Source organism: Puma concolor, chromosome E1 (assembly GCF_028749965.1).
Source record: "Puma concolor isolate L17-30 chromosome E1, mPumCon1.1.hap2, whole genome shotgun sequence".
In the NCBI taxonomy this organism is placed as follows: Eukaryota; Metazoa; Chordata; class Mammalia; order Carnivora; family Felidae; genus Puma; species Puma concolor.
Genome location: NC_141680.1, coordinates 41,074,399 through 41,651,114, shown reverse-complemented (window position 1 = coordinate 41,651,114; position 576,716 = coordinate 41,074,399). Strand labels below are relative to the sequence as shown.

The following is a 576,716-nucleotide window of genomic DNA, read 5'->3' as shown; positions in this document are numbered from 1 at the left end:
CACGCACAGCTGAAAGTCAGGCTGCCTGAGCATGCCACACGGAGAAAATACACTCAACTCTTGCTTCTGGACGGTTGGTTTATTGAAGACTCCAGGTCCCTCGTGGCTGAAATAAGCAGATCTCAACGTCTGTGTGTGTTTGTGTGTGCGTGTGCATGTGTTTGCGTGCTGTATTGTTTCAGAGATACCTTTCAGGTTAAAGCTTTTATTGGAACCTATGATGCTGTCCTCAAAGTGTTTCTCCCCTGCGAAACTTCCCTACACCCTGACCAGTGTGATACGATCTCCCCAGCGAATCCACATTGCTGGACTCTTTACTTAAGAGGAGCTTCTGCAAAACCAAACTCTGACATTCCTTTACCCCACTCAGTCTCAATTTCCTCACCTCTACAATGGGAACCTTAATACCTACTTTGCAAATCCCTCCAAGAATTAAAGGGAATGCTCAGGAAGGATTTAGTCAACCTCCAGCAAATATTCGGAAACATGGGTCGTGTCAGGTTTTCATCTCATTTTGCCAACATGGCGCTCTTGAGAACCAGCAGCGGTAGGCACGTTTGGCCTTGGCAGTCTCTCCAGAGCATCCTGGGCACCTAGTCTCCAATGGTGGCAGGTGTCCTGCATAGGGGCCTTCGAAGCTCATCAGAGGTCCCTCCACTGCTCCCACGAAGTGACCCGGGGCCCTGTCTCCTATTCCTCTCACAGCCTGAGTCGGCCTCACAGCCCTGAGTGCTGAGGCGGCACCAGTGGCTCTGGACCAGGAGCACCAGCCTTCGTCCTTGACTCCTAGGAATGCACACGTTGTTGTCTCTTTTTTCCTCCTCACGTTCTCCTCACACCCACGGAGCAGGCATCGTTTTCTCCCCCCTCGGTTGCTCACACTTCCTCCACAATATACCAGAGCTTATTCTGTTTCCTTAGATGGTTCAGAGCTCATGGATTACTCAAAGTCCTACATGCCCATTGCACGATCTCTCTGGCCCTGACACCATGCTTCATCAACTCTCTGGGCAACATTTTGATCACGATGACAAACTGCCTTACGGGAGGGGAGATACACGGGTTTGGCAGAAAATCACATGATGCCATTTTACTCTACCATTAGGTCCTGGGGACGAGGAGGCCAAACAAGAATGTGATGTGCACGACCCAAACACAAGCGTGTTCAGCTGCCTCTGTTGCTCACGAGGACACCGCAGGCTCACCTGTATGTGAGGCAGAAGAGTGCTGAGGGGCTGGATGCCACCCAAGGCAACAGGAGCATCCTGTGTTCCCCAGGGCTCTAAAGGGCAGGTCCCGCTGTCCTCACATATGGCTGCTGTGGCTGAGTTGTAGGACACTGATGTCTACAACGTAGTGCCAGTGATGGCCCGCCTGTACAGGAGAGTAACACTTCTGCGGTCAAAGAAGCCCTCGGACGGACATCTTGCTGGTGCTGAGACTAAGGGTGTCTGCTACCACGTCTGGAGATCTGAACGTAAGTGCGCTTCAGCAAGCGCCCGAACCACAGTCTTGGATCCGAGTGTGTCCATGTCAGCTGTGGGACATTCCACCGTGAAATCTCCTCAGCTGAAAATGCGCATAATGACTTGTGGAGGACTGTGTATGGCTCCACACGGACACTGCATGTGATGTAAAATGTACGTACAAAACCTCGCATTGGAAACAGGGTACAAAAACACAAAGACAATACGGGATTCCAAATGGTTAGGATTTATTAAGAGATACGGGTGAGACTCCCTGCGTCTAGGGAGGCATTGAAAGGGAACGTGACAGGCAGCAAGAGGCGTACAAGCTTCATGAGTACACCGAGAAAGGAAACATACCCGTGTGGGCTTTCAGCAGTTTCCACGAGGTATAAGTCATTCCTGAGGAGTTGTTTCGCTGACGTATTTAGAGGGACAGGATAAAGTTCTTGACCATGGAGACCAAACAGAGATCCTCACTCTGTATCAGGATGGGTGAGGCTGGCACATGACCCAGAGGAAGGAAAGAAGAAGCGAATCAGGGAGAAGCGGTCCACAACTGCATCAGGCCGATTCACAAGATGGTAGACAGGCAGGCGACTAACCGAGATGTTGGGGATTGCGGGCTGGCTTCCCGCAACGCTTGGCGGTGACCAACTCCCAAGTGGCAAGTCAGATGGTGGTTCTTGGCGAGGCAATCAGCAGCAGGAAGGCTGGCAGCAGGATCCAGAGCCCTGGGCTAGGCACCCAGGCAGGCAGCAGCAGGTGGGGTGGTAGCAGGTTCTCGTGCAGTACACGGGGGTACAGCAAACTGGCTGGCAGCAGTGGGACCCACAGCAGTTTTGTCCACAGCCGCTGGACCCACAGCCGCTGGACCCACAACAACTGGGCTGGCAGCAGGTGGTCCGGCAGCAGGTGGTGTGACAGCAAGTTGGGCGGCAGCAAGGCTGGCAGCAGCTCGACCCACAGCCGCTAGACCCACCGCAGTTGTGTCCACAGCCGCTACACCCACAGCAGCTGGGCTGGCAGCAGGTGGTCCTACAGCAAGTGGTCCTGCAGCAGGTGGTGTGACAGCAAGTTGGGCGGCAGCAAGGCTGGCAGCAGCTCGACCCACAGCCGCTAGACCCACCGCAGTTGTGTCCACAGCCGCTGGACCCACAGCAGCAGGGCTGGCAACAGGTGGTCCGGCAGCAGGTGGTCGTGCAGCACGTAGGCTGGCAGCAAGAGGAGCAGCACGAGTGGGTCATGGTGTCAGGGGTGGAGGGTGGGCAGGTCCTGTCCGGAGGTGAGGTTGTCAGATTCTGGTGCCTCCTCCGGATCTGGGGCTTTTATGCGCTGGACCCCCGAAGTTTAGACCAATGGGCAGGACTTTCCTTGTTGGTGTTTACATCGTTTTCCATAGTCACTGGGGAATCATAAATGAGGAAGTTGTTTCCTAGATGTTAGGAATCGTTAGAAATATGTGTTTAATGGTTTCCTATTTGAGAATAACTCACAGAAACATTTTCCAACGAGAGGAAGGTGGGCACATCAGCAGCATCGTTCTTGTTTCAGTGATCATGGCATCCATCGTGTGATCACAGTTCTGCTGGGGTGGCTAGGGTCACAGCAGTTTTCCCTCCCCAGTCTTTGCCCTTAGATTGTATGTAGATTGCGAGTATCTCCGAGGTGAGGGGCATGATGCTGATATGTCCACTGGGACAAATGTGGTAGATCCCAGAGCCCAGGTAGGTTTCCGGACAGAACTCGGATTCAAGACCCCCATAGGCATATCGGTCGCCTGTAGCACCCAACTCCACCTGCGTATCTCAGTTCAATCAAAGACCCTTGCGAAGCCGATGTCTGGTGTTTTCTCTCCCACATGGCCAGGCAGAAGCAAAGCAGGTGGGGGATTGACCGGTATCCCCGATTTACCTAGGATGGAATGCTTTCACAGGATGTGGGGCTTTCAGGGGCAGAAAGGGGGGGCATTATGGGCAAAACCAGGTGAGTTGGGGACTCTAGTCCTAACCTTGTTAGGTAGCCTCGTCTGTGTCCTCAAGTAGCTCATTACATCTTTATTTATGGGTGCTGTTTCTTTTTTTCTGTCAGGCTGTCTTTCTTTGTCTGCCTTTCTCCCTTCCTCCCTGCATGCCTGTCCATTCCTTCCTCCTACCGTCCCTTCTTTCCTTCCTTCCTTCCTTCCTTCTTTCCCTTCATTCTTTATTTTCTTTCTTTCTTCTCTTCCCTTTCTCCGTCTCCTCATCGTTCCCCCCTTCCTTCTATGCTTCCTTTCTTCCTCCCCCCTTCTCCTTTTCTCCCTACTCCTCCTCATCCCCCCTTCACATTCCACCATCTTCTTCTGTTCCTTGCAATTATTTTGTCCATCCGCCCGGCAAATAATTAAGAACATAGTGCAATCAGTGGCGAAAACCATAGTCTGCCAAAGACGTCTGAAACCACCAAACCTATCTCTTGCGTATTAGTGTGTTTGGGACAACTTCTGCCTACCAGCTCTGCACCTCAATGCGTACGTGCTCTTTTCACGCACAGCTGAAAGTCAGGCTGCCTGAGCATGCCACACGGAGAAAATACACTCAACTCTTGCTTCTGGACGGTTGGTTTATTGAAGACTCCAGGTCCCTCGTGGCTGAAATAAGCAGATCTCAACGTCTGTGTGTGTTTGTGTGTGCGTGTGCATGTGTTTGCGTGCTGTATTGTTTCAGAGATACCTTTCAGGTTAAAGCTTTTATTGGAACCTATGATGCTGTCCTCAAAGTGTTTCTCCCCTGCGAAACTTCCCTACACCCTGACCAGTGTGATACGATCTCCCCAGCGAATCCACATTGCTGGACTCTTTACTTAAGAGGAGCTTCTGCAAAACCAAACTCTGACATTCCTTTACCCCACTCAGTCTCAATTTCCTCACCTCTACAATGGGAACCTTAATACCTACTTTGCAAATCCCTCCAAGAATTAAAGGGAATGCTCAGGAAGGATTTAGTCAACCTCCAGCAAATATTCGGAAACATGGGTCGTGTCAGGTTTTCATCTCATTTTGCCAACATGGCGCTCTTGAGAACCAGCAGCGGTAGGCACGTTTGGCCTTGGCAGTCTCTCCAGAGCATCCTGGGCACCTAGTCTCCAATGGTGGCAGGTGTCCTGCATAGGGGCCTTCGAAGCTCATCAGAGGTCCCTCCACTGCTCCCACGAAGTGACCCGGGGCCCTGTCTCCTATTCCTCTCACAGCCTGAGTCGGCCTCACAGCCCTGAGTGCTGAGGCGGCACCAGTGGCTCTGGACCAGGAGCACCAGCCTTCGTCCTTGACTCCTAGGAATGCACACGTTGTTGTCTCTTTTTTCCTCCTCACGTTCTCCTCACACCCACGGAGCAGGCATCGTTTTCTCCCCCCTCGGTTGCTCACACTTCCTCCACAATATACCAGAGCTTATTCTGTTTCCTTAGATGGTTCAGAGCTCATGGATTACTCAAAGTCCTACATGCCCATTGCACGATCTCTCTGGCCCTGACACCATGCTTCATCAACTCTCTGGGCAACATTTTGATCACGATGACAAACTGCCTTACGGGAGGGGAGATACACGGGTTTGGCAGAAAATCACATGATGCCATTTTACTCTACCATTAGGTCCTGGGGACGAGGAGGCCAAACAAGAATGTGATGTGCACGACCCAAACACAAGCGTGTTCAGCTGCCTCTGTTGCTCACGAGGACACCGCAGGCTCACCTGTATGTGAGGCAGAAGAGTGCTGAGGGGCTGGATGCCACCCAAGGCAACAGGAGCATCCTGTGTTCCCCAGGGCTCTAAAGGGCAGGTCCCGCTGTCCTCACATATGGCTGCTGTGGCTGAGTTGTAGGACACTGATGTCTACAACGTAGTGCCAGTGATGGCCCGCCTGTACAGGAGAGTAACACTTCTGCGGTCAAAGAAGCCCTCGGACGGACATCTTGCTGGTGCTGAGACTAAGGGTGTCTGCTACCACGTCTGGAGATCTGAACGTAAGTGCGCTTCAGCAAGCGCCCGAACCACAGTCTTGGATCCGAGTGTGTCCATGTCAGCTGTGGGACATTCCACCGTGAAATCTCCTCAGCTGAAAATGCGCATAATGACTTGTGGAGGACTGTGTATGGCTCCACACGGACACTGCATGTGATGTAAAATGTACGTACAAAACCTCGCATTGGAAACAGGGTACAAAAACACAAAGACAATACGGGATTCCAAATGGTTAGGATTTATTAAGAGATACGGGTGAGACTCCCTGCGTCTAGGGAGGCATTGAAAGGGAACGTGACAGGCAGCAAGAGGCGTACAAGCTTCATGAGTACACCGAGAAAGGAAACATACCCGTGTGGGCTTTCAGCAGTTTCCACGAGGTATAAGTCATTCCTGAGGAGTTGTTTCGCTGACGTATTTAGAGGGACAGGATAAAGTTCTTGACCATGGAGTCCAAACAGTGATCCTCACACTGTATCAGGATGGGTGAGGCTGGCACATGACCCAGAGGAAGGAAAGAAGAAGCGAATCAGGGAGAAGCGGTCCACAACTGCATCAGGCCGATTCACAAGATGGTAGACAGGCAGGCGACTAACCGAGATGTTGGGGATTGCGGGCTGGCTTCCCGCAACGCTTGGCGGTGACCAACTCCCAAGTGGCAAGTCAGATGGTGGTTCTTGGCGGGGCAATCAGCAGCAGGAAGGCTGGCAGCAGGATCCAGAGCCCTGGGCTAGGCACCCAGGCAGGCAGCAGCAGGTGGGGTGGTAGCAGGTTCTCGTGCAGTACACGGGGGTACAGCAAACTGGCTGGCAGCAGTGGGACCCACAGCAGTTTTGTCCACAGCCGCTGGACCCACAGCCGCTGGACCCACAACAACTGGGCTGGCAGCAGGTGGTCTGGCAGCAGGTGGTGTGACAGCAAGTTGGGCGGCAGCAAGGCTGGCAGCAGCTCGACCCACAGCCGCTAGACCCACCGCAGTTGTGTCCACAGCCGCTACACCCACAGCAGCTGGGCTGGCAGCAGGTGGTCCTACAGCAAGTGGTCCTGCAGCAGGTGGTGTGACAGCAAGTTGGGCGGCAGCAAGGCTGGCAGCAGCTCGACCCACAGCCGCTAGACCCACCGCAGTTGTGTCCACAGCCGCTGGACCCACAGCAGCAGGGCTGGCAACAGGTGGTCCGGCAGCAGGTGGTCGTGCAGCACGTAGGCTGGCAGCAAGAGGAGCAGCACGAGTGGGTCATGGTGTCAGGGGTGGAGGGTGGGCAGGTCCTGTCCGGAGGTGAGGTTGTCAGATTCTGGTGCCTCCTCCGGATCTGGGGCTTTTATGCGCTGGACCCCCGAAGTTTAGACCAATGGGCAGGACTTTCCTTGTTGGTGTTTACATCGTTTTCCATAGTCACTGGGGAATCATAAATGAGGAAGTTGTTTCCTAGATGTTAGGAATCGTTAGAAATATGTGTTTAATGGTTTCCTATTTGAGAATAACTCACAGAAACATTTTCCAACGAGAGGAAGGTGGGCACATCAGCAGCATCGTTCTTGTTTCAGTGATCATGGCATCCATCGTGTGATCACAGTTCTGCTGGGGTGGCTAGGGTCACAGCAGTTTTCCCTCCCCAGTCTTTGCCCTTAGATTGTATGTAGATTGCGAGTATCTCCGAGGTGAGGGGCATGATGCTGATATGTCCACTGGGACAAATGTGGTAGATCCCAGAGCCCAGGTAGGTTTCCGGACAGAACTCGGATTCAAGACCCCCATAGGCATATCGGTCGCCTGTAGCACCCAACTCCACCTGCGTATCTCAGTTCAATCAAAGACCCTTGCGAAGCCGATGTCTGGTGTTTTCTCTCCTACATGGCCAGGCAGAAGCAAAGCAGGTGGGGGATTGACCAGTACCCCCGATTTACCTAGGATGGAATGCTTTCACAGGATGTGGGGCTTTCAGGGGCAGAAAGGGGGGGCATTATGGGCAAAATCAGGTGAGTTGGGGACTCTAGTCCTAACCTTGTTAGGTAGCCTCGTCTGTGTCCTCAAGTAGCTCATTACATCTTTATTTATGGGTGCTGTTTCTTTTTTTCTGTCAGGCTGTCTTTCTTTGTCTGCCTTTCTCCCTTCCTCCCTGCATGCCTGTCCATTCCTTCCTCCTACCGTCCCTTCTTTCCTTCCTTCCTTCTTTCCCTTCATTCTTTATTTTCTTTCTTTCTTCTCTTCCCTTTCTTCGTCTCCTCATCATTCCTCCCTTCCTTCTATGCTTCCTTTCTTCCTCCCCCCTTCTCCTTTTCTCCCTACTTCCTGTCATTCCCCCATTCATATTCCACCATCTTCTTCTGTTTCTTCCAATTACTTTGTCTATCCACCAAGCCAGTTTATAAAATATTGGGTTGAACGTTAATAACCATGGATTGTCAATGATGTCTTGAAAATGCCAGCCCTAGGTACACCGTGACTCCTAATCCTTGCCTAAGGGCTCTTCATGCACAGCAGAATGTCAGGCTGCCTGAGTATGCCACTCAGAGAAAGAACACTCCATCTGTGCTTCTGGAGACCTGGTTTATAAAGATTCCAGCTCTCTCATTGCTGATAAAGGAGAATCTCAGTATCTGTGTCTGTGTCTGTGTCTGTACATGTGTGAGACATCATTTCTGATATATCTTTCAGGTTAAAGCTTTAGTTGCAACCTGTGATTCTGGCTTCAAAGTGCCTTTTCCCTTGACACTTACGTACACTCAGACCAGTGCAATATGACCTCCCTGCAAAACCACATTGCTAGACATTTTTCTTCCAAGTAGCTTCTGGAAGAAAGAAAACTCTGACCTTCCTTTATCCCACTCAGTCTCAATTTCCTCACTTCCACAATAGGAACTTTAATACCTACTTTGTAAGTTCCTCAAAGAATTAAATTGAATGCTTATGAAGCATTTAGTCCACATCCAGCAAATATTCGGAAACATGGGTCATGTCAGGTTTTCATCTCACTTTGCCAACATGGCGCTCTTGAGAACCAGCAGCGGTAGGCACGTTTGGCCTTGGCAGTCTCTCCAGAGCATCCTGGGTTCCTAGTCTCCAATGGTGGCATGTGTCATGGATAGGGGCCTTCGAAGCTCATCAGAGGTCCCTCCACTGCTCCCAGGAAGTGACCCGGGGCCCTGTCTCCTATTCCTCTCAGAGCCTGAATCGGCCTCATAGCCCTGAATGCTGAGTTGGCACCAGTAGTTCAGGACCAGAAGCAGCAGACTTCGTTCTTGACTCCTAGGAATGCCCACGTTTTTGTCTCTTTTTTCTTCCTCACATTCTCCTCACCCCCACAGAGCAGGCATCATTTTTCCCCCTCTGTTATTCACAGTTCCTTCACAAAATCCGGAGGGAGTTCCTTTGCCTTTGATGGTTCAGAAGTTATGAATCACTCAAAGTCATACATGAGCATTGCATGAGCTCTCAGTCCCTGACATCATTCTTCTTTAATTGCTTTGGTAACACTTTGATCATGATGACAAACCACCTTACAGTTGGGGAGATAAACAGGTTTGGCAAAACTACCTGATTCTTTTTTACTCTGCTAATATGCCCTGAGGACCAGGAAGCCAAGCAAGAATGTGATTCCCAAGAACCAAATACAATGTGGTCAGCTCCATGTGTTTCTTGTGGGAACACTGCATGCTCGCCTGTGTCTGATGCAGAGGAGTGCTGAGGAACTAGGAGTCTAAACAACAAAACTCCTACGTTCACAAGAGCTTCAAAGGGCAGGTCCTGCTGCTCCCACATGTGGCTACTGTCAGCTGAATTGTTGGACGTTGATATCCACAAGTTATTCCCAGATGTCACTTGCATACACAAGAGAATATTACTTCCTTTGCCAAAGAAGACACTCAAATGATCATCTTGCTACTCTTGAGACTCAGGGTGCTTTCTAACTCATCTGGAGAGTATGAGCATATGTGCGCTTCATCAAGGGCAGGAGACACAGTCTGGGTTCTGAGTCTGTGCATATCAGCTTAAGACAGGCCACTGGAAGTTTATTCGTATGAAAATGAAGATAATAATTTGTGAGACACTGTATGAGGCTCCAAATGGGTACTGCATTTGGTATGTATCCTGTGTACAAATACCTACATTGCGAACACTGTACAAAGAAATGAACATCATATGGGACGCGAATGGTACAGCCTTTATTGAGAAATAAAGGTGAGACTCCCTGTGTCTAAGGAGACATTTACATGGATCACGAGAAGAAGAAAGAAGGATATAAGAACCATGAGTACACTGAAAAAGGAAACATGATTTGAAGACTTTGAGTAGTTGTAGACACCTATGTGTGAGTCACTAGAATTTCTTTCTCTATGTTATTGAAAGGGAGAGGGTGACAATCTTGACTGTGGAGTCAAGGCAGAGGTCATGACTCCATATCAGTATGCATGAAGCTGGCACATGATCCAAAGATGAAGGAAGATGAGACTCAGCTAGAAATGGTCCACACTTTCTCAAGGTGATTCACAAGCCTGTAATGTTGTTGACTGTGCGCAGGCTTTCAGCAATACTGGCAGTGACTTTGTTTCCCAAATGACAAATTGGTGTTTTATGCAGATGGTGCCTCTTGGCAAAGCAATTAGCAGCAGGAAGGCTGGCAGTAGGTTTGGACACACAGCATATGTGACAGCAGGAGGTCCTATAGAAGGTGGTGTTGCAGCAGATTGGGTGGCAACAAGGCTGGCAGCAGCTGGCTCCATAGCAGCTGGCCCCACTGTGGGTTTGTCCACTGCAGCTGGCCCTGCAACAGTTTGTCTGCAGCCGCTGGTCCAACAGAAGGTGGTCCTGTAGCACAAAGGCTGGCAGCAGGAGCTGCAGCCAGAGTAGATCATGGTCTCAGATGGGCAGAGTTGGGTTTCTGAGCAGAGATAAATTTTTAAGCCACTGAAATTATCTTCTCCACTAGGCCTTTCATACACTGGTTCCAAATTTGGAACCAATGATCAGAATTTTCCTGGTATTATTTATAATATATTTTTCTAGATACATGGAGAAATACCCAAGGAGAAAGAGTCCCTTAAAGATTATGAACTTCTGAATGTAAATGGTAGGACTGTTCCCCTAGTTAATTGATAACCCTTAGGAACCTATTTTCAGAAGTGGAAGAGGCAGTAGGCAATAACAGCATCATTTAATTATGAATCACTATTTTTTAAGACAGAATACATCCTCTGGTCACCTGACAATTCAAGCTAATGTGGAGAAGTCAGAACCACTGTCACCACCTACTTTTTTTCCTTTGGCACTAACTATTTAGGGATATACTTCTGATAATAGATGAAACAAAAGTGATGATTTCAAAACATACTTTAACACATTTTTAACTAAAGCCATATTTTCACAAGATGTACATCTGTGTCACAAAATTCAGTAATTGATAAATGTATTAGTAGCAAGCAACTTCATTAGGTATCTTGTTTCCTGCATCAGGGGACTGATTTGAGTATAACTGACAGTCTTTTACATGCTGAGCTCCAAATCTGTTGACAGAGCTGATAAAAACCTTTCTCTGCAGATAGTATATTTACATTTAATGGTAAAGAGAAAGGTTTCAAAGAAGTTTGACAACTATAATATTTGCTTTGAAGTGCAGTTTAAAAGAACACATGCCAATAAATATTTTTCCAAGAAGACATACAAATGGCCAATGGACACAAGAAAAGATGCTCAACATCACTAATCATCAGAGAAATGGAAATCAAAACCACAATGAGATATCACCTTACACCTATCAGAATGGCTAGAACCAAAAAGAAAATATATAACAAGTGATGGTGAGGATGTGGAGAAAAAGAACCCTCATGCACTACTGGTGGGAATGCAAATTGGTGCAACCCCCGTGGAAAACAGTATGGAGGCTCATCAAAAAAATTAAAAATAGAATTACCATATGATCTAGTAATTCCACTACTGAGTATTTACCCAGAGAATATGAAAACACTAACTTGAGAAGATATATGCACCTTTATACTTATCGCACCATTATTTACAACAGCCAAAATATGGAGGCATCCCAAGTGTCCATCAATAGATGAATGAATAAGGAAGATGTGGTATGTTTAAAACATGGAATATTACTCAGCCAGAAAAAAGAACAAGATCTTGCCATCTTCAACGACATGGATGGATTTAGAGGATATAATGGTAAATGAAGTAAATCAGAGAAAGACAAAAACCATATGATTTCACTGACACATGGAATAAAAGATACAAACAAATGAACAAAGGAAAAAAGAGACAAATGAAAAAACAGACCCTTAAATACAGAGAACAAAGTGGCACTTTCCAGAGGGGAAGTGGATGGGGATGTGGGTGAAATAGATAAAGTGGATTAAGAGTAAATTTACCGTGGGGTGCATGGGTGGCTCAGTTGGGTTGAGCATCCAACTCAACTTCAGCTCAGGTCATGATCCCAGGGTCATGTTGGGCTCTGCGCTGAGGGTGGAGCCTGCTTAAGATTCTCTCTCTCCCATTGCCCCTCTCCCCAGCTTGCACTCTAAAAACAAAAAATAATAAAAATTTTTTAAACATTAAAAAGAGTACATTTACCGTGATTAGCACTGAATAATGTATAGAATTGTTGAAACATCATATTGTACACTTGAGACTAATATAACAATGTATGTTAATCATACTTCAATAAAAAATTAAAATAAACATAAAATGTATTCATGCAGGAACAAAAGGGACAATTACTCCAGCCTGTGTATAAATGGAGCAAAGCAGAGTAAGCGCACAATATTTTGGACACTTCGCAATTTCTACACTTGTAACCTTTTAAAGAAAAGAGCCTTTTCCTTTCAGTGGCAACAATGTGGCTCTTGATGCAGCTTCATTTGCTCTGACTTAACCAAGGCTAGTATTTTGGATGCATCTGCAGGTGCCTCTGTTGCTGGCATATGTTGCTGAAGCAGATAAAGGTGGATAAATGTGGATGAAGGTGTATAAACCTCCTGTTTGCAGACCCAGCATATGGGTAATGGCCTTACCAATCCACCCTGTCAAATAATCTGCTGTTGTTCAGCAAGTCAGAATGGAGTCCTAGTGGCAAAAGGATGGGGTGGATATTATTTGCTTCTGTGTCAATGTCCTGAGAATGGCTCCAGCATAGAGAGCATCAATACACGATCATTTGAAGAAAGGAGAACTCCAGTAACTTTATTAGCTTGAAAACTTGGACCAAAAATAAGTAATTTGTAATAAGACTGGATAATTGGGGTGTTGGTTTAGAAAAAGTGAGAGAATGACCAATTCAATTTTGAATGAGATAAACTTGAAGCCACATGCCTTAAACCCAGTTGTATTTCTTAGCTTCTTCACTAAGTTACAGGTGTGCTGGGCTGGTTTTACCACCAGCCATGGTGCTACAGTGGAGTGGGGTCTCATTTTCTTTTTCTTTTTCCTTTTTTTTTTTTTTTTTGTGCAATAGCATATCCATGTTTGTGTCTGTTTTAAGTGTTGTCCTGATAGGAGGAAATGTGGTTCTGTGTCTCTTTTGGATATAAGAGGTTAAATGATTGGAAGGCCAAAGAGTGACTCCAAGTATGCTCAGAATATCCAATGATACATATTAAAAGGATAAGACAAACAGATGAGACGATGCTGAAACAGAAAAGAAAGGCAAGTGATGCTTTTAGGGATAAATTACGTGAAAACTGTGTAAGCATCCATTCTACGTTTTAAAATTTATTATTATTGTTTTTAAGAGAGTAGGCAGGGAAGAGGGACAGAGGAAGAGAGAGAATCTTAAGCAGGCTCCACTCTCAGTGTGGAGCCCAATGCAGGGCTTGATCCCACAACCCTGGGATCATGACCTGAGCTGAAATCAAGAGTCAGTCGTTCAACTGACTGAGCCACCTAAGCTCCCCATAAGCATCCATTTTAAATGCAAAGTGACCTCTGCATGAGAGTCATGCCACAATCACAATGTCTGATAAGTTCTTTTTAAACATGGTAAACAAGGGGTACCTGGGTGGCTCAGTCAGGTAAGCATCTGACTCCAGCTCAGGTCATGATCTCATGGTGCATGGGTTCGAGCCCAGCATCAGGCTCTCAGCTGACCACAGCTCAAAGCCTTAAACCTGTTTCAGATTCTCTCTCTCTCTCTCTCTCTCTCTCTTCTCTCTCTCCCTCCCTCCCTCTCTCTCTCTCTCTCCCTCCCTTCCTCTCTCTCTCTCTCTCTCTCTCCCTGCTCCTCCCATGCTTGTGCTCTCTCTCTCTCTCAAAAATAAATAAACATAAAAAATAAACATGATAAACAATAGCAAGAAAATAACCCTGGATGTGATGATGACAGCTCTTCAGTAGAGTTTGGGAGAAGATTTCCCCTTGAGAATCTCATTGTCCTGGAGATCCACACAGAACATCCACCGTTTCATACCAGGGTCAGCTCCTGTTGTAGCTCTGTCTGCTCTGACAAGGGCTTTGGCCATGGCCTCTACCAGGAGACCTGCTGCTGACCCAGCTGCTATGTGTCCAGCTGCTGCCACCTTTCCTGCTATGACTCTAGCTGCTTCCACTCAGCAGGCTGTCAGACTCCCTGGGGCCCCCTGGGGCCATATGACCTGCTGTTGCCCTGTTTGCTGTGGATCCTCTTATTGTTGACTTTGCTCCTCACCACCAGCCCTGAGTTGAGCACCATCATGCCAATGTACTCGTCTTATTCTCATTTCTTTTGTCCACAGCATCTGGCCATGTTCTGATCTGTCACTGCATTTATTTATCTTATTGGTCATGCCACCAAGCAACTAAATACCATGCAAACCCTCCAAGTTCTATGCCTATTACCTTGACATTCAGTCAAATATCTACCTTACTTCATGGGGACAGGTTCCTAATCTTATGATTGTTGTGCATGCTTGGCCTTTGCAACGAATTATGTGAGATAGAATAATTATGTCTCAATAAATGCTTACTCTGTGTCAGAAACATTTGTGGTCCTTAATTATTTTTTAATGTTGATTATGAACTGAAGATAAGTTTGGTTTTCTGCCCTACAAAGAAAACTGATTTTGCACATATCAATCAAATCCTACATTAGAGAAAATGCAAATAATTAAATTTTCCCCAAACCGGACTGTCCACCTCTCTCCCATCAAGTTCATCAAGAGAAAACAAGAATGTCTTTTTTACTATAATTGAATTTTAGGCCACCTAGAAAGGTCCTTGTGCTATTGGGTTCTGGGAAGTACACATGTGGGATGAGACCCAGTTCTCACCCCTCATGGAACTCACAATGGAATCTTGAATTTAATAGGAAGATACGTCGGGGCGCCTGGGTGGCACAGTCGGTTAAGCGTCCGACTTCAGCCAGGTCACGATCTCGCGGTCTGTGAGTTCGAGCCCCGCGTCGGGCTCTGGGCTGATGGCTCGGAACCTGGAGCCTGTTTCCGATTCTGTGTCTCCCTCTCTCTCTGCCCCTCCCCCGTTCATGCTCTGTCTCTCTCTGTCCCAAAAATAAATAAACGTTGAAAAAAAAAAATTAAAAAAAATAAAATAAAATAAAATAAAAAAATAGGAAGATACGTGCCAGTAGAGTGTGTTGGTAATACCGGAGAAGAACAATAAATAAGGATTGATTCCTAGAAATAAAATGTGTCAAGTTTGAAAACTCAGGAGAAGGCATACAGCTCACAAACACGTAAGACAAGACAAAGTGAAGGAGAGAACTGGGTAAGGGCAGAGTGTTTGTATTCTTATGAAGGCAATCTTTAAAAGTATCAGGAAAACAGTAAAACCAGTTAAGGAGTAGAAGTATATCAATATTAATTCATGGATTGGGACAATGAGAAGACAAATGCCATAGGAAATAAGTTAGTATGGTGGGTGAAATGTATTTATGGGAAAGAGAGTAAGGAAAGTTAGGTTGGAGATTCTGGTTGAGTTTTATTTTTGAGGAGCAGCATCTCAGCTGAGTACAAAGAGGACACTGTGGAAGGAGATAACCAAACTCAGGAACTCACTCATCTGGAAACCTACCCAGAACCTCCACCATCTGACACCACGGTCAGCTCCTATTCTGGTTCCATCTGCTCTGACCGGGGCTGTGGCACAGCCTCTGCCAGGGGACCTCTTGGTGCCCCAGCTACTGCCACCCTAAATGTGATATGTCCAGTCGCTACCACCCTAGCTGCTGGATACCCAGATGCCACCAGATCACTTGTTTCCATACCACCTGCTGCTGCCCTCGCTGCTATGGATCCTCTTGTTGCTGAATGCCCTATCCCACACTTGCACCTTCCCCATCAACATCATTACAGAATCAAAAGCTTCTTTTATGCAAGGCACCAGGACACAGAGTCTTGGGTGATGTTACTCAAATTAGTTGCGATGTCTGTGTGTCTAGTTTCTGATTTCTCTCCCACATTTTCCCTAAGACCATCACTCTGCATGAGGCACTCTGTAAGTGACTACCAGGCATTCAACACTATCTCCCATCACTCAGTAAGAAAGACGTTATTGGCCAAGGTTATATGACTCTGAGTAGATCATCTTAATTCTCAGTTTTTATTGATGACATTTTCTTAGATTTTTCTCTTCTATTGATTACCCCATTTTTTAAATTCTATATTCACTTTTCTCATCACAGATATAAAACAGACTTACTTCTCCTGTGTTTATAACTAGCTCCTGAATAACTGATTTTGTATACAGATACAGACAAGAATTTAGACCTGGATCACTACGTAACAGAATTTCTAAACTTATTGTAACAACAAAAAAGCATCAGATAACACAAAGAAAACTCATCTCTTTGAGTCTTTAATGAACCAGCAATGCTTCATTTTTTTCTACTCACCCTAGCTTCAAGAGAATGGCCACTGGGTGAAGAAAATTTTTGGCAAGAGTTATTCGCCATTCATACACCATATGCAGATTTCATTCATGCTTCAGTTTCTTACCCTTACATGATTCAAGCTAAAGAGAAAAATCTATGTCTCCTGCCCCAACAGTGTTGCTCTGTGACATTCCAACATCCCCCAAAGTATACATCACGTCCTAAGGTTATTTTAATGTTTTTTTAAATTTTTTAAAAATGTTTATTTATTTTTGAGAGAGAGAGAGAGAGAGAGAGAGAGAGTGGGGAAGGGGCAGAGAGAAAGGGAGACACAGAATCTGAAGCAGGTTCCAGGCCCCGAGCTGTCAGCACAAAGCCCGACATGGGGCTTGAACCCATGGACCACAAGATCATGACCTGAGCCAAAGTCAGCTCCCCACATCCTAAGGTTATTTTAAAGTACAGGAATGCTAGAGTACCTCTGTAACTCTAGCTCTCCAAAATCACTTCCCACTCCATGAACACACCATGCTCTCCCATGTCTCTGCGCCTTTGTACATGTCAGCATTTCTGTCTCAAATTCATTCTCCATCTGTCCCCTTTTGCTCTTTGAGGTCTAAATCTAATGTCCCTTTTCTGCATCACTTTTAGACAGTTATTTCTCCTATCCTGAGACAGTCTACAGGAGCACTTGGTTCTCCATAAAGAATTTTTCTTTGGGGGCGCCTGGGTGGCGCAGTCGGTTAAGCGTCCGACTTCAGCCAGGTCACGATCTTGCGGTCCGTGAGTTCGAGCCCCGCGTCAGGCTCTGAGCTGATGGCTCAGAGCCTGGAGCCTGTTTCCGATTCTGTGTCTCCCTCTCTCTCTGCCCCTCCCCCGTTCATGTTCTGTCTCTCTCTGTCCCAAAAATAAATAAACGTTTAAAAAAAAAAAAAAAAAAAAAGAATTTTTCTTTGGACTAGAACTGTCTCTTTATTCATCTCTTTCTCTGTCCACACTGAGTTTCTCAAAGGTGGAGACTATATGATTTATTTAACAAACGTGTATATGGAACTAGCTCTTGGCCATGCTGCAAGCTAGGCATGGGGGCTAAAAGATACCTCCAGGGGTGCCTGGCGCAGTCAGTTAAGTGTCTGACTTCGGCTCAGGTCATGATCTCACAGTTCTCAGGTTTGAGCCCCACATCAGGCTCTGTGCTGAATGCTTGCTCAGAACCTGGAGGCTGCTTCAGATTCTGTGTCTCTTCTCTCTGCCCCCCCCCCCACCCTGCGCTCATGCTCTGTCTCATTCTGTCTCTCAAAAATAAGTAAGTGTAAATTTTTTTTAAAGATACCTCCAGGATATTAGAAGAGGGAAAGGCAATTTGAGTGGAGAGTATCAAGCAGAGTTTGTTGGATGAGGTAATGACACTTGAGTCTTAAAGAACAAGTAGTACGGACATTCATGCCTAGTGCCTGGAACAGAATAGGGAAGCTTTCAACTGCTGTTTGCTACATACATCAGTGAGTGACAATCTACAGCTCTACAAGACTCTAGTTTTATGATTCTACCAAACCCAACAAAGACCTTTCCAGAAGAACATTTTTTTTAGTTTTATTTATTTATTTGTTTTGAGAGAGAGAGAGAGACAGAGCAAGCAAGGGAGGGGCAGAGAGAGAGAGAGAGAGAGAGAGAGAGAGAGAGAATTCCAAGCAGACTCGTCACCGGCAGAGTACAGTCCAATGCAGGGCTTGAACCCACAAACTGTGAGATTGTGACCTGAGCCAAAACCAAGAGTTGGATGCTTAACCAGCTGAGCCACCCAGGCACCCCAAGGAGAACATTTCTAACCAACATGTAGCTTGTCTGCAAACATGGGCCTGCTCTTGTGATTTGAACTGTGAGTCACTTGGGGCTTTGTAGGCCCCAACACAATCCCTACATGATCCTGTGCACATCCTAAACATTAAAGACTATGGGACCAGTGATTCGCTTTCACTCTCAGGAAAGTAATTCTATTCTAAGGACATTATACATTCCTGGGAGTGTCATGTATTGGGGCAATTATCCATTATGTGGCTGACACATTACCAGAACCATGAGAAAAGGATTAGAACAATGTCCTAAATGTCTCCTACACCCTTTAAATCTCTTGCTATGACATTCACACAATAAAATATCACTAATTTGGACACATTCCATCAGTGACATGTGCAGGCTAATTTTTCCTGGCCTGCGCCCACCTGAAACTTGGCATCTTCCGTAAAATGATTGTTTGTAAGGCAAACTGAGACAGTGAATTTAATTACAGAAGATATATTTAACACAGTGTGGACTTACTTAATGCTAACTGCAAGTGAATCATATCATTCTGTACCTATGCCTTGATCCTATCACTTAGAAGCATTCTTTAGCTATGATTCTTAATTACACTTTAAATGTATTGGAAAGAAGCTAAAAGGTAGTATTTTTTTAAGTTTGTTTGTTTGTTTATTTGTTTGTTTGTTTGTTTATTTATTTATTTATTTATTTATTTATTTATTTTGAGAGAGAGATAGAGTGTGAGTGGAGGAGGGACAGAGAGAGAGAGACAGAGAATCCACACTGTCAGTGCAGAGCCCAGTGCAGGGCTCGATCTTACGAACCATGAGATCATGACCTGAGCTGAAATCAAGAATCAGACACTTAACCAACTAAATCCCTAAAGATGCCACCTAAAAGTGCCCCTAAAGGCAATATTTTAAAAAGTTCTAGCCAGCTAAATTAGGCCAGTCTGCTCTCTTATTTTTCAATTAGTGAAATTTCATTATATTGTTTCTATGCAGACATTTTATAACTTAGTATCATAATACAACTTAAAAGATCTTTAAAGTTATTTTAATGTTTTCTCAAGCTCCAAAACCTTTTATTGGGAATATACTATGAGCCAAGGACTTTGCTAGATGTGGAGGATTCAAACAAGAACAACATGGTTGCAGCTCTGTAGCCAAGATGAATTGAACTCTATGGGAATATCAAAGAAATAACACCAAATAACTGTTTGAAGGAGTAAGAGAAGCTATCAGAGAGTGGCATTTGAGCTATGTTCTTGTGAGGTAGAAAATAAGGAATAGGTTTTCTAGGGCCTTGGACAGAATTGCAAAGGGTTGAATCTGAAAAGTGTGGACTAGAGCTTAGGGCAATGAGGAAGATGAGAGAGTGACTGTAGATGGGGTTGGAAAGTAGGTGTGTGAAGGGTGTTGAGAAGTTTGGAATACATCCTAAGGGCACCAGAGAGTCAATAGCCTGTTATCATGAGGCCTTGCCCCATGCCTGGTAGGGTCACACAAAATCTGGAAGAGGTTATAACAAGAATCCATAGTTCATGAGATGTGTTTCTTGGCTAAGCCAAATCTCCTGTTTGTTTTAAAAAACTTGATTTTATTTGAAAACACTGAAAAGAAGGCAAAAGTATTTCTAATAACCCAACATGAAGAAAATTTATAAAGTATAAAGTAAAAGTCTCCCTAATGACTTTCTTCCCATCCCTAGATTGATAGATATCATTCCTGACCTTTTCCCGTGTTTATATAAATATTTCTGTTTAAATATGTATACACACACGCCATGACCCTGCCCAATGGAATCATGTGCTATATTTATTCATTCATTCAGCAAATACTTACTGAATGCTTACTATATATCAGAGCAATATTCAAGCTACTGAGAATGTAATACCAAGAGTTGATATTCTAGAGGGCAACACATGACAATAAGCACATGATTGTGCTTTCAAATAAAGGTAAGTTCTAGGAAGACAAGTGAAACACAAAGAGTACAATATGATGAGAGGGACTGAGAAATCCTTGCAATTGTGAGGTCAGAGGTGGATTCTCTTGTGAAGGGGATGATTTGAGCTGAGACCTGGAGGATATTGAGAAGTATACGTGCTGAGGGCAGACTGCCCCCAAAGGGGCCACTTTGGCATGAACCTTGAGTTAAAACCAATCAAAACCCAGCAGATTCAGGAAACACTCTTTACCTCCCCTCAACTGCCTGCTTTTATCAGGAAGAGAATTATTAATGAAGATAGCTAAGAAGCTTATCAACATAATAGGGCAACTTTGCTTTGTAAACATCTCTCACCTTCCGGATAATGGTCTTTTCCCCATTTGTATCCTCAGATTCCCACCCTTCTCCTTAGCTCATAGAAGCATCATGCTGCCTCATGATCTTTGGAATTTCAGTGTCCCCAGATGTATGCTGTTAAAATTGATTTTCTCCTGTTAATCTGTTTCATGTCAACTTGTTTCTTTTCAAACAATTTTTTTTTAATTTTTATTTTGAGAGAGACAGAGACAACACAAGTGGGGGAGGGGCAGAGAGAGAGGGATACTGAATCTCAAGTAGGCTCTGCACTGCCAGTGCAGAGCCCAACATAGGGCTCGAACACATGAAAGTGTAAGATCATGACCTGAGCTGAAACCAAGAGTGAGAAGCTTAACCGAATGAGCCACCCAGGTGCCTCTGTCAACTTGTTTCTTAGTCCAGCTAGAAGGACCTTTAGGGGAAAAGGAAATTCTTCCTCCCTGACAGCATCATCCTGATCTGGTATCTTCCAACCCCCAGTCCTAGAGGGTCACATTAGAGAGCTCTAAATAGTGGTGTAATTGCACGACAAGGTTTTCTTTTTCTTTTTTTCTTTTCTTTCTTTCTTTCTTTCTTTCTTTCTTTCTTTCTTTCTTTCTTTCTTTTTCTTTCTTTTTTCCTTCTTTCTTCTTTTCTTTCTTTCTTCTTTTCTTCCTTCCTTCTTTTCTTTTTTTCCTTTTCTTTTCTTTTCTTTTCTTTACAAAAGAAAAGTCATCAAAGTAGAAGATAAAAGTGTTAAGGAGAAAATTAACAGTTTCCGTAAGTCCACCAACCAGAAATATTGTTAATATCATTTTTAATTTCTGTAATTAAATGTTAATAAAATTAATATTTGTAATAATTTCAATATTTCTCTATGTTTTTACATAATTGGGGCTATACTGTATATTCTATTTTGTATATAAATATAAATTTTTTTGCATATATTAGGTTCTATTATCAATTCTAGTGGTGGTGATTCCTGAAGGGCTATATGTCCATTCCAGATACATATTTGTTCTTTAAAAACAGCAAGTCCGGGAAATGGGATTAGAACACAGTCTGAGTATCTTGAGAATTCTGCATGTGCCCACAACTGTTTTTGCTAACTGACCACACTGATGGATTTAACTTTGACTTCTCAGGTTAAGATTCCATTCTTCTGAGATTTTCTTATATCTGGATTTAACCTATGACTAAATCTTTTTTCCATAAGAAATGCTGCAAAAATTGCAGGCATGATAAGACCCACAGATGAGGAAGAGTGAAACCTGGACTACTCCATGTCAAGGTTCACCATGACAACTGCTCTCTGGAAGAAGCTTCTCTATCTGTAAACATAGATGGTGCCTACAAGGACAGAATTACCAGGGATGATTCAGGAGGAAAGAGCAGATGGAGAGAGAGTCAACATATTCAGCTTAGAATCTGAGCCAAGATGATTCATACAAAGGAAGACAGCCAAGATGTGACAGGGGAGGAGATAATGGGATAAATCCTAATCAGGCAAAGGACACAATGTTTTCCATCCAACTTGGAAAATGTAATTACCTAATTAAACGATTGCTTACTTGTTAGGGTAAACAGTAACATGGAAAGAGGTCCCTCAGCAGGGTGTAAAAGGGGGCCTGGAGCAAGAAGTCTTCTAGATTCAAGGAATACACTCTTCTGGAAACCCAACCAGAGCCTCTGCCCTCTGACACCATGGTCAACTCCTGTTGTGGCTCCATCTGCTCTGACCAGAGCTGTGGCCACGGCCTCTGCCAGGAGACTTGTTGCTGCCCCAGCTGCTGTCAGACCACACACTGCAGGACCACCTACTGTTGCCTCAGCTGCTGTGTGTCCAGCTGTTGCCACCCCTCTTGCTGCCAGACCACCTGCACCTGCTGCCGCCCCAGCTGCTATGGCAGTTCTTGCTGCTGAACATCCTGCTCTGGACTGGAACCTCCTTGCCCCCATCCTTCAGTCCAGGAAGAAAGCATCTAATTTAACAAAACACATGGCACTTCCTGATGTCATGAACTTACAAACAGACCCATGGACTGATCTGGAAACCTCTGGTCTCTATGTCACTTATTCTCTTATGTAGAAATACCTTATTGCCAAATGAATCAGAATTTATGGTCAGATTATGCAGCTGATTTTTCAGAATTTCTAATTCTGATTCTAAATATAAAAGTCTTTAAATGTTCCTCTTCTAGGTTTTTTTTCTTTCCGATGTTTCTCAATGGAATCTATGTTCATGTGGAATTTCTTGAGGCTCCCAAATAAAACTTTTTAGTATTGGAAGGCACTGATATTGCTCATCTCTCATTATTTCTTATTAATGAAATGTTCAATGCATATTGCTCTTTTTCATGTGACATAGGAGCACATATTCTCAGGGGACCCTACAACAGAAAAATTAAACTGGTACTCACCAATGAGATTTTTTTTTTAATTTTTTTTCAACGTTTTTATTTATTTTTGGGACAGAGAGAGAGCATGAACGGGGGAGGGGCAGAGAGAGAGGGAGACACAGAATCAGAAACAGGCTCCAGGCTCCGAGCCATCAGCCCAGAGCCTGACGCGGGGCTCGAACTCACGGACCGCAAGATCGTGACCTGGCTGAAGTCGGACGCTCAACCGACTGCGCCACCCAGGCGCCCCACCAATGAGATTTTTATCCAGGTCACAATTAAGTGTTAGCTCTGCTAACAAGAAAAGGTTTAAAGGGAGGCATCTTTGAACCTAATACATATAACATGAGAGCTATGGATTACAACTGCCAACAAAAAAGAGTCCTTAGAAAACTATAATCCATGAATTGATTTAAACCAATTTAAACAGAGGCAGCTCAGTGTAGATAGCCCACGGACTTGGGAATTAGACTTAGGTCTGAATTTTGACTGTACCACATACTAACTGTGGCCTTGGACATGTTACTTAAACTCTCAAATTAGGATTGCTTTTCTCCAAAGAAAGGATGATGATACACACCTATAAAATTGTCACACACCATTAATCATCAGGGAAATGCAAATCAAAATCACAATGAGATATCACCTGATACCTATTAGGATGGCTATTATTAAAAAAAAAAAGACAAGTGTTGATAGGGATGTTGAGAAAAGGGAATTCTGGTACACTGTAGGTGAAAATGTTAAGTTGGTACAGCTATAATGGAAAACAATATGGAGGTTCCTCAAAAATTAAAAAACAGGGGCTCCTAGGTGGCTCAGTTGGTTAGGCATCTGACTTCATCTCAGGTCATGATCTTGTGGTTTGTGAGTTCGAGCCCCTCATTGGTCTCTGTGCTGACAGCTAAGAGTCTAGAGCCTGCTTCAGATTCTGTGTCTCCCTCTTTCTTTGCCCCTCCTCTGCTCTCTCTCTCTCTCAAAAATAAATAAACATTAAAAAATTAAAAAATTAAAAAACAGAACTACCATACAATCCAGCAATCCCATTTCTGAGTATGTATCCAAAGTAATTGAAGTCAGAACCTCAGAGGAATACCTGTACTCCAATGTTTATGGCAATAATATTCACAATAGCCAAGATATGGAAACAACCTAAGCATTCATCTATAGATGAACAGATAAAAAAATAGTGTATATATAGAATGGAGTATTATTCAGCTTTAAAAGGAGGAAATCCTGCCATTTGCAACATGGGTGGACTTGGAGGACATTATGCTAAATGAAATAAGTCAAATACAGAAAGACAAATACTGCATGATCTTACATGCATAAAATAATCAAACTCAATAATCAAATAGAAGCAGGGAGCAGAATGGTGATGCCAGGGGCTGAGGAAAGGAATAAATGGGAAGATGCTGGTCAGAGTACAAAGTTTCAGTTATGCAAGATAAGTAACTTCTGGATATCTACTATATAGCATAGTGCTGACAGCTGACAATACTGTTTTATATACTTAAAATTTTCTAAGAAGGTATATCTTAAGTGTTCTTACACTTAAGATACACTTAAGTGTTCTTACACTTGTTTTAAAATTTTTTAAAACATTTTTTAAAACTCTATGTGTCTGACTTCAAGGCGGCAAACTAGAATTTTCAAATTTTATCTCATACCTACAAGAATCTCTTCATTTCTCAAATATATATTTTATTGATTGAAGGAAAAAAGACAGTTGTGACAAAGATTTAATGAGATAAAGGTACATGGTAGACAAATAAAAGTATGCTCCCTTTTACCTCCGCTGAGCTTTATTTTACATTTTATTTTGAAATAACTATAGGTTCACAATAAGTTGAAAAACAGTACAGCAAAATTCTGGGTACTCTCTATCCAATTTCCCCCAATGCTCACTTCTTATAGAATTATAGTACACACCAAAACTCAGAAACTAACATTAGCACAATCTACAGAACTTGTTCAGATTTTACCAGTTTTAGGTGCACTTGTATGTGTGAGCCTGGGTTTTTAGCTTGGTTGTGTCAACTTGGAAATTAGGGCCAGGGCATAATGGCCATGAAAAAAAAAAAAAAAAAGAAGCACCGTAAAGAATTTGATTGATTAGACTTATAGGTCCCTTATGGTAGAAAGGAATCCTCAAAGTCATTTCACCCAATCTCCTCCATCTGGTTCACGAGTCTTCCTCTGCAACACCAGCTTACACTTAAGTCCCCCTGCTATGTATGGAGGAAGCCATTCCATAAAACTTTATGGTGAGTATAATTTTTTTTTTTCTCTATGAGCCACCCACTTATCCTGTGTCAGCCCATGACATCCATTTGGGGCAAGTCCAATCTCTCACATACAGCTCCTCCATGCTGCACAGCCATGCCTTTGCTCCAGTTTTCTTTTCTTTAGGCTAATTTTCCCAAGTTTTTTCACCTGCTCTTCATTGATCACGATGTCACCATCTTAGCAATTTTGCTTTTAATATACCGCAATTTATCTCTATTATTCTAAATGTAGGCAAGAACTGAACACATTTTCAGATGTGTTCTGAATGCTCAGAAAGGAGTAGAACTGTGTCTTCTTCCTTTTAAAATACCACACTTGCGTTAATGTATTAATGTCTGCATTCAGCATTTAATGGCACTAAATGTGGACTTGTACTGAGGTTACAATATCATGTAAACACCTATGTCTTTTTCATTACAAACTGCTTCAATCTATGCTTATAGATGTCCAGTGCTTATCTGAAGAGCAGCAATTCTGAATCTCTTTTGCTACCCAATACCACTAGTAACATGGCTCATTCTGGTAATATTATACCCAAGGAAGAGCTGCTAAGGGTACATACAACCTTAGGATATGTAGGCAGTTCAAATAAATTCTCCCAAGAAGTTTAGATATATTTACTCCTCCTCGATCCCATGTGCCATGTTGCATTGGTAACTACTCTTTTAGATCTAAGAAAGGCTCTGAGATTTCCTTGTGCTAGATTTTGCCTTTTATGCTAGGACGTCCAAGTCACTTGGAATCATGATTCTGGCATTCAATATATTCAATCTTTCCCAACTTCATGATTTGATAAACATATTTTATGGAAAGACTCAACAAAGTTGAGATGTCCATGGTTCCATTTTCAGAAAGACCAGTCCAAGAATGGAATGACTACTCAAAAACCATCCTAAAGTTGAAAATGACATATATTTGGAAGAACGTAATTCAAAGACAAGGTTTTCCAGTGTTCTCCTCATTCTCTGGGTTCCCTTGTTCTCCACGGGGAAAATGTATTTGAAGAGCCAGCTGATGAACTGGCAGTGCCCCTATTTTTTTGAAACACTAGTCTGCTAGTCATTTGGTTGGGAATTTTGTAACCTTTAAGCTTTTACTCCATCCCACTATGAATCAATAGGTTGGTGTTGTCTAACCTGGATATTCATTTTATGTCTCCTTTCTTGGAAATAAAGACCTAGAAAGTGAAATCTGATCAACAATTTAAGTAATGAAGCAGAAAAATATAAGGTATCTTCAGAGCCCAGCAATTTAAAGAGACAGCAAGATGGTAAGATATGAATTACAGTAAAAGGCAAGGACACTGGGCAATCTAACTTGTATTGACAAGTAAATCTTGGAGACAGAGATAAGTCAACATGCCCTGACAAAGACAGAAAAACAAGAAGTCAAAGTCAGAAGAAAAGTCAGCCCAACAAAGCAGAAGTTAAGGTACTTGAAACTTATGATACAGGTAGATAGAGGGCTTCTATCTCTGCAGCTGACTTCCCCTAAGAAGCCCTAAAGCTGAGTTCTGGAGGTTTGTTTGTGGAGAAAAATGAAATACCACCTCACATCTGTAACACCCCACCAAAGATAGCAAGTATTGGTGAGGATGTGGAGAAATTAGAACCCTTTTACGCTGTTGGGATGTAAAATGGCATAGCCACTATGGGAAACAGTATAGAGGTTCCTAAAAAATGAAAAATAGAACTATTGTATAAATCAGCAACCCTACTTTTGGGTATATATCTGAAAGAGGTGAAATCAGGATCTGGAGGAGGTATCTGCACTCCCATGTTTATTACAGCATTATTCACAATAGTGAAGATATAGAAATAACCCATATGTCCACTGACAGACAAATGGATTTAAAAAATATGAAATAGCCACATAATGGAATATCATCACCCTTATAAAAATAAGGAAATCCCATTATTTGCAGCAATATGGATGGACCTAGAAGACATTAGGCTAAGTGAAGTAAGTCACAGAAGGACAAGTAAATACTGCATGATTACACATAAAATCATCAAGTCCATAGGAGCACAGAGTACAATGGTGGTTTCCAGGGAGGAAGAGGAAATGGGTAGTTGTTTAATGAATATAAAATTATACTTATACAGGATGAGTAAGCTTTAGAGATTTACAGAACAACAATGTACATATAGCTCACAATACAACAGGGTGCACTGACAAACTTGTTAAGAGGGTAGATCTCATGCTAAGTGTTCTTACCACACATAACATGCAGAGCAAGAGGACAAATAAATCTTTGGGCGATGACAGATAATATTTATTACCTCAATTGTGGTGTTGATATTATGGGTCTAGGCATATATCCAAACTCAACAAAATGGAAACATTGACCATGTGGAATTTTTTGTATTTTAAGTATGCCTTGATAGACCTGAGGGAAAACAAGATATATCAAAATTTGTGACCTAGTTTTACTTCTAGAAAAGTTATTTCTTTCCAAGCAGGAAGTCTAGATAATGGGGCATGATCACAATGGGGAGGAGGTGTGTCCTAAGATTCTTATCCTCATGACAGTGATCCCCTAATCCACACTCAAAAGTTCCCGGCATAAATGACCCACTATGAATGGGCCATCAGACCGAAATGCACCCTGATATTCCCAGGTCACCAAAACAAATGTGGGCGTCTAAAAACCATTATCTCCCAAGAGTACATATGATTTGCTAAGCACAATTAGATAAACACATATACCTCTAGACAGAAATCAGGTGACAGCTTTCTTTTAGGTAGCTAAAGCAAGACAAACACATTAAAGATGATTCAGGAAAAGCAGATGGGATGAGTCATGTATCAGGAAAATGAAATCATGTTATCCATCTATCTTGAAAACCTTAACCTGAAAATGAAAACTGGCTAATTTGATAATTGGCTACTATTAGGACAAACAATGAAAAGAAAAGAGTGTTGCATGTGAGACACTGGCCAACAAGGAAGGTATAAAAGGTGACCTTGGGGAAGCAGACGTTCAAAACTTCCAAACCACCTTCCTGGAAACCCACCCAAAACCTCCCTCTGACACCATGGTCAACTCCTGTTGTGGCTCCGTCTGCTCTGACCAGGGCTGTGGCCAGGAGACTTGTTGCCGCCCCAGCTGCTGCCAGACCACCTGCTGCAGGACCACCTGCTGTCGCCCCAGCTGCTGTGGCTCCAGCTGCTGCCGCCCCTGCTGTGGGGGTTCCAGCTGCTGTGGCTCCAGCTGCTGCCAGCCTTGCTGCCGCCCCACATGCTGCCAGACCACCTGCTGCAGGACCACTTGCTGCCGCCCCAGCTGCTGTGGTTCCAGCTGCTGCCGCCCCAGCTGCTGCATCTCTAGCTGCTGCCGGCCCTGCTGTGGGGGTTCCAGCTGCTGTGGCTCCAGCTGCTGCCAGCCTTGCTGCCGCCCCACCTGCTGCCAGACCACCTGCTGCCGGACCACCTGCTGCCGCCCCTGCTGTGGGGGTTCCAGCGGCTGTGGCTCGAATTGCTGTGGCTCCAGCTGCTGCCAGCCTTGCTGCCGCCCCACCTGCTGCCAGACCACCTGCTGCCGGACCACCTGCTGCCGCCCCACCTGCTGTGTGTCCAGCTGCTGCCGCCCCAGCTGTTGCTAGACCCCCTGCCACCACCCAACCTGCTCTAGTGGCTCTTGCTGCTGCTGAGTGCCCTGACCTGCACCCTGCTGTTTTCATCAGCCAATCTCCTTCATGTCGTCCAACTGGGAGCTGAATCATGTGAGGCCAACTGTAAAACCTCAGTTCCCAGTGATTTTTCAACTGGTTGGTCTTGGAATATACCTCCCTACCGCCCACTCCCTCCTCACCGCCTTGTTACTAACTCCACCCCAAATCACTACAAAGACTGTATTATCTGATATATGTTAACATGCCATTCTGATTGATGTATCAGCTACTGCCAGATTTTCTAGTATGGAGATGTTTCTGTATGTCAAATAAATCTTGATTTTCCAGGCATAAATATAAGAAATAGTGTCTCATTCTTTTTCCTTCTTCAATGGTCACCCTTAGCTGTCAGGTCTTCTACTATTCTCTGCACAACGAGCAGATCATACCAGGCGATTTCAGGATTTTCACTTCTATCACCTTGGCGCTTCCCACGCTAACTGTGTAGGATGGTGGCTTGCAGCAAGCACCTGGAACTCTGCGGAGGGCTCAGTCTACGTGAAGAAACGTAAATCACAGGACAGAGCAGTAAAGGCAAGTGCCTGGGAGAAGCGTTCGAAAGGTGGCCAGTAGTTGGTGGATAAGTGCTCTAGCCTCTTTCCCCTTGAGTGGGCGTGTGAGACCAGAGGGCCTCAGTAGCACTGAACGAACCCCCGATGCCCACAGGACTCACCTGCTCTTGAAATCAACCTGGATTGGTTTCCACCCTTCCCTGGATCACTTCACAGTATCCCTAGAGCACTACTTGGGACCACCTCCCAGACAATCTACTTGGTCTCAAGCCTCTGTTTTGAGCTCTGACCCTGAGGTCGACCTGACACCAGTGTTCCAAGTCTCAGTAACAGTGCCTTCAAACATTTCCCTATGATATGAACGGTCACTGGGTGACACCGTGGGCTCTCGACCTTATTCTCCGCTGAACCACTGAATCTTTTCATAGGATGTTGTTTCTTCTCACAGTTGGTGCACACTTGGTTTTAGACTTCCTGTGTCCAATTCTTGGAAGATCATATATCCCAAAGGACCGCCGACACTCCCACGAATAAAACAGCTCACCATGTTAGGAAGTGTCTCTCTCAAGGAGGCTATGCTTAAGGCAGACCGCACCAAACTGCGATTCTCACGTTGCATTCAAAACACCAGAGCCTACAACGGGTATTCCTGCATAAGTACTGCATAAGGAAGGAGGTGCTCTCAGGAGACCCAGTGCAAAGCGGAGTCAGCACAGGGTAGTAAAAGAAGCTAAGACAAAGGGTGCTTTCAGTTCAACTCCGCCCCCGTATTCTGACCCACACATGAGGGGTGTGTACTGGGCCACAGACTTGCTCATCTTAGTGGAAAAAGCGGCTGGGCCTTTGTGCTCCTACGTCAACATCCTTTGGTGAGTGGAAAGGATGGAGAGCAAGAACTCCAGGTGTCCCCCACCCCAGAGCCTGAGACAGTTACCCGCAGATAGTGCGTGATCAGTGTGAACCACGCGTAGCCCACACTCAACTACCTTGTGGATGAGGGCATGTATGGCAAAGAGAATCAGAATGGGATATCGTATACCTACTCCTGGTTCTGCCCATATCTATGCATTTCTCTCAGTAACCTTGCTCCAGGTCGTTTGCCACAGTTTCTATAAAAACCTAGAAGATGAGAGTTAATGGGCAGCTTCTGCGCTCTTTTAGCTGACTTGCCTGGTATAGTGACCATGGTCTCCATTCCTGAGAGTTCTGAACCCATGGTTCCTGTGTCCTCTTCAGACTACAACTACTTGTCCATCTGCAGTGAATGTCAGGAATAGGAATACCACGAATGTCCCTGTAGATCGCCTAAACATGTAATATGCTAAACATATTCCTTGTGGCTCCCATAGCTCCTATGTCTAGGCACTAGAAGTCCAAAAGGATAAGGTGGCAGCCGGAGGTTAATTCCACATAGAACTTTACCATGTCCCTTCCAGGTAGCTTTCCTGTCTTAGAGCCGAGACCTCTAGATGTTCACAGGCTACGATTATGGTAGAAGGTGGCACAAATTCTCCCCAGTGGATCACTGGGGTGAAGGTAGTGAGGAACCTTCTCCTTTAACTCTGACCTTAGATCAAGGTGTTTAAATAGGAACCATGAATGATTGTACGTATCCCGTAGTGAGCTCAGCTCAGATCTCATCCGACAGCCTGCAAACACATGAGTATTCCTGTTTCTGCTGAACCAATGGCCATAGATTCCTTGAGTAAGGATGAAAGAAATTCTATGATATATACTTGTGCAGCCCTTCATCCTAGACGACTGGCCTCTTCATTTCTAGGTTAATGGTTTCTAGGTCTACTTAATACCCTGACTCTGCAAACTCTGCCAGGGATCATGACTTTCCATTGGTTCATGGTCTCTCAGCCTTTGTTCTTTTATTCTTGTTCCTTTAAGTGCATGCACACACCTATACACACACACACGCACACACCTATACACACACACACACACTCTCTCTCTCTCTCTCTCTCTTCTATAAAGGTGTATCTGAGTTGGCTGCCTATATCCTATATGAGGGACATCATGCTTTATTATCCATATTGATAGATCCCTGACGGTCACATATCATTCTGCCCCCTTTGTCATTCCAACCTTGTTGGCAATCACATAATTATACCCACATTACTTCCTACAATTAAGTCCTGCACATGACTCAGTCATTCAGAGCTATGACCATCCCCATTCTTCCTAGGGAGCACAGTTTGGTCACAGTATTCCCTACCACAACCTCTAACTTTAGACAATAGGCACTCCTCTCCCAAGATGCTGCTGACACCGGTACTTGATGAGTCCCTAATAGCGTGGTAAAGAGAGTGCCCCAGACCCTCCTAGGGAATGGCTACGTGGGCTTTGTGACCTTATGGCTATATCCATTTTAGCATTTCTATTTCTTGGCACCTTTCGATGCCTCCCTTCTCACCTGTGTGTGCCGTGGTCCTAGATAAATCTATACTGGTTACCTACTGTTATGTAACATTACCCCCAAATTTAGCAGCTTATAGTGACATTTATTTTCTCTACTTCTGCGGATCCAAATCCAGGTATGGCCCACCCAGACTCTCCATTTCATAGGGTTTCACATGGCTGCACTCAAGGTGCTGGCTAGCACTGGGGTCTCATCTGAGGTCTCGCCTGGGGAAGACTCTCCTTCCAACTACATTTATGCGGCAGGATTCAGATCCTTTAGGGCCACAGGTGGGAGGCCCTCGCTTCCTTGCTGGTTGTTGAATGGAGACTATGCTCAGTTCTTTGCTGCAAGGATCTCTCACATAGGACCTGGCTTCATCAAAGCCAGTGAGAGACAGAAAGAGTTCGCATTAAGATGAAAGTCACAATCTTTTGTAACTCAATCACTTGATGTGGTCATATCCTGTTGATACGCAGTTTACTTGAGGGGTGGGAATTACATGAGACCATGAACTCCAAGAGGTGGAAAACGTTGGACCTTCTTGGAAGCTACCTACCCAAACTCTTCCATAATATTGAGTAAAAAAGTTACACTTACAGTGAGATTTCATTCATATAAAAATTCAGAAAGATGCGAAATAAAACTGTATCATATAGGGATGCCTACATAGGTAATGAAACTGCAAGAAAAATAAATGAAAAGATTACTTGAAAAATCAGCATAATAATCATCTGGAGGGTGGAAAAATGTTCGTGGTCAAGAAAAGGCATAGAAGAGCCTTCGTAGTAGTACCAAGGTTCTAGTTCTTGACTCCAGGTTTTGATATGTGGATGTTTGCTCTATAACTATTTTTTTAATGTTTGCTTATTTTTGAGGGAGCGAGAGAGAGACAGGCCACGAGCGGGGGAGGGGCAGGAGAGGGAGACACAGAATCGGATGCAGGCTCCAGGCTCTGAGCTGTCAGCACAGAGGCCGACATGGGGCTCGAACCCACAGAAAGCGAGATCATGACCTGAGCTGAAGCTGGACGCTCAACCAACTGAGCCACCCAGGCGCCCCTATAACTATTTTTTATCACGTACGTGTACTTTGTATGCTTTACACCATATGTGCATTTTTTTTCATTGTACAAATGCAATATTAGGGTGTTGTTAGTCAAATGAATGCTTCCATGGCGTCTTCGCAAGAAAAAGAATTCATATGTTAATATGTGAGCTGGCTCCTCCGTGGGAAAATACAATATATAACAGTTGTTTTTTCTAATAGGATGGGAGAAGTGGTAAGCTTTCTTCTATTTCTCATTTTTCATGGTAAGATCCACTGACATTTACCAGTGGGTAAGAGATTTAGAAAGGTTTAGAAAGAGATTGCATTTGCCAGTGGGTCACACATGGGCTCTTTTTTAAAAGACAATTTTTATTTATTTTTTTTTATTTACATCCAGGTTAGTTAGCAGATAGTGTAACAGTGATTTCAGGAGTAGATTCCTTAATGTCCCTTACCCATTTAGCCCATCCCCCCTCCCTCAACCCCTCCAGTAACCCTCTCTGTGTTCTCCATATCTATGAGTCTCTTATGTTTTTGTCCCCCTCCCTGTTTTTATATTTTTCTTCCCTTCCCTTATGTTCATCTGTGTTGTATCTTAAAAGTCCTCATATGAGTGAAGTCATGTAATATTTGTCTTTCTCTGACTTGCTAGTTCTGCTTAGCATAATATCCTCTAGTTCCATCCACATAGTTGCAAATGGCAAGATTCCATTCTTTTTGATTGCCGAGTAATACTCCATTGTGGATGTGTGTGTGTGTGTGTGTGTGTGTGTGTGTGTGTGTATGTACACACACACACACACATATACATATATATAAACTTCAGGGTGCATATGTCCCTTCGAAACAGGCCACCTGTATCCCTTGGGTAAATACCTAGTAGTGCAATTGCTGGGTCGTGGGGTAGTTCTACTTTCAATTTCTTGAGGAACCTCCATACTGGTTTCCAGAGTGGCTGCACCAGTTTGCATTCCCACCAGCAGTGCAAAAGAGATCCTCTTTCTCCACATCCTCGCCAACATCTGTTTATACCTGAGTCGTTAATGTTAGCCGTTCTGATAGGTGTGAGGTGGTATCTCATGGCGGTTTTGATTTGTATTTCCCAGATGTCTTCTTTGGAGAAGTGTCTGTTCACGCCTTTTGCCCATTTCTTCACTGGATTATTTGTTTTGGGGGTGTGGAGTTTGATAAGTTCTTTAGAGATTTTGGATACTAACCCTTTATCTGATATGTCGTTTGCAAATATCTTCTCCCATTCCGTGCGTTGCCTGTTAGTTTTGCTGATTGTTTTCTTTGCTGTGCAGAAACTTTTATTTTGATGAGGTCCCAGTAGTTCATTTTTGCTTTTGTCTCCCTTGCCTCCAGAGACATGCTGAGTAAGAAGCTGCTGTGGCCAAGGTCAAAGAGGTTTTTGCCTGCTTTCTCTTTGAGGATTTTGATGGCTTCCTGTCTTACATTTAGGCCTTTCATCCATTTTGAGTTTATTGCTGTGGATGGTGTAAGAAAGTGGTCCAGGTTCATTTTTCTGCATGTCGCTGCCCAGTTTTCTCAGCACCACTTGCTGAAGAGACTGTCTTTATTCCATTGGATATTCTTTCCTGCTTTGTCAAAGATTAGTTGGCCATAAGTTTGTGGATCCCTTTCTGGGTTCTCTATTGTGCTCCACTGACCTGAGTGTCTGTTTTTGTGCCATACTGTCTTGATGATTACAGCTTTGTAATACAGCTTGATGTCCAGAATTGTGATGTCTCCTGCATTGGGTTTCTTCTTCAAGAATGCTTTGGCTATTCGGGGTCTTTTCTGGTTCTACACAAATTTTAGGATTGTTTGTTCTACCTCTGTGAAGAATGCTGGTGTTATTTTGATAGGGATTGCATTGAATATGTAGGTTGCTTTGGGTAGTCTTGACCTTTTAACAATATTTGTTCTTCCTATCCAGGAGCATGGAATATTTTTCCTTTTTGGGGTTTGTCTTCTCCAATTTCTTTCATAAGCTTTCTATAGTTTTCAGTGTATAGATTTTTCACTTCTTTGGTGAGATTTATTCCTGGGTATCTTATGGTTTTGGGTGCAGTTGTAAACAGGATCGATTCATTGACTTCTCCTTCTGTTGCTTCATTGTTGGTGTGTAGGAATGCAACCGATTTCTGTGCATTGATTTTATATACTGCAACTTTGCTGAATTCATGAATCAGTTCCAGCAGTTTTTTGGTGGAATCTTTTGGGTTTTCCATATAGAGTATCATGTCATCTGCGAAGAGTGAAAGTTTGACTCCCTCCTGGCCCATTTGGATGTCTTTTATTTCTTTGTGTTGTCTGACTGCTGAGGCTAAGACTTCCAATACCATGTTGAATAACAGTAGTGAGAGTGGACATCCCTGTCGTGTTCCTGACCTTAGGGGGAGAGCTCTCAGTTTTTCCCCATTAAGGATCATATTAGTGTTGGGTTGTTCATATATGGCTTTTATGACCTCGAGGTATGATCCTTCTGCCGCTACTTTCTTGAGGGTTTTTATCAAGAAAGGACGTTGTATCTTGTCAAATGCTTTCTCTGCATCTATTGAGAGGATCATAGGGTTCTTAAACTTTCTTCCATTGATGTGATGAATCACGTTAATTGTTTTGCAGATACTGAACCAGCCCTGCATCCCAGGTATAAATCCCACTTGGGCGAGGTGAATAATTTTTTTTTTTAAGTATTGTTGGATCCAGTTGGCTAATATCTTGAGGATTTTGCATCCATGTTCATCAGGGAAATTGGTCTATAGTTCCCCTTTTTAATGGTGTTGGTTTTGGAATCAACGTAATGCTGGCTTCATAGAAAGGGTATGAAAGTTTTCCTTTCATTTCTATTTTTTGGAACAGCTTCAAGAGAATAGGTATGAACTCTTCCTTAAATGTTTGGTAGAAGTCCCCTGGAAAGCCATCTGGCTCTGGACTCTTGTGTTTTGGGACATTTTTGACTACTAATTCGATTTCTTTACTGGTTATGGGTCTGTTCAAATTTTCTATTTCTTGATGGGCTCTTCAATGTCTATGCTTTCCTTCTAACTCTAGCTCAGTACCAAGGGACAGATCCTCGTACAACTATTGGACGTATTCTCTGCTCTTCAGATGATGTGGTATGGCCTGAATTTTTTCACAACAAATCTGCCAAAATGTAAAGTAAAAATACCACCTACTCTTACGTAAACACATGGGAATATATTGCTCTTAAGCTAAAATAATGCCTTTTATAATGGGTTCATTCTGTTTGCCATGCGCAGATGAATTCCCAGTACTTACTTGGCCATGTCTTGGCCTCCTCAAGCACTTCCTCTTACATGGCCAGGAACCCAGCTTTCAGAGTGCAGCCAGAAATGGAAATCAAGGCTGGTTGTCTACAAAGTAGTGACATGTAGACCTATATTTTGACATCAGGGATCATACTGGTTTTTTGTTTCTTTTCCCTCTGTAGATGAATTGTATAGTTTCTATAGATCTAGGATCTGCAATGGAAACAGCGAAGGGCCACCCACTCATTGCCGAGTCTCAGATTTCCCCCTTCCTTCCTTCCTTCCTTCCTTCCTTCCTTCCTTCCTTCCTTCCTTCCTTCCTTCTTTCTCTCTCCCTTTCTTTTCTTTCTTTCTCTTTCTTTCTTTTCCTTCCTTCCTTCCTTCCTTCCTTCCTTCCTTCCTTCCTTTCTTTCCTTTCCTTTCCTTTCCTTTCCTTTCCTTTCCTTTCCTTTCTTTTCTTTCATCCAAGTTAGTGAACATACAGGGTAGTAATGGTTTCAGCAATAGAATTTAGTTATTCCTCACTTACATACAACACCCAGTGCCCATCCGAACAAGTGCCCTCCCAATGCCATCACCCACTTAGCCCATCCCCCCACTCAAGCCCCTCCAGGGATCCTTAGTTAGTTCTTTGCACTTAACAGCCTCTGTCTCTAGAGAGGGAGGCAAAGCCCAAGAGAGTCCTAAATACAGAGAACAAACCGAGGGTCAGTGGGGTGGGGAAAATGGGTGATGGGCACAGAGGAGGCACCCAATGGGACAAGCACCAAGTGCTGCATGCAAGTGACAAACCAAGGGAATCAACTCCCAAAGCCAAGACCATGCTGCACACACTGCATATGTGCATTTTAAATAATATGAAAGACTTTTTTAAAAATTTAGGGTGAACTGAAATGCATCTCTATTTAAGATTAAAAATGAAAGATGGGCTTAAGGAATGCCTGGTTACCCTACCATGACATACATTGGAAACAGTTAGGATAAGTCTTGATACTTCTCTCATATAGCACAAAATGAACCACTAATATATGCACCAATGTTAGTGATTCGCATAGGCATAGGCATGTTAATGGTGCCAAACAGAGGAGAAATAACATATTCTCTAGAAACAGTATATATGCTAGAGGTATATACTACATATCATCTATTCAAAGGTCTAGATCAAAACTATTCTACACTGAAAAATACATGAAAACAGTGATTGCCTCTATGGTAGTTCAGACTTTAGTAAGGGACAAGTGGGGACTTTCTGCCATAATGGAAATGTTCTACTGAGAGACGGGGGGATTACATGGACCTGCTTCTGTGTATCATAACTCATCACTATGGATGAGTACACTTAGGATAAATACATTCAACTGTGTGTAAATTCCTTCTACGTTGCGAAATAAATCACAAAATGTAAACAAGAAACAGTGACTAAGTAATTTATTTACGAGTAACTCTATGGTTTTACCAAACTGTCTTCTTGGCTGATTTGCCTCAAACACAATTCTTCTAGTTAAATCATACTACTGCGAACTCCTTTGACGGTTCTTTCAATACTACATTGCAGTTATCTGTAAGTGTGTTCACGGTGGGGCTTCTCAGTAGCTTGTGCATTTCCGGGGAGGAGACCCTAAACGGTACATAGAACATCAACAACTGGCAATGTGTGTATCTCGGGTTAGCCATTCAACAAGTCGGCTTTAAAAGCACGCAGGAACTACACAGAGGCACCTCCTCAGAGCTTAAAGGACCAGGACAAAGGAACAGGCCTCTAAGTGTCATCCTGGGGCCTTCAGCATCATCTGGGTACTTGGCAGAAATGCCAAATTTCAGCCCACACCCCTAGCGCCATATTCAGAACTTCTGAGATTTGTCGCACCATATCTTATGAGCCCTTCAGATACTTGCTGCATGCTCAAGTTGGACTATTAGTAAATGGGGAATAAGTATAAAGACCAACTATGTAACTTGACTACACTAAAATCCATGCACATTTTAAATGGATCCAAACAAACGTGCACTCTAGAATTCCCAGCTATGGAGATAAGATCAGAGGAGAGTGCATTCTGATTATTCAACTTTTTTTTTCTCCATTGAAGAATATTCTTTATTAACAATGAGATAAGAATTTGTAAAGGCGGTGTCTTCCACAATCTAAAGACCTTCCAGAGAAATGTAATGCAAAAATACATGATGGCAATGATAACACTCAATGAACTACAAATCGTGGCAGTGATGGGAACCATGCACCCAATTGTCTGCCGTGGCTTTGGGGTAGAGAACGTGATCCAAAGGTAGAAACATTAAAGTTAGAAACAAGAAAACCCACTCCAGTGGCAGAGGTTACCAACATCACGTGTTCATAGACACTGACTCCCTTCCTCATTAAAACTGACCCATAAAATAGGACCTTTTCCTCTTGTCCCATGCCACCTCCACACTATGCAGATGGGGTTCCCTCCCACTGACCATTGGAAGAAATGCACAATCCAAAACAGGTTTGCCTTAACCCCTTGCTGCTAGGGGTGTAGGAGAGGAAAACAAGAAATGTAATTGCAAATGCCACCTACCACATGACAGCCTGCTGTGGAGGAAGAAGAGGAGAGTGGTCCAGAGGATGCCAGTGGGTGTAGGTCAGGAGGAAAAGCAGACCACACAGAGTTTCTCACATCCAACAAGAAAACCTCTTTGCCATCAGTTTCAACCAGTACATAGACACACATTATTCTGTAATCTGACAATTACTTAAGTATTAGGTAAACAAACACAAGGAAGATGTGTTGACAAATCACCCGGTACAAGCAGTATATAAGAGGCCAGGGCACAAGGAGACTTCCAAAGTCCAGCCCCTCGCTCTCCTGGAAACCAGCCCAGAACCTCCACCCTCTGATACCATGGTCAACTCCTGTTGTGGCTCCAGCTGCTGTGGCTCCAGCTGCTGCCAGCCTTGCTGCCGCCCCACCTGCTGCCAGACCACCTGCTGCAGGACCACCTGCTGCCGGCCCACCTGCTGTGTGTCCAGCTGCTGCCGCCCCTCCTGCTGTGGCTCCAGCTGCTGTGGCTCTAATTGCTGTGGCTCCAGCTGCTGCAGGCCCAGCTGCTGCATCTCTAGCTGCTGCCGCCCCACCTGCTGCCAGACCACCTGCTGCAGAACCACCTGCTGCCGCCCCAGCTGCTGTGGCTCCAGCTGCTGCCGCCCCTGCTGTGGGGGTTCCAGCTGCTGTGGCTCCAGCTGCTGCCAGACCACCTGCTGCAGGACCACCTGCTGCCGCCCCACCTGCTGTGTGTCCAGCTGCTGCCGCCCCTGCTGTGGGGGTTCCAGCGGCTGTGGCTCGAATTGCTGTGGCTCCAGCTGCTGCCAGCCTTGCTGCCGCCCCACCTGCTGCCAGACCACCTGCTGCCGGACCACCTGCTGCCGCCCCACCTGCTGTGTGTCCAGCTGCTGCCGCCCCAGCTGTTGCTAGACCCCCTGCCACCAACCCAACCTGCTCTAGTGGCTCTTGCTGCTGCTGAGTGCCCTGACCTGCACCCTGCTGTTTTCATCAGCCAATCTCCTTCATGTCGTCCAACTGGGAGCTGAATCATGTGAGGCCAACTGTAAAACCTCAGTTCCCAATGATTTTTCAACTGGTTGGCCTTGGAATATACCACCCCACCGCACAATTCCCTCCCACCTCTTTCTTATGATGTCCATCCCAATTCAGTACAAAGGTTGTATTTTCCCTGATATACGATAACATATCATCCTACCTGATGTATCTGTTACTGCCAAATGTTCTATATGGAGATGTTTCTATATACCAAATAAATCTTAACTTTCCAGGCATTAAATATAAAGAATCGTGTCTCATTCTTTTTTCCTTCGTGAGTGGTCACCCTGAGCTGCCAGGTCTTCTATTCTCTGCACAACGAGGAGATCATAGCAGGCGATTTCAGGATTTTCACTTCTATCACCTCAGTCCTTCCCATGCTAACAGTGTAGGATGGTGGCTTGCAGCAAGCACCTGGAACTCTCTGTGGAGGGCTCAGTCTACATGAAGGAGCAGGTCGCAAAGGACGCAATAGGGAAGGCACGTGCCTGGGAGGACCGTTCGAAAGGTGGCCAGTAGTTGGTGGATAAGTGCTCTAGCCTCTATCCCCTCTAGTGGGACACGTGAGACCAGAGGGCCTCAGTAGCACTGAACGAACCCCTGATGCCCACAAGACTCACCTGCTCTTGAAATCAACCTGGATTGGTTTCCACCCTTCCCTGGATCACTTCACAGTATCCCTAGAGCACTACTTGGGACCACCTCCCAGACAATCTACTTGGTCTCAAGCCTGTTTTGAGCTCCAACCCTGAGGTCGACCTGACACCAGTGTTCCAAGTCTCAGTAACAGTGCCTTCAAACATTTCCCTATGATATGAACGGTCACTGAGGGACACCGTGGGCTCTCGACCTTATTCTCCGCTGAACCACTGAATCTTTTCATAGGATGCTGTTGCTTCTCACAGCTTGTACACACTTGGTTTTAGACTTCCTGTGTCCAATTCCTGAAAGATCATGTATCCCGAGGGACAGGAGACACTCCCACGAATAAAACAGCTCACCATGTTAGGAAGTGTCTCTCCCAAGGAGGCTATGCTTGAGGCGGACCGCACCAAACTGCGATTCTCACGTTGCATTCAAAACACCAGAGCCTACAACGGGTATTCCTGCGTAAGTACTGCATAAGGAAGGAGGTGCTCTCAGGAGACCCAGTGCAAAGCGGAGTCAGCACAGGGTAGTAAAAGAAGCTAAGACAAAGGGTGCTTTCAGTTCAGCTCCACCCCCGTATTCTGACCCACAGATGAAGGGTGTGTACTGGGCCATGGACTTGCTCGTCACAGGGGCGAAGGGGTTAGGCCATTGTACTCCTACATCACTTTCACTACGTTTTGACATCCTCTGATGGGTGGAAAGGATGGAGAGGAAGAACTCCAGGTGTCCCCCACCCCAGAGGCTGAGACCCTTACCTACAGTGTGTGATCAGTGTGAGCCGCTCATAGTCCATACTCACACTATCTTGTGGATGAGGGCACATATGGCACAGAGCATCAGGATGGGATATTGTATACCTACCCCTGGTTCTGCTCATGTCTGTGGATTTCTCTCATTAACCTTGCTCCGTGTGGTTTGTCACAGATTCTGTAAAAACCTACAACATGAGGGTTAGAGGGCAGTTCCTCTCTTCCTTTAGCTTCCTTGCCTGGTGTTGTGACCAAGGTCCCCATCCCTGAGAGTTCTGAACCCATGGGTCCTATGTCCTCTTCAGGCTACACTACTTGCCCATCTGCAGTGAACGCCGGGAATAGGAATGCCACAAATGTCCCTGCAGATCACCTGAATGCTAAAAATATTCCCTGTGGCCCCTGTAGCTCCTAACGTTGACTGCTGCCTTCCTGGCACTAGAAACCCAAAGGGATGAGGTGGCAGCCAGAATTTTACTTCCAATCAGAACTACCCACGTGCCTTCCAATGAGCTTTCCTGTCTTAGACCTGAGACCTCTAGAGGCACACAGCCTACAATTATCGTAGAAGGAGGCACAAATTCCCCCTAGTGGATCATTCAGATGAAGGTAATGGGGAAAGTTCTCCTTTAACTCTCACATCTAGATCAAGGTATTTAAAAATAGGGGACATAAAGGATCGTGGGTATCCAGCAATGAGTTCAACTGAGATCCCATGTCCAACAGCCTGCAAACCCATGAGTCTTCTAGCTTCCGCTGAACCAATGGCCATAGACTTCTGGAAGAAGGATGAAAGAATTTCTATGATATGTACTCGTGCAGCCCTTCAACCTAGAGGACTGGCCTCTCCATTTGTAGGTTAATGGTTTCTAGGTCTGCTAATAGCCTGACTCTGCCAACTGTGTCAGGGAACATGACTTTCCATTGGATCAATGACCTCAGCCTTTGTTCTTTATTCTTATGTTCTTTTAATTCCACACACACACACACACACACACACACACACACACACACACACACCTATATAAGGAATAAGGAATATAAGGAATGAAGACCTTGGTCACTGTGCCAGGCAAGTCAGCTAAGGAGCAGAGAAGCTGACCATTAACTCTCTACTTGTAGGTTTTTATAGAAACTGTGACAAACCACCTGGAGCAAGGTTAATGACAGAAATGCACAGACATGGGCAGAACCAGGGGTAGGTGTATATGTCTGTGTGTTTGTGTGTGTGTGTGTGTTTGTGTGCGTGTGCGTGCGCGTGCGCACGTGCGTGTAGGCTTTTGCGTATATGAGGGTGAAACTGAGTTCACTGCCTATATCCTATTATGAGGGAAACCATGCTCTATTATCCATATTGATAGATCCCTGAGGGTCACATATCATTCTGCCCCCTTTGTCATTCCAACCTTGTTGGCAATCACATAATTATACCCACATTACTTCCTACAATTAAGTCCTGCACATGACTCAGTCATTCAGAGCTATGACCATCCCCATTCTTCCTAGGGAGCACAGTTTGGTCACAGTATTCCCTACCACAACCTCCAACTTTAGACAATAGGCACTCCTCTCCCAAGATGCTGCTGACACCGGTACTTGATGAGTCCCTAATAGCGTGGTAAAGAGAGTGCCCCAGACCCTCCTAGGGAATGGCTACGTGGGCTTTGTGACCTTATGACTACACCCATTTTAGCATTTCTATTTCTCTCTGCACCTTCTGATCCCTCCCTTCTCAACTGTGTGGGCCGTGGCCCTAGATAAATCTGTACTGGTTACCTACTGTTATGTAACATTACCTAAAAATTTAGTAGCTCAGAGTGACACTCAAATTTATTTTCTCTCTTTCTGTGGACCCAAAATCCAGGTACGGCCCACCCACACTCTCCATTTCATAGGGTTTCACAAGTCTGCACTCAAAGTGCTGGCTGGCACCAGGGTTTCACCTAGGTATGCTCTGGGGAAGAACCCACTTCCAAGTTCACTTATGTGGTCATTGGCAGGATTCAATTCCTCGCAGTCCACAGGAGGGAGGTCCTCACTTCCTTGCTGGTCGCCGAATGAGACTGCGCTCAGTTCTTTGCTGCAAGGGTCTCTCCCACATAGCGCCTGGCTTCATCAAAGCCAGTGAGAGAGGGAGAAAGAGTTGGCATTAAAATGAAAATCACAATCATTTGTAACTCAGTCACTCGATGTTGTCCTATCCTGTGGGTAGAAGCAAGTTACTCAAGGGGAGGACATTACATGAGACTCTGAACACCAAGAGGCTGAAATTATTGGGCCACCTTGGAGGCTTCCTACTAGAACCATTACATAATTGAGTGAAAGAATCCAAACACATATATAGTAAGATTTCCTTATATAAAATGTGAAAACATTTAAAAGCAAACTCTACTGTTTCGGGGTCATACCTAGGTTATAAAACTATAAAGAAAATAGATGAAATAGTTACTTGAGAAATCAGCATAGTAGCCATCTATAAGATAGAAGGAGAATTATGACCAAGAAAAGACATAGGAAGAGCCATCTTGAGAGCAGTGTTCTATTTCTCGACTCAAGTGTTGTGTATAGAGACGATTTGCTCCATAATGATTTTTGTATTTATATGTTTTACACGTTTTAGTATATGTATGTTTTCCACAATATGAAATTTTTTTGAAAACCAGGAGGAACTCAATTTATTACTCTGTTTATGTTATTAAAAATGATGAGCTTAAATGAAAGTTGGTTACCGTACCATGAAAGTAATTGGTAATAGCTATCATAAACCTTGGTACTTTGTTAGGACAGGTCTGATCTAGTGATACCTGCATCAACATTAGCATGTGCCAAGTTAAGTGGAGGACAGAACAGAAATTATACTATATTATCATTTGTTTGGAGTTCTAGATCAAAACAATGTGACGGTGAGAAATGTATTGAGACGGCAATTGCCTCTGGTACCAGGCAGTTTACTAAATGACAAGTGGGGACTTTTTGGTCTAAGGGCATGTTCTTCTTCTTGATAAATGTGGGGATTACATGGATGTGCATCAGTTTTTGAAAACGTATCACACTGGATGAATACAGTTAGGATTTGTGCATTCCAGTGTGTGTAAATTTCACCTAAAATTTATAATAAATCGTAAAAGTAAGTGAGAAATGGTGACTACAATTATTTATGAATAAAATCTATGTCTTTACTAAACTGTCATCTTGGCTAATTTGCCTAAAACACAACTCTTTACTTAAATTACACTACTATTCCCACCTTTGATGTAACTGTTTCATATTTTATTACAGTTGTGTGTGTGTGTGTGTGTGTGTGTGTGTGTGTGTGTGTGTGTGTGTAATCTTTTCAGTTAACTGTAAATACCTGGGTAGGAGACTCCACATCACATCTGTAATGCCAGTAACTGTCAATGTGTGTATCTCAACAAATCCACTCAACATACATGCTTTAAAACCTGGCAGTAATTTGAGAGAGGCACTTCCCCAATGCTAAAACGAACAGAACAAAGTAGTAGGTCTCTAAGTGTGGTCTTCCCGGATGTGTCTCAACCATATGTAATAAGTCTTTCAAACGATTTGCTGTGTGCTATGTTGGACTATCACAAACTGGAGAAGAAGCAGAAACAGTAACTAAAAGAACCCGAATTGACTACAATCCATTCACATTTGAAATAGATCCAAAACTGTTTGCTGTAGATTTGCCAGCAAAAGGTAAATCCTCAGGAGAGGAACTTGCTGAATATTCAAACTTGTCTTTTTTTCCCCACAATTGATGCAGAACAATTTTATTAAGAATAAGATAAGAAACAGGGAGAAGATGGAGGCGTAGGAGTACGCTGGGCTCACCTCGTCCTGCTGATCACTTAGATTCCACCCACACCTGCCTAAATAACCCAGAAAACCACCAGAAGACTAGCAGAATGGACTCTCTGGAGCCAAGCATAGACAAGAGGCCCACGGAAGAGGGTAGGAAGGGCGGAGAGGCGGGGCGGGCTACACGGACTGGCGAGAGGTAGCCGGGGCGGCGGAGAGGAAGCCCGCCCGGCAAGGCAGAGCCCCCGAGTCTGGCTTGCAAAAGTGGAGGGGCCGGACTGCGTGAGTTCTGACAGCCAGAGGGACTGAACATCCGGCATGTTATAAGTCAACAGCTCTGCTCGGAGAGAGGGAGGGCGAGAGGACACCGGGAGGGAGAGGTGTTGAGCCCTGGAAGACAAGAGCTCAGCTCCGCGGGGAACAAAGGCGCTGGCCAGGGCCATCTCCCTCTCCCATCCCCCAGCCAAAACCCCAAAGGGAACCAGTTCACCGAACTTGCTTGCACGGCGCAAACACCCAGCGCTGTGCTTCTGTGGATCCATCCCTCGGACGGGTCGGCCTCCCTCCCTGGTGCTGCAGGGCCCCTCCCTCAGGGGACCACCGACAGCAAAGCGAGCGGAGCCCGCCCCTCCCGCCCCTGTGCACCTTGCGGATCCACCCCGGTTAATACGCCAGATCCCATGAAAGCAGCACCACAAGCCTGGCAGTGTGCAAGTAGCCCACACAGGGGCCACTCCACTCCACAGTGAGTCCTGCCCCTGGGCGAGGGGAAGATAAGGTACACACCAGTCTGACTGTGGCCCCAGCGGTGGGCTGGGGACAGACATCTGGTCTGACTGCGGCCCCGCCCACCAACACAAGTTACTCCAGACAGCACAGGGGAAGTGCCCTGCAGTTCCGCACCACCCCAGGGACTATCCAAAATGACGAAACGGAAGAATTCTCCTCCAAAGAAACTCCAGGAAGTAGCGACAGCTAACCAATTGATCAAAAACGATTTAAGCAATATAGCGGAAAAAGAATTTAGAATAATAGTCCTAAAATTCATCGCTGGGCTTGAAAAAAGTGTAGAGGACAGCAGAGAATCTATTGCTACAGAGATCAAGGGACTAAGAAATAGTCAGGAGGAGCTAAAAAAAAAAATGCTATAAATGAGGTGCAAAATAAAAGAGAGGCGACCACAGCTCGGATTGAATAGGCAGAGGAGAGAACAGGTGAATTAGAAGATAAAATTATGGAAAAAGAGGAAGCTGAGAAAAAGAGATAAAAAAAATCCAGGAGTATGAGGGGAGAATTAGAGAACTAAGTGATGCAATAAAACGCAACAATATCCGTATACTAGGAATTCCAGAAGAGGAAGACAGAGAGAAAGGGGCTGAAGGTGTATTTGAAGAAATCATAGCTGAGAACTTCCCTGATCTGGGGAAGGAAAAAGGCACTGAAATCCAAGAGGCACAGAGAACTCACTTCAGACGTAACTTGAATCGATCTTCTGCACGACATATCATAGTGAAACTGGCAAAACACAAGGAGAAAGAGAAAATTCTGAAAGCAGCTAGGGATAAACACGCTCTAACATATAAAGGGAGACCGATAAGACTAGTGACAGACCTGCCTACTGAAACTTGGCAGGCCAGAAAGGAATGGCAGGAAATCTTCAATGTGATGAACGGAAAAAATATGCAGCCGAGAATCCTTTATCCGGCAAGTCTGTCATTCAGAATAGAAGGAGAAATAAACGTCTTCCCAAACAAACAAAAACTCAAGGAATTCATCACCACTAAACCAGCCCTACAAGAGATCCTAAGGGGGATTCTGTGAGTGAAATGTTCAAGGACCACAAAGTACCAGAGATATCGCTACAAGCATGAAACCTACAGACATCACGATGACTCTAAACCCATATCTTTCTACAATAACACTAAATGTCAATGGACTAAATGCTCCAACCAAAAGACATAGGGTATCAGAATGGATAAAAACAACAAAACAAAACAAAACAAAACAAAACAAAACAAAACAAAACAAGACCCATCTATTTGCTGTCTACAAGAGACTCACTTTAGACCTGAGGAGATCTTCAGATTGAAAGTGAGGGGATGGAGAACTATCTATCATGCTACTGGAAGTCAAAAGAAAGCTGGAGTAGCCATACTTACATCAGACAAACTAGACTTTAAATTAAAGGCCGTAACAAGAGACGAAGAAGGGCATTATATAATAATTTCAGGGTCTATCCATCAGGAAGAGCTAACAATTATAAATGTCTATGCACTGAATATGGGAGCCCCCAAATATATAAAACAATTAATCACAAACATAAGCAACCTTATTGAGAAGAATGTGGTCATTGCAGGGGACTTTAACACTCCACTTACAGTAATGGATAGATCATCTAGACACAGGATCAATAAAGAAACAAGGGTCCTGAATGATACAGTGGATCAGATGGACTTAACAGATATATTTAGAACTCTGCATCCCAAAGCAACAGAATATACGTTCTTCTCGAATGCACATGGAACATTCTCCAAGATAGATCACATACTGGCTCACAAAACAGCCCTTCATAAGTATAAAAGAATTGAGATCATACCATGCACACTTTCAGACCTCAATGCTATGAAGCTGGAAATCAACCACAGGAAAAAGTCTGGAAAACCTCCAAAAGCATGGGGGTTAAGGAACACCCTACTAAAGAATGAATGGGTCAACCAGGCAATCAGAGAAGAAATTAAAAACTATATGGAAACCAACGAAAATGAAAATACAACAATCCAAACGCTTTGGGATGCAGCGAAGGCAGTCCTGAGAGGAAAATACATCGCAATCCAGGCCTATCTCAAGAAACAAGAAAAATCCCAAATACAAAATCTAACAGCACACCTAAAGGAAATAGGAGCAGAACAGCAAAGACACCCCAAACCCAGCAGAAGAAGAGAAATAATAAAGATCAGAGCGGAAATAAACAATATAGAATCTAAAAAGACTGCACAGCAGATCAATGAAACCAAGAGTTGGTTTTTTGAAAAAATAAACAAAATTGATAAACCTCCAGCCAGGCTTCTCAAAAAGAAAAGGGAGATAATCCAAATAGACAAAATCGTGAATGAAAATGGAATTATTACAACCAATCCCTCAGAAATACAAGCAATTATCAGGGAATACTATGAAAAATTACCTGCCAACACACTGGACAACCTGGAGGAAATGGACAAATTCCTAAGCACCCACACACTTCCCAAACTCAAACAGGAAGAAATAGAAAACTTGAACAGACCCATAACCAGCAAAGAAATTGAATCAGCTATCAAAAATCTCCCAACAAATACGAGTCCAGGACCAGATGCCTACCCAGGGGAATTCTACCAGACATTCAAAGCAGAGATAATACCTGTCCTTCTCAACCTATTCCAAAAAATAGAAAGGGAAGGGAAACTTCCATCCAGCATTACTTTGATTCCTAAACCAGACAGAGACCCAGCAAAAAAAGAAAACTACAGGCCAATAACCCTGATGAATATGGATGCAAAAATTGCCAATAAGATACTAGCAAATCGAATTCAACAGCACATAAAAAGAATTATTCACCATGAACCATGATCAAGTGGGATTCATTCCTGGGCTGCAGGGCTGATTTAACATTTGCAAATCAATCAATGTGATACATCCCATTAATAAAAGAAAAGATAAGAACCATATGATCCTGTGCATCGATGCAGAAAAAGGATTTGACAAAATTCAGCATCCTTTCTTAATTAAAAACCCTCGAGAAAGTCGGGATAGAAGGAACATACCTAAACATCATAAAAGCCATCTATGAAAAGCCCACAGCTAATATCATCCTCAATGGGGAAACACTGAGAGCTTTCCCCCTGTGATCAGGAACACGACAGGGATGTCCACTCTCACCACTGTTGTTTAACATAGTGCTGGAAGTGCTAGCATCAGCAATCAGACAACAAAAGGAAACATCAAACATCAAAATTGGCAAAGATGAAGTCAAGCCTTCACTTTTTGCAGATGACACGATATTATACATGGAAAACACGAAAGACTCCACCAAAAGTCTGCTAGAACTGATACATGAATTCACCAAAGTCGCAGGATACAAACTCAATGTACAGAAATCAGTTGCATTCTTATACACTAATAATGAAGCAACAGAAAGACAAATAAAGAAACTGATCCCATTCACAATTGCACCAAGAAGCATAAAATACCTAGGAATAAACCTACACAAAGATGTAAAAGATCTGTATGCTGAAAACTATAGAAAGCTTACGAAGGAAATTGAAGAAGATATCAAGAAATGGAAAAAACATTCCTTGCTCATGGATTGAAAGAATAAATATTGTTAAAATGTCAATACTACCCAAAGCTATGTACACATTCAATGGAATCCCAATCAAAATTGCACCAGCATTCTTCTCAAAGCTAGAACAAGCAATCCTAAAATGTGTATGGAACCACAAAAGACCCCGAATAGCCAAAGTAATCTTGAAGAAGAAGACCAAAGCGGGAGGCATCACAATGCCAGACTTTAGCCTCTACTACAAAGCTATAATCATCAAGACAGCACGGTATTGGCACAAAAACAGACACATAGACCAACGGAATAGAATAGAAACCCCAGAATTAGACCCACAAAAGTATGGCCAACTAATCTTTGACAAAGCAGGAAAGAATATCCAACGGAAAAAAGACAGTCTCTTTAACAAATGGTGCTGGGAGAACTCGACAGCAACATGCAGAAGGATGAAACTAGACCCCTTTCTTACACCATTCACAAAAATAAACTCAAAATGGATGAAGGACCAGAATGTGAGACAGGAAACCATCAAAACCCTAGAGGAGAGAGCAGGAGAACACCTCTCTGACCTCAGCCGCAGAAATTTCTTACTTGACACATCCCCAAAGGCAAGGGAATTAAAAGCAAAAATGAACTGTTGGGACCTCATGAAGATAAAAAGCTTCTGCACTGCAAAGGAAACAATCAACAAAACTAAAAGGCAACCAACGGAATGGGAAAAGATATTTGCAAATGACATATCGGACACAGGGCTAGTATCCAAAATCTATAAAGAGCTCACCAAACTCCACACCCGAAAAGCAAATAATGCAGTGAAGAAATGGGCAGAAAACATGAATAGACACTTCTCTAAAGAAGACACCCAGATGGCCAACAGACACACGAAAAGATGCTCAACGTCGCTCCTCATGAGGGAAACACAATCAAAACCGCACTGAGATACTACCTCACGCCAGTCAGAGTGGCAAAAAGGAACAAATCGGGAAACTACAGATGCTGGCGAGGATGTGGAGAAACGGGAACCCTCTTGCACTGTTGGTGGGAACGCAAACTGGTGCAGCCTCTCTGGAAAACAGTGTGGAGGTTCCTCAGAAAATTAAAAATAGATCTAGCCTATGACCCAGCAATAGCACTGCTAGGAATTTACCCAAGGGATACAGGAGTGCTGATGATGCACAGGGGCACTTGTACCCCAATGTTTATAGCAGCACTCTCAACAACAGCCAAATTATGGAAAGAGCCTTTAAATGTCCATCAACTCATGAAAGGATAAAGAATTTATGGTTTATATACACAATGGAATACTACGTGGCAACGAGAAAGAATGAAACATGCCCTTTTGTGGCAACATGGATGGAACTGGAGAGTATTATGCTAAGTGAAAAGAGTGTTATGCTAAGTGAAATAAGTCATACAAAGACAGATACCATACGTTTTCACTCTTATGTGGATCCTGAGAAACTTACCGGAAGACCATGGGGGAGGGGAAGGGGGAAAAAAAAGGTTAGAGAGGGAGGGAGCCAAAAGATAAGAGACTCTTAAAAACTGAGAAGAAACTGAGGGTTGATGGGGGGGGGGGGGGGTGGGAGGGAGGGGTGGGTTCGTGATATGTATTGAGGAGGGCACCTGTTGGGATGAGCACTGGGTGTTGTATGGAAACCAATTTGACAATAAATTTCATACTAAAAAAAGAATAAGAAACAAAAATAAAGCAATGTCTTCCACAAGATAAGAGCATCTGGAGAAATAAAACCAAACATACATGACACCAAGGTTAACACTTCATGAACTATGAAGCATGGCAGTGATGGGAACCATACAGATAATTGTCTGCCACGGTTGTAGGGTAGAGGACGTGATCCAAGGTAGAAACATCCAACAAAATCCAGTCCAGTGGCTAGAAATCAGCAACGTCATATAAATATACAGCTGTCCCCTTTGCTCAAAACTGCCCCACAAAAGAGGGCCTTTTCTTCTTGTCACATGCAGATCATTACTCATGCCACTGACCATTGGAAGAAATGCACCACCAAAAATAGGACGGCCCTTATCCTACCTGCTAGGGGATACAGGAGGGAGAGTACGAAATGTAATTGCAAATGCCACCTATCACGTGACAGCCCACGGAGGAGGAAGATGAGGAGAAAGTGGTCAGGAAGATGCCAGTGGGTGTGAATCAGGAGGAAACACAGACCAGATAGAATTCATCACATCGAGAAAAGAAATTTTGTTTCCCACAAGTTTAAACCATTACATGCACAAACATTATTGTGTAATCTGATAATTAGTTAATATTAGGTAAACAAACACAAGGAAGATGTGTTGACAACTCACCATGGACGGGCAGTATATAAGAGGCCATGGCACGAGGAGACGTCAGACTCAAGCCCCTCACTCTCCTGGAAAGCATCCCAGAACCCTCCACCCTCTGACACCATGGTCAACTCCTGTTGTGGCTCCGTCTGCTCTGACCAGGGCTGTGGCCAGGAGACTTGTTGCCGCCCCAGCTGCTGCCAGACCACCTGCTGCAGGACCACCTGCTGTCGCCCCAGCTGCTGTGGCTCCAGCTGCTGCCGCCCCTGCTGTGGGGGTTCCAGCTGCTGCCAGCCTTGCTGCCGCCCCACATGCTGCCAGACCACCTGCTGCAGGACCACTTGCTGCCGCCCCAGCTGCTGTGGTTCCAGCTGCTGCCGCCCCAGCTGCTGCATCTCTAGCTGCTGCCGGCCCTGCTGTGGGGGTTCCAGCTGCTGTGGCTCCAGCTGCTGCCAGCCTTGCTGCCGCCCCACCTGCTGCCAGACCACCTGCTGCCGGACCACCTGCTGCCGCCCCTGCTGTGGGGGTTCCAGCGGCTGTGGCTCGAATTGCTGTGGCTCCAGCTGCTGCCAGCCTTGCTGCCGCCCCACCTGCTGCCAGACCACCTGCTGCCGGACCACCTGCTGCCGCCCCACCTGCTGTGTGTCCAGCTGCTGCCGCCCCAGCTGTTGCTAGACCCCCTGCCACCACCCAACCTGCTCTAGTGGCTCTTGCTGCTGCTGAGTGCCCTGACCTGCACCCTGCTGTTTTCATCAGCCAATCTCCTTCATGTCGTCCAACTGGGAGCTGAATCATGTGAGGCCAACTGTAAAACCTCAGTTCCCAGTGATTTTTCAACTGGTTGGTCTTGGAATATACCTCCCTACCGCCCACTCCCTCCTCACCGCCTTGTTACTAACTCCACCCCAAATCACTACAAAGACTGTATTATCTGATATATGTTAACATGCCATTCTGATTGATGTATCAGCTACTGCCAGATTTTCTAGTATGGAGATGTTTCTGTATGTCAAATAAATCTTGATTTTCCAGGCATAAATATAAGAAATAGTGTCTCATTCTTTTTCCTTCTTCAATGGTCACCCTTAGCTGTCAGGTCTTCTACTATTCTCTGCACAACGAGCAGATCATACCAGGCGATTTCAGGATTTTCACTTCTATCACCTTGGCGCTTCCCACGCTAACTGTGTAGGATGGTGGCTTGCAGCAAGCACCTGGAACTCTGCGGAGGGCTCAGTCTACGTGAAGAAACGTAAATCACAGGACAGAGCAGTAAAGGCAAGTGCCTGGGAGAAGCGTTCGAAAGGTGGCCAGTAGTTGGTGGATAAGTGCTCTAGCCTCTTTCCCCTTGAGTGGGCGTGTGAGACCAGAGGGCCTCAGTAGCACTGAACGAACCCCCGATGCCCACAGGACTCACCTGCTCTTGAAATCAACCTGGATTGGTTTCCACCCTTCCCTGGATCACTTCACAGTATCCCTAGAGCACTACTTGGGACCACCTCCCAGACAATCTACTTGGTCTCAAGCCTCTGTTTTGAGCTCTGACCCTGAGGTCGACCTGACACCAGTGTTCCAAGTCTCAGTAACAGTGCCTTCAAACATTTCCCTATGATATGAACGGTCACTGGGTGACACCGTGGGCTCTCGACCTTATTCTCCGCTGAACCACTGAATCTTTTCATAGGATGTTGTTTCTTCTCACAGTTGGTGCACACTTGGTTTTAGACTTCCTGTGTCCAATTCTTGGAAGATCATATATCCCAAAGGACCGCCGACACTCCCACGAATAAAACAGCTCACCATGTTAGGAAGTGTCTCTCTCAAGGAGGCTATGCTTAAGGCAGACCGCACCAAACTGCGATTCTCACGTTGCATTCAAAACACCAGAGCCTACAACGGGTATTCCTGCATAAGTACTGCATAAGGAAGGAGGTGCTCTCAGGAGACCCAGTGCAAAGCGGAGTCAGCACAGGGTAGTAAAAGAAGCTAAGACAAAGGGTGCTTTCAGTTCAACTCCGCCCCCGTATTCTGACCCACACATGAGGGGTGTGTACTGGGCCACAGACTTGCTCATCTTAGTGGAAAAAGCGGCTGGGCCTTTGTGCTCCTACGTCAACATCCTTTGGTGAGTGGAAAGGATGGAGAGCAAGAACTCCAGGTGTCCCCCACCCCAGAGCCTGAGACAGTTACCCGCAGATAGTGCGTGATCAGTGTGAACCACGCGTAGCCCACACTCAACTACCTTGTGGATGAGGGCATGTATGGCAAAGAGAATCAGAATGGGATATCGTATACCTACTCCTGGTTCTGCCCATATCTATGCATTTCTCTCAGTAACCTTGCTCCAGGTCGTTTGCCACAGTTTCTATAAAAACCTAGAAGATGAGAGTTAATGGGCAGCTTCTGCGCTCTTTTAGCTGACTTGCCTGGTATAGTGACCATGGTCTCCATTCCTGAGAGTTCTGAACCCATGGTTCCTGTGTCCTCTTCAGACTACAACTACTTGTCCATCTGCAGTGAATGTCAGGAATAGGAATACCACGAATGTCCCTGTAGATCGCCTAAACATGTAATATGCTAAACATATTCCTTGTGGCTCCCATAGCTCCTATGTCTAGGCACTAGAAGTCCAAAAGGATAAGGTGGCAGCCGGAGGTTAATTCCACATAGAACTTTACCATGTCCCTTCCAGGTAGCTTTCCTGTCTTAGAGCCGAGACCTCTAGATGTTCACAGGCTACGATTATGGTAGAAGGTGGCACAAATTCTCCCCAGTGGATCACTGGGGTGAAGGTAGTGAGGAACCTTCTCCTTTAACTCTGACCTTAGATCAAGGTGTTTAAATAGGAACCATGAATGATTGTACGTATCCCGTAGTGAGCTCAGCTCAGATCTCATCCGACAGCCTGCAAACACATGAGTATTCCTGTTTCTGCTGAACCAATGGCCATAGATTCCTTGAGTAAGGATGAAAGAAATTCTATGATATATACTTGTGCAGCCCTTCATCCTAGACGACTGGCCTCTTCATTTCTAGGTTAATGGTTTCTAGGTCTACTTAATACCCTGACTCTGCAAACTCTGCCAGGGATCATGACTTTCCATTGGTTCATGGTCTCTCAGCCTTTGTTCTTTTATTCTTGTTCCTTTAAGTGCATGCACACACCTATACACACACACACGCACACACCTATACACACACACACACACTCTCTCTCTCTCTCTCTCTCTTCTATAAAGGTGTATCTGAGTTGGCTGCCTATATCCTATATGAGGGACATCATGCTTTATTATCCATATTGATAGATCCCTGACGGTCACATATCATTCTGCCCCCTTTGTCATTCCAACCTTGTTGGCAATCACATAATTATACCCACATTACTTCCTACAATTAAGTCCTGCACATGACTCAGTCATTCAGAGCTATGACCATCCCCATTCTTCCTAGGGAGCACAGTTTGGTCACAGTATTCCCTACCACAACCTCTAACTTTAGACAATAGGCACTCCTCTCCCAAGATGCTGCTGACACCGGTACTTGATGAGTCCCTAATAGCGTGGTAAAGAGAGTGCCCCAGACCCTCCTAGGGAATGGCTACGTGGGCTTTGTGACCTTATGGCTATATCCATTTTAGCATTTCTATTTCTTGGCACCTTTCGATGCCTCCCTTCTCACCTGTGTGTGCCGTGGTCCTAGATAAATCTATACTGGTTACCTACTGTTATGTAACATTACCCCCAAATTTAGCAGCTTATAGTGACATTTATTTTCTCTACTTCTGCGGATCCAAATCCAGGTATGGCCCACCCAGACTCTCCATTTCATAGGGTTTCACATGGCTGCACTCAAGGTGCTGGCTAGCACTGGGGTCTCATCTGAGGTCTCGCCTGGGGAAGACTCTCCTTCCAACTACATTTATGCGGCAGGATTCAGATCCTTTAGGGCCACAGGTGGGAGGCCCTCGCTTCCTTGCTGGTTGTTGAATGGAGACTATGCTCAGTTCTTTGCTGCAAGGATCTCTCACATAGGACCTGGCTTCATCAAAGCCAGTGAGAGACAGAAAGAGTTCGCATTAAGATGAAAGTCACAATCTTTTGTAACTCAATCACTTGATGTGGTCATATCCTGTTGATACGCAGTTTACTTGAGGGGTGGGAATTACATGAGACCATGAACTCCAAGAGGTGGAAAACGTTGGACCTTCTTGGAAGCTACCTACCCAAACTCTTCCATAATATTGAGTAAAAAAGTTACACTTACAGTGAGATTTCATTCATATAAAAATTCAGAAAGATGCGAAATAAAACTGTATCATATAGGGATGCCTACATAGGTAATGAAACTGCAAGAAAAATAAATGAAAAGATTACTTGAAAAATCAGCATAATAATCATCTGGAGGGTGGAAAAATGTTCGTGGTCAAGAAAAGGCATAGAAGAGCCTTCGTAGTAGTACCAAGGTTCTAGTTCTTGACTCCAGGTTTTGATATGTGGATGTTTGCTCTATAACTATTTTTTTAATGTTTGCTTATTTTTGAGGGAGCGAGAGAGAGACAGGCCACGAGCGGGGGAGGGGCAGGAGAGGGAGACACAGAATCGGATGCAGGCTCCAGGCTCTGAGCTGTCAGCACAGAGGCCGACATGGGGCTCGAACCCACAGAAAGCGAGATCATGACCTGAGCTGAAGCTGGACGCTCAACCAACTGAGCCACCCAGGCGCCCCTATAACTATTTTTTATCACGTACGTGTACTTTGTATGCTTTACACCATATGTGCATTTTTTTTCATTGTACAAATGCAATATTAGGGTGTTGTTAGTCAAATGAATGCTTCCATGGCGTCTTCGCAAGAAAAAGAATTCATATGTTAATATGTGAGCTGGCTCCTCCGTGGGAAAATACAATATATAACAGTTGTTTTTTCTAATAGGATGGGAGAAGTGGTAAGCTTTCTTCTATTTCTCATTTTTCATGGTAAGATCCACTGACATTTACCAGTGGGTAAGAGATTTAGAAAGGTTTAGAAAGAGATTGCATTTGCCAGTGGGTCACACATGGGCTCTTTTTTAAAAGACAATTTTTATTTATTTTTTTTTATTTACATCCAGGTTAGTTAGCAGATAGTGTAACAGTGATTTCAGGAGTAGATTCCTTAATGTCCCTTACCCATTTAGCCCATCCCCCCTCCCTCAACCCCTCCAGTAACCCTCTCTGTGTTCTCCATATCTATGAGTCTCTTATGTTTTTGTCCCCCTCCCTGTTTTTATATTTTTCTTCCCTTCCCTTATGTTCATCTGTGTTGTATCTTAAAAGTCCTCATATGAGTGAAGTCATGTAATATTTGTCTTTCTCTGACTTGCTAGTTCTGCTTAGCATAATATCCTCTAGTTCCATCCACATAGTTGCAAATGGCAAGATTCCATTCTTTTTGATTGCCGAGTAATACTCCATTGTGGATGTGTGTGTGTGTGTGTGTGTGTGTGTGTGTGTGTGTGTATGTACACACACACACACACATATACATATATATAAACTTCAGGGTGCATATGTCCCTTCGAAACAGGCCACCTGTATCCCTTGGGTAAATACCTAGTAGTGCAATTGCTGGGTCGTGGGGTAGTTCTACTTTCAATTTCTTGAGGAACCTCCATACTGGTTTCCAGAGTGGCTGCACCAGTTTGCATTCCCACCAGCAGTGCAAAAGAGATCCTCTTTCTCCACATCCTCGCCAACATCTGTTTATACCTGAGTCGTTAATGTTAGCCGTTCTGATAGGTGTGAGGTGGTATCTCATGGCGGTTTTGATTTGTATTTCCCAGATGTCTTCTTTGGAGAAGTGTCTGTTCACGCCTTTTGCCCATTTCTTCACTGGATTATTTGTTTTGGGGGTGTGGAGTTTGATAAGTTCTTTAGAGATTTTGGATACTAACCCTTTATCTGATATGTCGTTTGCAAATATCTTCTCCCATTCCGTGCGTTGCCTGTTAGTTTTGCTGATTGTTTTCTTTGCTGTGCAGAAACTTTTATTTTGATGAGGTCCCAGTAGTTCATTTTTGCTTTTGTCTCCCTTGCCTCCAGAGACATGCTGAGTAAGAAGCTGCTGTGGCCAAGGTCAAAGAGGTTTTTGCCTGCTTTCTCTTTGAGGATTTTGATGGCTTCCTGTCTTACATTTAGGCCTTTCATCCATTTTGAGTTTATTGCTGTGGATGGTGTAAGAAAGTGGTCCAGGTTCATTTTTCTGCATGTCGCTGCCCAGTTTTCTCAGCACCACTTGCTGAAGAGACTGTCTTTATTCCATTGGATATTCTTTCCTGCTTTGTCAAAGATTAGTTGGCCATAAGTTTGTGGATCCCTTTCTGGGTTCTCTATTGTGCTCCACTGACCTGAGTGTCTGTTTTTGTGCCATACTGTCTTGATGATTACAGCTTTGTAATACAGCTTGATGTCCAGAATTGTGATGTCTCCTGCATTGGGTTTCTTCTTCAAGAATGCTTTGGCTATTCGGGGTCTTTTCTGGTTCTACACAAATTTTAGGATTGTTTGTTCTACCTCTGTGAAGAATGCTGGTGTTATTTTGATAGGGATTGCATTGAATATGTAGGTTGCTTTGGGTAGTCTTGACCTTTTAACAATATTTGTTCTTCCTATCCAGGAGCATGGAATATTTTTCCTTTTTGGGGTTTGTCTTCTCCAATTTCTTTCATAAGCTTTCTATAGTTTTCAGTGTATAGATTTTTCACTTCTTTGGTGAGATTTATTCCTGGGTATCTTATGGTTTTGGGTGCAGTTGTAAACAGGATCGATTCATTGACTTCTCCTTCTGTTGCTTCATTGTTGGTGTGTAGGAATGCAACCGATTTCTGTGCATTGATTTTATATACTGCAACTTTGCTGAATTCATGAATCAGTTCCAGCAGTTTTTTGGTGGAATCTTTTGGGTTTTCCATATAGAGTATCATGTCATCTGCGAAGAGTGAAAGTTTGACTCCCTCCTGGCCCATTTGGATGTCTTTTATTTCTTTGTGTTGTCTGACTGCTGAGGCTAAGACTTCCAATACCATGTTGAATAACAGTAGTGAGAGTGGACATCCCTGTCGTGTTCCTGACCTTAGGGGGAGAGCTCTCAGTTTTTCCCCATTAAGGATCATATTAGTGTTGGGTTGTTCATATATGGCTTTTATGACCTCGAGGTATGATCCTTCTGCCGCTACTTTCTTGAGGGTTTTTATCAAGAAAGGACGTTGTATCTTGTCAAATGCTTTCTCTGCATCTATTGAGAGGATCATAGGGTTCTTAAACTTTCTTCCATTGATGTGATGAATCACGTTAATTGTTTTGCAGATACTGAACCAGCCCTGCATCCCAGGTATAAATCCCACTTGGGCGAGGTGAATAATTTTTTTTTTTAAGTATTGTTGGATCCAGTTGGCTAATATCTTGAGGATTTTGCATCCATGTTCATCAGGGAAATTGGTCTATAGTTCCCCTTTTTAATGGTGTTGGTTTTGGAATCAACGTAATGCTGGCTTCATAGAAAGGGTATGAAAGTTTTCCTTTCATTTCTATTTTTTGGAACAGCTTCAAGAGAATAGGTATGAACTCTTCCTTAAATGTTTGGTAGAAGTCCCCTGGAAAGCCATCTGGCTCTGGACTCTTGTGTTTTGGGACATTTTTGACTACTAATTCGATTTCTTTACTGGTTATGGGTCTGTTCAAATTTTCTATTTCTTGATGGGCTCTTCAATGTCTATGCTTTCCTTCTAACTCTAGCTCAGTACCAAGGGACAGATCCTCGTACAACTATTGGACGTATTCTCTGCTCTTCAGATGATGTGGTATGGCCTGAATTTTTTCACAACAAATCTGCCAAAATGTAAAGTAAAAATACCACCTACTCTTACGTAAACACATGGGAATATATTGCTCTTAAGCTAAAATAATGCCTTTTATAATGGGTTCATTCTGTTTGCCATGCGCAGATGAATTCCCAGTACTTACTTGGCCATGTCTTGGCCTCCTCAAGCACTTCCTCTTACATGGCCAGGAACCCAGCTTTCAGAGTGCAGCCAGAAATGGAAATCAAGGCTGGTTGTCTACAAAGTAGTGACATGTAGACCTATATTTTGACATCAGGGATCATACTGGTTTTTTGTTTCTTTTCCCTCTGTAGATGAATTGTATAGTTTCTATAGATCTAGGATCTGCAATGGAAACAGCGAAGGGCCACCCACTCATTGCCGAGTCTCAGATTTCCCCCTTCCTTCCTTCCTTCCTTCCTTCCTTCCTTCCTTCCTTCCTTCCTTCTTTCTCTCTCCCTTTCTTTTCTTTCTTTCTCTTTCTTTCTTCTTCCTTCCTTCCTTCCTTCCTTCCTTCCTTCCTTCCTTCCTTCCTTCCTTCCTTTCTTTCCTTTCCTTTCCTTTCCTTTCCTTTCCTTTCCTTTCCTTTCTTTTCTTTCATCCAAGTTAGTGAACATACAGGGTAGTAATGGTTTCAGCAATAGAATTTAGTTATTCCTCACTTACATACAACACCCAGTGCCCATCCGAACAAGTGCCCTCCCAATGCCATCACCCACTTAGCCCATCCCCCCACTCAAGCCCCTCCAGGGATCCTTAGTTAGTTCTTTGCACTTAACAGCCTCTGTCTCTAGAGAGGGAGGCAAAGCCCAAGAGAGTCCTAAATACAGAGAACAAACCGAGGGTCAGTGGGGTGGGGAAAATGGGTGATGGGCACAGAGGAGGCACCCAATGGGACAAGCACCAAGTGCTGCATGCAAGTGACAAACCAAGGGAATCAACTCCCAAAGCCAAGACCATGCTGCACACACTGCATATGTGCATTTTAAATAATATGAAAGACTTTTTTAAAAATTTAGGGTGAACTGAAATGCATCTCTATTTAAGATTAAAAATGAAAGATGGGCTTAAGGAATGCCTGGTTACCCTACCATGACATACATTGGAAACAGTTAGGATAAGTCTTGATACTTCTCTCATATAGCACAAAATGAACCACTAATATATGCACCAATGTTAGTGATTCGCATAGGCATAGGCATGTTAATGGTGCCAAACAGAGGAGAAATAACATATTCTCTAGAAACAGTATATATGCTAGAGGTATATACTACATATCATCTATTCAAAGGTCTAGATCAAAACTATTCTACACTGAAAAATACATGAAAACAGTGATTGCCTCTATGGTAGTTCAGACTTTAGTAAGGGACAAGTGGGGACTTTCTGCCATAATGGAAATGTTCTACTGAGAGACGGGGGGATTACATGGACCTGCTTCTGTGTATCATAACTCATCACTATGGATGAGTACACTTAGGATAAATACATTCAACTGTGTGTAAATTCCTTCTACGTTGCGAAATAAATCACAAAATGTAAACAAGAAACAGTGACTAAGTAATTTATTTACGAGTAACTCTATGGTTTTACCAAACTGTCTTCTTGGCTGATTTGCCTCAAACACAATTCTTCTAGTTAAATCATACTACTGCGAACTCCTTTGACGGTTCTTTCAATACTACATTGCAGTTATCTGTAAGTGTGTTCACGGTGGGGCTTCTCAGTAGCTTGTGCATTTCCGGGGAGGAGACCCTAAACGGTACATAGAACATCAACAACTGGCAATGTGTGTATCTCGGGTTAGCCATTCAACAAGTCGGCTTTAAAAGCACGCAGGAACTACACAGAGGCACCTCCTCAGAGCTTAAAGGACCAGGACAAAGGAACAGGCCTCTAAGTGTCATCCTGGGGCCTTCAGCATCATCTGGGTACTTGGCAGAAATGCCAAATTTCAGCCCACACCCCTAGCGCCATATTCAGAACTTCTGAGATTTGTCGCACCATATCTTATGAGCCCTTCAGATACTTGCTGCATGCTCAAGTTGGACTATTAGTAAATGGGGAATAAGTATAAAGACCAACTATGTAACTTGACTACACTAAAATCCATGCACATTTTAAATGGATCCAAACAAACGTGCACTCTAGAATTCCCAGCTATGGAGATAAGATCAGAGGAGAGTGCATTCTGATTATTCAACTTTTTTTTTCTCCATTGAAGAATATTCTTTATTAACAATGAGATAAGAATTTGTAAAGGCGGTGTCTTCCACAATCTAAAGACCTTCCAGAGAAATGTAATGCAAAAATACATGATGGCAATGATAACACTCAATGAACTACAAATCGTGGCAGTGATGGGAACCATGCACCCAATTGTCTGCCGTGGCTTTGGGGTAGAGAACGTGATCCAAAGGTAGAAACATTAAAGTTAGAAACAAGAAAACCCACTCCAGTGGCAGAGGTTACCAACATCACGTGTTCATAGACACTGACTCCCTTCCTCATTAAAACTGACCCATAAAATAGGACCTTTTCCTCTTGTCCCATGCCACCTCCACACTATGCAGATGGGGTTCCCTCCCACTGACCATTGGAAGAAATGCACAATCCAAAACAGGTTTGCCTTAACCCCTTGCTGCTAGGGGTGTAGGAGAGGAAAACAAGAAATGTAATTGCAAATGCCACCTACCACATGACAGCCTGCTGTGGAGGAAGAAGAGGAGAGTGGTCCAGAGGATGCCAGTGGGTGTAGGTCAGGAGGAAAAGCAGACCACACAGAGTTTCTCACATCCAACAAGAAAACCTCTTTGCCATCAGTTTCAACCAGTACATAGACACACATTATTCTGTAATCTGACAATTACTTAAGTATTAGGTAAACAAACACAAGGAAGATGTGTTGACAAATCACCCGGTACAAGCAGTATATAAGAGGCCAGGGCACAAGGAGACTTCCAAAGTCCAGCCCCTCGCTCTCCTGGAAACCAGCCCAGAACCTCCACCCTCTGATACCATGGTCAACTCCTGTTGTGGCTCCAGCTGCTGTGGCTCCAGCTGCTGCCAGCCTTGCTGCCGCCCCACCTGCTGCCAGACCACCTGCTGCAGGACCACCTGCTGCCGGCCCACCTGCTGTGTGTCCAGCTGCTGCCGCCCCTCCTGCTGTGGCTCCAGCTGCTGTGGCTCTAATTGCTGTGGCTCCAGCTGCTGCAGGCCCAGCTGCTGCATCTCTAGCTGCTGCCGCCCCACCTGCTGCCAGACCACCTGCTGCAGAACCACCTGCTGCCGCCCCAGCTGCTGTGGCTCCAGCTGCTGCCGCCCCTGCTGTGGGGGTTCCAGCTGCTGTGGCTCCAGCTGCTGCCAGACCACCTGCTGCAGGACCACCTGCTGCCGCCCCACCTGCTGTGTGTCCAGCTGCTGCCGCCCCTGCTGTGGGGGTTCCAGCGGCTGTGGCTCGAATTGCTGTGGCTCCAGCTGCTGCCAGCCTTGCTGCCGCCCCACCTGCTGCCAGACCACCTGCTGCCGGACCACCTGCTGCCGCCCCACCTGCTGTGTGTCCAGCTGCTGCCGCCCCAGCTGTTGCTAGACCCCCTGCCACCAACCCAACCTGCTCTAGTGGCTCTTGCTGCTGCTGAGTGCCCTGACCTGCACCCTGCTGTTTTCATCAGCCAATCTCCTTCATGTCGTCCAACTGGGAGCTGAATCATGTGAGGCCAACTGTAAAACCTCAGTTCCCAATGATTTTTCAACTGGTTGGCCTTGGAATATACCACCCCACCGCACAATTCCCTCCCACCTCTTTCTTATGATGTCCATCCCAATTCAGTACAAAGGTTGTATTTTCCCTGATATACGATAACATATCATCCTACCTGATGTATCTGTTACTGCCAAATGTTCTATATGGAGATGTTTCTATATACCAAATAAATCTTAACTTTCCAGGCATTAAATATAAAGAATCGTGTCTCATTCTTTTTTCCTTCGTGAGTGGTCACCCTGAGCTGCCAGGTCTTCTATTCTCTGCACAACGAGGAGATCATAGCAGGCGATTTCAGGATTTTCACTTCTATCACCTCAGTCCTTCCCATGCTAACAGTGTAGGATGGTGGCTTGCAGCAAGCACCTGGAACTCTCTGTGGAGGGCTCAGTCTACATGAAGGAGCAGGTCGCAAAGGACGCAATAGGGAAGGCACGTGCCTGGGAGGACCGTTCGAAAGGTGGCCAGTAGTTGGTGGATAAGTGCTCTAGCCTCTATCCCCTCTAGTGGGACACGTGAGACCAGAGGGCCTCAGTAGCACTGAACGAACCCCTGATGCCCACAAGACTCACCTGCTCTTGAAATCAACCTGGATTGGTTTCCACCCTTCCCTGGATCACTTCACAGTATCCCTAGAGCACTACTTGGGACCACCTCCCAGACAATCTACTTGGTCTCAAGCCTGTTTTGAGCTCCAACCCTGAGGTCGACCTGACACCAGTGTTCCAAGTCTCAGTAACAGTGCCTTCAAACATTTCCCTATGATATGAACGGTCACTGAGGGACACCGTGGGCTCTCGACCTTATTCTCCGCTGAACCACTGAATCTTTTCATAGGATGCTGTTGCTTCTCACAGCTTGTACACACTTGGTTTTAGACTTCCTGTGTCCAATTCCTGAAAGATCATGTATCCCGAGGGACAGGAGACACTCCCACGAATAAAACAGCTCACCATGTTAGGAAGTGTCTCTCCCAAGGAGGCTATGCTTGAGGCGGACCGCACCAAACTGCGATTCTCACGTTGCATTCAAAACACCAGAGCCTACAACGGGTATTCCTGCGTAAGTACTGCATAAGGAAGGAGGTGCTCTCAGGAGACCCAGTGCAAAGCGGAGTCAGCACAGGGTAGTAAAAGAAGCTAAGACAAAGGGTGCTTTCAGTTCAGCTCCACCCCCGTATTCTGACCCACAGATGAAGGGTGTGTACTGGGCCATGGACTTGCTCGTCACAGGGGCGAAGGGGTTAGGCCATTGTACTCCTACATCACTTTCACTACGTTTTGACATCCTCTGATGGGTGGAAAGGATGGAGAGGAAGAACTCCAGGTGTCCCCCACCCCAGAGGCTGAGACCCTTACCTACAGTGTGTGATCAGTGTGAGCCGCTCATAGTCCATACTCACACTATCTTGTGGATGAGGGCACATATGGCACAGAGCATCAGGATGGGATATTGTATACCTACCCCTGGTTCTGCTCATGTCTGTGGATTTCTCTCATTAACCTTGCTCCGTGTGGTTTGTCACAGATTCTGTAAAAACCTACAACATGAGGGTTAGAGGGCAGTTCCTCTCTTCCTTTAGCTTCCTTGCCTGGTGTTGTGACCAAGGTCCCCATCCCTGAGAGTTCTGAACCCATGGGTCCTATGTCCTCTTCAGGCTACACTACTTGCCCATCTGCAGTGAACGCCGGGAATAGGAATGCCACAAATGTCCCTGCAGATCACCTGAATGCTAAAAATATTCCCTGTGGCCCCTGTAGCTCCTAACGTTGACTGCTGCCTTCCTGGCACTAGAAACCCAAAGGGATGAGGTGGCAGCCAGAATTTTACTTCCAATCAGAACTACCCACGTGCCTTCCAATGAGCTTTCCTGTCTTAGACCTGAGACCTCTAGAGGCACACAGCCTACAATTATCGTAGAAGGAGGCACAAATTCCCCCTAGTGGATCATTCAGATGAAGGTAATGGGGAAAGTTCTCCTTTAACTCTCACATCTAGATCAAGGTATTTAAAAATAGGGGACATAAAGGATCGTGGGTATCCAGCAATGAGTTCAACTGAGATCCCATGTCCAACAGCCTGCAAACCCATGAGTCTTCTAGCTTCCGCTGAACCAATGGCCATAGACTTCTGGAAGAAGGATGAAAGAATTTCTATGATATGTACTCGTGCAGCCCTTCAACCTAGAGGACTGGCCTCTCCATTTGTAGGTTAATGGTTTCTAGGTCTGCTAATAGCCTGACTCTGCCAACTGTGTCAGGGAACATGACTTTCCATTGGATCAATGACCTCAGCCTTTGTTCTTTATTCTTATGTTCTTTTAATTCCACACACACACACACACACACACACACACACACACACACACACACACCTATATAAGGAATAAGGAATATAAGGAATGAAGACCTTGGTCACTGTGCCAGGCAAGTCAGCTAAGGAGCAGAGAAGCTGACCATTAACTCTCTACTTGTAGGTTTTTATAGAAACTGTGACAAACCACCTGGAGCAAGGTTAATGACAGAAATGCACAGACATGGGCAGAACCAGGGGTAGGTGTATATGTCTGTGTGTTTGTGTGTGTGTGTGTGTTTGTGTGCGTGTGCGTGCGCGTGCGCACGTGCGTGTAGGCTTTTGCGTATATGAGGGTGAAACTGAGTTCACTGCCTATATCCTATTATGAGGGAAACCATGCTCTATTATCCATATTGATAGATCCCTGAGGGTCACATATCATTCTGCCCCCTTTGTCATTCCAACCTTGTTGGCAATCACATAATTATACCCACATTACTTCCTACAATTAAGTCCTGCACATGACTCAGTCATTCAGAGCTATGACCATCCCCATTCTTCCTAGGGAGCACAGTTTGGTCACAGTATTCCCTACCACAACCTCCAACTTTAGACAATAGGCACTCCTCTCCCAAGATGCTGCTGACACCGGTACTTGATGAGTCCCTAATAGCGTGGTAAAGAGAGTGCCCCAGACCCTCCTAGGGAATGGCTACGTGGGCTTTGTGACCTTATGACTACACCCATTTTAGCATTTCTATTTCTCTCTGCACCTTCTGATCCCTCCCTTCTCAACTGTGTGGGCCGTGGCCCTAGATAAATCTGTACTGGTTACCTACTGTTATGTAACATTACCTAAAAATTTAGTAGCTCAGAGTGACACTCAAATTTATTTTCTCTCTTTCTGTGGACCCAAAATCCAGGTACGGCCCACCCACACTCTCCATTTCATAGGGTTTCACAAGTCTGCACTCAAAGTGCTGGCTGGCACCAGGGTTTCACCTAGGTATGCTCTGGGGAAGAACCCACTTCCAAGTTCACTTATGTGGTCATTGGCAGGATTCAATTCCTCGCAGTCCACAGGAGGGAGGTCCTCACTTCCTTGCTGGTCGCCGAATGAGACTGCGCTCAGTTCTTTGCTGCAAGGGTCTCTCCCACATAGCGCCTGGCTTCATCAAAGCCAGTGAGAGAGGGAGAAAGAGTTGGCATTAAAATGAAAATCACAATCATTTGTAACTCAGTCACTCGATGTTGTCCTATCCTGTGGGTAGAAGCAAGTTACTCAAGGGGAGGACATTACATGAGACTCTGAACACCAAGAGGCTGAAATTATTGGGCCACCTTGGAGGCTTCCTACTAGAACCATTACATAATTGAGTGAAAGAATCCAAACACATATATAGTAAGATTTCCTTATATAAAATGTGAAAACATTTAAAAGCAAACTCTACTGTTTCGGGGTCATACCTAGGTTATAAAACTATAAAGAAAATAGATGAAATAGTTACTTGAGAAATCAGCATAGTAGCCATCTATAAGATAGAAGGAGAATTATGACCAAGAAAAGACATAGGAAGAGCCATCTTGAGAGCAGTGTTCTATTTCTCGACTCAAGTGTTGTGTATAGAGACGATTTGCTCCATAATGATTTTTGTATTTATATGTTTTACACGTTTTAGTATATGTATGTTTTCCACAATATGAAATTTTTTTGAAAACCAGGAGGAACTCAATTTATTACTCTGTTTATGTTATTAAAAATGATGAGCTTAAATGAAAGTTGGTTACCGTACCATGAAAGTAATTGGTAATAGCTATCATAAACCTTGGTACTTTGTTAGGACAGGTCTGATCTAGTGATACCTGCATCAACATTAGCATGTGCCAAGTTAAGTGGAGGACAGAACAGAAATTATACTATATTATCATTTGTTTGGAGTTCTAGATCAAAACAATGTGACGGTGAGAAATGTATTGAGACGGCAATTGCCTCTGGTACCAGGCAGTTTACTAAATGACAAGTGGGGACTTTTTGGTCTAAGGGCATGTTCTTCTTCTTGATAAATGTGGGGATTACATGGATGTGCATCAGTTTTTGAAAACGTATCACACTGGATGAATACAGTTAGGATTTGTGCATTCCAGTGTGTGTAAATTTCACCTAAAATTTATAATAAATCGTAAAAGTAAGTGAGAAATGGTGACTACAATTATTTATGAATAAAATCTATGTCTTTACTAAACTGTCATCTTGGCTAATTTGCCTAAAACACAACTCTTTACTTAAATTACACTACTATTCCCACCTTTGATGTAACTGTTTCATATTTTATTACAGTTGTGTGTGTGTGTGTGTGTGTGTGTGTGTGTGTGTGTGTGTGTGTGTAATCTTTTCAGTTAACTGTAAATACCTGGGTAGGAGACTCCACATCACATCTGTAATGCCAGTAACTGTCAATGTGTGTATCTCAACAAATCCACTCAACATACATGCTTTAAAACCTGGCAGTAATTTGAGAGAGGCACTTCCCCAATGCTAAAACGAACAGAACAAAGTAGTAGGTCTCTAAGTGTGGTCTTCCCGGATGTGTCTCAACCATATGTAATAAGTCTTTCAAACGATTTGCTGTGTGCTATGTTGGACTATCACAAACTGGAGAAGAAGCAGAAACAGTAACTAAAAGAACCCGAATTGACTACAATCCATTCACATTTGAAATAGATCCAAAACTGTTTGCTGTAGATTTGCCAGCAAAAGGTAAATCCTCAGGAGAGGAACTTGCTGAATATTCAAACTTGTCTTTTTTTCCCCACAATTGATGCAGAACAATTTTATTAAGAATAAGATAAGAAACAGGGAGAAGATGGAGGCGTAGGAGTACGCTGGGCTCACCTCGTCCTGCTGATCACTTAGATTCCACCCACACCTGCCTAAATAACCCAGAAAACCACCAGAAGACTAGCAGAATGGACTCTCTGGAGCCAAGCATAGACAAGAGGCCCACGGAAGAGGGTAGGAAGGGCGGAGAGGCGGGGCGGGCTACACGGACTGGCGAGAGGTAGCCGGGGCGGCGGAGAGGAAGCCCGCCCGGCAAGGCAGAGCCCCCGAGTCTGGCTTGCAAAAGTGGAGGGGCCGGACTGCGTGAGTTCTGACAGCCAGAGGGACTGAACATCCGGCATGTTATAAGTCAACAGCTCTGCTCGGAGAGAGGGAGGGCGAGAGGACACCGGGAGGGAGAGGTGTTGAGCCCTGGAAGACAAGAGCTCAGCTCCGCGGGGAACAAAGGCGCTGGCCAGGGCCATCTCCCTCTCCCATCCCCCAGCCAAAACCCCAAAGGGAACCAGTTCACCGAACTTGCTTGCACGGCGCAAACACCCAGCGCTGTGCTTCTGTGGATCCATCCCTCGGACGGGTCGGCCTCCCTCCCTGGTGCTGCAGGGCCCCTCCCTCAGGGGACCACCGACAGCAAAGCGAGCGGAGCCCGCCCCTCCCGCCCCTGTGCACCTTGCGGATCCACCCCGGTTAATACGCCAGATCCCATGAAAGCAGCACCACAAGCCTGGCAGTGTGCAAGTAGCCCACACAGGGGCCACTCCACTCCACAGTGAGTCCTGCCCCTGGGCGAGGGGAAGATAAGGTACACACCAGTCTGACTGTGGCCCCAGCGGTGGGCTGGGGACAGACATCTGGTCTGACTGCGGCCCCGCCCACCAACACAAGTTACTCCAGACAGCACAGGGGAAGTGCCCTGCAGTTCCGCACCACCCCAGGGACTATCCAAAATGACGAAACGGAAGAATTCTCCTCCAAAGAAACTCCAGGAAGTAGCGACAGCTAACCAATTGATCAAAAACGATTTAAGCAATATAGCGGAAAAAGAATTTAGAATAATAGTCCTAAAATTCATCGCTGGGCTTGAAAAAAGTGTAGAGGACAGCAGAGAATCTATTGCTACAGAGATCAAGGGACTAAGAAATAGTCAGGAGGAGCTAAAAAAAAAAATGCTATAAATGAGGTGCAAAATAAAAGAGAGGCGACCACAGCTCGGATTGAATAGGCAGAGGAGAGAACAGGTGAATTAGAAGATAAAATTATGGAAAAAGAGGAAGCTGAGAAAAAGAGATAAAAAAAATCCAGGAGTATGAGGGGAGAATTAGAGAACTAAGTGATGCAATAAAACGCAACAATATCCGTATACTAGGAATTCCAGAAGAGGAAGACAGAGAGAAAGGGGCTGAAGGTGTATTTGAAGAAATCATAGCTGAGAACTTCCCTGATCTGGGGAAGGAAAAAGGCACTGAAATCCAAGAGGCACAGAGAACTCACTTCAGACGTAACTTGAATCGATCTTCTGCACGACATATCATAGTGAAACTGGCAAAACACAAGGAGAAAGAGAAAATTCTGAAAGCAGCTAGGGATAAACACGCTCTAACATATAAAGGGAGACCGATAAGACTAGTGACAGACCTGCCTACTGAAACTTGGCAGGCCAGAAAGGAATGGCAGGAAATCTTCAATGTGATGAACGGAAAAAATATGCAGCCGAGAATCCTTTATCCGGCAAGTCTGTCATTCAGAATAGAAGGAGAAATAAACGTCTTCCCAAACAAACAAAAACTCAAGGAATTCATCACCACTAAACCAGCCCTACAAGAGATCCTAAGGGGGATTCTGTGAGTGAAATGTTCAAGGACCACAAAGTACCAGAGATATCGCTACAAGCATGAAACCTACAGACATCACGATGACTCTAAACCCATATCTTTCTACAATAACACTAAATGTCAATGGACTAAATGCTCCAACCAAAAGACATAGGGTATCAGAATGGATAAAAACAACAAAACAAAACAAAACAAAACAAAACAAAACAAAACAAAACAAGACCCATCTATTTGCTGTCTACAAGAGACTCACTTTAGACCTGAGGAGATCTTCAGATTGAAAGTGAGGGGATGGAGAACTATCTATCATGCTACTGGAAGTCAAAAGAAAGCTGGAGTAGCCATACTTACATCAGACAAACTAGACTTTAAATTAAAGGCCGTAACAAGAGACGAAGAAGGGCATTATATAATAATTTCAGGGTCTATCCATCAGGAAGAGCTAACAATTATAAATGTCTATGCACTGAATATGGGAGCCCCCAAATATATAAAACAATTAATCACAAACATAAGCAACCTTATTGAGAAGAATGTGGTCATTGCAGGGGACTTTAACACTCCACTTACAGTAATGGATAGATCATCTAGACACAGGATCAATAAAGAAACAAGGGTCCTGAATGATACAGTGGATCAGATGGACTTAACAGATATATTTAGAACTCTGCATCCCAAAGCAACAGAATATACGTTCTTCTCGAATGCACATGGAACATTCTCCAAGATAGATCACATACTGGCTCACAAAACAGCCCTTCATAAGTATAAAAGAATTGAGATCATACCATGCACACTTTCAGACCTCAATGCTATGAAGCTGGAAATCAACCACAGGAAAAAGTCTGGAAAACCTCCAAAAGCATGGGGGTTAAGGAACACCCTACTAAAGAATGAATGGGTCAACCAGGCAATCAGAGAAGAAATTAAAAACTATATGGAAACCAACGAAAATGAAAATACAACAATCCAAACGCTTTGGGATGCAGCGAAGGCAGTCCTGAGAGGAAAATACATCGCAATCCAGGCCTATCTCAAGAAACAAGAAAAATCCCAAATACAAAATCTAACAGCACACCTAAAGGAAATAGGAGCAGAACAGCAAAGACACCCCAAACCCAGCAGAAGAAGAGAAATAATAAAGATCAGAGCGGAAATAAACAATATAGAATCTAAAAAGACTGCACAGCAGATCAATGAAACCAAGAGTTGGTTTTTTGAAAAAATAAACAAAATTGATAAACCTCCAGCCAGGCTTCTCAAAAAGAAAAGGGAGATAATCCAAATAGACAAAATCGTGAATGAAAATGGAATTATTACAACCAATCCCTCAGAAATACAAGCAATTATCAGGGAATACTATGAAAAATTACCTGCCAACACACTGGACAACCTGGAGGAAATGGACAAATTCCTAAGCACCCACACACTTCCCAAACTCAAACAGGAAGAAATAGAAAACTTGAACAGACCCATAACCAGCAAAGAAATTGAATCAGCTATCAAAAATCTCCCAACAAATACGAGTCCAGGACCAGATGCCTACCCAGGGGAATTCTACCAGACATTCAAAGCAGAGATAATACCTGTCCTTCTCAACCTATTCCAAAAAATAGAAAGGGAAGGGAAACTTCCATCCAGCATTACTTTGATTCCTAAACCAGACAGAGACCCAGCAAAAAAAGAAAACTACAGGCCAATAACCCTGATGAATATGGATGCAAAAATTGCCAATAAGATACTAGCAAATCGAATTCAACAGCACATAAAAAGAATTATTCACCATGAACCATGATCAAGTGGGATTCATTCCTGGGCTGCAGGGCTGATTTAACATTTGCAAATCAATCAATGTGATACATCCCATTAATAAAAGAAAAGATAAGAACCATATGATCCTGTGCATCGATGCAGAAAAAGGATTTGACAAAATTCAGCATCCTTTCTTAATTAAAAACCCTCGAGAAAGTCGGGATAGAAGGAACATACCTAAACATCATAAAAGCCATCTATGAAAAGCCCACAGCTAATATCATCCTCAATGGGGAAACACTGAGAGCTTTCCCCCTGTGATCAGGAACACGACAGGGATGTCCACTCTCACCACTGTTGTTTAACATAGTGCTGGAAGTGCTAGCATCAGCAATCAGACAACAAAAGGAAACATCAAACATCAAAATTGGCAAAGATGAAGTCAAGCCTTCACTTTTTGCAGATGACACGATATTATACATGGAAAACACGAAAGACTCCACCAAAAGTCTGCTAGAACTGATACATGAATTCACCAAAGTCGCAGGATACAAACTCAATGTACAGAAATCAGTTGCATTCTTATACACTAATAATGAAGCAACAGAAAGACAAATAAAGAAACTGATCCCATTCACAATTGCACCAAGAAGCATAAAATACCTAGGAATAAACCTACACAAAGATGTAAAAGATCTGTATGCTGAAAACTATAGAAAGCTTACGAAGGAAATTGAAGAAGATATCAAGAAATGGAAAAAACATTCCTTGCTCATGGATTGAAAGAATAAATATTGTTAAAATGTCAATACTACCCAAAGCTATGTACACATTCAATGGAATCCCAATCAAAATTGCACCAGCATTCTTCTCAAAGCTAGAACAAGCAATCCTAAAATGTGTATGGAACCACAAAAGACCCCGAATAGCCAAAGTAATCTTGAAGAAGAAGACCAAAGCGGGAGGCATCACAATGCCAGACTTTAGCCTCTACTACAAAGCTATAATCATCAAGACAGCACGGTATTGGCACAAAAACAGACACATAGACCAACGGAATAGAATAGAAACCCCAGAATTAGACCCACAAAAGTATGGCCAACTAATCTTTGACAAAGCAGGAAAGAATATCCAACGGAAAAAAGACAGTCTCTTTAACAAATGGTGCTGGGAGAACTCGACAGCAACATGCAGAAGGATGAAACTAGACCCCTTTCTTACACCATTCACAAAAATAAACTCAAAATGGATGAAGGACCAGAATGTGAGACAGGAAACCATCAAAACCCTAGAGGAGAGAGCAGGAGAACACCTCTCTGACCTCAGCCGCAGAAATTTCTTACTTGACACATCCCCAAAGGCAAGGGAATTAAAAGCAAAAATGAACTGTTGGGACCTCATGAAGATAAAAAGCTTCTGCACTGCAAAGGAAACAATCAACAAAACTAAAAGGCAACCAACGGAATGGGAAAAGATATTTGCAAATGACATATCGGACACAGGGCTAGTATCCAAAATCTATAAAGAGCTCACCAAACTCCACACCCGAAAAGCAAATAATGCAGTGAAGAAATGGGCAGAAAACATGAATAGACACTTCTCTAAAGAAGACACCCAGATGGCCAACAGACACACGAAAAGATGCTCAACGTCGCTCCTCATGAGGGAAACACAATCAAAACCGCACTGAGATACTACCTCACGCCAGTCAGAGTGGCAAAAAGGAACAAATCGGGAAACTACAGATGCTGGCGAGGATGTGGAGAAACGGGAACCCTCTTGCACTGTTGGTGGGAACGCAAACTGGTGCAGCCTCTCTGGAAAACAGTGTGGAGGTTCCTCAGAAAATTAAAAATAGATCTAGCCTATGACCCAGCAATAGCACTGCTAGGAATTTACCCAAGGGATACAGGAGTGCTGATGATGCACAGGGGCACTTGTACCCCAATGTTTATAGCAGCACTCTCAACAACAGCCAAATTATGGAAAGAGCCTTTAAATGTCCATCAACTCATGAAAGGATAAAGAATTTATGGTTTATATACACAATGGAATACTACGTGGCAACGAGAAAGAATGAAACATGCCCTTTTGTGGCAACATGGATGGAACTGGAGAGTATTATGCTAAGTGAAAAGAGTGTTATGCTAAGTGAAATAAGTCATACAAAGACAGATACCATACGTTTTCACTCTTATGTGGATCCTGAGAAACTTACCGGAAGACCATGGGGGAGGGGAAGGGGGAAAAAAAAGGTTAGAGAGGGAGGGAGCCAAAAGATAAGAGACTCTTAAAAACTGAGAAGAAACTGAGGGTTGATGGGGGGGGGGGGGTGGGAGGGAGGGGTGGGTTCGTGATATGTATTGAGGAGGGCACCTGTTGGGATGAGCACTGGGTGTTGTATGGAAACCAATTTGACAATAAATTTCATACTAAAAAAAGAATAAGAAACAAAAATAAAGCAATGTCTTCCACAAGATAAGAGCATCTGGAGAAATAAAACCAAACATACATGACACCAAGGTTAACACTTCATGAACTATGAAGCATGGCAGTGATGGGAACCATACAGATAATTGTCTGCCACGGTTGTAGGGTAGAGGACGTGATCCAAGGTAGAAACATCCAACAAAATCCAGTCCAGTGGCTAGAAATCAGCAACGTCATATAAATATACAGCTGTCCCCTTTGCTCAAAACTGCCCCACAAAAGAGGGCCTTTTCTTCTTGTCACATGCAGATCATTACTCATGCCACTGACCATTGGAAGAAATGCACCACCAAAAATAGGACGGCCCTTATCCTACCTGCTAGGGGATACAGGAGGGAGAGTACGAAATGTAATTGCAAATGCCACCTATCACGTGACAGCCCACGGAGGAGGAAGATGAGGAGAAAGTGGTCAGGAAGATGCCAGTGGGTGTGAATCAGGAGGAAACACAGACCAGATAGAATTCATCACATCGAGAAAAGAAATTTTGTTTCCCACAAGTTTAAACCATTACATGCACAAACATTATTGTGTAATCTGATAATTAGTTAATATTAGGTAAACAAACACAAGGAAGATGTGTTGACAACTCACCATGGACGGGCAGTATATAAGAGGCCATGGCACGAGGAGACGTCAGACTCAAGCCCCTCACTCTCCTGGAAAGCATCCCAGAACCCTCCACCCTCTGACACCATGGTCAACTCCTGTTGTGGCTCCGTCTGCTCTGACCAGGGCTGTGGCCAGGAGACTTGTTGCCGCCCCAGCTGCTGCCAGACCACCTGCTGCAGGACCACCTGCTGTCGCCCCAGCTGCTGTGGCTCCAGCTGCTGCCGCCCCTGCTGTGGGGGTTCCAGCTGCTGTGGCTCCAGCTGCTGCCAGCCTTGCTGCCGCCCCACATGCTGCCAGACCACCTGCTGCAGGACCACTTGCTGCCGCCCCAGCTGCTGTGGTTCCAGCTGCTGCCGCCCCAGCTGCTGCATCTCTAGCTGCTGCCGGCCCTGCTGTGGGGGTTCCAGCTGCTGTGGCTCCAGCTGCTGCCAGCCTTGCTGCCGCCCCACCTGCTGCCAGACCACCTGCTGCCGGACCACCTGCTGCCGCCCCTGCTGTGGGGGTTCCAGCGGCTGTGGCTCGAATTGCTGTGGCTCCAGCTGCTGCCAGCCTTGCTGCCGCCCCACCTGCTGCCAGACCACCTGCTGCCGGACCACCTGCTGCCGCCCCACCTGCTGTGTGTCCAGCTGCTGCCGCCCCAGCTGTTGCTAGACCCCCTGCCACCACCCAACCTGCTCTAGTGGCTCTTGCTGCTGCTGAGTGCCCTGACCTGCACCCTGCTGTTTTCATCAGCCAATCTCCTTCATGTCGTCCAACTGGGAGCTGAATCATGTGAGGCCAACTGTAAAACCTCAGTTCCCAGTGATTTTTCAACTGGTTGGTCTTGGAATATACCTCCCTACCGCCCACTCCCTCCTCACCGCCTTGTTACTAACTCCACCCCAAATCACTACAAAGACTGTATTATCTGATATATGTTAACATGCCATTCTGATTGATGTATCAGCTACTGCCAGATTTTCTAGTATGGAGATGTTTCTGTATGTCAAATAAATCTTGATTTTCCAGGCATAAATATAAGAAATAGTGTCTCATTCTTTTTCCTTCTTCAATGGTCACCCTTAGCTGTCAGGTCTTCTACTATTCTCTGCACAACGAGCAGATCATACCAGGCGATTTCAGGATTTTCACTTCTATCACCTTGGCGCTTCCCACGCTAACTGTGTAGGATGGTGGCTTGCAGCAAGCACCTGGAACTCTGCGGAGGGCTCAGTCTACGTGAAGAAACGTAAATCACAGGACAGAGCAGTAAAGGCAAGTGCCTGGGAGAAGCGTTCGAAAGGTGGCCAGTAGTTGGTGGATAAGTGCTCTAGCCTCTTTCCCCTTGAGTGGGCGTGTGAGACCAGAGGGCCTCAGTAGCACTGAACGAACCCCCGATGCCCACAGGACTCACCTGCTCTTGAAATCAACCTGGATTGGTTTCCACCCTTCCCTGGATCACTTCACAGTATCCCTAGAGCACTACTTGGGACCACCTCCCAGACAATCTACTTGGTCTCAAGCCTCTGTTTTGAGCTCTGACCCTGAGGTCGACCTGACACCAGTGTTCCAAGTCTCAGTAACAGTGCCTTCAAACATTTCCCTATGATATGAACGGTCACTGGGTGACACCGTGGGCTCTCGACCTTATTCTCCGCTGAACCACTGAATCTTTTCATAGGATGTTGTTTCTTCTCACAGTTGGTGCACACTTGGTTTTAGACTTCCTGTGTCCAATTCTTGGAAGATCATATATCCCAAAGGACCGCCGACACTCCCACGAATAAAACAGCTCACCATGTTAGGAAGTGTCTCTCTCAAGGAGGCTATGCTTAAGGCAGACCGCACCAAACTGCGATTCTCACGTTGCATTCAAAACACCAGAGCCTACAACGGGTATTCCTGCATAAGTACTGCATAAGGAAGGAGGTGCTCTCAGGAGACCCAGTGCAAAGCGGAGTCAGCACAGGGTAGTAAAAGAAGCTAAGACAAAGGGTGCTTTCAGTTCAACTCCGCCCCCGTATTCTGACCCACACATGAGGGGTGTGTACTGGGCCACAGACTTGCTCATCTTAGTGGAAAAAGCGGCTGGGCCTTTGTGCTCCTACGTCAACATCCTTTGGTGAGTGGAAAGGATGGAGAGCAAGAACTCCAGGTGTCCCCCACCCCAGAGCCTGAGACAGTTACCCGCAGATAGTGCGTGATCAGTGTGAACCACGCGTAGCCCACACTCAACTACCTTGTGGATGAGGGCATGTATGGCAAAGAGAATCAGAATGGGATATCGTATACCTACTCCTGGTTCTGCCCATATCTATGCATTTCTCTCAGTAACCTTGCTCCAGGTCGTTTGCCACAGTTTCTATAAAAACCTAGAAGATGAGAGTTAATGGGCAGCTTCTGCGCTCTTTTAGCTGACTTGCCTGGTATAGTGACCATGGTCTCCATTCCTGAGAGTTCTGAACCCATGGTTCCTGTGTCCTCTTCAGACTACAACTACTTGTCCATCTGCAGTGAATGTCAGGAATAGGAATACCACGAATGTCCCTGTAGATCGCCTAAACATGTAATATGCTAAACATATTCCTTGTGGCTCCCATAGCTCCTATGTCTAGGCACTAGAAGTCCAAAAGGATAAGGTGGCAGCCGGAGGTTAATTCCACATAGAACTTTACCATGTCCCTTCCAGGTAGCTTTCCTGTCTTAGAGCCGAGACCTCTAGATGTTCACAGGCTACGATTATGGTAGAAGGTGGCACAAATTCTCCCCAGTGGATCACTGGGGTGAAGGTAGTGAGGAACCTTCTCCTTTAACTCTGACCTTAGATCAAGGTGTTTAAATAGGAACCATGAATGATTGTACGTATCCCGTAGTGAGCTCAGCTCAGATCTCATCCGACAGCCTGCAAACACATGAGTATTCCTGTTTCTGCTGAACCAATGGCCATAGATTCCTTGAGTAAGGATGAAAGAAATTCTATGATATATACTTGTGCAGCCCTTCATCCTAGACGACTGGCCTCTTCATTTCTAGGTTAATGGTTTCTAGGTCTACTTAATACCCTGACTCTGCAAACTCTGCCAGGGATCATGACTTTCCATTGGTTCATGGTCTCTCAGCCTTTGTTCTTTTATTCTTGTTCCTTTAAGTGCATGCACACACCTATACACACACACACATGCACACACCTATACACACACACACACACACACACACACACACACACACTCTCTCTCTCTCTCTCTTCTATAAAGGTGTATCTGAGTTGGCTGCCTATATCCTATATGAGGGACATCATGCTTTATTATCCATATTGATAGATCCCTGACGGTCACATATCATTCTGCCCCCTTTGTCACTCCAACCTTGTTGACAATCACATAATTATACCCACATTACTTCCTACAATTAAGTCCTGCACATGACTCAGTCATTCAGAGCTATGACCATCCCCATTCTTCCTAGGGAGCACAGTTTGGTCACAGTATTCCCTACCACAACCTCTAACTTTAGACAATAGGCACTCCTCTCCCAAGATGCTGCTGACACCGGTACTTGATGAGTCCCTAATAGCGTGGTAAAGAGAGTGCCCCAGACCCTCCTAGGGAATGGCTACGTGGGCTTTGTGACCTTATGGCTATATCCATTTTAGCATTTCTATTTCTTGGCACCTTTCGATGCCTCCCTTCTCACCTGTGTGTGCCGTGGTCCTAGATAAATCTATACTGGTTACCTACTGTTATGTAACATTACCCCCAAATTTAGCAGCTTATAGTGACATTTATTTTCTCTACTTCTGCGGATCCAAATCCAGGTATGGCCCACCCAGACTCTCCATTTCATAGGGTTTCACATGGCTGCACTCAAGGTGCTGGCTAGCACTGGGGTCTCATCTGAGGTCTCGCCTGGGGAAGACTCTCCTTCCAACTACATTTATGCGGCAGGATTCAGATCCTTTAGGGCCACAGGTGGGAGGCCCTCGCTTCCTTGCTGGTTGTTGAATGGAGACTATGCTCAGTTCTTTGCTGCAAGGATCTCTCACATAGGACCTGGCTTCATCAAAGCCAGTGAGAGACAGAAAGAGTTCGCATTAAGATGAAAGTCACAATCTTTTGTAACTCAATCACTTGATGTGGTCATATCCTGTTGATACGCAGTTTACTTGAGGGGTGGGAATTACATGAGACCATGAACTCCAAGAGGTGGAAAACGTTGGACCTTCTTGGAAGCTACCTACCCAAACTCTTCCATAATATTGAGTAAAAAAGTTACACTTACAGTGAGATTTCATTCATATAAAAATTCAGAAAGATGCGAAATAAAACTGTATCATATAGGGATGCCTACATAGGTAATGAAACTGCAAGAAAAATAAATGAAAAGATTACTTGAAAAATCAGCATAATAATCATCTGGAGGGTGGAAAAATGTTCGTGGTCAAGAAAAGGCATAGAAGAGCCTTCGTAGTAGTACCAAGGTTCTAGTTCTTGACTCCAGGTTTTGATATGTGGATGTTTGCTCTATAACTATTTTTTTAATGTTTGCTTATTTTTGAGGGAGCGAGAGAGAGACAGGCCACGAGCGGGGGAGGGGCAGGAGAGGGAGACACAGAATCGGATGCAGGCTCCAGGCTCTGAGCTGTCAGCACAGAGGCCGACATGGGGCTCGAACCCACAGAAAGCGAGATCATGACCTGAGCTGAAGCTGGACGCTCAACCAACTGAGCCACCCAGGCGCCCCTATAACTATTTTTTATCACGTACGTGTACTTTGTATGCTTTACACCATATGTGCATTTTTTTTCATTGTACAAATGCAATATTAGGGTGTTGTTAGTCAAATGAATGCTTCCATGGCGTCTTCGCAAGAAAAAGAATTCATATGTTAATATGTGAGCTGGCTCCTCCGTGGGAAAATACAATATATAACAGTTGTTTTTTCTAATAGGATGGGAGAAGTGGTAAGCTTTCTTCTATTTCTCATTTTTCATGGTAAGATCCACTGACATTTACCAGTGGGTAAGAGATTTAGAAAGGTTTAGAAAGAGATTGCATTTGCCAGTGGGTCACACATGGGCTCTTTTTTAAAAGACAATTTTTATTTATTTTTTTTTATTTACATCCAGGTTAGTTAGCAGATAGTGTAACAGTGATTTCAGGAGTAGATTCCTTAATGTCCCTTACCCATTTAGCCCATCCCCCCTCCCTCAACCCCTCCAGTAACCCTCTCTGTGTTCTCCATATCTATGAGTCTCTTATGTTTTTGTCCCCCTCCCTGTTTTTATATTTTTCTTCCCTTCCCTTATGTTCATCTGTGTTGTATCTTAAAAGTCCTCATATGAGTGAAGTCATGTAATATTTGTCTTTCTCTGACTTGCTAGTTCTGCTTAGCATAATATCCTCTAGTTCCATCCACATAGTTGCAAATGGCAAGATTCCATTCTTTTTGATTGCCGAGTAATACTCCATTGTGGATGTGTGTGTGTGTGTGTGTGTGTGTGTGTGTGTGTGTGTATGTACACACACACACACACATATACATATATATAAACTTCAGGGTGCATATGTCCCTTCGAAACAGGCCACCTGTATCCCTTGGGTAAATACCTAGTAGTGCAATTGCTGGGTCGTGGGGTAGTTCTACTTTCAATTTCTTGAGGAACCTCCATACTGGTTTCCAGAGTGGCTGCACCAGTTTGCATTCCCACCAGCAGTGCAAAAGAGATCCTCTTTCTCCACATCCTCGCCAACATCTGTTTATACCTGAGTCGTTAATGTTAGCCGTTCTGATAGGTGTGAGGTGGTATCTCATGGCGGTTTTGATTTGTATTTCCCAGATGTCTTCTTTGGAGAAGTGTCTGTTCACGCCTTTTGCCCATTTCTTCACTGGATTATTTGTTTTGGGGGTGTGGAGTTTGATAAGTTCTTTAGAGATTTTGGATACTAACCCTTTATCTGATATGTCGTTTGCAAATATCTTCTCCCATTCCGTGCGTTGCCTGTTAGTTTTGCTGATTGTTTTCTTTGCTGTGCAGAAACTTTTATTTTGATGAGGTCCCAGTAGTTCATTTTTGCTTTTGTCTCCCTTGCCTCCAGAGACATGCTGAGTAAGAAGCTGCTGTGGCCAAGGTCAAAGAGGTTTTTGCCTGCTTTCTCTTTGAGGATTTTGATGGCTTCCTGTCTTACATTTAGGCCTTTCATCCATTTTGAGTTTATTGCTGTGGATGGTGTAAGAAAGTGGTCCAGGTTCATTTTTCTGCATGTCGCTGCCCAGTTTTCTCAGCACCACTTGCTGAAGAGACTGTCTTTATTCCATTGGATATTCTTTCCTGCTTTGTCAAAGATTAGTTGGCCATAAGTTTGTGGATCCCTTTCTGGGTTCTCTATTGTGCTCCACTGACCTGAGTGTCTGTTTTTGTGCCATACTGTCTTGATGATTACAGCTTTGTAATACAGCTTGATGTCCAGAATTGTGATGTCTCCTGCATTGGGTTTCTTCTTCAAGAATGCTTTGGCTATTCGGGGTCTTTTCTGGTTCTACACAAATTTTAGGATTGTTTGTTCTACCTCTGTGAAGAATGCTGGTGTTATTTTGATAGGGATTGCATTGAATATGTAGGTTGCTTTGGGTAGTCTTGACCTTTTAACAATATTTGTTCTTCCTATCCAGGAGCATGGAATATTTTTCCTTTTTGGGGTTTGTCTTCTCCAATTTCTTTCATAAGCTTTCTATAGTTTTCAGTGTATAGATTTTTCACTTCTTTGGTGAGATTTATTCCTGGGTATCTTATGGTTTTGGGTGCAGTTGTAAACAGGATCGATTCATTGACTTCTCCTTCTGTTGCTTCATTGTTGGTGTGTAGGAATGCAACCGATTTCTGTGCATTGATTTTATATACTGCAACTTTGCTGAATTCATGAATCAGTTCCAGCAGTTTTTTGGTGGAATCTTTTGGGTTTTCCATATAGAGTATCATGTCATCTGCGAAGAGTGAAAGTTTGACTCCCTCCTGGCCCATTTGGATGTCTTTTATTTCTTTGTGTTGTCTGACTGCTGAGGCTAAGACTTCCAATACCATGTTGAATAACAGTAGTGAGAGTGGACATCCCTGTCGTGTTCCTGACCTTAGGGGGAGAGCTCTCAGTTTTTCCCCATTAAGGATCATATTAGTGTTGGGTTGTTCATATATGGCTTTTATGACCTCGAGGTATGATCCTTCTGCCCCTACTTTCTTGAGGGTTTTTATCAAGAAAGGACGTTGTATCTTGTCAAATGCTTTCTCTGCATCTATTGAGAGGATCATAGGGTTCTTAAACTTTCTTCCATTGATGTGATGAATCACGTTAATTGTTTTGCAGATACTGAACCAGCCCTGCATCCCAGGTATAAATCCCACTTGGGCGAGGTGAATAATTTTTTTTTTTTAAGTATTGTTGGATCCAGTTGGCTAATATCTTGAGGATTTTGCATCCATGTTCATCAGGGAAATTGGTCTATAGTTCCCCTTTTTAATGGTGTTGGTTTTGGAATCAACGTAATGCTGGCTTCATAGAAAGGGTATGAAAGTTTTCCTTTCATTTCTATTTTTTGGAACAGCTTCAAGAGAATAGGTATGAACTCTTCCTTAAATGTTTGGTAGAAGTCCCCTGGAAAGCCATCTGGCTCTGGACTCTTGTGTTTTGGGACATTTTTGACTACTAATTCGATTTCTTTACTGGTTATGGGTCTGTTCAAATTTTCTATTTCTTGATGGGCTCTTCAATGTCTATGCTTTCCTTCTAACTCTAGCTCAGTACCAAGGGACAGATCCTCGTACAACTATTGGACGTATTCTCTGCTCTTCAGATGATGTGGTATGGCCTGAATTTTTTCACAACAAATCTGCCAAAATGTAAAGTAAAAATACCACCTACTCTTACGTAAACACATGGGAATATATTGCTCTTAAGCTAAAATAATGCCTTTTATAATGGGTTCATTCTGTTTGCCATGCGCAGATGAATTCCCAGTACTTACTTGGCCATGTCTTGGCCTCCTCAAGCACTTCCTCTTACATGGCCAGGAACCCAGCTTTCAGAGTGCAGCCAGAAATGGAAATCAAGGCTGGTTGTCTACAAAGTAGTGACATGTAGACCTATATTTTGACATCAGGGATCATACTGGTTTTTTGTTTCTTTTCCCTCTGTAGATGAATTGTATAGTTTCTATAGATCTAGGATCTGCAATGGAAACAGCGAAGGGCCACCCACTCATTGCCGAGTCTCAGATTTCCCCCTTCCTTCCTTCCTTCCTTCCTTCCTTCCTTCCTTCCTTCCTTCCTTCCTTCCTTCCTTCCTTCTTTCTCTCTCCCTTTCTTTTCTTTCTTTCTCTTTCTTTCTTTTCCTTCCTTCCTTCCTTCCTTCCTTCCTTCCTTCCTTCCTTTCCTTTCCTTTCCTTTCCTTTCCTTTCCTTTCCTTTCTTTTCTTTCATCCAAGTTAGTGAACATACAGGGTAGTAATGGTTTCAGCAATAGAATTTAGTTATTCCTCACTTACATACAACACCCAGTGCCCATCCGAACAAGTGCCCTCCCAATGCCATCACCCACTTAGCCCATCCCCCCACTCAAGCCCCTCCAGGGATCCTTAGTTAGTTCTTTGCACTTAACAGCCTCTGTCTCTAGAGAGGGAGGCAAAGCCCAAGAGAGTCCTAAATACAGAGAACAAACCGAGGGTCAGTGGGGTGGGGAAAATGGGTGATGGGCACAGAGGAGGCACCCAATGGGACAAGCACCAAGTGCTGCATGCAAGTGACAAACCAAGGGAATCAACTCCCAAAGCCAAGACCATGCTGCACACACTGCATATGTGCATTTTAAATAATATGAAAGACTTTTTTAAAAATTTAGGGTGAACTGAAATGCATCTCTATTTAAGATTAAAAATGAAAGATGGGCTTAAGGAATGCCTGGTTACCCTACCATGACATACATTGGAAACAGTTAGGATAAGTCTTGATACTTCTCTCATATAGCACAAAATGAACCACTAATATATGCACCAATGTTAGTGATTCGCATAGGCATAGGCATGTTAATGGTGCCAAACAGAGGAGAAATAACATATTCTCTAGAAACAGTATATATGCTAGAGGTATATACTACATATCATCTATTCAAAGGTCTAGATCAAAACTATTCTACACTGAAAAATACATGAAAACAGTGATTGCCTCTATGGTAGTTCAGACTTTAGTAAGGGACAAGTGGGGACTTTCTGCCATAATGGAAATGTTCTACTGAGAGACGGGGGGATTACATGGACCTGCTTCTGTGTATCATAACTCATCACTATGGATGAGTACACTTAGGATAAATACATTCAACTGTGTGTAAATTCCTTCTACGTTGCGAAATAAATCACAAAATGTAAACAAGAAACAGTGACTAAGTAATTTATTTACGAGTAACTCTATGGTTTTACCAAACTGTCTTCTTGGCTGATTTGCCTCAAACACAATTCTTCTAGTTAAATCATACTACTGCGAACTCCTTTGACGGTTCTTTCAATACTACATTGCAGTTATCTGTAAGTGTGTTCACGGTGGGGCTTCTCAGTAGCTTGTGCATTTCCGGGGAGGAGACCCTAAACGGTACATAGAACATCAACAACTGGCAATGTGTGTATCTCGGGTTAGCCATTCAACAAGTCGGCTTTAAAAGCACGCAGGAACTACACAGAGGCACCTCCTCAGAGCTTAAAGGACCAGGACAAAGGAACAGGCCTCTAAGTGTCATCCTGGGGCCTTCAGCATCATCTGGGTACTTGGCAGAAATGCCAAATTTCAGCCCACACCCCTAGCGCCATATTCAGAACTTCTGAGATTTGTCGCACCATATCTTATGAGCCCTTCAGATACTTGCTGCATGCTCAAGTTGGACTATTAGTAAATGGGGAATAAGTATAAAGACCAACTATGTAACTTGACTACACTAAAATCCATGCACATTTTAAATGGATCCAAACAAACGTGCACTCTAGAATTCCCAGCTATGGAGATAAGATCAGAGGAGAGTGCATTCTGATTATTCAACTTTTTTTTTTCTCCATTGAAGAATATTCTTTATTAACAATGAGATAAGAATTTGTAAAGGCGGTGTCTTCCACAATCTAAAGACCTTCCAGAGAAATGTAATGCAAAAATACATGATGGCAATGATAACACTCAATGAACTACAAATCGTGGCAGTGATGGGAACCATGCACCCAATTGTCTGCCGTGGCTTTGGGGTAGAGAACGTGATCCAAAGGTAGAAACATTAAAGTTAGAAACAAGAAAACCCACTCCAGTGGCAGAGGTTACCAACATCACGTGTTCATAGACACTGACTCCCTTCCTCATTAAAACTGACCCATAAAATAGGACCTTTTCCTCTTGTCCCATGCCACCTCCACACTATGCAGATGGGGTTCCCTCCCACTGACCATTGGAAGAAATGCACAATCCAAAACAGGTTTGCCTTAACCCCTTGCTGCTAGGGGTGTAGGAGAGGAAAACAAGAAATGTAATTGCAAATGCCACCTACCACATGACAGCCTGCTGTGGAGGAAGAAGAGGAGAGTGGTCCAGAGGATGCCAGTGGGTGTAGGTCAGGAGGAAAAGCAGACCACACAGAGTTTCTCACATCCAACAAGAAAACCTCTTTGCCATCAGTTTCAACCAGTACATAGACACACATTATTCTGTAATCTGACAATTACTTAAGTATTAGGTAAACAAACACAAGGAAGATGTGTTGACAAATCACCCGGTACAAGCAGTATATAAGAGGCCAGGGCACAAGGAGACTTCCAAAGTCCAGCCCCTCGCTCTCCTGGAAACCAGCCCAGAACCTCCACCCTCTGATACCATGGTCAACTCCTGTTGTGGCTCCAGCTGCTGTGGCTCCAGCTGCTGCCAGCCTTGCTGCCGCCCCACCTGCTGCCAGACCACCTGCTGCAGGACCACCTGCTGCCGGCCCACCTGCTGTGTGTCCAGCTGCTGCCGCCCCTCCTGCTGTGGCTCCAGCTGCTGTGGCTCTAATTGCTGTGGCTCCAGCTGCTGCAGGCCCAGCTGCTGCATCTCTAGCTGCTGCCGCCCCACCTGCTGCCAGACCACCTGCTGCAGAACCACCTGCTGCCGCCCCAGCTGCTGTGGCTCCAGCTGCTGCCACCCCTGCTGTGGGGGTTCCAGCTGCTGTGGCTCCAGCTGCTGCCAGACCACCTGCTGCAGGACCACCTGCTGCCGCCCCACCTGCTGTGTGTCCAGCTGCTGCCGCCCCTGCTGTGGGGGTTCCAGCGGCTGTGGCTCGAATTGCTGTGGCTCCAGCTGCTGCCAGCCTTGCTGCCGCCCCACCTGCTGCCAGACCACCTGCTGCCGGACCACCTGCTGCCGCCCCACCTGCTGTGTGTCCAGCTGCTGCCGCCCCAGCTGTTGCTAGACCCCCTGCCACCAACCCAACCTGCTCTAGTGGCTCTTGCTGCTGCTGAGTGCCCTGACCTGCACCCTGCTGTTTTCATCAGCCAATCTCCTTCATGTCGTCCAACTGGGAGCTGAATCATGTGAGGCCAACTGTAAAACCTCAGTTCCCAATGATTTTTCAACTGGTTGGCCTTGGAATATACCACCCCACCGCACAATTCCCTCCCACCTCTTTCTTATGATGTCCATCCCAATTCAGTACAAAGGTTGTATTTTCCCTGATATACGATAACATATCATCCTACCTGATGTATCTGTTACTGCCAAATGTTCTATATGGAGATGTTTCTATATACCAAATAAATCTTAACATTCCAGGCATTAAATATAAAGAATCGTGTCTCATTCTTTTTTCCTTCGTGAGTGGTCACCCTGAGCTGCCAGGTCTTCTATTCTCTGCACAACGAGGAGATCATAGCAGGCGATTTCAGGATTTTCACTTCTATCACCTCAGTCCTTCCCATGCTAACAGTGTAGGATGGTGGCTTGCAGCAAGCACCTGGAACTCTCTGTGGAGGGCTCAGTCTACATGAAGGAGCAGGTCGCAAAGGACGCAATAGGGAAGGCACGTGCCTGGGAGGACCGTTCGAAAGGTGGCCAGTAGTTGGTGGATAAGTGCTCTAGCCTCTATCCCCTCTAGTGGGACACGTGAGACCAGAGGGCCTCAGTAGCACTGAACGAACCCCTGATGCCCACAAGACTCACCTGCTCTTGAAATCAACCTGGATTGGTTTCCACCCTTCCCTGGATCACTTCACAGTATCCCTAGAGCACTACTTGGGACCACCTCCCAGACAATCTACTTGGTCTCAAGCCTGTTTTGAGCTCCAACCCTGAGGTCGACCTGACACCAGTGTTCCAAGTCTCAGTAACAGTGCCTTCAAACATTTCCCTATGATATGAACGGTCACTGAGGGACACCGTGGGCTCTCGACCTTATTCTCCGCTGAACCACTGAATCTTTTCATAGGATGCTGTTGCTTCTCACAGCTTGTACACACTTGGTTTTAGACTTCCTGTGTCCAATTCCTGAAAGATCATGTATCCCGAGGGACAGGAGACACTCCCACGAATAAAACAGCTCACCATGTTAGGAAGTGTCTCTCCCAAGGAGGCTATGCTTGAGGCGGACCGCACCAAACTGCGATTCTCACGTTGCATTCAAAACACCAGAGCCTACAACGGGTATTCCTGCGTAAGTACTGCATAAGGAAGGAGGTGCTCTCAGGAGACCCAGTGCAAAGCGGAGTCAGCACAGGGTAGTAAAAGAAGCTAAGACAAAGGGTGCTTTCAGTTCAGCTCCACCCCCGTATTCTGACCCACAGATGAAGGGTGTGTACTGGGCCATGGACTTGCTCGTCACAGGGGCGAAGGGGTTAGGCCATTGTACTCCTACATCACTTTCACTACGTTTTGACATCCTCTGATGGGTGGAAAGGATGGAGAGGAAGAACTCCAGGTGTCCCCCACCCCAGAGGCTGAGACCCTTACCTACAGTGTGTGATCAGTGTGAGCCGCTCATAGTCCATACTCACACTATCTTGTGGATGAAGGCACATATGGCACAGAGCATCAGGATGGGATATTGTATACCTACCCCTGGTTCTGCTCATGTCTGTGGATTTCTCTCATTAACCTTGCTCCGTGTGGTTTGTCACAGATTCTGTAAAAACCTACAACATGAGGGTTAGAGGGCAGTTCCTCTCTTCCTTTAGCTTCCTTGCCTGGTGTTGTGACCAAGGTCCCCATCCCTGAGAGTTCTGAACCCATGGGTCCTATGTCCTCTTCAGGCTACACTACTTGCCCATCTGCAGTGAACGCCGGGAATAGGAATGCCACAAATGTCCCTGCAGATCACCTGAATGCTAAAAATATTCCCTGTGGCCCCTGTAGCTCCTAACGTTGACTGCTGCCTTCCTGGCACTAGAAACCCAAAGGGATGAGGTGGCAGCCAGAATTTTACTTCCAATCAGAACTACCCACGTGCCTTCCAATGAGCTTTCCTGTCTTAGACCTGAGACCTCTAGAGGCACACAGCCTACAATTATCGTAGAAGGAGGCACAAATTCCCCCTAGTGGATCATTCAGATGAAGGTAATGGGGAAAGTTCTCCTTTAACTCTCACATCTAGATCAAGGTATTTAAAAATAGGGGACATAAAGGATCGTGGGTATCCAGCAATGAGTTCAACTGAGATCCCATGTCCAACAGCCTGCAAACCCATGAGTCTTCTAGCTTCCGCTGAACCAATGGCCATAGACTTCTGGAAGAAGGATGAAAGAATTTCTATGATATGTACTCGTGCAGCCCTTCAACCTAGAGGACTGGCCTCTCCATTTGTAGGTTAATGGTTTCTAGGTCTGCTAATAGCCTGACTCTGCCAACTGTGTCAGGGAACATGACTTTCCATTGGATCAATGACCTCAGCCTTTGTTCTTTATTCTTATGTTCTTTTAATTCCACACACACACACACACACACACACACACACACCTATATAAGGAATAAGGAATATAAGGAATGAAGACCTTGGTCACTGTGCCAGGCAAGTCAGCTAAGGAGCAGAGAAGCTGACCATTAACTCTCTACTTGTAGGTTTTTATAGAAACTGTGACAAACCACCTGGAGCAAGGTTAATGACAGAAATGCACAGACATGGGCAGAACCAGGGGTAGGTGTATATGTCTGTGTGTTTGTGTGTGTGTGTGTGTTTGTGTGCGTGTGCGTGCGCGTGCGCACGTGCGTGTAGGCTTTTGCGTATATGAGGGTGAAACTGAGTTCACTGCCTATATCCTATTATGAGGGAAACCATGCTCTATTATCCATATTGATAGATCCCTGAGGGTCACATATCATTCTGCCCCCTTTGTCATTCCAACCTTGTTGGCAATCACATAATTATACCCACATTACTTCCTACAATTAAGTCCTGCACATGACTCAGTCATTCAGAGCTATGACCATCCCCATTCTTCCTAGGGAGCACAGTTTGGTCACAGTATTCCCTACCACAACCTCCAACTTTAGACAATAGGCACTCCTCTCCCAAGATGCTGCTGACACCGGTACTTGATGAGTCCCTAATAGCGTGGTAAAGAGAGTGCCCCAGACCCTCCTAGGGAATGGCTACGTGGGCTTTGTGACCTTATGACTATACCCATTTTAGCATTTCTATTTCTCTCTGCACCTTCTGATCCCTCCCTTCTCAACTGTGTGGGCCGTGGCCCTAGATAAATCTGTACTGGTTACCTACTGTTATGTAACATTACCTAAAAATTTAGTAGCTCAGAGTGACACTCAAATTTATTTTCTCTCTTTCTGTGGACCCAAAATCCAGGTACGGCCCACCCACACTCTCCATTTCATAGGGTTTCACAAGTCTGCACTCAAAGTGCTGGCTGGCACCAGGGTTTCACCTAGGTATGCTCTGGGGAAGAACCCACTTCCAAGTTCACTTATGTGGTCATTGGCAGGATTCAATTCCTCGCAGTCCACAGGAGGGAGGTCCTCACTTCCTTGCTGGTCGCCGAATGAGACTGCGCTCAGTTCTTTGCTGCAAGGGTCTCTCCCACATAGCGCCTGGCTTCATCAAAGCCAGTGAGAGAGGGAGAAAGAGTTGGCATTAAAATGAAAATCACAATCATTTGTAACTCAGTCACTCGATGTTGTCCTATCCTGTGGGTAGAAGCAAGTTACTCAAGGGGAGGACATTACATGAGACTCTGAACACCAAGAGGCTGAAATTATTGGGCCACCTTGGAGGCTTCCTACTAGAACCATTACATAATTGAGTGAAAGAATCCAAACACATATATAGTAAGATTTCCTTATATAAAATGTGAAAACATTTAAAAGCAAACTCTACTGTTTCGGGGTCATACCTAGGTTATAAAACTATAAAGAAAATAGATGAAATAGTTACTTGAGAAATCAGCATAGTAGCCATCTATAAGATAGAAGGAGAATTATGACCAAGAAAAGACATAGGAAGAGCCATCTTGAGAGCAGTGTTCTATTTCTCGACTCAAGTGTTGTGTATAGAGACGATTTGCTCCATAATGATTTTTGTATTTATATGTTTTACACGTTTTAGTATATGTATGTTTTCCACAATATGAAATTTTTTTGAAAACCAGGAGGAACTCAATTTATTACTCTGTTTATGTTATTAAAAATGATGAGCTTAAATGAAAGTTGGTTACCGTACCATGAAAGTAATTGGTAATAGCTATCATAAACCTTGGTACTTTGTTAGGACAGGTCTGATCTAGTGATACCTGCATCAACATTAGCATGTGCCAAGCTAAGTGGAGGACAGAACAGAAATTATACTATATTATCATTTGTTTGGAGTTCTAGATCAAAACAATGTGACGGTGAGAAATGTATTGAGACGGCAATTGCCTCTGGTACCAGGCAGTTTACTAAATGACAAGTGGGGACTTTTTGGTCTAAGGGCATGTTCTTCTTCTTGATAAATGTGGGGATTACATGGATGTGCATCAGTTTTTGAAAACGTATCACACTGGATGAATACAGTTAGGATTTGTGCATTCCAGTGTGTGTAAATTTCACCTAAAATTTATAATAAATCGTAAAAGTAAGTGAGAAATGGTGACTACAATTATTTATGAATAAAATCTATGTCTTTACTAAACTGTCATCTTGGCTAATTTGCCTAAAACACAACTCTTTACTTAAATTACACTACTATTCCCACCTTTGATGTAACTGTTTCATATTTTATTACAGTTGTGTGTGTGTGTGTGTGTGTGTGTGTGTGTGTGTGTAATCTTTTCAGTTAACTGTAAATACCTGGGTAGGAGACTCCACATCACATCTGTAATGCCAGTAACTGTCAATGTGTGTATCTCAACAAATCCACTCAACATACATGCTTTAAAACCTGGCAGTAATTTGAGAGAGGCACTTCCCCAATGCTAAAACGAACAGAACAAAGTAGTAGGTCTCTAAGTGTGGTCTTCCCGGATGTGTCTCAACCATATGTAATAAGTCTTTCAAACGATTTGCTGTGTGCTATGTTGGTCTATCACAAACTGGAGAAGAAGCAGAAACAGTAACTAAAAGAACCCGAATTGACTACAATCCATTCACATTTGAAATAGATCCAAAACTGTTTGCTGTAGATTTGCCAGCAAAAGGTAAATCCTCAGGAGAGGAACTTGCTGAATATTCAAACTTGTCTTTTTTTCCCCACAATTGATGCAGAACAATTTTATTAAGAATAAGATAAGAAACAGGGAGAAGATGGAGGCGTAGGAGTACGCTGGGCTCACCTCGTCCTGCTGATCACTTAGATTCCACCCACACCTGCCTAAATAACCCAGAAAACCACCAGAAGACTAGCAGAATGGACTCTCTGGAGCCAAGCATAGACAAGAGGCCCACGGAAGAGGGTAGGAAGGGCGGAGAGGCGGGGCGGGCTACACGGACTGGCGAGAGGTAGCCGGGGCGGCGGAGAGGAAGCCCGCCCGGCAAGGCAGAGCCCCCGAGTCTGGCTTGCAAAAGTGGAGGGGCCGGACTGCGTGAGTTCTGACAGCCAGAGGGACTGAACATCCGGCATGTTATAAGTCAACAGCTCTGCTCGGAGAGAGGGAGGGCGAGAGGACACCGGGAGGGAGAGGTGTTGAGCCCTGGAAGACAAGAGCTCAGCTCCGCGGGGAACAAAGGCGCTGGCCAGGGCCATCTCCCTCTCCCATCCCCCAGCCAAAACCCCAAAGGGAACCAGTTCACCGAACTTGCTTGCACGGCGCAAACACCCAGCGCTGTGCTTCTGTGGATCCATCCCTCGGACGGGTCGGCCTCCCTCCCTGGTGCTGCAGGGCCCCTCCCTCAGGGGACCACCGACAGCAAAGCGAGCGGAGCCCGCCCCTCCCGCCCCTGTGCACCTTGCGGATCCACCCCGGTTAATACGCCAGATCCCATGAAAGCAGCACCACAAGCCTGGCAGTGTGCAAGTAGCCCACACAGGGGCCACTCCACTCCACAGTGAGTCCTGCCCCTGGGCGAGGGGAAGATAAGGTACACACCAGTCTGACTGTGGCCCCAGCGGTGGGCTGGGGACAGACATCTGGTCTGACTGCGGCCCCGCCCACCAACACAAGTTACTCCAGACAGCACAGGGGAAGTGCCCTGCAGTTCCGCACCACCCCAGGGACTATCCAAAATGACGAAACGGAAGAATTCTCCTCCAAAGAAACTCCAGGAAGTAGCGACAGCTAACCAATTGATCAAAAACGATTTAAGCAATATAGCGGAAAAAGAATTTAGAATAATAGTCCTAAAATTCATCGCTGGGCTTGAAAAAAGTGTAGAGGACAGCAGAGAATCTATTGCTACAGAGATCAAGGGACTAAGAAATAGTCAGGAGGAGCTAAAAAAAAAAATGCTATAAATGAGGTGCAAAATAAAAGAGAGGCGACCACAGCTCGGATTGAATAGGCAGAGGAGAGAACAGGTGAATTAGAAGATAAAATTATGGAAAAAGAGGAAGCTGAGAAAAAGAGATAAAAAAAATCCAGGAGTATGAGGGGAGAATTAGAGAACTAAGTGATGCAATAAAACGCAACAATATCCGTATACTAGGAATTCCAGAAGAGGAAGACAGAGAGAAAGGGGCTGAAGGTGTATTTGAAGAAATCATAGCTGAGAACTTCCCTGATCTGGGGAAGGAAAAAGGCACTGAAATCCAAGAGGCACAGAGAACTCACTTCAGACGTAACTTGAATCGATCTTCTGCACGACATATCATAGTGAAACTGGCAAAACACAAGGAGAAAGAGAAAATTCTGAAAGCAGCTAGGGATAAACACGCTCTAACATATAAAGGGAGACCGATAAGACTAGTGACAGACCTGCCTACTGAAACTTGGCAGGCCAGAAAGGAATGGCAGGAAATCTTCAATGTGATGAACGGAAAAAATATGCAGCCGAGAATCCTTTATCCGGCAAGTCTGTCATTCAGAATAGAAGGAGAAATAAACGTCTTCCCAAACAAACAAAAACTCAAGGAATTCATCACCACTAAACCAGCCCTACAAGAGATCCTAAGGGGGATTCTGTGAGTGAAATGTTCAAGGACCACAAAGTACCAGAGATATCGCTACAAGCATGAAACCTACAGACATCACGATGACTCTAAACCCATATCTTTCTACAATAACACTAAATGTCAATGGACTAAATGCTCCAACCAAAAGACATAGGGTATCAGAATGGATAAAAACAACAAAACAAAACAAAACAAAACAAAACAAAACAAAACAAAACAAGACCCATCTATTTGCTGTCTACAAGAGACTCACTTTAGACCTGAGGAGATCTTCAGATTGAAAGTGAGGGGATGGAGAACTATCTATCATGCTACTGGAAGTCAAAAGAAAGCTGGAGTAGCCATACTTACATCAGACAAACTAGACTTTAAATTAAAGGCCGTAACAAGAGACGAAGAAGGGCATTATATAATAATTTCAGGGTCTATCCATCAGGAAGAGCTAACAATTATAAATGTCTATGCACTGAATATGGGAGCCCCCAAATATATAAAACAATTAATCACAAACATAAGCAACCTTATTGAGAAGAATGTGGTCATTGCAGGGGACTTTAACACTCCACTTACAGTAATGGATAGATCATCTAGACACAGGATCAATAAAGAAACAAGGGTCCTGAATGATACAGTGGATCAGATGGACTTAACAGATATATTTAGAACTCTGCATCCCAAAGCAACAGAATATACGTTCTTCTCGAATGCACATGGAACATTCTCCAAGATAGATCACATACTGGCTCACAAAACAGCCCTTCATAAGTATAAAAGAATTGAGATCATACCATGCACACTTTCAGACCTCAATGCTATGAAGCTGGAAATCAACCACAGGAAAAAGTCTGGAAAACCTCCAAAAGCATGGGGGTTAAGGAACACCCTACTAAAGAATGAATGGGTCAACCAGGCAATCAGAGAAGAAATTAAAAACTATATGGAAACCAACGAAAATGAAAATACAACAATCCAAACGCTTTGGGATGCAGCGAAGGCAGTCCTGAGAGGAAAATACATCGCAATCCAGGCCTATCTCAAGAAACAAGAAAAATCCCAAATACAAAATCTAACAGCACACCTAAAGGAAATAGGAGCAGAACAGCAAAGACACCCCAAACCCAGCAGAAGAAGAGAAATAATAAAGATCAGAGCAGAAATAAACAATATAGAATCTAAAAAGACTGCACAGCAGATCAATGAAACCAAGAGTTGGTTTTTTGAAAAAATAAACAAAATTGATAAACCTCCAGCCAGGCTTCTCAAAAAGAAAAGGGAGATAATCCAAATAGACAAAATCGTGAATGAAAATGGAATTATTACAACCAATCCCTCAGAAATACAAGCAATTATCAGGGAATACTATGAAAAATTACCTGCCAACACACTGGACAACCTGGAGGAAATGGACAAATTCCTAAGCACCCACACACTTCCCAAACTCAAACAGGAAGAAATAGAAAACTTGAACAGACCCATAACCAGCAAAGAAATTGAATCAGCTATCAAAAATCTCCCAACAAATACGAGTCCAGGACCAGATGCCTACCCAGGGGAATTCTACCAGACATTCAAAGCAGAGATAATACCTGTCCTTCTCAACCTATTCCAAAAAATAGAAAGGGAAGGGAAACTTCCATCCAGCATTACTTTGATTCCTAAACCAGACAGAGACCCAGCAAAAAAAGAAAACTACAGGCCAATAACCCTGATGAATATGGATGCAAAAATTGCCAATAAGATACTAGCAAATCGAATTCAACAGCACATAAAAAGAATTATTCACCATGAACCATGATCAAGTGGGATTCATTCCTGGGCTGCAGGGCTGATTTAACATTTGCAAATCAATCAATGTGATACATCCCATTAATAAAAGAAAAGATAAGAACCATATGATCCTGTGCATCGATGCAGAAAAAGGATTTGACAAAATTCAGCATCCTTTCTTAATTAAAAACCCTCGAGAAAGTCGGGATAGAAGGAACATACCTAAACATCATAAAAGCCATCTATGAAAAGCCCACAGCTAATATCATCCTCAATGGGGAAACACTGAGAGCTTTCCCCCTGTGATCAGGAACACGACAGGGATGTCCACTCTCACCACTGTTGTTTAACATAGTGTTGGAAGTGCTAGCATCAGCAATCAGACAACAAAAGGAAACATCAAACATCAAAATTGGCAAAGATGAAGTCAAGCCTTCACTTTTTGCAGATGACACGATATTATACATGGAAAACATGAAAGACTCCACCAAAAGTCTGCTAGAACTGATACATGAATTCACCAAAGTCGCAGGATACAAACTCAATGTACAGAAATCAGTTGCATTCTTATACACTAATAATGAAGCAACAGAAAGACAAATAAAGAAACTGATCCCATTCACAATTGCACCAAGAAGCATAAAATACCTAGGAATAAACCTACACAAAGATGTAAAAGATCTGTATGCTGAAAACTATAGAAAGCTTACGAAGGAAATTGAAGAAGATATCAAGAAATGGAAAAAACATTCCTTGCTCATGGATTGAAAGAATAAATATTGTTAAAATGTCAATACTACCCAAAGCTATGTACACATTCAATGGAATCCCAATCAAAATTGCACCAGCATTCTTCTCAAAGCTAGAACAAGCAATCCTAAAATGTGTATGGAACCACAAAAGACCCCGAATAGCCAAAGTAATCTTGAAGAAGAAGACCAAAGCGGGAGGCATCACAATGCCAGACTTTAGCCTCTACTACAAAGCTATAATCATCAAGACAGCACGGTATTGGCACAAAAACAGACACATAGACCAACGGAATAGAATAGAAACCCCAGAATTAGACCCACAAAAGTATGGCCAACTAATCTTTGACAAAGCAGGAAAGAATATCCAACGGAAAAAAGACAGTCTCTTTAACAAATGGTGCTGGGAGAACTCGACAGCAACATGCAGAAGGATGAAACTAGACCCCTTTCTTACACCATTCACAAAAATAAACTCAAAATGGATGAAGGACCAGAATGTGAGACAGGAAACCATCAAAACCCTAGAGGAGAGAGCAGGAGAACACCTCTCTGACCTCAGCCGCAGAAATTTCTTACTTGACACATCCCCAAAGGCAAGGGAATTAAAAGCAAAAATGAACTGTTGGGACCTCATGAAGATAAAAAGCTTCTGCACTGCAAAGGAAACAATCAACAAAACTAAAAGGCAACCAACGGAATGGGAAAAGATATTTGCAAATGACATATCGGACACAGGGCTAGTATCCAAAATCTATAAAGAGCTCACCAAACTCCACACCCGAAAAGCAAATAATGCAGTGAAGAAATGGGCAGAAAACATGAATAGACACTTCTCTAAAGAAGACACCCAGATGGCCAACAGACACACGAAAAGATGCTCAACGTCGCTCCTCATGAGGGAAACACAATCAAAACCGCACTGAGATACTACCTCACGCCAGTCAGAGTGGCAAAAAGGAACAAATCGGGAAACTACAGATGCTGGCGAGGATGTGGAGAAACGGGAACCCTCTTGCACTGTTGGTGGGAACGCAAACTGGTGCAGCCTCTCTGGAAAACAGTGTGGAGGTTCCTCAGAAAATTAAAAATAGATCTAGCCTATGACCCAGCAATAGCACTGCTAGGAATTTACCCAAGGGATACAGGAGTGCTGATGATGCACAGGGGCACTTGTACCCCAATGTTTATAGCAGCACTCTCAACAACAGCCAAATTATGGAAAGAGCCTTTAAATGTCCATCAACTCATGAAAGGATAAAGAATTTATGGTTTATATACACAATGGAATACTACGTGGCAACGAGAAAGAATGAAACATGCCCTTTTGTGGCAACATGGATGGAACTGGAGAGTATTATGCTAAGTGAAAAGAGTGTTATGCTAAGTGAAATAAGTCATACAAAGACAGATACCATACGTTTTCACTCTTATGTGGATCCTGAGAAACTTACCGGAAGACCATGGGGGAGGGGAAGGGGGAAAAAAAAGGTTAGAGAGGGAGGGAGCCAAAAGATAAGAGACTCTTAAAAACTGAGAAGAAACTGAGGGTTGATGGGGGGGGGGGGTGGGAGGGAGGGGTGGGTTCGTGATATGTATTGAGGAGGGCACCTGTTGGGATGAGCACTGGGTGTTGTATGGAAACCAATTTGACAATAAATTTCATACTAAAAAAAGAATAAGAAACAAAAATAAAGCAATGTCTTCCACAAGATAAGAGCATCTGGAGAAATAAAACCAAACATACATGACACCAAGGTTAACACTTCATGAACTATGAAGCATGGCAGTGATGGGAACCATACAGATAATTGTCTGCCACGGTTGTAGGGTAGAGGACGTGATCCAAGGTAGAAACATCCAACAAAATCCAGTCCAGTGGCTAGAAATCAGCAACGTCATATAAATATACAGCTGTCCCCTTTGCTCAAAACTGCCCCACAAAAGAGGGCCTTTTCTTCTTGTCACATGCAGATCATTACTCATGCCACTGACCATTGGAAGAAATGCACCACCAAAAATAGGACGGCCCTTATCCTACCTGCTAGGGGATACAGGAGGGAGAGTACGAAATGTAATTGCAAATGCCACCTATCACGTGACAGCCCACGGAGGAGGAAGATGAGGAGAAAGTGGTCAGGAAGATGCCAGTGGGTGTGAATCAGGAGGAAACACAGACCAGATAGAATTCATCACATCGAGAAAAGAAATTTTGTTTCCCACAAGTTTAAACCATTACATGCACAAACATTATTGTGTAATCTGATAATTAGTTAATATTAGGTAAACAAACACAAGGAAGATGTGTTGACAACTCACCATGGACGGGCAGTATATAAGAGGCCATGGCACGAGGAGACGTCAGACTCAAGCCCCTCACTCTCCTGGAAAGCATCCCAGAACCCTCCACCCTCTGACACCATGGTCAACTCCTGTTGTGGCTCCGTCTGCTCTGACCAGGGCTGTGGCCAGGAGACTTGTTGCCGCCCCAGCTGCTGCCAGACCACCTGCTGCAGGACCACCTGCTGTCGCCCCAGCTGCTGTGGCTCCAGCTGCTGCCGCCCCTGCTGTGGGGGTTCCAGCTGCTGTGGCTCCAGCTGCTGCCAGCCTTGCTGCCGCCCCACATGCTGCCAGACCACCTGCTGCAGGACCACTTGCTGCCGCCCCAGCTGCTGTGGTTCCAGCTGCTGCCGCCCCAGCTGCTGCATCTCTAGCTGCTGCCGGCCCTGCTGTGGGGGTTCCAGCTGCTGTGGCTCCAGCTGCTGCCAGCCTTGCTGCCGCCCCACCTGCTGCCAGACCACCTGCTGCCGGACCACCTGCTGCCGCCCCTGCTGTGGGGGTTCCAGCGGCTGTGGCTCGAATTGCTGTGGCTCCAGCTGCTGCCAGCCTTGCTGCCGCCCCACCTGCTGCCAGACCACCTGCTGCCGGACCACCTGCTGCCGCCCCACCTGCTGTGTGTCCAGCTGCTGCCGCCCCAGCTGTTGCTAGACCCCCTGCCACCACCCAACCTGCTCTAGTGGCTCTTGCTGCTGCTGAGTGCCCTGACCTGCACCCTGCTGTTTTCATCAGCCAATCTCCTTCATGTCGTCCAACTGGGAGCTGAATCATGTGAGGCCAACTGTAAAACCTCAGTTCCCAGTGATTTTTCAACTGGTTGGTCTTGGAATATACCTCCCTACCGCCCACTCCCTCCTCACCGCCTTGTTACTAACTCCACCCCAAATCACTACAAAGACTGTATTATCTGATATATGTTAACATGCCATTCTGATTGATGTATCAGCTACTGCCAGATTTTCTAGTATGGAGATGTTTCTGTATGTCAAATAAATCTTGATTTTCCAGGCATAAATATAAGAAATAGTGTCTCATTCTTTTTCCTTCTTCAATGGTCACCCTTAGCTGTCAGGTCTTCTACTATTCTCTGCACAACGAGCAGATCATACCAGGCGATTTCAGGATTTTCACTTCTATCACCTTGGCGCTTCCCACGCTAACTGTGTAGGATGGTGGCTTGCAGCAAGCACCTGGAACTCTGCGGAGGGCTCAGTCTACGTGAAGAAACGTAAATCACAGGACAGAGCAGTAAAGGCAAGTGCCTGGGAGAAGCGTTCGAAAGGTGGCCAGTAGTTGGTGGATAAGTGCTCTAGCCTCTTTCCCCTTGAGTGGGCGTGTGAGACCAGAAGGCCTCAGTAGCACTGAACGAACCCCCGATGCCCACAGGACTCACCTGCTCTTGAAATCAACCTGGATTGGTTTCCACCCTTCCCTGGATCACTTCACAGTATCCCTAGAGCACTACTTGGGACCACCTCCCAGACAATCTACTTGGTCTCAAGCCTCTGTTTTGAGCTCTGACCCTGAGGTCGACCTGACACCAGTGTTCCAAGTCTCAGTAACAGTGCCTTCAAACATTTCCCTATGATATGAACGGTCACTGGGTGACACCGTGGGCTCTCGACCTTATTCTCCGCTGAACCACTGAATCTTTTCATAGGATGTTGTTTCTTCTCACAGTTGGTGCACACTTGGTTTTAGACTTCCTGTGTCCAATTCTTGGAAGATCATATATCCCAAAGGACCGCCGACACTCCCACGAATAAAACAGCTCACCATGTTAGGAAGTGTCTCTCTCAAGGAGGCTATGCTTAAGGCAGACCGCACCAAACTGCGATTCTCACGTTGCATTCAAAACACCAGAGCCTACAACGGGTATTCCTGCATAAGTACTGCATAAGGAAGGAGGTGCTCTCAGGAGACCCAGTGCAAAGCGGAGTCAGCACAGGGTAGTAAAAGAAGCTAAGACAAAGGGTGCTTTCAGTTCAACTCCGCCCCCGTATTCTGACCCACACATGAGGGGTGTGTACTGGGCCACAGACTTGCTCATCTTAGTGGAAAAAGCGGCTGGGCCTTTGTGCTCCTACGTCAACATCCTTTGGTGAGTGGAAAGGATGGAGAGCAAGAACTCCAGGTGTCCCCCACCCCAGAGCCTGAGACAGTTACCCGCAGATAGTGCGTGATCAGTGTGAACCACGCGTAGCCCACACTCAACTACCTTGTGGATGAGGGCATGTATGGCAAAGAGAATCAGAATGGGATATCGTATACCTACTCCTGGTTCTGCCCATATCTATGCATTTCTCTCAGTAACCTTGCTCCAGGTCGTTTGCCACAGTTTCTATAAAAACCTAGAAGATGAGAGTTAATGGGCAGCTTCTGCGCTCTTTTAGCTGACTTGCCTGGTATAGTGACCATGGTCTCCATTCCTGAGAGTTCTGAACCCATGGTTCCTGTGTCCTCTTCAGACTACAACTACTTGTCCATCTGCAGTGAATGTCAGGAATAGGAATACCACGAATGTCCCTGTAGATCGCCTAAACATGTAATATGCTAAACATATTCCTTGTGGCTCCCATAGCTCCTATGTCTAGGCACTAGAAGTCCAAAAGGATAAGGTGGCAGCCGGAGGTTAATTCCACATAGAACTTTACCATGTCCCTTCCAGGTAGCTTTCCTGTCTTAGAGCCGAGACCTCTAGATGTTCACAGGCTACGATTATGGTAGAAGGTGGCACAAATTCTCCCCAGTGGATCACTGGGGTGAAGGTAGTGAGGAACCTTCTCCTTTAACTCTGACCTTAGATCAAGGTGTTTAAATAGGAACCATGAATGATTGTACGTATCCCGTAGTGAGTTCAGCTCAGATCTCATCCGACAGCCTGCAAACACATGAGTATTCCTGTTTCTGCTGAACCAATGGCCATAGATTCCTTGAGTAAGGATGAAAGAAATTCTATGATATATACTTGTGCAGCCCTTCATCCTAGACGACTGGCCTCTTCATTTCTAGGTTAATGGTTTCTAGGTCTACTTAATACCCTGACTCTGCAAACTCTGCCAGGGATCATGACTTTCCATTGGTTCATGGTCTCTCAGCCTTTGTTCTTTTATTCTTGTTCCTTTAAGTGCATGCACACACCTATACACACACACACATGCACACACCTATACACACACACACACACACACACACACACACACACTCTCTCTCTCTCTCTTCTATAAAGGTGTATCTGAGTTGGCTGCCTATATCCTATATGAGGGACATCATGCTTTATTATCCATATTGATAGATCCCTGACGGTCACATATCATTCTGCCCCCTTTGTCACTCCAACCTTGTTGGCAATCACATAATTATACCCACATTACTTCCTACAATTAAGTCCTGCACATGACTCAGTCATTCAGAGCTATGACCATCCCCATTCTTCCTAGGGAGCACAGTTTGGTCACAGTATTCCCTACCACAACCTCTAACTTTAGACAATAGGCACTCCTCTCCCAAGATGCTGCTGACACCGGTACTTGATGAGTCCCTAATAGCGTGGTAAAGAGAGTGCCCCAGACCCTCCTAGGGAATGGCTACGTGGGCTTTGTGACCTTATGGCTATATCCATTTTAGCATTTCTATTTCTTGGCACCTTTCGATGCCTCCCTTCTCACCTGTGTGTGCCGTGGTCCTAGATAAATCTATACTGGTTACCTACTGTTATGTAACATTACCCCCAAATTTAGCAGCTTATAGTGACATTTATTTTCTCTACTTCTGCGGATCCAAATCCAGGTATGGCCCACCCAGACTCTCCATTTCATAGGGTTTCACATGGCTGCACTCAAGGTGCTGGCTAGCACTGGGGTCTCATCTGAGGTCTCGCCTGGGGAAGACTCTCCTTCCAACTACATTTATGCGGCAGGATTCAGATCCTTTAGGGCCACAGGTGGGAGGCCCTCGCTTCCTTGCTGGTTGTTGAATGGAGACTATGCTCAGTTCTTTGCTGCAAGGATCTCTCACATAGGACCTGGCTTCATCAAAGCCAGTGAGAGACAGAAAGAGTTCGCATTAAGATGAAAGTCACAATCTTTTGTAACTCAATCACTTGATGTGGTCATATCCTGTTGATACGCAGTTTACTTGAGGGGTGGGAATTACATGAGACCATGAACTCCAAGAGGTGGAAAACGTTGGACCTTCTTGGAAGCTACCTACCCAAACTCTTCCATAATATTGAGTAAAAAAGTTACACTTACAGTGAGATTTCATTCATATAAAAATTCAGAAAGATGCGAAATAAAACTGTATCATATAGGGATGCCTACATAGGTAATGAAACTGCAAGAAAAATAAATGAAAAGATTACTTGAAAAATCAGCATAATAATCATCTGGAGGGTGGAAAAATGTTCGTGGTCAAGAAAAGGCATAGAAGAGCCTTCGTAGTAGTACCAAGGTTCTAGTTCTTGACTCCAGGTTTTGATATGTGGATGTTTGCTCTATAACTATTTTTTTAATGTTTGCTTATTTTTGAGGGAGCGAGAGAGAGACAGGCCACGAGCGGGGGAGGGGCAGGAGAGGGAGACACAGAATCGGATGCAGGCTCCAGGCTCTGAGCTGTCAGCACAGAGGCCGACATGGGGCTCGAACCCACAGAAAGCGAGATCATGACCTGAGCTGAAGCTGGACGCTCAACCAACTGAGCCACCCAGGCGCCCCTATAACTATTTTTTATCACGTACGTGTACTTTGTATGCTTTACACCATATGTGCATTTTTTTTCATTGTACAAATGCAATATTAGGGTGTTGTTAGTCAAATGAATGCTTCCATGGCGTCTTCGCAAGAAAAAGAATTCATATGTTAATATGTGAGCTGGCTCCTCCGTGGGAAAATACAATATATAACAGTTGTTTTTTCTAATAGGATGGGAGAAGTGGTAAGCTTTCTTCTATTTCTCATTTTTCATGGTAAGATCCACTGACATTTACCAGTGGGTAAGAGATTTAGAAAGGTTTAGAAAGAGATTGCATTTGCCAGTGGGTCACACATGGGCTCTTTTTTAAAAGACAATTTTTATTTATTTTTTTTTATTTACATCCAGGTTAGTTAGCAGATAGTGTAACAGTGATTTCAGGAGTAGATTCCTTAATGTCCCTTACCCATTTAGCCCATCCCCCCTCCCTCAACCCCTCCAGTAACCCTCTCTGTGTTCTCCATATCTATGAGTCTCTTATGTTTTTGTCCCCCTCCCTGTTTTTATATTTTTCTTCCCTTCCCTTATGTTCATCTGTGTTGTATCTTAAAAGTCCTCATATGAGTGAAGTCATGTAATATTTGTCTTTCTCTGACTTGCTAGTTCTGCTTAGCATAATATCCTCTAGTTCCATCCACATAGTTGCAAATGGCAAGATTCCATTCTTTTTGATTGCCGAGTAATACTCCATTGTGGATGTGTGTGTGTGTGTGTGTGTGTGTGTGTGTGTGTGTGTGTGTATGTACACACACACACACACATATACATATATATAAACTTCAGGGTGCATATGTCCCTTCGAAACAGGCCACCTGTATCCCTTGGGTAAATACCTAGTAGTGCAATTGCTGGGTCGTGGGGTAGTTCTACTTTCAATTTCTTGAGGAACCTCCATACTGGTTTCCAGAGTGGCTGCACCAGTTTGCATTCCCACCAGCAGTGCAAAAGAGATCCTCTTTCTCCACATCCTCGCCAACATCTGTTTATACCTGAGTCGTTAATGTTAGCCGTTCTGATAGGTGTGAGGTGGTATCTCATGGCGGTTTTGATTTGTATTTCCCAGATGTCTTCTTTGGAGAAGTGTCTGTTCACGCCTTTTGCCCATTTCTTCACTGGATTATTTGTTTTGGGGGTGTGGAGTTTGATAAGTTCTTTAGAGATTTTGGATACTAACCCTTTATCTGATATGTCGTTTGCAAATATCTTCTCCCATTCCGTGCGTTGCCTGTTAGTTTTGCTGATTGTTTTCTTTGCTGTGCAGAAACTTTTATTTTGATGAGGTCCCAGTAGTTCATTTTTGCTTTTGTCTCCCTTGCCTCCAGAGACATGCTGAGTAAGAAGCTGCTGTGGCCAAGGTCAAAGAGGTTTTTGCCTGCTTTCTCTTTGAGGATTTTGATGGCTTCCTGTCTTACATTTAGGCCTTTCATCCATTTTGAGTTTATTGCTGTGGATGGTGTAAGAAAGTGGTCCAGGTTCATTTTTCTGCATGTCGCTGCCCAGTTTTCTCAGCACCACTTGCTGAAGAGACTGTCTTTATTCCATTGGATATTCTTTCCTGCTTTGTCAAAGATTAGTTGGCCATAAGTTTGTGGATCCCTTTCTGGGTTCTCTATTGTGCTCCACTGACCTGAGTGTCTGTTTTTGTGCCATACTGTCTTGATGATTACAGCTTTGTAATACAGCTTGATGTCCAGAATTGTGATGTCTCCTGCATTGGGTTTCTTCTTCAAGAATGCTTTGGCTATTCGGGGTCTTTTCTGGTTCTACACAAATTTTAGGATTGTTTGTTCTACCTCTGTGAAGAATGCTGGTGTTATTTTGATAGGGATTGCATTGAATATGTAGGTTGCTTTGGGTAGTCTTGACCTTTTAACAATATTTGTTCTTCCTATCCAGGAGCATGGAATATTTTTCCTTTTTGGGGTTTGTCTTCTCCAATTTCTTTCATAAGCTTTCTATAGTTTTCAGTGTATAGATTTTTCACTTCTTTGGTGAGATTTATTCCTGGGTATCTTATGGTTTTGGGTGCAGTTGTAAACAGGATCGATTCATTGACTTCTCCTTCTGTTGCTTCATTGTTGGTGTGTAGGAATGCAACCGATTTCTGTGCATTGATTTTATATACTGCAACTTTGCTGAATTCATGAATCAGTTCCAGCAGTTTTTTGGTGGAATCTTTTGGGTTTTCCATATAGAGTATCATGTCATCTGCGAAGAGTGAAAGTTTGACTCCCTCCTGGCCCATTTGGATGTCTTTTATTTCTTTGTGTTGTCTGACTGCTGAGGCTAAGACTTCCAATACCATGTTGAATAACAGTAGTGAGAGTGGACATCCCTGTCGTGTTCCTGACCTTAGGGGGAGAGCTCTCAGTTTTTCCCCATTAAGGATCATATTAGTGTTGGGTTGTTCATATATGGCTTTTATGACCTCGAGGTATGATCCTTCTGCCGCTACTTTCTTGAGGGTTTTTATCAAGAAAGGACGTTGTATCTTGTCAAATGCTTTCTCTGCATCTATTGAGAGGATCATAGGGTTCTTAAACTTTCTTCCATTGATGTGATGAATCACGTTAATTGTTTTGCAGATACTGAACCAGCCCTGCATCCCAGGTATAAATCCCACTTGGGCGAGGTGAATAATTTTTTTTTTTTAAGTATTGTTGGATCCAGTTGGCTAATATCTTGAGGATTTTGCATCCATGTTCATCAGGGAAATTGGTCTATAGTTCCCCTTTTTAATGGTGTTGGTTTTGGAATCAACGTAATGCTGGCTTCATAGAAAGGGTATGAAAGTTTTCCTTTCATTTCTATTTTTTGGAACAGCTTCAAGAGAATAGGTATGAACTCTTCCTTAAATGTTTGGTAGAAGTCCCCTGGAAAGCCATCTGGCTCTGGACTCTTGTGTTTTGGGACATTTTTGACTACTAATTCGATTTCTTTACTGGTTATGGGTCTGTTCAAATTTTCTATTTCTTGATGGGCTCTTCAATGTCTATGCTTTCCTTCTAACTCTAGCTCAGTACCAAGGGACAGATCCTCGTACAACTATTGGACGTATTCTCTGCTCTTCAGATGATGTGGTATGGCCTGAATTTTTTCACAACAAATCTGCCAAAATGTAAAGTAAAAATACCACCTACTCTTACGTAAACACATGGGAATATATTGCTCTTAAGCTAAAATAATGCCTTTTATAATGGGTTCATTCTGTTTGCCATGCGCAGATGAATTCCCAGTACTTACTTGGCCATGTCTTGGCCTCCTCAAGCACTTCCTCTTACATGGCCAGGAACCCAGCTTTCAGAGTGCAGCCAGAAATGGAAATCAAGGCTGGTTGTCTACAAAGTAGTGACATGTAGACCTATATTTTGACATCAGGGATCATACTGGTTTTTTGTTTCTTTTCCCTCTGTAGATGAATTGTATAGTTTCTATAGATCTAGGATCTGCAATGGAAACAGCGAAGGGCCACCCACTCATTGCCGAGTCTCAGATTTCCCCCTTCCTTCCTTCCTTCCTTCCTTCCTTCCTTCCTTCCTTCCTTCTCTCTCCCTTTCTTTTCTTTCTTTCTCTTTCTTTCTTTTCCTTCCTTCCTTCCTTCCCTTTCCTTTCCTTTCCTTTCCTTTCCTTTCCTTTCCTTTCCTTTCCTTTCCTTTCTTTTCTTTCATCCAAGTTAGTGAACATACAGGGTAGTAATGGTTTCAGCAATAGAATTTAGTTATTCCTCACTTACATACAACACCCAGTGCCCATCCGAACAAGTGCCCTCCCCAATGCCATCACCCACTTAGCCCATCCCCCCACTCAAGCCCCTCCAGGGATCCTTAGTTAGTTCTTTGCACTTAACAGCCTCTGTCTCTAGAGAGGGAGGCAAAGCCCAAGAGAGTCCTAAATACAGAGAACAAACCGAGGGTCAGTGGGGTGGGGAAAATGGGTGATGGGCACAGAGGAGGCACCCAATGGGACAAGCACCAAGTGCTGCATGCAAGTGACAAACCAAGGGAATCAACTCCCAAAGCCAAGACCATGCTGCACACACTGCATATGTGCATTTTAAATAATATGAAAGACTTTTTTAAAAATTTAGGGTGAACTGAAATGCATCTCTATTTAAGATTAAAAATGAAAGATGGGCTTAAGGAATGCCTGGTTACCCTACCATGACATACATTGGAAACAGTTAGGATAAGTCTTGATACTTCTCTCATATAGCACAAAATGAACCACTAATATATGCACCAATGTTAGTGATTCGCATAGGCATAGGCATGTTAATGGTGCCAAACAGAGGAGAAATAACATATTCTCTAGAAACAGTATATATGCTAGAGGTATATACTACATATCATCTATTCAAAGGTCTAGATCAAAACTATTCTACACTGAAAAATACATGAAAACAGTGATTGCCTCTATGGTAGTTCAGACTTTAGTAAGGGACAAGTGGGGACTTTCTGCCATAATGGAAATGTTCTACTGAGAGACGGGGGGATTACATGGACCTGCTTCTGTGTATCATAACTCATCACTATGGATGAGTACACTTAGGATAAATACATTCAACTGTGTGTAAATTCCTTCTACGTTGCGAAATAAATCACAAAATGTAAACAAGAAACAGTGACTAAGTAATTTATTTACGAGTAACTCTATGGTTTTACCAAACTGTCTTCTTGGCTGATTTGCCTCAAACACAATTCTTCTAGTTAAATCATACTACTGCGAACTCCTTTGACGGTTCTTTCAATACTACATTGCAGTTATCTGTAAGTGTGTTCACGGTGGGGCTTCTCAGTAGCTTGTGCATTTCCGGGGAGGAGACCCTAAACGGTACATAGAACATCAACAACTGGCAATGTGTGTATCTCGGGTTAGCCATTCAACAAGTCGGCTTTAAAAGCACGCAGGAACTACACAGAGGCACCTCCTCAGAGCTTAAAGGACCAGGACAAAGGAACAGGCCTCTAAGTGTCATCCTGGGGCCTTCAGCATCATCTGGGTACTTGGCAGAAATGCCAAATTTCAGCCCACACCCCTAGCGCCATATTCAGAACTTCTGAGATTTGTCGCACCATATCTTATGAGCCCTTCAGATACTTGCTGCATGCTCAAGTTGGACTATTAGTAAATGGGGAATAAGTATAAAGACCAACTATGTAACTTGACTACACTAAAATCCATGCACATTTTAAATGGATCCAAACAAACGTGCACTCTAGAATTCCCAGCTATGGAGATAAGATCAGAGGAGAGTGCATTCTGATTATTCAACTTTTTTTTTCTCCATTGAAGAATATTCTTTATTAACAATGAGATAAGAATTTGTAAAGGCGGTGTCTTCCACAATCTAAAGACCTTCCAGAGAAATGTAATGCAAAAATACATGATGGTAATGATAACACTCAATGAACTACAAATCGTGGCAGTGATGGGAACCATGCACCCAATTGTCTGCCGTGGCTTTGGGGTAGAGAACGTGATCCAAAGGTAGAAACATTAAAGTTAGAAACAAGAAAACCCACTCCAGTGGCAGAGGTTACCAACATCACGTGTTCATAGACACTGACTCCCTTCCTCATTAAAACTGACCCATAAAATAGGACCTTTTCCTCTTGTCCCATGCCACCTCCACACTATGCAGATGGGGTTCCCTCCCACTGACCATTGGAAGAAATGCACAATCCAAAACAGGTTTGCCTTAACCCCTTGCTGCTAGGGGTGTAGGAGAGGAAAACAAGAAATGTAATTGCAAATGCCACCTACCACATGACAGCCTGCTGTGGAGGAAGAAGAGGAGAGTGGTCCAGAGGATGCCAGTGGGTGTAGGTCAGGAGGAAAAGCAGACCACACAGAGTTTCTCACATCCAACAAGAAAACCTCTTTGCCATCAGTTTCAACCAGTACATAGACACACATTATTCTGTAATCTGACAATTACTTAAGTATTAGGTAAACAAACACAAGGAAGATGTGTTGACAAATCACCCGGTACAAGCAGTATATAAGAGGCCAGGGCACAAGGAGACTTCCAAAGTCCAGCCCCTCGCTCTCCTGGAAACCAGCCCAGAACCTCCACCCTCTGATACCATGGTCAACTCCTGTTGTGGCTCCAGCTGCTGTGGCTCCAGCTGCTGCCAGCCTTGCTGCCGCCCCACCTGCTGCCAGACCACCTGCTGCAGGACCACCTGCTGCCGGCCCACCTGCTGTGTGTCCAGCTGCTGCCGCCCCTCCTGCTGTGGCTCCAGCTGCTGTGGCTCTAATTGCTGTGGCTCCAGCTGCTGCAGGCCCAGCTGCTGCATCTCTAGCTGCTGCCACCCCACCTGCTGCCAGACCACCTGCTGCAGAACCACCTGCTGCCGCCCCAGCTGCTGTGGCTCCAGCTGCTGCCGCCCCTGCTGTGGGGGTTCCAGCTGCTGTGGCTCCAGCTGCTGCCAGACCACCTGCTGCAGGACCACCTGCTGCCGCCCCACCTGCTGTGTGTCCAGCTGCTGCCGCCCCTGCTGTGGGGGTTCCAGCGGCTGTGGCTCGAATTGCTGTGGCTCCAGCTGCTGCCAGCCTTGCTGCCGCCCCACCTGCTGCCAGACCACCTGCTGCCGGACCACCTGCTGCCGCCCCACCTGCTGTGTGTCCAGCTGCTGCCGCCCCAGCTGTTGCTAGACCCCCTGCCACCAACCCAACCTGCTCTAGTGGCTCTTGCTGCTGCTGAGTGCCCTGACCTGCACCCTGCTGTTTTCATCAGCCAATCTCCTTCATGTCGTCCAACTGGGAGCTGAATCATGTGAGGCCAACTGTAAAACCTCAGTTCCCAATGATTTTTCAACTGGTTGGCCTTGGAATATACCACCCCACCGCACAATTCCCTCCCACCTCTTTCTTATGATGTCCATCCCAATTCAGTACAAAGGTTGTATTTTCCCTGATATACGATAACATATCATCCTACCTGATGTATCTGTTACTGCCAAATGTTCTATATGGAGATGTTTCTATATACCAAATAAATCTTAACTTTCCAGGCATTAAATATAAAGAATCGTGTCTCATTCTTTTTTCCTTCGTGAGTGGTCACCCTGAGCTGCCAGGTCTTCTATTCTCTGCACAACGAGGAGATCATAGCAGGCGATTTCAGGATTTTCACTTCTATCACCTCAGTCCTTCCCATGCTAACAGTGTAGGATGGTGGCTTGCAGCAAGCACCTGGAACTCTCTGTGGAGGGCTCAGTCTACATGAAGGAGCAGGTCGCAAAGGACGCAATAGGGAAGGCACGTGCCTGGGAGGACCGTTCGAAAGGTGGCCAGTAGTTGGTGGATAAGTGCTCTAGCCTCTATCCCCTCTAGTGGGACACGTGAGACCAGAGGGCCTCAGTAGCACTGAACGAACCCCTGATGCCCACAAGACTCACCTGCTCTTGAAATCAACCTGGATTGGTTTCCACCCTTCCCTGGATCACTTCACAGTATCCCTAGAGCACTACTTGGGACCACCTCCCAGACAATCTACTTGGTCTCAAGCCTGTTTTGAGCTCCAACCCTGAGGTCGACCTGACACCAGTGTTCCAAGTCTCAGTAACAGTGCCTTCAAACATTTCCCTATGATATGAACGGTCACTGAGGGACACCGTGGGCTCTCGACCTTATTCTCCGCTGAACCACTGAATCTTTTCATAGGATGCTGTTGCTTCTCACAGCTTGTACACACTTGGTTTTAGACTTCCTGTGTCCAATTCCTGAAAGATCATGTATCCCGAGGGACAGGAGACACTCCCACGAATAAAACAGCTCACCATGTTAGGAAGTGTCTCTCCCAAGGAGGCTATGCTTGAGGCGGACCGCACCAAACTGCGATTCTCACGTTGCATTCAAAACACCAGAGCCTACAACGGGTATTCCTGCGTAAGTACTGCATAAGGAAGGAGGTGCTCTCAGGAGACCCAGTGCAAAGCGGAGTCAGCACAGGGTAGTAAAAGAAGCTAAGACAAAGGGTGCTTTCAGTTCAGCTCCACCCCCGTATTCTGACCCACAGATGAAGGGTGTGTACTGGGCCATGGACTTGCTCGTCACAGGGGCGAAGGGGTTAGGCCATTGTACTCCTACATCACTTTCACTACGTTTTGACATCCTCTGATGGGTGGAAAGGATGGAGAGGAAGAACTCCAGGTGTCCCCCACCCCAGAGGCTGAGACCCTTACCTACAGTGTGTGATCAGTGTGAGCCGCTCATAGTCCATACTCACACTATCTTGTGGATGAGGGCACATATGGCACAGAGCATCAGGATGGGATATTGTATACCTACCCCTGGTTCTGCTCATGTCTGTGGATTTCTCTCATTAACCTTGCTCCGTGTGGTTTGTCACAGATTCTGTAAAAACCTACAACATGAGGGTTAGAGGGCAGTTCCTCTCTTCCTTTAGCTTCCTTGCCTGGTGTTGTGACCAAGGTCCCCATCCCTGAGAGTTCTGAACCCATGGGTCCTATGTCCTCTTCAGGCTACACTACTTGCCCATCTGCAGTGAACGCCGGGAATAGGAATGCCACAAATGTCCCTGCAGATCACCTGAATGCTAAAAATATTCCCTGTGGCCCCTGTAGCTCCTAACGTTGACTGCTGCCTTCCTGGCACTAGAAACCCAAAGGGATGAGGTGGCAGCCAGAATTTTACTTCCAATCAGAACTACCCACGTGCCTTCCAATGAGCTTTCCTGTCTTAGACCTGAGACCTCTAGAGGCACACAGCCTACAATTATCGTAGAAGGAGGCACAAATTCCCCCTAGTGGATCATTCAGATGAAGGTAATGGGGAAAGTTCTCCTTTAACTCTCACATCTAGATCAAGGTATTTAAAAATAGGGGACATAAAGGATCGTGGGTATCCAGCAATGAGTTCAACTGAGATCCCATGTCCAACAGCCTGCAAACCCATGAGTCTTCTAGCTTCCGCTGAACCAATGGCCATAGACTTCTGGAAGAAGGATGAAAGAATTTCTATGATATGTACTCGTGCAGCCCTTCAACCTAGAGGACTGGCCTCTCCATTTGTAGGTTAATGGTTTCTAGGTCTGCTAATAGCCTGACTCTGCCAACTGTGTCAGGGAACATGACTTTCCATTGGATCAATGACCTCAGCCTTTGTTCTTTATTCTTATGTTCTTTTAATTCCACACACACACACACACACACACACACACACACACACACACCTATATAAGGAATAAGGAATATAAGGAATGAAGACCTTGGTCACTGTGCCAGGCAAGTCAGCTAAGGAGCAGAGAAGCTGACCATTAACTCTCTACTTGTAGGTTTTTATAGAAACTGTGACAAACCACCTGGAGCAAGGTTAATGACAGAAATGCACAGACATGGGCAGAACCAGGGGTAGGTGTATATGTCTGTGTGTTTGTGTGTGTGTGTGTGTTTGTGTGCGTGTGCGTGCGCGTGCGCACGTGCGTGTAGGCTTTTGCGTATATGAGGGTGAAACTGAGTTCACTGCCTATATCCTATTATGAGGGAAACCATGCTCTATTATCCATATTGATAGATCCCTGAGGGTCACATATCATTCTGCCCCCTTTGTCATTCCAACCTTGTTGGCAATCACATAATTATACCCACATTACTTCCTACAATTAAGTCCTGCACATGACTCAGTCATTCAGAGCTATGACCATCCCCATTCTTCCTAGGGAGCACAGTTTGGTCACAGTATTCCCTACCACAACCTCCAACTTTAGACAATAGGCACTCCTCTCCCAAGATGCTGCTGACACCGGTACTTGATGAGTCCCTAATAGCGTGGTAAAGAGAGTGCCCCAGACCCTCCTAGGGAATGGCTACGTGGGCTTTGTGACCTTATGACTACACCCATTTTAGCATTTCTATTTCTCTCTGCACCTTCTGATCCCTCCCTTCTCAACTGTGTGGGCCGTGGCCCTAGATAAATCTGTACTGGTTACCTACTGTTATGTAACATTACCTAAAAATTTAGTAGCTCAGAGTGACACTCAAATTTATTTTCTCTCTTTCTGTGGACCCAAAATCCAGGTACGGCCCACCCACACTCTCCATTTCATAGGGTTTCACAAGTCTGCACTCAAAGTGCTGGCTGGCACCAGGGTTTCACCTAGGTATGCTCTGGGGAAGAACCCACTTCCAAGTTCACTTATGTGGTCATTGGCAGGATTCAATTCCTCGCAGTCCACAGGAGGGAGGTCCTCACTTCCTTGCTGGTCGCCGAATGAGACTGCGCTCAGTTCTTTGCTGCAAGGGTCTCTCCCACATAGCGCCTGGCTTCATCAAAGCCAGTGAGAGAGGGAGAAAGAGTTGGCATTAAAATGAAAATCACAATCATTTGTAACTCAGTCACTCGATGTTGTCCTATCCTGTGGGTAGAAGCAAGTTACTCAAGGGGAGGACATTACATGAGACTCTGAACACCAAGAGGCTGAAATTATTGGGCCACCTTGGAGGCTTCCTACTAGAACCATTACATAATTGAGTGAAAGAATCCAAACACATATATAGTAAGATTTCCTTATATAAAATGTGAAAACATTTAAAAGCAAACTCTACTGTTTCGGGGTCATACCTAGGTTATAAAACTATAAAGAAAATAGATGAAATAGTTACTTGAGAAATCAGCATAGTAGCCATCTATAAGATAGAAGGAGAATTATGACCAAGAAAAGACATAGGAAGAGCCATCTTGAGAGCAGTGTTCTATTTCTCGACTCAAGTGTTGTGTATAGAGACGATTTGCTCCATAATGATTTTTGTATTTATATGTTTTACACGTTTTAGTATATGTATGTTTTCCACAATATGAAATTTTTTTGAAAACCAGGAGGAACTCAATTTATTACTCTGTTTATGTTATTAAAAATGATGAGCTTAAATGAAAGTTGGTTACCGTACCATGAAAGTAATTGGTAATAGCTATCATAAACCTTGGTACTTTGTTAGGACAGGTCTGATCTAGTGATACCTGCATCAACATTAGCATGTGCCAAGCTAAGTGGAGGACAGAACAGAAATTATACTATATTATCATTTGTTTGGAGTTCTAGATCAAAACAATGTGACGGTGAGAAATGTATTGAGACGGCAATTGCCTCTGGTACCAGGCAGTTTACTAAATGACAAGTGGGGACTTTTTGGTCTAAGGGCATGTTCTTCTTCTTGATAAATGTGGGGATTACATGGATGTGCATCAGTTTTTGAAAACGTATCACACTGGATGAATACAGTTAGGATTTGTGCATTCCAGTGTGTGTAAATTTCGCCTAAAATTTATAATAAATCGTAAAAGTAAGTGAGAAATGGTGACTACAATTATTTATGAATAAAATCTATGTCTTTACTAAACTGTCATCTTGGCTAATTTGCCTAAAACACAACTCTTTACTTAAATTACACTACTATTCCCACCTTTGATGTAACTGTTTCATATTTTATTACAGTTGTGTGTGTGTGTGTGTGTGTGTGTGTGTAATCTTTTCAGTTAACTGTAAATACCTGGGTAGGAGACTCCACATCACATCTGTAATGCCAGTAACTGTCAATGTGTGTATCTCAACAAATCCACTCAACATACATGCTTTAAAACCTGGCAGTAATTTGAGAGAGGCACTTCCCCAATGCTAAAACGAACAGAACAAAGTAGTAGGTCTCTAAGTGTGGTCTTCCCGGATGTGTCTCAACCATATGTAATAAGTCTTTCAAACGATTTGCTGTGTGCTATGTTGGACTATCACAAAATGGAGAAGAAGCAGAAACAGTAACTAAAAGAACCCGAATTGACTACAATCCATTCACATTTGAAATAGATCCAAAAACTGTTTGCTGTAGATTTGCCAGCAAAAGGTAAATCCTCAGGAGAGGAACTTGCTGAATATTCAAACTTGTCTTTTTTTCCCCACAATTGATGCAGAACAATTTTATTAAGAATAAGATAAGAAACAGGGAGAAGATGGAGGCGTAGGAGTACGCTGGGCTCACCTCGTCCTGCTGATCACTTAGATTCCACCCACACCTGCCTAAATAACCCAGAAAACCACCAGAAGACTAGCAGAATGGACTCTCTGGAGCCAAGCATAGACAAGAGGCCCACGGAAGAGGGTAGGAAGGGCGGAGAGGCGGGGCGGGCTACACGGACTGGCGAGAGGTAGCCGGGGCGGCGGAGAGGAAGCCCGCCTGGCAAGGCAGAGCCCCCGAGTCTGGCTTGCAAAAGTGGAGGGGCCGGACTGCGTGAGTTCTGACAGCCAGCGGGACTGAACATCCGGCATGTTATAAGTCAACAGCTCTGCTCGGAGAGAGGGAGGGCGAGAGGACACCGGGAGGGAGAGGTGTTGAGCCCTGGAAGACAAGAGCTCAGCTCCGCGGGGAACAAAGGCGCTGGCCAGGGCCATCTCCCTCTCCCATCCCCCAGCCAAAACCCCAAAGGGAACCAGTTCACCGAACTTGCTTGCACCGCGCAAACACCCAGCGCTGTGCTTCTGTGGATCCATCCCTCGGACGGGTCGGCCTCCCTCCCTGGTGCTGCAGGGCCCCTCCCTCAGGGGACCACCGACAGCAAAGCGAGCGGAGCCCGCCCCTCCCGCCCCTGTGCACCTTGCGGATCCACCCCGGTTAATACGCCAGATCCCATGAAAGCAGCACCACAAGCCTGGCAGTGTGCAAGTAGCCCACACAGGGGCCACTCCACTCCACAGTGAGTCCTGCCCCTGGGCGAGGGGAAGATAAGGTACACACCAGTCTGACTGTGGCCCCAGCGGTGGGCTGGGGACAGACATCTGGTCTGACTGCGGCCCCGCCCACCAACACAAGTTACTCCAGACAGCACAGGGGAAGTGCCCTGCAGTTCCGCACCACCCCAGGGACTATCCAAAATGACGAAACGGAAGAATTCTCCTCCAAAGAAACTCCAGGAAGTAGCGACAGCTAACGAATTGATCAAAAACGATTTAAGCAATATAGCGGAAAAAGAATTTAGAATAATAGTCCTAAAATTCATCGCTGGGCTTGAAAAAAGTGTAGAGGACAGCAGAGAATCTATTGCTACAGAGATCAAGGGACTAAGAAATAGTCAGGAGGAGCTAAAAAAAAAAATGCTATAAATGAGGTGCAAAATAAAAGAGAGGCGACCACAGCTCGGATTGAATAGGCAGAGGAGAGAACAGGTGAATTAGAAGATAAAATTATGGAAAAAGAGGAAGCTGAGAAAAAGAGATAAAAAAAATCCAGGAGTATGAGGGGAGAATTAGAGAACTAAGTGATGCAATAAAACGCAACAATATCCGTATACTAGGAATTCCAGAAGAGGAAGACAGAGAGAAAGGGGCTGAAGGTGTATTTGAAGAAATCATAGCTGAGAACTTCCCTGATCTGGGGAAGGAAAAAGGCACTGAAATCCAAGAGGCACAGAGAACTCACTTCAGACGTAACTTGAATCGATCTTCTGCACGACATATCATAGTGAAACTGGCAAAACACAAGGAGAAAGAGAAAATTCTGAAAGCAGCTAGGGATAAACACGCTCTAACATATAAAGGGAGACCGATAAGACTAGTGACAGACCTGCCTACTGAAACTTGGCAGGCCAGAAAGGAATGGCAGGAAATCTTCAATGTGATGAACGGAAAAAATATGCAGCCGAGAATCCTTTATCCGGCAAGTCTGTCATTCAGAATAGAAGGAGAAATAAACGTCTTCCCAAACAAACAAAAACTCAAGGAATTCATCACCACTAAACCAGCCCTACAAGAGATCCTAAGGGGGATTCTGTGAGTGAAATGTTCAAGGACCACAAAGTACCAGAGATATCGCTACAAGCATGAAACCTACAGACATCACGATGACTCTAAACCCATATCTTTCTACAATAACACTAAATGTCAATGGACTAAATGCTCCAACCAAAAGACATAGGGTATCAGAATGGATAAAAACAACAAAACAAAACAAAACAAAACAAAACAAAACAAAACAAGACCCATCTATTTGCTGTCTACAAGAGACTCACTTTAGACCTGAGGAGATCTTCAGATTGAAAGTGAGGGGATGGAGAACTATCTATCATGCTACTGGAAGTCAAAAGAAAGCTGGAGTAGCCATACTTACATCAGACAAACTAGACTTTAAATTAAAGGCCGTAACAAGAGACGAAGAAGGGCATTATATAATAATTTCAGGGTCTATCCATCAGGAAGAGCTAACAATTATAAATGTCTATGCACTGAATATGGGAGCCCCCAAATATATAAAACAATTAATCACAAACATAAGCAACCTTATTGAGAAGAATGTGGTCATTGCAGGGGACTTTAACACTCCACTTACAGTAATGGATAGATCATCTAGACACAGGATCAATAAAGAAACAAGGGTCCTGAATGATACAGTGGATCAGATGGACTTAACAGATATATTTAGAACTCTGCATCCCAAAGCAACAGAATATACGTTCTTCTCGAATGCACATGGAACATTCTCCAAGATAGATCACATACTGGCTCACAAAACAGCCCTTCATAAGTATAAAAGAATTGAGATCATACCATGCACACTTTCAGACCTCAATGCTATGAAGCTGGAAATCAACCACAGGAAAAAGTCTGGAAAACCTCCAAAAGCATGGGGGTTAAGGAACACCCTACTAAAGAATGAATGGGTCAACCAGGCAATCAGAGAAGAAATTAAAAACTATATGGAAACCAACGAAAATGAAAATACAACAATCCAAACGCTTTGGGATGCAGCGAAGGCAGTCCTGAGAGGAAAATACATCGCAATCCAGGCCTATCTCAAGAAACAAGAAAAATCCCAAATACAAAATCTAACAGCACACCTAAAGGAAATAGGAGCAGAACAGCAAAGACACCCCAAACCCAGCAGAAGAAGAGAAATAATAAAGATCAGAGCGGAAATAAACAATATAGAATCTAAAAAGACTGCACAGCAGATCAATGAAACCAAGAGTTGGTTTTTTGAAAAAATAAACAAAATTGATAAACCTCCAGCCAGGCTTCTCAAAAAGAAAAGGGAGATAATCCAAATAGACAAAATCGTGAATGAAAATGGAATTATTACAACCAATCCCTCAGAAATACAAGCAATTATCAGGGAATACTATGAAAAATTACCTGCCAACACACTGGACAACCTGGAGGAAATGGACAAATTCCTAAGCACCCACACACTTCCCAAACTCAAACAGGAAGAAATAGAAAACTTGAACAGACCCATAACCAGCAAAGAAATTGAATCAGCTATCAAAAATCTCCCAACAAATACGAGTCCAGGACCAGATGCCTACCCAGGGGAATTCTACCAGACATTCAAAGCAGAGATAATACCTGTCCTTCTCAACCTATTCCAAAAAATAGAAAGGGAAGGGAAACTTCCATCCAGCATTACTTTGATTCCTAAACCAGACAGAGACCCAGCAAAAAAAGAAAACTACAGGCCAATAACCCTGATGAATATGGATGCAAAAATTGCCAATAAGATACTAGCAAATCGAATTCAACAGCACATAAAAAGAATTATTCACCATGAACCATGATCAAGTGGGATTCATTCCTGGGCTGCAGGGCTGATTTAACATTTGCAAATCAATCAATGTGATACATCCCATTAATAAAAGAAAAGATAAGAACCATATGATCCTGTGCATCGATGCAGAAAAAGGATTTGACAAAATTCAGCATCCTTTCTTAATTAAAAACCCTCGAGAAAGTCGGGATAGAAGGAACATACCTAAACATCATAAAAGCCATCTATGAAAAGCCCACAGCTAATATCATCCTCAATGGGGAAACACTGAGAGCTTTCCCCCTGTGATCAGGAACACGACAGGGATGTCCACTCTCACCACTGTTGTTTAACATAGTGTTGGAAGTGCTAGCATCAGCAATCAGACAACAAAAGGAAACATCAAACATCAAAATTGGCAAAGATGAAGTCAAGCCTTCACTTTTTGCAGATGACACGATATTATACATGGAAAACATGAAAGACTCCACCAAAAGTCTGCTAGAACTGATACATGAATTCACCAAAGTCGCAGGATACAAACTCAATGTACAGAAATCAGTTGCATTCTTATACACTAATAATGAAGCAACAGAAAGACAAATAAAGAAACTGATCCCATTCACAATTGCACCAAGAAGCATAAAATACCTAGGAATAAACCTACACAAAGATGTAAAAGATCTGTATGCTGAAAACTATAGAAAGCTTACGAAGGAAATTGAAGAAGATATCAAGAAATGGAAAAAACATTCCTTGCTCATGGATTGAAAGAATAAATATTGTTAAAATGTCAATACTACCCAAAGCTATGTACACATTCAATGGAATCCCAATCAAAATTGCACCAGCATTCTTCTCAAAGCTAGAACAAGCAATCCTAAAATGTGTATGGAACCACAAAAGACCCCGAATAGCCAAAGTAATCTTGAAGAAGAAGACCAAAGCGGGAGGCATCACAATGCCAGACTTTAGCCTCTACTACAAAGCTATAATCATCAAGACAGCACGGTATTGGCACAAAAACAGACACATAGACCAACGGAATAGAATAGAAACCCCAGAATTAGACCCACAAAAGTATGGCCAACTAATCTTTGACAAAGCAGGAAAGAATATCCAACGGAAAAAAGACAGTCTCTTTAACAAATGGTGCTGGGAGAACTCGACAGCAACATGCAGAAGGATGAAACTAGACCCCTTTCTTACACCATTCACAAAAATAAACTCAAAATGGATGAAGGACCAGAATGTGAGACAGGAAACCATCAAAACCCTAGAGGAGAGAGCAGGAGAACACCTCTCTGACCTCAGCCGCAGAAATTTCTTACTTGACACATCCCCAAAGGCAAGGGAATTAAAAGCAAAAATGAACTGTTGGGACCTCATGAAGATAAAAAGCTTCTGCACTGCAAAGGAAACAATCAACAAAACTAAAAGGCAACCAACGGAATGGGAAAAGATATTTGCAAATGACATATCGGACACAGGGCTAGTATCCAAAATCTATAAAGAGCTCACCAAACTCCACACCCGAAAAGCAAATAATGCAGTGAAGAAATGGGCAGAAAACATGAATAGACACTTCTCTAAAGAAGACACCCAGATGGCCAACAGACACACGAAAAGATGCTCAACGTCGCTCCTCATGAGGGAAACACAATCAAAACCGCACTGAGATACTACCTCACGCCAGTCAGAGTGGCAAAAAGGAACAAATCGGGAAACTACAGATGCTGGCGAGGATGTGGAGAAACGGGAACCCTCTTGCACTGTTGGTGGGAACGCAAACTGGTGCAGCCTCTCTGGAAAACAGTGTGGAGGTTCCTCAGAAAATTAAAAATAGATCTAGCCTATGACCCAGCAATAGCACTGCTAGGAATTTACCCAAGGGATACAGGAGTGCTGATGATGCACAGGGGCACTTGTACCCCAATGTTTATAGCAGCACTCTCAACAACAGCCAAATTATGGAAAGAGCCTTTAAATGTCCATCAACTCATGAAAGGATAAAGAATTTATGGTTTATATACACAATGGAATACTACGTGGCAACGAGAAAGAATGAAACATGCCCTTTTGTGGCAACATGGATGGAACTGGAGAGTATTATGCTAAGTGAAAAGAGTGTTATGCTAAGTGAAATAAGTCATACAAAGACAGATACCATACGTTTTCACTCTTATGTGGATCCTGAGAAACTTACCGGAAGACCATGGGGGAGGGGAAGGGGGAAAAAAAAGGTTAGAGAGGGAGGGAGCCAAAAGATAAGAGACTCTTAAAAACTGAGAAGAAACTGAGGGTTGATGGGGGGGGGGGGGGTGGGAGGGAGGGGTGGGTTCGTGATATGTATTGAGGAGGGCACCTGTTGGGATGAGCACTGGGTGTTGTATGGAAACCAATTTGACAATAAATTTCATACTAAAAAAAGAATAAGAAACAAAAATAAAGCAATGTCTTCCACAAGATAAGAGCATCTGGAGAAATAAAACCAAACATACATGACACCAAGGTTAACACTTCATGAACTATGAAGCATGGCAGTGATGGGAACCATACAGATAATTGTCTGCCACGGTTGTAGGGTAGAGGACGTGATCCAAGGTAGAAACATCCAACAAAATCCAGTCCAGTGGCTAGAAATCAGCAACGTCATATAAATATACAGCTGTCCCCTTTGCTCAAAACTGCCCCACAAAAGAGGGCCTTTTCTTCTTGTCACATGCAGATCATTACTCATGCCACTGACCATTGGAAGAAATGCACCACCAAAAATAGGACGGCCCTTATCCTACCTGCTAGGGGATACAGGAGGGAGAGTACGAAATGTAATTGCAAATGCCACCTATCACGTGACAGCCCACGGAGGAGGAAGATGAGGAGAAAGTGGTCAGGAAGATGCCAGTGGGTGTGAATCAGGAGGAAACACAGACCAGATAGAATTCATCACATCGAGAAAAGAAATTTTGTTTCCCACAAGTTTAAACCATTACATGCACAAACATTATTGTGTAATCTGATAATTAGTTAATATTAGGTAAACAAACACAAGGAAGATGTGTTGACAACTCACCATGGACGGGCAGTATATAAGAGGCCATGGCACGAGGAGACGTCAGACTCAAGCCCCTCACTCTCCTGGAAAGCATCCCAGAACCCTCCACCCTCTGACACCATGGTCAACTCCTGTTGTGGCTCCGTCTGCTCTGACCAGGGCTGTGGCCAGGAGACTTGTTGCCGCCCCAGCTGCTGCCAGACCACCTGCTGCAGGACCACCTGCTGTCGCCCCAGCTGCTGTGGCTCCAGCTGCTGCCGCCCCTGCTGTGGGGGTTCCAGCTGCTGTGGCTCCAGCTGCTGCCAGCCTTGCTGCCGCCCCACATGCTGCCAGACCACCTGCTGCAGGACCACTTGCTGCCGCCCCAGCTGCTGTGGTTCCAGCTGCTGCCGCCCCAGCTGCTGCATCTCTAGCTGCTGCCGGCCCTGCTGTGGGGGTTCCAGCTGCTGTGGCTCCAGCTGCTGCCAGCCTTGCTGCCGCCCCACCTGCTGCCAGACCACCTGCTGCCGGACCACCTGCTGCCGCCCCTGCTGTGGGGGTTCCAGCGGCTGTGGCTCGAATTGCTGTGGCTCCAGCTGCTGCCAGCCTTGCTGCCGCCCCACCTGCTGCCAGACCACCTGCTGCCGGACCACCTGCTGCCGCCCCACCTGCTGTGTGTCCAGCTGCTGCCGCCCCAGCTGTTGCTAGACCCCCTGCCACCACCCAACCTGCTCTAGTGGCTCTTGCTGCTGCTGAGTGCCCTGACCTGCACCCTGCTGTTTTCATCAGCCAATCTCCTTCATGTCGTCCAACTGGGAGCTGAATCATGTGAGGCCAACTGTAAAACCTCAGTTCCCAGTGATTTTTCAACTGGTTGGTCTTGGAATATACCTCCCTACCGCCCACTCCCTCCTCACCGCCTTGTTACTAACTCCACCCCAAATCACTACAAAGACTGTATTATCTGATATATGTTAACATGCCATTCTGATTGATGTATCAGCTACTGCCAGATTTTCTAGTATGGAGATGTTTCTGTATGTCAAATAAATCTTGATTTTCCAGGCATAAATATAAGAAATAGTGTCTCATTCTTTTTCCTTCTTCAATGGTCACCCTTAGCTGTCAGGTCTTCTACTATTCTCTGCACAACGAGCAGATCATACCAGGCGATTTCAGGATTTTCACTTCTATCACCTTGGCGCTTCCCACGCTAACTGTGTAGGATGGTGGCTTGCAGCAAGCACCTGGAACTCTGCGGAGGGCTCAGTCTACGTGAAGAAACGTAAATCACAGGACAGAGCAGTAAAGGCAAGTGCCTGGGAGAAGCGTTCGAAAGGTGGCCAGTAGTTGGTGGATAAGTGCTCTAGCCTCTTTCCCCTTGAGTGGGCGTGTGAGACCAGAGGGCCTCAGTAGCACTGAACGAACCCCCGATGCCCACAGGACTCACCTGCTCTTGAAATCAACCTGGATTGGTTTCCACCCTTCCCTGGATCACTTCACAGTATCCCTAGAGCACTACTTGGGACCACCTCCCAGACAATCTACTTGGTCTCAAGCCTCTGTTTTGAGCTCTGACCCTGAGGTCGACCTGACACCAGTGTTCCAAGTCTCAGTAACAGTGCCTTCAAACATTTCCCTATGATATGAACGGTCACTGGGTGACACCGTGGGCTCTCGACCTTATTCTCCGCTGAACCACTGAATCTTTTCATAGGATGTTGTTTCTTCTCACAGTTGGTGCACACTTGGTTTTAGACTTCCTGTGTCCAATTCTTGGAAGATCATATATCCCAAAGGACCGCCGACACTCCCACGAATAAAACAGCTCACCATGTTAGGAAGTGTCTCTCTCAAGGAGGCTATGCTTAAGGCAGACCGCACCAAACTGCGATTCTCACGTTGCATTCAAAACACCAGAGCCTACAACGGGTATTCCTGCATAAGTACTGCATAAGGAAGGAGGTGCTCTCAGGAGACCCAGTGCAAAGCGGAGTCAGCACAGGGTAGTAAAAGAAGCTAAGACAAAGGGTGCTTTCAGTTCAACTCCGCCCCCGTATTCTGACCCACACATGAGGGGTGTGTACTGGGCCACAGACTTGCTCATCTTAGTGGAAAAAGCGGCTGGGCCTTTGTGCTCCTACGTCAACATCCTTTGGTGAGTGGAAAGGATGGAGAGCAAGAACTCCAGGTGTCCCCCACCCCAGAGCCTGAGACAGTTACCCGCAGATAGTGCGTGATCAGTGTGAACCACGCGTAGCCCACACTCAACTACCTTGTGGATGAGGGCATGTATGGCAAAGAGAATCAGAATGGGATATCGTATACCTACTCCTGGTTCTGCCCATATCTATGCATTTCTCTCAGTAACCTTGCTCCAGGTCGTTTGCCACAGTTTCTATAAAAACCTAGAAGATGAGAGTTAATGGGCAGCTTCTGCGCTCTTTTAGCTGACTTGCCTGGTATAGTGACCATGGTCTCCATTCCTGAGAGTTCTGAACCCATGGTTCCTGTGTCCTCTTCAGACTACAACTACTTGTCCATCTGCAGTGAATGTCAGGAATAGGAATACCACGAATGTCCCTGTAGATCGCCTAAACATGTAATATGCTAAACATATTCCTTGTGGCTCCCATAGCTCCTATGTCTAGGCACTAGAAGTCCAAAAGGATAAGGTGGCAGCCGGAGGTTAATTCCACATAGAACTTTACCATGTCCCTTCCAGGTAGCTTTCCTGTCTTAGAGCCGAGACCTCTAGATGTTCACAGGCTACGATTATGGTAGAAGGTGGCACAAATTCTCCCCAGTGGATCACTGGGGTGAAGGTAGTGAGGAACCTTCTCCTTTAACTCTGACCTTAGATCAAGGTGTTTAAATAGGAACCATGAATGATTGTACGTATCCCGTAGTGAGCTCAGCTCAGATCTCATCCGACAGCCTGCAAACACATGAGTATTCCTGTTTCTGCTGAACCAATGGCCATAGATTCCTTGAGTAAGGATGAAAGAAATTCTATGATATATACTTGTGCAGCCCTTCATCCTAGACGACTGGCCTCTTCATTTCTAGGTTAATGGTTTCTAGGTCTACTTAATACCCTGACTCTGCAAACTCTGCCAGGGATCATGACTTTCCATTGGTTCATGGTCTCTCAGCCTTTGTTCTTTTATTCTTGTTCCTTTAAGTGCATGCACACACCTATACACACACACACACACACACACACACACACACACACACACACTCTCTCTCTCTCTCTCTCTTCTATAAAGGTGTATCTGAGTTGGCTGCCTATATCCTATATGAGGGACATCATGCTTTATTATCCATATTGATAGATCCCTGACGGTCACATATCATTCTGCCCCCTTTGTCATTCCAACCTTGTTGGCAATCACATAATTATACCCACATTACTTCCTACAATTAAGTCCTGCACATGACTCAGTCATTCAGAGCTATGACCATCCCCATTCTTCCTAGGGAGCACAGTTTGGTCACAGTATTCCCTACCACAACCTCTAACTTTAGACAATAGGCACTCCTCTCCCAAGATGCTGCTGACACCGGTACTTGATGAGTCCCTAATAGCGTGGTAAAGAGAGTGCCCCAGACCCTCCTAGGGAATGGCTACGTGGGCTTTGTGACCTTATGGCTATATCCATTTTAGCATTTCTATTTCTTGGCACCTTTCGATGCCTCCCTTCTCACCTGTGTGTGCCGTGGTCCTAGATAAATCTATACTGGTTACCTACTGTTATGTAACATTACCCCCAAATTTAGCAGCTTATAGTGACATTTATTTTCTCTACTTCTGCGGATCCAAATCCAGGTATGGCCCACCCAGACTCTCCATTTCATAGGGTTTCACATGGCTGCACTCAAGGTGCTGGCTAGCACTGGGGTCTCATCTGAGGTCTCGCCTGGGGAAGACTCTCCTTCCAACTACATTTATGCGGCAGGATTCAGATCCTTTAGGGCCACAGGTGGGAGGCCCTCGCTTCCTTGCTGGTTGTTGAATGGAGACTATGCTCAGTTCTTTGCTGCAAGGATCTCTCACATAGGACCTGGCTTCATCAAAGCCAGTGAGAGACAGAAAGAGTTCGCATTAAGATGAAAGTCACAATCTTTTGTAACTCAATCACTTGATGTGGTCATATCCTGTTGATACGCAGTTTACTTGAGGGGTGGGAATTACATGAGACCATGAACTCCAAGAGGTGGAAAACGTTGGACCTTCTTGGAAGCTACCTACCCAAACTCTTCCATAATATTGAGTAAAAAAGTTACACTTACAGTGAGATTTCATTCATATAAAAATTCAGAAAGATGCGAAATAAAACTGTATCATATAGGGATGCCTACATAGGTAATGAAACTGCAAGAAAAATAAATGAAAAGATTACTTGAAAAATCAGCATAATAATCATCTGGAGGGTGGAAAAATGTTCGTGGTCAAGAAAAGGCATAGAAGAGCCTTCGTAGTAGTACCAAGGTTCTAGTTCTTGACTCCAGGTTTTGATATGTGGATGTTTGCTCTATAACTATTTTTTTAATGTTTGCTTATTTTTGAGGGAGCGAGAGAGAGACAGGCCACGAGCGGGGGAGGGGCAGGAGAGGGAGACACAGAATCGGATGCAGGCTCCAGGCTCTGAGCTGTCAGCACAGAGGCCGACATGGGGCTCGAACCCACAGAAAGCGAGATCATGACCTGAGCTGAAGCTGGACGCTCAACCAACTGAGCCACCCAGGCGCCCCTATAACTATTTTTTATCACGTACGTGTACTTTGTATGCTTTACACCATATGTGCATTTTTTTTCATTGTACAAATGCAATATTAGGGTGTTGTTAGTCAAATGAATGCTTCCATGGCGTCTTCGCAAGAAAAAGAATTCATATGTTAATATGTGAGCTGGCTCCTCCGTGGGAAAATACAATATATAACAGTTGTTTTTTCTAATAGGATGGGAGAAGTGGTAAGCTTTCTTCTATTTCTCATTTTTCATGGTAAGATCCACTGACATTTACCAGTGGGTAAGAGATTTAGAAAGGTTTAGAAAGAGATTGCATTTGCCAGTGGGTCACACATGGGCTCTTTTTTAAAAGACAATTTTTATTTATTTTTTTTTATTTACATCCAGGTTAGTTAGCAGATAGTGTAACAGTGATTTCAGGAGTAGATTCCTTAATGTCCCTTACCCATTTAGCCCATCCCCCCTCCCTCAACCCCTCCAGTAACCCTCTCTGTGTTCTCCATATCTATGAGTCTCTTATGTTTTTGTCCCCCTCCCTGTTTTTATATTTTTCTTCCCTTCCCTTATGTTCATCTGTGTTGTATCTTAAAAGTCCTCATATGAGTGAAGTCATGTAATATTTGTCTTTCTCTGACTTGCTAGTTCTGCTTAGCATAATATCCTCTAGTTCCATCCACATAGTTGCAAATGGCAAGATTCCATTCTTTTTGATTGCCGAGTAATACTCCATTGTGGATGTGTGTGTGTGTGTGTGTGTGTGTGTGTGTGTGTGTGTGTGTGTATGTACACACACACACACACATATACATATATATAAACTTCAGGGTGCATATGTCCCTTCGAAACAGGCCACCTGTATCCCTTGGGTAAATACCTAGTAGTGCAATTGCTGGGTCGTGGGGTAGTTCTACTTTCAATTTCTTGAGGAACCTCCATACTGGTTTCCAGAGTGGCTGCACCAGTTTGCATTCCCACCAGCAGTGCAAAAGAGATCCTCTTTCTCCACATCCTCGCCAACATCTGTTTATACCTGAGTCGTTAATGTTAGCCGTTCTGATAGGTGTGAGGTGGTATCTCATGGCGGTTTTGATTTGTATTTCCCAGATGTCTTCTTTGGAGAAGTGTCTGTTCACGCCTTTTGCCCATTTCTTCACTGGATTATTTGTTTTGGGGGTGTGGAGTTTGATAAGTTCTTTAGAGATTTTGGATACTAACCCTTTATCTGATATGTCGTTTGCAAATATCTTCTCCCATTCCGTGCGTTGCCTGTTAGTTTTGCTGATTGTTTTCTTTGCTGTGCAGAAACTTTTATTTTGATGAGGTCCCAGTAGTTCATTTTTGCTTTTGTCTCCCTTGCCTCCAGAGACATGCTGAGTAAGAAGCTGCTGTGGCCAAGGTCAAAGAGGTTTTTGCCTGCTTTCTCTTTGAGGATTTTGATGGCTTCCTGTCTTACATTTAGGCCTTTCATCCATTTTGAGTTTATTGCTGTGGATGGTGTAAGAAAGTGGTCCAGGTTCATTTTTCTGCATGTCGCTGCCCAGTTTTCTCAGCACCACTTGCTGAAGAGACTGTCTTTATTCCATTGGATATTCTTTCCTGCTTTGTCAAAGATTAGTTGGCCATAAGTTTGTGGATCCCTTTCTGGGTTCTCTATTGTGCTCCACTGACCTGAGTGTCTGTTTTTGTGCCATACTGTCTTGATGATTACAGCTTTGTAATACAGCTTGATGTCCAGAATTGTGATGTCTCCTGCATTGGGTTTCTTCTTCAAGAATGCTTTGGCTATTCGGGGTCTTTTCTGGTTCTACACAAATTTTAGGATTGTTTGTTCTACCTCTGTGAAGAATGCTGGTGTTATTTTGATAGGGATTGCATTGAATATGTAGGTTGCTTTGGGTAGTCTTGACCTTTTAACAATATTTGTTCTTCCTATCCAGGAGCATGGAATATTTTTCCTTTTTGGGGTTTGTCTTCTCCAATTTCTTTCATAAGCTTTCTATAGTTTTCAGTGTATAGATTTTTCACTTCTTTGGTGAGATTTATTCCTGGGTATCTTATGGTTTTGGGTGCAGTTGTAAACAGGATCGATTCATTGACTTCTCCTTCTGTTGCTTCATTGTTGGTGTGTAGGAATGCAACCGATTTCTGTGCATTGATTTTATATACTGCAACTTTGCTGAATTCATGAATCAGTTCCAGCAGTTTTTTGGTGGAATCTTTTGGGTTTTCCATATAGAGTATCATGTCATCTGCGAAGAGTGAAAGTTTGACTCCCTCCTGGCCCATTTGGATGTCTTTTATTTCTTTGTGTTGTCTGACTGCTGAGGCTAAGACTTCCAATACCATGTTGAATAACAGTAGTGAGAGTGGACATCCCTGTCGTGTTCCTGACCTTAGGGGGAGAGCTCTCAGTTTTTCCCCATTAAGGATCATATTAGTGTTGGGTTGTTCATATATGGCTTTTATGACCTCGAGGTATGATCCTTCTGCCGCTACTTTCTTGAGGGTTTTTATCAAGAAAGGACGTTGTATCTTGTCAAATGCTTTCTCTGCATCTATTGAGAGGATCATAGGGTTCTTAAACTTTCTTCCATTGATGTGATGAATCACGTTAATTGTTTTGCAGATACTGAACCAGCCCTGCATCCCAGGTATAAATCCCACTTGGGCGAGGTGAATAATTTTTTTTTTTTAAGTATTGTTGGATCCAGTTGGCTAATATCTTGAGGATTTTGCATCCATGTTCATCAGGGAAATTGGTCTATAGTTCCCCTTTTTAATGGTGTTGGTTTTGGAATCAACGTAATGCTGGCTTCATAGAAAGGGTATGAAAGTTTTCCTTTCATTTCTATTTTTTGGAACAGCTTCAAGAGAATAGGTATGAACTCTTCCTTAAATGTTTGGTAGAAGTCCCCTGGAAAGCCATCTGGCTCTGGACTCTTGTGTTTTGGGACATTTTTGACTACTAATTCGATTTCTTTACTGGTTATGGGTCTGTTCAAATTTTCTATTTCTTGATGGGCTCTTCAATGTCTATGCTTTCCTTCTAACTCTAGCTCAGTACCAAGGGACAGATCCTCGTACAACTATTGGACGTATTCTCTGCTCTTCAGATGATGTGGTATGGCCTGAATTTTTTCACAACAAATCTGCCAAAATGTAAAGTAAAAATACCACCTACTCTTACGTAAACACATGGGAATATATTGCTCTTAAGCTAAAATAATGCCTTTTATAATGGGTTCATTCTGTTTGCCATGCGCAGATGAATTCCCAGTACTTACTTGGCCATGTCTTGGCCTCCTCAAGCACTTCCTCTTACATGGCCAGGAACCCAGCTTTCAGAGTGCAGCCAGAAATGGAAATCAAGGCTGGTTGTCTACAAAGTAGTGACATGTAGACCTATATTTTGACATCAGGGATCATACTGGTTTTTTGTTTCTTTTCCCTCTGTAGATGAATTGTATAGTTTCTATAGATCTAGGATCTGCAATGGAAACAGCGAAGGGCCACCCACTCATTGCCGAGTCTCAGATTTCCCCCTTCCTTCCTTCCTTCCTTCCTTCCTTCCTTCCTTCCTTCTCTCTCCCTTTCTTTTCTTTCTTTCTCTTTCTTTCTTTTCCTTCCTTCCTTCCTTCCCTTTCCTTTCCTTTCCTTTCCTTTCCTTTCCTTTCCTTTCCTTTCCTTTCCTTTCCTTTCCTTTCTTTTCTTTCATCCAAGTTAGTGAACATACAGGGTAGTAATGGTTTCAGCAATAGAATTTAGTTATTCCTCACTTACATACAACACCCAGTGCCCATCCGAACAAGTGCCCTCCCCAATGCCATCACCCACTTAGCCCATCCCCCCACTCAAGCCCCTCCAGGGATCCTTAGTTAGTTCTTTGCACTTAACAGCCTCTGTCTCTAGAGAGGGAGGCAAAGCCCAAGAGAGTCCTAAATACAGAGAACAAACCGAGGGTCAGTGGGGTGGGGAAAATGGGTGATGGGCACAGAGGAGGCACCCAATGGGACAAGCACCAAGTGCTGCATGCAAGTGACAAACCAAGGGAATCAACTCCCAAAGCCAAGACCATGCTGCACACACTGCATATGTGCATTTTAAATAATATGAAAGACTTTTTTAAAAATTTAGGGTGAACTGAAATGCATCTCTATTTAAGATTAAAAATGAAAGATGGGCTTAAGGAATGCCTGGTTACCCTACCATGACATACATTGGAAACAGTTAGGATAAGTCTTGATACTTCTCTCATATAGCACAAAATGAACCACTAATATATGCACCAATGTTAGTGATTCGCATAGGCATAGGCATGTTAATGGTGCCAAACAGAGGAGAAATAACATATTCTCTAGAAACAGTATATATGCTAGAGGTATATACTACATATCATCTATTCAAAGGTCTAGATCAAAACTATTCTACACTGAAAAATACATGAAAACAGTGATTGCCTCTATGGTAGTTCAGACTTTAGTAAGGGACAAGTGGGGACTTTCTGCCATAATGGAAATGTTCTACTGAGAGACGGGGGGATTACATGGACCTGCTTCTGTGTATCATAACTCATCACTATGGATGAGTACACTTAGGATAAATACATTCAACTGTGTGTAAATTCCTTCTACGTTGCGAAATAAATCACAAAATGTAAACAAGAAACAGTGACTAAGTAATTTATTTACGAGTAACTCTATGGTTTTACCAAACTGTCTTCTTGGCTGATTTGCCTCAAACACAATTCTTCTAGTTAAATCATACTACTGCGAACTCCTTTGACGGTTCTTTCAATACTACATTGCAGTTATCTGTAAGTGTGTTCACGGTGGGGCTTCTCAGTAGCTTGTGCATTTCCGGGGAGGAGACCCTAAACGGTACATAGAACATCAACAACTGGCAATGTGTGTATCTCGGGTTAGCCATTCAACAAGTCGGCTTTAAAAGCACGCAGGAACTACACAGAGGCACCTCCTCAGAGCTTAAAGGACCAGGACAAAGGAACAGGCCTCTAAGTGTCATCCTGGGGCCTTCAGCATCATCTGGGTACTTGGCAGAAATGCCAAATTTCAGCCCACACCCCTAGCGCCATATTCAGAACTTCTGAGATTTGTCGCACCATATCTTATGAGCCCTTCAGATACTTGCTGCATGCTCAAGTTGGACTATTAGTAAATGGGGAATAAGTATAAAGACCAACTATGTAACTTGACTACACTAAAATCCATGCACATTTTAAATGGATCCAAACAAACGTGCACTCTAGAATTCCCAGCTATGGAGATAAGATCAGAGGAGAGTGCATTCTGATTATTCAACTTTTTTTTTCTCCATTGAAGAATATTCTTTATTAACAATGAGATAAGAATTTGTAAAGGCGGTGTCTTCCACAATCTAAAGACCTTCCAGAGAAATGTAATGCAAAAATACATGATGGTAATGATAACACTCAATGAACTACAAATCGTGGCAGTGATGGGAACCATGCACCCAATTGTCTGCCGTGGCTTTGGGGTAGAGAACGTGATCCAAAGGTAGAAACATTAAAGTTAGAAACAAGAAAACCCACTCCAGTGGCAGAGGTTACCAACATCACGTGTTCATAGACACTGACTCCCTTCCTCATTAAAACTGACCCATAAAATAGGACCTTTTCCTCTTGTCCCATGCCACCTCCACACTATGCAGATGGGGTTCCCTCCCACTGACCATTGGAAGAAATGCACAATCCAAAACAGGTTTGCCTTAACCCCTTGCTGCTAGGGGTGTAGGAGAGGAAAACAAGAAATGTAATTGCAAATGCCACCTACCACATGACAGCCTGCTGTGGAGGAAGAAGAGGAGAGTGGTCCAGAGGATGCCAGTGGGTGTAGGTCAGGAGGAAAAGCAGACCACACAGAGTTTCTCACATCCAACAAGAAAACCTCTTTGCCATCAGTTTCAACCAGTACATAGACACACATTATTCTGTAATCTGACAATTACTTAAGTATTAGGTAAACAAACACAAGGAAGATGTGTTGACAAATCACCCGGTACAAGCAGTATATAAGAGGCCAGGGCACAAGGAGACTTCCAAAGTCCAGCCCCTCGCTCTCCTGGAAACCAGCCCAGAACCTCCACCCTCTGATACCATGGTCAACTCCTGTTGTGGCTCCAGCTGCTGTGGCTCCAGCTGCTGCCAGCCTTGCTGCCGCCCCACCTGCTGCCAGACCACCTGCTGCAGGACCACCTGCTGCCGGCCCACCTGCTGTGTGTCCAGCTGCTGCCGCCCCTCCTGCTGTGGCTCCAGCTGCTGTGGCTCTAATTGCTGTGGCTCCAGCTGCTGCAGGCCCAGCTGCTGCATCTCTAGCTGCTGCCAGCCCTGCTGTGGGGGTTCCAGCTGCTGTGGCTCCAGCTGCTGCCAGCCTTGCTGCCGCCCCACCTGCTGCCAGACCACCTGCTGCCGGACCACCTGCTGCCGCCCCACCTGCTGTGTGTCCAGCTGCTGCCGCCCCTGCTGTGGGGGTTCCAGCGGCTGTGGCTCGAATTGCTGTGGCTCCAGCTGCTGCCAGCCTTGCTGCCGCCCCACCTGCTGCCAGACCACCTGCTGCCGGACCACCTGCTGCCGCCCCACCTGCTGTGTGTCCAGCTGCTGCCGCCCCAGCTGTTGCTAGACCCCCTGCCACCAACCCAACCTGCTCTAGTGGCTCTTGCTGCTGCTGAGTGCCCTGACCTGCACCCTGCTGTTTTCATCAGCCAATCTCCTTCATGTCGTCCAACTGGGAGCTGAATCATGTGAGGCCAACTGTAAAACCTCAGTTCCCAATGATTTTTCAACTGGTTGGCCTTGGAATATACCACCCCACCGCACAATTCCCTCCCACCTCTTTCTTATGATGTCCATCCCAATTCAGTACAAAGGTTGTATTTTCCCTGATATACGATAACATATCATCCTACCTGATGTATCTGTTACTGCCAAATGTTCTATATGGAGATGTTTCTATATACCAAATAAATCTTAACTTTCCAGGCATTAAATATAAAGAATCGTGTCTCATTCTTTTTTCCTTCGTGAGTGGTCACCCTGAGCTGCCAGGTCTTCTATTCTCTGCACAACGAGGAGATCATAGCAGGCGATTTCAGGATTTTCACTTCTATCACCTCAGTCCTTCCCATGCTAACAGTGTAGGATGGTGGCTTGCAGCAAGCACCTGGAACTCTCTGTGGAGGGCTCAGTCTACATGAAGGAGCAGGTCGCAAAGGACGCAATAGGGAAGGCACGTGCCTGGGAGGACCGTTCGAAAGGTGGCCAGTAGTTGGTGGATAAGTGCTCTAGCCTCTATCCCCTCTAGTGGGACACGTGAGACCAGAGGGCCTCAGTAGCACTGAACGAACCCCTGATGCCCACAAGACTCACCTGCTCTTGAAATCAACCTGGATTGGTTTCCACCCTTCCCTGGATCACTTCACAGTATCCCTAGAGCACTACTTGGGACCACCTCCCAGACAATCTACTTGGTCTCAAGCCTGTTTTGAGCTCCAACCCTGAGGTCGACCTGACACCAGTGTTCCAAGTCTCAGTAACAGTGCCTTCAAACATTTCCCTATGATATGAACGGTCACTGAGGGACACCGTGGGCTCTCGACCTTATTCTCCGCTGAACCACTGAATCTTTTCATAGGATGCTGTTGCTTCTCACAGCTTGTACACACTTGGTTTTAGACTTCCTGTGTCCAATTCCTGAAAGATCATGTATCCCGAGGGACAGGAGACACTCCCACGAATAAAACAGCTCACCATGTTAGGAAGTGTCTCTCCCAAGGAGGCTATGCTTGAGGCGGACCGCACCAAACTGCGATTCTCACGTTGCATTCAAAACACCAGAGCCTACAACGGGTATTCCTGCGTAAGTACTGCATAAGGAAGGAGGTGCTCTCAGGAGACCCAGTGCAAAGCGGAGTCAGCACAGGGTAGTAAAAGAAGCTAAGACAAAGGGTGCTTTCAGTTCAGCTCCACCCCCGTATTCTGACCCACAGATGAAGGGTGTGTACTGGGCCATGGACTTGCTCGTCACAGGGGCGAAGGGGTTAGGCCATTGTACTCCTACATCACTTTCACTACGTTTTGACATCCTCTGATGGGTGGAAAGGATGGAGAGGAAGAACTCCAGGTGTCCCCCACCCCAGAGGCTGAGACCCTTACCTACAGTGTGTGATCAGTGTGAGCCGCTCATAGTCCATACTCACACTATCTTGTGGATGAGGGCACATATGGCACAGAGCATCAGGATGGGATATTGTATACCTACCCCTGGTTCTGCTCATGTCTGTGGATTTCTCTCATTAACCTTGCTCCGTGTGGTTTGTCACAGATTCTGTAAAAACCTACAACATGAGGGTTAGAGGGCAGTTCCTCTCTTCCTTTAGCTTCCTTGCCTGGTGTTGTGACCAAGGTCCCCATCCCTGAGAGTTCTGAACCCATGGGTCCTATGTCCTCTTCAGGCTACACTACTTGCCCATCTGCAGTGAACGCCGGGAATAGGAATGCCACAAATGTCCCTGCAGATCACCTGAATGCTAAAAATATTCCCTGTGGCCCCTGTAGCTCCTAACGTTGACTGCTGCCTTCCTGGCACTAGAAACCCAAAGGGATGAGGTGGCAGCCAGAATTTTACTTCCAATCAGAACTACCCACGTGCCTTCCAATGAGCTTTCCTGTCTTAGACCTGAGACCTCTAGAGGCACACAGCCTACAATTATCGTAGAAGGAGGCACAAATTCCCCCTAGTGGATCATTCAGATGAAGGTAATGGGGAAAGTTCTCCTTTAACTCTCACATCTAGATCAAGGTATTTAAAAATAGGGGACATAAAGGATCGTGGGTATCCAGCAATGAGTTCAACTGAGATCCCATGTCCAACAGCCTGCAAACCCATGAGTCTTCTAGCTTCCGCTGAACCAATGGCCATAGACTTCTGGAAGAAGGATGAAAGAATTTCTATGATATGTACTCGTGCAGCCCTTCAACCTAGAGGACTGGCCTCTCCATTTGTAGGTTAATGGTTTCTAGGTCTGCTAATAGCCTGACTCTGCCAACTGTGTCAGGGAACATGACTTTCCATTGGATCAATGACCTCAGCCTTTGTTCTTTATTCTTATGTTCTTTTAATTCCACACACACACACACACACACACACACACACACACACACACACACCTATATAAGGAATAAGGAATATAAGGAATGAAGACCTTGGTCACTGTGCCAGGCAAGTCAGCTAAGGAGCAGAGAAGCTGACCATTAACTCTCTACTTGTAGGTTTTTATAGAAACTGTGACAAACCACCTGGAGCAAGGTTAATGACAGAAATGCACAGACATGGGCAGAACCAGGGGTAGGTGTATATGTCTGTGTGTTTGTGTGTGTGTGTGTGTTTGTGTGCGTGTGCGTGCGCGTGCGCACGTGCGTGTAGGCTTTTGCGTATATGAGGGTGAAACTGAGTTCACTGCCTATATCCTATTATGAGGGAAACCATGCTCTATTATCCATATTGATAGATCCCTGAGGGTCACATATCATTCTGCCCCCTTTGTCATTCCAACCTTGTTGGCAATCACATAATTATACCCACATTACTTCCTACAATTAAGTCCTGCACATGACTCAGTCATTCAGAGCTATGATCATCCCCATTCTTCCTAGGGAGCACAGTTTGGTCACAGTATTCCCTACCACAACCTCCAACTTTAGACAATAGGCACTCCTCTCCCAAGATGCTGCTGACACCGGTACTTGATGAGTCCCTAATAGCGTGGTAAAGAGAGTGCCCCAGACCCTCCTAGGGAATGGCTACGTGGGCTTTGTGACCTTATGACTATACCCATTTTAGCATTTCTATTTCTCTCTGCACCTTCTGATCCCTCCCTTCTCAACTGTGTGGGCCGTGGCCCTAGATAAATCTGTACTGGTTACCTACTGTTATGTAACATTACCTAAAAATTTAGTAGCTCAGAGTGACACTCAAATTTATTTTCTCTCTTTCTGTGGACCCAAAATCCAGGTACGGCCCACCCACACTCTCCATTTCATAGGGTTTCACAAGTCTGCACTCAAAGTGCTGGCTGGCACCAGGGTTTCACCTAGGTATGCTCTGGGGAAGAACCCACTTCCAAGTTCACTTATGTGGTCATTGGCAGGATTCAATTCCTCGCAGTCCACAGGAGGGAGGTCCTCACTTCCTTGCTGGTCGCCGAATGAGACTGCGCTCAGTTCTTTGCTGCAAGGGTCTCTCCCACATAGCGCCTGGCTTCATCAAAGCCAGTGAGAGAGGGAGAAAGAGTTGGCATTAAAATGAAAATCACAATCATTTGTAACTCAGTCACTCGATGTTGTCCTATCCTGTGGGTAGAAGCAAGTTACTCAAGGGGAGGACATTACATGAGACTCTGAACACCAAGAGGCTGAAATTATTGGGCCACCTTGGAGGCTTCCTACTAGAACCATTACATAATTGAGTGAAAGAATCCAAACACATATATAGTAAGATTTCCTTATATAAAATGTGAAAACATTTAAAAGCAAACTCTACTGTTTCGGGGTCATACCTAGGTTATAAAACTATAAAGAAAATAGATGAAATAGTTACTTGAGAAATCAGCATAGTAGCCATCTATAAGATAGAAGGAGAATTATGACCAAGAAAAGACATAGGAAGAGCCATCTTGAGAGCAGTGTTCTATTTCTCGACTCAAGTGTTGTGTATAGAGACGATTTGCTCCATAATGATTTTTGTATTTATATGTTTTACACGTTTTAGTATATGTATGTTTTCCACAATATGAAATTTTTTTGAAAACCAGGAGGAACTCAATTTATTACTCTGTTTATGTTATTAAAAATGATGAGCTTAAATGAAAGTTGGTTACCGTACCATGAAAGTAATTGGTAATAGCTATCATAAACCTTGGTACTTTGTTAGGACAGGTCTGATCTAGTGATACCTGCATCAACATTAGCATGTGCCAAGCTAAGTGGAGGACAGAACAGAAATTATACTATATTATCATTTGTTTGGAGTTCTAGATCAAAACAATGTGACGGTGAGAAATGTATTGAGACGGCAATTGCCTCTGGTACCAGGCAGTTTACTAAATGACAAGTGGGGACTTTTTGGTCTAAGGGCATGTTCTTCTTCTTGATAAATGTGGGGATTACATGGATGTGCATCAGTTTTTGAAAACGTATCACACTGGATGAATACAGTTAGGATTTGTGCATTCCAGTGTGTGTAAATTTCACCTAAAATTTATAATAAATCGTAAAAGTAAGTGAGAAATGGTGACTACAATTATTTATGAATAAAATCTATGTCTTTACTAAACTGTCATCTTGGCTAATTTGCCTAAAACACAACTCTTTACTTAAATTACACTACTATTCCCACCTTTGATGTAACTGTTTCATATTTTATTACAGTTGTGTGTGTGTGTGTGTGTGTGTGTGTGTGTGTGTGTGTGTGTGTAATCTTTTCAGTTAACTGTAAATACCTGGGTAGGAGACTCCACATCACATCTGTAATGCCAGTAACTGTCAATGTGTGTATCTCAACAAATCCACTCAACATACATGCTTTAAAACCTGGCAGTAATTTGAGAGAGGCACTTCCCCAATGCTAAAACGAACAGAACAAAGTAGTAGGTCTCTAAGTGTGGTCTTCCCGGATGTGTCTCAACCATATGTAATAAGTCTTTCAAACGATTTGCTGTGTGCTATGTTGGACTATCACAAAATGGAGAAGAAGCAGAAACAGTAACTAAAAGAACCCGAATTGACTACAATCCATTCACATTTGAAATAGATCCAAAAACTGTTTGCTGTAGATTTGCCAGCAAAAGGTAAATCCTCAGGAGAGGAACTTGCTGAATATTCAAACTTGTCTTTTTTTCCCCACAATTGATGCAGAACAATTTTATTAAGAATAAGATAAGAAACAGGGAGAAGATGGAGGCGTAGGAGTACGCTGGGCTCACCTCGTCCTGCTGATCACTTAGATTCCACCCACACCTGCCTAAATAACCCAGAAAACCACCAGAAGACTAGCAGAATGGACTCTCTGGAGCCAAGCATAGACAAGAGGCCCACGGAAGAGGGTAGGAAGGGCGGAGAGGCGGGGCGGGCTACACGGACTGGCGAGAGGTAGCCGGGGCGGCGGAGAGGAAGCCCGCCTGGCAAGGCAGAGCCCCCGAGTCTGGCTTGCAAAAGTGGAGGGGCCGGACTGCGTGAGTTCTGACAGCCAGCGGGACTGAACATCCGGCATGTTATAAGTCAACAGCTCTGCTCGGAGAGAGGGAGGGCGAGAGGACACCGGGAGGGAGAGGTGTTGAGCCCTGGAAGACAAGAGCTCAGCTCCGCGGGGAACAAAGGCGCTGGCCAGGGCCATCTCCCTCTCCCATCCCCCAGCCAAAACCCCAAAGGGAACCAGTTCACCGAACTTGCTTGCACCGCGCAAACACCCAGCGCTGTGCTTCTGTGGATCCATCCCTCGGACGGGTCGGCCTCCCTCCCTGGTGCTGCAGGGCCCCTCCCTCAGGGGACCACCGACAGCAAAGCGAGCGGAGCCCGCCCCTCCCGCCCCTGTGCACCTTGCGGATCCACCCCGGTTAATACGCCAGATCCCATGAAAGCAGCACCACAAGCCTGGCAGTGTGCAAGTAGCCCACACAGGGGCCACTCCACTCCACAGTGAGTCCTGCCCCTGGGCGAGGGGAAGATAAGGTACACACCAGTCTGACTGTGGCCCCAGCGGTGGGCTGGGGACAGACATCTGGTCTGACTGCGGCCCCGCCCACCAACACAAGTTACTCCAGACAGCACAGGGGAAGTGCCCTGCAGTTCCGCACCACCCCAGGGACTATCCAAAATGACGAAACGGAAGAATTCTCCTCCAAAGAAACTCCAGGAAGTAGCGACAGCTAACCAATTGATCAAAAACGATTTAAGCAATATAGCGGAAAAAGAATTTAGAATAATAGTCCTAAAATTCATCGCTGGGCTTGAAAAAAGTGTAGAGGACAGCAGAGAATCTATTGCTACAGAGATCAAGGGACTAAGAAATAGTCAGGAGGAGCTAAAAAAAAAAATGCTATAAATGAGGTGCAAAATAAAAGAGAGGCGACCACAGCTCGGATTGAATAGGCAGAGGAGAGAACAGGTGAATTAGAAGATAAAATTATGGAAAAAGAGGAAGCTGAGAAAAAGAGATAAAAAAAATCCAGGAGTATGAGGGGAGAATTAGAGAACTAAGTGATGCAATAAAACGCAACAATATCCGTATACTAGGAATTCCAGAAGAGGAAGACAGAGAGAAAGGGGCTGAAGGTGTATTTGAAGAAATCATAGCTGAGAACTTCCCTGATCTGGGGAAGGAAAAAGGCACTGAAATCCAAGAGGCACAGAGAACTCACTTCAGACGTAACTTGAATCGATCTTCTGCACGACATATCATAGTGAAACTGGCAAAACACAAGGAGAAAGAGAAAATTCTGAAAGCAGCTAGGGATAAACACGCTCTAACATATAAAGGGAGACCGATAAGACTAGTGACAGACCTGCCTACTGAAACTTGGCAGGCCAGAAAGGAATGGCAGGAAATCTTCAATGTGATGAACGGAAAAAATATGCAGCCGAGAATCCTTTATCCGGCAAGTCTGTCATTCAGAATAGAAGGAGAAATAAACGTCTTCCCAAACAAACAAAAACTCAAGGAATTCATCACCACTAAACCAGCCCTACAAGAGATCCTAAGGGGGATTCTGTGAGTGAAATGTTCAAGGACCACAAAGTACCAGAGATATCGCTACAAGCATGAAACCTACAGACATCACGATGACTCTAAACCCATATCTTTCTACAATAACACTAAATGTCAATGGACTAAATGCTCCAACCAAAAGACATAGGGTATCAGAATGGATAAAAACAACAAAACAAAACAAAACAAAACAAAACAAAACAAAACAAGACCCATCTATTTGCTGTCTACAAGAGACTCACTTTAGACCTGAGGAGATCTTCAGATTGAAAGTGAGGGGATGGAGAACTATCTATCATGCTACTGGAAGTCAAAAGAAAGCTGGAGTAGCCATACTTACATCAGACAAACTAGACTTTAAATTAAAGGCCGTAACAAGAGACGAAGAAGGGCATTATATAATAATTTCAGGGTCTATCCATCAGGAAGAGCTAACAATTATAAATGTCTATGCACTGAATATGGGAGCCCCCAAATATATAAAACAATTAATCACAAACATAAGCAACCTTATTGAGAAGAATGTGGTCATTGCAGGGGACTTTAACACTCCACTTACAGTAATGGATAGATCATCTAGACACAGGATCAATAAAGAAACAAGGGTCCTGAATGATACAGTGGATCAGATGGACTTAACAGATATATTTAGAACTCTGCATCCCAAAGCAACAGAATATACGTTCTTCTCGAATGCACATGGAACATTCTCCAAGATAGATCACATACTGGCTCACAAAACAGCCCTTCATAAGTATAAAAGAATTGAGATCATACCATGCACACTTTCAGACCTCAATGCTATGAAGCTGGAAATCAACCACAGGAAAAAGTCTGGAAAACCTCCAAAAGCATGGGGGTTAAGGAACACCCTACTAAAGAATGAATGGGTCAACCAGGCAATCAGAGAAGAAATTAAAAACTATATGGAAACCAACGAAAATGAAAATACAACAATCCAAACGCTTTGGGATGCAGCGAAGGCAGTCCTGAGAGGAAAATACATCGCAATCCAGGCCTATCTCAAGAAACAAGAAAAATCCCAAATACAAAATCTAACAGCACACCTAAAGGAAATAGGAGCAGAACAGCAAAGACACCCCAAACCCAGCAGAAGAAGAGAAATAATAAAGATCAGAGCAGAAATAAACAATATAGAATCTAAAAAGACTGCACAGCAGATCAATGAAACCAAGAGTTGGTTTTTTGAAAAAATAAACAAAATTGATAAACCTCCAGCCAGGCTTCTCAAAAAGAAAAGGGAGATAATCCAAATAGACAAAATCGTGAATGAAAATGGAATTATTACAACCAATCCCTCAGAAATACAAGCAATTATCAGGGAATACTATGAAAAATTACCTGCCAACACACTGGACAACCTGGAGGAAATGGACAAATTCCTAAGCACCCACACACTTCCCAAACTCAAACAGGAAGAAATAGAAAACTTGAACAGACCCATAACCAGCAAAGAAATTGAATCAGCTATCAAAAATCTCCCAACAAATACGAGTCCAGGACCAGATGCCTACCCAGGGGAATTCTACCAGACATTCAAAGCAGAGATAATACCTGTCCTTCTCAACCTATTCCAAAAAATAGAAAGGGAAGGGAAACTTCCATCCAGCATTACTTTGATTCCTAAACCAGACAGAGACCCAGCAAAAAAAGAAAACTACAGGCCAATAACCCTGATGAATATGGATGCAAAAATTGCCAATAAGATACTAGCAAATCGAATTCAACAGCACATAAAAAGAATTATTCACCATGAACCATGATCAAGTGGGATTCATTCCTGGGCTGCAGGGCTGATTTAACATTTGCAAATCAATCAATGTGATACATCCCATTAATAAAAGAAAAGATAAGAACCATATGATCCTGTGCATCGATGCAGAAAAAGGATTTGACAAAATTCAGCATCCTTTCTTAATTAAAAACCCTCGAGAAAGTCGGGATAGAAGGAACATACCTAAACATCATAAAAGCCATCTATGAAAAGGCCACAGCTAATATCATCCTCAATGGGGAAACACTGAGAGCTTTCCCCCTGTGATCAGGAACACGACAGGGATGTCCACTCTCACCACTGTTGTTTAACATAGTGCTGGAAGTGCTAGCATCAGCAATCAGACAACAAAAGGAAACATCAAACATCAAAATTGGCAAAGATGAAGTCAAGCCTTCACTTTTTGCAGATGACACGATATTATACATGGAAAACACGAAAGACTCCACCAAAAGTCTGCTAGAACTGATACATGAATTCACCAAAGTCGCAGGATACAAACTCAATGTACAGAAATCAGTTGCATTCTTATACACTAATAATGAAGCAACAGAAAGACAAATAAAGAAACTGATCCCATTCACAATTGCACCAAGAAGCATAAAATACCTAGGAATAAACCTACACAAAGATGTAAAAGATCTGTATGCTGAAAACTATAGAAAGCTTACGAAGGAAATTGAAGAAGATATCAAGAAATGGAAAAAACATTCCTTGCTCATGGATTGAAAGAATAAATATTGTTAAAATGTCAATACTACCCAAAGCTATGTACACATTCAATGGAATCCCAATCAAAATTGCACCAGCATTCTTCTCAAAGCTAGAACAAGCAATCCTAAAATGTGTATGGAACCACAAAAGACCCCGAATAGCCAAAGTAATCTTGAAGAAGAAGACCAAAGCGGGAGGCATCACAATGCCAGACTTTAGCCTCTACTACAAAGCTATAATCATCAAGACAGCACGGTATTGGCACAAAAACAGACACATAGACCAACGGAATAGAATAGAAACCCCAGAATTAGACCCACAAAAGTATGGCCAACTAATCTTTGACAAAGCAGGAAAGAATATCCAACGGAAAAAAGACAGTCTCTTTAACAAATGGTGCTGGGAGAACTCGACAGCAACATGCAGAAGGATGAAACTAGACCCCTTTCTTACACCATTCACAAAAATAAACTCAAAATGGATGAAGGACCAGAATGTGAGACAGGAAACCATCAAAACCCTAGAGGAGAGAGCAGGAGAACACCTCTCTGACCTCAGCCGCAGAAATTTCTTACTTGACACATCCCCAAAGGCAAGGGAATTAAAAGCAAAAATGAACTGTTGGGACCTCATGAAGATAAAAAGCTTCTGCACTGCAAAGGAAACAATCAACAAAACTAAAAGGCAACCAACGGAATGGGAAAAGATATTTGCAAATGACATATCGGACACAGGGCTAGTATCCAAAATCTATAAAGAGCTCACCAAACTCCACACCCGAAAAGCAAATAATGCAGTGAAGAAATGGGCAGAAAACATGAATAGACACTTCTCTAAAGAAGACACCCAGATGGCCAACAGACACACGAAAAGATGCTCAACGTCGCTCCTCATGAGGGAAACACAATCAAAACCGCACTGAGATACTACCTCACGCCAGTCAGAGTGGCAAAAAGGAACAAATCGGGAAACTACAGATGCTGGCGAGGATGTGGAGAAACGGGAACCCTCTTGCACTGTTGGTGGGAACGCAAACTGGTGCAGCCTCTCTGGAAAACAGTGTGGAGGTTCCTCAGAAAATTAAAAATAGATCTAGCCTATGACCCAGCAATAGCACTGCTAGGAATTTACCCAAGGGATACAGGAGTGCTGATGATGCACAGGGGCACTTGTACCCCAATGTTTATAGCAGCACTCTCAACAACAGCCAAATTATGGAAAGAGCCTTTAAATGTCCATCAACTCATGAAAGGATAAAGAATTTATGGTTTATATACACAATGGAATACTACGTGGCAACGAGAAAGAATGAAACATGCCCTTTTGTGGCAACATGGATGGAACTGGAGAGTATTATGCTAAGTGAAAAGAGTGTTATGCTAAGTGAAATAAGTCATACAAAGACAGATACCATACGTTTTCACTCTTATGTGGATCCTGAGAAACTTACCGGAAGACCATGGGGGAGGGGAAGGGGGAAAAAAAAGGTTAGAGAGGGAGGGAGCCAAAAGATAAGAGACTCTTAAAAACTGAGAAGAAACTGAGGGTTGATGGGGGGGGGGGGTGGGAGGGAGGGGTGGGTTCGTGATATGTATTGAGGAGGGCACCTGTTGGGATGAGCACTGGGTGTTGTATGGAAACCAATTTGACAATAAATTTCATACTAAAAAAAGAATAAGAAACAAAAATAAAGCAATGTCTTCCACAAGATAAGAGCATCTGGAGAAATAAAACCAAACATACATGACACCAAGGTTAACACTTCATGAACTATGAAGCATGGCAGTGATGGGAACCATACAGATAATTGTCTGCCACGGTTGTAGGGTAGAGGACGTGATCCAAGGTAGAAACATCCAACAAAATCCAGTCCAGTGGCTAGAAATCAGCAACGTCATATAAATATACAGCTGTCCCCTTTGCTCAAAACTGCCCCACAAAAGAGGGCCTTTTCTTCTTGTCACATGCAGATCATTACTCATGCCACTGACCATTGGAAGAAATGCACCACCAAAAATAGGACGGCCCTTATCCTACCTGCTAGGGGATACAGGAGGGAGAGTACGAAATGTAATTGCAAATGCCACCTATCACGTGACAGCCCACGGAGGAGGAAGATGAGGAGAAAGTGGTCAGGAAGATGCCAGTGGGTGTGAATCAGGAGGAAACACAGACCAGATAGAATTCATCACATCGAGAAAAGAAATTTTGTTTCCCACAAGTTTAAACCATTACATGCACAAACATTATTGTGTAATCTGATAATTAGTTAATATTAGGTAAACAAACACAAGGAAGATGTGTTGACAACTCACCATGGACGGGCAGTATATAAGAGGCCATGGCACGAGGAGACGTCAGACTCAAGCCCCTCACTCTCCTGGAAAGCATCCCAGAACCCTCCACCCTCTGACACCATGGTCAACTCCTGTTGTGGCTCCATCTGCTCTGACCAGGGCTGTGGCCAGGAGACTTGTTGCCGCCCCAGCTGCTGCCAGACCACCTGCTGCAGGACCACCTGCTGTCGCCCCAGCTGCTGTGGCTCCAGCTGCTGCCGCCCCTGCTGTGGGGGTTCCAGCTGCTGTGGTTCCAGCTGCTGCCAGCCTTGCTGCCGCCCCACATGCTGCCAGACCACCTGCTGCAGGACCACTTGCTGCCGCCCCAGCTGCTGTGGTTCCAGCTGCTGCCGCCCCAGCTGCTGCATCTCTAGCTGCTGCCGGCCCTGCTGTGGGGGTTCCAGCTGCTGTGGCTCCAGCTGCTGCCAGCCTTGCTGCCGCCCCACCTGCTGCCAGACCACCTGCTGCCGGACCACCTGCTGCCGCCCCTGCTGTGGGGGTTCCAGCGGCTGTGGCTCGAATTGCTGTGGCTCCAGCTGCTGCCAGCCTTGCTGCCGCCCCACCTGCTGCCAGACCACCTGCTGCCGGACCACCTGCTGCCGCCCCACCTGCTGTGTGTCCAGCTGCTGCCGCCCCAGCTGTTGCTAGACCCCCTGCCACCACCCAACCTGCTCTAGTGGCTCTTGCTGCTGCTGAGTGCCCTGACCTGCACCCTGCTGTTTTCATCAGCCAACCTCCTTCATGTCGTCCAACTGGGAGCTGAATCATGTGAGGCCAACTGTAAAACCTCAGTTCCCAGTGATTTTTCAACTGGTTGGTCTTGGAATGTACCTCCCTACCGCCCACTCCCTCCTCACCGCCTTGTTACTAACTCCACCCCAAATCACTACAAAGACTGTATTATCTGATATATGTTAACATGCCATTCTGATTGATGTATCAGCTACTGCCAGATTTTCTAGTATGGAGATGTTTCTGTATGTCAAATAAATCTTGATTTTCCAGGCATAAATATAAGAAATAGTGTCTCATTCTTTTTCCTTCTTCAATGGTCACCCTTAGCTGTCAGGTCTTCTACTATTCTCTGCACAACGAGCAGATCATACCAGGCGATTTCAGGATTTTCACTTCTATCACCTCGGCGCTTCCCACGCTAACAGTGTAGGATGGTGGCTTGCAGCAAGCACCTGGAACTCTGCGGAGGGCTCAGTCTACGTGAAGAAACGTAAATCACAGGACAGAGCAGTAAAGGCAAGTGCCTGGGAGAAGCGTTCGAAAGGTGGCCAGTAGTTGGTGGATAAGTGCTCTAGCCTCTTTCCCCTTGAGTGGGCGTGTGAGACCAGAGGGCCTCAGTAGCACTGAACGAACCCCCGATGCCCACAGGACTCACCTGCTCTTGAAATCAACCTGGATTGGTTTCCACCCTTCCCTGGATCACTTCACAGTATCCCTAGAGCACTACTTGGGACCACCTCCCAGACAATCTACTTGGTCTCAAGCCTCTGTTTTGAGCTCTGACCCTGAGGTCGACCTGACACCAGTGTTCCAAGTCTCAGTAACAGTGCCTTCAAACATTTCCCTATGATATGAACGGTCACTGGGTGACACCGTGGGCTCTCGACCTTATTCTCCGCTGAACCACTGAATCTTTTCATAGGATGTTGTTTCTTCTCACAGTTGGTGCACACTTGGTTTTAGACTTCCTGTGTCCAATTCTTGGAAGATCATATATCCCAAAGGACCGCCGACACTCCCACGAATAAAACAGCTCACCATGTTAGGAAGTGTCTCTCTCAAGGAGGCTATGCTTAAGGCAGACCGCACCAAACTGCGATTCTCACGTTGCATTCAAAACACCAGAGCCTACAACGGGTATTCCTGCATAAGTACTGCATAAGGAAGGAGGTGCTCTCAGGAGACCCAGTGCAAAGCGGAGTCAGCACAGGGTAGTAAAAGAAGCTAAGACAAAGGGTGCTTTCAGTTCAACTCCACCCCCGTATTCTGACCCACACATGAGGGGTGTGTACTGGGCCACAGACTTGCTCATCTTAGTGGAAAAAGCGGCTGGGCCTTTGTGCTCCTACGTCAACATCCTTTGGTGAGTGGAAAGGATGGAGAGCAAGAACTCCAGGTGTCCCCCACCCCAGAGCCTGAGACAGTTACCCGCAGATAGTGCGTGATCAGTGTGAACCACGCGTAGCCCACACTCAACTACCTTGTGGATGAGGGCATATATGGCAAAGAGAATCAGAATGGGATATCGTATACCTACTCCTGGTTCTGCCCATATCTATGCATTTCTCTCAGTAACCTTGCTCCAGGTCGTTTGCCACAGTTTCTATAAAAACCTAGAAGATGAGAGTTAATGGGCAGCTTCTGCGCTCTTTTAGCTGACTTGCCTGGTATAGTGACCATGGTCTCCATTCCTGAGAGTTCTGAACCCATGGTTCCTGTGTCCTCTTCAGACTACAACTACTTGTCCATCTGCAGTGAATGTCAGGAATAGGAATACCACGAATGTCCCTGTAGATCGCCTAAACATGTAATATGCTAAACATATTCCTTGTGGCTCCCATAGCTCCTATGTCTAGGCACTAGAAGTCCAAAAGGATAAGGTGGCAGCCGGAGGTTAATTCCACATAGAACTTTACCATGTCCCTTCCAGGTAGCTTTCCTGTCTTAGAGCCGAGACCTCTAGATGTTCACAGGCTACGATTATGGTAGAAGGTGGCACAAATTCTCCCCAGTGGATCACTGGGGTGAAGGTAGTGAGGAACCTTCTCCTTTAACTCTGACCTTAGATCAAGGTGTTTAAATAGGAACCATGAATGATTGTACGTATCCCGTAGTGAGTTCAGCTCAGATCTCATCCGACAGCCTGCAAACACATGAGTATTCCTGTTTCTGCTGAACCAATGGCCATAGATTCCTTGAGTAAGGATGAAAGAAATTCTATGATATATACTTGTGCAGCCCTTCATCCTAGACGACTGGCCTCTTCATTTCTAGGTTAATGGTTTCTAGGTCTACTTAATACCCTGACTCTGCAAACTCTGCCAGGGATCATGACTTTCCATTGGTTCATGGTCTCTCAGCCTTTGTTCTTTTATTCTTGTTCCTTTAAGTGCATGCACACACCTATACACACACACACACACACACACACACACACACACACACACTCTCTCTCTCTCTCTCTCTTCTATAAAGGTGTATCTGAGTTGGCTGCCTATATCCTATATGAGGGACATCATGCTTTATTATCCATATTGATAGATCCCTGACGGTCACATATCATTCTGCCCCCTTTGTCATTCCAACCTTGTTGGCAATCACATAATTATACCCACATTACTTCCTACAATTAAGTCCTGCACATGACTCAGTCATTCAGAGCTATGACCATCCCCATTCTTCCTAGGGAGCACAGTTTGGTCACAGTATTCCCTACCACAACCTCTAACTTTAGACAATAGGCACTCCTCTCCCAAGATGCTGCTGACACCGGTACTTGATGAGTCCCTAATAGCGTGGTAAAGAGAGTGCCCCAGACCCTCCTAGGGAATGGCTACGTGGGCTTTGTGACCTTATGGCTATATCCATTTTAGCATTTCTATTTCTTGGCACCTTTCGATGCCTCCCTTCTCACCTGTGTGTGCCGTGGTCCTAGATAAATCTATACTGGTTACCTACTGTTATGTAACATTACCCCCAAATTTAGCAGCTTATAGTGACATTTATTTTCTCTACTTCTGCGGATCCAAATCCAGGTATGGCCCACCCAGACTCTCCATTTCATAGGGTTTCACATGGCTGCACTCAAGGTGCTGGCTAGCACTGGGGTCTCATCTGAGGTCTCGCCTGGGGAAGACTCTCCTTCCAACTACATTTATGCGGCAGGATTCAGATCCTTTAGGGCCACAGGTGGGAGGCCCTCGCTTCCTTGCTGGTTGTTGAATGGAGACTATGCTCAGTTCTTTGCTGCAAGGATCTCTCACATAGGACCTGGCTTCATCAAAGCCAGTGAGAGACAGAAAGAGTTCGCATTAAGATGAAAGTCACAATCTTTTGTAACTCAATCACTTGATGTGGTCATATCCTGTTGATACGCAGTTTACTTGAGGGGTGGGAATTACATGAGACCATGAACTCCAAGAGGTGGAAAACGTTGGACCTTCTTGGAAGCTACCTACCCAAACTCTTCCATAATATTGAGTAAAAAAGTTACACTTACAGTGAGATTTCATTCATATAAAAATTCAGAAAGATGCGAAATAAAACTGTATCATATAGGGATGCCTACATAGGTAATGAAACTGCAAGAAAAATAAATGAAAAGATTACTTGAAAAATCAGCATAATAATCATCTGGAGGGTGGAAAAATGTTCGTGGTCAAGAAAAGGCATAGAAGAGCCTTCGTAGTAGTACCAAGGTTCTAGTTCTTGACTCCAGGTTTTGATATGTGGATGTTTGCTCTATAACTATTTTTTTAATGTTTGCTTATTTTTGAGGGAGCGAGAGAGAGACAGGCCACGAGCGGGGGAGGGGCAGGAGAGGGAGACACAGAATCGGATGCAGGCTCCAGGCTCTGAGCTGTCAGCACAGAGGCCGACATGGGGCTCGAACCCACAGAAAGCGAGATCATGACCTGAGCTGAAGCTGGACGCTCAACCAACTGAGCCACCCAGGCGCCCCTATAACTATTTTTTATCACGTACGTGTACTTTGTATGCTTTACACCATATGTGCATTTTTTTTCATTGTACAAATGCAATATTAGGGTGTTGTTAGTCAAATGAATGCTTCCATGGCGTCTTCGCAAGAAAAAGAATTCATATGTTAATATGTGAGCTGGCTCCTCCGTGGGAAAATACAATATATAACAGTTGTTTTTTCTAATAGGATTGGAGAAGTGGTAAGCTTTCTTCTATTTCTCATTTTTCATGGTAAGATCCACTGACATTTACCAGTGGGTAAGAGATTTAGAAAGGTTTAGAAAGAGATTGCATTTGCCAGTGGGTCACACATGGGCTCTTTTTTAAAAAACAATTTTTATTTATTTTTTTTTATTTACATCCAGGTTAGTTAGCAGATAGTGTAACAGTGATTTCAGGAGTAGATTCCTTAATGTCCCTTACCCATTTAGCCCATCCCCCCTCCCTCAACCCCTCCAGTAACCCTCTCTGTGTTCTCCATATCTATGAGTCTCTTATGTTTTTGTCCCCCTCCCTGTTTTTATATTTTTCTTCCCTTCCCTTATGTTCATCTGTGTTGTATCTTAAAAGTCCTCATATGAGTGAAGTCATGTAATATTTGTCTTTCTCTGACTTGCTAGTTCTGCTTATCATAATATCCTCTAGTTCCATCCACATAGTTGCAAATGGCAAGATTCCATTCTTTTTGATTGCCGAGTAATACTCCATTGTGGATGTGTGTGTGTGTGTGTGTGTGTGTGTGTGTGTGTGTGTGTGTGTATGTACACACACACACACACATATACATATATATAAACTTCAGGGTGCATATGTCCCTTCGAAACAGGCCACCTGTATCCCTTGGGTAAATACCTAGTAGTGCAATTGCTGGGTCGTGGGGTAGTTCTACTTTCAATTTCTTGAGGAACCTCCATACTGGTTTCCAGAGTGGCTGCACCAGTTTGCATTCCCACCAGCAGTGCAAAAGAGATCCTCTTTCTCCACATCCTCGCCAACATCTGTTTATACCTGAGTCGTTAATGTTAGCCGTTCTGATAGGTGTGAGGTGGTATCTCATGGCGGTTTTGATTTGTATTTCCCAGATGTCTTCTTTGGAGAAGTGTCTGTTCACGCCTTTTGCCCATTTCTTCACTGGATTATTTGTTTTGGGGGTGTGGAGTTTGATAAGTTCTTTAGAGATTTTGGATACTAACCCTTTATCTGATATGTCGTTTGCAAATATCTTCTCCCATTCCGTGCGTTGCCTGTTAGTTTTGCTGATTGTTTTCTTTGCTGTGCAGAAACTTTTATTTTGATGAGGTCCCAGTAGTTCATTTTTGCTTTTGTCTCCCTTGCCTCCAGAGACATGCTGAGTAAGAAGCTGCTGTGGCCAAGGTCAAAGAGGTTTTTGCCTGCTTTCTCTTTGAGGATTTTGATGGCTTCCTGTCTTACATTTAGGCCTTTCATCCATTTTGAGTTTATTGCTGTGGATGGTGTAAGAAAGTGGTCCAGGTTCATTTTTCTGCATGTCGCTGCCCAGTTTTCTCAGCACCACTTGCTGAAGAGACTGTCTTTATTCCATTGGATATTCTTTCCTGCTTTGTCAAAGATTAGTTGGCCATAAGTTTGTGGATCCCTTTCTGGGTTCTCTATTGTGCTCCACTGACCTGAGTGTCTGTTTTTGTGCCATACTGTCTTGATGATTACAGCTTTGTAATACAGCTTGATGTCCAGAATTGTGATGTCTCCTGCATTGGGTTTCTTCTTCAAGAATGCTTTGGCTATTCGGGGTCTTTTCTGGTTCTACACAAATTTTAGGATTGTTTGTTCTACCTCTGTGAAGAATGCTGGTGTTATTTTGATAGGGATTGCATTGAATATGTAGGTTGCTTTGGGTAGTCTTGACCTTTTAACAATATTTGTTCTTCCTATCCAGGAGCATGGAATATTTTTCCTTTTTGGGGTTTGTCTTCTCCAATTTCTTTCATAAGCTTTCTATAGTTTTCAGTGTATAGATTTTTCACTTCTTTGGTGAGATTTATTCCTGGGTATCTTATGGTTTTGGGTGCAGTTGTAAACAGGATCGATTCATTGACTTCTCCTTCTGTTGCTTCATTGTTGGTGTGTAGGAATGCAACCGATTTCTGTGCATTGATTTTATATACTGCAACTTTGCTGAATTCATGAATCAGTTCCAGCAGTTTTTTGGTGGAATCTTTTGGGTTTTCCATATAGAGTATCATGTCATCTGCGAAGAGTGAAAGTTTGACTCCCTCCTGGCCCATTTGGATGTCTTTTATTTCTTTGTGTTGTCTGACTGCTGAGGCTAAGACTTCCAATACCATGTTGAATAACAGTAGTGAGAGTGGACATCCCTGTCGTGTTCCTGACCTTAGGGGGAGAGCTCTCAGTTTTTCCCCATTAAGGATCATATTAGTGTTGGGTTGTTCATATATGGCTTTTATGACCTCGAGGTATGATCCTTCTGCCCCTACTTTCTTGAGGGTTTTTATCAAGAAAGGACGTTGTATCTTGTCAAATGCTTTCTCTGCATCTATTGAGAGGATCATAGGGTTCTTAAACTTTCTTCCATTGATGTGATGAATCACGTTAATTGTTTTGCAGATACTGAACCAGCCCTGCATCCCAGGTATAAATCCCACTTGGGCGAGGTGAATAATTTTTTTTTTTTAAGTATTGTTGGATCCAGTTGGCTAATATCTTGAGGATTTTGCATCCATTTCATCAGGGAAATTGGTCTATAGTTCCCCTTTTTAATGGTGTTGGTTTTGGAATCAACGTAATGCTGGCTTCATAGAAAGGGTATGAAAGTTTTCCTTTCATTTCTATTTTTTGGAACAGCTTCAAGAGAATAGGTATGAACTCTTCCTTAAATGTTTGGTAGAAGTCCCCTGGAAAACCATCTGGCTCTGGACTCTTGTGTTTTGGGACATTTTTGACTACTAATTCGATTTCTTTACTGGTTATGGGTCTGTTCAAATTTTCTATTTCTTGATGGGCTCTTCAATGTCTATGCTTTCCTTCTAACTCTAGCTCAGTACCAAGGGACAGATCCTCGTACAACTATTGGACGTATTCTCTGCTCTTCAGATGATGTGGTATGGCCTGAATTTTTTCACAACAAATCTGCCAAAATGTAAAGTAAAAATACCACCTACTCTTACGTAAACACATGGGAATATATTGCTCTTAAGCTAAAATAATGCCTTTTATAATGGGTTCATTCTGTTTGCCATGCGCAGATGAATTCCCAGTACTTACTTGGCCATGTCTTGGCCTCCTCAAGCACTTCCTCTTACATGGCCAGGAACCCAGCTTTCAGAGTGCAGCCAGAAATGGAAATCAAGGCTGGTTGTCTACAAAGTAGTGACATGTAGACCTATATTTTGACATCAGGGATCATACTGGTTTTTTGTTTCTTTTCCCTCTGTAGATGAATTGTATAGTTTCTATAGATCTAGGATCTGCAATGGAAACAGCGAAGGGCCACCCACTCATTGCCGAGTCTCAGATTTCCCCCTTCCTTCCTTCCTTCCTTCCTTCCTTCCTTCCTTCTCTCTCCCTTTCTTTTCTTTCTTTCTCTTTCTTTCTTTTCCTTCCTTCCTTCCTTCCCTTTCCTTTCCTTTCCTTTCCTTTCCTTTCCTTTCCTTTCTTTTCTTTCATCCAAGTTAGTGAACATACAGGGTAGTAATGGTTTCAGCAATAGAATTTAGTTATTCCTCACTTACATACAACACCCAGTGCCCATCCGAACAAGTGCCCTCCCAATGCCATCACCCACTTAGCCCATCCCCCCACTCAAGCCCCTCCAGGGATCCTTAGTTAGTTCTTTGCACTTAACAGCCTCTGTCTCTAGAGAGGGAGGCAAAGCCCAAGAGAGTCCTAAATACAGAGAACAAACCGAGGGTCAGTGGGGTGGGGAAAATGGGTGATGGGCACAGAGGAGGCACCCAATGGGACAAGCACCAAGTGCTGCATGCAAGTGACAAACCAAGGGAATCAACTCCCAAAGCCAAGACCATGCTGCACACACTGCATATGTGCATTTTAAATAATATGAAAGACTTTTTTAAAAATTTAGGGTGAACTGAAATGCATCTCTATTTAAGATTAAAAATGAAAGATGGGCTTAAGGAATGCCTGGTTACCCTACCATGACATACATTGGAAACAGTTAGGATAAGTCTTGATACTTCTCTCATATAGCACAAAATGAACCACTAATATATGCACCAATGTTAGTGATTCGCATAGGCATAGGCATGTTAATGGTGCCAAACAGAGGAGAAATAACATATTCTCTAGAAACAGTATATATGCTAGAGGTATATACTACATATCATCTATTCAAAGGTCTAGATCAAAACTATTCTACACTGAAAAATACATGAAAACAGTGATTGCCTCTATGGTAGTTCAGACTTTAGTAAGGGACAAGTGGGGACTTTCTGCCATAATGGAAATGTTCTACTGAGAGATGGGGGGATTACATGGACCTGCTTCTGTGTATCATAACTCATCACTATGGATGAGTACACTTAGGATAAATACATTCAACTGTGTGTAAATTCCTTCTACGTTGCGAAATAAATCACAAAATGTAAACAAGAAACAGTGACTAAGTAATTTATTTACGAGTAACTCTATGGTTTTACCAAACTGTCTTCTTGGCTGATTTGCCTCAAACACAATTCTTCTAGTTAAATCATACTACTGCGAACTCCTTTGACGGTTCTTTCAATACTACATTGCAGTTATCTGTAAGTGTGTTCACGGTGGGGCTTCTCAGTAGCTTGTGCATTTCCGGGGAGGAGACCCTAAACGGTACATAGAACATCAACAACTGGCAATGTGTGTATCTCGGGTTAGCCATTCAACAAGTCGGCTTTAAAAGCACGCAGGAACTACACAGAGGCACCTCCTCAGAGCTTAAAGGACCAGGACAAAGGAACAGGCCTCTAAGTGTCATCCTGGGGCCTTCAGCATCATCTGGGTACTTGGCAGAAATGCCAAATTTCAGCCCACACCCCTAGCGCCATATTCAGAACTTCTGAGATTTGTCGCACCATATCTTATGAGCCCTTCAGATACTTGCTGCATGCTCAAGTTGGACTATTAGTAAATGGGGAATAAGTATAAAGACCAACTATGTAACTTGACTACACTAAAATCCATGCACATTTTAAATGGATCCAAACAAACGTGCACTCTAGAATTCCCAGCTATGGAGATAAGATCAGAGGAGAGTGCATTCTGATTATTCAACTTTTTTTTTTCTCCATTGAAGAATATTCTTTATTAACAATGAGATAAGAATTTGTAAAGGCGGTGTCTTCCACAATCTAAAGACCTTCCAGAGAAATGTAATGCAAAAATACATGATGGCAATGATAACACTCAATGAACTACAAATCGTGGCAGTGATGGGAACCATGCACCCAATTGTCTGCCGTGGCTTTGGGGTAGAGAACGTGATCCAAAGGTAGAAACATTAAAGTTAGAAACAAGAAAACCCACTCCAGTGGCAGAGGTTACCAACATCACGTGTTCATAGACACTGACTCCCTTCCTCATTAAAACTGACCCATAAAATAGGACCTTTTCCTCTTGTCCCATGCCACCTCCACACTATGCAGATGGGGTTCCCTCCCACTGACCATTGGAAGAAATGCACAATCCAAAACAGGTTTGCCTTAACCCCTTGCTGCTAGGGGTGTAGGAGAGGAAAACAAGAAATGTAATTGCAAATGCCACCTACCACATGACAGCCTGCTGTGGAGGAAGAAGAGGAGAGTGGTCCAGAGGATGCCAGTGGGTGTAGGTCAGGAGGAAAAGCAGACCACACAGAGTTTCTCACATCCAACAAGAAAACCTCTTTGCCATCAGTTTCAACCAGTACATAGACACACATTATTCTGTAATCTGACAATTACTTAAGTATTAGGTAAACAAACACAAGGAAGATGTGTTGACAAATCACCCGGTACAAGCAGTATATAAGAGGCCAGGGCACAAGGAGACTTCCAAAGTCCAGCCCCTCGCTCTCCTGGAAACCAGCCCAGAACCTCCACCCTCTGATACCATGGTCAACTCCTGTTGTGGCTCCAGCTGCTGTGGCTCCAGCTGCTGCCAGCCTTGCTGCCGCCCCACCTGCTGCCAGACCACCTGCTGCAGGACCACCTGCTGCCGGCCCACCTGCTGTGTGTCCAGCTGCTGCCGCCCCTCCTGCTGTGGCTCCAGCTGCTGTGGCTCTAATTGCTGTGGCTCCAGCTGCTGCAGGCCCAGCTGCTGCATCTCTAGCTGCTGCCACCCCACCTGCTGCCAGACCACCTGCTGCAGAACCACCTGCTGCCGCCCCAGCTGCTGTGGCTCCAGCTGCTGCCGCCCCTGCTGTGGGGGTTCCAGCTGCTGTGGCTCCAGCTGCTGCCAGACCACCTGCTGCAGGACCACCTGCTGCCGCCCCACCTGCTGTGTGTCCAGCTGCTGCCGCCCCTGCTGTGGGGGTTCCAGCGGCTGTGGCTCGAATTGCTGTGGCTCCAGCTGCTGCCAGCCTTGCTGCCGCCCCACCTGCTGCCAGACCACCTGCTGCCGGACCACCTGCTGCCGCCCCACCTGCTGTGTGTCCAGCTGCTGCCGCCCCAGCTGTTGCTAGACCCCCTCTAGTGGCTCTTGCTGCTGCTGAGTGCCCTGACCTGCACCCTGCTGTTTTCATCAGCCAATCTCCTTCATGTCGTCCAACTGGGAGCTGAATCATGTGAGGCCAACTGTAAAACCTCAGTTCCCAATGATTTTTCAACTGGTTGGCCTTGGAATATACCACCCCACCGCACAATTCCCTCCCACCTCTTTCTTATGATGTCCATCCCAATTCAGTACAAAGGTTGTATTTTCCCTGATATACGATAACATATCATCCTACCTGATGTATCTGTTACTGCCAAATGTTCTATATGGAGATGTTTCTATATACCAAATAAATCTTAACTTTCCAGGCATTAAATATAAAGAATCGTGTCTCATTCTTTTTTCCTTCGTGAGTGGTCACCCTGAGCTGCCAGGTCTTCCATTCTCTGCACAACGAGGAGATCATAGCAGGCGATTTCAGGATTTTCACTTCTATCACCTCAGTCCTTCCCATGCTAACAGTGTAGGATGGTGGCTTGCAGCAAGCACCTGGAACTCTCTGTGGAGGGCTCAGTCTACATGAAGGAGCAGGTCGCAAAGGACGCAATAGGGAAGGCACGTGCCTGGGAGGACCGTTCGAAAGGTGGCCAGTAGTTGGTGGATAAGTGCTCTAGCCTCTATCCCCTCTAGTGGGACACGTGAGACCAGAGGGCCTCAGTAGCACTGAACGAACCCCTGATGCCCACAAGACTCACCTGCTCTTGAAATCAACCTGGATTGGTTTCCACCCTTCCCTGGATCACTTCACAGTATCCCTAGAGCACTACTTGGGACCACCTCCCAGACAATCTACTTGGTCTCAAGCCTGTTTTGAGCTCCAACCCTGAGGTCGACCTGACACCAGTGTTCCAAGTCTCAGTAACAGTGCCTTCAAACATTTCCCTATGATATGAACGGTCACTGAGGGACACCGTGGGCTCTCGACCTTATTCTCCGCTGAACCACTGAATCTTTTCATAGGATGCTGTTGCTTCTCACAGCTTGTACACACTTGGTTTTAGACTTCCTGTGTCCAATTCCTGAAAGATCATGTATCCCGAGGGACAGGAGACACTCCCACGAATAAAACAGCTCACCATGTTAGGAAGTGTCTCTCCCAAGGAGGCTATGCTTGAGGCGGACCGCACCAAACTGCGATTCTCACGTTGCATTCAAAACACCAGAGCCTACAACGGGTATTCCTGCGTAAGTACTGCATAAGGAAGGAGGTGCTCTCAGGAGACCCAGTGCAAAGCGGAGTCAGCACAGGGTAGTAAAAGAAGCTAAGACAAAGGGTGCTTTCAGTTCAGCTCCACCCCCGTATTCTGACCCACAGATGAAGGGTGTGTACTGGGCCATGGACTTGCTCGTCACAGGGGCGAAGGGGTTAGGCCATTGTACTCCTACATCACTTTCACTACGTTTTGACATCCTCTGATGGGTGGAAAGGATGGAGAGGAAGAACTCCAGGTGTCCCCCACCCCAGAGGCTGAGACCCTTACCTACAGTGTGTGATCAGTGTGAGCCGCTCATAGTCCATACTCACACTATCTTGTGGATGAGGGCACATATGGCACAGAGCATCAGGATGGGATATTGTATACCTACCCCTGGTTCTGCTCATGTCTGTGGATTTCTCTCATTAACCTTGCTCCGTGTGGTTTGTCACAGATTCTGTAAAAACCTACAACATGAGGGTTAGAGGGCAGTTCCTCTCTTCCTTTAGCTTCCTTGCCTGGTGTTGTGACCAAGGTCCCCATCCCTGAGAGTTCTGAACCCATGGGTCCTATGTCCTCTTCAGGCTACACTACTTGCCCATCTGCAGTGAACGCCGGGAATAGGAATGCCACAAATGTCCCTGCAGATCACCTGAATGCTAAAAATATTCCCTGTGGCCCCTGTAGCTCCTAACGTTGACTGCTGCCTTCCTGGCACTAGAAACCCAAAGGGATGAGGTGGCAGCCAGAATTTTACTTCCAATCAGAACTACCCACGTGCCTTCCAATGAGCTTTCCTGTCTTAGACCTGAGACCTCTAGAGGCACACAGCCTACAATTATCGTAGAAGGAGGCACAAATTCCCCCTAGTGGATCATTCAGATGAAGGTAATGGGGAAAGTTCTCCTTTAACTCTCACATCTAGATCAAGGTATTTAAAAATAGGGGACATAAAGGATCGTGGGTATCCAGCAATGAGTTCAACTGAGATCCCATGTCCAACAGCCTGCAAACCCATGAGTCTTCTAGCTTCCGCTGAACCAATGGCCATAGACTTCTGGAAGAAGGATGAAAGAATTTCTATGATATGTACTCGTGCAGCCCTTCAACCTAGAGGACTGGCCTCTCCATTTGTAGGTTAATGGTTTCTAGGTCTGCTAATAGCCTGACTCTGCCAACTGTGTCAGGGAACATGACTTTCCATTGGATCAATGACCTCAGCCTTTGTTCTTTATTCTTATGTTCTTTTAATTCCACACACACACACACACACACACACACACACACACACACACCTATATAAGGAATAAGGAATATAAGGAATGAAGACCTTGGTCACTGTGCCAGGCAAGTCAGCTAAGGAGCAGAGAAGCTGACCATTAACTCTCTACTTGTAGGTTTTTATAGAAACTGTGACAAACCACCTGGAGCAAGGTTAATGACAGAAATGCACAGACATGGGCAGAACCAGGGGTAGGTGTATATGTCTGTGTGTTTGTGTGTGTGTGTGTGTTTGTGTGCGTGTGCGTGCGCGTGCGCACGTGCGTGTAGGCTTTTGCGTATATGAGGGTGAAACTGAGTTCACTGCCTATATCCTATTATGAGGGAAACCATGCTCTATTATCCATATTGATAGATCCCTGAGGGTCACATATCATTCTGCCCCCTTTGTCATTCCAACCTTGTTGGCAATCACATAATTATACCCACATTACTTCCTACAATTAAGTCCTGCACATGACTCAGTCATTCAGAGCTATGACCATCCCCATTCTTCCTAGGGAGCACAGTTTGGTCACAGTATTCCCTACCACAACCTCCAACTTTAGACAATAGGCACTCCTCTCCCAAGATGCTGCTGACACCGGTACTTGATGAGTCCCTAATAGCGTGGTAAAGAGAGTGCCCCAGACCCTCCTAGGGAATGGCTACGTGGGCTTTGTGACCTTATGACTATACCCATTTTAGCATTTCTATTTCTCTCTGCACCTTCTGATCCCTCCCTTCTCAACTGTGTGGGCCGTGGCCCTAGATAAATCTGTACTGGTTACCTACTGTTATGTAACATTACCTAAAAATTTAGTAGCTCAGAGTGACACTCAAATTTATTTTCTCTCTTTCTGTGGACCCAAAATCCAGGTACGGCCCACCCACACTCTCCATTTCATAGGGTTTCACAAGTCTGCACTCAAAGTGCTGGCTGGCACCAGGGTTTCACCTAGGTATGCTCTGGGGAAGAACCCACTTCCAAGTTCACTTATGTGGTCATTGGCAGGATTCAATTCCTCGCAGTCCACAGGAGGGAGGTCCTCACTTCCTTGCTGGTCGCCGAATGAGACTGCGCTCAGTTCTTTGCTGCAAGGGTCTCTCCCACATAGCGCCTGGCTTCATCAAAGCCAGTGAGAGAGGGAGAAAGAGTTGGCATTAAAATGAAAATCACAATCATTTGTAACTCAGTCACTCGATGTTGTCCTATCCTGTGGGTAGAAGCAAGTTACTCAAGGGGAGGACATTACATGAGACTCTGAACACCAAGAGGCTGAAATTATTGGGCCACCTTGGAGGCTTCCTACTAGAACCATTACATAATTGAGTGAAAGAATCCAAACACATATATAGTAAGATTTCCTTATATAAAATGTGAAAACATTTAAAAGCAAACTCTACTGTTTCGGGGTCATACCTAGGTTATAAAACTATAAAGAAAATAGATGAAATAGTTACTTGAGAAATCAGCATAGTAGCCATCTATAAGATAGAAGGAGAATTATGACCAAGAAAAGACATAGGAAGAGCCATCTTGAGAGCAGTGTTCTATTTCTCGACTCAAGTGTTGTGTATAGAGACGATTTGCTCCATAATGATTTTTGTATTTATATGTTTTACACGTTTTAGTATATGTATGTTTTCCACAATATGAAATTTTTTTGAAAACCAGGAGGAACTCAATTTATTACTCTGTTTATGTTATTAAAAATGATGAGCTTAAATGAAAGTTGGTTACCGTACCATGAAAGTAATTGGTAATAGCTATCATAAACCTTGGTACTTTGTTAGGACAGGTCTGATCTAGTGATACCTGCATCAACATTAGCATGTGCCAAGCTAAGTGGAGGACAGAACAGAAATTATACTATATTATCATTTGTTTGGAGTTCTAGATCAAAACAATGTGACGGTGAGAAATGTATTGAGATGGCAATTGCCTCTGGTACCAGGCAGTTTACTAAATGACAAGTGGGGACTTTTTGGTCTAAGGGCATGTTCTTCTTCTTGATAAATGTGGGGATTACATGGATGTGCATCAGTTTTTGAAAACGTATCACACTGGATGAATACAGTTAGGATTTGTGCATTCCAGTGTGTGTAAATTTCGCCTAAAATTTATAATAAATCGTAAAAGTAAGTGAGAAATGGTGACTACAATTATTTATGAATAAAATCTATGTCTTTACTAAACTGTCATCTTGGCTAATTTGCCTAAAACACAACTCTTTACTTAAATTACACTACTATTCCCACCTTTGATGTAACTGTTTCATATTTTATTACAGTTGTGTGTGTGTGTGTGTGTGTGTGTGTGTGTGTAATCTTTTCAGTTAACTGTAAATACCTGGGTAGGAGACTCCACATCACATCTGTAATGCCAGTAACTGTCAATGTGTGTATCTCAACAAATCCACTCAACATACATGCTTTAAAACCTGGCAGTAATTTGAGAGAGGCACTTCCCCAATGCTAAAACGAACAGAACAAAGTAGTAGGTCTCTAAGTGTGGTCTTCCCGGATGTGTCTCAACCATATGTAATAAGTCTTTCAAACGATTTGCTGTGTGCTATGTTGGACTATCACAAAATGGAGAAGAAGCAGAAACAGTAACTAAAAGAACCCGAATTGACTACAATCCATTCACATTTGAAATAGATCCAAAAACTGTTTGCTGTAGATTTGCCAGCAAAAGGTAAATCCTCAGGAGAGGAACTTGCTGAATATTCAAACTTGTCTTTTTTTCCCCACAATTGATGCAGAACAATTTTATTAAGAATAAGATAAGAAACAGGGAGAAGATGGAGGCGTAGGAGTACGCTGGGCTCACCTCGTCCTGCTGATCACTTAGATTCCACCCACACCTGCCTAAATAACCCAGAAAACCACCAGAAGACTAGCAGAATGGACTCTCTGGAGCCAAGCATAGACAAGAGGCCCACAGAAGAGGGTAGGAAGGGCGGAGAGGCGGGGCGGGCTACACGGACTGGCGAGAGGTAGCCGGGGCGGCGGAGAGGAAGCCTGCCCGGCAAGGCAGAGCCCCCGAGTCTGGCTTGCAAAAGTGGAGGGGCCGGACTGCGTGAGTTCTGACAGCCAGCGGGACTGAACATCCGGCATGTTATAAGTCAACAGCTCTGCTCGGAGAGAGGGAGGGCGAGAGGACACCGGGAGGGAGAGGTGTTGAGCCCTGGAAGACAAGAGCTCAGCTCCGCGGGGAACAAAGGCGCTGGCCAGGGCCATCTCCCTCTCCCATCCCCCAGCCAAAACCCCAAAGGGAACCAGTTCACCGAACTTGCTTGCACCGCGCAAACACCCAGCGCTGTGCTTCTGTGGATCCATCCCTCGGACGGGTCGGCCTCCCTCCCTGGTGCTGCAGGGCCCCTCCCTCAGGGGACCACCGACAGCAAAGCGAGCGGAGCCCGCCCCTCCCGCCCCTGTGCACCTTGCGGATCCACCCCGGTTAATACGCCAGATCCCATGAAAGCAGCACCACAAGCCTGGCAGTGTGCAAGTAGCCCACACAGGGGCCACTCCACTCCACAGTGAGTCCTGCCCCTGGGCGAGGGGAAGATAAGGTACACACCAGTCTGACTGTGGCCCCAGCGGTGGGCTGGGGACAGACATCTGGTCTGACTGCGGCCCCGCCCACCAACACAAGTTACTCCAGACAGCACAGGGGAAGTGCCCTGCAGTTCCGCACCACCCCAGGGACTATCCAAAATGACGAAACGGAAGAATTCTCCTCCAAAGAAACTCCAGGAAGTAGCGACAGCTAACGAATTGATCAAAAACGATTTAAGCAATATAGCGGAAAAAGAATTTAGAATAATAGTCCTAAAATTCATCGCTGGGCTTGAAAAAAGTGTAGAGGACAGCAGAGAATCTATTGCTACAGAGATCAAGGGACTAAGAAATAGTCAGGAGGAGCTAAAAAAAAAATGCTATAAATGAGGTGCAAAATAAAAGAGAGGCGACCACAGCTCGGATTGAATAGGCAGAGGAGAGAACAGGTGAATTAGAAGATAAAATTATGGAAAAAGAGGAAGCTGAGAAAAAGAGATAAAAAAAATCCAGGAGTATGAGGGGAGAATTAGAGAACTAAGTGATGCAATAAAACGCAACAATATCCGTATACTAGGAATTCCAGAAGAGGAAGACAGAGAGAAAGGGGCTGAAGGTGTATTTGAAGAAATCATAGCTGAGAACTTCCCTGATCTGGGGAAGGAAAAAGGCACTGAAATCCAAGAGGCACAGAGAACTCACTTCAGACGTAACTTGAATCGATCTTCTGCACGACATATCATAGTGAAACTGGCAAAACACAAGGAGAAAGAGAAAATTCTGAAAGCAGCTAGGGATAAACACGCTCTAACATATAAAGGGAGACCGATAAGACTAGTGACAGACCTGCCTACTGAAACTTGGCAGGCCAGAAAGGAATGGCAGGAAATCTTCAATGTGATGAACGGAAAAAATATGCAGCCGAGAATCCTTTATCCGGCAAGTCTGTCATTCAGAATAGAAGGAGAAATAAACGTCTTCCCAAACAAACAAAAACTCAAGGAATTCATCACCACTAAACCAGCCCTACAAGAGATCCTAAGGGGGATTCTGTGAGTGAAATGTTCAAGGACCACAAAGTACCAGAGATATCGCTACAAGCATGAAACCTACAGACATCACGATGACTCTAAACCCATATCTTTCTACAATAACACTAAATGTCAATGGACTAAATGCTCCAACCAAAAGACATAGGGTATCAGAATGGATAAAAACAACAAAACAAAACAAAACAAAACAAAACAAAACAAAACAAGACCCATCTATTTGCTGTCTACAAGAGACTCACTTTAGACCTGAGGAGATCTTCAGATTGAAAGTGAGGGGATGGAGAACTATCTATCATGCTACTGGAAGTCAAAAGAAAGCTGGAGTAGCCATACTTACATCAGACAAACTAGACTTTAAATTAAAGGCCGTAACAAGAGACGAAGAAGGGCATTATATAATAATTTCAGGGTCTATCCATCAGGAAGAGCTAACAATTATAAATGTCTATGCACTGAATATGGGAGCCCCCAAATATATAAAACAATTAATCACAAACATAAGCAACCTTATTGAGAAGAATGTGGTCATTGCAGGGGACTTTAACACTCCACTTACAGTAATGGATAGATCATCTAGACACAGGATCAATAAAGAAACAAGGGTCCTGAATGATACAGTGGATCAGATGGACTTAACAGATATATTTAGAACTCTGCATCCCAAAGCAACAGAATATACGTTCTTCTCGAATGCACATGGAACATTCTCCAAGATAGATCACATACTGGCTCACAAAACAGCCCTTCATAAGTATAAAAGAATTGAGATCATACCATGCACACTTTCAGACCTCAATGCTATGAAGCTGGAAATCAACCACAGGAAAAAGTCTGGAAAACCTCCAAAAGCATGGGGGTTAAGGAACACCCTACTAAAGAATGAATGGGTCAACCAGGCAATCAGAGAAGAAATTAAAAACTATATGGAAACCAACGAAAATGAAAATACAACAATCCAAACGCTTTGGGATGCAGCGAAGGCAGTCCTGAGAGGAAAATACATCGCAATCCAGGCCTATCTCAAGAAACAAGAAAAATCCCAAATACAAAATCTAACAGCACACCTAAAGGAAATAGGAGCAGAACAGCAAAGACACCCCAAACCCAGCAGAAGAAGAGAAATAATAAAGATCAGAGCGGAAATAAACAATATAGAATCTAAAAAGACTGCACAGCAGATCAATGAAACCAAGAGTTGGTTTTTTGAAAAAATAAACAAAATTGATAAACCTCCAGCCAGGCTTCTCAAAAAGAAAAGGGAGATAATCCAAATAGACAAAATCGTGAATGAAAATGGAATTATTACAACCAATCCCTCAGAAATACAAGCAATTATCAGGGAATACTATGAAAAATTACCTGCCAACACACTGGACAACCTGGAGGAAATGGACAAATTCCTAAGCACCCACACACTTCCCAAACTCAAACAGGAAGAAATAGAAAACTTGAACAGACCCATAACCAGCAAAGAAATTGAATCAGCTATCAAAAATCTCCCAACAAATACGAGTCCAGGACCAGATGCCTACCCAGGGGAATTCTACCAGACATTCAAAGCAGAGATAATACCTGTCCTTCTCAACCTATTCCAAAAAATAGAAAGGGAAGGGAAACTTCCATCCAGCATTACTTTGATTCCTAAACCAGACAGAGACCCAGCAAAAAAAGAAAACTACAGGCCAATAACCCTGATGAATATGGATGCAAAAATTGCCAATAAGATACTAGCAAATCGAATTCAACAGCACATAAAAAGAATTATTCACCATGAACCATGATCAAGTGGGATTCATTCCTGGGCTGCAGGGCTGATTTAACATTTGCAAATCAATCAATGTGATACATCCCATTAATAAAAGAAAAGATAAGAACCATATGATCCTGTGCATCGATGCAGAAAAAGGATTTGACAAAATTCAGCATCCTTTCTTAATTAAAAACTCTCGAGAAAGTCGGGATAGAAGGAACATACCTAAACATCATAAAAGCCATCTATGAAAAGCCCACAGCTAATATCATCCTCAATGGGGAAACACTGAGAGCTTTCCCCCTGTGATCAGGAACACGACAGGGATGTCCACTCTCACCACTGTTGTTTAACATAGTGTTGGAAGTGCTAGCATCAGCAATCAGACAACAAAAGGAAACATCAAACATCAAAATTGGCAAAGATGAAGTCAAGCCTTCACTTTTTGCAGATGACACGATATTATACATGGAAAACACGAAAGACTCCACCAAAAGTCTGCTAGAACTGATACATGAATTCACCAAAGTCGCAGGATACAAACTCAATGTACAGAAATCAGTTGCATTCTTATACACTAATAATGAAGCAACAGAAAGACAAATAAAGAAACTGATCCCATTCACAATTGCACCAAGAAGCATAAAATACCTAGGAATAAACCTACACAAAGATGTAAAAGATCTGTATGCTGAAAACTATAGAAAGCTTACGAAGGAAATTGAAGAAGATATCAAGAAATGGAAAAAACATTCCTTGCTCATGGATTGAAAGAATAAATATTGTTAAAATGTCAATACTACCCAAAGCTATGTACACATTCAATGGAATCCCAATCAAAATTGCACCAGCATTCTTCTCAAAGCTAGAACAAGCAATCCTAAAATGTGTATGGAACCACAAAAGACCCCGAATAGCCAAAGTAATCTTGAAGAAGAAGACCAAAGCGGGAGGCATCACAATGCCAGACTTTAGCCTCTACTACAAAGCTATAATCATCAAGACAGCACGGTATTGGCACAAAAACAGACACATAGACCAACGGAATAGAATAGAAACCCCAGAATTAGACCCACAAAAGTATGGCCAACTAATCTTTGACAAAGCAGGAAAGAATATCCAACGGAAAAAAGACAGTCTCTTTAACAAATGGTGCTGGGAGAACTCGACAGCAACATGCAGAAGGATGAAACTAGACCCCTTTCTTACACCATTCACAAAAATAAACTCAAAATGGATGAAGGACCAGAATGTGAGACAGGAAACCATCAAAACCCTAGAGGAGAGAGCAGGAGAACACCTCTCTGACCTCAGCCGCAGAAATTTCTTACTTGACACATCCCCAAAGGCAAGGGAATTAAAAGCAAAAATGAACTGTTGGGACCTCATGAAGATAAAAAGCTTCTGCACTGCAAAGGAAACAATCAACAAAACTAAAAGGCAACCAACGGAATGGGAAAAGATATTTGCAAATGACATATCGGACACAGGGCTAGTATCCAAAATCTATAAAGAGCTCACCAAACTCCACACCCGAAAAGCAAATAATGCAGTGAAGAAATGGGCAGAAAACATGAATAGACACTTCTCTAAAGAAGACACCCAGATGGCCAACAGACACACGAAAAGATGCTCAACGTCGCTCCTCATGAGGGAAACACAATCAAAACCGCACTGAGATACTACCTCACGCCAGTCAGAGTGGCAAAAAGGAACAAATCGGGAAACTACAGATGCTGGCGAGGATGTGGAGAAACGGGAACCCTCTTGCACTGTTGGTGGGAACGCAAACTGGTGCAGCCTCTCTGGAAAACAGTGTGGAGGTTCCTCAGAAAATTAAAAATAGATCTAGCCTATGACCCAGCAATAGCACTGCTAGGAATTTACCCAAGGGATACAGGAGTGCTGATGATGCACAGGGGCACTTGTACCCCAATGTTTATAGCAGCACTCTCAACAACAGCCAAATTATGGAAAGAGCCTTTAAATGTCCATCAACTCATGAAAGGATAAAGAATTTATGGTTTATATACACAATGGAATACTACGTGGCAACGAGAAAGAATGAAACATGCCCTTTTGTGGCAACATGGATGGAACTGGAGAGTATTATGCTAAGTGAAAAGAGTGTTATGCTAAGTGAAATAAGTCATACAAAGACAGATACCATACGTTTTCACTCTTATGTGGATCCTGAGAAACTTACCGGAAGACCATGGGGGAGGGGAAGGGGGAAAAAAAAGGTTAGAGAGGGAGGGAGCCAAAAGATAAGAGACTCTTAAAAACTGAGAAGAAACTGAGGGTTGATGGGGGGGGGGGGGGGTGGGAGGGAGGGGTGGGTTCGTGATATGTATTGAGGAGGGCACCTGTTGGGATGAGCACTGGGTGTTGTATGGAAACCAATTTGACAATAAATTTCATACTAAAAAAAGAATAAGAAACAAAAATAAAGCAATGTCTTCCACAAGATAAGAGCATCTGGAGAAATAAAACCAAACATACATGACACCAAGGTTAACACTTCATGAACTATGAAGCATGGCAGTGATGGGAACCATACAGATAATTGTCTGCCACGGTTGTAGGGTAGAGGACGTGATCCAAGGTAGAAACATCCAACAAAATCCAGTCCAGTGGCTAGAAATCAGCAACGTCATATAAATATACAGCTGTCCCCTTTGCTCAAAACTGCCCCACAAAAGAGGGCCTTTTCTTCTTGTCACATGCAGATCATTACTCATGCCACTGACCATTGGAAGAAATGCACCACCAAAAATAGGACGGCCCTTATCCTACCTGCTAGGGGATACAGGAGGGAGAGTACGAAATGTAATTGCAAATGCCACCTATCACGTGACAGCCCACGGAGGAGGAAGATGAGGAGAAAGTGGTCAGGAAGATGCCAGTGGGTGTGAATCAGGAGGAAACACAGACCAGATAGAATTCATCACATCGAGAAAAGAAATTTTGTTTCCCACAAGTTTAAACCATTACATGCACAAACATTATTGTGTAATCTGATAATTAGTTAATATTAGGTAAACAAACACAAGGAAGATGTGTTGACAACTCACCATGGACGGGCAGTATATAAGAGGCCATGGCACGAGGAGACGTCAGACTCAAGCCCCTCACTCTCCTGGAAAGCATCCCAGAACCCTCCACCCTCTGACACCATGGTCAACTCCTGTTGTGGCTCCGTCTGCTCTGACCAGGGCTGTGGCCAGGAGACTTGTTGCCGCCCCAGCTGCTGCCAGACCACCTGCTGCAGGACCACCTGCTGTCGCCCCAGCTGCTGTGGCTCCAGCTGCTGCCGCCCCTGCTGTGGGGGTTCCAGCTGCTGTGGCTCCAGCTGCTGCCAGCCTTGCTGCCGCCCCACATGCTGCCAGACCACCTGCTGCAGGACCACTTGCTGCCGCCCCAGCTGCTGTGGTTCCAGCTGCTGCCGCCCCAGCTGCTGCATCTCTAGCTGCTGCCGGCCCTGCTGTGGGGGTTCCAGCTGCTGTGGCTCCAGCTGCTGCCAGCCTTGCTGCCGCCCCACCTGCTGCCAGACCACCTGCTGCCGGACCACCTGCTGCCGCCCCTGCTGTGGGGGTTCCAGCGGCTGTGGCTCGAATTGCTGTGGCTCCAGCTGCTGCCAGCCTTGCTGCCGCCCCACCTGCTGCCAGACCACCTGCTGCCGGACCACCTGCTGCCGCCCCACCTGCTGTGTGTCCAGCTGCTGCCGCCCCAGCTGTTGCTAGACCCCCTGCCACCACCCAACCTGCTCTAGTGGCTCTTGCTGCTGCTGAGTGCCCTGACCTGCACCCTGCTGTTTTCATCAGCCAATCTCCTTCATGTCGTCCAACTGGGAGCTGAATCATGTGAGGCCAACTGTAAAACCTCAGTTCCCAGTGATTTTTCAACTGGTTGGTCTTGGAATATACCTCCCTACCGCCCACTCCCTCCTCACCGCCTTGTTACTAACTCCACCCCAAATCACTACAAAGACTGTATTATCTGATATATGTTAACATGCCATTCTGATTGATGTATCAGCTACTGCCAGATTTTCTAGTATGGAGATGTTTCTGTATGTCAAATAAATCTTGATTTTCCAGGCATAAATATAAGAAATAGTGTCTCATTCTTTTTCCTTCTTCAATGGTCACCCTTAGCTGTCAGGTCTTCTACTATTCTCTGCACAACGAGCAGATCATACCAGGCGATTTCAGGATTTTCACTTCTATCACCTCGGCGCTTCCCACGCTAACAGTGTAGGATGGTGGCTTGCAGCAAGCACCTGGAACTCTGCGGAGGGCTCAGTCTACGTGAAGAAACGTAAATCACAGGACAGAGCAGTAAAGGCAAGTGCCTGGGAGAAGCGTTCGAAAGGTGGCCAGTAGTTGGTGGATAAGTGCTCTAGCCTCTTTCCCCTTGAGTGGGCGTGTGAGACCAGAGGGCCTCAGTAGCACTGAACGAACCCCCGATGCCCACAGGACTCACCTGCTCTTGAAATCAACCTGGATTGGTTTCCACCCTTCCCTGGATCACTTCACAGTATCCCTAGAGCACTACTTGGGACCACCTCCCAGACAATCTACTTGGTCTCAAGCCTCTGTTTTGAGCTCTGACCCTGAGGTCGACCTGACACCAGTGTTCCAAGTCTCAGTAACAGTGCCTTCAAACATTTCCCTATGATATGAACGGTCACTGGGTGACACCGTGGGCTCTCGACCTTATTCTCCGCTGAACCACTGAATCTTTTCATAGGATGTTGTTTCTTCTCACAGTTGGTGCACACTTGGTTTTAGACTTCCTGTGTCCAATTCTTGGAAGATCATATATCCCAAAGGACCGCCGACACTCCCACGAATAAAACAGCTCACCATGTTAGGAAGTGTCTCTCTCAAGGAGGCTATGCTTAAGGCAGACCGCACCAAACTGCGATTCTCACGTTGCATTCAAAACACCAGAGCCTACAACGGGTATTCCTGCATAAGTACTGCATAAGGAAGGAGGTGCTCTCAGGAGACCCAGTGCAAAGCGGAGTCAGCACAGGGTAGTAAAAGAAGCTAAGACAAAGGGTGCTTTCAGTTCAGCTCCACCCCCGTATTCTGACCCACACATGAGGGGTGTGTACTGGGCCACAGACTTGCTCATCTTAGTGGAAAAAGCGGCTGGGCCTTTGTGCTCCTACGTCAACATCCTTTGGTGAGTGGAAAGGATGGAGAGCAAGAACTCCAGGTGTCCCCCACCCCAGAGCCTGAGACAGTTACCCGCAGATAGTGCGTGATCAGTGTGAACCACGCGTAGCCCACACTCAACTACCTTGTGGATGAGGGCATGTATGGCAAAGAGAATCAGAATGGGATATCGTATACCTACTCCTGGTTCTGCCCATATCTATGCATTTCTCTCAGTAACCTTGCTCCAGGTCGTTTGCCACAGTTTCTATAAAAACCTAGAAGATGAGAGTTAATGGGCAGCTTCTGCGCTCTTTTAGCTGACTTGCCTGGTATAGTGACCATGGTCTCCATTCCTGAGAGTTCTGAACCCATGGTTCCTGTGTCCTCTTCAGACTACAACTACTTGTCCATCTGCAGTGAATGTCAGGAATAGGAATACCACAAATGTCCCTGTAGATATCCTGAATCCTAAAAATATTCCCTCTGGCCCCTGTAGCTCCTAACGTTGACTACTGCCCTCATGGCACTAGAAGTCCATGGAATAAGGTGGCAGCCAGGGGTTTAATTCCAATCAGAACTTTACCATGTCCCTTCCATTTAGTTTTCCTGCCTTAGAGCCGTGATCTCTAGTTGAACACAGCCTACAATTCTGGTAGAAGGAGGCACAAATTCCCCCCAAGGGATCATTGGGATGAAGGTAGTCGGGAAACGTCTCCTTTAACTCTCACATCTAATCAGTATATTCAAAAACAGACCATGAAGGATTGTGGGTATCCAGCAAGGAGTTCAACTCAGATCCCATGTCCAACAGTCTGCAAACATATGAGTATTTCAGCGTGCTCTGAGACAATGGCTGTAGATTCCTCAGGCAAGGATTAGAGAAATTCTATGATATGCACTTGCCGTTGTCCTTCACATCCGATGGCTAACAGACACAAGGAAAGATGTTCGACATCACTCCTCATCAGGGAAATACAAATCAAAACCACAATGAGATACCACCTCACACCTGTCAGAATGGCAAAAATTAACAACTCAGGAAACAACAGATGATGGAGAGGATGTGGAGAAGGGGAACACTTTTGCGCTGCTGGTGGGACTGCAAACTGGTACAGCCACTCTGGGAAACAGTATGGAGGTTCCTCAGAAAATTAAAAACAGAGATTTCCAAATTATGGAAAGAGTCCAAATGTCCATTTGGTCCTAACCATCCTATTGATGGGTTAATGGTCTGAAAACAGCATAGTCTGCAAACTGTCATCGATCATGGCTTTCCATTTGATCCATAATCTCAGCCTTTGTTCTTTTATTTTTTTGTAAAAAAAAAAATTTATTGATTGATTTTAAGAGACAGAAAGTGATAGAGAGTGAGCACACAAATGGGGGAGGGGCAGAAAGTGAGAGGGAGAAAGAATCCTAAGCAGACTCTGCACGGTCAGTGTAGAAGCAAACACAGGTCTTAGTCTCACAAACTGTGAGACAATGACTTAAGCCAGCCAAAATCAAGAGTCAGATACCTAACCAACTGAGCCACTGAGGCTCCCCTGTTCTTTTATTCTTAAGCTCTTTTAAATTCATGTACACACACACACACACACACACACACACACACACACACACACACATATAATTGTACCTTAGTTGTCTGCCCCATTACCTACTATGTGGGACATCATGCTCTCTTATCCATACTGCTAGGTCCCTGAGGGTGACACATCATTCTGCCCCCTTTGTCATTCCAACCTTGCTGGCAATCACATAATTATATCCACAGAACTTTCTAAAGTTACATGTCCACCTGGATTCTGCCATTCAGGGATAATATCATCCCTGTTTTTCCTAGGGAGCATAGTTTAGCCACTTCTATCTGATTTTAGAGAATAATCACTACTATCTCAGTACCTAGCTGACAGTGATACTTGATGATTCCATAATATCTTAGTAAAGAGAGTACCTCCTGATCTCTCCAAGGGAACATAGCCAGTTAGGCTTTGTGACTTTATAACCTTATTTGAGCATTTCTACTTCTCTGCACTTTCAATCCCTCCCTTCTCACCCGAGTGTGCTGTGGCCATAGATAAATCTATACTGGTTACCTACTGTTATGTAACATTACCTCAAAATTTAGCAGCTTAAAATGACTCTCATTTGTTATCTCATTTCCATGGATCAAAAACCAGGCAGAGCCCACCTAGACTCTCCAATTCATAGAGGTTCACTAGGTTGCACTCAAGGTGCTGGCTGGCACTGGGGTGTCATTTGAGGATGCGACTGGGGAAGAATCCACTTCCAAACTCACTTATATGGTCATTGGCAGGATTCAATTCCTTGCACTCCACAGGAGGGAGGACCTCACTTCCTTGCTGGTTGTTGAATGAGACTGTGCTCAGTTCTTTGCTGCAAGGATCTCTCCCACATAGGACCTGGCTTCATCAAAGCCAGTGAGAGAGAGAGAAAGAGTTGGCATTAAAATGAAAATCACAGGACTCCTGGGTGGCTCAGTAGTTAGGCGTCTGACTTTGGCTTGGGTCATGATTTCACTACTCATGAGTTCGAGCCCCATGTTGGGCTCTGTGCTGATGGCTCAGAGCCTGGAGCCTGCTTCAGATTCTATGGTCTCCCTCTATCTCTGCCCCCCACCCCCACTTGTGTGTACTCTCTCTCTCTCTCTCAATAATAAATAAAAACATTAAAAAATGAAAATCACAACCTTTTGTAACTTAATCACTTGATGTTGTCATATCCTGTGATTTAGAAGCAAGTTACTCAAGGAGAAGGAATTACATGAGACCATGAACACCAAGAGGTGTAAATCTTTGGGCCTTCTTGGAAGCTGCCTACCAAAACTCTTATATAATATTGAGTGAAAGAATCAAAACACATTTACACTAAGAATTTCTTCATATAAAAATTCAGGGGGGGGGGCGCCTGGGTGGCGCAGTCGGTTAAGCGTCCGACTTCAGCCAGGTCACGATCTCGCGGTCTGTGAGTTCGAGCCCCGCGTCAGGCTCTGGGCTGATGGCTCAGAGCCTGGAGCCTGTTTCCGATTCTGTGTCTCCCCCTCTTTCTGCCCCTCCCCCGTTCATGCTCTGTCTCTCTCTGTCCCAAAAATAAATAAACGTTAAAAAAAAAAAAAATTAAAAAAAAAAATTCAGGGGGGCATCTGGGTGCTCAGTGAGTTAAGCGTCTGAATTCAGCTCAGGTAATGATCTCACAGTTCGTGGGTTCAAGCCCCTCATCATGCTCTGTGCTGACAGCCCAGAGCCTGGAGCCTGCTTCAGATTCTGTGCCCCTCTCTCTCTCTCCCCCTCCCCTACTCACACTCTGTCTCTCTCTCTCTGTCTCTCAAAAAAATAAATAAATAAATGTTAAAAAATTTTTTTAAATTCAGCAACATGTAAAATGAAACTATATTTTTAGATGTGAATACCCAGGTAATAAAACTGTGAAAAAATACATTAAAGGTTACTTGAAAAGTGAGTACAGTAATCATCTGTAGGGTGGGAAAAGGATTGTGTACAAGAAGAGACATATCAAGAGCTTTCTTAGGAGTAACAATGTTCTATTCCTTGACTCAAGTTTTGGGTATATAGATGTTTACTTCATAACTATTTTTTAAATCATGCATGCATAGTTCATCTGCTTTTCAGCATATGTGCATTTTATATAATATGAAAGAGATTTAAAATTTTGGGGTGGACTGAAATGCACATTCTGTTTAAGATTTAAAATGAAATATGAACTTACCCTTTTCTTACATCATACACAAAAATAAACTCAAAAAGGATGAAAGACCTAAAAGTAAGACAGGAAACCAACAAAATCCTAGAGGAGAAAACAAGCAACACCTCTTTGACCTTGGCCACAGCAACTTCTTACTGGACGTGTCTCCGCATGCAAGGGAAACAAAAGCAAAAGTGAACTATTGGGACCTCATCAAGATAAAAAGCTTCTGCACCGCAAAAGAAACAATCGACAAAACTAAACGGCAACTGACAGAATGGGAGAAGATATCTGCAAATGACCTATGGGATAAGGGGTTAGTATCCAAAATCTATAAAGAACTTATCAAAATCAACACCTAAAAAAAACAAGTAATCCAGGGAAGAAACAGGCAACAGACATGAACAGACACTTCCTGATGGCTAACAGACACAAGGAAAGATGCTCGACATCACTCATCATCAGGGAAATACAAATCAAAACCACAATGAGATATCATCTCACACCTGTCAGAATGGCAAAAATTAACAACTCAGGAAACAACAGATGATGGAGAGGATGTGGAGAAGGGGAACACTTTTGCACTAGCTGGTGGGACTGCAAACTGGTACAGCCACTCTGGGAAACAGTATGGAGGTTCCTCAGAAAATTAAAAACAGAGATTTCCAAATTATGGAAAGAGTCCAAATGTCCACTGACTGACGAATGGATAAAGAAGATAAGGTATATATATACAATGGATTATTACTCGGCGATCAAAAAAATGAAATCTTGCCATTTGCAACAATGTGGATGAGACTATAGAGTGTTTTGTGCTAAGCAAAATAAGTCAGTGAGAGAAAGATAAATACCGTATGATTTCATTCATATGTGGAATTTAAGAAACAAAACAGAAAAACATGGAAAAGGGAAGGGAAAAGAAGATAAAAACAGAGGGGGAGGCAAACGTGAGAGACACTTAAATACAGAGAACAAACTGAGGGTTGCTGGAGGGGTGTTGGGTAAGGGGATGGGTTAGATGGGTGATGGTTATTAAGGAAAGCACTTGTTGGGATGAACACTGGGTGTTATATGTAAGTGATGAATCATTAAATTCTACTCCCAAAACCATTATTACACTATATGCTAACTTAGATTTAAATAAAAATTTTAAAATGTTATAAAATAAAATACTAGAGTTAAAAAAAAAGAAAGATGATTTTAAGGAATGCCTGGTTACCCTATCATGAAATTAATTGGTAATAGTTAAGATAAATCTTGGTACTTGTCTAGTAGAGCACAGAAAAAAGTAGAGATATATGTATCAACGTTAAGTGATTCTCACAGACATAAGACAAGTCAACAGTGCCAAAGAGAAGAGTATTATATATACTATAGTAATTATATATGTACTACATATTATCTTATGGTCTAGATCAAAACAAATCCATGGTGCAAAACATATTAAAACAGTGATTGCCTCCATGGTAGTGGGGACTTCACTAAAGGACTTTCTGGTAAAATGGAAATGTTCATTTGATAGATGTGGGAATTACACGGACCTGCTACTGTGTATCAAAACTCATCACTATGGATGACTAAGGATTTATGAATTTCAATTGTGTAAATTCCACCTAAATTATGAAATAAAACATTAAAGGTAAACAAGACTAAATTAATTATATGAATAAGTCTATGTCTTTACAAACTCAGCTGATTTGCTTAAATACAGTATCTTTCACTTAGATTACAGTACTGTGAACTCCTTCGATGTTTCTTTCCATATTATATTACAGTTATTTGTATTTGTGTGGGTGGGTGAGGGTTTTTCAGTAGTCTGTAGGTTTCTGGGGAGGAGACCCTAACTCATGCTTACAACGCCAATACTGGCAACGTGTGTATCTCGGATTATCCACTCAAACCAATCTCCTTTATAAAAGGCAGGGACTTGATAGAGGTTCCTCAAAGCTTGAATGAACAGAAAAAAGAGGTAGGTCTCCAAGTGTCATCCTTGGGCCTTTAGCATCAACATCACTTGGATTGGTTAGAAATGCTAAACCTCAGAATCCCCCTGTATTCAGAACCTCTGGAATTTGTCCCAACCATTTCTAATAAGCCCTTCAGATGACTTGGTGCATCATCTGAATGCACTGGACTCTCACTAAATGGACAATAATTCAAAATAGTAGCAAAATGAATTTGATTTGACTAATCACATTTCACATGGATCCAACAAATGTGCACTAGGATTACCTATGAGGTAAGTTCTGAGGAGAAGCACATTCTCAATTCTTTTTGTCCCATTGAAGAATATTTTTAGTTAAGAATGAGGCAAGAATAAAGAAGAGGCTATGTCTTCCAGAATCCAAAGACCATACAGAAAAATGCAACACAAAAAGATATGATGAAAATGTAAACACTCAATGAACTACAAATCATGGCAGTGACTGGAACCATACAAGTAGTTGTCTACATGATTTTAGAGTAGAGAATATGATCCAAAGTTAGAAACATCCAAGAAAACCCATTCCAGTGGCAGAGGTCAGCAACATCACATGCTCATTGGCAGCTGCTCCCTTCCTCATTGATCAACAATGACCCATAAAATTGGAACTTATCCCCTTGTCCCATGCCACCTCCATCCTCTGCAGATGTGATTACTGGCAGAAATGCACAACCAAAACCAGGATTGTCTTCATCCCATCCTGCTAGGGGATGTAGCAGGGGACAGAAACATGTAATTGCAGGTGCCACCTATCACATGAAGCCCTCTGGGAGAAAGATGAGGAAAGAGTGGTCCAGAAGATGCCAGTGGGTATAAGTCAAAAGGAAAAGCAGACCAGACAGAATTTATCACATTTAGAAAAGAAAATTTTGTTCCCCTCAAGTTTAAACCATTACAAAGACAAACATTACTGTGAAATATCATAATTACTTAAATATTAGGTAAACAAAAACAAGGAAGATGTGTTGACAAATCACCCGGTACGAGCAGTATATAAGAGGTCAGGGCACAAGGAGACTTCCAAAGTCCAGCCCCTCACTCTCCTGGAAACCAGCCCAGAACCTCCACCCTCTGACACCATGGTCAACTCCTGTTGTGGCTCCAGCTGCTGCCAGCCTTGTTGCTGCCCCACCTGCTGCAGGACCACCTGCTGCAGGACCACCTGCTGCCAACCCACCTGCTGTGTGTCCAGCTGCTGCCACCCCTGCTGCAGGGGATCCAGCTGCTGTGGCTCCAGCTGCTGCCAGCCTTGCTGCCGCCCCACCTGCTGCCAGACCACCTGCTGCAGGACCACTTGCTGCCGCCCCAGCTGCTGTGGTTCCAGCTGCTGTGGTTCCAGCTGCTGCAGGCCCACCTGCTGCATCTCTAGCTGCTGCCGGCCTTGCTGTGGGGGTTCCAGCTGCTGTGGCTCCAGCTGCTGCCAGCCTTGCTGCCACCCCACCTGCTGCCAGACCACCTGCTGCAGGACCACCTGCTGCCACCCCACCTGCTGTGTGTCCAGCTGCTGCCGCCCCTGCTGTGGGGGTTCCAGCGGCTGTGGCTCGAATTGCTGTGGCTCCAGCTGCTGCCAGCCCTGCTGCCGCCCCACCTGCTGCCAGACCACCTGCTGCCGGACCACCTGCTGCCGCCCCACCTGCTGTGTGTCCAGCTGCTGCCGCCCCAGCTGCTGCATCTCTAGCTGCTGCCAGCCCTGCTGTGGGGGTTCCAGCTGCTGTGGCTCCAGCTGCTGCCAGCCTTGCTGCCGCCCCACCTGCTGCCAGACCACCTGCTGCCGGACCACCTGCTGCCGCCCCACCTGCTGTGTGTCCAGCTGCTGCCGCCCCTGCTGTGGGGGTTCCAGCGGCTGTGGCTCGAATTGCTGTGGCTCCAGCTGCTGCCAGCCTTGCTGCCGCCCCACCTGCTGCCAGACCACCTGCTGCCGGACCACCTGCTGCCGCCCCACCTGCTGTGTGTCCAGCTGCTGCCGCCCCAGCTGTTGCTAGACCCCCTGCCACCACCCAACCTGCTCTAGTGGCTCTTGCTGCTGCTGAGTGCCCTGACCTGCACCCTGCTGTTTTCATCAGCCAATCTCCTTCATGTCGTCCAACTGGGAGCTGAATCATGTGAGGCCAACTGTAAAACCTCAGTTCCCAGTGATTTTCAACTTAGTTGGCTTCTGAATATACCCTCCTCTGCCACCCTCCCACCTCCTTGTTACTATCTCCATCCCAAATCAATACAAAGGTTGAATTTTCTCTGATATCTGTTAACATGTCATCCTAATTGATATATCTGTTTACTGCCAGATTTTCTGATATGGAGATGTTTCTATATGTGAAATAAATCTTAACTTTCCCGGCATACAAATATAAGAAATCGTGTCTCGTTCTTTTTCCTTCTTCGATGGTCACCCTTAGCTGTCAGGTCTTCTATTCTCTGCACAATGAGGAGATCATAGCAGGTGATTTCAGGATTTTCACTTCTATCACCTCAGCACTTCCCACACTAACAGTATAGGATGGTGGCTTGCAGCAAGCACCTGGAACTCTCTGCAGAGGGCTCAGTCTACATGAAGGAGCAGATCGCAAAGGACAGAGCAGGGAAGGAAGTCTCTGGGAGAAGTCCTCAACCAGTGGGCAGTACTTGGTGGGTAAGTACTCTAGCCTCTTTCCCCTCGAGTAGGACATGTGAGACCAGAGAGTCTCAGCAGCACTGCACAAACCCCAGAGGCCCACAGGAGTCATCTGCTCTTGAAATCAACCTGGATTGGCTGCCACCCTTCCCTGGATCACATCAGTTTCCCTAGAACACCACTTGGGGTCACCTCCCAAACAAACTACTTCGTCTCAAACCTCTCTTTTGGGGTCTGACCCTGAGGTCAACTAAACACCAGTGTTCCAAGTCTCAGTAACAGTGCCTTCAAACATTTCCGTATGATATGAATGGTCACAGGGTGACAGGTCAAATCCTGAACTTACTCTCCCCTGAACCACTGAATATTTTGACAGGATGCTGTTTATACAGTTTTGGCACACTTGGTTTTAGAATAGTTGTCTCCTATTTTTAAAATGCCATATATCCTGAAGTACAGGACACACTGCCACAAGTAACATAGCTCACCAGATTAGGAACTGTTTCCTTAATGGGGGCTATGTTTAAGGGAGACCATCCCCAAATGTGATTCTTACATTGCATTTTTTCTTTAAAAATCAGAAAATAAAATGTATTCTTGCACGTGATGTATAAGGAAGTGCTCCTTGGAAAAATCAATGAGAAAGTGAGGGAAACAGGGTAAAGCAGTAAAAATGGCTAAGACAAAATGCAGTTTCAGGTCAATACCAGCCTTACATTCTATGACCCCACTTTTGACAAGTATGGACTGGGTCACATACCTGCTCCTCTTGGAGGCAGAGGGTTTAGGTCTTTGTGCCCCTATACACTTAACACTACTTTTGGACAACCCTTGGCGGGATGTAGGATGGAGAGTACAAATCCCCAGGCTGGTCCCCTCCCTCATCTGAGAGAATTAACTACAGTTCCGTGTGAGCCACTCCTAGTCCATACTCTCACCAGCTTGTGGATAGGGGCATTTATGGCAAAAGGGATCGAATGGGATATCATGTAACTACCCCTGCCTCTGCTCATGTGTATGGATTTCTCTTAGTAACCTTGCTTCATATGATTTTTCACTATTTCTAGAAAAACCAACAAGAGGAGGAGGCTCTCTGATCCTTTAGCTGACTTGTCTGGTGCAGTGACCTAGATCCCCATCCCTGAGAGTCCCAAGCCCATGGTTTCTATGTCCTCTTCAGGCGACACTACTTGCCCATCTGCAGTTATTCCTGGGAACAGGAATACCATGAATGCCCCTGTGGGTCATCTCAATGCTATATGTATTCCTCTTGGCCCCCATAACTCCTAACTTTGCATACTGATTTCCTGGTACTAGAAGCCCAAAAAGATAAGGTGACAGCCAGAGCTTTTATTCAGATCTTTACCATGTCGCCTCAAGGTAGCTTTCTCTCTTAAAGCCGAGACCCTACCTGCACACAGCCCATAATTTTGGAAAAAGGAGGCGCAAATTCTCCCAAATGGAATACTGGATATGAAGATGAGTGGGGAACCCCTCCTATAACCATGGCATCTGGATCAATGTATTCTAATGGGGCCATGCTGGCACTTTGTGTATTTAGCACTCATGGTCAACTCATATCCCATATCAAACAGCATCCAAATACATGAGTATTCTAGTGCCCCCCCCCCCATAAATGGCTCTATATTCATTTGGGAAAATTCTAAAGACATTTCTACTATGCACACCTGCTGCTGTCCTTTATCCTAGAGGACTGGCCTCTGTTTTGATGGGTCAATGGCTTCTAGGTCTGAGAACTGGCGCAGATCTGCAAACTGCATGAGGGATCATCAGTTTCCTTTGGGAACAATGACCTCAGCTTTTTGTTCATTTATTCCCTAGCTGTACAGAGTTTAAGGTAAACAACCTAAGGTGCAAAATTTAAGGTACAAGTACAGCTATACCCTAGTTGGTTGCCTACATTCTATTTCAAGGGACATCATGCTCTATTATCCATATTGGAAGATCCCTGAGGGTCACATGTCATTCTGCCCCCTTTGTCATTCCAACCTCGCTGACTTTCACGTAATTATATCCACATTATTTCTTAGAGTTAAATGCTGCCACCTGGCTTCTGCTATTCAGAGATATGTCATCCCCATTATTCCTCGGGAGGCCAGTTCTCTCACAGTATTCCTTTCCACCACCTCTGTATTCAGAGAATAGGCACCCCATACCTGATAATTCCTTATTACCTCGGTAAAGAGAGTGCCCCTTTGACCTACTCGGGATCATATGCTGCCAGTTGGCTTTTTTGGGCTTATGACTACGTGTATTCTAGCATATGTACTTCTCTGCACCTTTTGATCCCTTCCTCCTCACCTGTATGTAATGTAGTGCTAGAAAAGCCTGAACTGGATATGCATTTACTTAACATGACCTCACTATTTAGCCACTTTAAATGACACAAAGTTATTAGCTCACAGTTTCTGTGGATCAGGAATCCCGATGCTGCTCAGTGGGGCTCTCACAAGGGTGTCCTCAGCTAGTTAACTGGCACTAAGATCTCACCTGAAGTCTCAACTGTGGAAGAATCCACTTCCAAGTTCACTTATGTGGTCATTGGCAGGATTCAGATCCTGGAGGGCCACTGGAGGGAGGACCTCACTTCCTTGCTTGTTGTTGAATGGATATTGTGCTCAGTTCTTTGCTGCAAGAATCTCTCCCACATGGCACCAGGCTTCATTAAAGCCAGTGAGAGACAGAGAGAGAGAGTAGGCATTAAGATGAAAGTCACAATCTTTTGTAACTCAATCACTTGATGTTGTCACATCCTGTTATTTAGAAGCAATTTATTCAAGGGGTGGTACTTACATGAGACCCTGAACACCAAGAGGTGGAAATCACTGGGCCTTCTTGGAGTATGCCTTAATACATGTGCATAATATTCAGTGAAAGAATCAAAATACATTTAAGATTCCTTTATATAAAATTCAAAACTAAGTAAAACTAAACTATATTGTTTAGGGATGCATATCCAGGTGGTAAAATCATGAAGAAAGTTAATGAAAAGAGAATTTAAAAATCTGGTTAGTGATCATTTATAGGGTGGAAAGAGGGAGATGTGTGGTCTTGGTGAAGGCAACATTTTATTTTCATGACTTGTGCTTTGGGTACATAGTGTTTGTGTCATAATTATTTATTATATTATACATGTATCTTTTATACACCCTGCAGTGTATGTGTTTTCATAATACAAATTTTTATAAATTCAGTGTGAATTGAAATGTTTGCGCTATTTATAATTTAAGAAGAAATATTAGATTAAGCATTGATTGAACATACTGTTGATCCTTGAATGATACAGGTTTGAACCACGTGAGTCCATTTATAGGCAGATTTTTTTTGATAAATAAAGTTCACTTTATTTAGTAGTTTTCAGGGAATCAAAAGTTATGTGGAGACTTTTGACAGCACAGGGGATGGCATCTCTAACCCCTGTGTTGGTCAAGGGTCAACCATAGTTAGAGAACTGAAGGAAATTCAATCAATGGTATATAGGCATTTATATGGTTTCAAATATTGCTTTAATTACACATACTACCTTATATCAAGACTGGCAATATTGTTAATGTGTATCCTTAAATATTTTAATGGAGCTTATTTTATTATAAAATAACTTAATTGACTTGAAATATGTTAACTTTCCTATCAATTACCCATGCCTTTTTTAAGTGTCTATTTAGATAATAATTCTACAAACTAAGTCACTACAATTACCTAGCGGTAATACATTTTAGCTACAGACAAAATACATTCCAGGTATCTGGGCATTTATTAAAATAATAATGAGTACTAACATATGTCTTACCTGATGAGAAAAGTCTTTTATTTTTTGCATGTCATTCTTTAAAGGATATATTAATATGATGTGATCAGTTTCTCTGGAAGGTACAACACAGGTTCCTCGATGGTGGTGCAAACATCAGTTGGGTCCACCTCTTTCAAATTTCATTGATGTTTACCTAACTAACATATTTTACTTTGTGGAACTCTAAAAAGACAACAAAAAAATTTTTAAGTATTATTTTATATTATATATATTCACACATATATTTATATAACATACACAATTAAAATTTTTAAGTACAATGAAGAAAAAAATTACACTCCATCTACTCTATGCAATAAAATACTAAAGTTTAGGTAGACCATACATAATTTGTGTGCATGGTCCTGATGTTAATTATCAATTCTACCTCACCAGACTATGGGTAAAATTTTTAGCAACGAGTACACAGAGTGATGTCTCTCTTGCTTTTGATATGCAATTTTAAAAAATTCAGTGTGTGTCTATAGTAATTTCCCTTTGTGGTCCATGCCCCATTGTTTATTCTTATCCATGTAGGACTTTTGTTTGGCATAAGATGGATTTACAAGAGTGAAGAGAATTATCGATGCTTCAGTCTGATATTGCTCAAAGTTCAGTGATTCAAAATCGGTACAATTCTATTAATTAGGTGTTACCAATTATATTTTAATATTGTAGCTACTTCTGTTCCCAATCTAATACTACACAAGTGTGTGTGATATAGACAGTTTAAGGAGGTCTAAAACTTGGCCATGCATTTAAGATTATACCTCACGAGCTTAAAAAATTCAGATGCCCAGGCCATACACCAGATCAGTTAAAATCAGAATTTTTCAGGGCAGAAGTCAGGCATCAGTAATTTTTATCTCTCCTTAGGTGATCCGATTATGCAGCCAACTTTGCAAACCACTGGTCTAGGGGCTGATTCTGTGCATACTTCTCTATAACGAGAATGTACTCTGCCTTTCCATATATGACAAATATATAATCTCTCTCGATTTATATAGAAAGCTCTCCCCTGGTATTAAGAACTCTTTTTTTTTTCTTTTTATGGTTTTTCTTCCCCAGCAGCTCCCATACAGCAAATCAAGTGAAAATCTCTCCCCTTGGGACACCATGTTGCCTCACAATCGAATTGTTTAAATGCCTTAGGTTCTCTAGCTTTGCCTCACAAGCCTATGGAATAAAAACATGTAAATCAGTGTTTGCTAAGAAAGTTATTGTGATAAACATATTGCAATAGTCTTGGTCTTCAAATGGTCCCAATTAAGATATTTAATCAGAAGGTGATCAATGCTTCTGTTTCCCTGGGACTTGACTGTTTAACAAAGTTTTGAGTTCTGGAACCCCCATCAAGTCCCAGGTAAACAAGGATGGTTGGTAGTAGTTACAATAAGCTTTGGTACTTTGTCACTACAGCTCTGAATGAACTAGTGATACAAGTATCAACATTAATAATATTCACATGCCAAGTAAATGGTGCCAGACAGAAATGATGCTATATATCATGTTTGAAGCTCTACATCAAAACAAATCTACAGTGAAAAAAAATACTAAAACAATTGTTGTCTCTATGGTGGCGGGGAGTTTACTAAAGTGATATGTGGGAACTTTCTGATATAATGGAAACGTCTATATCTTATAGGGATGGGGATTACATGGATGTGTATCCATTCGTCAAAACTCATCAAATAGTACACTTAGAATCTGTACCTTTCAGGGTATGTAAAATTTACCTAAAATGTAAAACAAATCATACAAAGTAAGAAACAGTAACTAGAATTATTTATTTATGAATAAATCTATGTCTTTACCAAACTGTCACCTTGGCTAATTTGTCTTAGACACTCTTCTTTTAGTTAAATTATACTACTATGAGTTCCTTTGATGTTGCACAGTTGTATGGGGGAGAGGGGCGGGGGGGGGGGATGGGTGTGCATACGCACGTATGATCTTCACAGTAATCTGTAAATTCCCAAGGAGAAGACCCTAAACCATATTTGTCACCCCAGGAACTGGCAACACGTGTATCTTGGATTACCCACTCAACAAATCTGCTTTATAAACAGGCTGGAACTTGATAGAGGCACTTCCTCAAAGCCTGAATGAACAAAACAAAGGAGTATCTCCAAGTGTGGTCCTTGGGTCTTCAGCATCAACATCCATCTGGGTACTTGCTAGAAATGCCGAACCTCAGGCTCCACTCTAAGGTAGAATCTCTGGGATTTGTCCCAACCATGTTTAATAAGCCCTTCAGATGGTGTGTTGCATGCTCAGGTTAGACCATCACTAAATAGAGGATAAGTAGAAATGGTAACTAAATTAAGTTAAATTGACTAAAATCCATTCACATTTCAAGTGGATGGAAAAAGATGTGTGCCATAGATTTCCCAGCTATAGAGGTAAATTCTGAGGAGAGGCACATTTTGATTACTGGGCCCATTTTTTCTCCATTGAAGAATATTTTAATTAAGAATGAGATAAGAATAAAAATGAGGCTATGTCTTCCAGAATCAAAAGACCAACTGGAAAAAACAACACAAATATACATGACAGCAAAGTAACAACGTAATGAGTGATGGGACATGGCAGTGATGCGGACCACACAGATAATTGTCTGCCATGGTTTTGGGGCAGAGGACAAGATCCAAAGGGAGAAACATCCAAGAAAATCCATTCCAGTGGCACAGAAATCAGCAATGTCATACACACATAGAGTTGTCTCCTTCCTCATTGTTCAAAAATGACCCACAAAAGAGAGCTTCTTCCTCTTGTCCCATGCCACACTATGCAGATGGGATTTCTTCCCAACTGATCATTGGAAGAAATGCAGAACCAGAAATATAACTGCCTTGATCCTATCACTGCTAGAAGAAATGGGACTTGAAGAAATGTAACTGTAAATGCCACCTATCACATGACAGCCCACTGTCAAGGAAGATGAGGAGAGTGTGGTCTGGAAGATGCTAGCAGGTATGAGTCAGGAGGAAAAGCAGACCAGATAGAACTTATCACATCTAGAAAAGAAAATTTGTTTCCCACAAGTTTAAACCATTACATAGACAAACATTATTGTGTACTGTGATAATTACTTAATTATTAGATAAACAAAAACAAGGAAGATGTGTTAACAAATCACCCTGTTCAGGGCATATATAAGGGGCCATGGCACAAGGAGACTTCAAACTCAAGCCCCTCACTCTCCTGGAAACCATCCCAGAACCTTCACCCTCTGACACCATGGTCAACTCCTGTTGTGGTTCCAGCTGCTGTGGCTCCAGCTGCTGCCAGCCTTGCTGCCGCCCCACCTGCTGCCAGACCACCTGCTGCAGGACCACCTGCTGCCGGCCCACCTGCTGTGTGTCCAGCTGCTGCCGCCCCTCCTGCTGTGGCTCCAGCTGCTGTGGCTCCAGCTGCTGCAGGCCCAGCTGCTGCATCTCTAGCTGCTGCCGCCCCTCCTGCTGCCAGACCACCTGCTGCCGCCCCAGCTGCTGTGGCTCCAGCTGCTGTGGCTCCAGCTGCTGCCGCCCCTCCTGCTGCATTTCTAGCTGCTGCCGCCCCTCTTGCTGTGGTTCCAACTGCTGTGGCTCCAGCTGCTGTGGCTCCAGCTGCTGCCGCCCCTCCTGCTGCCCCTCCTGCTGCCTGCGCCCAGTCTGTGGCCGGGTCTCCTGCCACACCACTTGCTATCGCCCCACCTGTGTCATCTCCACCTGCCCCCGCCCCATGTGCTGTGCCTCCTCTTGCTGCTGAATCTCTCTGCCTATAATCTTTGTGACATAGGGATGTCTCCACAAGTCATATAAAATGTGTTAGAGCCAGCCAGTGACTGGGGGATGGACTCTCAGCTGCCAACTCTTCATCTTCTGATTTGGCATTTAGAGTTGGCATTCAGTTCTAGGAAATAATAGATTAAAACAATTGTCAAATGATTTTTATCTGATACATCCATTTTTAGGCCAGTAATATCTTCATCCTACGTATACACTGATTGTGATGATCTTACATGGCATTGTTTTCATGTGTTCTTAATAAACAGCCATTTCCCCAATACTAAAATCTCCTGATCGGTTAATGATTTGGCATGTACATGTGTGTGTACATGCGTGTATGTGTCTATGTCCTTAGCTATCACCTCACACCAAAGCCCATCTTGCTTCAAATGCAGGAGAATGTGTTCAAGAGCAGTTACTTATATTGGAATCAAGACTCTAGTAGGCATTCATTGTATGATATGGGCAATATTGCATAACCTCTCCGAGCCTCGGTTTGCCTTCTCTGAGAAATGAGGACAATATATAATGTTCTTCAAAGGTTCAAAGACATAATCCATGTATACACTACAGTTAGCAGAGTGGGGTACATAATGTCAGCTGTCAATAAATATCTTTTTTTTTTTTTTTGTTATTTTTCTTGAAACCCTAGTCACTTAAATTTCCCTTGACTATATTTCCACTTCTAGTATGTTCCATTACTGATTGTGCAAATTTTGCGTGCTCTGCCTAACTCAAGTACTTTCTCCTCCCTCTTTCCCTCCTCTTCCTTCCTTCCTCCTTTCCACTCTAAGCATAAAAACTCTATTTTAGAAAATGAAGTATACCTTCTAAATCCAGATTTCTAGAAAATTATGAAGTCCATGGCAACTTTTCCATAAAATATTTAAAATTTTTCACTAATAGTTGCTCACATTTTAGTATTTCTAGACTGAAACTCCGTATTTTCTTCAGTCTCATGAAAATTCTCATGTTATTGAAGTTTCTCATCTCCTTGATGATTTTTTTTTTTCACTTTGGGCTTTTATCACCTTGCCTGGTTTTATTTAAGAGAATATGCAGAGGCTATTTTCCCCAGCACCCAGACTCAGGTAAGAATCATCCTCCTTAGCTGAGATAATGTGTCACAATATACACAAAAATGTCTGTTTATGCAGATATAAGGGTCCATAACTTTTGGTTCACAATCTGGAGTATAGTAAAAATATTTTGAATTCAAATTTACATACACCAGTTTTATCTAGTAGCTGTGTTATATTTCCCAAAACCTTAACAAGTATAATTAAGGGTTAATTATAATTTCTAAAATTAAAAAAAAAAGTTATAAGGTATAAGAGACAAACCAGATAGGAGTTGATATCAAATGGGGTTCACCCCAACACACGTTGGGTATTTTGTTCTTAGTATATTACAGAAATGTCCTATAGATATTTTCAGCTTCACTTTTTCAACTTACTTTGAAATGTTTCTATAGAATACAGCCCTGTCTATTCACACAGTAGAGTTAACCAATCTTTTATCCTCCTATATATTCCTCTTTGATAACTACTAATTATAGGATTCAGGCTCTGGTTTCAACATTACACTTTATTAGCTAGAGCTAAATCAAAGAATGTTTTATACTGCTTTTTTCAGTATTAAAGTATATGAGACTTATAATTTCCCATTTTTATAACAAGAACTGGGTCACAGCAGAAACAAGACAGCATTTAAATCTGTGTAATAAAAAGACTATTTACAAAAGTGTGGATAGAGTTCAGGGGAAGTAACAAGGAAAAATTCAGTACCCAGGGCTCATAATAGCAAGGAGCAGGTGCCCTATATCTTAAGAACTATGTGAGAATTTGGGTGAAGGAGTCAAAGGACAGCATGCCAAACTTCTTAGGATTACTCATACAGGCACTCAGTGGACAGTGATTTCCATCAGGGAGAGTTACAATGCTCCTAGAGAACGAAAAGTGATACCAGAGATATTGTGGTAGAAAAACTCAAGATAGAAACAGTTGTGAATGGGAAAGTGTTACTGAGGGGTTATTCTGTGGTCCCACTGACTTTACCTGAACACAGAGTTGGGATGATCTTAAATGAATGGAGCATGGACTAAGTCTGCCCTCCATCCAGTTTTATTTGGCCACGTTAAATACGTACCACTGGAATTGCTCAAGCCCTCCTAGGTAGCAAATTCTAAGCAATATAGAATTCCAGAAGAGCAACAAGAAATGACTGTTCTGATGAAGGAAACAGCTGAGGCAAGAGGGTTTGTTTGTTTGCTTGTGAGAGAGCTCACAAGCAGGGGAGGGACAGAGAGAGAGAGGGAGACAGAGGATCTGAAGCTGCAGTGACAGCAGAGAGCCCAATGCAGGGCTCAAATTCAGTAACCCTAAGATCATAACCTGAGCTGAAGTCAGACGCTCAACCAACTGAGCCACCCAGGCACCCCTGAGCGAGAGTTTTAATTCTCACAAACACTGTTAACAGACCTGTCTGGCCAGTGTATGGGAAGACAGCTCCTGGAGGTTAACAGCAGACTCTTGGTGATTACACAGCATCTTCCTCTGATTGCTTCAGTTGTAACTAATATAAACAAACTTTACAGGAGGCAAAACAAGCCTATCAAGACTGGTAATACCATCCCAGACTTGGCTAATGCGTTCTTTTCCACATCAGTTTCAAGGTTCTGCCAGGTGCAATTTACATTCTCATGGCAAGGCATCGAGTACGTATTTACTGTTTTGCTACACAAATGTTTGAGTTCACTAGCATATTGCCATAATCTAATGAGGTTGGCTTGGACTTGATAGCTATTAAGATCAAGTTAATACTTTGCATTGATAACTGTGGCATTCATGCATGAAAAAATCATCAGTGAGTTTGAAAAAGCAAGTCTAGGAATAGACCCAAATATGTAAGGAAATTTAGTATATGAAAAGTTGCCATTTTAAATCAGTAGGGGAAAAAATTATTACTTAGTAAGTGTGGCAGGTTATGGTCAAATCAGATTACCAGATTTTAAAACATTTAAACCTCACATTTTATAGCTGCATAAATTTCTGATAGAGTAAATATTTGAAAATAAAACATGAAACTCTGGACAAAAGAAATTATGAGATAATGTCTACAAAATCAGAAAGGACTTTCAAAGTATGACACCAACCCAGAAGTCATAAAAGATTAATAAATTTGACTATATCAGAAATAAATGGGGGCGCCTGGGTGGCGCAGTCGGTTAAGCGTCCGACTTCAGCCAGGTCACGATCTCGCGGTCCGTGAGTTCGAGCCCCGCGTCAGGCTCTGGGCTGATGGCTCGGAGCCTGGAGCCTGTTTCTGATTCTGTGTCTCCCTCTCTCTCTGCCCCTCCCCCGTTCATGCTCTGTCTCTCTCTGTCCCAAAAATAAATAAACGTTGAAAAAAAAAATTTAGAAATAAATGTATGGCAAAAACCACATAAGCAAAGTCAAAGAAAAAAGACAAACTAGGAAAAATATTTGAAATTCACATCACATACAAAGGCTAATTTTTATAATATACAAAGAGTTCCTGTAAAAATCAATGTATAAAGGCTAAACCCAGTAGAAAAACATGAATTACAGACAATATAGAAAATTTCTATAATTTTTTCTATATAATTTCTGTAATTTTTCCTTACAGAAAAGGCAATACCAATAGCCTTAAACATCTGAAGAGCTGCTCAGTCTCACTTACAATAAGAAAAGTGCAAATTAAAATCACATATAGAGGGGGCTAGGTGGAGGATGGGCTGAATAAGTGATGGGTATTAAGGAGGGCACTTGTTGCGATGAGCACTGGGTGTCATATGTAAGTGATGAATCACTAAATTCTACTCCTGAAACCAATATTACATTATATGTTAACTAACTAGAATTTAAATAAAAATTTGAGAAAGAAAAAAAAATCACCTACGTATCTCATATTGACCAAGATTGATGACAGATAAGATAGATAGATAGATAGATAGATAGATAGATAGATAGATAGATAGGTGTCTACATGCATAACTACACATCTCTGTACATGTATCTATGTACTTGTAGGTCCTGTGTATCACTGCATTAATAAAAATAGGGAAAGCCAAACATTCACACATTGCTGGTAGATGGGTACACTGGTATGATCCCTAAGGAAGTTGAAGTTGTCATTATCTAACAAACATTATAAACAAATGTATACTCTGATCCAGCTATTCTATTTCCAGAAGAGTTTATTCTATAGAAAACACTCACACATGTGAAATCATGTATGATCAGGCTTATTCGTTGTAGCATTGTAAGTAATCTCAAAAGACTAAAAGCAAAGTAAATATCCAACAGTGGGAGACTGACTCAATACATTACAGTACCTTCATAATCAGAATACGATGCTACTGTAAAAGAAAAAGAATGGCAAGCAGTGTATACGTTATCTGAATGCTTCATGTGAAAACCGCCAAGGAGGATGACCATGACTGATAGGCTACCATTTGTATAAATGAAAGAAATGGGTAAGTCTTCTTATTTGTTTCTTATGTGTTAAGCAACAAAAAAAGCTGGAAACTCTGGCTGCCTTCAAGGAGGGAACCTGTAAACTGAGAAGAAAGGTGGGAGGAATACACGTGGGAAAAAAAAAAAAGAGATACTCGAAATGTTTAAATGAAATTTTAAAATATAAAAGATGTAGGGGCGCCTGGGTGGCTCAGTCGGTTAAGCGTCCGACTTCAGCTCAGGTCATGATCTCGCAGTCCGTGAGTTCGAGCCCCGCGTCGGGCTCTGTGCTGACAGCTCAGAGCCTGGAGCCTGTTTCAAATTCTGTGTCTCCCTCTCTCTGACCCTCCCCCGTTCATGCTCTGTCTCTCTGTCTCAAAAATAAATAAACATTAAAATATAAAAGATGCAAAATATAAAAACCTTTCTGCAGAGACTATTTTGTTTTTTCTTTTATTTTTTTTAAATTTTTTTTAACGTTTATTTATTTTTGAGACAGAGAGAGAGCATGAACAGGGGAGGGTCAGAGAAAGAGGGAGACACAGAATCTGAAACAGGCTCCAGGCTCTGAGCAGTCAGCACAGAGCCCGACGCGGGGCTTGAACTCACGGACCGCGAGATCATGACCTGAGCCGAAGTCGGCCGCTTAACCCAGGCGCCGCTTTTCTTTGATTTTTAACTCTCCACTTCTTCCCTATCCAAGACAATGCTAAGCAACATTTCAACTTCTCCTGCACTCCTTCCAAAGATTGTTTCCTTTTCATGTCTTACCAATGTTGGTCTTGCCACAGCTCATATGGGGAGAGGGGAGGATATAGAGCGGCAACCCATGGCTCAGCTCGATGGGCATGACCAGAGGACTCATTCAACCAGTGGGAAGACTTGGGGAAAAGGTTTCGAGCCCCTTGGGGAAAATGGTGGGCTATGCTGTCAACAGATCAAAAACTATCAGCCCAGAGGACATTTCTGATCAACTCTGATCAACCTCACATGACTCTTTGCTATTTAAAAGCCTGGAGTTGCTGCTAACTGTTTCACAGAACATCAGAGTGATGAGAACACAGCCTGGAATCCTGTAGGAATTTCATTAACCCGATGACCACCCACAATAAACACGACAAATCAAAAGCTTCCTCATTTCTTACACTCAAAGAGAAGCTCACTTCCCTTTTTTTGCTACCAGCATTCCATCTACTGAAACATTAATTTTCCACTAGAGATCATACTCCTTCAGAAGCTCTCCCACAATCATGTCAAGGTGAGTAACAGAGAAGACATAGGGACCCACCTGTGTCACATGATACCCAGAGATTAAAGTCTTGTGACACTGCAAACAAAGGAAGAAATAAGAAGTGATTCACATGAGAACTCAGGAACTTGAGAAAAGGGAAAGAGCTATTTTCTACATATTGGGAGTTTTTCCTAGAAAAATATAATGATTTAATTTACTAATTGCATTTGCAGTCATATAAACAATAAGAAGGAAACAGTCTTTTCCTAACCACAGAAGTACCTCAGGGGGGTATAAAAGGGGCCATGTGGCAAGGAGACTCCCAAACTCGAGATCCTCATTCTCTTGGAAACCCACCCAGAACCTCCACCCTCTGACACCATGGTCAACTCCTGTTGTGGCTCCGTCTGCTCTGACCAGGGCTGTGGCTCCAGCTGCTGCCAGCCTTGCTGCCGCCCCACCTGCTGCCAGACCACCTGCTGCAGGACCACCTGCTGCCGGCCCACCTGCTGTGTGTCCAGCTGCTGCCGCCCCTCCTGCTGTGGCTCCAGCTGCTGCAGGCCCAGCTGCTGCATCTCTAGCTGCTGCCGCCCCTCCTGCTGCCAGACCACCTGCTGCCGCCCCAGCTGCTGTGGCTCCAGCTGCTGTGGCTCCAGCTGCTGCCGCCCCTCCTGCTGCATTTCTAGCTGCTGCCGCCCCTCTTGCTGTGGTTCCAACTGCTGTGGCTCCAGCTGCTGTGGCTCCAGCTGCTGCCGCCCCTCCTGCTGCCCCTCCTGCTGCCTGCGCCCAGTCTGTGGCCGGGTCTCCTGCCACACCACTTGCTATCGCCCTACCTGTGTCATCTCCACCTGCCCCCGCCCCATGTGCTGTGCCTCCTCTTGCTGCTGAGCCCCCTTCTCTGTGACCACCATCTCCGCCTACCTCTGCCCCACAGATGTAGCCCCTCCTTTTCTGCTGCTAGGACACATGAAGTGGAAATGATGTTGCTCAACTGAATTGGGCCTTGATTCTACTGAAGAACCACGTCATGCTGTTGAAGAAGATGGATATGGCCCAGAGCACTTACGCAATAACAGATTTTATCCTTCAGTTTGACAATTTGTGACATTCTCATAACTTCCCTTTTCTGGGCCTTCTCTATAACCTTATATATTTCTGTACCAAAATAAAGTTATACTTCCCTGCATTAACAATTCAGTGTGATTGATGCTCCTTCCAGATTTTGTCTTCAGCTCGTAGGCAAGTGTACTTGACCTACACCCACCTGCAGGATACACAACATGGTCCTGACACCTCTCAGTAAAAGTCAGGTTCCATTATTCACTCCCTGATTCTTTCTTACATGCTTCCTTATTTCCTAAGCAAATCACCTAACTATGAACCTGTCCTAGGAAAATAACAACATGAAAACCAGAAATTTGGAGGACTGTTAAGTACGTAAAAGTGAAAAGAACACAATACACGTTTCATGAATCACACCAGTCACTGTAGCTGTGCAACATGTTGTTTGGCACAGTATGCAAGTTTGTATGCAGACTTGCACTCGATGACACTAGTGTCATCCATGCAGCTAATCAAATGCACACTGACTTTGACTCGATTTGCAACAGGACCTCAGCCATTTCTCATTTTTCTATTGATAAACAAATTTCAGATCCTCATGCATTCAAGGGACAGGCAGGTAACTTAGATGAGTAAAGCACGCCCTTGATAAGATGATGTGTTTGGTGAAAACTGCGGCGAATTACAGACTTTATGACCACGTAAGAGGGTATTCCTGAGTTCCTGTCAGTTGCTTCCATGGAGAAACAGGGGCCCAGTGCTTTCACTGAAAAGTGGGTCTGCTTTCCCTGACCCTTCCAAATGCCAATTTCTTCATTCACTCATCCCAATAGTATTTATCAAGCATTTATTACATGGGAGGCACTGCTAAAGATACTAGAGGGGTGCCTGGGTGGCTCAGTCGGTTAAGTGTCCAATTTCAACTCAGGTCATGATCTCATGGTTTGTGAGTTCAAGTCCTCCATCAGGCTCTCTGTTGTCAGTGCAGAGCCTGCTTCAGAAACTCTGTCACCCCCTCTCTCTGCTCCTCCATCTTTCTCTCAAAAATAAATAAAAATATTTTTTTTTAAAAAGATACTAGAGGGGCGCCTGGGTGGCTCAGTCGGTTAAGCGTCCGACTTCAGCCAGGTCACGTTCTCGCGGTCCGGGAGTTCGAGCCCCGCGTCAGGCTCTGGGCTGATGGCTCAGAGCCTGGAGCCTGTTTCCGATTCTGTGTCTCTCTCTCTGTCCCTCCCCCGTTCATGCTCTGTCTCTCTCTGTCTCAAAAATAAATAAAAAACGTTAAAAAAATAAAAAAATAAATAAATAAAAAAGATACTAGAGTAATGTCAGAGACCAACACACAGAAAGCTCTCTATAGTAATGGAGCAGATATTCTAATAAAGTTGATGTATTTACTTTTAAATGTTTTTCAATACATTGCCTGCTCAGGTTTCTACACAGTATCTTTTCTCTGTACTTTTATTTTTACAAATAAGACTGGGCTTCGAAGCCCCTCTTTAGATGAAAATATTTGTAATACAAATGGGAACATGATTCCCAAAAGGACAGTTTTACTAATGATGTACCCCACCCTTCAAACCTAGAGCCACACTAAAGCCGCCCAGTTAGGAGAGGAAGATAGAGGGACAGGTTCATGGATGAGGAACAGAATGGAGCTGATCATCAGTTACTCACTTGGGGTGGGAACTGACAGGAGGTTGGGCTCCCATACTACAACAACTCCTGAAACTAGTAAGTAAATTTGACGAGGACATAAGATTTCTATCAGTATAAATTAACTTTATTTTAGGGGTGCCTGGGTGGCTCAGTTGGTTAAATGTCCAACTCCTGATTTTGGTTCAGGTCATGATCTCACGGTTTGTGATACTGAGCCCCACATCGGGCTCTGTGATAACAGCATACGGCCTGCTTGTGATTCTCTCTCCTCTCCCTCTCTTTCTGCCTCTCCCCCACTTGCACACACATTCTCTCTCTTGCAAAAATAAATAAACATTAAAAAATAATTTTATTTTGGGGTGCCTGCATGGCTCAGTCAGTTAAGCATCCGATTTCGGCTCAGCTCATGATCTCACAGTTCGTGAGTTCAAGCCCCGCATCGGGCTCTGTGCTGACAGCTTGGAGCTTGGAGCCTGCTTTGGATTCTGTGTCTCCCTCTCTCTCTCTCTGCCCCTCCCCCACTCACACTCTGTCTCTCTCTCTCTCTCAAAAACTAAACACTAAAAAAAGATAGTAATTTTATTTCTTATTAATTGTATTTTATATACTATCAATGATTATGGAATTAAAATTAAATAAGAACAATTCAGTTTTCAAAAGTATCAACAACATAAGATGCTGAGACAAAAAAGTAACAAAAATATGGAAGAGTTCTGGAAGGAGGTTCCTCCTTCCAATCCAGGGATGTGACATGTATCTCCATTTATCTAGACCTTCTCTAATTTCTCTTTGTAAAGTTATGCAGCTGTGGGTAGAGCTCTTCCATGTTTTTGTTACTAAAAACAGAGAACAAACAGGGTTGTTGGAGAGGAGGTGGGTTGGGGGATGGGCTAAATGGGTCATGGGCATCTGTTGGGAGGGCACTTGTGATGAGCACTGGATGTTACACGTAAGTGATGAATCACTGGGTTCTCCTCCTGAAACCAATCCTACACTGTATGTTATTAAACTTGAATTTAAATAAATAATTGAATAAAATGAATTTTTTAATTATAAAAAATAAATGAAAGACAGCATCATTGAAATTAACAAGTCAATGGATGAATTAAATATATATTAAGCACAGCTGAAAAGGGGAAAAAATGTTGATTCTCCTGCAGTCAATCCAAAATTTCAATGCAATATCAAAATTTCAGGAGACTTTTTAATAGATGCTTAGAAGCTGATTTTTAAAATTTATGTGGCGGGGCGCCTGGGTGGCGCAGTCGGTTAGGCGTCCGACTTCAGCCAGGTCACGATCTCGCGGTCCGTGAGTTCGAGCCCCGCGTCGGGCTCTGGGCTGATGGCTCAGAGCCTGGAGCCTGTTTCCGATTCTGTGTCTCCCTCTCTCTCTGCCCCTCCCCCGTTCATGCTCTGTCTCTCTCTGTCCCAAAAATAAATAAACGTTGAAAAAAAAAAAAATTTTTAATAAAAAAAAAAAAAAATAAAAATAAAAAAAAAAAAAAAAATAAAATTTATGTGGCAACATAAAGAACCTAGAATTTCTAAAGCAATTTTGAAAAATGAAGACATAAAAGCTGCAATTTTAATACCAAACAAATTAGATTTATACCAAAAAGCATTAGAGGAGACAAAGTGGGATAACTTTACTATGGTAAAGGCTACAATGAAAATATAACTACAAAGCTAAATTTCAGAAACAGAAGGCAATGCCAGAGTAAAAAAGACACAGTCCAATCATCAAAGACTAACACACTGTGTACTTAAAGAGAGAACACGTGAAGAAAAAATCAGAATGTGAAAATAATTATAGGTAATTAATAAGGTAGATCTTACAGATATGCATCAAATTCACAACCCCCAAGATAAAAAAGACACTTCCTGTTTTCAAGTGCACAGTATTATTTTAATAGTGAAAGCCTGAAAACAACCCACATGCCTATCAATAAGGGACTGGCTAAATAAATCTTATTATGGCAACAGAATGGGATACTTTGTGGCTGAAAATGAAATGAAGACCATCAGAACATACCTACTAGTCTGAAATAATCTGAGATAAATTGTTAAGTGAAGCAAAAGCAAGTTGGAGCTAAGCCTATCAGTGTACAATCGTTTAAGAAACAAAGGAGATTCGGGGAGCCTGGGTGGCTCAGTTGGTTAATAAGCGTCCAACTTCGGCTCAGGTCATGATCTCACGGTTCGTGGGTTCGAGCCCCGCATCAGACTCTGTGCTGACAGCTCAGAGCCTGGAGCCTACTTCAGATTCTGTGTCTCCCTCTCTCTCTGCCCCCTTCCCCGTTCATGCTCTGTCTCCCTCTGTCTCAAAAATAAATAAACATTAAAAAAAGAAAAAAAAGAAACAAAGGAGTTACAACTATGCAAATGCAAACACACTTGCATTTAAAATAGCAATGAAATGGAAAACCTTAGATTATAAAAATGATTCTCTAAGGTGGGGGGGCGGGAAGGAATAGAAATAAATAGCAGGACTTCCTTAAACATGCCTCACTTTGTAGAATTTATTTTGGTACCATAAATACTTTACAGAATTGCAAAACATTTAAATTTAAAAAGTGATTCCTAGAGATGTTTTTTTTAAGCCACTGATGATGTGATCTGTTCCATGCATGATGAAAAGAAACCTACGGTTCAAGTGTCCACCTCAGGTGTTTACCATCCAGCTGGAGACAGAGAATCACATTCAGGTTACAGTAGGTGTGCGAAGTTTGAGGGTTCCACAATGTGATAGCAAGCATAAAGGAGGAGCAGATGAAGTTTAAAAAAAAAATGTCGGGGCGCCTGGGTGGCGCAGTCGGTTGAGTGTCCGACTTCAACCAGGTCACGATCTCGCGGTCCCTGAGTTCAAGCCCCGCGTCGGGCTCTGGGCTGATGGCTCAGAGCCTGGAGCCTGTTTCCGATTCTGTGTCTCCCTCTCTCTCTGCCCCTCCCCCATTCATGCTCTGTCTCTCTCTGTCCCAAAAATAAATAAACGTTGAAAAAAAAAATTAAAAAAAAAAAATGTCAAAGCAAACATAAGAGAGGAGGAGCCATCTGGGCTGGAACTTCGAGAACAAGAAATTGCTGAGTTGATAGGGGAGAATGAACTTCTAAGGAGGTGTAACAGCACAATCAAAGGTATGGAATTAGTATTGTTTACACTGTAACTTAATAACCTTAACACAAGTCTATGTGAACTCTTAGAGAATGATGAGTGCCTCGTGGGTTCCTGGAGAAGAAAAATCAACATAATAATTACAAAGCATTCAGCAGACCATCTGGCACACAGCAAACACTCACAAATAGTATCTCCCTGTAGTATCTCATTTTTCACTGTAAGTACGTGAATCCTAAATACATAATGATTGTTTTGGACACTAATTTCTTTGATGCTTTGAGTATGTGCAAAAATCTTGCCTTTCAATATAGCGTATTTAAATGCCTGCAGGACAAACAAGTCTTATCTGTTTATATCCTCTTTAAGCACAAAGACTTGAATTTGAATTATTGAAAGAGCACAAGAAAAAGATGCTTTAAATAAAAACTCCAATGTAATGCAGAATCCATTGCATATGTTGGCCAATCAAAAGATAGCTCAAACCCCCTCACTTTTAGCATATGTGGAGAAGATTCCTGAAGGAAAAAATTCATTTCTGAAAATGGTTCTTTCATCAAAAAGGAAAGGGTGAAAGCTTAGTCTTGAGGTAGAATCATCACATGAGATTGGAATGTCTTTTGTGACACCCAGACTCTCCAATCAACCAGGAAACACAGTCCAGCCCTCCCCATCCATTGTACATAAGCATCCTCAGTGATGAGTCTTTCCTCCTATTTCCTTATCAGTACTCCACCTGACAATGGCATGCATTTTCCCACTTCGACCAGAGAGAGAGAGAGAGAGAGAGAAAGACAGGACAGACAGAGAGACAGACTTGGCATTGTGATAGCCATCCTCAAAATAAGACATGGGAAAAAAAGAATTAAATCCATGAGCACATTTTGAAGATAGCTATCACAATGTCAAGTCTCTCCCCTCCCCACCCCATCTTTTTTTTTTCTTTTTGTCAAAGTGGAAAAAATGCATGCCACTGTCAGGTGGAGTACTGGTAAGGAAATAGGAGGAAAAACTCATCATTGGGTGAAACAGGCCATGGCGATTAAGAGTGCACTTGTGATGAGCGCTGGGTGATGCACAGAACTGCTAAATCACTATATTGTACAACTGAAACTAATATGTTAACTATACTGGAATTAAAATAATAAAACAAAATATGACTGTGGAGTCGCACATGAAAACAGGACACGGAAAAACTCAGTAACAGAATATCATTATGAAAGTTCCAACTTCGAAGACACATTAGGAAAAAAATGCAAAAGTGGTTTCATGTGGCTTAACAAGATTCAATGAATCACAACACTGCAGAAAAAGAGAAATGATGCTTTTCTTAGATATCAGCATATTTAACCTGATAAACATAATTATTAACTTACTAATTGATTTCCTGGTAGGAAAAACAAGAGTGTTGCTCATGGTAATGTCAGCTACTCAGCAGGGTATAAAAGGGGACAGAGGTAAGTAGACATTCAAACTCAAGAAACCACCCTTGTGGAAACCCACTCATACCTACTGGTGAAACCCCAATCCTTCCTCTGACACCATGGTCAGCTCCTGTTGTGGCTCCGTCTGCTCTGACCAGGGCTGTGGCTCCAGCTGCTGCCAGCCTTGCTGCCGCCCCACCTGCTGCCAGACCACCTGCTGCAGGACCACCTGCTGCCGGCCCACCTGCTGTGTGTCCAGCTGCTGCTGCCCCTCCTGCTGTGGCTCCAGCTGCTGTGGCTCCAGCTGCTGCAGGCCCAGCTGCTGCATCTCTAGCTGCTGCCGCCCCTCCTGCTGTGGTTCCAGCTGCTGTGGCTCCAGCTGCTGCAGGCCCAGCTGCTGCATCTCTAGCTGCTGCCGCCCCTCCTGCTGCCAGACCACCTGCTGCCGCCCCAGCTGCTGTGGCTCCAGCTGCTGTGGCTCCAGCTGCTGCCGCCCCTCCTGCTGCATTTCTAGCTGCTGCCGCCCCTCTTGCTGTGGTTCCAACTGCTGTGGCTCCAGCTGCTGCCGCCCCTCCTGCTGCCCCTCCTGCTGCCTGCGCCCAGTCTGTGGCCGGGTCTCCTGCCACACCACTTGCTATCGCCCTACCTGTGTCATCTCCACCTGCCCCCGCCCCATGTGCTGTGCCTCCTCTTGCTGCTGAGCCCCCTTCTCTGTGACCACCATCTCCGCCTACCTCTGCCCCACAGATGTAGCCCTTCCTTTTCTGCTGACCATCAGGACACATGGGATGGGGCTGATGTTGCTCAACTGAGTTGGGTCTCATTGTTCCAATGAGCCTACCACCATCCCACTGACTCTGTGAGCATATTCTAACCTCAGTCCAAATTCCACTTCTGGATCTCTCCCTTTCATCCAAGTGTGAATTTTCTTACAACACCAATTGTTGTAGTGACCACTTCTCCCTAAAATATCCTTAACTTTTGGGCACCAGCTCATCAAGCTCAGGGAGCTGAAGTCTGATTTCAGTATTTCTACATTACAGATTTTTATTGTCCAAAGGATTTAATTGTCCAAGGGATTCTCTTTTATAATTCTTATTCCCTCAACTTTCCTATGTTATAACTCTATGCCAAAATAAATCACTTCTTTCCTATATGAAAAATCAGTGTGATCGTACTCTTCTTTAAGATTTTCTATGCTCTCTGGACAACCATACGGTACATACACATGTAAGACATACAACATGGCTTTGTCAGTCTTACAATCTTACAAAGTCACAGCTTCAGTTTCACTGACAGATCTCTTCAGTTCTTAGATAAGACATATTCTTGGGAATTCTTGGATAAACATCAGAGAAAAACCTTTTTGGAAAACCTGTAGGCAATTAATGCTCCCTGGGACATCTTTTCCATATTATATATCTCTGAAAGCAGTTAATAGTAATTATAAGGAGAGTGAAGTTGAATGTAGCTGGGAGCAACTGACGATTTGGGAAAACATAATGAAAGGCTGAGGGTGATAAATCAGAGATTAAAGGACAGATGTAAAAGCCAGAAGTTTCATTGGCAGCACAGAGACTGACTCTCATCTCCTGCAGTCAGAGGGCAGATAAAGCTGAAGACCAAGGCTAGGACATCACCACAGGAAAAGCAGAGCTCCAGAGGTGGTTGTTCACTCAGTCTAGGCAGTACTGCCATGGCAGGGTCAGGGCCCTAATTGGGAGAGATGGGGACCCTGAGATATGAGATGGGGACATCTGGATTGATGCATTTGAAGATCTTGAGTCCCCAAATTTCCCTGAACCCTCTCGGCTTGGAGAGGTGATCCAATTTCCTTGTTGACATTTAGTGCCACCTCCATCTTGAAGATGATGCAGAAATTTCAGTCTTGGAAGACAGCACAAGCTCCTCTCACTACCTTCTCCCACCTCATTTTGTCACAGACCAATAACTACAGTTAAGTTACACAACGCACCCAGACAATGGCCAAACCTGTTAATGGGAGACTTATATCCCAAAAGATCTGTAGGACCCAAAAACTGCTTCATAGATCGTGGTGTGCTTTTCAATCAGGAGACACATAATGTCCAGTTGTCTCCTTTTTTTTTTTTGATATAAGCAGCTACTGATGATCATTGCCTAGGACCATTATTCATTAGGCATAGCAAAATCATGATACTGCAATTCTATTATTCCTCTGCCTGCCATTTATTAGCTGGGATAATTCCATAAAAATAAACTTCCCTCGTCAACATTTGGTAGTCCTAAGGAATAGTCTGGACAGGAGAGGCAAAATAAATGCTTGATTTTTTCCCTTTATTTCCCAGTTTCCATCCTGCAAGAGTGACCAAAGAGGTTTTTTTTTTAATTGTTTTTTAAAATTTGCATTAATATGAACTCATCGATTTCAATAGACTTGATGGTGAATCAATCCATTCCAGTTTATATCCCTCTATTGATGCTCAAATAAACAACTTTGAGTTGGCCTCCAAGTCCTTTTGACATGAATCTAGTAGTCTTTGAAAATTCCTTGCTGGGGCGCCTGGGTGGCGCAGTCGGTTGAGCGTCCGACTTCAGCCAGGTCACGATCTTGCGGTCCGTGAGTTCGAGCCCCGCATCAGGCTCTGGGCTGATGGCTCAGAGCCTGGAGCCTGTTTCCGATTCTGTGTCTCCCTCTCTCTCTGCCCCTCCCCCGTTCATGCTCTGTCTCTCTCTGCCTCAAAAATAAATAAACGTTGAAAAAAAAAATTAAAAAAAATGTTAAAAAAAAAAAAAGAAAATTCCTTGCTTTTTCATATAACAGGATATTGCAGACTCGTTTATGTATTTCCTTCCCCCAACTTCTAATCAGTCATTTCTCCAAGGATCCCCAGTTCCTTTTAGGTAGAAACAGTATTTGAGACCATAAATTGAAATATGTGATGTTCATTACTACTAAATCCCTAGAAAATATATATTTAAATGATACCCAGGTCTTTAGTTTCTACTGAGAACTACAGAGCTTTTACTTAAACTCATATATCTTACTTATAAATCTCATTTCTTCTATGCAAAAGTATCAGTTCTTAGTGACACCAATGTATTTACTCATTTTCTTTATTCTATGTTTGTCCGACAGTCTCAGAATAACATTACCAACACTATACTTACTGAAATCAAACTTAAGACTTTTTCTGTTGTTTTATTTATTTTTGATCTTGGAATAATTGCTTTTTATGCCTGCATATACAGTTAGGGTCCTTTGCTATTGCCATGTTTTAATAATTTTGAGATTTAAAATTTTTAATTTTGTTTTAAAATTATGTAAAATATTGACATGAATCCAAAGTCAAACCTATAGAAAGAGTATATTCCAAAAATTTAGCTTCAATCCTCTGTTCTCCCACTTTATCTCCTCTACCTTCTCTGAGTCAACCTTAAAAAAAATTATGGTTGAGGGGTGCCTGGGTGGCTTAGTCGGTTAAGCATCTGACTCTTGATTTTGGCTCAGGTCATGATCTCACAGTTTGTAAGTTTGAGCCCCACATCAGGCTCTGTGCTGCCAGTGCAGAGCCTGCTTGGGATTTTCTCTCTCTCCCTCTCTCTCTGTTCCTCCCTTGCTTCTGCTCTCCACCCCAACCCCTCTCTCTCAAAAAATAAACTTAAATTATGGTTGATACTTCCATTATTTTTTCTTTTCTTCTCAGCTTTATTAAGGTCCAACTGACATACTAAAATCGCATTTAAGTGTACAATTTGATGTTTTGATATATATTGCTGTAATCAACACCACCATCAAGATAAAGAAGATCTATCACCCCCTCTGCATTTCCTTCCCATACTCCACCCCTAGACAACTACAGATCCAATGTCACTACAAGTTTGTTTCCATTTTCTAGAGTTTCGTGGAATCCTACCATTGTGTACTCTATTTTGCCTGGCTTCTCACACAGCATAATTATATTGAAATTCATTTTGTTATGTGTATCACTAGTTCATTTCTTTTTATGACTGAGAGGTCTTTCCTTGTATGGAGACACCACATTTGTTTATCCATTCACCTGTGGATGGACAGTTCGGTTGTTCCTAGATTTTTTTATCTTAAAAAATAAAGTCTCCATGAACATTTGTGAACAAGCCTTTGAATGGACATATCATTTTAACTTTATTTTTTTAATTTTAATTCCAGTGCAGTTAATATGCAGTGTTATATTAGTTTCAAGTATACAATACAGTGATTCAACAGTTTCCATCAAGATAAGTATACTCTTAATCCCTGCACTATTTCACCCATCCCCCCCACCCACCTCCCTTCTGTTCTCTATAATGAAGAGTCTGTTTTTTGGTTTGTCTCTTTTTATTTTCCCTTTGTTCATATGATTTTACTTCTCTCGGGTAAGTACTTTGAGGTGGAATGGCAAGGTCATATAGTAGGTGTATCTTTAACTCTTTGAAAAACTGTCAAACTGTTTTACAAAGTGACTGTGCCATTTTATATCCCTTCCTTGTGTGAGAATTCCAATGGCTTCATGCTATCACCAACAACTTGGTAAGGTCAGTCTTGTTAATGTCAACCATTCTAGAGTGTGTACGGTATTCTCACTGTAGTTTTAATGTGAACCTTCTTAATGATTACTCCTTTCATGGGTTGACTTTCCATCTACATATTTTCTTTGGTGAATGCCTATTCAAATATTTGCCCATTTTTTTGTTGGGTTATCTTATCATTGAGTAGTCAAGAGTTCTTTATATGTTCTATATACAAATCCTTTGTGGGATATATGCTTTAAGTATTTTCTCCAGTGTGTGGCTTACCTTTTAATTTCCTAAATAGTATTTTTAAAGTTTTTATTTTCATTCCAATTAGTTAACACACAGTGTTATATTAATTTCAGGTGCACAATATACAATTCAGCAATTCCATACATCACCCTGTGCTCATCACAAGTGCACTCCTTATTTTGCCTATCTTCCCTCCCCCCATCCCCTCTAGTAACTATCAGTTTATTCTCTATAGTTAAGAGTCTGTTTCTAGACTTGTCTCTTTTTTTTCCTTCTGCTTATTTGTTTTGTTTCTTAAGTTCCACATATGAGTGAAATCATATGGTATTTGTCTTTCTCTGACTGATTTATTTAGCTTAGCATAATACTCTCTACCTCCATCCTTGTCCTTGCAAATGGCAAGATTTCATCCCTTTTTATGGCTGAATAATATTCCATTATATATACATACCACATTAATATTAAAAAATTAATGTAATATAAGCAAATACATTTTATTTTTTTAATTTTTTAATGTTTATTTATTGTTGAGAGATAGAGCACAAGCAGGGGAGGGGCAGAGAAAGGGAGACACAGAATCTGAAGCAGACTCTAGGCTCTGAACTGTCAGCACAGAGCCCAATGCGGGGCCTGAAACCCACAAACCACGAAATCATGACCTGAACCAAAGTCAGATGCTTAACTGACTGAGCCACCCAGCAGCCCCAGCAAATACATGTTCTATATGTGTTCTCTTATTTTTTTAGACACATTGTAGTGTCTACAGACACTGTAGACCCTTCTCTCCGTCTACTTTGTCATCTCAACAATATATCCTGCAGATTACTTCACAGTAGCATAGCGATATCCCTTATTCCTTTATAAAGCTGAACAGTGCTCCATTATGGGGATACACCATAGCTTAATCACCACTACCTACTGAAGGACACCCAGGTTGTGTCTAGTTCTTATTGCTGTTGTTTTGTTTTTACAAATAGCACTGCTATGAATAATCTTGCCTAACATCTTTTCATAGTTTTGCCAGAGTACGTTTTGAATAATTTATACAATTAGGATAACTGAGTCAAAGAATAATGCCACTAATTATCGCCAAATCTTACTAAAAAACGTATGAGCATGGCAATTTCCACATAATCTCTAGATACTTGAGAGTGTTGTCAATGTTTGAATTTTTGACACTCTCACAGGTGAGAAGTGGCATCCTGTATAACTTCCTTTCTATTCTTAAGCATGAGACTGGACATCTTTTTATGATAAAGAAAGATCTTCATCTTATTTTTCCATCAGGTTTTTGCCTTTTCTCTAATCGAATTTTACAAGTACTTCATATAGTAAGGTCACTTACTCTGGTATAAATTACAAGTATTTTTTTCTCATTCAGTCATTTGTCTTTTGACTTTGTTTCTGGTAAGATTTTAAAATACATTTTCTTGTTTTTACAAATGATTATCTTTCCACTATTAGAACTTAACTAAAAAATATTAAATTATGAGTCCTCTTTAACAATGAAGTCTCCTGTTACCTCTATTGCTCATTTTTGTTTTTGTTTGTTTGTTTAGGTTTTATTTTTTTAATATACTTTATTGTCAAACTGACTTACATATAACACCCAGTGCTCATCCTAACAAGTGCCCTCCTCTATTGCCCATTTTGTAAGTGCTCCTGGTTGACTCTCTTTGAAATGCTATTGCATCACCATCTTGTTTACTGCTCCCACTGCCACCAACCTAGACAGGCATTCATCTCTCATCCCTATCGTGCAACCACCACTTGAATTTTCTTCCTGCTTCCCATCACTCTACCCACTCACTGCCAAATAATATTTTTAAAGCCTAGATATTTGCTCACACCTTTCTCCCAATAGTGTGATGATACAATATCTACTTACTTTGTAGAAATTCAGGAATATCTTTGCATTCTCCTCATTGTAGCAGTATTCTTTTTCTTTACCTTCCTATACATACCATCCAAACAAGTCATTTAGTCCATCAGTCAAAAATAAACCCCTGTTCAATCAGATCCCCACTGTCTGAATGCTCTTTTTTCTTTTCTCTATCCATCTAGATTATCTATAGCATGATAAAGGGCGAATAAATGCCCTATGTTTTCAATTAACCCCACATTCACGCAACTAACATTCAGTGAGGGCAATTGCTAGGCACCATGTTTATGTATGTGAATAAGACATTCTCTGACATCATGGGGTATATAGAAGGATTGGGGGAAAAGAGATATAAACCAATTATGCTAGAGTGTGATACCCTAGATCACAAGTATATTGGAGGAAAAGGGAATGAATGATTAGTTTTGAATGTGATAGATGTCAAGAAAGATATTAGAGATGAGCTGGCATCTGGACTAGACATTTATGTATGAGCAAAAGTTTGCTGAAATGACAAGGGAGAAAGCACATTTACACAAATGAAACAGTATGAGAAATGACATGGGATTATTATTCCTCATACCTCTTTGTACATGCTAGAAGAGAACCCTACTGACTGTATGATATCACTCTATCTAAACCTCAATTACTTCATGTCTAAAGAATTAAGAAAAATTGTGTCCACCTCCTAGAGTCCTTCTGAAGTATAAACAAGAGAACAATTACACAAGACTCAGAAAATTCCTGACACATAGTAGGCACTCAAAAATAGTAACCATTAGTATTATCTCGCATTTCATACATGTACAAATTTAAATACATAATTTTTATTTATCATACAATGTTCTACATGCTTGCCAAACCCCTACATAATGTGTCTTGTTTGTCTTATTCAAGTGCCGATAGGACACAGATTAAAGCTTAACCCCTGAGATCTCATTTGTATCAAGAAAAACACCTCAAACATATTTCTGAGAGATAAAAAAATCTCAGAATACAAGAAAATATTCAATTATACGTATTCTGTTGAGTATGCTTAACCATCAAAATGAGAGGAAAAATACACCCTTATGATACCCTGTCTCTGAAGAACATGTCAATAATAATTTAATAATTTTTAAAAGGACCCATTCATGCCAATGGATTTTTTACTATTTGTAAGTAGTGAAACACTGCATTAGAACTTTCAATTGAATAGATTCAGTAAGACAAAAGAGATAGAAACGTTGTTAGGATCCTTTATACCTCAATGACTATCCATAAAATCCAAACGAATCAGTATTTCCCGCTGCACACTAGGGACTTCCCCCCCCCCCCCCGATGCCTCTTTCATGTTATTTTCCTACCAGCATTTCATATGACTTGTTGTTAACCTCTTTGACAGCAGATTTAGTCACCATAATATCCATTCTCAACATATTATCCTGGAGTTAAGTACATAAATGAAGAATTAACACTTGTGACATTCAATGAAACAATGTCATGGGACAGGTCTACTTTGGAAGACACATCAGACAAGGGAAGACATATGGGAGCTGATTCACTTGATTTTAACCAAATCAGATAGCTCACAATACAACAGGAGAAGGAAGTGGAGCCCTTTTCTATATATAGGAATATTCACCAGATAAACATAATTATCTAATTTACTAAAACTAACTGATTTTCTATTAAGATAAACAACAAGAAGAGTCCTGCACATGGTCATAGTAACCCTCAGCAGGGTATAAAAGGGGACAGAGGTAAGGAGACATTCAAACTCAAGAAACCACCCTTGTGGAAACCCACTCATACCTACTGGTGAAACCCCAATCCTTCCTCTGACACCATGGTCAGCTCCTGTTGTGGCTCCGTCTGCTCTGACCAGGGCTGTGGCTCCAGCTGCTGCCAGCCTTGCTGCCGCCCCACCTGCTGCCAGACCACCTGCTGCAGGACCACCTGCTGCCGCCCCAGCTGCTGTGTGTCCAGCTGCTGCCGCCCCTCCTGCTGTGGCTCCAGCTGCTGCCGCCCCTCCTGCTGCATTTCTAGCTGCTGCCGTCCCTCTTGCTGCCGCCCCAGCTGCTGTGGCTCCAGCTGCTGTGGCTCCAGCTGCTGCCGCCCCTCCTGCTGCATTTCTAGCTGCTGCCGTCCCTCTTGCTGCCGCCCCAGCTGCTGTGGCTCCAGCTGCTGTGGCTCCAGCTGCTGCCGCCCCTCCTGCTGCATTTCTAGCTGCTGCCGCCCCTCTTGCTGTGGTTCCAACTGCTGTGGCTCCAGCTGCTGTGGCTCCAGCTGCTGCCGCCCCTCCTGCTGCCCCTCCTGCTGCCTGCGCCCAGTCTGTGGCCAGGTCTCCTGCCACACCACTTGCTATCGCCCCACCTGTGTCATCTCCACCTGCCCCCGCCCCATGTGCTGTGCCTCCTCTTGCTGCTGAGCCCCCTGCCCTGTGACCACTATCTCCATTCACTTCTGCCCCCTCAGATATAGACTCTTTGGTGCTGTTGGACACATGGAATCTGACTGACATCATTCAACAGGTTGAGCCTCACCATTCTAATGAACCTACCAACGTGCCACTGGCTCTGCGAGCACATTCTGGTTCATGTTAAGCTCCTTCCATGACTATCTTTTCCTTTCAATATTGGCATCAAATATGGATATTAATATGTGATCCATCAGCTTAAAAAAATCCCACTCCTCTAAATTTCTCATTCTTCCTTATCATTTTAGGGCTCTAGATTACCCTTCCTAACAAAGTGAATATTATCTGCAACCTTTGTGCAGTACTGATTTGACACCCTCTGACCTGGGGTTCAGTTATACCCTCAGACCTAGGGATCCAGTTATATATTTTCTAACAGAGTAAATTTTTTTTTGCGTTTCGTTGCTTCTCTTTCTAATAAACTTTTCTACACATAAAAAATTTTTGGCATTGTTCCTTATTGTTTTCGTGATCATTTTACTTAGTATTAGGTAACTATATTTTACATGATGATACAGGAAGAACACTCATGTTGAAATCACTTTGAGAGTAAGTGCTATATATGTGAAATATAGATCATTTAAAATATTAGAACAAAAGTGGCACATGTGTACATGTATATGCACATGTATACATCTTAATATCCTAAATTAGGGCAGATTTCATTCATGTCTTTAGCTCTTATTTTTTAAATTTTAATTTGTTTTTTTATTGAGATATAATTGACATATAGCATCATATTAGTTTCAGGTGTACACAATAATAATTCAATATTTGTGCACTATAAGAAATGATTGCCACAGTAAGTCTAGCTACAATCTGTCACTGTATAAAGATACAAAATTTTTCTTCTTGTAACAAAAAATTTTAAGATTTACTCTCTTAGCAACTTTAAGGTGTGTGATACATTATTGACTATAGTCACCATCCTATACATTATATCCCCATGACATTTATTTTATAACTAGAAGTTTATACCTCTCGACCACTTTCACCCAGTTCACCCATCCCCTAACTCCACTCACCTCTGGCAACCACCAATCTGTTCTCTGTATCTATGAGTTTTGTTTTGTTCATTTGTTTATATTCTACGTATAAGTGAAATCATTCAGTATCTGTTTTTGACTCATTTCACGTAGCATAATACCCTCAAGACCCATCCATGTGGTTGCAAATGGCAAGATTTCATTCTTTTTTATGGCTGGGTAAAATTGTATTTATATATACATTTATATATACATTGTATATATACACCACATCTTCTTTACCCATTCATCCACTGATGGACACTTAGGTTGTTTCTGTATCTTGACTATTTTTTTTTAATTTTTTTAATGTTTATTTATTTTTGACAGAGAGAGACAAAGCATGAGTGGGGAAGGGGCAGAAAGAGAGGGAGACACAGAATCTGAAGCAGGCTCCAGGCTCTGAGTTGTCAGCCCAGACCCCAATGCAGGGCTCAAACTCACAGACCGCAAGATCATGACCTGAGCCAAAGTCAGACACTCAACCGACTGAGTCACCCAGGCACCCCTGTATCTTGGCTATTGTAAATAATGCTGCAATGAACATAGGATTGAATATATCTTTTTGAATTAATGTCTTCATTTTCTTTGGATAAATACCCAGAAGTTGAATTGCTGGATCATATGGCAGTTGTATTTTTAATTTGTTGAGAAACCTCCATACTGTTTTCCAGAGAGACTGCACCAATTTACATGCCCACCAACAATGCACAGGGTTCCCTTTCTTGACGCCGTGCTTTGGAATCACACATTGAAATTCTCACCTTCTATTACATCTCCATCCCACAACCCGCATCAATCAGTAAACCCAATGTGGAAAGAATGACAAATTTAAACATTAATAACATATTTTTAAATGAAAAGCTTAATAAAATTACATAAACACAATATGAAATGTTTAATAAAATTAATTATATAAACACAACAAAGACAAAAAAAAACTAATGAAATAGAAAAAGTCTGGTAAAACTGATCAAAGACCAAGAGAGAGAGAAAAAGGAGAATGTCTGAAAGACTGGCAAATAACATTATACTTGAAAAGGAGAATAATCAGCTTCCAAGAGAGTAGAAACTTTTAAAAACAATTAGAACATTAGAACAATTAGGGGTCCCTGGGTGGCTCAGTCAGTTAAGCGTCCGACTTCAGCTCAGGTCATGATCTCACAGATCGTGAGTTTAAGCCCCACATTGGGCTCTGTGCTTACAGCTCCAAGCCTGGAGCCTGCTTTGGATTCTGTCTCCCTCTTTCTGCCCCTCCCCCTGCTCATGCCCTATCTCTCTCTCTCTCTCTCTCAAAGATAATAAACACTAATAAAATTTTTTAAAAAAGAACATTATGCATAAATTTATACCAATATGTTTGAAAATTATGATTGAATTGACTATGTCTAGAAAAATAGATATTAATTCCAGAAGATATACAAAATATAAATAAGCCAATAACCATTAAAGAAACTATACCTATGATCCAAAATCTATCCTCTACATATATTGATATTAAAAATGCCAGACCCAGGTTGGTTTACAAGTAAGTTTACTAAACCTTAAAGTTCTCTCCCATTCAAACTGGGAGAAAGAACAGAAGAAAAGGTCTACAGCCATACCACCTTAAATGTGCCCAAACTCATCTCATCTCAGAAGCTAAGCAGAGTCAGTCCTCATTGGTACTTGGATGGGAGAACAGAAGAAAGGAAAATGTTCCCAATTCATTTTAAGTATAACAGTAACATCAGACACAGACAAGAACAAAGTGATAAAGGAAAAATTACAGGCCTATGTTATTGAAGATCATAGATGCAAAGAGCCAGTAAATATTAGTAAGTGAAATTTAGCAATATATATAAAAGGAATAACACATCACAACTAACTAGTTTGTCCTAGACATTCAAGAATGTTTCAAAATTAGAAAGTATTTAAATAAGCTTGTTGATACTAGTACATTAAAGGTAAAAAAAAACAAAAACAAAAACAAAAAAAACCCTTCAGGATTATATCAATAGCTGTGGGAAAATAATTCAGTAATATATAACAACTACATTAGTCAGGGTTCTCCAGAGAAACAGAACCAGTGGGAGACTGATGTAGATATAGACACATGTTTATATACATAAATACGCACATGCACACACAAACATAAGAGAGAGAGAGAGAGAGAGGAGGGGGAGAGGAGGGATTATAGAATCTGAGATTATATAGAATTGCAGATTACAGAATCTGAGAAGTCCTAAAATCTGCAATTGACAAACTGGAGACCCAGAAGTGCTGATAATGTAAATTCCAGTTCAAAAGCCAGCAGACTCAAGACCCAAGAAGAGCCAATGTTTCAGTTCAACTCTGAAGTCAGGAAGACTGATGTCAAGGGAGTCAGAAGGAGGAGTTCTCTTTTAATCAAAGTTGAAGGGGAAGTCAGCCTTTTTTTTTCTATTCAGATCTGTGAGGTCCACCCACACAGGAGAGGGTCATCTGCTTTATTCAGTCTACTAATTCGAAGGTTAATCTTACCCAGAAACAGTTTCACAGACACACCCAGAATGTTTGTCCAAATGTCTGAGCATACTATGGCCCAGTCAAGTTGACACATAAAACTGACCATCACAACAGCCATTTACTATTTAAAACACTCTAAGCAAAACAGGGCTAAAAGAGGACATTTTTATCCTGATGAATGCTATTTATCAAAACTTCATAGCAAAACATAATAGTTAACAAATTTTAGAAGTATTCCTAATAGAGTTTAAATAAGACAAGGATAACTGATACCACTCCTATCATTGTTGTATTTGAGATCCTACTCAATTCAATCTGATTAAGAGAAAAAGCATTACAGAAAAAAAACAAAAACAAAATTGTTGATACCTGTAGACAATACTGTTGTTAACATAGGAAATCCAAGAAAACCTACAAACGTGTGCTAAAAAGAGAGTTTAGGGAAGTCACTATATAGAGTATTGACAAACAAAAAACTCAATAACATTTTTATAACCTGAAAAGAGTCATTTAGTAATTCTAATTTAATAGAAATGAAGATTCCATTCACAAGAGCTACAAATATTATAAACTGTTTCAAAATAGGTCTAATAAAACAATGCAATATTTATGAAGAAAAGTTCAGAATATTCTTTGGAAATCTGTATATAAATAAAGAGTTAATGTCCGGTTTATTATTGGGAAGCGTTTTTTTCTTCAAGTTTTTATTTCAATTCCAATTATTTAACATACAGTGTAATATTAGTTTCAGGAGTAGAATTTAGTGATTAATCACTTCCATACATCACCCAGTGCTCATCACAAGTGCACTGCTTAATACCCATCACCCATTTAACCCATCCTCCTCCCGCCTCCCCTCCAGCAACCCTGTTTGTCTTCTATAGTTAAGAGTCTGTTTTCTGGTTTGCCTCTCTTTTTCTTTCCTCCCTATGTTCATCTGTTTTGTTTCTTAAATTCTACATAGTGAAATCATACGGTTTTTGTCTTTCTCTGATTGAGTTATTTCACTTGGCATAATACTCTCTAGCTCCATCCACATCATTGCAAACGGCAAGATTTCATTCTTTTTATGGCTTAATAATATTCCATTGTATATACACACTACATCTTCTTTATCCATTGCTCTATCAGTGGATACTTGGGCTGCTTCTACATCTTGGCTATTGTAAATAATGCTGCTATAAACGTAGGGGGTGCATGTACCCCTTTGAATTAGTGTTTTTGTAGTGCAATTGATGGATCATAGGGTAGTTCTATTTTTAACTTTTTGAGGAACCTCTACACTGTTTTCCACAGTGGCTGCACCAGTTTGCATTCCCACTAATAGTACATGAGGGTTCCTTTTTACCCACATCCTCACCAATGCCATTTGTTTCTTGTGTTGTTGATTTCAGCCATTCCAGCAGGTGTGAGGTGATATCTCATTATACTTTTGATTTGCATTTCCCTGATAGTAAGTGATGAACATTTTTTCATGTCTGTTGGCCATCTGTATGTCTTCTTTGGAGAAATGTCTGTTCTTGCCTTCTGCCCATTTTTTAATTGGGTTATTTGCTTTTTGTGTGTTGAGTTTTATAAGGTATTTATATATTTTGGATACTAACCCTTTATCAGATATGTCACTTGCAAATATCTTCTCCCATTCTGTAGGTTGCCTTTTAGTTTTGTTGATTGTTTCCTTTGCTATGCAGAAGGTTTTTATTTTGATGTAGTCTCAATTGTTTTTCTTGTCTCAGGAAAATTTCTAGAAAGAAGTTGCTATGGCCGATGTCAAAGAAGTTACTGCCTGTGTTCTCTTCTATGATTTTTGATTCCAGGTCTCACTTTTAGGTCTTTAATCCATTCTGAATTTATTTTCATGTGTGGTGTAAGAAAAAAGTTCAGTTTCATTCTTTTCCATGTTGCTGTCCAGTTTTCCCAACACCGTTTGTTGAACAGACTGTCTTTTCCCCATTGGATATTCTTTCCTGCATTGTTGAAGATTAATTGACCATATCATTGTGGGTTTACTTCTGGATTTTCTATTCTGCTCTATTGACCTATGTGTCGATTTTTGTGCCAATACCATACCATTTTGATTATTACAGCTTTGCAATATAACTTGAAGTCCAGAATTGTGATGTCTCCAGCTTTGCTTTGCTTTTTCAAGATTGCTTTGGCTATTTGGGGTCTTTTGTGGTTACATACAAATTTTAAGATTGTTTGTTCTAGTTCTGTGAAAAATGCTGTTGGTATTTTGATAGGGATTGCATTAAATATGTAGATAAGAAGGTCTCTTTTTAAATCAATGAAATTTCCTGGTTGACCAGGAAGGGAAGGAGGAAGAGAAGTAAATTTACTCAAATGAATGGAAATGCAGTAACCATAATCTAATTTGGCTTTCTACAATCTTTGTCCAAGCTTCACAACAAAGATTACTAAAATAATTTATTTACTACTCTGGAAGATTAGATCATTCTTCATTAATATTTACTCTCTTCCCCTTCCCACCCCTCTGGGAGAAGTATCCTCTCCCACTCTCGCACCCTGTGACTTGGAATTCACCATGTAACTTGCTTTGGCCAATGGGATGTTAGAGGACATGATCCAAGCAAAGACTTTAAATACACCTGCATGACTGGATTGCTCCCTTGTGCTTCTGCCATTAGAAATAGGGTTGCCATTGGGGGTCTGCCTTGTGTCTAGCACCATGCCTGGTAGCTAGGGATGCAAGAAGACAATCTAGTGCCTGCTCTCCAAGAATTTCAGTCCATTTGGGAAGACGAAATGATTGAATGAAACAATTAGTGAGCAATGCAGAGTTATATAATAAAGTGATATAAGATGTGGATAAAAAAAAAAAAGGAAATAGGGTTGCCAATTAAAATACAAGACACCTCATTAAATCAGAATTTCAGTTAAATAACAGTAAATTTTTAATGTAAGAATGCCCCATGCATACTCAGACATACTTATACTAAAGATATATTTGTTTATCTGAAATCCGATTTTAACTGGGCACCTGTATTTTTATTTGCTAAATCTGGCCAACTCTAATTCAGAAGCAAGTCCCAAACCAACTCGCTGCCGGAGCCAAGACCAGCTGTAATCCACCAAAACCCAACTGACCTGCAGACATGTGACCAAGAAATAAATATTTGTTATTGCATGTTCTGAGAGTTTGTGGTTGCTTGTTATGCATCATAGCTGACTAATTCAACCATGGTGGCAATGGGAAACTAGCTTGCATGTAATTCTAGCCACATTATCTCAATTACCTAGTCTGCACACTAAAAATCAACTATTGTAAAAGGAGCCAAGAGGGAATCTTGGGATGAAGAGATATAGAGAATGAATTTCATCTAATTCAGCATTGATGATATCTTCCATGATATCACTGAAGCAAAAATAAAACTAATTCTCCCATGAAAACAACAAAAAGCCTCCCCCTTTAAGCTCAAGATAGTAATTTTAGGACATTTGATTGGTGGTTTGCAAGTTCTTGGCCCTTTCTTTCATTTAGTGCTCAAAGAAAGTAAGTGGGGTTGACTGGACAGAATTCTTTTTCCCCCTCAAATCCAAAGGAAAAGTACAGTTCTACTCCATTAAGTAAGAATAAATTTATGGCACTCATCACAAAGGCTAAGGTATGGGGTGAAGTACAAATGAAAAACAATAAAAGGAATTAGGCAAGCACGTTATCTCACAGTGCCACAATGTATTACCAAAGGAAACTAGACTATACTTAGAACATCCTGGGAACAGGCAACCCTCACACTCCTATCCACCAATAAGCCAAGCTCTGTTGATCAGTCCTCAGAGAAACCTCTGCACTGGTACAAAGATCTTACCCAGCACGCAAGTCCCAAGCCCCTTTCGAAGTATCTGTCATTGGGACAAGACATTTCCCTAATTCTCTTCCAGTATCACTTTTAACAATGCTTACTCACTTTAAAGACTTGAGATAAAAATGCGGTAGGGGGAATGCTTGAGATGTTCTCTCTCCTGTCTGAAGGCTATGGTCTACTGAACCTGATAAACATAATACTCATGGTAGAGGCTGCTTACTGAGAAATGAGGAGACCTAGACCCCAATGTGACTGCGTGAATCCACATGACCCCTCCTGTAAGATGAGGGGATAGGGCTATATATTCTCTATAGTCCCTTCCCAGAATCTACACATGCAATGATTAATTCTGAATAAATTATTACGAAGATAAAAATCGCAGTGGATCCTTGATTAAAATTTTACAGTCACGGTAGAAGTTGAGTTTGGTTTGGAAGGAAGATGAAAGCATTCCAAGAGAATAGGGAAACAACAACCAGGGCAGGACAGCCCAGATCCTACTGGGGAAGAGCAACCAAACCACGGGTCCAGGGTGCCATGTGGTTCCCCCCTCATCTGAAAACTACAAACCTGCCTCTCCCAGAGTTGTGGTGAGTCCACAGCTCACACAAATGGCCTACACAAGAGTGCTGCTATTAACCTGTTACGGTCAGGGGCATGAGTGAAAATAAGACAGGTCATGTTTGGGTGGTAATTGAGTCCTTGAAGTCCAGGAATAAAATGCTGACTTCAAGGCCAAAGGGCAGAGTAATTAGATACTAATCTCATTTAGAAAACACATTCTTTTCTCTCTTATGAGTTAGGAATGTTTCAAAAGGAAATTCATCAGAATTGAATCCAATGTCTAGATTTGGTGAGAATAAACAATATGAGAAAACAAAGGAATGTTTGTGGTTGTGTGCATGAATGTGTATAAGGTGAAGTGTTAACAAACATGGTTTACTCAATGCTAAATCCTCACTTAATTGGCCAGAAGATTAACAAGAAATCACCTGTGTCATGGGGGTCATCAGGACCCGCTCAGGGTATATAAAGGCCCCAGAGCAGGAGGGAGGCATTCACACCTGACAACACCCGAATCCTCTCACCCCTCCGACCCAAACCAGCCCCAGACACCACCATGTCCGGCTCCTGCTGTGGCTCCACCTGCTCCTCCCTGGGCTGCGGGGGAGGCTGCTGCCAGCCCTGCTGCTGCCGCGACCCCTGCTGCTGCCGCCCCGTCAGCTGCCAGACCACCGTGTGCCGCCCCGTGACCTGCACCTGCCGCTGCACGCGCCCCATCTGCGAGCCCTGCCGCCGCCCCGTCTGCTGTGACCCCTGCTCCCTGCAGGAGGGCTGCTGCCGCCCCATCAGCTGCTGCCCCACGTCCTGCACGGCCGTGGTCTGCCGCCCCTGCTGCTGGGCCTCCACCTGCTGCCAGCCCATCTCTGTGCAGGCGCCCTGCTGCCGCCCCCCCTGCTGCCAGCCTGCCCCCTGCCGCACCACCTGCAGGACCTCCTGCTGCTGAGACCCCTACCATCCCTAAATAGCAACACACTGTAGCCTAAGCACCTATTCTGCATTTTAAGAAAGTGGAAAGAAAAGGAGATATTTTTCATAAGGTGACAATAGCCATTTTTACATCCTACCAGTTGGATACACAAGCAGATGTCCATCACCACCCTCAGCCTAATACCCAGGTGTCTCCATCAGCAGAAGACACCATGGATGGTAGATCTCTCTTAAAAGTCCTTGGAGTGGACTTTGCAAACCCATCCTGAACTCTGAAGGCTGCCCAAACCCTCCTCATCATCCTTTGTAATGTGCTGCTCACTTATTTTCAATAAACTAATTTTTCCCATAAACCTCCCTGCTACCTGATTCATTCAGTAGTGCCTGTTTATTAGTGTACATAGCTGAGCAGACAAGGAATAGGAAGGAAGGAAGGAAGGAGGACAAGGAAGAAGGAAGACAAGATGGAGAAGGTGAGGAAGACAGAAGAGAAAAGGGAGAGGTGCTAGGACTGGAGTTTTGGAAGGTGCTGTAGGATGGCCAGGCTAGTCCTCAGACTGCTTATGTGGGTAGGAAATCTGTGCACACAAGGTTCTCCAGGGCCTGTCCTTTGCCCAGATGTCCACGTTCATGTCTCGACACCCCCCACTAAGTTTCACTTCAAGTAACACTGAACTCACAGTAACTGGCACATGCCAAGCAGTTCCCTATGTCTTTGCTTTTGTCATATTTTTGCATTTATCTGGAATATTTTTTTCATCTACTCCTACCCTCCACATTCTTCATCCACCTAACAGTCATTTCCAAGATTCAGCTCAGTCTTCTCTAACAGTTCTGTCCTAACCCCTCTACCACATAAACACACCTGCACATATTCATGCACTCACAGGCATGCATGTCCGCGTACACGTACACACACACACACACACACACACACACACACACACACACACAGGCTAGGTCAGGTGCCCCTAACATGTTCCAAAAGCGATCCTATACGCATCTCCCTCCCCACAAGGCATTGTATTGAGATGATCTATTTTTCTGCCTCCAACAAAGGAGACACAATTTATAATGGCTTCAGTACTGAGCTCAATGTTTAGAATATGGTTGGTACTTGATTTCTATTGAATCAAACAAAATTAGAAGGCAATTGTCTTTATGACAAGAACTCTAAAAGGTAGATATTTTACTTAAGGCAGAATCCTCAGCATCAGTATAACTTAACTTCTCTGACCTTCAGGTTTCTTCATCTGCCAAATGGGAAAGTTAATTCTCACCAATGTTGGTTGCTAGGAAAGTTAAATGACCTTATGTATGTAAAGTGACTGGCACACAGTATTTACCAAGCACCATTCACTGATAGTCCTTGTTACACATTGGAACATTACTGTATCAAACAGGCTCAAAAGATGTGCTATTTATGACATATCATGTCACTGAAAGTGGGAGAGGATTGAGGGGAAGGCTTCTTGTTTTTTCAAGACAGTCCACATCCATTGGCAGAAACAGATTTCCTAACATAACAAAGCACACTTCTAAGGTTTAGTAAGTATAACAAAGAGGGAAGAAACAATCCATCAGCAAATTGAAGCTGTCTCAGAATGAAAGGGCTAATGCATAGGAGAGAGCCCTAGCTTACAGGATTTATGAATAAGGGCTTGGCATCAGGAGCAATGGAGATAATACATGTATCTGATGGACTTTTCATTCCACCCTGAACCACCCAAAGAAGGCAAACAACTTAAGCTGTAAGATTACTTGGGTTAGTCTTCCCTGGCTTTAGGAAGACGGTATTTATTAGGCAGAAAAGATATGTATTTGTTAAATTCCAGAAAAAAAGTTCCACCCGTTCCCTGATCATCTAGAATTTTTCCATCTAAAACATTCTCTCTTTTCAATGAATGATATCCATTTCTTTTGTCTTCCCCACTGTACAGGCTTTATGATAAACATAGCCTATGAAGAACATCATGGACAGAAGACTCAGCCCCTTTTACAGCTGAGGAGACTGGCCCTGGCAGAGGACAGGTATTAGCCCTAAGCCCTCTTAGATCGGAATCCCTCTTTGTCTCCCCATCCTCCCCCTGCCCTTTCTCCCTCACTCTTTCCTATCCTCGTGTCTCTTACGATTGGAGGATATTTCAAAGGTCATTTTGCAGAACAGGGAACAGGTATTCTGTTTTCAGAATTTTAAAATCTTCCTAACATCCAGTGGCCCCCAAACTAGCTCCTAACAACACAACCCATGAAACTATGAAGAAGAGGGTGTGTGGTTCACCATCAGAAAAAGTCATCAGCATTGCATACTGTCAGTCCAACCACAAAATCCCACAAATTATCACCATTGTGATTAACATTTACTTACTCCCACCCTGGTGGTTATGCTCTTGCAGAACATCTGGAATTCAAATAACAGGACTAAAAAAGCCCATGTGACAAAGACTAGGGACAATCTGTTGTCCAAAAAGCTTAGGCCTATTAATGTGCAAAGGAGACCACAAAGCATAGGACCAGAGGCATCCCACAAAACAAAGGAAAAGCTATTTTTATAGGATTTTGAAGAATGGTAGAGTTTAAGTAAAAACACAAGAATTCACATGAGGACCGCGCTGTCACAAGGATTTAAGTCCTCTTTATTTGAAAACTACATAGTTAAGATAAATGAGGAATGTTTTTTCTGAAAACCTCTGATCTGAAACTCTGCCTCTGGGCTGGATATTGAAGCTGCTTCTCTGTGTTAAGGTGACTAAGATCCTGTCCAGGAAATAGTGAGATCGTCACTTCTTACTGATGTGGCTTCAAATAGCAAAGTTTCTGACAGTCTATGATTTCAGGACACAGAATTTCTTAGTATTCTTTCCTTTTTGTTAGTTAAGAAATGCAGTGAGTTTACAGACATATTTCTATTCCTGACAATTTAGTCACTGTATATATTCTAAGCCAAATAACAATACACTAAACCATAAATCAAGCAAGTTCCCATTATATTTCACTAGATGGGATAGAAGTTTTGATAACTACTGCTACCTGTTCACTGGTTTGAAGTAAGAGTTGGAAAAGACTATGTCACTCATCAGTGTTTACACTCAGAGGAAGACCACAGTACTATCTATGCTTTGCCACTCTCTTATCTGTATATCTTTAGAGAAATCATTTCACAAACCTGGCCTTCCAAAAACTTTGAAGGACCATGATGGGTCACAAATTCAAAGGCCTTCAAGGACCACAGCTAGGCAGACCAAGGAGTGTATTAAAAAATGATTATATCAGGGCACCTGTGGTTCAGTCAGTTGGGCATCCGACTTCAGCTCAGGTTCATGATCTCATGGTTCATGGATTTGAGCCCCACGTCAGACTCTGGGCTGAAAGCTCAGAGCTTGGAGCCTGCTTCAGATTCTGTGTCTCCCTCTCTCTGCCCCTCTCCCACTTGTGCTCTGTCTCTCTCTCAAAAAATGAATAAACATTTAAAAAAATTTTTTAAATACGGGGCGCCTGGGTGGCGCAGTCGGTTAAGCGTCCGACTTCAGCCAGGTCACGATCTCGCGGTCCGTGAGTTCGAGCCCCGCGTCAGGCTCTGGGCTGATGGCTCAGAGCCTGGAGCCTGTTTCCGATTCTGTGTCTCCCTCTCTCTCTGCCCCTCCCCCGTTCATGCTCTGTCTCTCTCTGTCCCAAAAATAAATAAACGTTGAAAAAAAAAATTTTTTTAAATAAACCACACTTTGGAGAAAACTTGGTCTGAGAGTCATCAGCAACCCTTGGATAGTGTCATCCTTAAACTACCTTCCAACTATAAATTATCTTCTATACCCCCATTTTCCTTAGCTGTGGCTGAAAAAGACAAGGTTATTTTATCAGCTACCAATACATTTAATTCCCCTGTTTTTTTCTGAAGCCAATTTCACACTTCATAAGCAAACAAATCCTCGGCCAACAGACCAAAGTGTCTACTACGAAAAGATAACTGGTTCCTTTATAAATATTTTCCACGTGTTTTGTAGAACTCAATACAAGTGCTTATGGTAACACCTAGAAAGAGCGAGCGATCCCAATTTCAATTTTATTTCTAAGACCATACTCAGGGAGGGGCATTCAAAATGCATAATATGAATAAAATCCTCACTTAATTTGAACTTTTTGTCCTATGAAAAGTCTTCTGCTTTGATTACTTTATCTGCCTTTGTCTTACCCTCTAAAATTTGTAATTGCTGTGTGATAAGAATCTACTTGGAACTTAATCTTCTTCTTCCCTTTCCCTCTCCACTCATAAATAGTACTGTTTACATAGTAAGAGTCTTTAGAAGTGACTCTGATTTATAAGCCAAGTGATGGGGCGCCTGGGTGGCTCAGTCGGTTAAGCGTCCGACTTCGGCTCAGGTCACGATCTTGCGGTCCATGAGTTCGAGCCCCGCGTCAGGCTCTGGGCTGACCGCTCAGAGCCTGGAGCCTGTTTCAGATTCTGTGTCTCCCTCTCTCTGACCCTCCCCCGTTCATGCTCTGTCTCTCTCTGTCTCAAAAATAAATAAACGTTAAAAAAAAAATTTTATAAGCCAAGTGAGTTACTAAACAATATCATGGCTCTGGTGATTATTTTCTTACAAGCGAAGTGAAGCACTGTGTTGTTTTCCAGAAGCACTGGACCATTCTTCCCATAGTACAATGAGTACACATCTCCTTTCATGAGTCATTTGGTGTTTTAGAAATTCTTGCTTCATCTCAAGGTCAATCAGAAACCAGGCCTGTGACCTCAGGAACACTACAGTCTTGCACTGAGTCATGGGTGGTGAATAAGACAAAAAAGAGGAAAGTGTGATGGTGTCAACACTGGATTCTTCACACTTTCAACTTGTCACGTGGCATGGTCTGGAAGGTTTGGTTATTCCATGGGTAATTTTTTGAATGATATAATTCATCAAGTATTCATTTCAAGGAAGAAAGCAGACAGGTGGAAAGGAAAGCATCCTTCCATGATGGGAACTGCTGCCTCAGCAACTGAATCTACCAATCTAGAGATCAATGGGCAGCCACAACTCCAGGAAATGACCTGTGTCATGGAGGTCATCAGGACCCGGCCAGGGTATATAAAGGCCCCAGAGCAGGAGGGAGGCATTCACACCTGACAACACCCGAATCCTCTCACCCCTCCGACCCAAACCAGCCCCAGACACCACCATGTCCGGCTCCTGCTGCGGCTCCACCTGCTCCTCCCTGGGCTGCGGGGGAGGCTGCTGCCAGCCCTGCTGCTGCCGCGACCCCTGCTGCTGCCGCCCCGTCAGCTGCCAGACCACCGTGTGCCGCCCCGTGACCTGCACCTGCCGCTGCACGCGCCCCATCTGCGAGCCCTGCCGCCGCCCCGTCTGCTGTGACCCCTGCTCCCTGCAGGAGGGCTGCTGCCGCCCCATCAGCTGCTGCCCCACGTCCTGCACGGCCGTGGTCTGCCGCCCCTGCTGCTGGGCCTCCACCTGCTGCCAGCCCATCTCTGTGCAGGCGCCCTGCTGCCGCCCCCCCTGCTGCCAGCCTGCCCCCTGCCGCACCACCTGCAGGACCTCCTGCTGCTGAACCACCCATTGAGAAGCGTTCCCAGGTGTTCAGAAACATGTGAACACTCTTTCCCACCCCAAGGGATCAGATGAGATACGTCCCTTGCAAACTACCTGCTCTTCAACAACAACAGTAGCTGTCTATCCTTTTTCCCACATAATTACCCAGTTAATCCTGGCCCTCTTTGACAATCTTTAGAAACATCCCAGCTTTCCTCATTTGAATTCCTGGCCTGAAAGAAAATGAGTGAACAAAGATCAAAGTTCTTCTTGAATGAAGCTCTATTCCACTGACTCATCATCACATCTCTACTATTTCAAGATGGGATAATTTTCCAGGATATCATTACATTTGTGCTGGGGTTTCACGTGGTAAAATAATAAAAATTTTATCTCTGGGAAGCAAACGTGTTTCTCTTTATTGTTTATTAATCTTCAAAAGCTTTTTTTAGCTTAAGGTATGGTATGCAGAATCAGAAGAACCAAAGGAAGAAGGATTTTTTCAAGGGCCTTTTTTTTTTGTTTGTTTTTTTAGCTTTAGGAACAATTCAGGTGCAAGGTCTATAATTTTAATAGTAGTTCAAATAATACAGAATATCTCATGGGAGGCACCTTCATATCTGAAGTCACAAGTTTTGTGGTGATGCTGAGGAAATAAGACTACAGCGGTTTCTCTGATCATGAACTTGACCCATGAATCATCCCCATACATGTGATAAGGGGGAGGAAGCCTAAGTCAGAGCTATGTTTATACCCTGATTTAGGAAACTGTACCATGATTAATACTAGTTGGTACCTGGGAATGCTGAACCACTGAAGGCCTAGGCTGGAAGAACCACTCTCCCATCTTTCCCAAGGCTCCCCTCCAGCACCACTATGGTCAATTCTTTTTTTAAATGTTTTCTTATTTATTTCAAGAGAGAGCTTGATGTGGGGCTTGATCTCACAAACATGAGATCATGACCTGAGCCAAAATCAAGAGTCAGACGCTTAACTGACTGAGCCACCCAGGTACCCCTGGCCAATTCTGATTATAATAAGGTCACTGCTGCTGGGAAGAGAAGGAGATATGTAGCTTAGCTGGAACAATTCTAAATTAGAACTCCAAATCACTTTACCATTAAAACAATGCCAATGTAGTTGAAAGATTAAACATTAATCCACACTGGATATGCTTTTATTGTTGTTAAACACTTAGGCTGGTCAGTAAACCAACCACTAGTGTTTTTCTGAGAAATACACATTGAGTTCCCAGCATATAATCTAAAGGGGTTTTTGGAATGTGTTGCTTGTCTGCTTGGGCATATCTACCTGCCCAGAGAGAGGAGGCAAGCCAGGTAAGCTTTGTGAAGGCCTGGAACTTGACTGACTTTGTCCACCACTGGATTCCCACTGACCTACACCATGTTTGGCACACAGGATTTTAATCAAAATTTGCTGAATGACTGAATAAGTTCTACAGGGTTAGAGGAGAGAAAAACATCTTCATCCCTCATTGATTCTCTCCTCATGCTGGACTCGTGCATTCTTACAATAAAATAAATAAGCTTTCTCATGAAGGAAAGTACTTTTCTTGAAATACAGTAAAAATTTCTCAACAAGAATCCCATTGTGTTCAAAACACCTGCATACACAATGGTTTTCTCTTTAGTAAGGGTTTGATGGTTTACTGGTAGATGGGCTCACAAATCCAGTTTCTTTCTACATGTTCTTGAACACCATTTTTAAAAGTCTCTAACTACATTGTTTTCCTCCTCTCAGAATTTTCCTGGTTAGCCTTCTAGAAAATTCCTATTCTTATAATATATTCTCAGATGTGGAATGCTTTGTGTACTCCCAAGCTCCTCATTATTATGAGATTGTGTTTGTTTCCCCAGTAACTCCATGCCATGGTTAGCCACAGTGGCTGGTGAAGATCTGGGTAAGCCAGCAAGGGACTATGCAAGTAGAATGATCAAGAAGGAGGCCTGCACTACAGTCTTCAATCACAGATCTAGAACAGACTTAGTTGTAAAGCAAAAGGTCAGAACCAAGGAAATCCAAAGGCAGAGTCTATAAAATGGCCATGTGACATGATTTTCCTACAGTCCTGAGAATCACAACAACTGAGAATCACAACTGGCTCTGTAAGCAGGAATATGCTCAAGTGTAGTACATGGGGAAACAATGGAGCAAGACACTGGGATAAGACAACGTGGGCCTGGAGGTCACCTTTGGCTGGGATCACTACCTGGGGGCTCTGTTATGCTGGCTGACCACAACCTTTATCCAGATGGTAGGGTAGGGACCAAGGGCAGGCTGCCCCCAAATGGGCCACTTTGGTGTAAACATTATTTTGAGTTAAATCCAATCAAAACCCAACAGATTCAAGAAACATTCTTTACCTCTCCCTCAACTACCTGTCTCTACCAGGAAGAAAGCTATTAACAGAGATTCCTCTTTATCTAAAAAACTTATCTGCATAATAGGGCAATCTTTGCTTTCTAAACATCTCCTCCCACCTTCCTGCTAATGGTCTTTCTCCCCTTTTATACTCAGACCCTCACCCCTCTCCTTAGCTCATATAAGTATCATGTTGCCTCACTATCTTTGAAATTTCCATAGCTATATGGATTCCCCATAAGTATTCTACTGAATTTTATTTTCTCCTGTTAATCTGTCTCATGTCATTTTTTTTTTCTTAGTCCAGGTAGAAGGACCTTAAAGGGTAGAGTAAATTCTTCTTTCTCAACAATGGCTTTGTTCATAGTGCTCCATAACCACTCAATTATGTCCAACTTTGATGTTATCTCCTTATGGTATGTTTTGGAATTTTTAGAAGGCTCTTTGGGAGATAATTCTTTGAATTCCTGAGGATATTGGGAAGACACAGAGTCTTTTCAGATAACTCTAAAAATCAGCCATTTCACAAATACCATTTATTTTAAAAATAAATTCACTGTTAAAATTCCTAAATAAAACAGACATTCCTTAATGACAGGGAATATGGTAACCACAGTTCCATTCTTCAGCTCCTTGGGCTTACTAATAATGTTCCCACAGGTTGTTTTTGCAGTCAGTATTGGCTCCAACAGTAGTAGGTGTATGACCTTAGGCAAGTCACTTCTCTGATCCCTTATGTGTAAAATGAGGAATTCAACAATATCTATCTCATAGGATTATTGTGAAGAGTAAGTTAGTACATTAATTTCTTTTAGCAAAGTACTTAGATACTAGAACTCAATGATACTGGTCATCATGAAGATTAAAAATGAAATTCATCATGGTTTAGAAAGCTTAACTCACAGGGGCGCCTGGGTGGCGCAGTCGGTTAAGCGTCCGACTTCAGCCAGGTCACGATCTCGCGGTCCGTGAGTTCGAGCCCCGTGTCGGGCTCTGGGCTGATGGCTCAGAGCCTGGAGCCTGTTTCCGATTCTGTGTCTCCCTCTCTCTCTGACCCTCCCCCGTTCATGCTCTGTCTCTCTCTGTCCCAAAAATAAATAAACGTTGAAAAAAAAAAAAAAAAAAAAAAGAAAGCTTAACTCACAGTAACAGAGAGCAGAACAGTAGTTACCAGAGGCTGGTTTTATATTCTACATTTTGTACATAAGGAACCAGGTAAGTGACTTGCCTAAAGTCATATGCCTAATAATGTTGGAGCCAATACTAATGGGGTATGTGAGGGCGGAAGGAGATAATTAAGAAAAAAAAAAAAAAAAAGAAATTACAGTGGTGGTTGCCAGGGACTGAAAAGAAGGGTTCATGGGGAGTTGTGGTTTAATGGGCACAGAATTCAGTTTTGCAAGATGAAAAGAGTTCTAGAGATAGATGGTGCTGATGGTTCACAACAATATGAATGGACTTAATACCCTGACTGTACACTTAAAAATGATAAGATAGTAAATTTTACATTATATGTATTTTACCAAAATTTTAAAAATTGGAAAAACAACCCACTGATAAGATGATAAGATGCATTCCTGTAGCTACAAAAAGTACACAGCAAAACTCTTCTTTTATTCACAGACCATACCTTGGCAAATAGTCTCACATTACTTTTCTGAACTTGTTTTGTCCAGGAAGCTTAGTGGTAGAAATGGACACTCACAACTTGGGGGATTCACTTCCACTATCAGTAAGTAAACCTAAGAGCATGACAGCTATTCTGTGCTATCGAAACATCAATTGGCAAAACATCACTGAATTCTGAAGATAATTGGAAACTCTGAAGTTAGGGTCATTAAGTTCATATTTGAACCATAAATAGCAAAATATAATGGGTTTCCCTCAAATAAGGAAAGCAAATGGTCTTTCATGAGTCCCTGAGCACCTAAAAAAAAATGTCTAGGGAGCTTACTAACTTACCAGTGCCACTTCAGAAAGAATAAACACAAATAAGGCAATCACCTGTGTCGTGGAGGTCATCAGGACCCGGCCAGGGTATATAAAGGCCCCAGAGCAGGAGGGAGGCATTCACACCTGACAACACCCGAATCCTCTCACCCCTCCGACCCAAACCAGCCCCAGACACCACCATGTCCGGCTCCTGCTGCGGCTCCACCTGCTCCTCCCTGGGCTGCGGGGGAGGCTGCTGCCAGCCCTGCTGCTGCCGCGACCCCTGCTGCTGCCGCCCCGTCAGCTGCCAGACCACCGTGTGCCGCCCCGTGACCTGCACCTGCCGCTGCACGCGCCCCATCTGCGAGCCCTGCCGCCGCCCCGTCTGCTGTGACCCCTGCTCCCTGCAGGAGGGCTGCTGCCGCCCCATCAGCTGCTGCCCCACGTCCTGCACAGCCGTGGTCTGCCGCCCCTGCTGCTGGGCCTCCACCTGCTGCCAGCCCATCTCTGTGCAGGCGCCCTGCTGCCGCCCCCCCTGCTGCCAGCCTGCCCCCTGCCGCACCACCTGCAGGACCTCCTGCTGCTACTAAGTGCATCATCACTAAGGGTCTCCAGTAGATGGTGTGGGGTCCATTCTGCTCTTAACTTCAAGACAGAACAACATGCCTTTTCCTGAGAAGCCCATTTCTCACCTCTTCAGTCCGGCTCAGAGTAGGCCTTGGAGCCCCCTTTTCAGACTGACTATCGAGGAAGAGTGCCTTGTCCTCTCAGGACCCCAGTCTAACTCCTCAATTATGTCTTCTGTTTTCTAATAAACTTAGTATTTCCAGCATAGAAATCATGGTCTTTGTCATACTTCCTCCCAGTAGGTTCTCTCTGTTTTGTCCAGAGATATTCGAAGCAAGATGCAGAATGATCCTCTCAAATTGTTCTCTGAAATAACCTAATTCTGGGTAGTTTCCTTATTTTCCTTGTAAGTGGCATTTATAAGGCATAGTTGCCAAGTGAGAAAAGTGGACATGGCTGTATCTTCATCACATGTGCTCATAATTCCAGACATGCCAAACATCTGAGAGATGTCCTTTAACAACACCCAGTGAGAAGGCTGCATCTGAGCTGACACACACACCCCTGGTCCAAGGGTTCATTCACTGACCTGACACCTGTTCTAAGCACAATTCAGGAAACTCAGTATGTTAGACGTGGAAATAACCTTAGGCAACATCTGGCCAAACCCATGTTTTTAAAGCTGAAGAGCGATGAGTAATGGACGATTAAATTAAGTTTCTTTCTAATATAGTTATAATCGCTGATGTTTAGAAAAGACCTAGGAGAATGCGAACCCCCTGACATTAAGCCCTTAAGTCAAACACTTCATCTTAATATGGTAGGAGACATGTTCTTCTGCCCAGAAGAACTCAGGTCTTTTCTGGCCAAGAGTAACTGCAGCTTCAGATAATGCGCTCCTTTCTATGCATTAAACATCTGGCAGTTATTTTGAATGTTATTTGCGGTGTCAACTCTTATGGGTATTTAATCCACACTGGCTCTCAAGAGCTGCTTATCTTTGTACTCAGCAACTGGGCAGTAATGGCATTTTCCAAGAAAATTAATCAATCACTGTCAATCTTCACATGTTTGTTGAACATCTATGAATAAGACACTGAGTGGAGACCATCCTGAGGAAACATGAAAGAATAAAAGAATAAAATATGCTTCAAAGAGGTTATAATCCATTTAGGGAGATAAGGTATAAATAAGAAAAAAAAGTCAAACAGTACATAATATAAGCAACATAAATATAGAAGAAATGCCATAAGTAGTTAAAAATAGTTTAAGATTATAAACTTACTAGGAAACGTGATGCAATCGTCTTGTCCCATATTTAAGTTAAAATTAAGCAAGTTGTAAAATATTAAACTATTTTGTGAGAAAAAATGTATTCTGCATGTCTATGTGTGCTTATGCCTAAAACGTATTTAAAACATTATGTGGGAGTGCCTGGATGGCTCAGTTGGTTAAGTGACTGACTCTTGATTTTGGCTCAGGTCATGATCTCATGGTTTGTGGGGTCGAGCCCTGCACTGGGCTCTGAGCTGGTGGCGTGGAGCCTGCTTGGGATTCTCTCTCTCCCTCTCTCTCCGTGTCCCTCCCCAACTCACATGTGCACTCTTTCTCTCTCTCTCAAAATAAGTAAACATTAAAAGAAAAATTTAAAAAATAAAAGAAACAAAATGCAACAAAATATAAGAGTAATTGGGGATAATACTCATTTTCTTCTTGGTATTTTTCTTAATTATATCATTTAAAATGAACATATATTTTATTTTTAGTGGAATGTACTATCTAAAACCTATATTTATTTTGGGAAAAACATTTAAACCTTACTCTTGATTGTGCTCTGCTTTTAAAAACCTACCTATGAGAATCTAAGTGGATTTAAAGCAGATAATTACACAGCAGCCAACTGTACTCATATGAAGTATTTTATTATCTATACAAGAGTGTACCACTATGCTATATATAGTGGACTTCTCTGATACCTCCAAACTCTGATCAAATTATTAAACACTGATTCATATTTTAACTTTTCAGGATCATCTCAATTGCATAAAATAAGGTATGCAATTCGATATGTTCCAAATTAAGAACTTTAAAAAATTGTTAGCTGTTTCAAATTATAGGTATTATTACTTTTCTCCATTTGTATGAAGAATTGATAATTAAGAACATTAGACACTATCTTCCATGTTAAAATTTGTTCATAACGTTATTGTTGAATGATAGTGTTAAATAAAGCCCTAGCATTAGTAATACAAAATACGATGCCCATCACCACCAGGAACCTGTCTAAATCAGTTTTAAGGCTTTTTTTAAAAAGGATGTTTTTCTAAGAACTCACTGTGTGATGCAAAGACTGTGGGGTTCTCGGTAAGGTTCAGGCCACAAATCCGACACATATTCTCTTTATAGTTTCTTCAACAATAACCTAACTCCCCTTCCCAGAAATTGGTGTTCAAAAGAGGGAGCTGTATAACTCCCTTCCAGGTATTTTTATTTTATTTAATGTTATTAGTGAAACTCTCCACTGGATAATCTTATTTAGTGTATAGTCTGTGGTTACTCGGCAGAGAATGCCATTTGCCATATATGTTCATCTTTATTCTAAATTCAAAATTTAGAGTTTACAAGGCACCCACATAACGGGACTTTTTAAAATATATTTATTTACTTAACAAACACTAGGCAGTTGCTAAGTGCCAGGCACTGTTCTTAGTGCTATACAAATTTAGCTTATTTACTGCTCACAACAAGTTGGGTGTGTACTATCATTACTCATGGCCCAAGGACACACAGCCAGTAAATGGCAAAGTTTTCAATGAATGTTGTCTGGTTTTAGAATAAGTAGCACTAAAAAAATACCATAGGACTTGCCACCAATGTCAAATCACAGAGCTCTGTGGCACGAATTACAGAAACACAACCCCTATTTTCTCTGCCTAGAGATGAAGTTTATGGGCTGAGGATGAGCATCTTAGACTGAATAGCACCAGAACTGCTTATTGAGAGACTCACGCACTCTTTGTGGATCTTTACGAAGAGGAAAAAAAATCTCTTTGGAACAATTTTGAATCAGAAGTGTTCAGAGTAGGGGTGCATGGGTGGCTCAGTCAGCTGTGTCTGACTCTTGATATTGGCTCAGGTCATGACCTCATGGCTCATGAGATCGAGCCCTGTATCAGACTCTGTGCTGATAGCACAGACCCTGCTTGGGATTCTCTCTCTCTCTGCCCCTCCCCCACTCATGTGTGCTTTTGCTCATGCGCTCTCTCTCTCTCTCTCAAAATAAATAAACATTAAAAAAAAGAAATGTTTAGAGAAATTAGTCTTGTTAACTAAGTTGAGGTTTTATGTATCTCTCAAAGAGGCCCCCTTTGCACAAAATGTTATCATCATGAATACCCCCAACAACATGAAAAGTTGACTGAGACAGTATGGCTTGAAAAGAGCTAAGCATAAGCAACGAAAGTAAAAATCAGCAAGTGGGACTACACTGAACTAACAAGCTTCTGCAGAGCAAAAGAAACAATGAACAAAATGGAAAGGCAAATGGGAGAAAGCATTTGCAAACCAAGTATATATCCAATAAGGGGTTAATATCCAGAATACACAAGGAACTCCTATAACCCAATAATAAAAACAAAAACAGAAAGCAAAACAAACAAAAAAAAAATTTGATTGAAAAATAGGCAGAGGACCTGAACAGACATTTTCCCAAAGAAAACATACAGATGGCCAACAGAGTGCTTGACATCAGTAATCATCAGGGAAATGCAAATCAAAACCACAATGAGGTATCTCACCTCAACCTGTTAGAATGGCTAATATCAAAAAGATAAGAGAGAACAAATACTGGTGAGGGAGAAAAGCGAACCCTGGTGCACTGTTGGTGAGAATATAGTTTGGCACAGCTACAGTGGAAAAGGGTACAGAGATTCCTCAAAGAATTAGAAATGGAACTACCATATGACCCAGCAATCCCACTTCAGGGTATACATCCGAAGGACATAAATTCATGATCTGAACGAGATATCTGCACTCCCATGTTCACTAAAGCATTAGTTCACAATTACCAGGGTATTAAAACAACCTAAATGTCCAATGACACATGAATGGATAAAAAAAATGTGATTATATGTGTATACACACAGAGCATACATATATATGAATGATATATATGATGCATGTGTGTATTCCAAGAGAAGTCTTGCAATAGTTGTGTTTTGCATATATATTTATATAAATATATATGTAACTATATAAATATATAACTATATAAATATATATGTAACTATAAATATATATGTAAATATGTATATAAGTATATGTAAATATATATAAATATATATAAAAATATATACATAGTGAAGTATTAACCATAAAAAAAGACTAAAACCTTGCCAATTCCAACAACATGGATGGACCTTGAGGAACTATACTGAGTGCAGTAAATCATAAAAACACAAATATTGCATGATGTCACTTATATTTGGAGTCAAAAATATCGAACTCATACAGAGTAGAAAAGTGGTTGTCAGGGGCTGAGAGGTAGGAGAAATGGGAAGATTTTGGTCAAAGGATATAAATTGTCCGTTATAAGATGAATAATTTCCAGGGATCTAATGTACAGCACGGAGACTACAGTTAATAATATATTGTATATTTGAAAGCCGCTAGGAGATGGGGCGCCTGGGTGGCTCAGTCGGTTAAGCGTCCGACTTCGGCTCAGGTCATGATCTCACGGTCTGTGAGTTCAAGCCCCACGTCGGGCTCTGTGCTGACAGCTCAGAGCCTGGAGCCTGCTTCCGATTCTGGGTCTCCCTCTCTCTCTGACCCTCCCCCGTTCATTCTCTGTCTCTCTCTGTCTCAAAAAAAATAAACATTTAAAAAAAATTTTTTTTAAATAAAAAAAAAAGCTGCTAGTAGAGTAGGGCTCTAATGTTCTCACCATGAAAACAATAATAAGATGATAATTATGCAAGGTGGGAGAACGATGTGCAGCCTTACTGCAGCAAGCACTGTGCAATATATACATGCATCACGTCATCACAATGCACACTTGAAGCTTACGCTATGTTGTATGTCACTTTTATCTCAATGAAGCTGGGAAAAAGAACAAAAAAAAGGGCAGAATACACAAGTTTTTATCTAGGCTCTGGTTACTGCTTTGAAAAAAATCATGTGTCTATGGACCAGAGAAAGAACGTGAAACATGAGAGAGTCGAATGTCCTCATGATGAGACTGTGCTTCATTTCTCCCTCCTCTGTTTCCCCGATTATGACTATATGTTCAGTCGGTTTACATTCCTTTTAAGGTTTTGAAATTATGTTCAAAATTCCACTTGGGGAGCTTTAGCTCCTGGGGCCTGAGGCACATTCTGCTGAACGATGGGAATGATCCTAAGTGACCCAAAACCCTATCTGGTGCATAGCAACAGGAGAAAAGCTGTAAAGTAATGAGACTGTTCCCCCCATGCATTTCCCCAAACGCTTCTGGTGACCCTTCCCTAAGATGCATGTCCCTCACATTTCCAGCAGTGCTGCCACTGAACAGCTGGGCAGCCTCCCACATACCTCCTCTGATCAATGTGTTGTGTATGTCTGCAATGCTGGTTAAAAACCTCCATCTTGTCACTTCTTAGTCACAGTACCCATGTCAAGGTATATTAAGAAAAAACTTCCCATTATATGATTCTTTAGCTTACACACAAGAAAGGCAAATATAGAAAATGTCATGTGTCAGAGATGAAAAATCAATATGCTATGAGCAGAAGGCCCATAGCTGCTCAAAGCTGAGCTGAAGAAAAAAATGGAAGGCAGCCTTGGGTGTTTTATTCCAATACTTACTTGGTTTACAAAAATAACCTTTTATCTTTCCCATACAAATATCAGAGCTACAGTCTTATTCAAAGTACATGCATTCCATTGTATCAAGTGATATGTAAATAAAGTCCCAAGGAGGGGCGCCTGGGTGGCGCAGTCGGTTAAGCATCCGACTTCAGCCAGGTCACGATCTCGCGGTCCGTGAGTTCGAGCCCCGCATCAGGCTCTGGGCTGATGGCTCAGAGCCTGGAGCCTGTTTCCGATTCTGTGTCTCCCTCTCTCTCTGCTCCTCCCCCGTTCATGCTCGGTCTCTCTCTGTCCCAAAAATAAATAAACGTTGAAAAAAAAAAAATAAAGTCCCAAGGAGTCCACATGTGAAGACATGTCTAACACCCGTCTGATTAACATGTAGGTTTCTCAGGGCATCTCCTAGGGGTCAAGGACAGGATCCACTCAGTTCTCTAGAAACCGCTGTATGTTTAATTTCTTTCATTTCTTTTAAAACTTGCGGTTCCTTTAGGACCATTTTGCCCAGGATTCATCAGGTGCTATCTACCCAAAATAAGCATCAAGAGTTGCTATCACCTCAAATGACTGAGTGCTTAGATTTTGATGATGAACAGCATGAATATATCCATATTTAGGAATGCAACAGAGTTCTTTAATGAGATCATGAGTATGTCACAAGCAATGCAATCATTAGTCAAAACAAAACTGTACTCAATTGGCCAAAAGATAAATGGGGGTGGGGGTCATCAGGACCCGCTCAGGGTATATAAAGGCCCCAGAGCAGGAGGGAGGCATTCACACCTGACAACACCCGAATCCTCTCACCCCTCCGACCCAAACCAGCCCCAGACACCACCATGTCCGGCTCCTGCTGCGGCTCCACCTGCTCCTCCCTGGGCTGCGGGGGAGGCTGCTGCCAGCCCTGCTGCTGCCGCGACCCCTGCTGCTGCCGCCCCGTCAGCTGCCAGACCACCGTGTGCCGCCCCGTGACCTGCACCTGCCGCTGCACGCGCCCCATCTGCGAGCCCTGCCGCCGCCCCGTCTGCTGTGACCCCTGCTCCCTGCAGGAGGGCTGCTGCCGCCCCATCAGCTGCTGCCCCACGTCCTGCACGGCCGTGGTCTGCCGCCCCTGCTGCTGGGCCTCCACCTGCTGCCAGCCCATCTCTGTGCAGGCGCCCTGCTGCCGCCCCCCCTGCTGCCAGCCTGCCCCCTGCCGCACCACCTGCAGGACCTCCTGCTGCTACTAAGTGCACGGTCTAGAACAAGCAATCAACCTTCTGAAAGAGTCATACTCCTTTCTCTACCTAAGAAACCTCCTCCCCTAAACCATCAAGACCCCAAGTCAACCAGGGTTTGAATGGAGATCCAGGCTTACCTGTTAAGACTTGGGGTGTTCTCAAGTCTTTGTAACAGTATCAACTCCCTTCTTCCCACCTTAGATCTTAGGTCTTGTGGCATGTTTGTTTTCTAATAAACTTCTCTTCTTTGGCCTAGCAAACCCATATTTGGTTTTTCTTATTTATTCTAACGTTTTTCACTAATTTTAAATATAACGAAATGTACTGCCTACCATCTGCAAGTCACAGACTGTATGGTATACAATAGAAATTAAAGTGAGTTAAAAATATTCCCCTCTTCAAGAAACTTCTAGGGAGATAAATGAAATTCACGATAATGCACCTAAAAATTAGAAAATGAAAAAAAAAGTACAACATACTTCGGTGTGTCAAAATATCACTACTGACTGGGGAGAACAAGAAAGACCAAAAAGGAAGCTAGCATTTTACAGAAGTTAAGATTTCAGCATGCAGATCTAAAGGAAGATGTCATTTTCACTGGTAACAGTATGCACTAAGGTATAGAAAGAGGGCTTGTTCAGAGGATACTTTGGCTGGGAACACAGGATACATGTAGAATAACAGCGGAAGATAAATTTGGGAAGTGTGTGTGCTTTGAATAGTAACCAAAGTAGTATGCCCTTAATGCAGTAAATACTAAGGAGTTGTTGAAACCCTTGGGGCAACTGAATGGCATGACAGGCATTGGGCATCAGGATGATTCCTATGGTAATTGTTTATCAAAAAGGAAGGCCAAAGGCTAGACAATATAATGGCTATACAGAAACAAGTCAAGAGGCCACTGAACTGGTCCAAGCGATACACAGTACGAGCTGAACTAGGATGATAGCCATGGAATAAAGAAGACATAAAGAGTATGTCAGACATAGAAACCCAGAAGGCATATTACCTAATATGAATGTGGGAAACAAAAAACAATTAAGAATCAAATGTGTTATTGCAGCTCTAGGGAAAACTCCTCTGATCAGAAGACACTTAAAAGAATCTTAACATATTTATACTTATTTACTGTGTGTTTAAAGTTACTACTCCATAGCATTTCTGCCTGTAGCTACTATTTCTATTCTTGGACTATTATAGAACATTTTTTGAAAAAGGAGACAAAGAGGGGTTTTTTTTTAATGTTTATTTACTTATTTTGAGAGAGAAAGAGCACAGGTAAGGGGCAGAGATAGAAAGAGGGACAGAGAGAATCCCAAGTAGGATCCATGCTGTCAGCACAGAGCTCAATGTGGGGCTCAATTCCACGACCCTGAGATCATGACCCAACCTGAAATCAAGAGTCAAAAACTTAACCAATTGAGCCATCCAGGCACCCTGAGACAAAGAGTTTTAAGAATTAATTGCTCCTGGAAAATAGCATTGTATAAAATAAAGTAAAACAGCTATAACTGATGTAGGAAGGAGAGACAGGAGTTTTATACCCTGCTCTGCTGGCTGTGTACTGTCTGACTAAAGCAAGTCATTAAAATTTCCAAAAGGCAGCCACTCCTAGACTCAGTAGTATTCTAACATCAGCAAATGCTGAAAGGAAATAAAAACCAGTCTGGGGGCACCTGGGTGGCTCAGTTGGTTAAGCGTCCCACTCTCGATTTCAGCTCAGGTCATGATCTCACAGTTCATGAGATCAAACCCCTCATTGGGCTCTGCACTCACAATGCAGAGCCTGCTGGGGATTCTCTTTCTCTTTCCCTCTGCCCCTCACCTGCTTGTGCTCATAGGCCTCTCCCTCTCTTTCTCTCTCAGAATAAATAAACACTTTCAAAAAAGCAGTCTGTATTACAACATCAGTGTTCCAATTTAAAACTATGAGGATGGATGGTAATATATTTGACTCTTTTCCTTGATTCAGCCCCCCATCAGTATTATAATGATTCATAAACTGGAGCAAGATATGAAGCAGACAGACTGAATCTGGCTTTCTGCACAACCCTTTAGTGCTCTGGGTAAAATATGATGACTTAATAAACATTTGCTATTTATAAAAACAATGATGTCAGTACCTATACAATTAAATGTTTGGACAGATGATTTACTAAGTTTTTGATCTCTGACATTTGAGGATTCCTTCAACCATTTTTCAACTTCATACCTACAGTCATGGTTATCACATGACATGAACATCTTTCTTGACACTGGCATGAATCACATTCTAATGTAATTCTCTCGCTGTACAAACCAATACCTCCATCTCATAAAAAGCTAACTATGTGAGTGCTAGTTTTTATTCAAGATGTGATGTTTTTATTCAAGATTGGAAGGAAGGGACAAACCTACCACAAATAACAATAATAGGCTCTTTGGCCACCACTTTTTTTTTCATTCCCCCAATATAACCCTAAACAGCAAATGGAAAATGATATTCTTTATTTTGGCAACCACCAAAATTATTTCAAATTTGTTTTGCTGAAATTTATACCCAGTTCTCTGGCTGTGTACTGTGCAAATGGAGCAAGTCACTAACTTCTCCAAAATATAGCCATTCCTAGACTCAACAGTATTCTAACATCAACTCATGCTGAGGGGAAATTAAAAGTGGTCCATACCACAACATCAACCCATTTACACTTATACCTTAAGTGCAAAAGTACACTTAATCTCTTTTCACTTATACCTATTGGATGATATTTGACCATCCATTTCCTACCTTGCCTTATAAACACTGTGATCCAGAAGAAGCATTTCTTAACTTCTACTTTTTCTTAGTGATTCCCCTTCATAAATTGGATTGTCATGCTCTTTGGTCTAACATCCTTTCATAGGACACAGGGTGTAGTTACATAAAATGACATAAACTGAAAACAATTCCCACCTTTGAGAAATACAGTCTAGATAATCCACAAACCAGTGATTTTTATCTTTCATAGAAAAATATAAATTACACTTAAAATTTTGTGAGATATTTTCCTAATTGCTGGTTATCAATTTTAGCCCTTCTTTTAAATTCAGGCTAATAAAATATCCACAGTAAGTTGCAATGGAACAGTTTTTGTTCTATGTATCCTCCTGAGTGGTGTTTTCTCAAGTATGAATGTGTGGAGTTCAGGAGAGATCACTGAAATTGGAGACCATTTTCTGGAAACTAAATGCATTTCTATGAATGTGAAGTTTATCAGAGTTTCTATCTGCCTGATTATAGAGACTATAATCTTATTAATCATATATAATGGAAAATAGTCTTACATAAATAGCAGTCAATTGTTAACATTTTTTTCTGGAGACTTGAATTTTGGTAAATATGACCCCCAAATTGTGTCATCTTATCAGTGAGAGTCACTTGGTCAGGTGATGTGACCATAAATGCAGAATGGAAGCTGAGACTTGAGGAAAAATTACAGCATTGCATGGAAATGAAACAACAACATTTCTACCAAGGATGGACACGTTTAGTGAGTATTAGCTTAGCAATAAAGGAAAAACTAATTTGGGGATGTAGTTAAAATAACAGTATTTGAACAATCAAAGGGCTCTGGAAAAGCTTGTTTAAGGAGTAACAGGATAAAAATGCTGTCCATCACAAAACAGGAACTGGCCAAGGCCTATAAAAGGCCCAACGTGGAAGTGACCAGCAAAACACAAAAAACTTCTCTTAGCAACCCAACTCTCAGCCCAGCTCCTGACACCATGGCCTGCTGCTCCACTAGCTTCTGTGGATTTCCCACCTGCTCCACCAGTGGGAACTGTGGCTCCAGCTGCTGCCAGCCCAACTGCTGCCAGGACAGCTGCTGCCAGCCCAGCTGCTGCCAGACCAGCTGCTGCCAGCCCAGCTGCTGCCAGACCAGCTGCTGCCAGCCCAGCTGCTGCCAGCCCAGCTGCTGCCAGAACAGCTGCTGCCAGAACAGCTGCTGCGGGACCGGCTGTGGCACTGGTGGCGGCCAGGAGGGTGGCTGCGGAGCCGTGAGCTGCCGCGTCAGGTGGTGCCGCCCTGACTGCCGCGTGGAGGACACCTGCCTGCCCCCCTGCTGTGTGGTGAGCTGCATACCCCCCACCTGCTGCCAGCTGCACCACGCCCAGGCCTCCTGCTGCCGCCCGTCCTACTGTGGACAGTCTTGCTGCCGCCCTGCCTGCTGCTGCTACTGCTGCCAGCCCAGCTGCTGCCAGCCCACCTGCTGTGAGCCCACCTCCTGCCAGTCCACCTGTTGAAAATCTCTTTCGAAAGGAATCCTAAGAAACTGGCACTTCACAATGAGGCAATGTAGAGTCCCGATGAACTTCTGAACTCCAATACTCATAACACAGCTTGCAAATGGCTACAAAATTTCCTAAGATGTAAATTAATTTATAATCGAAAACCAAAAATATTTCATAAACCTGGACACAAACAGAAGTCCTACAAGGTTAAGAGGAATGTATAAAACTTTTACTATAAATACCACCTGAAATAGTTCAACAGCTCATTGGATTTGGGATTTAATAAAATTTTTATTCTTCAATGACAAAGTCATTGTTGGAGCTTTCTTTTCTTTGGAATTTGTTATTGATACTGGGGTATTTGGATTTTTCAAAATCTCAGTAACTGTGGTATGGCACTATGGTGTTTTTTTATTTTTCCCTTTTTTAAAGGTCTTTAAAAAATGGTTTTCCTTTGTTTTACCATTAAATGGTCCAATATTCTACAGCCAAAATCTATGGTAAAAGAACATATCAGTATTAAGGAACTATTCTCCGAGGTCCTCACATGTGCAAATTGACAGGCTAGGTGTTCCAGAAGATCAATTTTACAAAAAGGAATTTTTATGTTATTTAGTTTCTTGAGATATTGCCAAATTTATTCACTTCCTTCATATACAATTCTGTGTACAAGTCTTTCAACTATCTGGGATATAAAAGGATAATACATAATTGGAAAGACAGGAAGCATAAGATTTCAAAGTACTAGCATAAGATATAAAGACATCTCAAGTTCTAATCCCCACTTTGTAACTAAGAACCCAAGCATTCTTATTTTTTTTAAGTTTATTTATTTATTTTGAGAGGGAGAGAGAGCGGGGGAGAGAGGAGAGAGAGAGAAAATCCCAAGCAGGCTCTATACTGTCAGTGCAGAACCCCATGTGGAGCTCAAACCCAGACACTATGAGAGCATGACATGAGCTGAAACCAAGAGTTGCAGGCTTAACCAACTGAGCCACTTAGGAGCCCCGGACCCATGGATTCTGGAGCAAGGCCCTTCACCCGCCTGGGCACCAGGTTAGAAAAACTGGAAAACAAAAGAATTGACATTCATTGCTTACAGCTTCTCTCCCAGGCACCAGGATGGATTATTTCCTAAACAGGTGATGCACTGACAATTAGTCTCTTCAGACGCCCAATGAGGAAAAATTATTCAATGGTCAAGTAATGTTGCATGCATTTGCACCATGTTGAAGGTTTATAAAACACATCAGAATATTAAAGAAAGCTCTATAACTATTACTCCCAAACTGATTTAGTTGGGGAATACTCCATTCATTACCAACTAGCATCCTGTAACACTAGTGTTCCTCAAAACATACTTTGGAAAATGATGAAAGGGAATTTCAACTGGTGCTTCTACAACATCTATACAATTCGTTCATGTACCGTGAACTAGAAAATAAATATTCATCACAAGAATGGATTTAAACGAGCATGATACTGGCATACACTGTGCCCATTCTTATTCTAATCTCCAGAGAAAGTTCTAGAATAAAGCAAGGATCAAATAAAAAATACATAATAAGAACTTCCATTTTGATGGATAAAATCTTTGATTATAAAATCAAAGTGGTAAATCACTGGCTGGAGAGAAAGGGGGAATGGGGAGTAATTACTAAAGATTATCAGGTGGTATTCTCGGTGATGAAAAAGGTTTTAAACTAGACAGAGGAATGGTAGCTGCATAACAAGGTGAATGCACTAAAGGCCACTCAACTGTACATTTTAAAATGGTTTAGTATATATTATGTGAATTTCACCTCGATTTAAAAAGTAAGTAAGTCAGGGGCACCTGGGTAGCTCAGTTGGCTCAGCATCCAACTTCGGCTCAGGTCATGATCTCATGGTTTGTGAGTTTGAGTCCCACGTTGGGCTCTCTGCTTCAGCATCCTCATGCCTGCTTCAGATCCTCTGTCTCCCTCTCTCTCTGCCCCTCCCCTCCTCAAATATAAATAAACACTTAAAAAAAAGAAAAAGAAGTAAGTCAAAGGGATGGGGTCTTCACTAGCACAACCTTACCAGAATTAGAAAAAGGCATCACCTTTAGGTAGAAACAGTTTGAAGAATACACAGCTTACTGAGCCTACATCATTTTCATATGAAAAAGATTCTCCTTCTTCTGAGTGGACAGAGCCTCCCCCATCAGGGCACAACCCACACATTCATACACAATGTGTCTAAAACATGTTTAATGCTCGATGTCCCTCAAATACCACTCTCTTGTCTTTCAATGGGTTAGGATGTACTTACTTTTACTTAGAATGGCTTTATCTCAAAGCACCAAAAGAGCCAGGTTGGCATTCAGAAGAGAAAAAGATCTTATTACTTGATTTAGAGTAAAAAGTTGGGGATGTTCAACTGGTTCCTATATCAACCATGTCTTATCACTCAGGAATCTATGGCAGATGCAACTGAACTAGAGAACTAGTAAAATGGAGCTTAAGGAATTGAAAGAACCCCCAAACTTACAATAAGAAACCTAGAACCATGGCACCTTAAAGAAAAATAACTCAATATATTAATATCTATAAACAGAAGGCAGACATTCAATAAGAGACAAACACATCCTTTCTTCTTATGATACTATTGGATCTGGACCCCATCGCTTAAATGAAGTAATGAAAACCAAAGAGAATAAGCCTTGTAATAAAATCATTTTAAATGTAAAGTTACTGGCATTCTTTTCTCCAAGAAGACAATAGATAGTGATTTCCAGCATTTAAACGGTCATAAAATCTACACAGGGAAATACCACAAATTGATTATAACTTCTTACTCTATTTGTATGAAAACCAATCAAGAAGAAATGGAGTAAATAATTTTATTTTCTTGATTTCTTTAGGAGAGATAAGGGAATGTTCAGATTAGTCTGTGGCAAAAGAGGAGAATTCTCAAATTTTAAGTGTCATACCTTATGTCATGGTTAATTTTATGTATCAACTTGACTGGGCTAAGGGATCCCCAAACAGCTAGTAAAACATTATTCCTGGGTGTGTCTGTGAGGGTGTTCATGGAAGGAATTAGCATATGAGTCTGTAGAATGAGTAAATTAGATTGCCTTCACCAATGTGGATGGACAATGTGGATCATCGAAATCATTGAGACCCCAAATAGAACAGAAAGGGAGAGGAAGGGCGAATTGTTCTATGGCTTAAGTTGGGACAGCCATCTTCTCCTGCCCTCATACTTCAGTGCTCCTGGTGAGGGCCTCCACATTTGTGTGAACCAATCCCTCACAATAAATCTCTTTCTATGGATATATATATATATATGTATACATATATATATATATCTCCTACTGGTTCTGTTTCTCTGGAGAACTCCGCCTAAAAACACTTATTATTAGTAATTCTCTGAGGGCAGCTAAAGACCAGAAAAATGAAAATCGAGTTAAATTTTGCACCAAGGGAGATGTTGAAAACAGTGCCACAGGGGCGCCTGGGTGGCGCAGTCGGTTAAGCGTCCGACTTCAGCCAGGTCACGATCTCGTGGTCCGTGAGTTCGAGCCCCGCGTCAGGCTCTGGGCTGATGGCTCAGAGCCTGGAGCCTGTTTCCGATTCTGTGTCTCCCTCTCTCTCTGCCCCTCCCCCGTTCATGCTCTGTCTCTCTCTGTCCCAAAAAATAAATAAACGTTGAAAAAAAAATTTTTTTAAATAAAAAAAAAAAAAGAAAACAGTGCCACAGCAGAAAAGCATAGAAATGGAGACCCAACAGATAACACTACCTATCCCTGGTGCCCTAGTCAGTAGGTATTTCAACTCCTCAAATATCTGAATTTTTTGCAAGGGGAGATAAATGCTTTTAGTATCAAAGATACTGAATTTAGATATGAATTAAATAGCTCCTGAGATTATAATGGGGACAAATCTACATACTCCAAACATCCACAGTGGGAAAATTAGCTAATCGAAGAATCCATGATGTAGACTTGCTTAAGGAGAGGAAGTAAAAAAATCACATACCTTTGAATTCAAATTTGATGTGGGATTTGTAAATGCCTTCATTCTGATTTGGGAAGAATTATGGTCTAAACTCAAAACTGTCATTCCTGAAGAAGCAGAAACTAACACCCGGTATTCTGGTTCAAACTATGTAAGTGGCATTTTAATATCCATTTGCCTGTAACAGAGTCCATACTCAATGAAGGCCAGGTCACCTTTCATTGTACCTGTACAAAACCTTCATCTTCAACCTCATCTGCTGCCTCATTCAAACTATATTATAGTTTGCTAATGTCTACAGTAAACTGCATGCTGATCTAATGTACTATGGTATGTCACATGTTCCAGTGTTAATATACTGAGTGTGATTTTTATGCAGTTAAGGACATTTAGATCTATAGGACATCCTAATATCAAAGATTGAATGAAGTCACAAGTCAAGGAGGTCAACCATTTTAGCACACAAAATTTTCTTGAAGCTTGTTATGTAGTCAAAAAAACTTTTTTTCAGAGAAGTTTCTAATAGTGTTATTATTCACCTTAAGCTCTGCATTTCTTCCCTTGACCTGAAAAACAGTTAAGAGTGGGCAAATTTTTACATCTTTCCTTTACCCTTTGAGTTTCTCTGGAACAATTGCTGACATGGAAAACAGGGTATTGACTGTAGTGGTTGAAGAGTTTAGTTTGGAGTCAGATGGCATAGGTTCAAATTTCAGATTCACCACTTGTTGGTGTGAACCTGAGCAACAGACATAAATCTGCTTGAGGCTCAATTTCCTGACATAGACGATGGGAGATGTATAGGCGGAGTCCATAGGATTGCAGTGAAAATTAAATGAAATGATACGTGCAAAGTAGTCAGAACCACTTGGGCACATACGTGCTCCAGAATCTGTGATCAGTAACAATTCATCCACATTTCTCAGCCCCCCCAAAAAGCATCCCTTTCTGGCCAACTGGATCACTTTGCTTCACAGTCAAATGGAAGATGAGAAAGATAAAGGGGCAACAGTTGACACTGGAGACATGTTGCTGGGAATTAAACTGTCATGTGAGACCCAAGAGCTCCATTATCAGGGTCACCAATGAGTAATACTGACACTCTGTAAAGGTGAGGCATCAATTATTCTTAGGGCAATGAGCAAATTTTAACAAATATGGGGGATTATGGGTTATGTACCCAATGAACGCCAATGACTACCTGACTGTGGTAAAGAATCCTAATTGAAGACCAATAAAATGAACTTTTAAAGGCTTTCAGAGGTTGAACAAATAACTCAGGAATAGGGCAATTATTATTCAGAGACAGATTATTTATATACAAACAAGGAAGGCATTTTGAGAATTATGTAAATAATAGCTGGCCAAGGCCTATAAAAGGCCCAACGTGGAAGTGACCAGCAAAACACAAAAAACTTCTCTTAGCAACCCAACTCTCAGCCCAGCTCCTGACACCATGGCCTGCTGCTCCACTAGCTTCTGTGGATTTCCCACCTGCTCCACCAGCGGGAACTGTGGCTCCAGCTGCTGCCAGCCCAGCTGCTGCCAGGACAGCTGCTGCCAGCCCAGCTGCTGCCAGCCCAGCTGCTGCCAGAACAGCTGCTGCCAGCCCAGCTGCTGCCAGCCCAGCTGCTGCCAGAACAGCTGCTGCGGGACCGGCTGTGGCACTGGTGGCGGCCAGGAGGGTGGCTGCGGAGCCGTGAGCTGCCGCGTCAGGTGGTGCCGCCCTGACTGCCGCGTGGAGGACACCTGCCTGCCCCCCTGCTGTGTGGTGAGCTGCATACCCCCCACCTGCTGCCAGCTGCACCACGCCCAGGCCTCCTGCTGCCGCCCGTCCTACTGTGGACAGTCCTGCTGCCGCCCTGCCTGCTGCTGCTACTGCTGCCAGCCCAGCTGCTGCCAGCCCACCTGCTGTGAGCCCACCTGTTAAAAGCAAGGTTGCTGATTTTCAACTTGAAGTTTCAACTTCCAAATCAATTCATGAGCTAACTATTTCCTCCACCACGCCTGGACCACTAACAAATTCTTGAACTGTTATTTGTTTTTTGTGGTGGGGGCTATTTAGGCCTCACAGATCTATCTGATTCCATTCAATTCTGGAAAGACTTTGATCTCTCCCAGTGAGGCTGCCAAAATACAAATTTGACTCAAGAAATGGGACAACCAATTTGCTTTCAGGACACATTTGAATCTACTCTCTGTGATTCTGCCACCAATGCCACGGAAGAACCATCTGTCCTCAGATATGTTCACCTCCTATACTCCACCATCCTGCAAACTGCACTTTTTATGAAAGGGGAATAATATACCAAGGTCTATTAAACTATATCTATTTGGTGCAGCAAATATCTCTTTTTTTCTTTATTGAGTTTATTCATGATATGTATTTCATAGAAAGTCACAAAAGATTTTAATCTGTTTTTGATATCCCACACTGCTTTTCTTATATCATGCTAGGAAATTTGATTAGATCTACTAAAGGTTAATGCCATAAAAAGTACAGCAAAGGCAGTCATACAGGGCCTCAGCAGTGGCACAAGCTCTATTTCCATATCCTGACCTCACAAAGAGCTTTCACAACCAGAAAAGTATAGCAGTCAGTCAGGAACTCTGAATCCAAAGCCAGATATGATGTATTTTTTTTTTTTCAAGTCTCTTAGAGGAATGCTCTTTCAGGCAATCTTCAAACCATGGTAACATATGCTAATATATTACACTCTTCCATTCACATGTAGTCTTGCCTAATAAAGCAAGAGAACCACACATTGGGAAAGCCTCTCTGAGGAAATTCGCTTTTGGTCAGATGGAGAACTTTACTCTAATTTCCATCTCAGTTTCTAAATTGAAAGTGAGGATAATAACATATCTACTTTGGTTTAAAATTTTCACTTAGAAATACATTTATTATGCATACACATGCACTCATACATAATACACAATGGATGTATATACATAACAATGAATTTATACATATTTAAACACAAGCATCAGGAAATGTTTTATAAATCTTGGTAGTTTTTGGACAAGGCTCAGGATTAATTTGTGGTTTCTTGGACTTAGAACTGGAGGGAGCTGAAGATACTCCTTTTTATTAAAAATATTACTTGGGTTAAAATTATAACACTTTATTCATGCAAGGGTTAAAGAAAATCAAGAAATTAGAAAGCATGAATAAAGGATAACATGTAAGCAAGGAATCAATTTCCCCGACATATCTTCTAGAGACCTGATCAAACCCAGAAGACACCCTTGAATAGAATAGAAATGGCAACATGTTTTGTCCTCTTTTTCCTTCAATTTTAACTTCTGACCACTTTCAGGTATCACTACCTAAGAGCTCCTGCTGAGAAAAAAAGTATAAAATAAATGACATGTGACTTGGGTAAGATGCAAATTTGGCTGTTTATCAGTACCATACACAGCCAATCATTCCTTCCTTCCTTTATTCGACAGCATTTCCTGAGTGCCTATGTTGAAGATGGTGCAGAAAGCACTACATAGGATTCCAAGGTGAATTAGACATGGTAGATCATACCCTTAAGGAATGAATGAGCGGGGAAAGCAATTCCACAATTTTAGCCCTGGAGGTGTCTGAAAGATCATCTCATTTTACAGATGAATAAACCAATGTTCAGAGAGAGTAAGTCACTTTTTTGAAGTTGCAGAATCACATAATGGCAGAACCAGTTTGAGAAGCTTATTTAGTTTAATTAGCTTAATTTAGTTCTCAGTTAAGGGCTCAGATCGCTGTATCATGTGACCCACCCATAATCACCAAAAGCTGGATTCCTTTAAATTCTCTAGCTTGAAATTCTCTCTTTTTTTAATTCAAAAGCACAAACTAAAAACAACTGAGGATATATCAATAGGGTATGATTGAATATAGTGTGGTATGATCACACTCTGGAAAACTGCATAGCTATTTAAAAGAATGACTAATAGGTATGGGATAGGGCAAAAAATTAGATGACTTAGATAAAATGAATAAATTCCTAAAATCACATAACCTATTCAAACCAAATCATGAAGAAATAGAAAAATCTGAACAGATCTATAACCAGCAAGGAGACTGAATTAGTAACAAAAAACCTCCCAACAAATAAAATCCCAGTACCAGACGTTTCACTGGTGAATTCTACCGAACATTTAAAGAAAAGTTAAAAACAATCATCCTCCAACTCTTCCAACAAATTAAAGGGAAAGGAATACTTCCAAACTTACTCTGTGAGTCTAGCATTACTCTGATACCAAAGCCAAAGACACTACAAGAGGAGAAAACTAGAGACCAATATCTGTGATGAATATTGATGCAAGATTCCTCAAATAGTATCAAACAGAATACAACAGCACATTAAAAGGATTATACACCGTGACCTAGTGGGATTTTATCCTAGAATGCACGGATGGTTCAACATGCAGAAATCACTGAATGTAATACACTGCATAACAGAATAAAGAAGGGAAAACACATGGTTGATAGATGGAGAAAAAGAATTTGATGAAATTCAACACTCTTTCAACAAAAACAAAAATACTCAACAAACTAGGAATAAAAGGACACTATGTCAGCCTAATAAAAGCCATATATGAAAGCCCACACTAACCTAATACTCAGTGATAAAAGACTGAAAGCTTTTCTTCTAAGATCAGGAAAAAGAGAAGGGTGCCCACTTTTACCTATTCTATTTATCGTAGTACTAAAAGTCCTAGCTAGAGAAATTAGACAAGAAATAAAAGGCATCCAAATAAGAAAGAAAAAAATAAAATTGTCTCTACTTGCAGATGACATGATATGATACATAGAAAATCCTAAAGACTCCACCTTACCCCCAAAAATACAATAAGAAAAAAACAGTTAGAACCTGTCAACAAAACCAGTACAGTTGGAGGTTGCAGGACACAAAATCAATACACCAAACCAGTTGCATTTCTACACACTAACAACAATATACCACAAAGAGAAATTAAGAAAACAATCCCATTTACAATAGCATCAAAAAAGAATAAAATAGTTAGGAATAAATTTAACCAAGGAGATGAAAGATCTGTGTACCAAACACTAGAAGTCACTGATGAAAGAGTTAAAGAAGACACAAGTAAGTGGAAAGGTATTACATGCTCATGAATGAGGAGAATTAATACTGTTAAAATGCCCATACTACTCAAAGCAATCTACAGATTCAATGCAATCCTTATCAAGATTATTTTTCACAGAAAGAGGAAAAAAAAAAAACTCCTAAAATTTGTGTGGAACCACAAAAGACTCAGAATAGCCAAATCAATCTTGAGAAAAAGGAACAAAGCTAGAGACAACACATTTCCTGATTTCAAACTATATTACAAAGCTATAGTAATCAAAACAGTATGATACTGGCATAAAGGCAGTCATATGGACAAATGGAATATAAGAGACAGCCCAGAGAGAAACCTTTACAAATATGGTCAAATAATTTTCAATAAGGGTGTCAAGACCATTAAAAGGGAAGGGCAGTCTTTTCAAAACATGGTGCTTGGAAAACTGGGTATCCACATGCAAAAGAATGAAGGTAGATCCTTACATTATACCATATACAAAAATTAACTGAAGATGGATAAAAAAAAAACCTAAAGTAAGAACTAAAACTATAAAACTCTTAGAAGGAAACACAGGAGGAAAGCTTCATGACATTGAATTTGTCAGTGATTTCTTGGATATGACACAAAAAGCATACAAAAGTAAAAAAGTGGATAAACTGAACTACATCAAAATTAAAAACTTCTGTGCGTTAAAGGATCAATGAACAAAATGAAAATTCAATCTATAGAATGGGAGCAACATTTGCAAATCATATATCTAATAAGAAGCAAATTATCTAGACTATATGAAGAACTTCTACAACTCAAAAACAATTATAAATTGGGCAAGTACACGAATGGACATTTCTTCAAAGAAGATATACAAATGGGGGCACCTGGATGGCTCGGTGGGTTAAGCATCTGACTCCTGATTTTGGCTCAGGTCATGATCTCATGGTTTGTGTAGTTTGAGCCCCGAGTCAGATTCCGCACTGACAGTGTGGAGCCTGCTTGGGATTCTCTCTCTCTCTCCCTCTCTCTCTCTCTATGCCCCTCCCCCAATCACATACACACTCTCTCTCTCTCTCTCTCTCTCAAAAATAAATAACTAAACTTTAAAGAAAAAAAATTAAGTTAATCTTTAAAAAAAAAAGATATACAAATGTCCAACAAGCATATGAAAGATGTTCCATCTCACTAATCATTACAAAAATACAAATCAAAATCACAAGGACATACCATGTCATACCCACTAGAATGTCTACTCTCAAAAAACCCAAAAAGTGTTGGCAAGGATGTGAAGAAATTGGAACCCTTGTGCACTGTTGGTAGAAATGTAAAATGGTGCAGCCGCTATGGGAAACAGTATGGCAGGTACTCAAAAAACTAAAAATAGAACTGCCATGTGATCCAGCAATTCCACTTCTAGGTATCTACCCAAAAGAAGTGAGAGTAGTATCTTGAAAAGATATTTCTACATCCGTGTTCATGGCAACATTAATCACAATAGCCAAAAGGTTGGAAGCAACCCAAGTGTTCACTGATGGACAAATACATAAACAAACTGTGGTGTATACATACAACAGAATATTATTCAGCCTTAAAAAGGAAAAACATTCTGATACATTGATAGCATGGATGAATCTTGAAGACATTATGCTAAGTGAAATAAACCATGAATTAAAAAGACATACTGGATGATTCCACTTATATGAGGCATCTAGGTTGGTCAAATTCATCAATACAAAAAGTGGAAAGGAGGTTACAAAGGCTTAGGAAGGAGAGAATGGAAAAGTTGCTCCTTAATGGATATAGAGCTTCAGTTTTACAAGATAAGAATTCTGGAGATTGATTACACACCAGTGTGAATGCTCTTCACACTAGTGAACTGTGCACTTAAAAATGATTAAGATGGCAAATTTTATGTGTATTTTATTACAATTAAAAATTTTTAAAAATAAGTATGTATAGATCCCAACTTTTACTTTTTATTTACATTTTACTTTTACTTATGTATATGCTGGTTTATGTCTGCAAAAGCAGGAAGAAAGGTATTAAAGAATATATACCAGGGGCGCCTGGGTGGCGCAGTCGGTTAAGCATCCGACTTCAGCCAGGTCACGATCTCGCGGTCCAGGAGTTCGAGCCCCGCGTCGGGCTCTGGGCTGATGGCTCAGAGCCTGGAGCCTGTTTCCAATTCTGTGTCTCCCTCTCTCTCTGCCCCTCCCCCATTCATGCTCTGTCTCTCTCTGTCCCAAAAATAAATAAACGTTAAAAAAAAAAAAAAAAAAAAAAGAATATATACCAAATTGTTAATATTGATTATTTCTGAAGTACTAGTTTTGGAGGGGATGGGTGTTTGGGGGAAAACAGGAAAATTATTAAATTTGTTTATATGTCTGTGTACTGTTTGACTTGTTAAAAGGTGTATTCATTACTAGCATATATTTTTCATTTAGTAGAGTCATAAAAACCATCTACCGGCAAAAGTCTTAACAGTTTCAGCTGTGAGGGCACCTGGGTGGCTCAGTCAGTTAGGTGTCCAACTTTGGATCAGGTCATGATCTCACAGTCCGTGAGTTTGAGCCTCATGTCGGGCTCTGTGTTGACAGCTCAGAGCCTGGAGTCTGCTTCAGATTCTGTGTCTCCCTCTCTCTCTGCCCCTCCCCTGCTCATGCTCTGTCTCTCTCTCTCTCTCAAAAATAAATAAAGATTAAAAAAAATTTTTAAAAAAACAGTTTCAGTTGGGAATATGTACATGGTTGGTGGAAGGCAAAAATATTGGTTAGAGCTCTCAGTATCCTATAACTTGCACAAACAGATCCTAGAAAGGCATAGTTCTTTTGGATGTTGATTAATGTTTTGATGACTCTAATGTTAGTCATTCGAAATCTGAACAAATTTTCTTTTATGAAGTCCTGATCCTTAATTTAGGGACCACTTAGGAAGAAAATGCTCAGTTTAGATAAACCGTCTAAAGGTTAACAAAGGGCAGGTATGACGAAGCAAGCCAGGAGTGGCCCAGTCTAGTCTGTCATACGATTTGCATAAAGAGGTGCTGCTCTGATTGGCTTCCATAAAAAGCATTCACTTGATCCAGAGGGCAAAGAAGAAACAATATAGGACTTAATTGAATAATCACCAAGCAGGCTATTGAAATGCTATTTATAACTTTCTAAACAACTCAGGTATCAGCCAATCAGAGACTGACTTTGCAAAGGGTATCAAGGAACAATGCTGAATGCTAGGACAATATGCAGCTCTAGGATAGATATAAAAGGCCAGAAGTAGAAGGTGCAGTCAAAACTCAAAAACTTCTCTTAGCAACCCAACTCTCAGCCCAGCTCCTGACACCATGGCCTGCTGCTCCACTAGCTTCTGTGGATTTCCCACCTGCTCCACCAGCGGGAACTGTGGCTCCAGCTGCTGCCAGCCCAACTGCTGCCAGGACAGCTGCTGCCAGCCCAGCTGCTGCCAGACCAGCTGCTGCCAGCCCAGCTGCTGCCAGCCCAGCTGCTGCCAGACCAGCTGCTGCCAGCCCAGCTGCTGCCAGAACAGCTGCTGCGGGACCGGCTGTGGCACTGGTGGCGGCCAGGAGGGTGGCTGCGGAGCCGTGAGCTGCCGCGTCAGGTGGTGCCGCCCTGACTGCCGCGTGGAGGACACCTGCCTGCCCCCCTGCTGTGTGGTGAGCTGCATACCCCCCACCTGCTGCCAGCTGCACCACGCCCAGGCCTCCTGCTGCCGCCCGTCCTACTGTGGACAGTCCTGCTGCCGCCCTGCCTGCTGCTGCTACTGCTGCCAGCCCAGCTGCTGCCAGCCCACCTGCTGTGAGCCCACCTCCTGCCAGTCCACCTGTTAAAAGCAGGGTTGCTGATTAAGAATGAAAGGGGAAACTAAGCAAACCGCTCTGATCTCAGAAGAAGTGTTCAATTTTACTCCCATGCTAAGTACCATGATGTTTCCAAGCCGCTCAGAAATGAGTTTAGTCAGGACCCTCTTGGATGTGCTGAATTAGCACACTGAAAACATGTATCAATCAGAGTATCTAGATATCCTGCCTTGCTTGAGAAGGCTCCAGGGTCACTTCATTTCAGTGACATCTCTGGTCTCCTCCCTATCTCTTGATCCCCACGTTTTAGACCGGCTTTCTCCTTGAATATCCCCTGTTAATTTCAAATAAAATGTTTAAATGTGTAAAGCAAACTGGGTTATTTTCTTTCTTCTACCTCTAAGCTTGTCCATCTTTAGCTGGAATTCAAGGAGAGTGGATTTGCATTTTTATAATAATCCTAAAGCATACACATGAGGTCTAAACCAGACAGCTGAATACTAATTACACTATGCTTGAATCCATCAGTTAACAAAATGCTCCATGCATTAAATAATCTTTACAGTTATTCAAATAGTTAAATGCTCTAACCTGTAATAATTAGGTCTAAACCAGTAAAGCAACTTTTGGCTAAAATTTTCAGGTTGATCAAATCTATGGGATTTCTACCTACATGTAGCTCTACCATTTTAATCCCCTTCCAGTTTATATACTAGATGTTCTCCTTCATGTGTAGCTAATATCTAGAGATTATATTACTTATTAAATAGATTGTAAAGTATCTACCAGATACTATCTATTAGATACTGTTTTCCAAGAGCATTTAGGCTTAATTCCTATGTCTTAGGCTATTATATTCTTCCCACTGGTCTCCAAATTGCCCTCCAAGTTTCAACTCCCAACACTTTACTGGAAGTACATAGAAAGTGTATCTCTGACCTAAACAAGGATAGAACAAACAGCCTGGGAGATACCCCGTGAGTTCTACCAACATCGTTTGTCAGACACATGTATTAGAAATCTCAAACAACTATTTAGGTTGTACTTTGCAACCCAATTTGAAAGATGTTCTCTTGGAAACTTAAGACAAATCTAGAGCAAAAAAAAAAAAAAAAATCTTTTAATTTTTTAACTCCTTATTATTTCAGTGCAATACAAAATACAATAGGACAAAATATAGGATACTTTAAGAAAAATATTTTCCAAGTTTTTTATAAGCTGCCAGCACTTACCTCTATCATTTAATTGGTAGCAATGATAGATCAAACACAAGATTATGCGTTTCAAGGAAGAATGTCCTTCAAAATGTCACAACTCCCAGATGTTTTTCCCTGAGACTTGGTTCAACTATTAAACACAGAAAAATATTTCAGCACTTCCTAATGTCTTTTGACAATAATAAGGACTCCTCCACGAGAGGCACTACAGCTTGAAAGTTCTATTAAATCATTTATAAGTGGTACATGCATCCATGAATCATGTCTTTTACTCCACCCATTCAAAATCAGATTTAGTAAGCATTTATTAAAGTCCTACCTGACGCTTAGCACTCTGCTATCTTTATATATACTACGTCACTTGTTCACAAGAAAAGATTTCTGGCCTAGAATATGAATAATAGTTACACATTTCAAATTGATTGAAATCAAAGGAACTATAGTAGTCATTTGACTTTATGTTGGAGTAAATTAGTTTGAAGTTTTTTTAATGTTTATTTATTTGAGAGAGAGAGAGACAGAGACAGAGAGAGCATGCACACACAAAAGCAAGAAGGCGCAGAGAGAGGGAGAGAGAGAGAATCCCAAGTAGGCTTCACACTGTCAGTGCAGAGCCCCAACATGGGGTTTGATTTCACGAATCGTGAGATCATGACCTGAATTGAAATCAAGAGTCGGATGCTTAACCAACTGAGCCACCCAGGTACCCCAGTAGGAAGCTTTGAATTATACACAAAGAGTACTCTTTTCAGTTCAGTGGATGTTCTGATATCCTAAATGCAAAAGAATTCAGTCTATATAGTCAGAAGAAAAAAATAATAGTTTAAACTAAGAGCACAATTATCTTAGAGATATGGACAAAACGTCACGTGGAATAACCACCTCTACAAAATGAGGGCGTTGGCAAGGGCTAAAATGGAAGGACTCTTTGAACATGGAAAACCACAAATGTATTCCAAAGAGCAAAGGACCAATACGAGCAGTCCAAATGAAACTACAAAACAAACCAATTTCTAAACTGCTGCTCATAATAGGTCATAAGTATTTCAATGTAAGCCAATCAGAGGTCCAATGAGGAACAAATTTAAAACAAAAACAAGGAAGATATGTTAACATTTTTATAAATAGAAGCTGGCTCAAATATATAAAAGGCCTGACATAGACCTTACCACCAAAACACCTCTAAGCAACCCAACTCTCAGCCCAGCTCCTGACACCATGGCCTGCTGCTCCACTAGCTTCTGTGGATTTCCCACCTGCTCCACCAGCGGGAACTGTGGCTCCAGCTGCTGCCAGCCCAACTGCTGCCAGGACAGCTGCTGCCAGCCCAGCTGCTGCCAGACCAGCTGCTGCCAGCCCAGCTGCTGCCAGCCCAGCTGCTGCCAGAACAGCTGCTGCCAGCCCAGCTGCTGCCAGAACAGCTGCTGCGGGACCGGCTGTGGCACTGGTGGCGGCCAGGAGGGTGGCTGCGGAGCCGTAAGCTGCCGCGTCAGGTGGTGCCGCCCTGACTGCCGCGTGGAGGACACCTGCCTGCCCCCCTGCTGTGTGGTGAGCTGCATACCCCCCACCTGCTGCCAGCTGCACCACGCCCAGGCCTCCTGCTGCCGCCCGTCCTACTGTGGACAGTCCTGCTGCCGCCCTGCCTGCTGCTGCTACTGCTGCCAGCCCAGCTGCTGCCAGCCCACCTGCTGTGAGCCCACCTGTTAAAAAACCAGGTTGTTGATTTCCAGTTGCCCAGGACACAGTATCTCTGAACAGTGTATCTCCTCAACCACCCCTGGACCACCACAAGTTCTACGACTTCCACTTGGGTTTTTGTAATGGGGGCTGCCAAGTATATGGGCTCTACCTGATATCATTCTGCAATGAATACATTGATTCTCCACTGAATACATTGATTCCCCACTACGGACACAGAAATGCTGCAAACATACCAGCTGATTATCAAAATGCTTTGGATATACTATTTCTGATTTTTCTTCAGGGTCTAAAATAACTGACATATTGTGGAATTAATCCTTTAGAACTACCCACAAGTCTAATTCTTCCCTGCCTTATAATCTACTTTTTGCTACATTTAATAACATTTTTTTCTAACATCAAAGGCACCAGGGTACAGCCACATGACTTTCCTCAGATGTCACCAGAGAGAATGGAAGGCCTTCACCCAACATTCAGCTTCTAAGAAGTAGGCTAGACTTTTTCATATTTCAACATCTGATTTCATCCCTATTTGAGAGGGGGGGGAGTCATAAGGATCTTGCCTGTTGGCTATTTCATTTACATCTGTGATATAGTGTTTTCTGTCATTTCTTAATAAATATTATAACTGGGCAAACAAACCATAGTCTGTGTTTCTACTTGTAAATAAAATGTGATAATGTGTTAATGCCTCCTTCAAAGAAGTACATTTGTTTCTTTTTAAAAGAAACTGAAGTCATATAAAGTGTATGGAGGAACTATGGAGATCAGGAAGATGAAGACTTAATTCTTATCCCTGAGGACTTTACTATCCAGAAATAAAAAGTATATGTGTGAAAATAGCTACAAACAATATAACAAATAAACTGCGTTCTCTTAGTAGTTGGTAGAAAAAAAAAATCTCCCTGTCTTAGGGGGATGCTTTTGTGGCCAATAAGCCTTGGTAGTCCAACTTACAATGGGTGCTGAGAAACAAGGATGTTAAATAATTACAAATGAGACAGAGAGAAGAATTCTTTTTTTATTCCAGAAAGGGAGTGAGGAGATGAAAGAACAGAGGAGAGACCCAGTAAGGAAGTCATGAGTATTACTCCATGTTTCATCCCCATTAAGTTACTAAACTCATACAATCCCTGTTAGAGTAGGTCAACTTTCCTGTGAACACCAAGGAAAGAGCTGAGTTTTATGTCTGGGTTGACTCAAAGGAGTTGGAGACAACCCAGAACTCAGAGCAGGGGGACCTACAAGTAAGTAATACCTCAGGAACTCTCAGAAATTTTGGAGAGGCTTTAGATGGCCACTGCTGTGGAAAGTAGTATCTTGGTTATGTAGACTACAAAGAAGAAGACAAAAGAGCCAGAAACAGGATTTCAAAAAGGAAAAGATCATTTGGGACCAGCAGGGACCATGTTGGGGGCAGCATCTGGGAAAGTTTCACAAGGGAGGTAATCTTTGAGGCCTTAAAGGTCATTCTAAATGGAAGGAAAAGAGTAAAAAAGGTCCAATGTGCACACCTATTAGAGTGGCTAAATCCAAAGCAATGACAATACCAAATGCTGGGAAATGTTAACAGAGCAACAAGAATTGTCACTGCTGGTGGGAAAGCTAAATGGTAGGGCCACTTTGAAAGACAGCTGGGCTATTTCTTACCAAGCTAAACATAGGCTTACCGTACAATTCACCAATCATGTTCCCATGTATTTATCCAAAGATGAAAACTTATGTCCACACAAAAACCTGCACATCAATGTTTACAGCAGTTTTATTCCTAACTGCCAAAAACTGGAAGCTGCAAAGATATCCTTCAATAGGGGAATGGAAAAACAAACTATATTATATCTATACAATGGAATACTATCCTGTGATAAAAAGAAACGATTTATCAAACCACAAAAAGACATGGAAGAATCTTAAATGCATATTACTAAATGAAAGAAGCCAATTTGAAAAGGCTACGTACTATATTATCCCAATTACATAACGTTCTAAAAAAGGCAAAACCATAGAGACATTACAATATTGCCAAAGTGTCTGACCTACTACGCCCCACAGATGCCTGTAGTCTGACACTAAAATAATAAGCTTATGAATTAAAAAAATAAATAAAAGTTATAGAGAGACACAAGACTAGCCTGTGAAATGTAAGTAGAAGCCAGTTAAGGACTTTTGAGAAAGATTTCTTTTATTGATAAAAGGGACACACACTGCTGGTGCTTCTACTTCCTCCTCACTGTGACTGTTCTTTTCACTTTAAATACAGACAGGATTCCTAGAGCTACAGAATCCCAAGAGAACTCAAGGAACACTGGTCCTGACACGGCCGAGTCTCTGAACCATTGCTAGCAGCTGCCTACCTATGAGAAGAATAAGTCCTTTGATCAAGCCATTACTTGTTGGCTTTTGCAAAACTGGAAACCGACAATATTCCTAACCACTACACTATGCAATAGACTGCAGTGAGGTCTCAAAAATGGAAAACTTTCTATATATGACACCTAAGAGGATTGGAGATGTAGAAGCAGTTCAGTGACAGGAAAAGCACATGGACTGCAAATTCTAGAGCAAAAGTGGGGAGCATTTTTAATTGAGGTTCACTGACCATAACTATGAGTAGATGAATAACAAAAAGTAAAGAACAAAATCAGGCTGGCGGGAGTGTGGGGGGGATGGTGATTGGTTATGGTAATAAATGATGGAGAAAAGAATGAAAAGGAAAGGAAAAGTACGAAATAGAAGAGAAAAGACAGAAGACACAATGAAAAAGAGTAGGGACAAGAGGCAGAAAAGAAAAGGGGGAAGAATGATGGGTAAGACACACATAAAAGAGACGAGAACCAGTATGACCTCGTTTAGTACCACACACTGTGTCGCATGCTAATTATACTCCATGCATGCTTTATTTTTCATTTAACACTTACATTAATCCTTGAAATGGATATTGTTATCCTGGCTTATAGATGAGGAAAGTAAGTCTAAATGAAGCTAAATAGCTTGCTTAAGTCACATATTCTTTTTTTTCTTTTTTTTAAGTTTAATCATTTATTTTGAGAGAGACAGAAAGAGCGTTAGCATGAGTGGGGCAGAAAGAGAGGGAGAGGGAGAATCCCAAGCAGGCTCTGCACATTCAGCACAGAGCCTGATGCAGGGCTCCGTCCCACAAACTGCAAGATCATGACCTGAACCAAAATCAAGAGCCGGACGCTTAACCAACTGAGCCACCCAAGTGTCCCTTAAGTCACATATTCTTGTAAGTAAACAAAAACAAAACAAAACAAAACAAACAAACAAACAAAAAAACCCTGAAACCCAAATCTGAGCCCAAATCTGAGTTCAAAACTCATAGAGAATGAAATTAATGAACTAGACATGAAGGAGGTGCAACAAGTTTCTGCAGGTTTAAAAATGGCTACTTTGGAAGCTGTGGAAGTCAGATTAAGTTCCTCTTTGTGTCAGGTGTTAGGTTACTGTCTTTCAGTCCACCTGGATAGTCCAGGACATTCTCCATATTTTAGAGTCAACTCATTAGTAACCTTAATTATATCTGCAAAGTCCCTTTGGTCCCCAAACATAATATATTCATGGACATGACGCCAGGGCTCAGAGGTCATGGGTCCCCAAATTCTGCCTACCACATGGATTATCAGACACTGTGTTGACACTAATTCCTGAAGACCCAAGATGTCACTCCAGTACACCAATGAAAGTGGTGGCTTATGGTGGCCCAGTCACAGCTGGCATTTTACCACACATTTAAATCACAGTGGACCCAGTAGGTCCAGAGATCAATTCCCCAACTGGAATAATCTGTTTGACAACCGGCATAACCCCCACATTCACACTCTGGCTTAAGGAATAAAACTCCCATGGTAGGAAGAGCCAAGTAGAAGCCACTGGAAATTCCCCTCATTACAAGGGAAAAAAGATACTATATCCCTAGTGAGTTGTGAAAATGAGTGCCATTTTCAAAGACTTGCATACAGCCTGGTGGTGATACCTAGCATCTCCCCACTTACTTCTTTGTCCTGCAGAAAAAGCAGAAAAATCTTAAGAGTATAACAAAGTAATTATCTACTATTATTTTGAATAATTTTGGTAAATGGTCCCAATTGGAGCTGACATTCCAGATGGAGCATATAGAGTATCTTTTTTCGTTTTTAAGAGAGAGAGAGAGAGAGAGAGCCCAAGCAAGCAAGGCAAGGACAAAGGGAGAAAGAATCTTAGGCTCCACGCCCAGCACAGAGCCTGATGTGATCTCACAAACCAAGGAATCCTGACCACAGCTGAAATCAAGAGGCATGCTTAACAGACTGAGCCACCCAAGCTTCAAGGGATGGAGTATCTTTAATGGAACAAATCAACATAGCCCCTGGCAACTGGAAGTATGCAGCTTTTGATATGAAAATACCTTTTTCTCCATATCAGTTTGCAAGGACAATCAGAAGTAGTTTGCTTTTAACTGGTATGACTAACAGTAACTTTACAAGTATTGCTTCTGGGCTGTGTCAACTCTCCTGCTTTCTGTCATAATACACTCAGAAGAGATCTTAATCATCTTGACATTCACCCATCATCGTATCAATTCACTACACTGCTAATTGTTTCTGATGAATAGGAAGTAGCAAGTACTTTAGATGTCTAAGTAAACATATGTGAACCTCAGGGTAGGAGGTAAACCCCACAAAAATGAAGGAGGTCATCACCTCAGTGAAATTTCTTGGAGTCAAATTGTCTAGAACATGTTGAGATCTCCTTTCTAAGGCAAAAGAAACATTGCTGTCCTTTGAACTATCTTCAGCTAGGAAAAGCACAACAGTTGGCGGGCTCCTTGAGGTTTTGAAGTCAATCTATACTATATTTGTGTGCTACTATAACCCATCTACTGACAAACTGAAAAACACAAGACCACTATGGATTCAAGACTTCTCAGACATGAAGATTTAAATCACCCCCACAAAGTAAAAAACCCCATCTGAGGTCCTGATTGAGCATAAAGAAAACATGAAATGGGTAGTGGAGGAAGTGAGTCATAAATATCAACTACGGCCTTGTGATCAATTGGAATGATTACAGAAACTGTGTATTTTCTTCCTTATTTATTTTCCTTCTCCTTTCTCCTTCCCTTGTTTAATGCCATATGCTGTACCCAGACTAAATAAACTTAAAATGAACTCAATTTCATTTAATATCCCATCAGTTCTGTGAAATAGTTATCTTAGTTTCGTGGAATGAGTAAATTAAATCTAAAAGAGGCTTTTTGGGGGGTGACAGTTCATTTCATGGGGTCTGGAGCTAAAGGCCAAGAAAGAATTCTTGAAGATATCTTTGGTACAAAAAGGTGATTTTATTGAAGCATGGCAACAGGACCTGTGAGCCGGAAGAGCTGGCCCCAGAACCAAGAGAAGAGATTGTTTATATACTATGGGGTTAGGGGAGGTAAAGTCCAGGGGAAGTTTTCTAGTGAGATTTTCATATGCTAAAGAAGACTCCCGGGATAGTGGAGGCCTAGCTATTGTCAAGCTAAGGTTGTTTTTCCTCTAGCAAAGCATTAGCATTAAGACAGTAGGGAGTTAGGGAGAAACATTTTACTGTGCCAGCCTCAAGTGTTTGTCAATGGGCTGCAGATTATAAGGAAATTGAGTTCTATCTGCCATTTCCTTCTGCCTTTGTTCCCACATCACAGTGGAGGGGTGATGGAGACTTAAGTCCTGCAAGACTATGATCTCTTATCAGTTAACCACCATTTGTTTTTCCCCTTTCCTTTGTTCTTGGGCAGCCAGGAATGCTGGAGGAATATCACACATATCCCACCTGGTGGTGGTGGGGGGGGGGGGGGGGGACAGCGGTGTTTGTGGCCTGTCAGCTTGCCTTACACTCCCTCATCAAAACGAACTGGAATCAGGATCTCAAAGAGATACGGGCACTCCCATGTTCACTACAGCATTATCCACAATAGACAAGACATGGAAGCAAAACAAGGGTCCAACGATGGGTGATGGATAAAGAAAATGTGGTATTTACATACAATGAAATATTATTCAGCTTTAAGAAAGAAGGAATTCATGCTATTTACAACAATATAGATAAACCTGGAGGACATTATGCTAAAATAAATAGGCCATACACAGAACAGATCCTACATGACACCACTTATATGAGGAATCTAAAATAGTCAATTGATAGAAGCAGAGAGTAGAATGGTGGTTACCTGAGGCTGGGGGGGGGGGGGGAAGGGATATAAGGACGTGATGGCCAAAGGGTACAAAGCTTCAATTATGCAAGATGAATAAGTCTTAGAGATCTACTGTGTACCATGGTGTCTATAGTTAATACTGCATTGTATACTTAAAAATTTGCTAGAAAAATACGTATCAAGTGTTCCTATCACCAAAAAAAAAAAAAAAAAAAAAAAAGAGGAAATTTTTGGAGTTTATGGCATTGATTGTGGTAACTATTTCATGCGTATATATACTTATCTCCAAACTCATCAAGTTATTTATATTAAATATGAACAGACTTTTGTATGTCAATCCTATCTCAATAGTTTTGTTTTGTTTGTTTTTTACAAATAAAGAAAGTTAACTTGCTTGTAGTCACAGCTCATAAGTGTGACTCCAAAACTCGTGAAGAGACAATGATATTAAGGAACTGGAAAGGATGTGGGGAGGAGCTGGTTTAAAGATGCCTGTTTGGGAAGCCGTGGGCTTTCAGAGTAAGCTCCTCTGTGGCAGACTGTTAAGTTACTGTCCCAACTTCACACCCTCCCTCCTGTGGTCAGCTTTGGGACCCTCTGCAAACCACTCTGTCTGGCTTTGCCACTAGGGGGTGACAAAGGAAAACTGCAAAGCTGAAGAGGAAGGAGGCACTGGCTCCTTCCTTCCATTTTGCTTCCTTCCACTTAATTGGGACTTCCTGTATGCCAGCACTTCCCAGGATCCTCTCCCAGTTAACACCTGCTCACTCCAGCAGCTGCAGATCCTTTCCAGAGACGCACCTAACTTCAGTGTGCAGCTTTCTCAACATGTGTAGAACCTGCTTTATTGCACACCCCACTCAGAGTCACCAGCCAGACAGTTTTCCTACAACATCTGAGTTTGGGTTCTATAGGACAAACCCCTTCTCTAAATTTCTAAATGTTAATCCCCTCCCTCTTCCTTTGTTTTTTTTTTTTTTGTTTTTTTTTTAATTTTTTTTTTAACGTTTTATTTATTTTTGAGACAGGGAGAGACAGAGCATGAACAGGGGAGGGTCAGAGAGAGGGAGACACAGAATCCGAAACAGGCTCCAGGCTCTGAGCTGTCAGCACAGAGCCCGACGCGGGGTTCGAACTCACGGACCGCGAGATCATGACCTGAGCCAAAGTCGGCTGCTTAACCAACTGAGCCACCCAGGCGCCCCGCTCCCTCTTCCTTTGAAAGAAACTATCTTTCCCAGGGTTTTCTGCAGTTCCTACATTTGTAGTATCTCAGTATCCCTTTTTACCCTGTTAGTTACCTATCAACTGAGTTTAAAATTCTCCATACAACATTCACTTGATTCACATAATGGGTATGGTTCTTCAAGGGCCTCTTACTGCTGTTCTCTTATTGCCTTTAAAAATTCAGTTTACTGAACCATTTGTTCAGATGTTCCACTTACCTTGGTTAATCATAGGAGCTGACTACAGGAAAAATTTAGTCTCTGAGCTTAGGAGGTGGCAGCCAGAGAATTACAACATTATAGGCCTGACAGAATCTGACTGAGGAACTAGAAAGATTACTCAGCACCGTTTAGGTCTGTAGTTAAGAAATCTGTATCATTTCTATTAAAAAGCTTCCATGCAAAGTGGGCTGTGCCTTGGGTACCTGACAGTAGATGGCCCTTTGTTAATTACTACTGACTTATTCCTAAAGCCATAACTCTGACTTGAGAAACCTGCTTTCCATCATGACTATTCTATTAAACGCTAATAGGCAAATTTAGTTTTAAAAGCCCAAGGATACAAAAGGATTTTGAGAAACTTCAAGGCAGAGAATGTTGAATCATCATTTCAATCGAAGCATGAAAGCCTTAGGTGAGACTGTGGATTTGAGAGTTAAGTAAAATTGTTCTTGTGAGGTTCAGAGAGACTAATCCAAAGCACCAAATATTTGTTCACATTGGGGCTATCCATTTCTAAGCACATTCCTTTTTCCTCTTCTTGATTCCTGCATTACAAATACATGACAGAGAAACAACTGATATACTGCATGACCCCAAAATAAAAAATCCTGGCTTTTACTAGGCTAATATTAAAAAATGTCAAGACTTTTGGTCTCTCAATATTTCAATATGGTATGTATCTTAGGTGGAAGAGACAAACTAAATCTTTTCCCAAAAAGATGGGAGGAATCTTGATCTAAATGGAGGCAGAATTAAATAATATCGATATGATAATATAAGATAGTATTCTTTGTTCAAATGAAGAGACCTGTAGACCTGGACAAAAAAGATCCTAGTTGGGGCGCCTGGGTGGTGCAGTCGGTTAAGCGTCCGACTTCAGCCAGGTCACGATCTTGCGGTCCGTGAGTTCGAGCCCCGCGTCAGGCTCTGGGCTGATGGCTCAGAGCCTGGAGCCTGTTTCCGATTCTGTGTCTCCCTCTCTCTCTGCCCCTCCCCCGTTCATGCTCTGTCTCTCTCTGTCCCAAAAATAAATAAACGTTGAAAAAAAAAAATCAAAAAAGATCCTAGTAGATTTATAATATTGCGGGATAACTAAGTGAAGGAACTCGGGATTTTTTGAGCCACTGACGTCATGAACCATGAGAGTTTGACAACTCAAAATGACAGAGGTGTATCTAGAGTAATAGCCAAGAAGATCATGAAGCAGGAGGATTTCATGGTTCTCCCCCAGGAGGTGTGGTGGCGAGAATATAATGAATCCTAAAAATAGAATTCAGGAAACTCTGAGGTTACTATTTTGAAACTTCACTCCAACACCTAATGTTTTATTGAACAGACGAGACAAAAATGAGAGAGAAGCACACAAAGGTTAGGCATAGAAATTAGTGTGGACCACGGACTGAGGCTGGAAGTAACACTTAACACTAAGCCAAAAAAGTATCTGGTTTCACTGCATTTGAGTATAGAACGTACAATTCAATCGCTCTAAAGATATTTTGAACTATAGGAAGAAACAGAGAGTAGGATGAGAAAAGGAATCAGAAGACCTAAGATGAAAACCCCAAATCTACCCACTTTTATCTTATCTTTCAAATGGGGGTTCTAATATCTCAGTGTCCCTGTATCAAGTATGTTTGTCAACAGCAATATACCTGGCATGTAAAAAAATAATAATAAACAATTTTTTTCTCTTTCTCCTCTGCATTCAATTGTACATCTTTAGAAACACAAAACCCTGTTGACTATTAAGAGGCTAATAATACCCAGATGCACAAGAATGGGGGATAAAGCTGAGAAAAACTAGTAAGAGGGATGTCCAGGGTGATATTTGACTCCATTTGGATAATTGGTCCTTTTTTATCCAACTCATCTGCACTCTAAAAAATCAGAATGCTCTTAATGTTTATGGGAATTTTTCCCCCACATATGATGATGCTCCTTTCCTTTCTGTTCTTTTCTTTCTTCACATACTTTTTCCCTACTGATCAAGAAGCCAAATTCCCAGTGAGGAATGCTGACCAACTATGATCAATAAGCTGTCCTAGTACATCTTGATTCTCCAGCTAAAATTTCAAGCTGAATTTCAACATGAATTTCACATAAGCCATAGATATTAATAAGAAATGCAGAATGGAGAAATCCACATTCAAAGTGACAGAGATTGGCTTCAATTCTCCTCTAAGTAATAAATCTTACTGAGGGTTTGTTGTGACTACCTCCACAAAATTGCAACATGGAAGAAGGTACTAGAGAAACAGACACTGCTTCCCAATAGCCTCACAGGGTTCTGGCAAAGCAAGGCTGAAATCCACCAGTCCTTACTTTGTAGAGGTGGAGCCCCTACTGGTTGCAAAGGTATAGTGAAGCCTATGAACAGGCAGAAGACTTTTCAGAGCTCGAGAGAGTGGAAAGCTATATTCCTGGATTTACCCCTAGTTCACTGCATTGCTAGATAAAAAGAACACCTATAAACAATGGAAAAGGAACTCCACCTTCCCTTAGCTTACTTAATAATAACTACCATTTACTTAGAACCATTTATTGAGCACTCGCTATGTTCCAGACACTGTGTTAAACATTTTTAACGTGTTATTTAATTTATTCCTTAAACATTCTATCAATGTGGTATTTTACAGATGAGGGGATTAATGAAGTAATTTCTCTGCTTTAGAAAAACAGACTGGTGGCTCTCAATGGTCTACCTACTCAAGTTCAAACTCCTCAGCCTGGGAGTCAAGACTCTCCGTCTAGCTTTTATCTCACATGATTGTTTTCTAGACACAGTACACTATTCACTGCTTCATAATGACAATTAGTTCTTTTCCAGTCTGTGCATTTATTGCAACTATTCACTACGGCTGGAACGACTTTCCTACTCTGCCTTGTGTTCAAGTCCTGTGTACCCAACAAACCCCAGTAGAATCGAAAATACTTGAGGTGCACCTGGGTGGCTCAGTCGGTTGAGCGTCCAACTTTGGTTCAGGTCATGATCTCACAGCTCATGAGTTTGGGCCCCGCGTCAGACTCTGTGCTGACAGCTCAGAGCCTAGAGCCTGCTTCGGATTCTGTGTCTCCCTTTCTCTCTGCCCCTAACCCACTTGCATTCTGTCTCTGTCTCTCTCAAAAATAAATAAACATGAAAAAAAATTTTTTTAATTTAAAATACTTGAAAGTACACCTGTGTCCTGACCATCCTTGAGTCCCCCAAATCTTCTAGCTCAGTGCCAGGCAAACTGGAGGAGCTCAACAAAGATTGGCTGAAATAAACTAAATTGCATTATTTTCTCTTGAAAAACATAATAATCAATAATGGAGAGATTGTGGATAAGTATACAGTGATTAAGAACACAGGCTCTGGAGCCAGACAGCCTTGCTTCAGATCCCAACTCCATTACTAACCCGCTGCTGACCTTGGGCAACTTGTTTATCCTCTCTATGCCTCAGTTTCCCTTATCTGTAAAACAAAGGATAACTTCAATACCAACCACATAGGGCTATTGTGAGAATTAAATGACATAGGGGCACCTGGGTGGCTCAGTCAGTTAAGCATCTGACTCTGAACCTCGGCTCAGGTCATGATCTCACAGTTCCTGGGATTGAGCCCCATGTGAGGCTCTGCATTGACAGCACAGAACCTGCTTGGGATCCTCTCTTCCTTTCTCTCTTCCCCTCCCCTGCTCAAATTCTCTGTTTCTGTCTCTCTCTCTCTCTCTCTCTCAAAATAAATAAACATTAAAAAAAAAGAATTAAATAACATAGTGTACATAAAGCATAGAACCATATCTGTTATACAGCAAATGCTATATAAGGGTTTGCTGCTATTATAAAATCAGCTGTATATTTAGTAAGTGAACAACTCAAAATATATTTTAAAGTCATCGTGTCAGTTAATATTTAAATACATAAACATTTATTTACCTTGATTTTAAAAAATGTCAACTACCTACAGAACTCTCCAGAAATCCAGTAGCTATTTAATTCAATCCAGCAATCATATCTGTCTAACCAATGGACAAAAACATCTGATTCAAATTAAAATTGTAAGATATAACTATTGTTAACAAGTGATTCCACGTAAGAAAAACCCTAAGTTTACTGTAGAATAATTGTGGTTAACTATCTCAGGATTAGATTTCACACAGTAAACAGCTGTAAATTTTATTTTCCCAGTGCCTGGCATGTATTAGGCATCCAAATTTTACTGGACATATATTTACCAACTGGGTTAGTTTTAGCGAACACATATATTTTATATCTTCCTTAACTGTGTGTAATTTCCTGTTACTATCCACACATTCTATAGCTCACAATAACACATGAGAATTAACCCCCCAAGAGAAACAGCCAACACTGCCAGCCCGCTGATGGGCTTGCGCATGCTGTGTTGCAGTACTGTGAGGCCTGCTCTGGCATGTTGCATTGGGATCAGACATGTCTGCATGAGACAGAGCGGAAGGGCTCATCCCCTTGAAGCCAGTATCAGCCGTATTTAAGTCACAAAACATTACTTCCATTTGAAAGAAACCCAATGTGAGAGTAATTTTCAGCACAGGCTAATAAAGCTGGCAAACGTCTGTCTTGGCTATACCCACACACTGGAAGATAACTGGGAAAGGCCCCCAAAGGCCACCGTTTAACCCAAACCCAGAATCCTTTGCCTGCTTGCTCAGCAAAGAGTAAAGGGTTAATGTCAATGGCAGTCCTGACGCCAGCCATTTTTAGTTCCAATCGATACCGTAAAGGAGTTCCCCAGAAATTTAAAAGATCATGCAATTCAGAAAACAAAGACCAAATGTTTTTACTTACAGGCATTTTTATTAGGATGACAAACTGAAAAGCCTCCTATAGCCTGCTTTTGTGAAGGGCTGAAGCACTCCATCAGGCTTAAAGACAACCGAGTTGCTTGCGGCGAAGTGTGAAGCCTCCCAACACTGATGTTCCTGCTGACTAGGGAGGTGCTGTCATGGGAGGGTTTTCCCAACAGCACCCTAGAAATCCAGGCTGCTGGTAAGGCACACAGAGGTTCACAGCAAACTGTGATTAACACACATAAAAGCGAGCTTTCATCTCAGGCCAGGAACTTGGCAGTAAGCACATTCTGCATCTAGGTGTTGGAGCCTCCCTGTCTTCAGCCCTGCTTTCTCTCACGGGCTTTAGGCCACTCACCCTGCAGGTCTCACGGTGACCTCATCATCCACTGCTTCCCACCATCCCAGATGGCAGCTATATGGCTCAGGTCTCCTCTCACCTCTGAGTAAATCTGAGGCCTCAACGTGGTCCCTGACCTCTCTCTCCAGGCATCGTCTTGATCAGCATGACCTATCATCTCTCCTTTCAAAAATGTGTCCCAGACACTTCCACCTCTTTCCGGTCCATCAACCACTGGCCTCACTTTTCATCCTCTCACCTGGTCCACTGATTGTTCTCCCTGTTTCCACTTTGGCCTGGTTCCATTTCACTTTCCAGAGACATTAACACAGGTTATCCTCCCCCAACCCGCCGCCACTGCAAAGCATCCAGTACCTTCTCACTGCCTTTAGAATACAACCTAAATTTTGTTGAACAACCTACAAAGTCCTACTTGGTCCAGCACCTGACTACCTCTGCGACCTCATCTCCTTTCACGCTCCTCTTTCACCACACTCCAGCCACCTGGCAAGGGCTGTCGCCGACTGCCCTGACCAACGGAGGTGCACTCCCTGCTTCACCTCCCAACCACTCTCTATCACTTCATCCTGTTTTATTTTCTTCTGGCACTTGTCACTGCCACTCCTTTATCTTTTCAGTGTCTGTCCTCCCCTACTAGCATGCACACCTTGACAACAAGGACCTCATCTGACCTGTTAACTTCTGTATGCAGAGCAGCTAGCATGATGCCGGGCATTCTGATGGACAAATTAACCAATTTTAAAAAATGAATGAACACAATTTACAGTTATGTAAAATTTAGTTCCAGAAAAATGCTGATTTTTATTAGTAGGTATGAGGAATAGCTGTTAGGCAAGCTGTCATTCGCTAGCTGTATGACTTTAAATCATTATTTAATATCCTTACTCTCAGGGAACCTGGGTGGCTCAGTCATTTGGGCATCCAACTTCGGCTCAGGTCATGGTCTCACCGCTCTTGAGTTCAAGCCCTGCACCGGGTTCTGTGCTGACAGCTCAGAGCCTGGAACCTGCTTTGGATTCTGTGTCTCCTCTTTCTCTGCCCCTCTCCTGCTCATGCTCTATTTCTCTCAAAAGTAAATAAACATTAAAAAATATTTTAACAGGGGCGCCTGGGTGGCGCAGTTGGTTGAGCGTCCGACTTCAGCCAGGTCACGATCTCACGGTCCGTGAGTTCGAGCCCCGCGTCGGGCTCTGGGCTGATGGCTCGGAGCCTGGAGCCTGTTTCCGATTCTGTGTCTCCCTCTCTCTCTGCCCCTCCCCCGTTCATGCTCTGTCTCTCTCTGTCCCAAAAATAAATAAACGTTGAAAAAACAAAAAAAAATTAAAAAAAAAAAAAAACTTAAAAAAAAAATATTTTGACAAATATATCCTTTGGACTTCAAGCTGTATTACAAAGCTGTAATCATCAAGACAGTATGGTACTGGCACAAGAACAGACACGCAGATCAATGGAACAGAACAGAGAACCCAGAAATGGACCCACAAACATATGGCCAACTAATCTTTGACAAAGCAAAAAAGAATATTCAATGGAATAAAGACAATCTCTTCAGCAAGTGGTGCCGGGAAAACTGGACAGCAACATGCAGAAAAATGAACCTGGACCACTTTTTTACACCATACACAAAAATAAACCCAAAATGGATGAAAGACCTAAATGTAAGACAGGAAGCCATCAAAATCCTCAAGGAGAAAGCAGGCAAAAACGCCTTTGACCTTGGCCACAGCAACTTCTTACTCAACATGTCTCTGGAAGCAAGAGAAACAAAAGCAAAAATGAACTACTGGGATCTCATCGAAATAAGCTTCTGCACAACGAAGGAAACAACCAGCAAAACTAAAAGGCAACCGACGGAATGGGAGAAGATATTTGCAAATGACAAATCAGATAAAGGGTTAGTATCCAAAATCTATAAAGAACTTATCAAACTCAACACCCATAAAACACATAATCCAGTGAAGAAATGGGCAAAAGACATGAGTAGACACTCATCCAAAGACATCCAGATGGCCAACCGACACATGAAAAAATGCTCAACATCACTCATCATCTGGAAAATACAAATCAAAACCACCATGAGATACCACCTCACACCTGTCAGAATGGCTAACACTAACAACTCAGGCAACAACAGATGTCGGTGAGGATGTGGAGAAAGAGGATCTCTTTTGCACTGCTGGTGGGAATGCAAACTGGTGCAGCCACTCTGGAAAACAGTATGGAGGTTCCTCAAAAAATTAAAAATAGAACTATCCTAGGGGCGCCTGGGTGGCGCAGTCGGTTGGGCGTCCGACTTCAGCCAGGTCACGATCTCGCGGTCCGTGAGTTCGAGCCCCGCGTCAGGCTCTGGGCTGATGGCTCAGAGCCTGGAGCCTGTTTCCGATTCTGTGTCTTCCTCTCTCTCTGCCCCTCCCCCGTTCATGCTCTGTCTCTGTCTGTCCCAAAAATAAATGAAAAAAAAAAAAAAAGTTAAAAAAAAAAAATAGAACTATCCTATGACCCAGCAATTGCACTACTAGGTATTTATCCAAAGGATACAGGTATGCTGTTTCGAAGGGGCACATGCGCCCCAATGTTTATAGTAGCACTATCAACAATAGCCAAAGTATGGAAAGAGCCCAAATGTCCATCAACAGATGAATGGATAAATAAGATGTGGTGTGTGTGTGTGTGTGTGTGTGTGTGTATGTTTACATATATGTATATATATGCACATATATGTCTATGCATATATATATGTATATTTATATAATGGAGTATTACTCAGAAATCAAAAAGAATGAAATCTTGCCATTCACAACTATGTGGATGGAACTAGAGGATATTATGCTAAGCGAAAGAGAAAGACAAATATCGTATGACTTCACTCATCTGAGGACTTTAAACAGATGAACATAAGGGAAGGGAAGCAAAACTAATATAAAAACAGGGAGGGGGACAAAACATAAGGGACTCTTAAATAAGGAGAACAAACAGAGGGTTACTGGAGGGGTTGTGGGAGGGGCCATGGGCTAAATGGGTAAGAGGCATTAAGGAATCTACTCCTGAAATCATTGTTGCACTATATGCTAACTAACTTGGATATAAATTTAAAAAATAAATTAAATTTAAAAATATATGTATATATACATAAAAACAATATCCTTACTCTCAGTTTTGTTATCTGGGACCTGGGCATAGTGACAGTCCTGATCTTATAGGGTTGTAAGAAATAAGGAATAAGACGTGCATAAAATACCCAGCGCTGTGCCTGGCACATGGTATATATTTAATAAATGCTACCTATTAGCAAAGGATAAGATAATATTCTGGACACCTTAACAACAAGACTATTAGAGGGGTGCCTGGGTGGCTCAGTTGGTTAAGCATCCAACTCTTGATTTCAGCTCAGGTCAGGATCTCACGGTTTCTAAGTTCAAGTCCCACATCTGGCTCTGTGCTAACAGCACGGACCATGCATGGGATTCCTTCTCTCACCTTCTCTCTCTGTTCCTCCCCTACTTGTGTGCTTTCTTTCTCTTTCTCTCTCTCTCTCTCAAAAAAGTAAATAAATAAACTTTAAAAAAAACAAGAATATTAGCTTTATTGTGGAAACTGGTATGCCACCAGTGGTTCCCAGGAAATTGAATGATGTGATGAGAAATCCCAGATATATCCCCTCTTTTCTATGATACCCTCTAAAACAGAAATCACACCCTCCTCAGCACTCCCACAGAACACCCAAATAGTTTCCCACCCACTGTCCCTGCCTTCAAATTATCTCCTTTCTACTGCTAGCATTTCGGTTAAGAAAATAGGTTCTAACATCAGCTCCCTTTTAATGGTCTCAAGACCTTCAATAATCTGATCCCATCCTCCCCACCAATCTTACACCAATTCGTCTTAAGGGTTGTCTTCAACAACACCCTCCCTAGAAAGAAGGAATATGGTACAGTGGCTAAGAGCACAGAATCTGGAGCCAGAATGCTTGGCTTTGCAAGCCAGCTCCATTACTTACTCACTTACTAGTTACTTAGCCTGTCTATGCCTCAGCCTCCTCATCTGTAAAATGGCAAGGATAGCAACCCTGCATACATCACAAGCCTGTGGTGAGAATTGTATAACACATATAAAGCACCCAGCACAAGGCCTAATACTTAGTAAGTGGTGATGCTGCTGAGCCTCCACTCAAAAACTAGTCCTCTTTCTAAATACAAATCCAATCATTTCACGTATCTGTTCCAAAACCTTTAATTAGTGTCCATTGTCAAGAAGATGAAGTTCAAAATCCTGAGTGTGGCATACTAAGTACAGTGCAAATTCTTCCTATTGTGGCTCTAACCCACCTGTTCCAACTTGTCTCCCACTCTTTTCCTCCACAGCCTCCAGTAAGAGGGTCTGGAGTCTGGGTTTTGTGCTTCTCCCAATCGACACTTTTGCCATCCCATGAAATTTTATTTCCTTGCTTTGCTTGCTGAAATTCCCTTCATGTTCCTTTCTACCTGCTAAGCTCCTAATCATGCTTCACTACCCATGCAATTGTTCCCTTTTCGTGAAGTACTTTCCGAATCTTCCAGATAAACCTACTTCTAAACTCCTACATCTCACCTAGAAAACCTGAATGTAAAACCCTGTGCTGTCTTTTGCCAGTTGACTTCGTGTCTCTTCTCTACAACCTCCTCAAGGGCAGGCACCTATTTACTTCTTTTTTGCATAATGTCTGACTTGCAGTAGGGATATAACCAATGAGAGTTTGACTGAACTAACAGAGATCTATGGAAGTAATGTGGACAACAGGCAAAATTCTAGCAGAGGGATCCCAAAGCACAAAATCATTCTAGTAGTGAGAAGATGGCTAAAATGAAAGCAGTTTTAATGTTAAGCATCTTTTGAATCCATCAGCTTATTGGTTTTGGCTCCTGACTCCTTGATGTTGTATAATTTTCTGCTTATTTTTTAGAGCCTGAGACATTTTATATGAAGACGGGTCAAGAAAATACATACATTCTTTAAGACTTTCAAAGTAAAGTATTTCTAAATGTTTACTAGTTTAATATTTTCCTACTCTAAAGCAATGCTAGAGCATCAGAGTAAGTTTTATGCCTTTATTTATTTAAATAATTCCATCATTAGGTGTTTAGTAGTTTAAATGTAACTCAGAAATCTCCCCTAGTATGCTCCATAGAACACTAATCTACAAAGCTAACCTGTGGAAACTGACAAACAAAATGACTCTGCAGTCAAGTAAGTTTGGAGAAAAATACATGTTATATCTCTTTATTGGAAAGTCACAGAGCACTTCAGCATATTAAAGGTTCTGAAAGGTCCACCAACGAAGAATTCTATTTCCCAAATGTGTTTACCAGAGAACCTTTTAATGTTCCTTGGAATAGGTGTTCATGGAACTCATTCTGGGAAATACTGCACTGTTTGGTCTCTAAATGGCCCCATACAACTGTTCTTTAGGTCATGAATAATCTTAATTCGTAACATTGTTGGATGGAGTTTTAAAGGACATTTGTCACTATCACTGTGCAGGTCCTGACTCCCATTCGCCTGCCCCTAACAAGTTATCGTTCACTGCACACATGGAGGGAACAGAAAGCAAATGATTTTTACAGCTAAGAAAGTGTTTCATTACACACAATCAGAATCTCCTCTATAGATCCCATCCGTTCATCCTAATTCAGCTTCTTGGAGCCACAAAGAATAAATCTAAAATTTTTAGCACTTTTTCAGCCAGAAGACCTAAATTATCACATAGAATTTTTGGTTGCTAGTAGAATAGCAATCAAAATGCCTAGTTATTTCTTCATCTGAAAAGTAGACCAAAAAATGTGGGGATGATTTGCAGATACCTGGCATACCAGGCCGTCACTAATGACAGGTAATGATTAGAAGATAATGACTCGGCACCTTTGAAGACTGAAATGAAATGTCCTTAAGGTGACAAAGAGCCAACGTGAAGAGTCCTAATTTGACAACAAAACAATCTAATCCCCTTTTATGAGGTAAAGAGTGTGTCTTTGGTAATAAACACATAAGTAATTAGATGGTTTTAATGGAGATAGCTATAAACTGAAACATGGGGAAAAAAACTCTTGGTAATAGGCTGACGCCCCAGCGAGGTGGATATATAAGAGCCAGGGCAGAAGAGAGAAGCATTGAGACACCAACAGACTTCTCTTCTCGACCCAACAAAAACCCAACTCCTAACACCATGGCTTGCTGTGTCCCCTGCTGCTGCAGCGTCCCCACCGGCCCCGCCACCACCATCTGCTCCTCTGACAAATGCTGCCGGTGCGGAGTCTGCCTGCCCAGCACCTGCCCCCATGACATCAGCCTCCTTCAGCCCATCTGCTGTGACACCTGCCCCCCACCCTGTTGTGAGCCCGACACCTACGTGCCAACTTGCTGGCTGCTCAATTCTTGCCACCCAACTCCCGGAATGAGTGGGATCAACCTGACAACCTACGTTCAGCCTGGCTGTCAGAATCCCTGCGAGCCCTGCTAAGCAGCCACGTCTCTGCACAGGTTCGGTGATGTGCTGCTCGTCACCTGGTCTTCAACACCCGCTACCACCTACATCAGGCTCAATCAATCCCAAGTCCCTGGGCCATGTTTTCATGAATGTGCCCAACTTCTTAATCCTCTCCTCCTTTGAGTGGCGTTGGAGACCTTCTCCCTGTCTTTTAGGCTATTTCACTGCTCTTTGAGAAATAACCATTTTGACTATTCCTTAATAAACTTTATTCTGGCTTAGCAAATATGGCCTTGTGATGATTTACTCTCATGTTTCCTCTTAGGGGAAGTGGAATGCCTAGCTGAACCTGAACAGCAGATCAACATATCCACGATTTACACCAGCAGAAGGAGAGCATGTGTGGTGGAATCATTGAATAATTAGATACTGGCTCTTTGTGACAGGCTGAAAAGTAAAAAATTCACTAGGTCATTTTACTCAATAGGTGTTTTTTGAAGACAAGCCACTATACCAAGCCCTACACTGGAAACTGAAGATCAATGTAATATTTTTTAAATGTTTTATTTATTTTAATTTCCATTGCCCCTGAAATTGATTTTTCTTTCTTCCTTAACTGACTAAACAAATTGGTCACTTTGCTGTCATGTATAAATAATTCTGACTCCTTAACTCATCACTGGTGAAATTCTAAGCTCAACATGCAATGCAATCTGGGGAAGAATATATATTCATTTTGATATATGCTGTCTTCTAGAAAAATCAATTCTGAAAAAATACTAGCATTTATTGGGTATTCCTTGCTCCCTCAAGTGAGAATTGGTTTACATTAGTCAGAATTATCTTTAGAAGTTTACTAGCCTAAGTGACATATTATATCATGGCACTGAAATAAACTGAAAATATCAGGCTGAAGTGCAGTATTCTCCATCCACCAGAAATAGGCACACAATTCTGTTCCTCTTAGAACAAAACTTATACGATGACCATATCATGTATTAATTCATCTCCCTGTTGTCCTGGAAAAATCCAAGCACGTAAGGTTTTTACAGAAAGTACCCAAAGTCCAATCTCGTATATATTATTGGACTTGCCTTGGGCCTTTGAGCCATTTACTTCCCTCTCTGCCTCAGTTTCCTTGTTGTCACAGCAGACATAATACTCTTGTCCCTGTTTATGTCTCAGGATTGTTGTGAGAGTCAAATGACCTAACATGTCAACAGCTGCACTCTGGATGGTGAGAGATGCTCACCATTACTGCCACATGATGGTTTCCAGCTTTCTCACCAAAAGGCATCCTTTTATTTCTTGAAAAATATTACTTTTCCCATGTAACTTTTTAACATAATAATTCATGTTTGTTCATAAATACATTTATAAGCATCAGAGAGAATTTTAGGTTTAAAATAACCAAGTTACCTCTTTTTTAGTCAAAATCAAAGCTTAAGGTTTTTATACACGATTGTAAGGGATAAATATTTAGACTTAATTTTTAATACTGGAAATAACTGTGAGTGTCCTAGTACTACCACTGAGGATCTTCAGACATTCAAAGACTCTTGGCACTAGTTAAAAAGCCCCAGATATGGGGCGCCTGGGTGGCGCAGTCAGTTAAGCGTCCGACTTCAGCCAGGTCACCATCTCGCGGTTCGTGAGTTCGAGCCCCGCGTCGGGCTCTGGGCTGATGCCTCAGAGCCTGGAGCCTGTTTCCGATTCTGTGTCTCCCTCCCTCTCTGCCCCTCCCCCATTCATGCTCTGTCTCTCTCTGTCCCAAAAATAAATAAACGTTGAAAAAAAAAATTAAAAAAAAAAAAAAAGCCCCAGATATAACCCAGGAGATGTGTGGCTCTGCACTTGAGCTGCCTCTGTGGCCCAGAGCCAGTCACTTGAGCTCTGTGGGTCTCAGGTCTTAAATCAGTAAAATGGGCTGGCTGACCAGACACACTCTAAAGACACTTCCAGCTTGTCTATGGTTCTAGGTTATCCAGAAGCGAGTAACAAGTACTCCATGCCACTAACCAACCCCATCTCACCTTACCACTTTTGCTGTTTTTACTCCTAAGAACTAACATTTGGTGAATATCTACTGGCCATTCTAATATGTGCTTCATGCGCACTATTTCATTCATTTCTAAGAAAAAACACTGACAGGTAGCTACCTTCATTGTCTCCACTTTACAGGAGAGAAAACAAACCGCGGAAGGGACTTACAGAAGTTGCACAAATAGTAAGTGACAGAGGGAGGGATTAAACCTGAAACTGCCCGAATCTAAAAGTCGCTTCTCTTCCCGCTACACCAAAGCACACACCTCCTTTGCAGACAGCAGTATGTCCAAGAGAAATATGATTGCATGTGGCTCTCTTTATCAGAAGAAAGTATATGCCTCTTAACAGTACACTGTCTACTATCTCTCTAAACTGTGTATTTGGTTGTGTGCAGTAACTCAGCTTTCTCTGGGGTGATTATAGTTGAAGACAAAATGAGTGTCTACAGTAAGTCTAGAAAAAACTGTTTATGTTTCTAAAGTGAAAACAAATCATCTTTTTTTTTTAAAGTCAGACTTTAAATACTGATTAGCAACCTCAGCAGGTGGGGGGGAGGAGTACTGACTGGGTCATTAACCTTGCATTGAAATGCAGAACGTTTGGCAACATAACACATTTTCAGGTTTCAATAACCTAGTTCATGGTGAAAACCTACCTGTAAAGTTAATAATTGTTCATCCTTGATAATAGAACCAAAAACGAAGTCATTTCATTTTTCTTTCAAATTGTTGCTGGCCTACAGCCCTTCCTTTCCATCCTCACTGACGGTAGCCTAATTTAGACACTGATCACCAGACCCCTGATCACAGCCTCCTAGTTAATCTTGGCTCAATAATCCTATGCCTCTCCCTTCATCCAAACTATCCCTGTCAGACCAGGCTTCTATCTCTCTATAAATATTGGTTAAATTGAATTGCTCAAAACTCTGGGAAACTCAAGTTGTTTTTTGGTTGTTGTTTTTTACTGAATCAAGGCTAACCTCTTCAGTGTGGCTGTCGAGACCCTCAATAACCTGATATAGTCTTTTCTACCAAATCTTACCTGCTACTAATCTTGGGACAATGTGAGGCCTCCACTCTCATCAGAGCAATGCCCCCTCTACGACAGTCAAGACAGGAGTCTCTGCAACCAGACTGTCTTGCTTTAAATCGTACCTCTATCACTTACTAGTTAGGTGTCCTTGGTCATGTCATCTAACTTCTCCCTGCCTCAGGCTCCTCAACCATCATCAAATAAGATTAAAACTAGCTCTGGGCCCCTGGGTGGCTCAGTTTGTTGGGCATCTGACTTCAGCTCAGGTCATGATCTGACAGTTTGCTGACAGCTCAGAGCCTGGAGCTTGCTTCAGATTCTGTGTCTCCCTCTTTCTCTGCCTCTCCCCCACTTGTGCTCTCTCTCTCTCTCTCTCTCAAAAATACATAAGATGTTGGGGCGCCTGGGTGGCTCAGTCAGTTAAGCGTCCGACTTCAGCTCAGGTCACGATCTCGCAGTCCGTGAGTTCGAGCCCCGCGTCGGGCTCTGGGCTGATGGCTCAGAGCCTGGAGCCTGCTTCTGATTCTGTGTCTCCCTCTCTCTGCCCCTCCCCCGTTCATGCTCTATCTCTCTCTGTCTCAAAAATAAATAAACGTTGAGGGGCGCCTGGGTGGCGCAGTCGGTTAGGCGTCCGACTTCAGCCAGGTCACGATCTCCCGGTCCGTGAGTTCGAGCCCCGCATCGGGCTCTGGGCTGATGGCTCGGAGCCTGGAGCCTGTTTCCGATTCTGTGTCTCCCTCTCTCTCTGCCCCTCCCCCGTTCATGCTCTGTCTCTCTCTGTCCCAAAAAAATAAATAAACGTTAAAAATAAATAAATAAATAAATAAATAAATAAATAAATAAATAAACGTTGAAAAAAAATTTAAAAAAAATTAAAAAAATAAAAAATAAAAAAATACATAAGATTAAAAAAAATTTCTTTTACTTAAAAAAAATAAAAAGATTAAAATTACCTCTTACCCTTCCTAAGCAGTACAGTTCAGGTTGTGAAAAACTACGAAAGGCTGAGAGAAAACTGTCACCGGCCAGAGGGAACTAAGGGGGTGTGAGGACTAAATGTAATGTGGGATCTCAGACTGGATCCTGGAACAGAAAAAGGACGTTAGTGGAAAAAACAGTAGTGATATCTGAATAACGTCTGAAATTTAATTAACAGCAAGTTACCAATGTTGGCTTCCTAGTTGTGACAAATGCACAATGATGTTGTAAAGATATTACCATTCAGGGAAATTGAGTGAGGGGTAGATAGGAACGCTGTACAGTCTTTGCAAACTTTCTGTGGATCTAGAATTATTCAAAAATAAAAAGCTAATTTCTAAAAAGTATGTACCAGAAACAGATCCATAAATACAGAGAAGTGGTGATTTCCAGAGCGGAGGGGGGGGGTAGACAAAAGGGGTGAAGGGGGGTGGGAGGTACAGGCTTCCGGTTCACATGGGGATGGGAGGTACAGCACAGGGAATATAGTCAATGGTGTTATAATAGCGTTGTACGGTGACAAGTGGGGACTACACCGTGGTGAGCACAGCCTTAAGTACAGATTCGTCAAATCACTATGTTGTATGCCTGAAAACTAATCTAACACTGTGTGTTACCCATATTTTAATTTAAAAACAAGTTTTAAAAAAGTATACATCTCCTAAAACTGTAGGGAAGATTAAATTAATTAAAACACGTGCAGCCCTTAGAACAGTGTATGCCTACTGTCAACCTCTAGGAACATCTTTTTTTTTATTTTTTTTTTTTATTTTTTTTTCAACGTTTATTTATTATTTTTGCGACAGAGAGAGACAGAGCATGAACGGGGGAGGGGCAGAGAGAGGGAGACACAGAATCGGAAACAGGCTCCAGGCTCTGAGCCATCAGCCCAGAGCCTGACGCGGGGCTCGAAATCACGGACCGCGAGATCGTGACCTGGCTGAAGTCGGACGCTTAACCGACTGCGCCACCCAGGCGCCCCTAGGAACATCTTTTTATACTCTGTGATACTGGGGTGAGAACTCTTACATCCCTCACCTGATTTTCTAGTAGATTCCACCAATAGAGGGCGCTGGAAGGAGCCTACAAGGCCTGGGGAAGAGAGGGTCTTGTGGCCCCAGCAACAGTCCTTTGTTGGCAGCTACAGTGGATTCTAGTCTCCAGCTTCTTTCCAGGCTCCAAAAACGGCATCACGGCACCTCCTCAGGAACACCAGCACCAGCGGGTGACTCCGGCCCCCCACCCACGAAGGCCCCCCGGGACCCCTCCTCTGAGCACCGGCTGGGCAACCCCCGGGGTCTGCACCCAGCTCTGCAGGCCCACTCTCCCACGCACCTGGGTCGTCACCCCCAACCTCTTCTCTCTGTTCCCAGGCCTAAAGGCTGGTAGCCTGTTTCTTGTGTTTGTTACCTCAGTTTTCCTTTTTGGCTTTTTCAGTCCTCCGATACCTATTTAACCAAGCCCCCGCCCTCAAATGCTCTCTGTTGAAACACTTTTTGTGAGGTTTTCTTGTTTGCTTGTTTTCCTGACAAAACTTGACACAGAAGCATTTTGATAAATGCTAGCTGTCATTGTTTTCCAACCTTTCTTCCTCAAACATTCATTCTATGTGTTCCAGCCCCGAGACTCTCTTCCATGACCCAGGCCCCAGGGTTAGGCACTGCAGAAACCAAGAAAAATAAGACATTGCCTCTGCTTTGAAGGAGAGTACATTCTAGTTAAGAACCAACATGTGTACAAAAACTGCAGCCAAGTTTTATGGGTAGTGAAGGGGTGCAATCGAAGCACAAGAGGCGTGGCCAACCCTACCAGGGGCAGGGACAGAGCACAAGGCCAGAACAGTGCCACAGAAGTCACTGTTTTCCTTGCGCAAAGGCACTTACCTCTTTTCTAAGCTTTGTCTGGTCAAAACAATTTACTCCAAACCCTCCAGGCAGGCGTCTCTGATCACTAAGCCTCTCCGCTGTATTTCCTCTTGTGGGCATTCTAACAGCACCCAAGGGAGAAACTTCACTGATGAGAGAACTCTACCACGCCACACACAAGGCTGAATGATTTGCATAAGCAATTCTCATTTAATTTTTATTCAGTGCTTGCAATAAGACTACAGTAGGTGAATATTTCTGTGGTTGAAAACCGAAATTTGTGGTCGAAAACCAAAGCTCAAATCACTTGATCTAGGTCTCACAACATGTACCTTATAAGGGATTCAAACCTAACTCCAGAACTCCTCCCATTACTAGTCTTGTAATTTAATTGTACATCATTTAAATCATACGCAAAGGGATTTCTAACCTTTTCCATTAGACCAAGTACTCCTGGAGGACAGGCACCATGCCTTCTCTTTTTCTATCTCTACCACACTCTTTTTTTTTTTAATGTTTATTTATTTATTGAGAGAGAGAGAGCGAGGGAGGGGCAGAGAGACAGAGAGGGAGACACAGAATCCGAAGGAGGCTCTGGGCTCTGAGCTGTCGGCCCAGAGCCCGACACGGGGCTTGAACCCACAGACTGTGATATCATGACCTGAGCTGAAGTCAGACACTCAACCGACTAAGCCACCCAGGCTCGACACTCTTCAGACTCTACCACACTCTTCAGACTATATTAGAGACTGAATAAATATTTGGCTTATAATGAATGGATTTGCTGACCAGTATCCTTTACTGTAGTTATGTACTAGCTTTGGCCATGACATGTTAACACTATCACTGAATTAAAGTGGAAGGAATTTTAAAAATGGTAAAAGGTGACTACTGAAAAATGAAATAGGCAGGTCAGCAGTTTGGTCATTCTGAAAAGAAAACTTTTCATGCTGTTTTGCAAAGAGATGCAAGCTCATTTTTCAGACCATACATAGTCTTATGAACCTATGTTTTAATATGTTCAGGCTTCTGGTTAAAAAAGCCAATGTCCTCCTCTATAAAACTGAGAGCTTATTTAAATGTTTATACATAATTGCATACATAGACAATGCAGCAGATCGGTACAGAAAACATCTAGCAGCCTCTGAACTTCCCAGTCAAGATCATGTTTTCTATCTTCGGTACTCATTTACATCTTCACATCCTCGAAAAGACAGCAAGGTGACTCTCGTAAGGAAAAAGTCCCACCACAGGTTTTGACTTCCCAAATACATCCAGATCACACATTTTGAGAAGGATCATTTCTTACTTCTCAGAGAAATCACTCTTGATTCTTTACACTCAGCAGTGATCATTTGTAAGGACAAATTCTGGTCGGTAAAAAAGAGGAAATGCAGAAGAAACCCTGAAGTATTTACCGGTGATGGAGTTAAGTGGAGAGCCTACGCTGGTACCACTTTGAAACTGCAACAGAAAGCACGTTTGAATGTCGCAACACAACCAAATAAAACTGAAGGAGAGCTCCTCTCGCATCTGGTAAATAAGTCAGTGAGTTATTTGTATGGGATTATACAAACAACAACAGGGAAACATTCTGGTGGACAGAACCGTGTTCCCTGAGGCTTCTGGTGGATATAAAAGACTCACAGAGGACAGCTTCGAACAAGAAGATCTTCCTTTGCACCAAAATGTCTGGCTGTGAGTCTTGTCTCCAAGGCTGCCGCAGCAGCGTCCCCACCGGCCCCGCCACCACCACCCGCTCCTCTGACGTATGCTGCCGGTGCGGAGTCGGCCTGCCCAGCACCTGCCCACACGCCATCAGCCTCCTTCAGCCCACCTGCTGTGACACCTGCCCCCCACCCTGCTGTGTGCCTGACTCCTACGTGCCATCATGTTGGCTGCTCAGCAGGGGCCACCCTGCTCCAAACCTGAGTGGGATCTCTGTCACAACCTGTGTCCAGCCCTGTGAGTGTGGAGCACCGCGCTGCTAGCCAAAGAGATTTCCAAGAGCCTGGCCACGTCACCCTGACGGACCATCACAGTCCTTAAGAGACGCTCAGCAAATGGTCTTTAATTAGAAGCTCTGGAAGAGGGTGGCTCTTGGTTGAGCTTCCAACTTCGGCTCAGGTCATGATCTCACGGTTCGTGAGTTCAAGCCCCACATCAGGCTCTGTGCTGACAGCTCGGAGCCTGGAGCCTGCTTCAGATTCTGTATCTCCCTCTCTCGCTGCTCCTCCCCCATTCACGCGGTCTCTCTCTGTCTCTCAAAAATAAATAAACATTAAAAAAAAAAAAAAGAAGCAGCTCTGGAAGAAAATGTTCTGAGCCTGTGCCCTCAGGTTTGCAGAATTATTCAATGTTCTGAATGATGGTTTCCAGTGAGAAGTTGAGTAAATGCTGTCATGGACCTCCTCACTTTAAAAATAAACAAACACCACTGTGCCCCAAACCATGTGCTGTCTCAGTGATATAATTGCCAAACAACTCTTGACACATGTGCACATGATAAACCTATAAATATGTCCAGCAGAATTACACTAACTGATGACATCAACATAAATCTCATAGGCAAAAGAAGGCCTCACAAGGATATGTAAACACCTGACAAAAATTGCCTAAATAGTAAAATATATTAAGCTCTAAGCTTAAAGTCATTTTCAATTCCAAGGTCAGCACCTACTTTTAATTTTAATGTTTTCCCTGCCTCTTTAGGTAACTACCTCACACACCTTCTTTTGAAGATTCTGAGAGGTGCACCCAGGTGGCTCAGTCGGTTAAGCATCTGACTTTTGATTTCAACTCAGGTCATGATCCCAGGGTTGTGGGATTGAGCCCTTCATCGGGCCCCATGCTCAGCATGGAACTTGCTTAAGATTCTCTCTCTCTTGGGGCACCTGAGTGGCTCAGTTGGTTAAGCGTCAACTTCAGCTCAGGTCATGTTCTCATGGTTCATGAGTTCCAGCCCTGCATCGGACTCTGTGCAGAGCCTGGAGCCTGCTTCAGGTTCTGTGTCTCCCTCGCTCTCTGCCCTTTCCCATTCACTTTCTGTCTGTCTCCCTCTCAAAATAAACAAACATTAAAAATTAAAAAAAAAAAAAACTCTCTCTCTCTGTCCCTCTGACCCTACCCCCAACGTGCACGTGCGTGAGCATTTTCTCTCTCTCTAAAAATAAAAATAAAGATTCTGAGAAACATCAACATACTCACTTAAGAGACCCCAAAGACTGAGCTGAGCCACATTTTTTTCATTACTCGTTTAGGTGAAGCTCTGAATGTAAAACTGTTTCAACATCTGTAAAGCACTTCACAGATGAAATCGCTCTGCTTATGGCAATTGTTATTATAAGAGGTAATTCTAAAAATAAATACATAGGTTTTTTTTCCTTCTAATTTGTAATTTAACCCAATTCCATACACATTTATCAAGCGCCTACTGTGTTCCAGGCACTCGCCTAGGTGCTTGACAGAGACTAAGAAGATGAAGACACAATCCCCACTTTTTCAGAGAGTTTGCACACTGGAGTGAGGAAGACAAATAAATGATGAACCATAGTATATAACAGACTGAAATGAGGTCTAAATGAAGAGATAGGAGACACACTTTGTGAAAGCAAAGGATGAAAACATCTAGAAGAACCACCTAAAGGTTCACGCGAAGGAGATACTGGAGTTGATGCTTGAGGAATGAGCAGGATTTGAGAAGTACAGAATCGGGGAAGGACACTGCAAGGAACAGTGTGGCCACACCCAGAGAGATGTAAAGTGCCTTGGAGGCACTAACCTTCATTTTTACTTGATATGCTTTGTGATACATATCCATATTTAACCAAAAACCAAGCCAACTTCACTAACAGGTTCTTCTTCTCATTAAATGCATGAGGCTTATTTACCAATGACATTGAGTATTTCCCACTGATTTGCTTCAGCCAGGTTTCTTCTCTACTAAACAGGCCAAGTTGGTTTTCAGTCATGTCCCCTCAGAAACACCCCAGGAAAGAATCTGTCCTTCGTGTTTACTCAACAACAATTTGCCATCCAACCAACGAATTACATAATTTAGATTCTACTGGCTGAATAGTTTTGTGCTGATCAAGGGGAAGGAAGTATGTGAAGATGCTGGAATCAGGATATTACACACTAGAGATAATTATTCAGTCCAACTTCCTCATCTGCCATCCTACAGTACAGCAGATCAAGGTCAACCGAGGTGAAGAATGTTGTATAAGGCATCCCTCAAAGGAATTTACAACCTAATTGAAGACCCAAGATATGAAAACAAATAATCATCCAGAGTAGGGAATAAGTCAGTGAAAATAAGGACTCCTATAGTTCTAAACCACATCAGATCAGATAACCCTCCCAGAACCCACTGTTGTTTTGTAAATCTTATGACTTCTCTTTTTTGTTCTTGGTTCAACTTATTTTAAATGAAGCATTAGTTTGAAAATGAATGAAGATGAGGTGATTTCTTTTAATGGTACATTTAACAAAACTCAGCAGCTGGGGGGCGCCTGGGTGGCTCAGCTGGTTAAAAGGCTGACTTTGGCTCAGGTCATGATCTCAGGGTTCCTGAGTTTGAGTCCTGCATCAGACGCTGTGCTGACAGCTCAGAGCCTGGAGCCTGCTTCAGATGGGGGGGGGTCTCCCTCTCTCTCTTCCCCTCCCCCACTCACATTCTGTCTGTCTCTCTCTCTCTAAAAAATAAATAAACATTAAAAACTTGTTTAAAAAAAGCCAGCAGCTGGGTGGATCTTTCTTCCCAGTGAATTTACATTTTAACTCACTACAAGATTGGCATAGCTTTGAGAATAAAGACTGTTTTTAAAAAAAAACAGAATAATACAACCTTTTAAGACTCATTATAGATTAAAAATAGACTCATTATAGATTAAAGGGGTTTCATCGTATTCCATTTTGGCTGTCACCCTGCTTGCTCAATAGAACCTGAATTCTATCCTCAATAAACAAGGTAACTATGTCTGAGATTCATATCGTCATATGCAACATTCATCTATAAGTGTCATGTCCTTGTTGACTTCACTGAGAAAATGGTCCAATTAACCATTTGAGTTGTATGTTCTGATATTAGTAATTAAAAATTGTATGTTATGCATATTATTTTAAATTAAGGGGGAGAAAAACAAGGAAAAGAATACAGCCTCTGAAACTATAGCTGAATTCAGTCACTCAGACTGATTATCCATATTTCATGTAAGGTTTGGCATTCCAAGACCCTGTGAAGATAAAATGCAATCATCTTATGACAAAAATGACAAGTCAATGAGTCAAAAACATGATGTATCTTAGTAAGGGCACGACTCTTAATGGACAAGTAAATACCAAACTGATTAGAGAATCTTAGCGAAGAGGGGTGGGATAAACAAAAATGACAGGAAGCCTTCTGGTTGGACCAACACCCACTGAGGACCATATATAAGAGCCCCAAAGCAAGAGGAGACATTTGTATCTCAGAAACCTCATCTTTCCAAGAAACCAAAAGCAAACCAGATTCCCAGCGCCATGGCTTGCTGTGTCCCCTGCTGCTGCAGCGTCCCCACCGGCCCCGCCACCACCATCTGCTCCTCTGACAGATGCTGCCGGTGCGGAGTCTGCCTGCCCAGCACCTGCCCACACACGACTTGGTTACTGGAGCCAACCTGCTGTGACAACTGCCCCCCACCCTGCCACATTCCCCAGCCCTGTGTGCCCACCTGCTTCCTGCTCAACTCCTGCCAGCCCACCCCGTGCCTGGAGACCATCAACCTCACAACCTATACCCAGCCCAGCTGTGAGCCCTGCATCTCAAGCTGCTGCTGAGCGATGGCTGCTTTGCTCTGTGCCTGACAATGAAGAACCCAGAAGCTGTCTACTCAGTATTCATTTGCCTCAGTAGTTGATCATGATGTTGAGGCAGACCAGATGGCCCAGATATGGAAAACCTACCTTTGATTTTAATGGAAAGAAAATCAAGAATTTCTTTATGGTTATTTGCCTGAATAACCATTTGGTTCATTTGGGCAGGTGAACATCATCTATTATTGAAATTCTATTGAAATCTGTAAGAACCCAGACTATATTTTCTTGGTCATGTTGCTTCTTGGATCCCATTTCTTATAGTGGATATTTTCACAGAGTAAAAAAAAAAAATTCTTGATGGGTTTTCCAATAAACTTTATTTCTCTGGCAAGATATGTTGCTTGTTTATGTTAGAGTTTTTGGTATATTTCCTTAATTAAAAAAAAAAAAGGTAAAAGATAAGATGATTATTGTATTTAACAAAAAAAACAGAACAACCTTCTAAAAGAATGACTGGAACTAGCTAGCTTCTAGGCTGCTAACTTCAAACTGGTTAGCTTTTCCATTCTCCCCTTTTCCTTAGACAAATGCAATTTGAAGTGAGCCAACATTTACTTAACCTACACTTTGCTGAAGAAATCACATTATTAACTCACACAATCCTTAAAACATCACTAATAGATGAGAAAAATGAAGCTGTAAGAGTTACTCAACATTCTCAAAGTTACTTAGTAAGAAAGCCAGAATTCAGCTCCTCGTATGTCTGACTTTAAAGCCCTATTCTTTCTGCCATATCACAGAGCCTCCAACTCTAAGGACCAGAAGCTGAACTGACAGTTATGGTCTCAACTTACAACATGCAAGAGAAATATAAAATGTAAGAATCTTTGACAAAATCATCACATCCAATTTTAACAGAAAAGGATCTAGTGGCTCACAGATTAAAAGTGGCAGGTATTCAGTTCTAAGACCGAGTCACTTAGTAGGCCTATCAATTTCAACTTCATTTCCCTTAGAGAAAACTTAAGTGGTCAACTCCAGTAGCAGGGCACTAGGAATATATTTCTACTGGCCACCATCAACAGAATGCCAAAACTCTTTAGGAAATGGGCTGAGAACTGGAGCTAAAAACTTGATTAAACATGATTTAATCTATGACTTAACTGTACTTCTTTTTACCAGCCTACTTCATTTTATCTTAAGCAGATTATCCTTTGCCCTGCCTTAGAAAGATAACACACATAGAATACATATACAACACATATTACGATGTATGTATGTATGATGCATGTATAATGTATATAAGTATCATTAATATATAAAGGCAGAGGTCAAAATCTGAAAAGTATTGAGCTAAAACCAAAAGAATATTTGTAAAAAAGAAAAAGGCAGGGAAGGGAAGCAGCAAGTGCCTATAAATATATAAGTTTCTAGGGGCACTGGGTGGCTCAGTCAGTTGAGCATCTAACTTCAGCTCAGGTCATGATCTCACAGTTTGTGGGTTTGAGCCCTGCATCCAGGTCCAGGCTGACAGTGTGGAGCCTGCTTGGGATTCTCTCTCTCCCTCTTCCTCTGCTCCTCCCCTGCTCATGCTCTCTCTCTCAAAAAATAAACAAACATTAAAAAAACATTTTTAAATACATAAACATGTTTCTAAATACCCTTAGTGTGTGTGTCAGTCCCTCAAGAATGAGATTGCTCACAGGATCTTATAGGCTCATTAGTGGTTTAAATGAACAGAATTTAGCAGCCATGGGGTACATGGGGCACAACCTAGAATACTGCCAACAAGTGATTTAGTTCATTCACTCATTCATTTGGCCAATATTTCATGAGTGCTTCCCTTGTGCCAGGCATCATATCCGTGCTAAGGATGTAAAGATAAAAGAAATGGTATTACCTCAAGTGCTCTCAAGTTTCTCTCAGATCTGGTGAGGGAAACAGACAAGTTACTGTAATCACAATACATGTGGCCTACATATGGCGGATGGGTATATTTATGATGCCATGTGGTTCCTGCTGTGACTGAGATGTGAGCAGCACAGCATGCAATCACACAGAAAGAGTAACTAAAACCCAGATTTGGTGATTCAGCGTCAGGGTGAGGGATAGTTATGGAAAGCCACCAAGCTATCCAGGCTAAGTGTTAAAAGATGACCAGGCAGGAGAGGTGAGGAGCGGCTGCTCCAGACAGAACAGCACCTTACTAACTCATGAATTGAATGCACTGAAGATGGGGAGAAGAGGAGGAGAGGATAAGGAGAGAAGAAATACAAAGACTTCTGAGGTTGGGGCTCCTTAAGCAAAGAGTTTTAAGCCTGAAACCTCCAAGCAAAGAGTTCTGAAGCAAGAAACTAACAATCATATTTTGCTTCTTTTTATTATCAACCTTTAGTTTATGTCTTCACTATCACAGACAGCCCTGTAGGGCTCAAGGGCAAGCCACCCCAAAATGTGCCACCTTGGCATACTGATTATTGTAACTAAAAATTACGTAAGAAACAGCCTATGCAAGCACCTTCAGACCCTCCTCTGTCCATGAGAAAGCAGGAAATAAATTTCCCATGGGAAAGGTACCCTCCCTGCACAATGAGGTAGAGACATCCTTATTATCACCAGAGAGGAAATTTAGAGCTGAGAAGGCTGTATAAAGAAACCTTGCTACCTTTTACTAATTTACTACCACAGCCCTAAGTCTGTTTACAATTCCTTACTATTTGAAGCTCCCAAAGTTAAGTTTTCTTTGACCTGTCAATTCCTCATATATTGTCTCTTTGTCTAAAAAGTATAAAAACTGCTTGCCTTGTCATTTCTTTAGGTCTCAATTCCATTATTGGGCTTCTGTGTGCACATAATAAACTTTGGTGTTTTTTCCTGTTAATCTGTCTCATGTAACTCTAATTCTTCGGTCAGTTGAAGGACCGTCAAGGGTAGAAAAATTTTTCCTTCCCCACACCCCTTATGATTATAGACGGTATAATTAAAACTGGGCAAGTGTGTGTGTGTGTGTGTGTGTGTGTGTGTGTGTGTGTGTGTAGACTTTCAGCAATTTGAAAATCTATCTAATCAAGAATAACCATGTTTTTCCTGCATTCGCTCAAAGGAAAAGGGTACCCTTTATTTCTAAAAATAGAATGTTTAGTATCTCTGACACATACTAAACTTAAACCACAAAAAAGGTAGCTCAATCTCAATTAAGTCCTATATTTAGTCTTTTAACAAGTCAGTCACCAGACCGTCTAAGGCAAATTAGCTCACCTCTCTAGGATTCACAGTCATAATTTACAAATAAAGGATAGTTATCCCCAGGTCACTTAGACCATTGGCAAAGAAAAGAAATTTTATTAAAGTACTATATGTCTTTTCAATAAGAGATGAGTTTATCATAAACTTTTTATTTTATAAGTTTCTAATCTATAACTTTAAATCTTATTTATAATTATAGAAACGTAACATTCTACACAGAACAGTACCAATTTCTTTATCCTCATAAGCTTGACTTAAAGTAGTATTGCATTCTAAGTAAGACAACACTCTCTTTTTGCCATGAACTTCTGCAAGAAACTGCAAACCTCTCTGCAATGTTTTTCTTAAAATCTCAAAATAATTTCCTTTTGCTTATAATTTTTATGATTTTAGAGCCCTTCCTGTCATAACATACAATAACAGTAACTTATAATAATATATTCACAATAAACCTTCCATCAGACTCCAAGTTCCATGAGACCAAGAATGATGTCTATTTTGTTCACTCTCTTATATCCAACATTTATCACAGTGTTTGGCACATGGGAACTGCTGGATATATGTTTATTAAATTATTTTTAAAATACTGAAAATATAAGGGTGCCGGGGTGGCTCAGTTGGTTAAGGACCCAATTCTTGGTTTCACTCAGGTCATGACCTCATGGCTTGTTGGATCAAGCCCCACATTGGGCTCGGCACTGACAGTGTGGAGCCTGCTTGGGATTCTCTCTCTCCCTCTGTCTCTGCCCCTCCCTAGCGCACATGCTCTAAATAAATAAATAAATAAACTTTAAAAAAAGGTTTTAAAATAAAATTTTAAAAATACTGAAAATATAAATCAGTCCTCAGTAAAAGAGTGAGAAATCTGGCAGGTATTCACTCAAAGATAAATCTGGGTGAAGTCCAGGGATACCAACAGAGATTACAAATCCTTTCTTCCAAGCAGAGCCATAGAGAACTTTGTTAAAATTTGAAGGTTATTAATTTCTATCCAAGCTGTTTTCTCTAACTGTAGGTGTGAACCTTCAGATAAATGTTTGCTACTTCCTGTAAGGTTGCTCTTTTGCTTTTCTGCAGCTATTTTTTTCTTCTTTAGACTGCTTCTTTCCCCTATTCCTCACCTTGAGTTTGCTTGATCTGCAACTTACTTGGATAATGATGGTAATAATTTATCTCTGTATAGCACTTTATGATTATCTATGGACAAAAATCTTCTGAATGGAAGAATATAGATATTATGATCCTTACTTTGAAGAGGAGAAAGACAAGGTTTTAAAAAAATGAATGATTTGGCATAACAAGGAAGGCAATGAGAAGGACTGGATCCAGTAAAGAGCTCTTCTGACTCCTAATGTGGTCCACAGTTGTTAACTATTGCCACAATTATCATCTTGAAAATAACCTAAATGATTAATAATGTAAAAATTTTAAGTAACTTTGAAGTATAATTATATAATGAATGCTAGGAAATATTAAAAATAACATTATCGGGGGGCGCCTGGGTGGCGCAGTCGGTTAGGCGTCCGACTTCAGCCAGGTCACGATCTCGCGGTCCGTGAGTTCGAGCCCCGCGTCAGGCTCTGGGCTGATGGCTCAGAGCCTGGAGCCTGTTTTCGATTCTGTGTCTCCCTCTCTCTCTGCCCCTTCCCCGTTCATGCTCTGTCTCTCTCTGTCCCAAAAATAAATAAACGTTGAAAAAAAAAAATTTAAAAATAACATTATCGGGCACCTGGCTGGCTCAGTCGGTTAAGCATCCAACTTCAGCTCAGGTCACGATCTCACAGTTTATGAGTTCGAGCCCTGCATTGGGCTCTGTGCTGACAATTCAGAGCCTGGAGCCTGCTTCAGATTCTGTGTCCCTCTCTCGCTCTGCCCCTCCCTCGCTCATGCTCTGTCTCTCTCTCTCTCTAAGAATAAATAAACATTAAAAAAAATTTTAAATAACATTATCAAATATATTTAAGAATACAAGATAATGAAAATATGTATGTTTAAGAAAAAAGGCAAGTTATAGAACCATAGGTAAAATGATTCCAGTACTAAAGTGATAAACAAATGTATTAAAAAAAATGACTAGGGGTGCCTGGGTGGCTCAGTCAGTTAAGCGTCCGACTTCAGCTCAGGTCATGATCTCACAGTCCGTGAGTTTGAGCCCCACGTCCGGCTCTGTGCTGACAGCTCAGAGCCTGGAGCCTGCTTCAGATTCTGTGTCTCCCTCTATCTCTGCCCCTCCCCTGCTCATGCTCTGTCTCTCTGTGTCTCAAAAATAAACAAAAACATTAAAAAAAAATGACTAGAGGGATATACACAAGTATGAATACAGAATTTCTCTTGATGATAAGATTATGAGTGAGTTTTCTTTATACTTTACTATCTGTCCAAATTTTTAAATAAATATAAAATATGTATAGTCAAAAATGAAATAATAGGTGTTTTTTAAAAGTCTGCCCATATTTCTCAATAGCATATTTCTTCATATTAATGTAAGTTTGATCTTCAAAAGTCCCAAAACTTAACTAACACAATGTTATGTGCTAGTTACATCTCAACAAAAAATTATGTAATTTTTTTAAAAGTCCCAAAGCAAAAAAAAAAAAAAAAGTTACTAACTTAAGTTCAACTTTTTAAAACATCATCAGAACAACTGATACAGATAAAGGTAAAGAGAATGAACACTAGACTAGCACCAGAGATAAGACCTACATACTATGGGTGTAGTATCACACAATATTTCCCAGCAAGGCTGGTGTCAGAATTATAATAGCAGAAGTTTTTGGTGACACATCATAAAGCTTGTGTTCCAGTCACAAATAGCAAGAGTAATCAGTGCCGATTTAGCAAGGAACTCAAATAAATGTTAATTAGGAGAATACAGACTCTTTACAAGCATCTAAATGTCAAACCAATCAAAGGATAATGGGTACACTAATATAAACAAGAACCAGGAAAGAAGCCTTCTGGTTGGACCAACACCCACTGGGAAGGGTATATAAGGGCCTCAAAGAAAGGAGAGACAGTCACAACTCAGAAGTTTCATCTATCGTTACAACCAAATCAATTAAAAACACAGATTCCCAGCGCCATGGCTTGCTGTGTCCCCTGCTGCTGCAGCGTCCCCACCGGCCCCGCCACCACCATCTGCTCCTCTGACAGATGCTGCCGGTGCGGAGTCTGCCTGCCCAGCACCTGCCCACACACGACTTGGTTACTGGAGCCAACCTGCTGTGACAACTGCCCCCCACCCTGCCACATTCCCCAGCCCTGTGTGCCCACCTGCTTCCTGCTCAACTCCTGCCAGCCCACCCCGTGCCTGGAGACCATCAACCTCACAACCTATACCCAGCCCAGCTGTGAGCCCTGCATCTCAAGCTGCTGCTGAGCGATGGCTGCTTTGCTCCGTGCCTGATGCTGGAAGAGTCAACCCAGAAGCTTTCGCGTTCACCTGTCTCGTTACCTGCAACTAACTGACTCTGCTTTCCAAGTTGGAACAAGGATGATGTTATCACTGACAACTCTCCCTCAAAAAGAAATCAAGAGACTTTTGATGGCCATATGGTAGATATCAGTGACCCAGGGCAATGTGAACAGGTGGATGCTACAGGCTTCCCAAAGTTTTTCATCTCCTCCATACTAAAGTTTCTCTTTCTTTGGGTGCTTTGGGAATTCTGTTTCCAGTGCTGGGTGGCATCTTTCTGGAAACGGAGGAGCTTCTTCATGATCACGCTAATAAATTTTACATCTCTGGCATAGCACAAATGTCTACAATTACTTTTGTTTATTCTTATTAATTCATTAATGTACTTAACTCCAAAAGTCAGCATTTTAAGAAAAACTAAGAACAATCTGCAAAACTAAACATGGTGACAGTACAAATATTTCTTGCTTTCATTGTTCTTGTTGTTTTAAAAAAACTAAATGGCCTCACATACGCAATGGTCCACCATATCAGCACACTTGCAAATAGACTTTCCCTGACTTGTCCTCCCCCAAAATGGTTTAAGGTATATTGGGAAATACTGAACATGATATGAAGATATAACATATCAACTCCAGGGGACCTGATCTGTTTATGTTAAAAAAAAATTAGTAACCTCATAATGTCATTATTCATTCGGTAAACATTTTTAAATACTTAATGATGTGCCTTGGATTTTATCGTCCCTGCTCAAAATGAGCAGACTGCCTAGTAGGTCAAGCACATGCAAACACAATACCCATTCATTCCTTCATGCAATTAACAATTATTAATTGAAGCAAGGCACTGTATTGTAATAAAAATATTAAGTGCTCTATTAGTAGTGTTAGTAAAGTGCTGTGATACCATAAAATTGAGAACAATTAAGAAATTAAGATTGCTGCCATGGTCACAAACAGGAAAAAGACATAGTCAAAGGCAAAATGACTGAAGTGGGTGGTCAAAGGGATATGGAAGAGAAGAGGTTGTCAGATTAGGCAGTGGCAATATGTCACGAACTGAGCATGGGAACAGAGAAGGAAGAGAGAATTTTAAAAGGAAATACTATATTCTGCTCTAGATATGTCAAGTTTGAGTCACAGGTGGCATATCTAACTAGAGTTTAGATGGCTGGAATTTGCACAACAGTGTTCTAGAGAGGAAGAAGATGTATAAGGGAAGGTGCAGAAGTCTATGTAAAAGTTCTTATCAAGTACTTGCAGAGAGCTTGGTTGAATGCGTACAGGATGAAATATCATGAGGCTAACAGAGTGGCTGCTGGGGGATAAAAAGCTGAATGGAGATACCAAAATTCAGTCAATTCTAACAGACACTGAAATTCCAGTACACCTAGAGATGACAAAGCTCTCCGAGTACCTCTGGCACTCAACTGATGTTCCAGAAGGACACACCAAAAGAGTAAAAAGTACAACCTTGAGTAAAGAACACATCAAATTATACTTTCTCTCAAAAAGTCTAAAACCAAGGCTTAGAGGATTAAGAGGATCTTCCAGTGATTTAACTTCCTGTCAAAACAAAACTCAACACTCAGCACTCTACAACATATCAAGACTTCCTAAAATACATCATCCAGAATGAACAACATATAATTAAAAATTGTCAGACACATGAAGAAACAGGAAAACATCATCCATAATAAAGAGAAAAAGCAGCCAATAAAAACAGGTCCATAGATAACACAGATGTTAGAATCAGCAGACAAAAATTTTATAACAGTTATTATAAGTATTTTCATGGACATAGGGAAAGATGAACACAATGTGAAAGGAAAAAAGTGAACAAGATGGGGCGCCTGGGTGGCTCAGTTGGTTAGTCATGCGACTTCAGTTCAGGTCATGATCTCATAATTTGTGAGTTCGAGCCCCACATCAGGCTCTGTGCTGACAGCTCAGAGCCTGCAGCCTGCTTCAGATTCTGTGTCTTCCTCTCTCTCTGCTCATCCTGCACTTGCTCTCTCTCTCTCTCAAAAATAAACAAACATTAAAAAAACTTTTAAGTGAACAAGATGAAGAAACTCAACAGAAAAGCAAATTTTTAATTTTTATTTAATAATAACAAACTAAATTTTAATTTTAATTATTTAAATTACAGAGATGCAAATAAAAATTCTAGAACTACAGAGTACCGTCTGAAATAAAGAATTCAATAGATGGCCTTAATATCAGATTGGAAACTGCCAACTAGAAGTGAGGTCAGTGCATTAAGATAACTTAAATAATGTTACAACAGATCAAAATTATCAACACTAAAACAGAGAAAAAAAAGGATTGAAAAAAAAATGAACAGAACCTGAGCAGCCTCCTGTTGGATGGTACCAAGTGACCCAACAATTATGAAATAGAAGTTCCACAGTGATAGGAAACTGAGGTAGAAAACTGGGATAGACAAAGGCTAAAAACTGTCTGAATTTAGTGATATATTTTATTAACCCACAAATCTCAAGCAGGTAACACAACCTACATACATACACACACACACACACACACACACACACACACACACCACCTAGATATATCATAATCAAACTGGTGTAATAAAAAAGATTAATAGGGCAGCACCTGGGTGGCTCAGATGGATAAGCCTCCAACTCTTGATCTCAGCTCAGGTCATGATCTCCTGGTTTGTGGGATGGAGCCCTGCCGTCAGGCTCTGTGCTCACAGCCCAGGCTCACAGGCTGTGAGCACAGAGCCTGCTTGGGATTCTCTCTCTCTCTCTGTCTCTCTCTCTCTCTCTCGACAAATAAATTAACTTAAAAAAAATCAAATAGAATATCTTAAAAGAAATGAGAGGTAAATACACATTCAACAGAGGACAGCAAAGAGAAAAAGACTGTCAGACTTCTATTCAGATAAAATGGACGTCAGAGGACAATCAAATCTCATTTTCAACGTCCTGGAAATAAAAAAAAGTAACCCAGAGTTCTATAGTTTGCAAAAACCACCTCCAAAATTGAAGGAAAATGAAAACACTTTTGGATAAACAATGTTGATTAAAAAGTGTCATACGAAAGTTCACTTTCAAGCTTTGGTTCAAGACGGTGGCTGAGGGGCGCCTGGGTGGCTCAGTCAGTTAAGCGACAGGGTCTGGATTTCCGCTCATGTGGTGACCTCACAGTCCTGATACGGAGCCCCACGTCAGGCTCTGTGCTGGGCATGGAGCCTGCCCGAGGTTCTCCCTCTCTCTCCCCCCTGCCCCTCCCTTGCTCCTGCATGGTCTTGCTCGCTCTCAATAAAATAACAAACAAAACAAAACACGACAAAGAAACGAAAAAAAACAAACCCCGATGGTGACCGGGCGGCTCCCGAACTCCCCTCCACCCACAGAAAACCGGCCTACAGCGACATTCGGAATAACTTCTTACAAAAACCTGAAGGTGATACACAAGGCCACCGAGGAAGGTAGGAGAGGCGGGGACACAACCTTGCCATCAACGCCAGCCTGGGAGCCACCGGCAACCAGGCGGGAACTCAAAACCCGGAGCCTCTGCCTCAGTAGTGGCGCGCTCCACCCCCACCTCACGCATCCCAGTGTTCCGACACGCGCTTGAACGACGAAGCCTGCAAAACACCGAATCTCGAAAACCAACGGCGCTGGCACAGTGCTCAAACTTCAAGCGAAGAGGGCTCACCTGCTTACAGTGAAGCGTGGGCGGCGGAGGGGGCAGGCACGAGGACCTGCCACACACACCCAGCACCCTTGCCGGGCAGCACCAAGCCGAAGCTGCCGGCGCCATCTTGGCGCTCTCCTCCGCGCATGCTCCAGAGCAGGAGCATCTCCCCAAAGGGAGCCTTTACACTGACCTGGTGCCTGGGTTTTTGCAGCCGCTGCCCTCTAGAGGACGCCTTTTGATCGCCTGGTTCTGGAGGCCAGGGGAATTTGTGTTCCTGGTCCCGTGGGAGTGTAATAATCCGTGTCACCCAGGAAGGCAGACCTCTGTCTGGCACCCCGATTTTTGTGACTGCTACCAGAGGACACCTGGTGTAGCCAGTGCGGCTAACGCTCATGTGTCCCACGGGGCTGTAAACAAAGCAGAAAGAGTTCATACCCAGGAGCTTGGTCTTTCTGTGAAGAGGCCTAATAGCTGATCATCATGGCTGTGCCTGAGGCTTCTAATGAAACGCACACCTGTGATCCTGTCTAGACGCCTCAGAGGGTGGGCACTGTCTTCACCCTCACCGTCTGCTGCACTTCAGAGCACCCATGTCTCCTGAAAGGGAGTCTGGAGCCCTGGTTTTTGCCTGGTGCCTTCCTGTTTCTGTAGCTGCTGTCCAAGGGACATCCTTTGATTGCCTGGCTGTGGGGGAGGTGTTGGGTTCCTGCATCCCACATGACTGTGGCGGCTGGGGAGATGTTGCTCGGCAGGTTGCCACCCCAAGGGCACTACGTAGACAACGCACACCCCCAAGTCTTTCTGTGAAGAGGAGGCTGCTTGCTTATCCTGGAGCGTCAGCCTGAGGGCAAGGCTCCAGGCTGGTCACACATTTAGTGCTGAGCAGCTCTCAAGGAATATAGTCTATGAATACCATCTTGGTGTTTCCCTCTGTCTTGCTTCGGCTTAGTGGTATGACCCAGAAAAGGGTTTATACACTCATCTCTAGCCCCTATTTTTGTGACCGCTACCCAGAGGAAACCTCCAGATCACCTGGCTTTGGTGGGCAGAGGGGCTTATGCTTACAGTCCCACAGAACTGTATTTATTTGCATACTTTAAAGAGCTGATGCCTAAGAGTCTGGTTCCAGTCAGCCTGAATCTAGATGCTAAGGCCCTCCCCTTTGGGGCACTGACAGGTCTTGGCACATCCTCAACTGCTGGGAGCTATTAAAAATATAATAGGCTACTTGGACAAGCACAGAGGTTGGAGACACAATCGAGAGCCCGGGCAGGGCTGAACAACAGGGCCCAGCTCCTACATGAGGCCACTCCTTCAAGACTGGGAGAGGTGGTTCTTTCGTCTGCTGTATAGAAACCAACACGGAGAGTTGAGCAAGATGAAGAAACAGAGGAATATCTTCCAAATGAAAGAATAAGATAAAACAAAGTGGATTAAAGACTGGAACATAAGATCTGAAACCACAAAACTCCTAGAAGAAAACATAGGCTGTAAGCTCCTGGATATAGGTCTTGACTATGATTTCTTTTAAATCTGATCCCCACAGCAAAAGGAACAAAAGCAAACAAGTGGGACCACATCAAACTAAAAAGCTTCTGTACAGCAAAGGAAATCAGCAACAAAATGAAAGGGCAATCTACTGAATGGGAGAAAATATTTACAAATCATATATCTGATAAGGGCAAATGTCCAAAATGTATAAAGAATTCATACAGCTCAATGGCAAAGACACAATCCAATTAAAAAAAACGGGCAGAATATCTGAATAGGTATTTTTCCAAAGAAGACATACAAAAGGACAATAGGTACATGAAAAGATGTTTACCTCATTAATCATCTGGGAGATGCAAATCAATACCACAATGAGATACCATCTCACATCAATCAAAATGGCGGGTATCAAAAAGATCAGAAATAACAAGTGGTGGTAAGATGTGGAGAAAAGGGAACCCTCATGTACTTTTGATGAGAATGTAAAATGGTGTAAATTGGAAAACACTATGGAAGTTCCCCCCAAAAAATTAAAAATAGAACTATCAGCAATTCCACTTCTGTGTATTTGTCTGAAGAAAATGAAAACATCAACTCAAAAAGATATATGCACTCCCATGTTAATTGCAGCGTTATTTACAATAGCCAAGAAATAGAAACAACCTATATATATGGCATATTATTCAGCCATAAGAAAAGAATGAAATCTTCCCATTGCAGTAACATGGATGAACTTCGAGGGCATTATGCTAAGTAAAAAAAAAAAAAAAAAAAAAAAAAAATCAGATGGAGAAAGACAAATACCATATGATCTGTCATATGTGGAATCAAAAACAGATAAATAAATAAAACCAAGTTCATAGTTATGGAGAACAGATTCGTTCCCAAAGGTAGGGAGGTGGGAAGTAGAAAAAAATGGGTGAACTGTTTTGTTTTGGTTCTTTAGTTTAAATAAATTGAACTTTAAAAATAAATAAATCGGGGTGCCTGGTGTCTCAGTCAGTTAAGCGTCTGACTCTTGATTTCAGCTCAGGTTGTGATCTCACAGTTGTGAGATCAAGCCCTGTATTGGGATTCCACACTGAGCATGGAGCCTGCTTGGGATTCTCTCTCTCTCTCTCTCTCTCTCTCTCTCTCTCTCCCCCTCCCTTTCCCCTACTTGTGTTCTCTATCTAAAATAAAAAAATTAAATTAAATTAAATAATAAACCACTTTATAATATAAACAAAAATACTAAGTAAATACATTTTGAAGCTCTACTTCTATTCCATGACACAATGATTCTCCTAAATATTTACCCGAAAGAAATGAAATATATATCCACAAAAATATATATACAAGAATATCTATGGGAGTTTTATTCATGACAGCCCCAAGTAAGAAACACTCCAAATGTTTGTCCAAAGGAGAAAGGACACATGGCAGCATATTCATACAATGAAATACTCCTCAGCAACTTTAAAAAAATAAAATACTGTACTTCTGGTACACATGACAACAGGGATGAAATAAAAACTATGATGTTGAGGGGCGCCTGGGTGGCGCAGTCAGTTAAGCGTCCGACTTCAGCCAGGTCACGATCTCGCGGTCCGTGAGTTCGAGCCCCGCGTCAGGCTCTGGGCTGATGGCTCAGAGCCTGGAGCCTGTTTCCGATTCTGTGTCTCCCTCCCTCTCTCTCTGCCCCTCCCCCGTTCATGCTCTGTCTCTCTCTGTCCTAAAAATAAATAAACGTTGAAAAACAAAACAAAACAAAAAAAAAACTATGATGTTGAGCCAAAGAAACCAGATACAAAAAGGATGCACCCTGTGATTTTAGTTATGAAACCCACGAATAGTGAATACCAATCTCTGGTAAAAGGAATCAGAGCGTTGTTTCCCTTTGGGAGGTGGGCACTGAGTGAAAAATGACACATGGGAACATTCTGGTATCCTGGAAATGTCAGATATCTTGACTGGGGTGAGGGTTACATAGGTACATGTGTTTGCCAAAACTGCATTTCAATATATATAAATTTCATCTCAACTGAAAAAAAATTGGAGGAACAAAAAGAATAGGTACTTAACAATTATGGAGTTATTGGGAACCAAGATGGATCAGCTGGAGACCTTACACTGCCATTAAATTTTTCTACTTTTATAAAGTGAAAGATATGCAGGTTGTTTATGCCTTGACAATTCCATGTAGAAGTGACACATTACAGGAGTGCCTGGGTGGCTCAGTCCGTTGGGTGTCCGACTTCAGCTCAGGTCATGATCTCACAGTCGGTGAGTTTGAGCCCCGCATTAGGCTCTGTGCTGACAGCTCAGAGCCTGGAGCCTGCTTCGGATTCTGTGTCTCCCTCTCTTTCTGCCCCTCCCCTGCTCAAGCTCTGTCTCTCTTTGTCTCAAAAATAGATAAAAACATTAAAAAAAAAAAAAAAAAAAGAAGAAGAAGTGACGGGTTACTATTTTTCCCTACAGCAAGGACTAAGACTCAAAGGAGTTACAGGTCTAGATGAAGACAATACAGCTAGTTAGTAACAACACTGGAACTGAAATAAAATGTAACCATTATGACCACCAGGACATTGCTCTTTGTCCTCTGCTAACCTTCCTTGCACTTTAGCTTTCAATTGTTTTGTAAGCAATTATGTGTCAAAACAGAAACCTCTACTGAGCCAAAGGCTTATATTTTTAGCAAACATTTACTGAAGGCCTATTATATTATGTCCCAAGTGCTGAGGATAAGAAGAAGACAAATAAGATATACCTATCTTAAAAGAGACATTTTCTGGGGTGCCTGGATGGCTCAGTCAGTTGAGCATCTGACTTCGGCTCACGTCATGATCTCACGGTGTTCTGTGGGTTCGAGCCCCAGGTTGAGCTTTGTGCTGACAGCTTCAGATTCTCTGTCTCCCTCTCTCTCTGTTCCTCCCCCACTAGTGCTCGCTCTCTTTTTTTCTCTCTCTCTCTCCCCCTCTCTCTCTCTCTCTCCAAAATAAAATAAACATTAAAATATATATTCAAAAAAAGAGATATTTTCCAAAAAGGGAAAAAAGACCAAGAAACATAAAAATACTGAAACCTTTAAAAGGGATGTAACACATGTGACAGTGGAGGTATGTCCAAATGCTGTGGGGAAAGCCCCATCTCAACATGAGGCAGTTGAGTGGCACTTCATCTGTCTTAACATGTGGGTTTGTGGGGGGCGGGGTACAGAAGAACAGTAGACCAAGGAAACACCACCTACAAAGCAGGAAGGAAGGTTGCAGTTTGGGGTTATGAGACAAAGTATCAGGAAATTAGCCTAGAAGGGTAAATTGGCACCAGACTGAAAGGGGCCGTATTTGTCAAGGCAGGAAGTTTGGATTTCAGAGGTGGAGACTGACAAAAAAAATAGATCTGTATTTTACATCAGCGAGTGTGGCAGCAGTAAGTGGATGTTCTGAGGTACGGGCATATTACAAGAAGAAACAATGATGCTATTGTATCATGACCTTTAATGGCATGTTTATTTTTCTCTATTCCCAATGTTCCCTTCTTTTGAGGATGATATGCCATAAAAATGAATTCTGGGGGGCGCCTGGGTGGCTCAGTCGGTTAAGCGTCCGACTTCAGCTCAGGTCACGATCTCGTGGTCCATGAGTTCGAGCCCTGCGTCGGGCTCTGGGCTGATGGCTCGGAGCCTGGAGCCTGCTTCCGATTCTGTGTCTCCCTCTCTCTCTGCCCCTCCCCCGTTCATGCTCTGTCTCTCTCTGTCTCAAAAATAAATAAACGTTAAAAAAAATTTTTTTTAATGAATTCTGGGCAATTTCAATATTCTAAGATGGGAACTAAGGCTATTGATTGTCATACAACATTATCTAATTAATCAGCCCCAAATAAATAGTCCTGCATGTTTGTGCTCTCTCTCTCTCTCTGTCTCTTTCTCTGTCTCTGTCTCTCTGTCTCTGTCTCTCTCTCTCTCTCTCTCTCTCTCTCTCTCTCTATATATATATCCCATAACCAGAAATCAACATTTTACAAATAGAAACTAGGTCAATATAAAAGGAAATACTTATTTTTACTTGCAGTTACTTTATTTTTTCAAGTTTATTTGAGGAGAGAGAGAGAGAGCATGAGCAGGGGAGGGGCAGAGAGAGATGCAGAGAGTGAGAATCCCAAGCAGGCTCTGTGTGGTCAGCACAGAGCCCGATGTGGGGCTCAAACTCATGAACCGTGAAATCATGACCTGAGCTGAAATCAAGAGTTGGACACTTAACCAGCTGAGCCACCCAGGGCACCCCCCTGCAGTTACTTTAAAAGAAAGGCACATTGCTGCATTTTAATTAACTGAAACCAATGACAGACAACCAAGACATGGGTTCTCTTCAAAGACATTTTTCCTTTGACTCATTAGGTTACTGTGGAAATCAGAATTTTCCTTCAGAGACCTGTATTTTTCAAATATGTTTTTGAATCCCTGCTCATGTCCTCTGCAGAACAGCATCATCATACCATCAGCACTCTAAGAAACGTTTAGCATTAAGTGTTGAAATGTAAAGAGAATCCCTAAAATCAAACCCAATTCTGCTCAATGAATAATAAACCCTAAGAGTCCATGACCATATCACCTTGAAGGTGTCCCATCTTATCTGATCTCAGAAGCTAAGCAAGGTCGTGCCTGGTTAGTACTTGGATGGGAGAATAATATATCCTAAGACACTATTTAAATCCATCTATTTAAGAGCTCTTGGTTTGTTTTTGGTTTTGGTCTTTCCATTATCAGCTACCTAGTGTTCACAGTTAGAAAAAAAAATTAAGTTTATTTTGGATCATGAAAATTTTCACTTTGTCAGGATAGTGGGGTTTTTTCTTATAAAAATGTTAACAATTCTGGAGGCAATTTGCTCTGCACACCTTTGAAAATGAAATAAATGCCACAATTATGCCAAGCAAAGTGAAAGAGATTATGCTCCATAACGGAGATGAAATTCAAGACAGAATCCAAAAAATCTCAAACCCCTATCCATTCGGTATTGCAGCAGGGGTTTCACCCAATGGAACCACTGATCGATCATGGAACTCAACATTATAAAATTTTATTCCTCAGTTCCAGTCTTTTAAATTTTTATGAAATTGTGACCTTAAAAAATAAGTAAATAAGGGGCGCCTGGGTGGCTCAGTTGGCTAAGTGACTGACTTTGGTTCATGTCATGATCTCGAGGCTCATGAGTTGGAGCCCTGTGTTGGGTTCTGTGCTGACAGCTCAGAGCCTGGAGCCTGCTTCAGATTCTGTGTCTCCCTCTCTCTCTCTGCCCCTCCCCCACTCATACTCTGTCTCTGTCTCTCAGAAATAAATAAAAGTTAAAAACTAAAAAAAAAAAAAAAAAAAAGGAAATAAGAGAAAACAGATTCCATCTCAGAAGTAAACCTTCTGTAGCTCCCTTGCCCCTATTCTGAAGTGTAACCAATGAGGGTTTAGTTTCCTAAGAGATTAAAAGATTGTAACTTAGAGATTTTATTTCACTCTTATTATAGATACAGGTAAAAAAAAGTATATCTCTCATCTAAAAATGAGTGATAGGAGGGACATCTGGGTGGCTCAGTCAGTTGGGCGTCCGACGTCGGCTCAGGTTATGATCTCGAGACTCGTGAGTTTGAACCCCACATCGGGATCTGCTGACAGCTCAGAGCCTAGAGTCTGCTTCCAATTCTGTGTCTCCTTCTCTCTACCCCTCCCCCACTCACATTCTGTCTCTCTCTCAAAAATAAATATTTAAAAAATTTTTTAAATAAATAAAAATTAGGCATAGGAAATGTGGAGAAAGCAAGGAAATTTCCGGAAATCATAGATCACAACTCCAGATCTTGGTAACCAATTTGTCTTTTGGCCTGGAGGGCACAGATCGTACCCATCTGTTACATAAAGTGACTTTTCAATGTGTGCACAGGTAGACATGGTTCACACACACACACACACACACACACACACACACACTTTAAACCCAGAACACACCTCACCCCTCCACCATCTGAGCACAGCAAGACCATAAAAAGCACTGAAAAGACTGCTAACTACAGGGAACATTTTTATGATGGTGGCACAAACAAATAAATGGCATTTAATGAGATGTAATATGAATTTTAAGAGGATACATAAAAAATTTCCAGTGCCCAGGATCAAAATGTGTGGGAATATTGTTTTCGTTATTTGTAATGAGTTGTACCTATAATTACTGAGGGGCCACATTTTCTCCATCTTTCCAAAGTCTGCCAAACAGACAGCGCTTCCTAAGAAGATTTTATTCTGGACCAAACATTTTATCCTATTGGCATATGGAAATAGTGTCCTTTTTTAGTAACCTGAAGTTATGCCTCTTTTATGAAGCATAAAACTCTTCCTCAGCAAACAAACAACCCTGATGAGTGTTCATATGACAACTGCCACCAACAGTGATAAGGAAAACATCCGGTCTGTTCCGTAAATACCCATTTGGGGGACTGTATAAAAGTCTCAGGAGGGAAGGAGACCTCGGCAGCCAGTCAGCCGGAGTTTTGCAACTAGTCTTGGTTCTTTGTTCGATAGGATGACTTCGGACTGCTCCCCTACGTGCTGCTCCTCTGAATCCTGTGCCACAGCTTCCGACTGTGTGTTCGCTTCACCCTGTTCCATGGAAACCACTCACCTCCCCAGCGCCCAAGCCACCTCCAGAGGCCAGACCCCTAGCTTCCTATCTGGGTCTCGCTTGGCAACAGGCTGTGTCACACCGTGCTACTTGGCTGGGAATTGTCACATTCCGTGCTTGGTGGGGAGCGGTGCTTGGTGTGAGGATGGGATGTTCAACAGCAACGAGAAGGAGACGATGCAGTTCCTGAACGACAGACTCGCCAACTACCTGGAGAAGGTGCGAGGCCTGGAGGAGATGAACGCGGAGCTGGAGTGCAGGATCCGAGAACAGTGTGAAGGGGAGGTCCCCCTGGTGTGCCCCGATTATCAGTGTTACTTCGACACCATTGAAGATCTCCAGCAAAAGGTCTGGTGTCTCATTGCCCTAATGTTCCACCCTTCCAATCTGGGATTTGCTCCACCTTTATACTAAAAGAGGCTATTCTATGGAAGTCCCCCCAGGGAAAGGGGACTTTTCAGGAGGTAATGTGACCCAGAGGAAAGGGTGGTGGGCCGAAAGTCGGGAAACGTCAGCATTAGCCCTGGGGATGCCAGTAATCCCTGACGGCCATAATAAACTCTCTCATGTCCAGACTTTTACCTTCATCGTCCAGAGAGTAAGGAAAAACTGTGTTATACCCAAAGTTAATTCTGTATGCAACACTGGGTGTTTATATTTATATTTTAACATAGATATTGAAATGTCATCGTTTTAATCACATAATTTCACCCTAGGAATCATTTTCTTACAGATGAATTTTTATTTTCATGGAGTGGGGATAGAGTCATAATACAAACCACGTATGGAGAAAAATCAGAGTTCAACTGTCAAGGAATATTGCAAAATGTCTTAGGCCGTTGAAAAACTAACCTTTTTTATCTATTTCTTTTATAAATTGGTCCTGCTTGTCTCGTCATGAAGTGACATGGCTAATAAGAGAAGTAGGCTGAAAGCTATTTTATACTTTCTTATAAAGACTTTTAAAAGATAAATAATGGCATAGTTGTTAAATGAATAGATATTTAGGTTTCTTTCAAAGGGCCATCTATTACATAGAACGACCTTCCTTCCCAGATCTTGTGCACAAAGGCAGAGAATTCTAGACTTGCTGTTCAGCTTGACAACTGCAAACTGGCTGCCGATGACTTCAGGTCAAAGTAAGTTGAATTTGAACTTGAGAATAATTTATGACTGCCTCTCTCTCACTCTCTCTCTCGCTCTCTCTGTCTCACACACACAAGTGCGTGTGCACACACCACAAATATTCTCTCTATAAGCTTTTTTAAAGCTAAGAATGCTCACAAAATTCACATTTATTATTTGGGATGTGGCTTCCTTGAGTCCTCTTGTCACTCCCCAGCATCCCCAGCACTGTCTCCAGCCAAGTAAGCATTGGCTGTATCTCTTTTGCCGTGAAAGGTACGAGTCTGAACTGTCTCTTCGCCAGCTGCTGGAGACGGACATTGGCGGCCTGCGTGGGATCCTGGGTGAGTTGACTCTGTGCAAAGCCGATCTGGAGGCCCACGTGGAGTCTCTGAAGGACGATCTCCTTTGCCTTAAGAAAAACCACGAAGAGGTGAGGAAAGTGGCAAAATTGCTGAACAAATGTAGAAGGGACAAAGTCAAACTGATACAGTCTGTGTTGTGTACCTAAATCGAACTTGGGCAGATACCGCTCATGCTAGAACAAAAGTACTCAGGGCACTAATGCTGTTGGGCCTGATCATGGCAGCATGTCATGTCTCTGGATGTACATGTGAAATGGCCCTGGCCAGTGCCACAGGGATGAACCAAACTGTCCACCTGTCATTGCTGTCTGGAGGGGGTAACTCCCACAAACAGCCTTCCTTGGAGGCTTTATGGCTTACCTAACTCTAACCTATAAGGTTTGAAAATCTGGATTATTGATAAACACAGGGTGTGAAGGCCATTTCAAAAAGGGGATAACACCTTATGCAATATTTGGGCCAAATTTTTAAAATATTCTGTACCTATAAACTTTTTAAAATCATAAAATATGAAGTATCTGATTATCTCACATCAATGAGGCTAAAAGGTGAAAAGCTGAAAGATGTAATATAGTACATTTCCCCTTTGAGCATTGGTTGATGATAATAATAGCATTTATTGAGACCTTCCTATGTGCCAAGGGCTTTCATAAGTGCTTTCTATAAACATTAACTCGTATCTCTCACAATAAGTCTCTGGGAACGGTAAAATTATTATACCCATTTGCAGATGCAGACACTGAGCTACGAAAAGAGATTGCAACCCAAGCAACTGAATCTAAATCCCTTTAGATTTTTTACACTTTCACTCACTCCTCCCCCAAAACAGAAATGCGACGCCCTTGGGATGTCAAAGTGAATCCCCCCCCTCCCCCGCCCACCCACCCTGTCACACTCTTGACTCCATTCCCCCATTCAGGAGGTCAACTTGCTTCGCGGACAGCTGGGTGACCGACTCAGCGTGGAGCTGGACACTGCCCCCACCGTCGACCTCAACAGGGTCCTGGATGAGATGCGCTGTCAGTATGAAATGGTGCTCGCCAACAACCGCAGAGACGTGGAAGAATGGTTCGCTGTTCAGGTCAGCTCCTGGAGCAGGAAGGTGACAGGCTTCCAGATGTCTGTCTTACTTGGGTCCTCTGATCACACCTGTGTTTCAGACAGAGGAGCTGAATCAGCAGCAGCTGTGCAGCACGGAGCAGCTGCAGGACTGCCAGACAGAGATCCTGGAACTGAAACGCACAGCCAACGCTCTGGAAATTGAGCTCCAAGCACAGCAAAGCCTGGTATGCCACTCACATACTGAGGAGTCAGGCCCCGAGATGCCATCCCCTCTTCCAAACCCCGAGGAGACAGCCCCACAGTTCATGTGGCAGAAAGTCTCCATTTCCAATGTGCAAGGAGTATATTTCCTTGCCTTTCCTAAATACTGCTGTTTACTGAGCTAGGGGCAGAAGCGATAGGTCAACAGCTTGTACTGTCCCAACGGGATGCCCTGACCGCCCCTTCTGGGCTTGAGTGTGATCCTGCAGCACCTTCCAGAGACAGGGAGAGAGGGGAAGAGCAGGAGCAGAATGAGAACAGAACCTCTGAGCCAAAGGCACTCGAGCCTTCCAGTGGGTTTTGAAGCTCTTTTTTTTTTTTTAATCTTTTTTTAATGTTTATTTATTTCTGAGACAGAGAGAGACAGAGCATGAGTGGGGGAGGGGCAGAGAGAGAGGGAGACACAGAATCGGAAGCAGGCTCCAGGCTCTGAGCTGTCAGCACAGAGCCCGATGCGGGGCTCGAACTTACAAACCGTGAGATCGTGACCTGAGCCGAAGTCGGTCACTCAACCGACTGAGCCACCCAGGCGCCCCTGAAGCTCTTTTGATTCGGGCCAGGTTTCCAAGCTCACCATCATAGAAAACAATGGTATTCAAACTCTGCATTCTACCACTATCCTAAACTTTCCCAGGATCCAATCTCAACTGGACCCTTCACTGAACCCCCCCCCGACCCCCACCAAGCAACGAGGATACCGTGCACTGAAGATAACACTAGCCAGTTCCAGTCAAACACCCCTGTCTGTGCCACGTTAGGCCCTATGGAGACTAGGTGAATGACAGCTGTGCATTCATCTTGTGAGAGCCTTACTTTATGGGATAAATCCCTTTACTAAGCCCGTTATACAGATGAGGAAGACTGAGATTCAGATTAAGTTGCAGGGATCATGCAGTTTTTAAGAGGCAAAAGTGGAAGCTGGATCCAGCTGGTTCAATCCCAGAGCCTCTTAACTCCCACTATATGGCTCCTCCCTGCCTCAAGTCGATACCCAACTTCAGTATACTGAAGGTTGCAGCGGGCTTGGGGGTGTTAGTAATAACTCTTACCTAGCTTTTAAAGTTTTTTTTTTCAGGAACTCTTCAAAATGCTTTACACATATCACTCATTTAATCCTCACGACCCTCCTAGGAGATAGGTACTTTGCATTGCCCACTTGTTATAGAATAAAACTAAGGCTCAGAGAAGCTAAGTAATTTTCAGAATGTCACTAGGCTACACTAGGGTAGAGCAAGGCTTTGGAAACAGGCACTCTGATCCCAGGGATTATGTTATACAGCCCTCCTGAGTACACTTCCTCTGCAGACAGAATCTCTGGAATGCACTGTGGCAGAGACTGAGGCCCAGTACGGTGCACAGCTGGCCCAGATGCAGTGCCTGATCGATAACGTGGAGAACCAGCTGGCGGAGATCCGCTGTGACCTGGAGCGGCAGAACCAGGAGTACGAGGTGCTGCTGGACACAAAGGCCCGGCTGGAGTGTGAGATCAACACGTACCGGGGTCTCCTTGAGAGTGAGGACAGCAGGCAAGTTCCACACGTTTATTCTCAAAATCCCCCAAGTCACAAAGAGGCTCTTGTAGGAGAATCCTGTTTCCCCAAGATCTGCCCAAGGTCAAACCTCTCTAATGTGTTAAAGGATCTCCTTACAAGAGTTAAAAAACAACAACAACAACAACAACAACAACAACAACAACAACCATGACTGAGGCTAATCACACGATATTAGAAGTGTTCACAAAGTATTCTAAGTTCTAAAGCAGAATAAGTATCACACATAAAATTCCATGCTGGAGATCTCCCTTGGCTCCTGCCTCCCACCAAAGGCATAAGAGGACATTTTGCAAAGTGAAGTAAATACATATAGTTGTATTGAGCTGGCACAGCTGCAATGGGCACGAAGCGACAATGCTGGGTCCAGGCATAAAATAGGCTTAAGTCAAATGTTATTCTGCAAAGAGCGTTCAAAGAGTGGCAGATTTGGGCACAATCTTTTCTGACTTGAAATGTTATCCAGCTTTCCCCTGTTGAACTTAGTTCAAATTTCTCCACAGGCTTCCCTGTCACCCATGTTCTACCACAAGCACGTCAGACAACACTTGTGAGCCATACTCCGCGTATGTGATTTGCACGCTGGAAAACTGCTGTGTGTGAATGCTAAATCCCCAGCGAGGCGGATGGAGGCTTCAAAGCCAGCAGTGTCCTGGAAAGGAGATGAGGGCTTCAGTCAGAGACATCCAAACTTGAAAGTCAAGAAGGGTTTTCCATCCTGGGGAGCCTGGGTGGCTCAGCCGGTTGAGTGTCCCACTCTTGGTTTCGGCTCAGGTCATGATCCCAGGGTCGTGGGATTGAGCCCAAGTCAAGCTCTGCACTGAGCGTGGAGCCTGCTTGAGATTCTCTCTCTCTCCCTCTGCCCCTCTTCCCCTCTTGCTAATGCTCTCTCTCTCTCTCTCTCAAATAAAATTTTAAAAAAGGGTTTCTATCCTGAACTTGTCCTCTAAACATCCTTGGTATATTTCTGCTTTATCATTTCCTCTCCTGCCAGCTTATTTGTGATATTCTAGGAGTCTATAAAGCTTTCTTGCTAATCTCCAAATAAAATGTATTCCATTTTTTTTAGCATGGTAAATATAAACTTTGTGGCTTATTACTGCAGATGTGATAACCATGTGATGCCAAGGTAATTGCCTAAACCCATGCCGACAGTTTGATTTAGCACAAACCAAAGCTGAAGATAGTTTTCTAACTCCTCAATTACAACAGGTTAACTAATCAATGCAAAATGTCATATATCTTGGAAGACAGTTGGAACTTTAGGAATAAATTTTATTTTATTTGTAATTACAAAAGTTCAAGATTCCATTTTTTTTTTCAATTTGGCACACGAAAGGGGAAAAAAATCAGTTATAATTCAACACCCGAAATATCCATTCTCGGTATCTTGGGAACTTACAGTTTTCTTTCTTACAATAGGTTTTTCCATATAGTGGTAATCATATTTACATATGCACATAGTTGAGTAACGTATTTTTTTACTATGTCATGTAAGCATTTTCAATCCTAATAAACATATAAGATTGTCTTGTGACCATTATGTTAGCGGCTGCATAAAATACCATAAGGTACCTAGGTCTGTTATTGAACATTGGGGTATAAGAATAATTATTCACAGGGGTGTCTGGGTGGCTCAGTCGGTGGAGCGTCCGACTTCGGCTCAGGTCATAATCTCACTGTTCATGAGTTCGAGCCCTGTGTCGGGCTCTGTGCTGACAGCTCAGAGCCTGGAGCCTGCTTTGGATTCTGTCTCCCTTTCTTTCTGCTCCTCCCCTTCTTGCACTTTGTCTCTCTCTCTCTCAAAAATAAATAAACATTAAAATTTTTTAAAAAAGAAGAATTATTCACATACATTTAAAAAGCAAAACAGAGGGGTGTCTGGATGGCTCAGTACAGCTCAGAGCCTAGAGCCTGCTTCAGATTCTGTGTCTCCCTCTCTTTCTGCCCCTATCCCACTTGTGCGCTCTCTCTCTCTCTCAAAGATAAAAAAACACTAAAAAAAATTTTTTTAGTAAAGAAATAAAAAAGCAAAACAGAGAACTCCACTTCCAGAAGATGAAATAGATGTACATTTCCTTGTTCCTCTTCCTAAGTTTGGCTAAAAACCCTAGAAATTACACATAAGTACAGCATGAAGGAGATCTTTATGGTGCATATCTTGAGTTGTGTATCATGAATGCTGAGGTAGTTACATGAATCTACATAGGTGAAAGAAATAAACACATCATACACACACACATTGTGTGTGTGTATATATATATATATATATATATACACATTGTATCCATGTCAACTTCTTGACTTTACAATTGAACTATAGCTGAGCAAGATATAACCACTTTAACCACAGGAGAAAGCTAGATACATGGGACCTCTATGCACCATCTTTGCAACTTCCTGTGGGTCTGTAATTGTTTCAAAATGCAAATGTTCTTTTAAAAAACACATAGTGGTTTTTAACCCAGAGGTTTCCACCATATCAATCTCTGCCATCCACCCACCCTCAGACTTTCCCACGGTTTCTTCTCTGCCTTGGTCAAGATTATGGCAAAGCAAATATTCAGCATCTGTAATAATTCCCAACGAGCTATATCCAATTTCCTCTCAGAAAAATGCACATGACTACCTTCTCTCGATCTATAACATTTTGTATGGATTCACTAATCTATTTTTATTTTCTGAGTTAAAAATATTTCCAGTTTGGCTTAATGCAAAATCAAAGTGGAACTGAAGTAGGAAAATATCCTTAAGATAGAATAACCACTTTGGGGACTTTCGTGTTACTTTTAGCCTTCCATAACTGTTTTTAGTTTTGGCATAGTATTGCACTAAATATTATGTTAAAGACATAGGCTAATTCTAGATCTGACCTCTTCTTGGGTTAGCCTGCCTGTTCTAAATGGTGTTAGGGTGGGAGGACTCCAGCTTCTTTTTTTTTTTTTTTTTTTTTTTTTAACCATAGTACACTTTCACTGGCCAAATGGTCTTTCCTTTCTACTTTCCAACAATGATAAAAACTTCTAAAATCCTAGGGGCATTAAATTATGTCTACTCTGCAGTAGTGTAATAGATTCATATTTGCATGGCAATAAATATGTTTTTAAATCTGGTTATTGGAAAAGTATAGACCAAAATTATCATTGATACAAATCTGGATCATTGTGAGCTCTATAGTTAACCAAACACCCCACAACAAAGTAATTGCTAATGATGATGATAAATAGTCACATTAAGTGAATTATGCACAAAGAGGAAAGATTTCCATCACTGAAAACTGTGACATCCCAAAACAGCCCTCAGAAGCCTTCCTCCAGGGACACCTCGGTGGCTCAGTCTGTTAAGCATCTGACTCCTGGTTTCGGTTCAGGTCATAACATAATCTCATGGTTTCATGAGTTTGAGCCCGGAGGCAGGCTCTGTGCTGACAGTGCAGAGCTTACTTGGGATTCTCGGTCTCCCTCCCTCCCTGCCCCTCCCCCACTCATGCTGTCTCTGTGTCTCTCAGGATAAATAAACTTAAAAAAAAAAGCCTTCCTCCAAACTGTAGGAATTCCATCTTTTTCCATGTGGGCATATGCAGTAGGCATTCCCCTGGGTTGTCAAACACTGAAAAATGGCCACTGTACTTTTGGATAAAACAGTTAAGGCCTTTCTTGGTAAAATCTAGTAGAATCCTAATTTTAGTTAATAATGCAACATCTTCATAGCTTTAATAATGCACTAAATAAGATGCCTGTATTTTTAGCACCTAGTGTTGCATAAAAAGTAAAATCTAAAATATGACATATCATGGGGTGCCTGGGTGGCTCAGTCGGTTAAGCGTCTGACTTCAGCTCAGGTCATGATCTCGTAGTTTGTGAGCTCAAGCCCCGAATCGTGCTCTGTGCTGACAGCTCAGAGCCTGGAGTCTGTTTCAAATTCTGTGTCTCCCTCTCTCTCTGCCCCTCCCCCTATTCATGTACTGTCTTTCTCTGTCTCTCAAAAATAAATAAACATTAAAGAATCTTTTTTAAATAATAAAAATATAAAATGAAATATAATGCATCACTCATCTGTAAGAACCAGCACAAAACTTTGCATTCTAGGTTCTGAGTACAGCCCACCATGACGACACTCAGGCAAAACAATGGCCTCAAAATTTGCCTGCTCTAAATGCAAGAAGCATTCATGACTTGAGGACACAGGCTCCTCATTGTACCTATTTAGTATTTACAATTCATGGGTTCCTTGCTGGCCCCACAGAGGCCATATTCCCTCCCTATATCTCAGCTACTTATCTCAGGCTGGACCTAAAGCCCATCCTTCCTCTCCCCTGCACTGCCCCTTTCCCAGAAGGCTCCAGCCAGGACAATGCTGTGAAGGGAACTCCTCTCTATCACTCTCAGACTTGCTCTTCCAGCATCTGGAACATGCTGCCTCCCCAGTCTCTTGAACTAAAGATTAAAGCCCTGGTTACACCTTTCCTAACTGCAAGGGGACAGGAAAGAGTAATCTTCCCCTGTGCCCCCAAGGAGAGGAGAATCAAATATGGGTGAGCCCTGGATTCTCTCCCAGAGCAGCCTTGAAACACCTAGATGGAGAAAAATGGAGGGAACCTCAACAATAAATACGCCCTGGAGAAACAAAGCAAGGAGAGCTTGGAGCATGGCAAGGAATACAGTTTGGTTAGAGTGTATGCAGGGGGTACAGGAGCCATGGGATGTGAAGTACAGTCAGCTGGATCAAGACTATGGCAAGTCTTGATTGCCTGGCAATCAAGAGTTTGTACTTTGCTCTTAGGAAGCGCTGGGTATTTCTGCACCGGAAAATGGTGTTATGTTAAGGCAGACAAAGAAGGTCTTCAAGATAGGCTACGTCATATCATGCTTATAGGTTAGCCAGATTTCGCAAAGTCAACAAATGAGCTGGTGGCAGCAAAATGATGGTAACAGATAGATACCCACTGCTGTCTCAAAAAAATGGGTAATGAAGGAAAGACACTGCTTTCTTTTTTTTTTTAAATTTTTTTTTTCAACATTTATTTATTTTTGGGACAGAGAGAGACAGAGCATGAACGGGGGAGGGGCAGAGAGAGAGGGAGACACAGAATCGGAAACAGGCTCCAGGCTCCGAGCCATCAGCCCAGAGCCCGACGCGGGGCTCGAACTCACGGACCGCGAGATCGTGACCTGGCCGAAGTCGGACGCTTAACCGACTGCGCCACCCAGGCGCCCCGGAAAGACACTGCTTTCAAAGCCAAAGTGGCTGCATAGCTAGGAGTTAGACAATATTAAGATCTGTAACAAACATGCTTACAGGGAAAGGAAAATTGGTCAAGTAGTAAAGAAGATGTGCAAGATGCAAGAAAAGGGTACATAATTGATGAAATGTGGTCCTGAAAGAAACAAAGAGAAATCAGCTCCAGAGCACAAATAAAGCAGTCAGCCATGCAACGAAGGAAAATCACTGCCTGAGATACACAAGAAGAGAAGTGAGAAGATGGAGAAAAGAGCACAAAAACAAAGATATAACAAAAATAGTTGTCTAACTCTTTTTTAAAAAAAATTTAATGTTTATTTATCTATCTTGAGAGAGAGAGAGAGAGAGAGAGAGTGAGAGAGAGCATGTGCGAGCAGGGGAGGGGCAAAGAGAGAGGGAGGGAGAGGAAGAATCCCAAACAAGCTCTGGGCTGCCCGTGCAGAGCCCGACTGGGGACTCGAACTCACAAACGGTGAGATTATGACCTGAGCCGAAATCAAGAGTCAACACTTAGCCGACTGAGCCACCCAGGTGCCCCATGTCAAACTCTTCTTCTGATTCTGAAAGTGATACAGCCAATTTGTGGGATGTGTACAAAAACATAAAGAAGAAAATAACTCTCATCAATAATTATAAAATGCAAAGAAGTCCACTCTTAACATTTAGATATCTTTCCTTCCAGTCCTTTTTACACGTTTTTAAAATTATTACTATTTCAAATGCTGTTATTTTGTGAAGCAAAATTTGTCCATTTTTTTGTGGTTTCTTGATTTTGAGTCACTGTTATAAAGGTCTTCCTCCACTCTTCATTTGTAAAAGAATTCTCTTATGCTTTCTCTTAGCACATTTATGACTTCCATTTTTCACAAGTGAAATTACAAATGACCCATTTGTAATTCAAGTACATGAATAAAGTAGTAAGCATTCATAGAGCTACACAGCTCTATCAAATCTTAACTTTCTATGTTAACCATACTTCACTGGGATTTCATTTTCATACAAGAAAACGTATCAATGGTGGAAAGCATGTAGTTCCATGAAACTTGAAAACCATACACAGTCATGTAATCACATCCAGATCGAGACATAGACTAGAACATCAAGATGTGAAATATCGACCTTGAGAGTTCCTTCATGCTCCTTCCCAGTCAGCTCACCTCCCTCATGAGGAGACAACCACTATTCTGATACCTGACACCGTAGAAGAGTTTGGCCTGTTCTTAAAGTTAATATAAATGTAATCATACTGTTTGTACCCTTTTGTGCCTAAATTCTTCAGGTTGATATATATTTTTTTAATGTTTATTATTTTTGAGAGACAGAGAGAGCGTGCGGAAGAGAGAGAGAGAGAGAGGGAGACACAGAATCCGAAGCACGCTCCGTGCTGACAGCTCAGAGCCTGACACGGGGCTCAAACCCATGAACCATGAGATCATGACCTGAGCTGAAGTCAGACGCTTAACCAACTGAGCCACCCAGACGACCCAGGTTGACATGTTTTTGAAGCTCATCCATGTCATTGTGAATACCAATAGTTCATTCTTTTTGTTGTCAAGTTACTAACCTATTCTATGAATATACTACAGTCTGTTGATCCATTGTGTTGTTTGTGAGCATTTGGCTTGTTTCCATTTGGGTGCCATTAAGAATAAAACTGCTAGAAGCATTTTTATGCAAGTCTTTTTGTGTACATACGCACTCATTTCTCTCGGGCATAGAACTAGTCATGATACTGCTGTGTCAAAGGGAAGGTCCTTTATATCTCAAGTGCATATTTTCACCCAGCCAGTGGCTTGTCCTTTCTCTTTCTTAGTGGTATATTTTGATCAGTAAGAGACTTTAACTATGATGAAGTCAAATTCATTGTTTTATGTTTAGTGCTCTCCACGTGCTAGTAGTCTTTGTCTGAACAAGGTTATGAAGATCTTCTTCCACGTTGCCTTCTAAAAGTTCCATACCTGTAACCTTCACATTTAAGTATTTAATCCATCTTGAATTAATTTTTATATAGAGTGTGAGGTACAGCTCAAGATGTATCGATCTCTGCTGTACGCAATTATCTAATTGATCGGCAACATTTATTGAAAAGGCTATCCTTTTCTCATGGACTTACTTCGGAAACGTTGTCAAAAATCAACTGACCATATGTATGTGAGACTATTTCTAGAATCTTTATTCTAAAAATTTTTTTTTTTAACGTTTATTTATTTTTTTTGGGACAGAGAGAGACAGAGCATGAACGGGGGAGGGGCAGAGAGAGAGGGAGACACAGAATCAGAAACAGGCTCCAGGCTCTGAGCCATCATCCCAGAGCCCGACGCGGGGCTCGAACTCACGGACCGCGAGATCGTGACCTGGCTGAAGTCGGACGCTTAACCGACTGCGCCACCCAGGCGCCCCTAGAATCTTTATTCTATTTCACTGATCCACTTGCCAACCCTTATGCCAATATCACACTGTCTGATTATAGTAGCAGTATAGTAACTTGTATGAATTTATACTCCCACCAGCAATAAATGAGAGGCTGTATACAGTACATTTGTTACCAAACTGTGATTTTTTTTTTCAGTATGATAGGGAGAAAGATAAAATAAAATCTCAGTGTAGTTTAAATTTACATTTCTTCTTTATGAGTGACATTGAGCATTTTTTCTAAGGTTCTTTGTAAATTAAGTGCCTGTTGTATTTTCTTTCTGGTCACTGTCTATGGAGTTATTGCAAATATACCTTCCCAGTTTGTCATCTGTCTTCCAATTTTATAGGTTGTGTTTTGTATCAATGTAAAAGTTATCTGATGTTGTCAGATTTATAAGTTTTTATGGTTTCTTTATTTTGGTCATTATTAGAAAGGCCTTCTGTCTTCAACTTTATAAAAAGAATTCTCATATTTTTAGCACAATTATGATTTCATTTTTCACATTTGAATCTTTGATCAATTTGCAATATGTCTTACTAGGAAGGATGAGTCATTATCCCAACATTTCCTGCTCTGCCTTCTACCTCAAGTGATACAGAATTGTCCCCAAACTACATATGATAGTCTATCTTTCCCCCACTAGTTTTAAATGTCACATTTATCATACACTAAATTCCAGTCTGTTTGGAAGTCTATTTTAGACCTCTTATTCTATTCTATTGATCTGACTACTCATGCATCAATACTATAGTATTTTGATTAGTGAGTCTTTAAAATAGGAAGAACTAGTCTCTCTGGGGCTTCCACTTATAGAAGTTTCCTGGCTATTCAAATTTGATTAACTTTTCTCATAAAACTTCAGAATTATCTTGCCTGGTTAAAAAAAAAATCACATTTTTGAGATTGGGAGGATCTCAATAAGTTTAGTGGGATCTAAGTTAAATTAATGTGGAGATAATTGACATTTTTATAGTGATGGATATAGTATTTCAGTCCAAGAACATGATATATCTTTCCATTTATTCTAGTTTTCTGTCCTTCAATGTATTTTAATATTTTATTCATGTAGTCTACCTTTCTAACTAAATTTATTCCTATGCATTTTATATTTGGTGGCACTATTGTAAATTAATGTTTTTTCCTTACCTTATGTGATATGCAGAATAATGCGCCCCCAAAGATGTTCATATCCTAATCCTACAACTTTTGAATATGTTAGGCTACATGACAAAGGGGAAGTAAGGCCACTAATCAGCTGACCTTAAAATAGGAAGATTATCCTAGATGATATGAGTGGGCCCAATATAATCACAAGGGCCTTAAGGGTGGAAGAGGGAAGCAGAAGAGTCAGTGTCAGAGTGATGCCACATGAGAAAGACTCCCCACTGCTGGCTTTGAAGACAGAAAGAGGCCAGGAGCTAAGGAGCCTGTGCCGCCTATAGAAGCTAGAAAAGGCAAGATAATTGTTCTCTCCTAGAGCCTCCATAAAGGAACAGGAACAAATAAGTTTCTTTCTTTTTTTAAATTTTTATTTGAGAGAGAGCATGAGCAGGAGAGAGGGGGAAGAGGGGGACAGAGAGAGAGAGAGAGAGGGAGAGAGAAAGAAAATCCTAACCCTGATGCAGGGCTCAATCCCACGACTCTGGGATCATCACCCGAGCCTAAATCAAGAGAGTCTGACGCTCAACCAAATGAGCCACCTAGGCACCCCAAAAATAACTTTCTTTTTTTTTTCCAACGTTTATTTATTTTGGGGACAGAGAGAGACAGAGCATGAACGGGGGAGGGGCAGAGAGAGAGGGAGACACAGAATCAGAAACAGGCTCCAGGCTCTGAGCCATCAGCCCAGAGCCTGACGCGGGGCTCGAACTCACGGACCGCGAGATCGTGACCTGGCTGAAGTCGGACGCTTAACCGACTGCGCCACCCAGGCGCCCCCCAAAAATAACTTTCTTAAGAAAACACTGAGAAAGTATTCCTGAGAATGAAAACCACACACCTTTCAACACATCATGTTTAAACAGCAAATAGAAACCAACCCCAAGACAAATTGTTAGCTAATGTAATTCCACAAGCAAACACTGAGCACAAAAAATGTCATAAAATGTGGGTTTTGGAAAACCAACAGGTAACCAGCTTCTTTTTCAGGAAATTTATTGTTAGCAATCAAACCCTACCTGGCAAGCTGAAACAGGAATCTAGCAATCATCTTTAAAAAAAGGGGGTCTTGGGGCGCCTGGGTGGCGCAGTCGGTTAAGGGTCCGACTTCAGCCAGGTCACGATCTCGCGGTCCGGGAGTTCGAGCCCCGTGTCAGGCTCTGGGCTGATGGCTCAGAGCCTGGAGCCTGTTTCCGATTCTGTGGCTCCCTCTCTCTCTGCCCCTCCCCCGTTCATGCTCTGTCTTTCTCTGTCCCCAAAAAATAAATAAATAAACGTTAAAAAAAGGGGTCTTATTTAAAACTCACATTTTAACCCATACTCACAACGTCTGAACAATGAAAATGGAAAATCAGTTGGGCAGAACAAAATAAAATACTGATTTCTGAGTTCACCAATAATTATTAGATATTAATAGTTTCCCTTTTCTAGAGAAGAAAGGAAAAGAAGGATGAACTCATTCCTGATCAAGCTTTAGGCCAGGTGGAGAGGTCAACAAGGATTTAATGAACTTCATATGCTCACACCTGCTTAATAATGGATGCTGGTAGAACTGTGATGGCATTTCCTTTTGAAGATTTCATGTGAAGCTCTGTATCCAATGACAGGTAGTGGTTGTGATGGGTAATAACTTAGTAACAGCCTAAATGCACATTTTTATGAGACAAGTAACTCTTCTCAGGCAAGTAAAAAGCAGACTAATGAGATGTTCCTATGGGATTTGATATAAACAGTAGAAAGGAAAACATCCTTCCAGCCATGACCCCACCTACAGCAAAGGCTATATAAGCACTTCAAAGAGGAAATAGTCAAGGAGCTTGGAATTCAGACTTAGTCGAGGTTGCTTGAGCTTTCGATCTGGACCACAGATTTTTGAAATAAACCAAAACTGGGTACACACCATGGATACCAAAGGCTGTACAACTATTTCTTCTTCCACGCCACACCAAAGATGCTCTAGGATTACAAATTTTAGGACCATCTTTCCCAACACCAGCTGCCAATATGGTGGTCTCGAAGCCAACAGCTGCCACCCTACTCCTTGCTTTTATCTCACACCCATCTGCTTGATTAACAACTTCGGTGCCTGTCCCCCTCTGGATGACTGCGACTGGTGTGGTGAAGGTATCAACAGTAAAGAGAAAGAGACCATGCAAATTTTGAACGAGCGCCTTGCTAACTACCTGGAGAAGGTGCGGATCTTGGAACAAGAGAACACTGAACTGGAGTGCAAAATCCAGGAGGAGTGTAGCAAAGAGCTTTGTGTCATATGTCCTGACTACAGGTCCTACTACGCTACCATCGAGGAGCTCCAGCAGAAGGTAAGATTCTTAGGAATGTGTATAATCAAGTTGTGTAATGACACTCTCCAAGCAATAGCCATGTGCTAAACCTTAATATTTGTAGTTCATTTTATGTTGGAAAAAAAATATTTTGTAGAATAAGAAAATCTCTTGAATGAAATTGTCATCTTGAGGCAATATTCAGAGTTGTATACTTACTCATCTTCCAGAGATAGGTTCTGCTGTTACAACCAGATAGCTTCGGTCCCAAATGTGTTAACAACCTATTGCTGCCATTTCTTTCTTTCTTTCTTTCTTTCTTTCTTTCTTTCTTTCTTTCTTTCTTTCTTTCTTTCTTTCTTTCTTTCTTTTTCTTTCCTCCTTTCTTTCTTTCTTTCTTTCTTTCTTTCTTTCTTTCTTTCTTTCTTTCTTCTTTCCTTCCTTCCTTCCTTTCTTTCTTTCTCTTTTTCTTTGTCTTTTTTAACTTTTTAATGTTTATTTATTTCTGAGAGAGATAGGGCATAAGCAGGGGAGGGGCAGAGAGAGAGAGGGAGACACAGAATCCGAAGCAGGCTCCAGGCTCTGAGCTGTCAGCACAGAACCCGACGCGGGGCTCAAACCCACGAACCGCGAGATCATCACCTGAGCCGAAGTCGGATGCTTAACCGACTGAGCCACCGAGGCGCCCCAATTGCTGCCATTTCTTTAACAAAAATTAGAAAGAAAAACAGGGACCTGAGAAAAAGCATTTTGTTTTAAGAAGTGCCTAAACAGTTTACTTTTTATCCCGTGTGCTACCATTACCACTCTTTTCCCCTCTTATGCTCATTTCATCATCTCCAAATTGTTTCCACGGTTTCTTGCAACATCAAACCTGTTTCCTGATCAGAGTGATGTACTGCAGCTACACATGCCAGATTTACTCCACTTTATTTGTTCAACAAGTGTTTACTGAGCACCCCCAACAAATACCAGACATTGCTCTGGGCTCTGGGAAAATAACAGTGAGCTAAAAAGTCCTTGCCTGCATGGTGGCTACATTCCAGAGGATGCAAATTGAGGATGGATTTTATATTTTGGCAGGAAAACATATGCAAGGTTTTTATTGGAGTAGTTTCTGCTGATTTTTTAGGAAAATAACAAAAAAATCTGACTTTCCAAAGCCCCCCCCCCAAGCTTCCTAAGCATAGCAATGGAAAGCCTAACGGCCCCCACCCCCACCCCATTAATCGCCACACACACAAGCCCTTGGTTTTTAAAGAAGATCCTGGTGTTTGTCTCATTTGTGTGTACAATTTCTTAATTCTAGATCTTGTGTACCAAGGCTGAGAATTCCAGACTGGTCTCACAAATTGACAACACCAAACTGGCTGCTGATGACTTGAGAGCCAAGTAAGCCCATCCAGCGCTGTCATTCACGACAGAATTTACCCTGCATCTGATGTGACACACTCCCAAGAAGCGTATCCCCAAATCTGCTAACCTTCCTGCCCCATACCATGTCAGCACCAGCCCAGAAAAGACCTTCATTCATATCCAGTAAATGATAAAGATTAATAACCACTCACATGTATACACTACCTGTAGTTTATGAACCCATCTGACTACCTGCACAGTAATTCAGGAAAACAGGTAGGGCTGCTAATATGCAATCACCTTGTTTAAAGGTGATTGATTGATTTCCATAGGAAATCAATTCCCAGAAAACTGTGGTTGCATGGGGCTCTGTTATACCCAAAGACATACACCTAGGGCAAGACACAGCTAAAATGTGGACGCAAGTTTTCTAATTCCTAATCCATTGCACTCTCCAATTCTGCATTGCCTCCAGGGGCAGGAGGAGGAAAAATTCCCTCATCTCAAAGAACAGCAATGTGACCTCACGCTGGCAAAGCGATTAAGGGAACAGCGGTTAAACGGTGATGTTTATCAAATGGTCTCACCTCTAAAGAGAATCAAGCCCACAACAGAAATATAATACATGAGAGGCCCAAAGGAAAATGTGGAAGGGACTTCTGCTTGGCTCGATTTACACCATCTGCATTTTAATGCCTTTCTTTTTGTGTCTCATTTTTGCAGGTACGAAGCTGAGGTGTCCCTACGCCAGGGAGTGGAGGCAGATGCCAACGGCCTACAGCGGATCCTGAATGCCCTGAGCCTCGCCAAGGCTGACCTGGAGGCACGAGTCCAGTCCCTGAAGGAAGAGCTCCTCAGCCTCAAAAACAACCATGAAGAGGTAAGAGAAAAACCAAGAGAGTCATTACAAGCTAAGCCTCTAAAAATAGCATCCATTCCTTTGAGTTGAACTTGACAAAAGGTGTCCCCAAAGAGTAGATACTATTCTGTTTTTCAGCCCGAGAATATCTACTGCCACTACCATTGGTCCAATGGGTTTCCAATCCACTGCCTAGAACACAATCTGAAGCCTCCACTCCCCCCTCCAGATCTTCCAGACAAGGGAGCAACCCAATTTAGGGGGGAAAACCCCCCACAGGTTTCCCATCTTTTTGTAGGCATCCCTGCACTGATTTCTGCCTCTATTGCTGTAAGTCCATATTGGCAAAAGCCCATATTGGCATCATAGAGACTCTGATCTCTTATTATAAACTCCACCTCCATGCTGCTTCACCATTACCCATCCCGGGAAATGATCTAAATTCCTTAAGACTCTGAACTTGCTAATTAATTCCTTCTAATGTTCCACATACTTGAACACAGAGTCACATTTGAAATAGTCTTAGGTTATTTTATAGCCTCTCAATAGTACCTATAAATCATCTATTCCTTTATTGTGAGCTACATTCAGATACCATTAAGCTAAATTATTGCTGTTAGACAAACAAGAACACAAGGGTGTCATGTGGTCACCAAGTGACTTCACATTCTTTTTCTTTCCATAGGAAATTAATTCCTTACAGAGCCAGCTTGGGGACAGACTCAACATTGAAGTGACCGCTGCCCCTTCTGTCGATCTAAACCGGGTTCTACAAGAAATGAGATGTCAGTATGAGTCCATCATGGAGACAAACCGCAGAGAAGTGGAACAGTGGTTCAACACACAGGTGAGGAGGGTAGAAAAGTCAAAACCGAATAGCTGACCCTGCATTTCCAGGCACCCTTCCATCAAAGTCGTGTTTCCTTCATAATATGCATGGTCTTTGACTGTGTTTCAGATGGAGGGGCTGAACCAGCAGGTGGTGACCAGCTCTCAACAGCAGCAGTTCTGCCTGAAGGACATCACTGAGCTGAGACGCACCATGAATGCTCTGGAGATTGAGCTGCAGGCCCAGCACCGAATGGTACCCAGGAAACTGACCAAGCCTAACACAGCAGTGATGGCAATCGCCCCTGACACCTGCATGTTGCAATGTTTCCCAAATTGTGTCCCTCAGAACAAACGTTCCTCTGTTTGTTAAAGAGTCTATGGCCAAGAAAGGGCTTGTGGTCAGATAAGCCTGGGAAATGCTGGAGTAAACAAAGGTTAAACAGGGTAACTTCCTGTAGACCTTTAATAAGCTAATATACACTATGGATCTCCAAGGAGATACATGGCATTCAGCATTCCAAAACTTAATTGACTGTGGACCCCCTTTTTTAAGAGCATCTCATGGCAATAAGGATCCATGGAGTACACTTTGGGAAACACTACAAGAGCATTGTATTACATGCAAAACATTTTTCTAAACTATCAAATTTATAAAATAGTCTTATAAGGGAGGTGGCATAATTATTAAGCCAATTTTATAGATAAGGCTCAGGGAGCTAAACTGATTTTCCCAGGCCAAATCCAAGGTGAGTGCCACCTTGCCTATTTTAGGAATGGAGACACTGAGATCCTGAGGCATTAAGTAACTTGTTAAAAGTCACAAAAGAGATGAGCCTGAGCCAGAATTCAGTTCCAGAGCTGGAACCACTTCTGCCTCCATTGTACTGCCTCTGTGAAGTAGGGAATTATTTAAATGCTCTGATGTGAAGGGTATTTGGAAGACCTTGCCCCAAAGCTATATTTGTCACCAGCTAGTCATGTGACCATGGGCAATTCACTTAACCTCTTGAACCTGTTTTCTCATCTCTGAAAACTGGGAAAACCATGTAAATAACAGGTTATTCTAACCTAGAATTGCATTATCCATAGACTTACAGGATGATGGATCAGGAAAGAATTGTAATCATCAAAGTTTCAAGTCTATAAAGGAAGGGATCCAGTGAGGGAATTGTTTTGTGGGGTTTTTTTAATGTTAATTTTGAGAGAGAGCACAAGCAAGGGAGGGGCAAAGAGAGAGGGAGAAAGTGAATCCCAAGCAGGCTCCAATCTCAGCGTGGGGCATGATGCCAGGCTCCATACCCGGGCCATGAGATCATGACCTGAGCTGAAATCAAGAAGCAGGCACTTAATCAATTGAGCCACCCAGGTGCCCTGCAAGTGAAGGAACTGTTCATGGCTTAATGCTGCTAACTTCTTCTTTAAGGTAAAAATATTCTCAGAATGAAGTGCCACGGTAACAGGTTTTTAAAGCTGGACGTTTTTGTTTGTTGGTTTGTCTCATAGGTAGGAGAGTGTCGTATGATAGGTGATTAAGAAAGAGAAAGAGAAGTGAGTACTTTAAGGAAAGCAAAAATAAATAAAGAGGATAAAAGGAAGCAAGCTTTAGCAGAGTAGATCATTTTGGTTTGGGATTTCTTTGGTTAAGAAGTAATAAGAGGGCTTGGAGATTCGTTAGTACCTGTCACAAAAAATTTTTTTAAATGATACAGTTCACAAGAGACCAGGCTCCAATGAATCATCATTACAAATCTTAATTTCTTCCTCCATGGTAGAGAGATTCCCAGGAATGCATCCTGGCGGAGACAGAGGCCCGCTACACGGCCTTACTGGCCCAGATCCAGTGTCTGATTGATAATGTGGAGGCTCAGCTGGCAGAGATCAGGTGTGCCCTAGAAAGACAGAACCAAGAATATGAGATTCTGCTGGATGTCAAGTCCCAGCTGGAGTGTGAGATTGCCACATACCGCAGCCTTCTGGAGAGTTCGGATGTCGAGTAAGTGAAATAAAAACAACTATGAGAAAATATGCTGACACACATGTGTGTACTGCCACTAGGCAATAGGGGGCATGTGCTTTGATCTTCTTGCCAGTGGTGGGAACTTTAGGTACCTGATCTCAAGCTGTGCTGTTTGGAGACCTACAATTGTAACCTAGTCCAAATTTGCGGTCTTAGCTGAGCGGAGTCATTTTGAAGAGCCAGGGCGCCAGGTTAATTCCTTGTATGTTGGGTTTTAAAAAGTACAAGGGAAAACAATGGTTTCCCCAAACATTCAAACATTCCTGGTGACTTACAGATTTTCCCCCACTAGATGAACTTTCATGAAATTGAGTAGGGCGACCTGCTCCTTTTGTTTTTTTTTTGTTTTTTTTTTTAATTTTTTTTTTTCAACGTTTATTTATTTTTGGGACAGAGAGAGACAGAGCATGAACGGGGGAGGGGCAGAGAGAGAGGGAGACACAGAATTGGAAACAGGCTCCAGGCTCTGAGCCATCAGCCCAGAGCCCGACGCGGGGCTCGAACTCACGGACCGTGAGATCGTGACCTGGCTGAAGTCGGGCGCTTAACCGACTGTGCCACCCAGGCGCCCCGACCCTGCTCCTTTTGGAGGAACAGTCTGTTCAGGCTGAAATGCCCATCTCCAGCCTCTTGTCCTTGATGCCAAGAGCAGCATGTAGATGTGTGTATTTCAGCATCTTTTTTTTTTTTAAATGGAAATTGTAATGTTTTTCAATGATAAGCTAACCAAACCATAAGGGACGGACCTAGAGCACGAGCTCTTTGAAGCAACTCAGTCCACACTAATGCCCCAGATGCAGACTTAGAACCGTTACGGAGACTTCCTTCCCCCAAATAATCAGTGGACTCTGCTCACAGAGTTCTTATAACTGGCATGTCCACATGATACTAGCACAATGTTAACAAAAGCTAGTCCCTCTGAGGAGCTCCGACATACCAAAGTGCCTGGAATCATCCAAAAAAGATGATGCTTCTTAAAAAGAGTTCTGTTAACTGCTCCCAATTCCAATTGTGTAAAATTTCATTTAAATACACCCAGAAGGCACCTAGAAGCTGCCCGATAAAGCATGAAAGACTCTTCCATAGATGGGTTTCAGGCCATCTGATAAGAAAAACACCTGATTAGCTTTCTTTCTTCAGATAATAAGCCTCTCAACCTGTCCCTTATCACTGTTATCCTGTCACTTATCCCTTATCACTGTCAATCCTGTAAGCGTAGCTCCCATTATACCCATTCTGGATGAAAAACTAAAGCTCAGGAGCGTTCCTTGACTTATCTTAGGTCACCAGCTGGTAAATGACAAGCTAGACTGCACCCGGGTCTTGAACCCCTGGAGTGGTGTTCTTCCACAGTGCTGTGGCATTGTCCACAATGGCAGCTTACAGAATCTAACGCTTCTAAGCCTAAGATGCTGCTTTACCATGCATCTGGTCTGATTCTTTTTCTTCCACCAATGATAGAACAAAATGAACAAATAAGCATTTGGAAATATTTGTTTTGAGTGACACCATGTTGAAACATTACCCACCGTTGTTGTTCTCCACAACCATCCTTACCTTCCCTCAATCACAGGCAAAATTCTGTTTTTTCTAGGCTTCCCTGTAACCCGTGTGTCACCACATGTGAGCCTTCCAGTAAGGCCAGCACCATGGAATGCACAGCCCCGGCTTACAATACATCATCCTCAGCCTCCCGCGGATCACGTGAGCTCTGCTGTACCTGCAGAGTACTGCCCCAAATACTGGTTAAAATCTTCACCATCACGCAGGAGATCAGGGATGGCAAAGTCATTTCTTCTCACGAGCACGTGCAGCCTTGCTTCATCCCCAGAATTGCCAAAGCCTAACAACCCAAGGTGATGACAATGACCCTCATTCATGAAAGAGAGGCCAATACTTGCTCCTACCAAAAAGGCTTAAAAAGTCCCCAGTCCCTTAAGGTACTTAGTTTCTTACTAACAAACACAGTGGGTCCGCCTTGCTAGACAGAGTATCTTTTATTCTGACCCTTTCCTAAGCCTCTGCAATGTCAATGCCTGTCTCTCAGAGAAATGGGTAATGTGCATCCAAAGCAATGTCAACATGATAATATGTGTCATTTCTTTGGAAGCACATTACCCATTTCTCTGAGAGACAGGCATTGGTTTATAAGTGCCCAGGAAGGTGCCCTACATTACTTGACTCCACAGGTGATGGGCAGATTTCTCTTTTGTTTACTCAGGTCTTGTTTACTTACATTCCTCATTAGAGCCAGTCAGACAAGTTCTAGGATTGTTTCAGCCATGAAGGTGAAAAGCTGTGAACTTCCCTTCTAAAATCCTTCCTTGGCCAAAGAAAGAAGCCTTATATGGGAACAGCCTGAATGGGGGAAAGATCTTTAATGTTCAGTTTCCTTGAATAGATAGATAGTCGTGAGTCCAAATCCTGTTGAACTCTGCTGTTACCCCTGCTCGCATACTTCAGTTCCACAAGGTGTTTTTGAAGATGTCTGTGTTCTCCAAAACTTTGTAACCATTAGGCTTCTCCAAATATTTTCATCAAGATTCAGGAAGGGTTGTGGAGAGTGAATCTAGAGCATTTTGAAGGAATAACGTGGATCCTTTCATTAAATGTTTGCTATTTCTCTTTCCATTCTTTAGGGAATGGGAGTTGGTTCCGACTGTGTAACAAGGGACAGGCAGCTGGAACTCTCACATCATAATCCTGTTCTTGCCTCTCCCTGTGACTGGTGCTCATGAAAAAATAGCTTAGATTCCTCCTGCAATCCATCCATCAAAGAGAAGTGGACTTAATACCACCAACTTTGCACAATAACTTTGATTATTGAATGGTTGCTGCTTGCAAGGACAACACAGTGAGAAGATACCATTTATGTACCCGCCATTACCAAAACTTCTCACAGGAGGTCCCAGAGGGTTTCAGTCAATCCCTACAAAAATTATTCGATGTTTCCAGAAGATTTAGTAAATAATGACAAACCAAATACAGAATGTGGAGTCAAAAGACCTGACGTCCTAAACTTGCCACTTAGGACCCAGGGCAAAGCATCTAGTCTCTTTCAAATTTAATTTCCTTATTTGTTAAAGGAGGACCATGGCTACTTGACAGGTTTGTAGTGTAGATCAAAGGAAATTGTTTGTGGCATGCTACTTGGTACACTGAAGAGCACTATGCAAATGTTATTTTTATATAAGCTTTGCTTTGAACTACAGCCCTAGACTTAATTGTGTCATTATCGCATGTCAAAATTCTTTCCCTGTCAATTTAGTGATCCAGTCATGATTTTGTAGTTTTAATAGTGCTCAGCTTTCAGGGATTAAAAAAAAAAAAAAAAGAACAGAACAAAGTCTTCCTGTGATCAAGCCTGCAATTCTACGGCATAAATCATTTTTGAAGTCTTAGGGTTTGTATCAGATATCACTTGATGGCTGGCGCCCACGACAAAGACAAAAGTATTGTTTAACTCTGGGCTCAGCAGTCACTTCCTCCAGACAAGTAGCAACTTACACTAAGCGAGTGGAATGCAGAACTCCCAGAGTGATCTCTTTCCCATCAATAACTTCCTTCTCATCTGAACGCCCAGATTACCCCTGGTAGCACTTCACTGCATTCCATCTCAGACCGCAGGAGGGAAATTTGGGACGAGCATGGGGCTTGGACTCCGAAGACCTAGGAGAGAGTCTCACCCCAGTCTATGTGTATGACCTTGAGTAAAAGGGCCGGAACAACTTGGGCCCTGCAGTGCTAGAAGGACTAAGTGGAATAATAATGGTGAAGGGGTCCTATAAGCTGTACAAGGCCATGCAGAAGGGAGGTTTTGTCCCCCAATTGAAAACCAGGCATTTGTCATTTCCTTCCAAAATACCTTCTTCCTTTGTGTCTGGTTCAGTGATGGTCCCCAGTGGACCCCACAGGTACATGCGACACTAACTGGGAAGTCAGTTGGTGAGAAGTCAGAGTTGCTCAATCTGCTCTGAGTTTTGATTCCAACAGGATGCAGGGTTTAGGAACCTTGCTGGACTCAGGCTAACCTTGAGCTGATATAGCAATGCCCTTCTCAATTTATCCTAAAAATAGGATCTCTTCCTCCTACTCAGAACAAAGTATCCCATGTACCACACTCCCAATGTTAGAAACTAGGCTGAATTAGAGATATGTGAAACTCAGAACTCTGTGGATCCCAGTCCTGTAAGGCAATTATAATGCCAGTTTCCTTTTTCTAGAAGTCTTATAAAGTCCTGGTAAGACATAGTCTTACAAAGGATAGACTCCAAAGAGCAAAATGGCTTTTTGTTTGCTAGAGCCTGTGTTGGAAAGGGAAAGAGTATCAAAACCCATTTGGTGATCCATAATCTTATTTCTAAACATGGGAGGTGTAGGGAGATTGGAGCCTGCTTTGGATTCTGTGTCTCCCTCTCTCTCTCTGCCCCTCCCCTGCTCCTGCTCTGTCTCTCTGTCTCTGTCTCTCTCAAAAATAAAGCATTAAAAAAAATTTTTTTTAACAAACGTTCTGATAATACAAAGCATTTTAAAAGCAAATGCCACCTCCAAACAGGAGGGAGGAAGAGATTAAAATTCAGGAGAAATGGGAAGTGTCCCAGAAGAGAAGGGAAGAGCACCCATCAGTACTAGGAAGAATTTCTACGCTGAGGCGACCGGCGTCCATGACATAATGCCATGGTTAGAATCAGTGCGAGCAAGCCTGGAATGCACTGTTTCAACACTGTAATCAAATGCCTTTATAGGAAATGAATCCTCTGGCTGGTTGGCTAGCTTGAAGGATCTGGTGTGTTCATGAATGATTCACAAGCTTCATGGGAAAAACCCACGCACCCAGTTCAAATGGGAACAACCAACCCTATTTGGCAACATTGAAAGTGTTTATGTAGTCAAATGATCATTTCAGGTTGAGCATTATATTTGGAGGGTTTTCTTAGATGATGCTTTTAAGCCCCAGGCCACCCCTTATACGCACATAAGAAAATATGTAATATGCCGATGTTTCTAAATATTCCAGTTAAGGTGTCACCAGCAGCAAAGTTTCTGAACATGCTTTCCTGCTGCTCCCACCCCTCCCCATGGCTCACCTCCACTGTCTCCCCTCCCCTCTTCCTTCCCTCCCTCTCTCTCCTCCCTCTCTATCTGGAACAACATAAGAATTAAGATGGACATACTGGTATACCTGAAGAAAATACCTGAGATTAAAGTTTATCTTACCATTTCTAAATTTTTTTAATATTTATTTATTTTTGGCAGAGAGAGAGAGAGAGAGAGAGAGAGCGAGCGTGAGTTGGGAAGGGGCAGAGAGAGAGGGAGACACAGAATCTGAAGCAGGCTCCAGGCTCTGAGCTGTCAGCACAAAGCCCGACACGGGGCTCGAACTCACAGACAGCGAGATCATGACCGGAACCAAAGCTGGACACTCAACCAACTGAGCCACCCAGGTGCCCCTTATCTTACTATTTCTTAGAAAGAAGGCAGGTTTGTGGCTCCTTTCTTTGTGTCCTTCTATAAAGAGAAAAAAAATCAAAAAGGCCTTTGTTTCTAAGCCAGGGGCAAAACCCTCTGCTTTATAGCTCATTTCGGTGGCCCAGTGGGTCCAGCAGGTACTTAAGGTTTATCCTGGAGAGAACTGGACCTACCTACTTGATATCAGTGGCCCTGAGACGAGCAACATAACTCTACTAAACCAGAAGACCTACAGAGACCACACTTTGGGCTGAATTTCTCCAAATCCACATTGTTGGTTATAAAGAGCTGCCTATCCCCAACTTGTATGTAAGGATAGAAAGGTCTTCTCTCTGCACATGTTTGTCAGCTCATGCACCGCTGACCCATCAGAAGAAAATAACTGTGCCCTCCTCCATCGCTGCCACCATCCAAAAGACCACCTTCCCTGATCCCTGGCATAGCTTTTGTGGGTGCAGAGAGAAGTCTCACAGTGGAAGGCACATAAAAATTATAGCCCATTTAAGAGAACTCTGTAACTTGAGGGAGAAAAGGAGACCAGGGTAAAAATTCAGAACAAGTGGTCCCTACTAAGCCATTAGAAAAAGCTGGAAGAGAACACTGCCATTTCAGGTCCAGAAGCAGAATCACATGTTGATTTAGAACAGATGCCTGACCCCAGACCAGTTGGGTCTGATTCTCAGCCCTGCCACCTACTGTGAGACCTTGGGCAAGTTACTTAACCTATGTATCTCCACTTCCTCATCTTTAAACTGGGGCTATTAATAGCATCTACCTCCTAGGGTTGAGATGACCGCATTAATGAATGCATGCAAAGCTCTTAAGCATGCCTGGCACCCAATAACGTGGGGAGTATGATTTCACCATCCTGCTTTAAGACACCTACATTCAACTGGCAAAACCACCACACTCGGGCTAATGAAATATTTCACTGGAGCTGACAGTGACATTGTCAAACAAAGCCATCCTGACAACTTAAAGAAAGCACCAGATTAAGGATGGAAACTTTCTTTTTTTATTTTACTATTTACTTAAAAAAAAATTTTTAACGTTTATTTAATTTTGAAAGAGAGAGAGAGGGAGACACAGAACCTGAAGCAGGCTTCAGGCTCTGAGCTGTCAGCACAGAGCCCAACGCGGGGCTCGAACCCACGAAATGCAAGATCATGACCTGAGTCTATTTTTTTTTAAGTAAAAATTGGAGGGGTGCCTGCATGGCTCAGTCGGTTAAGCATCCAACTTTGGCTCAGGTAATGATCTCACAGTTGGTGGGTTCAAGCCCCAAGTTGGGCTCTGTGCTGACAGCTCAGAGCCTAGAACCTGCTTTGGATTCTCTGTCTCCCTCTCTCTCCCTCCCTCACTCATGGTCTCTCTCTCTTTCTCTTTCTCTCAAAAATAAATAAACATTTAAAAAATTTTAAGTAAAAATTGTATCTACTGAAAACATTTTGATATACATCTACATAGTGAAATGATTACCACATGCGGGTCCAACTCTTCTATTTTCTGGAATGTTCTGGTACTCAGTTGGAAAGGATCTCCCCATACTATATCAACCTTCTCACTCTGTGGCAGCCAACAGGAAGAAGGTGTCCCAGGAGGCGGAGGGAGAACAGCCTTATAAGCAGAATCACTTTTGTGGAGATCAGAAATGACAGGGGAGGGGCGCCTGGGTGGCGCAGTCGGTTAAGCGTCCGACTTCAGCCAGGTCACGATCTCGCGGTCTGTGAGTTCGAGCCCCGCATCAGGCTCTGGGCTGATGGCTCAGAGCCTGGAGCCTGTTTCCGATTCTGTGTCTCCCTCTCTCTCTGCTCCTCCCCCGTTCATGCTCTGTCTCTCTCTGTCCCAAAAATAAATAAACGTTGAAAAAAAAAAATTAAAAAAAAAAAAAAAAGAAAGAAATGACAGGGGAGTCCACACAGGACTGGTGTCCTTCTCTGAGAACAGATCCTGTTGCCCTTATCTCTGTTGGTCCCGATGTTCCCTGGGTTCGGTAATGGACTCAACAGAGAAAGCAGCAGGGGGGCTCCAACAAAACCTGTCACAGTTAACTGAGAACAACCAACACATAAAGTGCTGAGATACGTGCAGAATTCATAACATGTCCTACAGTCAACAAGGAGGAAGAGTAATGCTTCTTCCAGCCAACTAAACATCGGTTGAATATTATGCCCGACGTTGTGCTAAGAGCTTCACCTGAGTTACCTCACTCAGTCCTCACAACAACCTCACGATGCTATTATTATCCACACTTCACAAAATCGGGGCTTACAGAAGTTAACCAACTTGCGCAGCACTATGCTGATGTTATGCTCAGCATAACGGTCAAGTTAAAATCGGAACAAATTCATGTCTTCTACACTCCAAATACCCTGGTTTTAAATCATTCAAATTTGACAATATATCCGTAGCCCAATCAAAGACACAAATAGTTAAAGAAATATTTGTCATGGAGTTCTGAAGAAGGCGAGTCCTAAAAGCAACTTGACAGAGTTTGCATCCAGCCCAATCCAGGAAGGAGTAAGGCTGCACTCGATCACATTAGTGCAATGGACAGTCAGGGCACGTTCCTCAGGCCTTAAGATCCCACATTTCTCTTCTGGCCCCATTTTTTACCAACCAATTCCATATCACAGCCTGGTTTCTCTAATACCCAGACACAACACAGAAGGTGCTCCAGTTTGCAGATGGGAATTTCATGCTTGCAGAATGGACCATCTCTTGATGTTAAATTAAAAAGTTTGCATTCTGGCTCATTCATCTGGCACCTAGGAATTAGGTTACTGTGAGTCGGCTCCTGAGAATCTCTTTGGTTCTGGTGCACTAACAAAATGATGCTTCTGAACTTACCAGCCTAAGAAGAGTCTAAGACAAAGGGAGTGTCACCCCATGAAGCTCTGCCTCAGAGACCAGGCAGCCTGACCGGATGGCATTCCCATCTCATCTCATTCTACACACAGTGGTTAGGTGGTTGAGTTCATGGGAAGTTTCCTGTTTGAGGTCTGGCATGGAATGGCTCAGCTCTACCGGACATAAAACCAAGAGGTCTTGATTTAGAGAAGCATCAGGAAACCGTAGATCTCATTTCTAACCCTGTTCCTAGTCAGGGTGAGCTCAAGGTTGAAATGATGGCTGCCAGCTATTCATATTTCCCACAGATGAGCCGTAGCTTCAACATCAATCATGGGTTGCAGAAGCCACAGGGGACTTTCTGTTTGTGACCCTAAGATTAACAGGATATAGGGTGACGGGATAGAATATCAAAAGTCCCCCCCTGAGTCCCTTTTAACACAGGCTACAAATTGTTGGGGGCGGGGTAGCAATCAGAAGTGAAATCAAATGTACTAGGTTTAGATGAGGTTTAGATCTAGGTTTAGTAAAAGGAGAAGATGCTATGTTTGGCAAATTCGGGGGAGGCACCGGGAGACACAGACAAAACAAGAAGGGAAGAAAGAGGTAAATGGGCATGCTCATGTGGCCGCAGAGGAAGATAAGCCAAGAAGAGGTCATTCGCAGCGCCCCCAAACAGAACAGAATGTTCAGTGGGAGTGGGTCACAGGCATCGTGTCCAGCGCCCCAGCTACAGCACCACCCCCTCATATTAATGACACGAAGCCAACACAGTAAACATCGATTAGTGATACACAAACCTGTGGTTCAGGTACTCTATCCGAGAGAAGGTCCACACACGAGTTCAGGGGCTATGGCCGGAGGAGGGGATCGGAGGGGAGACAGCCTTGGGTTGCAAATGAAGAACAGATATTCACATCCATCCCAATTCTGGTACCCATGTATGCCCTGGCTCTTCAAGAGAAGCCCTGATTTTTTGTAGTTTTATGCTTTTCAATAAAAATCATTTGTGAAGTGTTTCAGCAGAGATGTGGTTTCAATTCTTTTAATTTTGTGAGATGTATAATATAAATCAACTTGCAAAGTAAAAATCTGCCTGTAAGTTGGATAATGCAGAGTTCGTGAAATAGAGTCACCACAACCATCTTGGCTATTGTGCCAATAAGTACAAATCCATATGATACACGGGAAAATATATGTTTTATAAATGACATGGAAAATGTTCTACTCACTTTCAATTTAAACTTTGGCAAAAATCCGTCACTAGAGTTCCTATTTGTATTTCTCTCTCTCTTTCTCTTTCTCTCTCTCTCTCTCTCTCTCTCTCTCTCTCTCTCTCTCACACACACACACACACACACACACACACACTTGCTATATTAATCTGGTATTCCCACTGTAACAAATGAGCACAAATTGGCTCAAAACAACACAAATTTATTACCTTATTTCAGAAGTCTGACACGGCCCCACTGAGCTAAAACAAGCTGTTGGCAGAACCCTGTTCTTCACTGAAGGTCCTAGAGGACAACCTGTTTCCCTGTCTCTTCCAGCCTCCCACATTCCTTGGCATGTGTCTCCCTTCTGCCTTCGAAGCCAGCAACTTCATCGCTCAGGCTCTGCCTTTACCACATTCCTTCCCCGATGCTGACTCTCTTCTACCTCCCTCTTCCACCTGTAAAGACACAGCCCCACCTGAATATTTCAAGATAATCTCCCCACTTTAAGGCCAGCTTATTAGCAACCTTAACTCTGTCTACAACGTTAACTCCCCTTTGCCATGTAGCATAACAGAGTCATAGGGTTCTAGGTATTAGGAGATGAACATACTGGGGGTGGGGGGAGGGTGTTATTCTGCCTGCCACACTCTCCTACATCTAAACCAAAGGAAAAGCAGAGAGAGAGAGGTCTCATATATTACCTCCATAAAACACCAACACCCAGAATAGAACTTGATGCATACGGTAACAAAGTCCTGAGTGTTTAAATCCACGAACAAATCAAGTTTCCGTGTTGTACTTCAAGCCTCAGGCAACACAAGTGATGTTAAGATAGTATATATTCAGGCTTCTAGCTTAACTAATGGTTTGAAGATGTAAACATGCTCCATAACCTTCCGGGGGTCACCTTTTTATAGCAACAATAACAACAATTAACATTTGCTGAGTACTTCTCAATGTGCCAGACAAAGTGTTCATGTTCTCTATGTGCATGTCCTGCACACCCACTCATTTTTGAGGAACCTCAGGCAAGAGACATTCATAACTTACCAGAGTCGCATGGATAGTTAGCGTCAGAGCCAGGATTCAAACCCAGAACTGTGTGACTTCAGACCCTGCACTTTTAACCATCATGCAACACTGCCTCTTCTTTTTTTATCCAACATATATTTTGCAAGAATTTATTTCCTAATTGACTGTTATGATTTCAGTATGAAAGAAAAAGGACAACTAGCTGGAATGATACTGTCCCTCCCGGCCAATCTGGCCACTCTCCCCGACCTCTCCTCTCACTCGGGGAGACAGTGGAGTGAACAAAGGGGGAGAGAGAAAGGGTCATGGTCCAGGCGGGGAATGAGGAAGACAGAGATGGAAGGAAAGAATGGGGAGTGAGATCTAGCAAAAGGTGTTTGGGGATGGCTTTCACTTGCTCAAAGGAAATAGGACAAATTCAAACCTTCTTAGGGAAGAACTAGAAGATGGGTTTACTGTGCTTCATGCTACTTTAAACCCCAGTTATTATAACACAATATAATATACAGAATCCTCTGGTAACTTCCTCAGAGTGGAAATAGCGTATATCCTAAAATATAAATATCTTTAAACAGATAACATAGTAGGAGTAAGAATAAAATATACCAAACAAAGAAATTGGGATATAATATATTGAAAAGTGAGAATTCATTTTTTAAATATTTTTTTAATGTTTACTCATTTTTGAGAGAGAGGGAGAGAGACAGACTGCAAGCAGGGCAGGAGCAGAGAGAGAGGCAGACACAGAATCTGAAGCTGTCAGCACAGAGCCTGATGCAGGGCTTGAACCCACTAACCATGAGATCATGACCTGAGCCAAAGTCATACATCTAACCAACTGAGCCACCCGGGTGCCCTGAAAAGGAAGAATTTAAGACACCAAGGATACTAAAATAAATTTACAAGTTTAAAGCAATCTATTAAAAATATATATATAACTCCGCAGCAAACTATAGCCAAAGCCAGAGCATAGAATGATATCAGCTTATTTTACTTGACCAAAATAGACTATTCTAATACATACACACACACATACACACACACACACACACACACACACACACACACACATTTTAGTAATAGCACCACTAAGCACATTTTATGTGCAATGCATGAATTATCTAATTTAATTCCCACAATAACCCCTTATCCATCAAGGTGAGTATTAATCTCAGTTCACATTTGAGGAAATTGAGGCCTGAGGGGTTGGGCAGCAGATGGCAGAATCAAAATCTGAACTTAAAGCTAGTAACTAGAATATTCATCAGCATAAATGTAGACTGACCTTTACATGGACTGTGCCTATAAAACGTCAACTCTTGCAATTAACGTTTATTTCTGAGTTCATCAGGGGACAGAGGTATGCCTATTAGGCTAGGCTTTTTTATGTAGCCCTTGTGACCTCCTGACAATTTCATTGGCCTCCTCTGTCTCAAGACCTGTGGGATCGTGGCTGAAGGGCAGACAAGTAGTGTTTACAATCATCACTTCTCTCTACCCTCAACTATGCACTGAAGTTTACAGATTACAAGGTCATATGCATATATTACATGACAATTACATAGCTCATCTATGTAGGCTGCACACAGCATGGCATGTGTGCGTACATAGCATGCAGATTACATTATTTCTGTATGTGCATTACATATAAATTACATAGTTCATGTATGTATGTTACATAGAGATTATACAGCTCATGTATGTACATTAATTCATTCACTCCCAGCAACAGCACTATTAATTACAGGAGAATTGTTAGTCCCATTTTAATAAGAAAATTGAGACCAAGAGGTTAAGATTGCCCAGTGTGTTTAACCCCCAAGCCAAAGCCCCTTCCACTAACCCAAACTGTAACAAAGACATAAGAAAGATACAGCATTGGGGCACCTGGGTGGATCAGTTGGTTAAGCATCCAACTTCGCTTCAGGTCATGATCTCACGGTTCATGGTTTCAAGTCCCGTGTCAGGCTCTGTGCTGACAGCTCAGAGCCTGGAGCCTGCTTCAGATTCTGTGTCTCCCTCTCTCTCTGCTCCTCCCTGGCTCACATTCTATCTCTCTCTCAAAAAATAAGCAAACATTAAAAACTTTAAAAAGATAAAGAAAGAAAGAAGAAAAGAAAGAAAGAAGGAAAGAAAGAAAGAAAGAAAGAAAGAAAGAAAGAGAAAAAGGGAAAGAAAGATAGATACAGCATCATCGGGATAATTTTTAAAGGGGGCAGGGAATTCTCTGAAACAAGAAGCATAGAAAAAGCAATCATTCCTAACCAAAAGAAAGGAGAGAGTGGGGGAAGAATAAATCCAGTTTTCCCAAACCAAAGACAAGCAGGAAAATAGGTAAGGAGAACGTCACCCACAAACATAAAAAGGAGCAACCTAGAAATAAATCTGCAAAGATACTGTAAACACAGAGGAAGTCACAGTAAATACAAGCCTGAAATTTGAAGCCAGTGGTTAAGAAGGGGATGGGCTCCAGGGGCCTGGTGCCACCAACACTGGACAACCTCGGGCAGGTCTATCTCCTTTTACTGTGTAAATTCTTTCATCTGTAACGGAGAGTCCACCCAAGTAGTTACTTGTCCATAAAACAGGTTAAGAGCCTTGAAAAAAGAATCCTTTTAGCCAACTATACAATTAGTCTAATTCCTGTCTAAAAGCAGACCGATTAGAATGTGTATCAAACATGTACTAAGATAGCATACTCAACACTGTGTTTATGATATAAGCCTGTAGAAAAGATCAGTGTAGCACATATATACTATGGATGCCATGACAATCAATAATAAATTGAATTTTATTACATCTTCTTTTTCTTTGTATTAATTTTTTTTTTTTTTTTGAGAGAGTGCAAGCGCAGAAGGGGCAGAGAGAGGGAGACAAGATCTGAAGCAGGCTCCATGCTGACAGCAGAGAGCCTGATGTGAGGCTCAAACTCACTAACTGTGAGATCCTGACCTGAGCCAAAATCAGATGCTTAACCAACTGAACCACCCAGGTGCCCCGACGTCTTTGTCATGGAAGAAAATCTAATTAACGCTATACTACTCTTCAAATATCCTTGCATATTTCACCAAATCATTCTCCTACAAAAAATAATAAGTGAACCACCATCATCACTCTTCTGGGTAGGTGCAGGAGCCTCCCAGCTGCCCCCCACACGCTTACTTGTGCTCTCATGCATTTTCTGCAAGGCAGCCAGGGTTATCTTTTCAAAGCACAAATGTAATCATGGCACGGCACTCCCCTGTTTAAAATCTTTCTGTAGAAAATTCTGACATTTGGGGCACCTGGGTGGCTCAGTCAGTTGAGCATCCGACTTCTGCTCAGGTCATGATCTTGCGGTCCATGAGTTCGAGCCCTGTGTCGGGCTCTGTGCTGACGGCTCGGAGCCTGGAGCCTGCTTCAGATTCTGTGTCTCCCTCTCTCTCTGCCCCTCCCCACTCATGCTCTACCTCTCTCTGTCTCAAAAATAAATAAACATTAAAAAAATTTTTTTTTAATTCTCTCAATAAAATTAAAAAAAAAAAGAAAACTCTGATGTTTAAGATCAAAATACTCAGGAAGTCCGGGACTTCCCAGCACCTGTGTGTATCCCCAGCTTTATCCCATCATCCTCTGTTGCTCTCTGTCCCATCACTTAGAGTAGGTATTCAATAAATATTTGTTGAAGGAATGGATGAATGAATGGATAAATGAATAAAAAAATGAATACATTAGGAATTTTTTTAATGTTTATTTTTAAGGGGGGGTGCAGAGAGAGAGGGAGACACAGAATCTGAAGCAGGTTCCTGGCTCTGAGCTGTCAGCACAGAGCCCGACTCAGGGCTTGAACTCATGAACCGAGAGATAGTGACCTGAGCCAAAGTCGGCCACTTAACCAATTGAGCCACCCAGGTGCCCCCCAGTATTTTTTTAATAGGAAGCAACAGGGGCGCCTGGGTGGCGCAGTCGGTTAAGCGTCCGACTTCAGCCAGGTCACGATCTCGCGGTCCGTGAGTTTGAGCCCCGCGTCGGGCTCTGGGCTGATAGCTCAGAGCCTGGAGCCTGTTTCCGATTCTGTGTCTCCCTCTCTCTCTCTGCCCCTCCCCCGTTCATGCTATGTCTCTCTCTGTCCCAAAAATAAATAAACGTTGAAAAAAAAAATTAAACAAAAAAAATAATAGGAAGCAACATTTTGGCGAGCTAAACAAATAAGTGGTTGGATTTCAGGCACCAACAACTATCAAGTGGAAAAGAATTCTGGAGGGCAAGGACCTTCCCACAGCCCTCCATACGCTGACCTGGCCACAACACGAACCATCCTGGACTCAAGGTAAAAGCTACCAGGACAGACTTCGGCAAACTGCGTGAGATGATGTCTCAGCAAACCAACACCGCACTTACTCGAAATGTCTCCTTAAATGGCAGAAGAAAGGAACGTCCCAAGAGCACTGAAGCTAATGTTCAGGGTTAATTCAAGGATTATCAGTGACAACAACCTTTGTATAAGGGATTTGTTGACCTATCAAGTTGGGCAGATTAAGATGATAAAAAGGAGAAAAAAGAAGAGATGAAACCATTTCAGTCTTGCACTAGCGCTCCCCACCCACTACGGGATCTGTTTGTCTTCTGGAGCCTCAAATGAACAAAAATCACCTCAACAGAGCTGGTGGCGTGCCAGAGGTAGTGTAAAAGGACTCGGGGATCTTTCTAAAGCCAGGCTTAAACCGGATTGCCCTGGCACTCCTCTCAAAGAAGCTATCTGGCTGGAACATCTCTTCCCTTCTCAGAAAGGCTTGGTGGCAGCTGTTAAAGGAAACTGGGAACAGGGAGGGGATGGGCCTCCTTTTTTGAAGGTGACGGTGATGATATATGAGACTCACCTCCCAGTATCATGGAATAGGCCAACCCATTCTCCCCAAGCTCCACAATGAGGTACTCAGTGACAAATGTGTCACTCAAATGAGGATGACTTCATTGCTATCAGGTGAAAAGATCCTGACAACCAGGAACATATGGTTTTCTCTGGTGGTGATAATGCTAACCTACCACGGCTCCCTGAGATCTGGCAACTTTGAGTTCAAGGTATAAATGGGTAAATAAAGATCAGTAACTGCTCCTAAGCACCCCAAAACAGATCCTCACATAACAGGCTGTGTCACTGGCAGAGTACTGGCTTTGCAAAAAACAAAACAAAACAAAACCCCAAACCCCCGGATCCATGAAGGATGTTTGAAGGCAGGAACTGTGTCTTATCAGTCTAGTCCAGAGCACTTCTAAAGTAAACTCTCAGTAAAATAAATAATTAAGTGAATTAAATTAGAGGAATTTAACCCTAATTATTTGTGGCTATGGAGTTTAACCAGCAGTGGAATCAGAGGCAAAATGCATAGCTTTAAGGGTAGAAGAAAAAAGGAACAGAAACATTTTAACCATAGCTGGCTATTTGTAAATGAACACGTGCATCTATCAACATCCCACAACTGCAAAAAATTCAGTGAATCTGAAGCATCATCTTTATGGTTTTAAAAAATAATAATAAAGTAGGACACCTGGGTGGCTCAGTCAGTTGAGTGTCCTACTTCAGGTCATGATCTCATGGTTCATAGGTTTGAGCCCTGCATCAGGCACAGAGCCTGCTTTGGACCCTCTGTCCATGTCTCTCTCTGTTCCTCCCCTGCTCTCATGTGCTCACTCTCTCTCTCAAAAATAAACATTAAAAAATAAAAAATAATAATAAAGTAGAGAGAATCAGGAGCTCTGCAACAATATCATGGAATCCTTCTGTTAGTCCTAGCCCTGCCATTAACTGGCCATGGGCCCTTGCCCAAAGTACCTACCTTCTTTAGTTTCCTGTCTATAAAGTGATGGGTATGACAGAGGCGATACACGTGGTTCATTTCGAAGTCCACTGTTGCATTGCTATTACACATGAAAATCCTACACATCTTGGGGCGCCTGGGTGGTGCAGTCGGTTAAGCGTCCGACTTCAGCCAGGTCACGATCTCGCGGTCCGTGAGTTCGAGCCCCGTGTCAGGCTCTGGGCTGATGGCTCGGAGCCTGGAGCCTGTTTCCGATTCTGTGTCTCCCTCTCTCTTTGCCCCTCCCCCGTTCATGCTCTGTCTCTCTCTGTCCCAAAATAAATAAAAAAACGTTGAAAAAAAAATTAAAAAAAAAAAAAAAAGAAAATCCTACACATCTTACTGGTAACTAAAGGCCAAGGAAAGAATGGGCCTTTAGAGCTTTACACCACTGGATTCTGACTTTTTCTATTCATATGCTCCTTTGACAAGCTAATGAAAGCTTAACTTCCTCTCAGAATAGTGAACATATGAATATGCAAAGATAATTCTGCACCGTTTCAGAGATTTTACTAACTTCCTGAAGCCTGTCCACTGAGTTCCACGTGAAAAACTCTCAGTCTGAAAGGAGGCACGGTCTCATTTTTTTCTCTTGGGGAAATATTCATCTGGAATACAGAAGCTGCAAGAGCTTAAGCATCGATGGTCAAGCAAGGCCAATAGAAGATATTTTGTTACAGCATGAACAACAGGAAGAACACAACACTCCCTAGGAAGTATTCTTGCCAAAAATGTCAGACAGGAATCTCATGAAGCCTTCAGATCCAACTACTGTCTTACAAGGAATATAGGGGTCAGGGAAACATGTTAAAAAATACCATGGGGAGGCAATCAGTAAAATCTGGTTTTATTGGGAAGACTCTACAGGATTTGTCTTTCCTTGGCGGCCATTCTTTCTGACGCCATGACCTGGGACCTCTTGTTCCCTCTCAACCATGAGAGTCCCTTAAGGATCGATGTTTTCTAACCACACCTGGCCACCAGCACCTTCCTTTTTCTTCTCATTTGTATCTCATGTAGTCTATTCCATCCAATCCACTACTGCTCTATCTTCTTCCCAAGACCAAGGTTAACAAACTCTTATGGAGGGCCTGCCACAGCCTTCTGGAAACTGGAAACAATATTCACGACTTAAAGGTGAGTTGGCCAGAGCCTGGGCCTTTAAGCGTCCTTACAATTACGCTTAACTGGGGTAACTGGGCAGTTGCTTAATGTGCAGTATATGCATTCCCCACTCTTGCTCTCTCTCTCTCAAAAAAAATATTTTTTTTTAAAAAATAAGGCAATTAGCCTTTATCCCTTGAGTTCTTTAAAAAAATAGCTTAAAAATAAGTGCAGCAATTTGCAGTTGACATATCTAAAATCAGAAAGCTGAAAAAAAAAAAAAAAAAAAAGAACTATTCTTGCCCTTCTTTCCAGCTCTGTAATTCCACAAATTTACAGGTCATTTTACTCTCCTTAAAAATTGTAAAATTAAAAGAATATGATGAAAGTCTAAAAATCCAATAGAAAACATGTAACTAAAGTGAATCCATTTCAGCTTCTTATTTGTTAACTAAATTTTTTAAAGTAAACTCTTCTAAAATAGAATAAATTGTATGGGCTCATTTTCCTAAAGTTATTCTTGACATCCATAGGTCTACCAATATACACAGATAGAGAGTATCTGAAATAATATTCACCAATTTACCAATGGCTGACTGTGTGGTAGAATTAGGCAGTTTCTAAAAATATTTTTTTCTTATACTTTCTTGTATTACTTCAAAATTTTTTATCCTAAGCATGAATCATTTTTACCAAACAGGCAACCAACCAATAATTTTTAAAAATCCACCATTTCTTTTAAAATCCAATGGAGCACCACAGATTGGAAGTTATAAGGAAAATCTTCACACGATGGTTCTAGAAGAGATGACTTCTCTCCAGTCTTCTCAAATGGCACCACCAATTTTTCCCTACCCTGGTCCTGCTACAACACCAGAAGTATTTTGCTCGAGGTTAACTCCCATAAATCCCAACTCCCACACACTGGTGTAAAATGACGCATGGGCGAAATCCACGGGGCTAAGAGGTCACTGCCACTTCAGACATGCCTGCAAAGTACAGAAAAAGAATCATTCCCATCACCAACCACTGAGAGGGAGTTTCAGGAGGCGGTGTGCAGCCTGGCTCTTGCACAACCTACAGATGGATGTTCTCCTCTGTGAGGCTGGGTCCATGTGAACACAATCCAGAGCTGACCTGAACCCTGAGTCAAAACAGATGATCAGGCATCGCCCAGGTCCATCAGAACACTGCTCGCCACCACACAAACAAATTCCTCATTTGCTCTATTTTTATCTCATCTCCCTTTTGTCTCTTTCTTGTGTTCAGAGACGTTAGTGATCATAGAACACTTTAAAAGAGCACTCTCTCTAAGCACCCCCAAAGCTTTCTTTTAGTCTTTTTTTTTTTTTTTTTACTGTTTATTTATTGTGAGAGAGAGGGAGAGACAGAGACAGAGTGTGAGCAGGGGAGGGGCAGAGACAGAGAAGGAGATACAGAATCAGAAGCAGGCTCCAGGCTGTAAGCTGTCAGCACAGAGCCCAACTCGGGGCTCAGATCTATGAACCGTGAGATCATGACCTGAACTGAAGTCGGATGCTTAACCCCTGAGCCACCCAGGTGCCACTTTCCTTTAGTCTTGGAAATTCCAGAGGAATTTTGCAAGGTTTTGTTGACAGAGTGGACAAGCAGAGCTAGTGTGCTTTAGGTAATTTTATTAGTATTTAGGAATGAGGTTGCCTTTACAGCTCTCACCCCTGGGAGAGGCTTCTTCCTACTATCTGGTTTTACAACTCACACTCCCAAAAGGGGCAGGAGGTGATGACATCAGAAGACCAGAATTAAAATCCTAACTCTAAAAAGTTCATCCCTGAGCTAACACACATTTATGAAATGCCTAGAAGCCAGACTCCGGCGCTTGAAAGATGGAAGACATAATCCCAGCTTTCGAGAAGCCTGCAGTCCCAGAGGAGTGCAGAGTTATGTGATGAGTGAAGAACGGGGTGGAGTCAGGGAGGTGGCTGCGCCCAAGCAGGGGCTCCCGGCTTCCACAGTGGGGTGGGGATCCTAAACTCTCTGCCCCTCTGGAAGATCTTAAGACCAGAAGAGGTGGTTTCTTCATGGGTGGGGCACCCAACCCGTGCAGGAAAATTCAGAAAACAATTGTGGAAAAAGATAACCCTCGAACTACGTCTGGAAGTCAGGGGAGCTGTTACAGGCAGTAAGGCAGTGAGTATCCAAGCACAGACCAAGGCAGTGACACCCACAAATTCATGTGCACGTGCAATACATTGCACATGCAAATCAGCTCTCAATCACTGATCTCCATGAGCCCCTGATTCTTTATCTGGGGACAATAACCCTTGTGTGGCTACATCAAGAGCTGTTGCTTGCGTTAAATAAACACCACCAAAGGGCTGTGTAAACTGGGAAGTCCCATTATCACCATGATGATGGGACTCTGTCAAGATTCAACTCAAGGATGACACTGCTATGTGGTGGAAAGAATCCCACCCTGGCTTTGCCACTAACCCACCATCTATCCTCTGCCACACGCCGGCCTCAGTCTTCTTCATCTGCAAGTCAGTGGTTTGGATGGAGCTACACTAAAGTCCCTTCCAATGTTGCCATTTTATTTCAAAGTCCCCTTTAAATTGCTAGCAATTAGCACATGGCTCCCCGCCCCCAGACTATCTCTTTATTCATTCTTAACCTTTACCTTGGCAGACGAAGCATAAGATTCATCAAGCACATTAGACAACCCCTGGCATATTTCCTGTTTTCCTCCATCCCCCCTGCAGGTCACGGACACACAGAACCCAGGCTTTTCAGGGCTCAGTTGGGACACGGCTGCTGGCCAGTTAACAAAGGCTGCATTTCTCCCAGGGGCCAAGGAAGTCCGATGTAGGCCCGGTTGTTTGGATTTGAGGTGTGCTGGGGATGAAAGGCACCCTGGGAGCGGAAGGCTCGGTCATTCATTCATTAATTATAATTGACGGTTTGTTCTTAAGAATGATCCTTTGAAATTACTTTCCATCAAACAGTGACTGCCACAAAGGCATCAGATATTCAGAACATTCTCCATTTCCTCAGCACGAGTATTTTCATTCTAGGACCTGAGATTCTGATCTGGCTCTTCCCTTGGGAGTCTCTCCCACCCTCGCTTTAGAGGTGGGGTTTATTTACTTGGGGCTGGCGGAGAGGGCATGTGTGTCAGTGTGATTAATGTCTCCCTTTTAAAAGAAAATCTATACTACACCAAATAACCTTTTTGTAGACTTCAGTCTGACTGTTTTCAGATAAGTGGACAATAGAAAAATTCCACGGAAAGGTTAGAAAAACACCTGAGACTAGTACCCACCTAATGTTGTGGGCCACACCTCTGGGTTACAACTGGAAGGGAGAAGCAAACTGGTATATTGATGTGGCTCTAAACAACAACAATGTGTGTGAAGGCCCAGGGGCATTTCGGGATTGACCAAGAGGAAACATATGTTGCACAATGATACGATCTTGTTGGTACAGTTGTCAGAGAAGGGAACTCCCACAGCAAAGGGCATAAAACCATCCGGAGCAGTCTGGGGCGGCTCAGTTCTGCAGCGCCAGGGAGCGGAGCAGAGCCCAGCCCTGCACCAAACACAGATGGGACCATGATCTCCAGCCACAACTTTAGCCAGACCCTCTCAGGCTCCTTCCATGGCACAGGAGGCAGCTGGGGCCAGCTGGGGAGCTTCCCTCGGGCTCCCAGTGTCCACGGGGGTGCCGGGGGCGTCCGCGTCTCCCTTTCCTTCAGCTCACCAAGCTGCTTGCCTCCTGGAGGGTCTTGGGGATCCAGAAGAGGCAATACCCTCCCAGGCAGGAATGGGAAGGAGATGATGCAGAACCTCAATGACCGCCTGGCCTCCTACCTGGAGAAGGTACGTGCCCTGGAGGAGGCCAACGAGCAGCTCGAGAGTCGCATCCTGAAGTGGCATGAGCAGAGAGATCCTGGCAGTAAGCAAAATTACTCCCAGTATGAGGAAAACATCAGCCACCTGCAGGAGCAGGTAAGATCCTGGGTGACCCTGGAACTCGAGAAGGGCTGTGTTTCCAGAGAGCCGTGGAAGGAGAAATAGGTACAAAAGACAATTTCCAGGAATATGGCAAAACAGCTTAAAGTCATTGTGAACAAAGGTATTTGAGGATATTTTCTTACTATCCCTTTTGGACCCGGGAAACTCTGTTCTGTATATTTCATCTTCTATACACAAATTATGCAGAGAATCCAAAAAAATGCCAAAAGGCAACCAGCTACTGTCCAGTATCAGTTATGATCCAGCAATGTTATAGTAATGATAAGGGCTGGTATTCATCCTTCACGCTCAGTGCACAAGGCACAGGACAGCATTTACTTTCTCACTACATCAGTTCTGTTCCACCACAAAAGTCCTGGTGACAGAGTGATGACCCACAGAAAGAAAAGCTGAGTTACATTATTTTGGAGATCACACCTAAAAGCTGTCACTCCACTAGCTGGTACATTATTCTGACATCCCTGGATATTTCCTCTTGCGAGCTGCTAAAAGCTCTGAGTCCTTATTGCTTACAGTTCTGAAAAGGGCATATTGCTTGAAAAATAAGAATAATTAATTACCCAATTAATTTATGTTTATTATATTCATAATAAAAATATGTATATTGGAAAGGAAAAAAGAAAAATAAGAATAAAATGAGCATAATTTTTGGAATCTTACAGTAGGATGGGTAATGGAGACTTCTTAAAAAAAAAAATTCAATCAGACATTTAAAAAGCTAGGCTTGGGGCACCTGGGTGGCTCAGTCGGTTGGGCATCTGACTTTGGCTCAGGTCATGATCTCGCGGTCCGTGAGTTCGAGCCCCACGTCGGGCTCTGTGCTGACAGCTCAGGGCCTGGAGCCTGCTTCGGATTCTGTGTCTCCCTCTCTCTGACCCTCCCCCGTTCATGCTCTGTCTCTCTCTGTCTCAAGAATAAATAAATGTTAAAAAAAAATTTTTTTTTTTTAAATAAAAAGCTAGGCTTATACCTTCTGGGATGTCTCATAACATTGGTTAGCAGTAGAGGGAATCCAGTTACCTCATAAGATTTTAAGTGGATTTTTTTTTTTTTTTGAGAGAGAGAGACAGAGAGAGCACAAGTGTGGGAGGGGCAGAGAGAGGGGGAGAGAGGGAGAAACCCAAGCAGGCTCCGCATTGCCAGCACAGAGCCCGACATAGGGCTCAAACCCACAAAACCGTGAGATCATGACCTGAACTGAAACCAACAGACGTTTAACCGATTGAGCCACCCAGGTATCCCATAAGATAATTTTTTAAAGCTATATAACTTCCCTCTTATGTAAAGCAGTCCCAGAAAATTCCCCAAAAGTCATAATTTAGCACATCCTAGAAAGGGCGTCAAGGTTTCCAATATTATTCAGTGTTATTTTTCAACCTTTGGTCATCCTTACTTGAATGTAAGAAAGACCAATCAAGATAATATAAATCTGTCCTCATAATGAACCCTAATTATTGAATAATCAACCTAATAACTGACTGTGTAATTACCTTAACTATATAGTACATGGTTGTCTTTAGAAAAAAAACAAGGTGACTCAACAAACCTCATCATATATTTTTTTTTAACTAATAAAAGCTGCTTTGGTTTTAGAATGGAGAATATAGAAGATTTTTGCAAATGGACAGTTGAGAACATAACTCCCAAAAGAAATGTGAGGTCAGACCTAGTCAAATAATTCACCGATAGTAGAGAGGAGGAGGGAACAGGAAAGAGGGAGGAAAACACGTATTGAGCGCTTATTATTTGCCAGCCGCCGTGTTGGATATTGTAATACACATATCAGCACTATCTGAGAGCTCTCTGCACTGATGGAAACATTCGATAGTACCTGATTCAATTCTTACAACGACGCTGTAAAAAGACAGGCTCAGAGTAGTGAAGCAGACACGAAAAGCCACCAGCGAGAGGCAGAGGTCGAATTGTAACCCAGATCTGTTTCTAATGGCCTCACAGTTTCCATACAGCATGGTGCTCACCTTGCCTATGTAATACAAAAATGGTACTGCTTGTTAATAAAGATAATGCATTACAATGGCATTGTTAATCATACAACACATTTCATACACATTATCTCATTTTGTGAAGCAGGTATTTTCACCCCCAATTTATAGATGAGGAGACTGAGACTGCGTGGTTGCCCAAATTCTTTGGAACAGGATTGAGAAAAGGAGCAGGTGGCTTGCCCACTCTCCAGGTGGCCCAGGATCCTGGGTTCTGACTTTGAAATTCTGGGTTACAAATTAAATTCAGGTTTGAATTCCACTCTTTTCTGGATTTCTTACTTCAGTTGTATTTTTTTCATGTTTGAAGAAAACAACTCTTTGACGTTGAGGTTGTTCTATCTGTCCCAATCTCCCCTGATTGCAGGCGAGAAAAGAGAGACCCAAAGATACAACAACCCACAACAACCAGGGGCTGACCCCTTCCCAGGCCTTGATGAAATGCTATCAATAGATATGGTACTCTTCCCGTCCCCACCTCAGGGGTCTTAAATGTTACTCAAAAAGTCTTTCAGAGGTGCCTGGGTGGCTCAGTCGGTTAAGCATCTGACTTCAGCTCAGGTCATGATCTTACCACTCGTGAGTTCGATCCCTGTGTCAGGCTCTGTGCTGACAGCTCAGAGCCTGGAGCCTGCTTCAGGTTCTGTGCCTCTCTCCCTCTCTGCCCCTCCCCCACTTGTGCTCTGTCTCTCTCTCTCTCTCTCAAAAATAAACACTAGGGGCGCCTGGGTGGCGCAGTCGGTTAAGCGTCCGACTTCAGCCAGGTCACGATCTCGCGGTCCGTGAGTTCGAGCCCCGCGTCAGGCTCTGGGCTGATGGCTTGGAGCCTGGAGCCTGTTTCCGATTCTGTGTCTCCCTCTCTCTCTGCCCCTCCCCCGTTCATGCTCTGTCTCTCTCTGTCCCAAAAATAAATAAACGTTGAAAAAAAAAATTTTTAAAAATAAAAATAAAAAAAAAATAAACACTAAAAACAATTTTTTTAAAAAGTTTTTTAAAAATGAACTCAAAAATTAATCCAACCCTCTTGAAACACCAAGTCAGATACAGCCATAAGGATATGTGTATTTTAGAAAGGCTCTCAATACTACTCTATTTGGTACTGTGGTTTACAATCAAAAATTCTATTTTCCTCTTCCTGGGACGAGATTACACACCCTGGAGCAGCAATGCTGTATTAATACACCAACTAGATCCTTTTAAAAGAATGAACTCAGAGCCTTGGGGGAGGATCCAGGTGATTAACTACAACACACAATGCAAAACCTACGCTTCACATATTATTTCTCAATCCGTCCTCATCATCCATTCATCACCGTGAAGGATGTCTCAGAAAGAGTGGATGTATCATAAAATTGCATCAAGTAAGCCTGAACTGGGGAAGTGGTTTTGATATTTAAATGTGCTCTATGGAAGGAAAAATAAGATAAAAACAGAGAGGGAGGCAAACCATAAGAGACTCTTAAATATAGAGAACAAACTGAGGGTTGCTGGAGGGCTGTTGGGTGAGGGGTGGGGGGGGGGTGGGCTCAATGGGGGATGGGCATTGAGGAGAGCACTTGCTGAGATGAGCACTGGGTTTCATATGTAAGCGAGGAATCACTGGGTTCAACTCCTGAAACCAATACTACACTGTATGTTAACTAACTTGAATTTAAATAAATACATTTAAACAAACAAACAAACAAACAAGCAAGCTCTAGATCAAGTGCACTTCAGAAGTCACCATTCATGTACTCTGAGAAGGATGCTGGCTGGGGGAATCAGACTCTTGATGTGGGGGTTGCAACAGATAAAGCATCAGTTTAACCCAGAAAAGCCAAATAAGCCCCCAGACAGCATTTTGGATTTTCTGATTCCATGGGGGGGAATAGTGTTTGGTTTCTCTGGATGTCTCTGATGATCCTGTCACCTCAGTAACCAGGGTCCCCAGGACCTTGTGGATGGAGCTGCTTTTCATTTCCTATGAGCTTAGATAGCATAGCACAAGGAGTAAAGAGCCTGGAAGGAAAAGCATTGATTGGTATGAGAGTCCCTAAGCAGCACTTACAGAGGGGAGACCAGGAAATATCTACAGAATCCTTTGGAGCAAAGGACGTAGTCAGAGTACCACTTGGAATCCACTGGAAGAAAGAAGTTGGGCAAGGCAGGAGCCTGGCTATCTCCCACCACAAACAACAGAACTTTAGGGATGCATCTCAAAACATACAGAACCTGGCCTTTATCCAGCACAGACATTGGCTCTAGTTATGAAAGTGCCAACTTTTTTCTTTCTTTCTTTCCTTTTTAACTATATTCCTTATGCTGTACCTTTCATCCCCATGACTTACTTATTTTACAACTGGAAGTTTGTATCTCTTAATCCCATTTGCCTACTTCACCCACTCCCCTCCGCCCCTCCTCTGGAAACCACCAGTTGGTTCCCTGCATTTACGAGTCCATTTCTGTTTGTTTTCTTTATTCTTTATTTCTTTATTTATTGTCTTTTAGATTCCCTATATAAGTGAAATCATACGGTATTTGACTTCTTCCTTATTTCTATGGTATTTTTCTGTCTGACTTATTTCACCTAGCATATATCCTCTAGGTCCACCCATGTCATCACAGAGGATATCATTCTTTTTATTGTTCAGTAGCATTCCATTGTATATATGTAGCACATCTTCTGTATCCATTCATCTATTGATGGACACTTACGTTGGTTCTCAGCTATTATAAATAATGCTGCAATGAACACAGAGGTGCATACATCTTTTCAAATTAGTGTTTTTTTGTTTTATTTTTTTCAGGTAAATATCCAGAAGTGGAATTACTGGGTCATATGGCATTTCTATTTCTAATTTTTGAGGAACCTCCATACTGTTTCCCACTGTGTCTGTACTAATTTACATTCCCACTCACAGTGCATGAAGGTTCCCTTTTCCCCACATCCGCTCCAACACTTATTATATCTTGTCTTTTTGATGCTAGCCAATTCTGACTGGTGTGAGGTATTATCTTATTGTGGTTTTGATTTGCGTTTCCCTGATGATGAGTGATGTAGAGCATTTTTTCATGTGTCTATTGGCCATCTAGACGTCTTCTCAAAAGCTCTTTCATAAAAAAAAATTAAACACTTTAAATTTTTCTAAATTAATTTAGTTTCAACTAATTTTTGAGTGTCTACAGTATGCCCAGAATATGCTAAGTATGTCATGACATTATTTTATTTAATCGCTTCCAATCTAATCCTCATAACTCTTTGATAAAGTGGCTACTATGATTATTACTGCCATTTTATGGATGAAGAAACTGATACTTGGCAAGCTCACTCAGCTAGCAGGTGATAGGGCGGGACCCCAGGCCCTGCTTTTTGAGTTCCAGACTCAGGAGTGTTATCACCACCTCTGAATCTTGCTATTGTGCATTCATGATGCCAAATTCCAAGCAATCAGTGGAGCTTTGAATAGGATCAGATTTTTAAAAGGTGTCTTTGTATTAAGGTATGACTTTATCCTAAGGAAATCTTTTCTAAATAAAGGAATTATCTGTTTAAATATGATGGGAATGTCACAGAATTTTCTGTCTCCAACTACATCACAGAAGTTTAGAGCTAGGACCTCTAAGGTCAACTGGTTCTAGTACAAACTCCTTATTTAACAGACAATGAAACTGAAACCCAAGGGACAGTGTGACTGGCCTGAGTTCATGCCAATGGTGAGTAATAGGAAGTTAAAAGAAAACCTCCAGTTCCTAGTTCAGCACAATACTTGGTACAAAAGTAGTATTATACTTTTGACATTGAGACATCGTCTCCCCAATTTTCCTAAAGATGGTGACATACATCAAATGTGCAATACTTCCCCAGTCACCACTACCTAGAAGAATTTACAAATCATACACGTACACACAACTGCTCGGGTAGGAACTTTCAACAGCAGTTTTTATTTAATGTTAAAAAGTATATGAACATCTAGTGAAAGTCTTAACTAGAGGCCTTGACACAGCTGAAGTTTATTAAGCTGCTAAAAAGTTATTTCAGTCAATATTTTAATAGATACAATTGAGGCATTCTCATCACAGAAGAGCTTACAAACACGTATGCATACCTAAAAGTTATGGGCATGGCTATCACCACTTTGGACAAAAAATAATTGTGGCATGTGATGACTATTACAAAATTCATTTAAAATTAGTTTGACAAACATATACCAGTGATAATTTTGGTACTTCGCTCAGTGATCTGAAACATGAATGCTACCACGAGGAAGAATTATGTTCATCTAAAATAACTAATGCACTTTAAGGGAGCCAACCTAATATTCACAATAAGGCAGGATTGGAACTTAAACCTCTTTTAACATCTTCAGATGTGGATGAGCTGAAACAAAACACTAAAGGTATGTTTGCAGCACTAGCAAGTTAGAAGGCACTTTGAAGTGACTCTTCTTCCCTTTCCAATGTCATTTTTCCAACAGCGGCCTCAATTTTAGCCTCTCAAACTCAGTGTAAAAAAAGACAGCGAAGGGGCTGCGGGCCATATTCTTACTTTAAAATCATTCTGATGCTTTGTACCTCATAAGTGTTCAGTATTTATTGATTTAATTATTTGTTGTTCCAATGCCAGAAAAAGAAATCATCTATGCTAACAAATCATATACCCAGAAAGTACAGGGTGGAAACGCAACTCTCCCATGGGAGGTGTCTGATTTAAAAGCCTCTTTTTTTTTTTTTTTTAATTTATTTTGAGAGAGAGAGAGAGACAGAGTGAGCAGGGGAGGGGCAGAGAGAGAGGGAGAGAAAATCCCAAGCAGGCTCTGTGTGGGACTCGAACTCATGAACTGTGAAATCATGACCGGAGCCGAAATCAAGGGCCAGATGCTTAACCAACCGAGCCACCCAGGAGCCCCTGACTTAAATGACTCTTGATGCATGTTTTCCAGATCATGGATGGCAAGCAGACCAACGCTCAGATCACTCTTCTCATTGACAATGCCAGGATGGCAGTGGATGACTTCGGCCTCAAGTAAGTTCCTTCTTCACTGTATTGTGGGGAATTGTCATTTGCTGTTTTTGTTTTGTTTTGTTTTGTTTTGTTTTGGGGGTTCATCTTGTTTTTGTTTTCTAAAGGAATTAACTTATCTCACCATTAGCCACGTGTAATATCTTTAAAAGAGAATTAAAAAGGCATAATAACAAATACTTGAATGGACCCTACTTTAAACAAACTAGATATAAAATACACTTTTGGGCATGGGGAAATTTGAATATGAACCAAGAATTAGATGATGTTAAAGAGCTATTATTAGCTCTGCAGGTGTGATAATGTTATGCTTATTTAGAAAACTTTTGTTTTCATTTTTTTTTCTTATTTTAATTCCAGCATAGTTAACATACAGCTTTACATTAGTTTTGGGTGTACAATATAGTGGTTCAATACTTCCATACATCACCCAGTGCTCATCACAACAGGTGTCTTCCTTAATCCCCATCACCTATTTCCCCCATTCCCCACCCCAATCCCCTCTGGTGACCATCAACGTGTTCTCCATAGTTAAGAGTCTGCTCATCACTTAGATAACATTTAGCTTCATTCTTTTTTTTTTTTAATTTTTTTTTTCAACGTTTATTTATTTTTGGGACAGAGAGAGACAGAGCATGAACGGGGGAGGGGCAGAGAGAGAGGGAGACACAGAATCGGAAACAGGCTCCAGGCTCTGAGCCATCAGCCCAGAGCCCGACGCGGGGCTCGAACTCCCGGACCGCGAGATCGTGACCTGGCTGAAGTCGGACGCTTAACCGACTGCGCCACCCAGGCGCCCCACATTTAGCTTCATTCTTAATGAAAATTCTTGTTTTAAAAAGATGTATTCCTGGGACACCTGTGGGCTCAGTCAGTTAAGCATCTGACTTTGACTTAGGTCATGATCTCATGGATCATGTGTTCAAGCCCCATGTTGGGCTCTGTGCTGACAGCTCAGAGCCTGGAGCCTGCTTCGGGTTCTGTGTCTACCTCTCTCTCTGTTCCTCCCCCACTCGTGCTCTCTCTCTCTCTCAGAAATAAACATTAAAAATTTTTTTTAAATGTATTCCTAAGTATTTAGAGGTGAAATGTCATAATGCCTATAGTTTAGGTTAAAATACAAAATAGAGTATAGACGAAGCAAATTAAGAGTTACTAAATCTAATTGATGGGTATATGGCTGTTTATTATTTCATCTTCTCTAATTAAAAAACAAATAAACAAACAAACATTGAGTCACCATCACAGAAAAACCTGCATGAAACAGACATATGAGGGATAACAGATTCACCTCTAAATGAAGGTGAATCCTTACAAGGCCGCAGCCTTCCAACGACAGGTGTATTCTTCTCTTCCTTCCAACCAAAGGTACGAAAATGAACACTCCTTCAAGAAAGATTTAGAAATTGAAGTTGAAGGTCTCCGAAAGACCTTGGATGATCTGACCATTGTCACAACAGATCTGGAACAGGAGGTTGAGGGGATGAGGAAAGAGCTCATTCTCATGAAGAAGCGCCATGAGCAGGTAGGACTCCCTAGGAGCTCCTGGTAACCAGCACAGCTCTTAATCTGCACGTTCAGATGACTTAATAGCCACAGAAAAACCTACCATCTGAATGCTAGTCCTAGAATAGAAACATCTAATTTTTCCAGCTTCAAGGTTGTCTATGCAGTGTCAGATCCAATAGCCAAAATAAAATCACAATTGATGATAAATCAGCCAATAATTTTGCTAATATACAATGATTATCCAGACTTGTTAGTATGATACCGTAAGAATAAATGCGTGAGGTTGAACTTCCTTCATTGACCCAATGTAGAGCAAATTGGGGGACAGTAGAATGAAGAGAATCTGCCACTGACCAAGGTAAATAAAACTAGTGACAAAAACGAAGAATCTTAATTTCCAGAACCATGTAACTAACTTTGAAGAGGTTACATTCCATCTAAAGCCCCTGAGACTCTGATGCAATATGAGGAAAGCAATCCCCGTTTTAGGCAAACAAAATTGCTTATGAACATCAAAGGGCCTCAATTATGAAGAGCTGGTGAGACAATGACTTAATTAAACTTTTCCTATGGTTTCTTGGTTTTCATGATATCCTATGGGTGTCAACCCTATGGAATCATAACACGTGGCCAAGACGTTAAAAGTCTTTATACCTTTTGGCTTTGGGTTGCTAAACAGCTTCCCCAAAGCAGTAGCCTACAAACTGAAATGTTCAACTGTTGAATTGTGCCATCATTTCACCCACGAATGTGTGCTGAAGAGTATTTTATGTGCTACAGAAGCAGAATTCTTTGCGAAACATTTTCAACCAGGGATTAAGTCAGTAATCACAGAGGCCATTTGATTACCTATTAGTGTTATTTTTTATTTTATGGAGTTATAATAGAAAAAAGAATATATGTTTTGTCATCAACAAATAATACCTGAGAAGCCAAACCAAACCAATAAAAGAATAACAACCACATAAGCTGAATTTTTAAAAGATCTGTTAACTGCTGCCAATCAACACACTTCTGGCCTTCTGATTCTCACAGCCGATTCATTTTTTTTCCTGTTATTAAACAGGAAATGATAGAACGTCATGTGCCAAATGACTTCAAGGTCAATGTGAAGGTGGATGCAACTCCAGGAGATGATCTAATTAAGATCCTGGAGGATATGAGAGAGGAATATGAGTTTATAATAAAGAAGAAGCATCAAGAGTTGGACACTTGGTATAAAGAGCAGGTAAAGAAAAGGGGCTCAGACTTCCCAAAGGTTCCATTTCCATGTGGTCCCAATGTCAATGCCTCTGCCCTTTGCTTGGTCTCGCAGTCAGCAGCCATGGCGCAAGAAGTGGCCAGTCCAGCAGCTGTGCCAATTAGCCAAAGTGACATCCATGAGCTGAAGCGCACTTTCCAGGCCCTGGAGATTGACCTGCAGGCGCAGTGCCACAGGGTGAGTCTGAGGAAAATCCTGGGTCAGGTCCCGCCTCTTCAACAGAACCTCTCGTGACCTCTCTCCTGGGCTCATCTCCCCAACTCCCTTGGGACATCTCTCACTTCCCATTTTCCATCCAAATTGCTCATGATGAGCATGATAATGAGAGCTATCATTTACCGCCGTGTCCACAATGTGCCACATGGTACGTCAGGGGGTTCATTATGTTAACTGTCATCAAACCTCACATTAACCTTTCCAGGCAGGTCTTTGTGTTCTCATTTTAGAGATGAGAAAACAAAAGTTCCAAACAGTTAAGTAAATTGGCCAAGGTCACATAGATAGTAAGTGGCCAGTGGTGAAGCCACCTGGTATTTGGGGGCAGGTGCGGGGGTCTAGGAGGCCCTCATAATCTCTACCAGCCCTCTCCCCGCTCGGCAACCAGGCCGCCCCCTGAAACCCCAATAAAAAGAAATCCTGGTGCCAAAATGAATTGGTGGCAAATCCAGGCCTGGCTCACTCCGAAGTACCACTCTGTTCATTACGTATATGTCTTATCACCCAGTGAACTATAAATTCTTATATACAAGTCATTTCTAGAATTTTCGTGGTTTTTAGTAAAATGCTTTGTGTGAAGTGTCACAAGCACTCAAGATTCATTAAATAAAATCTATCATTTGATTACCTTTGTAGCCTATCCAAATCTTCTGATCATTCATCAATATAATTTCCAAGGGCTACTCTGCCCTTGGTCTTGAGGAGAAATCACTGGTTTATTCTGTTGCAGATGCACATGGTAAATTACTGTTATGTTTTAGGAATAAGTGACAGTAAACAGACATTTAAAATGTACACTGTCAAGGTGATAATAATGAGCAAAGAAATAATTACAGTGTTTTATAGTTTTCAAAACATTTAGACATGCAGTATTTTGCAACAACCCTGTGAGGTCAGCAAAACATTTATATCCATTTTCATTCATTCTACCATCTGCTACTGTTCTGAGTGCTGAGGATTCTACAATAAGGGAGTTGACACTCTAGTGGGGATGACAGTCAATAAAGGCACAGATCATCAAAATATGTAGTATGTGAGATGGCAAAAAGTGCTGCCAATAAATAAAGCATGGCAGGGCGAGGTCAGGCATTCTGGAGTGCAGGACTGCCATTTTAAACAAGGTGCTCAGGAAAGGTTTCACTGTTAAGGCGACAGCTGAAGTGGTAAGAAGGCGCATCGTGTGGCAATAGAGAGGGGGTTCCAGGGGGAGAGAACAGTAACTGCGAAAGCCATGATGTACAGGTGCGTGGGTCGGGTTGGAGGATCAGTAGGGAAGCCAATGTGGCTGTAGTAAATGAACAAAGGGAAGAAAAAAGGAGAAGAGAGGAGGGAAGGGAAGGGGAGGCCTTTGGGGTAACAGTGGAGTCAGACTGCGCAGCCTTCACCCTCAGAGGGAGGTCAAGAGGAATTTAGAACAGCAGATACGGACAATTCTTCAAGGAGCTTTGCTATAGGCGAAGGGGAGCAGAGAAATCGGATGACAGCTGAAGGCAGATAAGGAGTCAAGAGAACAATTTTAAGATGGGAGAAATTACTCTATTTGACAGATGGGAAGAAGCCGGTAGAGAGGAAAATACAGGTGATGCAAGACAGCGGGCAACGGCTGAAATGACTGGAGAACAGACAGCTCGTGCCAGGTACCAGGAGGGGAGTGAGAACCTGGTACCAGGGGGGCACTGAGAACCTGGAAGCAGATTCACGTATGTGGGCGGAAATAATGGTGGGAGCCTGTGGGAATCCTCTCCTGACGGCTTTCGTTTCCGTAACAACATAGGAAGTGAGGCCCTGGGCTGAGAGACAGGAGAGGGAAGGCAGCAGCCCTTTGGGAGAACAGGAGAGGGAGGGGAGCAGAGCAGGCGGCATGAAGGGCCCCCCTGAAAGTTAGCAGCTGTGATAAAGTGACAGCATCCAGCAGAGTAAGGGATTTCTCCTGAAGATTAAAGTTCTGCGCTCCAGAAAAGCGGGTGGTAAATCCAAACAGAGCAGGGATTTAAGTCAGTTCTCTGTATCCTAGAGCAGCAACTTCAATGTGCAGCTTTTAAAATTTCCTCAAAAATGACAACCTGTTTCCATTGTCATCATCAATAAGCATGGCTTGGGACTATGGTTTCCAGACTGACCAAAATTAAAATACAGGACATCCCATTAAATATGAATTTAGGGGGCACCTGGGTGGCTCAGTCGGTTGGTTGAGTGTCCAGCTTTAGCTCAGGTCATGATCTCATGGTTCATGAGTTCAAGCTCCACATGCGGCTCACTGCTGTCAGCCTGTCAGCGCAGAGCCCTCTTCGGATCCTCTGTCCCCCTCTCTCTGCCCCTCCCTGACTTGCACTCTCCCAAAAATAAAAAACAAAAAATTTGAATTTTGGATACGCAGCACAGTTTTGTTTTGTTTTTTTAGTGTAAGTATATCCCATGCAATATTGAGGCAATTTTTAGGATATACATGTACTAAAAAAATTACTCGTCGCTCGTCTGAAATTCAAATATAACGAGGTGCCCCCTATTTTATCTGGCACCCCTACTTGAAACCCTTCTCTGAAGACACAAAGAGACAGGGGTCCCAGTTGCTATTTCCCCAGGAGGTTTAGATTAGGCCAGAGATAAAATGGGCATATGCTCAATCGCAAAAGAGCAGCACATACAGTAAACGCTACAGGAATGCGGCAAAGTTGCCAAGAGCTCCCTGACACAAAGAAATGCCCATAAAATGGGCTTCAGAAGTCCTGACTCTAGTCCACTCCTCACTGCCCAAGCCCCAACCCTGGGAGTCAGCCAGCTGCCCACCTTTGCACCCCCGGCAGCCACCAAGACACCTAGCAGAGTGGTCGGTGTGTTCTAACTACTCAACCAGCACACGTTGTTCAATCTATCAAGTCATCGGTCAGTTAGTACAAGAAACCTCGTTTCCTCTTTCAGAAATCTGCTTTAGAGAACATGCTGTCAGAGACCCAGTCCCGGTACTCCTGCCAGCTCCGGGACATGCAATACGTCATCTCCCACTATGAGGATGAACTGACACAGCTACGCCATGACCTGGAGCGGCAGAACAATGAATACAAGGTCCTCCTGGGCATCAAGACCCACCTGGAGAAGGAAATCGCCACCTACCACCAGCTCCTGGAGGGAGAGAGCGAGGGGTAAGGCAAAGGCCGGCTGGGGAGGAGGACGAAAAGGGCACTGAGTTTCTGTGTGTGCATTCATATACCTCATACCTGTTATGCCTGTTAGCGAGCATCACTCCAGAGAAAGAAAGGTTTGTGATGAATTTCTTCTGGATATTTAACATCAGGTTGTATCTAAGTAGCATATGTGAATCAATCAGCTATTACTCCCAAGACACTAAGATTTAAGGTCCATCGTTAAAATTAATATATTAAGATCTCTAGAAAGAAACAACTAAGGGGACAACTGGGTGGCTCAGTAAGCTAAGCATCTGACTCATGATTTCGGCTCAGATCATGATCTCATGGTTCATGAGATCGAGCCCCTCGTGGGGCTCTGTGCTGACTGCAGAGTCCGCTTGGGATTCTCTCTTCCTCTCTCTCTGTCCCTCCCTCTCTCTGTCTCTCTTGCTCTTACTCTCTCTCAAAATAAATAAACTTAGAAAGAAAAAAAAGAAACAACTAGGAAGGCTTGACTATAGTGTTTCCCACTGGAAATGTATACAATTTTGGTTCTGGAAAAAAAAAAAAGGAAGGTTGGTGGAATATTTTAACCTGACAGCAGGAAAAGATTCATAAGAGATTGAGAAGTCTAGATTCTTCAATCCAGTATTTCCAACCAATTTAGGAAATGACAATAATTGTTCAGAAAAAAAAGGGCACATACATTCTATGACCCAAGAGAAAGGGTGAGAAATTTTTTTAATGTTTATTTATTAATTTTGAGAGAGAGAGAGAGAGCACGAATAGGGGAGGGACAGAGAGAGAGAGGGAGAGAGAGAATCCCAAGCAGATTCTACAATGTCAGCACAGAGTCCAACACAGGGCTTGAACTCATGAACTGTGAGTTCATGACCTGAGCCGAAATCAAGAGTTGGACACTTAACTAACTGAGCCACCCAGGAGTCCCAGAAAATTTTTTAAATACATAAATAGGGGGGGCCCAGCTGGCTCTCTCGGTAAAGCATGTGGCTCTTGATCTCGGGGTCATAAGTTCGAGCCCCACTCTGGATATAGAGATTGCTTAAGTAAACTCCAAAAAATAAAATAAATAAAAATACATAGACCAAATCTTGAACAGTCTGAAAAACAGTTCTAAGCTTCAAACCCAGACCCTGGAAAGGATCTCAGTCGAGGCAAATCCTGCAGCCAACTGAAACGATGGAGGTGGTTTGATAGACTTGTCTTGACCCTAGGGTCCATGTGAGGCCATACTCACTTTCTTCTGGATCCAGGAAGGTTTGCCCATGAACTCATGACCTTGAGACTACAGAGCTTGGACAATTATCCTCATTAAAGAGCTATGAATTTATAGGCAGGCAAAGGAAGTTAGCTCACCTTGAGGAGTTTTTATGATTGTTGTTAACGCTAAAATGAGCCGTAACTCTTATCATTTTTATAGGACGATGGAAGAATCAAAGTCAAGTGTGAAAGGTAAAAAAAAGTCTTTTCATCATTTGAATTTTCTTTTTAAAAATTAATCAGCATGTTTATTAATTCTCTAGTAGTCATAATCTTTACTGTACTCCCAAATATCTTGTGTTCAATTTTTATTTTACTCCCAAATGTCCAGGAATTTTTGAATGAACTTAAAGTAGATAACAGGAAAACAGGGATCTGTCAGTATTGTCTTCAATAATATATACGCAAGGTCTCTGCCAGCAATAAAGTAGATAGCAATGATCATTCACATTATTACATCTCTGTTAAGTTATGGAGTCTGTTTACTAAACTCCTAGGAAATTAAGAGAAAATGATTTCACATAATTTCCCAAACTATATTCTGTTGAACACTAGTGTTCCGTGAAACTTGTTGCATATTATGAAAGATGTGTTCCATGGACAGAAATGGTTGGGAATACCGTATACCACTATCCTCTTAATGAACAGCCATGCGTTTCAGTAAGTTAAACATGGAACAGATACTGCTGTGGGGAAGAAAATAGGAAAGAGAAAGAAACAACAAAAATTTTACTTGGCTTAACTCGGTGTTGCCAAATATCTTTGACCTGGGAGCCCTATTTTCTCAGATTGCCTGTAACGTCTCACAGAAAAGTTCTAAGAAGCAGCACTTTTCTGATCAGTTTGTGGTAAAAGTGTTCTAAGGTCTTAGAGATTCAGAGAGTCAGGGTTCTGGGCACCATCATGGGCAGCTTGTGTAACTGCTACCTCTTTGCAAGATATTGACAGATGGTCCTTCAGCCTCTCCTTACCATGTCCAGGGACAGGGAACTCATTACTTGATGGAGTGGCACAATCTATTGTTGGAGAGGTTTGATTTTTAACAAAGGTCTCCCCACGTCTCTGTTAATTTCAAGTCTTCCCTTTGGTCTAGAATCAGTTTCCTGCCGTGTCAACAAAGCACATATTCAAATAAATCATAACTTTGAAAACAGTGGGCATGATAAACAGCCCTGGCTTCTCATCCATCCCTCATGCTTTCTAGATCTTTAAATGAGGTGCTCAGAATGCCATTTAATGCGCTGTTAGCTCATAGAATCTGTGGTACAAGTGGAACAAAAGCAGGAAGACCTCCTCCAGGATGTGTAGTCAGAGACTAGATTCTGTATCAGTCATGCCTAGGATGAAGGTCTTGGCCCCTAGAAGATGACACTATTCACACACCCTTGTTTCCTGGAGGGTGAGATGAAAAACCTTCCTTGGTGAGATCTCTTCCCCCTAGCAGAACCTGCCATATTGCTCAGAGATTATGTTGGAAGGGATGGAGAAGTTTCAGGTACTAAGAGCAGGGAAATAAAAATAAGTATTTCAGATGGTGGCAGGAGCATGATAGTGACCTCTTCATTGCCTTTTCCCTTCAGCATCTGCAGCTCCAAAGATCAAGGCCATCACACAAGAGAGCGTCAACGGAAGAATAATTCTTTCTCAAGTGAATGAGATCCAAAAGTATGCATAAAGCCAAAAAAGTTTCTGCCTATTGTAAGGGCTACTTTTCCCCAATAGAAATCTTTGTCCAGACATGATGGGTGAGTCCTAAGAGGTATCCTTGGAGTTTTCAATCTCAGAAATTTTTCCCCCCTCTGGAACAATGTCACCAGACATTCCATAACAACCTTAATATACTGCTGCACTTTCTGAATCACAGTATGAGTTCATGAGCATAAAGGTCTACTTTACTACTACAGTCTTCAGATTGCCATCACTGTGTATCTGTTTTGTAGCCAATAAAACTTTACACCTGGTGCATCATGTCTTTGTTTATGTCACATCATATTTATGTCATTGTTATATCAATGTCTCATCCTAACAAGGGATTCTCTGGGTATTGTCCATGAAAGAAACGGAGCTTAATGCTTTGAACATGTCTGCAGCAGCCAAACACTGAGCAGAATTGTTACCTTGCAGATATGCAACCAAGGGAAAGATGTGGCTCATGACGCTCTCCACACCTCTGCCAGCAGAAGGGGGAAAACAGAGAAAGGGAGGCCTAAGAAAGCCTCGCTGAGAATGTAAGATGACCAAACGGTATTCTGTCTCACATACAGGCATACCTACATAACCTTACGGGCCTAAAAGAAAGTTAAAGCTAGAAAAGGGAAGTCAGGGGCACCTGGGTGGCTCAGTCCATTAAGCATCTGCCTTCCACTCAGGTCACGATCTCATCGGTTCATGCGTTCAACCCCTGGTCGAGCTCTCTGCTGTCCACACAGAGCCCGCTTCAGATCCTCTGTCCCCTTCTCTCTCTGCTCCTCCCCCACTGTTTCTCTCTCTCTCAAAAATAAATAAATAAAAACTTTAAAAAATATATTTAATTTTTTTAATGTTTATTTATTTTTGAGACAGAGAGAGGCACCACATGAACAGGGAGGGTCAGAGAGAGAGGGAGACACAGAATCCGAAGCAGGCTCCAGGCTCTGAGCTGTCAGCACAGAGCCCGACGTGGACTCGAACTCACAGACCGCGAGATCATGACCTGAGCTGAAGTCGGACGTTTAACCGACTGAGCCACCCAGGCACCCCTAAAAAATATATTTAAAAAAAAGAAAAGGGAATTCAGAAAAAAAAATCCTCATTACAAACAGCCACTAAGACCCTAAAAGGGGAAATGACTTGTCTAAGACCTGAAATGCAAATGTTAGGGTCCAGGTTATCATGTTGAGGTGGAGTATGGGCTGATGCACAAAGACTATGCCCCTCTGTCCTCTCAAAAAGATGCTTTTTTTTCTCAAATTGTAGCAGTGTGAGCCATTGTTCCAAGACTGGTACAGAGGAGCAGTGCTGGAGAAAAGGAAGGCAGAAATCCATATGTCTGCTAAGGTGTTACCGGAATGCTGTCCATGGAATTAACAATTCCAGGATATTCACAATTTAAGGGATCACAAGCACAGGCTAGTCAAACTCTCCCCTTTAACAGACAAATAAACTGAGACCCAGGACAATAAAGGCATTTACTCAAACACTCACTGGATTGTTGCTGGTCTAAATCTAGCTCTCTCGACTGTTAACCAAAGTTAACTAACACTTGTTAAACTGAAAGTGGTATGAAGTAGTTCCACTGTCATCTACCACATCGGCAATGCCCCGTATGTTTTTTTCTCTGTGTTTTAATACTTTCTCGGAAAGGATTGCTTTTGATGTTTCCTGAACGAGGCATCTGTTAAAACTGAACTGGTCTTCCCTTTAAGCAATAATTGGTGTTTCTTATTCTTAATGTCCAAATAATGGAAAACCAACCCCTAACAATCTGAAATTAGACAAAAGGAACCTGGGATGATCACATTATTACAAAAATGTTTATTGGTTTAACTGAAATACACTAATTCTCTGAAGTAAAATTATAACTTTATCTTTACTATGTGATTACATCAAAGAATGTCAAAAATAACCAGTACACTAATACTGTCAATGAGTTTTCTTTGCACAGTATTTGTCTGTGGAGACATTCGATGTTTGGGGGACAAGAACAGACTCATATTAGACTTTATTATTTCTCTTTTTCGATTTCATTTTACTATGAAATAGGGTACTATTCATATGTTAATAGGGTACTAGACTGTCAAGACAGACCTAAAAATGATTTTTTTTCCATTTTAGCACCAAAAAACTCTGCAATTTTAGACATTATCTCTTTCTCAAAGTATGCATTAAATATATATTTGTTTCTCAAGGTGAAGTTTGAGTACTGTTAGCAAAATCTTTTGAAGAATATTCAAAAAATATGACAAGCTGAAGGGAAAGTTACAACACTAGGCTCAGAAAATAATCACTAATCTTCCATTTACTCTCCTAATTTATATATGATTTGGTAACAGGAAATCATAACATATGAATAATTTTTCATTCAAGAGGTTAAAATATCCTTAAAGTCTTATTAATTTTTACTGTATCAATTAAGGTGACAAATTTATCCCAGTTTGCCCAGGAAACCCCTCAATTGGGGGTGGTTGGGTACCCTATTAATAAAGAAATCATTGCTCTTGCCTTAGTCCATTCAAGTAGCTATAAGTATACATAGACTGGATGGCTTACAAACAACAGAAATTTATTTCTCACAGTTCTGATGACTTGGAAGTTCAAAATCAAGGTACCAGCAGGGTTGTGTCCTGGTGAAGACCCTCTTCCTGGTTCATAGCTTGTGTCCTCAAATGGTAGAAGAGGCCAGGGAGTTCTGCAGGGTATCTTTTGTAAGAAGCTTAAAGCCATTCATGAGAGTTCCACCCTCATGACCTAGGCAACTCCCAAATGCCTCACCTCCTAAAACCCTCATCTGTGGGGGTTAGGACTTGAACATTTGAATTTTTTTTAGGCCACACCATCTCTATTTCACTAACTAGAGACAAACAGAGAAATTAAACCATTTGCCTGAATAAAGAGACAATTACATGCTAGACAACATAGAATAACCTCTTCTCCACATCTAAATCAGCCCCAAAATATTTCAAAGTACCATTACAAATTGATTATTAGTGCCTGCATGTTTAGGTGAGTAACTAACCACAGAAGTTTTCATTTGGATTTGGTTTTGGCCAACACACACCCAATGCACATAAAGGAGTTGATAATAAGTTATATTGTTTTTGTTACAGGAACACTTTGAGTAAATAGCAACTATTCCATTACCCAAGACCCAACTAAACAAACAGTTGACTAACCCAGAGAGATACAAAATATTACTTTGGAATTTAATATTTATGGCAACATATTTCCCAAGAGTGCCATAACATGGTTGAGTGGATAGATCTATTTAATATGTGTCCATCCAATCAAATACATGCCTTTACTATGTGTTTTTCAATTAATGCTTTCATACACCCACCCTGTTAATAATGTGTGAAACTGAGAACTAAACTTCATAAAAATTCATTATTGAGGAATGTAGCAATTGTATGTTGGGGGAGAGGTCATAAGCCTGAGCAGGGGGCAAGGACTTGAATTACTGTAGGAAAACACGGTAAGAGAAAGAGATCCAAGAAAGTTTCTTGAGGGCAAAGGTTCTGAAACTTGGCTGCATTTCAGGATCTCCTGGGGAGATTTAAAAATGCTAATGCCAAGGCCACATCATGGATCAATTAAAACATGGTTTTTAAAGGTTGGGACCCAGGCACCCATATATTTGAAAGATCCCCATGTAATTACAACATTCAGCCAAGTTTGAGAACCTGCTGCTTTGGGAGCTTCAGGTGAGTACTTCTGTATTTGTTTGTATGTTCCCCATATGCTAATTGTGTCATACTCTCCTAAGAATTAATGACAACTACTAGAAAACTAAGAGCCTCTTCCATGTCATTCCCAAATGCTTGTGAATAGAGTTTCATTTTACCAGATTGGAGAGAAGTCCTTCCAGGAAACACACACACACACACACACACACACACACACACACACACACACACACACACATATACACACACACACAAACTCTGGAAACTTACTTCCACCTAATCTTAGTAAAATCCCTTTCAGTTGCTTAATCAAATATTTTACCAAAGTGTTAGGCTCCTGTAATGAGCTTCTATGATGAAAATTGGCTGTGTTATTTTAGCCTCTTTCTTCCCTTTACCTCTTACCTTTTTTCATAGCAAAGCAAAATAATAACACATGCAGATAAGAGATTTGTGGGGAAAATATCTCTGAGCCAAGTGACAAAAAAACTTAATTTCAGGATCACCTAAGTAAATCTTTCCTTAAGGAAACATCAGATTGTTTTAGTATTTCCCAAAAGCACATTTTACATTACTCTAATAGTGAATCAGGCATCACACAGAGTTTAAATAAAAAAATAGCAGCATTAGAAGAAAGCAGCAATCAATTGATTGAACCTTCTTGTTAAAGAGCTGAGGAAGCCAAAGTCTAGAAAAATTAACCTAGCCCTCCTGGGACTCAGATCTCATTGCTACCTATATGTAGCATCCCTGACATATGGAAATTTCAGAATTGAAAAAAAGCATCACACAATTTTTTAAACACATAGCAAATTAAAAACCAGAATTCTAGAGGAGCCTGGGTGGCTCTGTCAGTTAAGCGTCCAACTTCAGCTCTAGTCATGATCTCACAATTTGTGGGTTTGAGCCCCACGCTGGTCTCTGTGCTGACAGCTCAGAGCTGGAGGCTACTTCAGAGTCTGTGTCTCCCTCTCTCTCTATTCCTCCCCCACTCACACTCTGTCTCTCTCTCTCAAAAAATAAGTAAAAATTTTTTAATTAAAATAATAATAATGATATTAATTCTAAATGTGTGAACTATTAAAAAGTCAAAATAGTTAAGGTATGAGCTTTTAAGATGGGACCAATTTGTAAAAATGCCAATAATCATAAGAAAAACGTAAGCCTGAGATAGGAACTAAAGGTTGGATGTTTTTATTTTCTTTACAAATGGTCTTAACTAAATTATTTAATGCAGACTTTATGTAGCATGAAGATTTTTTTTAATGTGTACCTTGTATCAAATAATTTGGCATACCATTTCTTTGGGATAAAAATAACATAATTCCAAAAATACATCTTATGGAAATTAAGCAATAGTGATTTAGTCATTCACAGTAGAAAATGGATACTAAATAATAGTATTATTTTCTGAGTAGCTAGTAGATACCGATGGCCCCAATGAACCCACATCACCAGGACTCAGGCCTTTCCATAGTCTTTCCCACATCTACTTTGAACTTGACAATGTGACTTGATCTGGCCAATGAAACATCAGCAAGCATGACACAAGCAGGCATTTAATGAATGCTTACACATTGGAGCTTATGTCTTCTTAGAATGTTCCCTATAGGAAGCCGGCTACCATATAAGAAGCTCATTTACCCTGAGACTACCACGCTGTGGGGAAGTCTAAGCTAGCCTCACAGAGAGACCACATGAAGAAAAACTGAGGAACCCAGACAAGAGCCATAACTAAAGTTCTAGATGTATGACTCTGCTCCAGCCATTCCAGCTAGTTCCCGGCCATTCCAGCTAGTTCCCGGCCATTCCAGAAAGTTCCTGCCCATTCAAGCCAACTAGCCTGAGGCCCCAGACATTATGGAGCAGAGATAAGCCATCCCCAATATTCTGAATCTGAAATTCTGACCTATAGAATTATGAACAAATAAAATGGTTGTTGTTTTAAACCAGTAAGTTCCAGTAAGTTCTGGAGTACTTTTTCATGTGACAATGGACAATGAAACAGAGTATTTAAAATAAGAGTCTATTATCTGCAGGGCACTTGAGTGGCTCAGTTGGTTAAGTATCTTACTCTCCTTGATTTCAGCTCAGGTCATGACCTCACAGTTTGTGAGACTGAGTCACGCATTGGGCTCTGTGCTGACAGTGTGGAGCCTGCTTGGGATTCTCTCTCTCTCCCTCTCTCTCTCTGTCCCTCCCCCCCCCACACACACACATGCACATGTTCTTTCTCTCAAAAAAAAATTTCTTTTTGAAAAAGAGTCTGTTATTTGCTCAGTGACAATAGCTGATATAAGTTTAGTCCATTAGCCTCCCACCAAACCTTTCAACCAGGATTTTAGCCATTTTAACACTGAAATGGATCTCTATGGCAGTCCTGGTCCAGTAACCATAGATGAAGCACCAAAGCATCCAAGAGAAAAGCCAAGGTCCTCACTCTTCTAAGGCAGCAGAAAATAAAGCCATTGCCCATGTATGTAGGTTCATAGCTCTCTGCCTCTTCACAAATCAGGACCAAGCAGTGTAACTCCAACTCAAAAAGGAGGGACGTTCCCTGCTTTTCATGAGAGCATGCTGGGATACCCAGGTAAATTCTCCTCCTTCTTATCTTTAAGTTTTGATTCCTTTTGACTCTGTCTTTAAGTTCCTCATTCCAGGGACATTAACAACTTCTCTATAAATATGCTCACAGTAAGTATCACACAGATCAAGAGTTTCACTGAAAGGTGATCTGTGTTCCATGTAGGTGAGCAATATTCTCCTTCATCTAGAAATTATAAGGCCTTTTACAGACTAAGATGGGCATGATTATTAGGTAGCTCTTAGTTCTAAAGTTTAAGTTTTTAAGTCATTAAGACCCTTAAATAACTGTCCATTCATTCTAGGCATGTTTCTTCACAATGCTATGCTCATTTCAATATATAATTCTATATTATTTGGGGTGTTTATATATACCCTCTAAAGTGTTTTGTTGGCTTTTTGTGTATCATAACAATGTTGGTTTCTCTAACTTACTACATGACTGAGCTCATTCCCATGTGGGTGACTCATTCCCCATCTCATTTATTCTATTACAACATCTATATGTCACCTGCTTTCTGAAGAGGATTAGAGAGTTTCTAAAATATATTTGCAGTGAGGTCATGCAAAAAGGAAGATGACAGTATCTCTGACATACTCCATGATCTGACCTAAACAGACTTAGGAGTTTTACTGAAGAACTGTGTGTGTGTGTGTGTGTGTGTGTGTGTGTGTGTGTGTGTATTTACAGGGACTATCCTATGCACCAAAACTTCTCTTTGAAATTTAAAATAGGAACCATCTAATAAAATTATGAGTCACTGAATAAAAACGATATGTCAGTTTATACCAATTTTTAAGTCTGCATACACAACGTAAACTCACGCATGTGACATACATACACACATATACTAGAGGAAATTTTAACAGTAACAACTATTCTTGACTGACCTTTGCATTCACAATTTCATTTGTCACAACCTTGCAAGGCATTATTATCCTCATTTTGGACTGATGAAATTGGGGCTCAAATGGATTAACTGAACTGTGGTCATAGAGCTAAAAATGGTGGAACCAGAATTTGTACCCAGTGTACTTACTCTTTTTATTGTACCACACAAAGTCAAAACATGGTCACCAAAGAGTTTTAAAAAAAAGTAAACACAGGCAACACATTTTGATGAACTCTTGCTGATGGTTTTTATCTGAGATGAGAGTCCAGGGATGAGAAATCTGAAAATGTACATTGTACTAGAATAATACAAAGGAGTCAGAAATACACACTCAGGTCTAGGGAGGGACAGACTTTTATGACTAAAAGCTACCTTCCCACTACCCAGACCTCAAAGCGTTCAACCCTCTGCGCACAGAGGTCAACACCAGGGGAGAGCTTAGCAAGTTCCAAAACTAGAGGACCTCAGCCCTTAGTTTGTCCAGTTAGATCTTACATTCACTCCTAGTTTCTATCAAAGTTATCTCTCCCATACACTAAGAGAACAAGAAAGAGGACAAAGATAGTAATGATGGATGAACCATATGTTCCAGAATCATCAACTGGAAAAATTTTATCTACAGTGTTATCACAAAAACATCTTTGTTTGTTTGTTTGTTTGTTTGTTTCCCACATTCTAGGAAGCAGTAGTTTGGGGTCAACCTCTAATCCTAAGACTTATATGTATATCGGTGCTTTTCAAATCTTAATGTCTATATATATATACTTATATGTATGTATTACATGTTATATAAAAAATATAATAAACGTAAAATACATAAACCTGGCAATCTTGTTAAAATTGCAGATTCTGGGTTTCTAGTACATCTAGGTTGGGAGTTCAAGATTCTGCATTTCTAACAAGCTCCCAGATGATGCTGAGGCTGCTGATCCATGGACCACACTTTGAATAGAAAGATGAGTTCAACCCATCAGCCATTTTGATAAATCCCCTAGACTGAATGTCTTATCCACAAGCCAGTCTCAATAGATTTAATATAGACTGAACTGGATGAAAAATACAGTAGGAAAGGTGGTATCATTAGAATCTGATTAGCATTGTCTTGCTCAAAGCAAGTGAAGCTGGCAAGAATACTCACTGATTAAGTAAAGCCTTGAAAGAAAGTGTTTTTTGGTTCTGGTCAAGAGTGGAAAATGGAATGAAGTCAGGAAATGAAGGAGATCAATCACTTTGTCCCCAGTTATTCCTGGCCTCATTGCATTAGCGCATGACATGAAAAGTTCACCACTAACCAGACTCACTGGAGAGGATGAAAATGCCTGTCAGAGGTTGTCCATCGTGCTACTAACACAGCACTAAAAAGTATGCTACTATTTACGAATGAGTATTCACTTACAAAATTCTTCCTCAATTTTCCTCAAGGACCATTTCTTTACTGAGTGGACCAAATAACGGCTGAAGTTCTCAGAAAAACAGTAATAACTCTGTGAAATTATGTCTCATTCCACACCAGCTTGAACTGGTTACTTTCATCTTGGGTATTGATTTTTTTTTTTAACATTTATTTATTTTTGAGACAGAGAGAGACAGAGCATGAACGGGGGAGGGGCAGAGAGAGAGGGAGACACAGAATCGGAAGCAGGCTCCAGGCTCTGAGCCATCAGCCCAGAGCCTGACGCGGGGCTCGAACTCACGGACCGCGAGATCATGACCTGAGCCGAAGTCGGACGCTCAAACCGACTGAGCCACCCAGGCGCCCCTTGGGTATTGATTTTATCACTCTTTGTTTTCAAGAAATTCACATGAGTTGGAATTAAGAACCAATCGGAAAGTATTTATGAAGCTTCCGACACATGTCTACACCGAAGCCAGCCACTGTTAGGAAGACAAAACAAGGAAGTTCATGAAGTCAGAGCTTCTGAGAAGGAAATGAAAATACACAAAACCGTCCCTTTGCCCAACTGTACTTCCTGTCGCCCATAATCATAGTAGGCAGCCATAATAATTACACCTTTGCTGGTGTTATGATAAGGAAATTGATTTGAGCTGAGAGACAAAAAGAAAGCACATCTCTCCAGTAAAGCTCTTTCCACCCTCTTGAAATTTTCTCCCACACTCAACAAAAACTTCATAAAGTCATCCATGACCCTTCTGCTCGTCTCCACCAAGTCAACTCCTATGACTGGTCTCACACCCTTCTCAAGTATCGAGGCATTGCCACACGGCCTTCTCCTAGTGAGGCCCAGCTTGTTTTTCCAGAGGGCAGCAGTCATTACCTGAATGGCAGGTTTGCAATGCAAGCTGCCTTAATGTAGGGCTTTGTAGCCATCACGTCTGGGTTGTCATTAGTGTCCTCTGAAAACAACAATCAGCTGGCAGACCAAAAAAGGGCATTCAAGAAAACTCATTAATTCAAGTGTTTGGGGAAGCTACAGAAAATCTAAATGTATTTATCTTTTAGTTATTCAAAGAAAGTTCTAACATACACACAAGGATAATAGTCACCTAAAAGTTTATGAGCTATACTTGCTACAATGCTGAATTGGGACAGGCTACACATCTGTGGGCTGGCAGCTCTGGGAAGGAGGTAGCACCTTTGATCATTCCTGCATGGGATGATGTAATCATTCATCAGGGGGCTGAGCCGTGTTGTAGGGACATGGGTAATTCCATTTCTCACTGTCCCTTCCTCTTCCCTCTACAATGTTAGGTGGTTGGAAAGTTCTAGAAGAAGTCTGTTTACAGGAGTCTTCCTCCTCTGCCCCCACCTTTAGCATGGATGCATCTAAGGCTAAAAAGACAAGAGAGGAGATGACAGGACTCCTCTCTTCTGCCCCAGCCACACTGTTCCTGGGCCAGCCAGAGGTCAGAGTGACCAGGACTGAGTTCTGTGTCAGACCACAAGAGGGCTGCCTTCGAATAGCAGATGTCCAGAGTCTGCTCCCTGTTCCCTCACAGGAAGCAGAACGTAGAAATAAGCCCCCAGTGACAAGCACAGGCCTGCTAACCATTTTTACAGCAGGCAAAGGGTTAAAACCACAGCCTCCAGAAAGGTGCCTGCAGGAAAGTGGCAGAAGGAAGCTGGGAGCCTGCACCTCTAGGCAAACTGGACACCCATCTGGGGTCCAGACACGGGGCAGGCTGGGTGGGAGGGACCCACAGACACCTGAGGTGGGGGAATCACGGAGGGTGGGGTCAGAGGCTGAGTTCAAGGCTTTGATACCCAAATACATTCTGCCAGTTTCTTCCTGGTAGTGCTTAGAATTAGATCCTCCCCACCTCACCCACCAGGAACACATAAGGGGGAGAATTCAGAGCCCACTCCCATAACCCTCTAGAAATAAAACTTTCTGAGTGGCTCTGCTATGCTCACAGGATCCAAAGGATCTCGAGAAGGCACTCCTGTGCACAGCAGGGGAGGCTTGGGGGCCTCTCAGAGATTCACTTCCTGCCTCCCAGCTTTGTTTTTCGGGCCTCCAAGCAACATCTTGATGTAAAAGCTTCTCCTGCACTTGGAGCATTCTAGCTTGCTCTGCAGGGGCCCCACCTGAAGGTTTCTTTGCTGAAAGGGAGAGGGGTATGTAGCCACACCCCCATCAGAAGCAAGGAGGGGAAGGGGGACTTTAAGAGGAGGTGAAGAGGGACTGAAACTGCAGGCAGAGATCCTGTTACCTCAGTTTCCCCCAAACCCACTCAAACTTGAAAGAGACAGAACCCATGCACCAAGTACAAATATGGGTTTGCGATCAGGCAGGAGACACAAAAGTCCTAGCTCCTGCCCTTACAATGAACCCTTCTCTGAATGCTGGCTCCCTCCACGAGACAACTTGACAGAGTTTACTTCCACCTTGGCATCTGTGTCCTCAAGGCATCCAAGTATCTTGTGTATCTTTCAACAGATCAAAAGGCAGAAAGAAAAATGTTCTTGGATCAACTCCTAGAAAAATCTGAAACCAGATTTTCCTGGGATACGTCAGGCCAGTCAGCACCTGTTATTTTATACTGTGGCACCTTACCTTTAAAATATGGATTAAACGATGTGGCGAATGAAAAGATGAAAAATTCACAAATCCAGCAGCTCTAGTTTCTAAATTGCTGCGTTATCTCCTTTTAAACTTCTGTGGACTTTCATCACCCTCTCTGCTCTTTGGGGCGCTGCCTTTCTTACAGGGAAAACAGAAAAACCTGAGCTTTGCAAGCGGGGCACAGGGACACCGGTCAGGAATGCTGTAAGGAGGACCAGGTATCAATCTCCATAGGAGTGGAACCAGACGGTGGGCATTCAGATTTGATGATTCAAGTGTTAATGAGAAAAGATTTTACACTTCTAAAGAAGATAAAGTAACAGATCTATGGAAGATATTAACTGGTTTTTTAGATGTCTACAGGTTGGCCGAATTATAAATAAAGTTAGGACGCAGAGACACCCACTTGTTTACACACTGTCTGTGGCAGCTTTGGGCTATGGCAGCGGAGCCGAATAGTTACAACTGAGTTTCTCTGGCCCATAAAGCTTAAAATATTGACCATCTGGCCTTTGCAGAAAAAAATCTTCCAACCTTGTCTACAGACATTAGGAGGAAATGAGTTGAAATTACAGCAGAAACAGGCCCAACTATAACATCATCTCTGCCAGGTGAAGGGGGAATCTTTCTGACAGTTGAGATGGCTCTTGACCCCTTGCCAAGTACTAAACATGAACACGGCTAATTTAAAGAACACCTGGACAATTTAGCGCCGGTGTAATAACTTGAAAGATTGAAAAGTATCTGCTCTTCCCCCAGGTAATTCATACTCAGGGCAAAAAATTTTAAATAAAAAAAAAGGATATTTTACTTTTAAAGTTGTAGAGTTTCCCAAATGTTTTCCAGGATGACTGGTCAACTGTGCTCACCAATAAATTATGCTGTTCTTTGCAAAATGCCTTATTTGCACAGAGTGGGAAGGGAGATAATGGTGACTCATAAGTTTGGGTTTCCCCCTGGAGTCTTGGAAAGGGTAACTTTTATTAGATATGAAGGGCAGGAGCGCCCCCTGCTGACCAGAGAGGCAACTTAGGCCTGAACTCAATATTCTTTTTTCTGATCAGGGCTCTCAGGTTGGACAAGAATCAATTTCCACATAGCCCCATGAGGGAATAAAGGAATACCAAACATTCGCAATTCATGCCCAAGGCATGGTAGCAACTTTAAATCTCAGTAGTTTGCATAACATGTGTGGTAGCAAAAACAACCATCAAAAAGGAATCACCAGATTTTCTTTTTTTTTTTAAATTTTTTTTTCAACATTTATTTATTTTTGGGACAGAGAGAGACAGAGCATGAACGGGGGAGGGGCAGAGAGAGAGGGAGACACAGAATCGGAAACAGGCTCCAGGCTCTGAGCCATCAGCCCAGAGCCTGACGCGGGGCTCGAACTCACGGACCGCGAGATCGTGACCTGGCTGAAGTCGGCCGCTTAACCGACTGTGCCACCCAGGCGCCCCAGGAATCACCAGATTTTCACTTCTCTTCCTTAAGTCTCCTTCTCCACTAAATATAAAAATAAAAATACAGCCTTCGACAACAGCCCATTGAGTACAAACTCCTTTAACAACAAAGAAGTTAACCCCTTACTTGAAATCAAGTACCGGCTGAAGGTTTTGTTCCAAATAAGTCAAACTATATGAAATTGCCAATATTCCACTTGTTTGACTCACAAAAACAGCAACTTCATATGGTTCAGGTTGAATGTAATGACTCCATCAACAATTGACAAAGATACATAGGAGAGTCTGAATGTGTAAGCTAGGGGGCAGGCTTCCCTTACTCACCTACAGATACAGTGGTTGGAGGCTGGGGATACAGGACGGAGACCTTCTAGCCTCACAATTCTCCCCCAGGGAAGCCTCTGAATTCATCTAACCAATGAAAACAGAGGCTAGGATTTTAAAGTATCTTTCTTGTCACTTAGGCAACTCTGCTCCACATGATGGATAAGTATTTTTAAAATCAGTTCTCTCTTTTTAACACAAGTGTCCTAATAAAAGAGCTTCAGGGAAGAGGAGGATTTTTTTTAGTGTTTATTTATTTTTGAGAGAAAGAGAGAGACAGAGTGCAAGCGAGGGAGGGGCAGAGTGAGAGGGAGACACAGAATCCACAACAGGCTGTCAGCACAGAGCCTGACACGGGGTTGGAACTCGTGAACTGCGAGATCATGACCTGAGCCTAAGTCGGATGCTTAACCGACTGAGCCACCCAGCTGCCCCGGAAGAAGAGGATTTGAAAATCCTGATCTCACCATTGCCTCACTTTGAGGTTCTACAAGAACAGGGGATGTAAAAGCCCCACTGACCATGACCGTGGGACTGCAGTAGTGACTCTGCCATGCAGACCAGGCGCAGTGGAGGACTGGGGCCAGGACAGATGCAGACAATGCCAAAGACCAAGGGTTACAAGGGCAGGGACTTCTGATTTGAAAAGGAGAATCTGGGAGGGAACATTTACAAGGTCTGAATACCAAGCAAATTAGAACATGGACTCATTCATGCATCTGAATTTTGCAGTAAAATCCATATGGATCTGGATTTCTAAACCACAGTGACCTAGATAATAATCACTCCTCTAGGCCCATTTTTCAGGGCCCACTGTTAGCTGCAAGAGCCACAAAAAGCTGCAAAAGCCACAACCGTAAGAGTTGTGGGAAGAGTCTGGAGTAAAATAAAAGAAAGGAGTACGACAGCAACTCAGTCACACAATACTCTTAAAAGAACTTGGTAGAACTTTGTGTGTGTGTATACGTATATATTTTTTAATGTTTTCTTTATTTATTTTTAGTTAAAAAATTGTTAATGTTTATTTATTTTTGAAGGAGAGAGAGACAGAACGTGAGCAGGGAAGGGGCAGAGAGAGAGAGGGAGACACAGAATCCAAAGCAGGCTCTGGGCTCTGAGCTGTCAGCACAGAGCCCGACGTGGGGCTCGAACCCATGAGCCGTGAGATTGTGACCTGAGCTGAAGTCAGCCACTTAACTGACTGAGCCAGCCAGAGGCCCCTTATTTATTTATTTTTGAGAGAGAGAATAGGGGAGGGGCAGAGAGAGAGGGAAACAGCTCTGCGCTGACAGAAGCAAGCCCATTGTGAGGCTCAAACTCATGAACAGTGAGATCATGACCTGAGCTGAAGTTGGATGCTTAACTGACTGAGCCACCAAACTTGGTAGGACTTTGAAGGCAAGTTCCAAGTAGACTTATTTGAAGGATCAAGTCGGGAGAAACAGGAGTTGCCCATACCCTGACCTAGCCCAATACTTTGATACATTCCTTAAAATGTCCATGATTTAAGGCAGCGGTCCCTAGGTTAAAAACACAATTCTTGAATTTGAAAACACAGTGGCCAAATGCCATCCTCCAGGACAGAAACACTGAACACAGTAAAAGCCTGAATGATATCCTTAGACTATAATATCAAGCCCCCAGGAGATGTCCAATGTGACGCTCACTGACAGGAACCACTAAGTTGGAGGACCTCTCGAGTCAAATTATAATTCCATATAAGCTTGGGAATTTTTAAGTACAAAAGAAAAAAGAAAATCCCACAGCTACACAAGTCATTATAAGAGCAAAGCTCAAAGCCTATCATCCAGCAGAGGGAGCAAGAGGTACACAAATACTTTTTTTTTTTTTTTTTTTTTTCAACGTTTGTTTATTTTTGGGACAGAGAGAGACAGAGCATGAACGGGGGAGGGGCAGAGAGAGAGGGAGACACAGAATCGGAAACAGGCTCCAGGCTCTGAGCCATCAGCCCAGGGCCTGACGCGGGGCTCGAACTCACAGACCGCGAGATCGTGACCTGGTTGAAGTCGGACTCTTAACCGACTGCGCCACCCAGGCGCCCCCACAAATACTTTTAAAGTCAGACCATGGAATTTAATTAAGACCTTGGATTGTGATGCCTCCCACTTTGGTCTTTTTCAAAATTACTTTGGCTATCCGGGGTCTTTTGTGGTTCCATACACATTTTAGGATTGCTTGTTCTAGCTTCGAGAAGAATGCTGGTGCAATTTTGATTGGGATTCCATTGAATGTGTACATAGCTTTGGGTAGTATTGACATTTTAACAATATTTATTTCTCCAATCCATGAGCACGGAATGTTTTTCCATTTCTTTATATCTTCTTCAATTTCCTTCATAAGCTTTCTATAGTTTTCAGCATACAGATCTTTTACACCTTTGGTTAGGTTTATTCCTAGGTATTTTATGATTCTTGGTGCAACTGTGAATGGAATCACTTTCTTTATTTGTCTTTCTGTTGCTTCATTATTAGTGTATAAGAATGCAACTGATTTCTGTACATTGATTTTGTATCTTGTGACATTGCTGAATTCATGTATCAGTTCTAGTAGATTTTTGGTGGAGTCTATCAGGTTTTCCATGTATAATATCATGACATCTGCAAAAAGTGAAGGCTTGACTTCATCTTTGCCAATTTTGATGCCTTTGATTTCCTTTTGTTGTCTGATTGCTGATTCTAGAACTTCCAACACTGTTAAACAACAGCAGTGTGGGGCGCCTGGGTGGCGCAGTCGGTTAAGCGTCCGACTTCAGCCAGGTCACGATCTCGCGGTCCGTGAGTTCGAGCCCCGCGTCAGGCTCTGGGCTGATGGCTCGGAGCCTGGAGCCTGCTTCCGATTCTGTGTCTCCCTCTCTCTCTGCTCCTCCCCTGTTCATGCTATGCCTCTCTCTGTCCCAAAAATAAATAAAAAACGTTGAAAAAAAAAAATTAAAAAAAAAAACAACAGCAGTGAGAGTGGACATCCCTGTCGTGTTCCTGATCTCAGGAGGAAAGCTCTCAGTTTTTCCCCATTGAGGATGATATTAGTTATGGGCTTTTCATAAATGGCTTTTATGATGTTTAAGTATGTTCCTTCTATCCTGACTTTCTTGAGGGTTTTTATTAAGAAAAGTTGCTGAATTTTGTCAAATGCTTTTTCTGCATCGATTGACAGGATCATATGGTTTTTTTTCTTTTCTTTTATTAATGTGATGTATCACATTGATTGATTTGCAAATGTTGAACCAGCCCTGCATCCCAGGAATGAATCCCACTTGATCATGGTGAATAATTCTTTTTATATGCTGTTGAATTCGATTTGCTAGTATCTTATTGAGAATTTTTGCATCCATATTCATTAGGGATATTGGCCTGCAGTTCTCTCTCTTTTTTTTTTAATATTGAAGAAGAAGACCAAAGTGGGAAGCATCATAATCTCAGACTTTAGCCTCTACTACAAAGCTGTAATCATCAAGACAGCATGGTATTGGCACAAAAACAGACACATAGACCAATGGAATAGAATAGAGACTCCAGAATTGGACCCACAAAAGTATGGCCAACTAATCTTTGACAAAGCAGGAAAGAATATCCAATGGAAAAAAGACAGTCTCTTTAACAAATGGTGTTGGGAGAACTGGACAGCAACATGGAGAAGAATGAAACTAGACCACTTTCTTACACCATTCACAAAAATAAACTCAAAATGGATAAAGGACCAGAATGTGAGACAGAAAACCATCAAAACCCTAGAGGAGAAAGCAGGAGAACACCTCTCTAACCTCAGCCACAGAAATTTCTTATTTGACACATCTCCAAAGGCAAGGGAATTAAAAGCAAAAATGAACTATGGGGACCTCATGAAGATAAAAACCTGCACTGCAAAGGAAACAATCAACAAAACTAAAAGGCAACCAATGGAATGGGAAAGGATATTTGCAAATGACATATCGGATAAAGGGCTAGTATCCAAAATCTATAAAGAGCTCACCAAACTCCACACCTGAAAAGCAAATAATCCAGTGAAGAAATGGGCAGAAAACATGAATAGACACTTCTCTAAAGAAGACATCCTAAGGGCCAACAGGCACATGAAAAGATGCTCAACGTCGCTCCTCATCAGGGAAATACAAATCAAAACCACACTCAGATACCACCTCACGCCAGTCAGAGTGGCTAAAATGAACAAATCAGAAGACTATAGATGCTGGAGAGGATGTAGAGAAATGGGAACCCTCTTGCACTGTTGGTGGGAATGCAAACTGGTGCAGCCACTCTGGAAAACAGTGTGGAGGTTCCTCAAAAAATTAAAAATAGATCTACCCTATGACCCAGCAATAGCACTGTTAGGAATTTACCCAAGGGATACAGGAGTGCTGATGCATAGGGGCACTTGTACCCCAATGTTTACAGCAGCACTCTCAACAATAGCCAAATTATGGGAAGAGCCTAAATGTCCATCAAATGATGAAAGAATAAAGAAATTGTGGTTTATATATACAATGGAATACTACGTGGCAATGAGAAAGAATGAAATCTGGCCTTTTGTAGCAATGTGGATGGAACTGGAGAATGTTATGCTAAGTGAAATAAGTCATACAGAAAAAGACAGATACCATATGTTTTCACTCTTATGTGGATCCTGAGAAACTTACCAGAAGACCATGGGGGAAGGGAAGGAAAAAAAAAAGGTTAGAGAGGGAGGGAGCCAAACCATAAAAGACTCTTAAAAACTGAGAACAGGGGCACCTGGGTGGCTCAGTCGGTTGAGCGTCTGACTTCAGCTCAGGTCATGATCTCACAGTCTGTGAGTTCGAGCCCCGCATCGGGCTCTGTGCTGACAGCTCAGATCCTGGAGTCTGTTTCGGATTCTGTGTCTCCCCCTCTCTCTGCCCCTCTCCCACTCGTGCTCTGTCTCTCTCTGTCTCAAAAATAAATAAAAACATTAAAAAAATTTTAAAAAACTGAGAACAACCTGAGGGTTGATGGTGGGTGGGAGGGAGGGGAAGGTGGGTGATGGGTATTGAGGAGGGCACCTGTTGGGATGAGAACTGGGTGTTGTATGGAAACCAATTTGACAATAAATTTCATATTAAAAAAGAAAAAAGACCTTGGAGCCTAGGGGCGCCTGAGTGGCTCAGTCGGTTGGGTGGCTGAGTTTGGCTCAGGTCGTGATCTCACGGTTTGTGGGTTTGAGCTCCCCATCAGGCTCTGTGCTGACAGCTCAAAGCCCAGAGCCTGCTTCAGATTCTTCATCTCCCTCTCTCTCTGCCCCTCCCCCACTCACATTCTGTGTCTCTATCTCAAGAATAAATAAACATTAAAAATATTTTAAAAAAAAAGACTTTGGAGCCTAAATGATTCATTTTATCTTCAATGATAGTATTTCCTGAAAAGTAAAGAAACTTGGTCACAGCAACACAGAGAGTGAAATCCTGTGTCTCTTCATTTCAGGTGATATGTTCTCTCCCATGACAAAGCTAACATGAAATGATTCTCTTTTATGTTCATTTACCTATAGAAACATGCAATCAAAATTCCTTATTTGAATAAGGCACATAGTAAAATACTTAATTGGTTGTAGACACCAGAAACACAAGAAGGATTTTTTTTAATGTTTGTTTATTTTTGAGAGAGAGTCAGAGCAAGAGTGGGGGAGGGGCAGAGAGAGAGGGAGTCACAGAATCTGAAGCAGGCTCCAGGCTCTGACCTGTCAGCACAGAGCCGGACATGGGGCTTGAACCCACGAACTGTGAGATCATGACCTGAGCCGAAGTCAGACACCTAACAGACTAAGCCACCCAGGTGCCCCTGAACACAAGAAGGATTTTAAAGAAATCCTTTGTGTACAACACAAAGAAATGTCTTCCTCTTTATAACAGATAAATTGGACTCTTCATACCAATTCACTCATTCACTCACTTATTAATTATCAACTGTGTACTTATTCTGTTAGACACTGTATCCAGACCTCACCTAACATCTCTGCATAGCCCTGTGTTGATGTTTGGGATATTTTGGCCCCTTCTTCAGAGAGCCCATTTCATGGGATACAGTGCTGGGTATTATTGTGCTGTGCCCTTCTGTGGCTGTCAGTGTCACATCTGTGGCCATAGGCATACACTTGGACATTTGTACTCACGGTGGGGAAGATGGACAGAACATTTCTGGAGGAATGTTCCAAAGTCCCTGCACTTTAGACACTGAGCCATTCAACACACGTTTGTTGGCAAAGGTCCAGTCCTCATAATTCAAGGTTCAGAAATTTGATTTTATCAGTTCACTCAAGGTTGATAAGGGGCTAAGGGAATGGAGTCATATAAATCCCATTAACAAGAGAACGTCTATTCTTTTCCAATAAAAGTGGTGTTGGTGTTTTACCACTATCCAGTGAACCTTGTCTCATGATCAAGGTGCCCACAAACTAAATTAGGTATCTGAAAAGTGTTTGGTGATCATGGAATAAATGCAAAGGTTGTGAATAGGCTAGAAAGGCATTTTTCTAAGGAACATGAGAGCTCCTTCAGCACCAAATAACAATCTGCTGTGACGAGAAGACCATCCCTGCCAGATGGTGTCTACTGTGCAATATTGTGCCCAAGAGCCACTTTCGCCAGGTGCTCCCATGTACACCTGCAAGCCCTAATCTAGCCTCTTTGCCTGGACTGTCAATCCTCGAGGGGAGAACACGCTTACTCACATTTGCACCTGGATGACGCTAGGCTCCCAGAATCTCTAATGATCAGGTGGGGGAAGGAAGGATGGATGGATGGGGTCAGTGCATGAATGAAAGGCAACTCCAGTTACCCAGTCCCTGCCTGCGTTACCAGAGTCCTAAGCTGCTAGCCCCTTAGGGAGGTGATAGGGGGCTCCCTCTGAATCATCACTAGTTTGTTCTTCAGCTTTCATTTCTTTGCATTCAAATGTGTGGGGCGTGTGTGTGTGTGTGTGTGTGTGTGTGTGTGTGTGTGTGTGTTACAAGTGATACTACTTTCCTTCTCAACTGATTGTAAAGAAAAAGATCGCCTATTCTGTTAATTTAAAATCAGTATTTACAAAGTGTGGTCTCTAGGTCTCTTTTTAAAGACACAGGGGAGTTACTCCAGGAACAAAGTTCAGTGGCTGCCCTTATTACAGAGAGGTAAAGCCAGAGTCTTTGCAGGACAACGCGGTCCGCACACCATAGCCATTTTCCTCTGGTCTCCCTCCTTTCCCGCCAGTCTCCCTTCCAGACCTCAGCACCAGCTTAGGTTGTGAAGGGGCCACTGCCCCACCCACATTGGGAGGTCTCTGCCCCAGACTACACAGCTCTTCCCTCTTGCCAAACTTCCCATTTTCTTTTTTTTTTTTTCCGTTTTTTTTTTTTTTTTTAATGTTTATTTTTGAGAGAGAGAGAGACAGAGTGCGAGCGGGGAAGGAGGAGCAGAGAGAGAAAGAGACACAGAATCTGAAGCAGGCTCCAGGCTCTCAGCTGTCAGCACAGAGCCCTATGAGGGGCTTAAACTCATGGACTGTGAGATCATGACCTGAGCCGAAGTCAGACAGTTAACTGACTGAGCCACCCAGGCGTCCCCAAACTTCCCATTTTCATTCAAGTACCACTCATGGTGAGGCCAGTCCTAACTACTCCATACACAAGTGCACCCTCTCCAGAACAACCCCAGGTCCCCAAAGCACAGGTCATCCTCTTGCAGACTTCTCCTGGTAGTCCCTGCCTCCGATGCCAAATTCCACAAGATGCCCCCAAACAGGGCCTGGCACACACTTCTAATATGGCTATAAATATTTGCGAATGGATGAATCAATGCCTGGAACATCACATATTCTACAAGGCTCAGGCTAAATAATAGCAGGTCCTCGTCCTCCTCAATCTTCCTCTTTAAGATCTTGTAACGATCTCTTCGGGTATTAACCTGCATATTGCTAAAGAACATGCTTCTACGGCTACTTCTTAATTATTCAACTTAAGACGTTAAAAACCTAAATTGCTGGTGTGGAAGATGACAAGACAGGATTCTGATACCACTCCACACCCCAGTTCCCATTTCTCCACCTTTCTGGTAGAATTATATAACATTAGCTTTTATCATTTTTGCCGAAGTCCTCTAGATACAATATGCAACTGAATGCATCAACACAACTGATTGATATAATACAATCTCTCTAGATACAATTCTAGCTAGAATGAAGCTCCGGCAACAGAAATTTTTGTCTGTTTTGCTCACTGAAGCATCCCTGTGGCCTAGAGCAATGTCGCACATAGCAGGTGGGCCCTGAAGAAGCATTTGTAGAACACTCAGATTTATGGTATGTGACATAAGTCATTCATTATTGCACGTGCAGGGTGCATGGGCCATCCCCCACGTCCCTCCACCTGGTGGCCTGGCTGGTTGAACGCTGCACTGGCATGAGACCACCTGCAGGGAAGTTTCAATGACTCTCTCTCATCCAGTTTCACTTGGGAATCCCTACCCGACATCCCCCAAACTCTTCTTGAAACTTACAGTGATTTATAATTACTGATCTACTAATCAGCTTCCCCAACGAGACTGCAGCCTCCTTGGCATCATGGAGGTCCTTGGTCATCTCTGGACCCCACGGTCTGTCACAGCATCAGATCCATCATAATAGATTCTCCAGAAGTTCTGAATGAAGAACACAAGGCCCCGCCTGCCACTCTGAGGCAAGAGAGAAAGAACTTCTTCCTGTTCTGGGTAAGCCCTTACGACGAGGCCCTCTCACTATTTACAGAAATAAAATGGAGATCGACTGTTTTTCCTTTTGCTCTTTGCACCCCTGGGCTCATTAATCCCAGGTCATTTCATTCACTTTATTTTTTTCAATGATTTAGTTTCTTTCTAGCCACTTTCCTTGTTCAAATCGCCCTTGAAAATAAAAATAATTTTCAACTAACAGTTAAATCAGTCTTGGAGCTTGACGGTTTCTTCCCAAGTTAGAATTGCTCTGTTGCCTTGCGAAACTGTCCGATTTTACACTGGACTCCACTTGACAAAACAAAGCATTCAAAACTAAAATGTACAATCAGTTGAAAGGTCTTCCTACATCACTACTACCGTTACTTTCTAGCAGTGGTTCTCAAACTTTGCGCGTCAGAATCACCTGGAGGATTTAAGACCCAGATTGCTGGGCTCCCACCTCCAGGGTCTTTGATTCAGAGGATCAGGAAGGGCCTGAGGATATGTATTTGCAACAAGTGCCCAGGTGATGCTGATGCCGGCCACCTGGGGACCACTCTTTGAGAGCCCTTGCTTCCCCATAATTCTCTGGGAGGTCTCGGAAATGGGTTAAATTTCTTGCTACCCCACCCCTCAACCAAGATAACCAGATGTTGGGTACATGCTTACAGCACTCCTTAACCTTACCAATGCACATAAGTCCCCTGAGGATCTTTTGAAAATGCAGATTATTCAGCCAGTCTGAGGTGGGGCCCAAGATCTGCATGTCTAACCAGCCCCAGGTGAGGCCAACATTGTGGATCCAGGGATCAAACTTTAAGGCATTACAAATTGTACCAAGCAGGTTAGTATTAAAACTCAAGGGCTTTTGCAGGTCTCAAAGCATTTGATTTCAGGTCTGAGCCCTAAAACTACCAATATACTTCTACACTTTATTTATTATTACACTTCATTATTAAAATCCTGACAAAATAGAAGCAAGTGAACATTTAACTTTCTCCCATATAAAACTTCAACATGGATGGGTCCAGCTGACTCACTGGCATTGCCCAGATGTATCTGAACATGGTTCCAACAGTGTGGGTAGATAATGGTAAACCTGGTGGAGATGGTGGGGAGGGTGGGACTGCTCTTACGTGTTGATTTAGGAACTGCCCCTTTGTCATGTGGTGAATGGTGTTTTGTTATACAATTCTAGAATTTAGCCTTCACAGAAAACTGGTTTTAAAACACCTTGTCTAATGCGTCATTGAGCCCAATTCCCCCCAAGGCCAGGATTATCTCTTTTTAATTTCTCAGGCTATAAAGAGATCATAGCAATGGGGAAGTGAAAGACAGTATTAGCTCCTCCCAAACCCTACCTAATCCATTTACTCTCTTACAGGTGCAGGTGACTATTAAGAACACACTTAGAGGAGCACAGAACGAGGTACAAAATCTGCAGGGCCCAGTGCAAAATGAAAATTTGGGACCTCTTGTTCAAAATTATTAAGAATTTCCACACTGCAGAGTATCAAAGCAAAGGCCAGGACCTTCTAAGGTCATGTGCCAGTGAAGTCAACCCCAGGGGGAAGGACTCTGACATAATGAAAAACCCATGAGTTAGGAAACTAACCAGACCCTCTCACTCTCTATCCTCCTCTTTTTCCCTCTCAAAACATATGTCCAAAAAGAATAGCTATGATGACAATGGTAGTGTCATTGTTGAATGAAAAGTTGTCCCTGTCTCATCTTTGGCTCTACCCTTCCTTCATTTTTCACTAAAATAACTCAACCATCTGATTTACAAAAACCTAATGAGATGCCACTAATTCCAACAAGGGCTAAAATGAACCCTACCTTTGGTCTGGTTATGATAAGATGGTTTACCTAAACTATGCTAAGGAAATGTACAGCACAGTTATGATTAGAGGTGAGGGTGTGTGTGATCTCAAATAACCAGCTTTTCAAATCACCAGGCAGTGCATCTCAAGCTTTGGTGATTCACCAAGGATCTTGTGAAAATGAAGGGAGGTGAGTACGGGACCCAGGTGAGCAAGGGACCCCAAGAATAGGGGACACCTATACTATGAGACTGAGGACCACACTTTGAGTAGCTTAGTCTAGAACTGTCAGTAAGGCAGCCATTAACCTCATGGACCTACTGAGTGCTTGTCCAAATGGAGATGTGCTGTGAGTTTAAGTGAATACCACATTTCAAAGACAGTTAAAAAAAAAAAGGCAAAGTATCTCATTAATAATTTTATAGATTATATGTTTTGGATATATTGGCTTGAACAAAATATCTTATTAAAATTAATCCCATCTTTTTTTTTTACCTTTTTATTTTTTTAATTTTTTTTTTAACATTTATTTATTTTTGAGACAGAGAAAGACAGAGCATGAACGGAGGAGGGTCAGAGAGAGAGGGAGACACAGAATCTGAAACAGGCTCCAGGCTCTAAGCAGTCAGCACAGAGCCCAACGTGGGGCTCGCACTCACGGACCGCGATCGTGACCTGAGCCGAAGTCGGACGCTTAACCGACTGAGCCACCCAGGCGCCTCTTTTTTACCTTTTTAAATGCAGCTCCTAGAAAACTTTAACTTAGATGTACCATTGCTGTTGAACAGCACTGTTCGAGAAATGCCACTGGAGCTTTCCCTTATCTATCCTCTCCATCTGATTATAAACTCCCTGGGGTGGGAACGTGAGACCAGCCCTGGACACCATCCAAGGAGGGAACAACTTGATAGCTGAGTTCATCCCTCAACTTCTCACCACACTAAGTTTGCTGCTCTGGCTCCTTCCACTCCAACATACGCATTTGTGCACGTGCACACACACACACACACACACACACACACACACACACACACACACCAGAGTGGAGCAGACTTGAGGACAGGACCTTGTCTTCTGCATCTTTCTATCCTCAGTGCCCAGCACATGAATATCTGATGTGTTGATGCTCTATGTAAATCATTCGTTGCTCCTCCCCCTTATAATACTTACGGGTCACTCACTGTATGTATATAGTATACATATACATATATATCATATACTGAGATATGTATATATCTCAGACTTATTACATGCTTTCTCAATTACATTTTCATCCAGAAGGTTGTCCTTCAGCTTATCTGGTACTAGCCACACGGGCTCAATCAGTATCAGTGACAATGCCACTAGCCCTACTGCGCACTGAGTGGTAGATGTTGGTGGCTCTTTTCTTATCTCCATCACCAAGTTCACAATCACTACAGCTCTACTAGGCTCACTGCTGCTACTAGTAGCTACAGCTCACTGAGTGCTTTTGCTACGTGTCAGGTGTTGTGACAGGCACTCCAAAACGTCATCTCATTTAAGCCCCACAACATCGCCGTGCTAGGCACCATTAACGATCCTCTACTTTCCATATGAGGAAAGTGAGGCTCAGAGAGGTTAAGAACTTACCCATGTTCACACAGCAAGTAAGCAGCAGAGACGGGATTCTAATCCAGATCTCCAAACACTGTGCTTTCAACCCTTGGTATCTATAATACCAGCAGCAGGTTCTGGATCGCAGAGCAGTAAAAAGGCAAAAGTGATGTTGGATGGTTTTGAATAGTTGCTTTTTAATAGCCACACCGAGACAAAGATGTTCTTTAATTCTTTTTCTGAGTCTGTTTTTCAAACGTATAACTTTCTCAGGGCACCTGGGTGGCTCAGTCAGTTAAGTGTCTGACTCTTGGTTTCGGCTCAGGTCATGATCTCATGGCTCATGAGTTCGAGCCCCATGTTGGGTTCTGCTGACGGTGCAGAGCCTGCTTGGCATTCTCTCCCTCTCCTGCTCTCCCTGCACCTCTCCCCGCAACTTGTGCTCTCTCAAATAAATAAATAAACTTTTAATAAATAAATAAATGTATATGTTTCTCAATACTTAAGAAAATACAAGTTGTCATCAACCTTTTATTCTTCCAGTTCAGGGAATATGTAAATCTGACATTTCCTTTATAGCGGAACGTTGCGAACATGTGTGTTCACATTTACGAACTGTATACAGTATGTGTGTCCACACATACACTGCATTTCAAGTTTCAATATGGAGCATATCAGAGTAACACTGGGCAAATAGGCTTACGAGGAAAAAAATGGAAGACCAACTCAAAACCAATTACCAATGAATTGTTTTATGATGAAGGCACAGTTTTAGGATGATCTTTGAAAGATGGATTTAGAATTTCTCAGTCAGTTTCAGGTTTGCAGCCATTTTTTTTTTCCCTAATGACTTTATTCTTTCCGCATCAAAAGAGCTGGTTCATCCTAAAAAGTAGATTTTATGATGTCAATTTTACCTTTGGGATTAACGCCCGTGTGTATTAATATCTTAGTACAATTTTATTTTTTTCAACTTCTTTTTTTTTAATTTATTTTTGGGACAGAGAGAGACAGAGCATGAACGGGGGAGGGGCAGAGAGAGAGGGAGTCACAGAATCGGAAACAGGCTCCAGGCTCCGAGCCATCAGCCCAGAGCCTGACGCGGGGCTCGAACTCACGGACCGCGAGATCGTGACCTGGCTGAAGTCGGACGCTCAACCGACTGCGCCACCCAGGCGCCCCAATCTTAGTACAATTTTAAAACACCAAAGCTTTGAAATAATATACAAAGTGCTTGCTGAATCCACTTTGACAGAGCTGTAAAAAGGACAAAGTCCTTAAAAGATTTCTTACAGTTCTCCCAAAAGATTTCATTCAAGTTCCCACATTAAGAATGTGGGAGGGGTGCCTGGGTGGCTTAGTTGGTCAAGCATCTGACTTCGGCTCACGTCATAATCTCACGGTTCATGAGTTTGAGCCCGGCATTGGGCTCTGTGCTGACAGCTCAGAGCCTGGAGCCTGCTTCTGATTCTGTGTCTCCCCTTCTCTCTGTTCCTTCCCCGCTCACCCTCTGTCTCTCTCTCGTCAAAAATAAAGATTAAAAATAAAAATAAAAGAATGTGGGAGATAATTCCTGGAATACTAAAATGCAAAACGAAGGAGACAAAATGATTGTAATCATTGTGACAAAGCAGATCAAGAACAGTGGCTTTACCATAAGAGCATGACAGGCCAGAATAATTGGTTTCCATTTTCATCTTGACTAATTCATCATCGCTTCTAGGGCCAATTGTGCTGTCTGGTGTCTCCATTTTGCCAATGATACGGCCCTATGTTGGTGTGAATCTGGCAGGGTAGGAGGGGGGATGAATTCGAGGTTAAAAACCTGACCTCTGGCCGAATGTCATACTTATTACGTTCAATAAACATAACTGGTGACTGAACACACACAGCACAGTAAATACTGTGCTTTTAAAAAGCCACCAGGTAAATCTTTAATAAAGCCTCAAATGACTTAGGAACAAAATGAGTCCTGCAGCGGGGAACAAAATGAATTATTGGTATAGATCAAATTGCCCAGAAACCTCATGTGTCAACATTAATGTCAGTTCTTCAGAACCAATATATTGCGCCTTAATTACGCCAGGCTTCCAAGCCCTGTGGTCCTCCTGACAGCTCATTTCACAGAGATGCATTTATTTTGAAAAAGTGTGTGTAGCTACCAGCCTGTCCACTCTATCAACATGAGACTTGGCCATAAAATCCTGCTATATTTTGCCCAGGGCAGCAATTATTAAGTATCCCTCAACATATGTGTCAAACACATGAGAAATTGCTCCAGGCTTTTCCTGGTTTTCCATTGCTTAAAAAAAGTAGAAAACACAAAAACAGGAGGCCTTTGCGGAACATGAGGCATCAAAAATGTTAGTAGCGTGGTGAGAGCTGAAGAGTAGCAACTCGTTCTTGGAGAAAATATGAATAAACCAAGTCTCCGCTGACACCTAGGACGTCCCCAGAAAGGTGTAAAGCCTCTGGTTACATGGCTAGAAACACAGCGCAGGGACACAGCGCAAAACTGCACAAAGGCTCCGCTCTCTGCGCTGGTTATTGGCACTAGTGAATCTTGTTGTAACGATAGGGGTTCTCTGCTTTCACTTTTCTAAGTTGGGTTAAATGGGGCTCCTCACAGTGGGGTTCTTTCCTCCTAACCCTCTGATGCCCAAGCAGGATGACCTAAGGATTTATTACCTTATCATATGCTAGCATCCCAACTCAACAAATAATACATAACCTGGACCCCAGAGCCCGAAGGTTGACTGAACTCACCCGTTCTTTATCTGCGGAGCCCATCTGGGTCTCAGTGTTCTATTCTCATATCCCACCCTTGCTCATCTTTCTTATCCACCCACATTAAAAATTAAAATAAAGGTTAAAATTAAAATCCATGTCAGTATGTCCTCTGCTAGAGGCATTCCTTGAGAGCAGTGTCTAACTAATTGATTGTTGCTTCTAGGGCCAATTTCGCTGTCTGGTATTTCCACTTTAACAGTGTTAAGGCCCTGTCTGTGTCTGTGTGGTGGGGGGTGGGGCAGGGCAGGAGGAAGGATCTGAATTAGAAATTAAAAACCTGACTTCTAGTCAAATGTTGTATTTACTACACTCAATGAACATAACTGGAGACTGGACACACCATTCATTTATTCAACAAAGAATAAATGATGTGATTTATTTTACCTGGTTATTTTTCTTTTTTTCTTTTTTTTCTTTCTTTAATGTTTATTTTTGAGAGAGAAAGAGAGAAAGAGAGAGACGGGGAGGGGCAGAGAGAGAGGGAGACACAGAATCAGAAGCAGGCTGCAGGTTCTGAGCTGTCAGCACAGAGCCCGATGTGGGGTTTGAACCCACAAACCATGAGATCATGTCCTGAGCTGAAGTTGGACGCTTAACAGACTAACCCACCCAGGTGCCCCTATTTTTCATTTTTTAAAAGCTAGCTGTCAAAATTTTGATTCAGGCTTTGCCAACTGCCTCGTCCACAAAATGTTGATCTTTATAGGCATTTTCCTAAAATCTGTTTACAACTCCTCCTTCCGAAATTAGATGTTGAAAAGCTTACTGTCTCTCAGTTGCCCTCTCTTGCTCTCATGCACTCTCTTTCTCTCTCTCTCTCCCTCCTTTGTTTCTCAAGTTCTGTCCTATTCCCTACAAGAGATTTTCAATATCAGCATCGAGAATTTCTCTTTTAATCACTCATCTGCTTTGTACAGGTTTTCTAACTTAAATGTGCACACATTAAAAAGTAATGACACACCCAACGGAGCTGAAATGTGAACACATGTGTTGTTTGTGTTCCGAAAGGCTAATTAATAATACATCTCTTCATCTGCTTGTATCCGTATATACCGTGCCTTGTTTGAGGAACATCCTGGGGCCAGTGATCACTGTCACATCTTACAGAATCTACTTCAACGTTGTGCTAGTAGGAGCAAATGAAGGAAGATATAGGAAGAGTAGGTCTTTAGCCCCAGGGTGGAAACTCGTTATGTGTGGGGCATATAACTTATATTAGACTTTTAAACAGTAATCTAATCAGTGAGAGTTTCATTTCTTTATCAGGGTGCTGTTTGCAAGACAGCTTTCCTGGGTCAGGCAAACTTGCTGAAAACCAAGATAGAAAGCAAACATTATGTGGATTAAGTTGACCAACTTTCTATATTTGCACTGTTGCCATAAGCAAGTCAATAAATCTATTAACACCCCAGCTGTCCTGTTCATCAAGTGAGAAGAAACATGGCCTAGATGATTTTCAAGGTCTCCTCCAAATACAAGAGCCTATAGTTTTTTGTATTGAAAATTAAGCACCACAAAAAATAACACACAGTGAGTAACTGCCACTTGTTTACTTGTTTTCAAAAATACTAAGTCTGGATTGTTCAAATAACAGGAAAGGACACCATTAAACTGAACCACGGATCACTTCTTTCCTTAAAATATAGTCTACTCGGCAATCAAAAAGAATGAAATCCTGCCATTTGCACCAATGTGGATGGAATTAGAATGTATTATCCTAAGCGAAATAAGTCAAAGAAAGACAAATATCACATGATTTAACTCGTATGTGGAATTTAAGAAACACAACACATGACCATAGGAGGAAGGAAGGAAAAATAAGATAAAAACAGAGAGGGAGGCAACCCATAAGAGACTCTTAAATACAGAGAACAAACTGGGGGTTGCTGGAGGGGAGGTGGGTGGGGATGAGTTAAATGGGTGATGGGTATTAAGGAGGGCACGTTTCAGGATGAGCACTGGGTGTCATATGTAAGAGATGAATCACTGGGTTCCATTACTGAAACCAATACTACACTGTATGTTAACTAACTTGAATGAATGAATAAATGAATAAAAAAATAAAGTAATGATATATGCATATATATATATATATATATATATATATATATATATATATATATATATATGTTGGTTACACACACACACACACACACACATATACACACATACATAACCAATGCTAATTGGTTATTACCATTTAGCTGCTAAGTCTAGGCCAGACTTTTTGGATCCTTCACAAATTGTACTTAAGCACCATAACTACTATATTTTTAGTTTATTGCAATGAATGAAGTGTTCAGTTGTGTGGCAATGCAGAGTAGTCTAGAGAAGGAAAAAACCTTAATGCAGTGACAAGGCCCATGCAAGGCGAGGTTCCTCCCTGTCACCTGTGGTCTCTCTGTGCAGAGGTTTGACTCTGGGGTTCTGAAAAGACCAAGTGGACTAGAATTACGGTGGCAATTTTTATATGAGAGATAATGTGCGAACCAACAAGGTGGAGCAAACCTCGCCTGTTACGTCATTATACACCTCCAGCTCAGTTCCTGCCAGATCAGAATATTCTACAGCCACCTTCATAGAGGCCTTCTCCACGTGCATCTAATAGCACAGACACTAAAACTCGGCATGTCTACAAATGAACACATCACATATTCCTTTGCAACCACCCCTCCCCAGACCCTCTCCCAGCCCTGTCCCAGGGCCTCCCTTAGTAAACTATCATTACCCAGTCACCCAAGTCAGAACCCTGGGAGTTATCCTTATCTCCTTCTACTCCTCACGTCCAAACCCATTCATTCAACAAAGGAATCAGGACCAGAGTGTGCACAGGTGTACCCCAGAGAGACATGCACGGGAGAGACGAACAGGATGACCGACTGTCCCAGTTTGCCTGGAACTGTCCTGATTTTAACATTCAAAGTCTGACATCCCAGAAAACCTCCCAGTCTTAGGCAAACCAAGACAGCTGGGCACCTTGGAAAGGAAAGAGTTTGGGAGTACAAAGATTCTTCCTGGAAGAAATGACATCCATACAGAGGTGTGGCATGGGGGAGTACCAGTGGCTTGTGTTCCTGAAGAGTAGAGCTGGTGGCACAGGGCTGGTAGGAAGGGGACTCTGGAAAGGCAGGCAGGGGTTAGATCTTAAAGAGCTATGTATTGAGCTTGACCACAAAAGTGCCAGGAATTTTTCAAGAAGTGAAATTTTGCATTTGCAGTGGTAGGCAGGTGTTTTGAGATGGACCTCGACATTTATGAACAATTGATGGCTAGAAGCAGGAACTGTTACTTTCAAATTGTAAGTTAACTGTCATTTTTAAAAAAGTTTTTAGAGAGAGCATGAATGGGGAGGAGAGGGGCAAAGGAAGAGAGAGAGAATCTTAGGCAGGCTCCACACTCAGTGCAGAGCCCGACGTGGGGCTCAGTCACACAACCCTGGGATCAAGACCTGAGCCGAAATCAAGAATCAGACAATCAACTGACTGAGCCACACAGGCGCCCCTCTTACCTGTCATTCTAAGAAAAGAAACTATATTTGCCTTGGGGATAAATTATTCTGTTTTGGGAGGAATTTGGTTGGGCTCTCTCTTAGTCAAGCTAATATAAAAGAAGTACCTACCAGCTGTCCTTGGTATAACATCAAACTTTGGTGAAATAATCCAGGCACAGGGCCAATTGCAGGAAGAGGGCCATTCGGCCTATGGCTTCCCATTCAGAGACTTTGGAGGTTAAATTCAAATGGTTTCAGTGATCACTTCCAGGATTGAAAGAAGACATTCACCTTGTCAGTCAAAAGTGTCCCAGCACCAGATCACAGAGCCTACAAAGCATGAAATAAGTGTTTTTTATAAATCTTGTATTGATACAAACATATTATAATATCTTTGTGTTGAAAATGGTACTGTGTAGGCAATAAAAATACTTTAACCATGGTAATTTTGACTACCTCATTCTGGATTGTTTTCATTTGTTCAATATATCAGGAGCCTCAAAAAAAAATAGAGATGGTCCAGATGCCCCTTAAACTCTAAGAGGATTTGCAAAGGGGTGTGTATACAGCTTCAGGAGGATTCTGTAACTGTTGTGTGCAATCTGCCAACTATCTATATGTATATCCCTTAATCATATAATATTTAGTTTTGCCTATTTTTGTAATTTATATAAATTGAATTTACGGGGATATATTATTTTGTATCATTTCTCTCACTACACATGCTTTTGGATTCATCCATGTCAAGAATGTAGTTTATCCATTTCATTTCTTTAGAGAGGGAGAGAGTCGTGAGCAAGGGAGACAGAGAGAGAGAGAGAGAGAGAGAGAGAGAGAGAATCTTAAGTGGACTCCACACAGAGTTCAATGTGGGGCTCAATTCCACAACCCTGGAATCATGACCTGAACCAAAATCAAGAGTCGGATGCTCAACTCACTGAGCCACCCAGGCACCCCTAGTTTATCCATTTTGAACTGCTGCATCATATTCCGTTGTATGAATATCTGTCAACGTATTTATTCATTCTGTTGAACATTTGCATTGTTTTGAGTGTGTGTGTGTGTTAGTATTATGAACAATACTTCTGTGAATATTCTTGTACTTGACTTCAGATAAATATGTGTAAGGGTTTCTCTAGAATACGTACCTAGGAATGGAGTTACTGGATGATAGGTATGTGCAAGCTCATGGTTCTGAGATAATATATAACTGTTTTCCAAAGTAATTGTACTTATTTACACACCTACTATTAGTGGGTAAGAATTCCCCTTGTCCATCCTTCTAATTTATTCCAGTTGGCAGGTGTGAAATGGGCCGATCGGCTTTCCTCTTCTGTGCATCCATTCATGTTTTTGCCGACTTTCTCACTCGGTTGTTTTTGCTTTCTTATTTATTTGTAGGTATTCTTAATATATTCTGGAAACTAATTCCCTGTCACTTATATATATTATAAATATCCCCTCCCTGTTTGGGGCTTTTTGCATTATAATTATGGTATCCTTTAATGAACAAAAATTGTTAATATCACAGTTTGCACTTTTTGTGTCTTGTTTAAGAAATATTCCTTTACCCTAATTCCTAGAGATCGTATTCTATATTTTCATCTGAACATTTTATAGCTTTTACCTTTCACTTTACATCTTTAACGAACCTGGAATTTACTTTTGTATATTACATGTATAGCTTGCCTGAAACAATTATAATTTCTTTTTTTACTATGGAGATATTCTATTCCTTTCCGTATCATTTCACTTGTAACTATTTCATTAAGTACACCAGTTTTTATTTTTTATTTATTTTTTTTAACGTTTATTTATTTTTGAGACAGAGAGAGACAGAGCATGAACGGGGGAGGGGCAGAGAAAGAGGGAGACACAGAATCGGAAGCAGACTCCAGGCTCTGAGCCATCAGCCCAGAGCCGGACACGGGGCTCGAACTCACAGACCGCGAGATCGTGGCCTGAGCTGAAGTCGGACGCTTAACCGACTGAGCCACCCAGGTGCCCCAAGTACACCAGTTTTTAAACACAGAGGCCATCATTTTTTTCTGAATTAACTTTGTATGGTGTCTAGAACCACACTGCCTACAAACATCCACAGTTCCTATATGCCATCCTCCACAACCAATGACAGCAATATATCCTAACTAAGATATCTGGGCAAGAGAATGCCCACACCGCCCAACCCCCACCCCAGATTCTATATGTCTCGCATTGGGGCTGCAATACCTTGTCCATGTTGGGGGGGGGAAAGTTGAAAATGCTCTGAAAACTGCAGTGCTTGTAATAACTCTCGAAATTACTGGGCATACTTAGTATTAATCATTAACATCCTCATCAGAGTCTGTCTCAGAGGTCAAAATGCACGACTGATTAGCTATAAGTTGGGATCTAATAAATATTTATTTATAGATGCTGTCATCCAACAGCCTGGAATAGCGGGGGCTCTAAATTCTAAATGACTTGTTAATGAATAAGAGTCTATAAGGTCCATATCTAGTCCTCAGATATAATTCAGAAAAATTAATTGCTATGAAATACCAGCCTGGTTTCATATGATCACATTAGAAGTTATAATAATCTACCAAAGCATAAAACTCACTGTGATAGAGGAGCTGAGAAATTCTCCTGCCCTGACACAAACATGTGGGAGTCTTCACAATAGGAATTTTTCTAGATTGGATGGCTGAACCCATAACTATAGATTTGTTGAATCATAATGTACACCTGAAACTAATATAACACCGTATGTTAATTATACTTCAATTAAAATTATAACAGCCCTACAGTACCATATTTTAGTTTAAATTTGAAATCTCAAAAAAACCTACAAATACTAGCCAAAACTGGTGGAATAACATAGTCATTTCTCAAAAAATTAAAAAATTATGTTAATGATTTTAATGAGATTTTAACTCTTTCACTTAAACATAATTGGGTGCAGCCACAAGAAATAATTGTGCCAAAGAAGAAAACAAAAATTATCAAGTTTAAATAACTGCACTGATATCCCAACTCTTACAAAGCTAACTCTTGATTTAAATAATGCTTCTACATGCCTTGACCATATGTGTTATTGTATTAAACTCTTAGCTGAAACTAACACACTGCAAAACTTGTGTAATTTAAACAGTAAAATTTTCCAGTGACTTTACTCAATCTCTTTCTCCCCCGTTAAGCAACAACAAAAGACACATTACACATTACTTTTGTGAATATATACACATAAAAGAACACAGTTCATGTGTTCATAAAAAGTTCTTGGGGCACCTGGGTGGCTCAGTGGGTTAAGCACCAACTTCATCTCAGGTCATGATCTCATGATCTGTGAGTTCAAGCCCCACATGAGGCTCTGTGCTGACAGCTCAGAGCCTGGAGCTTGCTTTGGATTCTGTGTCTCCCTCTCTCTCTGCCCCTACCCCACTCATGCTCGCTCGCTCGCTCTCTCTCTCAAAAATAAGTAAACATTAAAAAAAATTTTTTTTAAGGTTTTCACTAAAGATTTTAGCTGTGACAGCTAGTTACAAAGTAATTTAAGGTTTGTAACAAAAAGCTAGGTCTGCTTAGTATATGTTCAGTTACTGGTGGTGAACACTCAGTGAGTATTGGCTGATGCATATATGAATGGATGAAAATATAAGTAAGAGATATCCACATATATATCATATATATCATAAAGAGTATGAAGTAGGTTTAACTCTCTACACACCCTGTCTACACCCCTGTCTACACCCCTGTCTACATACCTGTCTATACATATAATGGCTCCACTTAAGCTATCAGTCTGTGGACCTGTGAGAAGGTCAGGCTTCCGTGAAAACTTGAGCCACCCAAATCCATTAGAGATTCTAGGAGGGAGCAGCTGCAATGAACATGTAGTTTCAGAACGGATGGAACAAGCAATCTGTCTCATAGGGACTGCTGAGCTGACCTTGTAACAGGAGAGAGAGACTCCTCCATGTACCAGGTCAAGTGCAAAGCACTATGCTATTTATTCTGTTTTCAGGGAACAAGACCTAAAGCCAGGCATTGATGGAAACTCTTAACGACTTACCTAGTCTTAGAACATTAGAATCAGGAAAAAGAAAAACTCAAAATCATCTATCCACCACTCACCTAAATTCATTTAATTCACTTCCCCAAGCTACATCTCCAAATGTATAAATGTTTCATTCCTGTTTTAAACACTTGAGGTTTTGTGTTTGTACAAAACATTTTAATAATTTTATAAAATATAACCTCTAAATAGGGATAAACCTAAAAGCCAAAAAAAAAGCATAAAATGGAGATTCTGAAAGTGATTATCAATATCTATAAACCACTGTTCTTATGCAAATCAAAGCCGCAATGAGCTATCACCTCAACCTGTTAGAATTGTCATCGTCAAAAACGCTGGTGAGGATGTGGAGAAAAGGGAACCCTGTGCACCGCTGGTGGTAATGTAAAGTGGTGCAGCCACTATGGAAATTAATATGGAGGTTCTTCAAAAATTAAATATAGAATTACCATATGATCCAACAATCCCAGTTCTAGGTATATATCCAAAGGAAATAAAAATCACTATCTCAAAGGCATCTGATCTCCTATGTTCATTGCAGCATTATTCACAATAGCCAAGATATAGAAACAGCTTAAAAAGATTCACAAAAAGATGAATGGCTAAAGAAGATCACATACACACACACACACACACACACACACACACACACACACACTGAAATATTATTCAGTCACGAAAAAGAAGGGAACCCTGCAACAACATAGATGGACCCTGGGGGCATTATGTTAAGTGAAATAAGCCAGACAGAGAGGACAAATATTATATGTGGAATCTTAAGGACAGAAAAAAAAGTCGAGCTCATAGAAACAGGGGCTGCCAGGTCCTGGGGGGTTGGGAAAATAGGGAGAGGTAAAAGAATACAAACTTTCAGCTTTTAGATGAATAAGGTCTGAGGATCTAATGCAAAATACGGTGACCATAGTTGATAACACTGTACTGTATACTTGGAATTTATGAAAAAGAAGAAGTTAAATGCTCTCACCAAAAAGAAAATGATAAATTAAAAAAGATTTTAAAACATTGTTCTTTTAAACCATTGTTCTTTTAAACCAGTGTAGCTTACTATTATGTACCTATGTCTGTTTCTTTAGGTATCTAAATTATTCACAGGGTTTGCAAATATTCTTTATGTGTGTATTATGATTAAAAAAAAAATCTGCCAAGGCAGGTGCAAGGGCTAAAAGAATACATCTTCTGGTTTCCTTTTGTTGTCTCTGTTTAAAAAAAAGGAATCGCCCCTGAGAAAAGCCTCTAAGGAATGCCTCTAGGCGTAGTTTCTGGCATGAAATGGAACAGACTGCTGTACAAAGAGAAAAAGAAAACACACAACAAGGCAAGGTGGACAGCGGTGTGAGTCCTGCAGTGAGGTGTCAGCAGAGGAGGTGTTCCTTTCCTACGAACTGTATAAAAGGTCAGCTCATCCACCACCCAGAGGCAGATTCTGCTCCAGCCATCCTGAAGCTTCAGGTGCTCCCTCCTACCATCTCCAATGGAATTCACCGGCAGAAGCTTCCACAGAAGCCTGAGTTCCTCCTTGCAAGGCCCTGCACTCAGCATGAGAGGTTCCATGTATGGGAAGGGAGGCATGCAGCACTTTGGGGCGGCACCCAGCGTCTATGGGGGTGCTGGAGGACAGGGCATCCGCATCTCGACCTCCAGACCCATGGTGGGCTATGGGAGTGATCTCACCAGAGGAGACATGTTTGCTGGCAATGATAAGATGACCATGCAGAACCTAAACGACCGCCTAGCAAGCTACCTGGAGAAAGTACACTCCCTGGAGCAGTCCAACTCCAAACTCGAACTGCTGATCAAGCAGTGGTATGAAACAAACACACCTGGCATCAGGGACGACAGTGCATATTACCAACAAATAAAAGAGCTGCAAAACCAGGTAAGGGATGATGCCTTTGTTTTCCACTCTACTGCTGAGCTGCACGGTATAGCAAGGGGGCATCTATGTTAGGTGGGTGCAAATAGATGTCAGAAAGCAAATTAGGCTGAAATGCTATATCTATAAAAATGGTGAATTCCATAATCTACCCTTAGTGGTTGAATAGCTGATTACATAACTGGATGACTGTAAATCATACTTTGTTAACTTTTTACAATATAGTTACATGGAAAATATGAAAATGTTACCCTACAGTCTTGTAATCTGTATTTTTGTCACAGTTTACCAGGACACAGCTAAGTGGATAGTAAAAAGTTTTTCTAAGAAGAGCTAAAATTTTTATGTGATGATATATCTTTTTTTTCACCCAGTTCCCATTAACTTGTGAATTCCCAGTCAATGCAGAGATGCTCCTCCTTTAATTTATGTAAATTTGTAATATTAGTATTAAGACACCATATGAAAAATTTCAATGATGAAGTGACCCAGGGTGGAAATAAGGGGAAGGGATGTAGGTATTCGTGAGGTCCAGATTTTTCAATGCCCTGTTTAATAATCCCATCATCAGTTCAGAAGCCGCTTCTACAGCAATAAGATGTTCTATTGCCCCCAACTCAAATTTGTTGCAATTATATCACAGCCTACTCCCACATTATCGGAGAAAGGTGGAGTTCTATTTATCAACTGTGTGTAATAAAGGGAGTGAACTTTGCTCCAAAGTGAAGGGCAATTATGACACGAGCACTTGCTCTGCTTTAAAATTTGTATCTAATCGAGGAAAGAATCCCTTTCATTTTCATTCCTATTTTAACATTCATATTCCTTTATAGCAAAGGCCACCTCCTTGGTGTCCTCAGTATACACAGAAAGGCAGCTGGATCTGCTGAAAGACACAGACCATTGTAACATCTTCTACAAGCAGCCTGGGTCCATATATATCTTAGGGAACGCACCCATTCGGGAACCCCTTTTTTAAGACCGAGGGCTTATCCATCCTGACAGCTTCAGTGCCCAACACAACTCTCACATAGCAAAGTGTCCATTCATTCAGCCAATAGTTGGTAGATACTAAGTGCTGGACACCATGCTGAGCATTGGGGAATATGGAAACATAATGTGATTCGGAGGAACAGACACAAAGGCTTAATCCACACAGAGGGATAGATGTTAGCAAGGAGGGCCCTATAGGGCAGTGAGAACACAGGCAATTCATCCAGTTCTGCCTTGAAGAAATCACTGAGACTTCCTTGAGGCAACGATGTAGAAGGTGAGACATGGAGGAGAAGTTGTTCACCAAGTGAGAAAGGCTAACAGGAATATTCTCAGCAGGAACAACATCAAGGGGAAGGCACTCGATAAAGTTTGATGGTTTGAGTTGAATGAAATTCTTCCTTTCGTAAAACCATAAGAAAGCTCACCTAACCCTGGGACCAGAGTTGTACTTTATGACTCCATTATGTTAAATGCCCATATCATTGCCCTTCCTATTTTCATGGTTGAAAGGAACATCATCTTTGATAGAATAGTGGTTGTATCTGAAGATAAACTCGATCATTTGAAACTTTTTTCCAGTTGAAAATGTCATTCTTTCTCATGTATTTTCCAGATTAAAAGTGTACAACTGCAAAATTTTCACTGTGTCCTGCAAATTGATAATGCCAAACTAGCTGCTGAGGACCTCAGGCTGAAGTAGGTTCTAGCACCATGGTAAAACTTCCTGGAAAAGGATTCCTTTTAGCTGTGCCTAATGACATTCAGCTTTCCACATTCTTGTTGGTAAAGGAGCTACCTTAAGTAATTTCAGGATCTGGGAGTTTGAAGGGTGGTAGAAGTTATCTGGTCCAGCCCAGCACTCAGGGCTAGACTTCCCACTCCCACATTCTTAGTATTTTTCACTGGTTAGCTCTAGTCGCTAGAACATTCTTTTTTAGTAACCCTTCATCTACCTTTTCACCCACTGAACCTAATTCTGCCCTTTGGAGTGACACCAAAGCAATTTACGACTCCCCTTCTGCATGGGTGCCCTTCTCTTATCTGAAGCAAGACATTTGTCTAAGCTCAGTGATTCCCCAAGTGAGTCATCCATGCTTCTTGGAGTGCCTGCAAATGTACAGCCCAAGTTCCAGGGGTGACCTTTGATGCTTCTGAGTCTGCTGGTGTTTTACAATAGGGTCTGCCCAACCAAATAAGTAGGACTATGATTAAAGCAGCTCAGATTGTGTTCACTCTCTTGCAGCCATATCACACTACATGTGATCAGAACTGTTCCTCATAAATGGCTCCTATACTAGGGCTTTCTCATCCTGAATGTGTACAATGCATTGGTACTAAAAACGCCTTTGTGGCTTAAAAGGGTAGCATTTTAATGCTACAAAGGATCCAAAAGGAGGAAATGGGAAAGCAAATCTGAAGACTAAAGCAGTAAACATTTGTTCATTCCAATTATACCAAGTCAATATCTGGGTGTTCCACTGCATTATCGTTTTTTTTTAAGTTTTGCTACTTTAATAAAAATGGAGTAGGTAAGATTTTGGAAGAGAATCATGAATTTTTAAGATAACTCACTTTGGATGCATCTGCTTACAAAGTAATAAAAATAATAAATTGATCACGTGCATTCATTAAGTAAATCTAACCATTATTTAATATCAATAATGAGAATCTTTTGCTGACACATTAATTAAAGCAAGTTATTTTTTTTTTTATTTCCTTAAAAATATATTTGAGAATTTAGGAACTTTTTTTTTTTTTTTTAATTTTTTTTTTCAACATTTATTTATTTTTGGGACAGAGAGAGACAGAGCATGAACGGGGGAGGGGCAGAGAGAGAGAGGGAGACACAGAATTGGAAACAGGCTCCAGGCTCTGAGCCATCAGCCCAGAGCCCGACACGGGGCTCGAACTCGCGGATCGCGAGATCGTGACCTGGCTGAAGTCGGACGCTTAACCGACTGCGCCACCCAGGCGCCCCGAGAATTTAGGAACTTTTAAGGGTTATTTCGGATTGCTTTTTTTACCAATCACTCCAAATTACAGAGATTATATTATGGAGCAAATTATCTGATTCCTGGGTTCCCATGAACATTTTTGATATGTATAAAGAAGGATACAATGTATTGAAATTGATCTCCTCACATACCATGTAAAAATATCTCATTATATTAGGACTATCTCTTCTATAATGGCTTCTGGAGGACTCAATTATCTCTGCATACCAATTAATTCACAGGTATGAGGCTGAGAGGGAGACGCGCCTGACAGTGGAAAGTGATATCCAAGGCCTGAATAAGGTCTCGGCTGATCTATCCCTAAGTAGAACAGACTTGGAGATTCAAATTAAAGAACTGACTAAAGACCTGGATCTCCTCAAAAAAGAACATCAGGAGGTGAGGCCATGCTCAGAAGCAGTGTTGGGAATGATAGAAATGGCTCTAATAACGATAATAAGGAGGGGGGAGTTGGTAAGAAGATGACAACAATAAGGGTATGAGCCGTCAGGGTTCAATGACTTAGAGCAGTACCCGCACTACAATAAGCCCTACCTAAATTATTTTCTTTCGTTTTTACTCATTCCCCATGAAAGAAGCCATAAGACTTACTCTTTCTGCCCAGCCTCATCTGAGAATGTGCTTCAGACTATAATTAGGATTTTCACTCTTGTAGGAAGTAGACAGCCTACGCAGACATTTGGGCGATACTGTATGTGTAGAAGTGGATGCTGCTCCAGGCCTGGAGCTTGGCACCATCATGAATGAATTGAGGCAGAAGTACGAAACAATAGTCCAGGAGAACCTTCAGAAGGCCAAGGAACAGTTTGAGACACAGGTAATAGCATAATTCCAAAGGGTAAGCAACTATGTAGAAGCTGTCCTTCAAAAAAAAGATAACTCACGTTCTTTCTTTTCTCTCTCTCCTTACTCACTTTTTTTTTCTTTTTTCATTTTTGGAACTTTAGACTCAACTTCTGCAGCAACAAGTCACAGGGAGCACTCAAGAGATCAAAGACAATGAGGCTCAAGTAAAGGAGCTGAGACACACCTACCGGAACCTAGAGATCGAACTCCAGTCCCACCTCAGTATGGTAAAGCACATCTAACTTCACACTCTCAATGTAGTGTATGCTTACTAAGTGCCTGTGTGAGGAACTCTGGGGATGCAGAAAACTCTAGGAAATAACCCCTCACCCTTGCAGGGCTGGCAGGGAAACAGGCCAAACCACCGATTATAATTAAAACACAGAAAGAAATCAAGGACAAGGGCAATGTACTGCAAGGATGCAGAGGGGCAAGTAGACCTGGAAGAAGACCTGGAGGTCTACCTGAGTAGACATCACAGAGAAAGTGGCCTTTAAACTAGATCTTAAAATGTGAGATGAATGTGTAGTTGAACAATGGGGGTAAAGACATTTCAGGCTAAGCAAATCAGTCAGCTCCTGTCATGGTGTCTTACAATAACAACACTACCCCATCATGGGTTGGCTGCAGCTCTGCTCCATGGCATTTCCACTGTGGGGGTAAGGCTAAAGGAGGAGACCCTAGCCAGGGCATGCCAGTGTTGTTGTAGAAAGAAAAAAGCAATGGCCAGATCATGTGATAGCTCCTAAAGCTTCTCAGAAAAGGCATTTGTCAGCTTCACCTGCATTGCATTAGCCAAAGAAAGTCGCATGACCAAGCCTCCTGTCAACAGGGATGAGGAAACCTAATCCTCCACTTGGAGGGGCACCACAATCACAGGGAGAGGAGGCAAACGTTGAGAACAATAATACAACATACCACAGTAAGACAACAGTGAGCGCAAGGCTAAAAACGAACAAAAGACTCCAGGAACTGGGGATCCTAGCAGCTGGCTGAGGTCGCCTAGATGGAAAGAGGGGGAAACAAAGCTAGAAATAAGAGTCATGCCCACAATGACTAGCAGTGGAAGTTCTCCTCAAATGAAATTAAAATTGAGCCACCTCTTAAGTTTTCAACTAAGAAACATCCACTTTTTCTTGTGCTCATAGAAAGAATCTTTGGAGCGTACATTAGAGGAGACCAGAGCTCGTTATGGTAGCCAATTGGCCACCATCCAGGCACTGCTGAACTCCATAGAAGCCCAAATGACACAGATTTGGAGTGATACAGAACGCCAGAACAAGGAGTACAATATCCTCCTTGACATAAAGACCCGGCTTGAGCAGGAAATTGCTACTTACCGCCGCCTTCTGGAAGGAGAAGATGTCACGTAAGGCTCTTAGAATCAAGGGATATGTGCCAGTGTCTACATGCTGTGCTATTTTAATGTCTACATGTTACACTGTCACTCATTCCCCAGCACCAATGCAATCCCTAGCACAAAAGCAATTACACATGCGCCACCAACAACAAAACAAAAATATACCAAAAGTACACCCATCCTCCAAATACCAAGTATGTGTAGGACCGACTTAGAAGATGGTTCTACAGTAGATGATACAGATTATGCTTTGCTAATTTTTATGATTAATACATAATTGAATAACTTTTAACACAACAATAACTTTTAAAAATCCTCATTGAGAGGTCATGAAATGAACAACAGAGTTTGAGACCAGTTTGAGAATCATCAGTATTGCCATAGCAACTGTCTTCAACTACCACACCCAAGAAACTCAGTAAGAGAACACAAGATTTAAACTTCCACTGTAATTTTGCTATTTTTATTACAAAAACTTCTAGCACAGGGTAAACAGGTCAGTTTTGGAGCTATCTATCTATCTATCTGTATATATAGAGAGAGATAGATAGAGATAGATATCTGTAGATAGATAGATAGATAGATAGAGATATAGAGATATCTGTATAGAGAGAGAGAGAGAGAGAGAGAGAGGGAGAGAGAGAGATGGTAAAGGGGGGAATGCAAACACAGCATTAAAACACACATCACGCAGACTTTATTTTGAAACAAAAAAGGCAGGACAGTGCTTCATTTTCAAAATGGTGATAACACCTTTTCCTGTCTCTTTTTCTTTTCTTAAAAAATACAGACAGACAAACACAACTATAGAGCATCTGCCGAGCACCCTGGAGGAGAAAGGTAAGTGTTCTAATTTCACACATTTCCTGTAAGACTGAATTCTCACTTAGCAGCTTACCACTTATTAAATGCCACTGGTGAAAAGTAAAGAGAGATCGGTTTTCAAGTCAGCAGATATTACCCTAGGGATTCTAAAAATCAGGCAGGTTATATAAAGAAACCCCCAACATGGGAAGTTTGTCATACTCCAACAACAGGGTAGTTTTCTCGGCCCAAGCTATTACCATTCTGAGACATCCTGGGATCATGAAAGGGAAAAAAAATAAGATGAAAAAGTACATTTGGCTTAATTCGATATTGTATCTTTCTCTTTGGGGGTGGGGAGAGAAGAAAATGTGTGAATTTGGAGACAGTGACACATTTTCGGCATTTATTTATAAATTTGACAAGATTATTTAAGAAAAAGAATGGGTTTCTTTTCTTTTTAGGAAAAAATACATGTAAAATCATGATGATTTAGAACTGAATATTATAAGTCAGCAGAGGCATGTTCCCGAATTAACATTTTATACTTAAATCTAAATTCAGATGTGAAGAGAAAAAGGAAGATTAAGACGATTGTGGAAGAAGTGGTGGACGGCAAGGTTGTGTCGTGTGAAACCAAAGAGATGGAAGAAGATGTGTAAACAGTTGCCGGGAGATGCTGCTGAGGGTTTGAAAGACATGTAGACATAATTTTTGCTCCCTACAAGAAAGTGGCCATCAGAAAGCGCTATTAAAAATTTGTAGTGATCAGAAGCGGGGGAAAGCCCATTTATCAGTCTCTATAACTGAATATAGATGTTTTATTCACAGGAGTTGCAAACTGCCTACAAAAATAAAACCCAGTGAGCACTAGGACATTTAAAACCTCATTGCCACCATCTTTACCATGAAACACATTGGGTATAAGCTATAGACCACCTAATATCAATTTGTTAACGTTCCTGAAAATTATAGCACATTTGAATTATACTAAACTTTGCAGAGCAGAGGAGTCCCTGCAAATTGCAAATAAACCACTCTCTAATCTTTCCTGTTTCCGAATTACAAAATCTCCTTTCGGGGGCCTCTGGATTCTTAATTGAGCCAATTTCTTGGTTAATTTAATTGGATTTTTGATATTGGTATAATCCTGCTAGCTTTGAGTTATATCTGCTTTCTTTTCCGTTGTCTTCATTGCCTTTTAAAACTCACCTCAGCTCAGGGCGCCTGGGTGGCACAAGTCAGTTAAGTGTCCGAATTCAGCTCAGGTCATCATCTCATGGTTCGTGAGTTTGAGCCCCAAATCGGGCTCTCTGCTGTCAGCACAGAGCCCGTTTCAGATCCTCTGTCTCCCTCTCTCTCTGCCCCTCCCCACTGCTTCTCTCTCTCTCTCTCTCTCTCACTCTCACTCTCTCTCACACACACACACAAAATAAATACATAAACTTAAAAAAAAACAACTCAACTCAGCTCTTCGAATAATTTGAGAGTCAGACTCCGATTTCAAATGCTGAGCAGAATAAGAATGAAGCACATCAGGCTTGAAATGGGAATAGATTAGGGGCACAGGTGAATATCAGACTCTTGATTTCAGCTAATGTCACGATCCCAGGGTCCTAGGATCAAGCCCTCGAGCCCTGGGTTGGGCTCTGTGCTGAACCTAGAGCCTGCTTAAGATTCTCTTGTTCTAGGGGCGCCTGGGTGGCTCAGTCAGTTGGGCGTCCGACTTCGGCTCAGGTCATGATCTCACACTCCGTGAGTTCGAGCCCCGCGTCAGGCTCTGTGCTGACAGCTCAGAGCCTGGAGCCTGCTTCGGATTCTGTGTCTCCCTCTCTCTCTGCTCCTCCCCTGCTCATGCTCTGTCTCAAAAATAAATAAATAAAAACTTAAAAAGAAATTCTCCCTTCTCTATCTGTTTCTCTCCCTCTGCCCATCTCCTCCATTCATGCTCTGTCTCAAAAATAAATAAATAAAAACTTAAAAAAAAATTCTCCCTTCTCTATCTGTCTCTCTCCCTCTGCCCATCTCCTCCATTCATGCTCTGTCTCAAAAATAAATAAATAAAAACTTAAAAAAAAATTCTCCCTTCTCTATCTGTCTCTCTCCCTCTGCCCATCTCCTCCACTCATGCTTTCTGTTTCTAAAATAAAAAACAAAAAAAATTTAAAAAAAGAAATGGCAATAGATTAAACACAAAATTAGTGAAAACCTTCTCAAGGCAGAATGCTTCTCCTTATGACAAAACTGCATAAATCATCAGGTGTTCTCTTTCTTTATGGGGTGAATGTATGTTATGAAATATTTCTCACTATTTTTTTAAATAATACACTTAATGAGATAAAATTCATACACCATAAAATTCATCCTCATAAAGTACACAATTCAGTGGTCTTCAGGATGTTCACAGGATTGTGCAACCATCATTACTGTCTAGTTTTAGGACATTTTCATCGTTCAGAAAAGAAACCCCAGAAGTGCCTGGTGGCACAGTTTATTAAGCGTCAGACTCTGCATTTTGGCTTAGGTCATGATCTCAGGGTCATGGGATCGAGCCCCTCAGCACAGAGTCTGCTTTGGATTCTCTCTCTCCCCTCTCTCTCTACCTCTCTCTCTGTGTGTGTCTCTCAAAATTAACATTAAACAAAAGAAAAGAAACCCCAGTAGGAGTCACCCCCCACTTCTCTTCCCCCCAGTTCTGGCAACCAAATCCACTTCTTCTATGGATTTGCTTACTCTGGACATTTCAAATAAATGGAATCATATAATTTGTTCTTTTGTATAGAAATGTTTGTAGCAGCATTATCCATAAGCCCAAAGTAGAAACAACTCAAATGTCCATCAACTGATCGATGGATAAACAAAATGCAGTAGGTCCCACAACAGAATATTATTTGGCAACTTATACACAGTGCGAAGAGATGAACCTTGAAAACACTATGCTGAGGGAAGTCAGACCCAAAAAGATACACACTGTATTCTCACCCATTTTGCATTTCAGTAAGCAGTAACTGCCTTGCAAATGTTTACAGGAAAAATCATTTTGCCCTCTCTCGTCATATTCTAGTAAATGAATAGCTTGGATTTAAATTTTGATACATAAGTTTATAAGTAAACAGGATTTTGAGTGTGATTATATTGAAAATAATAATGTGATTTGCTGACAGATAATAGTATCTACCATTTATTGAGCACTTACTATGAGCTAAGCAGTATGCATGGCATTTTATATGCATTTCTCATTTAATCCTCACAATGACCCCATGAAGTAGAAGTTATTAAGTTGAATCATATGATCTTGCCAATACGTGGTCATTTTTTACCTTTAAAAAGTAGCAATTTCATATGGGTTGGCCTTATTCTATTATCCCCATTTTATGAATGAGGATTATATATGAAGATATGAAATAAGTCTCCCAAAGTTACAGTTACCAAGTCATGGAGCAAGACTGAACCTCAGGACTGTTTGTCTAAAGTCATGATACCCTTCTAAGCAATTAATTACACAACGGTGAATTCTTTTTCTCCTACAAAAACACATTCCAAAATAGTCTGTAACTTTGACATGCAAATACTGAAACTGAGTCTGATTAGTAAAAACCCTACAGGAGGTGGGGATTGAAATTCACTAGGCATGGCCATCATCAGTATGACAATTATTGCCTACGGCCCTAGGCAATAATGATACTTTGTTCAAAAGTTAGGAATACTACTAACTGAATTTCCTATCATGAAAATGAAAACTAGTCCTTGCCTTTGGGTCAATCCCTAGTTTCTTCCAAACAATCTTTCAAAGAAAGCAGTGAAACCCTACATACATGTGGAACCAGATGGCTCTACCTCTGTTTCTTGCAGTAGTTACTGTGTGAAGGTGAAGTGTTAATCTCCGTATCTATACTTCTTATACCAGCTAGGACACGGAACAGCATGACCCTATTTCTGACAGGCATACAGATCCAGAGAAGATCTGCAGTCCCTAAATATGGGTCTCTTTATCACGCATTGGAATTTCATGACTTCATACGAAACCATCAGTGCCGAAGTGGTCCCACCACACTGCGAGAGAAACCCCAGAGGGGAAGCCAGGACGGACTTGGGGGATTACACCTACTAAGAGCCTTATAACATCTAGAAAGAATGACATGGAATGACATAAAATCACAACATGACCAGTGGACACCCTGCGCTCTCACCCTTACTGACTTGGGGACAGTCTCAAATAACAATTCCAACTTAAAGTATTAGCTAGTGATTTTAATTTTTTAATTTCCCTTAAAACATTTGTTTTCTCTCCCCTAGACTCACTTCTAAGATTCGCTTCCCAGAAAAGGCAAGTATAGATACTTGAGCACAATTATTTTAAATTTACATATAGGCATTAGAGGTGGAAAGTATACATGTCAGCACAAAACCGGCTCCAAGTTCAAGAATTCAAGTTAATCATATTCCCATATCACGTGATGATATCACTAAGTTACAAGTCTGCACCTGGCACATTCCCTCCAGTCTGTAAGCAAGTAATAGCCTGTTTTCATTTCTATGGCAATCACAATGGACTCACCCTTGGTGGGGCAGGTTGGGGGGGAGCTGCTTGTAAGCAAAAATTAATGACCATAACATCAAGCTCCTGTGCAGGAAGTGCAAGTTGAACTAGTACTTTATATGATCTCTGACAATGCAGTTACATGTCAAAAGTGTAACTAAAACTACATTTGCCCACGCGTTTGCAGGGTTTCATGTGTGGTGTCATTCTTTCGGTCTCAGCCTATACAATGAGAAATGAAATTCAAGGAGAAAGCTTTTTTGAAAAGAAAAGAGTGAAAGCTCCAGGTTGATGTGCAGGGCAGAAACCCAGTCTCATGGCTGGTGGCTCTGAGTGACCCTCTGTCTTTTCTGTTTTCACCATAAGAAGCAGGGTTATGTTGTCTATAAAACACACTGCAACCTGAATCCTGTCTTTGCCACCTCCTGGCTCTGTGGCCTTGAATAAGTCACTTGACGTCGTGACCCTCAGATTGCTCCCTTGTAAAATGGGACAAAAGTATCCAACTGAAGAGGTTGCCACAAAGGTTAAAAATAACGTCTGCAGTTTACCTGGCCCACTGTCTAGAACGTAGTAAGCCCACTATCACTATCAACGATTCAAACAAAGACAATCTCATTCAAAGTGCTTGTAATACAGATTAAAGGAACCTTTGGTAACAATCTCCATAGGAGGCTGAGGCCCCTGGTTATTTCCATTTAACACGTTTCCATTTTCTCAAGAAATGAAACCAATGGATTATGGCCTCTCTCATCAAGCAGAGTCTGCATTTGATCACTGCATCTTTTCTATATTTATTGTAAGAATATGTAGTTTCTGCAAATGTCTTGCTTAAAACCCCTTTATTTGGAAATCCCACCGGCTTGCTCTTTGTGATGTGTATAGGAGGGGGGAAAATACATCTCTTCACATGTGTCCCTTCCATCGTAAGGTAAAAGGAAGTTGTAACTGGATTTCACCCTGGGTTCATCATTCCTGTCCCTGGGAAAGCGAAAAGAAGGGTCACACAGTCCTTCCATTTGCCAGAATTGATAATGAGTATTCCCAATAGAGGTCTGAAATGGGCTTCAGGCGTAAACCCTCTGCATTTGCCCCCGTATCACCAATGGGCACTGCTGGCTCTGGCTCAAGAGCTCAGTGGGTTAAGCGGCCGACCTCTGCTCAGGTCATGATCTCGCATTTGTGGGTTCGAGCCCCACATTGGGCTCTGTGCTGGCAGCTCAGAGTCTGGAGCCTGCTTCGGATTCTGTGTCTCCCTCTCTCTCTGCCTGCCCCTCCCCTGCTCATGCTCTGTCTCTCTCTCTCAAAAATAAACATTAAAAATTAAAAAAAAAAAAAAAGACTATTCATAGACTTAAGAGCCTCACTTCGGGGTGCCTGGGTGGCTCAGTCTGTTGAGCGTCCGACTTCAGCTCAGGTCCGGCTTCGATCTCACAGTCTGTGGGTTTGAGCCCCGTGTCGGGCTCTGTGCTGACAGCTCAGAGCCTGGAGCCTGCTTCGGATTCTGTGTCTCCCTCTCTCTCTGCCCCTCCCCCGCTCTCACTTTGTCTCACTCTGTCTCTCAAAAATAAATAAATGTAAAAAAAAAAAAAAAAAAAAAAAGAGCCTCACTTCCCAGGAAGCTAGAGTCAATATTTTCTGGATATTTGGAGGGGCAGGGGGCAGGGATTGAGGGTGTGAGCACTGCTATAATTTTAATACACAAAAAATCAGTTGTATTTTGATACATTAGCAATGCTGGGGGTAGAGCAGTGGACAATCAGACAGTGAAATCAGGCTCCTGATTTCATAGAGTTTACTAACAAGGTAATTCTTATGTAAAGGGAAAGCTGTTGAGAATATTATAATATTCTACTCAAAACATAATATTTTTCAATGTTCAAAAGGTCCCCTTTCTGAATCAGAAAAAAAGAAACCATGCGACATCCTAATTCTAACCTGATGATTTAAAATCCTTGAGAATTCAAGGGCACCTGGGTGGCTCAGTTGGTTAAGTGTCCAGCTTCGGCTCGGGTCATGATCTCACTGTTCATGAGTTCAAGTCCCACATGGGGCTCTGTGCTGACAGCTGAGAGCCTGGAGCCTGCTTCAGATTCTGCATCTCCCTCTCTCTCTCCCTCTCTCTGCTCCTTGCTCTCTCTCTCTCTCTCTCTCTCTCAGAAATTAAACATTAAAAAAATTAAGAAAAAAATCTTTGAGAATTCAAATTCCTGTATGAATCTGGAAAATGCATTTACTCCCCCACCTCTCACCAGTGCGTTTCACAACTGCTTCTGAATCTATATTCCACTAGGAGATAGACTAGATCATGACTGCATGGTTTACATTTAGTTTTCCAAAGGAAACAAGTCAGAAATATGAGTGAAGAACTTTAAGAAGCTCAAGGCTGAGGACGACGTACGATTAGTTTATCCATTTGACAATCACTCATTGCCTTCCCACTGTGCCTAAGACACCAGGCAGTGCTGAGAATACAAGCAATAGAATATGTTGGAAGAGAAAAATTCCTTCTGACAACCTATCTCTACTCCACCCAGATTTCTTTTTTGTATAACAAATATATAATGGGCACAATTATTCAATTAGTTCTATACCGATAAGTTTTCAGTATGCATAAATCATGCATTTGTTGAGCTGGTCAAAAAAAGGGGGAAGCACAATATTTTGAATGAAGAGAGTGAACTTCTCAACTGTAACACCCATTTCATGACCTATAAAAGGCCAACCTTTCTGCCTTGCTGACACTGCTTTCTCTCAGGTTGTAGCCCCCTTCCCTGGGCTGCGGATCTCTCCAGCAGCACCATGTCCCTCTCAGTACGCACCTCTGGGCTCTCCCGGCGGCCATCTTCCCAGAGTGGGACATCGGGCAGAGCCAGGGGCACGTCCGCTTCCATCGTTGGAAGTGGCTATGGGGGGAGCACCTTTGGCTTTGGAGACAGCTATGGGGGAGGCTTTTCTTCTGCTTCCATGTTTGGTTCTAGTTCTGGCTTTGGTGGTGGCTCTGGAATTTCCTTTGCAGGAGGACTGGGCAGTGCTTATGGGGGAGCCCTGGGAGGTGGTTCTGGAGCCCTGGGAGGTGGCTTTGGAAGCCTAGGAAGTGGCTTTGGAGGCCTGGGAGGTGGCTTTGGAGGCCTGGGAATTGGATTTGGAGGAAGCCCCGGAGGTGGCCCTGGAGGCATTCTCTCTGGCAGTGATGGAGGCCTTCTTTCTGGATCAGAAAAGGAAACCATGCAAAATCTTAATGACAGATTGGCCTCCTACCTGGATAAGGTTCGAGCTCTAGAAGAGGCTAATACTGAGCTAGAAAACAAAATTCGAGAATGGTATGAAACACGAGGATCTGGGACTGGAGACCCCAGGTCGCAGAGTGATTACAGTAAATATTATCCATTGATCGAAGACCTCAGGAATAAGGTAACAATATGGTTTTTGAAGGGGCTTTGGGAATTCCTTTTGATGTTTCTTTTTTACTATTACAATATTTTACAGTGATAAGACATGTAAAACTTAAGGTTTTTCAATTTGACTGTATTAGGAGCAATTTCTCAACTCAGGATATTTAGTTTCATTTTATCATTTATTATAAAGTGATTGTACTTCTGCTATCTTTTCTGCAAAAACATGTTTCTTGATTTTTAAATAAAATGTTATAGATGTTTTCTTTTAAAAAGTTAAATTGTCTTAAACTCGTAATGAAATCGCATGTTAACATCACCTAAAAATTTTCTGTCAAAAATATACCTGCATAATACTAGTATTTTCCGTCCTCATTTTGTGTGTCTCCCCCTCTTTGGCCAGATCATTTCTGCCACCATTGGAAATGCCCAGCTCATCCTGCAGATTGACAACGCGAGACTGGCTGCCGAAGACTTCAGAATGAAGTGAGTAGAACAAAAGAAAGACTGATGAGAATTGACAGGTCTCATTATTTCTTCTTAGTCCCTATTTTCCTGCCTTCGTTGATGGCAAACATTCTACCCCTCTGCAGTTCACGTGCTCTGCGCATTTGTTGTTTTGGTAAATGCACGTTGGGCATTCTAGGAAGTAATCAGATTCGGACACAATTCACCTCACACATCCTTAATTATAAGGTGCTTTAGCCTAGGGCTATGATCACCATGCTGGTAGTTTGCTGTTGGCTCATAACGCGGATATGATATTACCACCGATGTCCCACACCTCGATCTCCCATGCATCAAAATGAATTCATAATGTTTTTGCCCAGAAGTTGAGTGAAATTGTCTTTTGCCGGATGACACATACCACTAAAATATTAACCACACACCTATTTTGATATTCCCTCCTCCTTTCCCTACTCCACCCTCCCAGACCTGAGGAAGAAACACTAATGCTCATCCTGTTCCACAAAATCCCCACACAGGATGTGGCAGTGCTGATGATCCTGAACCTCTGAAGTCTTGGTAAAAGCTATTAAGGAAGTAGCAGTGTTTTAAATTAAATCGTGAATAAAAGTTAAGCAAAAAGACTATTATTTTATTTTCAGCTGCTTTTAGGATGCCATCAGAAACCCCACCTGGAGAGGGGCTACTACTGTCTATAGCCGGGGTGGCCAGCCAAAGGGGAAACTGTTCCCTGGGACACAGTGCTACTGAGGGTCATTGCCGGCAGAAAAGTCTCACCTCACAATTTTTTCACTTCTCTCCAACTGAGCAGTAAATTACCATGAAAAAAAGGAAGGGAAAATCTTAAAAAGGAAAAAGAGCATCATATGTCATACGTCACGATGCTGCCACTTTTAAGTAATCACAAGGGGCACAAGACAGCCCTGAAATGATGGCAGGGGCCTTATTCAAATGGGTGTGTGGACTCCAGGAACTGTTTTGCACTTGGTTTTCAGGTATGAGAACGAGCTGGCCCTGCGGGTGAGTGTGGAGGCCGACACCAACGGCCTGCGCAGGGTGCTGGACGAGCTGACCCTGGCCAGGGCCGACCTGGAGATGCAGATCGAGAACCTCAAGGAGGAGCTGGCCTACCTGAAGAAGAATCATGAAGAGGTCAGCTGAAAAGGCAGCTTTCTAAGCTGCTTTTTTTCTCCCGAATTCACAAATTACAATTTCAAATTTACAAACCTACAGTTAGACCCAATATGGATGATACATCATGTCCTTGTTAAATTGGCCCTTTGCTTTGAATTTCTGGATGTGTGTATGTATGGTGGTGGGATTGGTGGTGGTTTCAGTGAAGGTTTAATGGATTAGAGGTGCTTTCTGATGTTGTCATTTGCATCACTAGGTAAGAACAATCAGAATGTTAACTGTCCTGATTTAGTGATTTAAAAAAATATATAGTACTTTTCAAGTTCAAAAACAAAAGTCTACAAACAATACATAATGTTTTATATGTCAGAGAAACAGGTTATGCCCAGTGTAAAACTCCCATGGGACTCTGGTGTGCCACTATATCAAAAGCTGGTGTATAAAACAGACATTAATCATGACCCTGGCAATGGGTTTCTAAATAACTTTCTACTGGAAATCAATGACTGTGGTACAGTGCGCAACCCCTGTACTCTCTGCAGCCCCCGTCTGGCAGCTGTGGTTGAAACCCCACTATACCTTTCCCACCAGGCCCTCCCTTCTTCTTGGTAAAGGCCCTGGAACCCCAAGAGGCAGGGCCAACTCATCCATTTTCTATGGTAGGCACAGCCCCTAGGGCCTATGGTAAGTTTAGGGACCCAAGAAAATGTCTTAAGTTCTTTTAAAATAGAAGAAAAACACGAATTTTTAGGTTAAAAAAAGTTTAATTTTTGTATTATGTCAGTACAGCAACACGGTTATGAAATAAAACATTTAGTGTCTTTTGTGTTGGAAGAGACCCACGAAAGTCACAACGGGCCTCTGAGCCCCTCTTTTTCTCACTCTCTGTGCCCAGGAGCTCCAAACCTTCCTGGCAGGCGGCCCGGGGCAGGTCAGCGTGGAAATGGACGCTGCTCCGGGGCTGGACCTCACCAGGCTCCTCAACGACATGAGGGCGCAGTATGAAGCCATCGCTGAGCAGAATCGTAAGGACGCGGAGGCCTGGTTCGTTGAAAAGGTACCACGAACAGAAACAAAAGGCTTTGACCCATTTGCAGGAAAGAGGCGCGGGAACAGCGTCCGCTCACGTCCCTTCACCCCTGTTTGCCTCGGCAGAGCGGGGAGCTAAGGAAGGAGATCAGCATCAACACGGAGCAGCTTCAGTCCAGCAAGAGCGAGGTCACCGACCTGAGGCGCGCAGTTCAAAACCTGGAGATCGAGCTCCAGTCCCAGCTGGCCACGGTAGGGCGCGCCCGCGCAGTATCTTTTCATGACTTCCAAAGAAAACGTGCCATCCACATTAGGAAGGCCACCGGCGGGCCGCCTTCCTCACTTCAGTCCCCTCCACCGTTCTGTCTGTGCCATTTCCCTCCCACCGTGCAGAAGAAATCCCTGGAGGACTCGCTGGCGGAAGTGGAGGGCGACTACTGCGGCCAGCTGTCGCAGGTGCAGCAGCTCATCGGCAGCCTGGAGGAGCAGCTGCTCCAGGTGCGCGCCGACGCCGAGCGCCAGAACGCCGACCACCAGCGGCTGCTGAACGCCAAGGCCCGCCTGGAGCTGGAGATCGAGACCTACCGCCGCCTGCTGGACGGCGAGGCCCAAGGGTGAATAGACAGGTTGAAATGGGTTGGAAATGAGTTTAGTGGCTGACCAACAGCGGCCACCTGCTGCGCTCTGGGCAACAGAAGGCAGGGTTCTCTGGTTGATGGAAATTAACCACATCTCCTAATGACATGCCTTAGATTTGGTAAATGTCCTACACTTTGCAAAGTGCTGTCACCCGCTATCTTGAATTTTATAAAATGCTGGGATGAATAATGGCACCACAGACAAGAGGCATACTGCAAAGGAGCACTAGAAAAGTCACCCATTAGAGACCTGGTATCAATGCCCCAATGCTAAGAATGACACATCAAATAACAGCCACCTGAGTCACCTCACAACCAACTGCAGCGAACTTTCCAAAAGGGAGCAGCAGCCTGGAATAGTGGGAAGAGCCCGGGGCTGTAAATCAGGAAATCTGACTTCTGAGAGCAGATCTTCCATTAACTGCCAGTTCGCTTCATTTTGAGAGCCCATTTTAGGCACGGTTTGAAAATAAAGGTCCCCGCACTAAGTGATTCCTCTCAGGGTGCAACATTCAATCATTGTTCATCAAGAAATTTAGAAAACTAGTTTTATGCACATTTTTAGCTTAAACAGCAAACTCTATTTCTCCTCCTCCCAGAAAGCATCATGTGATACCATCTCCCTTGTTTTCTTTACAGCGACGGTTTTGATGAAAGTTTATATGTGACAGACTCCAAATCTCAAACACAGTCGATCGATTCCTCTAAAGGTATGCAGATTCCCTAAGAATCACTTAGAGTAAGTCAGAATCACACTTATTAATGACTAAAACTATAAGATCTCATTAAATATTGCAGTTAATAATATTAATAATTTAAAGTATATTTGCATTTCTGAGCCAAGGAAAAATATTTATGCATTCCTGCAGAAAAATACACAGTCTGTACTATATAAAACTTTTGGCAAGCCCAGGAAGGGAAAAATCTACTCTACAAAGAGGTATTATGAGCATCATAACCACTTTTTAAATGTTTAAAAAGAAAAGTATTTTCATTTGTGCATAAGACAATACAGAATACATTTCATTTTCACTGAATAACATGCATTGTTTTAGAATGCAAAAGTCACTTTCACAAGTTTAAATTTAATGGATTGTATCTGCCACTATCTCACTTAAAGCTTAAGTCAAACAACAATCAATTTTGGATGAATATGTGAAACACTAACTTTCGCCCCCTTCATTCTATTTTTATCTTTAGATCCAACCAAATCCCGGAAAATCAAGACAATTGTGCAGGAAGTGGTGAATGGTGAAGTGGTCTCATCTCAAGTTCAGGAAGAACTAATATAAAATTTCATAAGATCTTCCCCAAGATTGATTCCTTAGGAACAGTAAATTTACAAGCAGAAATTATCCCTTTCAGAGTAAGATATTAGTTCAATTCTACTTCTGTCTGTTTCATTTTCCTTGGATTCCCTATTCACTATGAGTCCTTTTTGCTCTTCAATTACAAATCACTATGGCCACGTTGGTCTTTATAACAAACCAAAATTGCCTTACATCTTTCTGGACCTGCAGTAGTCTTTTAATAAACTTTCTTCTGGTGACCGGGAACATGTTTTAATCACAGGATTCTGATCAAGTAGTATGGTTTTAATAAATAAAAGATGAATGGTAATAATGTGAAATGTGTACCTTCTCTATTCCAACAATAATGTCAAGAGCATAGAGAGAGGTTTGTAAAATACTAATAGTAAAGTAGATAAACACTGAGATGAAGATGGCAAGGTTGGAGATTAAGTTAAGAAGATTCTTTTAGAGAGGTGCCTGGATGGCTCAGTCAGTTAAGCATCCGACTTCAGCTCAGATCATGAGCTCACAGTTGGTGGGTTCGAGCCCCATATCGGGCTCTATGCTGACAGTGCAGAGCCTGCTTGGGATTCTCCCTCTGCCTCTCTCGGCCCCTCCCCTACTTGTGCTCTCACTCTAAATACATACATACATACATACATACATACAGATTCTTGGTGCAGCGCCAGCCTGGGATTCTCGATTTCTGCCCCTGCCCCATTCACATGCACCCACATGCGTGTTCTCTTTCTCTCAAAATAAATGCACTTTTAGAAAAAGATTCTTTTAGAAGTTCTGTCCTTTTATCGCTTCTCGGCCTTTTGGCTAAGATCAAGTGTAGAAGTTCTGTCCTTTTTACATCAGCCAATCAAGGTTACAGCAAAATTACATTACCCATGATGGGGGAGAACAGTTGTCCTATTCTTTTTCTAGGACCTTCTTTCATTCAGTCATGAAACACTTACGGAACCCTTACAATATACAAGACTGGAGACTCAAAGGTGAATATGATAAGATCTTTGCCTGGATGAGCTCACAATTAGAGGGCAGAGATACACCTCTACCAGAAATGGTGATACAGAGAGATAAGGCAGATAGAAGTTCAAAGGACACATGGACGAAGAAGTGAACAGTTTGTCAGGGGGCAACTAATTGCTTCATACAGAAATCAACCAGGCAGAGAAGGGGAAAAGGAAACAGAGGAAACACATGTGAAAGAACACGAGGCTGTAAACAAACATTGCTCTGACGTCCCTTCTCCTATCTGGCGCCATTGAGGCCGAGGGTGGGGTTTTCATTGGGGTGGATCAGACCCATGAGTCAATAACAGGTGTCATGTTCTGGGTTGTGGCAGCAGGTGGCCAAAGTTTAAGCCTGAGTAGATGGGGGTTCAATCTGGGTTGCCAAATTCGAAACCCTAAAAGGGAAATAAGAGCAGGACTTAACGATTAAGAGCCTGGGCCCTGAAGCCAGACTGGGTTCAAATCCCGGCTCTGCCACTTCATAGTAAGTAACCTAATCCCTGTGCACTTTAGTTTCCCCATCCATCATTGAAGTGGGTGGGTTTTGTGGAGATGAAATGAGGTAACATACATAAAACACTAGAAGCTGTCCCTGGCACCTAACAAGTACTCAATACGTGCACTCTATTATTATTTAGTGTATGGAACCCATATGGGGCACAGCAACTAGGGGAACTGATGAACAAGGAGTGTCATGGGGAGCAGAAGGGAGAGGCAGGAGTCACGCAAGCCTGGAGGAATTCTAGCCCTGAGTGCAAAAACCCACGGAAGGTTATTATGCCATTATAGCTGACCTGCTTCAGCATGCAGCTTTCTGAAGTCACACTCCTTTTAATATTTGCTAGTGGTTTCCAGTGCTCCATTTATCTCCATATTATGCATAGCAATTCCACTCTCGGCCTAGCCCTCACCCACCACAACACATCCTGGGAGAACTTCACCTTTTAGACCCAAAGAAATGACCAAAGTCTTTTCCTGAACAAGGTCCACAGCCTCCAAGTAGTAGATGATATCCCTTTTCTGGTACACAACAGTGGCTGCAAGTAGTACTACTCTTTCAAATAACATCTGTTTTCCTTATAACTACATCTGCACTGTGTGCGACTCAAAGGAGAAAGGAGTTTTGCACAAGGATAAACCCAGTGGGCTGTTCCTAGCTACCATCATAGTTTTTCAGCACTCCTTTCCTTTCAAAGCATTTTCTCCTCTGGGCTCCCATGGACAACACCTCACTTGCCATTTTTTTCTCAGATCCTTCTTTGTGACCTCTGAATGCTGGCCACGTCTTTCTGTCCTCTCTCTCTACACTCATTCCCTGGGTGATCTTAACTAATCCTGTGGCTTTAAAATAGCTATCTATAGACTTACTGTGGTGGTCATTTCACAATATACACAAATATTGAATCATTATGTTGTGTATTTGAAATGAGTAAATACTGTGTGTCAATTACACCTCATTAAAAGAATAAAGTAATCTTCTATGCATTGATTGCTTCTTGCAGTAGCCTCCAAGATGGCCCCAATGATTCCCACCTCCTGGTACTCCTGTCCCTGTATACAGTCCCCTCCAACAATGAATAGAGTAGACCTACTGAAGAAGTGATCGTGTGTGATTTCCAAGGCTAGGCCACAAAAAGCATTTCAATTCTGGCTGGGTCTCTTGGATTATTCACTCTGGGGGAAGTCAGCTGGACTTAAAGTTATATTGGTGGGGGGGGGGGGGGAGCTACTGAAAAAAAAATCAGTGATATCACAAAATTGCCCACATAAGCGCCAATGGCTAGGATCTCATGGAATAGTCATCAAGTCCAAAATAGCAGTCCTATTCTGGTAATATTTCAGAATATTCTACAGTCTTCAGTTGGCAAAGGGTGCATTAGGTTTATATTTAAGTTCACTCTGCCCCATTCTCACTGCTAAGAAGTGCAATTAGCACAGCATCCTTATCACAAGATTCCAGCCCTCATTCACAAGACCACAAGCCCTAATTCAACACAGATGTAAAAGGTCCTTTTGGACTCAGCAATTAATGAATTGCAGAAGTGAGAGGTCTGTCTTTAAGGAAAATAAAGGGAAAATAGCTTACAAGACAAAACCCAAGTACAAGATCAGACAACAAAAGACAAGCATATTGTTCATGATCATTTTAAAATCTAAAACCTCGCCAATTAAAATGTTTACTTTTTATATCCTTTGGTTGTATGTACAGGCTACAGAAAGATCTGGAAAGTATTGTATATACTAATGTATATTAGTATATTGTATGTATATATGCATATTGTTACAGTGGTTATCTTCTAGAAATTACCAAGGACTCAGAAGACAGTTATATTTTTTCTTATGTACATTTCTTAAAATGCTTAACAAAGAGCATGTATAACTCTGATAATTAGGGAAAACAATAACTTTTAGTTATCCAGAACAAATAGGTTTGCAAGTAGGTCACAGTAGAAGGGAACCATCTAGAAAACAACCCTGGGTTGCCAAAGTAGTCAATTCTTTTAGGCTTTGTAAGAGTGCCACCTACTGGAATCTCAGGAACTGAACTTTTAAAAAACTAACACCGCTTTTCAAGCCACTTGAGGTATGTTTGATACTAGAAAGTTTACTTTTCAAAAAAGAGAGAGGGGCACACGGGTGGTGCAGTTGGTTAAGCACCCAACTCTTGATCTCAGCTCAGGTCATGGTCTCACAGTTCGTGAGTTCAAGTCCTGCATCAGGCTCTGCAGTTAGGTTGCAGAGCCTGCTTGGGGTTCTGTCTCTACTTCTCTCTGACCCTCCCCCATGTGTGCTCTCTCTCTCTCTCTCCCTCTCAAAATAAATAAACTTAAAAACATTTTTTTAGTAAATAAGTAAAACATAAAAAAGAGATAAAGAAAAGAAAAAAAGGCAAACTATCAACTTAATAAATGAAAACATTCTTATTTAAATAACAAATGGCATTAATTTCCAGAAAGTCCACCAGTAAGGAGGCAAGTTGTCTTAAGGCATAAAGAAGAAAGCTAGTAATTATTCAGAGTTTAGACAACTAGAGAGACAATCTGAACTACTCAAGCTTTTAAAAACATACTCAAACATCAACTGAAAATTTATTCACATAGCTGAGAAAGTGACTTTTTATAGGCTAGTGAATGTTTAAGTTTTGGGACTGGATCTAAGATTTAAATAACATTTAACATTAGTATCATAAACTCAAAATCAAAGTGAAAAATATTAATGTCCTAACTGACTCTTTATCCTATGCTGCTTCCCTGGCTGAACCTGGCTGGTCAGATTATATACATTTCAGTTGTCAGCGTGGAACGTGCATCCTAAAGTTATATATATACAACAAGTTTCTGCTGAGAAAAATATATCCATTTTGGAGTATTTCATTTATTTGTCAATACCATGGGATTTTTTTAAAAAAAAGTCATTAGAGCTGCAGTTTCATATTTCAAATGAACAGAGCTGCAAATACAACTTTTTTTTTAACCGGTCAAAGTATAATTTTTCATTTTTTAAACAATGATCAACTGGTACATTTATGTATGTGAGACACCACATATTCATTTATTTGTGTATTCATTCATTCATTCATCCAGTATTTATTCAGCACCAACTATATGTAAGTCTATACATATTCTACTGAAAATAACCAGTTATGGGGGCACCTGGGTGGCCTAGTCAGCTAAGCATCGATTCTTGATTTCAGCTCAAGCCATGATCTCACAGTTCACGAGATCAAGCACCATGTCAGTCTCCACCTAAAAGGGCAGAGACTGCTTGGGATTCTCTCCCTCCCTCACTCTCTGCCTCTCCCCCACTTATGTGTATGCACATAATTAATTAATTAATTAATTAATTAAAAAAAAGAAACAGCTTTTATGGATGTAAATACATGAAGATAAATACATGATAGTTTCATACATTATTCTCCTTTGTTGCATTGGTGCAAATAGAATAAGACAAGTTGTTGTCATTTTTCATTGGCAAGTGTCCTTTCTCCAGACACAGTAAATTTGATTATTTAACAAAAGTGTGAGGAGGCTTCATCGATTCCTTTTGGAAGATATGTTACGTCTTCATTCATTTTTAGGAGTTTTTGAAGTTTTTAAGAGGGGCAACTCATACTGTTCAAAAGGTATTTTCAGGGCATTTTTTTAAGACTGTATTTTTTTTTTATATATGAAATTTATTGTCAAATTGGTTTCCATACAACACCCAGTGCTCATCCCAAAAGGTGCCCTCCTCAATACCCATCACCCACCCTCTCCTCCCTCCCACCCCCCATCAACCCTTAGTTTGCTCTCAGTTCTCAACAGTCTCTTATGCTTGGCTCTCTCCCACTCTAACCTCTTTTTTTTTTTTTCCTTCCCCTCTCCCATGGGTTCCTGTTAAGTTTCTCAGGATCCACAAAAGAGTGAAACCATATGGTATCTGTCTTTCTCTGTATGGCTTATTTCACTTAGCATCACACTCTCCAGTTCCATCCACGTTGCTACAAAAGGCCATATTTCATTTTTTCTCATTGCCACGTAGTATTCCATTGTGTATATAAACCACAATTTCTTTATCCATTCATCAGTTGATGGACATTTAGGCTCTTTCCATAATTTGGCTATTGTTGAGAGTGCTGCTATGAACATTGGGGTACAAGTGCCCCTATGCATCAGTACTCCTGTGTCCCTTGGATAAATTCCTAGCAGTGCTATTGCTGGGTCATAAGGTAGGTCTATTTTTAATTTTCTGAGGAACCTCCACACTGCTTTCCAGAGCGGCTGCACCAATTTGCATTCCCACCAACAGTGCAAGAGGGTTCCCGTTTCTCCACATCCTCTCCAGCATCTATAGTCTCCTGATTTGTTCATTTTGGCCACTCTGACTGGCGTGAGGTGATACCTGAGTGTGGTTTTGATTTGTATTTCCCTGATAAGGAGCGACGCTGAACATCTTTTCATGTGCCTGTTGGCCATCCGGATGTCTTCTTTAGAGAAGTGTCTATTCATGTTTTCTGCCCATTTCTTCACTGGGTTATTTGCTTTTCGGGTGTGGAGTTTGGTGAGCTCTTTATAGATTTTGGATACTGGCCCTTTGTCCGATATGTCATTTGCAAATATCTTTTCCCATTCCGTTGGTTGCCTTTTAGTTTTGTTGGTTGTTTCCTTTGCTGTGCAGAAGCTTTTTATCTTCATAAGGTCCCAGTAATTCACTTTTGCTTTTAATTCCCTTGCCTTTGGGGATGTGTCGAGTAAGAGATTGCTACGGCTGAGGTCAGAGAGGTCTTTTCCTGCTTTCTCCTCTAAGGTTTTGATGGTTTCCTGTCTCACATTCAGGTCCTTTATCCATTTTGAGTTTATTTTTGTGAATGGTGTGAGAAAGTGGTCTAGTTTCAACCTTCTGCATGTTGCTATCCAGTTCTCCCAGCACCATTTGTTAAAGAGACTGTCTTTTTTCCATTGGATGTTCTTTCCTGCTTTGTCAAAGATGAGTTGGCCATACGTTTGTGGGTCTAGTTCTGGGGTTTCTATTCTATTCCATTGGTCTATGTGTCTGTTTTTGTGCCAATACCATGCTGTCTTGATGATGACAGCTTTGTAGTAGAGGCTAAAGTCTGGGATTGTGATGCCTCCTGCTTTGGTCTTCTTCTTCAAAATTACTTTGGCTATTCGGGCCCTTTTGTTGTTCCATATGAATTTTAGGATTGCTTGTTCTAGTTTCGAGAAGAATGCTGGTGCAATTTTGATTGGGATTGCATTGAATATGTAGATAGCTTTGGGTAGTATTGACATTTTGACAATATTTATTCTTCCAATCCATGAGCAGGGAATGTCTTTCCATTTCTTTAAATCTTCTTCAATTACCTTCATAAGCTTTCTATAGTTTTCAGCATACAGATCCTTTACATCTTTGGTTAGATTTATTCCTAGGTATTTTATGCTTCTTGGTGCAATTGTGAATGGGATCAGTTTCTTTATTTGTCTTTCTGTTGCTTCATTATTAGTGTATAAGAATGCAACTGATTTCTGTACATTGATTTTGTACCCTGCAACTTTGCTGAATTCATGTATCAGTTCTAGCAGACTTTTGGTGGAGTCTATCGGATTTTCCATGTATAATATCATGTCATCTGCAAAAAGCGAAAGCTTGACTTCATCTTTGCCAATTTTGATGCCTTTGATTTCCTTTTGTTGTCTGATTGCTGATGCTAGAACTTCCAGCACTATGTTAAACAACAGCGGTGAGAGTGGGCATCCCTGTCGTGTTCCTGATCTCAGGGAAAAAGCTCTCAGTTTTTCCCCGTTGAGGATGATGTTAGCTGTGGGCTTTTCATAAATGGCTTTTATGATCTTTAAATATGTTCCTTCTATCCCGACTTTCTCAAGGGTTTTTATTAAGAAAGGGTGCTGGATTTTGTCAAAGGCCTTTTCTGCATCGATTGACAGGATCATATGGTTTTTCTCTTTTTTTTTGTTAATGTGATGTATCACGTTGATTGATTTGCGAATGTTGAACCAGCCCTGCATCCCAGGAATGAATCCCACTTGATCATGGTGAATAATTCTTTTTATATGCCGTTGAATTCGGTTTGCTAGTATCTTATTGAGAATTTTTGCATCCATATTCATCAGGGATATTGGCCTGTAGTTCTCTTTTTTTACTGGGTCTCTGTCTGGTTTGGGAATCAAAGTAATACTGGCTTCATAGAATGAGTCTGGAAGTTTTCCTTCCCTTTCTATTTCTTGGAATAGCTTGAGAAGGATAGGTATTATCTCTGCTTTAAACGTCTGGTAGAACTCCCCTGGGAAGCCATCTGGTCCTGGACTCTTATTTGTTGGGAGATTTTTGATAACCGATTCAATTTCTTCGCTCGTTATGGGTCTGTTCAAGCTTTCTATTTCCTCCTGATTGAGTTTTGGAAGAGTGTGGGTGTTCAGGAATTTGTCCATTTCTTCCAGGTTGTCCAATTTGTTGGCATATAATTTTTCATAGTATTCCCTGATAATTGTTTGTATCTCTGAGGGATTGGTTGTAATAATTCCATTTTCATTCCTGATTTTATCTATTTGGGTCATCTCCCTTTTCTTTTTGAGAAGCCTGGCTAGAGGTTTGTCAATTTTGTTTATTTTTTCAAAAAACCAACTCTTGGTTTCGTTGATCTGCTCTACAGTTTTTTTAGATTCTATATTGTTTATTTCTGCTCTGATCTTTATTATTTCTCTTCTTCTGCTGGGTTTAGGCTGCCTTTGCTGTTCTGCTTCTATTTCCTTTAGGTGTGCTGTTAGATTTTGTATTTGGGATTTTTCTTGTTTCTTGAGATAGGCCTGGATTGCAGTGTATTTTCCTCTCAGGACTGCCTTCGCTGCGTCCCAAAGCGTTTGGATTGTTGTATTTTCATTTTCGTTTGTTTCCATATATTTTTTAATTTCTTCTCTAATTGCCTGGTTGACCCACTCATTCGTTAGTAGGGTGTTCTTTAACCTCCATGCTTTTGGAGGTTTTCCAGACTTTTTTCTGTGGTTGATTTCAAGCTTCATAGCATTGTGGTCTGAAAGTATGCATGGTATGATTTCAATTCTTGTAAACTTATGAAGGGCTGTTTTGTGACCCAGTATGTGATCTATCTTGGAGAATGTTCCATGTGCACTCGAGAAGAAAGTATATTCTGTTGCTTTGGGATGCAGAGTTCTAAATATATCTGTCAAGTTAAGACTGTATTTTTAAGTAATCTTTACACCCAACATGAAGCTCTAAGTCACAACCTCGAGATCAAGAGTTGCACAGTCCACTGACTGAGCCAGCCAGGCACCACAGCGTATTTTTTTAAATTAGGATACTTTTAAATATTTAATTACATTTTACATTACATTTTTCGTTATATAAAAGTACCTCCAAGGTACGTTAAGATGTTTTCACTGGGCACCCATTTTATACAACTTCATGTGCTGATTCTGGAAGGACAGGGTAAGTTTACTGTTAAACTTCCCTATCTTATCTAATAAGTAACTGAGTAGGCTGATAAATAATAAGGTAAATTTTCATCATGGTTTTTTAAAAAACAAACAAACATATACAATCAGCATCAATCAAGAGATAATCCTGGAACCAAGACTACAGAATTGGATCCAGACTAACAGAGGATTCATTATCAGTAGTGCTACAGATAAAGCAGAACAATGAAGTCTAGTTTCCCCGGTCTCACTGGTCAGAGGCTGAGGGTGAGGAAAAGTCATCCGAGGGGGGCGGGGAGGAAGGTGGGAGAAGCTGGTTCAGTTCCCCAGAGGAGTCTTCAGTGGGAGACCTCCTTCCCCTATGGGACTCAGGAAGGTGTTTTGACAGCTTGTAGGGCTGGAAGGAGCAAGAACTGAGTGCTAACCAGTGGGAAGATGAGAACTGCTCTAGGGGAAGGAAGGTCTCAGCAGGGAGGGGAGCCCAATGAACATTTTAGTCATCATTATCATCATCATCTGTCACCTCCGGGGTACACAGTGAAAAGCTGCATGACAGAGGAAATCATCGCTGATGAGATAAAGGACAATATAATACTGTAATTCCCCAGACACAAAGCTAAAGGGACAGATTACACAATTCTTTCCCGATTTGTCCAGATGGAGGTTGTTTGGCTGCATTTTCCAAAGGTCTGGCATCCGGGAAACCTAGTCACATAAAACTAAGTTCCAAAAACACATGATATGCACCATAAAACACCTGCTATATAAACATATGTCCAAACGTTTTATATCATCACTTCTCTGTTCAGAATGCGTGTGGGTCATTTATGTTTGGTTGAGACAAAAGAATCACTAAATAAGGGTCATTTTAATGAATTTATACATTTGCATCAAAATGTACTTTGCCTAAACAAGCCAAGAGAAGTTATTCCATCAGTGTTGGTGTAAAACCCCTTCTGTTGTAACTTCTTAACTAGGTTGAGCTCCGTGTCTCCTGAGTCCACCGGTTTATTTATTCATTAAACAAATATTCTGAGCACATCCTAGCTGTATCAGACATTTTACTCCTAAATATCTATGATCTAGTTTCTTTCCTGCATCCCCACCACCACCACCACCCCGTCCAGGCCACTGCCCATCGCCCCCTCGCCTAAAAACCATACAGCTTCCACTTGCTTCCACCTCCTTCCACTGTTCACCCCGCCACAGCTAGGGAGGGACTGTTTTGAAAACACAAACCTCACCCTATCACCCTGTTGCTTAACACCCCTTAGGCTTCCTATAGTCCTTGGAATAAAGACCAAAATCCAACAAGGTCTGGCCTGGCCCCCTTTCTCTTCTCTCAAATTGTGTGCCTCCCCCTGCCTTTCCTTTATACTTCACCTCCCTTACTGGCCTAGTTTAGCTTTTCTACACCCTGCTCCTTCCCACAGGCTCTCCCTCTTTGCCTAGAATGTGCTTCCTCTCCATTTCAGCCTGGCTAACTCCTATTCACCTGTCAGGTTTGAATTCAGAGGTCACCTCTGAAAAATCTTGATTAGTCTCTCCCCTCCCCCTCCCCCCACCAATCACATCAGGTTCTCCCATTACATACTCTCATAGTATACTGTAGTCTTCTTATGTATTAATTTTGACAACTACTGAATTAATGCCTGCTTCTCCCACTGTGAAGTCTCTAAGGTCTCTATTGTTTTGCCTTCCACTATAGCCCTGGTGTCCAGCCCACTACATAAAACAGCCCAATGCATAGGAGAAAAATCAGTATTTGCTGAATCTGTGTGAATGGAATTGTGTACAGTGCCAAACTACTCAATTAAAGCTGAAACAACGTTATTGTCATATCCCCAGGGCTTAGCATAGGGCTACCACATAAGAGGTACTCAATAAACATTTGTTGCATGAATACTGAAAAGGGTTGATATATTTCTTCTATTACTTTATTGAAACATTCAACATATTTTACTCTATTTATTAACTCTAAAATTCTCCAGCACTTATCTTTGGAAAGGCAGACTAAACAAACCCAAATTTATCAATGTACAGCAGCTAAGCAGAGTCCATCACATAGGAGGCATTAAAAGGATGCTCTGCAGGATTATTTACAATAGCCAGGATACAGAAGCAATCCAGTGTCCATCAACAGATGAATGCACAAAGATGTGGTGTGTATGTGTGTGTGTGTGTGTGTGTGTGTGTGTGTGTGTGTGTGATGGAATATTAGTCAGCCATAAAAAAGAATCTTGCAATCTGCAACATCCCCTCTAGGATGGACCCAGAGGGTAGAGGGCATAATGGTAAATGAAATAAGTCTGCCAGAGAAAAACAAATACTGTACGATTTCACCCATATTTGGAATTTAAGAAACAAACAAGCAAACAAAGAAAAAAGAAACAAACAAAAAAATAGACTCAAATACAGAGAACAATCTAGTGGTTCCCAGAGGGGAGATGGATAGGATAATGGGTGAAATAGATAAAGAGGATTATCTTGATGAGCACTGAGAAATGTACAGAATTGTTGAATCATTATATTGTATATCTGAAACTAAGAGAACACTGTATATTAATTATACATACATACATACATAATAGGATGCTTTGAATAGATTTAATTTAAATCTATTCATTTTGGTTGCTTTATTTTTTTTTAAATGTGTAAGTCACATGGAAATGAATTTCACTTACTCACTCCTTAAATCTTACTTAAATAATTATGATATCAGGGACTAAAACACCATTAAAATGTTGTTTGCATTTTACTGAGAATTTTGTTGAATTAAATTAATATTTCCAGAGAACCTTTAAGATACTTGACACTTTGTGGAAACATAACTTTTTTATCTAAAATGCACAAATTCTCACTTGGTAATTTCACAAGGCCTATTTATACCAATCATATTGCTCAACAGACAGTATCTGATGACTCAGTAGAAAGTGATCTTCAGTTTCAATAAAGCAGTCCTTTAATTAATGATGCTTTTTTTTTTTAACGAAATTAACCTGAGGACTTTTTCCCATATATCTAAAGAGTCCCAGGAGTTGTTTTCACAAAATAGAGTACCTCGGTTTCTATGAAGTCTTTATAAGTAGAAACAAAACAAAACAAAACAAAACTGTGTCCATTAAAATTCACTTACATAAGTAGCCTCAGACTTCTTATTCATCAGTAGAGTGTGCTTAATAAACAGGCAATCAATTCACTACGGATACAAAACTGAGTTAACTTAAAGCAACTAATGGAAGACAGATTAGCTTTCCGTGAAAAAACTGAGACTAAAACCTTAATACTCCCGGCAGTCTAGACCAAAATAGAATGTTTTCCTCCTTCATTAATCAAGGTGCTTTATCTAAAGTAGATTTTTTCTCTCAATCAAATATTTACTGGGCATTACAGAAGTAGCTATGAGCAAACATAGACATATATGCAAATAACATTACCTTGGGGTATAAAGACACCTGCCTAGACCAGAAAGAAAATGCAGATGAGGTGCTACAGAAGTTTGGTGGAGGGAGAGAATACATTGGGCTGGAGCACGAGAACCAGGGCCACTCTTACGGCACAAAAAGCATTTGGGCAGAGACTTGATGGACATATAAAATCTCAATGTATGGTGTTAAATGGAAGTGGGTAGGCAGAACAGAACCAAAGAACATGGAATGCTTTCTTGGAATGCTTTCCCACAAGATTAAGTGACCTTCTTCTGAGAACCCTATATTCTTTGACCATGGTGGTCTGAGCTTTGTTTATAGAAGATGAGTTTGCGTGTCTGATTCCTCTTCAAAGGCAGGGCCGTGTATTATTGGCCATCCAGAAATACATTACCAGTACTTAATATAGCATCTCACAGAATGTAGGTATACCAAATACATGTTGGTTGAAGTGATGTTTAGAAACATCGCATTCGGGGGGCGCCTGGGTGGCGCAGTCGGTTAAGTGTCCGACTTCAGCCAGGTCACGATCTCGCGGTCCGTGAGTTCGAGCCCCGCGTCAGGCTCTGGGCTGATGGCTCGGAGCCTGGAGCCTGTTTCCGATGCTGTGTCTCCCTCTCTCTCTGCCCCTCCCCCGTTCATGCTCTGTTTCTCTCTGTCCCAAAAATAAATAAAAAACGTTTAAAAAAAATTAAAAAAAAAAAAGAAACATCGCATTCGGGGGGCGCCTGGGTGGCTCAGTTGGTTAAGTGTCCAACTCTTGGTTTTGGCTCAGGTTATGATCTCATGGTTTGTGAGTTTGAGCCCCACATCAGGCTCTGCACTGACAGCATGGAGCCTGCTTAGGATTCTCTCTTTCTCCCTCTCTCACTGCCCTCCCCCACTTGTGCTCTCTCTCAAAATAAATAAACTTTAAAAAGGAAAATAAAATAAGATAAAATAAAATAAAATAAAATAAAATGAAACATCACATTCAGTTTATACATTGTCAAGATGATCGAAAAATTCAGGGGAAAAGACTGGCTGAAATCCATTGAAAACTATTAGTCAAGCCCATCATTTGGCATAGTTTAAAATAAAACATATGTTGACTGAATTTTTCATTTTGGCATCAATTATGCTGTCACACAAGTATGGCTCTAGTTTATGAGTCACTCAAAATTCTTTAAGCTGGGAATAATAATACAGTGTATTTTAATCACTATATTACAGAAGTGAGGCCATAGGAAAACAAAGTCAACAATACTGCAAAGTGCCCACTGATCAATTTTTGTTAGGAAGAATGTCCCAGTCAGGAGTGCTATAACAGCAACACCTAACAATTGAACAACCCAGAAGAAAAAATATGAATTGTCAGGGAAATTCTGCTTTGAGTGAATTAAAAATCTAATGCGTATTATTAGGTTTTGCAATAGCTCATGTTGTAATACTGAATTGTGATTTTAACTGAAGGAGGAAGATAATTATAGCTTAGGAGCCAACTAGCTAATCAACACCATAATCAGAAATGTCTAAAGTGACAAACCTTGGCCCCACACCCAAGAGGGTGAACCCAAAATGTAAGTGAAACAAGTTTCCATTACAAATATGTTGTACAAATATGTACAAATATGCCCAATACCTGAGCCATCTTGAAACCCAGGTGGGGGACAGGGGGAGGTGAGGGTGTTATATTACTAATGACTAATTACTAAATTTAAATAATTTCTATATTTATAGGAAAACAAGAAATTCTGTGCTGGATTCTATCTCTGGAAGCACTGTTATGCTGGAGACTGATGCAATGGAATAAAACACAGTTAGCATGCATTCCTTAAAAAAATAATCCTTTAACTAACACTAGACACCAAAAAAAACAGAAGAAGTTTGATCAGTCCTACAGATTTAGAAGTGATTCAAGTAATGGCAACCTAGATGATAATGGAAATGAAAACCATGTCCTTCAAGGAGCAATTGAATGAACGGTGACGACTCAGCTTAGAAAATAAAAGATTTAGGAGGGTAGAGTAACACTCTTCAAATATCCAAGAGACTCCAAAGGTAAGCTCTATGTTGGCAGAGGGCAAGCTATATTCTCTGTGGCAGACTTCAGCTCAACATAATGAGAGAGTTTTTAGTAGTTAGGGCAGCTCAGAAATGGAATGCCCGGTGAGATAATGAGCTACACTTCACTAGAAACATTTGAGTAGAGATGGGAGATCTTTGATTAAGGGAGTTCTGCTTGGTGTTGAGTATCATTAACAAGAGAAGCAAGAAGGAAACTAACATTTTTGAGTACCTACCATTTGCAAGACACTTTGCACATGTCATCTACATTGGCAGTCTCAAACTTGCAAATTGTATGTTATTTCTCAGATGAGGACACTAAGACCCAGACATGTTAAGTAACCCGTCACACACCCAGTAAGAGGCAAAGTGAGGACTTGAACTCTGGGAAAAACATCTAAGGTCCCTCACAAATTCTGTCCTGGTTGACACCTTGATGGTGAATGTGACAGTGGTCTAGATAATTCCATTCTGATAATTCCTGTCCATCTATCTAGTCTGGTATTATTTCCATCAGAGTATCTAGAGACTTCTGGTCAGAGAACATATTAGCTTTCCCCCATGACGTCAAACTCAAAAACTAAGCCACCTCTTAGATCCTTTCCAGGTGAATTCTGGAATTTGATGACCAGAATGCTGAAGAGCTCATCTAAACTAGAAAGGGCAGAGAGTTTTAGCTCACATGGATCCAATCTAGGTGACTGATTGTGGCTTCTTGGATTAAGGTCATTAATAAGAGTTCCAAAGCCAGTGCAGGTTCAGCAGGAAGGAGTGTTGTTTTCAATTAGTAATGTCTGCCATGGCTATAGGACAGAAGAGCGGCAGCAAGAATATTTTGTGTCTATCATCTCTAATCTACACATTTCCTAAGCCTTTTTCTATTTTTCATCATAAATTCTTGAGTGGATACAAGCTCCATGTTATTTTACCAACTGTTGAAAGTAATGTTTCCTGCTATTATTCCTAAAACCACTAGTGGAGGGTTCCGGAATACATAATGAGGCAGACAGAGGCCACCCGCAAGACTGATTATCAAAGAGCTTCCTTAAAAATATAAATTAGAACTACGGAAAGCTTACCGTCGTCCAGAATCTGTTCCTTTCAGCCTTTCATGTCCAGAAACTGGACTTCACCGGTATAGTCAGAGGTAACGTGGAATTTCGTGAAGACTTACGACAACTGAATTCGCACAATAATAATGTACAGATTAGAATGCCAGACAATTAGGCAACAATAAGCAACATGTCTTTCCAGGTGTTCAAGGCCTCTTTCAGAACACTCACTTTACTGCTATAGGTATACTTGACAGGGTGAAACAGGAAATTGCTGCGTAAGCTCAGAACTCAAGAAGTTAATAGAAGACTTGAGGGACATTTCCTCTGGATCTCACTGAGGCCAAGTAAGATATCTCTGCTACTCATTAGGCAACTGCCCTATAGTGGCTGTATTGACTGTGTGCCCAAATTCAGCACTGCTCTCCCTAAGATGAGGCCAAAAGAACCTTCTTTGAATCCCCCCTTTATATTTCCTGCTGACCACACTCCTTACCCAGTTGTTGGCCCTGGGAAATATATATTTTGGTTTTATTAGTTCAGTTAGGAAGGCAACTATATTCCCTTTTCTCCCAAGTTCATGGGGATACTTCGCTGTCACATCCATATTTACAGCTGTGACTACCTCTTTCAAGTATCAAAGGGCAACCCCTTGGTTCACTGTACATAAGAATGAAGCCTTATCATTCTAAAAGTACAAAGGAGAATGATACCTTCCAGGCTCCGTGCACATTTGCCACAGTGACTCTTCTAAAACATAGAATTTTTTCAGTCATGTTTTTAATGATACCACAGATCTGTTCTTTAAAAGTTCTTGGTGATGAGGTTTAAATTAATCATCCAACAGGTCATTTCCTATACCAATGAGGCTGCCCTGTGTCTTGGATCACTATTTCTTTTTTTAATTTTTTTAATGTTTATTTTTGAGAGAGAGAGAGACAGAGTGTGAGCAGGGAAAGGGGAAAGGACAGAGAGCGAGGGAGACACAGAATCCGAAGCAGGCTCCAGGCTCTGACCTGTCAGCACAGAGCCCAACATGGGGCTCGAACTCACAAACCGTGAGATCATGACCTGAGCTGAAGTTGGACACAGCCGACTGAGCCACCCAGGCACCCCCTTCTTGGATCACTATTCTTTCTTTCATTAAGTGTTTTATTTTAATTCTAGTAGAGTTAACATGCAATGTTCTATGAGTTTCAGGTGTATAATACAGTGATTCAACAGGATCGCTATTATTTCCTTTTTTAAAAAAGTTTATTTATTTTGAGAGAGAGAGAGAGAGAGAGAGAGAGAGAGCACACGTGAGAGAGCGCACACAGGGAGGGGCAGAGAGAGAGAGGGACAGAGAGAGGATCCCAAGCAGGCTCCGCACTGACGTCAAAGAGCCTGACACGAGGCTTGACCTCATGAACCATGAGATCATGACCTGAACTGAAATCAAGAGTCAAATCAGACGCTTAACCAACTGAGCCACCCAGGTGCCCTCGATCACTATTATTTCTGACTACTCGTTCCTTCCAGATACCTAAGTGCTACTTCGCTTCTTGGTTGCCTGAGCGTTCTCCTTTTCTTGCTTTCCAAGAAGCCCTAAAGAGTTACAAAATTCTACTTGCTCCTGTTTTCAAGTGCATTCCACACCCAATAATCTTCAGTCCACCCTCGCTTCCTCCCTCACCATTCTTTTGTCTTCTATGCCCACTCGGGATGCTGCAGCAATACAAGACACAGATGGCTTTGTTCCATCTCTACCTTTTCTTCCCTAATGACGGGCAGTCTGGCTCTGGGCCCTGAATTGTCCAGGAAATCCTTGCTTTCAGATCTCTAAGGATCTTGTGGCAATATCATGAACATTGTTCTAGCCCTCATTTTCCCTGGAGATTTTCAAACTCAAGACATGGAAAAACCTTTGGGAGGTTCTAGAAACTCCACCAGGTGAATCATTTGTGCTTCAATCCATGCTGTGATTTCCTGGGGTTTCCTCACCATTCAGCCTTAACCTTCTGCTCTTCTCTCCCTTAAAAACCTCAGTTGTTCTCATGGCTTCAACTATCACCCCAATATGGATGCTACCTGGCTTTGTGCACTCTCCTCAATTCTTCTCTTAATTTCTGTTTTAAAGGAAATTAACATTTTCCTTTCATTTGAGCACACGGTCATGTTATATAATCAACAAACTATAGGGGCGCCTGGGTGGCTCAGTCGGTTAAACGGCCGACTTCGGCTCAGGTCATGATCTCGCGGTCGGTGAGTTTGAGCCCCGTGTCGAGCTCTGTGCTGACAGCTCAGAGCCTGGAGCCTGTTTCAGATTCTGTGTCTCCCTCTCTCTGACCCTCCCCTGTTCATGCTCTGTCTCTCTCTGTCTCAAAAATAAACAAGCAAACAAACAAACTATAAAGACTGAGAATATGTATGTATTTTAGTTAGGAACTTTGAGAGAACTCACTTCCCAGTACTTATATGGTCTTTTCAGAATCCCAAACAGCCAAATTGAAAAGTGACTTTGCAGTCCTAATCCTACTTGACATCTCTGAACTACTGAAATCCTCCATGTTGTTGACCACTCCACCTTCTTGAAATTCTCCTCTCCCTTGGCTTTCTTGAAACTTCTGTGTTCTAGTTCTCTCCTTTTTGAGTGTTACCTTTCAACCTCTTCTGTTTCTCCTTAAATATTACAGTTTCTCAAGGCTTTATCCTTGGTCCTCATCTCTATGGATTCTATGAAATCTCATCCAGTTTCATGACTGCTCTTTTGCCAATAACTTCCAAACCTAGCCACAGTTTCTGAATCCCAGACCCACACTGAAACTGCCCTTGAAGTATCTGTACCTGGATGTTGACAGGCGCTTCACCCCTAATCCTCCCTATCCTGAGCTCATTATCTTTCCCACAAGACCTGCTCCTCCTTTGCATTCCCACATCAGCTAATGGCACGTCTCAAAGTCCAAAACTGGAAACCTTCTGCCATTTGACACTCCCTCCTTCTCCTTCCTCACCCCAAAACTAAGCAATAATCAAATGCAACCATTTCTATCTTCTATCTTCCCATTCTTTCCACCCCACTGCTACTTTCTTGAAGCTCTCATCGTCTCTTCCCCTTCCCCCAGACTCTTGCAAATCCTATCTCCTCTCCCTGCCTCCGGTTTCCCTGTGATCCATCTAGTACACGGGCAACAATGTTATCGTTCTTAAAATTAGGATCATGTTCGTCCCCTGCGCAGCAACCTTTGTTGGTCCACCCCCTGACTATGGGACCAAGTCCAAATTCCTTAGCATGGTATTAAAGGCCCTTCCCCAACTGATTTCCAATCTTATCTCTTGGAAATCACTCATACAAACTTTATGCCCAGCCAAACCAAACGTTTCAGTTCTTCAAATAGGTCATGCATATTTACATCTCCTGTATACCCACTCGTCCCTCCACCTTGAAATTCTCCCCCCACTCATTTTTTTATAAGTGGCATCTCCCTCTATCCTCAGGGGACTGGCTTCTCTTCCTTGGTGCTTCATATGCTGTACATAAATCTGTATTATTAAAATCATCCTATTTTGTAATTATTTGTGTCTTATCCCCTGCCCTCTGCCTCCCAAGATACGGTTTCTTTGAGAGCAAGGACCACATCTTACTTACCTTTACATTTCAGAACCCCATACTTCTGGTATATAGTATATATTCAGTGATAACTTGCACAAAAATGGGGAAATCAGAGCCAAAGTGCCTGACCCTTCCCCACAGAAGGTGAAGGGAAAGGCCTAGAGACAAAAAACAAAACAAAACAAAACAAAACAACACCTCTTTACCTTCTTTTCTGCTTCAGCTGATCTAACGGTCAGTTGTACTAACTGAAAGAATACAAAAAAGTCCTTTCTGCAGAATTTTTATCACTACAAAGCCTGAAATTCCACTTAGGTAAAAGGTACATTTTTTTAACGTAAATAGTTTTGGTGAACGCCTCTCCACTCCTACCCACCTTTGTCAGTAAGTCACACCTTAGATGAATGAGACTAACCAGATGGTTATCCGACTGGTACCTATTCCCACAGCAGGGTTGAAAGTCTCGAAGCAAAGGAGGCCAAAACAGGGGAATGGGGCACGTCAAGGGAGGGCCAAGGAAGCTGGGGTGTGGCTCTACCATGCTAGGGAGCCCGGACACACAGCAGCTGGAGGGGGACGGCTGCCGGGAGGAAGTGGGCAGCAAAACCGAGATCCAAATTCAGTGATGGGAACTTTGGTAGGGACTTGTTCTTCTGGTCCTCCCCAGAGATGGGGGAAACACCCTCTCTCACACTCAGCAAAAGCAGCCCCACCTCTGAGGCAGGCTTGGCTTTTCAGGAGAAGAACTCACCTTCCATTGTTACTTCACTCCTGCTAACCCTTGCAACTCACCGAAGTATTGTTCCCACCTACTGCCCCCATTATCCTGCCTTTCATCTAGCGAAGAGGCGGCGGCGAGGAAGACAGGGGTGAGCCGGTTTCTGCAGTCCCAAAACATCTTCTATTATCTGAGAACTTCTCTTTCTTCCTACCTTGCTTGGGGCATCAAGCAGGGTTTCTAAGAGGAAGACTGGAAGAAAGAAGCCAGAGTGCTTCCACAGAACAAACATAATGTGTATCCAGGAATGTTTTCAGTCCTGTGAAACCTGGATCAACAGACCTTAAAGAAACTAAAAGCCAAGAGCTGTCTGTGAGGATGCCCCACTCATACTGAATGTGACTTTTGTGGGGACCTCTGTAAACTAGCCTCCAAAGCACCCCGGTTCCTATCTTCCAAGCTCTGTTCCCTGTTTTCCTTTGATTCTACAGTAATTTTTTTTTTTTTATTTATCTTGTGAGAGAAAGAGAGAAAGAGAGAGAGAGAGAGAGAAACAGTGAGCAGGGGAGGGGCAGAGAGAGAATCCCAAGCAGGCTCTGCTCCACGTCAGCAGAGAGCCTAGCGCAGGGCTTGAACTCACAAACTGTGAGATTAGAACCTGAGCTGAAATCAAGAGTCAGAGGCTTAACGGACTGAGCCACCCAGGCACCCCGGTTTACTTTGATTCTAGAAGCCCTTGACACTCTTGCATTGAATTCCCCCGCTTAATGTGACCAGTCTGTTTCTGATGGCCATGCCTGCCTACACTGTGAACCCCACCTGGATCCTCCTGCACAGATGCTAACTCCATCCCCCACTCCCCACACTGTGTGCATACATCTCCCACTGCATACCAGTAAGCTCTGCTCTCCACCTAGCATTATGCTAAGTGTCAAGAAAGAAACATGAATAACGTATGGTCTCTACCTTCAAAGAGCCTATACTTTGATAAGCATGTATTTCATGGTATTGCAATTATTCACTTTCCCATTAACCTCCTGGAGGGTAAGGACTTTATATAAGCCTTACCAATCAGTAGAATCTGAGCAGGAAAGAGCTGGAACACGCGAATTGGGAAAAACTGAGGAGAAGCTAATACAAGGACTATTTGCAGAAGTGTGGACACAGCGTACAGAAACCAGTAGCTATGGTTACTCCCATACCCAAAGAGAAAAAGGAAAGTGACTCAGAAAGAGAAAGTCCTATAAAGAGGGTCCCCTTGAAAGGAGTCGTAGCTTTTTATGAAAGGCCACACCCAACCAGTAGAGGCCAGGGGAATAAATACCTCAAACTCATTCTCCTCCCTCTCTTCCCCCCGTTTACTGATTGGGTCCCCACTACGCCAACTAATGAAAGCCAGGGGGCAGCAATCCTTCTGGAGCAGGAGAGCAGGAGGAGAAAGATGGCAAGTGGATCTGGAGGGGCAAATGGCTTTGTAGGGTCGGCACTCGGTACACGTTTGCTAAATTCGATTATCACTACCACATATACACAGACCATTTCTAGGTTCACTTTTCCCATTTTATTAGTTCTCAAGTAGCTACAGTAGTGTTTCAGTTGACAGTTTTCCTGATATGTATAAGTGTTAACTCTCCCTCTCCGCTACAGAAATATATATACTAACATTAAAGAGACAATTGTCCTAAAAAAAAGGCAATTGTCTTCAATCTAACTTCCCAGTAATCAGTTCCACTCTGGACACCCTGATGAAGGCTGAGATTCTTCTGTCTTTCTGTGCATTTCCACCCCCTCCATTCTGTGCACGTAAGTGTAACAAAATCATGGGCCCTCGGGGTCTGAGACGCTGACACGGAGAAGGCCGAACAATCCCCATGCACTCTGGAGATGGGGTGCGATGAGGTGGAGATCATGGCACAAGGGAGTGGGGTGGCACAGAGCTGCCACGTGCAGACATTTGGGATGCTGAGGACAGACAAGGAGATACGAAAAGAAGTGCCAGCAAGAAAGTCTGAAGGAGAGGTGACTTCCAGAAATTCAGAGCAGACTATGGGAGCAGAACTCTGAGAAATGGGCATGGAAGCAGGGAGAGTTCTGTGCGTAGAGTAAGAACTAAGAAAGTTTGTGCCTTCTCTTCAGGCTACCCCCCCCCCCCACTCCACACACACACATTCTGACAGATTAAATCACATGTTTGTTTCAAGGCTGCCCTTTTAAGTGTGAAACTGCTTTCAACAGATTTCTGCCCAAAATAACCTCTCTTCTCCTTACCAAGAACTGCAATTCCTATCACGGGAAACAATCTCTCACTTCACAATTGAAGAACAAGTTCAGAATGCATATGCTAGAGCACCTGGAACAGCATGGTAAATAGGGTGCTCTATTTCTCTTTTTGTAAATGAACACTATCATATCTCTTCCTTGGAAAAGGGAGTTAAAACACGAGAAAGCCCATGGCTTCCGATGAAGGGCAGAGAGATTTCAACCCAGAGAAGGGTGAAGAAGGAAGAGAGTAAAGACGCCAATGACGAACACCAACAACTCCACAGTTGGGTACAAAGGCACCCATAAGCAGTCTGAGATGTGTGTGGGTATCCAAAATCAATGCATGCTCAGAAGCTGGACTTAGGAGGAACTCAGATCCAGAGGCATGCATGATATCTGTCAAAAACCTAAGGCCCATAACTGTCCCATGAGCATCCCTGGCACATACTTGAGCATTCAGTCAGTATGCCTTAAGTGAATGTGTGACAGAAGTACGGTTATGAGTTTTAAAGACCACTCTGGACTAAAGTGAGGGAGCAGGGGGAAGAAGAGGGTAAGGGAGAGAATGAGCATTTATTGAGTGACTACTGTGTACCAGGCACTAATACTTGTTTCTCATTTGCTTTCCCAACATCTTCTGGAAGGTGTACAGATGAGGAAACTGAGACTCAAAGAAGATAAGTAACTTTTATCCAGGCTGGAAAACAGTGAACCAGGACTCAAACACCCATCTGTCTGACTCCAAAGCATATACACTACTCCACACAGACTCCCTGGAAAGAGACTGGTTGTTGGCTTGCAAAGCTACACCAAAAAGAGAGAAACCTGAGCTAGGCTCAAGAGCATGGGAATGATAGAAAATATAGGGTCAGAGGGAAACAAAGATTTTTCAGCGAGATGCATGCCTGCAGAGTTTCAATAAAAAATGACCTTTCATCACGGTTCAAAACGCAGGGTCATGAAATGATCTGTTTTTCCCACCCTCACATAGTTTCCTGTCGTATGTAGCCAACTCCCTGGGAGGCACCACTTGCACCTATATGGCCCATCAATCTCTAGATTAAGGAGTAAAGGGGCGCCTGGGTGGCTGTTGGTTAGTAAGCGTCCAACTTCGGCTCAGGTCATGATCTCACGGTTCAGGAGTTCGAGCCCTGTGTCGGGCTCTGTGCTGACAGCTCAGAGCCTGGAGCCTGCTTCAGATTCTGCATCTCCCTCTCTCTCTGCCCCTCCCCCACTCACACTCTGTCTCTGTCTCTCAAAAATAAGTAAATAAACATTAAAAAAAACTTTTAACTAAGGGGTAGAGAGATTAAGCTGACCACCCAAAAAACTATATATTTTTTAAAAACTGCTCATAAAAGATGATGTAATGTGATAGTGTTACATAACATAAAGCTCTACGATGGTCTCCACAGTGCACTGACTGAGGCTATACTTTGACCTCAGACTTCTGTTACAATTGCAGACAATGGCTTATTCCTCTGGGCTCTGACAGCATAGTCACAGTGGCTATGGGTCTGTTAAGGCCTCAGGGGAAACTATGGCATTGTAGGGGGCTCAGAGAGTTAGGGGGCCTTCTGGTGTACTTTCTGGTGTTGGGGTTGGGAGGCTGGGTGCTGGAACAGGGTAGAGTAGCATGAGTGCCGGACCCAATGGGAGCCATGTAAAATGCTGGTAGCTCTGATGATGGTGGCCTTCTCTCAAGTAACACAAGGGAAAACGTGTGGAATTTAAACCACGGCATGGTCTCCTACCTTGACAACGTGCATCACCCGGAAAACACCAACGCTGACCTTGAATTAAAAATAAAAACATGGGGGCGCCTGGGTGGCGCAGTCGGTTAAGCGTCCGACTTCAGCCAGGTCACGATCTCGCGGTCCGTGAGTTCGAGCCCCGCGTCAGGCTCTGGGCTGATGGCTCAGAGCCTGGAGCCTGTTTCCGATTCTGTGTCTCCCTCTCTCTCTGCCCCTCCCTCGTTCATGCTCTGTCTCTCTCTGTCCCAAAAATAAATAAACGTTGAAAAAAAAAATTTTTAAAAATAAAAACATGGTATGAGAATTTTGGAAAAAAGAACATTAATGGTCAACCTCAAGACTATAGCAAATACTACACCACCATTGAGGACCTTAAAACTCAGATAAGTTGTCTTACGTATAAATAACTTTTCTTTCCTGGATAACGTACATTATATCACATAAATTAATGCATTTAATTTAAACATAAAAATATCTGGGGGCACCTGGGTGGCTCAGTCAGTTAAGCGTCAGCCTTCAGCTCAGGTCACGATCCCACGGTTCACCAGTTTGAGCCCAACATCAGGCTCTGTATTGACAGCTCAGATTCAGTCTCCCTCTCTATCTGCCCCTCCCCTATTTGTACTCTGTCTATCTCTGTCTCAAAAATAAACATTTAAAAAATTAAATAAATAAACATAAAAATATCTAATGTGCATAAAAATATAAAATTTCCTGATGACACTCATTTGAAAGAGCATTGACTTATTTTTCTGTATTTCAGAAGTTGTAAAAGAAAATATATTTAGCTGAAAAGTTCTATAACAATTCTAGAAAGGTTTGAACTTACTGTTTATATACTTTAGACAAATATAGTTATGATGGCATACACTTATAATTATTGAAACCTATGATGCATATAATCTTGACCTAACACTGTATATATTTTGTTGAATGATATGGTTCCTTTTCCTCTCTCAAAGGTCAACCCAAAATTACTTTGGAAAAAGTCAACACTCTGCTTCAGATCAACAGTTCCAGGCTTACCGTGGATGACATCAAGCTCAAGTTAAGCCAAAAAACATATAAAGGACTGATTGTTAAGAAAATATTTTTGCCCATTCACATTAATTACATTTAACAAGCAATTACCACAAAATTTACAATATAATTCTTTCATATTATTACATAGCCCAATATAATGACCTCTTTTAAAACACTTAGATTATAATAAATAACAGTAATAGGCTACCTATTTGAAAACTCCCAGCTCTTGGAAATCTAACAGATGGCATAGGACTCTCAAATCATGGGTCAGAGACTCATTTTTACAAAAGTGCAGAAGGTCCCCAGTACTGCATTTGAAAGTGAGAAGTTGGTTCCCTTCTTGGTCAAAGAGCAGAACAATCTTTTAAGACTTCAGGAACACCGGACCTACCATTTCCTCAACACCGAGGATGTGCTAGGCCCTGTGCTAAGCACTTTTGCACACATCAGTTCACTTAATCCTCACACTATTCCTATTTTAACAATGAGGAAACTAAGGTGTAGAGCAAATATTTGCCCCAAGGTGACAGCTAAAAGTGGTGGACGTGCAATGGGAACCCTGGTCTTTACTCCAGAGTTGTGCTCTTTACCTTCCACTATGTGGAATGTTCTAGTACCACTAGATGAGGAGAATTCCATTACTATCTAAGTTGTATTTGTTCTTCTAATTGTGCTTTGTCCACATACCACAATGGAGTTTCCCATTACCAGAGCGTTGAGGTGGATAGCATCAGCCTGAGAAGTTTTGGATGGGTTGTCCCCAAACAAGACTGATCTAGCGTTGAAAATGGAAACCTGATGGAGGAGCTGACTCACCTCCAAAAGAATCATGGAGGAGACAAGGGTGGGCGGTCAGAGAGAGACTCATGAAGAATTAGGAATTGCATGAAATGTTAATCAAAAGCTTCAATATGTCAGCACTTGAAGATATGGTAGTGGTGGGTGTCATTATAAGATTCCATTTCATAAAACACAGGTAAAATAACACAGACTGTAAAGTCAAGGTGTCTATAAGATTCTTCACACCTTGTTCCTTCTGCCTAGCCCTCTGATTTCAGGAAGGCCAACAGGGGCCTGGGTCATGAGAGGGGTCCTCACTAAATATGATGCTTTCTAAGATCAGCATCATAAAGCATTGTGCTAGAAAGCACACTCAACTGGAAGCAAATAAGAAAAATAAGGGTCAGCAATGCTAGGTGGTGGGAATATGGAATTTCTTACATTATTATTTGTAACTTTCTGATCTTAATTCTCAGTGTTTTTTCAATATTCTGTAAATGTCTCAAAATTTTAATGAAGACCACTGGCCTAAGAGTTAAAAGTCTTGGATTCAGGTTTGTGCTTTGTTCATCATGACTTTGATGAGTTGTTACTCTCTGAGTCTCAATTTTTTGCTAGTTAAAAAATAACAACAGGGGCTCCTGGGTGGCTCAGTTGGTTAAGCATCATGATCTCGGCTCAGGTCATGATCTCGGCTCAGGTCATGATCTCACGGTTTGCGAGTTTGAGCCCTGCATTGGGCTCTGTGCAAACAGCTCAGAGTCTGGAGCCTGCTTCAGATTCTGTGTCTCCCCCTCTCTCTGCCCCTCCCATGCTCATGCTCTGCCTCTCTCTGTCTCTCAATAATAAACATTAAAAAAAATTTTTTTAATAAAATAACAACGCCCCTCTCTCCACCTCCCAGCAAAACTTACCTCTCAGGGTGACAGTAAGGATCAAATGAATCACTTATATTAAGATACTTTGTAAAATATAAAAATATTATTATCTTAGAAAAATATTATTATCTTACATTGGTCCTGAATATTTGTGTAATCGGGTTGCCAAACAAAATAAACGGACACTCCATTAAATTAATTAAATCTCCATCAAATAAACAGTGAATAATATTTTATTATAAATACATCCCAAATACTGCAATGGGACATACTTACTCTAAAAAAGTATTCATTGTTTATCTGAAATTTACATTTACTTGGGCATTCTGTATTTTTATTTACTAAATCTGGTAACACTGGTAATTTTGTAATCTCATGGAAATTTTTTTAAACCTTAACAATGATTTCTAAAATCTACATTTCCAGTTTTATCTTTTTAATCTATTTGCATGATCATATGCCAGATGCAAAAACCAAGTAACCTGTGACATTTCAAAGTATTTGATTTTGGATCAGTAAATGAAGCGAGACGTGTTAAGGTACCTCGTGTTGAAGTGTATGTCCCAGGAGTGGACCTGACTGCCCTACAGGGCCAGGTGAGGAGGCAGTAAAAGGTGTTCACAGAACAAAGCCAAGAAAGGCTGAGGCCTGGTTTATGAAAAGGTAAGCCTATCGCCACCAAAAAAATCATGGAATACCTAGCTGGTACAAAGTATTTGTGCTTTTATTCCACTCTAAGGCTTCAGAGCAAAGAACTGAATGGGCATGCATTGGCTTCTGCTGACAAGTACCAACAGGAATAAGCCGGCTGAGCCACATCAAACTCTCCACACGCTGGAATTAAAGCTTCAGGCCCAACCAGCTCTATGAAGAATGTTGCAACGTGTTGTTCTGAGAGTCCAAGTTGTTATCCACATATGACAGTTACAAGACTGGTCACAGATTTCTCAAACTATTTTATGTCTCTAAGGAATCATCTCTTCATTGTAAAAACTAAAAGCAACTCTGTTTAAGGTTAAACAATAAAGGAACAGGAAGAGAGAGGAAGACACAGTGCCAAGAACGGTTTCTTTAAAATTACAAACTATGTTCTGTTTTCCTTCACTGCAATTTTTAATAAAGCATCTTTCACTTTTATTTTCTATCCCTTCAGGAACAATCCTTTGGATTCAGTTTGACAAAAACTGAAAGTAACCAACTACTACGGTCAACTTTCACAAATGCAAGAAATCATGAGCAATCTGGAATTTCAAGTTCAACAAATCAGGACTCAAGTGGAGAGCCAGGATGTTGACTAGGAACTCCTGGGCTGAGATTCAACCAGTGAATGAAACTGAAAAGTACCATAAACTAATGAATGGCAAGTCTGGGTAAATGATTAATTAATCCACTAAAACCCTAGCCCTCTATTAAACACTCAGTTCTTTTATATATATATATTAAATGTAATTTATTGTCAAATTGGATTCCATACAACATCCAGTGCTCATCCCAACAGGTGCCCTCTTTAATGCCCATCAACCACTTTCCCCTCTCTCCCACCCCCCATCAACCTTCAGTTTGTTCTCAGTATTTAAGAGTCTTTATGGATTAAACACTCAGTTCTTAAACTGACAGTGTGTATGGGGCAGCCTGGGTGGTTCAGTCGGTTGGGCATCTGACTCTTGATTTCAGCTCAGGTCATGATCTCATGGTTTGTGGGTTCAAGCCCCTCATCAGGCTCCGCACTGACAGCATGCAGCCTGCTTGGAATTCTCTCTCTTCCTCTCTATCTGTCCCTCCCCTGTTCTCTCTCTCTCTCTCTCTGTCTCTCAAAACAATAAACATTTTTAAGTTTTAAGTAAGATAGCATGTATGTGCTCAAGCCTAAAATATCAGGCCAAATAGCACTTGTCATAAAATAATTTACCATTGTGACTGACCCACTCCTACCCACTCAAATCCATTACCCTCAAAACATATCCATATTGCAAAGTGTTTGCAGAACATCTGTGAAAAGAACATTTTGAATCATCTAAACAAAAAGGAATATTCTTCAAATCTGCTTCCTTTTAAAATTCCATTTAGCTCATTTGTTAGTAGGAAATGTAAGCCTATCCTAAAACAGACTAGCTATAATAAAATGGTTCCCTACTCACCACTGTAATCTACATTTCTGGGACAGTCTTTGAAACCACAAAGCAGCATTTAATTAAACATCTGACAGTGAAAGGTGGTGGTTAAGAGTGTCAAAGGTGGGGGAGCTAGAGAAGACAGAACTGGTTTCAATTCTGGCTCAGACACCAGTGTATTAGCTGTACCACCCTATGCCCGACACACAAGCATTGTAAGCTTCAGTTTCCTCCTCCATGTTTTTAAAAAGGGTTTAAGAATAGTATCTGCCATACAGGGTTGTTCCATGAGAAAATGTGCATAAAGCCCTTAACAGTGTCTGGCACAGAGTAAATGTTAAATAAATGTTAATGATGAAAGTTCTTGCTCTTCATAATATTCTTGTGCTTAGAGCAACCTGATGGCTATCAGTGTGACTGTTACAACAGTTATCATATTGTACTAGATCTTATTTATTTATTTATTTGGGTGAGAGTGCATACCTGCAAGTGGGGGGAGGGACAAAGAGAGAGGGACAGAATCCCAAGCAGACTCTGTGCTCTCAGCAGGGGGCCCAAGGCAGGGCTCGATCTCACAACCCGTGAGAAATGAAGAGTCAGTTCCCTAACCCACTGAGCCACCCAGGAGCCCCAGATCACTTTTAGATTGCAGCATTTATATTCCAAATGTCAAAAAAAAAAAAAAAAAAAAGTAAAGAAAACACAACATCTTAAGTTGTATCTTTTTTATATCTAAGTTTTAGGACTAGAGAACTCATTTATATCTAAGCTTAAGGACTAGACAAGTCTAACCTTCACTCCACATTTTAACCAAAATGATCAACACAGGAAATATTAGTGAGACACCAAAAATTCTGGTAGCTTTTGGGTTATGAAAGTTGGAAAATCCCAAAGCAACAGAACCCTTCCAAGTCACAGTTTACTATCAAATTAATTCAGATAATACACCATTTGTTCAAGATTTAGAGTAAAAACCTTACGAAAAGCAGTTAATCTCCATAAAGGGTTTAGCTCTGTCTAGAAAAGCCAGCATAATAAAAGGATTAGTGTGGCAATTATGCATGGTGCCTAATTGCTCCGATTTGTTATTTTAACGACTGGTCTGGAGCTGAGGACCATCACGCCCAAGACTTAGGGACCTCCAGAAACCCAAGCAGGAAGGACCCTGAGAAAGTCAGGACACAGTCTAGCCTGGGTACGGATAAAACCTACAAGTCTGACCCCTCCAGGAGCAGAATTCATGTCCCAGTCTGTTTTTCATCACAAATGAAATGATTTTTAAAAAGGCTTACCTGATCTGAGAAAGAAAACAGAACCCCTCATGTTCTTGTTCATTTTCTAAGTCACATGACTGCAAAATACAATTCTGGATCACTTCCAGAGACTTTTAGCTCACTCACCGTGTTAAAAGTTCTCAAGCTAGATCTGTACTCAAATCACAGCTGAGTCCTTCTATTGAACAATTTTGAGCAAGCTACTTAATTTTTCAGTTAAAAAAAAAAGCTACCTCGTACAATTGCTGTCAGGATTTGATGAGACAAAAATTCAGGTCCAGTGTTTGGCACGGGCCCTGGAACATAGAATAAGTCTCAATAAGCTCTAATTATCTGAGGACTGACTTTGCAAAGGTTACTTTCATATTTATTTAATAAATTTAATCCAAGAAATTAGTGTTCTTTGGGCATTATCTCTCATCAACTTTGTAGAGGGAGGCCACAGAATAGTTACAGTAAATTTTCTCCATTGCAATTATGTGTTTCATTTTAATAATTGTTTCAATCTATTCCTTACCATTCCCACCACACACACACACACACACACACACACACACACACACACACACGTGATCTGGACACCGAGCTATTGTCAACTTGTTATAAAACTGACAAGCTGATTCTTTAAAGTATTTTAAAAATCTCTAGGCAATAAAATTAAGAGATTAACTCGTAAGATTTTTTTCTTAATTTAAGCACATTATATATATTCATTTAAAGTTACTAGAGTGGGGGATTGCCGCTTTTATTATTCTTTAACCTCTATATGTACCATGTGGAAATCAAAATTTTGTCTACTCTTTTTAGATCTGCCCACATTCCCTAAGTAAAAATTAACAAGATTTCATAAATTACTTTCTCCCATTACCACACATCTTTGAGAGGATCGATTTTGATTAACAACCACAATTGGACCTAAAGGAATTTTCTTGGATTTAGGAGTGAGGGCAAAAAACAGCCACTATTTTTGACAAAGTTGTTTTAATATCTTAAGAGTGTAGTTTGTAGAGCTTGGCTGGTTGGCTGGTACTTTCACTTTTACTACTTTTTATGAAAACTCAAAGGGATATTATCGTTCTGTTTTCTGCTCTACATCAGTAAATTCTCCTCCTAATGCAGGTGATTCATAGTTTCACACCTCCTAATGCAGCTAATTGTTTTCATAGAATGAAGTCAACTCGGGGCGCCTGGGTGGCGCAGTCGGTTAAGCGTCCGACTTCAGCCAGGTCACGATCTCGCAGTCCGTGAGTTCGAGCCCCGCGTCGGGCTCTGGGCTGATGGCTCAGAGCCTGGAGCCTGTTTCCGATTCTGTGTCTCCCTCTCTCTCTGCTCCTCCCCTGTTCATGCTCTGTCTCTCTCTGTCCCAAAAATAAATAAACGTTGAAAAAAAAAATTTAAAAAAAAAAAAAAAAAAAAAAAAAAGAGAATGAAGTCAACTCAATCGAAAGGAAGAAACCTATGACATGCTAACGAAACATAAAGGCCAAGTCACATAACATTTAATCCTTAAGTTACACCAAACTCATGTGCTTTCTAACTAGAAAACCAACTAAAATAGCCAACTATCCTAATAAACAGATTGAAGTGTTAGAAGTACAGATATATTTTAGGAGTTTGCCAGTATCAAGATCATCACAACAGATCCAAAACCAAAAAGGGGACCTTTAATGAAGCGGAAAAAGTGAGGGCCAAAATGTTTTTTTTAAATATATAAAGCGTATATACAAAGTCCAAGGTATATATCTTTATATATTTTAATATACCTTAAAACTCCTGTGCAGAATATTAGATTTCTTATCATTCTTATGCAACATTCTCACATCTAAAAGTATTATAAGTTACTTTAAAGTGAAATTAGTTGTCTTCAACTGGCCTTTATTTAAATTTTGAACTTGCACCACTGCCAAAAAAGAGCTTAGAGAACAAAATAAAGGCAAGAAAAGAAAGTAGGAAAAGGCACTAAGGTGATATGAAAACATTCAGAGAACAGTAAGTATCTGTCAGGTACAGACCGGGTATACAGCACCCTCCCTTCTCTAAAGGGACTTAAAGGCCTCATCTCACTAGGAACAATGATAGCACAGCATATTATAAAACACTAGATTACACACACAGGAACTGAAAGAGACAGACAGACGTGACTTACATTAATGGTGAGAAACCTCATGAAGGAGAGGACATCTAAGCCAGAGCTTCGAGTTGAGGTAGCATGATTTGAGTAACTAGCAAAGTGAAAGACGGACATTTCAAAACAAGAGCAACAAAGGCCTTAAATTCAGGGATAAAGCATAATGTCTTGGCCAGGATTAAAAAAAAAAAAAAAGGCTTGCTGATCATTAAAGAATTTTTCACGGAAATGCTAATACATTTTTTCATTGGATCGTGATTATACATATTGTAATATTTATGAGTACACGCATCCCCCGCTTTTTGGAAGTTCACCTTGATGCCATTTTGCTTTTACAAAAGACTTACATTAGTACCTGTTCTCATTAACTGGAAAAAATCCAAAGAGATTTTCACTTTTGTGAAAAATAGGCAAACAGCGAAAATAGCACCAAGCGTTTCCTGCAGTGAGCCATTATAGAGGTAGCAAGAATGGCCCCACCAAGCTCCTCCCCTGAGAACGACATTCAGCATCTCAGCATCTATCAGCCATAGCTTTCAACTGTGTCTGTGAGCGTGTGGGCTTTATCTCCATGTATTCTGTGCATCAGTTAGCAAGATGTGTCCCAGGGTATCAGAAAAGCCTAAAAGAAGTTATTTTGAGGACTTGGGGGATGCTCAAAATTTTCCATATAAATTAATGGTAACTGCTTCTTTGCTTTACAGGAACACTCTACTTTCAAACAGCAGGGGAAACCTACAGTATTACCCATATTTTATAGGGTAGTAAAATGAGACACAGAGAGGCTGAGTGTCTTGCCCAGGGCCACATAATTACTTCATGAGGAGAATGCAGCTCTCCTTCCACTCCACCACCCTTATGCACCGCAGGGAGCATGAAGATGAACAGACAGAGTCAGGCAAAGCTGTTGAGAAGACTTCATCCATCCACAAGAGAAATCCATAATAGGTGCTCGAGTACACTGATGGAGTCATGACAATACTTTGTCAAGAACAGTAATCCTGCAGCAGGGAACAGGAAAGATCTTAAGTGACATAGCACTGAGCCAAGAAAATGTCTTCAGGAGCTAGTGACAGAAGTGCGGAAAGCCTGGATTAGGGCAGTTGCAGTGGGACCAGACAGAAAGAAAGAAAAACATCAGCTAAGATTTAAAAAAAAAAAAAGTGACAAAATTGGGGATTTGGTGGATATAGGAGATAAAGAAAAGAATGAAGTTAAAAATGAAAGCACAGGGGCACCCGGGTGGCTTAGTCAGTGAAGCACCCAGGTTGGTGAGTTTGGGCCCCTCATCGGGCTCCCCGCTGACAGTGCAGAGCCTGCTTGGGATCCTCTCTACCTCTTTCCCTGCCCCTCCACCACATGCACACACACACACACACACACACACACTCTCTCTCTCTCAAAATAAATAAACTTCAAAAAAAAAATCACACATCATTTAGAGAAAAACAGATGGCAAACTTTATCACAAAGTTAACAGTAAAGCACATCTTTCCTTTGCCTACCCTCCTCCCCTGCCATTTTCTCCTCCTCACCAGCCATTTTCCATCCTCTAACCTTATCCTTTCACTCATATTTTTCCGGCCTACTGTGGGTTAGACAGTGGCTTAGGCTCTAAGATACTGATCACAGGAATTGTAACACCAATAAACATCTTAAGCACTTGTTCTATGTATGTCAGGCACTGTTCTAAATGCTTAATATTTAACTAACTCATTCAACTACCACTGCAACACTGCAGAGTAAGCAAAATTATCATTCCTTTTTGAGAAATGAGGAAACCGGGGGGCATCTTGGTGGCTCAGTCAGTTAAGCATCCGACTTCGGCTCGGGGCATGATCTCACAGTTTGTGAGTTAGAGCCCTGTGTGGGCTCTGTGCTGACAGCCCAGAGCCTGGAGACTGCTTCTGACACCTGCTTTCAATTCTGTGTCTCCCTCTCTCTCTGCCCCACCCCCGCTGACACTCCGTCTCTCCTTCAAAAATAAATAAACATTTTTTTTCAATTAAGAAATGAGGAAACCAAGACAACACACAGTGAGTGGTGGGGTGTGGGCTGTAACCCTGGCAGTCTGGCTCCAGAGCCCACTCACTTAACCATCTGCTATATTAACTGAAAAGCCTTCATGTAATTTCCACATTTTTGTGGCTTCTATCACAGTGCAATCCCAGAAGTTTCAGAAAAATTGCATGATATGGGAGTGTCTGCAGATTTTAAAGCACTGAATTTTAGATGTTTTGCAATGAGAAGTCATGGGCCTTATGAATATCTTCGCTAATTACTAATTATTGCCTAAATCCTCAGTCGGCTGGGAGGAGGGTACCAAATCCACTACACAGTTGTACAATTTTCCATTTGGCTTTGACTCTGTGGGTGGTAATCATAAAGGCACATTCAGCAGTTTGCACACAGTCACAGACCAGTCAAGCAAAATATGTCTAACTTTCAAACTTTCTGTGATAAACAATGGAAAACTTTAAACATTTAGCTCATCAATCCTGCCATCTTGAGACATAATCTGCACTACCAGAGTCCTCTTTCTGTAACTACTTAAATTACTCATTGTATCTCAATTAATCAGAGAAAGAAACTTGCAAATAGAATTTTCAAATAGAAACTTCAAAAGAGAATTTTACTTGAAGAAAAACAAGGAATAGGAAAGGTCCAAAAATCCCAACAGTGCGACAAGTCAAGTTGATAACAAAGCTGAAGCAACATGTTTCAAGAGCCCCAGCCAAACTAAACTCATGAGAATAGTGTATACCCGCCTTAACCATGACTGCAAATCCAGAAGCAATTAAAGAGGAAATTAATACACTGGACTACATGAAAACAAAATACAGTAAGCAAAGTGGCCAAATCTAATATTGGGTATATATTGTATATTGTATATTGTATATACAATATATATTGTATATATTGTAGATTACCCTACTACAATTCCACTAAACCTCCCCTGTGGAAGGACGCCAGTGGTTCCTAACTGCCAAATCAACTTTCTCTTCAATCTCCTTTCTCCTTGATCTCTCTTTCTGGTGACCAGCCTACTTATCTGGGTTCCCTCCTCCCTTGGCTTCCAAGTTCCTTCTTCCTCTTTCCCAAATCATAAGTGCCCTCCTTCTCAGTATTATTCTCTAGTCTCTAGCTCTTCTTCCCAGCCCCTAAAGTGGACATCCGTCAAAGTTCAGGCTTAGACCTTCACTCATTTCTTTCTCAATTCCTTCCCTTAGGGATCTTACCTATCTTGAACGTATCTGCTGCTCTAATCTGCCTCCTGAACTGTAGTCCTAGGAGTCTAAGTGCTAAGACATTTTTACGTGAATATCCTGGTACTACTTCAAATTCCTATCTTAAAACAAACTAATTTCTCAAAACTTCATTTTTCTTTCATTGTGCCCTCATGCACATCGCACGCGTGCGCGCGCGCGCACACACACACACACACACACACACACACACACACACACACACACACACCAGACTGTTAGAACCCCTCCCTGCACTACCTCAACACCCTGGTCATGCCTCAAGTGTAGCCCAGAGTACCCTATATTAGAATCTCCAACTTGTGGGTATGTTTGCTTGTCTCTCCAAGTAGAGTGCAAATTCCCTAAGTGGCAGGATTTGTCTTAGTCACCTATGTATCCCCAGGGAATATTGCAGGTACCAAATAAAATCTGTTAAGAGAAATTAATAAATATAGATGATCTGATCTAGCCAAACTGGCCCATTAAGAGTCTCCACCTGTTTGGCATTTTCATAGTCCCCACTTCCCAGAAAGGTCCTCTCTCTGCTGCTGCATGCATGGAAGAATCCTCCCCATCCTTTGCAAGACTCAGCTTAAATTCCACTGGCACATGAAACTTTGTCAGATGACCCTATTCCAACAAGACTCCTTGCTCATCAGTCTTACAGCGACAGTCTTTCACGACAGATCCTGTCATGAAAACAGGATCATCTTTGAAGCTGATTCAAAACCAGGCTCTAGCATAAACTACCTATGCTACTCTGGGCAATTCCTAAAGCTTTCTAAAGCTTCACTTTTTTTTTTTTTTCCAGCTATAAAATGAGGTATGTAATACCAATCAGAGAGAAATTGGGGAGGATTACAGGAGACTAAACCCTCTAGAACATAGTAGATGTTTAGAAATGTTAACTCCTTTTCCCCACCCCACCTCCTTTTCACTTCATTTACCATTCATATGGTGCTTAGGTTGATAATGTTTGTTTTGTCTCCTCAATTAGATTGTAAGGATTAGTAAAATCGTTAAGGGCAAGAGCTGAATCTCACTCATCTATCTTCTAAATACCTATCAATGCCCCACAGAGACACAATAAAAATAGAAAACAACGAAATTACAGTTACAGTGGATTATGGCAATCAAGTATATACGGTGCCAAGATTAGAAATGACAGTCTGTAAATTTTCATCCCATTTAGCTATAGAATAGTTACATGGCACCTCTGTAACGTCACTCATGCCAAAGGCGGATTTCAACAAATGACAGTGCAAATAAACACAAATCAATTTCTACAATATACAGGTTAATAAGCAGCCTTCGATAATAGATTTAGTTAAAGGTGGTTTAAATATTATAGTTGGTATTAGAAGAGTCTCTATACATGTATTTGTCCCCGTGTACTTTTACGCACAGGTTTCCTTTCACATATTCTTTAATATGATTGTAACAGATTTCTTCATACCACTTGCACCGGTTAAATAACTGAAAATAGATTTAAATTTTATATTTCTCCACCAGGGTGAAAAAAAAAAAAGTAAAAGCTAATACTGAAGCAAAACTGGTAAGATCAAGATCCAAAATTCATAATAATGGCAGGTAAAATCTACCAGAATCTCTCTTTAATTAAAATGGTTTCTTTCCAAATCGCTTTCATTAATATCAAGGCTTCAACATCCGCTCTGAACTTACTGGAATGGTTTTTTGTTTTCTCTATCCTGATTTTTACAGCCTTCCTCTACCGCCTGCTATCTTCCTCAAGGATCAATTCCCATGGTTGGGTTTCATTATTTCTTTTAGCTACTGCCCCACTTACATGTGCTAACAAGTTGGTGGAACCACAACGTGCTGGGTAATAACCGTAACCCCTGACAATCAGCTCTACACTAACACTCCCAGCCACATTCCCCTTCCCTGAAGAAACTATTTCTACAGTTTTCATAGGCTGTCCAGCTGTACATCTAATAGGAAAAAGCAATTCGTAAAAGAAGAGCATGTGCCAAATACCCTCTCATCTCAACATTTTCATGCTTCCAAGGACTTTTTGTTTTGTTTTGTTTTTTCCCCACGTGGAGAAGTTTATGGTGAGAAAGAGAGGCATTGGATCCTATCAGACCAACCACAGTAGAGAGTACATAGACACAATGGTAGCGTAGGAAAGAGCCAAAAGTCAGGCATCAAAACACTAAGTTTCTAATCTCAGTTCAACCACCTATTTCATTTCGTTAGGTGAAATCATAACCTCTCTCAGCTTCAACTTCCTCTTTCATACACTAGAGATAACCACCATCCCTATTTCAGCAGCTTGTTTCACAGATTATAAAATCACAGGATCACAAATGGCACTGTTTAATTATAAAATATGTGTGTGTGTGTAATACACATGAATATATTTTTGAACAACAGCATTGTCATAGCCTACGGGTAGATGAAAAATAATTTTATACCATGTATTAAAGTCCCAATTAAATACTCCACTAGACAAACTGTTACACCAAATTCTATACACAGTGTATCCAAGGAAAAAAAAAATTTTTTTTGAGAAACAGAATCTAGCTTGGAAACATATGTTCACAGTCCAGATCATAATTTTTGGAGCAAGTAACATTCTCTAATCTGGATTTATATTCCTGTAAGCAAATTTTTAATCACAATTACAACATAACTAAGCTCTCCCTTTGGGGATCAATCAAATTTAGAGTAAAGAAAGTAATGGAGGTTAGTTTTTCATATATTGTGCTAAGGATTTCTGCATTATGGTCTTCAAATGAGCCTTCACTATGATGAATTTAAAAATCAATAAAATCCAGAATCACTTCAGGATTTTTTTTTTTTAGGTTAAAAAGAAAGGGTGCCTGGGTGGCTCAGTTAAGCGTCCAGCTCATGGTTTCAGCTCAGGTCGTGATCTTGCGGTTTGTGGTATTGAGCCCTGTGTTGGGCTCCGTGCTGTCAGCATGAAGCCTGCTTGGGATTCTCTCTCTCTCTCTCTCTCTCTCAGCCCCTCCCCTGCTCACACATTCATATGAGCTTTCTCGCTCTCAAAATAAACTTAAAAATATATATAAGGTTAAAAAGAATAGCACCATTAAATTAGCAGATTCCTAAGTCATTACTCACTTCCAACTCTCTAAGCAAAGTACCACTATGCTTTCATTCTCCAAATAAATTAAAAGATTTCCTGGGGCGCCTGGGTGGCGCAGTTGGTTAAGCGTCCGACTTCAGCCAGGTCACGATCTCGCGCTCCGTGAGTTCGAGCCCCGCGTGGGGCTCTGGGCTGATGGCTCAGAGCCTGGAGCCTGTTTCCGATTCTGTGTCTCCCTCTGTCTCTGCCCCTCCCCCGTTCATGCTCTGTCTCTCTCTGTCCCAAAAATAAATAAACGTTGGAAAAAAAAAAATTTAAAAAAAAAATAAATAAAAAAATAAAAGATTCCCTACAAACACTACACACACACACACACACACACACACACACACACACTTACCAATTTGGTTTTTTTATGGCTTTAATTTTTCATATGTGGCATCTTTTGAACACTAATTAAACTGCTTAGCACATTTTTTTCTTTTCTTTTTGGTTTGCTTGCAATTTTCTACAAGATCCCCATTAGAGCATGACATTATGTTAGTTTTTTTTTCCAATTAATTAAAACTATTTAAAACATGAATTTGAAAGATCTTCAGCAATAATTTTGTAGCTAAAATTCTTTTTCCAAACTTCGCAAACATTCTGTGTAACTAAATTAGTACTGAGAAAAAACTGGATTTAAGTTGCTCAATATTCTTCAAAAGGTAAAAAAGCGTAATGAAACATAAGCTCATCTGAACTACACCCATTTTCAATTTCAACACAGCAAAACTCCTGTTTGTTCTTAGGGCAAATTCAAAACCATACATATTGGAATTGGTTATTACCAACGATAATTTATGCAATCATAAGTAAAGATGCTAAATTGGCAAAAAGAAAACCATGCAAGTAAGCAAACTCTAACACATGTGGGACACACCCTCTCAGTGTATAAAGGCTTGTCACTGTCCTTGGTAGCAAGCACTCCCTGAGCTAAACAGCATCACCATGTCTGTTCGATACAGCTCAAGCAAGCAGTACTCTTCCTCCCGCAGTGGGGGGGGAGGAGGAGGAGGAGGAGGGTCATCCTTCAGAATTTCAAGCAGCAAAGGCTCCATTGGTGGAGGATTTAGCTCAGGGGGGTTCAGTGGTGGTTCTTTTAGTCGTGGGAGCTCTGGTGGAGGCTGCTTTGGGGGCTCATCAGGTGGCTATGGAGGATTAGGAGGAGGCTTTGGCGGAGGAGGCTTTGGTGGAGGAGGCTTTGGTGGAGGCTATGGAAGCAGCAGCTTTGGTGGGGGCTATGGAGGAGGCAGCTTTGGAGGGGGCAGCTTTGGTGGTGGTGGCTTCAGTGGAGGCAGTTTTGGAGGCTTTGGGGGTGGATTTGGAGGAGATGGTGGCCTTCTCTCCGGAAATGAAAAAGTAACCATGCAGAATCTGAATGACCGCCTGGCTTCCTACTTGGACAAAGTGCGGGCTCTGGAAGAATCAAACTATGAGCTAGAAGGCAAAATCAAAGAGTGGTATGAAAAGCATGGCGGCTTAGGCCAGAGAGAACCTCGTGACTACAGCAAATACTACCAAACCATCGATGATCTTAAAAATCAGGTAAGGTGCATCTTAAAAATCCAACTTTAAGCCTATTTTTTATCCATGTAACTCAGATATGTGACACTTACATTAACTACAATGTAGCTATTCACTGTGTTTGCCTACCGTTACTTTCTCGCTTCCAAAAATAATCCAGTCTCCTCAAAGGTAAATATTTGTGAGGATATGGTCATTGAAATCTTCAATGTGTGTTGTATACCTTATCAGACGATGGATTACTGAGAATTTTTTTATGTTTAAATGAGTGTATGAGTTCATAGTTAAAATACTAGGTCATTTACAAATATCGGAACTGAAAGAATTATTAAATCAATCAGAACAAGACAGTATTCAGATTGATAATAAAAAAAAAAATCCATTACCAACATTACAAGTAACATGAATTCTCCAGTATGAAAATGGGATACTGTTTGCCTCTGGGAGAATTTGTGAATTGTACCTACTGTGTGTCAGCCCAGAGTGTATTCATTTAGAATGTATATTTAAAACAAGTTAAACCAAAAGGTATGAGTCAGTCAAAAGCTCACTGAAATACATGGAAATCACACAGTATAAAATGGGAGGGGGGAGAGGGGAGCTGTGCAAGAACACAGCTATATAATTGCAGTTAGTTTTCAGAAAAAGATGATACAGAAGTAGATATGTATAGAAACTTTGAGAGAACAAATGACTCAAATTTAAGTATATGAGTAACCCTGCAATATTTTATATTTAAGATAAAAAAAATCCCCCCAGGATTTTGTACGAGAACATAAAAATGCAGCTTATCTATCTATGCCACCTGGTTTTATAATGGCGTATCTGTATCTGATTTCTTTGCCTCTCCCTCCAGATCCTCAATCTGACAACTGATAATGCCAACATCCTGCTTCAGATCGACAATGCCAGGCTGGCAGCTGATGACTTCAGATTAAAGTAAGCTAAGTAAACATGGTACAACACAGTCACAACAAATACAGGAGTTGTTTTTAACAGTGACTTTGGACACCTACAATAGCATTTACATTTTCTTGAATTCATTCAAAGTTAAACAGTATTGGAGCTGTCCGAAAATTTTTCAATTTCAATATTACCTTCTTGGCAATATTAAAAGAAGAAAATGCATTTTAAAGTAAATTGCTAAGCTTCCTTGCATTAACCCACTAATATCCCTCTATCCCCATATGAATTAGTACACAATAAATGTTGCCACATGAAGCCAACTCCGTATTTGCTTCTAAAACAGTCTCAGCCCAGGAACATCTCCCATGTGTAAATTATATCCAGTATTTGTACCATGCTTGTTTCAGGTATGAGAACGAGGTCACCCTGCGCCAGAGTGTGGAGGCTGACATCAATGGCCTGCGCAGGGTGCTGGATGAACTGACCCTGACCAAGGCTGACCTGGAGATGCAGATAGAGAGCCTGACTGAAGAGCTGGCCTACCTGAAGAAGAATCATGAAGAGGTGATGCAAAAAGTTATATGTCCCCCAGCCAAAAATAAAAGGGGGGGGGGTCATGTGGTCATGATACAATCATTAAATTTTTCTGTTCCTCTAACAGGAAATGAAAGACCTTCAAAATGTGTCCACTGGTGATGTAAATGTAGAAATGAATGCTGCCCCAGGTGTCGATCTGACTGAACTTCTGAATAACATGAGAAACCAGTATGAACAACTTGCTGAACAAAACCGCAAAGACGCTGAAGCCTGGTTCAACGAAAAGGTTAATTCGTCTTCCTTCATAGTGGGGCCAACGGACGTTTGGTTATCATTTCAGAATTTTCTCATCTTTTCCCCTGTTGTTAATACTCTAGAGCAAAGAACTCACTACGGAAATCAATAGTAACATCGAACAAATGTCCAGCCACAAATCGGAGATTACTGAATTGAGACGCACGGTTCAAGGTCTGGAAATCGAACTACAGTCCCAACTAGCCCTGGTATGTTTGTAATTCTCTCTTGAAATAACTTCAACTTTAACACACAAAGTTTCACGCTCACATTAAGAATATGCACCACAAGAGGGGCGCCTGGGTGGCGCAGTCGGTTAAGCGTCTGACTTCAGCCAGGTCACGATCTCGCGGTCCGTGAGTTCGAGCCCCGCGTCAGGCTCTGGGCTGATGGCTCGGAGCCTGGAGCCTGTTTCCGATTCTGTGTCTCCCTCTCCCTCTGCCCCTCCCCCGTTCATGCTCTGTCTCTCTCTGTCCCAAAAATAAACGTTGAAAAAAAAATTTTTTTTAATAAAAAAAAAAAAAAAAAAAAGAATATGCACCACAAGAAAAAAAGAAAGAGTACGAAGGTAGAAATAAAATTGGAGCTCTTTGTTAATGGGAGAAAAGTCTTAGGGGCCCTGCTCTAAACGTGAAGTTAAAATGTTGCCATTAAACATAAAACACAAATTCTATTCATTTCCTTTATTCTTCTATTTGATGTCTTATTATTAAAGATTAAATATTATCATTAAATAATTATTAAATAATCTTCACTGTACTCAATTAAACAAAGAAGTCGCTAAGCCACCGTACATTCTCTCCTCTTTCCAGAAACAATCCCTGGAAGCCTCCTTGGCAGAAACAGAAGGTCGCTACTGTATGCAGCTCTCCCAGATTCAGGCCCAGATCTCCTCTCTGGAGGAACAACTGCAACAGATTCGAGCTGAAACCGAGTGCCAGAATGCTGAGTACCAACAGCTCCTGGATATTAAGATCCGACTGGAGAATGAAATTCAAACCTACCGCAGCCTACTAGAAGGAGAAGGAAGGTAAATTATAAAAATCTTAGAATTATCCCAATTGGTCTTATTCGGTGTTCTAAATCGCCGGGCTTTTCCAAAACCCAAAGTGCCGGAGGATGGGCGAAACGGAGGAGAAGGGGGAAGGCAGAGTACAGAGAAAGGCTTATGCAACCACAGCCTGAGTTTCCCATGGATTTGATTCTGAAAGTTGTGTGCACATAAAACTGTTCGTTAGTGGGTCTGAGAATCCATATTCGACAGGTATTTTTTTTCCCCCTCTCGAAACACGTTTTGCTTATTTTTAAAGTAACGATAACCTAGAAGGCGACCCACCATTTTTCAAAGTTAGAGTTAACCGAACATAACCCTCACTCCCGGTAGTTCCGGCGGCGGCGGCGGCTACGGCGGCGGGCGCGGCGGCGGAAGTTCCGGCGGCGGCTACGGCGGAAGTTCCGGCGGCGGTGGCGGCTACGGCGGCGGCTACGGCGGCGGAAGTTCCAGCGGTGGCGGCCACGGCGGTAGCGGCCACGGCGGTAGCTCTGGCGGAAGTCACGGGGGTGGTTACGGCGGCGGCAGCTCCGGCGGCGGCGGTGGCCACGGCGGCAGTTCCAGCGGCGGCGGCTACGGTGGCGGCAGCTCCGGCGGGCACAAGTCCTCGTCTTCTGGGTCCGTCGGGGAACCCTCTTCCAAGGGACCAAGGTCAGCAGAAACTAGCTGGGGTAATCAGAATTAGTTTTAACTTTCCGTGATGATTTTGTTGCTTTTTAAAGCTTTCTAAAAAATTAAAATCTTAGAGATTTCCGCTTGGATTTTTTTTTTTTTTTTTTTTTTTTAGCAAACTATACTCTTGACATCCATCTTGAACGAAAAATAACCTGGTGCAAGATGCTGTAGCTTAAATACTATTCGGATGTAAAAAACAAACAAAAAAATAGGATTTTCTTTCTTTTTTTAGTTTAGTGTACTTTTCTTTTAAAAATTTTGATTAATTAGTAAGAAGCCCCACAAATTATTTAGTCTAAATTGTTTTTTTCCCCTGTGATTCATGTACAGATACTAACAAAACCAGAGTAATCAAGACGATTATTGAAGAGGTGGCACCTGATGGTAGAGTCCTTTCATCAATGGTTGAATCAGAAACCAAGAAACACTACTATTAAGCCGCATCAAGAGGAAAGAGTCTCCCTTCACACAGACCATTATGTACAGGTGCATGAAAAACAAAAGCTCCAAGAAAACACTTCAGTCTTAATGGTCAATGGAAATAGGTTCACTCCTTGAAAATAAGGTGTCTAAAAGGTGTTTTGTGGTTTCTGTATTTCTTTTCACTTTACCAGAAAGTGTTCTTTAATGGAAAAAAAAAAAAAAAAACTTTCTATTCTCATTCACTAATGAATTTCAATAAACTTTCTTACTGATGCAAGCTATCCAATTTGGTCAGAATTGTCCTTATTTAAATTAAGTGATTTTTTTTTTTAACCTTAAAGATTAGTGAACTATAGCATTTGAAGGTTGATTTGTCCAGAAATTCTAAAGACAGAATTATTATCATTATGATTTCCCTGAGTAAATTTTTTAATCTTGTGGGTGTTAGATCAATGTCCATAATCTCACTAAGTCAGAAATCTGATACCCAATCTTACCCTCTCTTAAAGATATACCATAGGTGGGAAACTCCCAGTGCTCTGGCTTTGAATTATTTCAGTCCTGAAAATTCTAAAATATCTCCAGTAAGTCTCCATGGATAAAGTTACTGGAAATTTCACATTTTCTGACTACTTGGCTTCACCCATTTACCTTCCCTCATTTTCTTCCCATTCATTTCTGCCCAGTTGCTATATATACACCTTAGAGATATCATCTACTACTCACCAGGCCAGTAATATATCACCCTAACAAAATTATTTGGTGTCTGTCAGATGAACAGAAAAAGACATGATAATGCCAATTTTACCAAAGGAACAACTCTAGGTCCCTGCCTTCACCAAACACATCTCGTGATAAGTACTAAAGACCTGGTGTAGGGTCAACCCAGTCATATTCTTCAGCCATTGAGAACCCAGCTGACAGTACTCTGCTAGTATATGGAGTAGATGGATTTACTAAGGGCTATATTTATTCTTTGTCCCTAAGACTACCTTGTGTTCCCTGGTGGGTTCCTAGATACCCGGGTCTACCAAATAGCAGCCTGTCTCTGTATCCTTACTGATTTGAGCTTGTTTTCCCCAAGACCAGAGCCTTGGTCCCCAGGTCATTTACTTGGGTCTCCTGCTGGATAAACACTATCCTCTGTACTCAAACTGATGACAAGCCCTGTTTCAAAATGGATGGACTTCCCTATAGTCAAGGCTCCATGACCTACCTACCACCAAATATTATACTTCAGAAGCTCCCCACTTAAGTTGGCATTACTTTTTTATCTGGGTACCAGCGTCCCTTCTTGGGAGCCTGTCTCCTAAGTTTCTGTTGAAGTCCCAACATGCTACCCTGTAAAGCCCTAAAACTGAGATATTGACGGGTAAGGACCCTGAGCTGCCACTGTGTCTATACTGAATGCTGTTCAGAAACACTGCCTTTTAAAATATCTAACAAAGTTGTGGCACCTGGGTGGCTCAGTTGGTTAAGTGTCCTACTCTTGGTTTGGGCTCAGGTCATGAACTCAGGGTTCTTGAGTTCGAGCCCTGCATCAGGCTCCACCCACAGGCTGCTTGGGATTCTTTCTGACCTTCCCCTGCTCACTCTGCCTCTCAAACAAATTAAATTTAAAAAATAAATATCTAACAGTTAACCCAGAGCCTAGGACTTAGAGTATTGTTAATAATCTGAGATGGCCATTCTCCTAATTCTGAAGAAATAAGTGTTCTCCTATTCAGTGACACAAATATAAACATGATACTATGAGATAGTTGTGTTTGTTATTAACCTTTGTCTCTTCTACCCGGTCCTACCACCACTACCTGCCTAACCCCCACCCCAAGCAGAGATCTCAGCTGATCAGAGTTCTTCATCTGGTTGGGTAACCCTTCATTCCTGAAAGGTCTAAATCATGGTAGTCCCTGTCTTCTTACCTGTTTAGTCTTCCGGTACCTTCTTAAACAATTATTTATATTACATTTTCTCTGATGAAGTAACTACTTTATCTCTGGTAAAGAACCACTTTCTTTTTGGATGTGAACTGTGGTATTCATTTCACTGTATAGTTAAGTCATTATGTACACCTTAAACAGTACTGTGTGTCAATTATATCAATAAAACTGGAAAAAAATGAAAATAGAACTTTCTCAATGGGACTCAGACTAGTTTAATAAAGACAGTCTGAACAAGTTTGATTTTTTTTTTTTTAATTTTTTTTTTCAACGTTTTTATTTTATTTTTGGGACAGAGAGAGACAGAGCATGAACGGGGGAGGGGCAGAGAGAGAGGGAGACACAATCGGAAACAGGCTCCAGGCTCTGAGCCATCAGCCCAGAGCCCGACGCGGGGCTCGAACTCACGGACCGTGAGATCGTGACCTGGCTGAAGTCGGACGCTCAACCGACTGCACCACCCAGGCGCCCCTGAACAAGTTTGATTTTAACAAGGACATTGATATTTATAGTTAAAAAAAATTATTGCTAACTGTACAGATCACTACTCTTACATGGATTTACGATGTAGCTATTAAAAAAATCCTGTACACATTCTTACAAATTCTAAAGTTGTGACAGTGTCCTGCTATTTAAGCAGGGCAGTGTCCAGTAAGACTAGCAGAGCCAACTCTGGCACTCATGTGGAATCGTACTAAACAGCAAAAGCTGGCTTCTTTTCCAGAAGGTTTGCATCATGCCTCTTAAAGCTTTGCACCATGACCTTGATGTCTATGATGGCTCGATTTTGCTAGGGCATGGAGAAGTAACTTAGTTATGGTCAGGTTTATAGGGGAAATAGCTTGTGTAAGGTTAACTAAATAAGGTCCACCCAGTATCCCATCTACATGGCATCTGGAGAGTGAGAATTCGGGAAAGAGGTCATTTGTGGCTTTAAGCATGCATTCCAAAGTCAATGGTTCCTGGATTTCATATCCTGTCGGTGGCATTTACAAATCACGTTAAGTTTTGGACAAGTTACTTCAACCCTTCTGAATTTCAGTGTTCTTATCTGTCCAATACAATTGTCCCTATAATAGGGACAATAACTACTTCATATGAGATTGTGGGGATAAAATGGGTTAAGGCCTATAAAGCCCTTAAAAAACGACCACCATGGAATAGACATTGAAAAAACAGTATTCTATTTTGCATAGCAAACCATCAACAAAATGAAAAAGCAGCCTACTGAGTGGGAGAAGATATTTGCAAATGATATATCTAATAAGGGGTGAATGTCCAAAATATATAAAGAACTACACAATTCAAAACACACACAAAAAAAAACAATCCAGTTAAAAGTGGGAGAAGATATGAACAGACATTTCTCCAAGGAAGATTATACAAATGGCCAACCGACACATGAAAAGATGCTCAACATCACTAATTGTCAGGGAACTACAAGTCAAAAACCGTAGTGAGATATCACCTTACACCTGTCAGAATGGCTAAAATGAAGAAGAAAGGAAATAGCAAGTGTTGGCAAGGATGTGGCGAAAAAGAACCTTTGTGCACTGTTCACGGAATGAAATTGGTGCAGTCACTGGGGAAAACAGTAAGGAGTTTCCTCAAAAACTAAAAAATAGGAATATTATATGATCCAGTAATTCCACTACTGGGTATTTACCCAAAGAAAATGAAAGCACTAAGTGGAAAAGATACAGGCACCCCTACGTTTATTATGTTTATTGCAGCATTATTTACAATAGCCCAGATACAGAAGCAATCTAAGTGTCCATCGATAGAAAAATGGATAAAGATGTGATATATATCACATATACATATATATATACACATATGTATGTCCATATATATGTGTGTATATATATGTATATGTGATATATATCACATCTTCTTTATCCATTTTTCTATATACATATATAGAATGTGTATGTATACATATATAGAATGAATGTATGTATACAAATATATGTATACATATATATATGTATGTACATATATATATGTATATTTATATATACATATATATATTTAAATAAATATAAATAAATATTTATAAATAAATTATAAATACATATTTATAAATAAATTTGAATAGAACTTTACAAAGTTATAAATATTTACATATAAATATATAAATAAATATATATCACATTCCATTATATGTAATGGAATATTACTCAGCCATAAAAAAGGATGAGATATCTTGCTATTTGCAACAGCACTGATGGACCTAGAGGATATTATGCTAAGTGAAATAAGCTAGACAGAAATACCATATGATTTCACTTACATGTGGAATCCAAAAAGCAAAACAAATGAACAAACAAAAATAGAAACAGACCCACAAATACAGAGAACAAACTGATCGTTGCCAGAGGGGAGGGTAGTGGTGAGATGTGTAAACTGAATGAAGGGGAATAGGAGATACAGGCTTCCAGTTGTGGAATGAATAAATCAGAGGGATGAAAGGTATAGCATAGGGAATATAGTCAGTGGTATTGTAACGGCTGGCATGGTGACAGATGGGAGCTACTACACTTGTGGTGAGCACAGCATAAGTACTGAGTGGTCAAGTTGCTATGTTGTACATTTTGAAAAATATTTTCAAAATATTACCAAAACAACTGAAAAAGACACTTCTGAAATTTAGTAACTGCTGTAAATTTTTAATCCTGTTTCTTCAATATATCTGCTTTTATCCTTTGTTTATATAAAGAGTATATAAACGTATATATATACGTATATAAAGAGTATAAATGTTTATAATGCATGCTTCTAGTATGTATTAGATAAGTCCAAATAAATGAGGATTTTATTAAGCAAAAAACAAAACAGCATTCTGTTCATCCTCAGAGAAATATGCTTATTGGCTAAATAGTTTTCTCCAAAAATGGGCATGAGCATCACAATAAATTGTTACTAGAGTAGGCGATCATTAATGTGGTCTGCCACGGGGTAGAGATCAAGGTCAGGTTGCTGTCGTAGGGCTGCAAAACAAAAATCCAGACAGTAGGAACAGTGGTAAGAGTGTGTCACAAAGGAGTAGGACTAATCTAGTTCTGTGAACCTGAGGTCCAATAAAACAGAGCAAGAGGTTTGTGAAGGTAAGTAGGAAGGACCAGATGATTGTCCCAAAGGTTTGAGATAGCTGACCATCCCTAAAAGCTGCAGCTGTGGTCATCCTGATCATGATGCAAATGACCCATGCTGTGTCTTTGAATGACAAAGAGAAACGAGTTATCACAACAAAAATAAGTCCAGCCTGGAAACCAGGTATCAAGGATATTTCTTACGGATACTTTTTGAACCAGGTTGTCCCACAGAAAGCCATGCCAAAGGAGGAAGAACACTTTGAGTTGTCACATTGATTTTCAGTGTCTCTAAATAAAAACACAAACATCATCTCATAACCCCAACACTGCATAAGAGATCTTTGCAGCCTAGCAGCAGTTAGAAAGAGAATAATTGTGAATTAGTACAAATATTGGGCATTACCTGGGGGAAGAATTTGAATAGTGTTCTGAAAATAGCTTTGTCCTTCAGGATCTTAGCCAAGAAAAAATCACATACCAGGCTTCTGATTAACCTTTCCTACTCAGAATATGTTATCTCAGGAGAAATGCTTGAAAAGCGTGAATATACAGGTTCACAGGCTAGCAGAGCCAGGACAAAGCTAATGACCTTTTTGGAAGAGGAACTCTCATTAAAGTTTTGATCTATAGAGCCTCTGTAAGGTTTCCTAAAGTAAGAAATTTGAGGGGAAGACTAGAAAACAAAATGGCACCAGGGGCGCCTGGCTGGCTCAGTTGGTAGAGCATGCACCTCTTGATCTCAGGGTCATGAGTCCAAGTCCCACGATGGGTGTAGAGATTACTTAAATAAATAAACAAATAAATCTTTAGAAAACCAAAGGGCACCAAAATGCATCTCTGTAGATTGAAAGCAGTTGTAAAGACAAAAGCAAATGGGGTATGCCCAGTAAACACATAAAAAGATGCCCAACATCACTAATCATTAGAAAAATGCAAATCAAAACTACCATGAGATACCATTTCATACCCATTAGGAAAGCTACCATCAAGAAAAGGGAGGGGGGCACCTGGGTGGCTCAGTCAGTTAAGCATCTGACTCTTGATCTCAGCGACATGAGTTAAAGCCCCGCACTGGGCTTGGAGCCTACTTAAAAAATAAAATAGAAAATAGCAAGTGTTGGCAAGGTTGTGGAGAAACTGGAACCTTTGTGCCCTCCTGATGGAAATGAAAAATGGGACAGGGGCTGCAGAAACCAGAACGATGACTCCTCAAAACATTAAAAACAAAATTACCGTATGATCCAGCAATTTCACTTCCGGGTCTAAAGTCTAAAGAATTGCTATTAAGGTCTTGAAGAGATATTTGTGTGTGCCATGTTCACAGCAGCATTCTTCACAATAAAGCTTGGGAGGCACTTACTGTCTTCCTTCTGGATGCCCTGCTACCGATATAGTGCCCTGTACATTGTAGGTGCTCATTAAATCCTTCTTGAATGAACAACAACATAACTGAATGACATCCGATAGGCAGCATGACTACAGTCAGAAGTTTCATTTTACTATTAACTAGAAATTCTTGAAACAATTTTGTAAGAAATCAGCTTATGTTTTCCATTTAAAGAGAGATCTGGGCATCGTCTGAGTTATTTTTCGTCTGACTTTAGGACAACTATTTAATGAAAGGACCACCACACTGAATCACAAGACCCATTCTGACCTGACTCACCATGTTTCATGCTGTGTATCCTTGAACAGTCTCTGTCCTCAGTTTCCTCATCTTTAAACCAGAGGAAGGAGACCACTTTTCTTAATTCCCAGATTCATTATAAGGATCAAATGAGATCATGTACAAGAAATCCCTCTGGAAGCTGTAAAGCACCATATAAATGTAAGGAAATCTTGTCTTTATACTCATCGTTCTCTGGAACTTTGAGAAGATAAACGCTGAGGTTGCTTCATACCAGGGGTCTAATAGTTTCCAGCTGCAGGCATGTGAGACCCAGGCTGAAGTGGTGCTTCTGCTCCGAACTACATCCATTTGCAGGTGAGCGCTGCCCCCTGGTGGAAATAGAAGGGCAGGGACAATTGCGGTGAACAATTTGGGATCGCCAAGGAAACGAGTTATTTCCACTTAAGCTTAAAAAAGTTTTTTTCTAACGTTTATTTTTGAGAGAGAGAAAGAGAGAGAGATAAACACAGCATGAGCGGGAGAGGGACAGAGAGAGAGGGAGACACAGAATCTGAAGCAGATTCCAGGCTCTGAGCCGGATGCGGGGCTCCAACACACAAACCGTGAGATTACGACCTGAGCCGAAGTCAGACGCTTAACCGACTGAGCCACCCAGGCACCCTTCAACTTAAGCTTTTTTTTAAAAAATAGCTTCTTTCCTTCTTTTGTCACAAAATGTCCTTTGGAATTTTTTTTTACATCTGCAGGATACATACACATTACACCAATAATTTGTCTAATTATTATTTACAGTTAATAATTAGGCACTGAAGAGATTTTCAATTCTTCATGTTTTGATATTCTAATTCTTTAATATTTTAATTCCAATAATTCAATAACTCAAAAGAATAATTTGACAATACAACATGATAAGACTATCGATGGCAATATATAAAATAAGTATTTGCATGGGCATAGATAATTTAGAGAAATTGTTTGTATCTAAAATACACTTATGATGGGGCACCTGGGTACCTCAGTCAGCTACGCATTTGACTCTTGAGTTCAGCTCAGGTCACATGATCTCACAGTTAGTGAGATAGAGCCCCATGCCCGTCTCTGCACTGACACTGGGGAGCCTGCTTGGGATTCTCTCTCTCCCTCTCTCTCTCTGCCCCTTCCCTGCTCATGTATGCATGTTCTCTCTCCCTCTCTCTCTCTCTCTCTCTCTCAAAATAAACAAATAAATATTTTAAAAATAAATCAATCAATAAGGGGCACCTGGGTGGCTCAATTGGTTAGGCATCCAGCTTCGGCTCAGGTCATGATCTTGCGGTTCATGAGTTCAAGCCCAGCATCAGGCCTTGCTGCTGTCAGTGCAGAGCCCGCTTTGGATCCTCTGTCCCCCTCTCTCTCTCTCTCTGCCCCTCCCCGGCTCGTGCACATGCACTCTCTCCCCTCCTCTCTCTCTCAAAAATGAACATTAAGCAAATTAAAATAAATAACTAGGTAAAATAAAATACGCTCATGGTGCCAGAATCTCAAGGCTTTCTAGAACATGCGCCAAGCCTTCACCTGGCATGTGCCTGGTGACTCTGAACAAATTGTTTAACATTTGTGGGTCTCAGTGGCCTCATCTGACAAAGGGGCTGAATTAGGTAATATCTAAGGCCTTTTGCAGCTCGAAACAAATCCCACAACTTTGCCCAGAAAATACATTTAAATGCCAGGCCAATGGCAGCCACAGTGCCAGATGACCAGGCTTCAGACCGCTTATGCCAACACAGTTCCAGAAGACAGAACTGTCCTGGGGCAAAACAATTCTATACCTGTCTTCACCACAGAACCTGGAACCAGTCCAGCCCAACCAAATCCCTTCTACCCCTCCTTTTCCTATCCTCTCCACCTTCTTCACCCCCAGCTTCCTGGCCACCGCCTCAAGAGGAGGCTTCTCAGGTCACTTCTTGCTCATCTCTCCTGCCCTCTCAAGCTGGACCCGCTCGCACTCCCCCCCCCCCCCCACACCCCCAGTCATTCCAAACTCTTTGACGCAGAAGGTTAAACACAATCCAGCTTCTGCCTGATCCTGACCATACATTTCTTAAAGACTGTGCCCATACACCTCTGCATTTACTTCCCATTATGTCTTCATTTCTATATTCAGCTTTGAACACCAGATATAGTAGCTATTTATGCATTAAATAAAGGAATCAGTCAATATTTATGTCATTGTTCAAGGTAATAAATAGGTGTTATAATCATGGTAAGACCAGAGAAGTTACAAGGATCATATTATTTTTAATAACACAATTTTTTTTTTTTTGCTATGGTGGGATGAAATATGTGTTCCTTTACTTAATATATACCTCTTTATATACCTTTGAATACCTCTTTATATACCTCCCTGGTAATTAAGACCCTACTATAGCTGATGGTACCCTATCACAATCTTACTTAACTTTTAAAACTTTACGATATCTGGTGCCAGATAATGACAGTATATTCCTAGGGCCTAGATGAAAGTAAAGGATTACTCACCCAAAATTAGAAGTTAAAATAATGAACTTAATATAGAACTAACCCTGTTATATTTAAGATAACAAATACCCCAAAGCAACAGCCAGGGATGTTAGACATCAATTTACAAAAAAAAAAAAATTACCTAATTATACATAATTTCCTGCTAATCTGAATGATGCCATTTCTCTTCTGGCATGCATAACTCAAATAGAAACACCCCAACAATTGTGTATAAAAGCCCAAAGACACCATCAGCACATGATATTCTGTTCTCCTTTGAAATTACACCTATCTTCTTCCAGACAGGGTGAACGTTTCTCATTCTATCATGTCTCTCCGATTTTCTAGTGGGTCGAGGCATATTTGCTTATGGTCTGGAGCTGGGTCTGTCAGACCATCCAGTGGAGGCTTAGGCTTTGCAGGCAGCAATGCATGTGGCAGTTCTGTGGCTGGAAGTGGATTTTCCTGTGCCTTGGGAGGGGGCCTGGGCAATGTCCCTGGGGGGAACCATGCTGGTGGTGTCCTTGGAAACGCTGCTTGTGCTGGCTTTGCTGGAAGTGAAGGGGGACTTCTGTCCGGGAATGAGAAGGTGACCATGCAGAATCTTAACGACCGCTTGGCATCCTACCTGGGAAACGTGCGAGCTCTGGAGGAGGCAAATGCCGAACTAGAGAGAAAAATCAAGGGCTGGTATGAAAAATACGGGCCTGGATCTTGCCGTGGACTTGATCATGACTATAGCAGATACTACCAGATAATTGAAGAACTTAAGAATAAGGTGAGAAATTACAAATTTGGAAATACTCAAAGTATTTAAAACTAAGAATTGCCTACCCAAAGACATAAAACTAGAACAGGAAATGCCTCATAACTGTTATCTGTCATTTATATCATATTTATTATTTCTTTTGATAAAACATTCTTCCTATTAGTCAAAAATACGCACTTTGAATCATGGTTTTCAAGTAACTTAAATGTTACTAGGTTTGTCGGGGGGGTGCTTGGGTGGCTCAGTCCGTTAAGTGTCTGACTCTTGATTTCAGCTCAGGTCATGATCTCACAATTTGTGAGTTTGAGCCCCACGTCAGACTCAGTGCTGACAATGTGGAGCCTGCCTGGGATTCTCTTTCTCTCTCTCCTGCTCACCTTCCCTCTCTCTCTCAAAATAAATAAATAAACTTTTAAAAAAATGTATTTAAAAAAGTGTTACTAGTGGGGCGCCTGGGTGACTCAGTCCGTTAAGCGTCCGACTTCAGCTCAGGTCATGATCTCCAGGTCCGTGAGTTTCAGCCCCGTGTCGGGCTCTGTGCTGACAGCTCAGAGCCTGGAGCCTGCTTTGGATTCTGTGCCTCCCTCTCTCTGCCTCTCCCCCACTCATGCCTCTGTCTCTCTCCCTCTTTCTCTCAGAAGTAAATAAATGTTAAAAAAAAATTTTTTTTAATGTTGCCAGTTTTGAAATATATTTACTGATAAGTGTCACATTCTAAAAGTTATATGAGTATAGGAGAAGAAATAACCATATTTGTAATTTTTTAATTAAAATTTTAAGTATTTTGGCTGTTACTTAAGGAAATAGGATTTTTATGCAAAGTTAATGGTGTCAAATTTTTTATTTGCTGAGAAATTGTAAGAGCTGGCGTATTTGTCCTGTCCTCCCTTTTGGCTTCTAGGTTATCTCTTCCACTATTGCTAACGCTAACGTAATTCTGCATATTGACAATGCCAGACTGGCTGCGGATGACTTCCGGCTAAAGTAAGTGATGGAAAACAATCACTCTCGAGAAAATGTTTCCTGTCTATTTAATATGCTAAATAACATTTCAATTTTATCCCAAGGAGTATACACTCTGAAAGATGATAGGAAGTAATGCATGTTATAATACTACAATACCATATGGCACAAAGCACATTATAATATTACAATCAGCTATGCTCAAAATTTATACATATTTATTACATTCTTGAGGCAAAACATCACTGTATTTCTATGCCTGCCTGGAATAGAGCCAAGCACAAAGTAGATGTTCATAAAATATGCATCAAGTAAGGAAAACGAGTAACTAAGATAAAATTCTAAAATGGCAAAAAAAAAATTTTTTAATTAAAAATAAATAAATAATATGGCATATTTGGGGGCACCTGAGTTGTTAGTTAAGTGTCCGACTTCAGCTCAGGTCATGATCTTGCTGTTCATGAATTCCAGCCCCACGTTGGGCTCTGTGCTGATAGCTCAGAGCTTGGAGCCTACTTCGGATTCTGGGTCTCCCTTTCTCTCTTCCCCTCCACTCTCACGCTCTGCCTCTCTCTCTCTCCCTGTGTCAAAAATAAATAAACATAAAAACAATTTAATAAAAATAATAAGATGGCGGGCGCCTGGGTGGCTCAGTCAGTTGAGCCTCCGACTTCGGCTCAGGTCATGATCTCACGGTTCGTGGGTTCAAGCCCCGCGTCGGGCTCTGTGCTGACAGCTCAGAGCCTGGAGCCTGTTTCCGATTCTGTGTCTCCCTCTCTCTCTGCCCCTCCCCGCTCACGCTCTGTCTCCCTCTGTCTCAAAAATTAAAAAAAACATTTTAAAAAATTTAAAAAAATAAAAATAATACAATGGCAAATTTTGATTTCATTGGGATCCGCTATCAGAATTTGTGTCACTAAATAAATGCCGATTATCCTGCACAGAACTGGATAAGAGAGGAGTGAAGGGAGGCTTTCCATGTACACTTTTATAACATTTTGAGTCCCAATTCAATTTCCAGTGTTCAGCTTAAAGCAATTGAGGTTCTATTTTCCTGCCTCTTGAGAGAGTCTAACTTGTGTTGAAATTCATTTAATGCCCCCCAAGGTATGAAAATGAGCTCGCCCTTCACCAAAACACAGAGGCCGACATCAACGGGCTGCGGAGAGTCCTAGACGAACTGACGCTCTGCAGGACCGACCAGGAGCTGCAGTACGAATCCCTGAGCGAAGAGTTGAGGTACCTCAAGAAGAACCACGAAGAGGTAGGAGAAGCTTTACTTCTAGTCAAACCGCCATTCTGTACATTTTAAATACTTTGGGGGGTGGCATTGCATTACAACAGTATTCCGTACTCATTACAATAATTCAAACAATGCCAAGGCATTTATAAAGAAAGAATTTTCTTTCTCCCACTCTCTGCCCTTCTGATCTCGTCTCCCGAGGTAATAAATATTAAGCATTTGATCTGTACCCTTCCATTTTTTAGGCTGACAGAATATTCTATCCTTCTGAAATTGGTACATTGCTTTTGCACTAATACACCCCTTTTTGTTTGCACTACATTTATTTCTTTCATTCATAAAAACTTATCTTGAGGTTAACCTCACTAAAGACCTCTCTGACTTGGAAAAGATGTCACTGTTTTCTCCACTTAGTGAGCCTGGCTTTAATGTTGAACACTGCACAATAATAAACCCATTATTTGACACCTTACACCAGGCAGCTTCATATGCCTTTTTTTTTATGGTTATCTCCCCAAAATTGTCCCCAAAACAATGGATGAAAGATTAAAAAAAAAAAACAACTCTATGACAGACACGCCTAAAACACCACCAAATCTAGCTGTCCCAAAGGGGAGAATGGGGGGGGGGGGCGAGGGGGGAAGGAAAGGAAACATGAAAAGAGAAACGCGGAGAGGGAAGAGTCACAGGGTGGAGGGCTGGGAAGTCAGGCCACAGCCTAGAGCGCGGAGAAGCAGTCACACGCGCGCACGGCACATGAACTGCCCCAGGGTCACGTTATCGTCTCCCTGCAGGAAATGCAGGCCCTGCAGTGCGCGGCGGGCGGGAACGTGAACGTGGAGATGAACGCGGCGCCCGGGGTGGACCTCACGGTCCTGCTGAACAACATGCGGGCCGAGTACGAAGACCTGGCCGAGCAGAACCGCAGGGACGCGGAGGCCTGGTTCAACGAGAGGGTGAGGCCGCCCCCCACCCCCACGCCCCAGCCGTGCCCGGTGGGCGCAGGCCCGCTCACCCCTCTGCACCCCGCCTTCCAGAGCGCCACCCTGCAGCAGCAGATCTCCGACCACGCGGGCGCGGCCTCTTCGGCCAGGAGCGAGCTGACCGACATGAAGCGCAGCCTGCAGACCCTGGAGATCGAGCTGCAGTCGCTCCTGGCAATGGTAGGCGAGGGCGCGGGTCGGCCTGCAGGTCGCCACTCTAACCGAAGCCCTCCTTCCCTGTTAGAGCTTTGCTTTACCTACAAATACTTAGAGCGGACGAGAACAGGGAAGACAGACACTGAGACCCGCAGAAAGAGACAGAGCGTTTCTTCCTCCCCGAGATCACTGAGGGTTTCCTTCCCGGCCGGGGCTCAGCGCCCGGTTCGTGAAAATAGCCCACATTTCCCGCGGCCCAGTCCTCAAGCCCCGCAGAGCCAGCGGCAGCAGTATTGCCCTACCTGAAAACTAAGTGTCAGGCCAATGTCAGGGGGCCACACAAGGCCGACCTAGCGTCACCGGCATCTCCTGGTACTGAGGGAGCCAGTGAAAGCTGCGTGGTGCTTTTCACCCCGCAGAGGAAAAGGTACACATCTGAATCCCGATGAGCCCCATCAGCCTCGTCCTCCCCACCCACCTCACAGAGCTGGGCTTTCAGCCACCCTGGCACCTCCTGCCAGTTAGTTCCCAGGTTACCATGGAGACGAGCCAGGGCTAAAACCGGCTTCCCTTCTGGGGTGTGAGCTGGCAGCACCCGAAAAGCTTGATTTTGAGAATTACCACATACATGTGGCCCAAGCGCCCCTGTCCTCATCAGGGGTTCACGCTCCCTGAGGACACCAGGCTGTAACCCAAAGGAAAGAACCCCTGTTAATACGAATGAGGGCAGTAAGCAGAGAAGGTAAAGATGACTCAAAACTATAGGAAGACTATTCTTTTATTTTTTTTATGGTTATTTATTTTTGAGAGAGAGAGTGGTAAGCAGGGGGAGGGACAGAGAAAGAGGGGGACAGAGAATCCAAAGCGGGCTCTGTGCTGGCAGCAGAGAGCCCAATGCAGGGCTCAAACTCACAAACCATAAGATCGTGATCTGAGCCGAAGTCAGACACTTAACCGACTGAGCCACCCAGGTGCCCCTAGGAAGACTGTTTTGACTTAGCCACCCTAGAAAGGTGCCGTGCTCTCTTACTATATGCTGTTTAGATTGGAGACTAACTTAACCAGGGCGCCCGTCTTCTCCTGACCCTGGTCACCACTGCTGGCTGGTTCCCGACACTCTCCCTGCCTCTCCTGGAGCCCTCTTCTCTTCCCTATTCCCTTCTTTCCTGCCACTGGAACCCTGTATCCCCGTTCTTGGCAACGTGTTCTTGCTGCTGTATCCCTGGGCACAATCTTCCCTCTCGTTTCTGAGCTATGTTGAAAGAAATAAAGTCCTGAGTTCCCAGGTCAAAATGGAAGCATTTTCACGTAGGAGATGATGTTAGAAAGTAGTTCATTCTGTGCAACCAGTAGTGACACGGTTTGGGTTCAGGAGATAATCCAAAAAAAAAAAAAAAAAAAAAAGCCCATGTTAACAGACAACATAACTGAATTATAGAATAATAGTGGCATAGAACATAACTTCAATACTTGAGATTCTTTTGTCATAAGATGAATTCTAAGCATGGTCTATAGTTTAGTACACAAATCACATGTAAGTTGGGAGTTGTCTAAATACAGAAACTTTTCATACGCTTCCTGTAGTATGCATACCTGCAAGTTCATCCGTTCCTCCTTCGTCATCTATGAGCTAACCTTTACAGTGGAAGGCTGTAAAGATAGGGATGCTGTCCCCTCTGACTAAGAAGAGAATTAGCACCCTTAAAAAGGAATACCACCTGAGGACACATCCTCAGGGAAACTAAAGTTTCGAACAACAGAGCACACACCTCGCTGACGTCTTGCCTCTCGGTGCCTCCTCCTCCCCAATACCATCCTGTTCACCCTCCACTCCTTTGCCCCCGAGAGCCCAGCACCACCCAGGTAATGCCCCAGTTGGCCTATTCATTAGGTCAGTGGTTCTTAGCCCCATCAAACCCCATCCGTGTCTGCCTGTGATGACGAGTATTTCATAACTCCCTCTTTACCTTAGAATGAATAGATGATATATTTAGCAATACAAAAAAATTTTTAAACTACCATAATGCCATGATAGCAAAAAAAAAAAAGGAAACATAAAAGTATTTTTAATTAAATATATATATAATATGAAAATACTTGGGCCCAACTATCCCAGAACATGTAATGAAAGAGACAGAGGCTTGCACCTTCCCTTGATAACTACATTTTGTTTTAAACAATGTAAGATCAGGAGAAGAAAAGGAAAATGAAAGAGTGGAAATGGGGGTGGACACTCAGATAATAACTAATATCAGGAGAAGTAATGACCACCCAGATGTCCTTACCTACGATAAGGGAAAGAGGAAAATTACTTTAATTGAAGTAGAAATCATGTGACCAGACAAATGACAGGGTATTCAAGTGGAAAGGAGGAGGTATAATGTTCATAAGAGTAGTGTGGAAATAATGACCTGTACTGGGTTATGAAATATATCCCTTGTGTTGAAAGCCCACCCCTGTTAAGGCATTCGTTCAATCTCAAGTGCTTCATAAAAGGCCTTTGAATAACAACAGCAAATCTGGGACAGAGAAGAAAAAGAAACAGCAGCACACAAGGCCTTGGGGCAGCGGTAGAGTAGCTCTCCGGAGACAGTAGCAGAATAAGATTGAAAAACAAATACCAACCCCAAAATAAATAAGTGATTTCAAAATATAAAATTTCCAATATGATTTCTTTTTGTGCTATCTCCCAAAAAAAGTATTAATATATAGGTTGGTCGCGATAGCAAATATTGCCTAAATAGCACAAAAGTCCACGGGAACAGTCCAAAGTCTCGTGGGACAGGGCCATTTATATCAGGTCATCCAGCATGCCCGGGCCCCCACCCCGTAAATGCCTGTGACTTCCCCTGCCTCTGTGCCTCCTGTCTGGTTGTGACGAGCCCCAAGATTTCCAAACCTCACTCTGTGCTGCCGTGTGCTGAGCAGCTCTGATCTGCATAGACCTCAAAGTGGCTTCATCCTTGCTCTGACATCTTCTGCCCTCAGAAACAGTCCCTGGAGTGCTCCCTGACCGAGACCGAAGGGAACTACTGCACGCAGCTCGCCCAGATCCAGGCTCAGATCGGGGCCCTGGAGGAACAGCTGCACCAGGTCCGAACCGAGACGGAGGGCCAGAAACTGGAGTACGAGCAGCTGCTCGACATCAAGGTCCACCTAGAAAAGGAAATTGAGACCTACTGCCGCCTGATAGATGGAGACGGGAAGTAAGTAACACCATTTGAAAATCCAGTTTTTACTTATTTTTAATTTTTTTTTTGACTTATTTATTTTGAGAGAGAGTGCAAGAGAGAGCACGCATGCACATGAGCGGGGGGGGGGGTGCAGAGAGAGAGGGAGAGAGAGAGAATCCCAAGCAGGCTCTGCGCTGTCAGTGCAGAGCCTGATGTGAGGCTTGAACTCACGAACCCCGAGATCATGATCTGAGCCGAAATCAAGAGTCGGACACTTAAACCAACTGAGCCACCCAGGCGCCCCTGGTTTTTACCTATTTTAAACCACAACCATGGACTGGCCATCCATGTTTCATGCCTCCAAGTCGTTCCTTCTTCATTCCCACTGCAGAGAAGTGTGCCCACCTCTTGCTTCTGCGGTTATCTCTTCCACCTTCTGTAAGGCACAGCCCGTTCCTTATTTGCCTTGGAGGACCCCAGTCAGCCCTTCAGAAAACCCCATTTGGTATCCATGTTAATCATTATAGGTTTCAAGATGACTCCCCACCAGGCTTTACCCATCTTTCACTCCGTTCCTAATATCACTGCTGCCCTGAAATAAACTACTCTATACAAACCCCAGGGATCTACATGTTTTTAAAAAGTACATATTTGTACTTGTGCATATAAAATATATTATGTATGTATATGAATATATATATTCTTGGGTTTTGAATTCTTGAGTTTAAAAAAATCAAATGGAAACAAACTTATTTTATATCCTTCCCTTAGAAGACAACTATTTCCACTTCCTCTACACAAAAATTTTAATATTTTCCTTTATGGAAAATTAACATCTGTTTTTGGCATACAGAGTTCACCTGAGTTCATGTTCACCACTTGACTCAATGAATATCTCTTAAATGATAACCAGAAATATTAAAGAATAAACTGGGGTGTTTTTTTTTTGTTTGTAGCTCATGCTCCAAATCAAAGCGCTTTGGATCAGGAGGCTCAGGGAGTTCACCCAAAGGTAATTAAATCTAATTCTTTTTCTACTGCAGCAAGTACTTTTGCGTTAATGGCAATCATCTACCATGGCAACAGTCTACATTTAAGTACTTTTAACTAAAGTGCTCTGAACTTGAAATATTATTTTTAAGTGGATGAAATTACCCCAAACTATTACTATAAATCTTTTTTTAATGTTTTATTTATTTATGTATTTATTTTAGAGAACAAGCAGGGGAGGGACAGAGAGAGAGGGAGATACAGAATCCAAAGCAGGCTCCCGGCTCTGAGCTGTGTGCTCAGAGTCTGACCCGGGGCTTGAACTCATGAAGCGTGAGATCATGACCTGAGCCAAAGTCAGATGTTTAACCAACTGAGCCACCCAGGCGCATCCCCACCCCCCCCACCCACACAAACTATTATTGTAAATCTACACATGCTCTCTCACCAAAAATGTACATAGTATATTATATTATATTACAACCACCACTGGAATTCTTCATCATGTAATCTTTTAGCTGGAATATGTGTATTCACAGGTGTTTTATTTCTAGAGTTATCCAAAACCACATTGGTAAAGACAGTGGTTGAAGAGATAGATCAACGTGGTAAAGTTCTTTCATCGAGAGTCCACTCCATTGAAGAAAAGACATCTAAAATGACCAGTAACAAAACAGAACAAAGGGTTCCTTTCTAGCCACCATTGAGAAAAGAACAATTTGGGAGAGGATTCTTCACAACTGCATTATTCTAAATATCAAGAAAATTATTATTTTCTACCTTTAATGATAAATCACTTAACAAAAATAACCTGGTTTCTTAGTTCACTTTTACAGGGTGTTGGGTGTTTGTTTTCAAATAAATAAAAAAGTGATTGTGCACTCATTTCCATTCACTCATGACTAATAAATAGTTGTTCAAGATTTATGTTTTTTCTACATGCATAGGGATATATTTATGGAATCTGTTTTCATTGACTTTCACTCTAGTTTTAAATTATAGTCAATACCACATGGCATTATTAACATCCACTAGGTGTAATCTTTTTTTTAATTTTTTTTAACGTTTATTTATTTTTGAGACAAAGAGAGACAGAGCATGAACAGGGGAGGGGCAGAGAGAGAGGGAGACACAGAATCGGAAGCAGGCTCCAGGCTCCGAGCCATCAGCCCAGAGCCCGACGCGGGGCTCGAACTCATGGACCGCGAGATGGTGACCCGAGTCAAAGTCGGACGTTTAACCGACTGAGCCACCCAGGCGCCCCTAGGTGTAATCTTTAAGTATCTCACCATTTTTACATGGGCAAATAATCTGGAAAAAAATTAGAAATTCTCCTGTGATTGAAAAATCCCATCACTAGATGGCGCATTCCTGGTATTCTATTGGCAAACCTATCAAACTCTGGAGATCTGGATACTTCCCAGGGTACTGTTCCCCATACAATCAGGATTATATCTGGAAAGATCCATAGCAATGAACTTTGTGTGAATAGCTTTTTTTCTAAAGCAAACTTTTTCTGTCAAGCCCCAGAGAGCAAAAGTTCAGGCTTTGCAGGCATAAGGTCTCTATTTCAACTATTTGGCTAAGCCATTGTAGCAGAAAAAGGCCACAGACAATAGATAAATGAATGAGCATCACTGTGTTCCAAAAAACTTTATTTATGGACACTAAAACCCAAATTGCAAATAAGTTTGACGTATTATGAAATACTACTCTTCTTTTGATTTTTTTTCAACAATTTAAAAATATGAAAACATTCTTAGCTCGTGAGCTATACAAAACCAGGAGGCAGACCAGATTCAACACACCAAGACCTGGTCTAGAATTTAAAATCTCACGAGGTTGATGAACATTGATGAGGGAGCATAAGGCAGGCTGAGGGCAAAGTATAAACTACCACACCCCCCACCCCCAGCTGGGATATGTGTGACGTTCCTCGGGTACTTCTGGCTGCCTGAGAACAAAGGAAAGGACAGAAAACAAATGGCTAAACTGGTAGAGTCTCCATCAGTTTACAAATATCTTAGTAAATTATAAGAAAAAGGTAATCTTATCAATAGCCTAATCTCCAGGAACTTTCTACTGTCTTAATGATAATGCTTTGCTAGAGGGAAAAACAATCTTAGCCTGACAATAGCTAGGCCTCCAGGACTCTGTGACTCTTCTTTAGCATATAGAAATCCCTTTAAGAAACTTGACTTTATGTCCCCAAGCTCCATAGTATATATAACCAGTCACTCTTCACAACCCCAGTGCAGCTCTTTCTGTCCACAGGTCCTGTCCCCGTGCTTTAATAAAATCACCTTTTTGCACCTAAGATGTCTTCAAGAATTCTTTCTTGGCCATCAGCTCTGAATTCCACCATCACTGCAAAACCCCATTATTCATTACAGTTACTGTGTCCTTCTATGTTTCTGGATCAAAATGTATAGTAAGCAGTCTTAATAGATGTTACATTCTCTAAAAGGAGAGTGGCTCTCCTATTTCTGTAATATGTGGTCTGATTCTGATGAGAAGTTCCGGTGAAGGCAGGAATTCTCCCCAACAACACAGCAGTCACAGGGGAGTTCAAATACTCTTCCAAATACACAGCATACAGGGCCAGGTGCATAATTTGCAGGTGTAAGTGCAGGATGAAAATGTGGAGTCTTCTTGTTCAAAAATCAGGGGGGAAAAGTGTCATTCAAGGCACTAAAATATAAAGTTGTTTTCCTGTCTTCTGCAGTCATACACTCTACTTGTCATGTTTTTCTTACTTGTTGTTTAATGTCATTCGCAGTAAATAAAAATTAAAATTTTGAGTTATTGGCATAAATTTTGCCATTCATTTTTATGTTGGGAAATACCCATTTTATTTTATTTTTTTTTAATTTTTTTTTTCAACGTTTATTTATTTTTGGGACAGAGAGAGACAGAGCATGAACGGGGGAGGGGCAGAGAGAGAGGGAGACACAGAATCGGAAACAGGCTCCAGGCTCTGAGCCATCAGCCCAGAGCCCGACGCGGGGCTCGAACTCACGGACCGCGAGATCGTGACCTGGTTGAAGTCGGACGCTTAACCGACTGCGCCACCCAGGCGCCCCAGGAAATACCCATTTTAAACTCGAATATAAGAACATTTAACTTGTGTACAGAATCTCCAAAATAACACAATTTATATTTCATAGCTGATACATGTGAAAGAAAGGAAAAAATTCTTCCTTGACTTTTCAAGGTCTTCCAACTAGACTAAGAATTAATTTACGTGAGTCAGATTAACAGGAGAAAAAACCCAACAAAGTCTTCCTACATGCTCACGGAGACCCAATAATGAAAGTGAGACCCAAAGAAATGACCAAGGCAGGCAGTTTTTATACTTCTTGGACAAAGAGAAAATAAATCTGTGAGCAGTAGACAGGACAAAGGAAACTTAACTTTGGGAGCTTCAATTAGTAAGGAATTCTAAGCAGAATTAGGGCTAAGGTGGTAAATCAGTAAAAAGTAACGAGTTGTTTACACGACTTTCTTGGCTCTAAATTTCCCATCTCTGGTAATAAGGATGTCTCTTTACCTCTTGGTACAGAGAGGGTACGTTTCACATAGGAGATTTATTTCCTGCTTTCAGAGGGACAGAGAGGAGGGTTCGAATGTCCTTCTTGTACAGGCTTTCTTAAGTAGCTTTTATTTAAAATAGTCTGTATGGGGGCGCCTGGGTGGCGCAGTCGGTTAAGCGTCCGACTTCAGCCAGGTCACGATCTCGCGGTCTGTGAGTTCGAGCCCCGCATCGGGCTCTGGGCTGATGGCTCGGAGCCTGGAGCCTGTTTCCGATTCTGTGTCTCCCTCTCTCTCTGCCCCTCCCCCGTTCATGCTCTGTCTCTCTCTGTCCCAAAAATAAATAAACGTTGAAAAAAAAAATTTAAAAAAAAAAAAAAAAAAAAATAGTCTGTATGCCAAAGTAGCATATTTTGGGGCAGGCTGCCTTTTGTTAGCCCCTACAAATATGTGTGTATTTTGTTCTTACCAAAACAGTGCAAACACTGCACCAAACCAACTCAACTCGTTTTCTTTCACTTCTTTAAACAGTAAAACCTTGGATTGTGAGTAACTTGTTCTGCGAGTGTTCCGCAAGACAAGGCAACATGTCTAATAAATTTTAACTTGATAAGCTGAGCGATGTCTTGCAACATGAGTCCTGCGTGACGCCAAATGTCACATGATCACAACCGAGCCAACGGTTCTTGAAATCCCCTCAGATATACAAGTGCTTTGGATTACAAGTGTGTCTCCAGAACAAATTATGCTCGCAAACCAAGTTTTTACTGTATGCTCACATTCTACCAATGCATGCCATTGGCATACTGATGATTAACAAAGAGACAGGAAAAGAAGCAGGGAGTTGCCCTATCTTTCTATAGCATTGTTTTCAGCATACAGGGATATAACAATATGCGATAAGTTTCCTTGGAAGTTCATGTTTCTTAGAACACCGCTGCCTTCTTTCTGCATCTGAAACAAATTCTACTTGAAGGAAAGCCTGGCCTCTCGGGGTTGTCAGAAACTCTACTTACTCGGTCATGGACATACAGACATATTTCCATACTCCTCTGCTCAGACACTTGTCCCATTGCCCCAGGGGCCTTCGCTTACAAGACCCAAGTTCAGGGATAAAATTATTCAGACTATCAAGATGGTAACAGAAAAGCATGAAACCAAGCGTGAGGTCATTTGGAACATGAAACCTTGTGTGCTGCACAGATTTCCCAGTGATGAAGCCAGCCCGGCTTATCAGGTGTGCTCATAACACATTGGTTTTAAAAACACTGTCTCCATGGTGACCGGCTTTTCCTCGTGTGATACAGCGATTTATAATAAGAAACATATTTTCATCCCATTCCTGGCACAGAGCTCCCCAAATCCTTGGAAGTTCCAAGGTGTGGAGAGGTTTCGAGATTCTTTTGTGATGTTAATGAGGTGACTTTTGGAAACTAAACATGGAGGGTGGTTGCCAGATGAGCCAACCTTGGGATGAGGGGGTTAGAACTTTTCAGTCCCACACCCAACCCCACCTCCCGGGAGGGGAGAGGGGGGAGGAGCTTAAGTTCAATCACTAAAGGCCAATGATTTAATCAACCACACCTATGAAATGTAGCCTCCATAAAAACCCTCAAGGACAGGGTTTGCAGGGCTTCCAGGTGGATGAACATGTGGAGACCTGGGGGGAGTGGTACATCCAGAGAAGGCACAGAAGCTCTGTGCTCTTTCCCATACCACGCCATATACATCTCTTCCATGTAACTGTTTTGGACTTCTATCCTCTTATAATAAACCGGTGATTTAATGAGTAAAATGTTTCTCTGAGTTCTGTGAACCACCCTAACAAAATAATCAACCCAAGGAGGGGATCCTGGGGGAACCTGTGATCTGCAGCCAGTGGTTTAGAGACACAAGTGACAGCCCAGACTTGAGATTGAGGTCTGAACTAGTTGGAGGTAGAGTGAGCAGTCTTACAGGACTGAACCCTTCACCTCTCTCCAGGTAGACGGTGGGATAATTGCTACTGACAATTGTGCCAGCGGATTCCTTGGTGTGGGGAAAAAACCCACACCCTGGATTGGAATCAGGGTCATACTCCTGCCGTGGTACAGTGAGCACACATTGCACTTTGTGGTAAGGGTGCTGTTGATGTGACAAGATTCAAAAGAAAAGCAAATAACTCTAAGTCATCATTTTGTTGAAAGAAAGAGAGAAAGAGAGAGGAAGGAAGGAAGGAAACAAGGAAGGAAAAAAGAAAGAGAAAGGAAGGAAGGAAGAAGAAAGAAAGAAAGAAAGAAAGAAAGAAAGAAAGAAAGAAAGAAAGAAAGAAAAAGAAAAGGGGTGTCTGCATGGTTCAGATGGTTAAGCATCCAACTCTTGATTTCAGCTCAGGTCATGGTCTCACAGTTCTTGAGATACAGCCCCTTATCGGGCTCCACAATATCAGCCCAGAGTTGGGCTTCTCTCTCTGCCTCTGCCTCACTCACACTCTCTCTCTGTCTCAAAATAAACAAACATTTTTTAAAAAGAAGAAGAAATTACAAGTCTAAAATGAAGTCATTGCCCCCCCCCCCATAGCAGCAAACCAAAACTTAATTACAGTTTCAACCTATTCCAGCAATGTGACCTTTTAACGGTCCATCTGAAATTTCCTGATAGGAAATGATGAGGTCATCTGCATGATAAAACAAAAAGCAAAAAACCTGCCCTTCTCTTCCCGCAAAAAAGAAGAAGTAAAAATCCTTTTGTTTTCTTCTGTTGCCAATACCGTCTTGCCTTACCGTCCTTCCTATAAAAAGCCTTCCATTTTGTACAGCTCCTTGGAGCACCACTCGACTTGCTAGGTGGAATGCTGCCCAATTCATGCATTGTTTAATGAAGCCAATTAGATCTTCAAATTTACTCAGCTGAATTTTGTTTTTTAACAATTTCTTGCCAAGGGAACAAACCAGAATTCCCTGTGTATCTTTTTAGCAAAGGAACAGACGTAAAATGAAATTCTGGGTGTGTTTCCTTTATGTTCCGTTGAGTTCATAGATCCAAGCAAATATCGCATCTTCAGAATTTAGACTTAAATCTGTCCTTCCTTTTGAGGAGGGTGAGAATTCCCCATGGTGTTTAGGTCTGATTTTCCTTCACTCTGCAGAAGTCTGGGGCTCCTGAGTTCTTCAGGAGTTCTGCTAATAATTGATGAAGTTTTGGGGTGATGGTGGGGTTCGGAGCTGACGGCCAAGAAACAATTCTTGAAGACGTCTTTGGTGTAAAAGGTGATTTTATTAAAGCACGGGGACAGGACCCGTGGGCAGGAAGAGCTGCACTCGGGTTGTGAAGAATGACTCATTATATCTATGGGGCTGGGGGAGGTAAAGTCAAGAGGAAGTTTCTTTTCTTTCTTTTTTTTTTTTTTTTAATGTTTATTTATTTTTGAGAGAGAGACAGACAGACAGAGGGTGAGCAGGGGAGGGGCAGAGAGAGAAAGGGAGACACAGAATCTGAAGCAGGCTCCAGGCTCTGAGCTGTCAGCACAGAGCCTGACACGGGGCTTGAACCCACGAACCCTGAGATCATGACATGAGGGGAAGTCTGGCACTTAATGACTAAGCCACCCAGGTGCCCCAAGAGGAAGTTTCTTAAAGGGATTTCCCATATGCTAAAAACTCACAGATTACAGGAGGCCTAGCTATTGTCAAGCTAAGGTTCTTTTTCCCTCTAGCAAAGCATTAATATTAAGACAGTAGGGAGTTCCTGGAGAAAGAAACTACTCTGCCTGCCTCAAGTATCTGTCAATGGGCTGCAGGTTACAAGGAAATTCAATTTTCTCTGCCATTTCCTTTTTTTTTTTAATTTTTTAAAAACATTTATTCATTTTTTGAGAGACAGAGAGGGACAGTACAAACGGAGGAAGAACAGAGAGAGAGGGAGACACAGAATCCAAAGCAGTATCTGCCATTTCCTTCTTGCCTTTGTTCCCCACATCACTATGGAGGGAGGGTGATGTTGGGGCTCCAGGAAACTGAGTCTATAGGTTTCTGTATATTAGGCTAATGATAGATTGCCTTTTTCTTGTAATTGACTAAGATATTTGTAAACTGGTGGAGAGTCTATCAATTTAACCATTTATTTTCTGTCCTTTCCTTTGTCCTTAGGCAGCCAGGAGTGCCTGAGGAATGTCACACATATCCCACCTTGGGGGCAGGGGGCAGTGAGGAAGGGGGTAATGTTAGCTTGTGCTTGGTCTTCAGCTTGCCTTATGGTCCCTCATCAATAATCACATGTTCTTCTCCAATCCTTGCAGGTTGCTTTTTGCTGCGGTGACATTCTATACTGAGTGTACTTACAAGGAATCAGTTGCCATCTGAAGGAGGACTTCAGATACTATGCTTGGGTGGTTGTTAAAGCACAAATCACAAACTGATATCCACCCCTGTTTTTCAAAGAGAGCATGAGTGGGGGAGGGGCAGAGAGAAAATCCCAAGCAGGCTCAGCACGCTGTCATCACAAAGCCCGATGCAGGGCTCGAACCCACAAACCATGAGACCATGACCTGAGCCAAAATCAAGAGATGGCACTTAACCGACTGAGCCACCCAGGCACCCCAAAATCTCTTCTTTTAACAAATACCTGAGATTTGTGGGAGCTCATTACAAGGGAAGTGAATTACCATTTGGTATTGGGTGATGCAAATGTGTTGCTGTTGTGATTTTTAATTTTTTTTGCCATCACAAAGAATTTTATAATACATTGTCATATAGATATATTGTATGTCTATATATAGATAGATATAGGTGTATATATCATAGATTCTGAGTTTTACATCTGCTGAGAAAGGTCTTTGTCATTACAATATTATAAGTAAAATTGCCCATGTTTTTCTTTTCTTTTTTTTCTTTCTTTCTTTCTTTTTTTTTTTTTTTTTTTAACTTGAGAGAGAGAGAACAGGAGCAGAGGGGAAGGGCAGAGGGAGAGAGAGAGAGAGAGAGAGAATCTTGGGCAGGCTCCACACTGGGCACAGAGCCTGATGCTGGGCATGATCTCACGACCCTGGGATCATGACCTGAGCTGAAATCGAGAGTTGGACTCTTCAACCAACAGAGCCACACAGGTGCCCCACCCATGTTTTCCTTTTAGTACTTTTGAGATGGTAATAGGATTTTTGTCATATGACATTTTTATCCATGTAATATTAGCCATCCTCCTTTTCTATAAATAGCTCACTTGGAATAGTGCATGCTATTTAATATACTATTGAGTTGTATTTGCTAATATTTTATTTGAGATTGTGCATTTCCAGAATATGTATTTTCTCCGGGAACTGATTTTCTTTAAACTTCTCATTGTGTTTGTAACTTATTCAGTGTAATGATTTCTTGCTTTTATTTCTTACGCTTTCCTAAGTTCTGTTTCCTCATTTCTAAGTGTCCCAACTATGGTTTATGTAGTTTTTTTTTCTTTCATTCCACCATTTTTAACACACTTTAGATCACTTTGAAATGGTAGGTTATATCTTAATCTGTTTTGCAAATGTGTCTTTCTGGCATACTCCTATTTTCTATAGAGATGTAATTTAGCTCCTAAATTTTTTTGTTTTTGTGTGCTAGCATTTTGTAGGATTTTACTTCAATCCTTTTCTTTTTTTCATTTTTTAGGCAATTCATGTTCCTGAACTTCTAGAATGAATATAGTTCCACAAAGTTTTTCTAAGTGCACAGAGCTCCCTTTTCTCGGTTTTCATCAAGTGTTCAAAAATATATTGGCTTCATTTCAAATTTCCTGTCTGGACCTTCACTTTCCTTCATTTCTACTGACCCTATTCTGATCAGTTTTGACTCTTCTTTCTGGGGTTTCTTCTCATGGTGGGATGCTCTCTTGGAAGGGAACCACAGCTTTTTGTGAATTTTGAGAATTCACAGAATCTAGACTATTTCCCTCTCACCTAATGGCAAGACTCTTTTCACTCACCTACTTCTGGATGGGCAAAATTCTCCCAGTTTTGTAGGCAGATAGGGTTAGGGGTCCCCAGAAAAAGAAAGATGAGTTATAGCTTTCTCAACATAAGAAAAGTCATTTTAGGCCCCCAGCCATGTTGTGGTCTATGCCTGACCAGCACAACTTGCCCAAGCACACTTCTAGAAGAACTTCCTAGGAAGTGCTGGAATTACAAAGAAATGCAAAAATCTCAGTAGTTCAAGATTTTAAGGGAATAAAGGGAATGCAACAACTAAATCTCCACCAGGCAAGGGAATAGCGTAACCACATCTGAGGCAACAAATCAATAATAAGCCTTCCAGTGCTGTTTCAAAAGTAAAGATTGACCTAACACACATCCTTGAGTTGTTTTTTCACAAGATTTAAACTCCTTTGAGCACTCCAATACCAGACTAACTAGAGCAGAGAATGGATGATGCTGACCGTGCTAGCCCCCATGACTTCAATCAACTAGGACCTAGACTCTGTCCACTTAGGATGATTTTTGCCCAATTCTCTACTAAATTCTCCCTCACTAAGTCCCTCTGTGAATACACATGCATCCTTAGCTTAAAACTTCTCTAATTTCGTTGTTTGGGGAGACACTGCTGTGGCAAATATCCATATGTTCTCCTTACCTGTTGTAAGTAAAACCCTTGATTTTGCTATTATTTGGCTTGGTTGTGTCTTTTGGCTCAATACCCACCAAGTGGCAAACCCAGTTTCAAGTTACAGTTTCACCTTCCTCCTCAAATTCACCTGCTGTCATTTTCAGTTGGCCTTCCATCATTCTCCTGTAATCAGACCCTTCAGGTGCCTCTGGATTCCCTCTTTTTCCCACAGAAATGCTTCCAACATGCAGGTCTTAGGCTAATGGTAGTTTGTTCTATCAGCTTATATTTTGGGTTTCTTGGTAATACCTTGCCCCCTAGATTTGTTAGAAAAGTTGTACATGGAGGGAGGGTGCTTGGGTGGCTCAGTTGGTTCAACATCTGACTCTTGATTTCAGTTCAGCTCATGATCACACCTTTCATGAGATCAAGCCCTGAATCAAGCTCTGCACTGGAAGCACAGAGCCTGCTTGGGAGTCTCTCTCTCCCTCTCCCTCTCTCTCAAAATAAATAAAATAATAATAAAGTAAATAAAAAATAATAAAAGTTGTACATGGGTCTCTGGTTTTGTGATATAATTGTTCTGTGTGATCTCTATGTGAGAATTCAAGAATTCTGCCATTATTGCCATGAGTTCCCAGAATCCACACCTTATTCTTGAAAGACATTTCTGTTTGGGCTGAGTTTTAATGTGAGAATTATCTTTTCTTAATATTTTGTAGAGATCATTCCAGTGTCTTTGAATTTCTATTGTTGCTAATGGAAGCTGCTGATAGTCTGATTATGGTTCCTTCGTAGACGATCTCTATTTTCTCTGGCTGCTTTATGGTCTTTTCCTTGTCTTTGGTGTTCTTCGGCATCACTATAATGTGACTAGAAGTAGATTCTTAAATTCACTTTGCCTCTTCTATTGGAGGACTATTTCTAGTCTATTCTAGAAAATTCTTACCCACTGTCCCATTCTGTTAGTGTTGTCTTTAGGGTGACTCCAATGAGAAGTGTGCCAAAATTTCTCTCCAGTCTCTCTCTCTCTTGCTCTCCCTCTGTCTCATTCTCTTTCATTTAGAATACCCTATCATTTTCCCTACAATTTACTTATTTTCTTCTCAGTTATGTCTTATCTGTTGCTTAATGCTCAGTTAAAATTTTCAATTTTAGTTATTATATTTCCCATTTCTTATTTTTATTGAAGTATAATTAACACACAGTGTTCTATTAGTTTCAGGTGTACAATATAGTGATCCAACAATTCTATATGTTGCTCAGTGCCCATCATGATAAGTGTCCTCCTAATGCTCTTTATCCATTTATTTTCTCTTCTCATTTCTTTTTCAAATTTACCTAGTCATTTTTGATAGTCACTCATTCATTTGTAACACCTGCGGTTCTCTCTTTCACTTCCCTAAACACAAAAACCACACTTTTTTTTTGCATACACTTTCTTATAATCTTATTATCGTTGGTCTTTGATGTCTTATTCTGTAGACTATAGTTAGGGTTGGCTCTTAGTCATATGTGTTTGTTTCCTCACACGTTTATTTCATTATGAGTGTGTATATGGTTGGAATTTGACTTTGGGAGTCCTGCAGGGTCAGGACAGAGATGATTTCCCCAGGGTACTATGGAGCAGTACCAATCTGAAAACATCTTAAATGAATTTCTTGGATTGGGGTTCTCAGAGTAAGTGGGCATGAATTCAAGCTGTAAGACTGTATCAGAGTAATGCCATGATTACAAGCCATCATCAAATATCAATAACATTAATATTATTAAGTTTTTACTCAGTACCATCAGTGACAGAATGATTTACTGGTTTCTCCATTTGGCCAGCAAGGAGATTTTTGTAACATCATCTTTTCTACTGAAGACATAGGCTTTCGGGATATACAGCTTTAAGTGGTGGTCTCAAGTTCAGCTATGACACTTGGTCAGGTCCAAATATTATTCCTCAATGGAACTCTTAAGCAGAAAATCTGTTTCTGCTCTGGGTATATTTCTAGGATGACTCGAGCTTTTGTGTTTGCTCACCACTCATATTTCAGCTATATGTGTTTTCTCTTTTTAAATGACTTCTTTTCTTTTCTTTTCAAGGATCAAGGAAGACTTTCTGTTGCCAAATAAGAGTCCATTTAATTCCCCAATTTTCATTTAAGACCTGGCCTCCTTCCTCTGGTACCATGAGCTCATGATCTTGAAATTATTTTCAATACATCTGAAAGAAAGATCATATTATCCACTGAAAACCATGACTGTGATGCCTCACATGCTGGAAAAATATATGATGTTGTTGGTTTGAGCAGGGGAAAGAGAAATTTGTCTATCACACTTTTTTATTCTTAAAGGAGTTGTATAGTCCTGAAACCTGGAGGACAGGAAGGATTGCTCATACTAAATTTGAAATGCATCACTATAATAATCTTGATAATACTCCTCCCTGTCCCATTTTGGAGATAACAAATAACCCCAAGGTAACTATCCACCTACAGAAATGGACACAGTAGGGTAAAGGCGTTCATTAAAAAAAAAAAAAATCGCCCAATTATGAATAATTCAGGATGAGCTGGCAAACACCATTTTGCTATGAGTAGCAAAGTTCATCAAGAAACACCCTGATAATGTGTATATAAATACAAGCTCAACTGTTTGAGCAGAACATTTGCCATCGAAGCTTCACCCCAGGAACAAGCTCTCCAGCCTGGACATCATGTCTGTGCGCTTTTCTTCTGCATCCAGACGGCTTGGCTCTAGCGGGGGAGTGGGTTTGGGGGCTGGAAATGCATGTGGTGTGCCAGGCATTGGAAGTGGCTTCTCTTGCGCTTTTGGGGGCAGCTCACCTGCAGGAGGCTATGGCGGAGGGCTCGGAGCGGGGACGGCCTCTTGTACTGCCTTCATGGGGAACGAACACGGCCTCCTGTCGGGCAACGAGAAGGTGACCATGCAGAACCTCAACGACCGGCTGGCCTCCTACCTGGAGAATGTGCGTGCCCTGGAGGAGGCCAACGCCGACCTGGAGCAGAAGATCAAGGGCTGGTATGAGAAATTTGGGCCTGGTTCCTGCCGTGGTCTTGATCATGATTACAGCAGATACTTCCCAATAATTGATGACCTCAGGAACCAGGTAAGAAACACAATGTTGTGAGGGTTAGTTAATACCCAGAGAGTATTTAGCCACACAAGCACCCACAAACGTGCATGCTGTTACACACAGCAGGGCTTTGCTCTCAGCTTCTAATTTTCAGAAGTTCATTATTAATATTAAAAATAATTTATTAAAAAATTTGTTAATGTTTATTTTTGAGAGAGAGAGAGAGAGCCACAGTGTGAGCAGGAGAGGGGCAGAAAGAGAGGGTGACACAGAATCTGAACCAGGCTCCAGGCTCTGAGCTGTCAGCACAGAGCCCAACACGGGGCTTGAATCACAAGCCATGAGATCATGACCTGAACTGAAGTTGGAAGTCCAACCGACTGAGCCACCCAGGCACCCCAATATTAAAAATAATTTATATTAAAATTCTAATCTTCGAACATGGCTCACCCATACCTGGTATGAGGTATGCACGTTTATGCTTTTTGTGATATGAAAACATCAAAAACTGCCCAATGTTTCCTGCTATTTATTTATAAGTTTTTCCATAGAAAGGATTTTTTTTAACGGGTGGGGTGAAGTGGTAAAAGAGGCCAGACTTAATTTCCCGTTTCCAAAAGAATCATCTTATTATTAGAGACAGAATGCCAGAAAGATTACTATAATTTCATAGGTGACTTTATTTCAAGGGAATGTGACATTTTTAGATTATTTCCTCACTCTTAACTAACTCTCCATTTATCAGATAATTTCTGTAACTACCAGTAATGCCAATATTATCCTGCAAAACGATAACGCAAGACTAACGGCTGATGACTTCAGGCTAAAGTAAGTAGAGCTGAAGAGAAACCAAAGAAGGTTAGCTCAACATTCCCCCCACCCCTTTAATTTAGGCTATTGGAGGTCACCTAACTTGTTTGATTTTGCTTCTTTGTTTTAAACCAAATGTGTGTAAGAATGGCCAGCTGAATGGGAAATTTAGGTACTGACACAAATGAATGTTAAGATCATATGAAAGATTTTCGAGTGTTCCTATTCTCTTGCTTCAAAGAAATTTGTTCATTGCATTATGGGCGGTCTAACGGAAGTTTTGAGTAGATTTTAACAGTTCGACCTCAAAGCACGGTTGGAGTTTTATGATGACCTAAAAAGTGATGGGACTAAGGTAATGCAGGTGTCTACTATTTCCTAAGGTTTGAAAACGAACAGGCCCTTCACCAGAGCGTTGACGCGGACGTCAGCGGTTTGCGCAGGGTCCTGGATGAGCTGACTCTGTGCAGAACGGACCTAGAGATCCAGCTGGAAACTCTGAGCGAGGAGCTGGCTTACCTCAAGAAGAATCACGAGGAGGTAGGTGCTCTGTCTCCCCCGATTCCACAATCCGCCTCGCTCCCAAAATTGAAAAATACATTTCAGATGACGAGTCTGATGTCTGACGTCAATATTCCAAAAGGAATTTGTCAATTTCTCCCTATGGTTTAGACTGTTTGAAATGTTCCTATTCATCCGCCCCCAAAGAAACAAACTTTTTTAAACAAAGCAAAACAAAACACTTCTAATCTTCTGCATCCCGTCTTGTCTAGTTCCTTTGAAAATACTCAGCTCCTAACATGGTTACCTTTCTTTTAGGAAATGAAGGCCCTGCAGTGCGCGGCGGGCGGGAACGTGAATGTGGAGATGAACGCGGCGCCCGGGGTGGACCTCACGGTCCTGCTGAACAACATGCGGGCCGAGTACGAAGACCTGGCCGAGCAGAACCGCAGGGACGCGGAGGCCTGGTTCAACGAGAAGGTGAAACCCCGTGGGGGCGCGCTTGCCGGGCCCTGAGCGCTGATGCAAGGCAAGCTGTACCCTAACATGCTCCCCAACCTTGCAGAGCGCTTCGCTGCAGCAGCAGATTTCCGACGACGCTGGTGCCACCACCTCAGCTCGGAATGAGCTTACGGAAATGAAACGTACTCTTCAGACTCTGGAGATTGAACTTCAGTCCCTCTTAGCAATGGTCAGTAAAAAGTACAAAAAAGATTTGTTTCAGAAATTGAGGTAAAAATCAGAAGAGTGCTTCTTCCACGTGATATTACTTAGTTTTGTTTTTATCCGTTAATGACCGTGCTTTGAAATAAGACACCTTTGCATTTTGCCCAGCAGAACCCCTCTTTGCCTGGAAAGTATACCTAGATGCTCATAATTATGAAACATTAGAAATTAGCAAGTACAATTCTTTTGAGGTGCCCGTAAAAGAAAAGCGTTTTTACCCTGAGTCTTCCCTCCTAAGGCAAAAGATCAAAAAGCATTCTCCATGGCGTGCAAAAATACCTTTTCACCTCTCCTAGCTTCCTCATCTAGCATTCCTTTGGGCCACTTAATTAAGAGTACTTACAAGTTCCATCTTAGGTGGCATAAACAAGAAGCAAAGCAGAGGCGGGAAGGTTGCCTATAAAGCTCAACAGTCATGATAATAATAGTAACCTTTTCATTAAGGCCCAGCACTTTCCCCCACATGAATCCACAATAACCCTAGGGCTTGGGCAGGGCAGACTTTATAATTCATGTCATTATTTCCAAAAGAACAATATAAGATTCAAAGACTATTCCCAGAGTCCCACAGTTGAATATGAAGGAACCAGAACTTTCTCTCCAGATTTCCTAGCTCCCACCTCTATACTTTTTCCACTATGGTGAGTAAACAAACCTTTAGAGTTGATCCACAAAGGAGGGTATGAATGTATATGAAATTGGGACTTTGCAAAAAATTCTTGCAGATGAAAGAGTAAGACACTCTTATCTTCATCCCATGTAAAACTATGGCAGGCATCCCTCTTTAGGAGAGACCCTATATAAACCCATTTGGATTCACAAGCCGATGAGTCAAACCATTCAAAGATTTAAAAGGTCGTTCTTTCCTTTGGGTCATTTTACTTCTGGAAAGTTTATGCATTTCACTAGGGGATTGTCTTTTAATAGAAGAGCTACAATCTCCCTGAGAGGAAGCTGTTACATGATTAGAAACAAGGCAGCTAATTGTCTGAGAACTTTTTTCCTGGGGAATGTGGCAAATTGTGCCAGCCTCCACAAGCATAGGCTATATTGGTGGGGTAGAGGGATCTTTACACTGTGCCCTAGGAAGAAACAAGTTCATCTTTGCTAACACTCCTGGACATGAGTGACATTCACCACCAACTGTGTCATTCTCAAACACAACAACAGTATGACGATTAATATTGAACAAGGGGGACTCTTTGGGGTAAATATGGTCATTTGCATTATGTAAGGATAACTCTTTTAAATGTCTCTTAAGTGCTCTGCCTGATTCTAAAACAACATTGTGACATTTTCTACTGAACTGTGTCTTACTGATCCTCAGAAACACTCCCTGGAGTGCTCCCTGACCGAGACCGAAGGGAACTACTGCACGCAGCTCGCCCAGATCCAGGCTCAGATCGGGGCCCTGGAGGAACAGCTGCACCAGGTCCGAACCGAGACGGAGGGCCAGAAACTGGAGTACGAGCAGCTACTCGACATCAAGGTCCACCTAGAAAAGGAAATTGAGACCTACTGCCGCCTGATAGATGGAGAGGATGGGTAAGTACCACTTCCATTGAGAAAACATTTTATCTTAAGGTTATTGAATTTTTTTTGAAATCAGGGATAAAGTATTTATGACCCATATCATGTGTACATAAACTCCTTCTAGTGTTATTTAGAATCCAGATATCTCCCATCTTTTTTTTAAAGTTTATTTATTTTTGAGAGAGGAAGGCAGAGAGAGAGCACAAGCAGGGAAGGGTCAGAGAGAGAACTCAAGCACGCTCTACACTGCCAGTGTGGCGCCCCATGAAGGGCTCAAACTCATGAACACTGAAATCATGACCTGAGCTGAAATCAAGAATCACACTTAACAGACTGAGCCCCCCAGGCATCCCCAGAGATCTCCCATCTTAAATCCTTGTTTTACAATTTCTTCAGCAAAACAGAGTGAAATAATTAATACAAGCTCTCTTATTTTTACAGCTCTTGTGTTAAATCAAAAGGCTATGGAGGACCAGGAAATCAAACAAAAGGTAAACAAAAGCTGTGTTAAGCATCCGGTATTTACTTGTATGTTTCAAATTATGAGTTAATTATTTCCCCTTTATGAATTTGATAAACTCTAACAATTCTTATGTGTCATTTTAGACTCATCTAAAACCACCATGGTTAAAACGATTGTTGAAGAAATAGATCCTCGTGGCAAAGTTCTCTCATCCAGAGTTCACACTGTGGAAGAGAAATCCACCAAAGCCAACAACATAAAGAGTGAACAGAGGGTGCCTTCCTGAACCCCCAAAGAAGAGCCCCTAAATTAAAATACCAACCTGAAGCTAAGTTCCTAAGTGAAAGCCCTCTTATTTTTCTGCTTTTCTTCCAGTGACTTAAGAACCTATTTTTAGAATTGTAGCATTTCTTTGGATTTCTCTCTGGTGGTGTTTCAATAAAAACTCTTCTTGTTGCAAGACATCTTCACTGGTTGTGGCCAATCTTTGCATTTTAAACATACCCCAGATGGGAGCTGAATCTTATTTTTAATTTCTTCTGTTTAATTCAGTGGCCTTCACAAGTTAGGAGTAAGTTTAACAGGCAAACTGGTTGGAGTCTTTTTCACATCTCTGTAAAATTTTAAATCTTTCCCCTTCCATCTATAAACACTTGTTATGCACACTTGCTAAGTGCTGGCAATGAGAATAAAAGTGTATAAAATCTAATCCCTGAGTGCAACTTGCTCATAGAGTGGAAATAAGAAATTGAAGAGTCAAATACATCCTTAAAATAACAACAACAACAACAACAAACTGTAAATGGTGATATTTGAAGGTAGAATGGAAAAGAGAGAGATGTAGGAACTAGACAGGGCAAGAGTGGAATTCTGCAACACAATGTTTGGCCACAAAACACGTCTTAACAAACTGAAGAAGACTGAAACTGTATCAGGTGTCTTTTCTGGCCACAGAGTATGAAACTAGAAATCAATAACAGAAGGACAATTGGAAAATCCAGAAATATTTAGAAACTAAGACATTTCTGAACAACCAATGGGTTAAAGAAGAAATTGAAAGGAAAATTTAAAAAAAAATCTTGAGACAAATGGACATGAAAATATAATATACCAAAACCTATGGGATGCAGCAGAAGCAGTACTTAGAGGGAACTTTCTGGGATAACCACCCATATCAAGAAAGAAGAAATTTCACAAATAAACAATCTAACTTTACACATCAAAGAACTAGAAAAAGAAAGAGAAATTAAGCCTAAAGTTAGCAGAAGGAAGGAAATAATAAAAATTAGAACAGAAATAAATGAAATAGAGACTAGAAAAGAAACAGATAAGATCAAGAAGACTAAGAGTTGGTTTTCTTAAAAAATAAAATGGACAAATCTTTACTAGACCAACCAGAGAGAGAGAGAGAGAGAAACTGAGAAGGAGAAAACACTTCCAAACTCACTTTACAAAAGGCCAGCATTACTCTTATACCAAAACCAGACAAAGATGCTACAAGAAAAGAAAATTATAGGCCAATATCCCTGATGAACTTAGATGCAAATATCTTCAACAAAATTCTAGCAAAACAAATTCAACAGCACATTAAAAGAATCATACACCATGATCAAATGGGATTTATCCCTGGGATGCAAGAATGGTTCAGCATAAACAAATTAATGAATGTGATACACCACATTAACAGAAGGAAGGGTAAAAATCATGTGATCATCTCAAAAGATACAGAAAAAGAATTTGACAAAACACCTTTTCGTGATAAAAATGCTCAACAAATTAGGTACAGAAGGAATGTAAGTCAACATAATAAAAAGGCCATATTTGACAATACCACAGGTAATAACATAGTCAATGGTAAAAATAAACTGAAAGCTTCTTCTCCATGTCAGGAATAAAACAATAATATTCATTCTTGCCACTTTTATTCAATACTGGAATTCCTAGCCAGAGCGATTAGGCAAGAAAAAGAAATAAAAGGTACCTAAATTGGAAGAGAAGAAGTAAAATTGTCTCTGTTTGCAGTTGACATGCTCTTATATATAGAAAACCCTAAAGACTTCACCAAAAAACTGTTATAACTAACGAATAAATTCAGCAAAGTGGCAGGATACAAAATCAACATAAAAAATCAGTTACATTTTTATACACTTAATAACAAATTTTTCAAAAAAGAAAATTAAGGGGCGCTTGGGTGGCTCATTCGGTTGAGTGTCCAACTTCAGCTCAGGTCATGATCTCACAGTTCATGAGTTCGAGCCCCGCATCGGGCTCTGTGCTGACAGCTCAGAGCCTGGAGCCTGCTTCAGATTCTGTGTTTCCCTCTCTCTGCCCCTTCCCTGCTCATGCTCTGTCTCTCTCTGCCTCTCAAAAACGAATAAAACTTAAAAAAAAAAAGAAAATTAAGAAGACAATTCCATTTATAGTAGCATCAAAAAGAATAAAATACTTAGAAAAAAACTTAACTCTGGAGATGAGAGACTTATACACAGAAAACTACAAAACATTGATTAAAGAAATTAAAGCACCCACAAATAATTGAAAGACATCCCATGCTCATGAACTGGAAGAATTAATAATGTTTAAATGGCCATACTACCAAAGCAATCTACAGATTTAATGCAATCCCTATCAAAATCCCAACGGCATTTTTTATCATAAACAGAAAAAGCAATCCTAAAATTCATACAGATACACAAAAGAACCTTAATAGCTAAAGCAATTTTGAGAGAAGACAAATCACACTTCCTGATTTCAAAATATATTACAAAGCTACAATAAATAAAACAGTATGGCAGACATAAAAATGTGGAGAAATTAGAATCCTTGAGCACTATTCATAGGAATGCAAACTGGTGTAGCCACTATGGAAAACAGTATGACATTTTCTCAAAAAGTTAAAAATAGAATTACCATATGATCTAACAATTCCACTTCTGGGTAAATACCCAAAAGAATTGATTGCAGGATCTTGAAGAGATATTTGTACATCCATGTTAAGAGCAGCATCATTCATAATAACTAAAAATGTAGAAGCAACCCAAGTAACCATCAATGATGAATGAATAAGCAAAATGTGGTATAAACATACAATGGAATATATTCAGCCTTTGAAAGGAAGGCAGTCCTGACACATGCTTCTATATGGATGAAATTTGGAAGTCTTTATGTTAAGTAAAATAATTCAGTCACAAAAAGACAAATACTGTATGATTCCACTTATATAAGGTACTAGAGTAGTGGAATTCATAGAGAGAAAAAAATAGAATGGTGATTGCTAGGGATTGGAGGAGAAGAGAATGGGGAGTTATTGTTTAATGGGTATATTTAAGTTTTACAAAATGAAAACAGTTATAAAGATAGATGGTGGTTGCACAATATTATGAATGTATTCAATACCACTGAATTGTATGCTTAAAAATGGGTAAGGTGATAATTTTATGTTCTGTGTATTTTACCACAATAAAGAGAGTAGAGATCCCAGAAATATATCCACATATATATGGTCAACTTATCTTTGACAAAGGTGACAAGGATACATAATGGGGAAAGGGTAGACTCTTCAACAAATGGTGTTGGGGGGGGCGCCTGGGTGGCTCAGTCGCTTAAGTGTCCAACTCTTTGTTTCGGTTCAGGTCATGATCTCACAGTTTGTGAGTTTAAGCCCCACATCAGGCTCCGTGCGGCAGTGCGGAGCCTGCTTAGGATTCTCTGTCTCCCTCTCTCTCTGCTCCTCCCCTACTCATGCTGTTTCTGTCTCTCTCAAAAATAAAATAAAGCTTTAAAAACATGTTAAAAAAATGGTGTTGGGAAAACTGAAAATCACATGTAAAAAGAGGCCCATGTGAAAGTGGCCCCTATCACATACTATACACAAAAATCAACTTGGAATGGATTAAAGACCTAAAACAATCAAAGTCCTCAAACAAAACATAGGAGACGAGGTTGGGCGTGTTCACGGTGATATGGCCATAGACATAGGAGAAAGTTCCTTGACATTGGTCTTGGAAATGATTTCTTAAAAGTGATACCAAAATAAAAGGTAACAAAACCAAAGTATAAGCAGGACTTTTTTACATAACTTCCAGGAAAGAATCAGTAATAGTGATACCCAGCACTTTAAACTCTATTCTAAGCCTCATTTTATTCTCAAAACAACCCTATAAGATAGGTACTGTTAATTATGCTCTTTTTATACATAAGGAAACTAAGGCAGAGAGTGACTGGCTTTCTCAAGGTCACACAGCTAATAACTGGAATTGCTGGAATGCTAATCCAAGCAGTCTGGCTCAGAGTCTGTGTGCTTCACTCTAACATAATACCATAGTATTGAGAACCTCAGGATTCCACAAGGAATCCTTCCTTCTACTGAGGGAAGGGAGGAAAAATCTAAATGCATTCTAACTCCAAACAGACAAAGATTAAGCCGTCATCAGAGTCCTTTACAAGGAGGTAAGGGACCCTGCAGAGTGGCTTCAGATAGTGTCTGATCTCATTCCTCAGGTCCAATGTTCACCTCAGAGCAGAGTGGGACTATCAAAACCAGGGAAGCCATTCTGTGGGAAGAATTAACACACCAGAATCTGATTCTTGGGATACCTGGGTGGCACAGTAGGGTTGAGCATCGGACTCTTAATTTCGGCTCAGGTAATGATCCCAGGGTCATCGTGGGATCAAGCCCCACGTTGGGAGTTGGACTCTGTGCTGTGCATGGAGCCTGCTTGTGGTTCTCTCTCTCTCTCTCTCTCTCTCTCTCTGCCCCTCCCCCACTTTCTCTCCCTCTAAAAAATAGAAAATTTAAAAAATTTTAAAAAGAAACTGATTCTCCAAAAAACTATTATCACTATAAAACAAACGTCATTCATGTTCGAGAAAAATACTGTTCCAACTTGGATAACAGAAATGTAGAATGTAAATTTTGAACCACATCAAAAGATATTGAAACATGTTTGAAACTAAACACTAAATTTATCAGGGGCAAAATTAGCATAGGATCATTAGAGTAAGATAATGTGATGAACGTCTTTATCTTGAGGTAAGCAGACATCTATACTGCATAACTTAAAGTTTAATTTAATGCAATTATTTTCAAGTACCTAGAATATGCACATTATATAATGAACGTTCTAAGGCCTAACAGAATCTCAAGGAAAGGTAATGGTATGTGTTTCTTGCCATGAATACAGTAACACTCTTGAGGAAGAAATGTATGGATAGAAATGGCCTAGAGAATTTGTTAAGTCTACCCCCCACTTCTGGAAAGGACTAAAGCATACCTAAACTTTTGTAGCAAGTATTCGTGTAGAGGAAATCTATGATTAAGAAAAGTCAAGGGGCGCCTGGGTAGCTCAGTCGGTTAAACATCCGACTTCGGCTCAGGTCATGATCTCACGGTTTGTGGGTTTGAGCCCCATATCGGGCTCTGTGCTGACAGCTCAGAGCCTGGAGGCTGCTTCGGATTCTGTGTCTTCCTCTCTTTCTGCCCCTTCCCTGCTCATGCTCTGTCTCTCTCTCTCTCTCTCTCTCTCAAAAATGAATAAACATTAAAAAAAAAAAAGTAAGTCAAGAGATTTTCCCTGATGAGCAAACAGATGACAGTGTTTTCAGGAGTTAAGCATCATACATTCCAGTCCTGCTTTGTGATCTGTGTTGGCACTTAGCTTCACAGCCAACTCATCCCCAAAATGGTTCTAATAATATATGCCTAACTTGTTCTACAAAAGATTACAAGTTAATTCGTATTTATAAGATATCTAGAGATAAGTAGATTATGTTAATAATACTTTGTGGCCTCACAATACCTCTAATCCAAGACACTAAAGATTTATAAACTATTACACTGACCCCATACTCTGTTTCTCTTGTTTTATTCATGGGACATTTGGGCAAAAGATTAAAATGGTTACCAGGTCACAAAAAAATCAAAAACAAGTCTCTGACTACCAGCTGCACCTCCTATCACACATTGTTCTAAACCTGTAGCAATGGGCTGAGTTACAGTTTTATATTATCTTAAAATATTTTGGTCAAAAAAATCCATGTGTTCTGGCCTGCCAGATATTCTGTATCTTTTAGGAGCAATAATCTTGGGTGTTTTTCAAAGTATCTGATATGCACAGCATTGAAAAATCTCATCCAGGGGGCTCCTGGGTTGGTCAAACATCTAACTCTTGATTTCGGCTCACGTAATGATCTCACAGTTCATGAACCCAAAGCCTGTGTTGGGCTCTATGTTGCTGGCAGGGACCCTGCTTGGAATTCTCTCTCTCCCTTTCTCTCTGCCCCTCCCCCACTCACGATTGTATGCATGCTCTCTCTCTCTCAAAAATAAACATTAAAAAAAATCTCATTCAGAAAAAATTACTGTTTCTAAACGATCTAAACCCATAATCAGTAGCCAGTTTGTAGCATTATAAGTTATAGACACCTGACCCTGTCTGACATGTTCATTTTATTATAATAATTTAAATAATTAACATCTACAAAATGTTTGTGCCCTTCAGACTGCTTTATAGTCATTAATTATCAGAACTGCTCAACATTCAGTGTTAGTATTTTCATTTGCCTTGCGGGGAAATGAAGCACAACCATATGGGATAACTTCCCATGGGCGTCAAAGGAAGAGAATGAAGAGGCTCCTTACCTATGACAACTAATTTTCCATCTCGAGTACGATAATCATTGGTTTTCTAGGTAGGGATGAAAACACACCTCTCCTTCAAATATTTTACTCTGTATTCATCCATAGGAAGTTCAGTTCTCAAAATAATTCTTTTTTTTTTAATGTTTATTTATTTTTGAGACAGAGAGAGACAGAGCATGAACGGGGGAGGGTCAGAGAGAGGGAGATACAGAATCTGAAGCAGGCTCCAGGCTCTGAGCTGTCAGCACAGAGCCCGACACGGAGCTCGAACCCACAGACCGTGAGATCATAACCTGAACGAAAGTCGGAGGCTCAAAAAGTATGGCAGGATTTCTATTATTTCAGTTTTCAACTTAAAAAATCAATTAAAAAAAAACCTGACTATCAACAGATCACTGTATACTGTGAGTACCTCCTATTAATAAGAAAGGAATGTCCAGTGAAGCATGAATAATAGAAATACTCAGGGGCGCCTGGGTGGCGCAGTCGGTTAAGCGTCCGACTTCAGCCAGGTCAGGATCTCGCGGTCCGTGAGTTCGAGCCCCGCGTCAGGCTCTGGGCTGATGGCTCGGAGCCTGGAGCCTGTTTCCGATTCTGTGTCTCCCTCTCTCTCTGCCCCTCCCCCGTTCATGCTGTCTCTCTCTGTCCCCAAAATAAATTTAAAAAAACGTTGAAAAAAAAATTAAAAAAAAAAAAAAGAAATACTCCATAAACATTCTCAGGACAAAAGCCGTAGACATTTCTCATGTGAATTATTAATTCTTTATTGTCTAGGGGGGGAAAAAACACTAGACTCTCCTCCAGAAGTCAAAAAAAAAAAAAAAAGATATGGGTACTCATATTTAATTTTGACCTTTGAAACTATGATTTAGTATTACTCGACCTGGTACCTTTTTCATAGACCAAGATATCCTGGGGGCACTTTTCTACCTACAGACTGGACCCTATTAAAAATCACCCAATTATGAAAAACAACAATTAGGGAGCAAGTAATATTTTATTACAGCTTGAAACAGTCAAGACTGAAATGACGTACAGACTCCTATAAAAGGCCAATGGAGATCCCGGCTATGGATGGTGTACTTTTGCTTCGCTCCTGTCTGAGAAAGGGTCGCTCCGCTATATTATTGCCATGTCTTTTCAACTTTCTGGTGGATCCAGGCGAATCTGCTCACGAACTGGCCCAGGGCGGCTGTCTGGTGGAGGTCCAGGTTTCGGGGCTGGGAATGCATGCCGTGGGTCTGGAGCCGGAAGCAGCGTTTCTTTTACTCTTGGGAGCATTTCTTCTGGTGGAGGTTTCTGTAATGGTGGTGGGGGCTTCTCTGCTGGTTTTCTTGGAAATGAGCATGGCCTCCTTTCCGGGAATGAAAAGATGACCATGCAAAACCTCAACGACCGCCTGGCATGCTACCTGGACCACGTCCGAGCCCTCGAGGAGGCAAACGTAGACCTGGAGCAGAAAATCAAGGCCTGGTACGAGAAATACGGACCCGGTTCTTGCAGGGGTCTAGATCATGACCACACGAGATATTTCTCAGTCATTGAAGATCTTAAGAGACAGGTAAGAAATATAGATTTGCATACTTTTATGAGACTCTAGGTGTATATACACTAAAAAAAAACCAAAATATAAAATGTGCTTAAAATTTTTGCATGATGTAGAATTTGCTCACTCTCCATTCCCAGTGCTTAAAGCAGTAAGTGGAAAAAAAAATTGTAGTATTAAAAAAAAATCATAGACAAATAGTTTCAAAATGGATATGATTGCTTTATTGATCTTATATTTGGCTCATATTTTTTGATCAAGAGAAATAAAAGTATCTGTGATTGTAAAAGCTTACACTTTGGCTCTTAAGCTCTAGACATTCATTATCTGAAGATAAAGCCAGATTCTTTTAATGTGGAAAAAATGATACTAAAATAGATACTTGATGGGTTGAGAAGATTAAGAATCACATTTAAATTCTGGACTCTCCCTCGACTTTCAGCACTTAACATTTTGCACAATCTACCCTATTCAGGTTATTTCCATGGCCACCTGTAATGCCAGCATTATTCTGCAAAATGACAATGCCAGACTGACTGCTGATGACTTCAGGCTGAAGTAGGTGAAATAACATAATTAATTGTAATAAAGGTAAATACGACCATTGGAGTAAAAAACAGACATTTTGCTTTAAAAGCCAACATGTTTTTATGACATCAGACTAAATCCCTGAAGAAATTAAATGCACCCTTATAAAAAGAGCGATCATAAATTTTAAACGTTTTAATTCAATGATTAAGCACATTGGATGATAAAAACTCTGAATAAAGAACTCTTCCAAAATATTCATTATAAATCAGTAGGGATTCCAATTTGCCTATGCAATAAGCCTCAGGGGCATGCATAGAACATCCTATCCTTCATTATACAACATGTTGGAAACAGTTATGCTTTGCACCTGCCTACGGTTACAATTCTCAAGCGCTTTAATAACCTTTCAGGTATGAAAATGAACTTGCTCTACACCAGACTGTAGAGGCCGACATCAATGGTCTTCACAGGGTTATGGATGAGCTGACCCTTTGTACAACCGACCTCGAGATACAGTTTGAAACGCTCAGTGAGGAATTGGCATACCTTAAAAAAAATCACGAGGAGGTAAGGGACCCTGCAGGGTAGGTTCAGATATGACCTGATTTCAGTCCTCTGTCCACTTCAGAGCAGAGTTGGACTATCAATCAAAATTCTTCCTTGAGTGTTAAGACTGATCCTTTTTCCAGGAAATGAATGTCCTACAGTATGCGGCTGGGGGGGATGTGAACGTGGAGGTGAACGCAGCGCCAGGCGTGGACCTAACTGTCCTGTTGAACAACATGAGGGCCGAGTATGAGGACTTGTCTGAGCAGAACCGCAAAGACACGGAGGCCTGGTTTAATGAAAAGGTACATCTGTGGCCAATCACAGACCAAGGGCTTGGTCAGTAGACCATCGAGCCGCTCACTAACCCTTCTGATGATTATGCTACAGAGTGCCTCACTGCAACAACAGATTTCTGATGATTCAGGAGCAGCCACCACAGCCAGAAATGAGCTGATGGAGCTGAAACGCAATCTGCAAACCTTGGAAATAGAACTTCAGTCCCTCGTGGCCATGGTTCGTAGGAGTCACCATTGATTTGAATGAGTGTGTGTATATGTATGAACAAGCACACATCTAACTAACTATATATAACTAATTACATATAACCAAAAGTATAAAATGTGGTAAATGTAGTAAATAATAAGAATGTTGTCCATACAACATTACTCCTTTTTTAAGTTTATTTATTTATTTTGAGAGAGAGCGCATGTGCACAAGCAGGGGAGGGGCAGAGTGAGATGGAGAGACAGAGAATCCTGAGCAGGCTCCACACTGTCAGCACAGAGCCCAATGTGGGGCTCCATCTCACGAACCACGAGATCATGACCTGAGCCAAAATGCAGAGTCAGACACTTAACCAACTGAGCCACCCAGGCGCCCCCCATAGACTTCTGACTCACCAATCCCAAAGTTTAAAAATTAAACTTTCTCAATGGAGAGAAAATGTTTGTTTGAAAAACAAACAAACAAAAAACCCCTGGCTAATGCAGATTTTCAACTGAAAGGATTTAGACCTCATATAAATGCTTCTTTCCACCTTGAGAATGTTTTAAATATGAATGCACTGTTTATCTACTGTCCATGCAAGCCTGGCTTTATTCTTCTTCCAGAAACATTCGTATGAATGCTCCCTGGCTGAAACTGAAGGTAATTACTGCCTCCAGCTCCAGCAGATCCAGGACCAGATTGGGGCAATGGAGGAAGAGTTGCAACAGATTCGCACAGAAACAGAAGGCCAGAAGCTGGAGTACCAACAGCTTCTAGATATCAAAATATTTTTAGAAAAAGAAATAGAAACGTATTGCAAATTACTAGATGGAGAAGAAAGGTAAATACTAACTTGTGAAAAAAATTAATCTCACGTCCACTGGGTTTGCTCGGTATCACATGTGTGCCAGTATCATATTCTAGAATTTCCTAAGGATCATACTCACTGTGGTCTTGGGAATTTATTACTGCATCCAAGTGAAATGAAAACAAGCAGCCATGTGTAAGCCAAATCAAATATCTAAGCACATAAAGGGTGTGTATCTATAATAACAGGACATCTAAATACCGAAGGTTAAACAATTCCTATACTCCAAGTGGAAAATTGCCTTCTATGATTTACTGGGGAAGCACATGTCCCATAACACACTCTATTTTATTGTTACTTCACCAGTTACCACACGTGCACCCTGTCTTAGGTGGGTTATTACATTTTCATTTGAAAGAGGAACAACGACGATTTCATTGGAGAAGTGATCATAGCATGTTAGCCAAGAGCAATAGCCCTGGAATCGTAGCCCTGGACACACATCACACCACTGGGTGAATTTGAACACATAGCTTAAACTCTTTAAATCCCAGTTTCCTTATTGGTAAGATTGTGAGAGCACCAAAACCACACTCTTTACTCTTGACCATAGCGCTTCACTATGTAGGTGAAGTGCTCACGAGAGTGGCTTGCACACAGAAGGGGACTTGGTAATCAGTGGCTATTACTAAATGCTTGCCTGTGGTCACACCGGGAGTCAGTTCTATCTCATGCATCTTCCAAGGCCAGTGTCAGTCCTCTACAATTTATTCTCATAGGAACTTAACAGTGATGCTCCCTCCTTCAAACTAAGGGCTCATTACACCGTTCATTATTCACTTCTTTTACTACATCTTTCATGTTGTTTTCCAGACAACTTCTTACATGCATGTACTTTATTTTCAATGGTATAAACTGCTTGTGTCATCACTCTACATTTTCTATAGCAGCTAGCCCAGCGCCTTCTGCATTGTGGCACCCCAAACATGTTCATTGGCCAGGTGATTGACTGAAAAGTCAGAGTGAAAACTTGTAGTCCCCGGATAGGGAGACAAAAGAGAAAATAGCTGGTCACAAGGGAATTTCTTATCATAAACATTCATTTAATTTCCTCCTTCAGTACATTGAGGTCATGAGAGACTTACTTATATGTCTCTTAAGCATAAGAGGAATTTAATTTTGTGGAAACTAGAACACCAAAACTTTTATTCCCAATTCATAGGTATTTATGAGCTTCCTTGTGAAAGAAAAAAAAAAAGCAACAATTTACTCTTCTCTTCACAGAAAAAGCAAGTCCACATGTTACAAATCAAAAGGACGTGGGCCGATACATTCCAAAAATCAAGTCAAAGGTACAGAAGGTTTTTTTTTTTTTTTAACTTGGTATAAATCTTTTCAAAAGCAGCAGTTTTAATAAGTCACTTATTTGTACACTAAATCAAATTGTTTCTAAGATTGGGGTGCCTTGGTGGCTCAGTCGGTTAAGCCTCCGACTTCGGATCAGGTCACAATCTTGCAGCTCCTGAGTTCGAGCCCTGTGTCAGGCTCTGTGCTGACAGTTCAGAGCCTGGAGCCTGCTTCAGATTCTAGGTCTTCCTTTCTCTCTGCCCCTCCCCTGCTCATGCTCTGTCTCTCAAAAATAAATAAACATTAAACAAAATTTTAATAAATAATATAAAAAATTGTTTCTAAGGTTACTTGTAGCCAATGAAGGAATCAGGGGTCGTTATGGAAGTTCTTAATGTTTGTATTTTATATTCTTGTAGAACAGATGTGGTCAAATTATAAACTTGCTGAAATGGGGACTCAATCTCCATTTTTCTTACCTAGGACCTATTATTTTCCCAGTTTCAGTGCTTTGGTGGAAGAGCTACTTTATTTTAAACCACAAAAAAGGGGCGCCTGGGTGGCGCAGTCGGTTAAGCGTCCGACTTCAGCCAGGTCACGATCTCGCGGTCCGTGAGTTCGAGCCCCGCGTCGGGCTCTGGGCTGATGGCTCGGAGCCTGGAGCCTGTTTCCGATTCTGTGTCTCCCTCTCTCTCTGCCCCTCGCCCGTTCATGCTCTGTCTCTCTCTGTCCCAAAAATAAATAAACGTTGAAAAAAAAAATTTTTTTTTAAACCACAAAAAATAGGGCAGGTTGGTATTAAAAAGAAGACATTACTTGCTCCAGGCCAGTACCTGCCTGACACTTAGGTTGTTCACACTCTTAAACACTCATTGTTCTAAAAACAGTGGCAAGTATAAGGCAGTTCTGGGCCTTGCATAGGCTTCAAACACAGTATTATATCTCAATTTACTGCAAACTTACAAACACTATTTTTATTTTTAAGTTTTTTTAATGTTTGTATTTGACAGAGAGAGAGAGAGGGCGATGGAGTGCAAGCAGGGGAGGGGCAGAGAGGGAGGGAGACACAGAATCCAAAGAAGGCTCCAGGCTCTGAGTTGTCAGCACAGAGCCCCATGAGGGGGCTCAAACCCACGAACCATGAGATCATTGCCTGAACCGAAGTTGGACGCTTAACAAACTGAGCCACCCAGGTGCCCAACAAATACGACTTTTAAAAGCCTACCATTAATGACTAAGTATCTTTCAACCCGTTAAGAATGAGTACTAGATTTGCATTTATTTTATTTTAGACTCAAAAGAAGAAATTGTCGTCAAAACAGTGGTTGAGGAACTAGATCAACTTGGCAATGTCCTTTCCCTGAGGGTCCACTCAGTTGAAGAAAAATCCTCCAAAATAAGCAACATTACAATGGAGCAAAGAGTACCTTCTAAAGCACCAAAGTGAGAAAACAAGTTATAAAGAAAAAAAAAAAAGCCTGCCTCTGCAGAATCCCATTGACTAAATAACCCAAGAAAATAATTTATTTCTGTTCTTAAAAAATGCAAGGGCTAGAATTTGGTTTCCTTCTCTACTCTTCTTTTTCTCATGTTCTTTCCATGTAATCTTTCTGAGAAGAAGGAGAAATCTTGCTCCATCTCAATGTTTTGTTTCTAGCACAGGGGACTTTTTTTTTTTTTTTTTTTTGCCATTCATTAAAAATGTTTTCTGTTGCAATTTTTTCTGATGAGTCTGGTGCTTTTGAATTTCTACGGTTGATCCTAATGTGACAGATCTAAGGATTCTCTGGTAAAATAAAGTGCCTCACACAGTCACATTTACTTCAGTTCATGACAAGATAAGTTGGAAAGAGCACTAGCCCTAATCTCTGGTCCCAAATCTGTCCCTGATCCGCTACGTGAGTGAGTAGATGTCCTTGAGTTTCCATGGATGGGAAGAAGAGTGTCCCCATTGATTCCTGGGATTTGCTCACCTTTTAATGGCTAGCCTGCATGGGCGATCAGTTAATGTTAGTTTGTTGAATCTGAATCTGGATAGCTGTTTTTCCATTTTGCAGCACCTTCATCTGTCTGCTCCTACCACAGTGGAGAAAGCCTATTGTTTCAGAATGGTGGAAGAAGCCTCAACAACAACAACAACAAAAAAAACATGTTCAAGGAACTAACTGACCCCATAGAATCCAGGAAAGATTCAGGACTTGGAAGAACCAAGTAGGATGGTGGACCAGGCTGAGGGCAGGGATATTGACAGGTGAATTTACCATGACAGTGATGATGCATAAGCCTCAGCGTCCCTCATTAGCACAGGAAGGGCCCTAGAATTATATCTGTATAGCCAGTTTTGTAAAATTTGTACAAAACTAAGATAATTTTAGCACCATTGGTTAAGTCTGCTATCTCTACTCCAATTTCTCCTCTATCACTTTCCCTCATGTCTGGGGGTGACCTATCATGTCTAAGATGGGTGACCATACAATTTATTATATAAATGTAACATTTGAGGGAAAGTAAAGGATGCAATTAGCCAGGCATATTAGCAGACATGAACTGACTTATTGTAAGCATATGGACATAAAGTCAACTTAAGCCAAAGACAGTTGAATTGAACATCGTGGAATATATTAATGAGGTTCTCATCATTTCCATGGGAGGCTTCTAGGACTATTCCCACTGCCCACCATGCCCATGTAGTGTCATTTCATAAAGGCACAGGGCTGCAAGTTGTAATATGAACGTATCTTATAGCACATAGCACCAGAAATATGTAAATAACAGAAGAAGATACAAGGTATGAAGTGCATGGAGCCAGAAGCTAGTCTATGGAAAATCTTTGAACTCATCAGATGTGTAAAACTGTAGAGAATTCATTTTCACCAATGCCTGCTAAAGACAAACATCTCCTCCTGTCAGGAATATAATGGGTAATGCAACATATTTGTTATTTTCAGTACTGCTTTATGCTCCTTATACACTAGAATTTTTATACATTTTATTTTTGCACAATTCCTATAAGAAATGTTCGCATATGACAGGTCCATAAGTTATGAAAATTGCATTCCTCTGGGAGTGAGCACAAGACATATGGCTCTTTGTGACTCATTTTAACGCCCTCTACAGAACATCCACCCCAGAGAAAGAGCTCCATAACTACGTGGACAAGCTGATTCATGGAGGTCAGCCAGGCTCCCTCTTCACAATGAGCTTGCACAATAAGCCCACTGTCAAAGTGGCCATTATGGAGGCTGTACTTCAGTACATGTGCGTGACATCCCTCTCTCTCAGGCTGGTCAAGCTACTGACCTGTCATCAGCAGACATAAAAATGGAGTCCTTGAGATGGTACCATTTTTTAAGAAAGAAAACTAACCACATGCTTATCAGGATACTACTGGATTCCTTTACCCTGGAGGGAACAGCAAATTTTCCTTAACGGAAGTAACACTTCATTCAAATATAGGTTTGCCTTTTAATTCCTATAGTACCTCTGTAGCAATACCGTCGGAGACCAAAAATTGGATAAGCTTCAGGCCCTAGATCTACCTGTAGCAATTGGTTTAAAGTCAGAATAGAGAAAGTAAACCTTTTCTGGCTTCCTGAAGGATAAAACAGAGACAACTGGGGTAGGACAACAGTTGAAGAGGTAGGAGCTGAAATTTCTCCAGAACTGATGAAAGACACCAGTTCACAGATTAAAAGTCCTACACATCGAAATAAAATGAAATGCACATGGATCAGATCAAAGTAAAGCTAAAGACAAGATAAAAAGAAAGCCACAATCTTACCAATAAGGAAACTGGGATTTAAAGAGTTTAAACCATGTGTTCAAATTCACCCAGTGGTGTGATCTGCACCCAGGGCTACAATTCCAGGGCCGCCACTCTTAGCTGACAAGCTATGGTCACGTCTCTGATGAAATCGTCATTGTTCGTCTTGCAAATAGAATATCTTTAAAGTCAGGCAAATGGGGGGAAATGATTACCTTCAAATGAGTGGCAGCAAGAATGAATGCCAACTTCTCAACAGTTGGAATCCAGAAGAGAGTAGAATGATATCTTCAGTGTGCCAGGAGAAATCCTAAATGGCCAGTAAATGTATGAAAAGTGTTCAACCTCGCCAGCAATCAGAGACATGGAAGCGGAAACCACATGAGACGCCATTACACAACCACCCGCTTGGCAAAACTTTTAAAATATTTGGCGCAACTTGTGCTATCTTCTGTTGAATTGTTTCCAGTTGGGGACTAGTATGAACAATACTACTATAAACATTCTGTACATGGTACCTATGATGTGTGCACGAGTTTCTCTACAGAGCAACTCACATATATACTGTCTACAAAAGATTCACTTCAGGGGCGCCTGGGTGGCGCAGTCGGTTAAGTGTCCGACTTCAGCCAGGTCACGATCTCGTGGTCCGTGAGTTCGAGCCCCGCGTCAGGCTCTGGGCTGATGGCTCAGAGCCTGGAGCCTGCTTCCGATTCTGTGTCTCCCTCTCTCTCTGCCCCTCCCCCGTTCATGCTCTGTCTCTCTCTGTCCCAAAAATAAATAAACATTGAAAAAAAAAAAAAGATTCACTTCAAATATAACAGATACGGGTAGACTGAAAGTGAAAGGATGGAAAAAGACACATCATATAAACATTAATCCAAAAAATTGTTTTCAAATTTGTGAATATGTGGGGTGATGGATGTTCTTGACTTACTCTCTGGTGATCATTTTGTAATATATACATATATGGAACCATTATGTCATATATCTGAAACTTAATACAATGGTATATATGAATTATATATCTTAATTTTTAAAAAAAAATTTTAATTTACTTTTAATAAATCACAAGTGGTTGTATTACTATCAGAAAAAGCAATCCTGAATATATTAAACAAGAAAATTTCAAAACACATGAAGAAAAACTAATAGAATAGAAAGAAGCAATAGACAAATCCGTAAGAACACATTTTGCATTATTGCGTTTATAGCACATTTGTGACATAAAATAATTATAGAGATGGAGAACAGATTCATGGTTGCCAGGGGTTAGAGATTGGGAGGGAGGGGGTAGGTGTGACTATAAAGGGGTTAGCATGCAAGGGTCTTGTGAACATGGTACAATTAGGTATCTTGATTGCAGTGGTGATTTCATGAAGCTGCACATGTGATAAAATTTCATAGAGCTGCACATGCGTGCACATGCATGCACACACACAAATAAATGTGTGTACAACTGGCAGAATCTGAATAAATGCTATGGGTTATATGAATGTCAATTTCCTGGTTTTAAAAGTACTACAGTTATATAAGGTGTTAGCACTGGGTGCCTGGGTGAAGGCTGCCCACGACCTCCCTGAACATTTCTTTGCACATTTTTTGCACTTTTCTGTAAACCTATAATTATTTCAAAATAACTTTTTTTTTAATTTTAGAAGAAACCATAGGAGAAAAATCTTTATAACTTTGGTTTAGACATAAATTCACTACATATGACACCCAAAGCATAATTTGAAAAAAAAATACATATATATATGTTCATTTGGACTTCATCAATGTGAAAAATGTGTACTATTTAAGAAAATGGAAAGACAAGGGGTGCCTGTCTGGCTCAGTCGGAGGAGTGTGCAACTCTTGATCTTGGGGTCGTGAATGTGAGCCCCATATCGGATGTAGAGATTACTTAAGTAAATAAAACTTAAAAAAATTTAAAGACATGGATTATGAGAAAATGCCTGCAAATCACTTATCTGATAAAGTACTTGTACCCAGATTCTTATACATAAAGAATCCTCATAACTCAATAGTAAGGATGCAAAATAATCCGATACATAAATGGGCAAAAGAATTGAACTATGTCTCACCAAAGAAGAGATATGGGGGGGTGCCTGGGTGGCTCAGTCGGTTGAGCGTCCGACTTCGGCTCAGGTCATGATCTCACAGCTCGTGGGTTCGAGTGCCAGCCACATCGGGCTCTGTGCTGTTGCTTGCTCAGAGCCTGGAGCCTGCTTCGGACTCTCTGTCTCCTTCCCACTTCCCCTCCCTCACTCCCACTCTATCTCTGTCTCTCAAAACTAAATAAATGTAAAACAAAAAAATTTTTAAGAAGAGACATGGATGGGAAGTGAGCACATGAAAAGATGTTCAACATTATGAGTCATTAAGGAAATGAAAATTTAGGCCACAATGAGATACCACCACACATCTATCACAATACATAAAACATATTTTTAAAACTGGCAATAGCAAGGGATGGAAAGGAGAAGGAGCAACTAGGACTCTTACTCATTGTTGATGAAAATGCAAAATGGTACAACAACTTTTTTAAGTTTTATTTTTTATTTTGGTGAGGGGGGAGGTGGGAAAGAGAGAATCCCAAGCAGGCTCCGCACTGTCAGTGCAGAGACTGACATGGTGCTCGATCTCCCCAAGCACGAGATCATGACCTGAGCCGAAATCAAGAGTCAGAAGCTTAACGGATTGAGCTAGCCAGGCGCTCCATCAGTTTCTTATAATATTAAACATCCATCTATATATATGGCCCAGCAATCCCACTCCTTCATATTAAATAAAATCAAACTTACATTCACATAAAAACCTGTATGTGAATATTTGTAGTGGCTTTATTCATATTTATCAAAAACTGGAAACAACTAGTGAGTGGATAAACAAACTGCAATACATCAAAAAAAGTGGAAAACAGTCCAATAAAAATTAACAAATGTTTAATAAATACGCTCAACAGCATGAATGCATGTCAACTGCATTATGCCAACTGAAAAAGTCAGACTCAAAGAATTCACTGTCTAATTCCATGTATATCACATTGTGGGGCAAAACTACAGACCTAGAAAAGCGATCAGTGTTTGCCTGGAGCTGGGGCTGTGGGCAGAGACGGAGTACAAAGGGATAGAGAGGAATTGGGGGTGGGGGGGTCAGGGGACTGTTCTATATCTTGGTTATGGTAGTGGCTACATGACCATGTTTTTGGCAAAATCTATAGAACTGTAGGCTAAAAAAGGCTAATTGTTTTATGGATATATGAAACCTCAATAAATCTGATTAAGAAGAACTGGCAAAAAAAAAAAAAAAATCTTAAGGAATCCATCCTAAAGAAAAATGTGAACATGTTCAGCATTATCAATAATAGCAATAAGCTGGAAACAATCTGAAGGTCCCTTAGTAAGAGAGTGGTTGAACAAATTACTTAAAATTAGGTTTGGCTCTGAGTAACAGTAAGAGAATAATAGGACTTTATACAATTAGAAGTTTCTTTCTTTCACGCATAAAACTGCAGAAGTAGAGCATTCAGGGCTATGATGACAGCTTTGCACCAGAACACCAACAGAAACCCAGGTTGTTTTCAGCTTTCCACTCTACCAGAGCCAGAATGTCGCCTTGGCTCATGGTCCAAGGGGAAGCACCAACCATCAGATCCAGCCATCACACCCATGCCAGCAGGATGAAGGAAAACGAGAAGATGGGACAAAGACTTGTGTCAGCTTCCTCTTAATTTTTTTAATGTTTATTTATTTTTGAGAGAGAGACAGACAGACAGGCAGACAGAGTGCAAACGGGGGAGGGGCAGAGATAGAGGGAGACACAGAATCCGAAATAGGATCCAGACTCTGAGGTGTCAGCACAGAGCCCGATGTGGGTGTCAAACCCACGGACCATGAGATCATGACCTGAGCAGAAGTTGAACGCTTAACCGACTGAGCTACCCAGGCGCCCCTCAGTTTCTTCTTAAAGTTTCCAGAACGTGCCACGTATACTCCTGCTTGTATCACATTGGCTAGCTTAATCACGTTGTCACAATTAGCTGCAGAGAATGCCTGAAAAAGCAGTCTTTATTGTGGGCAGACATTGCCCAGTTAAAAATTTGGGGGTCAAATTTTCTACCACATTTCTACCGTTTCTACACATTAGTTTCTACCACATTAGGCACCTACTCATGCTCTAAGGCATATTATGTACAGTGAACAAAGCAAGTTAGAGAACAGGGTATATAACACAGATGATTCACGTATGGCACTTGTGTATTTACATACTATGCATGTGTGCAAATGAATAGAAAACCAGTTGGAGGGTGCAAACAGCTGGAAGGGTACACTGGGAGAGTAGGGAGGACAAAAACGAGGAGGGACTTTGATATTTTACTCGATATCATTACACACTGCTACATTTGTTTACATCAAGAACGTTTTCATGCAGAACAAAATGGTGGTTGCCGGGGCCTTGAGAGGGGGGAATATGGGATAGGTTGGTAAAAGGGTCCAAACTTCCAGTTAGAAGATGAATAAGTTCTGAGGACTTAACATGTAGCATGGTGACTACAGTTAATTATATTGTATTGCATACTTGAAATTTGCTGAGAGTACATCTTAGGAGTTTTCCCTCTCACACACACAAAGGTAACTTGTGAAGCAGTGGATATGGTAATTAACTTGACTGTGAGAATCATTTCACGGTGTATCCATGTATCAAATCATGACATTGTACAGTTTAAATATATTACAATTTTCTTTGTCAATTATATCTCAATAAAGCTGGAAAAAATAAATAAAAACTGGGGTGAAAAGAATAGAATGTACAAAGTTGATCAAAATCACTAGGCAAATATCAATTGCATTTCTTTACATAGTAAAAGTTATCTAGAAAATGTGATTTCTAAAAGATGTCTTTGGGGCTCAGTTAGTTGAATGTTCAGCTCTTAATTTCAGCTCAGGTCATGATCTCAAGGTTCATGAGTTCAAGTCCCACACTGGGCTCTGTGCTGACAGTGCAGAGTCTGCTTGGGATTCTTTCTCTCCCTCTCCTCCCTGCCCTTCCCATGCTGTCTCTCAAAATAAATAAACATTTTAAAAATAAAAATAAAAGATATCCTCAACAACAATATTAGATAAATATCTGGAAGTTGTTCTAAAAAATGATATGAAAGCACATATGGAAAAATAACTTTTTACTAATGGACATTGAGGAAGACCTCAGTGAATGGAAAGGATATTCAATTTTCTGGATATACACGATATCATAGGGATGTCAAATTTTCTCAAATAGTTTTAAAGATTTAAGGCACATTTTAAGATCTTATTGTATTTAAAAAGCTGATTTTAAAATTTATATAAGAGGAATTGGGATGAGCACTGGGTGTTATATGGAAACCAATTTGACAATAAATTATATCTTAAATTTATGTTTTAATGTTTATTTATTTTTGAGACAGAGAGAGACAGAGCATGAACAGGGGAGGGCCAGAGAGAGGGGGAGACACAGAATCTGAAGCAGGCTCCAGGCTCTGAGCCGTCAGCACAGAGCCCGATGTGGGGCTCGAACTCAGACCGTGAGATCATGACCTGAGCCGAAGTCGGAAGCTCAACCGACTGAGCCACCCAGGCGCCCCAACAATAAATTATATTTTTAAAAAGAATGAAAAAAAAAGAGGAATGGAGAAATAAAAATTGACTTGATGGCAAGGAGTTGGTGGAGTTCTTGCCTTACCAAATATCATGTTATATTATGGAGCAATTGTGACAAAAATGATATGGTTCTGGCACAGACAGAAAACTGGTACCAAATGAACCCTCACCTATATGAAGATTTTCTTAAGGACAGAGGAGGCAGTGAACACTTTCTTTATTGACAATATGGCACTACAGGGAAAGGATGGCACCATTCAGTAAATATGCTCAAAGTATCATTATCCACATTTTTTAAATATTTACTTATTTTTGAGAGAAAGAGAGAGAGGGAGAGAACAAGTGGCAGAGGGGCGGGGGGGGGGGGGGTACAGAGGTTCCAAAGCAGATAGCAGAGAGCCCGACGTGGGTCTCAAACTCATGGGGAGATCATGACCTGAACTCAAATCCAATGCCCTACCGATTGAGCCACCCAGGTGTCCCCATGATCCACATTTTTAAAAATGAAATTTGATTCTGTATCAAAGATTCAAAAAAAAAAGAATACTAAAAAATTATTCCAAACTACCAAAGCCTTAAATGTGAAAGGCAAAATGATTCAATGTTTAGAAAACAAAATAAGAAAATATTTGTATGAGCTTGGAGAATTAATCATTTCTTAAATAAGATAATAGAATCACAATCCAAAAATAAAGAGTGATAAATTCAACCTGTTTAACAATGAAATGATAATGGATTAATATCCAGAATATATAGCACACTCCTACAACTCAACAACAAAAAAACAGTATGACTCTAAAAATGGGCAAAGACCTTGAATAGACATTTCTCCAGAGAAGATATTCAAATGGCCAACAAACACATGAAAAGATGCTCAACATCACTAATCATTAAGGAAATGCAAATCAAAACCACAAGAAGACACCACCTGATGTGCATTAGGATGGCCCCAATAAAGAAAAGAAAAAAAAGAAAATAACAAATGTTGGCGATGATGTGCAGAAATTGGAACCCTTGTGCACTATGGATGGGAATGTGAAATAATGCGGCTACTATGGAAAGCAGTATGGCATTTCCTCAAAAAATTAAAAATAGAATTACCATAAGATCTAGTAATTCTACTTTCGAGAAGTAGAATTCCCATGGGAAATAAAAGCAGGGACCTGGACAGATATTTGTATACCCATGTTTATCATAGCTTTAATCACAATAGCCAAAAGGTAAACGCAACTCTAATGTCCATCTACTGATGAATGGATAAACAAAATATAGTATATACATGCAATGGAATATTATTCAGCCTTAAAAAGAAAAGAAATTCTGACACATGCTACAATATGGTTGAAACTTGAGGACATTATGCTAAAGGAAATAAGCCCATCACCAAAAGACAAATAATGTATGATTCTACTTATCCAAAGTGCCCAAAACAGTGACTGGCACATAACAGATGTTTACTACATATTTATTAAATAAATGAATGAATGAATCTGTAACAGCCTCACATAATAAATATTCATAGAAATTGTGCCCACAAGTCAATTTCCAGATGTTTCAAAATTTTCCAAAATATTCAGGGTTTTCAATAAATATATGGGAATCCACACCCAGTGAATAATTAGTCTACTGATGACTTTCACCTAAGCTAAACCACAGTGAAATAAAAACAGACGAAACATTTCCTTCTAGGTTTGCTTTAGATTTTTGCAGGGTCAGGAAATACGTTAATGTCCTTCCAAACTCCCGCAACACATAACAGCAATTAGGGGTGTGTTCCTAATTGCCAAAATGGATAAGAGAAGACAACTATCCCCAAACATAAGTGTCAACAGGAGATGACGCACATCAGCCAAAATGGAGGTTCCCATTAGAAACAGTGCCAAGAGGGAGGGAAAACTAAGAATGGAAGGACCATTTGAGGGGAATAACACGAGTCTGTGCTCTACTTACGTGGAAAGAACTGTGAAAATAAAAGTAGGAAAGGTCTCAGAAGCATCCATATCTATTAGCATAATAGCCCAAAACCATGACACCAGATTTTTACTGTGTGATGGACGGACGAGTTTTATCTTCTAAGGATGGAAGTGAAGAGTGACTCACTCACCATTTAAAGATGTAATAAGGAAACTGACATTACTCCACCCAGACCAATTTCTCAGATAACCACCAACCTGAGGGCAACTGCCCTCCTACAGAAAGGAGCCCAGCTAAGTTAGTTACTAATTAGGAAAAATCATCCAATTATGCTAACTTGCTGAGGCTGGCAAGCCATGTTTTACTCTATGTAGGCAGAATTTCGTCCAGAGCACACTTGGGAATTGTCTATAAAAAGGCAAACAGAAGAGTTGAGGAGACGAGGCACTCCATTCTGACTTCCTCCGAGACAGCTGTGCAACGCGCTTGTCCTGACACCATGTCTCTGCGACTTTCCAGCGGGTCCAGGAGGGCCTGCTCCCGTCCTACCGCAGGGTCCCTCAGGCTCTCTGGCGGGGGAGCCGGCTTTGGAGTTGGAAATGCTTGCAGCATGCCCGGAATTGGAAGCAGTTTCTCCTGTGCCTTTGGGGGCAGTTCATCAGGAGGCAACGCAGCGGGAAGCAATCTCTGTGCTGGCTTTACGCTGAATGAGGGCGGCCTCCTGTCAGGCAACGAGAAGGTGACCATGCAGAACCTCAACGACCGGCTGGCCTCCTACCTGGAGAATGTGCGTGCCCTGGAGGAGGCCAACGCCGACCTGGAGCAGAAGATCAAGGGCTGGTATGAGAAATTTGGGCCTGGTTCCTGCCGTGGTCTTGATCACGACTATAGCAGATACTTCCCAATAGTCGACGATCTTAAAAATCAGGTAAGAAATTACACTTCACAATCATGTTTATTTCTAAACGTTCTTTTCCTTTCTTCACTGAATACTGAAAACACTTATCGTCCCTATGTGTAATTTCTTAAAGGAAATTTCAATTTAACATTGGAAATAAGCATTGAGTAGATTCAGTTGGTGAAACTCATGATAAAAATGTCACTGACTAGTAACTATATTAATTTTTATTATTTCCATTCCCTACTCTAAAAAAAAAAATACTTGTATCTTATTGGCTGTAATAAATTGCCTTTTAAAAGTCAAACCCCCCTTTTCCAGATCATTGCTTCCACCACCAGCAATGCTAATGCTGTTCTGCAGATTGATAATGCCAGGCTGACAGCGGATGATTTCAGACTCAAGTAAGTAGGCTCAGAGAGTGAAAAGGATACATGGTGATTGATGCAAAGCATTAAATTTAATTTAGTTTTTGATCCCTCCATTAAATATTACCAACTCTTATTCTAATACTGGTAAAACACTTGGATTGAAGCAGAATAAAAAAAAATAAACAGAATGTTATTACTTCTTTATACTTGGCTATGAAATATAAAGTATGAACTGCTATAAAAGCAGCATCCCATCCCCTAGTTTCTTTTCTGCCGAAGAAATGCCTCAAATTAAAGAAAATAATAGCTCTTATATATACAATATACTTTGAAAATGTCTCTGTGGCCAAACCTCCCACTTCAAAAGTCCAGACTTCTAGTGTTTGATCACTGATTGGTGACTATTTCTCCCACCATATGACATCCTGGAAAATCATTAATATTCTCTAAGGTATGAAAATGAGCTGGCTCTTCATCAGAGTGTAGAGAGTGATGTCAATGGGCTACGCAGAGTTCTGGATGAAATCACCTTGTGCAGAACAGATCTGGAGATTCAGTATGAAACTCTCAGTGAGGAGATGACTTACCTGAAAAAGAACCATAAAGAGGTAAGAGCTGTCTGCACACATTTTGCTGCCCCTCTGCAGATACCTTCCATCTGACAGAAAATAATGCGCTTGACTTCTTAAATAAGAAATTGGCACTAAAGACCCATTGTCAGACAAGCATGAGGCCTGAGTTGTCTTGAGGAATGGCCTGATATTTGTCTAGATTCACCCTTGCTTGCTCTCTCATCAAGTTTCCCATGGAGGGGTGGGGAGGGGGGAAGAATCCTGTTTTCCAGATCAATCAGGGTTACAAGAGTAGTGTTTGGCTAGGTAATTATAGCTAAGTTAAAATGATACAGTTAAGAGATTACATCTAATTACATAAACATACTATAAGCATATCCTAAGAAAACTAGATCTAAATTTCTACACAATAGTGAAAGATTCAAAACACATAAGCATTTACTTTATACACGCAGTAAATATATACATTTAATATTGATGTATATTCTTTAAAAAAAAATTTTTTTTTTAGTGTTTATTTATTTTTTAGACAGATAGAGAGAGTGTAAGCGGGGAAGGAGCAGAGAAAGAGGAAGACACAGAATCTAAAGCAGGCTCCAGGTTCTGAGCTGTCAGCACAGAGCCCGACACGGGGCTCAAACTCACTAACTGTGAGATCATGACCTGAGCTGAAGTCGGCTGCTTAACTGACTGAGCCACCCAGGCACCCCTTGATGTATATTCTTAATAGGTGTATCTATAAAAATAGTGAGACTGAAAATAAATTGTTATATCAAAAATTTTTCTTCCAAATGAAGAGTATACCTCAAAGTATACTAGGAAGCTACTTCGAAATCAGATCATACAGCCACTGTTCCTAAGACACAGCTTTGGGATTGCTTTCAGAACCACTGTTTTCTGGGGAAAAAAAAATCTTTATTCTTTGAAAATGAATTTGATATTTTTAAACAGCCAAAAGGCTTCTACAGTCGAGCCTACTACTTAACACAGGAGATCAAACTAAAAATGCTACTTGATTAGTCATGAGGCTGTCTTATAAAAATAACTAGTTAAAAAACAACATTTATGTGGATATATGGGTTCAACTGTGGGCATAGCCCATGGTTGTTACTGAATACATTTTTGATAAATTAAATACAATTGACTTTTTTAATGCTTCACTCACAGACAAACCCACATGCATCTTTTTTTTTTTAATGTTTATTTATTTTTAAGAGAGAGAGAGAGAGAGCATGCACAGGTATAGGAAGGGCAGAGAGAGAGGGGGAGACACAGAATCCGAAGCAGGCTCTAGGCTCCAAGCTGTTAGCACAGAGCCCGATGAGGGGCCCGAACTCACAGACCTGAGATCATGACCTGAGCCAAAGTCAGATGCTTAACCGACTGAGCCACCCAGGCACCCCTATTAATTATAAATAGACAAACATTTATAAATATAAATAAATATAAATAAACATAAATACTTATAATTATTTCAATTGTTCAGAATTATTCAGACTCAGCCCCTCAACCCTGTCCATGCTGTGTTCAGGATGTAGCTGAGTCAAGAACACATGGAAGCTGCTCTCTAAGTGGAAGGAAGACCAGTCTACCAATGTGGAGACATTTCAGTTGTAAATGGATAGAATAAGAGATGACAGATAATTCATTTTAAAGATCTTAAGGAATTAAGACTTTCTGTACAACAGAACTAAAACCAACGGAGTTATAAAAGCAGGACTTTGGTTCACCATATGGAAGAGCTCTGGAACAATTTAAAAAATTCTCCCATAAGGAAACAGGCTGCTTCGTGCGACGGGAATATAAAAAGTAGAGAAGGGTCGTTGCTTAGCTGGGGGCGGGGGGCGGGGGGTGGGGATGTACAGCCAAATGTACTCTAAGCATCCTTCCAAAGCTATGCCTCTGGACTGTGAGATCCCTGCATACCTGAGCAGCACACTTTTTGGCCTCCAGGAAATGCAGGCCCTGCAGTGCGCGGCGGGCGGGAACGTGAACGTGGAGATGAACGCGGCGCCCGGCGTGGACCTCACGGTCCTGCTGAACAACATGCGGGCCGAGTACGAAGACCTGGCCGAGCAGAACCGCAGGGACGCGGAGGCCTGGTTCAACGAGAAGGTGAGTCTTGTCCAGAGAACAATCCCTCCGCATCTTAGTGACAGTCACAAAACTAAGATTTGCTCCCTGGTTTATACCTTTTCAGAGCGCTTCGCTGCAACAGCAGATCTCCGAGGACGTCGGGGCCACCACCTCAGCCCGGAATGAACTGACTGAAATGAAACGCAATCTCCAAACACTGGAAATTGAACTTCAGTCTCTCCTAGCCACGGTAGGCAAAGGACGAATTCCCACCGTCTCCTGGGGTATCCTTGTAAATATGCGCCAGTTGGGGGCGCCTGAGTGGATCAGTTCCTTAAGCTGAGTTAAGTTCTGACTTAGGCTCAGGTCATGATCTCCTTGCTTGTTGCTCCTGGATTCCAGGCGTGTTTCTTGTGCTGACAGCTCAGAGCCTGGAGCCTGTTTCAGATTCTGTGTCTCCCTCTCTCCCTGCCCCTGCTCCCCTGCTCATGCTCTCTCTCTTTCAAAAATAAATAAATGTTAAAAAAATTTTGTTTTTAAGATATGCATTTATTGGTTTCAAGACCCCTAACCCTTGTGGAAACATATCCACATACACATTTATGTAACTAACTTAGAACATAAGAAAAGAATAGGATTTTACATAGAACAGCCAAAACAACCACATTCATGTCTCCAGTTTATTCAACCAGACATGTGCTCCTTTTTAAGAATTTCACAGTCTTAACCATGTGTCAGTGTGAAATTGAACACAATTGTAGACAAAGTTCACAAGAGAAGAAAATCATCTATCAGAGCAAATTTCTGCCTATCTGTATCTGCCTCAGGTTCTTTCTTGTTCCCTGATAGAAACACTCCCTGGAGTGCTCCCTGACCGAGACCGAAGGAAACTACTGCACGCAGCTCGCCCAGATCCAGGCTCAGATCGGGGCCCTGGAGGAACAGCTGCACCAGGTCCGAACCGAAACAGAGGGCCAGAAACTGGAGTATGAGCAGCTGCTCGACATCAAGGTCCACCTGGAAAAGGAAATTGAGACCTACTGCCTCCTCATCGGTGGAGATGACGGGTGGGTAAAACAAATTTATAGGGACGATGTCCTGTACTGAAGTCCACTTGAAACTTAGATCCCTGGAAAGTGAATGTAAATTGACATGACTGTATTTATTGTCACAAATGCTAAAGATTAAACAGAACACGGGCCTGCCAACATACAAATTAGCAACATGTGACAAAACCAAAAGATGACAAGCCTGTATTAAAGGTATGACAAAAATATCACCTCTAGATACTAAGGCAGAGTCGTTCCAACTGTGTAACCCACGGCAACTGTTCTCACCAAATAGCTAAAGAAAATGCGAGAGTGAATCTAGAATTAAAGGGGTTCCCTCTGAATCACTCTTTGGTGATGTTTCCAACGATATGTGTTCACAGGGCTTGCAAGTCTGGAGGTTACAAGTCTAAAGATTATGGATCTGGAAACATGGGAAATCAAGTCAGAGGTAATTAAAATGAAATTCTGTGTTTTTTTTTTTTTTTTAAGTTTGTTTATTTATTGGGAGGGGAGGGACAGAGAGACAGGGAAACCAAGAATCTCAAGCAGGCTTTGCACTGCCAGCACAGAGCCCCATGCAGGGCTCAAACTCACCAACCGTGAGACCACAACCCAAGCCAGAATCAAGAGTCAGATGCTCAGCCGATTGAGCCACCAGGCATCCCAAAATGGAATTGTGTTTTTATGCTGTCGTATTTCACTTGCGATGTCCAGCTTGGTTGTTTTTATATTCCCAGGGCTTAATGAGAACGGATATGATAAAGATTTGTAGTAGATATCAGCGTGTGCTGGGTGTCTAACTTTAGTGGTATGTGCTAATTTTAAACAGTGGCATATGTCACCATGTTTTTAGCGAACCAAGAAATCAAAATTCACCAAAAGTTTATCTATTTGTGCTTCCTACATAGTCCATGCTATTCGAAAGCCTATTAGTCCTTTAACTGATATAATTTCTTATTCATCTTTTCTTTCAGTTTTTTCATTGTGGTACAATACACAGAACATAAGCGTTACCATCTTAATGATTTAAAGGGTACAGTGCAGTGGCATTAAGTACATTTATATTGGGGCGCCTGGGTGGCGCAGTCGGTTAAGCGTCCGACTTCAGCCAGGTCACGATCTCACGGTCCGTGAGTTCGAGCCCCGCGTCGGGCTCTGGGCTGATGGCTCGGAGCCTGGAGCCTGTTTCCGATTCTGTGTCTCCCTCTCTCTCTGCCCCTCCCCCGTTCGTGCTCTGTCTCTCTCTGTCCCAAAAATAAATAAACGTTGAAAAAAAAAAATTAAAAAAAAAAAAAAAGTACATTTATATTGTGGTACAACCATCAACACCATCCATCTGTAGAACTCTTTTCATCCTGTTCTACAACTATTGAACAATAGCTTCCCATTACCCCCTCCTCCCAGCCCCAGGCAACCAGCCTGCAACTTTCCTTCTCTATGCATTTGACTACCCTAGGTCCCTCATACAAGGGAAATCATACAATATTTGTCTTTTTGTGATTGACTTCTTTCACTTAGCACAGTATCTTCAAGATTCATCTATGTTGTAGCATGTGTCAGAATTTCCTTCCTTTTGAAGGCTGAATAACATTCCATTGTATGGATATACCATATTTTATGTATCTATTTATTCATCCATTGGTGGACACTTGGGCTGCCTCCACATTTTAGCTATCGTGATCTTATTCATCTTTTATCAACTCTCTAAAATCTCCTTTTAAATTTTAATTTTTAGATCTGGCCAAAGCCATAGTGGTTAAGAAAGTTCTTGAGGAGGTAGACCAACGAAGCAAAATACTTACCACCAGGCTGCACTCCCTGGAAGAGAAATCTCAAAGCAATTGATTCGAGACACAAGAGAGAGAATTTGCCAAATACTCTCTAAGAAGAGAGAGCATTGTGTCTGGAAAAATGAGCAAGCCTAAGAAAAATGCCTGTCCTGTTTTCTTTCTGTTACTGAAATATGAGCACCGTCTGGGCAATCAATAGTGGTATCTCCCCACTCATCTGGAAGAATGTCACATACAAATATGATGACTTGATTGTCCTACAGAAAATGTCAGTTCTTTGTATTCAATAAACCTTCTTCCTTTAGCAAGTTACCACTGGTGGTATTGTCTTATCTTTAAAACGTTCATGTCTGTGGTACACATGTATGAACATCTAACAGCTTTTTTTATTATTATTTTTTTTTTACATTTGATTTATTTTTTTGAGAGACAGAGAGACACAGAGCATGAGCGGGGAAGGGGCAGAGAGAGGAAGACACAGAATCCGAAGCAGGCTCTAGGCTCTGAGCTGTCAGCACAGAGCCCAACATGGGGCTCAAACTCACAAACCACGAGATCATGACCTGAGCTGAAGTCGGACGCTTAACCGACTGAGCCACCCAGGCGCCCCTAACAGCTTTGAATATATGAAAATTTTAGCCACCTGGGTGGCTCAGTCAGGTATCTGGCTTCAGCTCAGGTCATGATCTTGTGGCTCATGGGTTCAAGCCCCGCGTCAGGCTCTGTGCTGACAGCTCAGACCCTGGAATCTGCTTCGGATTCTGTGTCTCCATCTCTCTCTGACCCTCTCCAGCTCACGCTCTGTCTCTCTCTTTCGCTCTCTCAAAACTAAATAAACATTTTTTTTAATTATTAAAAAAAAGAAAAATTTTAAAAATAATTGACAGGTTTCCCCCTAGATTTTCATGAGGCTTTCCCAATAATTCAAATAAGACAAATTCAGGAGGAATAAAAATACTTCCACTTAAATCCCCAATCTGCCATACTGGTGATACAATAACAAGCTTTTTCTCTTTCATAATAGCTACGATGCATACATTTCAGGTTCATCTATAAAATAATAACACTACTTCTCTCAAGGGGTTATTGTAAAGATTAAACAAATGAACTACGGGATCATGCACTTATGGAGTGAGTGCTCAATGAATGCTAACTCATTTTTTAATACTTGATATTTATAATGATGAATTTTCAAATCTCCTTTTCTTTTTGAATATGTATTTAAACAATATCCCAAATATAGGGAGGTTAAAGCAAACATCCTGGTTTAGAATCCAAGTTCTATTTATTAATGGAGTCATTCACTTGTATTACAAAGTATGCTTGATGCTTATAACTCTCTTGACCAATGGATCCATTTCCAGTAAAGGGAAATAAATCAGATGAACTGAAAACATAATTTCCTCAGGTCAAATATTACCCCTAGATACTTTGGTGACTCTCAGTCTTCTATGGATGGGCTATCCATGTTGTAATCCATCCATGAAAATTTGATTTCAGGCTTCATCTGAAAATGTTAAGCAGAGAAGATGCTGGGATCCTTTAAGGACACTAGAATTATCCTTGAGTTACTTTTATTGTCTTCTTCTAATGAATCTTAGCCAGAGGCCACTACGGTCAAAATGCCTAACAAGATCCTACATCGGATTATATGAAACAAAATATTATAATCTCAGAGAAAACTCCACTTAGAAAAGAAAGATCTTGCACAATTATCTAAATGCTGAAGGAACTTACACCACCCTTCCCACCTATCATCAAATCCTCCCTCATTATAGTGATGCTGCCAAATGTAAATTCTTTAAAAAAAATTTTTTTTAATGTTTATTTATTTTTGAAGGAGACAGAGCATGAGCAGGGGTGGGACAGAAAGAGACAGAGACACAGCTTCCAAAACAGGCTCCAGGCTCTGAGCTGTCAGTACAGAGTCCGATGCGGGGCTGGAACTCACGAACCACGAGATCGTGACCTGAGCCACAGTCGGATACTCAACCGACAGAGCCACCCAGGTGCCCCCAAATGTAAATTCTTATTTGTCAAAATTTATAGCCCTGTACACATCAAAAGGGCAAATTAATATTTCTGTCAATTATACCTAGTGGTGTCCAGGAGCTGTTTCTCTATCTCACAAGAACCAATTCTGTACATCTCTTCCCACCTCTCCATTTAATGATGTCACCTAGCTTGAAATCAGCCGCAGAGAAGGTATTTACACCACAGAAATTGGCTAGCACTGTAAATCAGGACTCATTCCTCCCTGAGAGTTGGTCATTAAGTATTTACCAGCATATCACTGATTGCACCTCAAGAAAAATGACTTCATTTATTTCTTTTGAAATATTTATTTTGGGGCGCCTGGGTGGCGCAGTCGGTTAAGCGTCCGACTTCAGCCAGGTCACGATCTCGCGGTCCGTGAGTTCGAGCCCCGCGTCGGGCTCTGGGCTGATGGCTCAGAGCCTGGAGCCTGTTTCCGATTCTGTGTCTCCCTCTCTCTCTGCCCCTCCCCTGTTCATGCTCTGTCTCTCTCTGTCCCAAAAATAAAAAATAAACGTTGAAAAAAAAAAAAAAATTAAAAAAAAAAAAAAAAGAAATATTTATTTTATTTTGGGGAGAGTGCAAGTGGGGGAAGGGCAGAGAGAGGAGGACAGAGGATCGGAAGTTTGATGCAGAGCTCAAACTCATGAACCACGAGATCACGACCTGAGCCAAAGTTGGACCTCAGCCAACTGAGCCACCCAGGTGCCTCAAGAAAAGACTTAAAAAAACCCACAATGTTTAATGTTTCAGTATGTGACCTGCATGACCTGGCCTTGCTTATCCTTCCACTCATAACTTCTTCTCTGACCCCACCCTCAGTTCTAACCGTATCGCCCTTTGTGTTATTCCTTGAATACAAGTTCATCCTGCCTCCGAGCCCTTGTGCTAACTGTTCCCTTTGACGTGCACTTCCCCTGGACCTCCTTATGGCTGGTTCCTTTGTATCATTCCCATCAGAAGAGCTGTGTCTGACCACTCTAGCAAAAGTTGCTACTATATTAGAACACTCATCACCATACAAAATTATCTTGTTTATTTTCTTTAATGTTTATTTTTTGAAGAGAGAGAGAACGTGCAAGTTCATACATGTGTACCACAGACATGAACGTTTAAAAAAAAAAAAAACTTTAATGTTTTTATTTATTTTTGGAGGAGAGACAGAGCGTGAGGGTGGGAGGAGCAGAGAGAGAGGGAGAGAGAGAATCCCAAGCAGGCTCCACGCTGTTAGCACAGAGCCCAGTGCAGGACTCAATCCCAAGAACCATGGGATCATGACTTGAGCTGAAATCAAGAGTCAGCTGCTTAACTGACTGAGCCATCCAGGCGCCCCACAAGGATATCTTCAGAAAAACACACAAGAAAGTTGCAGCACTATAGTAACTATAGTAATGCAGCCAAACTGCACAGAGTGGTGATTGCCCAGGTAATGTAAAAAGCAGTGATTCTCAACTGCACTCAGTGTATGTTCACTCCCCTTTGGAGTAAACCTGAAAACAGCATGCCAGCCACACAGAAATTCTGATATTCACTCTCCTCCCCCATTCTCAGCCGAGATTGTTATCACAAAAGGTTGCCAGTAGGGCTTTGGCAGGTCATGCCCTGCACTTGGGTACCCAACCCACGTTCCTCTCCCCAGGCAGAGTGTCCAAGAGAGAAGGCACCATTTTTCCTTCTGTACAAACTTACAGGAAGGAATATAGCAGCACTGGGACACGTCATTAAAATACCAGAATATTTCACAGGACTGTTAAGTAGCCACTGCCCAGAGACCCCGTAAATGCCCTCAACCATGGCCCCGGGCCTTTCTCCATGAGTCCTTCCCCACCACCCAGTAACTAAACACCTGATGCAGAGCAGAGGACTCTAGGACCCCACTCCAGACTTGCCAGCTGCCAGTGTTCATTCTGATTCATCAGTGCCTGTGCCATAAGATTGCTAACTATTTTATTTATTTATTGTTTTATTTTTTAATATAATTTAGTGTCAAGTTAGCTAACATACAGTGTATACAGTGTGCTCTTGGTTTTGGGGGTAGATTCCCATGATTCATCACTTACATACAGCACCCAGTGCTCATCCCAACAAGTGCCCTCCTCAATTCCCATGACCCATTTTCCCCTCTTCCCCCCACCCCCATCAACCCTCAGTTTGTTCTCTGTATGTAAGAGTCTCTTATGGTTTGTCCCCTCCCTCTCTGTTTGAAACTATTTTTTCCCCTTCCCTTCCCCCATGGTCTTCTGTTAAGTTTCTCAAGTTCCACATATGAGTGAAAACATGATATCTGTCTTTCTCTGATTGACTTACTTCACTTTGATTGCTAAACATTTTAAAAGGGATTTCATCCCTTTTTCTTTGTTTTCTTGTACACATCCTTCGAAAAGCCTTAAGGAGCCATTTGTATGGGTTCAGGAATGGTCTGGTATATGATGTAAAGTCATTATTTCACAATTGTTGTGGTCAGTTTCCAGGGCACAAAACAGCAACCAGACCAAGAGCTCTGTGACAATGCAGACTGGATCCAAGTGGTCCTGGCCCCAGCTGGCAGGTCAGGGCAGCACGGCTTAGACCTTCTCCTCTAATTCATCTCATTAATGAATCAAACTAACATATCAAACTAAAGAAAAATATATTCTCTAACTTACTTATTAGAGAAGCCAGCACTGAAAGCATGCTTAAAGGGTCAGGCCCTGAACTGCCTCGATTCAAAATAATTTCTACCTCTTTCGTGCTGTGTGCTTTTTGACAAAGTTACCTAACTGCTCTATTCTTCAATTTCCTTGCCTGTAAAATGGAGATGATAATGATAACACTTTTTTCAGAGGGTTGTTATGGGGATTAAATATTCGATTTATGTAGTTTGAAAAGTGTTTGGTTCATTTTGAACCCTCAATAAATGTAGCCTGTATGATGAAAAACTAAAAATGTAAAAACTAAGTTCAAGATATTAGAGAACTTGAAAGAGGTAGGAAAATGTAGGGATAGTCAAATCTGAGTTTCCCCAAAGGCTACTGAGTCTCCAAGGGGATTTAGAGTCCTCCTTGGTACTCAGAATGAGAAATAGCCTTATCAGTCCTTTTAAAGGTGAATGATAATTGTCCCCACTTTGCATAAGGCTCAGGCAATGAATTGAATAAACCAGCCAAGTGAAACAAAAGCATTCAGGAGAAAAACGACTTAATTCTAAAGAATGTGTTGCCAAGATGGCAAGTCTACAAAGAAAACACAGAGCACAGCTCCAAATCCTATCGATCCTATCCTTTGTGCACAGGTGCCCCCTGAGGCCAAGATGTTCCTGCTCAGGTGGGAGGTACCACCCAGCTAGGTGGGTAACGTGCTTGAACTAGTGTCTAAGGCAGGAAGCAGCTGAAAGCTTTCCAGAAAGGGAAAAGAACACGGCTGCCTTGGTTCATTAGGGACCTCTCCCTGCTTGATATAGAATGGGGTATATTTATACAAAGTACTGAGAGAAGATAGCTACAATTTTTTTAATTATCTGGAAGATTTAGTAAATTTGAAACAAAAAAATATACAGGTATCAGTGAAGTCTTCTTAACATTTATACACTAATTTTCCTAATTCTTTAATGTTTACTATAAAACTACATACAGATCTTTTCCACTGTAATTTAACACTCTGCACTAGGCTGTTGATAATCTCAAGTCTCATGATGCTACAAGGACTTGGAAGTTGTACTGGAAAATGAGAAAGAAAACACCCCTTCCTCTCTTCTCTGAACTCTGCTCTGTGCAGGTGTGTTGGGAGTCCCAAGACCATTCTCAGGTTCAGTGATTCCCCCCAGAAGGGCTCACAGAACCCAGAAAAGCTGTTATATTCATGGTTATGGTGTATTATAGTGAACATATACAGATTAAATCCACAAAGGCAAAAGGCACAGAGGGCCAGGTATAGAAGAGACTAGACACAGTGGAATCAGAAATGGGACTTATTTCTCCCAGAAATGACATGTGACAACACATCTATAGTGTGTCCAACAAGAGAAGCTCACAAAACCTTGGTATCCAGGGTTTTTATTGGGGATCGGTCATGTTGCCAGGGGGGATCCATCTGACACACCTTAGTTACTCAATCTCCAGCCCCTTCAAAGACCACACTGATATACGGTAGCCCAAGGACCCCACCATAAATCCTATTGTTACATAAACTATCTGGCATCTACAAAGGCACTCTAATCAGGCAAGATATTCCAAGGCTTAGAGGTAATCTCTCAAGAGCTGGGTAAGGGCCAGACTTCTCTTTGGAATGTGCAAGATTTGGGCATCCTAAGCCTGCTGAATTAACCCTACACTGCATGTGGGATCTCATGGCAGAGCCCCACGACAGTACAGAATCCAGCTCGAAGCAATTATTCCCTACAACTCACCCCTGAACTGCCAGGATGGATGAACAGTCCACACTCAAGACTTCAACGCTCCTTGGATATCCAGGCTCTGTAATCAAGTGTAACTCATGGAGAGTCCACCTTTCCTTAACGTGAATTCTATCTTAGAGACCTCTTTTATTATTTAGCACCTGCCAGGTCCTGCTGATCTGCACTGGCATATTTTCAAAACCCAGCCACAAAGAAAATTGAGACCGTTTCACAGAAAGCCCCTCAGTTCCCACATAAAATAGAAGATGGAAACAATTACCACTGAATGTACCTAAATCTCCACTCAGGATCAGAGGAATTTAATAGTGTTTGGAAGCTTTTACTATATAAGAGAGATAGGTGTTTGTGTGTGTGTGTGTGTGTGTGTGTGTGTGTGTGTGTGTGTGCGCGCGCACACGCGCGCACGCGTGTGAAGAATACTTGAATCAAGTCAAGCTTACTAAGAATTTACATTCCTTGGAACCATTTTCCAGGCAATTAAACCAAAAATGGGAAGGTCAATCAGTACAAACAGACATGTTTCAGACATATCAGAAAATAGTATTTTCTAACCTATTGCCACAATTAACTTTCCAGGCCTGAAAACCCGAGGAGAGAGAAAATACGACTGGATGCTTACTTAAATCTAACATAAAAATTCATCTTCCAGACATAAAACTCATTCCTCCCTTCTTCCTCACCTTCAATATCTATTTTTCTTAAAGTCTGAAGATAAGAACTCAAGGAAACACACACTGTCATCACAATTAATTGAATGGTGATTATACATCAGGTTTATAGATCACTTTCGAATTTGAATATACAGATACGTAACAAAACATCGATCTTCACAAAACCCTAGAAGATAAGTGTGATGACCATTTACAGATCAAGAGTCAGACTCAGAGATGTTACCTGTCTTGTCCTTGGTCTCACGGCAATTAAGCGACAGTATGGGACTTGGACTCAGGTCTCCAAACTGCCAATCCAATGCTTTCCCCACCCAACGCACTACCTTAGGAATTTGACAAGGATTTCAAAAACTTCAATGCCTTGAACTTTATTCCACAAAAGGTTATTTTACATAAAATGTTTTAAAACATGTGGAAAGACATAGAAACTAATAGATATATGGGGCACCTGGGTGGCTTGGTCCGTTGGGTGACCGACTTCGGCTCAGATCATGATCTCACAGTTTGTGGGTTTGAGCCCCATGTGCTGTGCTGACAGCTCAGAGCCTGGAGCCTGCTTCAGATTCTGTGTCTCCCTCTCTCTCTGTCCCTTCCTGCTGGTGTTCTCTCTCTCTCTCAAAAATAAATAAAAATTTAAAAATTAAAATAAAATAAAAATAAATAATAAAAGAAACAAATAGATATACACTTCTTTTCTTCAACATGGACCTAAAATGCTTTATGCCACCAATCAACATGAAATGAACAAAGAGTAAATTATATTCATTTCATTAAGAAGAATTTACTAAGGCAAAGACTGAATGCTTGTAAAGTGTGACTGTCCAAGAGTCATAGGAAAATTGGTAGATTTCATGGGAGTTTTTGCTTAATTGTAACTTTCACCAAGCTTGTTTCATAGTGAGCATCTCAAAGCAAAGCTGGCGGAATCAGAATTCACAATAAGAAGGTATCACTCACTAAAAAGATCAAAATTTTAATTTCAAAAAGCTGCTTTAACACCTCTTTCTCTCTTTCTCTCTCTCTCTCACACACACACACACACACACACACACAGAGGGAGAGGTTCTTTCTTTCCCAAAGCAAGGAAATATTACAAAACATAAAATATCTAATGATCATTTTTAAACTGCTGCAAAGGGACAGAATTTAAGGTGGGAACACTGAGTTTCATGTGTAAGGGATCCTAGAAACAAGGAGATCCATGGTTTTTACTCATAAACTTCATTTGTTTCAGGATTGATCCCTTTCAGGCTAGGCTCTCTTCAAGGTACATGGGTAGTTGGGGACATCCACTTAGAGACTCTCAGTGAAGGGTCACCACGAAGAGAGCACATCAGCAGTCAGCATTTGATGTAGTGAAATGAGTGTTGCATGGACTCCAGAGACCCTGGCTCCAACCCTAGTTTTTGCACCAACAAATTGTATTATATAAAGGAAAACAGCTTTTTTTTTTTTAGTTTTATGAAGTTTTTAATTTTAATTCCAGTGTAGTTAACATAGTGTTATATCAGTTTCAGGTGTACAATATAGCAGTTCAACACTTCCATAGATCACCTGGTGCTCATCACGACAGGTGCATCCTTAATCCCCTTCACCTATTTCACCCACTTCCCTCCCATCTGGTGACCACTAGTTTGTTCTCTACAGTTAGGAGTCTGTTTCTGGGTTTATCTCTCTCTCTCTCTCTCTCTTTTTTTCCTTTGCTCATTTGTTTTGGGAAAACATAATTTTAGATCTTCAGTTTCCTTCTCTGTGAAATGTCCTGACTGCCTGTCACAACTCTAATAATTATTTGATTACGTTGATATGTACAAGTGTGGTTGAAAACAGCAAATATGATGTGGAAATGCGAGTATGAATAGCAGAAGAGATCAGACAAGACAATGATGTCTTATGTAAAGGAGCAATAAGCCTTGAATCTGATGAATCATGAGAACAAACTTGTGAAAAATGATACTTAATGCAGATTAAGGATAGTGGTGTAGGTGTAAGTATAGGTTTCCATGGTGATAAACACACCTACAGTTAAGGCAGTGTCATGAAGTAAAGACTGGAGGTTACAATGGTAGGCTTTTCCCACGTGAAAAGCATACCATCTGGAACCTCAGTTCCCAGGATAGAGCATAAACAAGCCACTGATTTGAAAATTGAAATAAATAGAGATTTGGTCCAGCCAGAGAAGAGCAAATATTATCCAGTAATTATAGAATGGAGGAGTCAAGCAAGAAACCTATCACTCCTCAACCTTTCTTCTAGGTAATAGTTTTGTAGGATTTTTAAAATTAAAAAATAGTGCATTGCAACATATACCTAATATTGCTTTCTGATTTTTTTAGGTAACTGGTTCTAGGGATTAAAATCTCAGAAGTTTTTTTAAATGGGTAAAGACATAATGGTTATTGAATCCATCAATTTGTCGTTAAAAGCAAAAGCAATCTTCTGTTCAAAGGGGGTTGTAGGGGCGCCTGGGTGGCTCAGTCAGTTAAGTGTTGAACTCTTGATTTTGGCTCAGGTCATGGGATCAGGTTCCATGTTGGGCTTTGTGCTGCATGTGAAGCATGCTTGGGATTTTCTCTCTCTCTCTCTCTCTTCTCCTACTTACATGTGCTCTCTCTCTCTCTAAAAAAAGAAAAGAAAAGAAAAGAAAAAAGAAAGAAAGAAAGAGAAGGGGAAGGTTGTATACCAAGAGGGTTTTTTAAATAAATCTTTCTACTTAGCTAACACATTTCATACTTGCTGTATGCCAAGAGTATACTTACTCTTAGTTCTTTATAATGATACCTTGTTCAATCCTCATGGTAACTCTATGGGGTAGGAACTGTTGTCTTCACTTTACAAATGGGAAAACCAGTGTACAAAGATGCTAAGTAACTTCCTCAAGGCCACACAGCTGGTAAATAGCCAGATAATAAGTGGGGAGCTGGAAGTACAAAACTGTGGCTCCAAGATTCTTTAGGCATCATGCCATTCTGACCTTTTGAAACTTGAATACATCTTCCTTCAGAAACAATGTTATAAATAACTATAAAGTTCCACCATAGCCCATTTTAACCACATGTAGCTGAGCTGAAATTCTGTAGTATCTGTCAAAGAATAAGCACTCAATAAATGTTTGTTGAATTTAGTAGAGAACAGATACCCACCTATGACATTAGCACTGGAGGACAGCATAAAGCCCCAACAGCAGGAACATGGATGTTCTCCTCTCCAGCATCTCCTACATCAGTCCTAACAGTTGGTGGTGAAAAGGAAATTGGGAGATGGGGCCTTATGGAGGTGGCACAGGTCTCTGGAAGCAAATGACAGATGGGGTCTTGATTTTGGCAGCGGGGCTACAGCAAAGAACTTCGGCAGCAAAACTGCGAGAGAATCGGTTACTGTCACTGGGTAGCACAATATGGTTACACGTCTATGACAGAAGATGGTATGAAGTGCATACTAAGGGGACAAGTGAGCTTGTAGGACTCAGCTACATAGAGACTGGGTTTCTAAGTAGGGCAGCTATTTGCATTCAATGAACGATGATACATCAGCCACCAGCAACCAAGAGTCTACAACTAGGTCAAACACTGGGACAGCAAATAATCTCTATTGTTTTTCAGTGGGGAAAAAAAAAAGTAAATTATTTTTCTGATATGTTCTCAACCTTGTGAAAATTACGTAAGAGAAGACTTGCTGTGATCACATAAAATACAACAAAAATTATACACAAGTTCTCTAAGATCAGGGACTGTGATTTGTCAATTTCATTCCCAAGACCTAGCAGGGTGGTCTTTGCAAGAAGCAGTTAATAACTGATAAGGTAGCAGAATTCTCGCAACAGAGAGTTGTGGCACTGAGGCTTTTTATCCAGGAAGCAACTTTTATTCGTGCCAGCACTGCTCAGTTGGGTTCATACCCAAAGAACTGAGCACTGAACAACACATGGCATAGTTTTTTTATACCTTTTCTATTTCTTTGTCTCCCATATATGGTAACACACATAAACATGCAGTCTGGTTAAGTCGTCTCAGTTTACAAGGTCATGAGGGATGTTGTCACGTAGGTGCATAGCCAGGTTACCTTGAAGTTTTCTCTTCCTTTTTTCTCTCTCCTTAGGGAGGGGACCCTAGCACAATACAAGTTGACTTATTACTGCTATGTGTAAAATATAAACTAACAAGATAATAATAGAATGATAAATTAGAGGATGATAAATTATAGAATGATAAAAACAGAAAATATTAGAATAAATAGAATAATTGATAAATGAATATAGTAATAGATTGAATAATAAACAACAGAATCAAGAGTGAATACAAATATCCCCCCCTTTTTGAAAATTCATTGTTATACCACTTCGCTTTTATGAAAGACGCATGTTTGTACCTGACTTTGCTAACTGAAAGAATTCCAAAGAGGATTCCACTTTCACAAAAGCATGAAAGGAAAGACAAGTCTGTATCAAGAAAATAATATACAGTGAGAAGCAAAACAAAATTGAAAGAAAACATTTTAAACCTTAATAACGCATGGTCAAAATCCATTCCAACACCAAGGGGAATCTGTGCAGCTCGCCAGCCCAAAGGACTCCAGATTTGGGCTACCCAATTTCTATCTCGTCTTACCTACAGTTTGGCGCCACCCACTGGCAGCTGTCTACTTGTCCAAAATCAAGAGAAGATTCTGGAACCAGCCAGCTTCCAAGAAAGCAATAATTCCAGGAATCCACAGCCCGTTTTGCTTGCCTGACTGATCCTCAGCCTTCTATTCCCCAAACACCCCTTCCCTAACCACAGCCCCTCAACCGTGCCTGTCTACCTGCCACACCTCCCCATCTCAGCCCAGAAGATATGAACTTAACCCACCTTCTTGGAGGCTGGATGCAGCAGGGGAGTCAACAGCCAATCACTTTGCGTCTAAATTTTCAGCAATACCACATGGTACCAGGAATTTTCACTGTCCTTGTCACATATGACTGTCCAAGGGCTGATGTCCCCAGTACATTAAATTCATGAACAGATCCATAAGTAAGATAACCATCATGATAAGAAATGGATACATGATACACATAAGCAATTCATACAATATGAATGGCCAAACAAGCATTAAAAAGTGCCCCATGCCCAACATCTCTAGTATTCAGAGAAAGACATCAAAACAGGACCATTTTTGTTTAATGATCATACCCATTTCAGCAAGGATGTAGGGAAAAGGCACTAACAGATTGCTGGATAGAGTATAAATTGGCAAAACCATCAAGAGAACAATTCAGCAACAGGAATCAAAGACCTTTAAGAAAAGAGTAAATGTTCTTAGAACCTGCAGTTTCATTCCTGGAAATTTATCTTTAAATACTCATATTGTATGCCCATTCCTCCCAGCAGTGTCTAATCATAGTAAAAAAATCAGACATAATAAAATATCCCACAACAAAACATCAACAGACTGTCACAAAACACCCATCAAGGTCCACTGAAGGAAAGTTGTGCAGCCAATAAGAATGTTCGAGTTGGTGTATTGGCCTGAAAAGGTGTCAGTCATTTTTTGAGAAATGAAAAGTAGAGTTTCAATTTTTTTTGTAAGAAAATAATCATTCATGAATTACATACATGCTTATTAAAAATCTGAAAGAATGTACATCAAAATGTTAAAAGTGGCTACTTGTGGGTAGTGAGAATATGAGTGATTTTTATTTTCTGCTCTGTGTTTATATGCACTTTCCGATTTTTATGAAATAAACATGTATCACTTGTACAATTTTAAAATCTTAAATGCAAAGAAAAACCATCTGTATATTTGAGTGTTTTTGCAATGAATAGGCTCCTTTTTTTAATTTTTAAGGAAAAATAAAAAAATAGCTAAGTGGTATAAATGTGGTAGAAACTGTAAGAACAAAAGAAAGAAGCAGCATGGGGGGAGGTGGGGAAGCTGGTAAATTAGAAGTTGGTAGGTGGAGCCAGAAAAGCATTCTAGAAGAGGCAGGTCTTGAAAGGTAATAAAATTTGAATACATGGAGAGAAGAAAATAGGGCATAGTTTGGGTCCTTGGCTCCAGGACTAATCATGTCAATGTGCTTCTAGAAACATTTAGTCACTCACAATGAATAGGTCACTGGCTAGTACATAAACATCACCCTGCAGCCCTTCTCAGAAATATTTATGTCTGCTCTGTACCCTGGACTCACTGCCGAACACCACTGTGGGAAAGACACGGGGTTACTCAGTACCCTTCAACCACAGTTCTATGGACGCCCAGTTCCTCTGTCTTCTTCCAGGGCACAGACACCAGAGAAGAAAGAGAATTGCTTTCTAGGGCTTTCTCCTCACTCAATATGGCTCCCACATCAGAGCTAAATAAATCCCATCCCTTTCTTCCCTCCCTGGAAAGATCTTTTGTCATAGCCTATGCTCCCATGAACCCATTGTGTGGATTCCCTCCACACTCTGGTAACCCTACTGGGTGTCCCCCTAGGTCCTAACCCCACAACCAACCCTACCAAACCTGGCTCAGAGTTGTGAGCTCTCTACTCAGACTTGCCTTGTTCCATGAGCCCTTCTCATTCCAGGCCACAGCTCTGCCATGGTTTCTAGACAGCCTGCCTTCCTGGGGTGAATCCTGTGCCCTTTCTCCCCCAGCATGCCTTGGGGCCAATGCAGGTAGCCTGTCAGCCTGAGCCTGCCACAGTCCCTGCCCCTGGAATGAGCCTTGACTGAACTGGTCTGATGGGCACTGATATCACTCACAGGATAGTATAATTTGTCTAAATACTAGAAAGATCTCCAAGTGTGTTGCCATTGACTAGTATATGGTATTCTCTTATAATTATTTTAATATTTTCTGTACCACGATTGTGTCTCCTATCTCGTTTCTAATCTTGTAGATTTCGATTCCTTCTCTCTTTGCTTTAATCAGGCTCGCAAAGAGGTTGTCTATTTTTTTCAATTTCTTTTAACGTTTATTCATTTTTGAGAGACAGAGAGAGACGGAGCATGAGCGGGGAAGGGGCAGAGGGAGGGAGACACAGAATCCCAAGCAGGCTCCAGGCTCTGAGCTGTCAGCACAGAGCCCGAAGCAGGGCTTGAACTCACGAACTGCGAGATCAGGACGTGAGCCAAAGTTGGACACTTAACCACTGAGCCACCCAGGAGGCCCAAGAGGTTGTCTATTTTGACCAAGGGCTCCCAGTAGCCCATTTCTATCCTTTGCTTTGTCTTGACCAAACTCTAGTTAGGCTTCTCTCTTTCCTAGTTTCATGTAGGAAAGAGAGAAGCCAACTAGAACTGATCAGTTGTAACTCAGATCAGAAAACATTGCCTTGAAAGAATTCCTGTGCAAACAAGCATCCTCTTCCTCCATCAGCTGCCCTGAACAAGTCTTCCCTTAGGGCCCAGTTAAGGAGGACCTCTAACTCAGAATGTGTCTATTCTGATCTCCCATTTGCCACAATCTCTATCCAATAAGCAGTACTCTCTACCCAGTTCTTAAGTGCAAACACTGAACTTTTGCAGCCTATGCTTTAGTAACAAAAATCCCTCCTCATTTGTAATATAAAACATTTCCTAAATCTGACCGTGAGGTAATTCACCAAACCCAATTGCTAAATATTAGAGCTTGAAGGGAACTTGGAAATTATATAGCCCAGTAGAATAGTTTTACAGATGGAGATACTGTGGCCTCATCTAGAGACATCCAAAGAACTGAAATTTGAGGACTGTTTTTATAAAATTTTGCTACAGTCCTGGGTGGGAAGAGATCAGAGGACGTGGACAGATAAAGATTTCCCCTGAACCCACGGGATCAAATATCACCCATTCCTTTGCTATGAAACAATGACTTTACTACTGGGATTCCTTGACTGAAGGTCTGCAGCTTTTCTGAGATCAGAAGGCCAAGAAGATTGAGGGGTCGGGTTCAGAGAGACAGAGGGGAGAACACCCAGCAGATTGACTTCACAATGGAAAGAGACACAGAAGGCTGGGCCTTGCTGCCTGTATTACAGTCTGGGTTATACATGTCTGTGGGTTCTCTGAATAGAAGGCTATTGTCTCTCTGGCATGAAGAAAAGTCCAAAGGCCCTTTCAAGCAAAAATAATCAATAAACTCTGCCTTCCAGTGTACTGAAGATGGCGGAACAGCATGGAAGTTTTTTGTGTGTCTCACATCCATTAAATACAGCCAGACCAACACTAAACCATCCTACACACCTAGGAAACTAATTGGAGGATTAACACAACAATCTGCACAACCTGAACTACAGAATTCAGTAGGTACGTGGTACAGAGAGGTGAACTTGGGGAGCGAGAAGGCGCAGGAAGGGAGGTGCTTTTGAAAGCGGGGAGAGAATGGAGGCTGGAGGCAGGGTGGGTAGGATATGGGAAAAGCACCCCTCCCCAAAAGCAGCTGGAGAGAAAGTGGAAAATTGGAAACAGCCGCAGGGACTAAACTAAAAAGGGAGATAAGAGAAAGGAGAGGGTTTAAATTCCATTAAGACTGTAAACAAGGGGAGCACAAAGTCTGCAACTCCGCAGCTCCATACCTGGCGGTGCCTGGTGGGAACGGCGAATCCCCAGGAACAGAGTGGGGTCTGGGAGGTTCTCTGGCCACGTGGGAAAAAGTGGTTCCACTGCTGGAAGGACATTTGGCAGAGACTATTGAAGCCACCTGGTCCCAGCAGACCCCAGAAAACGGCCACATTCGCTGGTGCTGGAACAAGGTCGTTAAGTGTGAAGCCTGGTGCCAGATGTGTGTTGTGATTTTCCATAATCCCTGAGAAGCTGCTGCCACACTATCTCGCGAACTTTTTCTGGGGCGGGCTGGCACCTGGCCGCAGTCTTGGGGGACCAGAGGCAGCAGGGTCCAGCAAGCATTCCTGGGTGCAGCCGGCATTCGGCCATTGCTCATTTGGCCATTGCTCGGTGAGACCCTCCTGCAGAGGGGCGGAACGGGTCAAAGCTGCGGTCCTTCAGAAGTAAGGAGCTGGGGAAAACAGCCGCATCTGAGACAAAATTCAGGAGAGAGGTACTGCCTGGGGCCTGGTCACGGACAGTGAAAAAGTGGGGAGTGGACAAAAGCTGAAGACGGAGGACGGGTGCGCGATTGCTGGTCCGGGAGAACAGACTGGGTGGCTGGGTGGTGCCATTTTCACCACTGCTGTGCATGCGCATACGCACCTCCGAGCGCTACAACACTGCACCCCAGTAGGCTAGCAGCGCCATCTAGTGGAGAGCGGAGCCATTACACTGAGCCCCACCCAACTGGGCCAACTTCGCTCTTCAAGAACACAAGTCTCATCGCGTCTTAGTTTATGAACTATAAAGCTCCACATAGACTGACTTCTAGGGGAAAACGAAGTAACTTCAGTCCATCTATTCAATTTTCTTTCCTTTTTTTCTCTCTCTTCTACATTTCTTTTTCTTGAATACAGAAAGAGAAAATATTCATTTTTATTTTCAATTTTTATTGAAATATTTTTATTTAATCTTTATTACTATATTTTTTGCTTTTATGTAAATTTTTTCAAATTCTATTTTACTTCCATCATTTTATTTTAGTCCACTACAGTGTATTCACTTTTTCAAATTTTCAAACGACTTCCTTTTTTTTCATTTTTAATCTTTTTTCTTTTTTGTTTCTTTTCTTTTTCTTGAACACAGAAAAAGAAGAAATTCATATTTATTTTTAATTTTTATTAAAAATATTTTCTTTAATTTTTTTCTACTATATTCTTTACTTTTATGCATATTTTTTCAAATTCTATTTTACTCCCATCATCTCATTTTAGTCTACCTCAGTGTATTCACTTTTTCAGATTCTCAAATGATTTCCTTTTTTTTCTACCCTCCCTTTTTTTCCTCTAATCTGTCAAATCATTTTCAACACCCAGACCAAAGCACACCTAGGATCTAGCATCATTTATTCGATTTGTGTGTGTGTGTGTGTGTGTGTGTGTGTGTGTGTGCTTTTAATTTTTTAATTTTAATATTTTTAAATTTTTTTTTAATTTTAATTTGTCTACCTCATTAATTCCCTTTCTCCCTTCAAAATGACAAAACGAAGGAATTCACCCCAAAAGAAAGAGCACAAAGAAACAACAGCCGGGGATTTAACCAACACAGATACAAGCAAGATGTCTGAACCAGAATTTAGACTCCCAATAATAAGAATACTAGCTGGAGTCGAAAATAGATTAGAATCTCTTTCTGCAGAGATAAAAGAAGTAAAAAATCGCCAGAATGAAATTAAATATGCTATAACTGAGCTGCAATCACGGATGGATGCAGCGGCAGCAAGGATGGACGAGGCAGAACAGAGAATCAACGATATAGAGGACAAACTTATAGAGAATAACAAAGCAGAAAAAAAGAGAGAGATTAAGGCAAAAGAGCATGATTTAAGAATTAGAGAAATCAGTGACTCATTAAAATGAACAACATCAGAATCATAGAGGCCCCAGAAGAGGAAGAGAGAGAAATAGGGGTAGAGGGTTATGTGAGCAAATCAGAGCGGAAAACTTTCCTAACTTGGGGAAAGACACAGACATCAAAATCCAGGAAGCACAGAGGACCCCCATTAGATTCAACAAAAGCCGACCATCAACAAGGCATATCATAGTCAAATTCACAAAATACTCAGGCAAGGAGAGAATCATGAAAGGAGCAAGGGAAAAAAAGTCCCTAACCTACAAGGGAAGACAGATCAGGTTTGCAGCAGACCTATCCACAGAAACTTGGCAGGCCAGAAAAGAGTGGCAGGATATATTCAATATGCTGAATCAGAAAAATATGCAGCCAAGAAATCTTTATCCAGCAAGGCTATCATTCAAAATAGAAGGAGAGATAAAAAGTTTCCCAGACAAACAAAAATTAAAGGAGTTTGTGACCACTAAACCAGCCCTGCAAGAAATTTTAAGGGGGACTCTCTGAGGAGAGAAAAGATGAAAAAATATATATAGAAACAAATAAATAAATAAATACCAAAAGCAACAAAGATTAGAAAGGACCAGAAAACACCACCAGAAACTCCAACTCTACAAGCATCATAATGGCAATAAATTCATACCTTTCACTACTCACTCTAAACATCAATGGACTCAATGCTCCAATCAAAAGACATAGGGTAACAGAATGGATAAGAAAACAAGATCCATCTATATGCTGTTCACAAGAGACCCACTTTAGACCTAAAGACATCTTCAGATTGAAAATAAGGGGATGGAGAACCATCTATCATGATATTGGTCAACAAAACAAAGCTGGAGTAGTCATACTTATATCAGACAATCTAGACTTTAAAATAAAGACTCTATCAAGAGATGCAGAAGGGCATTATATGATAATCAAGGGGTCTATCCACCAAGAAGACCTAACAATTGTAAACATTTATGCTCCAAATGTGAGAGCACCCAAATATATAAATCAATTAATCACAAATATAAAGAAACTCATCGATAGTAATACCATAATAGTAACAGACTTCAACACCCCACTCACAGCAATGGACAGATCATCTAATCAAAAAATCAACAAGGAAACAATGGCTTTGAATGATACACTGGACCAGATGGACTTAACAGATATATTCAGAACATTTCATCCTAAAGCAGCAGAATATACATTCTTCTCCAGTGCACATGGAACGTTCTCCAGAATAGACCATATACTGGGACACAAATCAGCCCTCAACAAGTACAAAAAGATCGAGATCATACAGTGCATATTTTCAGACCACAACACTATGAAACTTGAAATCAACCACAAGAAAAGATTTGGAAAGGTAACAAATACTTGGAGACTAAAGAACATCCTACTAAAGAATGAATGGGCTAACCAAGAAGTTAAAGAAGAAATTAAAAAGTACATGGAAGCCAGTGAAAATAGCACCACAACCCAAAACCTCTGGGACGCAGCAAAGGTGGTCATAAGAGGAAAGTATATAGCAATCCAGGACTTCCTAAAGAAGGAAGAAAGGTCTCAGATATACAACCTAACCTTACGCCTTAAGGAGCTGGAAAAAGAACAGCAAATAAAACCCCAAACCAGCAGAAGACAGGAAATAATAAAGATTAGAGCAGAAATTAATGCTATCAAAACAAAAAACAAAAAACAAAACAGTAGAACAGATCAATGAAACCAGAAGGTGGTTCTTTGAAAGAATTAACAAAATTGATAAACCACTAGCCAGTTTGATCAAAAAGAAAAAGGAAAGGACCCAAATAAATAAAATCAAGAATGAAAGAGGAGAGATCACAACCAACACAGCAGAAATAAAAACAATAATTAGAGAATACTATGAGCAATTATATGCCAATAAAATGGGCAATCTGGAAGAAGTGGACAAATTACCAGAAACATATACACTACCAAAACTGAAACAGGAAGAAATAAACTCTGCCTTCCTTCAATCTGTATTGGCTCTGGACTCCGGAGGACAGAAGTCCCTCAACCCCTACAAAGTCACTTGCCCATTCTTTTAACTCTTGGTAAACCGACTAAATGATCTTCAGGAAAATTAGAAAATCAAGCTGTTTGAAGAGATTGTAGGTCATTCAATCTCAACAAGGACGAAGCTGAGTCATTTTCTCCCAGAACAAAATTTGGCAAAGTGGCGTGACCAAACAGATGCTGGTAAAGAAGAGGAAGCCTAACTGAAACTATAAAGAGAAAAGAATGCAAAAGGACGACGGGGAAAGAAAGTGGGAAAGGAGAAGGTGTGAAGGAAGAGAAGCAGGCACAGAAGGGGTGGCGCTCTCCCCAATCACCAATGGGTGATTTGGTGTCTGACCATAGCACAGGGCTGAAATCCATTTGTGGATGGCACTACCTCGTCTGTAAGTGGCTTCTCAGGACACGTACTATTGCAAAAAAAAATTTTTTTCTTTTTCTTTCTTCTAAGTAGTTGAGCCTGGTGGGGCTCACGGTGGCCACCATCTGGACACTGGCCTAAACAGTGATTATCTCCAGGGGCCGCCCCCAGGGGATGCTGACATGTCCTCCTCTGCCCACTCCCCAAACAATACTTCCTCTCACTGACAACACCCCCAACACACACAGGATCACAAACCCAGATGGTAGAAAACAGGGGTTTGGAAGACAGAACACGTAGTAAAGGACAAAAGTGATCAGCTCCCGAGTTGTTCATGAAGAAGGCGAGCCGTGCTGTTTTTTATTCATTCAAGGAATATTTATGGTTTATCTACAATACGTAAGTTTCACAAAGTGCCTGTGCACACAACAAAATGGAGCTTTTCCCTTTTCCCTACTGTCTGTCACGACAATCTCTGCCAACACCCAGAGAATACTCCATGGCTAGTTACTTCCCTTCGCTATTCTGATCTTATGCTTCCATTTGAAAACCATGTAACAGGGGCGCCTGGGTGGCTGCGTCGAGTAAGCGTCTGACTGTAGATTTCAGCTCAGGTCATGATCAGAGTTCGTGCCACCGAGCCATGTGTTGGGCTCTGTCAGCATGGACCCTGCTTGGAATTCTCTTTCCCTCTCTCTGCCTCTCTATCTCTCAAAATAAATAAATAAACATTAAAAAAGAAATGAAAACCATGCAACAGATTCTCTAGAACAAGCAGAAAATAGGAGCCCCAAGTTTATTCTAGCCCCTCAACTCAAGATTCAGCAGGGGTAGAGGTGCCTGGCTGGCTCAGTCAGTGGAGCGTGTTAACTCTTGATTCCAGGGTTGGGGTTTGAGCCCCACACTGGGTGTAGAGATTTCCTTAAAAATATAAAATCTTTCTTTCTTTCTTTTTTAAATTTTTTGAGTTTATTTATTTACTTTGAGAGAAACAGAGACAGTGCAAGTTGGGGAGGGGCAGAGAGAGAGAGAGAAAGAATCCCAAGCAGGCTCCGTGCTGCCAGCACAGAGCCCAGTCCACGGCTGGAATCCACGAAGCTATAAGATCATGACCTGAGCCCAAACCAGGAGACACTTAACCAACTGGGCCACACATTGCCCTCCTCCTCCACAAAAAAATCTTAAAAAAAAAAAAAAAAAAGATTTATCAGGGGCAGTATCCCACACCTTTCAGTACTTGGTTTTCCTACCCGTCTAAAAACACAGACTATATTAATCTGGATATTTAAAAAATGCTAGTAATCTATCTGATAAAAATTTCGTCAGCGGTCACTATTGGCAAATCATTCTGCACCCATTGCAAAAGTTTGATTGTATAATGAACCCTAGTTTATATGATTCTTTGCAAGGAGAAGAAACTGTTAACAAGAAACTGTTCAAAACAATGTATAACTGAGGGCAGCATTGAACTGGGAGCCTGGATATCGAGGATTCACTCCATTTCTTTTAAACCACCTTATACTGAGCAACTTTTGATGCCAGGCACTGAAGCTGGCATTTCTAAACATTATGTTTCACTGGAACCTTACCAGATTCTTGATTCATTTCAGTTTACAAATGAAAGAAATGGCAAGAACTTAATTTGTGAGCTTTGCGCGTCATTATTTCAAATAAAGAGAGTGAGTATCAAATTTGGAGGATGTCATAAAACAACGGGGACCAATGTTTACTAAAGAGTTCTAACACTTCAAGCAAGAACAGAATTGTATTTACATATGTGATTAAAACCCTTTAATCCACTGAACACCAATGGTCTAGAGTTTGCAAATCATAGAATTAGGATTAGTCTGATAGTTTTATCATTTAAAAGTAAAGGAACACGGGGCGCCTGGGTGGCTCAGTCCATTAAGTGTCCAACTTCGGCTCAGGTCATGATCTCACGGTTTGTGGGTTCCAGCGCCATGTGAGCCTCTGTGCTGACAGCTCGGAGTCTGGAGCCTGCTTCCAATTCTGTGTCTCCCTCTCTCTTCCTGCCCCCCACCACTAGCACTCTGTCTCTCTCTCAAAGAAAATAAACATTAAAAAAAAAAAGTTTAAAAGTAAAGGAACATAGATACATACAAAGAAAGCATTAAAAATGCATTTCAGGGAATACTAATGAACAGAAGAAAATCTATGGGTCTACATCTACATTTATTTATACATTAGTTCATTAGGCAAAGAATTTGAGGTAGTAATAGTCATTTTATTTATTAAATGCGCTTCCCAGCCATCCTCTCTGAATACAGAGTATCAGAGAAGCATCTTAGAACTTAATCTTGAATCTGAATTTTAAAAAACAAAGAAGAAATAGATGTTAGCATTAAAAATTATACCAAGAAGAAAGCTAAAAAAAAAAAAAAAAAATAGGACACAAGAGGAATACCTCAGTCATCACAAGCTTCTTCAGTGGACACCCAAACTTCCAGATATCCCAAAACAGAAGGTAAGTAAAGCTGCCAACGTGAAAAAGGCACAACTCACAGGACAACTAAAAACACAAACCCCAAGCAAAATTCAGAGGCCAAAGATCCTGCTGAATGTTGTCTTTTAGAGCTCTTTGCACAGAAAGCTCTTTCTACTTAGGCTCTGAAATTTCTCAGTTTTATGAGATTTCTTTCACTTAGCTCTTGTTCCTTTCTTTAAACCTTCTTTTAGCCAAATGCCAGCCTTTCTGAATGTGGAAAGATTACATTTTATAAATTTAAAAGGGAAAAAAAAAGCCCAGTGATTGTTTCTCCTCTCCAGTATTTACATATCATTTAATCCTTCGTGCTCCAGCTTCCTGGGTTTCCTAGCTCTGGGGAGGGGTGAGGCAAGATGACCAACGTAAGGTAATGGTGGGTGCGTTTGTTTGTTACGGGTGTGATGGGTGTGATGAGGATTGCTCCCAGCTTAACAATTTAAAATTTATAAAGCACCTTGGACGCCTTGGAGAGATAGCACCCTACATATAAGAATGTCAACACATCACTCCTGTGAAAGCAGAGCAGGTAAATATAAAAGCTAATTCCTGAAGAGCCACCCAGCAAAGGAAACTATCACCTACTTGATAGTGTGCCCCAATCAAAGGCAGTCCAAGAAGAAATTAACAGAAGGCAGAACGCTGGAAAATAAATGATCGATTATAAAGGTTAAAGCACACACATAGTTTAACATGGACTGCCAAGATAAAACCAGTTTTAAATAAGCAAAAGTCAGCTACTTGAGCATACAGCTAAGGAGGCCAAGAAATATTTTAGAAGCATCTATACTTTTTTTAAAGACACTTTTTAAAAATTGTGGTAAAATGGGCATAACATAAAATTTACCATCTTCGCGTTTGTTAAGTGTGTGTTCAGTAGCGTTAAGTACATTCACACTGCTGTGCAACCGACCTCCAGAACTCTTCATCTTGCAAAACTAAAACTATATCCATTAAAGAACTCGTCATTTCCCCCACGCCCAGCCACTGACAACTACCATTCTATTTTCTGTCTCTGAATTTGGTTACACCAGGCACCTCATATAAATGGAATCAGACAGGAATTGTCTCAAGAAAAAATAACACTTTTAAACATTGTTTTTTAAAGTTTACTTATTTACTTTGAGAGAGAACAAGAGAGCAGGGGAGGGGCAGAAAGAGAGAGAAAGGAAGAGAGAGATAATCCCAAGCAGGCTCTGCACCAGCAGCTCAAAACCCGACTCGGGGCTTGAACCTATGAACCGTGAGATCATGACCTGAGCCGAAACCAAGAGCCGGATGTTTAACTGACTGAGACACCCAGGCACCCCCCCCTCCAAAAAAAACTTTTAAACCACAGAAACTACGAGCAGAGGCAAATGGAAATAATCTAAAGTACAAAGGGACAGAAAAACAGGAAGCAGAAAGTGAACTGGGGAGGATTCTAGACTTTGGTATTTATAAAATGATCCCAATCATAACATTAGTTATCAGAAGAGGATACAGATCTTTTCTAAATGTCTTTGCAACAAAAATTGAAAAAACATGAGCAGAAAGTAGACTGGGGGAACTCCACACTTTGGTATCTGCAAAATGACTCCAGGCATAATATTGGTCAGCAGAAGTGGATTCAGGACCCTTCTGTAGGTATCTTTAAAACAAAGATGAAATCAGCATCATCCCTTAGTTTCTTAATATTTTACTCCAAAGAAGGAAACTTGGTATCACAATCTCGGACTTCAATTCAATCAGAAAGAAAAGCATCTTCGTCGTACCCATTACATCAGTGACAATCAACTCCCATCGGATGCTGAAGCAATCCACCTAAAGACGTTGCCAATCTCTCTGAGACATTCTCTGCTCAGATAAACGTGTTGCTGAGATCTACTAATACATGCAGGGAAGACTATTATATTTAATGTTTTCTTATTAACAACAAAAATATCTAGCCTGATCTCAGAATCCAGAGAAAACTTCAACACAAACATAACCTTAGAAATATGCTGATTGAAATAATCATAGAGAAAGACAATTAAGTCTAAAACTAATGCTGACGTGAAAGCTAATTCCAACTTTAAGAGAATAATATGAACAAAAGTTATGAGTTTGATGGGAAATTTCCATCCTCATTGCATTAAGTATTTTCATTACATTTGCTAATCTGGGGATGTGTCCTTCAATTGGGAAATCATGAAGCAAAATGAATAGAACTCATTCAGAAAAGCATGATCAGTCATCTAAACCTCTGAAAGATTAAAACTGTAATTCTGGGGGGAAAAGGTTTTTGCTTTGCTCCACCTTATTTTTTTTTCTTGATATAGTAAATGCCCTGAGGCTCTGACCTAGCTTCAGAAGAAGAGCCAGGAGAGTGTGCTCACAAAAAAGAAATTATCCAATTGCAGATTAGCAAAACTGTAACAGGGATTAAGACGTGACACAGAAAAGGAACACCCTAAAAGTGTGTATATAAGGGCAAAAGGAGAGCTTGCAAGTGCATTCTTCCCTGTCCTCTCTCTTGTTCACCTGGACAAGCTGAACGTTTGCAGGAGCACCATGTCTTGCTCATCTCGTGTCTCCTCTTCCAGGGCTGGGGGCAGCGGCTCGGTCAGGGTGTCCGCTGCTGGGAGCAGCTTCAGCAGTGGAAGCAGATGCGGTCTGGGGGGTGGCTCTACCCGGGGCTTCCGAGGAGGAACCGGCGGCTGTGGCCTGAGTCAGGGATCAAGCAGTGGCTCCGGAGGAGGTTTTGGTAGCTCGGTACAGGGTGGCTCTGGAGGCACTTCAGGCTCTGGGGCTGGCTTTGGCGGAGGCTCTGGCTTTGGTGGGGGGTCTGGCTTTGGTGGGGGCTCTGGAATTGGGGGGGGTTCTAGTGGAGGCTTCTACATCTATGGCGGTGGTCTGGGGGTTGGAAGGGGGGGTGGTGTTGGTGATGGGGGACTTTTCTCCGGAGGTGAAAAGCAAACCATGCAGAACCTCAATGACCGCCTGGCCAGTTACCTAGACAAGGTCAGAGCCCTGGAGGAGGCCAACAGTGATCTGGAGAACAAAATCAAGGAGTGGTATGACAAATTTGGGCCTGGGTCTGGAGATGGTGGATCTGGAAAAGATTACAACAAATACTATCCAGTAATTGAAGATCTCCGGAATCAGGTGAGACACTATCCACTGCTGAGTTCTATTATTTCTGTATCTTCTGCTCTTATTCAGATCATGTACTGTAATGAAGATTTTAAGTCAAGGAATTATTTGAAGACATATTTGCTTGTTGTATATGTAAAATGGGATTTGGTGTGTTTTAACTATGCTGATACTGCATATGACATCCGACCACATTAATGATCTGTTTGCCTCTCAGATTTGAGTATTTCTACATAAGAGAAAAATTTATATAATGCGAGGCAGCTAATTAACATGTACATAGAAGAATGATGGCAGTGAGTCAATACTAGCTTAATCTAGTATTTATTTTCATGATTAATTCTAGCAGGTTGACATATTCCAGTATCTTGTTAGATTTAAATAATCTTTACAACTGTTTTTCTTCCTGGAAAATCTGGTGCAAATATTGTATGAGAATGTGCGTAATCTGAAATGTTTAGCCATTGTTGTATGGGAAATATTTTTTTAAAACTTTTTAGAAGTGAAATTCATTTTTCGCACAGTTTTCTGAAAGAATTTCTAGAACAACTGATCTTCCAAAGCAGCAGAAATAAGCAGAGGACTGTGTTCTATAAAACAATGTTCCATGCCTATTCCAGCAAACTGTTACCTTTTTGCAGAAAGATGTAGTTCATCTATGCCAGATTATCAATAAAGATGTCATTACTAAGCAAGTTTTCAAAACAATTTACCTTTAAAAACCAACTCACGGGACACCTACCCTCACAGGTGCGCGTGCAGATACAGGTAAAAAGCATCCATGATTCATTCACTATTATTGTCTTTTCTAGATCATTGCTGCAACTATTCAAAATGCTGGGATCGTTTTGCAGATTGACAATGCCAGATTGGCTGCTGATGACTTCAGACTGAAGTAAGAAAAGCAAAGACTTGAAAACAAATGTAGGAAAAATAAAATTCAATCTGTCTGTTTCATTTATTCTAAACTCAAAGAAATATCTTTTAGGGGATCAAGACCTACATTTACAAACATTCCACCAAGAGTAAATTTGAGAGAGAAAGAGAACACCAGTGCGGGGGAGGGACCGAGGGAGGGAGTGAGAGAGAGAGAGAAACAGAGAGAGAGAGAAAGAGAGAGAGAGAGAGAGAGAGAGAGAATCTTAAGCAGACTCCATGCCCAGCACAGAATCCAATGCAAGGCTTGATTTCACAATCCTGAGATCATGAGTTGGGCCAAAATCAAGAGACGCTCAACTGACTGAGCCACCTAAGCGCCCCTCCAAGAGTAAATTTTTAAAACCGCCACTCCACCAACAAGGAAACAAAAAACAGGTCAAAATAAAGATGAGTTTTTGTTATAAAAAAAAATTAGCCATCAGTAGGATTAACATTAGGTTCATAATTTTCTTTCCAGGGGAAAAACTCCTAAGAGAAAACTTGGTAGCTTTCTTTTATCAAATAGCTCAGAGGAAAAAAACTTTTTCTTGAATACATAAGAATGGATGTACTCTGAAATGCTCTATACTGTCCTTTCCAGGTATGAGAACGAGCTGTATCTCTGGCAGGCCGTGGAGGCCGACATCAACGGCCTTCGGAAAGTTCTGGATGACCTGACCATGACACGCTCTGACCTGGAGATGCAGATTGAGAGCCTCACTGAGGAGCTGGCCTACCTGAAGAAGAACCACGAGGAGGTAGGAGCACATTCCACACTATTAAATGACTCTGACCTACGTACTTCCCCCACATCCATTCTGTAAAAAATTGTATCTAAGTGGATTTCCAACTCTTATGTCCAAGGAAAAAAGCAGTCATGAACAAATTATATCTGATTTTGGTGGGAAGCAGGGGGTAGCCTTTAGTGTCCTAGTTTCAATTTTTTTGTTGGCTCTGCATGTTTTAAGAAGTCTTGGGGCGCCTGGGTGGCTCAGTCAGTTGAGTGGTCAAGTCTCGATTTCGGCTCAGGTCATGATCCCAGGGTCATGAGATCCAGTGCCTGAGCCCCTCATAGGGCTCTACCCTGAACATGGAGCCTGCTTAAGATTCTCTCTCTCCTGCTCCTCCCTCGGACACACACTTGCCCTCTCTCTCAAAGAAGAGGAAGAGGAGGAGGAGGAGGAGAAGGAGGAGGAAGAAGAGGTCTTTGCTTTTCTGTTTTTAAAATTTTTTCCTTTTAATGTTTACTTTTGACAGAGAGAGAGAGACAGAGCAGGAGCGGGGGAGGGGCAGAGAGAGAGGGAGACACAGAATCGGGAGCAGGCTCTAGGCTCCAAGCTGTCAGCACAGAGCCCGACGCAGGGCTTGAACTCATGAACCTTGAGATCACGACCTGAGCTGAAGTCGGACGCTCAACCGACCGAGCCATCCAGGCGCCCCTTTGTTTTTCTGTTTCTATAACCGTGATCTTTTTTTCTTTGCACTAGGAAATGAAGACTATGCAAGGAAGCTCCGGAGGGGACGTGACCGTGGAAATGAACGCCGCCCCTGGCACCGACCTGACCAAGTTACTGAATGACATGAGGGCACAGTATGAAGAGCTGGCAGAGCAAAATCGCCGCGAGGCCGAGGAGCAGTTCAACAAGCAGGCAGGTTATCACTGCTGGGTGTCTGAGAGTCACAACGCTAGCCACTTCAGGTCATTTCTTCAGCCTGCAGTGACTGCCATTCTCTTTTTTATTTAGAGCGCATCACTGCAAGCACAAATTTCTACCGATGCCGGAGCAGCCAGTTCTGCCAAGAATGAGATCACAGAACTGAGACGTACTCTGCAAGCCCTGGAAATTGAGCTTCAGTCCCAAACGGCCATGGTGAGCGCAAAGAGGTTTGCAAAACCTCCAACAGGGAGTTGAGCGGTTTCATTCTCCCTCTTTGCCAAGATGTTCCGCTTGGCACGTAATAAAAGGGCGTCAGGAGCACTGGCTTGTGGTTGTAGAAAGCGTGAAACATTCTAGTGAAAGACAATACACTTTCATAAAAGATTTAGTGTCAAGGAAAGCGGTTATGCCAACAAAAATGAAGGAACCCATGATATAACAACATAGGGTATAACTTCTCTTAGTACCTTACGCTATTTTGCGTTAAAAAAAAAATCATCCCATGACTTATTTTCATCATGATTTTTTTTTTAATTGGCTTTTTCTTTTAGAAAAGCTCCCTGGAAGCGACGCTGGCTGACACAGAAGCTGACTACATGGCTCAGCTGTCAGAGATCCAGATGCAGATCAGCGGCCTGGAGGAACAGATCTGCCAGATCCGGGGCGAGACCGAATGCCAGAACACAGAATATGAGCAGCTGCTGAACGTCAAGACCCGCCTGGAGATGGAGATTGAGACCTACCACCGCCTGCTGGATGGAGAGGGAGGGTAAATGACAGTCAGCCGCTCAGCGCATTCCTTGGGGTACTTATGTTATGAAACCAAAATGGGGGTTGGGGGCTGGACTTGGGTTTGAAAAGTCACAGTAACATGGTTGAATCAAAAGTCATTTACCTTCCGCAGGGAGAGCCCCCTGCGTGAAGGGTTCGTCCCGCCTTTGCAAACTACAAAGTAACACAATTCCTTTTTTCCTCTAGCAGTTCTGGTTTTGGAGGATCTGATTTTAGAAACTCGGGCTCCAGAAATACAGGATCCAGAAACATGGAATCTAGGGATTTGTCCGTGTCTGGTGACTCAAGATCTGGAAGCTGCTCTGGCCAAGGAAGAGGTAAACATATTTTAATCTTCGTGATCGGTTTATCATTTAAAGTAAAGGCATGCTCAAAGCATAAGAGACTGTTAAAAACCGAGAACAAACTGAGGGTTGATGGGGGGTGGGAGGGAGGGGAGGGTGGGTGATGGGTATTGAGGAGGGCACCTTTTGGGATGAGCACTGGGTGTTGTATGGAAACCAATTTGACAATAAATTTCATATATTGAAAAATAAAAAATAAATAAATAAATAAATAAATAAATAAAAATAAAGTAAAGGCATGCTTTGCTTGTCATATAAAAAGTGTACAGGGGCACCTGGGTGGCTCAGTCGGTTGAGTCTCCGACTTCGGCTCAGGTCATGATCACACGGTTCATGAGTTCCAGCCCTGTGTCCGGCTCTGTGCTGACAACTCAGGGCCTGGAGCCTGCTTCAGATTCTGTGTCTCCCTCTCTCTCTCTGCCCCTCCCCCACCCATGCTGTTTCTCTCTCTCTCTCTCTCTCTCTCTCTCAAAATAAATAAACATTAAAAAAAATTTTTTTTTAATGTACACTGGGGCACCTGGGTGGCTCAGTTGGTGAAACATCCGACTTCGGCTCAGGTTGTGATCTCACGGTCCATGAGTTCAAGCCCTACATTGGGCTCTCTGCTATGAGCACAGAACAAGCTTTGGATCCTCTGTCTCCCTCTCTCTCTGCCCCTCCCTCCCTCCCTCTCCCTCTCTCTCTCAAAAATAAATAAACATTAAAAAGAAAGTGCATACTCTTGTTTACATAATCTTAACCCAGAGAGAACATACTTAAGGAATGTACTTGAATTTCTCTTGATCTGGGTTTCTGTGATTATTTCCAAACTGACATGGTGATTCTGTGATTTTCAGAGGCAAACAAGACAAGAGTGACAAAGACCATCGTGGAGGAAGTGGTGGACGGCAAAGTCATCTCATCTCAGGTCAGCAATGTTTCTGAAGTGAAAGTTAAGTAAGCCATTTCCAGATCAGCAAGAGGGTCTTTCAGAAAAATAATGAAAGGACACAAATGAAGAAATCACATCAATCTTTCTAGCCATCTTTCTGGATGTCTTCAGGGAAAAGATTCCATCCAGAAATAGCTAACCAAAAAATTTTTCTGCATCTTCTTCTTTTCTTACCCACACGCTCTTGAAAAAGTTGAAATGACAACTTTGCTCTGTTTCCATGCTTCAATAAACTTACTTTTGCAAGTTAACTAAATGCTTCTGGAAATTTTTTAAGAAATTCAATATTTTCCCTGGAAATAAAGCTTTCAGTTATGATCTAGCTGCATTGTTATTATACTAATATTAATTTGTTATTGATATAGTACCCTCTTCATAAAAACCAAGATTATAGCCATTTGGCGTGTGGGCATTTCTAGCAACATCCCATTGGAACTCACTGATAGCTGAAATTAGGTCTTAGTGTCCCTAAAAAAGTTGTGGGAAAGAAAATGGGGTATGTGATATGGGCTCCAGATTTCTGAAAACCTCAAAAGCCCCAAAGAGAAGAGATCTCAGATCCTTGTACCCTTACCAAATCTAGCCACACCTCTAGCCAAAAACTGTCACTTAGCCAAGCTGGTGTTTCCTTTTCCCACTGTCCACTGCTGAGTTGGCCACGGGGCTCTGTCTTGTCTTGCTTGGGACAATGAAGCTTGTTAATGTAGGGCAGGAGATGGTACCGGCTCAGTCCCAGGAAGAACCAGACACAGGACAAAGCCACACTGGTTAAGGACTTTCCCACTTGAGGAATTCAATAGCACCAGATCACAAACTAGAGAATCAACCCCAGAAGCCAGTCCTCAAGAAAAGAACGCCAGGCTTGGCATAAAAAGCCAAATTTAAAATTACAAAGGATGAACCTGAACATAATTTATGCAAATTATACCTTCAAATATAAAACCAATAAGATCTGTATGAGAGTATCAAACTTTTTTAAAAAAATTTTTAATGTTTATTTATGTTTGAGACAGAGAGAGAAACAGCATGAGCAGGGGAGGGGCAGAGAGAGACGGAGACATAGAATCTGAAGCAGGCTCCAGGCTCTGAGTTGTCAGCACAGAGCCCGACGCAGGGCTCGAACTCATCAACTGATGAGATCATGACCTGAGCCGAAGTCAGACGCTCAACCGACTGAGCCACCCAGGTGCCCCGAGAGTATCAAACTTTAATAATCCAAAACCACCCAAAACATGTAGCTTTTCATTTTCTAGGCATATTGAATAAAACCTAAAAATGAACTAAAAGCACACTGGGACTTCTGCTTTGATAGATAACTACAGAGTTATATATAATATATATATATATATAAATAACTATATATATATATTACTATATATATGTACCATATACCATATACCATATATATACTATACTATATATATATATACCATATATATACTATACTATATATATATATACCATATATATACACCATATACTATATATATACCATTACTATATATATATTACTATATATATTATATATATAATAGCTACAAGCACAAACCACTACTCAAAAAGAGCAACACTGTCTTCAAACATATGTTTCCCATCAAGCCATTACAGTAACTTAAACCTTGGATGTTTTTCCTCTAGTGAAAATTTCAGAAATATGAACCAGCTGATCCAATGTGGATTAATAGTGGAAAGACACAAATGGAAACCAGTTGTATGCAGCCTCCAGTCCCTAGGGTCATCACGGCCACACTGGGGAAGACTCTTTCTGTGAGTCTTCCCAGATGCACGCTTGTAGTCCTGTACCACCTGGCACCTACGTTTATGCCTGGTATTATCTGCATGTCAAAGCAACAGTATATGGCCACTCTGAAAATCATCTTTAGGTGAAAACCCTCATCCTGTGTTTCCCTGACGTGTTAAGATGCCACATTTGTACTAAATGACCATTTACAGAAACAGAAAAGGCCAGAACATGCTGAGATGCAGTAAAATACGTCTCTAGCATTTCAATTAAAAAAAAAATTTAATGTTTATTTATTTTTGAGAGAGAGAGACACAGACAGAGTGTGAGCAGGGGAGGGGCAGAGAGAGAGGGAGACAGAATCTGAAGCAGGCTGTGCTCTGGGCTGTCAGCACAGAGCCTGACTCGGGGATCGAACTCATGAACTGTGAGATCATGAACTAAGCCAAAAAGGACGCTCAACCGACTGAACCACTCAGGTGCCCCATGACCACTTTTTTTTTTTAGCTGGTTCCTCTATAATGCCTGCTCCATCTTTTCTCCCCACCACGTGCCCCAGGAGGTCACCTCTCCTCTTCAGAACTCCTCTGCACCCAGAACACTTCTTGCAAACAGTAGCCATCCAACAACCAAATGACTGAACCATGAGATCGTGACCTGAGCCAAAGTCGGACACTCAACCAACTGAGCCACCCAGGCAACCCGCATTTCAATTTTTAAAACGGGAATTACTGAGCCATTTGGGATCATGAAATTTACTTAGAGTACTGAACAAAATGTTAAGGATAGGGTGTTTGCACACTATGACCTGTCCTGAAATCACTTCAAAACCACATGACACAAAACTGCGTATGTTTTATTCTGGAACTCTATAGTTCAGCAATCCACCAACTTTTCAATGAGTGCGGACTTACTCTTAAGAAGGAAGAGCCAGTGCCTACTTGGTATGAATTTTCATCGGTTGACTTTTGATCCAGAGATTCATACGGTCGTTCTTGTCATTCCGACCTCAAGGGACAATGGGCAAGAATGGTGAGGGTGCTGGACATGGTATCTGTCCTCACAAAGATTAGAAGCAAGAAACGAGGTTTGTAGGAAGCAGGGAAGAGGAAGCAGCCAAAGGATTTGAGACCCTATGGAAAGTAGCCTAAATTTGCTTAATGACTTCATGGAATTAGACCCTGTTCAAAAGACCTATAAGAGAAGACAGTGATGAACATAAATCACCCTGAATGTAGCTCAAGTAATATTTTCCCAATAACCTCCTCAACTAGCAAAATACTACATGTAATACAACATTTTAAAAAATTATCAGTGGCTCAAATGGGACACTTGAAAAAAAACAGGAAATATGGGTCAAGCTCTTTTAAAAACAATTTTCTGGGGGCACCTGGGTGGCTCAGTTGATTAAGCATCTGACTGGATCTCAGCTCAGGTCATGATCTCACAGTTTGTGAGACCCAGCCTTGTGTAGAGTTCTTTGCTGGCAATGCAGAGCCTGCTTAGGATTATCTCTCTCCCTTTCTCTCTGCCCCTTTCCGGCTCCCATGCTCGCTCTCTCTCTCTCTCTCTCTCAAAATAAATAAATAAACATTTAAAAAGAAAGAAAAAAAACAATTTTCTCATTTGTAATATCACTGGCAATATGAAATGATAAGGTGGAAAGGAGCAAACACTGAGATAACATTTCAACTAATTTTTTTTTAATGTTTAGCATTTATCTTTATTTTTTTAAGAGGTGGGGAAGGGGCAGAGGCAGAGGGAAAGAGAGAATCTTAAGGAGGCTCCACACCCAGCAGGAAGCCCGATGCAGGGCTCCACCTCACCAATCCTGCGATCATGACCTGAGCTGAAATTGAGAATCAGCTGCTCAACCAACTGGGCCACCCAGATGCCCTTAATGTTAGTATTTAAATGGCATATAGAACACAAGCCCAGAACATATCTATCACAGATCTATCATGTATCAAGTGCATGGATTCCTGGGGTGGGGGTGGGGGGAATATGTTTATTTCATTGACAAACCGCAAGGAACACGAAAGCCTACGGTTACAACACTGCACGAGGACTACATCACACGGACCCCAGCTTGCTTCTTAATGGTCCCGTAGAGCTGGGAAGTGTTTCCCAACACCACCACCTCCACTAGCTCATCCCTAACACCCTGATCTTTAGAAACACGTACTGCTTTTAGCTTTATTCGTTGCTGGCAGCTAGCTACAAAATAAATTACTTCAAATGACTTTTTATTAGTTTGCCTAAGACCAAGAAGTCAGGTTTTTAAATCTCCATGATGGTTGTCATGTAAACAAAGGCTTTGTGGCACCATTTCAAGATAAGGCAATTGTACTTTCCCCTCCGGGTGTGCCACACTCAAAAGTTTCCATGAAGATCCAGTATTAATGCTTGCGATTTCTATCACAATAATAACATAAAAATCACAGAGTTTTAGAGTTGGATGGCGACTTTTATTCCAAACCCTCAATTTCCATCCCAAACACCCAGGATAGAAATTCCTCCTGGAAGATTATTCTAGGCCTCTAGTCCCTGCTTGAAGGTGCCCAGACCTTGCAAATTCATGACTTGGTAAAGGAGATCATTCCATTTAAGAACAGGTGTAAAGGGGCGCCTGGGTGGCGCAGTCGGTTGAGCGTCCGACTTCAGCCAGGTCACGATCTCGCGGTCCGTGAGTTCGAGCCCCGCGTCGGGCTCTGGGCTGATGGCTCAGAGCCTGGAGCCTGTTTCCGATTCTGTGTCTCCCTCTCTCTCTGCCCCTCCCCCATTCATGCTCTGTCTCTCTCTGTCCCAAGAGATAAATAAATGTTGAAAAAAAAATTAAAAAAAAAAAAAAAAAAAAGAACAGGTGTAAAGTTAGAAATGGTTTCCTTATATGGAGCCAGATCTGTCTCTGTGTAACTTCCAACAATCTGATCCTGGTTCAGGCCTTTGGAGCTTTTTTTGGTTTTTTAAATCAATATGTTGACAGAGCTGTGTTCCTTCTGAAAGCTCAAGGGAAGAATCCTTTATCTTGTCTTCCAGCATTCAAACATTTTTTTTAATGTTATATTTGTTTTTGAGAGAGTGTAAGCAGGGGAGGGGCAGAGAGAAAGAGGAACAGAGGTTCTGAAGTGGGCTCTGTGCCGACAGCAGCCAGCCTGCCATGGGGCTTGAACTCAGGAACCTGGAGATCATGACCTGAGCTGAGGTCGGACACTCAACCCACTAAGCCACCCAGATGTCCCATTTGGAACTATTTTTAAATGGTCGTGTGTCTTCTTTCTTCTAAACAAAAATCTCAATTTCTTTAGCCATGCCTCATCTGACATTGTTTCCATACTCTTCATTACCTAGACCACATGTTTTGGACATAATGGACATATGGAATCTTCTTAAACTATGGCACCCAGAATTGAACACAAGGATCAAGAGCAGTGGGAGGATGACCCCTAAACTTGTAAATCTTTTGATAGAGTCTAACTTCAATGGCCATAGCATATTCACGACCATTGAGCTGGGACTTTTACAGAGAAACTTTATCCTTCACCAGATGTTTTATTGTCTCTTTTTCTTCTAATTCATGGAACTTCCTTTTTTTAATTCTATTTACTTTATAGAATCTTACCACTAATTTGGGGTCATCATTTCGCCCTAAAAAGTGTTTAAAATACATTTTTTATTCTCTCACACAACATACTAAATAGGTATTATTTAGAAAAAATGCAACAAACCCTAAAATGCAACCAGTATTACACCAAAGCTCCCCACCTGCCAGTAACTATCAGCTTGACATGTATGTTTCCTGAATAAGCCATTTGAATATTTTATTCCACGTTAAATTGTTTCAATGTTAATAAAAGTTTTAAGAAATGCTTATTTACTGGGCCAGCAGGTTGTATAAAGACATAGGAATAGGGGCGCCTGGGTGGCGCAGTCGGTTAAGCGTCCGACTTCAGCCAGGTCACGATCTCGCGGTCCGTGAGTTCGAGCCCCGCTTCAGGCTCTGGGCTGATGGCTCAGAGCCTGGAGCCTGTCCGATTCTGTGTCTCCCTCTCTCTCTGCCCCTCCCCCGTTCATGCTCTGTCTCTCTCTGTCCCAAAAATAAATTAAAAAAACGTTGAAAAAAAAATTAAAAAAAAAAAAAAGACATAGGAATAGGCTCATAGGAATAGTTACCCTTTAGAAAATGGAAGCAAAGGTCATGCATGAAAAGCACATCAAATGACACGGAGCTTATTTACCAAAAATATTGTCTTTCTAGTGTGACAGCGTTTAGTTAAAGATAGATAGATACATAGATAGATAGATAGATAGATAGATAGATAGATAGATAGATAGATGACAGATTTATTTCACTACCTCTGACAATATACATAATGAAGAAAAATGTGTTTTGTAATATGGAAATCATGGGGGGGGCTTCCCATTAGAAAAAGGCATCTGGAGAGAGGAAGTAGGATGTGTCATGGTTATTGTCTCCAAGTTTAGATCACCTGCCGCAATTCAAAATCTGCATATGTTGATTCACCTGCAGAAGGAGCCAGGGGTGGCCACAGCAGAGGTTTACAAGAACCTGGAGAAACTTACAAGTTTGTTATTTAATACTAAATCAAAACATTATAGCGTATCAGTTCCTCCTTTTCTCTTTAACTTTCTTGGGGGTCCTACACTTCCATAAAACAAGAATATACAGCTAGATATTGTTAACCACTTTGAAAGCCCAAGGCAGGCTTTGAGAAAAATTTAAAACTTAAAATATTATTTTCTTACAATTGACAAAATCAAGAAAGAAGAATATTAAAAGGAATCTGACCATTCTCTCTTCCTACATTTTATTCTTATTTAAGACAGGATACATAGGGTAAGGATCTGCCACTTTCTATTACTTCACCAGAAATCCCTAAAATTGATTTCAAATAGCTTCATCTGAAAAGATGGCATATTCATCACACAATTCCAAAGGAAAATAAATTGGTACAAGCATAGTCATCAAAATGCATGAGGGCAGAAATTCCCTAAGTGAAAATACAAGCTTAAGTAGGCTGATATCTGCTTCATTTCTCCAGTGGGAGATAACAAATATCTGAAGGCATTTTCTGTGCTTTAAAATAAATAAGACAGTCTATGGGGTTTAACAAACAGTTAACAAAACAAGAATTTAGTACTACAGATGTCACTGAAAATCCTTTAGGTAATTGTACCAAAAAGGAAACACCCACTTTATCAACTAGAAAAGGAGGTACTAATTGATAACTCCCTAACATTCTCTTGGAGGATTGGTCTTTGCAGGGTTGAAACCCTTCCATCATGTCCCATTTTGCCCAAAAGTCTAGTCTATTAGATTCTGATCATGGGAAAGGAAGAATCATAGGGGGGAAAGTGGCTCAAGTGGCTCCTCAGGGGGAGATTTTCCCACCAACTTTGGGGGTGCTAACCAGGGAGGAGGTGTGAGCAGGTTGCTCTCTGATAATGAGAAGGATATGATGCAAAACCTCAATGACGCTCTCCCAGTCTACCTGGACAAGATGGCGCTCTGGGGCACCATCAAGTAAACTTCAAGTTCACTTGAAGATAAAATCAAAGAAATTTGGACCTGAGGCAATGGTCAAAAAGTAAAACAGGACTAAAGAAGTATCATCATCTGAGGGGCACCTGGGTGGCTCAGTCAGTTAAGCATCTGACTTTGGCTCAGGTCACAATCTCACAGTTTGTGGGTTCAAGCCCCATTCAGGCTCTGTGCTGACAGCTCAGAGTATGGAACCTGCTTCAGATTCTGTGTCTCCCTCTCTCTCTGCCCCTCCCCCACTTGCACTCTCTCTCTCAAAAATAAATAAGCATTTAAAAAAAATAAAAAAGTATCACCAGATAATTGAGGAACTTAAAAACAAGGTAAGAAATTTTGCTACTGCTGGACAAAATACGACAAAGTGACAAAATATGAAAAGATTGAGACCATCTTACACCATTATCTGTACTTCCCTCAATTCAACCAGATTAAGGAATTTAACAAGCAACAGAATGTACTTCTTAGCTATGTTCCATTTTTTTTTTTTTTCTAATTTGCTTACTTTTATATAGTTCATTTTCTGGAAAGAATTCTAGAAATGTTTCCAAAATACTTAAACAAAATTAAACTAAGTACATTGCCTGCAGTCACTCTATCTTCAAAAGAAGAGATAAATGCTATAGATATACTTATACAACTATTTAATGTATTTGTCATTAAGAACGATATACATAAAAAAATTTCTGTGAAGACCCTGAAACAGGCATTGCTAAATACCAGTGTATGAAAGTTCAGAATATGAGCATAACAAACACAGCTTCTATGTGTGTCCTGCTTTTCCAGATATTAAACACAACCATTAATAACACCAGCTTCACGCTCCAGGCTGATAGTGTAAAATTAGCAGCTGAAGACTTCAGACAGAAGTAAGACGTGGTTACCTTCAATGGCACAATGGAACATATAAGCTATGAAGAGAAGCAGTGGGTGAAGCCGTGCTTATTTTTATACTGGAATCACAAGTTACAAAAAGAGGATTGTTCTTTTTAGAAATAAATGAAATCCTAAAAATGGAAAGATGCTTTAGCTGAATACACTACAGAAGGCCATTATTTACAAGAACATTATGGTGATTCTGTGTTCAAAGAATCATCACCTAGTTTATAAGTAAAAAATTTTTTTAAGTTTATTTATTTTTGAGAGAGAGAAAGACAGACAGAGAGCAGGAGAGGGCAGAGAGAGAAGAAGACACAGAATCTGAGTAGACTCCAGGCTCTGAGCTGTCAGCACAGACCCCGACGCGGGGCTCAAACTCATGAGCTGTGAGATCATGACCTGAGCTGAAGTTGGACGCTTAATGGACTGAGCCACCCAGGTGCGTCCCAATTTATAAGTAAGAACTTTTAGGGTCGCCTGGGTGGCTCAGTTGGTTAAGCATCTGACTTTGGCTCAGGTCATGATCTCACAGTCCCTGAGTTCGAGCCCCGCGTCGGGCTCTGGGCTGACAGCTCGGAGCCTGGAGCCTGCTTCAGATTCTGTGTCTCCCTCTCTCTGGCCCTCTCCCCGTTCATGCTCTGTCTCTCTCTGTCTCAAAAATAAATAAACATTAAAAAAAATTATAAGTAAGAACTTTTATGAATTAGGTATATTTCATTTTATTTTTTTTTTAATTTTTTTTTTCAACGTTTTTTATTTATTTTTGGGACAGAGAGAGACAGAGCATGAACGGGGGAGGGGCAGAGAGAGAGGGAGACACAGAATCGGAAACAGGCTCCAGGCTCCGAGCCATCAGCCCAGAGCCTGACGCGGGGCTCGAACTCACGGACCGCGAGATCGTGACCTGGCTGAAGTCGGACGCTTAACCGACTGCGCCACCCAGGCGCCCCTGAATTAGGTATATTTTAAGTGAGGTACCATTATGTGTGTCTGACGATTCTTTAACTCCTTTCTTGACATGTATGTACAAGGCTCTCATGAACAAGAGGAAAATAAAGTATGGCAACTGTGTCCAAAGAAATAAAAATGCTAGAGAGTTCTTCCTCAAAGCTTTCAGTGTTTTATATGCAGTGCCATGGTACTCCCACCCTCCCCAAAATGTGAAATGCAAATAGCAAATTATATTTGCATCAAATATAAACTGAAGCATTTCTGGAACAGTCCTTAAAAAGATTGTTTAGAATAGAGTATTAACACAAAACTAATAACCACTGAAAGCACTTGAAACTTTTTTTAGGCGTGGGTCTGAATTGGCCCTGTGCCAGAGTATGGAGGCTGACAACCACAGCCTGTGCCCAGTCCTGGATGACCTGACTGTCCAACACTGACCTGGAAATGCAGGTTGAAACCCTGGCAGAGGAGCTAGCTGATCTCAGGAAGAACCATGAAGATGTGTGTGTCTGTAGGGTGAAGTGTAACTTGCCCTTTTCTTTAAAAAAAAAATTTTTTTTTAGGTTTATCCATTTTTCAGAGACAAAGAGGGACAAAGCATGAGTAGGGGAGGGGGAGAGAGAGAGAGGGAGACACAGAATCTGAAGCAGACTCCAGGCTGTCGACACAGAGCCTGACCAGAGGCTGGAACTCACAGACCACAAGATCATGACCTGAGGTGAAGTCAAAGTCAGATGTTTAAGGGATTGGGCCACCCAGGTGTCTCTAACTTTCCCCTTTCTTATTTTTTGTCTTTGATTCCAATCTAATGATGAGGTTAAAGAAAAAAAAATTTTTTTAAGTTTATTTATTTTGACAGAGACAGAGACAGAGTGAGTGGGAGAGGGGCAGAGAGAGGCAGAGAGAGAATCCCAAGTGGGGTCAGCGCCATCAGCCCAGAGCCCGACCCGGGGCTTGAACTCACCAGCCGTGAGATCATGACCTGAGCTGAAACCAAGAGTCAGACACTTAACCAACTGAGCTATGCAGGCGTCCCAGAGGTTAAGGAAAATTCTAATAAATGAAGTGAATGCTACTGCCATTGTGGTTGACTTCCTTGATGGTTGTTTCCCACTCAGGAAATTAAAGGCCCACCAGATACGGCAGGCGTGTGGAGACGGTCCTCATACCTGGAGCTCAGCTATCCTGGCTCCTCAATGGCAGAACTCACCATGGGGCCCTCAACGAGCAGAATCACCAGGATGCTAAAATTAGGTTCAACAACAAAGCAAACTAAAAACACAGTCAAGGTCGGAGAATTAGGACGACTTCCTTTGCTGATAAACGACTCTGTTTTATAATGGTATTCCAGAGCAGAGTGCTACTTCAGCAGATAGCTTCCGCCGCGGAAGCCGCCAATTCTGCTAAGGTTCAGATGAATGAGCTGAAGCAGACTATTCAGGCCATGGAGCTAGAACTAGTCTTCAGGAGCCCTGCTATGTCACGATCTCCTCCTGGGGGACTATGCCCAAGACCAATTTGTCCCCACAGATAATCTCCTGATTTCATCTCAGCAATATGTTTCCAAAGTATTATATTCCCAAATGGGCTCTATTTTTTAAAGCTCTTAAAATCTTAAGATCTTTGGCTTCTTAATTATCAGCTTAGACAGTAAAGTGTTCACTTAAGGCATGAAAAATATGTAGAAGCAAAATGAACTGCACATACCAGCCCCTATTTTGAAAATACCACAGCCCCTGAATCAGCTAAGACACTGCAAATATCAACATGAGCTTGCTGTGAGGGAAACACTGGGCTGGCTCATTTTCGGAATGAGATCACTTGTTTCTATTTCCGGGTAGGTGGTAAGGCAAGACTCCTGTCTAAAAGCTTAAGACAATTAGCCTCAGTAAAATGTCTTCAGGAATATCCAGCTAGGATTTCCTTCAATATCAAGGAGTGATGTTGAATGTTGTGTTTTAATTATGAAGATTTCATACATTTAAACTTGAATAACAATGTTTTCCTTTTTAAGTCAATCTTCACTTATATTCCCAAAAGATGAGATGGTTTGTGATAAGCATTTATTAAGTATCTGGTGTTTCAACAGCTGTGACATAGGAAACAAGATAGTGGTGGCATTTCTGTCTTCTGGGAAGCACATTTCCACCATAGGGAAACGTTTACTAACCTAATAATGCATTAGCCAGTTCCTATATTTTGCATCAGCCCAGTAGACCCGAGCCCCAGTCCCAGGCTGTCTCTAAACTCAGAGTGTGACCTTCGATAAGTCACTTTTCCAAAAGTACCCATCTCTAGACCTCATTTTCCCATTATCTATACAACAGGGGAGTTGGCAATCCCTATGATACCTTCTTATTCTACAGTCTATGACCCTATGCAACCAAATTTTTAAAACCATCAAAAAATATCAAGGTGGGTGAAATGAATATTATAGTGAATTAAAATTAGGCCAGATTTACTCTAATTCAAGGAGTTTGTTATATCTTTTTAATACACCCAATGTCAGGTTCTAAGGTAGGGTTTATCAACCTTGCAACTCTAGACATTTGAGGTTGGATAATTCTTTGGGGAGGGGGTAGCTGTCCTGTACAACCTATGGGTTGTAGCAGCATCCATGGGTTTTACCCACTAGATGCCAACAGCATCTCCTATCACCCATTTTGACAGCCAAAATGTCTCCTCCAAAAATGCCCGCAAGAGGAGCAAAGTGACTCCTTTTGAGAATCACTGCTCTTCACATGCAAAGAGCATTTTCATACTCCACAAAAGCGAGTGCTCATCACGGTATGAAATGCTCAGCCTGGTACAAAACACACAGGATAAAGTACCCTCCTTCCCTCAAATCTCAAATCTTCACCCCTTTAAAACATGGCGTCCAAGCAAAAAAGGTTATCTCTGGTTCACTTGAAAGAGAAAGGGCTGGAACAGAGGAAAGAACACGCCTATGAGTCCTGTCTTCTTTCTCGCAGCACAAATAGGAACACTTTCTGATACTTATCTGCCTAAATAACTCTTTGTTTCATCTTTTTTCTGGTGCAAACTTCAAACTTCACTATATCCTCAGTAAACATCCCTGCAAGCCAGGCTGACAGAACCCGAGGCCAGCTACCAGACTCAGCTTTCACAGACCTGAGTATAGATGCTGACCCTGGAGATCCAGGTGCTCATGTTTGCAAGGAGATAGAAAGCCAGAACACAGGCTACCAGCAGCTCCTGGGCATCATGGTGTACCTGGAGAACCAAACTGAGACCTCCCACTGCCTGCTCCAGGGACAGGGCTGGTACTTGGGAAGCTGTATTCTATGAAGAAGGGGAGCAGGTGGGGCTGGGGGAAAATATAGGTGTCCAGTTGCTTCTATGCACGTTCTTAACTAAATGCAACAGTATTATACTACAAGGGCTGAACAAACTTCCACAAGACCCATCCTGTAAGTGCCGGCTCTATAAAGGCAGCGACTGAGGCCTTGATTTATGAACGCACCCCCCCCCCCAGTCCCACGCATTACCATCCCACACAAGACACTCCACGAATGTTTGCCTGACTGAACTGAAGTTTAGGGCAGCGCCGTGGCCCTATTTCCCCTGCTCAGAAAACAAGCACATTATATCCAACCTGTTATATGCTTAATAGTCATTTGGGGCCATGTAATTCAAAAACAGAATGAATAAAAATACACAAAGTTAAAATGCAATGCCTTCAACTCACAGTCTTAAAAAACAGTCCTGGGGGGGTGCCTGGGTGGCGCAGTCGGTTAAGCGTCCGACTTCAGCCAGGTCACGATCTCGCGGTCCGTGAGTTCGAGCCCCGCGTCAGGCTCTGGGCTGATGGCTCAGAGCCTGGAACCTGTTTCCGATTCTGTGTCTCCCTCTCTCTCTGCCCCTCCCCCGTTCATGCTCTGTCTCTCTCTGTCCCAAAAATAAATAAACTTTGAAAAAAAAAATTTTTTTAATAAAAAAAATAAATAAATAAAATAAAATAAAAACAGTCCTGGGTATTACGATGTTTATGAATACCTCAAACGATTAAAACAGAGTATAAGATGTTCTATTTTTCTTTTCAGTCATGAGTTTAAAACTGGATCCAAAGGAGGAAATAAATCAAGGGTAAGTTCTATAAGAAAGATTGTCTTATTTCATTTTCTTTGGAGGAACAATATATTCCAGGCCCAAGAGAATTGTGTTTTTATATGAATTTCTCATTTATACTATGCAATTAAAGGCATATTTTTTTTTTAATTTAACATTTATTTATTTATTTTCGAGAGAGAGAGAGAGAGAGTGAGAGACAGAGCACAAGCAGGGGAGGGGCAGAGAGAGAGGGAGACACAGAATCTGAAGGAGACTCCAGGCTCTGAGCTGTGAGCACAAAGCCCGATGTGGGGCTCGAACCCATGAACCATGAGATCATGGCCTGAGCCGAAGTTGAATGCTCAACCAACGGAGCCACTCAGGTGCCCCAGCAATTGAAGGCATATTAATCCAAGGCTTAATTATGGAATAGTTTCAACTGAGATATTTGTCAAACTAGCACTGTAATTTTTTTCTTTGAAATGTATGCCTATATGAAGTAATAATAAATGTCCTAGAAGCTTTTATCACACCACATTTAAATGTTTTCCTTCCAACACTGTTCAACTCAATATGTGGGGAGACATTTTAATGAACATTTCTTTTGAAAGGTCAAAATAACAAGATTTATGCTGATAGGTTAGTTTAACACCGTTTTTCAAACTGTATGCTTTGACCCGTTAATAGCTCTTTAAAAATATTGGGTCACAGTCAGCATTTTTAAGCAGAAGGTAAGAGAAAATAGCAAAGTACATATTATCTATGAGTGGTAAATATTATTTTACAAATGTTTTAATTATAAGCGTGTGTTTGTGGGTATGTGTGTGTGTGTGTGTACGCTGATGTCACAGCATAAAATGCATTTCTTCTTATGGAAGAAATTGGAAAACTACTGTGTTTTTTTGGGTTTTGAGGGTTTTTTTGCAACCTGCCTCTACCTCTATCAGTTCATCGTCCACACTGCTGCTAGAGCCATCTCCTAAATCTGGATCACATAGTTCAGGCACTGTCCCAAGCACTGTATATGTGTCAACGAATTCAGTTCTCACTATGATCCTGTGAGGCCGACTATTAGTAACCCCATTTTGCAGATGAGGGAAGTAAGACACAGAGCAAGTTAAATAAGTTGACCAAGGGAGTCGGTAAGTTACTTTCCAAGTTTCTGACACAGGTCCTTCTCTGGATGAATCGACAGTCTAGAAAGAGGAAGAATATATGTAAATATATAAATAATAAAGCACTAACCATAATTCTGACTGGACTTTAAGAAAAATCACTCTGCATTAGTGAAGCTCTAAAGAGTAAAGATTGAAATCAACGAGATTTATATGCTTATCTTTCTGACTATTTAGTAGGTAGAGAAGTTAAAAAGTGCCCAATAAGACAGCTGTCTTGGGGCGCCTGGGTGGCTCAGTTGGTTGGGCGTCCAACTTCGACTTAGGTCATGATCTCACGGTTCGTGAGTTCGAGTGCCGCGTCAGGCTCTGAGCTGATAGCTCAGAGCCTGGGAGCCTGCTTCGGATTCTGTCTCTCTCTCTTTCTCTCTCCCCCTCCTTCACTCATGCTCTGTCTCTGTCTCTCAAAAATAAATAAACATTAAAAAAAACTTTTTAATACAGCTGTCTTACTTTCTTTTTATATATTTTTTAATGTTTATTTTTTTTATTTTTGAGAGAGAGAGCACATGAGCAAGGGAGAGGCAGAGAGAGAGGGCAAGAGAGAGAATCCCAAGCAGGCTCCACACCATCAGTGCAGACCCCAATGTGGGGCTCAAACTCATGAACCATGAGATCATGACCTGAGTCAAAACCAAGAGCCGAAAGCTCAACAGAGTGTGCTACCCAGGCGCCCTGACAGCTGCCTTACTTTTGATTAAAGTGGAATGCTTTATCAGTTTACTTCATTTCCATCAACATAAAATTGACTTTCCATTTTCCCTATTTTCTTTTCACAGAACCAACAAAAATAATCCAGTACAAGACAATTGTTGAAGAACTTGTTGATTGCATTGTCTCATCACACACAAAAAAAGATATTCACCAAAGACCAGCTTAAGGAACATCACACAAATCAGCTCACAAAAACTAAGACAAATCAAGGACCATTTAATCTTAGTCGTGTATATAAGATACGCCATCCAATGTTTAGAGAATCAAACTGAAAAAGATGTGAAGACCATGGGATACATCCAAACAATACTGATCTTTTAACAATGGGAAAAAGAAATGTCGGCAGGATATTTGGATTTTTTTTTTTTTTTTTTTTTTTTTTGCTTATCTGCAATGAAGTCATAGGAACAGATCCATCTTCATTTTGAAGTTATTTTAATCTTTCTGAATTTACTAAAAATGAGTACACCTCTGATTTAGGAGGTCTAATTTTGAGGTTTTCAGTTCTGGTCTGAAGCAATCAACTTGACTCAAGTGCCTGGCTAAACACTCTAGATAGCAAACAATAAGAGGTAATATTTTCCTTCAAGAAGCTAACATCTAGCTGGAACATAAGAAATATGTGAAAAAGTTCAGTGGCATAAGAATATCACATAGCACCAAAATTAGTAGTACAGATGGTAAATGCCGAAAGAATTCACAGATGAGAGTTCAATATGGTCCAGAGAGGCCAATGAAGATCTCATGAAGGTCTAAAGGAAAGCTACACTAATATAATAGTTCGTACTCAGCAGTGAGCAAAAATTTAAAAGACAGTATCAAGTGTTGACTAGGATATGAAGCAACTGGAACTCACACCTACTACTAATGGGGGTACAAATCAGTGCAACCACTTTGGAAAATGCTGTTATCTACTACAGTTGAAGAAGACACACTATGAACCAGAAACACCTCTCATTCATTCATTCAACAATAATTGAACTCCTGCCATATACTATGCACTGTTGTAAGCACAACTTTCCAGTCTAAACTACCCTGGGTCCCCACTAAAGCAAAATGTATGCATAGATACACCAGGAATCATGTTCAGAAATGTTACCAGAAGCACTGATCATAATGGCCAAAAAAGTATTTTTGAAAACAGGCCTACGGATTAATAAATTGTGAATTTCTTCATAAGAACAGAATTCAATAAACCAGGGAAAATTAATAAACTAGAACATACAACAAGGATGAATTTCAGGAACATATTTTTAAAAAGCAAATTGCAGAAGAATATATATAGTATTATTCCATTTATATAAAATTACAAAAACATGTACCACTATTAAATAATGTATGGTTTAGTGATGCAAACAAATGAGGGCAAACTGAAAAGAAAAGCAAGTGAAATATAAACAGAATATAAAGGGGGCAAGGAAGTGGGTAGGGGCGCACAAGTGACTCACTGGTAATGTCAACGTTTTATTTCTTTTTTTTTAATGCTTTTTTTAAAAATTTTTTTAACGTTTATTTATTTTTGAGACAGAGAGAGACAGAGCATGAACAGGGGAGGGGCAGAGAGAGAGGGACACACAGAAACTGAAACGGGCTCCAGGCTCTGAGCTGTCAGCACAGAGCCTGATGCGGGGCTCGAACTCACGGACCGTGAGATCATGACCTGAGCCAAAGTCGGACGCTTAACCGACTGAGCCACCCAGGCGCCCCAACGTTTTATTTCTAAAGTAGGTATGGTTCATGGGTATTTGTTGCATTGTTTTTCTTACTACCTTGTACATATTTTATAAAAATTCTTTTGCATCTACTCAATTATGTTTTTTAAGTTCAGTAAAGTGCAAAGGGTTGGCTTTTGAAGGAAGGATTTGAATAGGCAGACATGAAGCCAATACAAATGAAGGAAAGGGATAGGGTTGACCATGATATACATGGAACCATGAAGTGGAATCTGGCAGAGTGAAGAATTCATCTTGGATAACGACAGGGATTAAGACTAAATATGGAATATGGTCAAATCATGGAGAGTCTTAAGAGCTTCTTTGAGGAGTATAGACTAATCTGAAATTCCACAGGGAACTCTTGAAAACATTGGGCTTAGGAGTAACCTATCAAGGGTTGAAAAAGGAAAGTAATATAACCTCTGTATGCAAGATGGATTGGGGCAGTGGGGATGGAGACTAGAGATAAGGTAAATAGGTTACTGTGACAAATTAAGGATAAATTGAAATTTTTCTGGACCTAGATACTCCTGGGGGAAGTAAAGAATCTGAGAGACAGGATTTGGTTAATTATTAAACTATAAAGTATTGGGGTGCCTGGGTGGCTCAGTCAGTTAATCGTCTGACTTCAACTTGGGTCATGATCTTGTGGTTTGTGAGTTCGAGCCCTACGTTGGGCTCTGTGCTGACAGCTTGGAGCCTGGAGCCTGCCTCGGATTCTGTGTCTCCCTGTCTCTCTGCCCCTTCCCCACTTGCACTCTGTGTTTGTCTCTCCCTCAAAAATAAAGATTAAAAAAGTTTTTAACCATATATTATAGAGCTAAGATGGTAAACAAAAATTCTAAAATTGCAAGGTGAAATAAAAACTGGAAAGTGGGGAAAGAGAGCAAAATCAGAAGGGAAGAAGATACAACAGGCCATGCATATATTGAGCTTGATGTAACAATGGAACATCCAACTAGAAATATCCAACAGAAAACCAGAGATACAAATGGATAATGTCTACAAATTGCACTAAGATAGATATTTATAGCATGAAAAACACAATAGTCTTAACTGTCATGTAAAATTGATTATACACAACAAAAATCCTAACCAACAGGTAAACATTCAAACCTTTTAAGTGCATTTTAAAAACCATGTTATGGCTAACAAAACTCTAAAAATTCAGAACTAACTGTATTTTGAAGGATGAATTATCAAGAACCATAGCAGAGGGGTGTCTGGGTGGTTTAGTCAGTTACGCGTCTGACTCTTGATTTCAGTTTAGGTCATGATCTCATGGTTTGTGAGATTGAGCCCCATGTCTGGCTCTGCACTGGCAGCACAGAGCCTGCTTGGGATTCTCTCTCTCCCTCTCTCTCTCAGCCCCTCTCGGGCTCACGTGCTCGCTCTCTCTCTCTCTCTCAAAATAAACAAACTAAAAAAAAATTTTAATAGAAAAAGAACCACAGCAGAGAGGTCCCTTTCAGAAATGAGTCACACACAAAAATACCCAATTCCATATTCAGAAAGGAATCATGCAAAGCCAGCCTCATAGGTACTTAACTCACAAACCATTTATTGCTTACAATATGCAGGTACAGTAATAAGGTAATACAGCTAAACTATCAAATAATAGAAAATAGAATATAATATGATGTAGCTAAAAAGTAATATAGCTAAACCATCAAAAGTATCATAGTTGAAAAAAGACCAAAGTGAATCCTAAATGATTAACACTTGGGATTTCTCAAAGAAAGTTGAAAATGTTTCCCTAAACCTCAAACAATGCTGACTTCAATGACCATCTCTTCCAAAGTATGAGTCACTAGTTTTCTGGCTACTTGGAGAAGTTTCAAAGGTAATGATTTTTGAGGGTAACTGAGCTTGTAGTACCTGCGTGTCAACATATCACCAAGTTTCACGTCAGGAGTCAGCAAGGATAGATGTACTGAGCCACTGGTGAGCTGAGACATTTGAAAAAAAAAAAAAAAGCAATTACGAAGGAGTTGAAGCTTAATGGATTAGTATAATGAATTTTTTTTTTAATTTTTTTTTTCAATGTTTATTTATTTTTGGGACAGAGAGAGACAGAGCATGAACGGGGGAGGGGCAGAGAGAGAGGGAGACACAGAATCGGAAACAGGCTCCAGGCTCCGAGCCATCAGCCCAGAGCCCGACGCGGGGCTCGAACTCACGGACCGCGAGATCGTGACCTGGCTGAAGTCGGACGCTTAACCGACTGCGCCACCCAGGCGCCCCTATAATGAATTTTTCTGAAGGCAACACTGAAAATATTCATAAAAGGTGTGGCAGAACGTGGAGTTGCTAAAGGGCAACTATTCTACCCCTACCAACAGTTTGTTTTTCATATAGACTGGACTAAATTTCAGAAAATGTGTTAATTTCCAAATGTAATTGCTTAAGATTTAAGCCAAAAGACATCTTAAAAGGTATTAAACTTAATTTTTTTTTTTTTTTTTCTGAATGGACCAGTGGTGTAAGAAGCCAAAGAGAAACAGAAGCCAAACTGAGGGGCCAGAAAATTAAAAGGAAACAAAAAACGTTCACTGATTTCAGAACACTTTGTGCTACCAATGAACATAGTATTGCTGAAGACTAGTCTTCAAGAAATCAGCAACTGTGTTAAGTGCTAAATCAGCAAATGAATCAGCACACTTTTATCTTAATACCAGATTATTTTTTTAACTCTTTTTTTTTAAAATTTTTTTTAATGTTTTTATTTATTTTTGAGACAGAGAGAGACAGAGCATGAACGGGGGAGGGTCAGAGAGAGAGGGAGACAGAATCTGGAACAGGCTCCAGGCTCTGAGCAGTCAGCACAGAGCCCGACGCGGGGCTCGAACTCACGGACCGCGAGATCGTGACCTGAGCCGAAGTCAGACACTTAACCGACTGAGCCACCCAGGCGCCCCTTAACTCTTTTTTTTAAGCAGGCTTCATGCACAGCATGGAGCCCAACACAGGGCTTGAACTCACAACCCTGAGATCAAGACCTGAGCTGAAATCAAGAGTCAGATGGTTTTTTTTTTTTTAATTTTTTTAATGTTTATTTATTTTTGAGAAAGAGAGACAGCGTGCAAGCAGGAGAGGGGCAGAGAGAGAGGGTTACACAGAATCTAAAGCAGGCTCCAGTCTCCAAGCTGTCAGCACAGAGCCTGATGCGGGGCTCGAACCCAGAAACTGTGAGATCATGACCTGAGCCGAAGTCAGACGCCTAACCAACTGAGCCACCCAGACACCCCAAGAGTCAGATGTTTAACCAACTGAGCCACCCAGGCGCCCAAATGCCAGATTATTTTTAACAGCTCAAAATTTATTGACTGC

At 42.2% G+C, this 576,716-nt stretch overlaps 25 protein-coding genes, 3 long non-coding RNA genes and 1 pseudogene across 45 annotated transcripts; 26 read left to right on the top strand and 3 right to left on the bottom strand.

Moving 5' to 3' along the window:
- Positions 1-9,606: 9,606 nt before the first annotated feature.
- Positions 9,607-12,043, bottom strand: LOC147574357 (uncharacterized). Its single transcript, XR_015244165.1, has 2 exons — positions 11,834-12,043; positions 9,607-10,344 (listed from the first exon to the last, which is right to left on the bottom strand). It is a non-coding gene; the product is annotated as an uncharacterized LOC147574357 (long non-coding RNA).
- A 9,956-nt stretch (positions 12,044-21,999) lies between these two features.
- Positions 22,000-29,015, top strand: LOC147574356 (uncharacterized). Its single transcript, XM_086687283.1, has 2 exons — positions 22,000-22,252; positions 28,122-29,015. Exons 1-2 carry the CDS (start codon positions 22,054-22,056, stop codon positions 28,640-28,642), a joined length of 720 nt encoding a protein of 239 aa, XP_086543409.1. The 5' UTR covers positions 22,000-22,053; the 3' UTR covers positions 28,643-29,015.
- A 139,257-nt stretch (positions 29,016-168,272) lies between these two features.
- On the top strand, positions 168,273-178,368 carry LOC147574355 (uncharacterized). Its single transcript, XM_086687280.1, has 2 exons — positions 168,273-168,850; positions 177,479-178,368. The coding sequence occupies exons 1-2, from the start codon at positions 168,315-168,317 to the stop codon at positions 177,993-177,995; spliced, it is 1,053 nt and encodes a 350-aa protein (XP_086543406.1). The 5' UTR covers positions 168,273-168,314; the 3' UTR covers positions 177,996-178,368.
- Positions 178,369-180,280: 1,912 nt separating this feature from the next.
- Positions 180,281-461,095, bottom strand: LOC147574350 (uncharacterized). Of its 11 annotated transcripts, none has more exons than XR_015244162.1 (10): positions 460,992-461,095; positions 441,835-441,873; positions 393,691-393,891; positions 388,936-389,066; positions 387,318-387,418; positions 306,500-306,716; positions 305,371-305,614; positions 182,436-182,618; positions 181,136-181,304; positions 180,281-180,399 (listed from the first exon to the last, which is right to left on the bottom strand). It is a non-coding gene; the product is annotated as an uncharacterized LOC147574350 (long non-coding RNA). The 11 variants fall into 11 exon arrangements; XR_015244156.1 differs by lacking the exons at positions 180,281-180,399; positions 181,136-181,304; positions 182,436-182,618 and adding exons at positions 396,164-396,294; positions 448,137-448,199; positions 450,050-450,125 and having other exon boundaries at positions 304,797-305,614; positions 460,992-461,084; XR_015244157.1 differs by lacking the exons at positions 180,281-180,399; positions 181,136-181,304; positions 182,436-182,618 and adding exons at positions 396,164-396,294; positions 450,050-450,125 and having other exon boundaries at positions 304,797-305,614; positions 460,992-461,084.
- On the top strand, positions 185,617-193,107 carry LOC112854195 (uncharacterized). 2 transcript variants are annotated; one of them, XM_086687279.1, is made up of 2 exons: positions 185,617-186,086; positions 192,335-193,107. In XM_086687279.1, exons 1-2 carry the CDS (start codon positions 185,676-185,678, stop codon positions 192,800-192,802), a joined length of 879 nt encoding a protein of 292 aa, XP_086543405.1. In that variant the 5' UTR covers positions 185,617-185,675; the 3' UTR covers positions 192,803-193,107. The 2 variants fall into 2 exon arrangements, with proteins under 2 accessions (XP_086543405.1, XP_086543404.1); XM_086687278.1 differs by having other exon boundaries at positions 185,618-186,098; positions 192,386-193,107.
- On the top strand, positions 216,666-217,455 carry LOC112854199 (keratin-associated protein 2-3). Its single transcript, XM_025917665.2, has one exon. It carries the CDS (start codon positions 216,732-216,734, stop codon positions 217,116-217,118), a length of 387 nt encoding a protein of 128 aa, XP_025773450.1. The 5' UTR covers positions 216,666-216,731; the 3' UTR covers positions 217,119-217,455.
- On the top strand, positions 222,201-223,049 carry LOC112854142 (keratin-associated protein 2-3). Its single transcript, XM_025917605.2, has one exon. It carries the CDS (start codon positions 222,275-222,277, stop codon positions 222,659-222,661), a length of 387 nt encoding a protein of 128 aa, XP_025773390.1. The 5' UTR covers positions 222,201-222,274; the 3' UTR covers positions 222,662-223,049.
- Positions 227,082-227,794, top strand: LOC112854143 (keratin-associated protein 2-2-like). Its single transcript, XM_025917606.2, has one exon. The coding sequence runs from the start codon at positions 227,157-227,159 to the stop codon at positions 227,544-227,546; it is 390 nt and encodes a 129-aa protein (XP_025773391.1). The 5' UTR covers positions 227,082-227,156; the 3' UTR covers positions 227,547-227,794.
- LOC112854127 (keratin-associated protein 2-2-like) lies at positions 234,133-234,851 on the top strand. The gene has a single exon (XM_025917588.2). It carries the CDS (start codon positions 234,207-234,209, stop codon positions 234,594-234,596), a length of 390 nt encoding a protein of 129 aa, XP_025773373.1. The 5' UTR covers positions 234,133-234,206; the 3' UTR covers positions 234,597-234,851.
- LOC112854017 (keratin-associated protein 9-3-like) lies at positions 238,273-239,147 on the top strand. Its single transcript, XM_086687271.1, has one exon. The coding sequence runs from the start codon at positions 238,332-238,334 to the stop codon at positions 238,848-238,850; it is 519 nt and encodes a 172-aa protein (XP_086543397.1). The 5' UTR covers positions 238,273-238,331; the 3' UTR covers positions 238,851-239,147.
- LOC112854125 (keratin-associated protein 1-1-like) lies at positions 251,169-255,264 on the top strand. 2 transcript variants are annotated; one of them, XM_086687273.1, is made up of 2 exons: positions 251,169-251,683; positions 254,608-255,264. In XM_086687273.1, the coding sequence occupies exons 1-2, from the start codon at positions 251,232-251,234 to the stop codon at positions 254,627-254,629; spliced, it is 474 nt and encodes a 157-aa protein (XP_086543399.1). In that variant the 5' UTR covers positions 251,169-251,231; the 3' UTR covers positions 254,630-255,264. The 2 variants fall into 2 exon arrangements, with proteins under 2 accessions (XP_086543399.1, XP_086543398.1); XM_086687272.1 differs by lacking the exon at positions 254,608-255,264 and having other exon boundaries at positions 251,172-252,079.
- Positions 254,085-255,264, top strand: LOC147574354 (keratin-associated protein 9-3-like). The gene has a single exon (XM_086687275.1). It carries the CDS (start codon positions 254,141-254,143, stop codon positions 254,627-254,629), a length of 489 nt encoding a protein of 162 aa, XP_086543401.1. The 5' UTR covers positions 254,085-254,140; the 3' UTR covers positions 254,630-255,264.
- On the top strand, positions 273,564-274,176 carry KRTAP3-1 (keratin associated protein 3-1). The gene has a single exon (XM_025917577.2). The coding sequence runs from the start codon at positions 273,630-273,632 to the stop codon at positions 273,921-273,923; it is 294 nt and encodes a 97-aa protein (XP_025773362.1). The 5' UTR covers positions 273,564-273,629; the 3' UTR covers positions 273,924-274,176.
- LOC147574353 (keratin-associated protein 3-1-like) lies at positions 281,470-282,260 on the top strand. The gene has a single exon (XM_086687276.1). It carries the CDS (start codon positions 281,500-281,502, stop codon positions 281,800-281,802), a length of 303 nt encoding a protein of 100 aa, XP_086543402.1. The 5' UTR covers positions 281,470-281,499; the 3' UTR covers positions 281,803-282,260.
- LOC112854119 (keratin-associated protein 3-3) lies at positions 285,266-285,998 on the top strand. The gene has a single exon (XM_025917579.2). The coding sequence runs from the start codon at positions 285,332-285,334 to the stop codon at positions 285,626-285,628; it is 297 nt and encodes a 98-aa protein (XP_025773364.1). The 5' UTR covers positions 285,266-285,331; the 3' UTR covers positions 285,629-285,998.
- LOC112854118 (keratin-associated protein 3-3) lies at positions 291,864-292,609 on the top strand. The gene has a single exon (XM_025917578.2). It carries the CDS (start codon positions 291,936-291,938, stop codon positions 292,230-292,232), a length of 297 nt encoding a protein of 98 aa, XP_025773363.1. The 5' UTR covers positions 291,864-291,935; the 3' UTR covers positions 292,233-292,609.
- On the top strand, positions 303,979-309,508 carry KRT40 (keratin 40). Its single transcript, XM_025917391.2, has 7 exons — positions 303,979-304,425; positions 305,134-305,216; positions 305,479-305,635; positions 306,487-306,648; positions 306,728-306,853; positions 308,196-308,416; positions 308,944-309,508. Exons 1-7 carry the CDS (start codon positions 303,979-303,981, stop codon positions 309,041-309,043), a joined length of 1,296 nt encoding a protein of 431 aa, XP_025773176.1. The 3' UTR covers positions 309,044-309,508.
- Positions 319,017-329,064, top strand: KRT39 (keratin 39). The gene is made up of 8 exons (XM_025917394.2): positions 319,017-319,576; positions 320,847-320,929; positions 321,617-321,773; positions 322,438-322,599; positions 322,711-322,836; positions 324,356-324,576; positions 326,195-326,456; positions 327,240-329,064. The coding sequence occupies exons 1-7, from the start codon at positions 319,157-319,159 to the stop codon at positions 326,445-326,447; spliced, it is 1,422 nt and encodes a 473-aa protein (XP_025773179.1). The 5' UTR covers positions 319,017-319,156; the 3' UTR covers positions 326,448-326,456; positions 327,240-329,064.
- LOC147574352 (uncharacterized) lies at positions 320,452-331,725 on the bottom strand. The gene is made up of 2 exons (XR_015244164.1): positions 325,176-331,725; positions 320,452-324,922 (listed from the first exon to the last, which is right to left on the bottom strand). It is a non-coding gene; the product is annotated as an uncharacterized LOC147574352 (long non-coding RNA).
- KRT23 (keratin 23) lies at positions 345,629-362,487 on the top strand. Its single transcript, XM_025917499.2, has 8 exons — positions 345,629-346,098; positions 353,048-353,130; positions 354,496-354,652; positions 355,703-355,864; positions 355,952-356,074; positions 359,033-359,253; positions 360,680-360,711; positions 362,100-362,487. Exons 1-8 carry the CDS (start codon positions 345,703-345,705, stop codon positions 362,192-362,194), a joined length of 1,269 nt encoding a protein of 422 aa, XP_025773284.1. The 5' UTR covers positions 345,629-345,702; the 3' UTR covers positions 362,195-362,487.
- KRT20 (keratin 20) lies at positions 399,017-406,588 on the top strand. Of its 2 annotated transcripts, XM_086687268.1 has the most exons (8): positions 399,020-399,515; positions 401,122-401,204; positions 402,745-402,901; positions 403,179-403,340; positions 403,471-403,596; positions 404,518-404,738; positions 405,520-405,569; positions 406,098-406,588. In XM_086687268.1, exons 1-8 carry the CDS (start codon positions 399,111-399,113, stop codon positions 406,193-406,195), a joined length of 1,302 nt encoding a protein of 433 aa, XP_086543394.1. In that variant the 5' UTR covers positions 399,020-399,110; the 3' UTR covers positions 406,196-406,588. The 2 variants fall into 2 exon arrangements, with proteins under 2 accessions (XP_086543395.1, XP_086543394.1); XM_086687269.1 differs by lacking the exon at positions 405,520-405,569 and having other exon boundaries at positions 399,017-399,515; positions 406,030-406,588.
- Positions 412,843-418,375, top strand: KRT12 (keratin 12). Its single transcript, XM_025917656.2, has 8 exons — positions 412,843-413,487; positions 413,872-413,954; positions 414,932-415,088; positions 415,966-416,127; positions 416,226-416,351; positions 416,493-416,713; positions 417,377-417,447; positions 417,938-418,375. The coding sequence occupies exons 1-8, from the start codon at positions 412,876-412,878 to the stop codon at positions 418,027-418,029; spliced, it is 1,524 nt and encodes a 507-aa protein (XP_025773441.2). The 5' UTR covers positions 412,843-412,875; the 3' UTR covers positions 418,030-418,375.
- Positions 418,835-418,970, top strand: LOC147574351 (U2 spliceosomal RNA; annotated as a pseudogene).
- On the top strand, positions 457,297-462,085 carry KRT10 (keratin 10). Of its 2 annotated transcripts, none has more exons than XM_086687266.1 (8): positions 457,297-457,939; positions 458,775-458,857; positions 459,232-459,388; positions 459,486-459,647; positions 459,739-459,864; positions 460,468-460,685; positions 461,040-461,377; positions 461,712-462,085. In XM_086687266.1, the coding sequence occupies exons 1-8, from the start codon at positions 457,343-457,345 to the stop codon at positions 461,816-461,818; spliced, it is 1,788 nt and encodes a 595-aa protein (XP_086543392.1). In that variant the 5' UTR covers positions 457,297-457,342; the 3' UTR covers positions 461,819-462,085. The 2 variants fall into 2 exon arrangements, with proteins under 2 accessions (XP_086543392.1, XP_086543393.1); XM_086687267.1 differs by having other exon boundaries at positions 457,298-457,939; positions 461,040-461,357.
- A 9,146-nt stretch (positions 462,086-471,231) lies between these two features.
- Positions 471,232-482,050, top strand: LOC112854213 (keratin, type I cytoskeletal 28). Of its 3 annotated transcripts, none has more exons than XM_086687265.1 (8): positions 471,232-471,746; positions 472,639-472,721; positions 473,808-473,964; positions 474,738-474,899; positions 474,981-475,106; positions 478,071-478,288; positions 479,212-479,267; positions 481,520-482,050. In XM_086687265.1, exons 1-8 carry the CDS (start codon positions 471,297-471,299, stop codon positions 481,537-481,539), a joined length of 1,272 nt encoding a protein of 423 aa, XP_086543391.1. In that variant the 5' UTR covers positions 471,232-471,296; the 3' UTR covers positions 481,540-482,050. The 3 variants fall into 3 exon arrangements, with proteins under 3 accessions (XP_086543391.1, XP_025773467.1, XP_086543390.1); XM_025917682.2 differs by lacking the exon at positions 481,520-482,050 and adding an exon at positions 479,800-480,130; XM_086687264.1 differs by lacking the exon at positions 481,520-482,050 and adding an exon at positions 479,785-480,130.
- A 9,926-nt stretch (positions 482,051-491,976) lies between these two features.
- On the top strand, positions 491,977-496,915 carry KRT27 (keratin 27). The gene is made up of 8 exons (XM_025917683.2): positions 491,977-492,451; positions 493,164-493,246; positions 493,612-493,768; positions 494,048-494,209; positions 494,295-494,420; positions 495,783-496,000; positions 496,430-496,479; positions 496,595-496,915. Exons 1-8 carry the CDS (start codon positions 492,038-492,040, stop codon positions 496,735-496,737), a joined length of 1,353 nt encoding a protein of 450 aa, XP_025773468.2. The 5' UTR covers positions 491,977-492,037; the 3' UTR covers positions 496,738-496,915.
- A 7,240-nt stretch (positions 496,916-504,155) lies between these two features.
- Positions 504,156-510,057, top strand: KRT26 (keratin 26). The gene is made up of 8 exons (XM_025917620.2): positions 504,156-504,652; positions 505,113-505,195; positions 505,579-505,735; positions 505,858-506,019; positions 506,105-506,230; positions 506,827-507,044; positions 508,296-508,363; positions 509,651-510,057. Exons 1-8 carry the CDS (start codon positions 504,224-504,226, stop codon positions 509,803-509,805), a joined length of 1,398 nt encoding a protein of 465 aa, XP_025773405.1. The 5' UTR covers positions 504,156-504,223; the 3' UTR covers positions 509,806-510,057.
- A 10,047-nt stretch (positions 510,058-520,104) lies between these two features.
- On the top strand, positions 520,105-526,748 carry KRT25 (keratin 25). Its single transcript, XM_025917583.2, has 8 exons — positions 520,105-520,605; positions 520,897-520,979; positions 521,398-521,554; positions 523,472-523,633; positions 523,719-523,844; positions 524,444-524,661; positions 525,027-525,094; positions 526,382-526,748. The coding sequence occupies exons 1-8, from the start codon at positions 520,177-520,179 to the stop codon at positions 526,489-526,491; spliced, it is 1,353 nt and encodes a 450-aa protein (XP_025773368.1). The 5' UTR covers positions 520,105-520,176; the 3' UTR covers positions 526,492-526,748.
- Positions 526,749-551,317: 24,569 nt separating this feature from the next.
- On the top strand, positions 551,318-556,836 carry KRT24 (keratin 24). 2 transcript variants are annotated; one of them, XM_025917651.2, is made up of 8 exons: positions 551,318-551,946; positions 552,747-552,829; positions 553,454-553,610; positions 554,340-554,501; positions 554,598-554,723; positions 555,062-555,279; positions 555,492-555,619; positions 556,486-556,836. In XM_025917651.2, exons 1-8 carry the CDS (start codon positions 551,353-551,355, stop codon positions 556,587-556,589), a joined length of 1,572 nt encoding a protein of 523 aa, XP_025773436.1. In that variant the 5' UTR covers positions 551,318-551,352; the 3' UTR covers positions 556,590-556,836. The 2 variants fall into 2 exon arrangements, with proteins under 2 accessions (XP_025773436.1, XP_025773435.1); XM_025917650.2 differs by having other exon boundaries at positions 555,489-555,619.
- Positions 556,837-576,716: the final 19,880 nt, after the last annotated feature.

Coding starts and splice junctions, on each gene's coding strand:
- KRT10 (XM_086687266.1), top strand. CDS start 457,343: ATGTCTGTTCGATACAGCTCAAGCAAGCAGTACTCTTCCTCCCGCAGT. Junction 459,648..459,738: donor AAGCCTGGTTCAACGAAAAG/GTTAATTCGTCT, acceptor TTAATACTCTAG/AGCAAAGAACTCACTACGGA. Junction 460,686..461,039: donor CTACTAGAAGGAGAAGGAAG/GTAAATTATAAA, acceptor CACTCCCGGTAG/TTCCGGCGGCGGCGGCGGCT.
- KRT24 (XM_025917650.2), top strand. CDS start 551,353: ATGTCTTGCTCATCTCGTGTCTCCTCTTCCAGGGCTGGGGGCAGCGGC. Junction 551,947..552,746: donor TTGAAGATCTCCGGAATCAG/GTGAGACACTAT, acceptor TGTCTTTTCTAG/ATCATTGCTGCAACTATTCA. Junction 553,611..554,339: donor TGAAGAAGAACCACGAGGAG/GTAGGAGCACAT, acceptor TCTTTGCACTAG/GAAATGAAGACTATGCAAGG.
- LOC147574353 (XM_086687276.1), top strand. CDS start 281,500: ATGTCTGGCTGTGAGTCTTGTCTCCAAGGCTGCCGCAGCAGCGTCCCC.
- LOC112854118 (XM_025917578.2), top strand. CDS start 291,936: ATGGCTTGCTGTGTCCCCTGCTGCTGCAGCGTCCCCACCGGCCCCGCC.
- KRT23 (XM_025917499.2), top strand. CDS start 345,703: ATGATCTCCAGCCACAACTTTAGCCAGACCCTCTCAGGCTCCTTCCAT. Junction 355,865..355,951: donor ACACTTGGTATAAAGAGCAG/GTAAAGAAAAGG, acceptor TTGGTCTCGCAG/TCAGCAGCCATGGCGCAAGA. Junction 360,712..362,099: donor ATCAAAGTCAAGTGTGAAAG/GTAAAAAAAAGT, acceptor TTTTCCCTTCAG/CATCTGCAGCTCCAAAGATC.
- LOC112854143 (XM_025917606.2), top strand. CDS start 227,157: ATGTCCGGCTCCTGCTGCGGCTCCACCTGCTCCTCCCTGGGCTGCGGG.
- LOC112854125 (XM_086687272.1), top strand. CDS start 251,232: ATGGCCTGCTGCTCCACTAGCTTCTGTGGATTTCCCACCTGCTCCACC.
- LOC112854017 (XM_086687271.1), top strand. CDS start 238,332: ATGGCCTGCTGCTCCACTAGCTTCTGTGGATTTCCCACCTGCTCCACC.
- LOC112854199 (XM_025917665.2), top strand. CDS start 216,732: ATGTCCGGCTCCTGCTGTGGCTCCACCTGCTCCTCCCTGGGCTGCGGG.
- KRT20 (XM_086687269.1), top strand. CDS start 399,111: ATGGAATTCACCGGCAGAAGCTTCCACAGAAGCCTGAGTTCCTCCTTG. Junction 402,902..403,178: donor TCAAAAAAGAACATCAGGAG/GTGAGGCCATGC, acceptor TCACTCTTGTAG/GAAGTAGACAGCCTACGCAG. Junction 404,739..406,029: donor CTGGAAGGAGAAGATGTCAC/GTAAGGCTCTTA, acceptor ATGATGATTTAG/AACTGAATATTATAAGTCAG.
- LOC112854142 (XM_025917605.2), top strand. CDS start 222,275: ATGTCCGGCTCCTGCTGCGGCTCCACCTGCTCCTCCCTGGGCTGCGGG.
- LOC147574354 (XM_086687275.1), top strand. CDS start 254,141: ATGGCCTGCTGCTCCACTAGCTTCTGTGGATTTCCCACCTGCTCCACC.
- LOC112854127 (XM_025917588.2), top strand. CDS start 234,207: ATGTCCGGCTCCTGCTGCGGCTCCACCTGCTCCTCCCTGGGCTGCGGG.
- LOC112854119 (XM_025917579.2), top strand. CDS start 285,332: ATGGCTTGCTGTGTCCCCTGCTGCTGCAGCGTCCCCACCGGCCCCGCC.
- KRT26 (XM_025917620.2), top strand. CDS start 504,224: ATGTCTTTTCAACTTTCTGGTGGATCCAGGCGAATCTGCTCACGAACT. Junction 506,231..506,826: donor TTCAGTCCCTCGTGGCCATG/GTTCGTAGGAGT, acceptor TTCTTCTTCCAG/AAACATTCGTATGAATGCTC. Junction 507,045..508,295: donor TTACTAGATGGAGAAGAAAG/GTAAATACTAAC, acceptor TTCTCTTCACAG/AAAAAGCAAGTCCACATGTT.
- LOC147574355 (XM_086687280.1), top strand. CDS start 168,315: ATGGTCAACTCCTGTTGTGGCTCCGTCTGCTCTGACCAGGGCTGTGGC. Junction 168,851..177,478: donor TGCCGCCCCACCTGCTGTGT/GTCCAGCTGCTG, acceptor CACCTGCTGCAG/GACCACCTGCTGCCACCCCA.
- KRT27 (XM_025917683.2), top strand. CDS start 492,038: ATGTCTGTGCGCTTTTCTTCTGCATCCAGACGGCTTGGCTCTAGCGGG. Junction 493,247..493,611: donor GCTGATGACTTCAGGCTAAA/GTAAGTAGAGCT, acceptor CTATTTCCTAAG/GTTTGAAAACGAACAGGCCC. Junction 496,001..496,429: donor CTGATAGATGGAGAGGATGG/GTAAGTACCACT, acceptor TTATTTTTACAG/CTCTTGTGTTAAATCAAAAG.
- LOC112854195 (XM_086687279.1), top strand. CDS start 185,676: ATGGTCAACTCCTGTTGTGGTTCCAGCTGCTGTGGCTCCAGCTGCTGC. Junction 186,087..192,334: donor CCTCCTGCTGCCTGCGCCCA/GTCTGTGGCCGG, acceptor TGCTCTGACCAG/GGCTGTGGCTCCAGCTGCTG.
- KRT12 (XM_025917656.2), top strand. CDS start 412,876: ATGTCCCTCTCAGTACGCACCTCTGGGCTCTCCCGGCGGCCATCTTCC. Junction 413,488..413,871: donor TCGAAGACCTCAGGAATAAG/GTAACAATATGG, acceptor CTCTTTGGCCAG/ATCATTTCTGCCACCATTGG. Junction 413,955..414,931: donor GCCGAAGACTTCAGAATGAA/GTGAGTAGAACA, acceptor CTTGGTTTTCAG/GTATGAGAACGAGCTGGCCC.
- KRT40 (XM_025917391.2), top strand. CDS start 303,979: ATGACTTCGGACTGCTCCCCTACGTGCTGCTCCTCTGAATCCTGTGCC. Junction 306,854..308,195: donor TCCAAGCACAGCAAAGCCTG/GTATGCCACTCA, acceptor CTTCCTCTGCAG/ACAGAATCTCTGGAATGCAC. Junction 308,417..308,943: donor CTTGAGAGTGAGGACAGCAG/GCAAGTTCCACA, acceptor ATTTCTCCACAG/GCTTCCCTGTCACCCATGTT.
- LOC112854213 (XM_086687264.1), top strand. CDS start 471,297: ATGTCTCTCCGATTTTCTAGTGGGTCGAGGCATATTTGCTTATGGTCT. Junction 474,900..474,980: donor AGGCCTGGTTCAACGAGAGG/GTGAGGCCGCCC, acceptor CCCGCCTTCCAG/AGCGCCACCCTGCAGCAGCA. Junction 478,289..479,211: donor CTGATAGATGGAGACGGGAA/GTAAGTAACACC, acceptor TTTTGTTTGTAG/CTCATGCTCCAAATCAAAGC.
- KRT39 (XM_025917394.2), top strand. CDS start 319,157: ATGGATACCAAAGGCTGTACAACTATTTCTTCTTCCACGCCACACCAA. Junction 322,837..324,355: donor TGCAGGCCCAGCACCGAATG/GTACCCAGGAAA, acceptor CCTCCATGGTAG/AGAGATTCCCAGGAATGCAT. Junction 324,577..326,194: donor CTGGAGAGTTCGGATGTCGA/GTAAGTGAAATA, acceptor TGTTTTTTCTAG/GCTTCCCTGTAACCCGTGTG.
- LOC147574356 (XM_086687283.1), top strand. CDS start 22,054: ATGGTCAACTCCTGTTGTGGCTCCATCTGCTCTGACCAGAGCTGTGGC. Junction 22,253..28,121: donor CTGCTGCCGCCCCAGCTGCT/ATGGCAGTTCTT, acceptor ACCAGGGCTGTG/GCCAGGAGACTTGTTGCCGC.
- KRT25 (XM_025917583.2), top strand. CDS start 520,177: ATGTCTCTGCGACTTTCCAGCGGGTCCAGGAGGGCCTGCTCCCGTCCT. Junction 520,980..521,397: donor GCGGATGATTTCAGACTCAA/GTAAGTAGGCTC, acceptor ATATTCTCTAAG/GTATGAAAATGAGCTGGCTC. Junction 524,662..525,026: donor CTCATCGGTGGAGATGACGG/GTGGGTAAAACA, acceptor ATGTGTTCACAG/GGCTTGCAAGTCTGGAGGTT.
- KRTAP3-1 (XM_025917577.2), top strand. CDS start 273,630: ATGGCTTGCTGTGTCCCCTGCTGCTGCAGCGTCCCCACCGGCCCCGCC.